This window comes from Balaenoptera ricei, chromosome 15 (assembly GCF_028023285.1).
Source record: "Balaenoptera ricei isolate mBalRic1 chromosome 15, mBalRic1.hap2, whole genome shotgun sequence".
NCBI lineage: Eukaryota > Metazoa > Chordata > Mammalia > Artiodactyla > Balaenopteridae > Balaenoptera > Balaenoptera ricei.
Window position 1 is genome coordinate 82831780 of NC_082653.1, and position 547055 is coordinate 83378834.

General features: G+C 45.0%; 20 protein-coding genes, 1 long non-coding RNA gene, 2 other non-coding genes and 1 pseudogene across 75 annotated transcripts; 10 read left to right on the forward strand and 14 right to left on the reverse strand.

Annotated features, from left to right (window-relative positions):
• Positions 1 to 7554: 7554 nt before the first annotated feature.
• ZSCAN21 (zinc finger and SCAN domain containing 21) lies at positions 7555 to 47162 on the reverse strand. Of its 3 annotated transcripts, XM_059896943.1 has the most exons (7): positions 47044 to 47162; positions 37490 to 38007; positions 37087 to 37240; positions 34978 to 35069; positions 34578 to 34704; positions 31423 to 32263; positions 7555 to 8544 (listed from the first exon to the last, which is right to left on the reverse strand). In XM_059896943.1, exons 2-7 carry the CDS (start codon positions 37913 to 37915, stop codon positions 7947 to 7949), a joined length of 2238 nt encoding a protein of 745 aa, XP_059752926.1. In that variant the 5' UTR covers positions 37916 to 38007; positions 47044 to 47162; the 3' UTR covers positions 7555 to 7946. The 3 variants fall into 3 exon arrangements, with proteins under 3 accessions (XP_059752926.1, XP_059752924.1, XP_059752925.1); XM_059896941.1 differs by lacking the exons at positions 31423 to 32263; positions 34578 to 34704; positions 34978 to 35069; ... (1 more) ...; positions 37490 to 38007; positions 47044 to 47162 and adding exons at positions 10287 to 10479; positions 10785 to 11280; positions 16833 to 16906 and having other exon boundaries at positions 7555 to 8782; XM_059896942.1 differs by lacking the exons at positions 31423 to 32263; positions 34578 to 34704; positions 34978 to 35069; ... (1 more) ...; positions 37490 to 38007; positions 47044 to 47162 and adding exons at positions 10287 to 10479; positions 10785 to 11280; positions 15959 to 16805 and having other exon boundaries at positions 7555 to 8782.
• A 19294-nt stretch (positions 47163 to 66456) lies between these two features.
• LOC132350082 (U6 spliceosomal RNA) lies at positions 66457 to 66563 on the forward strand. The gene has a single exon (XR_009497834.1). It is a non-coding gene; the product is annotated as a U6 spliceosomal RNA (small nuclear RNA).
• Positions 66564 to 94132: 27569 nt separating this feature from the next.
• On the forward strand, positions 94133 to 99600 carry GJC3 (gap junction protein gamma 3). Of its 2 annotated transcripts, XM_059896957.1 has the most exons (3): positions 94133 to 94211; positions 98189 to 98973; positions 99285 to 99600. In XM_059896957.1, exons 2-3 carry the CDS (start codon positions 98190 to 98192, stop codon positions 99290 to 99292), a joined length of 792 nt encoding a protein of 263 aa, XP_059752940.1. In that variant the 5' UTR covers positions 94133 to 94211; position 98189; the 3' UTR covers positions 99293 to 99600. The 2 variants fall into 2 exon arrangements, with proteins under 2 accessions (XP_059752940.1, XP_059752939.1); XM_059896956.1 differs by having other exon boundaries at positions 98189 to 99600.
• A 5703-nt stretch (positions 99601 to 105303) lies between these two features.
• On the forward strand, positions 105304 to 155939 carry TRIM4 (tripartite motif containing 4). Of its 4 annotated transcripts, none has more exons than XM_059896940.1 (6): positions 105304 to 105927; positions 112397 to 112492; positions 113189 to 113419; positions 114447 to 114469; positions 114735 to 114832; positions 155549 to 155939. In XM_059896940.1, the coding sequence occupies exons 1-6, from the start codon at positions 105535 to 105537 to the stop codon at positions 155557 to 155559; spliced, it is 852 nt and encodes a 283-aa protein (XP_059752923.1). In that variant the 5' UTR covers positions 105304 to 105534; the 3' UTR covers positions 155560 to 155939. The 4 variants fall into 4 exon arrangements, with proteins under 4 accessions (XP_059752923.1, XP_059752921.1, XP_059752920.1 ...); XM_059896938.1 differs by lacking the exon at positions 155549 to 155939 and adding an exon at positions 140645 to 140819; XM_059896937.1 differs by lacking the exon at positions 155549 to 155939 and adding an exon at positions 121235 to 125269.
• Positions 155940 to 171139: 15200 nt separating this feature from the next.
• Positions 171140 to 193715, reverse strand: LOC132348942 (cytochrome P450 3A29-like). Its single transcript, XM_059896954.1, has 10 exons — positions 193672 to 193715; positions 189545 to 189658; positions 189210 to 189298; positions 187510 to 187658; positions 184539 to 184666; positions 183378 to 183444; positions 179623 to 179783; positions 176998 to 177224; positions 174357 to 174519; positions 171140 to 171648 (listed from the first exon to the last, which is right to left on the reverse strand). The coding sequence occupies exons 2-10, from the start codon at positions 189635 to 189637 to the stop codon at positions 171553 to 171555; spliced, it is 1173 nt and encodes a 390-aa protein (XP_059752937.1). The 5' UTR covers positions 189638 to 189658; positions 193672 to 193715; the 3' UTR covers positions 171140 to 171552.
• Positions 193313 to 199504, reverse strand: LOC132349909 (cytochrome P450 3A29-like). The gene is made up of 5 exons (XM_059898722.1): positions 199358 to 199504; positions 198740 to 198833; positions 196145 to 196197; positions 193672 to 193771; positions 193313 to 193387 (listed from the first exon to the last, which is right to left on the reverse strand). The coding sequence occupies exons 1-5, from the start codon at positions 199426 to 199428 to the stop codon at positions 193313 to 193315; spliced, it is 393 nt and encodes a 130-aa protein (XP_059754705.1). The 5' UTR covers positions 199429 to 199504.
• A 13189-nt stretch (positions 199505 to 212693) lies between these two features.
• On the reverse strand, positions 212694 to 307951 carry LOC132348939 (cytochrome P450 3A24-like). 4 transcript variants are annotated; one of them, XM_059896946.1, is made up of 12 exons: positions 307883 to 307951; positions 280731 to 280854; positions 255047 to 255099; positions 242301 to 242414; positions 241951 to 242039; positions 240475 to 240623; positions 234700 to 234827; positions 230906 to 230972; positions 227863 to 228023; positions 225192 to 225418; positions 215871 to 216033; positions 212694 to 213198 (listed from the first exon to the last, which is right to left on the reverse strand). In XM_059896946.1, the coding sequence occupies exons 4-12, from the start codon at positions 242391 to 242393 to the stop codon at positions 213103 to 213105; spliced, it is 1173 nt and encodes a 390-aa protein (XP_059752929.1). In that variant the 5' UTR covers positions 242394 to 242414; positions 255047 to 255099; positions 280731 to 280854; positions 307883 to 307951; the 3' UTR covers positions 212694 to 213102. The 4 variants fall into 4 exon arrangements, with proteins under 4 accessions (XP_059752929.1, XP_059752931.1, XP_059752927.1 ...); XM_059896948.1 differs by lacking the exons at positions 280731 to 280854; positions 307883 to 307951 and adding exons at positions 252576 to 252675; positions 256956 to 257045; XM_059896944.1 differs by lacking the exons at positions 280731 to 280854; positions 307883 to 307951 and adding exons at positions 252576 to 252675; positions 256706 to 256726.
• LOC132348947 (N-alpha-acetyltransferase 50) lies at positions 248247 to 249055 on the forward strand. Its single transcript, XM_059896964.1, has one exon. It carries the CDS (start codon positions 248485 to 248487, stop codon positions 248992 to 248994), a length of 510 nt encoding a protein of 169 aa, XP_059752947.1. The 5' UTR covers positions 248247 to 248484; the 3' UTR covers positions 248995 to 249055.
• On the reverse strand, positions 304796 to 322479 carry ZSCAN25 (zinc finger and SCAN domain containing 25). 6 transcript variants are annotated; one of them, XR_009497588.1, is made up of 8 exons: positions 322048 to 322383; positions 321305 to 321429; positions 319772 to 320188; positions 318419 to 318620; positions 317725 to 317816; positions 315875 to 316001; positions 309663 to 311879; positions 304796 to 308202 (listed from the first exon to the last, which is right to left on the reverse strand). XR_009497588.1 is itself a non-coding variant. In XM_059896928.1 (7 exons), exons 3-7 carry the CDS (start codon positions 320156 to 320158, stop codon positions 311047 to 311049), a joined length of 1641 nt encoding a protein of 546 aa, XP_059752911.1. In that variant the 5' UTR covers positions 320159 to 320188; positions 321305 to 321429; positions 322394 to 322479; the 3' UTR covers positions 309207 to 311046. The 6 variants fall into 6 exon arrangements, 4 of the variants coding, with proteins under 4 accessions (XP_059752911.1, XP_059752910.1, XP_059752908.1 ...); XR_009497589.1 differs by lacking the exon at positions 304796 to 308202 and having other exon boundaries at positions 309207 to 309830; positions 309927 to 311879; XM_059896928.1 differs by lacking the exons at positions 304796 to 308202; positions 322048 to 322383 and adding an exon at positions 322394 to 322479 and having other exon boundaries at positions 309207 to 311879.
• Positions 322480 to 328485: 6006 nt separating this feature from the next.
• On the reverse strand, positions 328486 to 357584 carry TMEM225B (transmembrane protein 225B). 5 transcript variants are annotated; one of them, XM_059896960.1, is made up of 7 exons: positions 357497 to 357584; positions 340085 to 340216; positions 338593 to 338673; positions 336099 to 336309; positions 335022 to 335168; positions 334115 to 334252; positions 328486 to 328859 (listed from the first exon to the last, which is right to left on the reverse strand). In XM_059896960.1, the coding sequence occupies exons 3-7, from the start codon at positions 338602 to 338604 to the stop codon at positions 328687 to 328689; spliced, it is 681 nt and encodes a 226-aa protein (XP_059752943.1). In that variant the 5' UTR covers positions 338605 to 338673; positions 340085 to 340216; positions 357497 to 357584; the 3' UTR covers positions 328486 to 328686. The 5 variants fall into 5 exon arrangements, with proteins under 5 accessions (XP_059752943.1, XP_059752945.1, XP_059752942.1 ...); XM_059896962.1 differs by having other exon boundaries at positions 338593 to 338670; positions 339995 to 340216; XM_059896959.1 differs by having other exon boundaries at positions 339995 to 340216.
• LOC132348944 (zinc finger protein 239-like) lies at positions 346013 to 373236 on the reverse strand. Its single transcript, XM_059896955.1, has 4 exons — positions 373162 to 373236; positions 357898 to 358099; positions 357497 to 357658; positions 346013 to 347677 (listed from the first exon to the last, which is right to left on the reverse strand). Exons 3-4 carry the CDS (start codon positions 357570 to 357572, stop codon positions 346734 to 346736), a joined length of 1020 nt encoding a protein of 339 aa, XP_059752938.1. The 5' UTR covers positions 357573 to 357658; positions 357898 to 358099; positions 373162 to 373236; the 3' UTR covers positions 346013 to 346733.
• Positions 360986 to 374388, reverse strand: ZNF655 (zinc finger protein 655). 6 transcript variants are annotated; one of them, XM_059896934.1, is made up of 5 exons: positions 374100 to 374177; positions 373162 to 373324; positions 371859 to 371944; positions 371334 to 371460; positions 369525 to 370335 (listed from the first exon to the last, which is right to left on the reverse strand). In XM_059896934.1, the coding sequence occupies exons 2-5, from the start codon at positions 373295 to 373297 to the stop codon at positions 370139 to 370141; spliced, it is 546 nt and encodes a 181-aa protein (XP_059752917.1). In that variant the 5' UTR covers positions 373298 to 373324; positions 374100 to 374177; the 3' UTR covers positions 369525 to 370138. The 6 variants fall into 6 exon arrangements, with proteins under 6 accessions (XP_059752915.1, XP_059752916.1, XP_059752913.1 ...); XM_059896932.1 differs by lacking the exons at positions 369525 to 370335; positions 371334 to 371460; positions 371859 to 371944; positions 374100 to 374177 and adding exons at positions 360986 to 364755; positions 365261 to 365365; positions 374303 to 374388; XM_059896933.1 differs by lacking the exons at positions 369525 to 370335; positions 371334 to 371460; positions 371859 to 371944; positions 374100 to 374177 and adding exons at positions 360986 to 364755; positions 365261 to 365365; positions 374303 to 374374 and having other exon boundaries at positions 373162 to 373304.
• A 4607-nt stretch (positions 374389 to 378995) lies between these two features.
• FAM200A (family with sequence similarity 200 member A) lies at positions 378996 to 383495 on the forward strand. The gene is made up of 2 exons (XM_059896924.1): positions 378996 to 379104; positions 381574 to 383495. Exon 2 carries the CDS (start codon positions 381674 to 381676, stop codon positions 383402 to 383404), a length of 1731 nt encoding a protein of 576 aa, XP_059752907.1. The 5' UTR covers positions 378996 to 379104; positions 381574 to 381673; the 3' UTR covers positions 383405 to 383495.
• Positions 383496 to 393248: 9753 nt separating this feature from the next.
• ZNF789 (zinc finger protein 789) lies at positions 393249 to 406641 on the forward strand. 2 transcript variants are annotated; one of them, XM_059896953.1, is made up of 5 exons: positions 393249 to 393318; positions 395738 to 395815; positions 399627 to 399753; positions 402235 to 402348; positions 403450 to 406641. In XM_059896953.1, exons 2-5 carry the CDS (start codon positions 395747 to 395749, stop codon positions 404460 to 404462), a joined length of 1323 nt encoding a protein of 440 aa, XP_059752936.1. In that variant the 5' UTR covers positions 393249 to 393318; positions 395738 to 395746; the 3' UTR covers positions 404463 to 406641. The 2 variants fall into 2 exon arrangements, with proteins under 2 accessions (XP_059752936.1, XP_059752935.1); XM_059896952.1 differs by having other exon boundaries at positions 393263 to 393460.
• On the reverse strand, positions 393607 to 411529 carry LOC132348948 (uncharacterized). Of its 4 annotated transcripts, XR_009497593.1 has the most exons (6): positions 410766 to 411529; positions 410360 to 410524; positions 407319 to 407414; positions 406330 to 406402; positions 399414 to 399811; positions 397790 to 398388 (listed from the first exon to the last, which is right to left on the reverse strand). It is a non-coding gene; the product is annotated as an uncharacterized LOC132348948 (long non-coding RNA). The 4 variants fall into 4 exon arrangements; XR_009497590.1 differs by lacking the exon at positions 407319 to 407414; XR_009497591.1 differs by lacking the exons at positions 397790 to 398388; positions 399414 to 399811; positions 407319 to 407414 and adding an exon at positions 393607 to 394021.
• Positions 411530 to 413804: 2275 nt separating this feature from the next.
• On the reverse strand, positions 413805 to 433963 carry ZKSCAN5 (zinc finger with KRAB and SCAN domains 5). 9 transcript variants are annotated; one of them, XM_059896917.1, is made up of 8 exons: positions 433848 to 433963; positions 432191 to 432707; positions 428555 to 428693; positions 424425 to 424507; positions 424016 to 424151; positions 423821 to 423850; positions 419438 to 420046; positions 413805 to 416125 (listed from the first exon to the last, which is right to left on the reverse strand). In XM_059896917.1, the coding sequence occupies exons 2-8, from the start codon at positions 432602 to 432604 to the stop codon at positions 414999 to 415001; spliced, it is 2538 nt and encodes an 845-aa protein (XP_059752900.1). In that variant the 5' UTR covers positions 432605 to 432707; positions 433848 to 433963; the 3' UTR covers positions 413805 to 414998. The 9 variants fall into 9 exon arrangements, with proteins under 9 accessions (XP_059752900.1, XP_059752896.1, XP_059752901.1 ...); XM_059896913.1 differs by having other exon boundaries at positions 432191 to 432710; XM_059896918.1 differs by lacking the exon at positions 433848 to 433963 and adding an exon at positions 433150 to 433387.
• Positions 433964 to 438775: 4812 nt separating this feature from the next.
• Positions 438776 to 446191, forward strand: ZNF394 (zinc finger protein 394). Its single transcript, XM_059896923.1, has 3 exons — positions 438776 to 439298; positions 440077 to 440203; positions 444771 to 446191. Exons 1-3 carry the CDS (start codon positions 438888 to 438890, stop codon positions 446165 to 446167), a joined length of 1935 nt encoding a protein of 644 aa, XP_059752906.1. The 5' UTR covers positions 438776 to 438887; the 3' UTR covers positions 446168 to 446191.
• A 6866-nt stretch (positions 446192 to 453057) lies between these two features.
• LOC132349910 (zinc finger protein 892-like) lies at positions 453058 to 456588 on the reverse strand (annotated as a pseudogene).
• Positions 456589 to 471949: 15361 nt separating this feature from the next.
• Positions 471950 to 472021, reverse strand: TRNAW-CCA (transfer RNA tryptophan (anticodon CCA)). Its single transcript has one exon. It is a non-coding gene; the product is annotated as a tRNA-Trp (tRNA).
• A 17373-nt stretch (positions 472022 to 489394) lies between these two features.
• Positions 489395 to 496914, forward strand: ATP5MF (ATP synthase membrane subunit f). The gene is made up of 4 exons (XM_059898109.1): positions 489395 to 489468; positions 495266 to 495373; positions 495997 to 496113; positions 496785 to 496914. Exons 1-4 carry the CDS (start codon positions 489456 to 489458, stop codon positions 496811 to 496813), a joined length of 267 nt encoding a protein of 88 aa, XP_059754092.1. The 5' UTR covers positions 489395 to 489455; the 3' UTR covers positions 496814 to 496914.
• A 1620-nt stretch (positions 496915 to 498534) lies between these two features.
• On the reverse strand, positions 498535 to 512421 carry CPSF4 (cleavage and polyadenylation specific factor 4). 7 transcript variants are annotated; one of them, XM_059898102.1, is made up of 8 exons: positions 512208 to 512421; positions 509404 to 509454; positions 507110 to 507262; positions 504803 to 504898; positions 504317 to 504410; positions 503126 to 503198; positions 501542 to 501634; positions 498535 to 498700 (listed from the first exon to the last, which is right to left on the reverse strand). In XM_059898102.1, the coding sequence occupies exons 1-8, from the start codon at positions 512308 to 512310 to the stop codon at positions 498632 to 498634; spliced, it is 732 nt and encodes a 243-aa protein (XP_059754085.1). In that variant the 5' UTR covers positions 512311 to 512421; the 3' UTR covers positions 498535 to 498631. The 7 variants fall into 7 exon arrangements, with proteins under 7 accessions (XP_059754085.1, XP_059754084.1, XP_059754081.1 ...); XM_059898101.1 differs by having other exon boundaries at positions 501542 to 501637; XM_059898098.1 differs by having other exon boundaries at positions 501542 to 501712.
• Positions 512422 to 512599: 178 nt separating this feature from the next.
• Positions 512600 to 530412, forward strand: PTCD1 (pentatricopeptide repeat domain 1). 9 transcript variants are annotated; one of them, XM_059898085.1, is made up of 11 exons: positions 512600 to 512673; positions 512829 to 512926; positions 514926 to 515427; positions 516869 to 517009; positions 518535 to 518753; positions 519531 to 519632; positions 521419 to 522126; positions 523145 to 523261; positions 523967 to 524149; positions 525845 to 526019; positions 527280 to 530412. In XM_059898085.1, exons 3-11 carry the CDS (start codon positions 514948 to 514950, stop codon positions 527567 to 527569), a joined length of 2415 nt encoding a protein of 804 aa, XP_059754068.1. In that variant the 5' UTR covers positions 512600 to 512673; positions 512829 to 512926; positions 514926 to 514947; the 3' UTR covers positions 527570 to 530412. The 9 variants fall into 9 exon arrangements, 7 of the variants coding, with proteins under 7 accessions (XP_059754068.1, XP_059754069.1, XP_059754066.1 ...); XM_059898086.1 differs by having other exon boundaries at positions 512626 to 512703; XM_059898083.1 differs by having other exon boundaries at positions 512631 to 512713.
• On the reverse strand, positions 526457 to 535956 carry BUD31 (BUD31 homolog). Of its 3 annotated transcripts, none has more exons than XM_059898108.1 (5): positions 535847 to 535956; positions 534142 to 534264; positions 528967 to 529089; positions 528246 to 528412; positions 526457 to 526698 (listed from the first exon to the last, which is right to left on the reverse strand). In XM_059898108.1, the coding sequence occupies exons 2-5, from the start codon at positions 534233 to 534235 to the stop codon at positions 526648 to 526650; spliced, it is 435 nt and encodes a 144-aa protein (XP_059754091.1). In that variant the 5' UTR covers positions 534236 to 534264; positions 535847 to 535956; the 3' UTR covers positions 526457 to 526647. The 3 variants fall into 3 exon arrangements, with proteins under 3 accessions (XP_059754091.1, XP_059754090.1, XP_059754089.1); XM_059898107.1 differs by lacking the exon at positions 526457 to 526698 and adding an exon at positions 534681 to 534810 and having other exon boundaries at positions 528168 to 528412; XM_059898106.1 differs by lacking the exon at positions 526457 to 526698 and having other exon boundaries at positions 528168 to 528412.
• Positions 535957 to 536218: 262 nt separating this feature from the next.
• Positions 536219 to 546434, forward strand: PDAP1 (PDGFA associated protein 1). 2 transcript variants are annotated; one of them, XM_059898103.1, is made up of 6 exons: positions 536219 to 536326; positions 539839 to 539930; positions 541327 to 541437; positions 543358 to 543479; positions 544417 to 544568; positions 544755 to 545695. In XM_059898103.1, the coding sequence occupies exons 1-6, from the start codon at positions 536314 to 536316 to the stop codon at positions 544862 to 544864; spliced, it is 600 nt and encodes a 199-aa protein (XP_059754086.1). In that variant the 5' UTR covers positions 536219 to 536313; the 3' UTR covers positions 544865 to 545695. The 2 variants fall into 2 exon arrangements, with proteins under 2 accessions (XP_059754086.1, XP_059754087.1); XM_059898104.1 differs by lacking the exon at positions 544755 to 545695 and adding an exon at positions 545706 to 546434 and having other exon boundaries at positions 536220 to 536326.
• The last annotated feature ends 621 nt before the right edge of the window (positions 546435 to 547055 follow it).

The window sequence follows — 547055 nt, forward strand, 5'->3', positions numbered from 1 at the left end:
CAGGTGATTCCACTGTTGAGCTTTCTGACTGCTGGAAATTAAGTTGCGCTGCATGCCGCCTCCTTGTAAGCTTCTGCCTTCCACGGTTAGCTTTGCCTTCTCACCTGTGGAGTGATTCCGAAGGATATTATCAGTCCTAGCAAAAGCAATTTCCTTCCTGATGCCCCCGCCCACCCCAAGTCACGCCTGTCCGAGCTCCAACTGAAATAATTCTGAGAGAGGATGTTAAGTTTCCAAGCAGAGGAAAAGCCTGGTTTTACCTGAACACTGCAGCTGACAGGAATGTGAGCCACGGGGTGGTGGTGGAGAAGAACATCTTAACAAACTGTTCCTTTTCAATGAAAAGATTGTTTTTAAAAGCTCCCCAAAGACATTTCCTTTTTTTTCATTTTCATAAATTGTTTATAGAGCTTAAGGTTTCTTTCCACTTCAAAAAATAAAAAGAAAGCCCAGTCAGGTACATTATTTTTTTTTTTTTAATTTTTATTTATTTTTTTACAACCTTGTCTTTATTTATTTGTTTATTTATTTTTTAACATCTTTATTGGAGTGTAATTGCTTTACAATGGTGTGCTAATTTCTGCCTTACAACAAAGTGAATCAGCTACACATACACACACATCCCCAGGTACATTATTTAAAATATATCAACAATGAAGAACTGAAGATTTTTTAAATGAGTCCAAATTCCCATGGACCATTTTCTGCATACACAGATAAACATGGTCGCCAGAGTGGTTTCTCGGGAATGACAGAGGACTCAGTACCTTCCTCCACAGCACAGTTTCCCTCGTGTATCCCCTCCTCTGGTTGCTGAGAGCATCAACTTCCCAGTCAGCCAAGCCCCAAACCCGGGTCTCGTCTGGCTGCGCTGCTGCCCTCCATCTCCTCACCCTTCACGTCTCTCCCTGTCCTGCCTGGCCCATTCCTGGGACTTCTGCATTGGCCTAGGCCGTCTCTGACTTGTTCCCAGACTTTGGCACCAGCCTTACAGTAGGTCTCTTCGCTCCCAAAGTCCCCTCCAACCATTTGTCCTGCTATGAGTGAGTCATCGCTCCTAAATGCTAACTGGCTGACAGCACGTCCAAGCCTTCCAGGGGCCCCTTCTCAGCCCCCAGGTTGAAGTCCAAATTCTTCATCACAACACAGGGCTTTTCACTTCCTGGCCCTGCCTACTTCCCCGTCCCCCCTCCTAGCACCCCTCTCACCCCAGCACCCACCCTCCTGCCCTCCCGTACACACTATACCGGAGCGATGCACAACTACAGTGACAGCGGCGCAGATGCTATTTAATGCCCCAGTGCCTTTGCACATGCTAGGTAATGCCCTTCCCTGCCTCGTCCACCTAACAAACTCCTATTCATCTTTGAAAACCTCCTCGTATGTAAGCTTCACCTTGTCCGTGGGGTCTTTCCAGGGTGTGGGGGACGGCACCTTCCACCCCCACCGAGTACATCATTTCCTTGAGCTGCCTCTGCATCTTGTATACATGTTCATTATTGTGTTCATCTCCCCGCTCCTCCATCTTTTACTTGTTTGCTCATACCTCTGACTCCCTCACTATGGTGGGGGGTTTTCCTACGTTTTCACACTTTTCTACCATAAATAAGTATGGCGTTCATAATCAGAAAAAAATATACCAAGAAAAAGAGAAAAGTAGTAAGAAGGAACAGCCATGGAGCACTTCTAATGTGTCAGGCATTGTTCTAAGCATTTTATCTGGTAACTCATTTAATCCTTGTAGCCATCCTGCGAGGTAGGTACTATTTTTGCCCCCATTTTTATTCCCTTTTCTTCAGGAAAGAAGAAAGGAAGGAGAGGAGGGAGAGGAGTTCTCCAGGCACAATAAATGGTGCAGTGAGACTCAGAGGCTTTGGAGCCCAAAGCCCGGGCTTGCCCTCCCTCATCACAGTCTCCCCAGACCTCCTGTCACTGATCCTTGAAGCCCTTCGCCAGCAGCTCAGCGAGTGCCATGGGGGGCACAGAGGCGAACCACCCATTGTTCTGCACTAAGGAGGCACCAGCCTAATGGGAGCCAGAGCAAGACCCCAGCAGAGGCTGGTAACCATCATGACAGCTGCCCTTTACTGACCACTCACCTACACGCCAGCATGGACCGTCTTCAGTACAGTATTATCGTCACACAGTCATACGTGCTGTTAGTCCTATTAACATCCCCCTTTTTACAGATGAGAAAACCAAGACACACAGTGCAGTGGAGCAGGGGTTCGAACCCAGGCAGTCTGGCTCCAGAGCTTGGGCTCTTAATTACACCACGGTACTCTCTCTTTACAAATGAAACGGGGGAATCAAAAGAAGCTAGCTTGTGTTCCCCATGGGGAGGGGTGAGGCACATGGTGGTCACCAAAGGCTTCATTGAGGAAATGGCATTAAAGCTGAGTTGAGAACGTGGGTTGGTAAATACAGACAACCATTCCTCTTTTAGTCACCAGGGTGTGACCTCTCTTTCCCTCAAGACTCCAGCATATTCCCCTGGATACCGCCCCAGATTATCTCGACATTACAGTCACCGCCACCTTCATGCCCACGTATAGAAATTGCTGTGCTGCGTGTTGTTCTGTGCGGTACGATACTTAAGGCCGGGGGCAGGCAGGCATCATCTAGACAAAACTGTCCAGAACCATGAAATACCACTGCCACCTGCCCCCACCCGCCCCCGTCTGCCTCGTCACAGTGTGGACACCAGGTGAAAAGAAAGTTTATGTCGTCTCTTCTGCAGGAAGAAGCTGATGCACCATCAGAATCACAAAGAGTAGCAAGTGACAAAAAAGTTGCTTTTAAAGCTACTTACATTACCTGTCATGTACCCCAAATTAAACACAGAATTTCTTAGTAATACTTATCTGCTCTAATTACGCCATGGAAACACCGAACCCCAGCAGCTGCACGATTCCCTGGGGTAGCCCCGCCCCATTTTCTTCATGTCTCACACCTGTTCGAGAACTGTCACGCTGCCCCGTCACTGACTCCACGATCTGCCATTAAGGCTTCTCTGCACACCAGCCTCCCCAGGACCCACCAGCACCTTCTCTCAAGAGTGTGCCACATACTCTCACCACCCTGCCTTTGCTGGTACTGTTCCCTGTTTGCAGTGTCCTTCCCTCCTTTCCCTGGTTGCTAAAATCCTAGTATGTTCATATCAGGGGAAAAGCATTCCAAGCAGAAGGAACAGCAGCTGCAAAGGGCTCTTGAAGAGGACCGTGTTTGCCACGTTCCAGGAACAGCGAGGGGCACTGAGATCTAGAAAGGGTTGCATTCTGAAAGTCAGATCATCAGATGGGAGGGGGTTTTCTCACACACAATTCTTGATCCTCAATCCAGTTGAAACTGATGGAAAACTTCCCTACGGTTATTACATGCAAGGGTAACTGCTGGCATGAATCTTTTCATGTCTTTTCACATCTGACTCCCCAGTGCATCTTCTACTAAGCAGCAGCCTGTGTGGGCATCCATGGGTCTCCTCAGCATGAACCCTCCACTGCTCCACCAAGGCTGGCCCCTCGGCAAAGGCTCTGTATTTGTTTGCTTGAGTTTGTGTGTGTTTTTTAAAAATAACTTTATTGAGAAATAATCCATACACCATATCGAGCAGTTTTTAGTATCCAGAGTTGTGTAACCAACTGTCACAATTTGAGAACATTTCATCACCCTAAAAAGAAACCCCATACCCTTTAGCAGTCACTCTCTACTTCCCTCCAGCTGCCCCAGCCCTAGACAACTGCCAGTCTACTTTCTGTCTCCATGGATTTGCCTATTGCGGACATTTCACATAACTGGACTCATAATCATATATGTGGCCTTTCGTGTTTAGCTTCTTTTGCTTAATACGATGACGTCAAGTTTCATCTGTGTATGCTGTAATGTGAATCTGCACTTCATCCTTTTTATGGCTAAATAATATTCCATTGTATGCATACACCACATTTTGTTTATTCTTTCGTCCATTGATGGAAACATTTGGATTTGGGTTTTTTCTTCTTTTTGGCTATTATGAATAATGTTGCTTTGAACATTTGTATACAAGTTTTTGTGTAAATATGTTTTCATTTTTCTTGGGTATATATCTAGGGTAGCAATTTCTCAAACGCTCTATTTAAACTTTTGAGGAAATGCCAGGCTGCCTTCCAAAGTGGTTGTCCCATTTTACATTCTCACCAGCAGCATATAAGCTTCTGATTTCTCTGCATCCTCAGGACTTGGTAGTATCTTTTTTATCACAGCCATCCTAGTGGGTGTGGCGTGGTCTCACTGTGGTTCTGATCTGCATTTCCCTCAGAGCTATTTTGAGCACCTTTCCATGTACTTGTTGTCTGTTTTTGTGTCTTTTGTGGAGAAATGTCTATTTAGATCCTTTGCCTATCTTTTAATTGGTTGTCTTTTTTATTACTCAGTTGTAAAATATATTCAACATAGAAGTGCCTTATCATATATACATGATTTGCAAAAATGTTCTACCATTCTGTGGGTTGTCCTTTCACTTTCTTGACGGTGTCCTTTGAAGTACTTTGATGATGTCCAGTTTCTCTTATTTTTCCTTTGGTTCCTTATGCTTTTGTTATCTGTATTAGGTTAGACAGAGAGGTGGAAGCATCGCTGTTCACATATACTGGGGGTAGGATTGCTGGATAAGATGCCCAGTTACATCTGAATTTCAGGTAAACATTGAATAATTTTTTTAGCATAAGAAGTATGTCCCAAACATACTGTTTACCTGCAATCTAAATGTGCTTTTATTTGCTAAATCTGGCAGCCCTAGCCAGGGGTCCAATGTACATGTGTATCTGTGTGTCTAAATGTGTGTCCGTGTGTGACATATGGGGCAACACTCACAAACATCTTCAGACCAAGCCAGCCTCGCAGCCCCCCGGGACAGTGTCCTTCCCAGCCCACCAGGGGTCCTCAACCACTCTCTAGGAGCCAAGCAGGAACTGGCCTCCTAACTGTGGGAGGGGCGCACTGGGATTGAGCAGAGGTCAGGCATACCAGCTTCCCCCATTTGTGACCTGATGTCTCTGAAGGTCCCCAGCAGACCTGAGCACTGGCTGCCTACAGAAGAACCAGCTCAATAATGCGTCTCTTACTGGCTTTTCCTCCTCTCTCTCTCCTTGCTTCCTCTAGTCACCTTCTCCTGCTTCTCACTTCTGCTTCCTCTGGTCACCTCCCTTAGTAAACTATCTGCCCCCATGCCCTGGTCCTGGGCTCTGTTTTAGAGGAAATCCAAACTATGACAGTTGGTACTGGAAGTGCCCGAGAAGTGGAGCCCTCAGGATGGGATTCTGGAGCAGGTCATTTGCTGGTCAGATAGTAAAAAAAGGAGCCTGGTGATAAATGTAATGGTGGTAACCCCTGGCCTTCTACCCCAGGGCAGTTACTACTGTTCCTACTAGTTCCGGCAAGAGATGAGGTACAGGTACCAGGGAAAGCATCAGCTTATGCAACAGTTCTATAACCCAAGCATTACTGGGATAGTGGCAGTTATAAGGGCTGCAGAGTTTCTCTCTCTCAAGCTTTGAAGAAAGAAAATGATAGACTTGGGTCAGCCAACTATCACTTCAGGGCCTGTTGTGACTGCCGGAAGTCCTCCATGGCGGCGTTTGAGGAGAACCGCACCTTCTGTACTGAGAGCAGACTGGCCTGAAAATCAGGCGCAGGATTTAACTGTCAGGGTGGCAGAACTGCAAAGGTGGCTAAATGAAAAGCCCCACCAAGTCACTGATGCCAAAATTCCAGGCCCTGATCGGGAAAGACTGGGATCCTGATGTATGTGACACTTGGGTAGGTGTGCCTGAGCACCTGGAACCCTAAATTCCCAAGCCCTCTGGCCTAACAAAAGCACCTCCCTTCCCCCTTGATACAGGAAAGGAGCCTCTTTTTGCCTGGAGACCATGCAAAGATCTCACCTGAGGCAGATGCCTCTCAAGACAATGCTCATTCTCCTCAAAATCTCTCCCCACCTTCCCCAATACACACCGACTGCGATACTGTGATTTATAACAATAGGAATTTAGTCATTCACATGACCTGAGCAGGTCCAGAAGCCACAAGGCGTGTAAGCAGGGGGCTCAGACCCCGTTTCCTACCTTTGTTGAACTGATGCCTCTCCCCCTGCTCACACCTGTGGATTCAGTCCCCGTTGACTTGGTGGAAGAAACAAGTAGGGTTTGTGTTTCAGAGGGATCAGCTCAATATTTTGGTGTGTGAACCAAAAATGTGCTGATTCACACGGCCTTGCTCAGGAGTGGCCCTAAAGGCCAGAGTGAGGGGAATCTGGTGGGCAGAGCTGTGAGCAGTCTATCTGGCACCAACTTTTCATGGAGGGAGAAGTGGCCTGCTGGGCTGTGACTTGTCTAGACAAGGGGTCTGCAAAGAATAAGGCTGAAAGTCTGGAGACAAGTAGATCAGAGGAAGACTTCAGCTCGCAGATGGACCGATGGGAGCTGAAACGAAGTGTGTGGACCTTTGCCTCACGTCAACGCCCATCAGAAACTACCACTGCACAGAGTCAGGAAGGTAAGGGGCAGGACAGATGGGGGGCCCAGTCCCCTCTCACCAGAGGAGGATGAGGGCTCAGCAGGCTCCTCACAGCCTTCATCTGGAGCAGTTTCAGCGGGGGCCCTACAGATAGCCAGCTGCCACCTAATCACTAAATTCTGTGGGCCTCCGGGAGGGTTAATATACAAACAGGATGGCTCACACGAAATGTCGAGTCTAAGGAGCTGGCAGGGATGTCCAGATCGTCAGCAGGCCACCAGAACAGTAAGAACCCTTCAGATTTCAAGCACTATTGATTCTTTTTCAGTAATGACCCCCCTCCCCCACCCTAATATATTTGGCTGCTGCATAGACTCATTACCTGTAGTTTAATCTGATCCCAGGATGGCATACGAGGCAGTTTCCAGCGATCAGAACTGGTACTAGACATGACACTTTCTTGCTGTCCCCAATCCTGGCATGTCAGGTTTGCGTGACCACTAGGGCTGCAGCAGCAGACAAAGAGATATTTCAGTGACTACTAATAGGAGGTGGAAGAAACTCACAATATGAAAATAAGCAAATGATAGGAGCAAAGAGTGAAGTTGTTGGGTTTCCAGGTAACAGGAGGACCAACTGGCCAAAAGCCATACCTTAAATCAAAGAGTTTGCAGTCAGAGGGAAAAGACAGGATGGATTTAAGGTAATCATACTGTGTATTACTGGCTTCTGGAATTTAGAAGGAAGCTTCTCAGGGAGTCAGATTTTCACAGACTTCGGCAGAGACACGAGTATACACGGCCAAAAAGCATGAGGCTGACAAAATGTTCCCAAATGCTGGAAAAACGTGTTCTGTACGCAGGAAACGCACAATGAAGACTAAGCTGCAGCTACCCTGCACACCGTGCCGCAATTTCCTCACGCACACACTCACAAGCACTGAAAGTTCTATTTACCCCAAATCCAAATTTTCCAAAAGCAAAACCAGTAGGAAGTTTCCTCTCTAGAATAGTGTTGAATAACTAACATACAATTTTTTAATAAAATAGTCCTGAGGCATCACAAGATGTTGTAAGTTTATTCTGAATCGGATTAAACTGTGTTCAACATGGCTCATTTCTTTACAAATCATAATTCTTGAATATACGTTAAAACAGTTAAACAGTTTTAATGTTTCCTCCTTAATTATACCGGATACACAGCAATTTAACTATACAGAAGGCAATGTCCACATGGTTTATGGGACTCGAAGTGCGGTGAGGGGACCCTGCTGCAGCCAGCGGGCAGGTGAGGAACCCGCCGTGTCCCCCCACCTGCGCTCTCAATCTGTCCCCTCGACGTCGAGTGAAACGAAATCTACCCCAGAGTTCACATTGCAACTACTGGGCTTTCTCCCTAGCATTCACGTTCTAAAGTTAAAAAAACAAAAACCATCAAGAGAGCATACCTGACAGTTAAGGCCCTTCTCCCTCTGCAGTGTGGACTCTCTGATGTTTGGAAAGATTGGACTTACTACAGAAGGTTTTCCCACAATTATTACACCAATAGGGCTTTTCCCCAGTATGGATTCTATGGTGTTTATTAAAATTGGAGCTGTGGTTGAAGGCTTTCCCACACTCCTTACATTTATACGGCTTCTCTCCAGTGTGGAGTCTCTGGTGAGAACTAAGACCTGCGTGCTGACTAAAGCTCTTCCCACACTCGTTACACTGATACGGCTTCTCCCCGGTGTGTATTCGATAGTGTCGAATGAGGCTGCCTTTCCCGCTGAAGGCTTTGCCGCAATCTTTACACTGGTAAGGAGCCTCTTCAGTGTGCATTCGCTGATGTTTAAGGAGGTCCGAGCTCTGACCGAAGGCTTTTCCACACTTACAGTCATAGGGCCGGTCCACCAAGTGTGTTCTGTAGTGAAGGGTCAGGTTGGAGCTGTGGCTGAAAGCTTTCCCACATTTGGTGCACACATACGGTTTCTCCCCAGTGTGTGTTCTCCGGTGTTTAGTGAGATTTGAGCTATTACTAAAGGCTTTCCCACACTCAGCGCATATGTAACGTCTCTCTGCTGGGGCAGGTTTAGTCATTACTTCTCTACCTTTTGAGGAACCTTTGTCTTGGAGAGGAATTTTTGTTCCTCTTCCCTTTTCCAGGTTAACCCACTGCCTTTCTAACCTGGCCTCACATTTGTTGGCAATAATCATGGGAATAGAATCCCTTCTGAATCCTTCTGCGTGAAATTCTTCAGAACTTTCCTGCTTATCTGTTGATTCCTCATTCTGGGTGTTCGACTTACGATCTGAAACAGTAAGTAGAATAAGGACATGTCAGTTGTTTCCTGTCCTGAGAAGAAACTGTTAAATGAGAAATAGAATCACCAGGTGACACTGATGGATTCTAAGGGGTAACCAAATATTGCTCTATGAAGTTACAGTACCACACTGATACAAATAAGTCATTATCAGATCTAGTTTACGATGCCAGACTTTTCACGCAAGCCCCCTACCAGAAGCTATCATGGTATTAAAAAGTACATGGTGTTCTCTGCCAGGAGAACTTCGGGTACAGAGGGCAATTAGGCAAAACCAAGCATACTGAGACAGCAGCAAAGGAGCTGGGTGATGCTCAGGTAGAAAGAAACAAGAAAGAAAGATTGTGGAAGGGTCAAAGTTGATAAAGGAAAATAAAAAGGATAATTAAGGGAGAAGAAGCTAGTGGCAAACTCACAAAATCCTTATTCTCACAGAAGCTGAATATAAAAGCAATAAAAGAGAATGTTTGGTCCACTTATAATCATTCTAGTCCCAGATCCTTACTAATTTGAATGACAGTACTTAACTCCCATGAGGGTTTAACTCTCATCATTTCACCTACATTGGCTATGTCTTATCATTCTCTTAGTTATAAAGTAACTGTCAAAATCAGACTGAAGCAGTTTAGCTTTTTTAAAGCACTTCACCAGGCAGTCACACATCTTAAAAGTCCACCTAACCATCCACATACACAGAAAAGGGGAGTAAGAGAAATTCACACCGAAAAATGGGCTCCCTTTGAGAAGTGTCATCCCTCGGCAAGTCCAGAAGCCTCAGTCAACAAGGTACTTTCCTCTAAGCCGCCTTCTCCTCGTCCCTCTGTCCCTCTCTCCACCCACCATCTCCTTCCCTCCTCTGCTACCAGCTGCTTCTAGGCTCACCCCCTCCTCGTCCCTCTGTCCCTCTCTCCACCCACCATCTCCTTCCCTCCTCTGCTACCAGCTGCTTCTAGGCTCACCCCCTCCTCACTGTCCACTGCTGACTGAAGCAGCAGCTAAAATCCCTCTCAGTCCCCATGATGAGCAGTCACTTGGCTACACGTACACACTTCCCTTCAAGTTGCCATGAACTATGTGTGGGAAGTAAATAACTTAAGAAAAGTTAAACATTTTAAATAGCTTAATGAGGCATAAGTTGAAAAAGAAATTACCGGGACCATTTCTGCGTAATCCCAAACTGATCACAGCAGGTCCACTAAGTCATTAACAAATGAACCAGCACCACCTCTTATTGGTTCATTCAAGCTGTCCTCGCTTCCATGAACAGTCCCCTTACTAAACTCACTTCAACTCTCCCTTTACGAGCGTGTCATCTGTTCCCACGCCAGGACTGACTGAGACACACCTGAGGGAGGAAAGGAACACATTCTGCCTCATCAGCCAGACCAGTTGAGTCAGCCTAGGGGACCACCTCACAACCAGGAATTAGGATGATTGTTTCTTCAACCACAAAGGCCTGGGCACCGAGTGGGGGCCTGACAGATGGTCCTACCTTGAATCTTTCTCAGCTCTGGAGTGAAGTCCTCCTCTTCACCAGTCTCTTGGATGTAGAGGGGCCCCCAAGACTCGTATTTGTAACTGGTCTCCAAAGACCGTGGCTGCGGGCTGCTCAGGGATTCCTCCACTGTTCCTGAGGATGCCATCTTCTCCCACCACTGTTTCTGTTCACTGGGAGGCGGTGAGGCCTAGAGACAATTAGGAACGGCTGGGTCTGTGCACAGCTCACTTTAAGAACCAGAACAAAAGAAAATCTCAGGACAGCTATGTAGAACCTCTAGGAAAGAGGAAAGAGAAAAGAAAAGCATCCATCCCATTCAACTCCCAAGGGTAACTCCCTAATTCCATATAGGATAGCAGAAGAAAAACAGGAGGAAACATGGTCTAACTCAGCGGAAGGTCCATTCAGTTATCCTCAGTGTGTGAACAAACCCGCTCCTGCCTGGATTGCTACGTTTGCAATCTCACAGAGTAAAAGGTCTCCCCAGCCTACCTGCTGTGCTGGCTCATCCAGCTCTCGCTCCAGATCTTCCAGGAGAGTGACGGCCTCTTCAGCGCTCTCCGGGCAGTGCTCCTGCACCCAGGCCTGGAGCTCCTGGGGCAGGATGGTCAGGAACTGCTCCAGCACCAGCAGCTCCAGGATCTGCTCCTTGGTGTGAATCTCAGGCCTCAGCCACTCACAGCAGAGCACCCGGAGCTGGCTGAGGGCCTCCCGAGGGCCAGGGGTGTCATGGTACCCAAACTGCCTGAAGCGCTGGCGGAACATCTCCAGGCTGGGAAGGCGCTTCCCTTTCTCCTCCTCCTCCTCCTCGACCTTCACAATCACAGGCCCCTGCTCTTGTGGAGTTCTAGGGCCCAGAACTGTGGTCATGCCCAGTACCTTGGTCATCATATAGGTACTGCAGAAACAGTGTCACTAAAATGGGGCTCTGTGTAGCAGGAGTACTGGTTCCTTTGGGTTTCTGGTTCTTTAGGGCTACACGTTAAACCTATGAAAATATTGTTACCATAAAATTACCAAAACAAAAAGTATGTATGCTTTTTGGTCTTTATAGCCACACCTTTAGCACAGGAAATGGTGGAAATTATGGCCATCGTAAAACTACCATATAACAATGACTGTCAAATATCTTCCTGGAGTCAGCTCAGGATATCCTATTTTGATTTGACTTTGCCTCCACTCTCTGAAAAAGTGCACTGTGGCTCAACCCCACTCCTGCATATATGTCTGAAAAAAATGAAAACGCTAATTCAAAAATATACATGCACCCCAATGTTCATAGCAGCATTATTTACAATTACCAAGATACAGAAGCAATCTAAGTGTCCATCAACAGATAAACATATAAAGATGATGTGGGGTGTGTACGTGTATACACACACACACACAAAATGGTATACTAGTCAGCCATAAGAAAAAGTGAAATTTTGCCATCTGCAACAACATGTATGGACTTGGAGGATATTGTTTAGTGAAAAGTCAGACAGAGAAAGACAAATACTGTATATTATCACTTATATGCAAAATCTAAAAAATAAAAAAAACTAGTGAATATAATAAAAAAGAAACAGACTCACAGCCACAGAGAACAAACCAGTGGTTACCAGTAGGGTGAGAGAAGGGGGGAGGGGTGATATAGGGCTGGAAATTAAGAGGTACAACCCACTATGTATAAAAGAAATAAGCTACAAGGATATACTGTACAGCAGAGAGAATATAGCCAATATTTTATAATAACTATAAATGGAGTATAATCTTTAAAAATTGTGTATCACTATGTTGTACACTTGTAACTTATATAATATTGTACATCAAATATACCTCGATTTGGGAAAAAAAAAAAAAAGAAAAGCACTGTGGCGTAAGCTTAAAACTAAATTTAAATTAACTTTGCTCCAAAAACTGTTTCAGAATCTTACAACTCCTGAGATCTCAACAGGCCATCTACTGGCCAAATGAAGTCTGTCTAAACCTACAACTTTTAGCTTCAGCATTAAAAATTTACTAGTTGAATGACAGGGCTAGTTAAGCAATACCAGGAATCATGTTAGAAGCCTGGAATTAACTAGCATATTTTTAAATGATTAAGCATAGTTAGTGATGTAATTTGAGCTTCACTTGACCCATTTTAAGCAGGGCGTACTCTTGTTTTAAAATGCCATTTAGGGGCTTCCCTGGTGGCGCAGTGGTTGAGAGTCTGCCTGCCAATGCAGGGGACACGGGTTTGAGCCCTGGTCCGGGAGGATCCCACATGCCGCGGAGCAACTGGGCCCGTGAGCCACAACTACTGAGCCTGCGCGTCTGGAGCCTGTGCTCCGCAACAAGAGAGGCCGCGACAGTGAGAGGCCCGCGCACCGCGATGAAGAGTGGCCCCCGCTCGCTGCAACTAGAGAAAGCCCTCGCACAGAAGCGAAGACCCAACACAGCCAAAAATAAAAAAATAAATTTAAAAAAGATCATCATGTCCAATATAGTAGTAAAAGCACAGGTTTTAAAAATAAAATAAAATAAAATGCCATTTATGTTTAGCTTTCACAGAAAGACAAGTGGAATGACAAGAGATTAGACTAAAAGCAACCTATATTCTTTCAGAGGTATTTCTTTTGATGAGACACATACTGCTGAGAGGAAACGGAGGGGAGAAATTAAACCACAATAGACAGCACAAACAAAAGATGTTTAAGAGTATTTTTTCTTTTAAATTTTAAATATTCTATATATTTGTCAGTTGATACATTAGAATACTGAAAACATCTATAGTAAATATAATTACTTCCATTTTCTTCATATGCCAAAAAAGTGAAATCCATTCACTCAACATTTGCTGAATACCTGCCATGGGCTCGACGCTAGGACTGCAGGGATGCCTAAGACAGATACACGCCTATCCTGACACAGCTTTCAAGTCGTGGGGGAGATGGAAAAGAAGTGAGTAAACAGACAACAGAATCAGTCTATCATTACTGGCATTCATTAAATATAGTACTCTGAAAGAAAACTACGTAAGTTAACTAATTTTACACACGTGTGACTGGCCTTCCTGATGAGCATATTTTCAAACTCTAAGCAGCACCTTTCCTGTCACACAAGGGTTCCCGTACTGGATTCGAATAATCTAGACCAGGAAAACGCCAGCGGTCTCAAGAAAGAGCCAAACACGTAAAAAGTCTATGTGGGTGTTCATTACATGAAATTATATTGACAACAATGGTAGAGACCATAAAAAGGATGTATAAATGGCTTATAAAAGCTGAAGACGAGGGAACAGGAGTTGCAGATGATCTAAAGCTAAGGCATTTAAAAAGTTGAGTATGCTAATTTCTAACATGCGTGTCAATCTCCGTGGATCTGGCTTGACAGCACTTGAAATACCATCTCGCACACACACTCATAATATACACACAATCACAATGAAGGGAAAAGATAAAAACACGAACAGTGATATTTCTGGGTTACAGAATTATGAATGATTTCAATTTTTTAAAGCCTTTTTTTTATTTCCTAAATTTTCTATAATGGGTATTATTACTTTTGTAGCCAGAAAAATCATAAAATCTCCAAACGGATCATAAGGAGTTTTTAACAATTAAAACAGATTTTACTTCTAATGCCCAAATTCCATGCCCTTCAAAAAAAGAAACCCAGGAAAACAAAAAAGCAGCAATTCCAGCCCATGCAGAACCTTCCAAAAAAGGTACATTTATGTTACAGCTTTTATATCAGACATTTAGTTTCACACATTTAGTAAATATGTATTAAAAACATGTATTTTATATGACTCTTCCCCTTTATTTTTGTAATCAATTTTGGTAATTAAAAAAATATAGGAAGTGGGGTTCTAGGAATAAAACCTCAATATGTGACCTTGCCTTTAGGAGAAAGTCAATAATTACCAGCTGCTAATTAGTTCAGAACTCTCGGGACGCTAGCTGGGACTCCCCTCTACTGTACCCAAATTCTGAAGCATCCTATGAGGCGCCAACAGCTATTCCCACACAGTGGACCAGCATCAGCACTGAACACCCGTTTATGCTATCCTCTGCACCCAGTACACTACTGAAGCTCCCAAGTTCAGGATTACTTGAAAACTGAGTGGGGGTTGGGGGGGGTGGTGGGAAGCACTGCCATCTAGTCTCTTAAAATAAAGGCATTAGCACCAAAGGCTAAAATAACCTAAATATAGATGTAGCAGCGCAGGGAGCATTCCTTAGAAATCCTTTCAAGTGGACCTCCTAAGTGTTGGAATAACTTTGTAACATAACTGGTTACAAAATTTCCCACTCTCTTCAGAGGAGGGCACCCCAAGAACAGAAAGACTGCTCAGCTTCTGGGATCCAGCCTGGGAAACTCTGCAAGACACTAGGAGTTATAACCCAGCACAGGAGGCATTAAATAGGGAGTGTCCAATATCACGTTCACATGGGATCTGTTCCCAGAAGTTGGCGAGTTCAAACTCACAGATGCCACTATATCACACAATCGCCTTTGCAAAACACATACATAGTAATAATTAAAGAAGAAAGTTTCCCTAGATGTTGCTGCTGGGCAACTGGCTGGGCTGGCTCAATAGCTCAGTGGTTTATTCTAGCACACCAGTTTTGCAGTGCCCACAATTCAAATTCATGCCTCAGCAAGGCCACAAACAAGTGGAGGGCTGGGTGCTTGGAGCCTTCTTCCTAACTGTACTCACTCTTTGGAGAGTTCATCCAGTTGCGTGGCTTTAAGTACGATCTATATACTCAACAGCCGCCAATTTATCTGCAGCCTGGACCTCTCTTCTGAACTCCAGACTCACACAACAAACTACCCACTTGACGTTGCCACCAGCATGTCCAGTGGCACCTCAAGCTTAACACGCCCGAAACTGTACTTCCCATCTTTCCCCCAAAGCTGCTCATCTTAGTTAATGGCAACTCCACCGTTTTTTCCGGACCAAAAAAACCTGGGCAACTCCATTGTTCTGTTTTTCAGACCAAAAAAACCTGGTCACCCAACTCCTCCTTCACATTCTGCACACAATTCATGAGCAAATCTCTACATCTAAGAGATTCAGAGTTCGCTACCTCCAACACTGCTGTCCCACCAGCCCATCATCTGTTGCCTGTTAAATACAAGTCAGATCACATCATTCCTCTGCTCACACCTTTCAAGGCTTTGTGTGTCATACAGAGTAAAAGCCAAAATCATCACAAGGCCAACAAGGTCTCAAAGATTTCAGCCCCTGTTGCCTCTCAGATCTCCTTGTCTCTTGTCTGCCTCTAGCAAAGCCAGTATTGGTCATGACCACATTGGTCATGTTTAGTTTGTCTAAAGGTTCATTAGGGATGCCCTCAAGGTCTTAGCTTTCGAATTTTTCTTAATAAGGTGTTTATAAAATAAAAAAGCATGTGAACAGAAAACAGAGGCTTCATTACTCACACTGTCTTCAACCACAGTGAACTATTTTAAGCTCGCTAGAATGTTTAGCACAAGAGGTCCATCAAGGAAAAGTTCATGGTCTACTACAAGCAGAGGCCTCTGTTCTGTTCCGAGGTTTTTCCCCCCCTCTTTTATGCCGATTTCCCAAAGCTTATATGCCCTTATCAAAGTGCCCCAAATCCATTCTAGAACAAGATGAGGCATAAATAAACCAAATTATTACAGTCTAACAATTTAACACGACTTACCAATTAATGCTAGAATGCTTTTGACATACTCATTCTGTACCTGAAAACTCCTACGCAGGCAAACTTGATAATTCATGAGGCACAGATTTCTACTGCTGGACAGTTCTAATTGTTACAGGTTTTCTTTAAACTGCACCAAATTCTGCATCACTTTTTATCTTCTTTCTTCACTGATCCTAGTTTGGTCCTAGACCAAAACTTACTTTCTCCGTTGTAGGCTTCCAATACCTGAAAACAGTTGTCTTTTCTTCACAGTTCTTTCAACTGCTCCTTATATAAGAGGTTTCCAAGTACCTCACTCACCAGACCACCCTTCTCTTGACAAACTATTTATAAATAAATGGCCCTCTAAAAATGTGTTTCCAGACTGGAGCAGATCCCTGTTACGTGCTTTCTAACCTGAACAAAGCCCTCCCTATTCCCTCCCTTGGAACAGACACTACCCAGGACTTCTGAGGCCCAGTTTCTCACACGAGGTCCCCAACCCCCTCGGGCGAATTCTTATCAATTAGCCTTGAATTCGGACCGCCTACTGAGAGCCAGGGAAAAAGAGAAAGCAGCCCCACTCAGACTGACGGGCCGTTCGGCTCAGGGAGTGCAGAGAAAAACTGCTCTGGAACACGAAAGAGACCAACTTTCCCTTTTTAAACCCCTGGCGGGGTGCGTGGGAGACGGGGGGAATGCTTTCAAGGGAGCAAATGCCTCTGCCGTCTGGGGCTGGGCAGGGACTGGGGGCTCCTCCCACCACCCTCCCAGGACCGGTCTGGGGAGTCCCCACAGGCCACAGCTGCCTAACCCACTCGTCCCTCCCCGCACCCTTCGGCGGACACTCCCGCTTCCGCCCGCCACGCGAACCGGAGACCGGGAGGCTCACCGTGAGTCAAAGCCGCTCGGGCCGCTGAACACCTCGACGCTCACCGCCGCCGACGCAGCCGGAAGTGCGTCATAGCCCCGCCCGCGGAGAGCTGTGCGGGGCCGCAGAGTCCCCTCTAGGAAGTTGGGAGGTCTTTTTGGCATCTCGTTGTCTCGGGTACTCGGGAGGTCGAGGAGCGAAAACGACTAGTGGAGGCGCCCTCGCAATGTGAACAGGCGGGGACCTCTTTCCCATTCCTTTTTTTTTTTTCTAACCAAGGAGGGACCAACCAGATGAAGTCTTGGCGGTTTTCGCACCCCGCCCCCGACGCCCCGGGCCAAGGACAGGCGTGGGCTCGGCGCGGCGGCCTCGGTCCTCCTCGTGGACTTCAGAGGCCGGTTCCCCTGTGGCCCTCAGGCCGGTCACCGCGTGAGAACTCGGCCCCCGTTTATGGACACGGAGCCCCACGCTTAGCCCACGAAGCCCGAGATTCAGTTATCACACTCAGATGCCCGGCGGCATCCACCTGAAGTAGCTGTGCCCTTGGGGCTTTGCGGGTTCGAAACTTCCTGGGCAGAAATCTCTGATGCCGCCTTCCAGAGGCTCCTGATGCTGCAGGACTTGGTACAGAGGTCCTTGCCTACATTCTCCCCCGCCGCTGTTGCTCAACTGCAGGTTACGGGACTGTAGATTCTCAATGTTTTCGATCTCAGCCCCACCCCGTCCGGCCCTCACTGAGTTTGCTTTCGCCTGGTCCCTCAAAAGGCACACATGTTGAGGGACAGCAACGTGCCTGCGCAGGGAATACCGTGTCTGAATGCACCATAAATTTGTAGAGATGAGACGTTTTTCCCTGATGTTTTCTATGATCATTTAAATTAAAAAAAAAAAATTCAAAGACATACAAAAGATCAACAGTGAGTCCCCTATGTACCAACTGACCAGTTTCAACAGTTATCACACAGTCAGTCTTGTTTCATTCATTCCCCCACACACTGGTCAGACGTCTAAGATGGGCCCCTTCTGGGTGGCACACGTTAAGAGGAGTGTTCAAAACCCAGTGATCATCCAGAAATGACGAAATCATCGGGAGGTGTGAGCTCTGAACACCATGCCGTTCCACCTAGGAGAATCTGGAGAATTTTTCTTGCCTTAGGTAGGAGAGGACAAGGGGAGAATGAGAGACAAAGCAGTCTTAGTTTTCAAATTTGTGAAGTGTCATCACTTGAAAATGAAGTTTGTCTTCTGGGGCCCAGAGGACAGAACTACGAGCAATGAATGGAAATGATAGCAAAGTTCAATACAAGGAAGGACTTTCTAAGAGAGTTGCTCAAAAACGGCCACTTCCTGCATCATCTTGTGCTGCTTTGAAGTGGGAGAGCCCTGGGAATGGGGAGGACAGGAGTTTTGCAGAGTGAATTTTGGGGCTGGATGACCTACAGCTTGCCCCAGACTCCTGTTAGTTTTTCCCTTCACCTCCAGCCCCAATGGCATTCATTCACCATTACCACTCCCTCCACACACTTCCTCTGAGTACTTACTGTGGGCCGGTACTGTGTTAAACACTTGGTTTCAATTCTTTATTGCCGCATAAAAAACTACCCCAAAACTTAGTGCCTTAAACACAACAATTATCCTGACTTCTTCTAACTTAGAGGCAGTAAGGGGCTTAAACTCTGAAGAAAGAGCCAAGTTTGAATCTTGACTTTCCCACATCTCACTTGTATGACACTGGAGAAGTTACTTTCTTTCCTGAGCCCACGTTTCCTGATCTACAAAACAGAGATTTTAATATTTCACAGGGGTAAGTATTCTCAGGATTATAATGTTTCAAAGGATTGATAAATTGAAGATAAATGTGTGTAGCAGATTTTTTCTAAAAATAGTCACAACATTATCTCCCATCCCACATGCTCTTTTGCAATGTGGCCAAGAGCTAGATATAACAGAATCACTCGGTCTGAGGGGGAAACCAGAAACCTCAGAAACCTGCATAGTTCCATGAGCCACACGTGTTTCGTTGTTGTTGTTGTTGTTGTTGTTGTTTGGTTTTTTGGCCGCACTGTGAGGCTTGCAGGATTGAACCCGTGCCCTCTGCAATGAAAACTCAGAGTCCTAACCACTGGACCGCCAGGGAATTCCTGAGCCACACATGTATTGATGCCTTGGCAGTGCTCTGTCCAACCTCTTAGACAAAAGGATCTTTGCCGAGTCATGCAACCAGTAAGTTGTGATGTTGAGGCTTAAAGGAAATCCTTCCCGTTCCAAGCCCATCGTTCTTTCTACAGCAAAGGGCCTAGAGTTGCAAAATACTGATGGCAAAAGAGACCTTAGGGAAAAGCTGGTTAAACTCTTGTTTTCAGATGAAGAAACCCACCTGTGGCTGAAGAGGTCAGCTCGGAGGCACACTAGTGAGCTAATTAGCAGCAGAGCTGAGAGTAGAATCCAGATGCTCTAATTCAATCCTGTGTCCTTACTATATCTCAGCAGATTAAAAAGATCAATATGCTCCCATCCAAATCAGACTGTGGTAAAATAAGTTAACTTACGTGATCCATTATCATCTATTGATATAACCACGGCCATATGACAAAACCACAAGAAAGCAGACGAAGGAAAAGTTAGCCATTGCGGCTGGTGGCTTTGCATTTCTTCTTCAGAACAGTTTTGACTTCCAAGAGCCTCATACTCTTCCAATGAACTCATTCCGCAAACACTTACCAAGAACCTACAGTGTGTCAGCCATTGGCTTCAGGCACAAGGAGAAAATGAAAAATGAAAAATACACGTAGTTCTTGGCAGATACGTAAACAAATAACTATGGACATGGTCCATAATAATACGTGGTCCATGATAATACAGACGAGAGCACTAAATGGTGACTAAGTGACGTGTCATCTTGGGGATGCACAGTGTGATGTCTCCTAACATGCAAAGCTCTGTGGCAGGGAGTTTACTAGAGGACAGTTCCCGCCTTTTGGAGAATTCTACTTGCTAAAAGTTCTTTCAATTAAAGCAAACATCTAGGGGACTTCCCTGGTGGCGCAGTGGTTAAGAATCCGCCTGCCAATGCAGGGGACACGGGTTCGAGCCCTGGTTTGGGGGGAATCCCACATGCCGCGAAGCAACTAAGCCTGTGCACCACAACTACTGAGCCTGCGAGCCACAACTACTGAAGCCCGTGCACCTAGAGCCTGTGCTCCGCAACAAGAGAAGCCACCGCAATGAGAAGCCCGTGCACCGCAACAAAGGGTAGCCCCCGCTCGCTGCGACTAGAGAAAGCCCGCGCGCAGCAACGAAGATCCAACACAGCCAAAAATAAATAAAATAAATAAATTAAAACAAACAAACAAAAAGCAAACATCTGCTTTCTTGTAATTTCAACTCATTGATCCTAGTCTTTTTTTTCTGGCTGCACCACAAGGCTTGTGGAATCTTAGGTCCCCGACCAGGGATTGAGCCCAGGCACTCGGCAGTGAAAGCGCGGACTCTTAACCACTGGACCGCCAAGGAAGTCCCACATTGATCCTAGTCTTGATTGATCTTTTTCTCTCACAAAATGCATGTAGTTGTTCTTGTCAGCCCTTCAAAATATTTGGAAACTACCATGTGTGACTGTCCCAAAGACCACCTACAACAGTTCTATGATCTTGTCTGAAAGTTGCTTCTGAATCTTGGAATGTGAAGTGTATAATGACCCTCTGAGGGTCCATGGTTCCTCATTTAAATGACCTCCATACTCTCCCACTTAACTTTCTCTGCATTACTCGGTTTTCTTTTGTCTTTTTTTTTTTAATTGGAGTATAATTGCTTTACAATGTTGTGTTAGTTTCTGCAGTACAACGAAGTCTTTTGTCTTGAAAGATTATTTGGTTTGAAAAAGAAAAAGACCCCGCTTTGTAGCAGAGGTCTGGAAGGGGAAAAGCTACGCTGGTTACTGCAGGTCTGGGGTCCCTCCCTCCTCTTCCAGCAGGGAGGTCGTCGTTCTCTCTAAAAAGGTTGCTTTCTGGATCTTCCTCGCTCAGTCTCGCCATCACTTACTTTTGCTGCCATCACTATGCTTGGCCAGCAGAGGGTGATCAAACCTTGGTTTCTTTTAGAACAAGGCAAGCTCCTCACCCATCACAGCTCTGAAAACGTCTTTTTTCTTCCCAGAGGGAGTCCACCTGTACAGCCTGTTCTGTTGGGAAGCTGCAAAGACATTCATTCAGCTAAAGAAAATGAAAAGAGAATAAAGGTGATGTAGTTGCACAACCCCATAGCTTAGAGCTGGAGTGCTGTTGCTAATGAGCCTTAGAGGACTTGAAGATGCAGCTTAATTATCTGGAAAATGGGCATAATAATAACCTGCTCTGACAACTTCAAAGCGTTTGGATCACATGAGAGTGAACTAGCTTTGTAATTACCTGTACCAATAGTAAGGACATTTTCATCTTCAAAACTCTTGGCTACCATTTTATTTCTGATCTCTGTTTTAATGTCAGCGCACTGCCCTCCCCCCCGCCCTGCCCTAGGATGTGGCTCTGCCCATCACAGATCCTTTTTTGCTGTTGTTGTCCTACCCCCTCTGGAGAGGGCCACTTGCCTTCTTAACAAGAGACGGTAAAGTTTCCCGCCAAGGCTTTTACAAGAGCAGGTTGCCGGCTTGTTCCCCGTTGTTGGTGGAAGATCCCAGAAAAAAATTGCATAATCTCTGAGTAGGAGATCACCAAGGGCATCCAGCCCAGCCCTCCCCCCTTGCAAAATCCCTTCCTGCCCAGGACCCCTGGGTGTCATACCTGACCTGATTCGAGGCAGGCACCTGCTCTGGCTGGCTCTGCAATGAGGTTCCTTCTCCCAGCGTCTTCCACTAGGGCCATTCCTTCTGGGTGTGCACCTTGCGTCCTGCAGAACCCTGGGGCCACCAGTCATCTTCTTATCAGGAGTTGTACGGTTATCACAACTCGCTAGCACAAGGCAGGCAAGTGTCTTGAGGAAGGGGTGCCTTTTTCTAATTTGCCCAAAGTCCTGGTAGCAGCTGGGAAGAGCTGGCTTTACTTATCTGCCTTACTCACTGCAGGACCTCTTTCTTTTTTATTATTCCTGACACCCAGCACATGGCCTGACAATAATGCTTGTTGAAAGGGATTTAGATTGATTTCTTGGAGGCATGCAGAACAAACTGAATGCCTCTTCTACATGACAGGCCTTTAGATACTTGAGGGCAGAGACCAAGTTCTCATGTGTTTTCTCCTCACCAAGCAAAACCCTTTATTGCACACCTGAGGTGGTTTTGGTTTTACCATCCTGCGGTTGGTCTGCCTCTCTTTTAAAATGTGCAGTCCAGAACCAAATGCAGGGCACACGATGACAGAAAATCCAGGCAGAGGGGAGTCGTGCTAGCACGTGTGTGTTCAAGCATCTGGAGTGGAGGCCGTGCCAAAGACACCTGAGATTTGGAGGCAGTGGTGGTGACTACTGGTGAAGGGACGTGCATAGTTTGGGACAAGAAAGGCCTCTTAAACCTGTGCAGTAATGCCCATGACTCCAGAGGAAATACCATTCCCTGGAGGTTTTGGAATTGCAAGAGCTGAAGAAGGATTGGGGTATGGGAAAGAATTGAGTAGGGATTGGTGCAGTTTGAGAGACTCAGAGGCCATGTGAAGTTCTGTCCATAACATAGGGGACTGTCACGGGTCCCAAATTTTCACAAAGACCTGATTTCAAGGTAACGTCTTTTAGGGACTCATGGGATGGAGGACACTGCCAGCATGTTTCACTTAAAGAAGGGAGACTTTTGTGAGGGGTAAATTAATATTCAGGAAAGAGTGAGAGGACCATGGAGGAAATAATAGCTAGTATTTCTGGAACACGTAGGTCAGGCACTGCTGTAGCTGCCTTACATGTAACGGCTCATTTAATGCTTATAACGCTATGTCCATTTTGCAGATGAGGAAACTAAGACACAGCACGTAAGTGGTAGATGAAGGATTTGATCCTGGGCACACTGGCTCCAGTGCCTACGTGTGTAACCACTATGCTAGGCTGCTCCATAAACGTAGTTGTGGGATCACAGAGGTGGCGTATGTAGGTGGGAGAATAACTGAGCTCAGAAAGGACATGAAGCAGTGGATAGAACCTGATTGCTGGAGTCAGACACACCTCGCTTTAAATCCAGCTCTGCCACTCATGGGGTCAGCTGCTTCACGTTACGGGCCTCAGTGTCCACATCTGTATAATGGGGCAACTGTCTCTGCAAAGTTGATGTATGGATTAGAGAAACCTCATGGTTGTTATTATTCAGGAGTGAAGGAGGAAGAGAGAGAGGAGTTGATGGGCAGTGCAATGCAAACAACTGACAAGGTTTCAAGAAAATGTCAAATGCTCTAGAAAAGTAAGGGAGAATGAAGACGAGAGAAAGGGCTCTGTCAAGAACACTGGTGACCTCTAATGGTGCCATCTAAGTGGCTGGGATGAGAGCTGAGTTACAAGGGAATTCCCTGGCTGTGCAGTGGTTAGGACTCTGTGCTTCCACTGCAGGGGGCAGATCCCTGGGGAACTAAGATCCTGCATGCCGTGCAACGTGGCCAAAAAATTAAAAAACACACAAAAAAAGAATGTTAAAAAAAAAAAGAGCTGAGTTACAGGGGCTTTAAGAGGGAGGAGATCAGCGGTGAAGAGATGAAAACAGCAGTTCTGGTCCACGTGGCAGAGGAATTTGGTAGCTAAAAGGAAGGGTCAAAGTCAAACCAAAGATTTTTAAAATTTGCTTTTGCTCCTTAAAGCTACAAGTTTGTGCTTATTTAAATGGAGAACAGGTACTGAGGGGTGAGGAGGAGGCTGGAGGCACTCGAGAGCAAGGCCACATCCCTCGGCAGGCAGCAAGGGAGGGGCTCCAGGGAGCAGGGAGGACCAGACAGCGAGGCATCGGGATGGCCTGAGGCCCCTGGGAGAGCACATCAAGGGGGGTCTGCTGAGAAAGGGTGAGGTAAGGCCATGGTGGGCCTGGGAGCTTGGGGAGCAGGGGACACCAGGACAGCGGCCCCAAGATTACGGCAGAGAGGAGGGTAGGCTAGCAGGGGCGAGGGTCGTGGAGGGGCCACATCTGCGGATTTTCCCCGGGCAGCTTTCTGTAACTAAGGCACAGGAATGGAGGGAGAAGGAAGCTACCAGGGTTTGAACTGGACACAGTGAAAGGCTGAGATGCTCTTGGAAGGTAACCTTGACCCTTACAACTCCTGGGGCTCTTGTCTACACTGGGGACGCTGGAGTCTCTGGTCCTCTCCACACCCGCCGTTAATGAACTCAGGACCAGAATCTCTCACAGGGCCCGTTGTCCACAGCAGTGACCAAGTTCAATAATGCACTGGATTTCTTCCAGCTTCTGTCTACCCTGCTGTTCTCTGGAATCATCTCCTAAAATAAATCATCTGCACACGAGCCCTGACCTCAGGTTCTGCTCTCAGGGAACCTAGGCTAAGACAGTTGGACAGGATAGGGTTTAGTACCCCGGAATTAAGATTTGGTTGTGATACCTAAGTAAAAATACATTGCTTTTTCACATGTGCCACCTTTTACTTTTTAAAAAATTTGTTTATCTCACCATAGCCCTGAAAAGCAAGTGAGGCAGGGGTTAGTATTCCTTTAGGATAAGGAAACTAAGAGCAGAGGAAAACAGAACACTCTGCACTTCTCTCTGGTTTCTAAATAGGGTGAAAAAAAATCAATTATTTAAATGAGACAAAGTGAAAAAAATCACATTGAGTTTGTTTCAGTAAGCTATGCAAAAACAAGGTTATTAGGTTAGAGTTCATAGTTTGAAGGTCTAAAATATCAACTTCACATGTTGCTCCTACTATTAGGATGTTCAATTTTTTAAGTCTCATAAAGTGGTCAAAGGTTTTGTTTTTGTTATTGGAGTAGAGTTGATTTACAATGTTGTGTTAGTTTCTGCTGTACAGCAAAGTGAATCAGTTATACATATATCAACTCTTTTTTTAGCTTCCTTCCCCCTATAGGCCATTGAGTTCCTTGTGCTATACGGTAGGTACTTATCAGTTACCTGTTTTATATATAGAAGTGTGTATATGTCAATCCCAGTCTCCAAAGGTTATTTTAATGGTTCCATCCTATGAAAAAATTATGTTTTGGGGGATCGTTAAAAAGCAACTTTATTCCATGGTTTTTCATTCTGTTGCCAAGAAGCTACCTAAGCGCTTGTGAACTTACCTAGAACATGTCATTTGGGTGAGGATTGTTTGTGTCACAGTTCCAGTTTTTGACTTTGAAATTATACTTTTTTCTTTACCCAAAACATGCATTTTATGCAACCAAGGACAACAAAAAACAAACATCACAACTATTGCCACCTAGAGATGATAATTTATTGTTTTACCATGATCCTGAAGAGAAACAACATAAAGAGAATATTTATTACAAATCCCCACAATTTCCTTCCCCCACCTCACTACTCTAAAATTTGCCAGACACCATCGGCCTCCTAAAATGGACCACTGACTATAAATGCGTTACCAATTGATTTTGCTGCCATTTCTCACGACTGAAACTTTAGTGCTCAATCAAATGACTATTTTCAGTGGAGGAATTTCCTAGCTTTAAAAAAAAAACCCTTTTCCTCTAAAATTCCATTATTTACTGAAAGAAGCAGTTCTAGAAATGTTAATGAGGATTTTAAATGAACAAATTCAATCAAAAAATCATTCACTGAACATCTACCAAACATCTGGATGCTTCAAAGATCAGGGAAATGAAAAGGCCAGGTTTTAACAGCAATAACTTAATTCTGCGGATATACAAAGACAAGTCAGTTTCTTTTCGTCTAATTTATTCTAAGAAACTAGGAACTGACAAAACAGGAAAGGTTTGTTTTATCCAGTCTACAGATAAGACAATGCCTGAGTTAGCTCTCTATATAGATTTAGGCTTATCGTGTTGACCTGGGTGTAATAACCTCTATTTAACTAAAAGTTAATAAAAATACTTATGTTCATGTTAAAATAATCGCTGATTTTGCTTACATATCCCGCCCCTTGCCCCTAAACTCATAGATTTTTAGAACAAGATTTTCCTGTGTCGTCACAACCTGCTTCCCCCTGCCCAGCCCTCTCACGTAAGAACCCCTGCAACCAGCAGAAGCACGTCTAAATCTAATATGCTTTGTCCTCGCTCGGCGGAATAAAACCTTACTCTGTCAAGTGGCTGAAGTGGAGGTAGGGGGTGGGGAAGGCAGGCGAGCACTGGCCCCCAGCACACGCCCAGCAGTCTCTCTTCTCTCCCTCCGCAGGGCTCCCTCACCACTCTTCCACAGCTGGGAGTCTGGCCCCTACAACCCTCCCCCCACACTCTCCTTCCTAGCAAACCTGACCTTGTCGGGAGATTAAACAATAGCGACTCAGGCGGCTGCCCCGACCCTTCCCTGGACCAAAGGAACTTGAAACCCGCATCTGAAACTGGAATGAAATCCCAGTTTCAGCATCACCTTTCAATCCCTCACAGAACTTACTCTTTGTATCTTAACGCACTCAGCCTGACTGCTTAATGAGTGCTTGCTGAAGGGAGAAAATTTAATTTTAAGACCAATTAACTTTGCTGATTACTGTGTAATTTGAAGTGAGCCATGATTCTTTAGTGAATGGAGGTGAGAATCTCAACGATTAAAAGAAAAACAAAACAAACCTGTTAAAATAACAGCAGACCATTGTTCAGAAGTCAACCTAATGCCCACTCTTTACCTTCTTCCACTGTTTTAGGATAAGAGAAAAACATGAGGTTTGTGGTATCCACTGTTAAACAGAACCAGACAATATGAAACTAAGTTCTCATGTTAAGACATTCTGTATTATGAGATGTCCAAAATAGTTCCCAAACTTTCGTTTGACCTGCAGAATTGGAGATGGCTTACCTCCCTATAACTTCAAGTTTGTTTTACAAAGCTCTGAAAAGTAAAACAGATAATTTCATTTTTAGATATAATAAAAAATTAATTTGAATAGCAAAATAAGTAACTACTTTTCAATGTACAGTAGTGTGTCCATTCTAAAAACGAAACCTAAATGTTAGGGAAACTTTTCAAATAATGCTTTTTATTATATTCTCCAGTAGTAGCTGAAATAAAAATCTACTCTAACTTCTATGAAAAGATCTATTTATACCACTTAATTTCTTCTCTGATTCGACGTTTCACTTTGCAATCTGCAGACCTTCACGTGGTTTCCCAGCTGGGGAACCATAGCCCCCTCATCAGCATTTCTGAGAAGTTGCACAGAGTGGGACCCACAAACACATGGCTCCGCTGGTAAGTACTGCTGTCACTGTGTGACTACGTTTTAATACTGTTACTCCAATTCACACGATGACTCTTCCATGAGGATGGTAGGGTGAACCTGGTTAGCTAGCTTTAGATGAGGACGTCAGGACGACGAGACCCTGCAATAAAAGGTGATCAACTCTAGGATAAAAATTAGAAAAAAGTTCTTTCCCAGCTATGAATCTTCTCAAGCCCTCTCTAATCACAGGCCAGGGGAAGTGAGTGGAGCAAAGAGGGTACACAGGAGACAGCTGAGACAGGAATATTGCAAAATGCTTCTCAAGCCTTCCTGCAATCCCAGGACTGGATCCCTGTGTGTCTGTTTTCCAGGGAAGAGCCCATCCTGGTGTTTTCCTATCCCAAGTTTTCTAAGCACAGAAATTTAAGAGTTAGTGGAGGAAGCAGGACTATGCTTCACACCATTGGGTCAAGGTAAGTGGTCCCACTGGCCCTCCCAGGACATGCCCTCTTCTTGACTGATGGGGGCAGACCTTCTTCCTCCCCCGACAAGCTCAGAGAACCCATTCTCCTTGCTTGAAATGGTGATCTGGCAGCTAAGCGGTCAACTTCCTGGCTTTGAAGAGAACACTCTCAGGAAGCTGCAGATGTTTCTAGAACTGTTCCATTTTAGTGCCCTAGTCACCTGTCTCTCCTAGCGATTCCACTCATCTCCTAAGCTCTTGGCTTGATAAGCACCAAACTATGAAGGTTTTTTTCTCGTTTTCCCCTTTCTCAGTTCTGTGAACTGACTTGTTTATGACCACATCAACTTCTTCACTACTCCAAAACTTTGCTCTTTTGGAGTGATGTGTTCTGTCAAATAGATTAAAATAAAAATACATTATCTGTTTACAGGGAATATACAGAATAAAACAGGGGCTGGAGGTACAAAACACAGACACTGACATTATGGTCATACAAAATATATAGAAGTACCCAACATTAACAATTTTTGTCAGAAGTTGTACATTTTGCTATTTCTTTAGCATTTTCCCACATTTTTTTTTTTTTCCTTCTGTGGATCCTCTGGAGTTAAGATCGAGCTTCCTCTGCAGTGTTTCTGAAATTCAATACATGATTGGGACATATTGACGGAATTCATTTTCTGTCCAAAGCAATGAGTGCTACACATTAAAGTTTTCCTCACATATAATATTAATAATGTTTATTTACAGTGTGAGTTTTCTGATGCTAAGGGCTGAGATGTGATTAAAGGCTTTGCCATATTTATCACATTCAAGAGGTTCCTTCCTGGGATGACTTCTCTGATGCCAGGTAAGATGTGAATTGTCTTAGGTATCAAACGTGTCAACCTCTCTGTACATATTTAGCACAGTTTCACTTTTATGCCTTTAATAAAATACTAAGTGCCTTCCATATCAAGATGCCTCATACATCTGTAGTCTTAGGCTTTAGCCTTGCCTGCCAGTATGAAGTAGAAACAAATGCCCCAGGACTTGAAGACTTATACTTCTCTTCCTGGCAAGGTTAAGGTATATTTTAAAAAACCCCTCAAAAACTTCCACTGGGTCAACTAGCATGCTAACAGTGAACAAGAGTACTGAACCTGTTAACATACTTCAGCCAGTCGAGAACTTTCAGATGACTATCCTGAGCACTAATTTAGATGTCGTAAGCCTTTTGGGCCATGACTCTATTACACTTTGCGCTGAAGAGCTGATAAATGAATGCAACGCAGATGGTTTTATAAACAGTGGTAGCCTGTCTTCTTCAGAAAACTTGTCTTCAAATAGTTGCTTCAAGGAGTCCATCTGCTGAAGATCTGGAACAACGCCCGTGGCCATCCCACACAGTCAGTACGATGTCCCAGGAAATGGGAATTAAATGTGGGGCACAGGCTATAGTTAACTTCCATTAAAAAGAAATGATGGCTGAATCATGTCCGCATAAAAAAGCCAATGTGTGTGGACCTGACCAGTGTTCTTTCCCTCTTCACAACAGTCGGTGCTTCGATCGGTGTCTGGAGTTAAGCACCTCACTGCTTTCAGTTGCTTCCTGGCAGCAAAAGTCTTTGCTCAAAAGCATCAGCAGTTTTCTATGTGACCACCACTATGTCTCACTCTTTGAAGAAAATTCCTAAAAGCATTTCTTCTACCTTCCCTTACTATAAAAAGTTACTTAGGTGTACTCTTCTGGAGTATCTTTCCTGTTTTTCTTAAATTGGATGGATAGAATACTCTGGTCACCAGCTGACTTCCTTAAAGTTCCCCCAGGCAACACAGATGCAACTGCTTAGGAGCTACCGGGAAGCTGGAGTTGGCCCAAGTTATAGAGAGAGGCCAGAGAAAAAGTGCTGTTTGGCCCGGAGCTGAGGCCACAGCTGCCCCCACCTCCATGGTTCCCCGTGAAGTGGCACTGTCTCATAGGCTTGGGTTGTTGGCTAGCAAACCAGTGACGAGTGACAGTTTTAGTTCTTGACGGAAAATCTCAAACTCTATGTGAGGGGTCTCCCATTATGGGGCTAGTCTTCAGGTGTGTTCTTAGTCTGTTTCTAAGTCCCTGCAGGGCTGTCCACAGTCATTCACGTGCTCTCACGAGCAGTTACCTCTACCCAAGGCCCTGATGACTTCCTATGTGACCCACGCTGCTTGGGTCTCTTGTGTGTGCATCTGAAAATGGTCTGTCGCTGGCTTCTACTCAGAAGCTAATGCATCCTCCTGCACAGATGATGGGAAAGATCAAAGTTTCATAACCTCACCTCAGTCTCTAGTGATGAGAAACAGAAAAGACATTGTGCGGTATGACTACAATACGACCAACCACATCTTAGCACGTTGGTGAGCTTCTCAGAGCAACAGACACGTTTAGTAATTGCCAGCTAACGATCTCAAATGTCTTTTCAAAGTTTCTGGAAGGTGTGGGGAAAAAAAATGCTCCCTCCAATGTTCCTTTTTCTGAAAAGCAACAGAAATCACATCTTTTGAACTTTAAAGTTACAAATGATTCACAAAGTGCCCAAATCATCACGTTGTTCAGGAGCTGACTGAAGAAATTCTGGTTAAGATCTTTGCCATCTTTGCCTTAGTAAGTGATCACATTGTTCTTTAAGATGATGGATGACAACAAAGTCGTTTCTGACATTTCATGGTATTTACTCTCTGATCCGTGTCTAGATAGTCTATGCTGGTGGCTGACCAGCACCCATCGTTTATATTTAGGACAAAAATAGCATGCGACCCTAGAGCTTTAGCCACGCCTCGGGCTCACAAGCTGGGCCAGGCTACCGTATTTCAGGTACTCGTGACTCACAGGCCTTGTCGTGAATGTACAAATCCTGCTAGAAGTCAGGTCTAATGAGCACTTCTCATGTGGTCAGCACTGTGTCCAGGGCTGTCGGGGATATAAATATATCCCCCGATGAGAGAAGCATCTCTTTTGGGGAGTGATGAAAACTTTCCCACACGGAACAACGAAAGATTCAAAGACAGTATGCAATCAAGTGCTAACCTGTGGAGAAACGCAGTTAGGAGTGCGATAGTGCTTCAGGGAATTTGGGGATTTTGCGAAGGGAGAGAAGTGTTTTGAATCACGGTTGCCATTTCAGTAGGATTTATCTCAGTCATGAGGAGGGAACCATCTACATCTGCGGCCGTCCTTTGGAACTGTAGACTGGTGCACATGCCCTCTCTTTCAGGAAGAGATAGAAATCTTTGGTTTGATACTGACAGCGCAGTCCTAGATTTCTATAGCTTTGGTAGGCTACCAGTGACTGTACAGAACTTACCGTATATATATAACTAGTTTGAGCAGCATGTGCCGATGTAGTTTTTGTTCAAACTGTCCCTCTTTTTTGAGAAATAAGGTTCAGCAAGACGTTGGCCCAGTAGGGCGTTTGCGGCAAGCAGGTTTTGAACCTCAGTGTCATTTTCACAGAGCCGATCTTAGTCTTTCAATTATGTACTGTGGTTGCGAAGAGTTCAAGAGCGCCTTAAAGGTCTCCTCATTACTGAAAGCTTGACATTTTCCTGTGTGTGTGCTTCTATCCTGTGTGGAAACAGCATGTGGATTATCCATCCCTATGACTAGCATTTCCCTGCAGGGGCTGTGGAAGAATTATACGCCCACAGACTAGGCAAAGGCAGAACACTGCTGATGTAACTGTAAGGATCCATAAGTGTGATTTTTTTTTTTAACCTGTTGAGGCTGTTTTTTTTCCCCTCCATGGGCACACATCTCTGAAATAATTTTAGAAACGAAAAGGGGAAATGGCTTGTTGACAAATTCTCGCTTTACACACAGCTTTTCAGGAATGCTCCGAAAGCATCGAGGGAGGCGGGGCTATACTCGGAGGCTCGCTCTCTGGTGTGGATTCTGTGATGCAGAGTGAGGGTCGAGCTCCGGGTGAAGGCCTTGCCGCACTTCGTGCACTTATAGGGCTTTTCTCGGGTGTGAATTCTCCGATGCAAAATAAGGTATGAGTTTCGGTTGAAAGCCTTTCCACATTCACTACATTCATAGGGCTTTTCCCCCGTGTGGATTCTCTGATGCTTAGTGAGGTCTGAGCTCTGGCTGAAGGCCTTCCCACACTCGTTACATTCGTAGGGTTTCTCCCCAGAGTGGATCCGCTGATGCAGAATGAGATTTGAACTGTGACTGAAGGCTTTGCCACACTCATTACATTCATGAGGCTTCTCTCCTGTGTGGATTCGCTGATGCAGGACAAGGTTTGAGTTAAGACTGAAGGCTTTCCCACACTCACTACATTCATAGGGCTTTTCTCCGGTGTGGATTATCTTATGGCGAATAAGGCTTGAACTCCTTGTGAAGCATTTACCACATTCATCACATCTGTGGGACTTCGCTCCTGTTGGAACTTCTTCAGGGGTGTTGAAGTTTGAGCTCAGACTGAAGCTTCTCCCCAGTCCTTTACCCTTTTCCCTTGGACCTCGCTCTCCTGTGCTGGGGTTTTTTTTTTCCTTGACTGTAGCTGGCCCCGGATCTCTCTTTTCTTTTCCAGTTTTCTCCTCAGGGTTTCTCTGCTGCCTTTCTACTACTCTGCCCTGCTGTTCACGTTTTTCTCCAAAATCTTTCTGGAATTTTCCTGTGGTCTCCCCATGTGATGCTGAGTCTTCTGCAATTTCAGCCTTTGAGGTGGACTCCTCATTCTCATTCCTGTTTTCACAACCTGACACGATAAATAAAAAATACAAATAGCATCTTTTTCTGTTGAATATGTGGGTTACTCAAGTGACACTGTTTTCCAGGAAGCTTCTACCTGCCTGCAAAATGACCTCACAATATTAACTGGAGATAAAATAGTAGAAAAACAAGGGGAAAAACATAGGGACAACAGGGAGTAGAATTGGGAAATGAGAGGGCAGGCAAAGCGTGGAAAGGACAACGGAGGGAGCGTGCAGAGAGGCCAGGAGCGAGCAGAGGGAACAGAACCAGGCAAGGAAGGACGGAAGGCATGAGGAATTAAGGAACATAAGAGGTCACAACTCATGGTTCTATAATTTGGTCACCCGGTAATTAATTTGAAAGAATAAATACACATTAAAAAAATCATGGTCCAGGGACTTCCCTGGCGGTCCAGTGGTTAAGACCCCGTGCTTCCAATGCAGGGGCTGTGGCTTCAGTCCCTGGTTGGGGAACTAAGAGCCCACATGCTGCGAGGCTAAAAAAAAAATTAAAAAAAAAAAAAAATCATGTTCCAGTTCTAATTAAGAATTTATGAGTTAAAAAAAAGAGAGAACGGACAGGTCTTTCCTAGAAAATGATAAGTGGTATTACCAGAAAGAAAGGAATGCAATTAATAAAAGAAAAGCAAATACTCCGCCAATTCTGTGAGATTTTTATTGACAAGGTGATAGTTAACAGGCAAAGCAAAGAGCGCTGAACCTGGCAGGTTACGCAGACCTTCAGACACAGAAACTAGTTTCTCTCCACTAGGGAGAGCAGCACAGAGCTGACAGTGCTCAAGCAACAGGGATGAGGGTGAAGAAGCTGGTTGGGGCATTAGTACATGTAACTGAAACCTGCACTGACAAACGACTGAGAACTACTGAGAACAAAGAGACTGAAAACAATTCCAGAGACAGCCCAAAAAGGACGTAATATAAGATAAGATCTTACAAATGCAGAGCTGATCTTCTGATTTTAGCAATCTGCCTGTTAAAACACCGGAATATATTCTTATTGTGGACTGCTATATTCTGTGTGTCACTCTGTTTTTTAAGTATAGACTAAAAATTGTTCAGTACAAAAACACTATTTTATATATGTTTACATTTGTCTAGAAAAAACCCAAACTATCCCAAATCTATTCTTTATTTACTTGGCCTTAAGAAACCTTTCCAAGTGAGTGTGCACTATCTCAACGCAATCACTGAAGGAGTTGAGTATCTAACTCCTGACTTGAGTGATGAAATCACCATAAATACTGACCTGATCATAAGGAAGAGGAAACTGGTCTACTTCTTTTGAATTCCAAGCCTAGGTCCTTGATGATCTGGATAGTTCCCCGGCTGTTCCCAATGTTTTGTTTTGTTTTGTTTTAAGTTAGCAAGGGGTGGGTACTACCCGGCTCACAAACAGAGATCAGTTTTTTGGCTTAATTTTCACCTCATCCAAAGAGCAAGTACTAAGAAACAACAAACCCCAGTTATCCCTATGGTTCAAAACAAAACTTGAGGTTTCTGTAGTAACATCCTTTCTTCATAACTTCCCTTCATTCACCCTACCACTGCCCTCCCCAGGCAGAAGTCTTAGGAAGTGGCCTTCCCTATGACAGGACTGATCTGAGAGCTTCCTGCAATACTGTCTCCCAGGGGTTAAGACCTAATAGAGACAAATGGGACTGTTTGTCAACTGTGTCACCTTGTCTTATCTGGTTGATGCCTCTTAGAACTTCTTTGTTCTTACTACACACTCAGGAGCCAGAGCTCTTCACAGAAGATCACCATTAGGTTTGAAATCTGGGAATCCTGACCATAAGGGAGGTACAGGTGCAAGTTCATGGAATTATACAGAGCTGTCGTGGAGCAGCGCTCACAGGATGCAAGACTGAAAGCCCATGGAAGGATGCAGTGTAGGTTCAGGAACACGGTCCCAGGTTAGGATTAGATTGATGATCAATTCTCACCTGGCCCTCTATACGAGGAAATACAGACACTTCCCCTGACAAAAGCACTTAATTGTATCCACAAGGAATGAAGCAGAATCCTCAATGGTGACAGAGTAGTTGAAGAGGTGGGGATTCAGAACATAAAAGTATTTCTGCTTTCAAACAGCAAAAACTACCTAGAGGTAAAAAAATCCACCTGGAATCAGGAAGTCCCAGTACCAGGCTTTTGGGATTAAAGAAACTCAAATTGTTCTCCTTCTCTATCTGGTCTGAAGAAAGGGGCTCAGTAGTCTCTAACACATCAGAGGTCCCAGAACTAACAGAAAAAGAGGCAATACAATCTTATCAGACAATAATCCTGCGGCCATCTTACCCTGGGAAATCACGTTCCCATAATTCTCCTGCCTGGTGTCCCTATTCAGATTCCTCCGAGCCAGGTTCTGACATCCCCATTCCTCCAGGATGAGGGACACGGCCATGTCCTCGATCTTCACCATTGCCTGAAATAACATGAGATCCCCACACTCAGTTCCCCCAAAGTCCAGGGACAGTCCCACTGCCCAAACCTGGAGCCAGGGACGGAGGTGACTGCAAACCTACAGGATGCTGGGAAAGAAAAGGTGACCATGCCAGGCTCTAGTGGACAGGTGGGGAGTGGGGCTACTCTGTGGGCAGGGACATCAAGAGCCAGTGTCCTGGTGAAGACCGCTGAAAGAGCCCCAGGAAGAGGCAGATGCGAGGGACTCAGGAGGGCAGAGGGGCCCACAGCTCACCTGGGAATCTGCCGAGAACAGTGCAGATGCCATCGCCTGGTCTCTGGGACCCCCCTCGTGATGAGGGGCAGGAACGTGGGTGGCAGGGAGAGCTGAGGGAGGAGAAAGGAGCTGTGAGTGAAGCCAGCTCTGCTCTGGGCCTCCCCTCAAAGGGCCCACGGGCACCCTCTTTCCTGTACCAGCATGCCCAGTGTTCAGTGTTTAACTACAGAACTGAGAACTACGGAGAATATAAGAAAGAAAAGGCATGATGTGTGTCTTCCCAAGACCTCTGTTCTTAAGCAGAAGTAACAAGGAGTCATAAAAGGGTCCTTAAAATCACCTGGTCCAACTCCTTCATTTTAAAGAAGGGGAAACCGAGGCCCGAAGAGGGTAAACAACTTGCCTAACATCATCCTGTTAAGAGGGCAGAGCCAGAACTAGAACCCGGGTTCCTACTCTCAGCCACAGAAGTAGGTAACACTCAGCCCACATTCAAGTCTGGCTCACAATTTAATTTTCTCCAGTCCAACGAACAGTGTACCAGGACTTCAGAATCCCGTTCAGTTGTGGAAAATGGAACAGTTTTAAAAATCTTTAGTAGTAATATCTTGAAACACAGAGAAGGAAGGGGCTCTTCTTACTTCTGGGTAAGTTTCTGCCATTTTTTGTCCCTCTACTTTTCTCCCTCACTTAGCCACAGTTTTTGGATAAAATGCACACATGGTTCGAATGTCGATGAGACATTTACAAATGTATAAAGGTCTGGGTTGACACTCATCTAATAAAAGACATCGACAACATAGGATCACACTAACTGCGATGTGCAAGAAAAACTGGAAAAATTTTAAACGGCAAAATCAAAATCCTCCCTTGCCAAGTAATGTTAGATTTGGAAATGTTACTGGTGAACAGATGATGTTACTGCGCTGCAAAGATACTAAAAAACTAATATGAAACGGAATTAGTAAATCTTGTAACTATTTCAGAATATACGGCAATAATATAAGCTAAAGCAAAATGTAGACAAAGATCAACTACCTAGCACTTTAACCCTCTGAGAGTTAGGAACACTCTGGAAGATGAGCAGCACAAAGAGAAACTGAGAATAAGTGCATACGCCTCAATTCCTTCAAGAACTATTTACGACATAACAACTGTATGTTCCAGGGTCTGGAAAGCTGTTACTCTGGTAACCTGAAGCCCTAACCTGGCACTTAAAACCACGAAGATCCTCCTCTGTTTCCTGACTTCACCTGGTGGAGTGTGAAGAGAGCTCACAAACCCTACGAGGACCTAACGGGACTGGGTAGACAGCGGTGGATAAACATCACAGCGCACTGCTTGGCTCACAAGGCTTGCTCCAGCTTACGAGCGCTGGCCGTCCTGCAGAACGCACGGAACACAATACTTCCTTAAGCTCTAATGTTCCTATCCTGAATGTCATCATAAATACACACACTGGTTAAGTGTGCCTTTGTCAACTCTTGCTGAACAACCATACTTTTAGCATGTTATTTTTTTCTCTTTCACTGATATTCTAGGTATCAACTTTGATTTTAAAATTGGATAAAAATATTGTTACTATTTGCCTCAAGGAAAAAAAATTCAACTGATTTTTATTTATATGACCCTGAAGTGATTTTTTTTGCCTCATGTTCCTCAACCAAAAACAAAATATTTTTTCCATCCTTTTCCCATTCTTTGGAATTTTTGAAAGTAACCTAGAAATAGTGATGTTATACAGTATTTTATACATTTTAAATAAAATGAATTGATAAATGATCCTTTTAAAGATAATTTACGACATACTAGAGTGTTGGCTATATTTCATCTGTTCCTAGGACTTTCCTGTAAAAAAAAAAAAAACCTGCTAGACATCCAGAATACTAACAATTCAACAAATAATATAATGTCCACCCAAGTTCATCATGCACATTTCACTTACCTCCTTGGTAACATTATTTAACTCCTGAAATTGATCTGTAAGTTATATTTCCTCTGATATTTAGTAATAACGACAATAGAAACAAATATACTTCTCTATTACAGGCATTTAGCAACACAGAGAGGGCACTCCCATCCTGAATAGTTTGCTTCTTTCCCCCCATGTGAAACCTTGCTTCTTACCCCGTGGTTGTAAGAGGCGGGGTTTCCGAGATGAATGCTTGAAATGGGACTGGGTGGCCTCATGAGGAAGGTCAAAGCTCGAGGACTCCTGTACTGGATCCAGAGGCACCATCCCCCTTGCGAGCATCTCAGGTCCATGAACTTGACCTGGGACCTGAGGACAAACAGGTTGGGCTTGTGGGTAAATCACTTTTTAAACAGGAATTTAAACAAACGAAAAAAGACAGTAAATATACCAGTGGCTGCAGGAAGGACAGGGCTAGAATACTTTTTAATATCCAAGCAAACAGGATCAAAGCACCACAAGGACTATTAATACGAACTTTAAGTCAGTAACTTTCTCTCTGCTCCAGCCTCAAAGTCCACGTGCTGCTCACACATGACAGGTTTCCCCTCTTCTTACCTGCTGTCCTGATAAATCCAGCTCCAGATCTTCCAGAAGGGTCACAGCCTCCTCCCCACTATCGGGACGGTATTCCTGCAGCCAGACCTGGAGCTCCTTGGGCAGAATGGAAAGGAACTGCTCCAGCACCAGCAGCTCCACGATCTGCTCCTTGGTGTTTATCTCTGGTCGCAGCCACTGGTGACAAAGTTCCTTCAGTCGACTCAGGGCCTCTCGAGGCCCAAAAGTGTTCTGGTAACAGAAGTGCCTGAACCGCTGGCGGAAGATCTCTGGGTCGGGAGGAGGAGACTCCTGCAGACTGGCGTCCTGCCCCCACATGTGCTCTTCCTCATCTTCCTCTTCGACCTTCACTATCACGATGCCGTCCTTCTCCTGGGCAGCGTGGGGGGACAGACCGGTGGCTTCCCTTGACTCAGCAGTCATCATTCAGGCTCAGGGACCTGACTTGATCCAAACAGGGTCTGTGCTCTCCTTTCTGTCCTGGGAGATGTTTTCTGATATCTGTTTCTGTACTATTCCTGAAGGAGTAAAAAAAAAAAGTTATTGGTACCTTTATGAAAAGTGACCTGTGCTGTTAATACTTCATACAAGGCTACACATCAAGGCATTAAAAATGCCTCTGGGGGCTTCCCTGATGGCACAGTGGTTAAGGATCCGCCTGCCAAAGCAGGGGACATGGGTTCGAGCCCTGGTCTGGGAAGATCCCACGTGCCGCGGAGCAAATAGGCCCGTGCGCCACAACTACTGAGCCCGCGAGCTACAACTACTGAGCCCGCGTGCAACAACTATTGAAGCCTGCGCGCCTAGAGCCCGTGATCCAGAACAAGAGAAGCCACCGTGATGAGAAGCCCGCGCACCGCAACAAAGAGTAGCTCCCGCTCACCGCAACTAGAGAAAGCCCGCGTGCAGCAACGAAGACCAGCCAAAAAATAAATAAATAAATAAATAAATTAATTAATTAAAAAAAAATGTCTCTGAATAGCAAAGGGGGAAAAAAAGCCTCCAGAGCCACACTGTTTTTCCCTGCCACTTTAGATATTAAGGTTTGCAAACAAACCTCCAACTGGCAAATTCCCCCCTCAGGGTGTTTGCCTGAGCCTGAGCACCGTCCCTCCAGGAGGAGGGCAGGCTATGACATCATGTGTTTACACGCTAAGCCCAGTGAGAGCTGAACTTAGTTAGTGGGGTGCCAGGCACCCGCTCCAGCAGCACACTAGCCATCTTAGCCCCTCCCACGACACCCTTGGAGCACCATCTCACAGATGACACGACTGCGGCTCGGATGACTCAAGTGATTTGCTCAGGAGCAGGAGGCTACCTACCTAGTAGTGTCAACACTCAAGCCAAATTTGAAGGCCAGGACTTGCTAACCCACCGTTTAGCTACTTCTATTATTTTTATGGGTGCCTTGGTCAGTACGAGATGAGCCACTTTGGACAGAGAAAGAAAATATCAGAATGTCTATTTATATTTTAAAAGTGAGAGAAAATAAACCATATTTAATGTACAAATGGACACTACCAAGCTCACTTGGTCTAAATACTGAACTGTCACATGTCACACAAGAGACAAGCGTGGGGGGGGGTGAGCAAAATGGGTCAAATGATACAAACTTACAGTTATAAAATAAGTAAGTCCTGGGGATGTAATGTACAGCATGGTGACTACAGTTAATAATAATACTGTACTGCATATTTGAAAGTTGCTGAGAGTAGTTCTTAAAAATTCTCATCAAAAGAAAATAAAATGTAGGGGACTTCCCTGGCGGCAAAGTGGTTAAGAATCCGCCTGCCAATGCAGGGGACACGGGTTCAAGCCCTGGTCCGGGAAGATCCCACATGCCTCGGAGCAACTAAGCCCGTGTGCCCCAACTACTGAGCCCACGAGCCACAACTACTGAGCCCATGTGCCACAACTACCGCAGCCTGTGCACCTAGAGCCCCTGCTCCGCAACAATAGAAGCCACCGCAATGACAAGTCCGTGCACCGCACCGAAGAGTAGCCCCCGCTCGCCACAACTAGAGAAAGCCTGCGTGCAGCAATGAAGACCCAACGCAGCCAAAAATAAATAATAAAAGAAAAGAAAAGACAAAAAGAAAATGTAACTATGGTGACAGATGTTAACCAGACTTATTGTGGTGATCCCTTTGGAATATACACAAATACTCAATCGTTATGTTGTACACCTGAAACCAATATAATGTTATATATCAATTACATCTCAAAAAAAAGAGAGACAAGCAGCTTTAAAGATTTCAGAGAAACTACAATTAGGGAAATACTAACGATGCAAACACACACAAACAAGAAAACTGCACAGCAATTTTTAACTCAGCGAGGTTAGAAGGTAAAAACAAATGTGGAACTAAATGAAACTTAAGAAGTCAACTGATAAGTGAGAAAGTAGCTGCTTAGAAAAAAGTGTGAGGAAAGAACTATTATGAGAACAGATGTGTGTTGTTACATAATTTTAACTGCCAAAAATGATACTCAGTTTCCTGGAAAATATTATCTACACATTTTAAAAACTTGGAAATATTTCCTAATTTGTTTAAAAATCTTCCAAATGAGGATTTTTAGTGGGTCTTAAACCTGTTTGTTAAAATTATAAAACACCTTTTTTTTTTGGCTAAACACCTTTTTATTTTTTTTATTGGAGTATAACTGCTTTACAATGTTGTGTTAGTTTCTGCTGTACAAGGAAGTGAATCAGCTATATGTATACATATATCCCCTCCCTCTTGGACCCCCCATCCTCCACCATCCCACCCCTCTAGGTCATCACAGAGCACCCAGCTGAACTCCCTGTGCTATACCGCAGGTTCCCACTAGCTATCTATTTTACACATGGTAATGTATTTATGTCAAACCTAATCTCCCAATTCGTCCCACCCTTTATAAAACACCTTCTGATTAGTTTGTAAGAACAGGTGATTTAAGGGCATGGAAAATGGAAACGTACTAGCTGAACTTCAAGAACAAAAATTTAACATGGTTGGTGGATAGGATCAATCCTGAGTTACTAAGCAGAGGCAACAATGTGTCGCTTCCATCTGAACTGACAAACCTTTGTGAAGCATCTTTTTTTTTCCACCTCTACAGCCATCAAAATTAAGCATCAAATTCAACTTTTAGAGACAAGAGCATCCAACTGTTCTATCACAATAAGATAAGCCAAGAGTTTCAAACTAGCAAAGTATTTTTAATTACACGGCTCTCACTGAAAAATTATTTTGATGGAAAAAGGATCACATACATTGAAAGCACAAAAATTTTTCTAGAATAGCACAACTTAATGTATTTTTTTAATTATACAAAACACTGGTACATGTATGTAATTTTTCTAAATAGTTTTTACTGACAGGAACGTGTGACCAGAAAAGTTTGGAGATGACTCTTCTCATCGCAAAGAATATGATTTTAATCTGGATTTATCACAGGATTAGTTTTTTTCTCTTTCTTTGGTCCTTAATGAAAACCAGAAATCCTTATTAAAATAGCAGTCTATAATAACAATAAAGAATATTACATTCAAAAAGGCTTTCTACATAAATGTAAAAACAATGTGGGAATTAAATCATTTCTCCAATGATTTTAATAAACTGGTAAAAGTCCTGTTGCAAACCATCTTCTAGCCCTTCCCATCCACTCCTTCAGACCTGTTTTGCACTCCACCCACCTTGCTGCAGGAAATGTATTTTGTTTTTCAACTTCGGAGCAGCTTTACCTGGAAAGTCCTTACAGTTACGAGTATTCAGTTTCCTAACCATTTCTGCAGATCTACAGCGTGCAAAGTGTCCTGCTAGACTGAGCGGAATAAAAAAATGAGAAGCACCATTCCTATTTTTACACAAATAATTACAGTACAAAGCAGATGTGCCAACAGTTCTAAGGAGGTTACAACCTGAGTGCTGGAGAAGCCCTGAGGAGTGACTGACAGCTACAAGGCAGCTTCCAGGAAACAGCCCCCCTGGAGCTGGGGCATCGGAAGAGCCAGGACCCAGACAGGAAGAGGCAGCGAGTAGGGAGTCCAAGGGATCACTCCTTTGGCTAGCTTTCTCCCAGCTGGAGGCTAAATAATTCCTGTAAGGCTGAGTCTCTTTATTTCATTCTGAAAAGTGAAAAGAAAGACTATCTTTTTCAGCTACGCCTCCCAGAATTGTCTTCCGCCACCCTAATCCAGGCTCCACATCTCCTGCCGAGACTAGGGCCTTAGCTCCATACGGTTTCTCTAGCCTCCATTTCTCCCCTTTCCAATACGAACAACATACCAAGGTCAACTTAGTATTGCCAAAGTATGCTTCTGGTCATTCCCTCCTTCCCCTCACTTACTGTCAATGAATCCTTGACATCTACCAATCTAGTGTTCAAACAACACACCCCACTCGACTTTTCCACTCCCATTACTTTCCTTAGTAGTGATCCCCTGTATTTCAGCCTATTGGGCCCATTAATAGGGTTCCCCAAGCGTAGGGTGTGACTTTGCATCTTTACCCCTTTGCCGGGACCAATGACTTTGCATCTTCACCCCTTTGCTGGGACCAATCTCCCACCTTTATGGCCAAATTTTCACTCACCCTTCAAGATGTACACTGTCTCCTGACATTCTGAATTAAGTAAGATATCTTCCTCCTTTGAACACCCTTGGTACTTTCTCTGTTCCTACCTTAGGCACGTCTACTCTCCTTGTATTACCATTACTTGAGTTGCAGTTCCTATCTCCACCTCCCAACTAAGCCCCTCAAGGACAAGGACTTTTGTTTACTTATCTTCTAGGGAACTGGGGAGACTGTTAAACGGCACAAAAGAAGTAAGAGCAACTCAGGGACTTCCCTGGTGGTCCAGTGGTTAAGACTCCGCGCTCCCAATGCAGGGGGCCCGGGTTCAATCCCTGGTCAGGGAACTAGATCCCACATGCCGCAACTAAGACCCAGCACAGCCAAATAAATAAATAAATATTTAAGAAAAAAAGAAAAGGAAAAGAAAAAAGAACAACTCCAACTATTACAGCTCCCCCTGCCATCTTATTGCCTTTAGTGGCAATTAGTGACCAGACAGCCCACAAATATCTCATCACTCAGGCGCAGAATCTCACCTTCCTTGACTCCTCTCTCCTTGCGTGCATTCAGTCTCCAAGCACCAGGGAGAAGTAATTCTTTGTTCATACTTATTTTTCTATCTAGCTCTGTGGAGGCCAGCTTCCTCTCTTTGGTGCCCTGCCTTCATCCCCCTCTCCAGTTCACCTCCCACCTTGCTCTCAGATCTTCTTCCTAAAACTCTAGAGCCTTGCAGTCAACACTCCCCAGCACCTGGTCCCAGTTTCCCCATCACCTGGTCCCAGTTTCCCCATCAAGCTTCATTTCCCATGAATTTCTCTCCCTCCCCTGCACGAACCTTTTCCATCCAGCAAAATGAGTCTACTCAGTACTTCCTAAATATGTCTTGTATTTTGAACACCATCCTTTTCTCCCATGATAATGCCTGGCATTTCCCTCCCAGTCTTCTCTGCCTTTTCAAATCCTACTTATCCTTCAGAGCTAAGCTAAAATGCAACTTGCCCCTCATCTGTTCAAGAAGCCTCCAGTAGGCATTACAGGAAGAACCAATGTTAACTGAGTGCTTTCTATGTACCAGGCATTTCACACAACACCCTCAGGAGATAGGTACCATTGTTGTCTACTGTATAATGACAAAACTAAGGTTTACAGATGTTAAATAACATACCCAAGGTCACAGGGCAATTGAATGGTAGAGCGAGGATTTGAAATTAGGTCTGTGGGACCCCTCAGTTCAAGCTCCAACCATCACACCAAACTCATTCTGTCCCAACGTGTGGGGTAAAGAACGGCTTCTGTGGACACATGGATTCTTTCGAAGAGGAAGGCCTATGAAGGATGACCACTCAGGAATGGCCCTCACCTGCCATCCACTGTTTTCACTGGAGAGCTGCGTGACTAAGAAGACACGGCAGGAGATTCAAGTGGGAATCATCTAAACTCTAACCAGGTGGGACCTTCAAAAGAGACAACTGAGGGGCTTCCCTGGTGGCGCAGTGGTTGAGAGTCTGCCTGCTAATGCAGGGGACACGGGTTCGAGCCCTGGTCTGGGAAGATCTAGCATGCCGCGGAGCAACTGAGCCCGTGAGCCACAATTGCTGAGCCTGCGCGTCTGGAGCGTGTGCCCCGCAGCGGGAGGGGCCGTGATGGTGAGAGGCCCGCGCACCGCGATGAAGAGTGGCCCCCGCTTGCCGCAACTAGAGAAGGCCCTCGCATGAAACGAAGACCCAACACAGCTAAAACAAACAAACAAAATAAATAAATAAATAGAGTAGCTATTAATTAAAAAAAAAAAAAACGCAAATGTCTGTCTGCCTTAAAAAAAAAAAAAAAAAAAAGAGACAACTGAGCAGAGCTAGTGTGGCATCTAGCCTGGTGTCAGAAATCTCATTTATTGGACTCCCCTTCTGCCGCAGTGGTTAAGAATCCACCTGCCAATGCAGGGGACATGGGTTTGAACCCTGGTCTCGGAAGATCCCACGTGCCGTGGAGCAACTAAGCCCGTGCACCACAACTACTGAGCCTGCACTCTAAAGCCCTCAAGCCACAACTACTGAGCCCACGTGCCACAACTACTGAGCCCGTGTGCCACAACTACTGAAGCCCACGCACCCAGAGCCCATGCTCTGCAACGAGAAGCCACCACAATGAGAAGCCCGTACACGCAACAAAGAGCAGCCCCCGCTCGCCGCAACTGGAGAAAGCCCGCGCGTAGCAATGAAAACCCAATGCAGCCAAAAATAAATAGTAAATAAATAAAATTAAAAAAAAAAAAGAAATCTCATTTATGAAAATTCTGTTCCATCTTAGGCATTTAAGGAGACTAAAGGAAAGGAATCTTGATTTGTGCCCACACCTTCACCAGTTTTGAAGAGGAGGCTGCTCCTTGGGTCAGTGGGACTCAACAGGAAGGGATTCTGAGGAGGAAGTGAGACCTAAAGGGACAGAGATGAGGGCACGGTCAGTCCCTCTTCCCCCAATTTCGACAGGTACCCTCCCCCCCCAACATTTCTCTGCTCCTACTCTGGGCAGGAGAAAAGTCACAACAGCGGCGGAAGGGCTGGGTTTTATTTTAGGTTTCAGAGGATCTGCGCACACAATCTTTTCTCCTCTCTCTAAACTCTAAGCCCTAATGGTCTCCACCAAGCACTTGCTATTCAAGTTCTTTCTTGGTAATTTAATTTTTCATGCCGTCTTCTTCGACTGGACTATTGTTAAGAGTATGTGTCTTTGTACCTCTTAGACTACTTAGTATGACCTCTTTGCAAGCACCAGTTTTTAAAAAATACTTGACTGAATGTTACTCTTTTTGGCCCATTCATACAGCGTTCAAAGTTGCCCTCAAATTACAGGCGTGGAAGAGTTTCACTAAGCTGCATCACCACTTACCAGCTGATTTTAGGTTAGTTACTCTAAGTACAGATGTTTCTTTTCTGGGTTAAAAAACAGTATTTGTCTCACAGAGTTGCTGTGAGGATTATAGGAGTTAACATATATGAAGCACTTAAAACAGTCTCTGGCATTTAGTAGGCACTAGAGAAGTGTTTTAAATTTTTTCAATAAACTTAAGAGATGTAACTATACTTTCCAATTTTCAGCCTGCTTAAAAGATTAAGCAACAGGAGAAATCCTGTAATAGTGAAAGCAGCACAGGGCGGAACACCTGAATCCTAGTCTCCCATGAATAAGAGTGAGTCCCTCCCTGGGTGAGTTATTTAACCTCTCTGACATCCAGTATCCTTATCTGTCAAATTGGGGCGGGGTGGGGGAGGGAAGAGAGGAGCAGAAAACTACCTCTGGGGTCCCTTTGAGCTGAAAACCATTCTGACACACTATCCGATTTAGATAAGATTACCCCCAGTACCTGGTTCTCCCCGAAGGTAAATACGAAAGATTTTCTTACAAAAAAGGCTTGGAGTTACAAGCTCAGTTTATTCCAAAGGCTATTTTCTAAACAGGCCAGTATCTTTTCCAGGACATAGTCTTCAAAGTTTAAACTGCCTCTCACCCATTTCTGAACAGAGCTCTAAGATGTTTTAAAACATGAAAAAGCTACCTTTAAAAGACAACTAGCTACCCAAACAATACTGATACTCAGAATGAAAAGGTAACATTTAACATAACACTCATCTGTATTTAGATACAATATAAAGTTAGAAAAAATTTAAATGCTTAGATCAAGTAGGGAATCAGCAAAAGACTATGATATTAAGTAGCTAGCTTCCTTGTTTGTATTTTAAGATTGGTGAAAACTGCATGAAATAATGAACAAGCATCTTGCATAGTAATTCAGAGACATACAAACTTGGGAAAAACATTCTGGGGCAAATGATCATTATGGTTCCCTAAGTAATAAAGCTATTTCTCCACACGTGGCTGGCAATATAGTAACAGGGCTTTGTTGACTGGTTACAATGAATCCTCCACAATTCAATTCGACAACTATTTACTGACCACCTCCAATCCGCCTAGCAATGGTCTGTACAATAAATGCTTTCTTTGGTCCCAGGCCATGTAACAGCTGCTCTCTATAATGAAAGTATCTTATTGAGTACTGGAGGCACCGCAGGAAACGGAGGGCAGGGGGTCAGTGTCAGGCTGAACTATAGCTGAATTTTTCAATTACATTGACCAAATCAAATTATCTCAAAGTTGGAAGGGCCTTTGGAGAAAACCTAGTTAATCTGATTGATGACAAAACTGAGAGTTGGCGGAAGTGTCTTATCTCATCCAAGGTCACTCAGTTAATCAGTCTCCTAAAGGCCCCGCGCAATCTCCACAAATTCCTTTCACTCTTCACCCCTTCCAAGTCAGGCAGAATAACTACTACCCAGAAATGGAAAATCCACCTCATCTACTGGACAGCTCGTTTTCAAAAGCCTTCGAAATAGTCCATAAAGCTGAAAGAGAGTGGGATGTACATATAATCTCTACTAGATCCGAATCATTTCTTTACCCACTCTGAGTAGGTTTCAAAAGCCCTTTAATCACCGCTCGGGGGTGGGGGTGGGGGTGGGGTGCGGAGAAGCAGGTGATGTGGAAACACGTATGCGGCACCTTGAAACGTGTCCATTTCTCAGCCTTCCGCATTTTTCACCTCGAGGTCCTGCAAGGACCCCGAAAAATAAAAATCTCTCACTGGAATCAAAGCAAATGGCGACGAAAGCAGAGCAGAACATTCAGACAGGGGTCGGTTCGCTCGCGACCCGGTTCTCAGAAACGTCAAGCGACGATGACGACACTGCAGGAGAGGGGGCCGGAAGAGGCCCGCAGACGGCCTCCCAGGACCCCCGGCCAAGGACCGTCGCCCCCTCCCCGCCTGGGCCCGCGGTGGGGAGGGGACGGCCGGGCCTGGCGCGGGGACGCGGGCACGGACTCGCTTCACGCTGCGCCCCGGCCGCCCGCAGGGGACCCCGGGGCCGCAGCTGCAGAGCCCACCCCCACGCACACACCCCTGCGGCCCCGCCCGCCCCCCCAGAGGCTGGCCCCAAGTCTCACCGTGAGCCCCGGGAACGGCCTGGGGGCGCTGGGCGAGCAAGGGGAGCTGACTCTGGGGCTCAGGCCGGCCGAAGGGCGCCGCGCACGGACCTAGGCCCTCCCGACGCCTCGACACAGACACAATGAGTCACAAAGGCCGGAAGTGTGTCAGCACCTCGTCTTCCGGGACTGCGCCGCGCTTCCGGGTCCTCTCTAGGAGCGCGGGAGGTTTTGGCATCTCGGTTCCCGAACGCTGGACCCGTCCCCAGCCCTGCAGTGGTCCCAGTCTCCCGCTTTGGGGTCTCCGCCCTCAGCCTGTGCGCCCCGTGTTAAGGCTGGGGACGAAGGAGAAGGGATTCAGGCCTTTCGAGATACAAACAGACTGTCCAGTTCTGACACCACTCCATCTGATAATTCGATTTCTCCTTTTTCATCTCGGGCAGTCCTTGTAGCAATTATAGTTATTGCCAAGCAATAATAATACTTAGTAATTGTATGTCTGTGGCAGAGGAGCTGAAAGAAGGGTGTACACAGAGGAAGATCAAAGTGAAGCCAGCGGCGGCTGGTTTCACAAAACTGCCGTGGTAGTTTCTCTCAGGCCCTGAAGATGTCTGACAATTGAGTGGGTGGTATTTTTAAATACTTGGCCTGTGGCTGAAGGACGTCTTTCTACAACCAAGCTAGTTATAGGTTCTATGTTCTGCTCATGTGACATATGCTATTATAGCAATTTGAAAGAAGTTTTCAGAATAATAACAGACACTTTTGCTTTCAAGGTGCTTTCACAACCTACAATTATGGCCTTCACCTGGCAAGATAAACCAGAAATAATACTCCGCCTGCTGAGCAAGGGTGACCACAGGCTTTAATGATTGTGACTTTGCTGTATATTCCAAGGGGTGTTTGGGGGAGAGACTGAACTTAATAGCTTGGTTGCATGACTCCTATTGCTTGGAGGAGCTTACTTTTTAAAAAATATTTGAAAACTAAAAGGCAATTACAGTATCATTAAATGAAAATTGCAAAATGGAGAAAAATAATCAGCTGTAATCCCTCCATCGTAACCCAACTACGATGGCTTTAATGTATCCCTTTCCTATCTGTTTTCATATGTATATGTTTTTATTATTTTAAACATGGTTCAAAACTATGATTGTATTGGATATGTGGCTGGTGTACTTGAAGCACCTGCCACATTCATATTGTGTGGCCACTTTTTGGACCAGAGCTGATGGGAACAGTTTTGGGCACTTGATGGAAGCACAGCTTATATGCTGAGGTGGTCTGGTCTGGGAGCTCTGATGAATGGGATAGTAGGGAACTAAAGCAACTAGATCTCCTTTCTTGGGGAGTTCAAATGTGAGACACACAGAAAACTGGGGCCAAGCAGAAATCAGTCAGCAGAAGGCATTAGGTGACAGAAGCCACAAAGCCGTGGGTGTCATGGGTAAGCAGTGGTTTCAGTAGAGAAAAACCAACTGAGCTATAGAAACAAAGACCAAGAGGGGCTGATGCACCACATGGCAGAGCTTACAGAAGGGAGCCCAGCCACCTAGGGCTGAGAACCCACAGCATAAGGAGGTGACAGCCTGAATAACCCTCAGGTCCCAAAGTTTTATTCTCTGCACCGCTTGACTTTGCTGCAGATGCTCTTGTATCCTGTCTCCCTACTTCCCCGTGTGTTCGTGTGTCCTTAGAATAAATCCCTTGCCAACAAAAGAGTCTCCCTTTGTTCCTTGCCACAAAGAAAAGCCCGATGTGGTTGATGTGAAATAATGCATGCTACTTGAAAAAGCTTAATATCATATCATTAACATTTAAAATTTTGCTACACAGAATGGATAATTATCATTTTAATAGCTGTATAGTATTCCATCAAGCAGCTGTACCATTAATTATTTAATAATTCCTGTATTTCTAGACATGCTGAATACTTCAAAAGTTTCGCTAGGTTAAGAAATATTTAAATGAAGATCTCTGTGCAGATGTCTTTTGGATTATCTAAATAGGACAGATTCTGACAAGCAAGTTTACTGAGTTAAAAAAATATATATATATATACATATATATGTATATATATATTAACATTATTTACACTTGCCAAGATATGGCAGCAACCTAAGAGTCCATCAACAGATGAATGGATTATGAAGATGTGGTGTGTGTATACAATGGAATATTACTCAGCCATAAAAAAGAATGAAATTTTTCCATTTGCAACAATGTGGATGGACTTGGAGGGTATTATGCTAAGTGAAATAGGTCAGACAGAGGAAGACAAATACCGTATGATAGCACTTATATATGGACTCTAAAAAATACAACAAACTAGTGAATATAACAAAAAGGAAACAGATTCACAGATACAGAAAACAAACTAGTGGATATCAGTGGGAGAGGGAAGGGGGAAGGGGGAATATAGGTGTGGGAAGTAAGAGGTACAAACTATTACGTATAAAATAAGCTACAAGGATATATTGTACAACACAGGGAATATAGCCAATATTTTATAATAACTATAAATGGAGTATAACCTTTAAAAATTGTGAATCTGGGGCTTCCCTGGTGGCGCAGTGGTTGAGAATCTGCCTGCCAATGCAGGGGACATGGGTTCGAGCCCTGGTCCGGGAGGATCCCACATGCCGTGGAGCAACTAAGCCCGTGTGCCACAGCTGCTGAGGCCCACGTGCCTAGAGCCCGTGCTCCACTACGGGAGGGGCCACCGCAGTGGGAAGCCTGAGCACCACAACGAAGACAACAGCAACTGGAGAAAAGTCCACGCGCAGCGACGGAGGCCCAATGCAGCCAAAAATAAATAAAATTTAAAAAAAAAAGCATACATAAAAAAAAAAAATTGTGAATCACAGTTCCCCTGTAACTTATATAATATTGTATATCAACTATACACTTCCATAAAAAATATGCATACAACCATATTTCTTCCCCAAAGAGGTTTAATTCTTATCTTTGTCCTGCAGCAAATCTACTTACACCAGAAGGGCGGCAAATGTCCTTCCATTGACCTTGCTTAATTTATTGGGTCACATCAGAGTTATGGCAAAACTTATTTATTCATAACCATTGATCATATAATATGTATCAGGGATTATGCTTGACTTTGGAGGATACAAAAGTGACATAGCACTGGTCTTCGAGAAGTGTAAAGTCTGGTGGGGATATTAGATCAATGCATGGGTCACCAAAATACAAAGTGAAATGATGCATATATCCACAGCCATATAAATACACTTCTCTGTCCTGACTGCAGGTTTCCCAGGGCAGAATTAAGGGATCTGTGGGGCCCCTCTTCCAAAGGTTACTCTCTGGTCGTAGAAAAAGGGGTTGCCTCTTGCATAGCACAGGGAACTCTACTCTGTACTCTGTAATGACCTATATGGGAATAGAATCTAAAAAAGAGTGGATATATGTATACGTATAACTGATTCACTTTGCTGTACACCTGAAACTAACACAACATTGTAAATCAACTATACTCCAATAAAAATTAATTTAAAATAAAAGAAAAAGGGGTTGTCTCAAGCCTGCTCCAAGGTCAGCTGTGACAAGGTCAGCTGTGACAAGGTCAGCTTCTCCTCCTGCTGCCCCTAAGTGCCACTGCCCGCTGTTGTCTACTCTGAGTCCCCTGGCTTGGAATAGCCTCTTCTTCAGTTCCTGGACTTATGAAAGGTCCATAACACAAGATTGTTGTGCACCTGTGCCAGCGAGGCTGTGGGCAGGGCAGGGCAGGGTGGAAGGGGCCGGGCCAGGGAAGGAGCAGTCCCCACGTGAGGACCTTTCTTAGGTCGGCCACCTCTGTGCTGACTGAGGGCCTGGCCCTCACGCCTCCCCCCTCTCCCTGCCCCTGCATGGCACATCCTCTGTGACCCCAGCTGTCCCACTGTGTGTGGCCTCTGGCCTTCCCACCTCTCCCCTCTTGCTTCCTGTGGCTCCACAGAGAGACCACCACCGGCAGCCAGCCTGCTATCTGGCCCTCGTCAGCGTGTCTGGGTGCAGTGGCTCTGTCCCTGGGCTTTCCTCCAGCATGGTCGCCCCCCTCACCTGCTCCGTTACCTCTGATATGCTGTGCAAACATATTTCTGGATAAAATGCTGGGAAGAAAAAAGATTGTTGTGCACAATAGGTTTAATCCTCAGTTTCTGAATCAATGAGGAAGATGATAACATGCAGATTGGAATCAAACTCAAGGTGAATATTCAACATTTGCAACCACTGCAGCCATCAGGAATTTATACCCGCCCAGCTCGCTAATGCTTAGCCCTCCCCGCACCGCCCCCCCCCACCAAGCTCTCTGCTTTGCTCATATGCTCCCTCTCATCTTCTTCTTTCTAGGATTTTAACAATCTCTTGGAGCTTTTATTATATTGAACATCGATGTCTCTTTATGTAGGTCCATCTGCCCCACCCCCAAGTGCCCCCAGGGGCCAGGCAGCCAGTGGCTGGGATAAATTTAATTGTTACCTGAGCTTGAAGTGGGACTGTGGGTGGCTGTTGGTCTGTTGAGCACAGGCCCTGGCCGAGGGAGGCACTCACCCTTCGGGCTATTGCCGCCGAGCCAGGTGTGGACTCAGAATTTCCAGAAAGGCTAATTCTTCCAAGGAGAAAAGAGAAATGGGATTTTTAGATGAAGTTTCTCAATTTTTACTTGGTACTCAGCAAACAAACGAGGGGCACACTGGCACTGGGCATGCACACAATACACCCCCTCTGAGCTGGGTGCAGAGAGATTTGCAGGTGGCCGTGTGTGCTACCTCTTGTCTAAAGAGCCCCAGGGCCGAGGGGCCTTCCCTTCCTTACACAAGTCCCCTCCAGGGGTGTTCCTAAGCAAAGAGCCATCCGCACGTGAAGTGAATGATCCCCCACCAACAATATGGAAGCACTACTGCAATTCCTTCCCTTTCAAAAAATAGTCTTTTTCTTTGCACTGCATGAGGAAATTGTACATCCTGGAGGTGGGCCCTCTGGGAGAAGGATATTGAGGGATGTAGCTGGTTGTTTTGTGTTTTTTTTTTAACATCTTTATTGGAGTGTAATTGCTTTACAATGGTGTGTTAGTTCCTGCTGTATAACAAAGTGAATCAGCTATCCTATACATATATCCCCATGTCCCTTCCTTTTGCATCTCCCTCCCACCGTCCCTATCCCATCCCTCTAGGTGGTCACAAAGCAGCGGCTGATCTCCCTGTGCTATTTGGCTGCACTGGGTCTTTGTTGCTGCGTGCGGGCTTTCTCTAGTTGCGGAGAGCTGGGGCTACTCTTCATTGTGGTGCGCGGGCTTCTCATTGTGGTGGCTTCTCTTGTTGCAGGCTCTAGGCGCACGGGCTTCAGTAGTTGTGGCATGTGGGCTCAGTAGTTGTGGCTCACGGGCTCTAGAGCTCAGGCTCAGTGGTTGTGGTGCATGGGCTTTGTTGCTTCACGAAGCAACGGAATCTTGCTTGTGGGATCTTCCCGGACAAGGGCTCGAACCCATGTCCCCTGCATTGGCAGGCAGATTCTTAACCACTGCACCACCAGGGAAGTCCTGCAAAGTCCTTTTTACCATGAAAGACAACATATTCACAGGTTTCGCGATTAGGTCATAGATACTTTTTGGGGGGATCGTTCTGCCTACCACAATTTCCTGGGGGAAGAATTCTTCAAACCCTCCCTGCAGGCTGTCTGTCCAGCTCCCAAGTCCTGGGCACGTATGGACCCGCATCCCCAGGCCATTGCTTCACCATCAGCTGTCAGCTTGCCATCACCATCATCAAAGATGTTGCTGCTGCCACTACCCCCAAAAGAAATGACACCAGAATCACCTGCTGGCAAAGGAGCCTGGAAAGTGTAATTTGCACGGTCCTAGCTTCTTCCATACAGAGTGGGAGCCAGAAGGGAGAGAATCAAGCTGGGAGCTGAGAGCAGACAGGAAGAGTCCACTGCACTCATTCTCACTGTTCATCAAGATTTAACTTCCATGTGGCAGCAGCAATAACAAAACACATTATACTTTCACTTAAGTTGTTGCAATGATCCTTCATACACATGAAATGCTTTTGCGCCTTTCCACAAAGCCCCATCAGTCACTTATTCACCATTGGGTGTTAATACCTGGTTCAGTTCCAATCTCACCTGTATAGTCTGTAACCTAAAATCTAAATTGTAAGTTAACCATTTCTGATGTAAAATTAGTAACACTCTTTATTTAAAATAATAGGAGAAACAGAAGAAAAAGGACAGATTAGTGAATACATAGAAATATATAAATACATATATAACTATATACTACAAATAAGGAAGAAAATATGCATAGTTGCTACAGGTCTTACTTCCGTAACTCACTGCACGGTTGTGTTTGGGGGCTTTTTAATAACCTCTCTAAGCCTTCAGTTCCTTCATGTGTAAAATAATGATAATTAATAACTGATCATTATTGATAATCATTGACAATGGTGATAATGATACTAACCTCATAAAGTCTTTGTGAGCATTAAATGACATGATGTATAAATAATGTATTAAATGCATAGCAAAATGCTTGGTACACAGTTAATACTCAAGGCCTGTTACCTATCATTATCATTATTATTGTTATTCTTATCATAATCTGAATCAGAAGAGGAAACAATGGAGCTTACATCCACCTGGGGGAAAAGACGCAAGTAAATAATCAAGATAGTTTCATAGCGGTGCTGTGAGAAAAGCAAAACAATTTTGTGCATACTCATTAAAGGCATCTCTGATGATTTCTTAAGGACAGATTCTAAGAAATGAGATTGCTGGTCCCCCAAATAGTCAGAGGGTCTATATGAAATAGTGCTGGTAGCTCCAAGGTTCTAGACCTGTTGGCAAACACACTCAGCTAATGAGATCAGGTGGCATCACTCTGAAAGAACTCAAAGGTAAGAGTTGAGAGTACCACTCAGTGTAATGATTTACCATTACAAAGAGATGCTGTGCTTATGGACTGACAGGCCGCCCTGAACGAATAAAAGTTTCTGTAGGGCACTCTGGAAACTGAAGGCTCCCAAGTTTGACTTCCGGGCTGTGAAAGCTGGTGGAGTTGATACTGAAGGGGTGCCTCCCTGAAGGTGTTGGTGACACCAGGCACTAGGGACCCTGGGGGTATTTCATTGTGAGTTCCTCAGCGTTCTCTCTGCAGGGGTCTGTTGAGCCCTGGGTTTATAGTGAGAATCTGTGTTTGATTCAGTCTTGTACCAGGAACATTAATAAGTTAGAGTCACTATAAACCCAATTTAGCTAGAAATCTTTGGGGTCACTGAGCTAGTGTGATTTCAGACCACAAACTTTGGAGAGGGTGGTCTTGTGGTTGGGAAATTTCCAAGGCCCAAATAGCCACATCCCCATCATCCTCTTCCCTGGTGTGGATTTTATTCTTACCCCTCAGAGTGTTGTCCTTTAAGGTTCCTAGCTTTAGGCAGAGGTCTCAGGCCCCCAGCTTTGTCTTCCATCGCGTCATGTGTGGCCTGTTAAAACCCAGGCTCTGGACACCAGAGATGAGAAGACACTTCAGGGAAAAGTCTCTCACGGGTGTGCTTATCCCTCTGGATTGTCCTTTCTGGCCTCCAGGGAATTCCCTTACTTTCCAACCAGCTCTTTCACATACGGTATTAATAAAAGATGCCTTTATCATGGAACCCATCGTTTTTCGGTATGCTCTATGGGGAGAGTTTCTCTAATCATCTTACCTGCTATATGGCCAGAAGTAGAAGTCCAGGAGGATATTATATGTAAGACTTGTAAGTCTGAAAAATTATAGGTGGCATGGCTGGAGTAAAACAGGCTTAATCATTAAATCTTGGAACACTAGAATGAAGATGCTCGTGCAGAGTACAAAGGACAAATACCTGGAGATATTGCTTCGTAGAGAAGACAGTGATTTTATGGATCTTATTCCTGGGGGACAGGCTGGAAAAATGTGGCCCTCAATGACTGTTTGCTATATAAATGGAAGGCAGGTAAGGGCAGAGTTGGATGGAATTTTTAGTTGGTTGAATTACCAGACCCAAGTTCTATTAACAAATTCATATCAACTTTGGAGTCTCCAGAGACTGCTACCGCTGGGCTCCGTACTGCTATTCCCATTCAGGATCCTCTTATATGTGCTTTATATGACCTGTTTCCTCTTTTATCAGTGTCATACTCAAGAATGTTGGTGTCATAAAGTTGGATTAGCGCATGATCCTAAGCTAACGGTGTTAACTAATGTGTTGAAGGTAGAAAAGCAATTTCTGTCCCTCCTCCCCCGACCCCAATCCACAGACAGGGAATGGATGAGTTAAAATATAACAGGGCCAAGTGTTCTGCTTGTAGGGGGAAAAGTCTACAAAACATCCCTGTGGCTACCATCCAAGATGGAACATCAGTCTGGAAAAAATAAGTATAGAAGGCCCGGAAGTGGAAGATGTGGCCTTTTGACAGTAATGTTAGTGAACAAGGCCTGGGGTTCTTTACGGACTGTAAGCTCAAAGTGAGCCAAGGGTGAGTCAATCAAAGTTAAATAAATCTTAGGCTCCGTGAGCAGCGGCACAGAGTCCAGTGAAGTGAGAGGCATGTCTTCCTCCGCAAATGGTCAGGGCAACTGGTTGCAGGGCTTCGCCTCTGGGCACTGGAACTAACCAGAGTGCAGGGAGGGGAGAGGTAGCCACGTGGGGAAGGAGCAAGGGAAGATCCCTGCTCAGTAAGAAGAGCAGGGTCTGCTTAGGCTGAAGAGGGGGCTCAGCTGGGAGCCTGTATTAGTCTGCAGTGGCCGCCATAACAATATATTGTCTTCACGTCTGCAGGCTTGGTTCCTTCTGAGGCCTCCCTCCTTGGTTTGCAGATGGCCTTCTTCTCCCTGTGTCCTCACTGGTCTTCCCTCTGTGTGTTTGTGTCCTAATCTCCTCTTCTTTTAAGGACACCAGTCCTACTGGATTAGGGCCCAACCCAGGGACCTCATTTAAATTTTTTTTTTTAAAGTTACCATCTTAACCATTATTTTTTAATTAATTAATTAATTAATTAATTAATTTTTGGCTGCATTGGGTCTTCGTTGTGGTGCGCGGGCTTCTCATTGCAGTGGCTTCTCTTGTTGAGGAGCATGGGTCTCTAGGTGCATAGGCTTCAGTAGTTGTGGCGCACAGGCTTAGTTGCTCCGCGGCATGTGGGATCTTCCCGGACCAGGGCTCGAACCCGTGTCCCCTGCATTGGCAGGCGGATTCTTTTTTTCTTTTTTTTAACTTTTGGGTTTATTTATTTAATTAATTTATTTATTTTTATGGCTGTGTTGGGTCTTCGTCTCTGTGCGAGGGCTTTCTCCAGTCGCGGCAAGTGGGGGCCACTCTTCATCGCGGTGCGCAGGCCTCTCATTATCGCGGCCTCTCTTGTTGCGGAGCACAGGCTCCAGACGCGCAGACTCAGTAACTGTGGCTCACGGGCCCAGCCGCTCCGCAGCACGTGGGATCCTCCCAGACCAGGGCTCGAACCCGTGTCCCCTGCATTGGCAGGCAGACTCTCAACCACTGCACCACCAGGGAAGTCCACCTCATTTAAATTTAATTACCTCTTCAAAGACCCTGTCTCCAAATCCAGTCACCTTCTGAGGTACTGTGGGTTAGGACTTCAACACATGCACTTTTGGTGTGGGGACGATGACACATAATTCAGCCCATAACAATGACTGACTCTTGTTTCCACATGCAGAAAAGGAAGTAGGTTTCTCTTTTGCGATTCCAGCAGACAAAGCAAAGACCACTGTGTAGGAATTATTAGGAAGGCCAATTCTGGCTCAATAGGAAAATCTTTGTAAGAAAGAAGAAAGAGCTTTGCCTTAGGAAGGGATGGTTTCAAAGACGGCCAAAAAGAGGGTGGATAGTCTCTTGTTGGGAATGTTGTATCTGAGAAAAGGCAGACTGGATGAATCCTCAAGATGCATCTATCAGCCTGAGGTTCTTTGATGCTGAGGGTACACAATTGCAAAAATATCTCTTGTGTTTCCCCTTAATGACAAAATACCAGACCTGGAGAGTCATGGTTTTGGATTGGGGTACCATTTCTTCTGTACTTAATTTTTTTAAATTGAGGTATAATTGACGTATAACCTTATATTAGTTCCAGGTATACAACATAATGATTCAATGTTTGTATATATTGCAAAACAATCGCCACAATGTCAGGTTAACATCCGTCACCACACATATTTACAAAATTGTTTTATCTTGTGATGAGAACTTTCCAGACCTACTCTCTTAGAAACTTTCAAATATGCAATATGGTATTATTAAATATAGTTGCCATGCTGTACGTTGCATCCCCAGGACTTACTTATTTTGTAACTGCAAGTTTGTACCTTTTGACTCTTTTCACCACTAACCCTGACCCTCCAGCCTCTGGCAGCCACCAATCTGTTCTCTGTATCTACGAGCTTGGCTTTTTTTTTTTTAGATTCCGCATATAATTGAGATTGTATGGTATTTGTCTTTCTCTGTCTGACTTATTTCACTTAGCATGATGCCCTCCAGGTCCACCCATGTTATTGCAAATGGCAAGATTTCATTCTTTTTTATGGTTGAATAATATTCAAGTACACACACACACACACACACACACTTTCTTTTTTTAATAAATTTATTTATTATTTTTGTATTATTATTTTTTAAATCAACAAGTATTTATAGCCTCTTACAATTTCTTTTTTTTTAAAATCATCATCTTTTTTGACCAGGATTCTTTCTTTCTTAATTTATTTATTTATGGCTGTGTTGGGTCTTCGTTTCTGTGCAAGGGCTTTCTCTAGTTGTGGCAAGTGGGGGCCACTCTTCATCGCGGTGCACGGGCCTCTCATTATCGCGGCCTCTCTTGTTGCGGAGCACAGGCTCCAGACGCGCAGGCTCAGTAATTGTGGCTCACGGGCCTAGCTGCTCCGCGGCATGTGGGATCTTCCCAGACCAGGGCTCGAACCCGTGTCCCCTGCATTGGCAGGCAGACTCTCAACCACTGTGCCACCAGGGAAGCCCAAGCCTCTTACAATTTCTATGTGGGTTAACTGGACCCAACAGTGCAATTCTATACCATGTGGCAGGGCTGCAGTCTTCTGAAGGCTCAACCCGGCTGGAATATCCACGATGGCTCGCTCCTGGGGCAGGCAGTTGGAGCTGCTTGTCGGCTGGGAACTCAGCTGGGGCTGTTGATTGAAGGCCTTGATTGTTCTCCACACAGCTTCTCCATGTGGCTTGGGTTCCAAGAAGGAATACTGTAAGCGTGCTTCTACATGATAGAAGTCACCTTTCTTCTCTCGCAGTACTAGCAAGCAATTCAAAGTTCAAACCTCAGAGGATAAGGGCTGGAAAAAGTAATTTCCTCTCCTGTCTGCTTGAAGTCGATCTCCTGGTGGTCTCATTTCCTATATGAACCACCACTTGTAATCTTGGTGACTGAAATGGTAACCTACCACTTTCAGGGGACACACTGGCCTCTCAGAGACCTCACCTAGGCAAGCAATTCAGAGTTGAGCTGACAATGCCAATAGTCATTCTAGGGATACACACTTATATAGATTGCAAAGGGGTGGGGTGGGGTGGTGGTACATTTCATTGCAGCCTCATGACAATCACTATCTTACTATTGTAAGAGAACTCTGCAAATGGGCTACATATTTACACACTACTTAAGAATGAAATAGACATGGGAAAACAAAAAAACACAAATCAACCAATCTAGTATATGTCCATGTCAACTACGTTAAATACTTCATTAATATTTTATGTCTTTTTTAAAATTTTATTTTATTTTTTATACAGCAGGTTCTTATTAGTCATCAATTTTATAACATCAGTGTATACATGTCAATCCCAATCTCCCAATTCATCACACCACCACCACCACCCCCTGCCACTTTCCCCCCTTGGTGTCCATACATTTGTTCTCTACATCTGTGTCTCTATTTCTGCCCTGCAAACTGGTTCATCTGTACCATTCTTCTATTTATTTATTTATTTATTTAGGCCACGTTGGGTCTTCGTTGCTGCATGCAGGCTTTCTCTGGTTGCGGCGAGCAGGGGCTACTCTTGGTTGCGGTGCGCGGGCTTCTCATTGCGGTGGCTTCTCTTGTTGCAGAGCATGGGCTCTATGCGTGTGGGCTTCAGTAGTTGTGGCTCACGGGCTTAGTTGCTCCGCGGCATGGGGGATCTTCCTGGACCAGGGCTCGATCCCGTGTCCCCTGCATTGGCAGGCGGATTCCTAACCACTGTGCCACCAGGGAAGTCTGATACCACATTTTCTTTATCCACTTATCCATTGATGGACACTTAGGTTGTTTCTATATCTTGGCTATTGTAAATAATGCTGCAATAGACATGGGGTGCATATATTTTTGAGTTAGTCTTCAGTTTTAAGTGCAGAAATGAGAAGGAACAGTGGCTGGACTGCAGTGAGGTGACCCAGAAGGAGGAGGAAGTCAAGTCCTGCTTGGTTCTGCCCAGCTGGGGCCACTGGTGGTCCTTTCACAGGTGAGCTGCCCCCTTGTGTGCAGGCCCGTTCATATCAGGGAAAGATGTGAGGGGACCCAGCTGACCCTTAGGTCTCAGCAGAAGGTCACTCTGGTTGCTCTTGGGCACCAGTTCTATGACCTGATTTTCTGTTTAGTTCCAAAGACCAGGTCTCCTTAGATCTGAGTTCCCGTGTCTGGAATCCTGACTTGTCCCTGTGCCTGAAGTCCTGGTTTAGGATTTATCTAGAACTCTGGTCCATTTAGGGCTGGCACAGGGCTTTGCATGCCCCTCTATGAAATTCTAGGACTCAACTTTAGGACATGTTACTAGGACTTCTCTGATCGTCAGAGTTTCGATCACGGGCAAGCTGGGAGTCACCTCTCACAATGCCTCCCCTAAACTGCCTTCGGTATAATGCCAAACCTATAGGTAATAGAACACGGGACGTGTCTGAGTTGGGATAGAACCCAGAGAGCAGCTGAACTAACCCAGAGCTTCCTCTAAACATCTGTGTAGTTTATAAAGGAAAAGGACTTTCACGGCTGCAAGGAACTGGCAGGGTAGAAGCAACGTGCGGATGTGCAAACACACCAAGGCAGCACGGGGTGGCTGGCCGTGCGGTGAACTGTCATTCATGGCCACCTGATCCTTAAAGCTGCCGGCTCCAGGAGTCACATTTGAACAATCGATGACAGGCTCTGAATGTTGAGAGAGAAGTAAGAGACAGGAGAGGGCTATTTAGAATTTTTGGAGGAAAGGAAGTGCGACCTTCACATTAGGAAGAATGCTTGAAAGTGTATAAGGAGCAATTTATCAGGAAGGTAGTGAAGATCTTAACGTAGGTCGATTAAAAGAATAATGGCAGGCAGAGCTCAGGTGCATTGAAGGCAAAGACAAAGAAAAACAACAACTCACAAACAACCAGTGTTAGAGGGACTTCCCTGGTGGTCCAGTGGTTAAGACTGCACACTCCCGATGCAGGGGGCCGGGGTTCGATCCCTGGTCAGGGAACTACATCCCACATGCCGTAACTAAGACCTGGCACAGACAAATAAATAAACAAGTAAATACACAAATAAATAAATATTTAAAAGAACAACAACCCAGTATTGGTAGTTTAGGCAGGGGATGAATAGAGATCCAGCAGGGAGGAGAAGCTAACTCCTAAATGTGAGTCGGTATGAATGTTTATCTATATGCACTTAGGCAAATGGACTTTGCAAGCTGTAAAACATGGTAGCACATTAGTTGTCACAGGAAAGTGGTCCCTGAAGGATGGATTGGTGAGAAAAGAGGGGAGATAGGATTTGACAGCGACGGGAAAGACCAGTAAGTGAGGCCGGCCAGGTGCTGAGTCAGGTGCTGGAGCTGGGCTAAGTGTGGGTGGGAGCAGAGCTGAGAAGTTCCAGCTGACCTCACAGGTCAAAGCAATTTGGATGGAGCAGGGCAGCTGGACTTAAGGGACAGAGCTGGAACTCAGGTAACGGCTTCAGGTAGACACGCACAGGTTTGAAGGCAGGGGTACAAGACCAAGAGGAGGCAGGGAGAAATGAACCTGGAGGAAAGCTTCAGTGGTCCTATAGCACGTTCCCCTGCCGCCATGATTCCGCTGGTGGTAGAAGAGTGTGTACGTTCCGTGTCGTTTCACCCGGCTGGTCCACATAAGGCTCTGTCTGGTGCCCGGGGAACGCCCCATTGGCGGTACCCATGGACAGACCCCGTGGTCCGGGCACAGTGCCCTGCAGCTCACACCGCCTTTGCTTTCCGCTAGGTCCCTGAGATGCAAGGCTCTCTCCCAGGAGCCACTGGAAGGACGTAACATATTGGAACAAGGTCTCCGCATACCTTGCTTTACAGCCAAGTGGGAGGCAGGGGACGGGGTAGAAAAAGCTCATAACCTGCAGTCACTGGGCCTCTGCCTCTTGTTGGGTGTGTGGTTTCGTGCCAGTGACTTGACTCTCTAAGTGTCAGTTCCTCATTGGTAAAACAGGGATGATTTTGGCCGCAGCTACCCACCTCCTCGCTGTCTTGAGGGTCACGTGAAACGGTGGAAATGTCAATGCTTTGTCAACTGTACCTCGTGTGTGAAACATCACCATTCCTTGAGTGCTGAAAATGGCATTTCTCCCCACTTTGAAAGGTCCTAGATGATTTATTTGGCGTGGGTATGAATTAAAGGGGAAAATAATTAGCACTGTTTTGAGAATTTTTCCCAAATCCGCCAGATTCACTCTCAAAGAAGAGACAAGAGCGTCTCCAAAAGACTTTGGTCAGGGGCCTGCCTTCCCCGAGGCCCTGGAACACAGACGGGGTCTGACCTGTGAAGGTCCCCCGCCCGCTTCCCCGCTCAGCCAGAGAACGGCCAGATGGCACTGCCACCTCCCTCCCTGTGCAAACATCTCTCACCCAGCCGAGTAAACAGGCCTCCTGGGTAGCGGCGCCTCCGTGCTGCTTCTGAGTGATGTACCCCAGGAAACGAGGAGCCTTGGCTCTGGACTTGGGTTCTGTTTTCAATCCGGGCCCCCGGGCAACGGGGTCATCTGTCTTGGCTCCTTCTCTCTTTATGTAAACAGGGCTGGGGCCCCTGTGGCTTGAGTACAGCCAGGCCCCTGCTCTCACTCCTCCCCGTGTAAACACATTACAAAGAATCTTTGTAACTGTCCAGAGGAAGGGAGCTTGAATCAGGAAGCGGGTGGTGGTGGAGATGGGGGTGGCTGCAGGGCGGGGGGAGAGGGGAGGTGGCGAAGAGGTGATGCCCATCAATACTCCCTGTGCTGTGTGATGCAGAGAGGTCTGCTTTGCCCAGTGTCTGGCCATGGGAGGAGTGGGTCTGTCCCCTGCAGCAGAAACCAAGCGGGCTGTGAGAAAAGGAGGGGAACAGACCTGATATCCTTCAGCCCTGACACCTTCCCTACTGTAGAATTTCAGGTGTGGTAAGAAAAAGAAGTAAGACCTCCTCTTCCAGCAGTGCAGGGTAGAAGAAAAAATATCAGCTGGAGAGTCGAGAAAACAAACTCTATTCCTGCTTCCACCCTTAATGAGCTGTGTGCCTTTTGGATGGTGCCTTAACCTCTCTGAGTTTCCTTGTCCAGATAAATTAGAACTATACTCTCTGCCATTTGTTGAGCCCCTTTGATGTGATGGGGACTTTAGGGGGTATGTTATTTTATTAATCCACACAACTACCCAATGAGGTAGGGAATGATTATCCCCATTTTAGAGATAAAGAAATTGAGGCTTAGCAGGTAGACCTGACTTGCCCCCAGAATGCACATTAAGAATTGGAAGATTGGGATTGACATAAACACACTGCTATATATAAAATAGATAACTAATAAGGACCTACTGTAGAGCACAGGGAACCCTACTCAATACTCTGTAATGACCTACATGGGAAAAAGAATCTAAAAGAGAGTGGATATACGTGTATGTATAACTGATGCACTTTGCTGCACACCTGAAACTAACACAGCCTTGTAAATCAACCAGACTCCAATAAAAATTAACTAAAAAATAAAAAGAAGTGGCAGAAGCAGCTCTTCTCTCTGCCAAACCCCCATTTTGCCCCCGCAACTGAGGATTTCTTTCCTTGACAACTTGGAAGCTGAGCTAAGAAGGTCCTGGCCTACGGAAAGCAATCTTTCTTGCCGGAGACAGAGGTTCTGACTCATAAGCTCCAGGCCTGGGAGTCAGGGCTCTGTCTCAGGGGCCCCACCCTCCCCAGACATCTCCTCTCCCTGCACTCCTGTATCACCTTGGGTAAAATCCAGGGAAAGAGAACAGTCAGCGACTTGTTCCACCCGGGGTAGAACTTGGCAGGAACTCTCGGAATCGCTGTCACCACCTTTTCCACTCCAAGGCAGTTCATAAATGTCTACGTTTCCATGGCACGTCTTGGAGGCTGCACGAGGGAGAGAGAACCGGTAACCCTTATACCTACAGATAAAAATCAGCGCTGGGATTATTGCTAAGGGGAGGAGTAAGAGAGCTTCGGAGGCCTTTGACAATAAACCCTCGACCATGATGTTGTAGGACTGGGATGGGCAAACTTCCACCACTGGGCCAACTGCAGCTTGCTACATGTTTTGTAGAGCTAGCGACCTAAGAATTTTATGTTTTTATTTTTATTTTTTTTAATTTTATTGGAGCATAGTTGATTTGCAATGTTGTATTAGTTTCAGGTGTACAGCAAAGTGATTCAGTTATACATATACATATATTCATTTTTTTTCAGATTCTTTTCCTATATACGTCATTACAGAATATTGAGTAGGGTTCCCTGTGCTGTACAGTAGGTCCTTGTTGGTTATCTATTTTATATATAGAATTTTATGTTTTTAAATGCTTGGGAAAAAAATCAAAAGAATCATTGTTCATGACATGTGAAAATTATATTAAATTCAAATTTCAGCCCATAAATAAAGCGACTTTGGAAGGTAGCCATGCTTCTTCGTTTACACAGTTGCCTTTGCGCTAGGATGGCAGAGTTGAAGAGTTGTAACATCGACCACGTGGCCTGCAAAGCCTGAAATATTTGCTGTCTGGCCCTTCACAGAAGAAGTTTGCCATCTCCTGTCCTAGGAAAAACTATGTGCCTGGGACAGGGGCTTGGGGGGAGGGTCTCGCCATTCAGGAGGTAGATATTTATTTCACCCCTTGTTTTTGGTACAGCACCCACACCTCAGCTGCGCCTGGTGGCCTCGATCCAGCTGGGTCTAGTTGGTAGCCTGAGGGGTGCAGGCTCCCAGACCCACAGTGGATGAGTGGCCTTGTCCTTCACCCCCTACCCTTCAAGGGTCAGGTCCTTTCCTCCCCGGGCATCCGGAGTACTGGCAGCCAGGCTTGGACTCCTCAGGAGGGAGACTGGAGGGTTTTCCCCTGGAGAAACTGACCAAGAGACGAGATCTAGATGCTGACAGTTGGGAGTTGAGGGAAGCTCGTGGTGGACAAGGGCTGCCCACACCCAGGGCCTTCCAGAGCCCCACGATGACATGTGAGTGGACGGCCGAGACATGTGAGCAAAGCCCCCACCTTTAGGTCTGGTGAGGTGGAGAATTTCAGGGCTGACCAAGGAAGAGACAGGACCACGACGTGTCAGGATCACAGAACAGGCCTACTGGGTCGGGACTGCGTGAAAAGGACCTTACAGACAGCTGCAGGAGACCTTACAGGGGCAGCTGCGGCACCCAGAGGGGGAACAGGGCAAGGGAACTCCCAGGAGAGAGTGGAATTGCACAAGGGACTTTTGTGTCTCCGTGGCATCACTCAGCAGTGCGGTGGAGAGTTTCCAGGTCAGAGAACCCTGAAGGGTAAGAGCGGATTTGGGGTCTTTAATGGCCCTAGGGCTTGTCTTATCTAAGGTAAGCTGATGCTGAGTGCAGTTTTGCGAAGCGGGCAGGCTCAGGTGGCTAAAAATACCCTTCTTCGGGCTATTTTTAAAGCAATCGGATGTGTGAGGATTTGAATTTAGCACTGGTGGGCTTGGAGCCTGCTGTGAAGAAGTAAAAAACACCGACGTCATCTCTAGCCCATGAAATAACAGCAGCCACAACAAGAGAAAGACCAGGAAGCCATGACAATGGAGGGAGCAGGAGAAAGTCGTGAACAAGAACCTCTGCTGTTAACGTCCTGAGATATGAGAAGAAATTGCAGGGTGCTCTATAAAAGGAACACTCAGAAAACAAAAGGAGTATCTCTGAAATGGAAATTAGTGGAGCAAAAATGGAAAATTCAACAGAAGGTGAAGGAAATAGGACAGCAAATAGAACAAAGAAGACAAAGAAATTTTAAAAAATGAGTGGAAAATGAAAATGAGAGAAGCAACCCAGGAGGTCCCACATCTGAATTTTAGGAATTTTGGAAGGAGAGAACGAGAAAATGAAGTGGGGGAAATTATAAGTAAAAGAATTTAAGATAATTTCTCAGAAATAGAGAACATGCACAGCCCACTGAATACTCAGCAAAATGAATGGGAAAGAAACAAACCATAGATGTGAAATTTTTGAGCCTAAAAATTTCCAGAAATCAAAAAGAGTTCTCATATAAAGGACGAAGAATCAGAATGTTCCTGGGTGGCTTAATCTCAATGTTAGAAGTTAGGAGACAAAATTCCATGGGAAAATAATTTCTAAACTAGAATTTTATGCCCAAACTAAAAAAAAGAGTTTTTTTAAAGGAGAGCAAAAAGACATTTTCAGATATGCAAGGTCTCAAAATACGAACTCCAACAGGCACTCTATCTCAGGATGCTTACAGAAGAGTATGCTTCACCAAAAGGAGGAATAATCAGGAGAGAAAGGGGATCCAGAAGCAGGAAATCCAACATATGGGGGGTGGGGATGGTCCCAAGGTGACACCAGCGCGGGACTGAGAAGCAGCCAGGCATTTCTGGGGCAGGAAGCGAGAGCTCCAGAATTTTTCTAAAGAGTAAAATACATGCCTGTATTCAGGTGATAAATTGAACTGTTCTCAAAACCGAAAGAAAACATTTTAGCCACAGTGGAAAAGGACTCCTTTGCATTTCTTAAAAAAAGGAAAAACTTTTTTTTGCTGTTGTTGTTTAGCAGTTTTCAAAAAAACCAATCAAGTCCTTCTGTTTTTCCATGTCGTTTGTCATTTGTGCATCTATATGATAATATGAAGAAGACAAAATTTGGGGTAAAGAATATTCCAGCATCTCTGGCTATCTCTGGAACGCAAGATCATACTGCCCTCTTGTCTTAAACACTTCAATTTTCCTCTTGAATATTGTGCAGCAAAACTCGCCCTAATGCATAGAGCCCATGGGTTTTCCAGATGGCTTGGGGCCTGTTCTAAAATGTGAGCACAGTAAGAGCCTATATCTGGAGGATTTTAGTGAAAAGAGCCTGAGCTTTGAACCTGAACAGACTAGCCTCTGCCACTCTGCAGCTGATGCATTTTGGCAACTGTTCTGACTTTTAAAAATGATCCTGTGCTCACTTCGGCAGCACATATACTAAAATTGGAACGATACACAGAAGATTAGCATGGCCCCTAAGCAAGCATGACACGCAAATTTGTGAAGCATTCCATATTTTTTGTGTATCATGGGATAAAGTAAATGAATGAGTATATTGATTTCTTTGAGAACTGAGATTTTCAGCATGAGCCAAAGAAGACATATATGTAAGATCGATGCAGTTAAATAAAAACTCTACAGTCTTCAAAAAAAAAAAGATCCTATCGTGGCTGCAAAGCATCTAGTACCATGGGTGGTTCCTAGAGATGTTTAATGCCTTGTGGCTGTGACATGTGTTAATGTTCTGTAGTTTCCACAGTGCTTTCATCTGTCCTTTCTCATCGACTCTTCATTGAGGTGGGAGGGTGAGTTTGATGTCTCCACTTAAAAACAGACAAAACCAAGGCTCAGCACAGTCTAGTCCTCTGGGTTGGACCCTTTGGTGGCGTAGCATTTCTCGTCACTGGGCAACGCTCTACCACAGATAGAGCCATTGAGAAAGGAACTTCCTTGAAAGAGCATTCATCCCTGCTGTGGTTTTACTTCCCGTCCTACCATCCCAGCAGCAGGACCATGTGGTTGAGAACAGACTGTGATTACAGACCTGCTCCCAGAAAGAGGGTGTTTTGACGTTCCAAGTGGGACCAGGAGGGATAAGTGATGACAGGACAGAGTGGATCCAAGAAATAATGTTTTCCTATCCATTGCCCAAAGGAAATTGGAAAACAAGTGTGTATGAATCACTTCACTCCTGTAAATACGTTTACTACATAGATGGGATAAGAAATATCAGGGCAGTCTGCAGAAATAATAAGGACAAAGCCCCAAGCAAAGGATAGAGCTTTTATTCTTAAGCAGGCTTAGAGTTCCTCTTTGAACATAGCTAAGTAAACATTTGTGTTAAACCATGTCTTTAAAATGGTGAATGGGAAGGATTGTGCCAAGAATGCCATTTTAAACAAATTCAGACTTCTCGAGTCATTTAGAAATAACTTTAAAAGCTTCAGAGACTGTTATAATAACTGCCATGAGAGCAGGATTCATATTTAATTGTCTGAGCAAATTATCTGTGTATATGAGACTTCTGTTTACTTTTTCTTTTAAAAGAAACGTACAGGACTTCCCGGGTGGTGCAGTGGTTAAGAATCCGCCTGCCAAAGCAGGGGACACGGGTTTGAGCCCTGGTCCAGGAAGATCCCACATACCGCGGAGCAACTAAGCCTGTGCACCACAACTACTGAGCCTGCGCTCTAGAGCCCGTGAGCCACAACTACTGAGGCCGTGCGCCACAACTACTGAAGCCCGCATGCCTAGAGCCCGTGCTCCGCAACAAGAGAAGCCACTGCAATGAGAAGCCCGCGCACTGCAACAAAGAGGAGCCCCCGCTCACCGCAACTAGAGAAAGCCCGCGCCCAGCAAAGAAGACCCAATGCAGCCATAACTAACTAACTAAATAAATAAGCAAATAAATAAATAAAAGAAAAAGAAATGTACAGTGGAGCTAAGAAAGTTACGTTAGACCGTTTTGTGTAGGGCCAAGAACCCTGAGGGCGTCATTGTGTAAAGGATATTCATAGTGTTGACCAAGTCAGAGAAAAATGAGTTAAATCGTACACACACAGGCAGGTGTCATAAATTTTAGAAAGATTTCCATGCAGAATGATTAAAAGTGTTATTTCTGAAAATATTAGCAAAAGGTCAATAAATGTGGATTGAATGCAGAAAAATTATTTACAACAATAAATAAATATCCTAAGACTAAAACACTAACATGCAAATGGTTATCTCTAACATATAACAATATATTCCAATAGTCCCGTTATAGACTGGCTTTTGGGAATTTGGAGCTTATTTTCCCAAATAAGCAGTGCTGTAGACATCAGTTATGCTCTCACAAAAGTTTAGGTAAAACATCATGTAGATAAGACCCTGTGTACCTGCAGTGAAAATCAGTAGAAATTCTAGCATAGAAGTACAAAAGGAAAACAATAAAATTGGGTTAGAAATGCTAGATTAGTTTGCATGCTAGTGTTCGAGGATTAGAGAACTACTGAAAAAAAGAGATTACTTCTGGGGGGATTCTGAGTGAGGTATCTCAGCTTTCAAATAACTGAAGTGCTGGTGGCACCCATGTGATTTCACTTTAATATTTATGGCCTTCTCTTTTCTTGATACACTTATGTCTCTGGATTATTGTGAGTCAAATCAGCAGTGATTATTGTCATTTTTAAGTTCACAAATGGTATGAAGAGGGTGAGAGGATAAAGGACAGTGTTGCTTTTTTTTTTTTTTTTTTTTAACTGAGGTATAATTGATTTACAATGTTGTGTTAAGGACAGTGTGTCTTTTAAGGTAAAAGGCAAATGATGAAAGATAGGGGCCTGTTGCAGGGACGTAAAGAGGGAGCTTGTGCACCCTTGTGAAAAGGTGTGAGACGGCATAACTTAATGGTAAGCAGTGAGGGGCAGGAAAAGGCAGTGAGTCATGGTTGCCCTGAGATGAGTCATGGTTGCCCTGAGATGCCTCATCACACGTGTCCTTCCGCCTTAACGCCCGGGTTCTGGTCAGCGTCTTCAGGGGTGGTGGATTCTAGGGGTGGGGTGGCGTGGGGGAGGGTGGAGCAAGAAGGAGGCAGGGTGCATCCGGCCAGTGTACATACAGAACATCTGTAAACTGAACCCTAGTGACTTGAGGACTACCTGTATCGTGTATATTTCAATCTCATCCACACCACCCCATTTTTTCCCCCACACGCTTTCCCAATTTCTGATAATTGTCTCTGCAATAGAACCATGATTATTATCCATCACATCCTCTCCTGAGAAATTAAGAAAAATGTAGCTTGAGGCGTTACAAAAGGACCAGAAGAAAACAGTGACCAGATAGTCTGTTTACCTAGACTGTGTGTTTCTGGAATGTGAATAAGCTCATGCACACTTGGTAAACAGGGGAACCATATTAGTATAGAGTGAAGCCCTATTGTTTCATATACAAGTTTTCTCAGTTTACTGTTTTGAGCTGCTTGCAAGCAAAGCACACCAATGAAGCTGAACTCAGCAAAGTGTGGGGCAATCCAAACAGTACTAGCCCCTTCTTTCCTCCTGTTAGCTCCGGCGGCCGCATGCTCTATTTTGGAAAGGTTTATGCACACTTGTCCCTAATCATTGTGTATTAGCCCATGTCTCCCTAACTCTATAGCCTCAAGCTTTCCTCACAGCCCTTCCATCAAGCTACCTTCCCCTTTTATTTAAAACAATTTCCCCGGTTTTACTGAGATATAATTGACATATAGTATTGTACTAGTTTCAGGTGTACAACATGATTGATAATATGTATATATTGTGAAATAACCACCACAATTACTTAACACCATCACCTCACATAGTTAACAATTTTTTTTTTCTTGTGACGCAGACTTTTAAGATCCACTCTCTTAGCAACTTTCAAATATATAACGCAGTATTAACTATAGTCATCATGCTGTACGTTACATTCCCAGAATGTCTTGTAACTGAAAGTTTGTACCTTTGGACCACTTTCACTATTTTTAGCAGAAATCTCTAGAGCAGGGATTTGTGGCCACACATTTTTTAATCTCCACTACCCAGTGCAGAATAAACATTTACCAGAATGGTACTGAAATATTTACCGCTCTCTCTGCAGTTCTCCCCACCCTTTCACCTTTAGGCTTTTGCACCAGCTCTATACGGAATATCGTTGGCTGGTAGGGCATTGCCACAGATCCAATTCTTACTCTCCTTTGAATACCACCCCCACCCCAACCCCCCTTTGCAAAATCTTCAGGATTTGATCTCAGCCGCCGCAGCTCTTTATCGGTATCTCTCCATCTCTCGGTGGTATCTCACATTATATCGACAACACACGTCAGTTCCCTTGCTAGAGCGCCCAGCTCGGGAAATGCAAAAATCTAGCCTGATGTTTATTCCCCCTACACCCAGGCCAGTGCTCGGCCGATTAAGTGCATGTGGAAGAATAAAGAACATGCAAAGCCAAGGGATCCAGCGTGTGTTCTGCGGTTCAACAACCTGGACTTCCCACAGGGTCGTTTCAAGAGGAGTTTCTGTGGACTTGGGAGGGGGCGGGGGCGGCCTGAACTCCGCTGCCAGGCTGCCTCCAAGGAGGCCAGAACGAGGGGTCAAACCTCGGACCCACCCCCGCTCCCGCCCCAAGTCTCCGTAAGTCCCCCCGGGCTGGCTGCGAGCACAAAAGGCGGGCAACACCGAAAATGTGAGGGTAGGAACGGAGACGTGGTGCCTGAAACCGGCCGCCGGGCCTTCTTGAGCCCCACAGACCGAGACCGGCACCACGTAACCCGGTAACCCACGCCTTCATCCTGGGGGCCTCAGAGCCACGCCTCACCGCGCACCCCCGCAGACGCGAGCGCGGAGAACTGACCCCCGGGCCGCCGTCGACTGCGGCACACAAAGGCCGGAAGTAAGTCGGCGTCAGCCTGGCGAGGCGTCCTCTCTAGGACCCAGGAGGCCCCACACCTCAGTGGTTCGCCAGACTCGCAGGTGGCGGGAGAGGACCAAGACCAGACCCGGCAAGACCTCGTCTCCCAGGGCGTGTGCCCCACTCCAGGGGCAGCAAAGTGAATCGAAAGAAACAACTTGGAAATCAAATCCAGAACTTTTATGTGCAAGAGAAACTCCCCTTAAATGTATTCAGGCCTGTTTCAGCTAAGGGTTTGGAGCACAGTGGGTTATCCTAGCTCCCCGCAGAGGAGGAGGAAACAACCTGGAGAAAGTTCTCTGTGGCTCAGGGCCTCTCACTGACAGAGTGGGTCAGAACCCGGACCTGTGCCACCACAGTCAGTGCACTTTCTGCTGCCCAGGGCTGCCTCTCATCAGAAAGACGCAGTAGGCACAGGAGAGTGTCTTCAGTAAATGGTGCTGGGAAACTGGATTACCACCTGCAGAAGAATGAAACTGGACCCCTATCTTTTACCACTCACAAAAACTAACTTGAAATGGATTAAAGACTTAAATATAAGACCTGAAACCATAAAACTAATGAAGAAAACACAAAGAAAAAGCTCCTTGACATTGGTCTTGGCAACAATTTTTTTGAAGATGACAACAAAAGCACAAGCAACAGAAGCGAATATAAATAAGTAGGATTGCATTAAAATAAAGAACTGCTCAGGGTAAAAAAATCCGCAAAATGAAAAGGCAACCTATGGAATGGGAGAAAATATTTGCAAACCATCTATCTGATAAAGAGTTAGTATCCAAAATGTATAAGAAACTTCTACAACTTAACAGCAAAAACCTAATAATCTGTTTATTGTATAATGGACAGAGGACCTGAATAGACGTTTTTCCAAGGAAGACATACCAATTGCCAACAGGTACTTGAAGAGATGCTCAGTATCACCAATCATCCAGAAAGTGCAAATCAAAACGACAGTGAGGAGCTTCCCTGGTGGCACAGTGGTTAAGAATCCGCCTGCCAATGCAGGGGACATGGGTTCAAGCCCTGGTCCGGGAAGATCCCACATGCTACAGAGCAACTAAGCCCGTGTGCCACAACTACTGAGCCTGTGCCCTAGAGCCCGCGAGCCACAACTACTGAGCCTGCGTGCCACAGCTACTGAAGCCTGTGCGCCTAGAGCCCGTGCTCCGCAACAAGAGAAGCCACTGCAATGAGAAGCCCGCACACCACAACGAAGAGCAGCCCCTACTCGCCGCAATTAGAGAAAGCCCACGTGCAGCAATGGAGACCCAATGCAGCCAAAAAAAAAAAAAAAAAGACAATGAGATATCACCTCACATTTGTTATAATGGCTGTTATCAAAAAGACAAGAGGGGGCTTTCCTGGTGGCACAGTCGTTGAGAATCTGCCTGCCAATGCAGGGGACACGGGTTCGAGCCCTGGTCTGGGAAGATCCCACATGTCGCGGGGCAACTGGGCCCGTGAGCCACAACTACTGAGCCTGCACGTCTGGAGCCTGTGCTCCGCAACAAGAGAGGCCGTGATAGTGAGAGGCCCGCACACCGCGATGAAGAGTGGCCCCCGCTCGCCGCAACTAGAGAAAGCGCTCGCACAGAAACAAAGACCCAACACAGCCAGAAATAATAAAATAAATAAATAAATAAATTTAAATGACAGTAACATTAGGATCATTCATGATAAAAAAAAAACAAAACAAGAGATAACAAAAGCTGGTGAGAATGTAGAGAAAAGGGAACCTGGTGCATTATTGGTGGGAATATAAATTGGTACAACGACTATGGAGAACAGTATGGAGGTTTTTCAAAAAATTAAAAATAGAACTACCATATGACCCAGCAATCCCACTTCTGGGTAGATATCTAGAGGAAATGAAATCAGGATCTTAAAGAGATATCTGCATTCCTGTTCATTGCAGCATTATTTGCCATAGTAAAAACACTGAAACAACCTAAGTGTCCATCTAGGGATAAATGGATAAAGACGATGCGATATCTATCTTCTTCTGGTATAGGGGATTATTCAGCCATGAGAAAGAAGGACATCCTGCCATTTTTGACAACATAGAGGGATCTTGAGGGCATTATGTTAAGTGAAGTAAGTCAGACAAGAAGTCTCTGGGTCCAACAGCCAGTTCTGGATTAAGCCAAGCTCTTCTGTTCCTTAGTAGAATGTCCTCAGGTTCATCCATGTTGCAGCATGAGTAAGGATTTCCTTCCTTTCTAAAGCTGAATAATGTTCCATTGTTTGGATAGATCACATTTTGTTTATCTGTTCACCCTTTGATGGACACTTGGGTTGTTTCCACCTCATCTTGACATTTAAGAGAGAAATGACGTGATCTTACCTGTGTTGTCAGAGCATCGAGCATGTTAGGAAAGGAGACAGACTCGTGAGGACTGAATAATTGACGGAGGTGCAGCAAGACAGGCGCAGTCTGTGGGAGAAAAGGGCCCGAGTCAGAGCATAATTCGGTGACATCTAGGCTGCCGGGAATGAAAGGGAGGGGACAGGAACCTTAGCTTGGGAGGTTGGGAGGAGAAACCCAGAGGAGAAGGAGCATGAGGCGGAAGAAGAGAAGGATGGTGAAGGGGGAAAGTAGTTTTGGTTTTCTTTGGGGGTGGGGTGGAGTGGGGAAGATCATGCTGGAATTGGGACTCGTGATTCTGAGACGTCTTCAGGACACCCAGGTGGCAATGCTGGGGAATAGGTGTGAAAACAGAGTGAGATGATCCCATAATTATAAAAGGGATCAACAAATACAGTGGAAGAGAGATGCCCTCCTCTCTCCTCTCACCCAGGGCTCCCGGCCAAGTCCTGCAGGTTCTTAGAGCTGCTGGGTGAACCTCTCCGAGCCCGTTAGCTGGACACATAGTGCCCTCTCCTGGCGATAACTTGCAGCTGCAACTGTGCCCGCACCCTAGGGCGGGAATGCCTTTCCCGCTGATCATCCTGAAAGCCGCAGCTGCGGCCCATTAGCCTAAGAAAGAACTGTGACTGACCCGCACGATGGGTTTTAAGATCCTGCACGTGAGGATTGCGTGCTCGAGGGTCCAGAGAAGCTAACCGCCCCCTCAGCAGGTGCCGTGAGCCTCGGAGGCCCCTGTGGGACAGCAAAGTGGAAATGGGGACCAATACGGAAGGTTCACGCCTAACTTAAAGGAGTCCGATGCTTTTGCTGTAAACCCCGTTGTTTATTTGAAAGCATTCACACACCGGGAACCTCACAAACAGAAGAAAGACCCAGGGCTGTGAGAGCTCCTTCATCCCTGTGGTCCCTTGAGGGCGGCAAGGGCAATGTTGTAATTCCATCATTTTTCTCTGCCCGGCCCCTGCCGCAGCCCCGGCTCTTTCTGAGAAGTAGACCCCGTCTCCTAATCCCAGCTTCTTCCGAGGCCTGGGACTTCACACAGAGGGGCCTGGCCTCTTCTGTGTGTCGGGAATCTGAGCAGCTCCCAGGAGCTCCAAATCCCATCCTCTCCCCCATCAGGAAAAGTGCTGCGTCCACCCAGCCCCGGCCAAATCCCTGGCATCTGAGTTTTGAGGTGCCCAGAGCTGGCTTCATGCCTTGGGGGTTTGGAGGAGAGGAAGGAAGGGGGAGAAGGCAGCACAACAGAACCCAGGAAACAGTCTAGACTGAGCTTTTCTCGTCAATTCTGAGAACTCTCCCCTGTCCCATTATCCACAACATACCACGATTTTTTCCTGATTGGAAGGCCTGCCGTGGCTTAGACTATACACTCCCCTGGTTCTCAGAGCTCCGGGTCTCCCAGTGAATTCTCTGCACAGGTGCAGCCCAAGCATTCGTCCCTCCTTCCCCTCTTCCCGGGAGAGCATCCTGCCCCGGTGCTCCCGGCCTCGAGGGCACGCACCCACACTGTGAACCCAGCCTCCTCCCTCCCGGCCACGAGGGCACGCACCCACACTGTGAACCCAGCCTCCTCCCTCCCGGCCACGAGGGCACGCACCCACACTGTGAACCCAGCCTCCTCCCTCCCAGCCACGGACCCAGGGCTCTCCGTCACGTGTGAGCCTGAGACCACATAATCCACGGCCCACTGGGGACACGGAGTGTGCACAGGCAGGAAGGGTGACATCTTGCCAAGGAGCTGGACTTGTTGATAAAGCAAGATTTAGAGGCTCTGGCTCTGTTTACAGAGCAGAGAGAGGGACCCCCCCACCCAGGGTGGGAAAAGGCAAAATCAAGGTCAGCGATGGGGTGGCGTTGGGGGTACTCACAGTGGTGGCTCTGGGGACAGATTTTTAAAATATGTAAATGTTGAAAAACTGTCACATGGCTTCACTAAGGGCCTTTCACAAGCCTGGTGACCATGGGGAGAGAGGGTGAGAGATGTGAGAAAGAATGCCAGTGAGGGACGGCTATGTGGTGAACTGCCCCGTCCTGGGCATCCTCCCCTGGTTGCTCTCTGCCCGTGTCACTCACCTGGAGGCCCGAGCAAGGGCTTGTCCACAGGCAGAAGCGCACAGAGAAAAGAGCCTTCTGGCCGGAGCCCACCTGAACCCCAGCTCTCCCCCAGGCCCTGCTTCCAGCCACAGCTGTGTCTGCCTCTTCGCTTTCCATTCCCCCTCGGAGGAAAGAAGACCAGCAGCTGGAGGCAGTCCTCCTCCTGCCTGCGTTTGAGAAGCAGCAGATACATGGTTTCCTGAGCAAGGGGTGGGGCTGGAGAATCACTCCGAAGCCAGTGTGGAGGCAAGGAGGTAATGCCTGGGAGGAGTGCCCTGGGAGAGGCTCTGATCATGGCAATGGCAGGTCTTAGAGCCCAGGGCATGGAGGGGCCCTGGGCGGCAGGAAGGAATGCAGCCCCCGGTTACCTTCCTAACTTTCCTCTGTGTCACCTCTTTGTCCCTGCTGTCTACCACTGTTCAATTCTTAGACCTTCCAGAAAAAAGCCCTGTGAGCACTGACTGTCTCCAGTTCTTGCCCCACCATCACTGCTCAAGCCACTGCAACCTGGCAGCGTTTGGTTCTCTTAACCAGCGGGGTGGAGAGGAAGATGGGAGATGCCTGACAGCTGGAATCAGGAGAGCTGGGAGAGCCCTGACCCTGGGTCCTAAAGAGAAGTGGCGCCGAAGAATGTTCCTGAATACAGCTCTGCAAGATTGCAGGTGCTGCAAAGGCAGGGGCTGTGCCTGTCACGCTGACCATCGTGTCCTAAGCTGGGTGTCTCACACGCGGTACATTTGAAGTAACAAGAAAACACAGTAACTAGGAAACAGAAGATGAGATGAAAGCAATCAATTTAACTGTGTCAGAAATCACAACTTATTTAAATAGGTTAATTTCCTATATTAAAATGCAGATGTTTAGGACTTAATTCTCCATTTCTTGGAGTCCTTAAGAAGACATACTGTTACCCAAAAGGCCTTTATAGTTTTGCAGTGTGTAAAATAAGCATCAGCCCAGAGCAGAGAAGCAGGAGTTTGCAATCCAAGGGCAATATGATGAGCTGAATTGTGTTCCCCCAAATTCATGTGCTGAAGCCCTAACTCCCAGGACCTCAGAATATGACTGTATTTAGAGATAGGGCCTTTAAAGAGATAATTGAGTTAAAATGAGGCCATTAGGGTGGGCTCTAATCCAATTTGTCTGGTGCCCTTATAAGAAGAGGAAAGTTGGACACACAGGAGACACCAGGGTGTGCGTGCACAGGGGGACAACCGCGTGACAACACAGGGAGAAGGTGGCCATCTGCAAGCCAAGGAGAGAGGCCTCAGGAGAAACCAACCCTGCCAACACCTGATCTCAGCTTTCTCACCTCCAGAACTGGGAGAAATAAATTTCTGTTTTTCAAGCCACCCATTGTGTGGTGTTCTGTTACGGCGGCCCTAGGAAACTAATACAGTCATGTACAAGAACATCGGGTGCTGACAGGTTATGGGCAAGTTACCAAAGGCATCTGCTACAGGGGCCTACTCATTTCATCAGATTCTCAAGGGGGCGATGATCTCCCAAAGTTAGAGTCACAGCGTAGAGATTTCATAATTCAGGGTGAAGATAGAGAAAGGTAGAAAGTGCCCCTCACCCCAGCTTCTGAGGCTGCTCACCCTGACTCATTTGCCCGGCAGGAAGAGAACCCACTAGAAGGTGGTGTGTGGGGCAGAGGTTCATCTCCTATAAACAGCCAAGGGGCTGCAATGTGAGGATGTGAGAAAATTTGGGAAGTAACTGCATACAGGAAAACCCTAGAGGCCTTGAGTCATCGGGCTGATCCTGTGCTGCGTATTTCAGAGTTATGATGAACTTTAACCTCCATACAGGGAAGAGGAAAATAAAATAAAATGAGGCTACCTGGGAGGTGGGGGTTGTCTTCTCTCCTTCTGCCCCTTCTGGGGCAGCCAGGGGCATGAGGAGACATCTGCCAAGGGGGCTTCAGGGAAAAGTTCAGTTGGGTCTCTTCAGTTTGGGCCACTTTGTTTAAGAATGATCGATAGCAGTTATTAACCTCCCCGGTAGAAAGTATTTCCACTTCCTGGAGCTCTCCTGCTGTCGGGGATATTAATCCAGCCACCTAGGCTGAAGATACAAATTTGAGAGCTTTCAGCAGATTGATGGCTTCAAATCCATGGAAATGGAGTGACAATCCTAGGAGAGGGTGGGCACAGAAAATAGAGGAAGGTCCATGCATTAATCGTGAAAGGCAAACCGAGTTATCCAAAAAAAACCCTTCTGCATCTCAAAGGCTTAAAATAAAGGTGTGTTTCTCACTTACTTCACAGTTAGTGACCGAGACTTATGGCCCCGCCTAGATGTCAGGGGCCTGGGGACTGAGGCCATCCTGTGTATCCAGGAGGACGATGGATTGGCTTAGTGGACACACAGCATCGTCTCTGCCACAGTCCAGGCCTGGGCTTCCATCAAAGGAAGCTGACGCAGGAAGCTCGTGTGCAACGTGACAGCCTGCAGAGGTGGGGCTGCAGGAAGTGGCTCAGAGCAAAAACCTGGGATGCAGACTTGAGTGGTGGTCCCTTCCCCCCAGCAGCTCATATCCAGCCCATCAGCAAACCCAGCGTTCGCAGATCCATCAGCAAGTCCTGTAGGTTTGATCTCCAGGATATATCCTAATCTGGCTGCTTACTACCTTCTCCACTGCTGCCACTCTGGTCCAAGCCCTTCACTGGGGCCTGGATCTGGTTTCCTGATCTCCCTCCTTGCATCACTGTGGTCAGTTCACACAGCAGCCGAAGGGATGTTTTAAAAACTTAAATCAAATCATATTGCCACCTTGGCTAAAACCCACCAGGAGTTCCATTTGCAATAGAAACTCCTTTCCAAGGCCTGCAAAGCCCTGCATGATCTGGTTTCAACATCTTCTCTTGGGGCTTTCCTCTTGTTCACAATGCTCCAGCCCCACTGGTCTTTATGCTGTCTTTCAAACACCTAGATGGTTCCTTCCCCAGGACTTGGCATTTGCTGTGCCCTCTGCCCCAAACGCTCTTCCCTCAGATAGTCCCAGCTTTGATTTCTTCACTTTTCTTTCTCTTTCTTTTCACTTGGGAAGGAAAAAAAAAGAGACTCGGTGATGGGTGGTCTGGGATCTCTTGTGACATCCTCAGATGGTGTAGAGATTGGCTTCACTCAAACTTCTTCTTGAAATGTCCCCTGATATTTCTATCTGAAAGAAATCTCAGCATGAAAAGAGTGCATGTTGGAATTGGTAATTGTGGAAGCGGTCGTGGGAGGAGGTGAGATTGGAGCTGGACCTTAACAGTGAGGGTTGTTTCAATAAGCAGAATTGGGGTAACCTCCATGCAGGAAGGGGATGTACCTACCTTGTTCTACTGGGTCTCCAGTGCTTATTAGAGTACCAAGCAGAAAATAGATACTCAATATAGAATTCTTGAATGAATTCACCACTAAATGAACAAAGGGAAGAGAGTGAAAACACTAAATATGTGTGATGACGACGAACAATAAGGTCTATTTGGCTGGAACGGCCAGTTCTAGCGAGAAACGAGGTTGAAAAAGCAGCATTCAGCTGAATTGAAGAGAGCATTAGCAGAGAATGTATTTAAGTCCTATACCCACTTGGTGTCTCCTGCCTAATTCGGAGCATGCCATCCCTCCAATCCAGCTGGTGAACTATCCCCAGAGGAATCCTCCATAGAGAGCCGAGGTAGTACTTAGGGACTGAGGAACTGTTGAGAAGGAGATAATTTGTGGCAACGAGCCTTTCCTGGGGTGGGACATCCTCAGATTGCACCGGAAGTTGGACCTGCCCGCAGGGAATCTGTTGGTGGGTCTTTGCTGGGTGGGCAGGAGGTGACCACGGCAGGACCCACATTTGGCTCTCTGGACCCCTTCTTCCTCCCTGCTGTGCCCAGTCGATGCCCATGGCCCCACCCCGCCCTCGGGTTGCTTCCCTTGTCAGGACCTTGCCACCTTCACATCTCAGCTGTCTCACGCCCGACTGGTCAGGAACAATCTTTTTAACCTCTTCTTGGCAAGCTGTCTTAGGCTTCCCCTGAAATCTGAACCCCTCCAGGAAGTTTCTCTGGGTGTCCGAGTGGCTCTGTGCCCTCTCTTTGTCCCCACACCTGGCCAGGACTCAGGTCTTCTGAGGTTTTCTCCCCCTTGCCCATCTCTCCTGTTGTAAGTGGGGCAGATCTCACATTGCCTCAGCCCTGGCCTGTTCACGTGGACTCTGCGCCTCCTCGTTGATCTGAAACTTTTCTCCGGTCACGTGTTATTCTTTATTTGTTCAAAGGTCAGAAGTTGCTTTGCAATATCACTGGCTGTGTTACTTCCTTCTGAGTTATTTGGTTCTTCTTCCATGACTAATTATTAAAGACAGCATTTCCGCATATTGTCCACCAAATACAGGGTAAGAAAAAAATACTACTATGAGTGAGAATTATAGAACCATGGGGCTTATCCAGGCCAGTGTCTCCCTGGGGAGCTCAGGACAAGGACAGAATCCAGACTTAGGCCCTTTTCTTGAGTCTCAGGAGTGGGCTGACAATGTCCTTCCCTGTCCGCAACCTTGTCCTGAACCTACAGCTTTTGAGAGTACTTTTAGTGGGTTAAGCAGGATTCTGAGGAACACTGTTCCACACCTCTAAGCCTTCCTCTTTCTCTTCCACTGAGTCGTGCACCCTCTTATGTCCGCTTTCCTCAAGGTTTCTTGGCCCTTCTTTTGCTCAATGCTGATGAGTAGAACATAAGAAGAAGTGAACACTTAGTCCAGGTAGTAGGTGATCCCTCTGAGCATCTCAGGGCACTCCTCCTCCAGGCAGCCCTCAGCCACTTCACTGAGCTGCTCTCCGATTCCCACTTCTGATGGGTGTCTGGGGCTGCAGGGTCCAAAGGGACTCAGGCTGGGATTTCTTTGTTAAACGTGATGAATCTGTCCATTGTAGGCATACCTCCAGAGTGCTACCCTGCTTTGTTTTTTTATTTGTGTTTTTACTCCAGAGCTTTCAACCCAACATTCCCTGGAAGGTGTGAGACCCTGAACGTATGGCCTCCTGGACCCCGTACACAGTCAGGTGGTCTGGCTTCATTTCCTGCTTCGTTCACAACATCACTTCCATCTCTGTTTTTAAAAAAATTTAATGTTTCATTTTTATTATTTTATCCTATAAAGCTATAAAAGCAGTTGAGGCTTGAGCCACATTTTTTTAAAATTAATTTTTATTGGAGTATTGTTGTTTTACAATGTTCTGTTAGTTTCTGCTGTACAGCAAAGTGTGAGCCACATTTTTTGTTTTAAATAAATTTCCACACAGTTACTTCCAATTACATGATCTTTTCGCAATTCTTTCCTTTTTCTGTTAATTATGTTCCAGTAAAAATTCTTTGCTTAAGACCATAAGTATTTTTTTACAATGCTTGGTTTATGCAAAGAGTAATATGGTTTCCAAAATATTTTTTCTTTATATTTCACGCGATGATTTTTCATATCTTTTAGCTGGTTATTTTGTAGATACTTACCTCCATGTCTCTAAATAAAATGCTTTCTTGATTTTTCATTATAAAGTCAATATCCTGGAAGATGATGATTTACCTTCATCCTTTCTCAGCCTCCACCACACACGTCCATTTCCCGTCATCCATCCTCCCAACATAAATACCTTATATGAGAATTTAGGTTAGATCGTCATTATTTTCATTATTATGACTCTGTAATATATTCACAGCTCTGCTGTGTAGTAAACTATAATCATTTTACTTTCCCACACAACTTTTTATTTCCAATGGAGCTAATAGTTATTACTTTTCGATGTTCTATTCAACTGCAAGCTTCTCACCAGTCATATTAATCTCATCACAAGACATTCAGAAATCTCGGGTTTAGACAGGTTGCTCTCCACACTTGGGATCTCCCTTCATCATCCTCATCTTGGGAATTCCATCTCTTACCTGTGTGGCACCTTCTATATCCTCTATACCATATATATATTCTTCTCTTAGTTTACTTTTTCATTTCGATGGAGCACATTATCCAGAAGCTTCTGGAGGTAAATTTTTAGAGTGCTTGTACATCTGAAAATGTCTGTATTATACCCTCACACTTGAGTGACAGTTTAGCTAGGTATAGAAGTTTAGGTTAGAAATTATTTTCTTCAGAAGTTGAGGCATCTCTCTGTTATCTTCTGGCTTTCATTGGTACACTTGAAATGTCTGGAGACATTCTGATTTCTGATTCTTTAGTATGTGACCTGGGTTTTTTTTGTGCCCTCTGGAAGCTTGTAAAAAAATTAATTTTTTTCTCTAGCATTTTGGAATGCTAGATATGAGTCTATTCCTCCTCAATTCTTTCTTTAGGGAACTCCTATTGTGTAGCTGTTGAACGTGCCAGCCAGGTTAATTTTTAAAATCTCTTTTCTCCTACTTTCTATTTCTTTTTCTTTTTACTATAGTTTCTGGGAAATTTCTTCAACCCCCCACCCCCATGAGGGGCTACAGAAACAGAATGACCCATTGCTCTGTTCCTGTGCCTTATGGACCACCCGGAGCTTTCCAGGGCCAGTGAGAGGGGCTGGAGGGGGATGTCCAATGACGGGAGGACCCTCCCTCCCGTTGGTGGAGGGGGATCCCCAAGAGACAGGGGACCCTGAGCCACACTTCACCAACCATATGGCTGAGGAGGAGGAGGGGGAGGGCCAAGGGGGCAGCAAGAAGAGCAGTCAATCCTCATGGCTATGCCTGGCCAGGAGAGCACTGAGTCACCACACTGATCACCGCAAGTGAGGATGTTCCTCTGCCTAATTCATCTGGAAATCCCAGCTACAAAGATAGGTGCTCTCCCCACTTCCCAGCCTGATCTGAGAAACAAAGGGGGGCGTCCAGGTTGCTGGACACCAGCTGCCACCCTCACTGCCCTGGGGTGCTGCGGATTGGAGGGGGCACCTCACAGGTTCTCCCCGCGACCTCCAAACTCACACAGAAGGGTAGGGCTGTGGGCTGCTATAGCCCAGAATCCTGAACCCATCCTGCGTCCCATGCCCATGAGAGCAACCAAAGATCAGTGTGTTAGCATCATTCTGATGCAGTCCTGCCTCACCAGCAGGAGCAATCAGCTCGTGTGGACAGTGGGCCAATCTGGTGTAGGGGTGGGGGTTGGGGGCAAGGAGCTGGGGAGGGTGCTGTTGGGAGGGGCAATCTGCCATGGGTTTTGAATTCCCTGCATGTTCTGGGCGTCTCAACAATGAAAGTCCTGTGTCACCTTTACCCAGGCTGTTTCTCAGGGTACTGCGTGGAGCCATCTCCAGGGATGAGGTATTGATCCCCTCTGGAAAAAGATCAGGCTTGTGCCAGCTCGCTGTCATTCCCCAAGTTCCGTGTTCCCTCCAAGCCTACCACCTGGGTCCTGTGGAGTCACTGTCTGGGATTTAGGGGCCATGCTGCTTGCTGTGCCATAATCATCAGTTCTTTGTCTCTGTTCCAGAGCTGTCCTGTCTCTGTCACATCCATGAAACATAACAGGCTAATTTACTGGCTCGCAAGTAGGGTTCAATTCCAGAGTCTGACAAGCACCTGCCCCAGGGGATGGTCTCACGCCCCTCCCCTGCCTGCATCTGATTCTCTGCCGGCAGTGTGTGTTGGGGGTACTTTGTGTGCTAAACTGATCAACCCACCTGTGTGCACCCCAGCCATGGATATGTCAGTGCACTTTTAGGAAACCAGGTCCACCGCTGCAGGGAAAACAGTCAGGATGATCCAGCCCTCGCTGCCGGCCTCCTGGAACTCTTGTGGGGGACACCACACACCTTCACTTTAGAAAGGTCCGAACCCGACATTGACACTTGGGTTGGTGTTTCTTAGACTCTTAGAGGTAATGTCCCATTTAGCCACAAGAGGAGCCTGTCAGTGGGCTGGGAGAGGAAAATCAGCTCGGTGGGCACTCCTGAGTTGGCTGAATAGAATCTCTTTCTTTCTTTCTTTTTTCATTGAAACATAGTTAATGTACAATATTATGTTAGTTTCAGCTGTACTATATCATGATTGTACATTTGCATACATTGTGCAGTGATCAGCATAAGGCTAGTAACCTTCAGTCCCCAAACAAAGTTACTACTATATTACCGTATTATTCTTTATGCTGTGCATTATTATACATCCCTGTGACTTATTTATTATGTAACTGGAGGTTTGTACCTCTTAATCCCCTGCACCTATTTTGCCTACACTTACTCACTCCCTTCTGCAACATTCGTTTATTCTCTGTATCTGTGAGTCTGTTTTTGTTTCGACTGTTTGTTTTTTTAGATTCTACATATAAATGAGATCGTGTGCTATTTGTCCTTCTCTGACTTATGTCACTTGGCATAATGCCTTCTAGGTCATCCATGTTGTCGCAAATGGCAAGATTTCTTTCTTTGTAAATAGTTGAGGAATATTCCATTGTGTGTGTGTGTGTATATATATATATATATATATATATATATATATATATATATGCTGTACATACTGTATATATATATATCACATTTTCTTTTCTTTCTTTCTTTTCTTTTTTTTTGGCTGACCAGGGATTGAACCCGGGCCCTCGGCAGGGAAAGCGTGGAGTCCTAACCACTGGACCGCCAGGAAATTCCCTATACCACACCGTCTTTATCCATTCATCTATCGACGGACACTTAGTTTGCTTCCATATCTTGGCTATTGCAAATAAAGCTGCAATGCACATTGGAGTGCAAATATATTTTCGAATTAGATTTTATTTTCTTCAGGTAAATGCCCAGAAGTGAAAACTCTTCAGGTAAATACCCAGAAGTCATATGGTAGTTCTATTTTTAAATTTTTGAGGAAACTCCATACTGTTTTCCACAGCGGCGGCACCGATTTACATTCCCACCAACACGGCACGAACATTCCCTTCTCTCCACATCCTCATCAACGCTTGTTATTTGTTGTCTTTTTGATGACAGCCATTCTGACATGTGTGAGGTGGTATCACACTGTGGGTTTTTTTTTTTTTAATTTTTAAAATTTATTTTTATTGGAGTAAAATTGCTTTACAAGATTGTGTTAGTTTCTGCTGTACAATGAAGTGAATCAGCTGTATGTATACCTATGTCCCCTCCCTCTTGGCCCTCCCTCCCTCCCTTTCTCCCCCCCATCTAGGTCATCACAGAGCACCGAGCTGAGCTCCCTGTGCTATACAGCAGGTTCCCACTAGCCATCTATCTTACACATGGTTAATCTGCATCGCCCTCATGATTAGCACATGTGTGTGAGGGTGGGGAAAGGCAGAAATGTCTGGTATCTCTTCCTCTCCCTGAACACCTGGGATCAGTATAATCCTACCCAGGGCTTCCTCCTCCTTCCTCCTTCTGTCTACTCAGAACAGTAATTCTAACTAGGATTTAACCCAATATGAGTGTTTTGGTTAACTATCCAGGTTTTACAGACAGCATGTCCAGTTGAATGTTGAATCCCAGTTCCATCACCACTGGCTAAATTTGTGACCTTGAGCAAATTACTTAATTCCTCTGTGCTTCAACTTCTTCCTCAATAAAATGGATATTTTGATAATAGTTTTATCATAGAGTTTCTTGGGGTGAGAATTAAGTGAGATAATATGTACCTGGCACAAAGTACTTGCTCAATAAATGCTATAAATAAATGCAATAAATACTATAATTACCTAGTGTCCTGTTCTTTCTATCTGTCACCCCTGCTACTCATGACTCTGACCACAATCCTTCTGTTCCAGCCCACGTCTCTCCCAGTCCTCTGTGCCTTAATTACTCCTACTTAGGAGACACGATCCAGGCTGTTCTCCTGATCTCTCCTCCTGGAGATTCCAGATCTCTGCAGCTTTCTGGGCATTCTTTTCTCTAACGCCGCTCTTTACCTCTTATTCCGTGTCTTGTAGCAGCGGATCTGAGGAACTGGTTCTTGCCCTGGTCTGGATCTTGGAGTCTGTATCACCCATAGAAATTATTTATTCTGAGTCTGTTTCTTCATGCATAAAATGGCCTGGAGGATTCGTGGGATTCCATGTAGCTATGACCGTCTATGGAAAGGAAAACATTTAGTGAGCACCTGCCATGAACCGTGAACTATGCACCGTAGGTACTGAGCAAGTTCTAAACGCCGAGCAATGCCCTTGGCAATGAGGGTCAGGGCAGATCAAGAGACACACCCTCCCTGTCCTCATGATGCTGACACAGGCTAGTTTTTAAAAATTGAATTCTCATAACAACCATGAGGGGACTCATGGGGGCAATGCTATCCAGATGATTAAGTTACTTGATTAAGTCACCAAGAAACAGCCAGTGACCGGTGGAGCCATCATGTGAACCCAGGTCCGACTGACCCCAAGACTGGCTCACTTTCCACCCAATAGCCCTGGACAGGGGTGAGTCTGACACCTTCTGAAGTGGGAACAGCCTCAGGCAGATGCAGGGTGTGGAGCTGAGAGGTCAGATGTGCCTGGATCAGAGCTGACTCTGACATCACTTCCTGTGTGAGCTGAGGCCTGGGAGTGGGGATGGGGGAGAGGTGGGGGAAGGAGGAAAGCAGAAGAGTGTGGGGTTGGGGAAAGGCAGAAATGTCTGTGTATCTTTGGGGGCTCTGATATTTCCTTCCTGCTATCTCCCCTTCTCATGTCTACCTGGGACTGGCCCTTGAACTTGTGAAAATGGCCTAGCCCTACCTCCCATCCACAGCCCTCACTCCACCAGCCTTCTGCCCTTGGAATGGTCCATGATGTCTTTCAAGGTCGCCATGAAGACGTCCTCTCTGGTCTTCTGAACTTGGCTCTCCTCCTGTCCTCCATCTGTACCACCTGGCTCTAGGGGCCCAGGGGCTTACTGCCTTCACAGTCGTAGAGAAAGAAGGCCTGAACATTGGGGTGAGCAGTGGCCTAAAACATGGGGAACACTTCATGGGGCCTGGAAAATCTACTGTAAAGAAAGTCACAGAGTAAGGACCTACAAAATTGGAGAGGTCTTTGAGGTGTGGGTCTACTGTGAGTCCCACTGAGGGGCAGCAGAGGGCCAAGAAGGTCATTCTTGGTCGCTGGGATCAACAGTTGTCCACAGCCTCTGGTCTCTAGCCTTTTCTTCCTGTCAGCCTCTCAGCAATGCATGCTCACAGGGGCAACGACTTGCCTTCATGTGGTAGAAAGTGCAGGATGGAGAAATTTCTAGAAATCCAGGTAATAAACCAGATGGGACAAAACCAGGATGCTGCTCCCATTAAACTTCACCAGTCCTTTGAGTTAAACTCATTGCTAAGTCGAATCCTTGCCATACTGGTGGGAAATGCACTTGCTGACTCTTTGTAAATGTTACAGGTTTTAAACCTGCATAATATTAAAAAATTACTAGCTTATATTTTTGTGACCTTCAGATTGTCACGCAATGATGGGCCCAGGACTAGCTTATCTCCCTTCTCTCCAGGTCACGTAGTATCCCGGCCCAGTGCTGTCGAATCCGATTCTCTGGGGAGATGTTTTTCTTTCTGTTCTGACACTTTCCTTCTACTGACTGTAACTGAGCAGGGCCCTATCAGGCCTTTCCAAAATAACCACCCCCCCTCCATGTCCTCCGCCTGCCTTTTGTCTGTAGAAAAACTTTAGTCAATGAATAAATTTAATCAGAGAAGTGAGAAAACGCAGAAAGAAAGGAAAACAGTCAAGCAAGACAAACTAATAACACTTTAGCCATTAAACAAAGTCAAGGACCTTCAGTTCTTCCTCAAGGGCTATAGATAATATTCTGAGCCATGTCCTTTGAGCTGTTTTGCAGATACTGAAACCCCCTCCAGGTGGAAGAAGTTAACCGTGAGCTGACCACACAGGTAGACGCTAGACCAGTTGGAACCAGAAGGTTGATGATGCTGACTCCCCATGACCTCACCACCGACCAATCAGAAGAATGTCCACGAGTTGACCACGCCCTGCTCCTAGAACACTGTGAGACTCCTCACCACCCCCTCCGGGGAGGGACACACAGTTTTGAGGGCATTAGCCAGCTCTGGCCCCCTTTGCCTGGCAAAGCAATAAAGCTATTCTTTCTACTTCACCCAAAACTCTGTCTCTGAGATTTAACCCGGCACTGGTGTACAGATGCCCAATTTCGGCAACACGACTCCTCCTCAATCCTCGTTCCTGGTGGTCTCTCACTCTCCCCCAAAGCAGATAGACATATCCAGCTGTGGAAAGAGGCAGGGAGGGAAGAAAGATTTCTCCCCCCATCACCGTGAGGGTACAGAGATGCTCCCCAGCCTTGGGTGACCCCTGCACCCCGGGCACCCTGCTGCTCCAGGTCCTGGCACGTTTCGTCGACATATGGCTGTGGGAGGAGTCTGGTCTCATCTGCTGGGAGGAGGGGAGACAAAGAGGGCCTTGTTTGGTGGAATAAAGAAGTGGGAGGTGAGTTCTCTTGACCCTTGGGGGCTTCTATCCTGGCACCAATCCTCAGAAACTTACTGTGAAAGAGAAGTTTGTCTTGGTGCTTTAGGGTCCTGTCAGAAGCTTAGAAATAATTAGGCAGAAGCCCCCTCCCCCAGCCTCCAGCACCAACCTTAACCTCCTGCCCTGATACCCACACTGACCCAGGCACTGGGGACATTTATAAATGGAGCCATTGAGGAATCAGGAGAAATCCAGGCAACTGTGAAAAATGTGCCTATTCCCTGAGTCCTGTGTATCTTCCCACTTCCCACCCCCATTACAGACAGTTAGTCAAGGACTTTGGCCACTGTGGCTGGACCGTCTGCATAGCCCCGAATGGCGGGCTCACAGTTCTCTGTTTCCAAGGAGGTGATCACATGCCGTCAGCAAAGAGGTGCTGTAGGCACCTGAGTCAGTGGCTCCTCCTTGAGAGGGGGAAAGAGTTGGACCCTAGATTCATCCTTGGTTCCCATCCTGCCTCTTCTACTTACTGCCTGAATGGCCTTCACAAGTGATTCAACCTTTCTGAAACTTTGTTTCGTTGCTAGTCACCTAACTCTGTTATTAGGTGTATAAATGCTTAGGATTTGATGAATTGACCCCTTTATAATACTGGAATGACCTCTTTATCCCTGGTAATAATTTTGCTATGAAACCTAATTTGATATTAATATAGTCCCTCAAGCTTTCTTTTTTTTAAAATTTATTTTACTTTGTTTATTTTTGGCTGTGTTGGGTCTTTGTTGCTGCGCGCGGGCTTTCTCTAGTTGTGGCGAGTGGGGACTACTCTTCGTTGCGGTGCACGGGCTTCTCATTGTGGTGGCTTCTCTTGTTGTGGAGCACGGGCTCTAGGTGCGTGGGCTTCAGTAGTTGTGGCACATGGTCTCAGTAGTTGTGGCTCGCGGGCTCTAGAGCGCAGGATCAGTAGTTGTGGCACACGGGTTTAGTTGCTCCATGGCACGTGGGATCTTCCTGGACCAGGGCTCAAACCTGTGTTCCCTGCATTGGCAGGCAGACTCTCAACCACTGTGCCACCAGGGAAGCCCTCAAGCTGTCTTTTGATTAGTGTTAGCAAAGTATATTTTCCCATCCTTTTACTTTTAAACTATGTGTGAATTTATATTTAAAGTGAGTTATTGGCGGGACTTCCCTGGTGGCGCAGTGGTTAAGAATCCGCCTGCCAATGCAGGGGACACGGGTTCGAGCCCTGGTCCAGGAAGATCCCACATGCCATGGAGCAACAAAACCCATGCGCCACAACTACTGATCCTGCGCTCTAGAGCCTGCGAGCCACAACTACTGAGACCATGTGCCACAACTACTGAAGCCCACGCACCTAGAGCCCATGCTCCACAAGAGAAGCCACCACAATGAGAAGCCCGTGCACTGCAACAAAGAGTAGCCCCTGCTCGCCGCAACTAGAGAAATCCTGCGTGCAGCAATGAAGACCCAACACAACCAAAAAATAAATAAATAAATAAATTTATTTATTTAAAAAAAATAAAAATTAAAAAATAAAAAATAAAAAATAAAGTGAGTTATTGGGACTTCCCTGGTGGCACAGTGGATAAGACTCTGCACTCCCAATTCAGGGGGCCCGGGTTTGATCCCTGGTCAGGGAACTAGATCTCACACGTATGCCACAACTAAGAGTTTGCATGCCACAACTAAGGAGCCTGAGTGCCGCAACTAAGGAGCTGGTGAGCCGCAACTAAAGAGCCCTTGAGCTGCAACTAAGGAGCCCACATGCCACAACTAAGACCCAGTACAACCAAATAAACAAATAAATATTAAAAAAAAATAAAGTGAGTTATTTGTATGTAGCATATAGTTAGGTTTTGCTTTTCTACTCAGTCTGTCTCTCTGCCTATAAATTGGAGTGGGTTGACCATTTACACTTAGTGTGGTTATTTATATGGTTAGATTTAAACCTCCCATTTTGCTATTTGTTTGCTATTTGTCTCATCTGCTTTATTCCCTTTTCCTCCTTTTCTGCCTTGTTTTGGATGAATTGATCATATGTTTATATTTCTATTTTGTCTCCTTTGTTGCCTATTAGCTACAATCCTTTTTTGACTCTTTTATACTGTACATCTTCATCTTATCACGGCTTACCTTCAAGTGATATCAGACCATTTCACAACACAGTATAAGAATCTTGTAAAATGTGCCCCTCTTTCTCTCCTCCTGGCCTGTATGTAATATGGGGTCACAGCACACTCCACCATGCTCTCACCGCAGGTGCAGGTCTTATCTTACTGAAGTCAGTCTATAAAGTCTGGAAAAGTAGAGGACACGTCCCCATTGTATTCCTTGCCTCATGGCCCCTTCCACACATCACTCCAGACTCCTGCCTCTGACATCACATCTCCCACTGTACTCTCTGACCTCCCGCCACCTTCTTATAAAGAACCCTGTGATCTCATTGGGCACACCCAGACAATCCATGGAAATGTCCGCATCTCGAGATCCTTAACTTTTTACTTTTTAACTTTTTACTTTTTATATATGTGGTGGAATTATACAGTTCTGTGACATTACAGTTCCGTGATTTCCTTTTTGCCTCTGTATTATATATTTTTATACTCATACATGTTAATATGAGTATGAATATAAGTAATGCTCATACATGCAGTTGAAGTCCATTAATTTTCACTGCTGTGTAGTTCTTCATTGTTTAAATAAACCACAAGGATTTATATGTTCTAATATTGATGATATTTGGGTTGTTTCTCGGTTTTGCTATTTCATCAATATTGTTATGCACATTTCTCATACATTTCTATATCTGCACCCATGCAAGATTTTCTTTAGAGTTTTCATCTTTGAGGAATTACCAGAATGTAGGCTAACGTTAGATAGAATATACCCAATCCTATAAGGCAATGCCTAACAGTTTTCTGTGATCATGCCCTTTTGATTATAAGTTGCATTTTTCTGAATATTAGTGATGTTGATCTGCTTTTCATATGTTTGGGGGCCATTTGTGCCTCCTTTTCTTGCCTAGAGTAGACTGGGTAATGCCCCCCAAGATATGCACATCCCAATCCCCAGAACCTGTGAATGTTGCCTTATATGAAAAAGGGACTTTGCAAATGTGGTTAAGGATATCGTGGGACTTCCCTGGCCATCCAGTGGTTAGGACTGCTTATATGGAAGCAACCTAAGTGTCCATTAACAGATGAATGGACAAAGAAAATGTGACACACACACACACACACACACACACACACATATACACATTATGGAATACTACTCAGCCATAAAAAAGAATAAGATTTTGCCATCTGTAACAACATGGATGGACCTGGAGGGTATTATTCTAAGTGAACTAAGTCAGACAGAGAAAGACAAATACGGTATGATATCACTTACATGTGGAATCTAAAAAATACAACAAACTAGTGAATCTAACAAAAAAGAAACAGATTCACAGATATAGAGAAAAAACTAGTGGTTACCAGTGGGGAGAGGGAAGGGGCGGAGGGGCAAGAGAGGGGTAGGGGATTGAGAGGCAAAAACTACTACATATAAAATAAATAATCTACAAGAATATATCTTACAACACAGGGAATATAGTCAATATTTTATAGTAACTATAAATGGAATATAACCTTTAAAAATTGTGAATCACTATGTTGTATAATATTGTACATCAACTATACCTCAATTAAAAAAAAAGAAAGAAAAAAAGAGAGTTTACCCCTAGACAGTTCCCTAGTAGAAGAAATATTAAAGGTTGTGCCTCAAGAAGAAAATTTAGTGCACCTATGTTCATAGCCCATTATTCACAATAGCCAAGAGGTGGAAACACCCCAACTGTCCATCAATGGATGAATGGATAAACAAAATGTGGCACATACATACACACAATGGAATATCATCCAACCTTAAAAAGGAATGAAGTTCTGATAGATGTTACAACATGAATGAACCTTGAAGAGATCACGCTAAGTAAAATAAGCCAGTCACAAATGTTCTATGATTCCACTGATATGAGGGGTTTAAAGTAGTCAAATTCATAGAAACAGAAAATAGAATGATGGTTGCCAGGGGCTGAGGGCAGGTAGAAATGGGTACAAAGTTTCAGTTTTGCAAGATGAAAGAGTTCTGGAAATCCACTGAACAACAACAATGTGAATATATTTAACACTACTAAAATGAACACAAAAATGGTTAAGACCACGGTCACCAAGGGAAAAAAAAAAGAGAGAGAGAGAAGGAGAAAAAGATTTAATCCGGAGGAAGGCAGAAAATTGAAGAAGCAACACTGAGCAAAGAAACTGGTAAACATGTTGGTAAATCTAAATAAGAATTGAATTAAATATTGTCTGCAATGCAAGGAATGCATTAGAGGTGGACAAGTCTAGAAACAGCGACACTAGGGTGACATTTCGGTAATTCAGTCTTTTTTTTTTTTTTTTTTGGTAAATTTCTTTCTTTCTTTCTTTTTGGCTGCATTGAGTCCTCATTGCTGCGAGCAGGGGCTACTCTTCATTGCAGTGTGGGGGCTTCTTATTGCGGTGGCTTCTCCTGTTGTGGAGCACGGGCTCTAGAGCGCAGGCTCAGTTGTTGTGGCACACGGGCTTAGTTGCTCCTCGGCATGTGGGATCTTCCCAGACCAGGGCTCGAACCCATGTCCCCTGCATTGGCAGGCGGATTCTTAACCACTGCGCCACCAGGGAAGTCCCGGTAACTCAGTCTTAAACTAAGGCACCTTCTTAATTCATGGGACAGAAATCTGTACAACTAGTAGAATGATAAGATGTGCTCAATGAAGGAGAAGTTGTCAGTGATGACACCTAAGTTTTTGCTTGGAATCCAGAGTTGGTGGCATAGCTAGTCATTAAGATGGAGAAAATGCCAGCAGAGGATTTTTATTTTCTTGAGGGTATGAAATTATAGTGGATTTACCATCAAAAGGTGTTTAAAGGCTGGTAATTTGAAATATGGTGAGGCTAGAAGTATAGTAGCGTTTAGGGGTTTGCTATCTGCAGCCAGATTGCTTTTTCAGATCCCATCTCCTCTACTCACTAGCTGGTCAACCTTTTACAAGTTACTTAACTTCTCTATTCTTCATTTCTCTCCTCTGTAAGAGGGCAGTAACAGTATTTACTTCATAAAGTTGTTATGAAGTGTGAATTAATAACCATTTAGCACTTAGAATATCCATCATTTATTAAGCAACTAAATAAATGTTGGTGTAACAAGATATTGGAAATTTGGACTGGGATTTCAAGATGCAATATTTTAGAAAATACAACACATATGACATTCTAAAGTGATTTGTTAGTCTAAAATGCAATATTTCAAAGGAAAACCAAATACATAAGTTATGTCACTCGAACTCTACACCCACGTCTAAGTTGTATAAAATGGCAGAGTTGTTGGAAATTAGAGGGAGAGAGGATTAACTCTGGAGAGAAGCTGCCTTGGAAAGAGATGTGTTGTTAGTTCTCCCCAAGGGAAAGGCGTGAGGGTGCTGCCTCCTGTATCTCATGCCTGGTGAGAGGGGCTCCAGTGTGTTGACTCCCGACTGCTAAATCAAAAAGGCAGGAGATAGGATATCCAGCAGATGAACGGAAGGAGATGTGGCTGCGTTGGAAATGGCCTGTATTCCCAGAGTTTCTTGGCCCTAAGGATGCATCCATATTTCCTGTGTACCAGATGTGAACAGGAAAGAGCCAGTGAGAGGTTTCTATGTCTAGCTGAATAGTATCCCCTGGAGGAGTGAACAGGCTTCAAAGGTAAAAAATCATCCATTTGGCAAACTGTCAAAAAGATCAAATCACTTAAAAGATGAAGACTATTGAGCTGGACTTGAACTTCTCTATAACAATGTTACATGCTAGAAAATAGTGGAATGATGTTTCAGATCTCCACAGGGGCAGTATCTGGGACTCAGGTGTTGCAATTCTCCCTGGGTCTGGTGGAGAGGGGCTGGGCTCCCCGAGTTGCAGAGAGCCCGTTTCTCCCAGCCAAGAAGAGAGGATGTCCAGGGATAAATGTATGGAATTCTATCTGTTGACTGCAAGGCGCTATATTGAAAACATGCCGAAGCCTTTGCCCCCCTTTCAGATGATCTGAAAATCCCCACTTCAGTTCACTTAGAAGACAGAGCCCTCACGCTCGACAACAGAGGGTTATTCTCCAGAGCCCATTCTTTAGCAGCTGGGCTGCCTGCCCCTCTGGCTGCGATTCTTTGACCCTGCGCTAAGGCTGCCAGGGAAGACGGGGGGGGGGGGGGGGGGGGGGGGGGGGGGAAGGAGTGGGTGGAGGCGTGGAGGCAGGGCCTGGGGGAGAGCTGGGACCCTGCGGGCTCCAGCCTGAGGGCTCTTACCTCTGCCTCTTTCCCCGGCTGTTGGTGTTTCTGCTCGAAGCTACCAGGTGAGTGCCAGGGCAGAGCAAAGCTGGGCTGGCACGGGGCCTGGGGTAGTGGTGGTGGGGACCGCCTGGGGCTCTGGGCTGTGCATCTGCAACTCTAATGCAAACGCCCACGGCCTGGGGATTATTATTAAAATTCAGACTTGACTTGCTAAGCCTGGGATGTGGCCTGAGGTTCTGCACCCCTGGTGATGACAGGGCTGCTGCACCGTGGACCGCACTTTTAGTAAAAGATCTAGAATGTTTTCTAGGCCAGGTGGGGTGAGCTGGAAGCAGGGAGCTGCTCTAGTGCTGGCCTCAGCGGACATCCTTCCTTCATGCCTTAACTCTCTGAGGTGGATTCTGCCGCCCATAGTATCCTGAAATTTTTCTCCCAAAGAACAAGAGATGCTTAGAAAAATTCTTAACAAAATTGCTATGGAATTTTTAAAAATCTGTTTACGTATTTGAAAATCCCCTCAAACTCTGGGTTTTCCTCCTTCTCCCAACTCTTGAGCTCATAGGAACTGCTTCTAAAATCTTGACAGCGCTCAGATCCTGCCAGCCCCCTCCCGAATACATTGATTTGCAAACTATTTCTCCCCTCGGAGAAACAGAGTGGTCCCTTGAGCTTTCTCAACAATGCCGAGCCCTCAGCTCCCTAGGTTTCGAAGTTTGGCCTGGGGTCTCTGGCCCGCTGTGGGCAAAGCTGCAGACGTGTTTGTGGGAGGAGGATGCGGGTCTCAGAGAACGAGAGGGGTGGGCTGGGGACGGCTGGAACAGATGGGGAGACCACAGGGTCCCAGGAAAGCAGGGGAGGAGGGAGGACGGACGGCTGTGCTTGAGCTTCGGTTTATAGGAAACTCCCTTTGGTCTGCAGACTCGGGGAGATGGAGGAGGATATTTATTGTCTGCACCCTCCAGGAGGCCCTGGAATGTGTGTGGAATAAGCATTGTTTTGGTTATAACAGCCGCGGGGCAAAGGGCAGGAAGGGTGCTCCAAACCGAGGGATCTCAAGCAAGCCCTCTTGTCCTGCTTTTTCTGTTCTCTCCCTTCCAAACCCCCGAAGCTCTGTGGTGAGCCCTGGAGACCTCAGCTCGGTTCTGAGAGCCTCTCAGAGGACATCTGGGTGTCTGGCTACAGGTCTGGGGTGGGCACGGGAAAGAAGAACCAGAGAGAGGGCTTCAAGAAGCTACTCAAACTCCCGACACTTGGAATATGCCAGGGCTGCTCTGTGTTAAATTCCAGGTCTGCTGGGGGTGTGCTGGCAACATGTGTAGACAGTGCTGGGCCTGCACTTGGAAATGAGACGAGGCGGAGAGCTTGACTTGAGAATTTACCAAGTTAGCATTTAGTCTGGTGACTCGCCAGGAGGGCCAGGGCAGAAACCCCCAGAGCCCAGGGCTCTCCCCCAACCCCAAGTGCTGGGACCCCTTGAACTTATGAGGTGCGAGAGGCTGCAGGCATCCTCACAGAATGACGTACAACCAGCCTGGAAATGGGCTGATTATCATGCCCTACAAAAGCCCTCCGAGATGGTCTGGTGCAGACAGCTTGCTTTACAGAGCTGGCAACTGAAGCCAAGAGTGGAGAGGTGATGGACCAGTGCTACCCTAAAGCAGTGGTTCTCAACCAGGGGTGATTTTGACCCCAGGGGACACTTAGCAATATCTGGAGACAGTTGTGGGTGGGAGGGGAGAAGTGTGCTACTGGCATCTAGTGGATAGAGGCCAGGAATGCTGCTAAACATCTTACAAAGCATGGGACAGCACCCCTTCTACCCCTAAACAAAAATTATCAGGCCCCAAGCATCAACAGTGCCAAGGTTGAGAAACCCAGGACCAGTCTTGAAACTTGCTGTGGAGCTCAGTTTTCACCAAACAAAACTGAAACATTTATGGAGAAACCACTTCTTTCCTAGACACTTCACTAAGTGCTTTCCCACCAATACATAAGCTAGTGACTTTTACTGCTGTCTTGATTTCCAAATTAGAAACAGATTTTGTTCCTTATCTATTTACCTTTTATTATTTTCAATTATTCATCTTCTTCCTTTGAATTCTGGAAGAATTATCCAATGTGCTTTCTAGCACCCTGATCTAATTTCCCCCAGAATCTGTCTTATTGCCTTCAAAGATCAAGCTGGTGATCTTTCTCCTACTCTATTTATAGTGGGTGTACACATGTAAAGATCCATTTACTCTCATTTTTGAGGAGTCTTAGGGATGAGAAGGGATAAATCTTTATCTTCAATATGCCATCTTTAATCATGGGACCAATTTTGCATCTTTCTAGATACTGGAAATAAATTTCTTCTAAAAATTTTAACCCAATTTTATAGAAAAGAATTTTCAGCAGCCTGATATACTTCTAAGTTTTCACAGTCTATGAAGGAAGAAGAAAGACAGGGACTGAGGGGCAGGCAGAGGTTCAGACTCTGATTCTTAGCGGCTCAAATATGGTTTCTCACAGTTGGTGGATGGTGACATAATTCTCTGGTCAACTGAGGCCCTTAGAACTGTCCCTTGGAAGCATCTCAATCCGTCTCTTTTGATTGCACAAAAGTGACCGTTCTGCCTAAGTTTTGGCATGTGGTCCATTCTTATCTATAGTTTATAACACTAATACTCATTTAAGATTGTTTTGTGCATCTCTCTGGGTATTATAATTGGGAAGCCGACGTGAGATAAATTAGGCATGTCTCACTTGCTGCCATGTTAATGTAGAAATTCAGGTTATTATTATTAGACTTAACAGGAAGAAACCTAAGCAAGTTCAAGGTCAGAGCAGAAACAAGGATGGTCTGAATTACAGGAAAGATAATTAGGGGGTCAAATTCTTGAAGAAGCTGGAAGGAGTGACCCAGGGACACAGACTTGAAAGGGAGGGCAGCCTTGGACAAGTGGAAAGACACTTCTTTGTCTAAGATGCTACAGCAGGACGTGACTGTGAAGGTACGAGAAGAAGGAGCTTCAGGGTTTCACACTAATGAGTCTATTTTCTCTGGAATCAGAGTTTGCATGGTCTTCTGAAAGTGAGGGGAACCAGGTAAGTAAGAGTTTGGGCTGAAGGGGGAGGGTTAGGAAGAGCTGCTTGGCGTTGAGGAGGACAGAGAAGAAGACGGCAAACTGGGCTTGTAGCATGACGGCATTTTGTCCAGAGAACAGAAGAATTTCTGAAGCCTGTCCTCGACCATGGTCACCTCTCACCACGAGGGAGATATAAACCCAAGGAGCAATGACAAAGCAGAGTTGAATTTTGAATTTTTATCCCGTCACCTCTGGCCCAAACACCATTATGTTTAATCAGTAGATTCTGCTGGGTTTTCTTCAAAGTATTCTCCTTTCCTAAGCTGGTTAGGTCTAAAGAACATCAGACTAGAGCAAGCCTTGACATTCACTCTGTTCACTGGATCCCCATCGAGCCCCTTAACCTAACCTCACCTCAGTCTCACCACTGTGATGGGGGCCAGACTGACACACCTGTGAGCACCTGGGGGCCTGAAGCCAGAGAAAAGCAGACGGGCAAGGCAATGCCCACCCCTCCCAGGGGCAGCACTGATTTCATTCAGGTGACACTGACAGTAGCACCAGACCTAGCAGCCATCACCTAGGGAAGCAATGGTTTTCAGAGGACTCGGGTCTCTGATTATTTAGCCTTTGGGAAGCAGGAGCGGGAGGGAGGGACAGAGAGAGACAAAGACAGACCCTGGTCTCCCCGCAGGCCGAGAGTTCCTCTCCCCTCCAGCAGTACAGGAGGGGGGACAGAAGAGAAAGCCACAACCACACTCACTCACTATTAATATTTTACATAGATGAGTCCGTTAACTATACAGAGGTGCCCTCGGGTCACGGTATTTGATCAGCCAGGCCCTAGGAGAGGAGCAAGGAAGCCTGCCTTAGTCATCGTCGGACTGGGAGTGAAGAGCTGGCCTGGCACTTCTCCCACAGGGCAGTGGGCAGCACATCCACACTCACCACTGTCCTCTGCTCCCTAACAGGATGTGCGGCCGGTTCCTGAGGCGGCTGGCGGTGGAGGAGAGCCGGCACTCCACCCCCGTGGGGCGCCTCCTGCTCCCCGTGCTCCTGGGGTTCCGCCTTGTGCTGCTGGCCGCCAGCGGGACGGGGGTCTACGGCGACGAGCAGAGCGAGTTCGTGTGTCACACGCAGCAGCTGGGCTGCAAGGTTGCCTGCTACGATGCCTTCCACCCTCTCTCCCCGCTGCGCTTCTGGGCCTTCCAGGTCGCCCTGGTGGCTGTACCCAGTGCCCTCTACATGGGTTTCACTCTGTATCATGTGATCTGGCACTGGGAGGAATCTGAAAAGGTGAAGAAGGAAGAGGAGACCCTGATCCGCCAAGGGGAGAAAAGCAGAGATGCCTTGGGGGCTGGAAGCCCCAGGGTGCTCTGGGCCTATGTGGCACAGCTGGGGGTACGACTGGCCCTTGAAGGGGCAGCCTTGGGGGGGCAGTACCATCTGTACGGGTTCAAGATGCCCAGCTCCTTTGCATGTCGTCGAGAGCCTTGCCTTGGTAGTATAAGCTGTAATCTGTCTCGCCCCTCTGAGAAGACCATCTTCCTGAAGACCATGTTTGGGGTCACCGGGCTCTGTCTCTTGTTCACGCTTTTGGAGCTTGTGCTCCTGGGCCTGGGGAGATGGTGGAAGATCTGGAAGCACAATTCTCCCTCTTCTAACTACTTCCCAACTTCAGAGAGCGCCCAAAGACACAAGGAACCGACTGATAACTTCCCAGTGGTGGAAACAAGAGAACGGTTTGGAGAAGCAGGTGAGAGGGGCACTGATGTTCCTCTTTCTACCTGTCCCTGATGTATGGGTCCTGAGGATCCCCCACGGCAGGTCCCTCACCCTCTGGGAAGCACAACTCCCACACGTTACGAAGCAGAAAACCAGGTTCTACGCAGATGTGTCCGAACCACTCATCCCACCCCATCGCCCAACTGCATCCCCATCAACTGGATGGTTCCTTCCAATGAACCAGGACCCAAGTGCTCAGTTGATTGCACCTCCTGCCCTTCCATTTAGGTCTCTTCCCACTTAGGAAAAGTCTAAGCTTCTGCTTGATCCTCTACTTTGCAGAGTTATGAAGACACCTGGCTCACCTCTGAAGGAAACCCTATGACTGGATCTTCGTCGGAACATCCAGTGAGTGGGGTGTTTATCTCCATGGCAAATTAAAGGCTGTTGGAGCATATCCAAGAGCCTTGGGGGGCCACGGTGTCTGAAGTTTTTCCTTGGAGATCTCCTGCTTGTGCCTTCTCACCAGAATTCCCTGGTGTCAGGATCACAATTTTCATGGGCTTGGTTCCAGAGTCAGCCAGCAGAAACCTCCATAAAACCGTGCCTCTCTGTCCTGCGCAATAAATATTGACCACTGTTGCTGAGGACAATCCTCTTTCCTGTCTCGATGAGTCTCCTCTTTCCTGCTGTCCACATTCTCTGCTCCCCCCACCTTTAAAATCTTGTAACCTATAAAGGCACCCAGCCCTGCAACATATGTCATATTCAGAAACTCTGGCTTGCCAAGCATATGGAACCCAGCGTCCTTTAATATATAGATTCAATGTATTCAAACACTCAGCCAGGGGCTTCCCTGGTGGCGCAGTGGTTAAGAATCCGCCTGCCAATGCAGGGGACACGGGTTCGAGCCCTGGTCTGGGAAGATCCCACATGCCGCGGAGCAGCTGGGCCCGTGAGCCACAATTACTGAGCCTGCGCGTCTGGAGCCTGTGCTCCACAACAAGAGAGGCCGCGATAGTGAGAGGCCCGCGCACTGCGATGAAGAGTGGCCCCCGCTTGCCACAACTGGAGAAAGCCCTCGCACGGGAACTAAGACCCAACACAGCCATAAATAAAAATAAATAAATAAATAAATAAAAATTAAAAAAAAATTATAAAAAAAACAAAAAACACTCAGCCACACTCTTCTGGAAGATTCCTGTGAATTCAGAGGCTTATAACCCTGGACCACTGACAGCTCTGATTTCTGCTCAGTCCTCATTCTCTGCTTTGTACTTTGCAGCTGCTCCATTGTTGCATGGGGGGGGAGGGGCCAAGTCGCTACTTTTTAAACTCATACTCCTCAATATCACACAGAAAAGACAGCAGAGTTTTATTGCTGATTCAGGGCTAACAGTAAGGGACATTTATATCACAGTGTGATTCAGCAGATGATCTAATGCTGAATAGCAGGCTTCTCTTTTCTTGAGTCTCTCAGGCATTTCTGTCCAAAAGCATCTCAGCCTCCCACCTTTTTTGCAGAAACACTTCCCTTCTCAGTTCTTCCTTGCCCTCAAATTCTCAACAAAGAGCAGTTTCCAGGTTTGGTTGTCTCCTCTGAATCTCAAATGATCCCCAAGTAAGTTAGGAAATGTGGTGGCCCCCAAGCTGTAAGCTTATTCAGCTTTCTGCTTTCCGGAGAACTGCTTGTCTCTTTCTTGGTATGCACCCCTGACGCTGCGGTATTGAGCGTAAAAAAGGAAAATGGCTTGCGGCCAGTTTCGTTCCAGGTGCCTGCTCTGGATCTAAGAGCCCCTGGTTGTACCCCAGAAGAAGGACGTGCTGCCCTAAGGGGGAAGTCTGTATCTCCAGAGAATGGCCCATAAAGCATGCTGACGCATAGATAGTGGCGACAGAATTATGTGGAAAACAAGGTTTACTGATTTATTGTCTGCTATTCGTTCCTTACTAAACCTATATATACATTCATGCTCTTTGAATAAACTTGCCTTGCAACCATCAGTTGTCTTGGCCCTTCTGACCCCATACTGGTGCTTTTCAGTTCCTTACCCCTCACCGCCAGGAACTTCTAGCTTTCTGCAGCCGGTCTGCGGCAAGGAAGGCTCATTCCTAAGGAAAGATACTTGATTCCCCAAAGACACTTTGGCAACAACTAGCAAAGTAACAGTTTTCTTTCTGCTACACAGTGTTTCATAAAGAATCCTGTATCTAGCATAGCCAGAGCCCAGACAAGTGACCAAGGACAGAAAAAAAGCAAATGTCATCATTCTGAATTCCTCCTTGATGGTGTCCCTTTTAAAATAGCTTTATTTTTTAATTAATTGATTTATTTTAAATAAATTTATTTATTTATAGCTGCGTTGGGTCTTCGTTGCTGTGCGCGGGCTTTCTTTAGTTGCGGCGAGCGGGGTCTACTCTTTGCTGTGGTGCGCGGGCTTCTCATTGCGGTGGCTTCTCTTGTTGCGGAGCACGGGCTCTAGGCACGCGGGCTTCAGTAGTTGTGGCGCACAGGCTCTAGAGCACAGGCTCAGTAGTTGTGGCGCACGGGCTTAGTTGCTCCGTGGCATGTGAGACCTTCCCGGACCAGGGCTCGAACCCGTGTCCCCTGCATTGGCAGGCGGATTCTTAACCTCTGCACCACCAGGGAAGTCCCTAAAATAGCTTTATTGACATATGGTTCACACACCCTATAATTCACCCAGTAAAAGTATATAATTCAATGGCTTTTAATAAATTTATTTATTTATGGCTGCGCTGGGTCTTTGTTGCTGCGCGCAGACTTTCTCTAGTTGTGGCGAGCAGGGGGTACTCTTCGTTGTGTGCGGACTTCTCATTGCAGTGTCTCTTGTTGCGGAGCACAGGCTCTAGGCGCGCGGGCTTCAGTAGTTGTGGCACGCGGGCTTAGTTGCTCCATGGCATGTGGGATCTTCCCGGGCCAGGGCTCGAACTCGTGTCCCCTGCACTGGCAGGCAGATTCTTAACCACTGCGCCACCAGGGAAGCCCTCAATGGCTTTTAGTATAGTCAGAGTTGTGTATCCATTAACACAATTTTAGAAAATTTTCAGCAATTCAAAAAGAAACCCTATAGTACTTAGCTGTTATTCGCAAATCCCCATGCCCCCAAACATAAGCAACCACTAATCTACCTTCTGTCTCTACAGATTTTCCTAGGCTGGGCTTTTCATACAAATGGAGTCATACAGTATGTGGTCTTTTGTGACGGGCTTCTTTCACTTAGCATCCTGTTATCAAGGTTCATCCATGTTGTAGCATGTATCAGTACCTCATTCCTTTTATGATTATTATTTCATTGTATGGCTATACCACATTTTATTTACTCATTTTTCAGCTGGACATTTGGATTGTTTCCACTTTGGGGCTATTATGAATCATGGTGCTACAAACATTCATGTATTAGTTTTTATGTTTTCAGTTCTCTTGGGTAAATACCTAGGAGTGAAATTGCTGGGGCATATGGTAACACTTCGTTTAAATTTTCGAGGAACTGCCAAACTTTTTCCCACAGCAGCTGTACTATTTACTATTTCACATTCCCAGCAGCAATGTACAAATGGATTCCAATTTAATCTGCATCCTTGCCAACACTTGGTATTTTGTTTTTATTTTTCTCTGTTTGAGTTTTAAATTCTAGCCATCCTAGTGGGTGAAGTGATATTTCACTGTGGTTTTGATTTGCATTTCCCTAATGACTGATGATGTTGAGCATCTTTTCATGTGCTTATTGGCCATTTGTATAGCTTCTTTGGGGAAATGTCTACTCAAATCTTTGTCCATTTTAAAATTGGGTTGTTTGTATTTTTATTGTTGAGTTCTTCATATATTCTGGATACTAGATCCTTATCAGATTTAAGGATCTGATATTCCAAATATTTTCTCCCATTCAGTGGGTGGTCTTTCACTTTATTGAGTGTCCTTTGATGCACAAAAGGTTTTAATTTTGATGAAATCCAGTTTATCAATTTTTTCTTTTGTTGCTTATGATTTTGGTGTTACAGTTAAGAAACCATTGCCTAATCCATGACTGTGAAGATTAGACCTATGTTTCCTTCTAAAAATTTTATAGTTTTAGCTTTACATTTAGGTCTTTGGTTTTGAATTAATTTTTGTATATGGTATGAGATAAGGGTCCAACTTCATTCTTTTGCATGGAGATATCCAGTTGTCCCAGCACCATTTGTTGAAAAGCCTATTTTCCCTGCATATAATGGTTTTGGCACCATTGTTGAAAATCAATTGCTTGTAGATGTATGGCATTCTTTTTGTACTCTCAATTCGATTCCATTGATCTACATGTCTGTCCTTATAGCAGTACCATGTTTTGATTACTGCAGCTTTGTAATAACGTTTGAAATTAGGAAGTGTGAGTACTCCTAGTTTGTTCTTCTTTTTCAAGATTGTTTGGCCAATTGAGATCCCCTGAAATTCCATATGAATAAAACTGTAAATTAGGGAGCCTCAATATTTTCAGTAAAGACGGATGTTCATTTCAGGAGTATGGCAGGATTGAAGACACAAAGACATTAAGGAGATATAGTTCAATACAAAGGCAGACATACAGATACATAGACACTCACACCACCGATACTCATGGCAAACATCAGTAACTGATAAGAGCACCTCATTCTGCTTGGTCCATATTTAAGACTCAGATTCCTTCTCTCTCTCTTTTTTTTTTCTCTTTTGGCCGTGCCGTGTGGCTTGCAGGACGTGGGATCTTAGTTCCCCCAACCAGGGACCAGGGATCGAACCCGGGTCCGCTGCAGTGGTAGCATGGAGTCTTAACCACTGGACTGCCAGGGAATGCCCTCAGATTCCTTCTCAAGATAATATTTCAACTTGTAAGGAAAATGCAGCTATCTGTTGTAAACATTTAAAGACATTCTGTGGAATTTTCACCAAAACCCCAAAATAGTGATCTCAGGAACCCCCTTTCCAAATCGTTTAATCATACATTCAGTGACCACTTACGGAGCATATTACAGGAAAGGTGGTATCTGATTTTGGGACACAGGAAGAATTAAAAATTTCTTTCATGAGAAAAGGAATAGAGGGAAGAATAAAAAAGCCAAGCACCTCAGAAACACAAGATCAAAAATCCATTGAAGAGAAACAGATAATTCCCTGAAACAGGCAAGCACACTGCTTGTTGAAAACCTCAATGGATGTGCCTTGGGTTAGCAAAACGGTTGCCGTCTTCAAGCTGGGTACCAAAAGGCAATGCATCTGTGCTTCTGAATCTTAACTTAAAAAACCTGATTTCCTTCCCACCGCTCTCCCGGTCCTATCAGGTTTTTCACAATGTCCTCAGAACAGCTACAGCTTCAGCTCCACTCTCCAGGTACTGCTCTCACACCCTGGTGTTGACCTTCTCAGGTAGGATGGTCAGGAACTGCTCCAGCACCAGCAGCTACAGGATCTGCTCCTTCCCAGCATATAGGATGACAGCCGCTCATAGCAGACCACCCAGAGCTGGCTTAGAGCATCCTTTAGCCCACAGACCTCCTCCGCATTGAACCACCTAAAATACTGGTGGGAAATCTCAAACCAGGGGAAGACCATCTAACCCTAGATTCTTTCTCCTAACTTAATTATTAGACCCTCTATCTGCACTGGGTGAGGGAGGCCCCTGCCCTAAGAATGGGCTTCCTCTACCTGGTGTGTCTCTTGTGCTGGGGAAGAAAGAGAGTGAAATCAGTGCAGAGTGATCAGACAGCTCCCCACTAGGTCGTGGGGCTAAACACTCCCTTCCCTACTCGCCTCTTAGAGAACTGGCTCTCCAGTTCGCCTGAATCCTCGAACTCCAGGAGAGTTTGTGGGCTTCGAGTTGATGGGCTTCGTGTGGGGAGCCGGAAATCCTCCCTTTCTAGAAACTCAACTAGACCTTGGGGTTGGAGGACAAGAACGGCTTCCTCTCCTAGAGAATGAGGCTGAAAGAAAAAGGAGAGACTTCAAGAAGAGCTGGCCTACGGGGCACGGCGCCTCCTTAACCCCACTCCAGGCCCGGCTGCACAGATGCCCCTCGTCCTTCTGGCCCTTCTGCCGCTAGGCTGCTGCCCGCCTGGAACGCCCTTCTGGGCAGCAGCTCGCCTAGGACTCCAGACCCTAAATCCTCCGGAGCGGACGGCGAACATTGACCTCACCCCACAAACCTGAAGGCCAGGCCAAGTTAATTAGCGCCTCCCCGTTTTGCTCCACCAGCGGCTGCTGCAGCTGCGCGGTCGTCACACTCCGCCGCGTCCCCGAAACTACGGGCTCCTCGAGGCCTCTCTAGGCTTCTCGGGGAACTTCCGCATCTCTACTGTTCGTACAGTTGCAGCTCGCAGTCCCGTCACGCCTAGCGCGCCGTCCTCGCGAGGAAACCCGGAGGTTCGCACGGTCGGCGCCCTCAGCACGCGTGGGAAAGGGCCGCCGCCCGGCTGTCGCGCGGCCCCGCTGGGTGGCGAACCCCGGAAGAGGCTGCACTTTTCCCTCCCTCCGGAGGCGGCGGCCGCGGGTCCGAAGGCCACCTCCCGCAGCCTGCAGACCTCTCATCCAGCCACGACTCCGGCTCTGGGGCCGAGGAGCAGCATGGAGGCCGAGGACTTCCAGGAGGAGCTGACCTGCTCCATCTGCCTGGACTATTTCGAGGACCCGGTGTCCATCGAGTGCGGCCACAACTTCTGCCGCGGCTGCCTGCGCCGCAGCTGGGCGCCGAGCGGCAGCCCGGTCCCCTGCCCCGAGTGCCGGCAGCCGTCGGCGCCCGCTGCGATGCGGCCCAACTGGGCCCTGGCCCGGCTGACGGAGAGGATGCGGCGCCGCCGCCTGGGCCCCGCGCCCCACGGCCTGTGCGGCCGCCATTGGGAGCCGCTGCGGCTCTTCTGCGAGGACGATCAGCGGCTCGTGTGCTTGGTGTGCAGGGAGTCCCAGGAGCACCAGGCCCACACCATGGCCCCCGTCGACGAGGCCTTCGCGAGCTACCGGGTGAGCCGGCCCTTACGGGGCTGCCGCTATTGCCTGGGAACGTTTACTGTTCACGTTGGAAGCATGAACCCCCATCCTACCCCTACCAGGCTCAGAAAAGTTAAGCGACTCACGGATCTCAGAGCTGGAGTTAAAACTGGGATTGGGAGGGCCGGTGCAAGGCTCAGTCATCACTGCAGAATTTTAAAGGGACTGGCCTCCGGGAGCTCCTAGTTTAAGATGGTTATCCTGAGAGGTTATACACCAGTGCTGTCCAATGGAAACAAAAATACGAGCCACATATGTTATTAAAATTTTTTCTAGTGGTAAAAAGAAACAGGTGATGTTAATTTTAATAATTTATTTAACCCAATTATCAAAAATATCATTCAACATAGATTTTTTTTTCTTAAAGCTCATTCTGTTTCCTCTTTATTGTGAAAATGAAACAAAATATAATCAGGAAATGGAGAACTCAAGTTCTTCTTACAGCTGTTCTCTGACTTGGATGGGCACAGATAGCGTGATTTCACATATATATACATTTTGGAGTATAGTTGCTTTACAATGTTGTGTTAAGTTCTGCTGTACAGCAAAGTGAATCAGCTATACGGATACATCTGTCCCCTCTTTTTTGGATTTCTTTCCCATTTAGGTCACCACAGAGCACCGAGTAGAGTCCCCTGTGCTATGCAGTAGGTTCTCATTAGTTATCTATTTTATACATAGTAGTGTATATATGTCAGTTCCAATCTCCCAGTTCATCCCACCCCCCCTTCCCACCTTGGTATCCATACGTTTGTTCTCTACGTTTGTGCCTCTATTTCTGCTTTGAAAATAAGCTCATCTATACTATTTTTCTAGATTCCACATATATGCAATAATATACGATATTTATTTTTTTCTTTCTGACTTACTTCACTCTGTATGTCAGTCTCTAGGTCCATCCATGCCTCTGCAAATGGCACAATTTCGTTCCTTTTTATGGCTGAGTAATAGTCCATTGTACATATGTACCACATCTTCTTTATCCATTCCTCTGTTGATGGACATTTAGGTTGCTTCCATTCTCTGGCTGTTGTAAATAGTGCTGCAATGAACATTCATTCAACATTGATTGATATAAAAAATTATCAATGAGACATTTTACCTTTTTTTTCATGATAGGTCTTTGAAATCTGTGTACTTTACATTTACACACATCAGTTCAGACTATCCACATTTCAGGAGCTCACATGGCTAATGGGTGTTGTATTGGACAGTACGGGTTTATACCTACAGATGTCGTAGACAACGAATGATTTGGGAAAAACCTGGCTTGTAGGGATGAGTCTGGATTTTACTAGCTTCCTTCATCAATTGGGAAAATCACTTAATGTTTGAATTTGGAGATTATCTGTTCTGCCTTATCTTATGGGTTAAGAAGCTTCAGTCAAATAAATCGGTTTATCATACTCTGGTCCAGCCACACTGGCCTTCTTGCTTTTGTTTCAAGCCTGTTCACTCTCTCTCTACTCATACCTTCCATCCTTTAGATCCTTTTAGACTTTAGCTTGAAGACCTTCCTTGATCATCCTTTCCAGAGTAGCCCCACCCCCTTCCAATTACTGACGGTGTCACTCCGGTGGTCTCCATCTGAATTGGTATCTAGTAAGTACTTGTTGAAAACACGAATTTAATGATACAAGTTAAAGTGTATTGTAAACTGTGAAATGCTGTACAGTTTTATCAGCTGACTACAAACAGGAAACAGATGAAAAGTTAGACTAGAAAGTGTACATTCATGTTTTTATTCAGTAACCTTTATTGGCACTTCCTGTATGCTAGTCATTGTTCTAGAATCTGGACGTAAATGGATGAGAAAGACATGGGCCTTGTCTTGTATGGGGCATAAGCATGTAGTCCTGTAATTTCAGTGTGTGTGAGAGTTATTGACGTTTGTACCAACACACAGAAGGTCTGAGGTTAGAGTGATCAGACAGGAGTGAGGACCGCCTTCACAGAGGAGTGGAACACGAGTCCACTCTTGACGGATGAGTACAGCAAGGTAGGGGAGAAGATATTCAGGCCAAGGGAACAGCATATTCAGTAGTGTGGCAACGTGGAATAGCATGTGATAAATAAGAAGACCAGAGGTCGCTCTGTGCTTCGGGAGGGTAGCGCATGGGAGGAAGGATGGTGGGAGTTGAGGCTGAAGACAGAGGCAGGGTCCATGGTGTGGAGGATCTTGTTGACCATACTGAGAAGACCGAGCTTTCTCTTCCAGGGAATGGGGATCATTGAAGGATTTTAAGGCAGGAGATGACACGATCAGTTCTTTTGTTTTAGAGAGTCCATTGTGGCATCCACGGGGATGAATGGAGAAGACCAATTGGGCTGCTGTTGCACTACTTCAAGCAGGAGGTAGTAAGGGCCTGAATTAGTGCAGGGCAGGGGTGATGGAGAAGGGGAAGGCATGGTGTTATGATGAGCTGGAGCTGAATGACATTGTGACTAATTGGAACTGATGGGTCGGGGAGAGAGAGGAGTCTAGGATGGCAGTGTGGATATCTGGTGCTCATTTGGGACATGTTGAGAGTAAAGTAACTGTGACAGGAAGTCCAAGGAAGAGGGACAGGAGGCAGGGGGCATAGGAAGCTAGAAACACAGTATTTTAGATTAGAATCATCAGCCTACCCTTGAAGTCATGGAAGAGGTAAGCTGATTAGATTTTCCTGGAGGGACCACATTAAGGGTAAAAAAAAAGAGGGGCATGAAGAGAAGCTTGGGAAACACCAATGCTTAGTAGCCAGCAAAAGAGATTGAAAGGACCCATCAGAGAAATGGAAGAGAAGATACATGGGACTTCCCTGGCGGTCCAGTGGTTAAGACTCCGCGCTTCCACTGAAGGGGGTGCGGGTTCGATCTCTGATCTGGGAACTACGATCCCTCATGCTACACTGCACGGCCGAAAAAAACCCAAACCACCCCCCCCCACAAAAAATTTATGGGGGAGGGCTGAGGCAAGTGTAAGTGGTTAGGTATGAAAGGAGAAAATAACCCTTAAAGCTTCAACCTTTGGCAATAATTATAATATTAATGATAGCTGTCAGGTGTTGATTACTTAGGCATCACTGACAGTTCTAAGCATTTTTCGTATAGTAATTTTTAAATTTCCATAGCAGCCCTGTTGGATGGATTCTGTTATCCCCATTTTGTAGATGAGGCAGCTGAGGCCCAGAGATGTGAGACCACTTGCCCAAGGTCACCGAAGCTAGGAAGCGGCTAAGCTTGGACTGAGGTCCTCTAATTCCTAGTCCATATCACTTTGCACTCTGCTACAGCTAATCTAGCTGAGAAGACTAATCGGAAGAGGTGGGATTTCAGGATTAAACAAAAACGGGCCAACAGGTAGGGAGTGGGTGAGGGTAACGCTGGGGAGGGTTGAATGTCATGAGGTTGACTGGCCAGGTGTTCCGGAGTCAGGTCATTAGGCACAATTGCCCATTGTCTGTCCTTTTCTGCACGCTCCTCTGCTTCGTCGCTGCTCAGTTTATCCATCTCCACCCCACCCCAAGTTAGCTAGGAAAACATTAAGTTGCTCTTGGGTGGAGCAATTCTGTTTCCACCATCCCATTCCAAGCACATACTCAGGTGGGTACACTGTGACTTAAAAGTTTGGAGTTCCCTAAATCCATGGAAAATATCCCCCATCCTGTGCCCACACCTGAGCCCTGCAGACAGTGCTCGATGCTTTCTCTGAGGACCTGAGCCCCTGAGCACTGCATCCAGGAAACCTGCTTTGATGAATTCCTAGCCCGCTCTGCTCACCCTCTTGGGCCACACCAGTGGCTCAGGATACACCTGGAAGCAATTTTAAGCAATACTACCCCCCAACCCCCGCGAGTGTTTGGTTCAGTTGGTGGGGCCCTTGGCATCAGCATTGTTTAACAATTCACTAGGTGATTCTAGTGTACAGATAGGATAGAGGACCATGGACCTACATCTTAGTATCTTCACAGAGGGAAATCTCAAAACCATCTTTCAGAGCAGAAGTTGTCTTTAATGGAATCATTGGTGGCTGGGGAGAAAAAGAGAACAGAGAAAGAGAATAGCGTCCTAAGCTTCAGGGAGCAAACTGTTTGCCTGGAAAAGGCTTCCAGGCACAGCTCTTCTTTCCCTCAAGCCAATATTTAGTCTGTGGCTCTGGGAGCTAATCCCTTCATTGCTATTAACTCATTTAACAGATATTCAGTATTTCTTGAACCACCCATTTTGTGTCACTTGCTGTACTATAGTACCAGACTCAGCACTGGGCAAACAGTGGTGAAAAGACCATGGGGCTTACAGTCTGGCTGGGGTGGGGGTGAGAGGCACACCATGGACAAGTAAATGACCACAGATGGTGATATGTGCTGTGAAAGAAAGATAGTGCCGTGCCAGAGAAGTGACAACGGGCTTTAATAAGGGAACACGGTAGCCTTCTCTGAGGAGATGACATTTCAGTTGAGACTTGATGGATGAGGAATCAGCCATCTGAGGAACTGTGGGAAGAACATCCCAGGCAGCGGATAGCAAATTCAAAGACCCTGAGGCTGGGAAGAGCAGAACATATCTATGGAACCGAAAGATCTATGCACCTGGAGCATCACGAGCAAGGGGGAAAGCAGCACGAGATGAGTTGGGAGATGCAGACAAGAGTGGGGTTATGTCGGACCGCAAGGTGTTTGAATTTTCTTAGTGACGCGGGAAGCCAATGGAGAATCTTAAGCAGGGGACTGACATGATCTGACTGGTCTTTAGAAGATTATGCTGGCTTCTCTGTGGACATTGGATAAGAGAAGGACAAGATTGGAAGTAGGGAGCCCAGACATGAGGTTATTGTAGTTGTCCAGACAAGAGGTGGCTTGAACTAGGGGGTGGCTGGGGACGGCAGATGGGCAGATTTGATATGTATTTTAGAGGTAGACCTCCCTGCTTGGATTGGATACAGAGGTTACAGTGACTGAAATTCACAGAACCTAAGTGCTGGGATGGTGTTTAAGAAAAGACCATCTAGTCTAGTTGTCTTCACGTTCTAGGTAAGGGAGCTGTGGCCCGGGAAATGTGTGAGGCTGACTTGACCACAGATCCATAGCTAGTTTGTGAAAGTCTAGACTGAAACTCAGACCTGATTTGAAGTTTCATGTCGTTTGAACTACATGATCACAAGTCAGCAAATGTCTTCATTCTATAAATGTCTGCTCTTTTATTATAGTTTTATATACACACAATTGTCTGATGTTAAATGAAGAGAGTGATTTTTAAACTTTGGTACGTCTACCCAGCTTTGAAATGCTTGTGTTGCCGTCCTGCCACCTCGTGGCAGTTTCTGTTATTGCAGGGAAGAAGTTTTCTAATCCCAGAACGTTACCAAGTTTACTCAGGGGACCACTTTAAGAGCCCAACTGTGGCAGGATACAAAAAAGCTTAGGTAATGAAAACAGGAAAATTCATACATACTGAAAATTGTTAAGGGCTTCTAAAAACTGAAAAGTTCTATTTCAAATATATTTATGTTTATTAGCAAACAAAAGTGAAAGCTTAAAAAAAAATCTTGGTCACATTCAAAGGAGCTATTTATCTCATGACAGCCTTCACACGTACATCAGATTTGACAGGGATTTGTGCGTGTCTCTAACCTGTCTGCCTCTGTCTCTGAGGTCATCCCTGAGATTCTGCTGTTAGGTGCTTCCCCTCTTCAGTCTACTTTGTTCCTTCTGATAGACTCAATTTTTTTAATAGCTTATTTGTTTTTTTCTAATTATAAAAAGAATATGTGCCTCTTGTAGAAATTCAAACAAAACAGAGATTTATAAAATTTCTAGTCCTCCCCCTCCAACTTTCAAGCCATTCCTATTCCCCAGAGATAAGCAGTGTTAATAATACTTAGGTATATACCCTTCCAGATTTTCCCTCTGTTCAGATACAAACGCACACACTTGCACAGACACATGTATATTTGTTCTTTTCAAAACAGAATTATATAGAGAGCTACCTGAAATTGATGTAGAGTATCAATATACCATAATTTAATGATTCCACATTGATAGGTAGTGAATAATGCTGCAGTTAACATTCCTATACATATTGATTATTTTTGCTAATGTTTTGTTGGATATTATTAGAAATAGGATTATGCATATTTTAAATTTTGTTAAATCCTGCCAATTGCTCTTCAAAAAGAAGGGACCTTTACTCTCCTACTATTATGGTGCCAGAGGCCTTTTCCCTTGCCAGGACTAGGCATTTATTAATTTTCTAACAATTTAAAATTTTTGTCTATTTAGTAGTCATACTCTATATTGTGTTATGATGATTTTAGACCAGAATAATTCTTATGCATTAGCCTGTAGTCATCTTCAGCATTTTCTCAATCTCATCCCCTGTTTGAATTAGGTGACTTTTAGCTCTTGAACAAGGAAGATGCTGGGAGAGATGATTTGTTACTTATGCGTGTTTCTGCTGACAGGAAAAATTTCTGAAGACTCAACGTAGTCTGACAGCCAAGATGAAGAAAGCCATGCATTTACAGGACATGGAAGTGAAGAATGCTGCAGAGTGGAAGGTAAGAGCAGAAGTTGGTTGGGTATTTCTTGCCCTTGAGTCCTTTCAGTCTGAGGCCGCTCAAGGGCTTTCACTGGGAAGAGCTTGTGGATCTCATCAGTTGTTAGGCCCCTTTCAGATAAGGTGATAGAACAGGAAGAATCTATCTCTACTGACCTGTGTCTTTGGGCAACATGAGTTCCACACACTTCATCCTCATATCTCAAGGGTAGTGTCCCTTTCCTTTCTGCTTTCTCCCTAGGTTGGCTTCCTACATTGGAGTTGATTTGGGTCTGTGGCACTGTGGAAAGCAAATGGACTTTGCTTCCAGAGATGCTAGTCTAGATGGGAGGCATGATGTGGGCGCACATATGCACGTCTAAGATTTAACATAACTAAACGGTAGGTGATCTGAGGGCTAAATTAAATAATAGATGTGCAAGTGCATTTTAGTTTAAAAAGTATACAAACAAGGCATTGCTATCATAGCAGAGACTCAGATGTTACAAAGAATGAATTAATACTATATAGATTAGTACAAAGATATCAAGTAGGTGTAAAGAAAGGAGTAGGGGATATTTGTAGGCGCTGGGCAGGAACTTTTCTGGAGGAGGTGATTTGGATGGAAGGATCATGGATTGTTAGGGAGTCGTGTGCAAGGAATTTAGGAGAAAGGACCAGGCAAAACAAGGACTGAGCCAGTCTCCTGTGGCTATAGGAGAAGATGAAGAATCAGCGAACGAGAGTCAGTGCGGAGTTTGCAAAGCTGCACGTCTTCCTGGCTGAAGAAGAGCAATTGTTTCTTAAGAGACTGAGCCAAGAAGAAGAAGAGACAAAGAAGAAACAGAATGAGAACACATTAAGGCTCAATCAAATGATCACTTCCATGAAGAAGCTCATCTTCGAGGTGGGGGAGAAGAGCCAGAGCTCCACCCTGGAGCTGCTCCAGGTGAGACCGGCAGGGAAGGGCATAGTCTCTGTCTTTACAGAGTTGTTAGTTAACATCCCTAACTGAACGCCCTCTTGCCTTTAGAACTGAATGTCCTTCCTGGTGAGTGGGTTTAGTAGAAGACATGTTTTCTCTGTGTTGCTATTGTGTTGTTATTTTTATTATACAATTAAAGAGTCAAAGATTCACCTTTCAAAGGAAATTAATGTGAAATTTAGGTCTGATGAGCTCAGGTAATATGAGATACTTAGATTCCAAGAACTGTCTAGAACTTTTACAACTTGCCTGAGCAGTGAAGTTCCAGTTACATATCCAAACATATACTATAGCAGAATCTTTGAAATAACACATTTCTTTTGTATATGGATTCTTTCATTTAGTGTAATGTTTTTGAGGTTCATTCATGTTGTAGCATATATTAGTATTGTATTTGCATCCCTTTTTTTAATTCCAGAATAGTATTCCATTGTAGAATATACCACATTTTGTGTATCTGTTCACCAGTTGATGGACATTTGGGTTGTTTCCACCTTTTGGTTATTAGGAAGGATGCTGCTTTGACATTTGTCTGTCACTCTTTGTGTGGACATATGTTTTCATTTCTCTTGGGTAAGTAGTAGGCACAGAATTGCTAGGCTGTATTCTGTATTTATATTTAACTTTTAAAGAAACTGCCTTTTTCCAAACTACCTTTTTCCATTTTATATTGCCACCACATCCTCACTAACATTTGTCTGTGATTGAAAGAGTGTAGACGGAGAAGTAGGCAAAAAGCCAGGAGAGAGCTAATGTCATAGTGCCAAAGGAGAAAGAGGAGGGCTTCAAGGAAAGGATTGGTCAACATTGTTAAATAGTTCAGAGGGGTCACATGAAACAAAGACTACGTTGTGTTAATGCATTGGGTTTGGCAGCATGAGAGCATATGTGACGTTAATAAAAGCACCTGACAGAAAAATACCTGCTCACAAAGTTGAGTAACAGATCTCTAGGGGAAGGTACATAACTTGTTTCTTTCTTCTCTTCACAGAATCCAAAAGATGTGTTGACCAGGTACAAACTCTTGCTTTCCTATGGGGACTTGAGTAGAATGGTAAAGATACAGGCCAAGCAGAGGGGAAACGAGGCCTGGGCACCATAGGTCAGTGTGGACATTGACGTGAGGGGCTGTCGGGGAGGAGTCCCACTGTTCACTTTTGCCAGGAGGAATGGGAGAGAAGTAGTCTGAGCTCTGGGATTTGAACCTTCAGTTGGGAGTTGGGGGTCTTGGGTGTCCTAGTTGTCTCCTAAGCAGAGCAGCCCTCTGCACTTCTCGTAGGTGTGAGAACCAGGATGTGAACTACTCCTTTGAAGTTCTAAAGGTGAAGACTGTGTGCCGGCTCCCAATGATGAAGGAAATGCTGAAGCGATTCCAAGGTGAGCAGAATTTCTGGGAGTTGGAGCTCAGAGAATGAACGAGAGAAGTCTGGAAAGGAAAGAGAAAACAGAGCATGCAGCTGACAGGAGGGTCAGGAAAATGGTAATAACTACTTAGGAATAAATGGATATATGCTTCATTCAAGAAACATCCATTTAACACATACTGTGTGTTATAAGGTACTAGTGATACAAAAAGAAAAATACCTATTTGCTTACAAATTGGAGAGACAGACACATATCACTTTACTGTAATACAGTGGGATCCAGTGTTGATCAGTGGTATGAATAAAATACTGCAAAACTACAGAGGAAGACCTCTGTTGGGGGTGAAGTGGGAAAGTTTTCACAGCAGAGGTATGACAGTTGTTTGGGAATTTGAAGGATGAGTAGCAGTTTGCCAGGTGGAAAATGAGGGAATCCTCTTCCAGGCAGAGGCGGCAGCATGAGCTAAGGTGCGGAGAAAATGGAGGAGAGGGTATCTGATGTGACTCAACCATAAGGTGCATATGGGGAAAGGCAGGAACTGAGTTTGAGAAGATGAGTGTAGGGAAGACTGAAGATAAACTTATTAGATCTCCAGGGAAGTACCAAGGCATGTACGTGATGTAAAGCTATGCACTCAATTCTCATGTGCATGTACCTGATTAAGAATCATGTTGTGGATGTCTACTTCCAGCTAAAATGCAGTAACAGGGACTGGATTTACTCCTGAAACTTACTTAGTTGACCAAAAAAAAAAACCCAAAACAGACAATACATAAAACAACAGTTTTTAAAACACTGGACCTCAGGCAGTGAAGGACAGCGATCCATGGGAAATGTGAAGCCAATGAGGTGCGTCTATGATGGCGCCAGCCTACAGCCTTGAGAGAGTTTCCAGGCCACCTCAGGGAGGGTAACAGAGGTGGAGCCAGGTGGACTCCCTGAGTTGAGGAGTGGAGCTGAGAGTCCAGGGAGAACAAAGCTGTGAGAGTTTACAGAGCACTGGACAGAGTACTGGAGAGGAGAGAGCTGGTCAGAGAGAGAACCCACGTGATCTACAGAGACACGCTGTGAACATTCAGCAGAATGCTGATCAGTACCTGCTCGTGAAGAACTAACCGAGTTTGAGGAAGGAAATTTCCAAAATGAGTAGAAGGAATAGTTCCTGGTTCTCACACAGGGCCAGGAACAATGCCTGTTCCTACCAGCCTCTGGAAAACTCTTAATTCGTGGGGCACTGGGTAGAGTACTCAGGAAAATCTTGCCTCATTAGTGGGGAATAATTAACCCTACACTGAGCGCTGCTTTGGACCCACTTTACAAATCATGAAATAAGACCCAAAAGGATGAAATTATTTCCAAGTAACTGCATCCCAGGACAAAGCTCAACAAGATGGATAGGAATTTAAAAAAATGAGTACCCAACAATGTAAAACCACAATGCCTGGCACCCAATCAAAGATTACTAGGCAGGCAAAAAGATAGGAAAACATGACCCATGATGAAGAGAATAATCAATTGAAACTGATCCAGGATTTACCTGGATGCTAGAATAAGCATAGAAGAACATTAATACAATTACTGTAACTATTTTGTAAAGAGGCATATGGGGACATGGAAGATATAAAAAAATCCCAGGCAGACTTCTCGAGATGAAAACTGCAATAACTGAGATGAAGAACAAGCTGGTTGTGGTTAATGGGTCATTGCAGAAGAAAACCTTAGTGAGCTTGAAAAGATAGAGCAGTGGAAACTATGCAAACGGAAACACACAGAGAAAAAAACTTAAAAAATGAAAATAGCATCAGTGAGCTGTGGGTCATTTTCATGCAGCCTTATGTCTGGTCATTGGTACCCCTCAGGGAGAGGAGTGGGATGGGGATGAGACAGAAAAAACATTTGAAGAAATAATGACCGACAACTTTCCAAAGTTGATGAAAACTGTAAGTACACAGATCCAAGAAACTCAGCAAATCCTAAGCATGATGAAAAGTACACCAAAACCAGTGATAAAGAAAAAATTTTAAATGCAACAAGTTAAAAAGGACATGTTACAGTGGAACAAAGATAAAGATGACATCACATTATTCATTGAAAACAATGCAAGTGAACAAAATCTTTAAAGGACTGAAAGAAAATAACTGTTAACCCAGACTTTCATTCCTGGCAAAAATACCCTTCAAAAACAAGGTGAAACAAAGATGTTTGCTGATATCCAAAAACAGAAAGAGTTTATCAGACCAACACTGCAAGAAATGTTAGAGGAAGTCCTTCAAGCAGAAGGAAAATGATACCAGATGGAATTCAGATCTACACAAAGGAGTAAAACATCTTCTGAAATGGTAATGACATAAAGAAATATATACTTCTGTCATTACTTAAATCTCATTAAAAGGTAATAGGGATGGTTAATTTATGTGTTAATTTGACTGGGGCACAAGGTGCCCAGATACTTGGTCAAACATTATTTCGGGTGTTGCTGTGACAGAGTGTTTTGGGATGAGATTAATATTTAAATCCGGAAACTTGAGTAAAGCGGATTGCTCTCCATAATGTTGGTGGGCCTAATCTAATCAGTTGCAGGCCTGAATAGAACAAAAGGCTGACTTTTCACCCTGAACAAGAGGGAATTCTACAGCAGACTGCCTTAGGACTCCATCTGCGGCTTTGGTTCTTCCTGCCTTGTGGCCTTTGAACTGGAACATCAGTTTTCCCTGGGTCGTAAGCCTTCTGTCACACACAGTGGATTTGGACTTGCCAGTTACCATAATCACATGAAACAATTCCTTATAATCTCTTTCTCTATACACGTACATCTTATTGGTTCTATTTCTCTGGAGAACCCTGACAAATACAGTAATTGACTGTGTAAACAGACAGAAAATAACATATTGTGGAGTTTATAACATATTTACAAGTAAAATGCACAACAACAATAGCATGAATGTTAGGAGGGGGGAAATAGAAGTATACCATTATACAGTTCTTTTTTTTTTTTAAGTATTTATTTATTTGGCTGTGTCGGGTCTTAGTTGCAGCACACGGGATCTTCATTGCGGCATGCAGGATCTTTCATTGCGGCGTGCAGGCTCTTCATTGAGGCAAGTGGGCTTCTCTCTAGAGCGTGGGCTCTAGAGCATGTGGGCTCAGTAGTTGCGGCGTGCAGGCTTAGTTGCCCTGCGGCATGTGGGATCTTAGTTCCCCGACCAGGGATCAAACCTACGTTCCCTGCATTGGAAGGTGGATTCTTAACCACTGAACCACCAGGGAAGTCCCTATTATACAATTCTTATATGTGAAGTGGTATAATATCTCTTGAAGGTAGGCTGTTAAGTTAAAGGTGTATATTATAAACCTTACGGCAATCACTAAAATAAAAGAGTTGTAACTAATAAGTCAACAAAGGAGATGAAGTGGAATCATAAGAATACTTGGTTAATCAGAAAGAAGGCAAAAAAGAGGAAAAAAGAATAGGACAAATAGAAACATAACGTAATAGACACAAACCTAATCATATTAATAATCATATTAAGTATAAATGGTCCTAATCAAAAGGGAGAGACTGGTTGGATTGGCTAAAAAAAGCAAGACCCAACTATATGCTGCAAGAAACGCACATTAAATATAAAGACCCATATATGTTAAAAGTAAAACAATTGGAAAAGCTATACCATGCTAACATCAGCCAAAAGAAATCTGGAATGGTTATATTAATATCAAGAAGATTTCAGAGCAAGGAGTATTACCAGAGATAAAGTCAAGTCCTAATGATTAAGGAGTCAGTTTATCAGGAGGACATAACAGTTCTAAACATTTATACACCTAATAACAGAGCTTCAAAATATATTAAGTAAGAATTAATAGAGCTGCAAGGAGAAACAGACAAATCCACAATTATAGCTGGAATTTTCAGTACCTTTTAAAAATAATTTTTAGAACAAGTAGGCAGAAAATCAGTAAGGATATAGTAGACTGAATAACACTATCAATTTGAATAGCAGTGTCAACCAACTTGACCACCCTGTTATTTATAGAATACTGCCCCAAACAAAAACAGAATACATACTCTTTTTGAATGTACATACATGGAACATTTTCTAAGGTAGAACAAGTTGGGCCGTAAGACATATCTCAGTATTCAAAAGGATTCAAGCCATACAAAGTGTGTTCTCTGACCCCAATGCATTTGAGTTAGCAATCAGTTTAAAAAAAATCCTTGGAAGTTCCCCAAATGTTAGGAAACTAAATGACACACTTCTCAATAACCCATGAATTAAAGGTGAAATCAAAAGGGAAGTAGAAAGTGTTGATACTTTGAACTGAATGAAAAGGAAAACACAACATTTCAGAATTTGTGGGATACAGCTAAAGCGACACAGGGAAATGTATAGCACTAATCACCTATATTATAAAAGAAGAAAGTTCTTAAATCAGTGACATCAGTATCTACCTTAAGACACTACAAAAAGAAGAGCAAATAAAGCCCCCCAAAACAGAAGAATGGAAATAATAAAAATCAGAGCATAAATCATTGCAATAGAATACAGAAAACAAAAGAAATATTAGTGGAACCAAAAGCTCTTTCTTTGAGAATATCAATTTTATTGATATACTCTTAGCAGAATGACCAGATACATCACTAGTATTAAGAATGAGAGAGAGGCATCATCACTACAAATCTATAGATATTAAAAGGATAATAAGGGAATATTACAAACAACTTTATGCTGATATATCAGACAACATAGGTGAAATGGACAAAGTCCTTAAAAGACTCAAATGACCAAAGCTGACTCAAGAGAAAATAGATAACTGGAATAACCTTATTTCTATTAAAGAAATTTGTGTTAGAAACCTTTCCAAATGGCTTCACCGGTGATTTCACCAAACATTTAAAATATATTTATTCTACATAAACTCTTAACAAAAAGTTGAAGAGACTATTCCCAATTTGTTCTATGAGGCCTGCATTACCATGATACTAAAATCAGACAAAGACATTACAAGAGAAGAGAACTATAGATCAGTGTCCCTCATGAACATAGAAAAATTCTAAAGAAAATTTTAGCAAATTGAATTCAACAATGTATAATACATCACAACCAAATGGGGTTTATTGTAGAAAAGCAGGTTTGGTTTAACATTTGAAAGTCAATATAATTCACGACGTTAGCAAATTAAAAAAAGGAAAACTATTTGATCACCTAGTAGATGCAGAAAAAGCCCTTGTCAAAATCTAACATTCAGGACTTGAGGACACAGGGAGGGGGAAGGGTAAGCTGGGACAAAGTGAGGGAGTGGCATTGACACATATACTCTACCAAACGTAAAATATATAGCTAGTGGGAAGCAGCTGCATAGCACAGGGAGATCAGCTCAGTGATTTGTGACCACCTAGAGGGGTGGGAGGGAGACGCAAGAGGGAGGGGATATGGGGATATATGTATACGTATAGCTGATTCACTTTGTTATACAGCAGCAACTAACACAACATTGTAAAGCAATTATACTCCAATGATGATGCTAAATAAAAAAAATCTTAACATTCATTTCTGATTAAAAAAACAAAACAAAACAAAACAAAACTTTTCAGCAAACTAAAGAGACATGGAGAGTCTGGGAGGGAAGAGAAGTTGGAGGCAGGCCAGGGAGGAAGTTATAGACACAGTTACAGTGAAAGATGCTGAAGGTCCGAGTGAAGACAATGGCGATGGGAAAGGAGAGGAAGAAAAGAACCTGAGTGATATTTCAGAGGTAGAATTGATAGGACTTGGTGATTAATTAGCCACCGAGGGTCAGAGGGAAAGAAGAATCAAATAACCTTAAGATTTCCAAGTGTGAGTGTTTGGGTGGAGCTAATATTCTTAGACCTTAGAGAGCATAGAAAACAAGAAGTCTGCATGTGAGGGAGGATTAGTCTCGAGAGTGGAAGGGGACTTGGGATGCTCTGAATTCGGTTTTGACTTACCTGCTGGGGGCTTGCGGAGATGCCCAGTGAACAGCTGGAATCAGTAAAGAGATACCTTGTTAATGATGACATCTGTGTGTTCCTGTACAAAGAACCAGCCAGTCGACAGCTTTGGTTCTGGTCCTGATTCAACAAGTCAGTATTTGTTACTGTTTCTCCAAATTCTATGCTGATGGTGAAGACTTGGGGCCATGAAATAATGGGCTCCCCATTTTCTAGATCATAGTCTTTTAAAGCAGAAGGGGAATGAAGATTTCAGGTTACTAGCACATACTATGGCCTGTTAGGCCCAGCTGAGGATCTGTTGAAGGACGGTGAGGAGTCTTATCCCTAACAGTAAGTGATGGGAGAAGAAGGACGGCACTGAAGCTGGAACAGACGGGCATTTCTGGAGGAGGGTTGGTGGTAAGCTCTTGCATTATTGATCTCAGCTCTCATTTTCTCTGCAGTGGCTGTAAATCTAGCTGAGGACACTGCTTATCCCAAACTTGTCTTCTCCCAGGAAGGGAGATACGTGAAAAATGGAGCATCAGCCAGTTCTTGGCCACTATTTTCTACAGCGTGGAGCTACTTTACTGGATGGAGGAATCCTCAGAGGACCACAGACTTTGTGGAGAGATTTCAGCACTTACCCTGCGTTTTGGGAAAAAATGTTTTCACTTCAGGGAAGCATTACTGGGAAGTTGAGCACCAAGGTAGCCTGGAGGTTGCTGTGGGGTTGTGTCGGGAGGACATCATGGGGATTACTGGTGGTTCAACAATGTCCCCCCGCATGGGAATCTGGGCTCTTTGTTGGAGTTCTGCTGGCTATTGGCCCCTGACAGGCATCTCTGTGAGGCCTACCAAGCTAGAGCCAGCTCTTCACCGGGTGGGAGTTTTCCTAGATCACAGGGCTGGGGAAATCTCATTCTACAGTGCTGTGGATGGAGAGCACCTCTACACTTTTTCCTGTCCTTCCATCTCACGTCTCCGGCCATTTTTTTGGTTGAGTCCATTAGCATCTTTAGTCATCCCACCAGCGACTGGTGGGAAATGAGCCTGTTCTTCTCCTGCCCAAGAATCTTTGCCTTGTACCCCAGCCCAGGGACATACATCCCTTGGCCCTCATCTTTGACTTCATATATAAATCCATCCTGGGTGGTCCCTCAATTCTGTCCATTCAGATTCCAACTTCACATTTTGTTCAGCCCCCCTGGACATCATGTGCGTAGACAGATGTGGAAGACCCTGCTGGGTATCTTTCCAGTAGCCACTTGGCCCACTTTTTCTCCTTCTCTTCTGGTTCTTCCTAATTGAACTGTTCAGGATGTGCCCTCCACATGCTTCAGGGAGAGACAGGCCCATAGGAGGGAATTCTGGCCAGTGAGGTGGGGTGAGAAATTCTCCAAGGTGCCTCCGAGGAAGGTTTTTTAGCTTTTAGAAAGAGATGTCTGGGAAGACACAGCCCCTCTTCTGATGTTAGTAGGTATACCGGAACTGAGAGGAGCGCAGTAACCGTGGAAAAAGGAGGAGAAATGTGGTCTTTGTTGGCATCATGAAATGGTTGGAATTTCCCTAATCCCGAATTTCTTGTTATATGAGATTATTGCTTCTTTATTGTATAAGGCAGTTCTAGTTGCCTTCTGGTCACTTGCAGGCTGAAGCATCCTGACCGGTGCTATAGGCACGTAGCTTGGACATCTCACGGTATAGACCTATCTCACTTTTTTCCTGAAATTTGACAGCTTTATAGAATCCCTTTCTGTTTAGTCATGTAATTCCTCTTCTTTCCAGTAAGTACTGATATTCCTCACTTTCTTGGATTGGAAGATTGAGGCAGTCTTCCCCTACTCTGTCCGTGTTGTTACTCTTCACCTGACCGTGTCTCTGCCCTCAAGGGTTCATTATGCTCTCCACTCGTCAGATTTGTATACTGTGCGCACAAGGTTGTTAACGTCATCCTGAAGATGTTGGGAAACCCTTGTTAAGTATTTACACTGTGCTAGCCTCTTCACATAATGCTCCCACGTGACTCTTGCAACAGAGATGGAAATGAGATGGAAATTAAAATCCTGTCTTTACAAAAGAAAAAACAAACCTTGAGATTAACTCGTTCAGTCCTGCCCAGCTGTCAAATGGGCATGTTGGGATTGAATCTAGATCTGAGAGGAAGGTCCTGATCTTTTCTAGTCTACGGTCACCTGTGAGCACATATTGAATGCTGATTGTGATCTCCAACACCTTTGTTTCAGGTTTTTATTTTGTTACATGTTTTTACCCTGTATGAGTGTTCTCCTCTCTTTACCTTCCTGCTCTAGACTGTATGTACTCAGAGGATTGTGACTATTACTGGATAGTTATTTGAAAAATAATGAATGTTTCTCTCTGGTTATAAAATCATGTACTTATTATAGAAACTTTGGAACATATAGAAAGTGTGAAGAAAATTAAAGTTATTGATAATTCCACCACTACCAACATTTTAATGTGTCTCCTCCCAGACGTTCAGTAGGCTTTCTGGCAGCTTCTTAGAAAATTTCCAGCACCCTCCCTAATCCCTCCTCCCCTTCCTGTGCCCCAGCCCATCCTGGCTTGTCTTCCTTTGCAGCTGGAGCAATCCCCCTCATTCAGTGATTTCTGCTGAGTTCTCCTTAACTCTCCAAGATACTTGCCGTTATGAGTTGAATTCTGTCCTCTAGAGAAAAAGATATGTTGAAGTCCTAGCTGTGAATGTGACCTTATCTGGAAATTAAGATGAGGCCATTAGGGTGGGCCCTAATCCAATATCACTAGTATCCTTAGAGGAAATTTTGTACACACACACATACACTTGCGCACGGAAATGCCATGTGAGGACACAGAGGGAAGATGGCTATGGGAGAGGCTGGAGTTATGCTGTCACAAACCAATGAATGCCTGGGGCTGCTAGATGCTGGAAAAGGCAAAGAAGAATCCTCCCCTAGAAGCTTCTGAGGGAGCATGGCCCTGCAAACACCCTGATTTCAGACTTCTAGCCTCCAGAACTGTGAGACAGTAAATTTCTGTTGTTTTAAGCCAGCCAGTTTGTGGAACTTAGGAATTTAACACTTGCCCATCAGGACTTCCTTCAGTACTGTGAAATAATATTCATATTTTATGGCATGACAAGAAAAATTTAAACATAAAAAATTTTCTCTGCCCATTGGTCTCTGTGCCTGCACTGTGCATTGTGTGTCTGCATTATGCCTCGACCACACCTCCCCCATCAGCAGAAATACCTGCTCAGCCATAACGAGCAACATTCTCCCAGCATCAACAAGACGACTCCTTAAAAGCTAACATTCCTTCTTGATAAGGGGTCACATGGTGCTTAGATCCGATGTAAACTGTCATCAATATGCCATTTAATGTACAGCTCCCGTCTCAAAAAACTGGTATAACTGTGCCTTGACTTCTAACGGATGGAACGGTTCTCAGAGCTTTCTCAGATGCTCTTCCTGGGTTATAATCCTCAAATTTGGCTCGAATAAAATTTCCAGTTTCTTTCTTAGATCGACTAGTTAGTTTTTTGTCGACAATACCTACATTGTTAATTTCCAGTCCTTGGGAAACTCATTAGTACCTTTCCTCCACTCTTCTATCTGGGCTGTTGAACCAGGTTGGTTGGTTCTGCCACAAAGACTTGTTCTCTGACTTCAAGTAGGCTCTTTGGGCTGCTTGGTAGACAAGCTTGATCTTAAATTCCTTTTTACATCTTCTGACGGCAGTGATTCCAAACCTTTTCCTCTTTTCTCAAAGAAAAGGCCTTTATAAGCCTCCCTTTCTACTACTATAACGGAGGTAAAACTTTACCTCTACTTATCTGAGGTTTTCAGCTGGGACTCTTAACGAAAAGAAAGATTAACAAGAAAAAGTTTAACACATGCAACACATCATGCAGGAGAAACATAAAATGAATACTAACTCAAAGCCGTGGCTTAGAATTCTGGCTTTCATAGTATCTTCGACAAAGAACAGTAAAATTGTGGAGAGATGATAGGACAAAGGAAAGCAGTTTTAGTCTTCCAAGGGTGGCAGACTGTGTGAAGGCAAATATATGTGTGGAAACAAATGGGTCAATGTGTGTTTGCAGACTCTTCTGGCACTGCCTCTGGGCTGAGTCTGTCTCCGGTAAAAGAAGAATTTATATCCTGCCTTTAGGGTTTCTGGGTTTGCTGCCTCTTAATTGCCTTCAGCTCAAAATAATTTTTATGTCAAAGAGGCATATTTTGGGGTGACACGTTCTGGTTTCCATCACTACTTATTATTGCAAAGAACTTGCATCTTTTACTGAGAAAAAAATTCTTCTACCCATCTGATTAACAATTTTTTGCCTCTTTTTTGGGTCTTGATATTGGACCATCTCTCATCTCTTCAGATATGGAATGGGACCCAGTTGTTGTATTGGTTGAAAATAAACTCTTCTGATGCTTCTGATGTACAAACAGGATTGAGAATAAATGTGTCCCAGTCAGTTTCCTATTTTACTTAGTTTCTCTGAGTCTTTATTAGTGTGTTATATGACTCTTTAGGAGGGGTATTTATTCACCATTTCTTAAGTTTATTTCACCACAGAAACTTTATTTTTGATTGAAGTATAGTTGATTTACAATGTGTTAATTACTGCTGTATAGCAAGGTGATTCATGTATATATGTATACATATATACACATATGTGTGTGTGTGTATATATATATGTATATATATATACATTCTCTCTTTTTTTAAAATATTCTTTTCCATTATGGTTTATCATAGGCTACTGAACACAGTTCTCTACCACAGAAACTTTAGCTCTGGGAGCAGCATTGAAGACTCCCCAGAAGATAGTTTGGCAACCACTGTTTAGCCTGCACTTTCTTGAGGTGATCTTGGCCATCTCAGATTTCAGTCTAGCTTGTCCCTTCTAGCCCCCAGAGTTGGTGGGTACATGCATTGGTGCTATAAGCCACCCACACTCTGTGGCCCTGGATAAGGTTCTGCTAAAGTCTTTTCCCCTGGATAGGGACTTCCCTGGTGGTCCAGTGACTAAGACTCTGTGCTCCCAATGCAGGGGGCCTGGGTTTGATCCCTGGTCAAGGAACTAGATCCCACATGCTGCAACTGAAACAGGAGGGAAGGGGGCAGGGCATAACCTTTAAAAGAATGACATAGCCTGATGACATGACATAAACTGATTAAACCAAATAGGTCCAAGATGGCAGATGAGTCAACTTCCACTAGACTTTGAGCCTCATGGTAGCACATCAGCATGCTAAATGACATGCCCACAGGTGCCATGACAGTTCCAAGGCCGACCATAAGGAATTGGGTGCTGGCCCAATTTCTGGAAATCCCCACCCCTTCCCCAAAATAGCTGGAATGCTCCTCCCACTCATTAGCCTATGAAATTACCCACCCCTATAAAAACTGACAACCCCATACCCTGGTGCTGCTCTTGACTTCTGAGTGGCCCACACTCTGTCTGTGGAGTGTGTTTCTCTCTAAATAAATCCACTTCTTACCCATCACTTTGTCTCTCACTGAATTCTTTCTGCGATGAGACATCAAGAAACTGAGCTTCATTAAGTCCTGAGACCAGGTGTGTGATCTCAGTTAAAAGACTGTGGGTTCAATTCCCAATCTGGGTTTTGGCTGGGTTCGAGTCCTGGCCTGTGGGTTCAAGTCCCAGTCTGACTTACACAGTTCACAACTAAAAGATCCTGCATGCCACAACTAAAGATCCTGCATACTGCAATGAAGATCCCACATGCGGCAATGAAGGCGCCACGTGCTGCAACTAAGACCCGGGGCAGGCAAGTAAATAAATAAATAAATGTTTTTTACAAAAGAAGTCTTTTCCCCTGGAGACCAGGCTTTTGCTATGGAAAACACTGGCCACATTTTTCCAATGATTTCTAGTCCTCCTCCCCCTGCCAGAGCCATGAGGCGATCTTTCTCAACTTTTCACTCAGCTCATACGCAGCTCACCCATACTGCAGCTCCCCAAAGCTTCTTACTTTTAAGCTAGCCCACGCTCAACCTCCAGCAATTCGTCAAAACTACCATTTAAGTATTCCTACTAGTTTATGGCTCCAGTGGATTTTGCTTCCACTGTTAAGCAGATCTCAGCTTCAACTCTGTGGATTTGTCTGTCTATCCAGATTTTGGGGTGGCAATTTGCCGTGCAACCTCAGTTCTCTGATGGGCCCAAGAAAAGCCAATAATTTTCAGTTTTCTCATCTTTTTCTTGTAAGGATGTGAGTTATGATTTCCAAATTCTTTACATGTTGGAGCTGAAACTGGAAGTATTCTTTTATAATATTAAAATAGGTTGCTCATAGAGCTCTGTAATGGTTAATTTTATGTGTCAGCTTGACTGGGTTAAGGGGTGCCCAGAGAGCTGGTAAAACATCTCTGGGGTGTCTGTGAGGGTGTTTCCAGAAGAGATTAACATTTGAATCCATAGACTGAGTGAAGAAGATTTTTCTCACCATTGTAGGTAGGCATCATCCAATCAGTTGAGAGCCTGAATAGAACAAAAAGGCAGAAGGGCAAATTTATTCTCTGAGCTGGGATATCCATCTTCTTTTCTGCCCTTGGACATCGGCGCTCCTGGTTCTTGGACCTTCAGACTTGGACTTTCAGACTTGGACTTCAGCTCCTGGTTCTTGGACCTTCAAATCGGAGGGACTTACACAATTGGCCCTCTGATCCTTGGGCCTTTGGACCTCAGTTGGAACTTACACCATCAGCTCCCCTGGTTCTCAGGCCTTTGGACTTGGACTGAACTAAACCACCAGCTTTCCTGGTTCTTCAGCTCTCAGCAGATTGTGGAACTTCTTGGCTTCCACAATCACGTGAGCCAATGGCCAGTGATCTATTTGTTCTGTTTCACTGAAGAACCATGACTAATATAACCTCATATAGTTGGTTCTTGCTGTTTTTCTAAACAGTTCTTAACAGTTATTCTTAATCCACTCACCTTTAAAGTTACTGTGTATAGTTGGATTAAAATACACCATCTTGCTAGCTGTTTTCTATTAGTTTCATTTCCTCTGTTTCTTTTTTCTGCCTTCTCTAGTTTTATTATTTAAAAAACGAAATTAATTTTATCTTATATACTTATTATTCGTACTTCTTTTAAAAACTTTTGAGTCATTGCCATAGAGTTTACAATGTACATTTTGAAAAATCTGAATCTACCTTCAAATAGTATGTTATTTCATGTGTGGTGAAAGACTTGATAACAGTGCGATCTTGATTCCCAGTCCTTGTTCCATTTTTATCATACATTTCACTTTTAGGTATGCAATAAACACCCAATACATTGTTACTATCAATGCTTTAAACACTTATTTGCTTTAAATGTCTTCTTCTGGTATGTTGAAAAGTGTTAAGGTGGTATGAAATGACCAAAAAAAAAAAAAAAAAAAAAAAAGTGGGGCTTCCCTGGTGGCACGGTAGTTAAGAATCCGCCTGCCAACGCAGGGGACATGGGTTCAAGCCCTGGTCCAGGAAGATCCCACATGCTGTGGAGCAACTAAGTCCGTGCGCCACAACTACTGAGCCTGCGCTCTAGAGCTGGCGAGCCACAGCTACCGAAGCCCGCGTGCCTAGAGCCCGTGCTCCACAACAAGCGAAGCCACTGCAATGAGAAGCCCGTGCACTGCAACGAAGAGTAGCCCTCACTCACCACAACTAGAGAAAGCCCACGTGCAGCAATGAAGACCCAACGCAGCCAAAAATAAATAAATAAAATAAATAAATTTATTTAAAAAAAAAAGTGGAAAGGAGATACGATGAAGAAATCCAGGTAACTGAAGAATCATAAGAAATTTTGGAAAGCTGTTTGTCATAGAATATCCATGCTGATGACTTAGAAGATAGACTACATTCAGGCAGCCAACAGAGACTCTCAGGAAAGAGAGAAAATCAGAGCTGCTCTGGAGTCTGGATGCTGAGAGTCCAGCCTTTAATTCTTGGTAACCTGGGCTCATTTCAAGTCTAAGAGAAAGAATGCAGGAGACAGGTGATTCTGAAGTGGGAAAGATTTCCAGAGTCGAAGGGATCATGGTCCTCTGAATAAACTTGAAAGTATATCTTATCTGTTCTTCCTCACAGTTTTGCCATTATTGGTGTCATGGTGTAGACCTACAGAATGCTTGCTGACAGATGATCTCATTTTTGGTTTCTCATTTAGCATGATGCACACCCTTTCAGGTCTTGCTTCTTTATCCACTGTAAAAATCTCTGGCTTTTGATCTGAATCTACCTTCAAACAATATGTCACTTCATGTGTAGTGAAAGACTTTAGTCCATTTATACTTAATGAAAATTGATATCTTTGAGTTTAAATCTATCAACTTGCTTTTAAAAAATTTGCCCTTTCTGTTTTTTCTCTATTACTCTTTTCTTGCCCTCTTTTGGTTTAATAGAATATATTAAAAGTTTATTTTATTTCAGCTATTGGATCTTTAAAGAGCTACACCTCCTTTAAAAATAATTTTAAATTTGACATTTTGGTTAACTATTCTTCAACACAATGGGGAAATTAAAAGGCTTTTCAATAAGTGGTTTTTGGAAAACTGGATATCCACATACAAAAGAATGAAGTCGAATCCTTATCACACACCATACACAAAAATCAACTCAAAATGGTTTAAGTATTTAAATGTAAGACCCAAAAGTATAAAACCCCTAAGAAGAAAACACAGAGAAAAAACTTGAAATTGGCCTTGGCAATGATTTCTTGAATATGACACCAGAAGCACAGGCAACAAGAGCAAAAATAAACAAGCGGGATTACATCAAACTAAAAAGCTTCTGCACAGCAAAGGAAATAATCAACAAAATGAAAAGGCAACCTACAGAATGGGAGAAAATATTTGCAAAGCATAATCTGATAAAGGGGTAATAACCAAAATACATAAGGAATTCCTACAATTCAATACCAAATATTAAATGACCCTATTAAGGATGGGCAAAGGATCTGAATAGACATTTTTCCAACGAAGACATACAAATGGCCAATGGTTAAAATATGCTCAACATGACTAATCATGAGGGAAATGCAAATCAAAACCATAAAACTCACACTTGTTTGGATGGCTATCATCAAGAGAACAAAAGATTATGACAAACAGTATGGAGGTTCCTCAAAAAATTAAAAATAAAACTACCATATGATCTAGCAAACCCACTTCTGACTACATATCCAAAGGACTTGAAATCAGTACCTCAAAGATATACCTGCACTCACATGTTCATTGCAGCATTATTCACAATAGCTAAGACATGGGAGCAACCATTATCCATTATCCATTATCAGGTGAATGGATAAAGAAAATGTGGCATGTACATACAATGAAATATTATTCAGCCTTACAAAAAAAGGAAATCCTGCCATTTGTGACAATATGGATGCACCTGGAGGACATCAGCTAAGTGAAATAAGCCGGACACAGAAGGACAAATACTACGCTATATCGCTTACGTAACAAATCTTAAATAGTCTACCTCATAGAAGTAGAGATTAGAATGGTGGTTGCAAGGGGCTGAGGGAAGGAGAAATGGGGAGGATTAGTCAAAATGTACAGTGTCAGTTATACAAGATGAGTAAGTCCTAGAGATCTGTACAGCACAGATCCTGTAATTAACAATACTGTATTGTGTATAAATTTGCTAAGAGGGAGATATTACGTTAAGTGTTCTTATCACACAAAAAAATAATAAGGCAGGAGGAAATTTTGTAGGTGATGGGTATGTTTATGGCATAGATTATGGTGATGGTTTCATGAATGTGCACTTATCTGCAAACTTATCAAGTTTTACTTCTTAAATGTGTACAGCTTTTTGTATGTCAATCATACCTCAAAGTGTTTTAAACAAAATACCCCCTTATTTCTCTTTTGACTTATCCTTTGATATGAGTTATTTAGAAGTATGCTATTTAGTTCCCAAATATTTGGGATTTTTCTGGAGATCTTTCTCTTATGATTTCGAATTCTGTTGTGTTCTGAGAAAATACTTTGCATGACTTAAATTCTAAATTTATTTATACTCTTATTATGGCCCAGAATATGGTCTATCTTGATAAATGTTTCATATGCACTTGAAGGATGTGTATTATTCTTTTGTTGAGTGGAGTGTTCTCAATTAGGTCATTAGTTAATAGTGTTCTATTATTTCTTCAAATATTTTCTCTGTCCTTTCTGTCTCCTCTCTTTCAGTAATCCAATTATACGTATATATTGGGCCATTTGAGGTTTTTCTAAAGCTCAGATACTCTGTTCATTAATTTTTTAGATTTTTTTCCTATTTTGTTTTATTTTTGATAGTTTCTATTGCTGTGTCTTCATGAATCAATATTTTCTTTTGCAATGTCCAATCTGCTGCTAATTCCTCTGTGTGTTTTTCATTTCAGACACTAGTTTTCAACTCTAGAAACTCGTGTGTGTTTGTTTTATCTTCTTTGTCTTTATTAACATGTTTAATCTTTCCTCTAGAATTTTGAACATATGGAATATGTTGTAATAAATGTTTTAATGTCTTGTCTTTTTTTTTTTTTTTTTGTCTGTGCCTCATGGCTCATGGGATCTCAGTTCCTCAACCAGGGATTGAGCCCGGGGCTACGGCAGTGAAAGCCTGGAATCCTAACCACTAGGCCACCAGGGAACTCCCTTTGTCTTCTAATTCTGTCTGATCTAACCAACATAATCAATAAAATACCTCAAATTGTCTATTGAGTATCAGTTCTGAGTAGACTTCAAGTCACTGATTTTTCTATTCATTATATTTAGTTGCATGCCTAGTTATTTTTTATTGAATGCCAGACATTGTAAATTTGATCTAGTGTGCTGGATATTTTTGTATTCCTATAAATATTCTTGAGCTTTGTTTTGGAATGCAGTCATTGGAAATCTGATCCTTTTGGATTTTGCTTTTAGGATTTGTTAGGCAGAACTATAGCAGGGTTTAGTCTAGGTCCAATTACTCCTCACTACTGAGGCAAGACCCTTCTGAGTATTACACCCAGTACTCCAGACTGGTTTTCCAGTTTGGCTGGTGGGAACGGGCACTGTTCCTGGCCTGGCTCAGGTCCAGGTCAAGGTAGTTCTTTTCCCTAGCCTTGAGTGGTTTCATGAAGCACATGTGCTGAATAATACTCTGCTAAATACCCAAGGGAGAGCTCTTGCACATCTCTGGGTTTGTCTCTCTGTGCAACTTTTTTCTCTCCATTACTCTGCCCTGCAAATTCCTGTAAGCTTGATCTCCCCTAGACTCTCAACTTTATCTTCTCAACTTTATCTCCTCAACTTAGGGAGGTGGTTTGGCTTTATCTGGTTTCTTCCTCCCGACACTGCAGCCTGAAAACTCTCAAGACAATAATATGAGACAACTGTAGGGCTCATCTCATTTTCCCCCAGCTCTCAAGGATCACTGTCCTATTTTGTCTGACGTCCAGTGTCTTAAACTGTTGTTTCATACATTCTGTGTAGTTTTTTTAGTTGTTTCAGGCAGAAGGGAAAAATCCCCTCTCCACCACCATGTTACTCCATCTTGGTCAGAAGTCCTTACACGTATGTTTTAAGCAATTTGAAAAGGATTCTTTTCTCACACTCAAACCATCTCTTTCCCTCTTGTTCTGATTCTATTTTCACTACACAACATGTTTTATTTAATTGAAATTCTTGACTACACTAATGCTTGTCATATTCTAATTAAATTACATAACTTTAATGTGTAATATACACCATTATAAAGTGAATTCTAATGTGGCTGTATGATCAGAGAAATTCAAACAAATGTGTTAAACTTCTGGTTTGTTTTCTAACCAATCCTTGTAATATGGTTATATAAAATTGCTTGTGGTTAGAAAATTCAAATTTCGTTTTAGATACTGGGAATGCATCAATGAAGAAAACAGACCCCGCCCCCCAAAGAAAAAAGAAAAAGAAAAAGCAAAAGAAAAGAAAACATAACTTACTGGTCTCATGGAGTCTACATTCCAGTGGATAATAATAGCTTACTCTTACGTAGCACTCACATAGGCATCGTGACATTATCTTGTGTGTTTTAAACATATTGACTGACTGAATTCTCACAAACCCTATGAAGTATATATTATTTTTGTCATCATTTTTCAAAAGAGGACATAAGCACAGATTATTGAGGTAACTTGCCTGAGATCATATAGCCAATAAGTAGTAGAATTGGCATTTGAACTCAGTGTCTCTGGCCCTGTCATCCTGTGCTTGCTTAACTATTACAACACCCAGGTTCTCTCAGTAGACCAGTGAGAGCTATCTTATTGATTACGTTGGTTAGGTATCTCTCTCGCTCTCTCTTTTCAATCTTTACTTATATTTTTGTTCACTTAAATCTTTCTTACACTGAGAGAGGTAAAGTTTTCTTCTTCCAGTGAACTTCTGTTTCTCCTTATAGTTCCTGTAATTTGCTTTATTAAATATTGCTGCTCTGTCAGTGCTTACATTTTCATAACTAGTGTATCTTTATTATAGATTGCACCCATTTATACAGTCTTTTACAGATTTTAGTTTCACTGTTATATACACTTCAGAAAATGCCCTTTTAAAATTACAAAATTTTCTTTGTCTTTCATGTCTTTGGAATTGAATTCCAGTTTTTTAGATGATAAGATTAAAATCCTTTATTTTTTAAAATTTTAATTTATCTCTGCCCATTCTTTTATTTTTAGCTTTATGAACTACTTTTTAAGAGATACATTCTTTTATACTGTATAGAGTTCGATGTTGCTTTGTGACCTAATTTGAAAAGCCTTTTCTGTGAATAACTGGGTTAAATTCATTTATATTTATTAATAGTCCAGGTATCTTTGTCCTGAATTCTGTCACATTGTATTCATATGCTTTCTGCTCTTATTTAAAAAATATTTCTACATATAACTATTTTTTTTTCTTTTTTTAAAGGAACTCCTTTATTTATTTATTTATTTTTGGCTGTGTTGGGTCTTCGTTTCTGTGCGAGGGCTTTCTCTAGTTGCGGCAAGCGGGGGCCACTCTTCATCGCGGTGCGCGGGCCTCTCACTATCGCGGCCTCTCTTGTTGCGGAGCACAGGCTCCAGACGTGCAGGCTCAGTAATTGTGGCTCACGGGCCCAGTTGCTCCGCGGCATGTGGGATCCTCCCAGACCAGGGCTCGAACCCGTGTCCCCTGCATTGGCAGGCAGATTCTCAACCACTGTGCCACCAGGGAAGCCCTGTCTTTTTTTTTTAATTATTAGCACCTTTAATTATTATTTATTTATTTATTTATTTATTTGGCTGTGTTGGGTCTTCGTTTCTGTGCGAGGGCCTTCTCTAGCTGCGGCAAGCGGGGGCCACTCTTCATCGCGGTGCGCGGGCCTCTCACTATCGTGGCCTCTCTTGTTGCGGAGCACAGGCTCCAGACGCGCAGGCTCAGCAGTTGTGGCTCACGGGCCCAGTTGCTCCGCGGCATGTGGGATCTTCCCAGACCAGGGCTCGAACCCGTGTCCCCTGCATTAGCAGGCAGACTCTCAACCACCGCGCCACCAGGGAAGCCCCCTGTCTTTTTAATAGTTCTGAAATTTAAGAAAGCTGTATATTTTGTCCTAGTTTCCTTCATAATTAATTTTACATGATACTCTTAATCCTCTGTTTTTATTAAAGCAGTTTTATTAGTTTCCTATCATGAGATTCCATTATGTTCAACTCTCCATATTAAATCAATCGTTATACTAGGCTAATGACACTCTCCTAAAATATCTGGAAATTATTCACTGCTACGATCAGTCCAAAACACTATCCTCTTTTCTTTGGATGTAGCAGTAGCCTCATAATTGGCTACACTGCCTCCAGCCTTACCCAGTAATATATATCCACTATCATACATCATCTAGTGTGAGCTTTAAAACATGTAAGTTTTATCTTGATGCTTCCTTACTTTAAAACTTTCTAAGAACTCACATTCTACTTTGAATAAAATTTACTAGACCTTGCTTTCCTCCTTTCCCTTTCTTTCCTAACCCTAACCTTCCCTTCCCTTCCCTCCCTCCCTTCTTTCCCTTTCTCCTTCTTCTCTTCCTTCCTCCTCCATCCCCCTCCTTTCTTTCTTTATTCCATCTTCCTTCCTCCTTCCCTTCCTTTCTCCCTCTCTCTCTCTCTCTCCCTCGCCTCATCCTCATGCTTATATCCATCATGGCTTCTCCTACTTTGCTCCTCATTGTACCTACTGTCATACTGGCTTCCTTTCAGCTCCTTAATTACATCAAGAGTTTTCTCAGCTTAAGGATTTTGCACGTCTTTGACTTTATCTAGACCTCTTTTCATTTTCAATTTCCTGGATAACCCTTACCTCAATTTAGAGATCTTAGCTTAGTTGCCGTTTTTAAAAGAGGCTTTCCCTTATGACCCAGTTTACTGCAGTGACCTCCCTGTTTTACTCTAGCATAGTAAATTCTTTTTCATCATAGTTTAGCAGTGGACATGCATTGTTTTGTCTGTCACGCACTCCTTCCCTACTTCTGCTAAAGTCACCCCTGCACAACCACACTTTCTTTGTAATATTACGCCATTCCAAATCCATTCCAAATCCATGTTTTTCCTTTTTCTTTTTTTAAAAGTATTTATTTATTTATTTTGGCTGCACCGGGTCTTAGTTGTGGCATGTGGACTTAGTTACAGCACGCATGTGGGATCTAGTTCCCCGACCAGGGATCGAACCCGGGCCCCCTGCATTGGGAGCGTGGAGTCCTATCCACTGGACCACCAGGGAAGTTCCCCCAAATCCATGTTTTTCTTATTCTATCACCACCCTACCTCTCCAACCCCTGCAAGAGATGGGCACCTGTCCCAGGGAAGTCTATCCTTTCACTGCAGGCTTTGGCACACAGTGATTGCTCCATGGTGTGGCCACCGGGCTAAACTGTTGAACAGATTTCTTCCCTGGAGTTTTCTCAACTGGAGGTGGAGGAGTATTAGATTTCAAGCCAAAAGTATGGCATCAGAGCTTCCAGCTGTATGGGTACCCTGCATCTAAAAATGCCTGAGAGAATGAGATCAAAACAGAGACCCAAGCCAAGATGAAAGATGGAAAAAGAAGGCATTGACATGATTCAAGTAACTGGCTCTAGCTGATTCTGAGATTACTTCTACCCTAGTCATTGCTGTGATTCCACACCCTTCCCTTAAGACAGTATAAGTTTTGTTTTAATGTCGTTGGCATTTGAAGAGTATTGATCAATACAAATTATTAACCCAATATAATATAGTATATTTGTTTATTTATTTGTTCTATCTCTAGGTCCCCCTGGGGGAGGGGACCATGCTTGCTTGTTTGTCACTGTACACAATACAGTGCTTGGAACTTAGCAGATGATCATCAAATATTGGTCAAATAAATTAATGCATTATATAAATGCCATAACTGCTTTAACTAGAGGGATATTATCTTCTGGCAAGAATGAGAGCACCAAGTAAATCATTAGACAGAAGTTTTGAAGAAAGTGATGATACACTGAATCTACTCAAAGAATAAACAGCAAGATAAACTCAGTGAAATAAGACATTTTAGTATCTGAGTTGAGATAGAGAGCAAAGAATAGCTCAATAGATCCTTTAATGGAGAGGAAGAGCAGGTCATAAGACTGAGATGGGAGTAAATAAGGAGGAGATGTATAGATACGCTACTTTCTTTTCTTACTTCTGTATCTGAAGTCTTTGGCCATGTTCTATGAACGTAGTCTATAAAATTGGAGTATGACCAACAGAGAGGGTGGGAAGTACTAGTGGTAATCGCCTGCCTCCATTCTTTGACTTTTTTCCTATGATATGGCACAGGGGGAAACCTCCACAGGCCCCCGTGGGCAATAGAGACTATATCTTTCTCAGATTGTCTTCTCCAAAGGGTTGGATGGAAAGGGGCAAGAGTGATCTGGGTTCCAGGATGAAAAACAAGCCAGGGACTCTAGGAATTGCTTCTCTCCACGGCTAATTGGCCCTTGGAGAAGGTATTCCCATGTTATTTTCAGAGCCACAGTCCTCAAAATATCTCAGTCCCCTGACCCCTACAAACAAACTTCAAGCAAAGCCCTTTGGGAATGCTTATCTCATGCACAATGCAAGTCTAATTGGCATCTTGAGTAATGGTTTCCAGAAGAGATTCAGGATGTGTCCTTTGGGTGGGAATCCCTGATGCCATATGTTTAGTGTCCCCAGTTTGCCTCAGCTGACATAGGTCCTCTGGGTTGAGGGGTGTTTCATTTCTCACAGATGATGCTACTCTTCCTTCATGATTGACTCCTGTCAGGCCAAGTCTTTCCTCATTCTAGCCCCTATGATTCCTGCTGAGGAAACATTCATGCAGTCAGGAAGGGGCTTATTCTAAAAACACCAGTGCTAGAGCCAAATTCTTACTTTATTAAAATGGGAAAGGAGGTGTAAAGCTAAGAAGAGAGTGCCTTGAGTGATCCAATAGAGAATGAAATCCAAAACAGATTTTCTTTTGACTCTGGACTCATTGATGATTAAGCTGGTATTAAATGTAGCTTCTTAACCAGGTAACATTAATGCAAATTGTTATGACCCAGGCTCTCATTGCTATTTTTGGATGGAGAGGTGGCTCAGATATATTTTTGGAGGCAGAGAAATCGTATGCATGATTCAAAGGCTCAACTAATAGAGATTAAACAAGTTTACTTAATTTGTCCTAATGCATGCTGATGGAGTTCAAAATCTGAACACATTTTGCAAGAGTATTTCAGAATTACACCTTCTATTGCTCCTGGTGATGCTCTGTCATGAAGAGAATTAGTGTAAACAATAAAGACTGTGTAGGACAATATCCTCTATGCTATTCCTCAGTCAAAGGAGATTTTCAGGGTTATGAAGGGAGTCTGATGAGCATCTCATAAAAGACTTGTTTGGATGTTCAGTAGCTAATCTGTGAGTCAGTGTGGATCTATTCTGCCCTATTCCACTTCTGTACTTGTTTTTCCCACAAGTCTCTGCAGAGGAAACTCCAGGCAAGGTAATGCTGGGGCTTGAAGTATTCAAGAAACCTTTATTTGAAACTAGGGCATCCTCTGGCATTGTCAGGGTCTTATTACTGGACCCCTCAAGTCAGAGGGTGATAATTGGTGATTCCATGAGAAAAGCAGCCTGAGAAGGCAGAGGAAAAGTCACTTGAGAGTCACAGATCAGAATGGGAAACTATTAGGAAAGTTGCCTGTGGGAGGAAGAGAGGCATGAATCAGACGATGGGAAAATGTATTATGCTATGGAGATTTCCAGAGAAAGATGGAAACTAATGAGGAAAGAGAGGGGGAAGTATATAGATACCTAAGTAAAGGGAAATCTGTGGATGTGTTGACGGGGCTGGAGTGAGTAGAGGAAGCGTGGGGGAATGCTGGGTTCTTAGTCCACAGGAAGCTGAGTTTGAAATAACACTGTGAGGTGACAGCCCCAAAGATGCTCCTACGCTGCATAAAATGGAGAGTGATTACTGGTCAAACTATACTCGGAAGAATACATTCAGTTCTGAGTTCTTCACTCTAAAAAGTAAGTAATCTGGAATGCATGAAGATCCAGGGAGATGCTTAGAAGGAAAAACACAGAGAGGAATAGAGTGGATATTTGGGGATCAATTTAGAGTATTTTTTAAAGTTCCTTCTGATCAGTGTTCATATGAGAATTAGGTAAAGGACCGATTGGGAAATTTGGCTGATTAAATGTTATCATCCTAGTCTTATCAGCCTGATTTGTAATTTTCAGGCTCTCAGGTCTTCCCAGTCAAACACATAGTTTTGGTGGGTTTGTAATGTGTCAGCTTGGCACCCATGCACATTTCTTTAAACTAAATCTCCAAATAAAGACAGTATCACTTTATCCTTCCACCTAACTGGATACAACTACCCCATGTACAACCAAAAACATGTAACCCTCTCCCAAGAAGAACATATAAAACACACCAACGCTTTTCCCATAAAAAAGGTGAAATTAATTTTACTCCTATCTGATTCATACTTCCCCTTTTATATTCTGTGACTTGAATACTGAGATATGAAGTTAACTATATTAATATATCTTATGTTAGACAAGGGGATGACTGAGTGGGAAAAAACAGAAATATTTGGTAAATATATCTACATACAAAATATTCATATATAAATAAGAAATGCCTATAACTATTTCAAGTTTTGATTCTCCAGCTGCTCACATGGTCATGGCTGGAGCTCCTAACTACGTTCCTTCGCTACCCATTCCATATTCCCTTTGTCCGCAGTTGGTCATGGTTACTTGTTGGGTTGGGGAGTGACGCTAACCTTCATTCCTGAAGGATCTGGGCCATTAGTAGTCCTGTTTGAATTGGGTTGTTGTAATTTTCCACTGACTTTCTTTTTCTTTTTGGCTGCGTTGGGTCTTTTTTTTTTTGGCTGCGTTGGTTGCTTCACGCTGGCTTTCTCTAGTTGCTGTGAGCGGGACTCCTCTTTGGTGGGGTGTGCAGGCTTCTCACTGTGGTGACCTCTCCTGCTGTGGAGCATGGGCTCCAGCCACACGGGTCTCAGCAGTTGTGACACGCGGGCTCTAGAGCACAGGCTCAGTAGTTGCGGCGCACAGGCTTAGTTGCTCTGTGGCATGTGGGATCTTCCCGGACCAGGGCTGGAACCCACGTCCCCTGCATTGGCAGGCGGATTCTTAACCACCGTGCCACCAGGGAAGCCCTCCACTGACTTTCATCACAGGACATTTGAGTACAAGATGCACCCTAGAAAATCTCCTGAATTCCAGACATGTTCCCCCTCATTCCCATGGAGTAGTAGCAACTCAATTTCCCCTTGCTAGTCAGGATCAAACACAGCAATTAGTGTAGTAACTTCCTTTGCTTGTTGCTTCAGTGATATGAGGAGTCCAAAGTGGCAAGGTGGCAGTCTCAACTCTCAGTAAATGAAATCGTGTTGCCTGATGAAGGAATTCCTTTCTTTGTAATGAAGACCTCTAAACTAGCAGAGTCTAAATGTGTGAGAGCAAAACTTTGGTTTATAACGTCTGGTTATAAACGTTATAGTGGGAGGCTCACTCCCATTTCCACTTCTTGATTCCTGATCCCATGAACTGTTACGATAGGAGAAACAACACCATAAATTGATATAGAAATTTAGAGCATATAACACTTCCTGGAGGACATTGTCCCAGCAATGTGAGGTGTTGCCAACTAGCTGTTGCTGTAACTGAGTCTTCAGAAGTCTGTTCCACTGTTCTGTCAAGACAGTTGTTTCAGGATGCTGGATAATACGGTAAGACCAGTGGATTCCTTCAGCATGGGCCCACCCCTGCACTTTATTTGCCATGAAATGAGCTCCTTAGTCAGAAGTAATGCTTCATGGAGTACCATTATGGTGCATAGAGCATTGTGTGTGTCCATAGGTGGTAGTTTTGGCAGCAGCTCTGTGGGGAAGGGAGGCAAACCCTTACCCAGAGTGTCAACTCCAGTAAGAACAAAGTAATGTCCCTTCAATAATGGAAGTTATCCAGTATGATCAGTCTACCACCAAGTGTCTGTCCGATATCCCTATGGGATGATGTCATATCAGGGACTCAATGTTGGTCTCTGTTTTGGGCAGATTGGGCACTCAGTGGTGGCTGTACCTAGATTGGCCGTGGTGAGTACAAGTCCATGTTGTCGAGCCCATGTAGAGCCCACCATATACACAACATCACCTTCTTTAGATGAAGACCGGCCTTTGGTGTGGTTGGTGGTGGTTCATTTCGCTTGCCCCACGATCTCTTCTGTTCCACACTGTTGTACAGTGTTGTACAGTATCCACTTTTCATCACCTCTCACAATTTGTTTTAAAGACGGAACGTTTTCATTACGTTTCAGTAGAGAATCACATGCAGAAATATGGTCAAGAAGGTTTTTTTCGCCTAACTTATGTGGAACCCGAACATCAAAGCGATTAACATAACCAAGCTGGTGCAAATGATTTTCAGCGCTTGATTTGGACATTTTGAGCTTCGATTTGATTGCTACCATCTTCAACTGGTCTACCCAACCGTGGACCATCGTCCAGCGAGAAATCTCCAGCACAAAACTTTGCGAACCACTTTTGACATGTTCGATCAGTCACAGCACCTTCTCCATACACTGCACAAATCTTTTTTGTGTGTGTGTTTCAGTTGCGTTTTTTAACCTTTCTTGAAATAATAAAGCATAATATGCTGAAAATGTTGCTTTTTTTCTTCCATCTTCAATATTAAAATGGCCACACCAAAATTCACCAATTTTGATAAGTCTTTTTTTAAATGTACACTGATATGACAGCTGTCACATACAATCTAACAAAATTGTTTTGAATGAAGTTAAAGACAACTAAGTGCTACTAGAGCCATCTTACAGAAAAACCAAATGAACCTTTTGGCCCACCCAATAATAGCCAAGATATGGAAACAACCTAAGTATCTATCTATGGATGAATAGATAAAGAAAATGTGGTATATATATACAATGGAATATTATCAGCCATAAAAAATAAGGAATTCTTGTCATTTGTGACAACGTGGATGGACAACGAGGGCATTATGCTAAGTGAAATTAGTCAGACAGAGAAAGACAAATATTCTACGCTATCACTTGTGTGTAGGACCAAAAAAACCCCTCAACTTTTAGGTACAGAGAACAGATTAGTGATTGCCGGAGTTGGGGCTGAGGGTGGGGGGAATGGGTGAAGGTGTTCAAAAGGTAAAAGCATCCAGTTGCAAGATAAATTAGTTTGAAGGATATAATGTACAGCATGGTGACTACAGTTAACAGTACTGAATTGTATATTTGAAAGTTGCCAAGGGAGTAGATCTTAAAAGTTTTTATAACAAGAAAAAAATTGTAACTATTTGAGGTGAATTGACTAAACTCATTTTGGTAATCATTTTGGAATACATACATCTTTCAAATCAGTGTGTTGTACACCTTGGACTAATACAATGTTATACATCATTTACATCTTAATAGTGAGGCAGGAGACAGATGGGCTCCAGGCTAGGCATTTACAACTGGCCTCTTGTTTACATTTCTTGGGGTGAGAAAAAGATGGGCTTCAGGCTGGACACTTAGAACTAGCCTCCTGTTTGCATTTCCTGAGACACGAGATAGGTAGGCTCCAGGTTAGATATTTACAAGCAGCCTCCTGTTTGCACTTCGACATAGAAATAACAACGGAAACAGGGTAAATAGCCAGACTTTGTCTCCTGAGGGCACTTTAATATAACAGTCATGGCAGGAACATAGAGGGGCTAAACCCTTTTGAGTAAAAGATCAAGACGTCATATATTTCCCTTCCTTGGGGCAAGGGAGACATTGCACAAGTGCAGAAAGGCTCCTTGGAGGTCAAAAAGGAGGGGGTACCACCCCATAATAGGTGATGTCAAGGCCCCCCCAGAGGGTGGGCTGTAATCCATCTTGGAAAAAAGTCGTGCACGCATGTTGGGGTGGATCCTAGGGTAGGGCAGGTGTGGAAAAAGAAACCAGATAATTGGCCAAAGGTAAACAAAGGCCCGGAAGAACTGCCCTATATAAATGAGTTAACTGCCTTTTTACTGGGCTTCTCCTCATTAGGGAGGACGCCCACACCCTTTCTCTCTGGGTGTGTATCTCTGCCTTGCGTTGGTCTTAACTAAACAAACTCTTTCTCTGTGTGCTCTCCGACTTGTGCTGTCTCTAATAATAGACTTTGTACCTGTTTTTATAGTTTTTGCCTCCTTGAGAAATGCATTTTTCAGTGGGGGGGCAAGGGCCAGGGAAAATTTGCTTCAGCCTCTAGCCCTTGCTAGTCTAGTGGCTAGGATTCCTGGTTTTCATCCAGGCTACCCAGGTTCAATTCCTGGGCGGAGAACTAAGATCTCCCTTCAAGCCAGCGCTCACTGCTGTCTCTCTGAGATCAATAGCAGTAGGAAAAATGAATCTCACCCTTTAATAAAAACAAACAAACAAAAACCACGATGAGATACCACCTCATGCTATTGAGATTGCTATTATTAAACAGCAGAGAAGGGCAAGTGTTGGTAAGGATGTGGAGAAATTGAAACGTGTGTGCACTCTTGATGGGAACGTAAAATGCTGCAGCCACTCTAGCAAACAGTTTGGTGGTTCCTCAAAAAAAAAAAAAAAAAAAGGAATTACAGCAATTCCATTTCTGGGTATATGCCCAAAAGAACTGAAAGCAGGATCTCAAAGAGGTATTTGTATGCCCTTGTTCATAGCAGCATAATTCACAAGAGCCCAAAAGTGGAAGCAACTCAAGTGCCCATTGATGAAGGAATGGATTAACAAAATGTGGTAAATACACATACAATGGAATATTATTCATCCTTGAAAAGGAAGGAAATTTTGACACATGCTACAACATGGATGAACCTTGAGGACATTATTCTAAGTGAAATAAGCCAGTCATGAAAACACACATACTGTATGACTCTACTTCTCTGAGGTACCTAGAGCAGTCAAATTCATAGAGAAAGAACCTAGAATGATGAATGCCAGGGGGTGGGGAATTGTTTCATGGGTGTAGAGGTTTAGTTTGAGAAGACCAAAAGTGTTCTGGAGATTTGTTGCACACAACGCCAAGGTACTTAAACACTACTGAAACTATACACTTAAAAATGGTTAAGATGGTAAATTTTATGTTATGGGTATTTTATCACAATTTTAAAAATTTATGTAAAAAACTTAGGTTGGGTTGAATACAGGGCACTCTCATCATTAACGAGATATTCATTTGGATTAACAAAAAGGTATGATCCAAAGACCTACCACAAACATAGATTTTAATGGAATAAAAAAACATTAGAAGTTTTCCCACTAAAGCCAAGACACAAAACTACAATTACTGCTACGATTAAGCATTATATTAAAGAATCTTGCCTATACACTAGGAAAGAAATGTTATCCTGAGCAGAAAGAAACCTTACAGTATTTTTCATACTTTAGAAGACCAAAAGAATCAATTTACAGTTAACAGGAGCAAACAAGTAAGCTCAAGAAATGTACAAGAAACAATACATTACTTAACAACCCAAATAACCAGTCAGAAACTATAATAAAACGTTAATAAATAAACTGAAAATGCTAAGATAAATAGAGATAACGCACATTCCCCTGAGTGGGAAACTTTTAATTGCAAAGAGGTCAGTCCTTCTTCAAATTAATCTTTGAATTCAAAATGATTCCAATCCAAATCTCTTACTGTGTATTATGGAATTTGCCAAGACCATTCAAAAAGTCAAAGAGAAAACTGTAAGAATAAACAGAAAATAACAGAAAAACAGCAATAACGAAGAACAGGTATTATCAACTGTCAGAACATACCATGAAATCCAGAAAGTTAAAACAGCATGGTATTAATTCAGAGAAAGAATCAATGAAAGAATAGTGAGTGCAGAACACAGATTTATATCTAGGAATTTAGTTTATAATAACCAGGGCATTGCAAATCAAGGAGGAAATGATGTTAGAACATTTAGGTACTCATGGCAGGGTGTGAGGCGTGAACTCTTCAAAGTATTGCTTAATTTAAAGCTTTCTAAATGTTTTATGAAATCCATGAAGTAAAGCCTTAAATATTTATTTTTACCCAGAGTTTGTTTTACCCCTTAATCTTGGCAGGGTATTCCTATCTTGCTTAAGGAGAATATTATAGCACTTGGAGGCAAAGATGCATCCTAGTAACCCAGCACTGGAAGCCAAGAAGGAAAAGATCTCCACAGCCACCATGACCTTCCCCTTGGTGCTATTATACACAAGGAGGAAGGTGATCCAGACACCGCAGAACACCAACACGCTGAATGTCAGGAACTTGGCTTCACTGAAAGTGGCAGGCAGGCTTCTGGCCAGGAAGGCCAAGGTGAAGCTCGAGAGGGCCAAGGAGCCCAAGTATCCTAAGGAAAGTTAGAACATGACAACGGAGCCCTTACTGCACACAATGATTAGGAGGGTAGGCTCTGAATGTGTATCCATGTCAACGGAAGGGGGAGAGGTTCCCAACCAGACAGCACAGAGGGTCACTTGAATCAATGAGCAGATGGGAATGATCAAATTGGGTGCCCCTGAAAGCAACCACTGCCTCATCTTTCTCCCTGGGGTTGTGACCTTGAAAGCCAGGACTACAGTGATGGTTTTAGCCAAAATGGTGGAAATAGCCATAGTGAACACGACTCCAAATGTCATCTGTTGGAGGATGCAGGTGGCAGTGTTGGGATGGCCAATGAAGAGGAAAGAGCAGGGGAAGCACAGGATGAGGGAGATGAGCAGGGTGCAGCTGAGAGCCCGGTTATTAGCTTTGACTATGGAGGTGTCCCTATACTTCACAGAGACGCCAAGAACTACAGCTGTGAGGACAGACAGACAAAGGGCAGTGCAGGCAAGGACCATCCCCAGAGGATCTTCATAGGACAAGAAGGTCACAGCCTTTGAGAGGCAATGATCTCGATCACTATTTGGGTACTGATGGTCTGGACACTTCATACACTGCTTTGCATCCAGCAAGAAAAGCAAGGTGCCATTACCTTGGGTTCAGTGATTCTCTTGAGCTCCCCAAATATTTACATGTGGTCAAATTTCTATAATTCGACACCAAATAAAGGAACATTACAGAGTGAAGAATTCTGAGTTAATGCTGTCTAGTGTTTCTTAGTATATCAAGGACCAAGGAACCTAACATCACCTCTTTTTTTTATCTTACATATGCAAAGGAACATGTTCTTTCATATAAACAAAAATTACACCCAACTATTTGACTTAGATATGGGCAGAGTAGGACATATCCTGGATTCATTCACTCAAAAACAAACGTTTATTGATAACCTGCAGTGACCTAGAGAATATCCCAACTGTTGCACATATAGAGAGGACCAAGGCATAAACACTCACTTAAGAAGCTACAAATTTACATTATTTCTGTTATCCACATCATTGCAAGCCTATGTCCTGTTCATTATCACTTTCACTCTGTTGTTCCAATTTGAATAACTTGTATTTTAACAGAATAATGAGTCTCCCTGTCTTCTGTCTTGAATCCCTCTCATCTCTCATCCATTCAGTCACAGGTATTATTGTTTCTATTATTTAAATCCTTTCATACTACTTCTTGATTCAAATGCCACAATTATTCTCATGTTCTTCTAGATCAGTGATTCTCAGACATTAGCATGCATTAGAATCATATGGGGAGCTTGTTAAAGCAGTTTGCTGGTCCCTCACCAGAGTTTCTGATTGGGAAACTCAGAATTTACATTTCTAACACGTTCTCCAGCGATGCTGATGCCGTTGGTGTATGTACTACACTTTGAGAATCACTGTTCTAGATTGAGTCCAAACTCCCAACCACGCAAAAAGCTCTGTTATTATCTACATTCTACCTACTTCTCCTGCAACACCTTTTTTTTTTTTTGAGACTGTGGAGTAGGGAGGCTAAAGAAACCAATTCTAATGTGTACCTGTGACACTCCAGGCAATTTGTTTCATATAATATCTCCCCTTCAATTTTCACAGAATCTCGGGAGGTAGGTAGATAGAAGCAACCACTTTGCAGAAGAAAACTGTTGAGGCTTAAAGAGCTGAAGTAACTACCTGAGATCTTGGAGATAGGTAGAGCAGGGCTAGATGTAGACTCGTGACCAGGGGGCTGAATTAGGGTGAGCCAAATAGGACACCCACCGGGGCAAAATTCAAGCAGGACTCTGTTTCAGGTGCGAACCCTGCCCCTGCAAGACCCCGAGTGCCTCATTAATGTTTGTACCTCCTGCACCTCACTTACCTTACCGTAGTCTGGGCCCTAATCACGTTTGTCTGATTCCAAAGCCTGTGATCTTTCCCTTATACACCTTTTGCTAGTTTTCATGTTCATTACAACAGTTTCTCTTAAAAAGCTGTCATTCTCTTAGAATTACAGGGTTTAGAGAAATTTCTGTATTTTGATATTTATCTCAATATGAATTTCTCAAGATTTAATTTCATAAATTTATCATCGAAAAGAAAACCATAGGCCAATCTCATTTATAAAATGCTAATAAATTTTAAATAAAGCCTTAGAAAAGATTAATCAAGTACATTAATTAAATAGCACACCACAGCCAACCGGGGCTAAAATTTTTAAATGTTTTCTAACAAAAGAACTTGAAAGAACATTAGAGTCAGGCAGACCTGAGTTCACAATAGTCCAAATATTGGCAAGAATTTTTTACTGAATTATAATAAACAAAAGCAAACCATAAAATTTATGAAGCTTTCCTCTTTAAAAAAATTATGGTACCATTAAATTGAGTGAAAATTACCTGTTTCCTGAAGGTTTAGTGGAATCTTCAGCTCAACTGATCAGAACCTGGTGCCCTGTTGGGTGAGCAGCCCTTTGAGATCCTTCATTACTATCAAAACCTTGAAAGAAATCTACCTTCAGTTCTCAGAATGCTCCTTTGTCCTCATACCCGTGTGTCTCACACTTGCGTTCTCTTCTTCCTGGGGCATCATTTCCTCCCTTCTCCACGTAACTAACTATAAACACCTGTCTCTAGATTGCACTTGAATCATCTCACCTGAGTAGCATCCCTTGCCTGTGTCAGGATTATCGACTCCATATTTCCCCAACAAATAATTTTAGAATACTTTTGTATCAGACTTGTGCACTTGCAGTTCATTACTACATATTTTAAATGCGTACCTACATTTTGGAATATTTTTCTGCCATAGAGTTAATACGGTTATTATTTGTCCATAGGAAAGCTACTGCACTTTTGTGTACTTATTTAGAGACTGGACTTACCCAATTGTGGCAAAATGATCATTTTTGTCTTGTTTTTAAACAAGAGTGCTTTAACGACGGTGAAGAAAGAGTAGTTTTAAATAACCTTCAATATCTTAAATGGGGTTTTCACCCTAATCACTCTCTTATATAATTATTTTCTTGGAATTGGTTTTTCTTACAAATGAAATTTGGAATGATTTTTGCCTGATTTCAAAATGAGGGTTCTGGCATTGTTATTTAAAATTTCTTTAAGCCTACTAATTATTTCTGAGTAGATTAGGATGTTTCCAAATTCCAAATTTGTATTCTGTAAAATAAAGAGATGTTATATAGACAGGAGGGGGGATCTATTACACAGGAAAGAGGAAGGTCATTGAGTAAAGCAGATAGAAATAAGAGGAGTTAATTAGTGAATTCAGGAGAAATTATACTTTACAGCCTGATTTGTGGATACAGGGAGAGAAAACTGGCAGAACTTTGCAGTGTTCGGTGTACTTTTGATTCCAAATGTGTGCGAAGCCCAGAACATAGTAAAAATCGGATCAAGCAAAGCAAAGGGCTCTTTTTCAGGGCACAGGATCCACTGCAAGCTGCTCTGGCAATGACCCCCCAACTGATGACAATGAGCTTCTAATGAAAAAAACGTGCAAATAAAGCCAACACTAATTCGAAGGGAGCTAGTCAGCAGCCAAGTTTGCAAAGGGTTCATGCTGAAGAAGAGGTTGAGTTTCCCTAAAAGGATTCATTTGAGCTTGTGTGCTCCTGAGAGCTCCTGGGTACACACCTGACCTAACAGTCAATTACCCGAGAAGTAAGTCATATCCATGGCATTTTCTATTTTACACTGTCATCACTGCTTGTAAGCAAACTTCAAGAGGCATGGAGTAGGGGCATGAGGAATTCTGCTCTTGAGGTATTCTACATCAATTTGCCAGAACTGAGCAAGCTAGACCACCTACTGCTTTTATAACTTTCCATGCTTTCACCATTGGCCTGAGGGTGAGCCCAGTCAGGGGGTGTAAAGAAGTCAAGGTTGGTTCTTTCATTTAATCAAGATATATACCTCTCCAAAAGTTTGCATTTCGATGATATAATTACCATGCAGTTCTTCTTAAGGTTATCCCGAGATATATTGTACATTGCTACTATCCGAACAGAATACTTTATCATTTCATCTACTTGATTATTTTTATAAAAAAGAAAAATCATGTATTTTTATATATGTATCTTGAATCAGGAGATTTTACATGAAAGTTTTAGCAATTACACTGTTTCAGTTGATTCTTTGGAGTAGTTTTGGTACAAAAGGATGTACTTTAATCTCTTGTATTTTCCTTTTCTATAAATATGACCCCTTTTGTTCCATGCATTGTTGTGCTGCTCAGAACTTCAATGCTAAATAACAGGAAGGAAAGTGACCAATTTATGTTGTCCACAAATTTAATTGGTGGGGGGTGTTTTCCCTCTCTCATCATTTAATTAGCTTGTCTGTTGGCAAATCCAAAATACTAACTATGGTGTGAAAAGTCTCCAGTACAAGACTGTTGTCACTTCCCATCATGGGGTCCCACCATCCCACCCTATACTTGCTGTTTTTCAGCCACATTAGACTTTTTTTTTTCAGGTCCCTGAAGAGTGGGAAAAATGTGCCACTTATTTCTGACAAGGAATTCTTCCTCCCTTTATGTAGTTGATACAATCCTTTTCAACTTTCAGAAGTCAGTAATAAAATCTGCACGCTTTGTGGAAAATTCTCTGACCTCCCAAAGTAATGTTAGATCCTCCCCCACATCTTTGTATAGTGGCCATGGTCCATGTGGTCAGCTCTCATGTTCATCTCCTCTCCTTGCCTCTGAACTAGCAGAGCACAGGCATGATTGAACAAAGAGGGGTACCGGAATTTATCCTCAGCACAATATACAATACAGGCTCACAGCAGCAATACAGGATGTTTTTTCATTTGTGAAATCACACAAATTATTTCTGAACACTTATTTGTGTTATGAATGGTGCTAGGCACGTGAGAAAGGAAGCGGAATAAGATACAACCTTCAGTGTGATCAGGGTTTGGTTGAGAGTAACATATACAATAAAACCAAGATACTCATAATACTGTGTATTAAGTTTCCTGGTAGAAACAAACATAGGTCCTTCTGGGATGGTCCTTAAAAATATTTTCTTGAGAAGATAATGCTAAGGGTCAAAAAGATGAGTAGGGGGCTTCCCTGGTGGCACAGTGGTTGAGAATCTTCCTGCCAATGCAGGGGACACGGGTTCGAGCCCTGGTCCGGGAAGATCCCACATGCCGTGGAGCAACTGGGCCCGTGAGCCGCAGCTACTGAGCCTGCGCGTCTGGAGCCTGTGCTCCGCAACAAGAGAGGCCGCGATAATGAGAGGCCCGCGCACCGCGATGAAGAGTGGCCCCCGCTTGCCGCAACTGGAGAAAGCCCTCGCACAGAAACGAAGACCCAACACAGCCATAAATAATAAATAAATAAATAAATAAATAAATAAATAATAAAAAGAAACGTCAATCTTTAAAAAAAAAAAAAATGAGTAGGAATAAACCAAAGAGAAGAGTATCCTTTCATAGGGATATTAATTCATATCCCTTTCATAGGGATTGTTAACTTTAATAGTTAAATTGCTGAGTAAATGAGGGAACTAGAAGATTTCAGTTGTATTCTAGATCCTTTGCTTTGGGGGGACAAATAAGAATGTAAATGAAAGGGTGGGAAGGAAATTCTTCCTGATCGGTGCCTGTGTGATTGGAAATCTCCTTGTCTGGGCAGTGCATGCAGTCAAAGCAGCAGGCAGCCTGTCCCCACTGGGGAGCTTTCCTCCATCCAGGGCCACCGCTTTTGCTGCACACAGAGCGAGGAGTCTCGAGAAATCAGAGGAAAGACTTGTTGAAACCTGCACATGTGATCTAGTCCTGTGTAACCAGAGTGTTTCAGGGACAACCAACAAGTTTTATTTTGAAAAAGGAACCCATTCACTGACTGGATTGGATGCTCTTCTCTACTGCATGACACTAACTCTACCAAACGTTAGGAGCATATACTTGATTAGATGTATTTTTCCCAAATCCGTTAGGCACTAGGAAGGGAAAATTGCTCAAATTTGAAGGAAACTTAGAAAATTACTCAAGCTAGAAGGGGGGCGCTCGGTTTCTCATGTTGACCTGGAGGAGGTCACCAAAGTGCTCATGACCCAGCTCTGTTCTAAATACCTAAGTGTCATAAATATCCAGCAACCAACCTCTTTAAATCTGATGGCCCAATCGATCAACTCTTCATAGATGGAAAAATCTTGTCCAGGTGGAGCCTGTGGGACAAACTGTCCTACTTTCACCTGAAGCCCAAGTCCATCAGGAAAGTTCCACAAGTTGAGAATATCATACTGTTTCTCAGACATTCTTTGCTGATCCAAATATACCTGGTCCCTAGCACTGTTGTTAAAGTGAATGCTCTTCAGAAAGGAGTGGAGCTGGAAGAGATGTGGTTGGGTGGTAGAAAGAATTCTGATGAGGACACACAACATCTGTCAGCTGTATGACTTTGGAAAGACTCTTATCCCTTTTAAACTTCAAATTTAAAAAATTACACAATTTTTTGATTAAAAAATTGAAAAAATAAAAAAATTTTATTATAAAAATCAAATGAGGTAATTCCTATGAAAGCAACTTCATAAACTATAATGACAATATATATATCTATGTAAATGCATATATTCAATATTATATGATATGTATATTAATTGCATGTGATATGATATATATAGTACTATATATAGTATATACTATCAATAATATATATGTACTTAGATAAATTTTGTAAATTAACAACTGTAGTGTCAAACCCAACATAGGTATTTTTTGTCAGTTACTTCCTTGATGAAGTACTTGAGAACATGAGAACTGAAAAATATCTATTCAGACAATTCAGAAAATATTGACCAGAGAGTCAAATTCAGCCTCATTTAGCTGTCATTATTAGTGTCTTATAACTTCACTTTACTCATCGGCAAAATGGGGGTAAGATACTGTCTAAAGTAATTATACAAGAAATCATATACATATATATGAATTACATAACACATACACACACACACACACATATATATGCATAAGATAAAATTTTTAAATTTGCCAATATAGTGCCAGACCTGACACAGGCATGTCAAGAACTCTTGTTTTAAAAATTTCACAATTTGTATGGAAACACAAAAGACCCTGAATAGCCAAAGCAATCTTGAGAAAGAAAAACAGAGCTGGAGGAATCAGGCTCTCTGACTTCAGACTATACTACAAAGCTGTAGTAATCAAGGCAGTATGGTACTGGCACAAAAACAGAAATATAGCTCAATGGAACAGGATAGAAAGCCCAGAGATAAACCCACGCACATATGGTCACCTTATCTTTGATAAAGGAGGCAAGAATATACAATGGAGAAAAGACAGCCTCTTCAATAAGTGGTGCTGGGAAAACTGGACAGCTACATGTAAAAGAACAAAATTAGAACACTGCCTAACACCATACACAAAAATAAACTCAAAATGGATTAAAGACCTAAATGTAAGGCCAGACACTATGAAACTCTTAGAGGAAAACGTAGGCAGAACACTATATGACATCAATCACAGCAAGATCCTTTTTGACCCACCTCCTAGAGAAAGGGAAATAAAAACAAAAATAACAAATGGGACCTAATGAAACTTCAAAGCTTTTGCACAGCAAAGGAAACCATAAACAAGACAAAAAGACAACTCTCAGAATGGGAGAAAATATTTGCAAATGAAGCAACTGACAAAGGATTAATCTCCAAAATTTATAAGCAGCTCATGCAGCTCAATCTCAGAAAAACAAACAACCCAATTCAAAAAATGGGCAGAAGACCTAAATAGACATTTCTCCAAAGAAGATATACAGATTGCCAACAAACACATGAAAGGATGCTCAACATCACTAATCATTAGAGAAATGCAAATCAAAACTACAATGAGGTATCACCTCACACCAGTCAGAATGGCCATCATCAAAAAATCTACAAACAATAAATGCTGGAGAGGGTGTGGAGAAAAGGGAACCCTCTTGCACCGTTGGTGGGAATGTAAATTGATACAGCCACTATGGAGAACAGTATGGAGGTTCCTTAAAATCTAAAAATAGAACTCCCATACGACCCAGCAATCCCACTACTGGGCATATACCCTGAGGAAACCATAATTCAGAAAGAGTCATGTACCACAATGTTCATTGCAGCTCTATGTACAATAGCCAGGACATGGAATCAACCTAAGTGTCCATTGACAGATGAATGGATAAAGAAGATGTGGCACATATATACAATGGAATATTACTCAACCATAAAAAGAAACGAAACTGAGTTATTTGAAGTGAGGTGGATGGACCTAGAGTCCGTCATATAGAGTGAAGTAAGTCAGAAAGAGAAAAACAAATACCATATGCTAACACATATATATGGAATCTTAAAAAAAAAAATGGTTCTGAAGAACCTAGGGGCAGGACAGGAATAAAGACACAGATGTAGAGAATGGACTTGAGGACACGGGGAGGGGGAAGGGTAAGCTGGGACGAAGTGAGGGCGTGGCATGGACAAATATACACTACCAAATGTAAAATGGATAGCTAGTGGGAAGCAGCCGCATAGCACAGGGAGATCAGCTCAGTGCTTTGTGTCTACCTAGAGGGGTGGGATAGGGAGGGTGGGAGGGAGACGCAAGAGGGAGAAGATATGGGGATATATGTATATGTATAGCTGATTCACTTTGTTATAAAGCAGAAACTAACACACCATTGTAAAGCAATTATACTCCAATAAAAATGTTTTTAAAAAATGGATGAGAACCAGTGCATTATTTCAAAAAAAAATTTTAAAACTGAGAGGGTTTAAGTGAGTGTCATGTGCATTTAGTGTTGAAGCAGTGACAGAAGGGATTGAGGAGGCATTTAATCTGCTTTTTCATCTGATTGACCATATTTCTCAGATGATTTCCCTTCTTCCCATCATGTTTTTTCAATAACACCTGGGTGGAGAAGGGATAGTGGTTTGGGGTAACTCTTTATATTCATGATATCACTCCAGCCTTAGTATTTCTTACATTTCCAGTTAAAATTCAGATTCTTGGGCCCCATCCCAGATCCTCTAGGTTCAGTGTGTTGGTGGGTGGAGTCAAAGACTGTATTTTTTTTTTGGCTGCCCCACGTGGCTTGTGGGGTCTTAGTTCCCCAAGCAGGGATTGAACCTGGGCCCATGGTAGTGAAAGTGCTGTGTCCTAACCACTGGACTGCCAGGGAACTCCCACAAAGTCTGTGGTGTTAGTTAACAAGCCCTCCCAGGTGGTTCGTATTTATACCCAAGCGTGAGAACCATTTTCTAGAGAGAGAACTGGGATCCACGATGAAAAAGTGACTCCATCCAGAGCTGCAAAGTACTAAATGTTGGAGTGGCAGTTGGAGCTGGGCCAGTGGTAATGCAAGGGCGATGTGTTCTGTCCACTTGATCATGTTGCCTTTTGGGGCTGTGCCAACTCAGCAGGGCCTGATGGTTTGTGAGGACTTGTTGGGAGAAGATGAAGAGGTACGGAGACGTAGAGCCTTCTCCCACTTGCTTCTGGCAAACAAGCACTACATGACCGCTCTCCTGCTGCTCTCACCAAACCTCCAACAGCTCTGAAAGGGAACTCCTGCTGCAATCAATCCTGGCCACTCTACAAGATCATCAAGTCAATTAGCCCACCTGGAAAAAATGTGCGCTAGAAATATCCAACAATTCTTCAAAATCAGAGGAATAGAATAATGAAGTAATTATACACAGTTCTACTGAAATTCTTGGCTTAAAAAAAACCCCAAACTCCATACTTGTAGACAGTGAAAAAAAAAAAAGAACATAAATTGTTTCCCATTCTATTTATCTGTGCCCCCAACCCTGTTTCCATAAAAACATATTAAATCCAAAACTTACCAAAAAAATTTCTGGCTTATAATTAAAAGTGAATCAATGAGAAAGGTATAATGACATAAATTTATGAGCACATATTAGAAGGGTCTGGAATTATGCATTTTATGCAATTAAAGGTGCCCTAAGGAAGAAAAAAGGAGAAAAGGGGGAGAGGGAGTCACTGGACAGAAAGTGATGCTAGGAGTCCCTGGGCCTCAAAGCCTGGAGCAAAGTGATGACCTGTGACTCTCCAGGCCTGATTCAGACTGTGGACCCGGATACCTGGCGACATCTGGGATCCCTGGAGGAATAAGCCTCCAAAGCTTTACAATAGATGACTTCATCCTAAGAAGCTCTGGACTGAGATTGTCTTCCACACCACAGGGGGCACCTCATCATAACAAGTCTATCCAATGGAAGCTTCCAGAATACTCACCCACGCATTTTTCCATACTTTAAAAAAATTTTCTTGTCAAAATCCCAAACACCCTGTAAGAGAAACAGAATTAGATTATTAGTCTAAATGTATTGAGCCCTACCTTTAACTGGGATAAAAATGATGTGAATGCCATGAAATCAGTCTTACTATTTTTCATTGGAAGTTGTAAGGAAGCTCTCATTCAGAGATATCTTAGGGGAAAGGAGGGTAAATGGAGGACGTATTTGAAATGGAGAATTTAGTCACTCTTACCCTTGTCTGTAAATACTAATTACTCCTTGTCTTTCTGAAGTGTTTTTGCTTGTGCATGTGTGTCTCCAAGATCTTATAACCCTCTGAGATAATCCTCCAGGGAAGCATGAGAAAACTGAAGCTGAGAAAAAGTAAGAGTTTCCTACGCACACTTTGATCTCCTAGTTAAACATCCTTTTCATTCATCTCTTGAGCCCTTTCTCGAATTCTTAAGAATCAGGAAGTTAAAGCACCAGTGACCTCTAGTGTCTAGCAGATTTAAATAAGTCTAAGTCTTGTGTGTTGACTGAGAAAGTGAGTGAATGAATGAATGACAAAGTGGACTCACTTTCCTGTTTTCCAGCTCAACACTGAAAAGAAGGGGAGATGCCACAACTACACAAAGGACAGTGCAATGAAAACACTTGCCCTGAGTTTTCACCTCAGCGAATAAAAAATCTTGTTGTAGGGCTTCCCTGGTGGCGCAGTGGTTGGGAGTCCGCCTGCCAATGCAGGGGACACGGGTTCGAGCCCTGGTCCGGGAAGATCCCATATGCTGCGGAGCAAATAAGCCCGGACACCACAACTACTGAGCCTGCGCTCTAGAGCCCACGTGCCACAACTACTGAGCCTGCGTTTCACAACTACTGAGCCCACATGCCTAGAGCCTGTGCTCCGCAACGAGAAGCCACCGCCCTGCAACGAAGAGTAGCCCCTGCTCGCCGCAACTAGAGAAAAACCACATGCAGCAACGAAGACCCAACACAGCCAAAAATAAAAATAAATAAATTAAAAAAAAAAATCTTGTTGTAAAGTTGAAGTTGTGCTATTTTAACAAAAAGAAAGTCTAAGGAATGTGAATCTTGGTGTCCTTCAACTAAGGGGTTGACCTGAGAAAGCTGGAAATTTGCTTTTTCAGAGGGAAATAAAATTCAGGAAGTTTTTAGGCAATAATGAGACAATTTAGGCCTCTGTTGGGAGAATTAGAATCTGAGGAACAAGCCCAGGGCTGCGGGGAAGGAAATTTGAGGCAGAGAGCAGCTGGCACGGAAGTCTCTGCCTGATTTCTGTCTGGATGTGAACTTGAAACCTTCCATCCAGGGGTCAGGCCATGGGCAAAGCATTAGAACTGAATTAACCACAGAGGCTCCACTAAAATTCACAGTCTATGCCTCACCTAGCACATTCTGTTCCCTGATTTAAATTTCTAATAATATCATCAAATCACCTCATTTTTAGTGATTTTGTATAGGTGATTCTGCCTTTGTTTTAAAAAACCCCACACAATTCATTTAGTGGTTAAATAGCTGAAGTTGACACAGCATCTTATCTCAGTTATACTCACTTTCTGCTCTGACTCACCCATGAGGTGCCCCTTTGAAGGCCGAGAATCAAAGCAGAAAGCTCTTGTTCCATCTCTCAAACCCCAAAAGATGTCCTGAGTAGCAATAGAGCAGAGTCACAGAAACAACTGCAGGACTTAGCAGTTCTTGAGAGAATTTGAGTATGTGCAAACTACCTGATGATGAATACTCAGACTGCCTTAGACAATGAAGTTTCCAGTCAATCCAGAACGAAGAATAAAAGAGTACCCAGAGCTTATCCTACCAACAGGAAAGTCTGACTCTCGTTTACACAGCTAATGAGCCATAGTTACACAGCTAACCCCTCCATGCTTTTCTCCTAATGCTAAATAGGACTGATCCTTCCTGGGAATCTGAATCTGGCAGAAAGAAAATCCTCTTCACAATACTCACACGTTGGAACATCAAATCCCGTGCTGAATCAGCTAGAGAGCTGGGCTGTCTGACTGAGGAAAAAGTGAGGCTCCTAACAGCTGACAATAGATAAAACTGGCCATGTGCTGGGTGGGGCCTATGATGCTATTTCTGAAAAGTGTGAAACCTCAGAACTTTCTCCTGAGAAGGTACATTTTTGGGATGGAACTCAGCTGGGATTTGCAACCATAAGAATCAAAAGAGGGAGTTCAAACAGCACATACCTTAAGGTAGGATGGAATATTTCCAAAATAAGGCAGAGGTGTTGGCCCAGGAATCCCCAGCTTCTTAAAAAGTCCATGTGAATAAGTCCCATATCTATAAAGAAAGAGAAAAACCAGGTCACAGGAATTGTGGAATAAGTGCTGGAGCTGGCCAGTCACTGACTCAGAACTGGAACAGTCAACCTTGGGAGGTAACATGTGGGCAATAAATAATATCAGCAACTCCAAAAGCATATTATCTTCACTCATCATTTCCTTCCCCACCTCCACTGTGAGACCCACGGAATGATTGTGGGTGATTTTAGCTAATGATGATTAGCTAAAAGCAGCTGAAGTCTCCATGATCTCAATCTGAGATTGAATACTTGATAAATGTTCCCAAATTTGAGTGTTCCTGAGAAGCTGAGGCTGGAATTCTTCCAGAAAATTCATTCATCCTTATTTAGATTCTCATTCTAGGTTGAAAGGGGAATTTTTTTTTTTTCAGTTCTGATAATGATATCTTGCTTAACTTCATCCACTCGATAACAGACAGTTACTGAGAGCCTAATGTGACATTGTTCTTACAGATTGCTTGGAGACTTGCTTTTCCTTACCTCTATGCCCTGACCCCATTTTGGGATCTGATTCTTCTGAAATCTATTTACAGAAATAGGCCTTGGAGCAACCAGTGTTTTTATTTCTATAGAATGTAAACTGCATTCAAGGCTTCCATTGCCATCGTAGAAATATGAGCCCCTTTCGGCTACACCCAAGTCTCTGTTGTCAGGCAATGTGGTCGACTTGGGCTACAGAGAAGGGTGATTAACCATATGTCCCATGAATGAAACTGTACAAAGGAATCAAGGACTAAGGGATCCATTTCCAGATCATTCCCCCATCATGGTACCTGGGCTTCCAACCAGTGACACTTGCCTGCTAAGTGCCCCAGGCACACTCATCTTTTGGAAGATACTCAGTAACAAAGCAGTTACTTTACTGACTCTCTGTGTTAACTGTCTCCACAACCCAGTAGGTTCTGGCACTCCCTGTGACAGACCTGCTGGCAACGCATCTTTACGTTTCCTGTGTGGAATCCCACAGCTGGGGGTTTTGAAATCTTGCAACCATTCTCATTCCTGTGTTTCTGAGAGATAACAGAGTGGAGGAGAAGAGAAGCTGAGCAAAGAGATTGCCAGCAAAGGTTTTAAACATGAACTTGCTAGGCCTCCAAGACTAACACCGTAGAGGCAAATTAAGAAGGTATGCTATGTATAATTGGTTCAACATGCTCTACAAGCGATTTTCCCTAAAAGATAAGGGGTCCTTCCAAACTTCAGGTACCTTCCTGTGGATAGCAAAAGACGTATCATGCAAGATAGAATGAATAAGCATAAAATATTCCAGAATGGTTGATTAAGACTTTGTCTCTTCCTCTTTGGAGTTTAGACTTTACGGTAGTACAAGACTCAAATATTCTCTACAAATCCAGCAAACCTTATAATACGTGATAAAATAAACCCCCAAATTGCATGAAAGGACGTGCCTGTGGGACAGGCCCAATAGGTACTTTGGCCAAGCCCCACTGGGTGTTTCGATCCTTCCTCCAGAGCAGTTGGTGGAGGTGTGAGCACCAACTGCCAAAAAAGGGGGTGGCCTGGGCTATTCCGCCCAGGTCCTTCCTTTGCCATCACAACCAGGGCAGATCAAATTCTGCTTCTGAACTTTCAGTGGGTTACATGAATTCAAAAGTGATACCAAGGGCTTCCCTGGTGGCGCAGTGGTTAAGAATCTGCCTGCCAATGCAGGGGAGACAGGTTCGAGCCCTGGTCTGGGAAGATCCCACATGCCGCGGAGCAACTAAGCCCGTGTGCCACAACTACTGAAGCCTGCGCTCCTTGAGCCCATGCTCTGCAAGAGAAGCCACCGCAATGAGAAGCCCACGCACCGCAACAAAGAGTAGCCCCCGCTTGCCGCAACTAGAGAAAGCCCGTGCGTAGCAACGAAGACCCAGTGCAGCCAAAAATAAAGAAATAAAAGAAATAAATAAGAGAAAAAAGTCTCCAAGTATTAATAAAAAGAAAAAATGATGCCAAGCAATTGAGCGACCGTGTCAGAACACTGATCGCAAGGAAAGATCTCGTCTAGTGTCTCAACTCACAAGGCTCTACATCAAGGCAGAGGGTGGGCTCGGTGAATTCTTTGCTTTCTTTCCAGCTTCCCTCTTTTTGGTAGAGTAATGCTGCTTCGGGTAAAAAGGAAGGGGCTAACAGTAAAGCCAATCATTTTTATAGTCTTTACATTGTGTTGGCATTAAGGAGAGCTTTGCCTGCAGCTACTGACTCTTGGCTGCACCACTGTCTTCTAAGGCTGCAGGGATGTTTGCCTCATGGTGACACTGTCTAGTGCTGGACCCGCTGCCAGATGGACCACATACAGTGTGACTTAGATGGTGTCCCTTCTCCCAGGCCTCAAGCAGATGAAGTGCTAAACCTGCTGACCTCCTGTGGAACCAAGGGAGGTCTGCTCTGAGGAATATTCTCCTTCTTCATCCTGACCCCACCTGGATGCCTCTCACATCATCACTGCCTCCCAGGCACAATTACTCACCTGCCCTGAGAGATTAAAATAACCTGTTGTCAGGTATATTTAAAACAATCTGTATCATAGATGTACATATGTATTTTACACTAGATTCATTTTCCTCACTTTGTTCTAGAAGTGTGAGTTTATATACCTACTTTATGGTAAAAAATACTGAACAGCAGCCCTCTTTTATCCCCCAGAAAGAATATGCTGGAAATAGTTTTACATCAATAAAAAAACTGGTATTAAATAGAATGAAATTAAACCATATCAATTAATTTTATAATGTTATCAGAAGGAAAATTTGTCACCACAATGCCTTGAATTCTAACCCATCTTTCAAAGAAGCGAAATGACGTATATATTATCTATGTTCATGTCATCATGATTTCCTACACTCAACGAAATTGAAGTGGAGAAAGAGGTCAAATGTGACATGGAGGAGGCTTTCCCTACCCACTCGGCTCTCCTACCCTGCTCCATGATGCCAGGAAAGGAATTCCTCTGCTAGATGGTTTGGATTCGTCCTCCTGTACTGTATTAAAGGGAAATAAATACTTTAAATACAAACTGGCTTTTAGGTCTCATGCCTTTGCAGGCTGTTAGCAGATTTCAGATCAAGGTGAAAATAAATGTATATACTAATGCTAACCCTCCCAGAGACTGGAAGAAAAGGTGAAGGAAATGACTAAAATTTCCAGATTTCTGCCGTGACTCCTCTGATCTAAAGACGTCTCATTTGGGGGTAGATAGTTCTGCATAGTACAGGGTGGGGGACTTAAATCCTAGGAAGGGAGTGCAGGTGGGCGCAGAGAAGGGGAAGGGCTGAGTCTGAAGAGAAAGGTGATCAGTGTCCAGCCTCACCCCCAACAAAGTCAGGGTGCACCAGGTGCCTTGTGTAAACGATACCTGTGATGGGAAGGAAGGAAGCAGGAACCCCCGAGTGGCACAGGGGCCAATCCTTCTAGAGGTCTTCTGCAGCAGACACAGAACCCAGAAGGTGAAAGTAATGAGACAAAAACCCAAGTTCCTTCTTCCTGCCTCCAGGATCCCGAAGCTTGGAAAGGCGTGAGGACTCCACTGCACATGGGCCAGTTGTTTCAAATCTGCCTTTGCTGGATTCTGGTTGGTTAGTCTAGGTCTATGCAAACTGGCAGTCAATCAGCAAATCATCCACAGGAGTAAATAATTGTCATTAAACCCTCTTAACTACAATAATAGGAACTTGGGGGTCTGGGTGGGCGTCAACTCCTTCAACAGATCTGGGTAAGGTCAATAGTAACCTTTTTGGCTTGTAGCACACAATTATTAAGCAACTTCCCTTCCATTAACATTGATCTTCAAACAGTAAAGGGAAAGGGGGACAAGATTAGCACACCAAGTCCAAGGTTACAGAGGACATGAGCCTGGACAGTTACCCACAAATTGAGGAGCATCAGGCTGGTTGCCAGGAGAACCCAGGTTTCCATGGAAAAGCTTGGGATCAGGTCCATGGCCACTTTCCTCCGTGCTTCCCTCCTCCGAGTTTCCCTTCAGCTGCACGTGCTGCTCTTTGCCTGCCTCTGAGTGTGGAGCTTCGGTCATGTCAGGTGGAGATTCAGTGAGGCTGGAAAGTTTGTGCTGAGAAGGGAGTGGAGCTGGAGCTGCAGCCAACAGAAGGGCCACCTGTGCTCCATCTGCAGAGCTCTGTGTGCCTTGATAGTTGGCAAACCATCATGGACACTCCAGTTTGACCTCTCTTGAGTTCTTACTCTGTGGAAAATCAATAAACAACTCAATCAGTGTCATCAATAAGCCCAAAGGTCACAGAAAGTCAGCTAAACCCACTGGCCTTGAATCACTACTAATCTGCCTTTGTCTCCATGGCTGCCCACACTACAGAATACTTGAAATCCTTCAAACAAGAGAAGTCTACAGATTGTTACCCACGCAGCTGTTTTCTTCCTAGAAATGCCCCTGTGTCCCTTGTAGGCTCCTAATTATCCTCCAAAATGGAGCTCAGATGGAACTTTCTGTGTTAGGGTCATTGCTAACCAACCTCCTTGAGCAGATATAACCATTTCCTCCTCTTGGGACTCCTGTCCCCTGCACACAATCCTATTATCTCCAGCACCATTGTGGGTTTCCGCACGTAGTTCCCTCACCGGACTGAGAGCTTGGCCACAGTCTGGGTATTAGCCACAGTCATGTTCCTGGTACCTAGTAGAGTGCTTTCTGCAGAATTGGCATCCAGAAAGGTTGATGGAATTGAGTTGGTGGAGGTAAGACCACTGGACGCCTGCGTGTCCTTTCCCTGTGACTCTTTGGTGACCATGACATCTTCCTGGACTATTAATACAACAAGAGAGTCTGGCTGTACCTCGGCCACCATCCCTGCACATTCAGGGTGATCCATCAAGGTTCTGTCTACAAGAGGGCCCCTGAATAAGAGACAGGACATGGATGGGATGGTGATGGTTACACCAAGGAGTATAGATTTAGGCTGATTCACGTCCCCCTGAGAGGGTCCCGCAATAGACAGTAAGTTAGACAGATTCTAGACCAAAATATGTCTCCCTGCACTCGCTGGGAAGACCGCCAGTTCGCGAACAGTGGGTGTGAATGGAGAAAAGTGGAGAAAGCAGCCTGATGGCCAAGTGGACCCCAACCTCCTTATCCGCCAGTGATGTGGCACACACAGTACACAGGACTCCAAAAAGATCACATGAGGGCACGTTATCTCTGGGGCAAAGAGCTTCAAGAGCAAAGAAAGGCTTCTTGCTTTTAGATGAGTGGGGAATTTAAAAAATGGAACTGATAGGAGGAGGCCTATAGGAGAAGTCAGTGTCACCTGTGAGCACCTGCCACATACCTGATGGGAGAGACCCAAGGATTGAGGGACTGAAGATTACACTGAGCCAGGTTCTCTGTCTGCTTGGCAGAGAAACTGTGGATTATGTAAAAAACAAAACCTCTGAAGTTCTTAAAACTCAACAGAAATGGAAGACATTTCAGCTGTGTTTGTGCACTTCCTTCTCCCTTTATCCTTTCTCACCTTCAGTTCTTCTGAAGGTCCCCAGGGCTGCCCAACACTGGCCTGAGTGGATGGATCTCACTGGTAAAATGCAGTAAGTCCCAACTGTCTCTCCTGCCCTCGTTTATTTCCTTGGGAGCTTGTCATGCAGCATGAAATTTCTACCGTTATAATTTGTCATCTTTGGGTTCAGGCTTTCTTGAGAAGGCAGCTGTTAAAATCCATAGCTGCCACTGGAAATCGTAATGCATGAAAATATCTATTCTTCCTTCCACTGATTCAAGTCCAAGTGGGCATATGCCTTGTGCAGGCATTTTGCTGGTCTAGAAGCCATCCATGCAGGTCGTTTCTTGGAAGCAGTCTCTCAGTGGAGGGAATGAGATAGTCAACCGAGCTCAGTATGGAGCATACCTCTGGAGTCTCTGGGATAATGGAGCCCTACAGAGAGGTGACAAAGGAGAGAAGTGGCTGTAAGCTTCCATACCAACAAAGGACAGACCTGGGAAGCTGGAAGATGATTCCCAGGAAAAGTAGGATGGAAAGTCCTAGGAATTTTGATTTGTTTCTGGCCCCTCATGGTGCCTTGTCTGGACACGTTTAAGTGGGGTCATGCTACAACCCCCAGTTTACAGATGTAGAAACTGAGGCTCAGGGACTGCAAGTGGCTTCCCAACAGCTTTGATCACAACCTGTCATATGTAAGCTAACATGAAGATAGATTGGCAAGTCTGCTGCTCTGAAATGTCAGTATTCAATGTTTGCTGTTTTGTGATAAGGGTCACTATGGGAAACAGTGAGACCCAAGGCTGCAGCAGCAACTTGGTTACAATTCTGGCTCCTACCTCCATGGCTACCCCTGCCCAGGAGCTCCCCCACGGGTCTCCAGAACCAAGGACTCTGCCTCACCTCAGCAGGAACAGAGACAGGTGCAGGTCATGAGGACACTAGGGTCTTGTGTGCAGGATCCACCTCTGTATGTTCCCAACTGAGAGGAACACAAAATACATCCCGCATGGGATGACTGGGGTGTCGTCTGATAACTACTGACAACTTAATTCACTCAACTAAACCCACAGCCTTTCTTAGTCTTCTTAAAAACAAAACCCTTGTGGAAAGTACAAGCTTTCATCTTCCTCCAAAATATGTACTCGGCTACAATAATTTTCTCACTAAGCCTTATATGACCATCACCTGCCCTATTCACCTCAGGACCTGGTCCAGCTGGTTGGAATCTATCCCAATGGCGATAAGCTAGTCATTTCCTGGGAATAAAATGTAACCAGTGCCACGTCCTAACCAATACAAATGGCCTTGCTCTGCAAAGGGGAAAACTAGAAGGCATGATCTTTGTGTCCCTTCATTCCACAGCAGGGAACACCTAACGTGAAAAGTCTTACCTACTAAGATTGTGAAGGAAGACATGTGTGCCTGAAGATCACCCCACACCCCACGTCTCTCATCTATTCACCTGTGTACTAATGGGCTGGGCATGTACTTTCAAAGCTCTGTTCTCATGCTTAGCATGCAGATATGACTAAGACCCAGATAGTATTCAGTTGAAGAGAGAAACAAACAGGTAGTTATAGTACAGCCAGGGTAAACTAATTATACAGGTAAGAGAACATGGTTCCCTCATCAGGTGTAAATGGCTTCTCAGTCCTTAGCACTCAAAGTTGAACCTTAAATAGCATTCTGGGCAGCATTAGGCTCAGATATCAGTATAGATGAAGCATCATGGTCTTATATTCCTGTCCTTTTATATTGTTAGCCCAAGTAACTCCTCTTCTGGGAAGCCTATCTAGACTTTCACGGCCGAGAGAATTGCTCACGGTATGAAGAGGCAGTGTTACTCTGGAAGGATTTGTGCATTACATTCAAATTTCACAATCTGGAGTGTGCAAACAATGAAAGCAAGATTATGTGTTTGTAACTCTGCTCCTAAGCCCTCATGCTTCTCAGTAGGGAAAAACTTGATCCTGCCATTTGGGGGTAACCAGGTGGTATTTAAGTTTTGGCAGCTGGGAGAAGGGAATAGCCAACTTTTCTTGGTCTCCTGGTTTGCAGGTGGTGCTGAGTGACAGGACATTCTCTCTTGGCCTTAGAGGAGGTGGGCTGTGCAGTCACTGTGGAAAACAATATGGATGTTTCTCAAAAAACTAAAAATAAAACTCCAATATGACCACGAAATTCCACTCCTGGGTATATATCAAAAAAAGCAAAACAAAAATAGTAATTCAAAAAGATAAATGCAGACTAACATTTTTTTAAAAAATAAATTTATTTATTTATTTATTTTTGGCTGTGTTGGGTCTTCGTTGCTACTTGTGGGCTTTCTCTAGTTGCGGCAAGCGGGGTTTACTCTTCATTGTGGTGTGTGGGCTTCTCATTGTAGTGGCTTCTCTTGTTGAGCACAGGCTCTAGGTGCATGGGCTTCAGTAGTTGTGGCACATGGGCTCAGCAGTTGTGGCTCGTGGGCTCTAGAGTGCAGGTTCAGTAGTTCTGGCGCATGGGCTTAGTTGCTCCACGGCATGTGGGATCTTCCCAGACCAGGGCTCAAACCCATGTCCCCTGCATTGGCAGGTGGATTCTCAACCACTGTGCCACCAGGGAAGCCCTGGCCTAATATTACTAGCAGCACTGTTTACAATTGCCAAGATATGTAAGCAACCTAAGTGTCCATCAATAGATGAATGGATAAAGAAGATGTGGTATATATAGACAACAGAATATTACTCAGCCATAAAAAAGAACAAAAATTTGCCATCTGCAGCAACTTGGATGGACTTGGAGGGCATTATTCTAAGTGAAATAAGTAAGACAGAAAAAGACAAATACTGTATGATACCACTTATATGTGGAATCGAAAAAAAAAAAACATACCAGTGATATAACAAAAAAGAAGCAGATTCACAGATATAAAGAACAAACTAGAGGTTACCAGTGAGGAGGGGGATGGGGCAAAATAGGCCTAGGGGATTGGAAGGCACAAACTATTGGGTATCAAAAAGTCTCAAGGATGTATTGTACAACATGGAGAATATAGCCAATATTTTGTAGTAACTGTAAATGGAAAGTAACCTTTAAAAATTGTATAAAAATAAATTTAAAAAAATAAGATGAGAATTAACTAAGAAAAAAAATGGTGGAACCAAGACTAGAAACAGCCAAATCTGTAATAAAGGCCTAATTCTGTGTAGGTAATGAGTTTTTATTACTATGTAATAATAACTGTGTAACAACTAAAAACAAAAAATCTGCTAAGAGACTGAAAAAATAAAAAATATTACCTTCCTGAAATTTGCTTTTTAAAACCATGGCCTAGATAAGAGTTCCTGGAGAAGACCAGGTAGAACATTTACACCTCAAAGGCATAGGAAGAGAAATGCAAATTCCTCCTAGGAGGAGTTTTGTTCCCTTAAGGGCTGATTTTTTTTTTTTTTTTTTTTTTTTTAACTTATAAGCCTCTTAAGATAAATAGGGGAGGTTTGGGAGTGGTAAATAAAGATTGGTGGGCTTTGACTTGTTTCTGGAGCCACCCCTCTGGTCCTGTTAAGATTTATAAAACAATGTTGGTCAGCTGTTTTTAATTCCTCCGAGAATTGGGTTGCCCCCTAATGATATCAAAGGTCTGATATACCCATCCACCTATGTTTGAATGTTTTCTTTCCCTCTGGGTACATTTAGCTTAATGGAGAAGGCCAAAATTTTTATCCATTCATCCATGGATTTTCCTTGTTTCCACCCTTCTGCCTTTGTGAATAGTGCTGCTACGAACATGCAGGTATAGGTATTTGTTTGAGAAACTGTGGCAATTCTCTTAGGTATCTACCCAGGAGTGCAATTGCTGGGTCATATTCTATGTTTACCTTTCTGAGGAGTTGCTAAACTGTTCTCCACACTGGCTGCACCATTACATCCCTGCCAGCAAAGAATCAGTGTTTCAATTTCTACCCATTCTCACCAACATTTGCTTTTTTTTTTTTTTTTGAACAACAGCTCCTGTTTATTTTTTTATTTTTATTTATTTATTTTATTTATGGCTGTGTTGGGTCTTCATTTCTGTGCGAGGGTTTTCTCTAGCTGCGGCAAGTGGGGGCCACTCTTCATCGCGGTGCGCGGGCCTCTCACTATCGCGGCCTCTCTTGTTGCGGAGCACAGGCTCCAGACGCGCAGGCTCAGCAATTGTGGCTCATGGGCCCAGTTGTTCCGCGGCATGTGGGATCCTCCCAGACCAGGGCTCGAACCCGTGTCCCCTGCATTGGCAGGCAGATTCTCAACCACTGCGCCACCAGGGAAGCCCCCAACATTTGCTTTTTATCTTTTCTTTTTTGATAGCCACCTAGTGGTTGTGAAGTAGTAAAATTTCTGGAATTCTGACATTTGCAACTGCAGAGTCAAAATGGTTAAGAATCTGTGAGAATTTGCCAGAGATAGAGGAAGACAAGCAAACGTCGTGGTTGCAAACGTGCCCCACAGTGGCTCTTGAGCTTTCTATGGACTCCAGGGATATCTATGCTCCTATTGTGTAGACAGCTGGCTAGTAGGGATCCACTGAATGTGACTGATATGCAGGCCCTGGGTGAGTTATTTAAACTGTCTCAGCCTCAGTTGCCTAATCTATAGAATGAGTGTTAATTATGTCTTTCCCGGGACTTCCCTGGTGGTCCAGTGGTTAAGACTCCACGCTTCCAATGCAGGGAGCAGGAGTTCGATCCCTGGTTGGGGAACTAAGATCCCACATGCCGCGGGGCATGGCCAAAAAAGAAAAAAAAAAAGTTATGTTTTTCCCTCCTAAAAGGGCCCAGACCACACCAGTCCCCGATTCCATGACCCGAGGGGCTTGGGGCCTGGATCTGCAAGTCGGCCTCCTAGTGGCTTTGAGTGAAGAGAACATGTGACCTTGCCCATCAGATACCTGACCCTTACCAGACCCTCTAGAAATGTTCACTCAATACGAGGTCAAAGAGTTCAACTAGTGGCTAATACACAAGCGTTATAGTGTAGTCCAAGTTATGAAATGCGTCTTTTGTTAGCAAGAGGAGGAGACATGAGTTCAAATCGGAGTTGAAAAATAATTAAAAGGTTGGGAGTTTGCTGACTCTAAACTCCTTATTTTTTTCCTTCTTATTGATTGTGTTTAAATGACTCTTTTGCCACCTGCTGTGTGTGGAGCCACTGAGTCATAAATGTTCAGGACATTATTTCCTGGATTCTAATTAGGGCTGGGGGTGTCTGTCCAGCTGTGTGAGCTCAGGGCCCTAAGCAGGACCTCCAGCCCCACCTCGCCGCACCTCTGTAGGACCTCAAAGCCCCCTGGGGTGATGTTCCTCCCACTCTCCTCCTCCTACCCCGGGGCAGAAATTGTTTCTAAAAAGTTCCCAAAGTTGAGTCCATTGTTGGCAGAGAAAAGATAAATCCCAAAGGAACAGCAAAGAGCTCATTCCCTCCTTACAGACAAGGTGTGTTCATGAAATTCAGCCAGGACTTCCAGGCAATTACCAGATCCCTTACCCCGAGCTGCACGTTCCTCCCCCAGTTACTGCGTGTATTGGCTGCTACTGATTAAAGGCTGCCCTGCTCACTAGAGAATCTCCCGGGGCCAAATTGAAGCCACTTCACCTGGGAGTTTGTTCATCCTGGGGGATGGGAGGACCAATCAATGACTCACTGATGGGGTGCAGAAGGCTGGCCCCTGCCTCCAGTTTGGACCCACTCTGGATTACAAAACTGTCTCCAAGCTCTCTGTGGGATTGGGCTCCAGAGTCCACATCTTCACTCAGCTTTTCCTCTTCCTGCACCCAGCTCCCTTCATCCAATTATCCTGAGAGCACTTTCTCAGTAAAGTATTTGTGCTAGAACCCCCGCCTCAGGCTCTGCTTTTGGGGAACCCGACCTAAGACAGTGGCTGAGCCTGAGCTAATGTGTGCACAGTGGCATTCAGCTGAGGGTCACAGAAGCACTGAAATTCAGCCAAATTCTGTGGTCCAAGCTATGCAAGGGATGGGGGGCTTGTCTCATTTGCCCAAAGCCACTGATTAGTCTAGACTCAGCTATGGAAGGTGCTAGGATTTGAAACCCAGGAGCTCCAGCTTCAGATCCCCCCATCTCTCAGTCACAGTGTGGTGCTGCCTCCTTAGAATAAAATAAGACAAAGAAAACTAAGGTAAGAGAGTGGGGAGAGCTGTATAAGCCCAAAGAAAGCTGCCTTTGTGACCCTCCCCCCACAATCACAAACTTACTGAAGAAGCTGTTGAAAGAACCATTTTCCTGACCCATCTCAGAGTAAGTCGCCAACCTGATATTTCACACCCTCTGAATGACCCACAGACGACAACATCTCTACATGACCACAATATGACCTCCAAGTCAGGAAGTTAATACTGACACATCACTGCCGTCTAACCTCAGAGCCCCCAGTTCCCCACCTGTCCCAACAAGGTCCTTGTAGCAGAAGGACCCAGTCCTCGAGTTGTGTTTAGATGTCGCCTCTCTGTAGTCTCCTTCGTCTGGAACATTTTCAGTCTATCTTTGGTTTTCATGACATTGACTCTTTCGAAGATTCCAAACCAGTTACAGACGAGGAGGAGAATCTTCCTCCGTTTGGGTTTGTCTGACTCTTTTCAGGATTTCCTTCAGGTTTGCCTCCTTGGCAGGAATATCACACAGGTGAGGTGAGTTCTTCTCACTGCGTCCCATCAGGTGACGCACGATCAAGTCACCGCATCCCTGACGCTGCTCTCTGATGAGGAAAGGGCTGTCTGCCAGGTTCCTCCACTCTGAAGTTACCCCTTCTGCTCTATAATTAATGCGTATTTTGAGCAGCACTACTTTGAAGCTATGTAAGTTTCCTCGTCAAATTGCAATTCATCCATTAACTTATTTACATATATTTGTATGTACTCATGTTTTCCTATTTTCTTGAATGGCTTAACAGCTCTTACTATCCTTATTTATTATGATGCTCAAATGGTCCCTGATTTGGTCAGTGGAAGCCCCTCAGGCTGGCTTCTGTGTCCTTTTGTCATGTCAGTGTTTAACATTTCCTTGCCTTCTAGCCCAAGATGTTCCATGGGCACCATGTACTTTCCCAGCCCTGGAATCAGCCATTTCTCTAAGGAGCCCAATTCCTTTCAGTGGGAAATGATATTTATAAGCCAAGATCTGGGCACGAGGTGTGCTTATTGCTATTTTGGTATTCTGTTTCTAAACCATATCAGTAGAGAAAAGTAGGGAATATGCATTTTTGTACACACACACATACATACATTTCTATCATCTCTCTCTCTCTATCTATCTTTCTATCATCTGTCTATATCATCTAGCTAGCTCTCTTCTATATATGTAGAAAAGCATGGATTTACAGTACACATTCAGTCTCAATTGCTGACTCCACGGGATTTATTCTGGTTTCTCCCTCTCTGAATCAGTGACTCTCTTCTCCAACAGTGAGAACTCTGGCTTCCATCATCCTTTATGTACTTACTTACTTGATCACTGCCCCTTTGTGTAGCCAGTCCTCACTTCATTCCTTTCCACTCATGGATGACCTCCTCAACCTACTTGCATTCTCCACACCCTATTTAGCCTCTGGCTGCCCTTGCCAGGCCACGCATCTGAGTGGGCAACATTCTCACCTTGCTTGGGTTCCCACACTCATGCCAGGCTGCTGTTCCTGTGGACACTTTCCCCTCCCTACTCAGTCTCTGACTTGGAGCCACTGTGCCTCCCTTCTCTGCCCCCACCCTTCATTGTGTGCCTGCCCACCTTCTGTCACCCCACCCCCCAATGGCTTTAGGACTGGATTATCCAGGAAGGGAAGGCAAGGCGGGAGAGGAAAAATGGAGGGAGGGGGCAGAAAAGGGAAAGGAAGAACCCTGGGCAGCTTCTGATACCAACTGAAACTGATCAGTGCTTGTAGCCTTTCTGCCTGAACAACTGACCAATTAACCGTCTGTTATTCCACATTCATTGTGTTAAGACAGTTGGGAGTTGAGGATGGAATGCAAAGAGGTGTGAAAAACATCTTTCCTGCCTTCCAGAAACATCAGGGGAGATGAGATGAAAACATTAAATCAAAACAAATAAGTTTCTCAGTTGAGTGTTACAAACAATATGTGCTCCAAAAAAGGTAGGTATAAACTACGAATATACTTTCTAAGCAATAGGCAAAGTCGCAGTGGATTGGCTCTTACCTATTTAGTAGGAGTCAAATTGGAGTTTTGATAAAGGCCCCAACCAAGCAGTGATTTTGATGGTCAAAAGCAAGTAGTCACTGAATCTCCCTGATTCAGTTGTGTACATTCCCCCCTAATGTGCACAAAGGCATCAGATTATACTTTTGTAAAGAGATGTTTATTGACTTGCTCAATACAATATTTAATTTAGAATATTCAAAATAAAATCTGTGATATAAATGTCACTACTTTAGTCATCACAATCATTCTTATTTTCATTAGAGTTTGTGAGAAATTTTCATTCTGATCAGTGCTCAGGAGGAGTAGATGGTACTAAGTGGGGTGTGGTGGGGTAGAGATAGTTCTGTGAGAACCAGATAAGCTGAGTTTGCATATCTGGCACTTATTAATCACCTCTTTTATATGACGCAATATGTAACACTCTACGTAGACAGTGAGAAAGCTAAATGAATGTGCAGAATCTCTAGTCATCCATCAAGTGCAGTAGGTGAATCCCATCTTCATTTCTGTGTTTTATCACAAAGTAAATCAAAGTCTCTGTTGTCCTGGGACAAAGCTTCCTTGAAGAACAAAGCGCAAGTCCTTAGGGAAAGTCAGGCTCCAGTTAAGGTCTCATCTCTGGGCTCAACCATTAGAACAATGGGTTTTTCTAGTTGAATAAGTACCTGAGGGCTTAATGTCAGGGGGATCTGCAACAGTTAAACAAACACGTGAGAATCGAATAATGAAGCACCGCCAGCAAGAGAAACAAAGTATTGATATATAAGATACATTATAGACAACAATACTTTACAAACATATAACAGCTAGTTTTAGCATCATATACCTTTGATTCTTTTTTAAAAACTACAAATTCCATGTATTTAATAGATACAGGGATGGTCAGCTTATCTGTTTTTTGTAGGGTGAACTTTAATAGTTGTGTCTTTCAAGGAACTGGCCACATTTATGTATAAAATATATGGAGTAAAGTTGTTTGCCACATTCCCTTATTATCTTTTTTATTAAATTAAAATTTCCACCTATTGAGACATAGCTGTCTTACAGGAGTGCATAAGTTTAAGGTGCACAGCATAATGATTTGACGTACATATATCGTGAAATTATCACCACAGTAAGTTTCATTAACATCCATCAGCTCATAGATACAAAGAAAAAATATTGTTTCCTTCAGGTGATAGCTCTCAGGATCTACTCTCTTAACAACTTTCCTATACACCAGACAGAAAGGTTAACTACAGCCATCATGTCGTACGTGGCATCTCTAGTACTTATATATCTTATAACTGGAAGTTGGTAGCTTCATCCAATCTTCCCTCCTTATCTTTGATTGTTTATACTTATTCTTTAAGTTATGTCAAGACGAGATAGTGAAAGCATTCATCCTTCATTCTTTCCACAAAATATCTATTGAGCGCTTATTTCATACCAGGCTAGAGACAAAAATCTGGTTGGCTTGTGTTCTTTTTTTGATTTAAATTTTAGGTACAAAGGATGAAGTTTTAAAATTTACCAGATTCTTAGGCATTATGGCCAACTGTCTTGAGCCATGTAAAGATAATTTTGTGTCCATTGAAACTTGCAAGGTAATCCTAGTAGGAATCACACATGTTAATTACATGGGCTTTCCTCAACTTCTGCAGAGTCCAGTCACCTCTCCCAGTAGAACTCATCCAGTTTCATGATCGGAAGAGGTCGTTGTGAAGCATTATGCCTGTTTTTTTAACATTGCCTGTCTCCCAAATGTAGTGCAAATGGTGAACTTCTGACGACCTACAGTGTTTGGTCCAGTACTTTTAGCCCTTTTCTCACCCAGTCACTTCTTCAGTGTTGGGGGAACCAACAGAGTGACCTTCTAATCTCAGTTGACTGAAGGGCAAGCAAATTGTCGTGGAGGGAGAAGCCCCAGCCTGTGGATGCCTGGGTGGAGCTTCAGGGAGCATCTGCCCTTCCCAGGTGTGCCAGAGGCCCCCTTTCTCTCAGGGCTGAGTCCCCTGTCTGTACACACCTACAGGACGGCCACACAGATGCCCACAAGTAAAATGGAAACCGTCTCTATCCTCCTCTTCCCTGAGAAAGCCTACCCAAGGGGAGGAGCTGCTTATTAAATGTGTGACTCCTAGAAATAAGCCTTCTTATAGGGCCGTGTTTGAGATGAAAAAATGGTAACTGTTCTTTGTGTTCTTCAGAGGAGAGATTCCAGATCTTTCTATAAATGTAACACCTTGTTATTTTAAAATTTCAAATGACACTCATATATGTCCCCTGCAGATAGACATACACACGTACAACAGGCATGTACACAAATGTCATTTGTTAAATTTCAAAAGTTCAAATTATTCAAAATTTGTATCCAAGAACTCTAATCAACTGCACATCTAACTCCTTAAACATTTGCTGGGTGACTGGGAGGCATTGTTCAGAGTTTACAAAAGGAATAAAATGAGAGGCTACAGTTAAAGACGTTCATAGGTGTAAAGAAAACATAGGAACCAAACTGGATGGTTCCATGACAAAGTGTTAAGTTAGGTGGTAGGATCCATGATGCCAGACTGTGGGAACTGATAACAGAGCAGAGGGGAGAGTGGGCTCTGGACTGGGTGGGGAAGGCTCCAGGGAGGGGCTCGGGATTGAACTAGAACTTGAAGGGGGAAGAATAGAATGGGGGCGGGGAAGGGCACACAGAGAGTTATTATTAGAATGTAAAGGGAGCCCATCTTGATGGCAGCAGGACCCCTGGAAAGTGAGGGGGCTGTGGGAGTCCTTCACATCTGGCAGAAATGCTTTCCATCAGGGGTTCTCACCGTGACTGCACAGGAGAATCTGCGGGGGTGTTTTGAATGCCACACTCTGCGCGAATTATTTTAGAATGAATGAGATGACCTAGGCATCAGGATTTTTTAAAGCACCACAATAATTTCATTATACAACCAGTGGCTGAGGACCACTGTCAGGAGAGATTCTGTAAGTTCTGATGGAGAAGAGCATCCCTGAAAAGTCATGATGTGGTCATCACTAATCACATGACCGCACACACTTCCCCTTCCTTCCGGTGGACTTGAAATGAAATTTAAAGCATTGCTGAGGTTCAAAAGACTGCAAATAATCATGTCATGCTAACTGCATTGACTCTAGATGACCTTTAGAGTTGGGTCATTACAAAGCCACAGGCTTAGCCATCAGAGCTGAAGGACCCTTAAAGGTCACAGATGGCTCCAAATACATTCATGTCCAACATGACAAATTATTCCTTGAATAGAACACATTCATATATATGTGTGTGTGTGTGTATATATAGATATTTGATATCTATCTATCTATCTATCTATCTATCTATCTATATCAGTTTTAAAAACGCACAATAAACACAATTAATGCAGCTAGGTAACTGTCTGACCTGTGTTTCTTTGCAAGGTTTGAAGGAGAACTTCTGCAGGACTTTGACAACAGCAAGTTTCACGTTCATGATACCAAGTCTCATACCAATGCAGTTTCGGGGTCCAGTTCCAAAAGGCATGTGTGTGTAAGGATTTATGCTCTCCTTGTTCTTCTTACTGAACCTGGTTCCACAACAGTAGATGAAACAAATTAATGAAATGGAAAAACCACAAGAGCTCAAAGTCTGAGGCTTAACACTCAACTAGTAGCATTAGGGATGCCTGTGTGAGCTAGTCATTGAATCCTGCTGTGGTGATTTTGCTATGAGAAAGGTAAGCTCCAGATCCTTCCCATTCCCCGGACCCTATAGGAGCTTTCAGTCCTGTTGAGGAGATGAGATGAATGCTGTTTAAAAAAAAATTTATCTCTAAACACTAAAATTACATTCAGGCAGTAAGATGTTCATGCTCTGAACGGCAGCGAGGAAATGAGACTGATTGAAGGAAACGTGGGTTCCTGCCTCCACGCACACTTATGTCAGTCATGTGCTCATGGGGGAAGGAAGCAGGAGAATCATCTCCCAGGATTTAAATTGTCATTTCCCCCTTGTATTCCCTTCCTTCCCATCCCCTTGTGTCTGTCTGTCTGTCTGTCTCTCTCCCCCACAGCACAGAATGCTTAGGTCACATTTACATAACTATATGACGCTACTGTAGAATAACCACTGATTTCCTTGTCTATCTGTTCCACTAGCCTATAAATTCCCTGATGGTTAGACCTCTGTTTTATTCAAATTTGACTCCTCAGTATTTGAATATATTAAGGAAAAATATGGAATTGTGGAAAGTGATAATAACATTGTGATTATGTATATTTTAAAGATCCCTACTTTGCACAACATTTTGGAATATTTACAGACACTGTGACTTCAAATAATATGGGAAGATGGAGGAGGGTAGCAGTAGCATGTGGCTGGAGCAGAGACATGGGATGGTTGTTGGTCAGGGAATGGGCACATATAGATACATTAAAAGTCTTCCACAGACTAGTGCCTATAGAATATACTTGTGTATATGTCAAAAATTCTCCATGATAGGCTTTTTTGTAAACATTTGGATTTCTCACTGCCTGGCCAAATCCCTGACACACAGGTGAGCACTAACTCTCTGCTTGACGACTGAATGAATCAAAAACGAATTGGGAGATTAGGATTGACATAAATACACTACCATGTGTGAAATAGATAGCTAGTGGCAACCTGCGGTATAGCACAGGGAGCTCAGCTCTGTGCTCTGTGATGACCTAGATGGGCAGGATGGGGGAAGATGCGGGGGAGGTCCAAGAGGGAGGGGATATAAGTATACATACAGCTGATTCACTGTGTTGTACAGCAGAAGCTAACACAACATTGTAAAGTAACTATACTCCAATAAAAAATAAATAAATAAATGAAGTGAACCAAAATGAACAACAGCAACAGCAAAAAAGAAATAACAGTGAGTGGTCTCTGGTTTTAGGTTCGTGAAGCTGCAGGAGAGGGAGCTACTGAGCTTCAGGGAAACACAGAGGTTCCCTGGGCCAGAAAACAGAGGATTTGGTCCACTCTGACTTCCTGTTTCAAGAAGTGCTATGTGTAGAGGCTATGCTAGCACTCAGGACACTAGGGCGAACAAGACAAAGTCCTTGCCATCAGGGAGCTTATAGTCAGGGGCTCATAAAAGTCTAGATCCCAGCTAGTGCCCTAAAATATTCATCCCAAATTTTGCTCACTGTACAATAAGTGGGAAAGCATCAACTCTTTCCAGAGTCCAATCTGTACCGAAACCAGACCTTGACTTTGAATTCCCAAAAGAAGATGCTCAACCCCTCCAAGGAGGAAGTCTCAGACATCTAGACAGCAGAGGACTTCTCTTTGGAAGGTCACCAAGTACTGAGGTAGAAGGGAGCTGGCCCAGGTCTGCAGCCACAGACAGAACCAGGGCACCTGAGTGCACCTCCATCCTCAGTGAGGCTGCCTGAACCACCAGGGACGAGAGACCTCTAGGTCCCCAGCCTGCACTCTCACAGTAATTCTAGAGGAAATGTAGCCAGTGTTTAAAGAAATGGAAATGTGGGAACATTAGCGATGAATTCAAAGAGGTAAGGAGAACAGACAGAAAAACTTAAAGGAAATAAAAAACCTATACACCTAAAATAAGATAGTGGTTAGGTAAATTATGGCATATGCATACAATCACTCATATACATTATATATATAGATATATAGATAGATACACACACAAATTCACATAGAATGTTGTTTATAGTTTACTGTTAAATCAAGTAAGCAGTTCAAAACCAAATTAAATATACTACCATTCTAGTTTAAAAAATCTATATATGCATAGACAAATGTCCATGCGGACATACATCACATTATCAATGAGGCTTATCTTAAGGTATTAGGAATGTGGACAGCTATAATTCTTTTTTCTAATCCACAGTTTGTAAAATTTGATTCAAACAATGATCACTCTTATAATAAGAAAGAACGTCAAACAATAAAAAGATGCACAAATAAATGATTGTACAATCACTCATTTGTCTCCTACAGTAAGAGGCGTCTAATATGCTGGAACCACTCTGGATCAGAGAGGGTTCTCTTCCCTGGGTTCTCCTACCTTTCAGGATGGAACTCCTCAGGCTCTGGCCAGTGTTCCGGATCTCTGTGAATAGTGAAGAGTGGCACCATCACCACTGTCCCTTTGGGAATCAACACCCCATGGATTTCCACATCTTTCTTACAGACTCTCTCAAGTCTAGCAGTAAGTGGGAATAATCTGAGAGATTCATTCAGCACCATGTCAAGATATTCCATCTGTTCCAGGGACTCATAGGTGGGAGGCGCCTGGAAGAAAGAAATAGATTTTGATAAACTGAGATTGGGGATCAAACTTCAACTCAGTCTACATAGTCCTATGGAAATGGTAGGAGCTCCAGAGAATAATTTCAACTGGTAAAGGACCTTAACATTTATAGATGTTTTAATATCTATCATGTCCTTTGACCTGCTCAGTGGCCCACTGAGATGTGTGGAGTGGTTATGACTACACAAGAACATTGGGACAATCCCCTAAACAGGGCCTGAAATCCCGCACATTATTATGCAGTGTATTTTCTTTCTCACGAGAACAAACATGACTAATAGACTATGACCCTTAGTCTTAAGTGAAATGTGCCAAAGTCACTGTTTTCTTTCAAATGCGAGGCCACACATCTGTACCAAGGGAAGAAATGTATAAGTGCAAATCCTCTATTCAACATAAATTTTTTACTTGAGAAATCTCATTTACTAATTCTTTTGACTATACCTATAAAATCTGAAAATACTTTATGATATTAAAACTCTATAAATAATTTAGGGAGAAACAAGTTGCTTTTTAAACCAAATATGCAAAAGAAGGGTAAAATGGGTGCTACAAGGAACACAATTTCAGATCCAGGGAAAGTTACAAGAGGATGAGACCCCTACCCTCAGCCACAGCCTCTGTTGCTGGAACAGTCTCCTATTGTCCCTGCAGGGGTGACTGTAAGGTCTGAAGGTCTAAACAAGCCACTCCAGCCCCAGAGGCCAGCTCTCCTCACACCACAAAGAATTCCACTTTTGGCAGAGATCTGAGACCAGTGGGGGTGACACGTGGCTGTCACGTGGGGTTATATTTAAGGGGCAACATTGTAGAGGGTAAGAGTTGGCTCAGGAGACAGACACCCTGGCACATAGGTTGGCGTTTTCACCACTAGGTACACGACTAGTATGTGAAAGTATTTCATCTCTCTGTTGCTCAGGTTTCTGAAATGTTACATGGAGATAATTAGAGTTGACACTTCGTAGGCTTGTGTGGCAGAGACACTCACTGCTCACCCAGTATCCATGTAGTCCCTGTATTTCCCAGCCCACTTGAAGTTACAGGAAACCAGCTTTGCCAATGGGCTGTGAACTGAGGCGATTATGTCAGTTCGGGGACAAATCATTTGAAAAGCCAGTGAGCAGCGCTCGAGTCCCTTATTCCCCGGACAACAGGAAGTCCTCATGTTCCAGATAAGGCAGCTACAGGAAGGTGGAGACTCTTAGCCTGTATCCCTGAGTAACGTTGTGGAGCAGAGCTGCCCGCTCCCATCCTCCGCTAACAAGCCATGCTGGTCATGTAGACGTGGGTTAGAAGGAAACCTTTGCTATGAAAGCTCTGAGATTTGAGGGCTCATCTGCTACTGAGGCATAACTTAGCCTCTCCTGACTTATACAGAATTTTATGAAGATTAAATTCGTTTATAAATAGCATCTAGAACAGACATATAGAGTAAAAAAAGCAGATGTTGGCCAATAGTGTTCTAGTCATTGTATTATTATAAAAGAGGAAGAAGACAATGCTTTAGCAATTCTCTCTTGCCTGGTGACCATCTTATTACAATGAAAAGAATTGCAATATGTGGTTTATCAGAGAAGACAGATCATCTCTAATTTAGTTAGGCACTACGATCTATCCTTACCTTGTATTTGAAGGACCCAGGACTCTGAAAGGTCATAAAATTTGTCCAAAACCACAGCCAGGACTCAAACTCATGTCCTCTGTTTCCTACTTTAAGCCCTTTGTTGTTTAAAGGCTCCTCCTAGTCTGCAGTTTACCCAGGGCAGTAGACTGAATTAATGGTCCCAATTTTCCACCCTTTCCTGTGTCCATGCCCTTTGCCATCTACCTTTGTGTTTCCCTCCCATTCTGACTCTGGGGTTGGCCAGGTGGTTTGCTTTACACCAGTGGAAATTTGGCTAAGTGTGATGCTAGGAGAGTTTTGAAAATCACCCATATGAAGTAGACATGTGGAGATTGAGAGGCAGGAGAAGCAAGTGTGGAGTTGAGTCAGCCTAACCAGCTTAGCCAAGGCCAGCCTAGATCAGCCAACAGCCAGAACCAAGCAAGTCCAGCCAATATCAGCAGATAACTATGCAGACACTAGAGCAATAGATGCTTACTGTTAGATGTCACTGAGGTTTTGTGATTTTTATGTGGCATTATTGTGATAACTGATATGCCAGGACCAGCACTTGTTTCAAACTACTTATATTTCTGTGAGTAGTACGCATTACCTATGTTTTCCCCCTTTGTGTTTGACTCTTGAGATCCTTCCTAAATAGCGCAAGTGAAAATTTTGATACTTATGCTTTTTGCAAAAATCTCCTGAGAAGTGGCAAGGAGACATTCGTGCTAAGGCTTCACTTTCCCCCTCCCTCTCCAGGTATCATCACTCACCTTACTGGGGAGAGTTGCATCAATCTCCTCCTGCAGCTTCTGCTGGATGTCAGGGTGAGTGGCCAGTTTATAGAAAAGGAAGGAAAGAGCCTCAGTAGTGGGCTCATAGCCACCAAAAATAAAGATAATACCTTGGGCCACCATTTCTGGGTCAGACAGAGCTAAAAGGGGAGGAGAGACATTGTAGGTAAAGCATGTCAATATAAAACATCACAGGTTAGAGGATGAGACATCCAAATGAGACTCCCAAATCCCTAGGGAAAAAAATGTAAAAGCAATTCAGAGCAAAACTGGGAGTGGTTTGCACTCTCATGTCTGTTTTACAGAGCCAGAAACAGGCAAAACGTGTCTTAATCCAGTTTTTCCTCAAGGTCTGTACTATACTTGGCCCTCTGGCTCCTGGTTATGCCACACTTTCCACAAATACAGCTGAGTAATTTCAAGAGAAGCATTTCTGTCTAACACACACAGCATTATCAGTATGTCCCTTGGAGAATCCTAAATGTACTTTAGCTAGAAACAGTATGGGGTAGCCATGTTTTTCCTTTAAAAAATTATATTATTCTAGCTAAAGTATAACATGAATTTTTTTGAGAAAGTTTGCAATACTAAGGCTATACTGTAGGGAAAATTAATAGAAGACTTGGGGCACAAGTCTTCAAATGGATGATCACAGATATACAGAAACTACAGAAAGAAAAACAAAAAGCTAGAAGAGTGCTGATTGATCCTAGTCTAATCAATGGCATTAAAATAGCAGAAGAAAGAATGTGTCCTTAGAAGGGCATTGGCCAGCACACAATATAGAAAAATAAGATCCAGGGAGTGGAATTAGCAATGCTTATTCAGTCATGACCTGAATGTCACCTTCCTCAGTACAAGCCCCCTCTCTTTGCTCTCCTTTGTGCTCAGCAAACAGCCCTTGTGATTATAAATTGGTCTCCATTTTTATTTTCTCCTGAGAAAATCCAAGCATGGTCAGGCTCCAATCTATTTGATGGGACTAGACTAGATACTTAGAGCACTCAGATCAACATGGTACCTGCCCAATCATGTAATTCACAACTAAAACAATACAAAATGAGTGGAAGAAAGATCTACAGAGTTCTGATTTCCCCATGATGATTTCTGTGAAGCTGTTGTGGGTAAATTCAACTATCAAATTCTTTCCCCCAGTTAGCATAAACCCTAGGATACTAAAAGTTTAGAGCTGTACTGTCTAATATGTGGCTATTTAATTTAAATTTTAATTGATTAAAATTAAGTACAATTTAACATTTAGTTCTTCAGTGGCATTACCCATATGTTCAATAGCCATATGTCTAGTGATTACTGTATTGAACAGTGCAGATATAGAATATTTCCTACGGAAATTTGTATTGGACCACATAGTTAGATAGATGTTAGATAGATAGATGATAGATAGATAGATGATAGACAGACAGATAGATAGGGACATAGTTGTGGATATATTTATAGTGGTGTGCTAGAGTCATCTCATCCCTCTCTCAAGAACCAATCTGTAAAAATCCAAGAATATTGTGAGGTGGTTGTCAAACCATTGGTACCTTGAAATTAACCAAGTGGGAGTATTCATCTCATGGAAATAAACTAAAAACCAGGGCATTCTTGTTTTAAAGAGACGCTCTGTTTACATCACTGGTTATGAGTAGATATAGAAATACTTGGGGCTTCCCTGGTGGCACAGTGGTTAAGAGTCCACCTGCCAATGCAGGGGACACGGGTTCGAGCCCTGGTCCGGGAAGATCTCACATGCCGCAGAGCAACTAAGTCCATGCGCCACAACTACTGACCCTGCTCCCTAGAGCCCACGTGCCACATCTACTGAGCCCACGTGCCGCAACTACTGAGCCCGTGCGCCACAACTACTGAAGCCTGTGCACCTAGACCCCGTGTTCCGCAACAAGAGAAGCCACCGCAATGAGAAGCCCGTGCACCGCAATGAAGAGTAGCCCCCGCTCGCTACAACTAGAGAAAGCCCGGGCGCAGCAACAAAGACCCAGAGCAGCCAAAAATATATAAATAAAATAAATAAATTTTAAAAACCAAACAAACAAAAAAAAGAAATACTTATGTTCATCAGTCTTGTGTAAATATATTTGACGATATGTTTGATGGTCTTATCTTTGTCCACCAAAAGGATGTAGAAGCAAAGAAACCATAGTAGAAATGACCATTCTTAGATCCCAGGTTTTGATTTCTAAATACCATTTCTCACTAAAGGAAACCAGAACTCCTTTCAGGGCTAGTCAAGGGAAACAGAATAGATACCTGGAATGTCTTGCATCAGAATAGAGACACAGATGTAGAGAACGGACATGTGGACACAGAGGGAAAGGGGAGGGTGGGACAAATTGGAAGATTAGGTTTGACATAAATACACTACCATATGTAAAATAGATAGATAGTGGGACCCTGCGGTATAGCACAGGGAGCTCAGCTCGGTGCTCTGTGATGACCTAGTTGGATGGGATGGTGGGGGATGGGAGGGACGTCCAAGAGGGAGGGGATATATGTATACATATAGCTGATTCACTTCATTGTACAGCAGAAACTAACACAATATTGGGCAACTATTCTCCAATAAAAAAAAAGAAAGCGAGGAAGTTCTCAGAAAATGATACTCTATATACTATAATGGTGGATACACGTCATTGTACATTTGTCAAAACCCATAGAAAGGACAACACCAAGAATGAACCCTAATGTAAACTATGGACTTTTGGTGGTAATAATATGTCAATGTAGGTTCATTGACTGTAACAATTGTACTTTGATGTGATCTTTTGATAGTGGAAGAGGCTGTGTGTAGGTGTGGGGAGGATGTATGTTTGAAATCTCTGTACTTTCCCCTCAATTTTGCTGTGAACCAAACTGCTTTAAAAATAGTCTATTGGAAAAAAAAAACATTTAAGAATAAAAAAAGACATAAAAAAGGATACAGGAGCCTACTTAAAAGGGATCCAGTGGACAAACCTGAGAGAATTTTAGAATCAAAGTTAAAAATGATAAGAGAGTAAATTACACATGAGAATGTATTGATATAGATAAATAAATAAATGATGGGGGAGAATGGAAAGCTCTCCCTTAAAATAGAACATCAACTGATAAATACAGAAGAATGATGAAATTACAAATTCATTTTGCAAACATCACAGTAATGAAGTTTTCAGTCAAAAACCATCCATGGATGATAAAACTAGTAGGTGACAATTTGAAGAGGGACACTATATTTCCAGTCTCAAAGGTTTCTCCCACCAGCTGCTTGTTAATGACAAAGGAAAAAATTGAACTTTACAGTAGACTAAGCTAGTGAACACAACTTTAACCAAGTGTTCCAAGTTAAGGTCATCAACACTGGGGCAATGTGCCTCCTGATGGGATGAAGCCTTGATGCAAATTTCCAGGCAGAGGTTCTGACTCATTGGGTCTGGAGGAGCCTGAGAATTGACATTGGAAACAAGCTCCCCGGAGGTTCGGCTGTAGGTGATCCACAGACCATGACTGACTTCTGGGCAAGACATCTTTGTTATACTTGCCCTTCGAGCTCTGAACAAGGTTGTGCCTGTGTACTTCTAGAAAGTACCTCTGGCTACCATTTCTGTCTGACCATGCGTCTTCCTTCAATTTGGCAGAAATCCCCAGCTGCCTGGAAAACATCCTGCACATTTTCAGAACCAACCCCTAGCTCTGCGCCTCCCCACAGCGGCCCCTCGTAAGCTCTCCCTGGTTACCTTTACGGGTGTCCACATCTTTGGAATTCTGAGAGTTAATCATCAGCTGAAGAAGATCCACTCGGTTCTAGAAGCAGAAAGAAATTTCAATGACTGAAAGTCATCTGTGAAGTCAGAAATAAATCAGGAGTGTATATTTCACCTCTTTCCTGAGAATACGGCCCCTTAAAGAGCTGAAGGCTGACGAGTACTGACTGAGGCCTCAGTGAGCAAAACATCCACCTACAAATCTTGGAGAGCATGATGTTTCCTTGAGAGAAACCCAGCCATCACGCCCAACTGCTTTTTGGTCCTCACTCCCTAATCTTTGTCTTCTCTGGCTTTTGAAACAGCTTCTTAACCAAAGAGTTACCTGCTCTCTCTCCTGTCATACCTGTTTGCTCAGGAGAGCAAGAAGAAAAAACCTCAATCTTTTTTTCCCTCCAGCTTTAATTCTTAAGGAATGGCCACATAAATTAATACCCAGACATTTGCAGAGTTCACTGGCAGCTTTTGTAGAAGCAGCTTCAAGAGCCCCATCCTTCCAGAATGCTACACAACTTTCACTGCTTTCCTGGGATACCCAGCCCTGTCCCCCTGACCTGCAGACATCCTTGTGCTGGCCTCCAGGCCTCATGAGGCAAGGCTGGCTTAACCAGCTTGCAGTCTCATTGCCAACAGAAGACCCCTGCCCACTCTAGCCTATGAGAGGGCTCAAATTTAACACAGACTACACTCCACCAGGTGCCTGATGGGGCATTCCATTGGAAAACCTGTAAAATAGGAGGCTTGGATTTGAAGTGATTCTTTGCCAATCTAATATTTGGTGAAATATGAGTAAAATCATTTATAAACAGTAATTTTTATCCTTTGACAATTTATTGAAGGGAAATGGTAAAGTCTTAACTCAACAATATTTATGCAGTGATATACTAATTGGCACACCCATTTTAAACTTAAACATTTCTCTCTGACTCATTTTCTTATCTTCTTCCCCAAAGAACTTACCCCCAAAGGTAAATTATATATTTATTTACCCCCAAAGTTTAGAACTCTTCTGCTCTAAAATCTATAGTTCTCTACCTACCTTAAAAAATGCTGAGGTGTGCATAAGTCATGTGTATACAGCTCAATAAATTACCAAAAGGTGAACACCCTCATGTCACCACCACCAGATTTTACCGTTTCTTTATCTTTGAGGCGACTTTCCTTGATCCTTTTTATAGATTTTGTGATAAAATTCACAGCATTTTTTGGAAACACAGAGAGATTTAATATTTCAAAGACTGGACGAAGGAACGGAAAAAGTGCTGTAAGGGAAAAGATAAAAGGAAAGCAGAGTAAAAATGCAAAATTTACCTGGAGCAATTATAATTTGCACTACCAATCAGAGAGTAAGAGACACCAGGGTTCTCAACCAGGATCAGTCCCTCTATGACCTTTGCTCAGACTTCCAAGCCAAGGCCTGAGCAAGGGCAAGTCCACATATAGGGGTCATCACTATAGTCATGAGATCAGTGGTCCTCCCTCTATCTTTTGCGTGACCAGAGGAACAGGATTACATTTTGGACTTCACTGACTTTTATCTACTGAACTACAGTTTCTTTGGATAAAACAGACCATAGTCTGCTACTTCAGTTAATCATGGTGTTCAAAAAAATAATGGGATAGATTTAATACAGTGTATGTCTTTCAACCATAATGGAATGTAATTTGAAATCAATAATAGAAAGAAAATTGGGAAACTCACAAATGTGTGGAAATTAAACAATACACTCCTAAATAACCAATGGGTTGTAGAAGAAATCAAAAGGGCAATCAGTAATTACTTTGAAGTGAGTAAAAATGAAGTCATGACATACCAAAACTGATGGAATGTTGCAAAAGGAGTGCTCAGAGAGAAATTTATGGCTTTATTTATCTACATTTTAAAAGAACAAAAATTTCCTATCAATAACCTAATAATTTTCCACCTTAACATTCTGAAAAAAGAGGAGCAAACAAAAACTAAAGCAAACAGAAGGAAGAAAATAATAAAGATGAGAGCAGAAACTAATGAACTAGAGAATAAAAAAACAATAGAGGAAAATCAATGAAACAAAAAGTCGATTCTTTTAAAAGACCTTTTTCGCTAGATTGACCAAGAGAAAAAGACAAAAGACAAATTGCCAGTGTCAAAACTAAAGAAGGGAGACTACCACTCACATTAAACAAATGAGAAGGACTATAAAGGACACCAGAAACAACTCTATGCCATTAAATAAGATAACTTAGATAAAATGGACACAAAATACAGAAACAGATGCAAAAAAAAATAGACAATCTGAATAGACCTGTAAGAAGTACAAAGTTTGAGTTAGTAATCAAGAAAAAAACCAACAATTTGACAAAGAAAAGCTCAGGTCCACATGGTTTCAATGGGGAATACTACCAAATATTTAAAGAAGGATTACAACAATTTTTCACAAATTCTTCTAAAAAATAGAAGAGGATGAAACACTTTCAAACTCATTCTATATGGCCAGTATTAATCTGATACAAAAACCAGGCAAAGATAGCATAGGAAAAGGAAACTACAGACCAACATATCTTATGAACATGGATGCACAAATCCTCAACAAATGAATCCAGCAAAATATAAAAAGAGGTATACACCACAACAAAGGGGGGTTTAATTCAAGGAATGCAAGGTTGTGTAATACACAGTTTCAATAGCATAAAGAACAAAACCATCTGACCATCTAAATATACAGTAAAAGCAACTGACAAAATCCAACACCCTCTTGTGATAATAACACTCAGCAAAAAGGAACAGAAGGGAATTTCCTCAACCTGATGAAGGCCATCTACGAAAAACCCACATATAACACCATACTTAATCGTCAAAGACTGGATGATTTCCTCTAAGTTTAAGAGCAAGACAAGGAAGCTTCTCTCACCACTTCTTGACTTTGTACTAGAGGTCCTAGTCAGGAGAATTAGGGAAGAAAAAGAAATAAAACGTATCCATATAGGAAATGAAGATGTAAACAATCTCTATCATAAGATAACGTAATCTTGTATATAGAAAATTATAAAGATTCCACTAAAAACTTATTAGAACTAACTAACAAGTTCAGCAGGGTTTCAGGATACAAGACCAATATACAAAAATCAATTGTATTTCTATACCTTGCAATAAGTAATCCAAAAGTGAAATTAAGAAAATAACTCCATTTATAATAATGTAAAAAATAGAATACTTAGAAATAAGTCAACAAAAAAGTGCAAAATTTCTACTCTGAAAACTGCAACGTTGTTGGAATAAAGATCTAAGTAAATGAAAAACATCCCTTGTTCATGTATCAGGATACTTAACATTGTCAAGATAGCAAATCTACAGATTTAACACATTCCCTATCAGAATCCTAGCTGGCTTCCTTGTAGAAATTTACAAGCTGAATTTAAAATTCATATGGAATTTCAAGGGGCCCAGAAGAGCCAAACCAATATTGGGGGAAAAAAAAAAGGAAATAAGTTGCAGGATTCATACTTCCTGATTTCAAAACTTATACCACAAAGGTGCAATAAGCAAAGTTCTATGTCCTAGCAACATCCAAATATATCATACAGCAGTTTTAACTGTAGTCACCTTGCACATTATACCACCAGTATTTATTTATGTTATAACTCAAAGTCTGTAGCTTTTGACCACCTTCATTCAATTCCCCCACCACCCAACCCCACTTCTGGTAATCAAAAATATGAAATAGTTCTTCTATGAGTTTGATTTTCTTCTTTTTGATTCAGCATTTAAGTATTTGTCTTTCTCTGTCTGACTTATTTCACTTATCATAATACCTTCAAGGTATATCCACATTACGCAAATGGCAGGATTTCCTTCCTTTTGATGGCTTAATAGAACTCCACTGCACGCACACACGCACACACACACACACACACACACACACGCACATACATATACATACCACATTTTCTTCATCCATATGTCAACAGACACTTAGGTTCTAAATATTATTGAATTGTACATTTTAAATGGGTGAATTACATGGTATATAAATTATATCTCAATATAGATATCTATAAAAGGAAGAAAGAGATGGAAGGAAGGAAGGAAGGAAATAAAGAAAAAGAAATATAGTAGTCCACGTACCTGAAAAGATAAGGAGTGGATCAAGGAAATCAAATCTTAAGAGCTTCTTAGTATGTTCCACAAAGGGATCGTGTGGGTTGCTGAGGGAATCAATCTTCACTCCAAATGCTGTGCTAGTAATCACATCCATGCTGTAGGCCCCAAAGAAGCTGAGTAGAGAGAGAAAGACATGGACAGTTCAGATCAGCACCTCTTCACCATCCTTGCCCAACACATGCAACAAGAAGTCCACGTAAAATCAGATGCCCAGACAAGACAGGTAAAGAGCCACACTCTTTCAGAACCACCTGTTGGACCATGGAAGAGTCTATGCTACTATCACTCACTCCTGAGGTGTGTCTGAGGTGCCAGTGATGCAGCTGGCCCTGTGCCAGGAGGGATGGGGACACTAAGGCAAGTTAGACATCCCCCCATAAACTCAAGGAGCTCAGTCATAGAGGGATAGACACCCATAATCAGACAAAGTACAGTAGCATGTTTTGACTACAGGCCATAATAGGTGTATAAGGACTGTGTCTGAGCAGAACCAAGGGTGTAAAATTAACTCATCCTGGGGGAGTCCAGAAAGGGGACGTTGATCTGGATCTTGCCTCAACACAGAACCTGTGCTCAGAGCTGATTCCTCTTCAGTGAATTACAGAAGAGCAGCACCCTGTTCTGAGTTGCCAGGAACATCATCCCTCACTGTCTTACACCTCTGCTAAGGATCCTGAAAGACCCACACTTCCTCAACTCCAGTGGTCTGTGGTTGCCCTGAGGGCAGACTCATTTCTGTAAAAGGTAAAGAGTAAAAATGTTTCTCGTTAAAAATAAATCACTCTAGGGCTTCCCTGGTGGTGCAGTGGTTCAGAGTCTGCCTGCCAATGCAGGGGACACGGGTTCGAGCCCTGGTCTGGGAAGATCCCACATGCCGCGGAGCAGCTGGGCCCGTGAGCCACAACTGCTGAGCCTGCATGTCTGGAGCCTGTGCTCCACAACAAGAGAGGCCGCGATAGTGAGAGCCCCGCGCACCGCAATGAAGAGTGGCCCCCGCTCGCCTCAACTGGAGAACGCCCTCGCACAGAAACGAAGACCCAACACAGCCAAAAATAAATAAATAATTATTTTAAATAAATAAATAAATAAATAAATCACTCTAAAATTGACTTAGGGGATTGAACAGCTAAGTGATCCTATGTCCCCAGGTTTTCCAGGGCAGTCCCAGTTTACTTGTTGTTCCTGCATAGTGAAAAAAATCCCAGTTTAGACAATCAATTCTATGGTCATCCTACCCATAGCCTGTACAAGGTCTTCTGTCTTTTTGGACTGACGGAAAGGGGAGTGGTGGCAAGATTTAACATTCAGTATTTGCAGGTGTCCTCAGCCAGATTGTGAAGAGATCTAAGTTGTTCCGAGTTCCATATTGTGATGATTGTATGTCACCCACCGCCTACCAGTATGCACCAAGTCCCTTCCCTGCCACCATTCCATGCCATCCACACTCAAAATTGGTGCAGTCACGTTTCTTCCTTCTCTCCTGGCTGTCCTGCTTTATTTGGCGAGCCACCTCTCTTTCTGGGATGGGCCTTTGGGAGTTGTACCCCCACATACCTACTTCTGTCTGGTCACTACAGTAACTCAGCAGTGGGAATCTGGCTCGCTGGCAGGCAGCTGGAGGGTCTCAGTGGAGCTCATGTACCAGCAGCTTCACCCCTACTTACTCTTTCACGGTGATGGGCTTGCCTTTCTCTGCTTCCTTCTTCAGGTTCCTCACCAACACGTCTCCATACGTGCTAACGATGGGGAACATCTAGACACAAAATAAACACCACTCGAAGTTAAATGTGGAGACTCAAGTCCTAGAAGGACCTGGCTTTCCCATGAATGGAGCAGTGACATTTGATAAGGAATCTCATAATGTCTCTTCTAGGAGGTGAAGATAAAAGGCTATTTTAGGAAGCTTGAATTTCGTAGCCTCCTCCCTGGAAAAGGACTGTGATTTTATTTTCTACCTTATTCTTTAAGTTTCTAATTGAAAGTCCTCTTCTTTTCTTACCTCCTTGAGCTTTCCACTGGTGAAGGTTGGACACAGCAATGTTCGTATTTTCTTCCATTGTTGATCCTCAGCCAGCGAGATGGCATTTTTCATAACTCCCACTGGACCAAACGTCTAGAGTTGAAAAAAACACATTTTACCCTACATAAGTTTTGAAAGTCTCGACATTTTTGGAAATTGTGTTAAATGTGCACCAATTATTCAACAAATATTTAGTGACTGTCTACTTGGAAGCAGGCCCTATGCTAGATGCTCAATAAATATTTTTCCCAAATTCATAGCTTCCTGTGAGGGTCAAGGAGACATGCAGCCACCTGACATCATTTCCAGACTTTATATGCCAATCTCCTTTTAAATGAAATGACCCACATAATAGGAAAACTGTTCTTCCAGAGGAATAGACAGGCATAAGACCTAGTTCATCCTCCTGGGCTGTGCAAAGTACAAGGGTATTGGTGATAGCCAGATAACCTTGGCAAAGTGTATGTTGACTCAGACAAGTTCTGTCTTTACATATATCTAAAGCCTGAGCAAGTGGAAAAAGGGATGTCTTGATATGGTGATTGTTTCTAAAAACAGTGCTTAGCACTTGAAAGATTAGGAATCTATTTACTAGTCTGAAGAAATAATGCAATTACACAAAAATATTTTCCCCTACATTTTTTGCCCAGGATAAGAAGGAAAAAAGGTAATTCTATTTCTCAACTTGGGACTGGCCTATCAAACCAACCTGCTTGGAAATTTCCATATTCTTCCAAAATAAAATTTTGTTTTAAAATGGATATTTCCAACACCCATTCATGATGAAAACTCATAAACTAGGAGGAGAGGGAAACTCCCTCTACTTGATAAAGGGCATATGCCAAAAACAAAACAAAACAAAACAAAACAGAAAAACTATAGCAAAAAAAAAAAAAAAAGTCAGTACTTTGCAAAGATCAAGTAAATAAATTGAATTACTAACTTAAAATCTCTCCATAAAATATCCCAGGCCCAAATGAGTTCATTGCTAAAATATATAAAACATTTAATGAAAAAATAACCAACCAAGGATACTTTTCCCAAAAAAGGGATCCTTCAGAAATGAAGGAGAAATAAGGACATTTTTAGACAAACAAAAGCAGAAAGAATTTGTCACTACTAGAACAGCCTTACAAGGAAGGTCTTCAAGCTGAAAAGACAGAACACTAACTAGTAACATGAAATCATATGAAATAATAAAACTCATTAGTAAATGTAAATATACAGTCAAATTCAGAATAGAGTAATATTGTAATGGTGGTGTGCAAATCACTTATGACTCTAGGGTAAATGTTAAAAGACAAAAGAGTTTTTAAAAAGTATAGCTAAAATAATTTGTTAATAGATACACAATATAAAAAGATGTACAGAAACGAAGACCCAACACAGCCAAAAATAAATATAAATAAATAAATAAATTTATAAAAAAAAAAGGATGTACAATTCACCCTTAATCAATTCAGGCTTGAACTATGCAGGTCCACTTACAGGTGCATTTTTTTCAATAGTAAATACTACAGTACTACATGATCCATGATTGGTTGAATCTGTGGATATGAAACCAGGGACTGAGGAACCTCAAATACAAAGGAACCACATAACAGAGGACGGACTATAAGTTATATGCAAATTGACTACAGGGAAGGTTAGCGCCCCTAACCCCAACACTGTTGAAGGATCAACTGTAAACTATGACATCAAAAACATAAAATAAGTAGGGGAAGGAGAGTAAAAACATTCAGCTTTTGAATGAGAATAAATAGGCTGTTATATGTATATATAAGATGTTTTCTGTAAGCTTCACTAACCACTAAGTAAAACCTATAGTTGATAAAGAGATAAAGAAGAAGGAATCAAAGATACCACTATAAAAAATATCATGAAATAACAAAGGAGACAAGAAGAGAAAAAGAAGAAACAAAGAATCTATGAAACACCTGGATTAAGAAAATGGCAACAGTAAGTCCGACCTACAATCACTTTAAATGTAGATGAACAGATGAATGGATAAAGAAATGTGTGTGTGTGCGTGAATAATTATATATATAATAGAATGTCATTCAGCTTTAAAAAAGAAAATCCTGCCATTTGCTACAACATGGATGAACCTTGAGGACAACACGCTAAGTGAATTAAGCCAGACACAGAAGGATAAATATCACATGGTCTCACTTATATATGGAATCTAAAAAAACCAAAAACATTCAAACTGAGAGTAACATAGAGAAGAATGGTGCTTATCAGAGGCTAGTGGGAGATGGGGCAGGGGGAGGGGGAGAAGATATTGATCAAAGGGTACAAATTTTCAGTTATCAGGTGAATAAATGAAGACCTAATTTACAGTATGGTGACTCTAGTTAATAATACTGTAATGCACACTTGAAATTTACTGAAAGAGTAGATCTCAAACGTTCATACGACTCACACACAAAAGGTAACCATGAGGGGGGATGTATGTGTTAATTAGTTTGTGGTAATCATTTCACAACATATACATATATCAAAGTATCATGTTGAGTACACCTTGAGTATATACAATTCTTTTGTCCAAAATAAATAAATAATTTTAGGAGGTGAAAGACTGTATGCTTCCCCTTAAGATCAGGAACAATGCACCATTCTTTTCCTACATTATAAGAAGTTTGAACTAGTGCAGTAAGTTCTAGCTAGTGCAGCAAGACAAGAAAAATAAATGAAAGGCATACCGATTGGAAAAGAAAAATGTGTTCCTATTTTCAGCTGACATAATTGTCAATTTAGAAATTCTCCAGGAAATAATAAGGAAACCTCTAGAACTAATAAATGACCTGAGCGAGTTTGTAGCATATAAGATCAACACACAAAACTCAACCCCATTTCTATATAATAACAATGAATATGTGACAACACATTAAAAACACAGTACCATTTACAATCACTCTAAAGAAAATGAAATAATTTATGTGTAAATAGAACAAAACATGTATGAAATCTCTATGCTGAATACTACAAACTGCTGTGAAAGGATCAAAGAAAGCCTAAATAAATTGAGAAACAATACTATGTTCATAGATTCAAAGATGTGACCTAGTAAAAATATAGATTTTCCCCAAGTTGATGTAAGGGTTAATTCAATTCTTATCAAAATCTCAGCAAGTATTTTGCAAACATAGATTAGCTTATCCTAAATTTGTAGGGAAAGGCAAAGGACCTAAAATAGCTAAAACAATTCTGAAAAAAATTAAGTGGGAGGAATATTCTACTTGCTAAGACTTACTGTGCAACTACAGTCATCAAGATTGTGTGGTACTGGGGGAGGGATAGATACATAGATCAATGAACTGAACAGAGAGTAAGAAATAGACCCACAGAAATAGGCCCTAATGATTTTTGACAATGGTGCAAAAGCTATTTAATGAAGGAAGGAGTCTTTCCACAAATGGTGTAGGAAAAACGCAGACATTTACAGGCAAAAAAACCCCAAAAAAACAAAAACCAAAAGAACTGTGACCTAAGCGTCACATGTTATACAAAAATCAACACAAAATGGATCATAGACTTAAATGTAAAACATAATACTATATACTATTTAGAGGAATAAGGGAGAAAAACTTTGGAACCTAGGACTAGGTAGAGGTTTCAGACTTGACATCAAAGGTACAACCCATAAAAGAAAAAATTGACAAAATTGGCCTCATCAAAATTAAAAAAAAAAGTTTGCTCTGCTAAAGACCCTGATAAGAGGAAAAGACAAGCTACTCACCATGACTATAAAAGAATAGTAGGAGGGAGCCTTATGGTGATGGAACAGTTCTGTATATTGATGGAGGTAGTTACACAAACCTAAATACATGATAAATTTTCATACAGCAACACACACACAAAAATGAGTGCACAAAAAACTGATTAAAACTGAATAAGCTCTGTGGATAGAATCAATGTCAATTTCCTGCTTTGATACTGTACTATAATTTTTCAAGATATTATCATTGGGAGAAACATGACGAGGGTACATAACATGGGATCTCCCTGTATTTTTTTCTTTTGAGAACATGCTGTGAATTTATAATTATTTCAAAATGAAAATTTAATAATTAATTAATTAAAAATTTAAAATGCATGCCTACCCGCCGGTTTGTGAAGACAGAATAACATTCTTTCACTAGCACTGTTTTGATCATGTCTGGATCTGTGATAGCCAACACAGGCTGTTGACCATCAAAAAACCTGTGTAGGGAAAACAGAGCTGATTAAACTTAATGAGCCAGTGTCTGCAGCTGGAGCCACAACTAGAAGTCCAGATTCTCAACTAGATGTTACATAATCCCTACTCCTAGAGATCATGGTTAGAAATAACATTAAAACATGGGTTAGGTCTAAGTGGTGTGTGTATGGGTATTTCCTATACCAACTTCATAATTCTTAGGGCTTTAAAATATTTCATATCAAAACATAAGTTCGCTTAGTAAATAATCGAAGGCAAGTTAATTAACTGGAAACAAAAAAATAATTAATTACGGCGAGTCCACCCACTCTGTCATTTTTGAAGATATATCAAAAGCATGAAAAATGCAATGATGTAATAGCTGAAACTTGTAGACACACTGATCATAAATATGTACAATGTGTCTGCAAATGGAAGAAGATTAAGAATGCTCAACAAGTGAAAGTAGGATTATGAAAGGTTTCTTTGCTCTATTTTTAAAAATATGCTTACTTTATACTTCTTTAAAGGAAATCATATTTCAAATAACAAGGAGATATCCTTGGTAGCATCAAGGATTTGAAACAAAAGGACTGAGAGAATAAAGTAATTCAGAGGAACATGTATAAATTCATTTTTAAAATATTTTCTTTTCACTATTTATATTTATTCTTCGACATGGGTCCCAAGTGGGCATAGGGCTCCATGTAGGTGACATCCATCAGCAGCTAGGCAGGCCCACTTTTGACACATGTACCACACAAAGCTGACTACTCAGATGCGATACATCCCAATTTGTCCTGATCTCCTGACCGTCAGGATGCCCGTTCATGGGAATGGGCCGCTGGCATGAGGCTGACTCTAAGTTAATCACACTGTCTTCTGGCATTTTGTTTCCTCTGTCAATCATTTGCAGTGGCTAGAACACAATGGAAGGTTTTCTACATGTTACCTATTATTCCTCTGACTTCACACAGGAATTTCAAATGGTTTTGTGATCACATATAAAAATGGATGAGAACTAAAACTGAGGGGGTTTAAGTGAGTGTCAAGTGCATTTAGTGTTGAAGCAGTGACGGAAGGGATTGAGGAGGCACTTAATCTGCTTTTTCATCTGATTGACTATATTTCTTGGATGATGTCCCTTCTTCCCATCATGTTTTTTCAAAAACACCTGGGTGGAGAAGGGATAGCGGTTTGGGGTAAACCTTTATACTCACGATGTCACTCCAGCCTTAGTATTTCTTATACTCTGAGTTAAAATTCAGATTCTTGGGCCCCATCCCAGATCATCCAGGTTCAGTGTTGCTGGTGGGTGGGGCCCAAGGCTTCATTTTTAACAAGCCCTCCCAGGTGGTTCTTATTTACACCTAGCATGAGAAACATTTTCTAAAAAGAGAACTGGGATCTACTATGAAAGAGTGACTCCATCCAGAGCTCAAAAGTACTAAATGTTGGAGGGGCATTTGGAGCTGGTCCAGTGGCAATCCAGTGCTATGTGTTTTTCCACGCAGTCACGTTGCCTTTTGGGGCCATGGCAACTCAGCAGAGCCCTATGGTTTCTGAGAACTTGATGAGAGAAGATGAAGAGGTATGGAGAGGAAGAACTTTCTCCCACTTGCTTTTGGCAAATAGTCACCACATTATACCTCTCCTGCTGCTCTCACCAAACCTCCAGCAGCTGCAAAAGGGACCAGCCACTGCAATCAGCTGGGGCCACTCTACAAAATCATCAAGTCCTTCAGCCCAACGGAAACACTCTGGGTTAGAAATATCCCACATCTCTTCAAAGTCAGAGGAATAGAGTAGTTAAAGCAATACCACTATACACTTCTACTGAAAAATCTTGACTTAAAAAAAAAAACTAAACTACGTAAGTGCAGAGAAATTTTTTAAAAGTTGAGCAGAAATGGTTTCCTTTTCTTGTTACCTATACCCCTGAGTCCTTCTTTGAAAAGGACATATTAAATCCAAAATTTAGGTAAAGGAATTTTGGTTTTTAATTAAAAGTGAATCATGTGGGAGATGATAAAAACATACTTTTGTGAGCAGATATTAGAATGTTCTGGAATGATGCATTTTATGCAATTAAAGGTGCCCCAAGGAAGGAAAAAATGGCGAAGGGGGGAAGAGCAAGATACTGGGCATAAAATGATGCTAGGAGTCCCTGGGCCTCAAAGTCTGGAGCAAAGTGATGACCTGTGACTCTCCAGGCCTGACTCAGACTGTGGACCTGGATACCTGGTGACATCTGGGATCCCTGGTAGAACAAGCCTCCAAAGCTTTACGATACATGGCTTCATCTCAAGAAGCTCCCGACTGAGATTGTCCTCCACACCACAGGGGGGCGCCACATCATAACAAGTCTATCCAATGGAAGTTTCCAGAATACTCACCCCCACATTTTCCCATACTTTTTAAAACATTTATTGTCAAAATCCCAAATACCCTGCAAGAGAAAAAAATTTGGATTATTAGTTTAAATGTATTGAACTTTACCTCTAATTGGGACAAAAATGACTTGAATCGCATGATATCAGGCTTACTATTTCCCACTGGCAAATGCAAGGAAACTCTTATTCAGAGACATCTTAGGGGAAAGAAGACAAAATAGAGGAGATATTTGAAATGGAGAATTTAAAATCACTCGAGGGCTTCCTTGGTGGCGCAGTGGTTGAGAGTCTGCCTGCCAATGCAGGGGACACGAGTTCGATCCCTGGTCTGGGAGGATCCCACATGCCGCGGAGCAGCTAGGCCCGTGAGCCACAACTACTGAGCCTCCGCGTCTGGAGCCTGTGCTCCGCAACAAGAGAGGCCGTGATAGTGAGAGGCCCGCGCACCGCGATGAAGAGTGGCCCCCGCTTGCCGCAACTACAGAAAGCCCTCGCACAGAAACGAAGACCCAACACAGCCAAAAATTAATTAATTAATTAATTAATTTAAAAAAAATCACTCAAATTTTCTTTGAGTATTGTAGTTACTAAACACTTACCCTTGTCAATGAATACTAATTACTCCTTGTCTTTCTGAGGGGTTTTGCTTGAGCACGTGTTGTCTCTAAAATCTCATAACCCTCTGAGTTAATCCTCCAGGAACAAGTGAGAAAACTGAAGCTGAGGGTAAGAGTTTCCTACACACACTTTCATCTCCTAGTTAAGCAGCCTTTTCATTTATCTCATGACCCCCCCTAGAATTCTAGCAGAATAAGGAAGTTAAGGCACCAGTAACCTCTTTGGGTCTAGCAGGTTTAAAAACATCTAGGGCGTGTGGTGAGTGAGAAAGTGAGTGAGTGAATGAATGAATGACAAAGTAGATCGCCTTCTAGTTTTCCAGCTCAGCATGGAAAGATGGGGAGATGCCACAACTACACAGAGGACAAAGGACAGTGCAATTAAAACACTTGCCCTGAGTTTTCACTTCTGTAACTTAAAAACAAACAAACAACAACAACAAACACCTTCCTGTAGCTAAGTTTCTGCTGTGATATTTGATGGTTTAACTATGAAAAAGAAAGTCCCAGAAATGTGGGTCTTGGAGTGCATGTACTAAGGAGTTCATCTGGGCAAGATGGAAAATAAATTATTGCTTTTTCAGAGAGAAAAAAGTTCAGGAAGTTCATAGGCAGTAATGAGACAATGAAGACCTCAGGTGGGAGAATCAGGATCTGAGAAACAAGCCTTATGTCTGCAGGAAAGGAAATCTGAGCCAGAGAGCAGCCTGCACACAAGGCTCTGCCCCCTGGACACATGGACATAGCTCACGACCTTCAGTTCAGGGGCCAGGCCCTGGGCAAGGCATCAGAGCTGGATTAATATCAAGGCTCGGCCAGAATTCACGGTCCACCTGTCACCTAGTACATTCTGTTTGGTTAAATTAAAAAAAATTTTTTTTTAATTTTTATTTATTTATGGCTGTGTTGGGTCTTCGTTTCTGTGTGAGGGCTTTCTCTAGTTGTGGCAAACGGGGGCCACTCTTCATCGCGGTGCGCGGGCCTCTCACTATCGCGGCCTCTCTTGTTGCGGAGCACAGGCTCCAGACGCGCAGGCTCAGTAATTGTGGCTCACGGGCCCAGCTGCTCCGCGGCATGTGGGATCTTCCCAGACCAGGGCTTGAACCCTTGTCCCCTGCATTGGCAGGCAGATTCTCAACCACTGTGCCACCAGGGAAGCCCTAAATTAAAATTTTAATAATTTTGCCAAATCATGTCCTTTCTAGTGATTTTGCATAAGTAATTCTGCCTTGCTTTTTTGTTTTTTAACCCACAGTTCATTTAGTAGTTAAATATCTGAAGTCGAAGACAACCACTATCTAGTCTCCATTATACTCTCTCTCTGCTCAAACTCATCCATGAGGTGCCTCCTTTGAAGACACAGAAGTAAAACAGAAAGTTCTTGTTCCATCTCTCAAATCTCCAAAATAGTCACTGGTACAAGAGGTGGATTAGAGCAGGGAAATAACTGCTGGGGTTAGCAGTTCTTGAGGGAATTCAAGTATGTGCAAATTACTCAATGGTGAATACCAGGGTTGCCTCAGAAAGTGAAGTTTCCAATCAATCCAGGAGGAATTTTTTTTAAAAGGGTACCCGCAGCACATGCTAGCAAAAGGAAATTCTGATTGTAGTGTACACAGCTTAATGAGTCATGACTGGGCACCCCCTTCATGCTTTTCTCCTAAGGGGGATTGTACCTTCCTGGGAATCTGCATCTGGCAGAAAGAAAATCCTTTTCACAACACTCACAAGATGGAACATCAAGTCCTGTGCTGAATAAGCTAGAGAGCTGGGCTGTCTGAGGCGGCAAAACCTGAGGCTCCTAACAGCTGACAATGGAGCCATGGGGTAAACTTGGCCATGTGCTGAGTGGAGCCTATGGTGTTGTTTCTGGAAAGCGTGAAACTTCAGACCTTCCTCTTGAGAAGGGGAATTTTTATTATGGAACTCAGCTGAGATTTGCAACCATAAGAAGCAAAGCTGGAGCTCAAACATCACGCACCTTTCGGTAGGACAGAATATTTCCAAAATAAGGCAGAGGTGTTGGCCCAGGAATCCCCAGCTTCTTAAAAAATCCATGTGAATAAGTCCCATATCTATAAAGTGAAAAAGAAAACTAGGTCACAGGGATTGTGTAGTAAGTGCTGGAGCTGGCCAGTCACTGACTCAGAATTGGACAGTCAACCTAGGGAGGTAACATGTAGGCGATAAATAATAACAGCGATTCCAAAAGTGATATTACACTCACTCATCACCTCCTTTCCCAACTGCACTGTGAGACTCACAAAAAGTAATGATGATTAGATAAAAGCAGCTGAAGTCTTCACGGTCCCAATCCTAGAATGAATACTTGATAAATGTTTCCAATTTGAGTGTTCCTGAGAAGTTGAGGCAGGAATCTTCCAGGAAATTAATCATGTTTATTAGTTACTTGACTCTTCCATGATTTGGAGATTCTCATTCTAGGTAGAAAGGGGAAAAGTTTTTTTTTGGTAGTACCCAAAACTTTAGCAACTTCCGTTCCATTAACTTGGATCTTCAAAACAGACAAGGAAAGGGAGACCTGATTAGCACCCCAAGTCCAAGATTACAGAGGAGACAAGCCTGGACAGTTACTCACATATAGAGAAGCACCAGGATGGTAGCCAGGAGAACCCAGGTTTCCGTGGAAAAGCTTGGGATTAGGTCCATGGCCACTTTCCTCTGAGTTTCCCTCCTCTGAGTTTCCTTTCAGCTGTGTGTGCTATTCTTTGCAGGCCTTTGAGTGTGGAGTTTCCCTTCCTGGCCAGTGGAGATTCAGTGAGGCTGGAAGGTTTATGTTCTGGGAAGGGGGTGGAGCTGGAGATGCAGCCAATAGAAGGGCCCCCTGTGCTCCACCTGCATGAGCCCTCTCTGCCTTGATGGTTGGCAAAGCATCAGGGACACTCCAGTTTGACCTCCCTTGAGTTTATATCTGTGACAATTCAATAACAACTCAGTGTTATCAGTAAGCCCAACCATTACAGAAACTCACATAAAGCCACTGACCATATCTCCTCTAAACTACCCCTGTCTCCATAACTGCCCACACTTTAAAATACCTGAAATTCTTCCAACAAGCTAGGTCTACAGATCTTTACCCATGCAGTTTCCTCTGCCTAGAAATGTCCTTGTTTCCTCCATAAGTCTCCTGTTCATCCTTCAAATCCCAGCTCAGACAGAACCCACTGTTTTAGAGACTTTCCTAACCAACTTCCTTGAACAGATATAACCTCTTCTTCAACTGGCAAACTTCTGTCCTCTGCACACAATTCTAATATGTCCATCACCATTGTTGGATTCCTTGCCTAGTTCCCCCACCAGATTGAAAGCTTGCACACAGTCTGGGTATTCGTCACCATCATGTCCCTGGAACCAAGAGAGTGCTCTCTGCCAAGTGGGAATGAGAAAGTTTGTTGGACTTGAGCTGGTGGAGGTAAGATCACTGGGCCACTCTATGTCCTTTTCAAGTGGCTCTTTGGTGACCACACCATCCTCCTGGATTATTAATACAACAAGAGAACCTGGCTGTGCCTCGGCCACCATCCCTGCACGTTCAGGATGATCCACCAGCATTCTGTTGACAAGAGGGCTCCTGAGGGAGAGACAGGACATGGAGGGGATGATGATGGCACACTAAGGAGTATTGATTCAGGCTGATTCCTGCCCTGCCCTCAGAGGGTCCTGCAGTAGACAGCAAGTTAGACAGATTCTAGACCAAAGAATGGCCCCCTGTCTCTGGAGAGGCTGCAAGTCCAAGATCAATGGGTGTAAAGAGGAGAAAGCAGCCTGATAGCCAAGTGGGCCCCACCTCTTTATCCACCAGTGATGTGGCACACACAGTACATTAGACTCCAAAAAGATGGTGTGAGGTTTTTCTATGGGGCAAAGTGGGCTCAGAACAAATGGCTTCCTGCTTTTTGACAAGTAGGGAATTTATAATAGGTATGCGGACCTGGCAAGGAGGAGGCTTATATTAGAGGTCAGTGTCATCTGTGAGCCCGCACCCCATTCCTTATGAGAGAAACCTGAGGATTGAGGGTCTGGAAATTACATGGCCTCGCTGCCATTACTCTGACCCAGGTCCTGGGATTGCTTGGCCTAGGAAACCATGAATTATGTAAAAAACAAAATCTCAAAGATTCTTAAACTCAACAGAAACACAAGACATTGAAGCTGTGCTTGTGCACTTCCTTCTCTCTTTATCCTTTCTCACTTCAAGTCCTTCTGCAGAAAGCGATACCCACCTTTCACCAACTCTTTCCCTCCCTCTGACTTGAAAGTCCCCAGGGCTCCTGGACAACAACCTGAGAGGGTGGAGGTCTCATTGGTCAAATGCAGTAAGTCCCAACTATGTCACCTGCCCTCTTTTGTTTCCTTGGGAACATGTCATACAACATGAAATTTCTACCATCATAGCTTGTCAAGTTTGGGTTCAGACTTTCTCCAGGAGACACTTGTTAAAATTCATAGCTGCCACTGGTAAGTAAAATGCATGAATACATCTATTCATTCGTGCATTGATTCAAGGTCAAGTGGGTGAATGTCAGGTGCAGGTATTGTGCTGGGCTGGGGGCTAGAAGCCATACAGTCTCCTTCCTTGAGAGCAGCTTCCAAGTGGAGGGAGTGAGACACACAACCATGCTTAGTATGTGACATACCTCTGGAATCTCTGAAAAAAAACATGGAACGCTACAGAGAGGTAGTGAAGGAGGGAAGTGGCTGCAAGCTTGAATACTGACAAAGGACATACCTGGGAAACTGGAAGATGATCCCCAGGAAAAGTAGGATAGAAAGTCCCAGAAATTCTGATACATTTCTGCCCTCTTTCAGTACCTTCTCTGGGCGCTGTTAAGTAGGGTCGTGATACAACCCCCAGTTTACAGATGTAGAAACTGAGGCTCAGGGACTGCAAGTGGCTTCCCAACAGCTTTGATCGCAACATGTCATATGTAAGCTAACATGAAGATAGATTGGCAAGTCTTCTGCACTGAAATGCCAGTATTCAATGTTTGCTGTTTCGTGATAAGGGTCACTATGGGAAATAGTGAGACCCGAGGCTGCAGCAGCAACTTGGTTACAATTCTGGCTCCTATCTCCATGGCTACCCCTGCCCAGGAGCTCCCCCACGGGTCTCCAGAACCAAGGACTCTATCTCACCTCAGCAGGAACAGAAACAGGTGCAGGCCATGAGGACACTAGGGTCTTGTGTGTAGGATCAACCTCTCTATGTTCCCAAATGAGAGGAACATAAAATACATCCCACATGGGATGATTGGGGTGTCATCTGATAACTACTGACAACTTAATTCACTCAATTAAACTCACAGCCTTTCTTATTCTTCTTGGGAACAAAACCTTTTATAGAAACTATATGATTTCATCTTCCTCCAAAACACATAGTTGGCTATGATGATTTTCTCACTAAGCCTTATATGACCGTCACCTGCCCTATTCACCTCAGGGCCAGTCCAACTGGTTGGAATCTATCCCAATGGCGATAGGCTAGTCATTTCCTGGGAATAAAACGTAGCCTGTACCACGTCCTAACCAATGCAAATGGCCTTGCTCTGCAAGGGGAAATAATAGAAGCCATGATCTTTGTACCCCTTCATTCACAGCCAGGAAGACCTAACGGGAAGCGATGTATATACTAAGATTGTGAAGGAAGACATGTGTGCCTGAAGATCACCCCACACCCCATGTCTCTCATCTAGTCGTTTGTGTACTAATGGGCTCGTCATGTACTTTCAAATCTCTTTTGTCAATGCCTAGGGCACAAATATGACTAAAATCCAGACAGTATTCAGGTTGAAGACAGAGACAAATAGGTAGTTATAGTACAGCCAGGGTAAACTAATTATACAAGTTTTAGAAACACAGTGTCTTCATCAACTCTAAATGGCTTATCTTCTCAGTCCTTAGCAATGAGTCAGAGTTGAAAATCAAATAACACTCAGGGAGGCGTTAGGCTCACTTATAGGTGAACAGGGTGTCAGGGACTCAGTGATGCAAGAGGCACGGTCAGTCTGCTATTCCTGTCCTTTTATATTGTTTGCCCAGGTGGCTCCTCTTCTGGGAAGCCTGTCCTGATATCCACTGGCTGAAAGAATTGCCCACCGTATGGGGAGGCAGTGTTGCTCTGGAGTGATTTGTGCGTTAGACTCAAATTTCACAGGTCACAATCTGGAGTGTACAAACAATGAAAGCAAGATTATGTGTTTGTATTATATCTCTGCTCTCCCACGCCCTCATTCTTCTCAGTAGGGCAAAACTTGAGCATGCCATTTCAGGGTAACAGGTGATAGCTAAGTTTTGGTGGCTTGGGGAGGTGAGTAGACAACTTTTCAGGGTCTCCTAGTATCAAGGGTGGGGAGATAGTGACAGGACATTCTGTCCTGGCCTTAGAGGAGGTGGGCACCTCACCCCAGTGTCACTGTATGTTGGTTGGGATCCATGCCTGCTGTGTTCAGGCCACATGCCAAGCCCTGATTATAAAAAAGTCAAAATCTTTGCTCTCGTGAAGCCTACACTTAAAGGGGAGAGAGACATAAACAAATAACTTCTCAAATAAATATTGAGTTACATATGAGGACATGTATTATGAAGTAGAAGAACCCCTTACTTAAGCTCCCTTACCATTGATATAGTTTTTTCTTTCTTTCCTTAAACTCTGTTCTCCTTGAAAGATATGAAGGCAACAGAATAAGCAGGACTTGATGCATTGGGAGTGTGTGACCTTGGGCATCCCTGGGTCTGTTTCCTCATCTGTCCGTGATGGAAATTGACCAGAATTCATCTAAAAGGACCTTATTTCAACCACGTGGTCCCTTCACTGCCTGCCTCTCTCAGCCTCTGTGACTGTGGAGGATTTTCTAAACATTCCCTCCATTATTCTTCTTCCCTTATATGTCACTGAGGGTCCCCAAGTCCCCCAGCCCAGGCAGGAACCAAGGGTTCTTGAGAGCAAGATGGAGAGCCAAGACGGAATAGGATGGACCTGGGAGAATACAACCAACCATTTAGGTCTTGAGCTCTAAATTCTAGAGTGGTTTCTCAACTGGGGCTGCAGAGAGGGGCACACACCACACACACAAACACACACACACACACACACACACACACACCACACCACACGCACGCATAGAGCAAGACCTAACCTCAGGCAAGGAAAGCTAACAATTCTTGTTATAAGTACTCAGCCTTCATTAAGTGATTCAATTCCCCCGACAAGCCCATGAGGTAGGTGTTGTTATGATCTCTCTTTTACAAATGAGCAAGCTGGGACACAGAAAGGTGAAGTGACCACTCAAGGATGCATCACTAATTACTCACAGAGTTGGGATTCAAATTTATCTAGCTTTAGAGCCCAAGGTCTTAAATTAAACCAGGCTCAGCCTTGCCCAAGAATTTAATGGGAGGCTATCACTAAAACCCGGATCTTCCAAGAGGTTGGTGACCAGTGCTCTGCCCCAAACCAGAGACAAGGTGACGTCCCCTTGCAAGCCCATCGATGAGAGCTGGGGCGAGGTAGGAGAATATTTTTTCAGACCCACACACATTGCACCATAGAGAAAGCCCCTCCCCCATGCCCCGAAGCAGAAGCGCTTCCATAGACTTCACAGCAAAGGGAAGAGGAGGAGGAGGACTTCCTCTGGCTGTTCACTTTCTACTCCATCCTGGAGGGTTTCTTTCCTGATAAACTAGCCACTAACATCTCTACCACCCTGTATACCGTATAAAGTTCTTTCATGTCTCTCTTAATTGATCGTCATGAAAACTCTGTGAGATAAGTAGTATTGGGATTATTTAATTCCCACTTGACAGATGTGAAAATAGAAGCTCAGGGTTCAGAAAAGTCCTGCCCAAGCAATTGAACCATGAATACAGATCACAGAGCCAGATCTTGCGATTCAAAATTGTGCCTATGGCTTGTTTGCTTAGATTCAAGGGGCCTCCTGAAATAACTTTGCAAGTTATGTCATCTTCCCATGGGATAAATATTTCCTTCCACACATCCCATCATGCTTCCACTCTTGTTCCAAATGCTGCACAGCTGGTTGTGACTACAAAAACGATATGCACATCTTTCTACCCATTACTAAGTTGGGTATTCACTGCACTTTTGGTGTCAGCAGTTAGAGGATGTAGCAAATGGTTCAGACATGTCACAATCAGAATCATTTGGGTTTCCAGGAGAGCAGAAAGTAAAAAGTGATGAAAAGGAGTAAAAGAGGAATCAGAGAATAGAGGCAAATATCGTACAACCATATGGAAGGGAATGAATGAAACAGGAAGTGTAAGATGAAGGAAAAAAACGAGGGTCTTGGGGTATGTTGGAAAAGAAAGGAAAAGCATTGGTCTCGCCTCATTGCTGCAGTAACTTCCTAACAAGTTTTGCTTGACTGTGTGCTGGCCTCATCCAGGGAATTCCCTTCTTAAGCCACCTGACAGAGCCTGGTAAAACACAGAGCTTGCAACTTTCCTCTGTGGTTCAAATCCCTACAACCACTCCCATCATCCCCAAGATAAAATCTAAGTGCCTCAGGGTAGTATCTGAAGACTCTTCTTCATCTGGCCAAGAGTGGCTTCTTCAGACTTGTCTTGATCCCATCTCCTCATGCATTTGGCCAGAAGGAGAGAAGGGGAGAGGGCATTTCAGGATGTGAGAGTGGCCCATCTTACCATCATTATCATTGTTGAGTATGCTTCTCATTTCTTGATTGAAAAAGACAGGGTCTAAATCAAGCCAACTCTCTTACTGCTAATAAAGGAGTGATCAGATCCCAGGCCAAGATAGGGATCCTCTGCTTCTAGGGTCGATGTCCCACCCTGGTCTGGTCAACAGGGGGCTGGAGAGCATGCAAGGCCTCTGGAAAGAGCTACTGGGCTTTGCAGGCACCATAGTGACCTGTCTTGTACTTGTTAGGGTACATTCCTGGGATTTGAACATTTTAACTGAGGTAAAACTCATATGGCACAAAATTAACCATTTTAAAGTGAACAATTTAGTATCCTTTAGCACATTCACCATGTTGTGCTACGACACCGCTATCTAGTTCCAAAATATTTCCATTACACCAAAATAAAATTTGTGCCCATTAAGCACATACTCTCCACTCTCCTCTTCCCAGGCCCTGATAACCACCAATGTACATTCTCTCTTTATGGATTTGTTTATTCTAGATGTTTCATATAAATGGATTCATGTAATATGTGGCCTTTTGTGTCTGGATTCTTTCATTCACGTTTTCAAGGTTCACCCCTCTTGCACCATGCATCAGTACTTCACTCCTTTGATGGCTGAATACTATTCTATTTGTTTATGAAAAAATTGATTAATAGTCAATCTAGGGCTTCCCTGGTGGCGCAGTGGTTAAGAATCCGCCTGCCAATGTAGGGGACACGGGTTCGAGCCCTGGTCCGGAAGATCCCACATGCCGCGGAGCAACTAAGCCCATGTGCCACAACTACTGAGCCTGCGCTGTAGAGCCCGCGAGCCACAACTACTGAAGCCTGCGCGCCTAGAGCCCATGCTCCGCAACAAGAGAAGCCACCGCAATGAGAAGCCTGCACACTGCAAGGAAGAGTAGCCCCCGCTCGCCCCAACTAAAGAACACCAGTGCAGCAAGGAAGACCCAATGCAGCCAAAAATAAACAAATAAATAAATAAATAAAAATTAAAAGTGCCCTTAAAAAAAAACAGTCAATCTAAGAAAGAAATAGAAAATTTTATTCGCACCAATCTGAGGATTATAACCTGGGAGACAATCTTTCAGAAAGCTTTGAGGACCATTCCAACCATTAGAGGTCAAAGCACATTTATGTAAGTTTTTGAGTCAAAGGGTTATACATCAAATGACATACTGACAGTTTACACAAGCCAGATCTGCACATTGCAACCCCTCACAAGATTAAAAGGATTGTTATCTCTAAGGAGTTATCTTGCTGGCACCAGAGAAAATTGCTCTTGACTATGAAGCAGGCATTCCTGTGTCTTCTAAGGAGGTCTGGTTAATGCACATGCACAATGCACTCTAAAGGGGGAGCGTGGCCCAAATGGCAGAGAGGGAATTTTTTTTTTTTAAGATTTTTTTTTTCTTTTGATGTGGACCATTTTTAAAGTTTTTATTGAATTTGTAACAATATTGCTTCTGTTTTCTGTTTTGGTTTTTTAGCCACGAGGCATGTGGGATCTTAGCTCCCCAGCAGGGATCCAACCCACACCCACTGCATTGGAAGGCAAAGTCTTAATTACTGGACCACCAGGGAAGTCCCAGCAGAGAGGGAATTTAATGTATGAAAAATTTTTTCTTGTCTTGCCTTAAAAATAAGTTTGTTTCATCATATTGTATACAACATATACAACCATTTGTTTATCCATTCATCCATGGATTTTCCTTGTTTCCAACCTTTTGCTTTTGTGGATACTGCTGCAATGAACATGAAGATACAGGTACTGGTTTTGAGAAACTGTTTCCAATTCTCTGTTATCTCCCCAGGAGTGCAGTTGCTGGGTGATATGGTAATTCTATGCTTACCTTGCTGAGGAGTGGCCAAACATTTTCCATGATTGTTGCACCACTTTACAACCCCACCAGCAATGAATGAGCCGTCCAATTTCTACACATTCTCACCAACACTTGCTTTTTACCTTATTTTTTATAGCGTCCTAGTGGCTGTGATGCAGTAACATTTCTGAAATTTTGACTTTTTGTAACCACAAAATCAAAACGTCCAAATGGTTAAGAATCTGTAAGAATTTGCCAGGGATAGAGGGGGAAAACGGGGAGGAAAGGGTATGGATGGGAACCTGCCCCAGGAGGTCCCTTAGCTTTCTATGGACTCCAGGGACACCTATGCTCTCTGTTGTGTAGACGGCTGGCTAGTAGGGATCCACAAAATGTGACTGACATGCAGGGGCTGGGTGAGTTATTTAAACCCTCTCAGCCTCAGTTGCCTAATCTATAAAATGAGCATTAATAATTATGTCTTTCCCTCCTAAAGGAGCCCAGATCAGACCAGACCCTGGTCTGTGACCTGAAGGGCTTGGGTCCTGGATCTGCAAGTTGGCCTCCTGGTGGCTTTGAGTGAAGAGAACATGTGACCTTGTCCATCAGATACCTGACCCTCAGCAGACCCTCTAGAGATGTTCACTCTTATGAGTTCATAAACTGTTCAACTAGTGGCTAAAAAGGACAAGAATTATAGCGTAATCACAAATTATGGAATGTATCTTCTGTCAGCAAGAGGAGGAGACCTGAGCTCAAGTTGTAGTGAAAAATCATTAAAATGTTGGGAGTTTGCTGAACGTGAACTCTTCATTTATTTCCTCCATATTGTGTATAAATGGCTCTTTTTACCACCTGGTATGTGTGGAGCCACTGAGTCATAAATGTTCAGGACATTATTTCCTGGATTCTAACTGGGGCTGGAGGTGTCTGTCCAGCTGTGTGAGCTCAGGGCCCTAAGCAGGACCTCCAGTCCCACCTCGGCCCACCTCTGTAGGACCTCAAAGCCCCCTGGGGTGATGTCCCTCCCACTCTCCTCCTCCTACCCTGGGGCAAAAATTGTTTCTGAAAAGTTTCCAAACTTGAGTCCATTGTTGGCTGAGAAAAGACAGATCCCAAGGGAAAAAAACAACAACAACAAGAATCAAGAGAGCTCATTCCCTCCTTACAGACACGGTGTATTTATGAGATTCAGCCAGGACCTCCAGGCAGTTACCAGATCCCTTACCCTGAGCTGCACGTTCCTCCCCCAGTTACTGCGAGTATTGGCTGCTACTGATTAAAGGCTGCCCTGCTCTCTAGAGAATCTCCCGGGGCCAAATTGAAGCCACTTCACCTGGGAGCTTGTGCCTCCTGGGGGATAAGAAGACCAGTCTATGATGGGGTACAAAAGGCTGGCCTGTGCCTCCAAGTGGGATCTACTCTGTATTACAAATCTCTTTCAGGCTTCCTGTGGAATCAGTCTCCACAGAGACCACATCTTCACCCAGCTTTTCCCCTTGCCAACCCAGCTCCCCTCATTCCCTTCCCCTGAGATCACTCTCTCAGTAAACTATTTGTGCCAGAGCCCTCAGGCCCTGCTTTTAGGGAACCAGACCTAAGACAGCGGCTGAGCCTGAGCTAATGTGTGCACAGTGGCATTCAGCTGAGGGGCACAGAAGCACTGAAATTCAGCCCAAACTTTGTGGACCAAGCAATGCAAGGAATGGAGGGGCCTGTCTGATTTGCCCAAAGCCACTGATTAGTCTACACTCAGTCCTGGACGGACGGTCCTGGGATTTTAAGCTCAGGAGCTCCAGCTTCAGAGCCACTCATCGGGCACGGTGTAGTGCTATCTCCTTAGAAAAAAACAAGACAAAGAAAACTAAGGTGAGAGAGGGGGAGAGCCGTATAAGCCAAAAGGTACCCTTGTGACCCCCACCCTAAACAAACAATCACAAACTTACCGAAGTGTCTGTTGAAAGACCATTTTCCTGACCCATCTCAAAGTTGTCAACCTGATATTTCACACCCCCTGAGTCTCCCACAGACGACGACATCTCTACATGACCACAATATGACCTCCAAGTCAGGAAGTTAATGCTGACACATCACTGCCGTCTAATCTCAGAGCCCCCAGTTCCCCACCTGTCCCAACAAGGTCCTTGTAGCAGAAGGACCCGGCCCTCGAGTTGTGTTTAGATGTTACCTCTTTGTAGTCTCCTTCATCTGGAACATTTTCAGTCTATCTTTGGTTTTCATGACGTTGACTCTTTCGAAGATTCCAAACCAGTTACAGATGAGGAGGAGAATCTTCCTCCGTTTGGGTTTGTCTGACTCTTTTCAGGATTTCTTTCAGGTTTGCCTCCTTGGCAGGAATATCACACAGGTGAGGTGAGTTCTTCTCACTGTGTCCCATCAGGTGACGCACGATCAAGTCACCCCATCCCTGACGCTGCTCTCTGATGAGGAAAGGGCTGTCTGCCAGGTTCCTCCACTCTGAAGTTACCCCTTCTGCTCTATAATTAATGTGTATTTTGAGCAGCACTACTTTGAAGCTATGTAAGTTTCCTCGTCAAATTGCAATTCATCCGTTAATTTATTTACATATATCTGTATGTACTCATGTTTTCCTATTTTCTTGAATGGCTTAACAGCTCTTACTATCCTTATTTATTATGATGCTCAAATGGTCTCTGATTTGGGCAGTGGAAGCCCCTCAGGCTGGCTTCTGGGTCCTTTGGACACATCCCCCTCAATGTTTACATTTCCTTGCTTTCTAGCCCAAGACGGTCCATCGTCATCATGTACTTTCCCAGCCCTGGAATCAGCCATTTCTCTAAGGAGCCCAATTCCTTTCAGTGGAAAATGATATTTATAATCCAAGATCTGGGCACAAGGTATGCTTATTGCTATTAGGGTGTTACTGTTTCTACACTATATCAGTGGAAAGCAATAGGTGTTGTGTGTTTTTGTAGCTACACAAACACACACACATACCTATCTATCTATATCTGTATCTCTCTCTCTGTCATCTGTCTATCTATCATCTATCTATCTATCTATCATCTGTCTGTATCATCCAGCCTGCTATCATCTCTCTACATAGAAAAGCATGGATTTAATATGACCCTGCAATCCCACTTCTAGGCATATATCTGGAGAAAAACATGGCCCAAAAGGATACATACACCCCAGTGCTCATTGCAGAACTATTTACAATAGCCAGGACATGGAAGCAACCTATGTCCATCGACAGAGGAATGGATAAAAAAGATGTGGTACATATATACAATGGAATATTACTCAGTCATTAAAAAGAATGAAATAATGCCATTTGCAGCAACATGGATGGGCCTAGAGATTGTCATACTGAGTGAAGTAAGTCAGACAGAGAAAGAGAAATATCGTATGATAACCCTTATATGCAGACTCTAAAAAGAAATGATACAAATGAACCTATTTACAAAACAGAAACAGACTCACAGACTTAGAGAACAAGCTTATCATTACAGAGCGGGGGGGATAGTCAGGGAGTTTGGGATTGACATGTACACACTGCTATGTTTAAAATGGATAACAAACAAGGACCTACTGTATAGCACAGGGAACTCTGCTCAATGTTATGTGGCAGCCTGGATGGGAGGGGAGTTTGGGGGAGAATGGATACTTTATATATATGGCTGAGTCCCTTTGCTGTGCACCTGAAACTATCACAACATTGTTTTGTTTTGTTTTTATAAATTGATTTACTTAATTATTATTATTTTTAATTTTTGGCTGCCTTGGGTCTTCGTTGCTGTGTGGGCTTTCTATAGTTGCGGTGAGCGGGGGCTACTCTTCATTGACGTGTGTGGGCTTCTCATTGTGGTGGCTTCTCTTGTTGCAGAGCCCGGGGTCTAGGTGTGCGGGCTTCAGTAGTTGTGGCTTGCGGGCGCTAGAGTTCAGGCTCAGTAGTTGTGGCGCACAGGCTTAGTTGCCCCGCGGCATGTGGGATCTTCCCGGACCAGGGCTCGAACCCATTCCCCTTGCATTAGCAGATGGATTCTTAACCACTGCATCACCAGGGAAGCCCTCACAACATTGTTGATCAGCTATACTCCAATATAAAATAAAAAGTTAAAAAAAAAGAAAAGAAAAGCATGGATTTACACTGATACATTCAGTTTCAATCACTGACTCCATGGGGTTTATTCTGGTTTTATCCCTCTCTGAATCAGTGACTCTCTTCTCCAACAGTGAGAATTCTGCCTTCCACCATCCTTTATATATTTACTTACTTGATCACCTCTCCTTTATGTACCCAATCCATGATCCATCCCTTTCCACTCATGATGCCCCCTCCCCTTACCCTACTTGGGTTCTCCACACCCTAGTTAGGCTCTGGCTGCTGTTACAGGCCACCCCTACGAGTGGGTTATTTTGGGTTCCCACACCCATGCCGGGCTGCCATCCCTGTGGACACCCTCTATTCCCTACTTTGTCTCTGACTTGGAGTCACTGTGCCCCCTTCTCTGCTCCCGCCCTGCAGTGTGAGCTGCCCACCTCTGTGTCCCACTTACTGGTTTAGGGCTGGATTATCCAGGAGGGCAAGGCAGGGGAAGGAAAAGGGAGGGAAGGGGCAGAAAAGGGAAAGGAAGAGCCTTGTGCCGCTTCTGATACCAAATGAAACTGACCAGTGCTTGTAGCCTTTCTGCCCAATGAACTGACCAATCAGCCACCTTTATTCCAAGTTCATTGCATTAAGACAGTTGGGAGTCGAGGATGGAATACAAAGAGGTATGAAAACATACGTGCTCCAGGACTTCCCTGGTGGCGCAGTGGTTAAGAACCCGCCTGCCAATGCAGGGGACATGGGTTTGAGCCCTGGGTCCGGGAAGATCCCACATGCCACGGAGCAACTAAGCCCGTGCTCCACAACTACTGAGCCTGTGCTCTAGAGCCCATGAGCCACAACTACTGAGCCTGCGTTCTGCAACTACTGAAGCCCGTACACCTAGAGCCCGTGCTCTGCAACAAGAGACGCCAAGGCAATGAGAAGCCTGCACACTGCAATGAAGAGTAGCCCCCACTCGCCGCTACTAGAGAAAGCCCGCGCGCAGCAAAGAAGACTGAACGCAACCAAAAATAAATAAATAAATAAATTAATTAATTAATTTTAAAAAAAGAAAGAAAGAAAACATATGTGCTCCAAAAAAGGTAGATTTAAACTATAAAGGTAGATTTAAAAGGCAGATTTCTAAGCACTGGGCAAAGTCACAGTCAATGAACTCTTACCTATTTAATATGTCAACCTGGAGTTTTTAAAAGGCCCCACCCACCAGGGATTGTGATGGTCAAAAGCATTTAGTCCCTGAATCTCTCTGATTCTGCTGTATACATTCCCCCTAATGTGCACAAAGGCATCAGATAATACTTTTGTAAAGAGGTATTTATTGACTTGCTCAATATAATATTTAATTTAGAATATTCAAAATAAAATCTGTGAGATAAATGTCACTACTTCAGTCACCACAATCGTTCTTATTTTCATTAGAGTTTGTTGAGAAATTTTCGTTCTGATCAGTGCTCAGGAGGAGTAGATGGTACTAACTGGAGGTGGATGGAGATGGTCCTAGGAGAACCCATGAAGTTGAGTATCCGGCACTTACTTGTCACCTCCTTTATATGACGCAATATATAACACTCCACATAGACAATGAGAAAGCTAAATGATTGGGCAGAATACCTAGTCATCCATCAAGGGCAGTAGGTGAAGCCCATCTTCATTTAATGGTTTTATCACAAAGTAAGTAAAGTCTCAGGTGTTCTCAGATACAGCTTCCTTGAAGATCAAAGCCCACGTCCTTCGAGAAAGTCAGGCTCCACTTATGGTCGCATCTCTTGACACAACCTTTAGGACAACAGGTTTTTCCACTTGCGTAAGTCCTTGAGTGAGCAATTTCAGGGGGATCTGCAACATTTAAACAAACACATGAGAACCGATTAATGGAGCCCCACCAACAAAAAAAAGCAAAGTAGACGAGATACATTATGGACAATAATGCTTTACAAACATGTAAAAGCTACTTTTAGCATCATGTATATTTGATTTTTTTAAACTACTGATTCAATATGTTTGATAGATAGAGGGACAGATATAGGGACAGCCAGGATATCTATATTTTCTTGATTGAATGTTAATAGTTTGTGTCTTTCAGAGAATTGGTCTATTTAACGTGTATTATAAAACATATGGGAATACAGTTGTTCACGGTATTCCCTTATCATGTCCTATCAGAATTTAACTTCCATTTTTATTGCAATATAGTTGACTTACAGCAGTGCATAAATTTAAGGTGTACAGCATAATGATTTGACTTACATATATCATAAAATTATTACCACAGTTTTGTTAACATTCATCATCCCATATAGATAGGAAAGGAAAAGAGAAAGAAATAAATATTATTCTCCCTTTGTGAGAACTCTTAGGACCTACTCTCTTATACCATACAGAAATATTAACAATAGTCATCATGTTTTGCATTATAGCCCTAGTACTTATTTATAACTGGAAGTTTGTACCTTTTGCACACCTTCATTCAATTCTCCCTACCTATCATTGATTCTTTATATTTATTCTATAAGCTGTGTCAAGAGGGATAGTGAAAGAATTCATCCATCATTCATTCTGCAAAATATCTATTGAGCACCTATTCTGTACCAGGCTTGATACAAAATCAGGTTGGCCTGTGTTCTTTATTGATTTAAATTTTAAGCAAAAATACTGAGTTTTAAAAACATATCAGATTATTAGGCATTATGGCAAAATTTCTCGAAAAGCATATAGAGGTAATTTTGTGTATGTTGGAACTTACAAGGTAATCCTGAGTAGGTATTACAATTTTAATTGTAAGTACATTCCTCAACTTCTAAAGCGTCCAATCACCTCTCCCAGTAGAATCCACCCAATTTCATGATGGGAAGAGGTCGTTGTGAAGCATTATGTCTGTTTCTTAACACCTCCTGGCTCCAAGTGTAGTGCAAATGGTGAACTTCTGATGACCACAGTGTTTGGTCTGAGACTTTTAGCCCCTTTCTCACCCAGTCACTCCTTCAGAGTTGGGGGAACCAACAGCGACCTTCTCATCTCAGTTGACTGAAGGGCAAGCAAATTGTCGTGGAGGGAGAAGCCCCAGCCTGTGGATGCCTGGGTGGAGCTTCAGGGAGCATCTGCCCTTCCCAGGTGTGCCAGAGGCCTCCTTTCTCTCAGGGCTGAGTCCCCTGTCTGTACACACCTACAGTACGGACACACAGATGCCCACAAGTAAAACGGAAACCGTCTCTTTCCTCCCCTTCCCTGAGAAAGCCTACTCAAGTGGGGCAGCTGCTTACTAAATGTGTGACTCCTAGAAATAAGCCTTAGTACAGGGCCGTGCTTGATATGAATGAACAATGGCAACTGTTCTTTGTGCTCCTCAGAGGAGAGATTCCAGATCTTTCTATATATGTAACACCTTGTATTTTAAAATTTCATATGACATACATATATTTCCCCTGCAGACAAATAGACACACACACACTAAGCATGCACTTACATGTCATTTTTTTATATTTTAAAAGTTCAAACTGTACATAATTTGTGTCCCAGAACTCTAAATCAACTGCAAGTCACTCTTCAAGCATTTACTGGATGACAGCAAGGCAGCATTGGGAGTTTATTAAAGGAATAAAATGAGGAGCTAGAGTTAAGGGCATTCTTAGGGGCAAAGAAAACATAAGAACCAAACTGGATGGTTCCATGACAAAGTGTTAAGTTAGGTGGTAGGAACCATGATGCCAGCCTGTGGGAACTGATAACAGAGCAGAGGGGAGAGTGGGCTCTGGACTGGGTGGAGAAGGCTCCAGGGAGGGGCTCGGGATTGAACTAGAACTTGAAGGGGGAAGAATAGAATGGGGGCGGGGAAGAGCACACAGAGTTATTATTAGAATGTAAAGGGAGCCCATCTTGATGGCAGCAGGACCCCTGGAAGGTGAGGGGGCTGTGGGAGTCCTTCACATCTGGCAGAAATGCTTTCCATCAGGGGTTCTCACTGTGGCTGCACAGGAGAATCAGTGGGGCCGCTTTGAATGCCACACTCCGGGTGAATTATTTTAGAAAGTCTGAGATGACTTAGGCATCAAGGCTTTTTTAAAGCTCCCCATCAATTTCATTATACAAGCAGAGGCTGAGAACCGCTGTCAGGAGAGCTTCTGTAAGTTCTGGCGGGGAAGAGCATCACTGAAAAGCCATGACTGTTCAGTGTGTGCTCTCATGACTGTGCACACACTTCCCTGCATTCCAGTGGACTTGAAACCAAATTTAAGATGTTTCTGAAGTTCAATGCACTGTGTATAATCATCTCATGCTAACTGCATTGACTCTAGATGACCTTTATAGTTGGGACTTTATAAAGTCACAGACTTAGCCCTCCATGGATGATTGACAATTAAAGATTTCAGATGGCTCCAAACAGATTCTCTGGCTAATAGAAAAAATTATTCTTTGAATTGATAACATGCTTAGATATATAGAGACCCATCAGCTAAAAAAAAAAAAAACTCCCAATAAAATGTTATTCATGCAGAAAATTAACTACTGACCTGTGTTTCTTTACAAGGTTTGAAGGAGAAGTTCTGCAGGATTCTGACGAGAGCAAGTTTCATGTTCATGATAACAAATCTCATGCCAATGCAGTTTCGGGGTCCAGTTCCAAAAGGCAGGTATGTGTAAGGATTTATGCTGTCCTTGTTCTTCTTACTGAACCTGTAATCATAAAAGTAGACGAAACAAGTTAATGAAACAGAAAAACCACAAGAGCTCCAGATCTGAGGTTTTAACTTAACTCTTGGACCAGTAGCATAAGAGATATCTGTGTGGTCTAGTCATTGAATCCTGCTGTGGTTATTATGTGTGAGAATGGAAAGTTCCAGGTCCTTCCCATTCCCCTGACTCTATAGGCGCTTTCAGTCCTGTTGAGGAGATGAGATAAATGCTGTTTAAAGAAAATTTATCTTTAAACACTAAAATTACATTCAGGGTGGTGAGATGTTCACACTCTGAATGGCAGTTAGGAAATGAGACTGACTGAAGGAAACATGGGTTCCCATCTCCACACACACTTATGTTGGTCACGTGCTCATGGGGGAAGGAAGCTGGAGAAACGTTTCTGAGTATTTAAATTGTTATTTTTCAATTGTTTTCCTCTCCTTTCCCTTCCAATTCCCTTGTGTCATTCTCTGTCTGTCTCTCTGTCTTTCTCTCCCACACACAGGGGATGCTTAGGTCAGAATATGTACCTGGGCATATGACTCTACTCCAGAATAATCACTGATTTCCTTGTCTATCTGTTCCACTAGCCTATAAATTCCTTGATGGTTAGACATCTGTTCTATTCAAATTTGACTCCTCGATATTTGAATATGTCAAGGAAAAAATGTATATTTGGGGAAAGTGATAATGGCGTTGCAGTTATGTATATTTTAAAGAGGCCCTATTTTGCAAAACATTTTGTAATATTTACAGACAATGTGACTTAAAATAACATGGAGAAGGGCAGCAGTGGCATGTGGATGGGACAGAGACATGGGCTGATGGTTGTTAAGCAGGGAATGTGCACATACAGGTACATTGAAAGTATTTCAGGTGGCTCCGCTCCCGTTTCTCGCACTTCAGCTGGGCCCGCGCTTTTTGCGTGTCACCTCAGGGAGTGCTCGCCTAGTGAAGAAGCTCAGGGTAAAGGCACAGCCGCCAAAGCAGGAGTGAGAGCCAGTTGACGCCGGGAGGGAGACCCCTAAGAGGCCACAGCTGCAGGAGGCCAGAGGCTGGGCCGCCGTTGGCCTTCCCCGAGGGCTTCGACCGGCCCCCTCAGGCCGCGCACCAGCTGAGCGCCGCCCGCCTCACGGACCCCACCCTGCCTCGCTGACCCAGTCGCCCTCTTGCCAGAATGAGCTGAAGTCTGAAAATTGCTCAGCAGGACCAGGCATAGCACGGGCCTCTTCTCTTGTGGTTTCACTTGCCAGTGACCACTATCTTGATAATTCCGTGTGGCTGACAGGGTCTTGGTGCTCCGGCCAGGTGTCAGGCCTGTGCCTCTGAGGTGGGAGGGCCGAGTTCAGGACACTGGTCCACCAGAGACCTCCCGGCTCCACGTAATATCAAACGGCGAAAGCTCTCCCAGAGATCGCCATCTCAACGCTAAGACCCAGCTCCACTCAATGACCAGCAAGCTCCAGTGCTGGACACCCTATGCCAAACAACTAGCAACACAGGAACACAACCCCATCCGTTAGCAGAGAGGCTGCCTAAAATCATAATAAGGTCACAGACACCCCAAAACACACCATCAGATGCAGTCCTGCCCACCAGAAAGACAAGATCCAGCCTCATCCAGCAGAACACAGGCACTAGTCCCCTCCACCAGGAAGCCTACACAACCCACTGAACCAACCATAGCCACTGGGGGCAGACACCAAAAACAGCGGGAACTATGAACCTGCAGCCTGCAAAAAGGAGACCCCAAACAAAGTAAGTTAAGCAAAATGAGAAGACAGAGAAACACACAGCAGATGAAGGAGCAAGGTAAAAACCCACCAGACCAAACAAATGAAGAGGAAATAGGCAGTCTACCTGAAAAATAATTCAAGTAATGACAGTAAAGATGATCCAAAATCTTGGAAATAGAATGGAGAAAATACAAGAAACGTTTAACAAGGACCTAGAAGACCTAAAGAGCAAACAAACAATGACGAACAACAAAATAAATGAAATTAAAAATTCTCTAGAAGGAATCTACGGCAGAATAACTGAGGCAGAAGAACGGATAAGTGACCTGGAAGATAAAATAGTGGAAATAACTACTGCAGAGCAGAATAAAGAAAAAAGAATGAAAATAATTGAGAACAGTCTCAGAGACCTCTGGGACAACATTAAACACACCAACATTCGAATTATAGGGGTCCCAGAAGAAGAAGAGAAAAAGAAAGAGACTGAGAAAATATTTGAAGAGATTATAGTCAAAAACTTCCCTAATATGGGAAAAGAAATAGTTAATCAAGTCCAGGAAGCACAGAGAGTCCCATATAGGATAAATCCAAGGAGGAACACGCCAAGACATATATTAATCAAACTATCAAAAATTAAATACAAAGAAAAAATATTAAAAGCAGCAAGGGAAACACAACACATAACATACAAGGGAATCCCCATAAGGTTAACAGTTGATCTTTCAGCAGAAACTCTGCAAACCAGAAGGGAGTGGCAGGACATATTTAAAGTGATGAAAGGGAAAAACCTACAGCCAAGATTACTCTACCCAGCAAGTATCTCATTCAGATTCGATGGAGAAATGAAAACCTTTACAGACAAGCAAAAGCTAAGAGAATTCAGCACCACAAAACCAGCTTTACAACAAATGCTAAAGGAACTTCTCCAGGCAGGAAACACAAGAGAAGGAAAAGACCTACAATAACAAACTGAAAACAATTAAGAAAATGGTAATAGGAACATACATATTGATAATTACCTTAAATGTAAATGGATTAAATGCTCCAACCAAAAGACGTAGACTGGCTGAATGGATACAAAAACAAGAACCATATATATGCTGTCTGCAAGAGACCCATTTCAGACCTAGGGACACATACAGACTGAAAGTCAGGGGATGGAAAAAGATATTCCATGCAAGTGGAAATCAAAAGAAAGCTGGAGTAGCAATTCTCATATTAGACAAAATAGACTTTAAAATAAAGACTATAATAAGAGACAAAGAAGGACCCTACATAATGATCAAGGGATCAATCCAAGAAGAAGATATAACAATTGTAACTATTTATGCAGCCAACATAGGAGCACCTCAATACATAAGGCAAATGCTAACAGCCATAAAAGGGGAAATCAACAATAACACAGTCAGAGTAGGGGACTTTAACACCCCACTTTCACCAATGGACAGATCACCCAAAATGAAAATAAATAAGGAAACACAAGCTTTAAATGATACATTAAACAAGATGGACTTAATTGATATTTATAGGACATTCCATCCAAAAACAACAGAATACACTTTCTTCTCAAGTGCTCATGGAACATTCTCCAGGATAGATCATATCTTGGGTCACAAATCAAGCCTTGGTAAATTTAAGAAAATTGAAATTGTATCAAGTATCTTTTCTGACCACAACACTATAAGACTAGATATCAATTACAGGAAAACATCTGTAAAAAATACAAACACATGGAGGCTAAATAATACACTACTTAATAACCAAGAGATCACAGAAGAAATCAAAGAGGGAATCAAAAAATACCTAGAAATAAATGACAATGAAAACATGACGACCCAAAACCTATGGGATGCAGCAAAAGCAGTTTTAAGAGGGAAGTTTATAGCTATACAAGCCTACCTCAAGAAACAAGAAACATCTCAAATTAACAACCTAACCTTACACCTAAAGCAATTAGAGAAAGAAGAACACAAAAACCCCAAAGTTAGCAGAAGGAAAGAAATCATAAAGATCAGATCAGAAATAAATGAAAAAGAGATGAAGGATACAATAGCAAAGACCAATAAAACTAAAAGCTGGTTCTTTGAGAAGATAAACAAATTTGATAAACCATTAGGCAGACTCATCAAGAAAAAAAGAGAGAAGACTCAAATCAATAGAATTAGAAATGAAAAAGGAGAAGTAACAACTGACACTGCAGAAATACAAAGGATCATGAGAGATTACTACAAGCAACTATATGCCAATAAAATGGACAACCTGGAAGAAATGGACAAATTCTTAGAAAAGCACAACTTTCCAAGACTGAACCAGGAAGAAATAGAAAATATAAACATACCAATCACAAGCACTGAAATTGAGACTGTGATTAAAAATCTTCCAACAGGGCTTCCCTGGTGGCGCAGTGGTTGAGAATCTGCCTACCAATGCAGGGGACATGGGTTCGAGCCCTGGTCTGGGAAGATCCCACATGCCGTGGAGCGACTAGGCCCATGAGCCACAATTGCTGAGCCTGCGTGTCTGGAGCCTGTGCTCTGCAACAAGAGAGGCCGCGATAGTAAGAGGCCCGCACACCGCGATGAAGAGTGGCTCCCGCTTGCCGCAACTAGAGAAAGCCCTCGCACAGAAACGAAGACCCAACACAGCCATAAAAAAAAAAAAAAAAAAAAAAAATCTTCCAACAAACAAAAGCCCAGGACCAGATGGCTTCACAGGTGAATTCTATCAAACATTTAGAGAAGAGCTAACACCTATCCTTCTCAAACTCTTCCAAAATATAGCTGAGGGAGGATCACTCCCAAACTCATTCTACAAGGCCACCATCACCCTGATACCAAAACCAGACAAAGATGTCACAAAGAAAGAAAACTATAGGCCAATATCACTGATGAACATAGATGCAAAAATGCTCAACAAAATACTAGCAAACAGAATCCAACAGCACATTAAAAGGATCATACACCATGATCAAGTGGGTTTATCTCAGGAATGCAAGGATTCTTCAATATACGCAAATCAATCACTGTGATATACCATATTAACAAATTGAAGGATAAAAACCATATGATCATCTCAATAGATGCAGAAAAAGCTTTTGACAAAATTCAACACCTGTTTATGATAAAAATCCTCCAGAAGGTAGGCAGAGAGGGAACTTACCTCAACATAATAAAGGCCATATATGACAAACCCACAGCCAACATCATTCTCAATGGTGAAAAACTGAAACCATTTCCACTAAGATCAGGAACAAGACAAGGTTGCCCACTCTCACCACTATTATTCAACATGGTTTTGGAAGTTTTAGCCACAGCAATCAGAGAAGAAAAAGAAATAAAAGGAGTCCAAATCGGAAAAGAAGAAGTAAAGCTGTCACTGTCTGCAGATGACATGATACTATACATAGACAATCCTAAAGACTTTACCAGAAAACTACTAGAGCTAATCAATGAATTTGGTAAAGTAGCAGGATACAAAATTAATGCACAGAAATCTCTTGCATTCCTGTACACTAATGATGAAAAATCTGAAAGAGAAATTAAGGAAACACTCCCATTTACCAGTGCAACAAAAAGAATAAAATACCTAGGAATAAACCTACCTAAGGAGACAAAAGACCTGTATGCAGAAAACTATAAGACATGGATGAAAGAAATTAAAGATGATACAAACAGATGGAGAGATATACCATGTTCTTGGATTAGTAGAATCAACACTGTGAAAATGACTATACTACCCAAAGCAATCTACAGATTCAGTGCAATCCCTATCAAACTACCAATGGCATTGTTCACAGAACTAGAATAAAAATTTTCACAATTTGTATGGAAATACAAAAGACCCCAAATAGCCAAAGCAATCTTGAGAAAGAAAAACGGAGCTGGAGGAATCAGGCTCCCTGACTTCAGAGTATACTACAAAGCTACAGTAATCAAGACAATATGGTACTGGCACAAAAACAGAAATATAGATCAATGGAACAAGATAGAAAGCCCAGAGATAAACCCACACACCTATGGTCAACTAATCTATGACAAAGGAGGCAAGGATATACAATGGAGAAAAGACAGCCTCTTCAATAAGTGGTGCTGGGAAAACTGGACAGCTACATGTAAAAGAATGAGATTAGAACACTCCCTAACACCATACACAAAAATAAACTCAAAATGGATTAAAGACCTAAATGTAAGGCCAGACACTATCAAACTCTTAGAGGAAAACATAGGCAGAACACTCTATGACATCAATCACAGCAAGATCCTTTTTGATCCACCTCCTAGAGAAATGGAAATAAAACCAAAAATAAACAAATGGGACCTAATGAAACTTCAAAGCTTTTGCACAGCAAAGGAAACCATAAACAAGACAAAAAGACAACCCTCAGAATAGGAAAAAATATTTGCAAATGAAGCAACTGACAAAGGATTAATCTCCAAAATTTACAAGCAGCTCATGTAGCTCAATAGCAAAAAACCAAAAAACCCAATCCAAAAATGGGCAGAAGACCTAAATAGACATTTCTCCAAAGAAGATATACAGATTACCAACAAACACATGAAAGAATGCTCAACATCACTAACCATTAGAGAAATGCAAATCAAAACTACAATGAGGGGCTTCCCTGGTGGCGCAGTGGTTGAGAATCTGCCTGCCAATGCAGGGGACACGGGTTCGAGCCCTGGTCTGGGAAGATCCCACATGCCGCGGAGCAACAAGGCCCGTGAGCCACAACTACTGAGCCTGCGCGTCTGGAGCCTGTGCTCCGCAACTAGAGAGGCCGCGATAGTGAGAGGCCTGCGCACCGCGATGAAGAGTGGCCCCCACTTGCCGTACCTGGAGAAAGCCCTCGCACAGAAATGAAGACCCAACACAGCCAAAAATAAATAAAATAAAATAAATTAATTAAAAAAAAAAAAAAAAAAACTACAATGAGATATCACCTCACACCAGTGAGAATGGCCATCATCAAAAAATCTACAAACAATAAATGCTGGAGAAAAGGGAACCCTCTTGTGCTGCTGGTGGGAATGTAAATTGATACAGCCACTATGGAGAACAGTATGGAGGTTCCTCAAAAAACTAAAAATAGAACTCCCATACGACCCAGCAATCCCACTACTGGGCATATACCCTGAGAAAACCATAATTCAAAAAGAGTCATGTACCACAATGTTCATTGCAGCTCTATTTACAATAGCCAGGACATGGAAGCAACCTAAGCGTCCATCAATAGATGAATGGATAAAGAAGATGTGGCACATATATACAATGGAATACTACTCAGTCATAAAAAGAAACGAAATTGAGTTATTTGTAGTGAGGGGGATGGACCTAGAGTCTGTCATACAGAGTGAAGTAAGTCAGAAAGAGAAAAACAAATACCGTATGCTAACACATATATATGGAATCTAAAAAAAAAAAAAAAGGTTATGAAGAACCTAGGGGCAGGACAGGAATAAAGACGCAGATGTAGAGAATGGACCTGAGGACACGGGGAGGGGGGAGGGTAAGCTGGGACGAAGTGAGAGAGTGGCATGGACTTATACACACTACCAAATGTAAAATAGATAGCTAGTGGGAAGCAGCCGCATAGCACAGGGAGATCAGCTCGGTGCTTTGTGACCACCTAGAGGGGTGGGATAGGGAGGATGGGAGGGAGACGCAAGAGGGAGGAGGTATGGGGATATGTGTATACGTAGAGCTGATTCACTTTGTTATAAAACAGAAACTAACATACCATTGTAAAGCAATTATACTCCAATAAAGATGTTTATAAAATTTTTTTAATGAAGTATTTCATAGGCTTGTGCCTATAGAATATTCCTGTGTACGTGTCAAATCACACATACTTGTGAATATTTTAAAAATTCTCCATAATGGGCTTTTTTCCTAACCTTTGGATTTCTCACTGCCTGGTCCAGTCCCTGACCCACTGGTGAGCATTTATTCTCTGCTTGATGACTGAATGAATCAAAGGGAAGTACAGTGAGTGGTCTCTGGTTCCAGGTTCGTGAAGCTGCAGGACAGGGAGCTACTGAGCTTGGAGGAACTGCAGAGGTTCCCTGGCCCAGAAAACAGAGGACTTGGTCCACTCTGACTCTTCTGTCAATAAGTGCTATGTGTCACCACTGTGCTAGCACTCGGGACACCATGGCAAACAAAACAACTCTTGGCCATCAAGGAGCTGATAGGGTGTAATAAAGGTCTAGATCTCAGGTACTGGCCTAAAAAGTTCATTCCAAATTTTGCTTACCATACAGTAAATGGGAGAGCATTACCTCTTTCCAGGGTCCAATCTGTACCCATACCAGATCTTGGCTCTGAATTCCCAGAAGAGGATGCTCAAGACCCGTCCAAGGAGGAAATCTCAGACATCTAGAGAGCAGATGACTTCACTTTGGAAAGTCACCAAATACTGAGGTAGAAGGGACCTGACCCAGGTGTGCAGCCACAGACAGAACCAGGGCACCTGTGTGCACCTCCGTCCTCAGTGAGGCTGCTTGAACCGTCAGGGATGAGACCTCTAGGTCCCCAGCCTGCACTCTCACAGTAATGCTAGAGGAAATGTAGCCAATGTTTAAAAATATGGAATGTGGGAACATGGGGTGAATTCAGAGAGCTAAGAGAGAACAGAGAGAAAGGCTTAAAGGAAATAAAAAGACAGTGGTTAGGTAAATTATGGCATATGCATACAAACATATACACATAGAATGTTGTTTATACTTTACTGTTAAATAAAGTAAGAAGTTCAAAACCAAATAAAGTATAATACCATCCTGTTTTTAAAATCTGTATATGCATAGAAAAATGTCCATAAGGACATATATCACATTATTAATGAGGCCTATCTTAAGGTATTAGGAATGTAGACAGCTATAATTTTCTTTTTCTTGTCTATAGTTTGTATAATTTTGACTCACATAATGAACACCCTTAAAGAGAAAAATCTTCCAACAATAAAAAGATATACAGGGCTTCCCTGGTGGCGCAGTGGTTAAGAATCTGCCTGCCAATGCAGGGGACACGGGTTCGAACCCTGGTCTGGGAAGATCCCACATGCCACGGAGCAACTAAGCCCGTGAGCCACAACTACTGAGCCTGCGCGTCTGGAGCTTGTGCTCCACAATGGGAGAGGCCGTGACAGTAAGAGGCCCGCGCACCGCGATGAAGAGTGGCCCCCGCTCGCCGCAACTGGAGAAAGCCCTCGCACAGAAACGAAGACCCAACACAGCCAAAAATAAATAAATTAATAAATTAATTTTTTTTAAAAAAAGAGAATACTATGAACAATTATAAAAAAAAAAGATATACAAATAAATTATTGCATGATCACCCATTTGTCAACTATAATAAGAGTTGTCAAAATATGCAAGCACCAAAAAGGATCAGGGTGGTTGTCCTTTCCTCAGGGTCTTGTACCTTTCAGGACGGAACTCCTCAGGCTCTGGCCAGAGCTCTGGGTCGTTGTGAAGAACGAAGAGTGGCACCACCACTGTCGTCCCTTTGGGAATGAACACCCCATTGACTTCCACATCCTTCTTACAGACCCTCTCAAGTCTACCAGCAATTGGGAATATTCTGAGAGTTTCATTCAACACCATGTCAAGATACTCCATCTGTACCAGAGCCTCGTAGGTGGGAGGTGCCTGGGAAGAGAAGAAGAGATTTCGATAAATTAAGATTTCGGATCAACCTTCAACTCCATCTGTGTAGTCCTATTGAAATGTTAGGAGCTCCAGGGAATAATTTAAATTGGTAGAGGACCTTAGCATTTATAGACATTTTAATATCTATCATGTGCTTTGACCTGCTCAATGGCCCACAGAGGTGTGTAGAGTAGTTATGACTATGGGAGATGTTAGGACAATGCCCTAAACAGGGCCTGAAATCCCGCACGTTATCATCTAGTGTATTTTCTTTCTCATGAGAACAAACGTGACCAATAGACTATGACCTTTAGTCTTAAGTGAAATAGGCCAAAGTCACTGTTTCCTTTTGAAAGTGAGGCCACACATCTGTACCAAGGAAAGAAATGTATAAAAGAGCAAATCCCCTGTTCAACATAAAGGTTTTTAGTTGAAAACTCCTGACTGCTAATTCTTTTCATTATACATATAAAGTTTGGAAGCACTATATTATATGAAAACTCTATAAATAATTTGGGGAGAAACGAGTTCCTTTTTAAACCAAATACGAAAACAAAGAGCAAGATTGGGTGCTACAAGGAACACAATTTCAGATCCAGGGAAAGTTACAAGAGGATGAGACCCCTACCCTCAGCCACAGCCTCTGTTGCTGGAACAGTCTCCTATTGTCCCTGCAGGGGTGACTGTAAGGTCTGAAGGTCTAAACAAGCCACTCCAGCCCCAGAGGCCAGCTCTCCTCACACCACAAAGAATTCCACTTTTGGCAGAGATCTGAGACCAGTGGGGGTGACACGTGGCTGTCATGTGGGGTTATATTTAAGGGGCAACATTGTAGAGGGTAAGAGTTGGCTCAGGAGACAGACACCCTGGCACATAGGTTGGCGTTTTCACCGCTAGGTACACAACTAGTATGTGAAAGTATTTCATCTCTCTGTCGCTCAGGTTTCTGAAATGTTACATGGAGATAATTACAGTTGACACTTCATAGGCTTGTGTGGCAGAGACACTCACTGCTCACCCAGTATCCATGTAGTCCCTGTATTTCCCAGACCACTTGAAGTTACAGGAAACCAGCTTTGCCAATGGGCTGTGAACTGAGGCGATTATGTCAGTTCGGGGACAAATCATTTGAAAAGCCAGTGAGCAGCGCTCGAGTCCCTTATTCCCCGGACAACAGGAAGTCCTCATGTTCCAGATAAGGCAGCTACAGGAAGGTGGAGACTCTTAGCCTGTATCCCTGAGTAACGCTGTGGAGCAGAGCTGCCCGCTCCCATCCTCCGCTAACAAGCCATGCTGGTCATGTAGACGTGGGTTAGAAGGAAACCTCTGCTCTGTAAAGCCACTGAGATTTGAGGGCTAACCTGTTACTGAGGCATAACCTAGCTTCTCCTGACTTATACAGAATTTTATGAAGGTTAGATTCATTTATAACTAGAAAGTACTTAGATAGACATATATCGTAAGAAGCAAATGTTAGCCAATAGTGTTGTTATTATAAGTATTATTATAAAAAGGGGAGAACACAATGCTTTAGCTAGCCTGTCTCTTAGTGACCTTTTCACCTTATTGCATCAAAAGAATCCCAATATGAGATTTACCAGAGAAGACAGATCATCTCTAACTTAGGTAGGCACTGCAATCTATCCTTATCTTGTATTTGAAGGACTCAGGATTCTGAAAGGCTATAAAACTTGTCTAAAACCACAGCCAGGACTCAAACTCACATCCTCTGTTTCCTACTTTAAGCCCTTTGTTGCTACAAGGCTCCTCCTAGTCAGCAGTTTACCCAGGGCGGTAGACTGAATTCATGGTCCCAGTTCTCCAGCCCTTCCTGGGTCCATGCCCTTTGTCATCTAACCCAGTGGTGCCTCCCATTCTGACTCGCGTTGGCCAGGTGACTCACTTTGAACCAGTGGAAAGTTGGCTAAGTGTGGTGCTTGCAGAAATCTGAAAGTCACCCACATGATTGGGCTTCCTGCTCGTGCCATCTGCCATTGCCCTGAGAAGCAGACATGTAGAGTATGAGACACATGTGGAGCACGTGTGGAGCTGAGTCACCCCGACTGCGTAGCCAAGGCCAGCCTACATCAGCCAACACCTAGAACCAAGGAAGTCCAGCCATATCAACAGATAACTAACTATGCAGACACTGGAGTAATAAATGCTTACTGTTAGATGCCACTGAGGTATTATGATTTTTACATGGCATACTGTAATATATGATATGCCAGTACCAGCACTTTTTCCACAGTACTTATATTCCTGTGTGTACCACACACAACCTATGTTTTCCCCTTTGTTTTGTATGCTTTAGATCCTTCCTAAATAGCACAGGTTAAAGATTTGAGGTTCATGCTTTCTGCAAATATATTCTAAGAAGTGATGAGGAGGCATTCTTGCTAAGGCTTCACCTTCCCCCTCTCTCTCCAGGTATCATCACTCACCTTATTGGGGAAAGTTGCATCAATCTCCTCCTGCAGCTTTTGCTGGACATCAGGGTGAGTGGCCAATTCATATATAATGAAGGAAAGAGAATTGCTAGTGGTCTCGTAGCCAGCAAAAATAAAGATAATACTTTGGGCCATGAGTTCTGTGTCAGACAGAACTAAAAGGAGAGAAGAGACATTTTAGATAAACCACATCAGTATAAAACATCACAGTTTAGATGATGAGAAATCCAAATGAAACTGCCAAATCCCTAGCGGGAAAATGTAAAAGCAGTTGAAAATTAAACTAGTAGTGCTTTGCATTCTCATGTCTTCCTTAAAGAGCCAGAAAAAAGCAAGAATTGTCTGAATCCAGTTTTCCCCAGTGTCTATACTCTCCTCGGCCCCTGCTCCTGACTACGCCACCTCCCTCACGGCACAGCTGGGTAATTTCAAGAGACAGCATTTTTGTTTAACTTACACAGTACTATTAGTATGTCCCCTGGAGAATCCTAAAAGTGCTTTAGCTGTAATTAATATGGGGTAACATTCTCTTCCAGAATAATTTAAATTATTCTAGCTAAAGTAAAACTTGATTCTTTGGCAGATTTTACAAGACTAAGGCTATATTATAGGGAAAATGAAGTTATCTTTTATCTAAACATGTTTGTGGGAACTTAAGAGAACAACATAAGGCTGTTTCTACTCAAAGTCTGTTGACGGACCATGAGCATCACCAACATCCGGGAACTTATGAGAAATTCAGAGTCTTCAATCCTAAACTAGAACTACAGAATCAGAGTCTGAACTTCCATATATATATATATATATATATATATATATATATATATATATATATATATATATATATATATATATGATGATTTGCGAGCAAAACCTGGCCTGAGAAGCATGGATTATACATTTGACAGGCATCAGGCAATGGAAGACCTGGGGCATAAGTCTTCTCTGGGGGATCTCAGATATGTACGGAAACTACAGAGATTGACTAAAAGCTAAAAGAGTTGTGATTGACCCTAGTCTAATCAATGGCATTAAAGTAGCAGAAGGAAGAATGTGTCCCTAGAAGGGTATTAGTCAGCACGCAATATAGAAAAATAGGGTCCAGGGAGTGGAATTAGCAACGCTTATTCAATCATGGCCTGAATGTCATCTTCTCAGCACACGCCCCCTCTCTTTGCTCTCCTTTAGCCTCACTAAACAGCCCATGTAATTATAAATAGATCTCTCTTTTTATTTTCTCCCAAGAGACCAAGCGTGATCAGGCTCTTATCTATATGATGGGACTGAAGTAGGACCTTTAGTTACTTAGAGCACTCAGATCAACGTGGTATCTGCCCCAACCAAGCAATTCACACACACACACACACACACACACACAAACAATACAAAATGAGTGTGAAAAAGATCTACACATAGTTTTAGATATATTTATAGTGGTGTGCTGGCGTCAGCTCGTCCCTGCTCAAGAACAATTTTTTAAAATTCAAGAATTTTGTGAGATGGTTGTCAAACCATTCATAGCTTGAAATTAACCACATGGGAGTATTCATGTCATGGAATAAACTAAAGATCAGGGCCCTCTTGTTTGAAAGAGCAAGGCTGTTTATATCACTGGTTATGGGTGATATAGAAATCCTTATGTTCATCAGTCTTGTATAAATATATTTGATGTTCTTAACTTTGTCCATTGAGAGGATCCAGAAGCAAAGAAACCCTAGTAGCAATGAGCATTCCTAAGATCCCAGATTTTGATTTCTAAATACCATTTCTCACTAAAGGGAACCAGAGTTCCTTGGGAAAAAATGGCTGATTCCAGGGCTACTCAGGGGAAATAAAAGAGAAACCTGAACTGTCTTACATCAGAAAGTGAGGAAGTTCCCAGAAAATGATAGATTAAAGAATACTGGATACTCTGTGTGCTGTAATGGTGGATATAGCTCATTATACATTTTTCAAAAACCCATGGAATGTACAACACCAAGAATGAACCCTAAGGTCAACTATAGACATTGGGTGATAATAATGTATTAATGTACGTTCATTGATTGTAACAAGTGCACAACTCTGGTATCATCTTTTGATAGTGGGGAAGCTGTGTGTAGTTGGGGTAGGATGTATATACTGGAAATCTCTATACTTTCCACTCAATTTCGCTGTGAACCTAGCTGCTCTAAAAAATAGTCCGTTAAAAAAAAAAAAAGATTTAAAAAGAAGAAAGAAGAAAAAAGAATACAAGATCGCACTTGAAAAAGCTCCAGTGGACAAAACTGAAAGAACCTGAAAATCAAAATGAAGAATGATGTAAGAGAGTAAGTTAGTTATACATGAGATCATGCTGATATAAATAAACAAATAAATGACTGGGGGAGAATGGAGAGCTCTCCCTACAAAAGAACATCAATTCATAAATACAGAAGAATGATGGAATTAGAAAGTCATCATATTGCAACCACCATAGTAACAATGGTTTCAGTCAAAAACCATCCATGGATGGTAAAACTAGTGGGTGACAATTTGAAGAGAAACAGTATATTTCCAGTCTCAAAGGCTTCTCCCATAAGGTACTTGTTGATGACAAAGGAAAAAATTGAACTTTACAGTAGATTAAGCTAGTGAACACAACTTTAACCAAGTGTTCCAAGTTAAGGGGCAACCAACACTGGGGCAATGTGCCTCCTGATGGGATAAAGTCTTGATGCAAATTTCCAGGCAGAGGTTCTGACTCATTGGGTCTGGAGGAGCCTGAGAATTGGCATTGGAAACAAGCTCCCCGGAGGTTCGGCGGTAGGTGATCCACAGACCATGACTCACTGATGGGCATGACATCCTTGTTATACTTGCCCTTCAAGCTCTGAACAAAGTTGTGCCTGCATACACCTATGAAGTATCTTTGGCTACCATTTTTATCTGACCATGTGTCTTCCTTCAACTTGGCAGAAATCCCCAGCTGCCTGGAAAACTTCCTGCACATTTTCACAACCACCCCCTAGCTCTGCGCCCCACCGACAGTGGCCCCTCTGAAGATCTCCTTGGTTACCTTTATGGGTGTCAGTTTCTTTGGAATTCTGGGAGTTAATCATCAGCTGAAGAAAATCCACTCGATGCTGGAAACAGAAAGAGAAATGTCAATGGCAGAAAGTTACTTGTGAAGACAGAAATAAATCAGGAATGCATATTTCACACCTCTTTCCTGAGAATATGGCCCCTTAAAGAGCTGAAGGCTGACGAGTACTGACTAAGTCCTCAGTGAACAAAACATCCACCTACAAATCTTGGAGAGCATGATGTTTCCCTGAGAGAAACCCAGCCATCATGGCCAACTGCTTTTTGGTCCTCTCTCTCTCTGATCTTTGGTTTCTCTGGCTTTTGAAACAGCTTCTTAACTAAAGAGTTATGTGCTTTCTCTCCTGTCATACCTGTTTGCTTAGGAAAAGATCCATGACTTCAGTCCTTGTTTTCCCTCCAACTTTAATTCTTTTATTTATTTATTTATTTATACAGCAGGTTCTTATTAGTTATCCATTTTATACATATTAGTGTATATATGTCAATCCCAATCTCCCAATTCATCACACCACACCTGTGAAGCCATCTGGTCCTGGGTTTTTGTTTGTTGGAAGATTTTTAATCACAATCTCAATTTCAGTGTTTGTGATTGGTATGTTTATATTTTCTATTTCTTCCTGGTTCAGTCTTGGAAAGTTGTGTTTTTCTAAGAATTTGTCCATTTCTTCCAGGTTCTCCATTTTATTGGCATAGAGTTGCTTGTAGTAATCTCTCATGATCCTTTGAATTTCTGCAGTGTCAGTTGTTACTTCTCCTTTTTCATTTCTAATTCTATTGATTTGAGTCCTCTCCCTCTTTTTCTTGATGAGTCTGGCTAATGGTTTATCAATTTTGTTTATCTTCTCAAAGAACCAGCTTTTAGTTTTATTGGTCTTTCCTATTGTGTCCTTCATCTCTTTTTCATTTATTTCTGATCTGATCTTTATGATTTCTTTCCTTCTGCTAACTTTGGGGTTTTTGTGTTCTTCTTTCTCTAATTGCTTTAGGTGTAAGGTTAGGTTGTTTATTTGAGATGTTTCTTGTTTCTTGAGGTAGGCTTGTATAGCTGTAAACTCCCCTCTTAGAACTGCTTTTGTTGCAACCCATAGGTTTTGGATCATCGTGTTTTCGTAGTCATTTGTCTCTAGGTATTTTTTGATTTCCTCTTTGATTTCTTCTGTGATCTCTTGGTTATTAAGTAGTGTATTGTTTAGCCTCCATGTGTTTGTGTTTTTTACGTTTTTTTCCCTATAATTGATTTCTAATCTCATAGCGTTGTAGTCAGAAAAGGTGCTTGATACGACTTCAATTTTCTTAAATTTACTGAGGCTTGATTTCTGACCCAAGATGTAATCTATCCTGGAGAATGTTCCATGCACACTTGAGAAGAAAGTGTAATCTTCTGTTTTTGGATGGAATGTCCTACAAATATCAATTAAATCTATCTGGTCTATTGTGTCATTTAAAGCTCATGTTTCCTTATTAATTTTCTGTCTGGATGATCTGTCCATTGGTGTAAGTGAGGTGTTAAAGTCCCCCACTATTATTGTGTTACTGTTGATTTCCTCTTTTATAACTGTTAGCAGTTGCCTTATGTACTGAGGTGCTCCTATGTTGTGTGCATATATATTTATAATTGTTATATCTTCTACTTGGATTGATCCCTTAATCATTATGTAGTGTCCTTCCTTGTCTCTTGTAACATTCTTTATTTTAAAGTCTATTTTATCTGATATGAGTATTGCTACTCCAGCTTTCTTTTGATTTCCACTTGCATGGAATATCTTTTTCCATCCCCTCACTTTCAGTTTGTATGTGTCCCTAGGTCTGAAGTGGGTTTCTTGTAGACAGCATGTATATGGGTCTTGTTTTTGTATCCATTCACTGAACCTGTGTCTTTTGGTTGGAGCATTTAATCCATTCACGTTTAAGGTAAATTATTGATATGTATGTTCCTATTACCATTTTCTTAATTGTTATGGGTTTGTTTTTGTAGGTCCTTTTCTTCTCTTGTGTTTCCCACTTAGAGAAGTTCCTGTAGCATTTGTTGTAGAGCTGGTTTGGTGGTGCTGAATTTTCTTAGCTTTTGCTTGTCTGTAAAACTTTTGATTTCTCCGTTGAATCTGAATGAGATCTTTGCTGGGTAGAGTAATCTTGGTTGTAGGTTCTTCCCTTTCATCACTTTAAATATATCATGCCACTCCCTTCTGGCTTGTAGAGTTTTTGCTGAGAAATCAGCTGTTAACCTTATGGGAGTTCCCTTGTATGTTATTTGTCATTTTTCCCTGGCTGCTTTCAATAATTTTTCTTTGTCTTTAATTTTTGCCAATTTGATTACTATGTGTCTCAGCGTGTTTCTCCTTGGGTTTATCCTGTATGGGACTCTCTGCGCTTCCTGGACTTGGGTGGCTAATTCCTTTCCCATGTTAGGGAAGTTTTCAACTTATAATCTCTTCAAATACTTTCTCAGGTCCTTTCTCTCTCTCTTCTCCTTCTGGGACCCCTATAATGCGAATGTTGTTGTGTTTAATGTTGTCCCAGAGGTCTCTTAGGCTGTCTTCATTTCTTTTCATTCTGTTTTCTTTATTCTGTTCCGCGACAGTGAATTCCACCATTTTGTCTTCCAGACCACTTATCCGTTCTTCTGCCTCAGTTATTCTGCTATTGATTCCTTCTAGTGTAGTTTTCATTTCAGTTATTGTATTGTTCCTCTCTGTTTGTTTGTTCTTTAGTTCTTCTAGGTCTTTGTTCTTTAATTCTTCTAGGTCTTTGTTAAACATTTCTTGCATCTTCTCGATCTTTGCCTCCATTCTTTTTCCGAGGTCCTGGATCATCTTCACTATCATTATTCTGAATTCTTTTTCTGGAAGGTTGCCTATCTCCAGTTCTTTTAGTTGTTTTTCTGGGGTTTTATCTTGTTCCTTCATCTGGTACACAGCCCTCTGCCTTTCATCTTGTCTATCTTTCTGTGAATGTAGTTTTTGTTCCACAGGCTGCAGGATTGTAGTTCTTCTTGCTTCTGCTGTCTGCCCTCTGGTGGATGAGGCTGTCTAAGAGGCTTGTCTCCAACTTTAATTCTTAATGAATGACCACATAAATTAATCCCCTGATATTTGCAGAGTTCATCAGCAGATTTTGTAGAAGCATCTTCAAGCCCTTCACCCTTCCAGAATGCTACACATTCTTCAGTGACATCCTGAGTACCCAGCCCTGTCCCCTAACCTGCAGACATCCTTGTGCTGGCCTCCAGCCCTCATGAAGGCAAAGCTGGGTTAACCCACTTGTGGCTTCATTGGCCAGAGAAGACTCCTGCCCACTCCAGCTATGAGTGGGCTCAACTTTTAAAATGACTACACTGCATCAGGTGCCTGACAGGGCCTTCCACTGGACAACCTGTGAAATAGGAAGCTTGGAACTGAAGTGATTCTTTGCCAAGCTAATATTTGGTGAAATACCAGTGAAATCATTTTTAATCAGCAACTTTTATCCCTTAACCATTTATTGAAAAAAAGTGGTAAACTCCTTATCTCAATAATATTTATGCAGTGACATACTAATTGGCATGCCTATTATTATATTTAAATATTGCTCTCTGGCTCATACTCTTATTTCCTCCCCCAACTTCCTCCTTATTCATTCCCCCCAAATTTTAGAGCTCTCCTATTCTAAACTCTATAGTTTTCTATCTACCTTTAAAAAATGTAGAGATATGCATAAGAAATATGTGTACAGCTCAATAAATTATCAAAAAGTGAACCCCCTCATGTAACCACCACCAGACTTTACCGTTTGTTTATCTTTGAGGCGACTCTCTTTTATCCTTTTTACAGACTTTGTTAAAAAATTCAAAGAACTTTTTGGAAACAGAGTAATATTTAATGCTTCCAAGACTGGGGTGAGGAATGGAAAGAATACTGTAGGGAAAAAGATAAAAGGAAGCACAGTGAAAATGCAAAGTTTACTTGGAGCAATCGTAATTTGCTCTACCAATCAAGAAAGTAAAACCACCATGATACCCAATCATGACCCATGGCCTCTATGACCTTTGCTCAGACTTCCAAGCCAATGACTGAGCAAGGCCAAGTCCACATATAGGGGCCATCACTACAGCAGTGAGATCAGTGGCCCCTTCTGCATCTTTGGATTGACCAAAGGAACTGGATTACATTCTGGGACCTCATGGCCTTTAATTCTTGGACTAGCATCTCTTTGGATAAACCAGACTGTAATCTGTTACTTCAATTAATTGTGCAGTTTAAAAAATAAAAGTCATGATATAAATAATATGGTGAGTGTCTTTCCACCACAATGGAATGTAATTAGAAATCAGTAACAGAAAAAAAATTGGGAAACACACAATATGTGGAAATTAAATAACACACACTTAAATACCCAATACGTTGTAGAAGATATCAAAAGGCAATCATAAATTACTTTTAGATGAATAAAAATGAAGACACAATATACCAAAACTGATGGGATGGAGCAAAAGTGGTGTTCAGAGAGATATTTATGGCTATATGTTTAGATATTAAAAGAACAGAGATCTCAAATCAAGAAGCTAAATTTCCACCTTAGTACACTGAAAAGAGAAGAGCAAACAAAACATAAAGTAAGCAGAAGGTAGAAAATAGTAAAGATAAGTGAAGAAACTATAATGAACAGGAGAATAAAAAACAATGGAGGAAATCAGTGAAAACAAAAGCTGATGTTTTGAAAAGGTTTTTTAGATAGATTGGCCAAGAAAATAAGAGAAAACACTCAAATTGTTAGCATCAGAAATCGCTACTGACATTTTAAAAATGAAAAGGACTATAAAGAAATCTACATATACTCAATAACTTGTAATAACCTATAGGAAAAGAATCTGGAAAAGAATACATATACAGGGACTTCCCTAGTGGCGCAGTGGTTAAGAATCTGCCTGCCAATGCAGGGGACACGGGTTTGATCCCTGGTCTGGGAAGATCCCACATGCCACAGAGCAACTAAGCCCCTGCGCCACAACTACTGAGCCTGTGCTCTAGAGCCCGCAAGCCACAACTACTGAAGCCCATGCACCTAGAGCCCATGCTCCATAACAAGAGAAGCCACCACAGTGAGAAGCCCACGCACCACAGTGAAGAGTAGCCCCACTCACCGCAGCTAGAGAAAGCCCGCGCGCGGCAACGAAGACCCATCGCAGTCAAAAATTAATTAATTAATTAATTGCTTTTAAAAAAAGAATACATATACGTGTGTGTGTCTGCATAGCTGAATCACTTTGCTGTACACTTGAAACTAACACAACATTGTAAATTAACTTAACTTCAATACAAAAAAGTAATCTATGAACAACAGTATGGTAATAAATTAGACAATTTAGATAAAATGGATGGATTCTTAGAAAGATACAAACTATAGAAACTGACTTAAAAAGAAATAGACAATCTGATATACCTATAAGAAGTTCAAAGTTTTAGTCAGTAATCAAGAAACCACCCACAGTTTGGCAAAGAAAAGCTTATGTCTAGATGGTTTCAATGGTGAATACTACCAAATATTTAAAGAATTAACACCATTTTTTTTAACAAACTCTTCCAAAAAGTGGAAGATGTTGGAACACTTCCAAATTGTATGAATCTGTACTAAAACCAGGCAAATTGGATAAGATGGTTCTTTGGGACACTAGTCCACCATCTTCCTGGTCTATTGGCTTTCCAAATAAAGTCACTATACCTTGCTTCAATCAGTCAATCAATCAATCAATTAATCAATCAATCAAACCAGCACAAGTAAAGAAAGCTACAGACCAACATACTTTATACCATGGGTGCACAAATCCTCAACAGAATACTAGCAAACTGAATCTAATAATATTTAAAAAGTGATACACACCATAACCAAGTGGGGTTTATCCCAGGAATACAAAGTGTTATAATAAACCATGTCAAAGGAATAAAAAACAATGACCACATGATTATCTAATAGATGCATAAAAAGCATGTGACAAAACCCAACACTCTCTTGTGATAAAAATACTCAACAAACAGGAACAGAAGGGAATTTCCTCAATTTGAGAAAAGACATCTACGAAAAACTAAGCTAACACTATACTTAATAATGAAAGACTGCATGCTTCCCCTAAGCTTAAACTTTCCCTAAGTTTAAGAACAAGACTAGGAAAATCATAAAGACAGAAAGTAGACTGGTGGTTACCAGGGGCTGGGGGCAAGGAATAACAGGGAGTTATTGTTTAATGCATATAGAGCTTCAGCTTCACAAGATGGAAACAGTTATGGGGATGGACAGAGGTGATTTTTACTCAGCGATGTGAACGTATTTGATACCGCTGAACTGCACACTTAAAAAATGGTTAAGATGGAAAAAAAATGTTTATCATGAAATATATCAAATACAAAGTGTAAATAAAATACATATGTATAATTTAAAGAAGAAAAAAAAAAACAAGACTAGGAAGCCTCTCTCATCGCTTCCACTCCACATTGTACTAGAGGTTCTAGCCAGGGTAATTAGGCAACAAAAGGAAATAAAATGCATCCGTATAGAAAATGAAGTAAAACTCCTCTACCATCAGATAACATGATCGTGTATATAAAAAATCCTAAATAATCCACTAACATCCTATTAGAACTAATACACAATTTCAACAGGGTTTCGGGAAACAAGGTCAATATACAAAATCAATTCTATTTCTACACACTGTAATAAATAACCCAAAAGTGAAATTAAGAAAATAACTCTATTTATAATAACATAAAAAAAGAATATTTAGGAATAAGTTAACAAAAGAAGTGTAAAACATCTACCCTGAAAACTGCAATATTGTTGAAATAAAGAAAAAATCTAAGTAAATGAAAAACATCCCATGTACATGTATAAGAATACTAAACATTGTCAAGACAGCAACTCTACAGATTTAATGCATTCCCTATCAGAATTCTGGCTGGCTTCTTTGTAGAAACTGAAAAGCTGAATTTAAAATTCATATGCAATTGCCAGGGGCACAGAAGAGCCAAAACAATCTTGAAAAAAAAAAAAAAGAATGAAGTTGTAGGACTCGTACTGCTGATTTCAAAACTTTTCATAAACCTATAATAATCAAGGCAATGTCATACTGGCATAAGAATGGACATATAGATAAATAGAATAAAATTTAGACTCTGGAAATAAATCCACTTGTTTATGGTAAACTGAATGTTGAGAAGGGTTACAAGACCATTCAATGGAGACAAAATTGTCTTTAATAAAAGGTTCTGGGATAACTGGATAGCTACATGCAAAAGAATGAAATAGACCCTTACCTTACACCATATACAAAAATAAACTCAAAATAAATCAAAGACCTAAACATATGAGCTAAAACTATACAAATCTTAGAAGAAAACCAATGGGTAGATCTTCATGACCTCAGATTTGGCAATGGATTCTTAGATATGACACCAAAAGCACAGGGAAAAAAAGGAAAATAAAGAATTCGTGCATGATGAAAATAAAAAATTTTGCACTTTAAAACAAACTATCAAGAAAGTGAAGAGACACCTACAGAAAGGAAAAAAAAAAAACAACAACTTTCCAAATCATGTCTGATAAGGGACTCTTACCTAGAATATAAAAAGAACACTTACAACTCAACAACAGAAGTACTGAATATAATCCAACTATAAATGGGCAAAATATTTGAATAGACATTTACCTAAAAAAGACTGTGGGGAAACAGTTTGGCAGTTACTTATAAGTTAAACACAGAGTTACTATATAACTCAGCAATTTCACCTCTGACTACATACCCAAAGAATTGAAAACAGGTATTTAAACGAAAACTTGTACATGAATGGACATAGCAGCACTGTTCATAATAGCCGAAAGCTGGAAATGACCCAAGTGTCTGTCAACTGATGAATGGATAAACAAAATGCAGAATGTCCATATAATGGGATATTATTTGGCCATACAAAGAAATGAAGTACTGATATATGCTACAATTTAGATTACCCTTGAAAACATCATGATAAATGAAAGAAGCCAGCCACAAAAGCCCACATATATGATTCCATCTATACGAAGTGTCCAGAATAAGAAAATCTAAAGAGGTAGGAAGTAGATTAGTGGTTGCTTAGGGCTAAGAGGAGTGAGAGGTGACAGTTATCAGGAACAGGGCCTGTGAGTTGACAAAAATGTGCAACAATTGACTGTAGTGATGGTTGCACGTATCTTTGAATGTACTAAAACCCTTTTTTTTTCAACTTTGCTGAGTTATAGTTGAGATACAGTACTGTATTAGTTTGGGTACAGCATAATGACTTAACATACGTATATTGTGAAATTAACCCCATAAGTTTAGTTAACATTCCTCACCTCATATAGTTACAAGAAAAATCTTCCCTTGTGATGAGAACTTTTACGATTTACTTTCTTAGTAATGTACAAATATATCATACAGCAGTGTTAACTATACTCACAGTGTACATTACACTTTCAGTACTTTTTATGTTACAACTGAATATTTATACCTTTTGACCACTTTTATCCAATTCTCCCACCACTCAACCCACACCTCTGGTGACCAAAAATCTGATCTTGTCTTTCTATGAGTTTGGTTTTCTTCCTCTTCTTTCTTTTTTTTTTTTAGTTTAGTTTTTTTTTATTCTACATATAAGTATTTGCCTTTCTCTGTTTGACTTATTTCACTTAACGTAATACCCTCTAGGTCCTTCCACTTTGTGGCAAATGGCAGGATTTTCTTCCTCTTCTGGGTGAATAATATTCAATTGTGTGTGTGTGTGTATATATATGTATATGTATATGTATATGTATATATATATATATAGAGAGAGAGAGAGAGAGAGAGAGACTCAAGTCCTAGAAGAACCTGGCTCTCTCATATATATATATGTATATATACATATATATACACACATATATATGTGTGTGTATATGTACACATACACAAATACAATATCCAGTTGTGTATATTGAATGTTGTATATATTTTGCCTGTCCATTTCATCTGTTGATGGGTAGGTAGGATGTAAAAACCAATGAATTATACATTTTACAGTGGTGCATTATATGGCATGTGAATTGTATCTCAATAAAGCTATTATTTAAAAAAGAAAGATAGGGCTTCCCTGGTGGCACAGTGGTTAAGAGTCCGCCTGCCAATGCAGGGGACATTGGTTCGAGCCCTGGTCCAGGAAGATCCCACATGCTGAGGAGCAACTAAGCCCATGCGCCACAACTACTGAGCCCGTGAGCTACAACTACTGAGCCCGTGTGCTACAACTACTGAAGCCCACACGCCTAGAGCCCGTGCTCCACAACAAGAGAAGGCACCACAATGAGAAGCCAGTGCACCGCAACAAAGAGTAGCCCCCGCTTGCCACAACTAGAGAAAGCCTGCGTGCAGCAATGAAGACCCAGTGCAGCCAAAAATAAATAAATAAAAACAAAAATAGTTTAAAAAAAAAAAGAAAGATAAAGGAAGAAAGGTGGAGAAGGAGGAAATGAGGGAGGGATGGAAGAAGGAATAAAGAAAAAGGAATAAAGTAGTCCACATACCTATTGAGAGAAGTAATGGAGAGAGGAGATTAAATTTTAAGATCTTCTTGCTATATTCCACAAAGGGATCTTGTGGGTTGTTGAGGGAATCAATGTTCACTCCAAATGCTATGCCAGTAATCACATCCATGCTGTAGGCCCCAAAGAAGCTGAGTAGAGAAAGATATGAACAACTAAAATCAACACCTCTTTACTCTCCTTACCCAACACATATAACAAGAAGTGCATGTAAAATCAGATGCCCAGACAAGGCAGGTAAAGAGCCACACTCTTTCAGAACCATGCTGGACCATGGAAGAGTCTATGCTACTATCACTCACTCCTGAGGTGTGTCTGAGGTGCCAGTGATGCAGCTGGCCCTGTGCCAGGAGGGATGGGGACACTAAGGCAAGTTAGACATCCCCCCACAAACTCAAGGAGCTCAGTCATAGAGGGATAGACACCCATAATCAGACAAAGTACAGTAGTGTGTTTTGACTACAGGCAATAATAAGTGTATAAGGACTGTGTCTGAGTATAACCAAGGGTGTAAATTTAACACATCCTGGGGGAGTCAAGAAAGGCGACGTTGATCTGGGTCTTGCCTCACCACAGAACGTGCACTCTGAGCTGATTCCTCTTCAGTGAATTACAGAACAGCAGCACCTTGTTCTGAGTTGCCAGGAACATCATCCCTCACTGTCTTACACCTCTCCTAAGGATCCTGAAAGACCCACACTTCCTCAACTCCAGTGGTCTGTGATTGCCCTGAGGGCAGACTCATTTCTGTGAAATGTAAGAACTAAAAATATTTCTAGTTAAAAAAAATAATAAATTACTCCAAATTTGACTTAGGGAATCCCATAGCTAAGTGATCTTATGTCCTCAGTTTTCCTGTGACATTCTCAGTTTATACCTGTTGTTACAGCAGAATTAAAAAAAAAAATCTCAGTTTAGACAACAAATGCTATGATCACTCTGCCCATAGCCTGTACAGGGCCTTCTCTCTTTTGAGGCTGAAGGAAGAACAAATGGTGGTTAAGAATTAATATTTAGCATTTTCCTCAGGAAAACTGTGAAGAGATTTAAGTTGTTTCAAGTTCCATACTGTAACATTCCTGCCCAGTGCACTGCCTGCCAATATGTACAAAGAGCCTTCCCCACCTCCGCTCCACACCCCCTACACTCAGTACTGTGCACAACAATGTTTCTCCTTTCTAAACTATGTGTTTTTGTCTTCCAGAATATCCAAAGTGACAGTTAAGCAGATAAGTTCATCCTGGCTCATGTACACAGGAGAAGACCCTTTCTCTCCCAGCTGCCCTGCTTTCTTTGGTGAGCCACCACTCATTCTGGGGTGGCCCATTGGAGTGGTACCACCACATACCTACTTCTGTCTGGTCACTACAGTAACTCAGCAGTGGGAATCTGGCTCCATGGCAGGCAGCTGGAGGGTCTCAATGGAGCTCATGTACCAGCAGCTTCACCCCTACTTACTCTTTCATGCTGATGGGCTTGCCTTTCTCTGCTTCCTTCTTCAGGTTCCTCACCAACATGTCTCCAATCTGGCTAATGATGGGGAACATCTAGATACAAAGTACAACATCACCTGAAGTTAAAGGCAGACTCAAGTCCTAGAAGGACCTGGCTTTCCCAAGCATGGAGCAGTAAGTGGCATTTTATAAGGAATCTTAAAATGTCTCTTCTAGGATGTAAAGATAAAAGACCATCATTAGAAAACTCAAATTCAGCAGACTCCTCTTTGGAAAGGGACTATCATCTTATTTTCTACGTGTCCCTAGAGTCATTCCTTAAGTTTCTAATTGAAAGTCCTCTTCTTTTCTTACCTCCTTGAGCTTTCCGCTGGTGAAGGCTGGAGACAGCAACGTTCGTATTCTCTTCCATTGTTCATCCTCAGACAGAGAGACGGCATTTTTCATAATTCCCACTGGACCAAAAGCCTAGAGTCAAAAGCAAAACACAGAGTCTTATTGGCACTGTCCCAAGGTGACTGACCAGATCTGGGAGCCTATTCCTGAAGCTCCAAAGAAATAGCTATCTGGAGAGGGCAGACAGCAGAAGCAAGAGGAACTACAATCCTGCAGCCTGTGGAACAAAAACTACATTCACAGAAAGATAGACAAGACGAAAAGGCAGAGGGCTGTGTACCAGATGAAGGAAAAAGATAAAACCCCAGAAAAACAACTAAAAGAAGTGGAGATAGGCAACCTTCCAGAAAAAGAATTCAGAATAATGATAGTGAAGATGATCCAGGACCTCGGGAAAAAATGGAGGTAAAGATCGAGAAGATGCAAGAAACGTTTAACAAAGACCTAGAAGAGTTAAAGAACAAACAAACAGAGATGAACAATAAAATAACTGAAATGAAAACTACACTAGAAGGAATCAATAGCAGAATAACTGAGGCAGAAGAACGGATAAGTGGTCTGGAAGACAGAATGGTGGAATTCACTGCCGTGGAACAGAATAAAGAAAACAGAATGAAAAGAAATGAAGACAGCCTAAGAGACCTCTGGGACAACATTAAACACAACAACATTCGCATTATAGGGGTCCCAGAAGGAGAAGAGAGAAAGAAAGGACTCGAGAAAATATTTGAAGAGATTATAAGTCAAAAACTTCCCTAATATGGGAAAGGAAACAGCCCCCCAAGTCCAGGAAGCGCAGAGAGTCCCATACAGGATAAACCCAAGGAGAAACATGCTGAGACACATAGTAATCAAATTGGCAAAAATTAAAGCCAAAGAAAAATTATTGAAAGCAGCAAGGGAAAAATGACAAATAACATACAAGGGAACTCCCATAAGGTTAACAGCTGATTTCTCAGCAGAAACTCTACAAGCCAGAAGGGAGTGGCATGATATACTTAAAGTGATGAAAGGGAAGAACCTACAACCAAGATTACTCTACCCAGCAAAGATCTCATTCAGATTCAACGGAGAAATCAAAAGCTTTACAGACAAGCAAAAGCTAAGAAAATTCAGCACCACCAAACCAGCTCTACAACAAATGCTACAGGAACTTCTCTAAGTGGGAAACACAAGAGAAGAAAAGGACCTACAAAAACAAACCCATAACAATTAAGAAAATGGTAATAGGAACATACATATCAATAATTTACCTTAACCGTGAATGGATTAAATGCTCCAACCAAAAGACACAGGCTCAGTGAATGGATACAAAAACAAGACCCATATACATGCTGTCTACAAGAAACCCACTTCAGACCTAGGGACACATACAAACTGAAAGTGAGGGGATGGAAAAAGATATTCCATGCAAGTGGAAATCAAAAGAAAGCTGGAGTAGCAATACTCATATCAGATAAAATAGACTTTAAAATAAAGAATGTTACAAGAGACAAGGAAGGACACTACATAATGATTAAGGGATCAATCCAAGTAGAAGATATAACAATTATAAATATATATGCACACAACATAGGAGCACCTCAGTACATAAGGCAACTGCTAACAGTTATAAAAGAGGAAATCAACAGTAACACAATAATAGTGGGGGACTTTAACACCTCACTTACACCAATGGACAGATCATCCAGACAGAAAATTAATAAGGAAACACGAGCTTTAAATGACACAATAGACCAGATAGATTTAATTGATATTTGTAGGACATTCCATCCAAAAACAGAAGATTACACTTTCTTCTCAAGTGTGCATGGAACATTCTCCAGGATAGATTACATCTTGGGTCAGAAATCAAGCCTCAGTAAATTTAAGAAAATTGAAGTCATATCAAGCACCTTTTCTGACCACAACGCTATGAGATTAGAAATGAATTACAGGGAAAAAAACGTAAAAAACACAAACACATGGAGGCTAAACAATACACTACTTAATAACCAAGAGATCACAGAAGAAATCAAAGAGGAAATCAAAAAATACCTAGAGACAAATGACTATGAAAACACGATGATCCAAAACCTATGGGTTGCAACAAAAGCAGTTCTAAGAGGGGAGTTTACAGCTATACAAGCCTACCTCAAGAAACAAGAAACATCTCAAATAAACAACCTAACCTTACACCTAAAGCAATTAGAGAAAGAAGAACACAAAAACCCCAAAGTTAGCAGAAGGAAAGAAATCATAAAGATCAGATCAGAAATAAATGAAAAAGAGATGAAGGACACAATAGGAAAGACCAATAAAACTAAAAGCTGGTTCTTTGAGAAGATAAACAAAATTGATAAACCATTAGCCAGACTCATCAAGAAAAAGAGGGAGAGGACTCAAATCAATAAAATTAGAAATGAAAAAGGAGAAGTTACAACAGACACCGCAGATATACAAAGCATCCTAAGAGACTACTACAAGCAACTCTATGCCAATAAAATGGACAACCTGGAAGAAATGGACAAATTCTTAGAAAGGTATAACCTTTCAAGACTCACCAGGAAGAAATAGAAAATATGAACAGACTAATCACAAGTAATGAAATTGAAACTGTGATTAAAAATCTTCCAACAGGGGCTTCCCTGGTGGCGCAGTGGTTGGGAGTCTGCCTGCCAATGCAGGGGACACGGGTTCGAGCCCTGGTCTGGGAAGACCCCACATGCCGCGGAGCGACTAGGCCCGTGAGCCACAATTACTGAGCCTGCGCGTCTGGAGCCTGTGCTCCGCAGCAAGAGAGGCCGCGATAGTGAGAGGTCCGCGCTCCGCGATGAAGAGTGGCCCCCACTTGCCGCAACTAGAGAAAGCCCTCGAACAGAAACGAAGACCCAGCACAGCCATGAATAAATAAATAGATAAAATTTTTTAAAAAATTAGAGAAATCTTTTCCACTGACAGCTAAACTTTGAAGCAACCTCTAGGTAAAAAGAAAGCATGAAAAATTCAGATTGTTTCAAATCTAAAAAAAAACAAAAAAACAAAAAACAAATCTTCCAACAAACAAAAGTCCAGGACCAGATGGCTTCACAGGTGAGTTCTATCAAACATTTAGAGAAGAGCTAACACCCATCCTTCTCAAACTCTTCCAAAAAATTGCAGAGGAAGGAACGCTCCCAAACTCATTCTATGAGGCCACCATCACCCTCATACCAAAACCAGACAAAGATACTACAAAAAAAGAAAATTACAGACCAATATCACTGATGAATATAGATGCAAAAATCCTCCACAAAATACTAGCAAACAGAATCCAACAACACATTAAAAGGATCATACACCATGATCAAGTGGGATTTATCCCAGGGATGCAAGGATTCTTCAATATATGCAAATCAATCAGTGTGATACACCATATTAACAAATTGAAGGATAAAAACCATATGATCATCTCAATAAATGCAGAAAAAGCTTTTGACAAAATTCAACACCGATTTATGATAAAAACTCTCCAGAAAGTGGACATAGAGGGAACCTACCTCAACATAACAAAGGCCGTATATGACAAACCCACAGCAAACATCATTCTCAATGGTGAAAAACTGAAAGCATTTCCTCTAAGATCAGGAACAAGACAAGGATGTCCACTCTCGCCACTATTATTCAACATCGTTTTGGAAGTCCTAGCCACGGCAATCAGAGAAGAAAAAGATATAAAAGGAATACACATCGGAAAAGAAGAAGTAAAACTGTCACTGTTTGCAGATGACATGATACTATACATAGACAATCCTAAAGATGCCACCAGAAAACTACTAGAGCTGATCAATGAATCTGGTAAAGTCGCAGGATACAAAATTAATGCACAGAAATCTCTTGCATTCCTATACACTAATGATGAAAAATCTGAAAGAGATATTAAGGAAACACTCCCATTTACCATTGCAAGAAAAAGAATAAAATACCTAGGAATAAACCTACCTAGAGAGACAAAAGACCTGTATGCAGAAAACTATAAGACACTGATGAAAGAAATTAAAGATGATACCAACAGATGGAGAGATATACAATGTTCTTGGATTGGAAGAATCAATATTGTGAAAATGACTATACTACCCAAAGCAATCTACAGATTCAATGCAATCCCTATCAAATTACCAATGGCATTTTTTACGGAACTAGAACAAAAAAATCTTAAAATTTGTATGGAGACACAAAAGACCCCGAATAGCCACAACAGTCTTGAGGGAATCAAAGCGGAGCTGGAGGAATCAGACTCCCTGACTTCAGAGTATACTACAAAGCTACAGTAATGAAGACAATATGGTACTGGCACAAAAACAGAAACATAGATCAATGGAACAAGATAGAAAGCCCAGAGATAAACCCACGCACCTATGGTCAACTATGACAAAGGAGGCAAGGATATACAATGGAGAAAAGACAGTCTCTTCAATAAGTGGTGCTGGGAAAACTGGACAGCTACATGTAAAAGAATGAGATTAGAACACTCCCTAACACCATACACAAAAATAAACTCAAAATGGATTAAAGACCTAAATGTAAGGCCTGACACCATCAAACTCTTAGAGGAAAACATAGGCAGAACACTCTATGACATCAATCACAGCAAGATCCTTTTTGACCCACCTCCTAGAGAAATGGAAATAAAAACACAAATAAACAAATGGGACCTAATGAAACTTCAAAGCTTTTGCACAGCAAAGGAAACCATAAACAAGACAAAAAGACAACCCTCAGAATGGGAGAAAATATTTGCAAATGAAGCAAATGACAAAGAATTAATCTCCAAAATTTACAAGCAGCTCATGCAGCTCAACATTAAAAAAACAAACAACCCAATCCAAAAATGGGCAGAAGACCTAAACAGACATTTCTCCAAAGAAGATATACAGATTGCCAACAGAGACATGAAAGAATGCTCAACATCATTAATCATTAGAGAAATGTAAATCAAAACTACAATGAGATATCATCTCACACCAGTCAGAATGGCCATCATCAAAAAATCTACAAACAGTAAATGCTGGAGAGGGTGTGGAGAAAAGGGAACCCTCTTGCACTGTTGGTGGGAATGTAAATTGATACAGCCACTATGGAGAACAGTATGGACGTTCCTTAAAAAACTAAAAATAGAACTCCCATATGACCCAGCAATCCCACTACTGGGCATATACCCTGAGAAAACCATAATTCAAAAAGAGTCATGTACCACAATGTTCATTGCAGCTCTATTTACAATAGCCAGGACATGGAAGCAACTGAAGTGTCCATTAACAGATGAATGGATAAAGATGTGGCACATATATACAATGGAATATTACTCAGCCATATAAAGGAATGAAACTGAGTTATTTGTAGTGAGGTGGATGGACCTAGAGACTGTCATACAGAGTGAAGTCAGAAAGAGAAAAACAAATACCATATGCCAACACATATATATGGAATCTTTAAAAAAAAAAAATGGTCATGAAGAACCTAGGGGCAAGATGGGAATAAAGATGCAGACTTACTACAGAATGGACTTGAGGATACAGGGAGGGGGAAGGGTAAGCTGGGACAAAGTGAGAGAGTGGCATGGACATATATACACTACCAAACGTAAAATAGATAGCTAGTGGGAAGCAGCTGCATAGCACAGGGAGATCAGTTCGGTGCTTTGTGACCACTTAGAGCGGTGGGATAGGGAGGGTGGGAGGGAGGGAGATGCAAGAGGGAAGAGATATGGGGACATATGTATATGTATAACTGATTCACTTTGTTATAAAGCAGAAACTAACACACCATTGTAAAGCAATTATACTCCAATAAAGATGTTAAAAAGAAAAAAGTAAGTGATTTCATGAAGTGTTTTCGTATTGATAAAATAATAAACTATAAAAATACAAAAAGGGGCTTCCCGGTGTGCACGTGTGGAGAAGCGGCGGCACCAGCGCGGCGGCGGGAGGCACCCCCGCCCCCTCTGGAGACGCAGGGCCGTGCTCGACTCTCGCGGCCTCCGTCACCCGCTCAGCTCCCTGCCCTAAGCGAGGAGGCCGGCTTGCGGGGTGGAGTGGCCCGAGCTGAGGGCGCGGAGAGCTCAGGGCGGCGACGACAACGGCGTTGATATCTGTGGTAACAACGGCCTCAGCAGGCGGGGAAGATGAAAGGTAGCCGGATCGAGCTGGGAGATGTGACACCACACAATATTAAGCAGTTGAAGAGATTAAACCAGGTGATCTTCCCAGTCAGCTACAATGACAAGTTCTATAAGGATGTGCTGGAGGTTGGCGAGCTAGCAAAACTTGCCTATTTCAATGATATTGCAGTAGGTGCAGTATGCTGTAGGGTGGATCATTCACAGAATCAGAAGAGACTTTACATCATGACACTAGGATGTCTGGCACCATACCGAAGGCTAGGAATAGGAACTAAAATGTTAAATCATGTCTTAAACATCTGTGAAAAAGATGGCACTTTTGACAACATCTATCTGCATGTCCAGATCAGCAATGAGTCTGCAATTGACTTCTACAGAAAGTTTGGCTTTGAGATTATTGAGACAAAGAAGAACTACTATAAGAGAATAGAGCCCGCTGATGCTCATGTGCTGCAGAAAAACCTCAAAGTCCCTTCTGGCCAGAATGCAGATGTGCAAAAGACAGACAACTGAACAAATTACAGATGAACTTTCTTGCACTTGCTTGTCGCCAAATAAAAGAGAGGCCCATTGATTCCCCCCCCCCTTTCTTTTAAACCTTTCCCCCTTCCTTGTTCTTGTGTTTCCTCCTTTCAAAACTTCCTTCCCTTTCCTCTAAAAGTTTTAAACTTTTAAGGACTTATTAATCATGTTTGGATTGTTTTAGTTTTCTTATTTTTGTGAGGTGGTTTGATTGTAGGAAGGAGAAGGTATAGATCTGTTTAGTTTCACAGTTAAGATATATGGTCCCAAAAACTTGAGTGTCAATTTCATTTTTTTTTAATGTCCTGCTTTCACATTGAAGGGCAGAGCCTACAAAATATTGTATATTTCAGAGGACGAGAAGCAGCAGCAGCAATATCTTGTTCTCTCACTCATAGACAAGTTTAGTGTGTTCGTGGTACTTTGGGGTTTTCAAGATTCTGTGGGATACTAATCCCTGTACATTGCCTTCACTCCACCTTTTGTCCTTCTGAGTATTATCTCAGGAGTTGGACCATTGTTATCCTTGTAAGAAATACTAAGCTTATTTTGTTCTGTTAAGCAGTTATTTCTTCCTTCCTCGCTGGTGGCTGACGGTGGGTGGGACAGTCTGAGTAGGTAGTATTATACTTTGGTCTCAGCATTTGAGTTAAACTGCTTTTTGCTAATGAATGGGCTGGTTGTTAGCAGGTTTATTTTTCCTGCTGTTGATTGTTAGAAGTGGCATTAACTTTTGGAGTGTGGGCTGGTGAGATTAATTTTTTTTAATATCCCAGCTAGAGATAATGGCCTTTAACTGACCTAAAGAGGTTTGTTGTGATTTGCTTTTTTTTCTCCTGTCCTTTTTCTTTAGTAAATCCACAATAGTTAGTCAAACCTTAAAAATGGAGTTGATGTCCTTATAGGTCAATGCCCCTAAATAAACCTGAAGCAGGTGTTGTCTCTTGGACATATTAAAAAATACCTAAAAGGAAGCTTAGATGGACTTGTGGCACAACAAATGCATTTAATGTCAGCTAATGCAGACTGTTAGAAGTGTGGCCACTGAGCATTTGATTTTAGAGGAAGGAATATCTAGACAGTATTTTTGAGAATAACATAGCTGTGCTAATTGCTTATCTGCTGGAGAACATCCCAGATTTGCTTACATTCTGTGCCTGTGATATTGAGTTTAAGGATTTGGGGGTGGGAGAATTATTAAACATATTGCTTCTATTCTTGGAAAAAGTAGAAGTCTAGAAGTGTTAATAACGCAAATGTCACTGTGACCTCCTCTACTGACAGGACTGGTTTATGCCAGATCGTTTCCTGGCACATAGGGAGTGGCTTTGACGGGTCGATAACTTTTTGTAAGATAGAAGACATCTGAAATTTTCATGTTTTCCTCCATAATCCCATCTCCAATATTTAAAATTTTCTACATTGCCAATACTGGTGGCCCAAGAAATGTTTTCATTAGACTTTAAAATAATGCACAGAGCTTGAATTTTCTGTTATTCGACTTTAAAAGGAAGATTGATTCATAATATTTATCCTCTTATGTAAATTCTGGCATAAAAGTTTCATCTCTTCAAATATGTTGAATGACAAAATTATTTTACACAATGTTTATGCACATTTTATAATCTTAAGTTCTTACTTGAGAATGTAAAAATACAAGGTACAATAAACTTCAGCAGTCTTAGTTGAGTGCCAAGAATAATATAGAAAAGGAAGATAGTTGATAAATGAGTTTATAGGGTTATAATCTTAAGATAGTAAAAATGTAGAAAGACCATGCTGGTTTCTTGGGTATCAGTTTCTTAAGCAGTCCAAATCTAAGCTTAGAAGAAAAGTTTAGCATTAAGCACCTTTACCTTCATGGATAAGCTTCAGCTTGCTCTTGCCAAGAGAAGAGTGCTTGAGTTACAGAAGGCATAATTAGTTTGAAGATTCAGCCTTTTTGTAAACTTCGCATATCAAAATAGATTTTGATATATAAATGAGTTTTGTGAGATGACACTGCCTCTATTTCTATAACCATTTCACCTGGACTATCTAATCAGTCCTATGAATGTATCCCTGAATGTGGTTAATGAAAACCGAATAGCTGCCTCATGACAATTAAGTACATATTATTTATGGAGGAAAAAATATTAAATTTTGAATTGAGTGTGTAGGCTCCCTATCATTTTAGTGTTTCTTTTTCCACACTAGTCACTGACTTTAACCTAAATTCTAAGTGTTTGTAAAGGGTGAATTGTCCTACATCAAACTTACATGAAATAATTCCATCCACTTATGGAGGAGGAGGATGTAGAAGAGGTAGAAGCTGGGCACTAGTTCATGTGCCTATGAGTCAGTAAAGACTGAAATAATGTCCCATGTTCAGTTGGTTATTTTGATAAAAATTATCATTGAGGTAAAACAATTCTGTTAACTGGAAGATCACAGGATATATCCATCATATTTTTCAGGGCAGATAGTTTTTTTCTGTAGGACAAATAGATAAACATTATATTGTATGGTAATTGCATTAGGTTCTAAAGAAAAGAATCTGCAGAGAAATCTATTGTCCAGATTAGTTTTCATTTGGGGAAAGAAGTTCTGAAATATCCCCAAAGCGGCTTACTCATCAATTGAAAGTCCTCCAAAAATAGAACTATTGGGAAACCATGACATATGGGGTGGAAAAGAAAAGCTCCCTCAGTTTTTTGGAGGGAATAACTTTAAAAATACTTAAATAGCTGAGTTTACTTGGTGCAGTTAAGATTTAAACTTGTTGATTTTAACATTGCTGTTACATCTGAAATAAACTTACGTGATGTTCTGGTAAAAAAAAAAAAAGGGGGCTTCCCTGGTGGCGCAGTGGTTGAGAATCCGCCTGCCAATGCAGGGGACACGAGTTCGAGCCCTGGTCTGGGAAGATCCCATATGCCGTGGAGCAACTAGGCCCGTGAGCCACAACTACTGAGCCTGCGCGTCTGGAGCCTGTGCTCCGCAACAAGAGAGGCCGTGATAGTGAGAGGCCCGCACACCGTGATGAAGAGTGGCCCCCGCTCGCCACAACTAGAGAAGGCCCTCGCACAGAAACGAAGACCCAACACAGCCAAAAATAAATAAATATATAAATAAAGTGTAAAATTAAAAAAAAAAAATACAGAAAAAAAATTGATTTACTAAGACCCTGATAAGAGGAAAAGACAAGCTACTCACTGTGACTATAAAAGAATGGTTAGAGGGAGATTGATGGGGAAGTAACATTTCTATACATTGATTGTGGTGGTAGTTACACAAATCTACATCTATGATAAATTTTCATAGAGTAACACACACACTCACACCAAATGAATGCACATAAAACTGATGAAATCTGAATAAGCTATGTGGATAGTATCAATGTCAATTTCCTACTTTGATATTGTACTATAATTATGCAAGATATTAACCTTTGGGGGAAACAGGATGAAGGGTTTCCTTCAGAGCACCTTCCTGTATTTTTCTCTTTTGACAATATCCTGTGATTTTATAATTATTACAGAATAAATATTTAATAAATAAATAAAATGTAAACTTAAAAAATGGATGTTTACCCGCCGGTTTGTGAAGACAGAATAACATTCTTTCACTAGCACTGTTTTGATTATGTCTGGATCTGTGATAACTAACAGAGGCTGTTGACCTTCATAACACCTGTGTAGGGAAAAGAGATGTGATTAAATTTAATGATCCGGTTTCTGCAGCTGGAGTCACAACTTAAGTCCAGACTCTCATCCTGACATTACATAAACCTTACTCCTAGAGATCATGGTTAGAAATAACATTAGAACATTTGTTAAGTCTAGGTGTTGTTTACATGGGTATTTCCTATGCCATTCTCCATAACTTCTATAGGTTTAAAATATTTCATTATCAAAAAGGAAGTTAGCTTAGTAAATAATTGAAGGCAAGTAAATCGTCTAAGAATGAAAAAAATAATTAATTAAGGAGAGTCCACCCACTCATTTTTGAAGATATATCAAAAGCATGAAAAAGGCCTATGAAACTTATAGACACACTGATCATAAATAGGTGAAATGTGTCTGCAAATGGAAGAAGATTTGGAATACTCCACAAGTGAGAGTGGGATTATGAAAGATTTTCTCTGTTCTATTTTCTAAAATTTGCTTTCTAGTTCATAATTTTTAAAAGGAAATATTATATTAATAAGGAGATATCCTTGGTAGCGTCAAGGTTATAAAAATTTGAAACAAAAGGACAAAGAGAATAAAGAAATTCAGAGGAACACGTATAATTCATTTTAAAAATATTTTCTTTTCATTACTTATATTTATTCTTTGACATGGGTCCCAAGTGGGCCTCAGGCTCCGTGTAGGTAACAGCCATTAGCAGCAGGGCAGGCCTACGTTTGACCCACCTAACCACAAAAAGCCAACTCCTCAGATGCGATACATCCCAATTTGTCCTGATCTCCTGACTGTCAGGACGCCCGTTCATGGGAATGGGCCGCTGGCATGAGGCTGACTCTAAGTTAATCACACTGTCTTCTGGCATTTTGTTTCCTCTATCAATCATTTGCAGTGGCTAGAACACAATGGAAGGTTTTCTACATGTTACCTATTATTCCTCTGACTTCACACAGGAATTTCAAATGGTTTTGTGATTACATATAAAAATGGATGAGAACCAGTGCATTATTTCCCCCCCCCCCAAAATTCTAAAACTCAGAGGGTTTAAGCGGGTGTCATGTGCATTTAGTGTTGAAGCAGTGACGGAAGGGATTGAAGAGGCACTTAATCTGCTCTTCCATCTGATTGACCATATTACTTGGATGATACCCTTTTTCCCATCATGTTTTTTCAAAAACACCTGGGTGGAGAAGGGATAGTGGTTTGGGGTGACGCTTTATATTCAGATGTCACTCCAGCCTTAGTATTTCTTATACTACCAGTTAAAATTCAGATTCTTGGGCCCCACCCCAGATCATATTGATTTGGTATGCTGATGGGTGGGGTCAAAGTTCTGTATTTATGACAAGTTCTCCCAGGTGGTTCTCATTTACACCCAAGCATGAGAACCATTTTCTAATGAGAGAACTGGGATCCACCAAGAAAAAGTGACTCTATCCAGACCTCACAAGTATTAAATGTTGGAGGGGCAGTTGGAGCTGGTCCAGTCGTGATCCAGGGCTATGTGTTCTGTCCACTCAATCACATTGATGTTTGGGGCCATGGCAACTCAGCAGGGCCCTATGGTTCTTGAGGACTTGATCAGAGAAGATGAAGAGGTACAGAGAGGCAGAACCTTCTCCCACTTCCTTTTGGCAAATAATCACTACATTACACCTCTCCTGCTGCTCTCATCAAACCTACAAAACTCCTAAAATCTCTGAGCCCACATGATACACTCTGGGTTAGATATATCCCACATCTCTTCAAAGTCAGAGAAAAATAGTAGATAAAACAATAATTGAATACAATTACATTGGAAAGTCTTGGCTGAAAATTAAAAACAAAAACAAAACAATAACCAAAAAACCTCCATACTTGTAGAGAAAGTAAACAGCTGAGCAGAAATTGTTTCCTATTTTCTTTACCTATAACCCCCAGCTCTTTTTCCAAAAGGACATATTAAATGCAAAACTTAAATAAAGGATTCTTGGCTTTTAATTAAAAGTGAATCATGTGGGAAAGGGTCAAAAAATGCATTTATGGGTGCATATTAGAATGTTCTGGAATAATGCATTTTATGCAATTAAATGCAACCTAAGGAAAGAAAAATGGAGAAGGGGGGAAGCATGACACTGGACAGAAAGCGATGTTAGGAGTCCCTGGGCCTCAAAGTCTGGAGAAAAGTGATGACCTGCAAATCTCCAGGCCTAATTCAGACTGTAGACCTGGACACCTGGCTGACACCTTGGATCCCTGGTAGATAGAACAAGCCTCCAAAGCTTTACAGTAGATGACCTCATCCCAAGAAGCTCTGGACTGAGATTGTCTTCCATACCACAGGGGGGCGCCACGTCATAACAAGTCTATCCAATGGAACTTCCCAGAATACTCACCCCCACATTTTTCCATACTTTTTAAAACATCTGTTGTCAAACTCCCAAAGACCCTGCAAGGAGAAACAAAATTAGATTATTAAACTAAATGTATTGAACCCTACCTCTTTTGGGGACAAAAATATCTTGAAACCCATGAAATCAGGTTTACTATTTTCCACTGGCAGTTGGAAGGAAGTTCTTATTCAGAGACGTCTTAGGGGAAATGAAGGAAAATAGAGGAGATATTGGAAACAGAGAATTTTAAATCACTCTTGCATTTCCTCTAACTGTTACAGATACTAAATGCTTACCTTTGCCTGTGAATACTAAGTACCTCCTTGTCTTTCGTGAGAAAACTGAAGCGAAGGGTAAGTTAGATCGGCCTGTACACACTTTCATCTCCTTGTTAAGCAGCCTTTTCGTTTATCTCATGAGCCCTCTCTAGATTTCTAGCAGAATTAGGAAGTTAAAGACACCAGCGACCTTTTTAGTCCAGCAGATTTAAATAAGTCTAAGGGGTGTGTGTTGAGTGAGAAAATAAACGAGTGAATGAATGAATGACAAAGTAGATCACCTTCTAGTTTTCCAGCTCAACACAGAAAAGATGGGGAGTTGACACAACTACAAACAACAACGCCAATTAAAACACTTGCCCTGAATTTTCCCTCTGTTGCTTAAAGGAAAAAGAAACTTCCTGTTACTAAGTTTCTGCTGTGATATTTGATGGTTTACCAATGAAAATGAAGGTCTCAGAAACATGGGTCTTGGAGTGCATCTACTAAGGAGTTCATCCGGGAAAGGTGGAAAATAAATTATTGCTTTTTCAGAGAGAAAAAAGTTCATGAAGTTCATAGGCAGTAATGAGACAATGAAGACCTCAATTGGGAGAATCAGGATCTGAGAAACAAGCCTTATGTCTGCAGGAAAGGAAATCTGAGCCAGAGAGCAGCCTGCACACGAGGCTCTGCCCCCTGGACACATGGACATAGCTCATGACCTTCATTTCAGGGGCCAGGCCCTGGGCAAGGCATTAGAGCTGGATTAATATCAAGGCTTGGCCAGAATTCATAGCCCATATGCCACCTAGTACATTCTATTGAGTTCAGTTCAATTTTTAATAATTTTGTCAAATCATATCCTTTCTAGTGATTTTGTATATGTGATTCTGCCTTACTTTTTTTTTTTTTTTTAAACCCCACAACTTATTTAGTGGTTAAATACCTGAAGTAACTAGACAACCACCATCTTGTCTCCGATACACCTACTCACTGCTCAGATGCAACCATAAGGTGCTTTCTTTGGAGGCACAGAAGTAAAGCAAAAAGCTCTTGTTCCACCTCTCGAAACGCAAAAGATGTCAGGGTTAGCAAAAATGGAGTAGAGCCACAGAAATAACCGCAGGCATTAGTAGTTCTTGAGATAATTCAAGTATGTGCAAATTACCCGACATTGAATACTCAGGCTGCGTTAGAAACTGAAGTTACCAAGCGATCCAGGAGGAAGAAAAAAATGCTACCCAGAGCTTATGCTACCAACAGGAAAGCCCGACTGTAGTGTACGCAGCTTAATAAGCCACGACCAGGCACCCTCTTCATGCTTTTCTCCTAATACTAAAGGGATGGTGCCTTCCTGGCAATCTGCACCTGGCAGAAAGAAAATCCTCTTCACAATACTCACCAGATGGAACATCAAGTCCTGTGTTGAATCAGCTAGAGAGCTGGGCTGTCTGAGGCGGCAAAACCTGAGGCTCCTAACAGCTAAAAATAGAGGCGTGTTGTAAAATTGGCCACGTGCTGGGTGGGGCCCATGATATTTCTGGAAAGTGTGAAACCTCAGAACTTCCTCCTGAAGAGGGGCAGTTTTACTATATTATTCAGCTGAGATTTGCCACCATAAGAAGCAAAGCTGGAGCTCAAATAACACACACCTTTCGGTAGGACAGAATATTTCCAAAATAAGGCAGAGGTCTCGGCCCAGGAATCCCCAGCTTCTTAAAAAGTCCATGTGAATAAGTCCCATATCTATAAAGTGAAAAAGGAAACCAGGTCACAGGAATTGTGGAATATTGGTGCTGGAGCTGGCCAGTCACTGACTCAGAACTGGAACAGTCAACCTAGGGAGATAACATGTAGGCAATAAATAATAACAGCAGCTCCAAAAGCAATCATTACATTCACTCATCATCTCCTTGCCCACCACCAATATGAGACCCATAAAAGGTAATGATGAATAGCTAAAGGCAGCTGAAGTCTTCATAGTTCCAATCTTAGAGTGAATACTTTATAAATGTTTCTAATTTGAGTGGTCCTGAGAGGTTCAGGCTGGAATTCTTCCAGGGAATTCACTCATATTTATTTAGTAACTTGACTCTTACATGATTTGGAGATTCTCATTCTAGGTAGAAAGGGAAAATTTCTTTTTCTGTTCCAATAATGAGATTTTGCTTAACTTCGTCTGCAAAATAACAGTTATTGAGAGTCTACTGTGACATTGTTCTTACAATTTGCATGGAGATTTTTATGTTTTTCTTTCCCTCTATGTCCTGACCCCATTTTAGGATTTAATTCTTCTTAAATCCAACGTCATAGTCAAGCCTTAGAGAATAACAGTGTCCTTATTTCTATAAAATACAAACTGCGTTCAAGGCTTCCATTGGCATCATAGAAATGTGAGCACCTTTCAGCTACACTCAAGTCTCTGTTGTCAGGCAATTTGCTTGACTTGCCCTACAGAGAAGGGTGACTGAACATATGTTCCCTGAATATAACTGTATAAGTGAACCAATGACGAGAGGATCCATTTCCAGACCATTCTTTCTCAAATGGTATCTGGTCCTCCAACCTGTGATACTCACCTGCTAAACACAGTACCAGGCACACTCATTTTTTTCAAGATCCTTGATCACAGATTAGTTTGTTTACTGCCTCTGTGCACCAACTACCTCAAAAAGCCATTAAGGCTGGTGCTTCCTACAGCTGGTGTACATGAAACTCATCTACATGTGTTCTGTGTGGAATCCCACAGCGGGGGGGTTTGAAATCTTGCAGGTCTTCTCAGTCTGGTGTTTCTGAGAATTGACAGAGTGGAGGAAAAGAGAGGTTGAGGGGAAGAGGTTGCTGGCAATGGTTTTAGTGATGAAGTTGCGAGGCCACCAAAACTAACTCTGTAGGGGCAAATTAGAAAGGTATGGCTGAAGAGTATGTTATGTATAAATGCTTCAATATGCTCTGCAAGCACTTTTAGCTAAAAGTGGGCCTTGCAGACTTCAGATACCTCCCTGAAGATAGCAAAAGAGGCATCGTGCAACACAGAATGAATAAGCATAAAATGTTCCAGAATGTTTAAGACTTTTTTCTTCTTTGAAGCTTAGTTTTTAAGGTCTCACAGGTTCCAAATATTCTGTACAAATCCATCAAATCTTATAATGTGTGATAAAATAAACCCAAAAATTGCCTGAAAGAAACTGTGCTTGAAGATGCAGCAGAGGCACTTTGGCCAAGCCCAGCTGGGTGTTTAGATCCTTCCTCCAGAAAAGTTGGTGGAGGTGTGAGTACCAGCTTCCAAAATGAGAGTGACTTGGGCTATTCCCACCCCAGTTCCTTCCTTCGCCTTCACAACCAGGGCAAATCAGTTTCTCTTTCTGAACTTTCAATGTGTTCTATGAACTCTCACATTTCTATGCTGATGCTAAAGCTCTCAGAGACGAGAGGAAAAGCTGAAAGAAATGAATATAATTTCAAGATTTCTGCCAAGTGTCCTCTCCTCTAAAGATTTCTCATTTGGGGGTAGATAGTTCTGCATAGTACAGGGTGGGGGAATTGAGTCTTGGAAGAGGGTGCAATAGGAGGGACACAGGAAAGGGGGAAGAGCTGATCTGAAGTGAAGGGTGATCAATTTCCAGCCCCTGGGTGACAAGGTGCCTTGTGTAAATGACATCTGGGGAGGGAGGGAAGGAAGCAGGAACCCCCTGAGTGACACAGGAGCCAATCCTTCTACACAACTCTTGCAGCAGATACTGAAACCAGAAGGTGAAGATCATGAGACAAATCCCAAGTTATTTCATGTCTCCAGGATCCCCAGAGCTTGGGAAGGGGACAGCACCCCCACTGCACAGGGACCAGTTGTTTTAAATCTTCCCCTGCTGGATTCTGGTTGATTAGTCTGGGTCCATGGAAACGGGTAGTCAATCATCCCCAGGAGCAAATAACGTCACTAAACCCTCCTAGCTACAGAAGATAAAAACTTGCGGGGTGGTGGTAGGGGGGGTTGTTGGTTGGTTACTCGTTCAACAGAACTGGGTTAAGATCGATAATAACCCCTTTGGTGTTTGTAGCACCCACAGCTTAAGCAACTTTCCCTCCACTAACTGATCCTCAAAACAGTAAAGGGAAAGTGGGACCTGATGAGCACCTCAAGTCCAAGGTTACAGGGGAGATCAGACTCACAGATACTCACAGATAGAGGAGTACCAGGCTGGTAGCCAGAAGAACCCAGGTTTCCACAGAAAAGCTTGGAATCAGGTCCATGGCTACTTTCCTCGGTGATTCTCTCCTCTGAGTTTCTTTTCAGCTGTGTGTGTTACTCTTTGCCTGCCTGCTTCCTTTCACATCCAGTGATGATTCATTGAGGCTGAAATGTTTATGTCCTGGGAAGGGGGTGGAGCTGGAGTTGCAGCCAATAGAAGGGCTACCTGTGCTCCACCTGCATGAGCCCTCTCTGCCTTGATAGTTGGCAAAGCATCACAGACAGTTCAGTTTGACCTCCCTTGCCTTCATATTCTGTGGCCATTCAATAACAACTCAATCAGTGTTATCAGTAATTTCAAAGGTTACAGAAACTCAAATAAAACCACTAGCCATAAATATCCTCTAAACTGCCCTTTTCTCTGTAACCGCCTGAACTCCAAAACTTGAAATCCTTCAGACACGCTAGGTCTACTAATCTTTACCATGCAGTTTCCTCTGCCTAGATATCCTTGTTTCCCCATGAGGCACCTACTCATCCTTCAAATCCCAGCTCAGAAAGAACATTGTTTTAGAGACTTCCCTAACCAACAGGAATAACCACTTCCTCTTCTGGATGACTTCTATCATGCCCCCTACCCCCACCCCAACACACACACACACACACACACACACACACACACACACACACACAATTCTATTACTGTCCTTCTATCCTCCAGAATCATTGTTGGTTTCCACACCTATTTTCCTTAACAGATTGAGAGTTTGGGTTACAGTCCGAGTATTAGTCACCCTTATGCCCCTGGTACCTTGCAGAGTGCTTTCTGCAGCATGGAAATCAGAAAGGTTGGTGGACTTGAGTTGGTGGTAGTGAGAACTCTGGGCCCCTGTGTGTCTGTTTCCTGTGGCTATTTGGTGACCGCATCATCTTCCTGTATTGTTAATACAAGAGGGCCTGGCTGTGCCTTGGCCGCCATCCCTGCACGTTCAGGATGATCCACCAGGATTCTGTTGACAAGAGGGCCCCCGAGGGAGAGACAGGACGTGGACCCTGTGGTGATGGCTGCACCAAGGGGTATCCATTCAGTCGTCCTGTCCCGCCCCTCAGAGGGTCCTTCAGTGGGCAGCAGTTACACAGATTCTTAACCAAAGAATGACCCCCTCTCTCTGGAAAGGCCACAAATCCAAAATCAATGAGAGTGAAGGGAGTGAAGCGGAGAAAGCAGCCCAGTGACCAAGTGGACCCCAACCTCCTTATTCACCAGTGATGTGGCATACACAGCAAACAAGACTCCTTAAAGAGGACATGAGGTTTTTCTATGGGGCAAAGGGGGGGGCGGTCAGAGCAGATGCTTCCTTATCATTGACTAGATGGAAAATATTTAAGGGGTAGCAAGGTGTTACTAAGGAGGAGGTCTGTAGTAGAAGTCAGTGGCATCTGTGAGCCCCCACCCCATTCCTCATGGGAGAAATTAGAGGACTGAGGGTCTGAAATTTACACTGGTTCATTGTCTTCCCTCTGACCAAAATCCTGTATCTCCTTGGCCTGAGAAACTGTGCATTATACGAAAAACAAAACCTCAAAAGTTCTTAAAACTCAATAGAAACACAGGACATTTAAGCTGTGTTTGTGCACTTCCTTCTCCCTTTATCCTTTCTCATTTTCAGTCCTTCTGGAGCAAGCGATACTCACCTCTTGCCAATACATTCCATCCCTCTGGCCTGAAAGTCCCCAGGGTTGCCCAACACTGGCCTGAGTGGGTGGAGGTCTCATTGGTAAATTATAGTAAGTCCCAACTATGTCACCTGCCTTTTTTATTTCCTTGGGACCTTGCCATGCAACATGAAATTTCTACCATCATAGCTTGTCAAGTTTGGGTTCAGACTTTCTCCAGGAGGCACCTGTTAAAATCCATAGCTGCCACTGGAAATACAATGCCTGAATATATCTGTTCATCCACGCATTGATTCAAGGCCAAGTGGGTGAATGTCAGGTGCAGGTATTGTGCTGGGCTGGGGGCTAGAAGCCCATACAGTCCCCTACCTTGAGAGCAGCTTCCCAGAGGAGGGAGTGAGACACACAACCAAGGTTAGTATGTAGCATACCTCTGGAACCTCTAGGATAATGGAGCCCTACAGAGAGGTGATGAAGGAGAGAAGTGGATACAAGCTTGAGTACCAACAAAGGACAGACCTGGGAAGCTGGAAGATGATCCTGAGGAAAAGTAGCTTAGAAAGTCCCACAAATTCTGATACATTTCTGCCCTCTTTCGGTACCTTCTCTGGGCACTGTTAAGTAGGGTCATGATACAATCCCCAGTTTATAGATACAGAAAATGAGGCTCAGGGACTGCAGGTGGCTTCTCAACAGCTATTGATCACAACATGTCATATGTAAGCTAACATGAGATAGATTGGCAAGTCTTCTGCACTGAAATGTCAGTATTCAACGTTTGCTGTTTCATGATGAGGGTCACTATGTGAAATAGTGAGACCCAAGACTACAACAGCAACTTGGTTACAATTCTGGCTCCTACCTCCATGGCTACCCCTGCCCAGGAGCTCCCCCATGGGACTCCAGAACCAAGGACTCTGCCTCACCTCAGCAGGAACAGAGACAGGTGCAGGTCATGAGGACACTAGGGTCTTGTGTGCAGGATCCACCTCTGTATGTTCCCAACTGAGAGGAACACAAAATACATCCCACATGGGAAGACTGGGGTGTCATCTGATAACTTCTGACAACTTAGTTCACTCAACTAAACCCACAGCCTTTCTTATTCTTCTTGGAAACAAAACCATTGTGGAAACTATATGCCTTCATCTTCCTCCAAAACACATACTAGGCTACAATGATTTTTCTCACTAAACCCACAGGACCATCTGCTGCCCTATTCGCCTCAGGGCCTGGTCCAGCTGGTTGGAATCTATCCCAAAGGCGACAGGCTACTCATTGTTTAGGACTGAAATTTTGCAAGTACCCTGTTCTAATCAATGCAAATGGCCTTGCTCTGCAAGGGGAAATAATAGAAGGCATGATCTTTGTGCCCCTTCATTCCACAGCAGGGAACACCTAACTTAAAAGTCTGACAGGCTAAGATTGTGAAGGAAGACGTGTGCCTGAAGATCACCCCACACCCCACATCTCTCATCTACTCATTTGTGCACTAAAGGGCACGGCATGTACATTCAAAGCTCTGTTCTCAGCGCTTAGGGTACAGATATGACTAAGACCCAGACAATAATCAGGTTGAAGATAGAGACAAATAAACAGGTAATTATAGTACAATACAACCAAGTTAAAGTAATTATATAGATATAAGAAACACAGTGTCCTCATCAACTGTAATTGGCTTATCTGCTTTTTCAGTCCTGAGTAATCCAGGTGGAGTTAACAATTTTGTATTATAGTCTTGAAGGTTACTGAGAGAGCAGATCTTAAAGGTCCTCACCACACACACACAAACTGTAATTATGTGAGGTGATGAATACGTTAACTAACCTTATTTTGGTAATCACTTTGCAATATATACATGTATCAAATCAGCATGTTGTACACCTTAAACTTCCAAAATATGTGTCCCTTTTTCACAAATAAGCAAACTGGGGCGCAGAAAGGGTAAGTGACCAGACAAGGACGCATAACTAACTCCTAGCAGAGCTGGGATTCAAACCTAGATCTTCTAGTTTTATAACCCAAGGTCTTAACTTTACCAGGCCCATCCTTGCCCAAGAATTAGTGGAACGACTGGGTCTAGAGCCCAGGTCCTCTGAGAGGGTAGTGACCCAGGGCTCTGCCCCAACATAGAGACGAGGCAAGGCCCCCTAGGGCTAAGGCAGGGCTATGCTCTTTCTGACCCACACATACCTCACCATGCAGAAAGCCCCGCTACACACCCCCTCCCCTAGGCCCAGAAGCAGAAGCACTTTCATAGACTTTACAGCAAAGGGAAGAAGAGGAGGAGGAGGACTTCCTCTGGCTGCTCACTTTCTCCACAATCTCAGAATTTTTATCATTATAAACTAACCACTAACATCTCTACTGCAAAGTACAGTTTATAAAGTTCTTTCATGTCTCTCTTAATTGATCCTCATGAAATCTCTGTGAGATAAGCAGTGCTGGGATTATTTAGTTCCCGCTTTACAGATGTGGAAACAGAAGCTCAGGGTGGGGAAGGGTCTTGCCCAAGCAATTAAACCATGAATCCAGGAAACAGAGCCACATCTTGTGATTCAAAATTGTGCCAGTGGCATATATGGTTGGGCTCCAAAGGGCCTCCTGAAATAACTTGGCAGGTTATAACTTATCACATGGGATAAATATTTCCTTCCACTCCTCCCACCATGCTTCCACTGTTGTGCAAATGCTACAGAGGTGATTTTGGCCACAAAAATGACAGCACACCCTTCTGCCTACTAAATGTTATGTATTCACTGAACTCATGGTGTCAGCAGATAGGGGATGCTGCAAACAGTTCTGACATGTAGCAATCAGAATCATTTGGGTTTCCAAGAAGCAGGAAGTAAAAAATGATGAAATGAATAAGTGGGGCTTCCCTGGTGGCGCAGTGGTTAAGAATCCGCCTGCCAATGCAGGGGATATGGGTTCGAGCCCTGGTCCGGGAAGATCCCACATGCCACGGAGCAGCTAAGCCCGTGTGCCACAACTACTGAGCCTGCCCTCTAGAGCCTGCAAGCCACAACTACTGAGCCTGAGTGCCACAACTACTGAAGCCCGCACGCCTAGAGCCCCTGCTCTACAACAAGAGAAACCACCGCAATGAGAAGCCCGTGCACCACAACGAAGAGTAGCCCCTGCTGGACACAACTAGAGAAAGCCCGTGTGCAACAATGAAGACCCAATGCAGCCAAAAATAAAATAAATAAAATAAATAAATTTATTAAAAAAAAAAAAAAAGAAATCAATGAGTGAAAGGGGAATCACAGGCCGGGAGGCAAATTTCAGAAGACCATGAGGAAGGTAATTAATGAAACAGCAAGTGTCAGATGAAGGGAAAGATGAACATCACAGGTTATTTTGCAAAAGAGGGGGTGAAGGGTTGGCGGTCTCTCCTAATTTTTGCAGTAACCACCTAATGAGTTTTGCTTGACCCTACACTGGCCTCATCCTGAGAACCCCCTACTCTGCCACCAGATGGAACCTGTTAAAACACATTAAAATGTTACACTTATAACATTCTTCTGTTGTTCAAATCTCTCCAACCACTCCCATCATCCACAGGATAAAATCCAAATGCCTTGTGGTGGCAACTCAAGAACCTTGTTGGACACTTAGGTTGCTTCCATAGCTTGGCTACCGTAAATAGTGCTGCAGTGTGCAAATTTATGTTTTCATATTCTTGGGATAAATGTCCAGAAGTGGAATTGCTGGGTCATATGGTAGTGCTACTCTTAGTTTATTGAGGAACCTCCATCCTAGTTTGCATAGTGGCTGGACCAACTTGTATTCCCACCAACTATGCAGGAGAGTCCCCTTTCTCCATTTCACTGCCAACACTTGTTGTTTCTTGTCTTTTTGATGATAGCTATTCTGAGGGGTGTGAAGTGGTATCTCATTGTGGGTTTGATTTGCATTTCCTGATGATTGGTGATGTTGAGCACATTTGCATGTGCCTGTTGCCATCTGTATTTCTTCATTTGGAAAATTAAAATGTCTGTTCAGGTCTTCTGCCCATTTTTTAATCAGGTTGTTCTTTATATATATTGGGTTGGTCCAAAAGTTCGTTTGGGTTTTCCATAAGAGGTTATAGAAACACCCGATTGAACTTTTTGGCCAATCCACTGTATTGACCTAGAGGTCAATAAGACAGAGAAAACCAAGTATTTTATGATTTCACTTATACGTTGAATCTAAAAAACAAAACAAACAGCACAGAAACAGACTCATAGACAGAGAACAAATTGGTGGTTGCCAGAGGGGAGGGAGATGGGGGACAGACATAATAGGCCAAGGGGATTAAGAGCTACAAGCTTCCAAATATATAATAAATAAGTCAGAGGGATACAATGAACACATAGGGAATATAGTCAATAATATTGTACCAATTTTGTTTGATGACAGATGGTTCCTGGTATTAATGAGGTGATCAAATCATAATGTATTAGAATATGGAATCATTATGTCATACACCTTAAACTGTGTAACACTGTATGTTAAGTATAACTCAGTTTTCAAAAATGATAAAAAATAAACAATAAAATAAAATAAAGGGTGAAAAACAAAGCCCCATGTGGCTCTGGGCTCAGCCGGCTTCCTCAGTCTTGTCTCAGTACACTTCCAGTATGCACATGATGTTCTGAACAAGGTATGATCTGCCAGTTCCCAAGCCCCCCAAAATGAGACATAACTGTTTCCCCTAGGGTCCGAAAAAAGACTGTTCTTCCACCTGGAATGGGCCCAACCCATTTTCCATCTGGTGAATGCCTTGCTCTGGGAGTCAGTCAGGGTATCATCTTCCCCAGTTACCCTCGCCCACTGCCTCAGCATGTAGGTGGCGGGGAGAGTCCCGCTTCTGCATGATCACGGTTCTTACATAGAAACACATAGTGACTCTCAGACCATGATGCTCATTATAATCCACGTGCAGCAGGAACTTTTAAAAATACACATGCCTGGGTGCACCTGAAATCTGAAACTGATGGGATGAAGTCAAACTCAAGAAAATCATACCTATTAATTTATTTGTTGCTAAGAATTGCGAAAAACATTAGTTGAAATATTAGAAGCCATAGGCTAGTTCCTAGGAAAACATAATTGACCAAAACCAACCCAAGAAGAATAGAAAGATAAACAGTCAAAAAAGTTGTAAAATAAAATTAAGTGGAAGTCAAAATCTTCCCACGAGGAAAACATCATGTCCAGGGAGTTTTATGTTACCCTTCAAAGAACACATATGACTTAGCTTGATTTCCCAAGAAAGGAGAGCCCGAGACACGGGCTTTTGTGCTACTATCTTATGGGAATTTGCACCCAGGGAAGCAAGAGTGAAGGAAAACAGGAACAAAGCATGGAAGGAAGGAGAATCTATACCAGGTTCCTTAACCAACCTGGCCAACACTTGGTATTGAAAGCAACCAAATCTTTGATCAACAGAGACCATCTTCTGAGAGGCCATGTGACCACTACATCCAGAACAGCCCATCCAAGGGAAGGAAGGGGGAAGGGGGTATCCACTGATTTCCTTCTCCCTTTGGGAAAATGTTCCTCCCGTGGGGAAGTAACTCTCTAAAACTTTGTATTACACATGATTTGCTAGGTTGGGAGGCACAGCCAGGCTTCACCTACACAAGTTAAATTGGAATCCATGCAAAGATGGTCCCTGCAGCTGTGGCTGGAACAGAGACCAGGATAGGTACACTAGTTCTCAACGCTGTCCAACAGATTATCCCCAAATGTAACTGCTTGAAACAACAAGGATTTATGATGTCACAGTCCGTTGGGGTAGGAGACCAGGTGTGGCTTAGCTGGGCACCTCTGGCTCAAGCTCTCTCATGAGGTTACCGTCCTGATGTCAGGCTGCGCTGCATCTCATCCAAAGTCTCAACTCGGGGAGGATCCACTTTCAGGTCCTCTAGGTGGTTTGGCAGGATTCAGACCCTCACAAGCTCAAGGACTCAGTTCCTTGCTGGCTGTGGCCCAGAAGCCCTCCTCAGATCTCTGCCACCTGGTTCTCTCCACGTGGCAGCCGCTTCCCTCAGAGTGAGGGGGTGAGAGGGGGAGCCCAAGGTGGAAGCCACAGGCTTTTCATAACCTAATCTCAGAAGTGGCATCCCATATCTGTGGCCATATGCTATTTATTAGAAGCAAGTCACCTGTCCCAGCCACACCAGTGAGAGGGGCTAAATAGGGCATAACTACAAGGAGGCAGCACTATTGGCGGCCACCTTAGAGGATGCGACCACAGAGGTGAAGCCAAGGGCTTCTGAGTCGTCACATAAAAACAATCCAGTCATGCCCAGCTCATCCTAGGAAGATAGTATCAACTTGATCTAAATCAGACAAAAAACAGGACAAGAAAGACAGACTGCATGCCAGTCTCACTCATGGGCATCAATGCAAAACTCCCCTCCCCCCCAAAAAAATAGTAGGAAACCAAATCTAGCAGTGATGATAATCATGACTAAGCGGGATTTGACCCTGGAACTCAAGGATACTTACCAGAGAATAAATATAAATAATAGTTATCATATTAACCAATTTAAAAAGTCATATCATCCCGATAGTTTCAGAAAAAGCATTTGATAATATTCAAATCACATGATATAAGATGATCTTAAACTACTGACAGCAGGGAATTTCCTTAATCTAATGAAAGTATCTACCAGAAAACCTAAGAAAACATCATTCTTCATAGTATAAAAGCATTGCCTGCTTATATCATTTTAATGTTTTACCACATGCACATATAGCCTTTTCAAAATTTGAAACTTTTTTTTTAAAGCAACATTTTTTTAAAACTTTATTTTATTTATTTTTGGCTGTGTTGGGTGTTCACTGCTGCACGCGGGCTTTCTCTAGTTGCAGCGAACGGGGGCTACTCTTCGTTGCAGTGCGCAGGCTTCTCATTGCAGTGGCTTCTCATTGTGGAGCACGGGCTCTAGGCACGCAGGCTTCAGTAGTTGTGGCGTGCGGGCTCAGTAGTTGTGGCTCACAGGCTCTAGAGCACAGGCTCAGTAGTTGTGGCGCACGGGCTTAGTTGCTCCACGGCATGTGGGATCTTCCCGGACCAGGGATCAAACCCATGTCCCCTGCATTGGCAGGCGGATTCTCAATCACTGCACCACCAGGGAAGCCCCTGAAACTTTTTTTTAAGTAAAGAAAATTCCCTGGTGGCACAGTGGTTGAGAACCCGCCTGCCAATGCAGGGGACACGGGTTCGAGCCCGGGGAAGATCCCACATGCCGCAGAGCAACTAAGCCTGTGTGCCACAACTACTGAGCCTGCACTCTAGAGCCCACGAGCCACAACTACTGAGCCCGCAAGCCACAACTACTGAATCCTGCGAGCCTAGAGCCCGTGCTCCACAATGAGAAGCCACCGCAATGAGAAGCCGGCGCACCGCAATGAAAAGTAGCCCCCGCTCGCCACAACTAGAGAAAGCCCGCACACGGCAATGATAGACCCAACACAGCCAAAAATGAAATAAATAAAAATAAATTAATTTTTTTAAAAGGAAAAAAAAATAAAATTCCATCAATTTAACTTTTTGCTGTAAATGAAAAGAATGTCATTGCTTGTTTTTGTCAGAAATCCAGCTTGTGGATCCCAGGGTGAACAATTGCAAAATCACTGAATAAATTATATATATTCTACCTTGTGAGGCTGTTTGAACTGACCAAACAAGGGTTCATTCAGCAGGTTCACTCAGCAGAGATCACATAGGTTCACAAGCTGAGTTCTTTATCTTTAGTTAGAACACAGGCTCCTGTGATAATCAGATGGGAAAAATAAACCACATCCCCAGAAAATAAATGAACACCGTTCATTTGTGCGTGCAATTCCAAGAGGTTCCTAAGTACACGTCACCATGGTGCCTGCCAAGTCCAGTGACATTTTCCAGGGACCCCGCCCAGCCAAGTTCAGCCCACACCTGGACTCCAATACAAGATGCCCTATCCCATTGGTGACACAGTTATCCCCAGGGTCATAGGGCCCTCTCTATCAGTCTTCACTGGTCTTCACTGTGCCCGGTGCGTCATAGCGCCGTCATGGGGACAAAGTGTGAACAGGACTGTCAAGAAGGCACTTACCTAGGTGGGATGCTCCATGCAAGCAGACACCTCCAAAGGCATCAGGAGTTTGGGGAAGGCAGAGATAATGGGATCTGGAGCCACCGTGGCGATGGATGGGCTTCCCAGAGGAGGCGATGTTGCTCGCACTGCCATGGACACAGCGATGTTGGCCAGAAGGAGAGAAGGACACAGCACTGTGGGCTGTGAGAATGGCCCATCTTACCATCATTATCACTGTTGAGTATGTTTGTCATTTCTTGGTTGCAAAGCACAGGGTCTAAATCAACCCAATTTTTACTGCTGCTAATAAGGAAGTGATCAGATCACAGGCCAAGCTGGGGATCCTATCATTCTAGGACCAAGGTTCCATCCTGGACAGCTCAGCAGGGGGCTGAAAGTTGCTCAGGGCCTCTGGAAAAAGCCACTGGGCTTCGCAGGCACCATAATGACCCGTCTTGTACTTGTTGGGGTACGTTCCTGGGATTTACATTTTTTTTTTTACTGTGATAAAATTCACATGACATAAAGCTAACCGTTTTAAAGTGAACAATTCGTTGTCATTTAGCACATTCACAATGTTGTGCCACCACCTCCTCTAGTTCCAAAACACTCCCATTACACCAGAGTAAACTCCTGCGCTCAATAAGCAGTTTCTCCCCACCCTCTCCTCTCCCCAGCCCTCACAACCACCAAAGTACATTCTGTCTTCATGGATTTGCCTTTTCTAGATGTTTCATATAAATGGAATCATGTACTGTGTGGCCTCTTATGTCTGGATTCTTTTATTTACATGTTTTTGAGGTTCATCTCTCTTGTACAGTGTATCAGTACTTCACTCCTTTGATGGCTGAATAATACTCTATTGTATGGATACACTGCAATTTGTTTATCCATTCATCCACTGATTTGCCTTGTTTCTACCCTTCAGCTACTGTAAATAGTGCAGCTATGAACATGCAGGTACACGTATTTGTTTGAGAAACTGTGTTCAGTTCTCCTAGGTATCTCCCCAGGGGTGTAATTGCTGGGTCGTATGGTTATTCTATGCCTAAGTACCTGAGAGGCTGCCAAACTCTTCTCCACACCGGCTGCACCATTTTACATCGCCACCAGCAAACGATGAGGGTCCAATTTCTCTACATCTTCACCGACACTTGTTCTTTTCCTTTTTTTTTTTTTTTTTTAATAGCCATCCTAGTGGTTGTGAAATAGCAAAATTTCAGGGATTTTGACTTTGTGCAACCACATTAGTTAAGAATCTGTGAGAATTTGCCAGAGGTAGAGGGGGACAAGCAAAGGGTGTGGTTGGGAACCCGCCGCAGGAGGTCCTTGAGCTTTCTACGGACTCCAGGGACACCTATGCTCTCTGTTGTGTAGACAGCTGGCTAGTAGGGATCCACAAAATGTGACTGATATGCGGGCCCGGGGTGAGTCATTTAAACCCTCTCAACCTCAGTTGCCTAATCTATAAAAATGAGTGTTAATAGTTATGTCTTTTCCTCCTAAAGGAGCCCAGATCAGACCAGACCCTGGTCTGTGACCTGAAGGGCTTGCGTCCTGGATCTGCAAGTTGACCTCCTGGTGGCTTTGAGTGAAGAGAACGTGTGACCTTGCCCATCAGATACCTGACCCTCAGCAGACGCTCTAGAAATGTTCACTCATATGAGCTCATAAACTGTTCAACTAGTGGCTAAAAAGGACAAGAATTATAGAGTAATCACAGATTACGGAATGTACTTTTTGTTAGCAAGAGGAGGAGACATGAGTTCAAGTTGTAGTTGAAAACTAATTAAAAGGTTGGGAGCTTGCTGACCCTGAACTCTTTACCTTTTTCCTTCTTATTGATCGTGTTTAAATGGCTCCTCTTACCACCTGCTGTGTGTGGAGACACTGAGTCATAAATGTTCAGGACTTAATTTCCTAGTTTCTAATTGGGGCTGGGGGTGTCTGTCCAGCTGTGTGAGCTCAGGGCCCTGAGCATGACCTCCAGCCCCAGGTTTCCCCATCCCTGTAGGATGTCAAAGACCCTGGGTTGAAATCCCTCCCACTCTCCTCCTCCTACCCTGAGGCAGAAATTATTTCTAAAAATTCCCAAAGTGAGTGCATTGTTGACAGAGAAAAGACAATTCCCAAAGGAACCAAAAACAGGAGTAAGGAGAGCTCATTCCCTCCTTACAGACACAGTGTATTTATAAAATTCAGTCAGGACTTCCAGGCAGGGCAGGAAATAAGGCGAGGAAAGTAAGACATTCCACTTGAGCAGAAAATTGCCAAAAATCTGTGATCAAGACAAATTATATTCTAACCTACTATTTAAAAAAATCAATATTAATGCAAAAAAATCTAGGAAGAACAAAATATCATAATTTTAAAGGAAGATAGTATCAGTAGATCAGTTTTATTTACTCATCATGGTTCATCTAGTTAATGACACTCATGCTGCAGTGTTCAGGGGTAAAGTATTCTCATTCTGCACGTACATTGAATTGAGTCAAAAAGTGAAATGGGTTGATGGATGGATAGAGGGATGGGAAGATGGGTGATGAAACAGAGAAAGCAAAATGCTAATTATTCAGTCCAGAAGGTGGTAGATAGTTGTTTACTATAAGATTTTTTCCATCTTTCGGTTCAAATTTTCTGTATTTGAATTTTTTTTAAATAAAATTTTAGGAAGGAATAACTAACAATATTTTTAAGAGTTTCAATATCTTTTAAAAATTTCCTCTCTTCTCACTCCCCTCCCCCATGCAGACCCTCACCATTTCTGACCTAGACAATGACCACAGCCTCCTGTCTGATCACCTATCACAGGGCAGTCTTTGCACATCTAATCAGGGCGTCCCCGATTGACCCCTCCCACAGTCCCACACGGCCTGTGCCTCATCCAGGTGACAGGTGACACCCCAGCTGTGTCCCAGACCCCCCTCCTCAGACGTTATGCTGCATGAGACTGGAGTCTTTGCAGGTCCCTGCACAGCCCATGCTACCTCACACCTCCCCACCTTTGCTCAGGCTGGTCCACCTGCTTATTCCCTCCTGAATGCCTGTTCATCTTTAAGATTCCTCTCAGAAGCTTAAACACGGTGGGTTTAACACAAGCATTTACTTCTGAAGCTGCCTGAAGCCCCCGTAAAATGCACTAAAGAGCTTTCTTTTTTTTAAATAATTTTTTAAAATATTTATTTATTCTTATTTGGTTGTACCAGGTCTTAGTTGCAGCTCGCAGGCTCCTTAGTTGTGGTTCGCTGGCTCCTTAGTTGTGGCACACGAACTCTTAGTTGCAGCATGCATGTGGGATCTAGTTCCCTGACCAGTGATCGAACCCTGGCCCCCTGCATTGGGAGCGCAGAGTCTTAACCACTGGGCCACCAGGGAAGTCCCTAAAGAGCTTTCTTAAAAGGCATAAATCCACAGGGACAAAGACAACCAGACAGGAGACCGCAGCCACCAACTGTTTGAACCTACAAGTAGATGTAGCCAAGAGTCATCAAGAGCTCTTTGTGCAAGACACCTTCCTAAGTTCTCTCCTTAGTCCTCAGAATAACAGTACATAGAAGGTTCTCTCATTATCACCCCCTTTATACAGGCACAGGGGAGTTAGGTCACTTGGACAAGGTCACACAGCCACACAGCCAAGCTTTAAACCCAGGTGGTCTGGCCCCAGAGTCTATGCCCATGACCACTGTGTATCTGCCATGAAAGCACTCACTTGGCAGAGCAGAGAAAACTGAAGCTGAGCCCACAGCACTCGGGAGACCAGAAGTAAACAGAACCACGCCACTGGAGGCCAGAAAGAATCAGGAACTGCATGCACCAGGTACCTCTGTAATTGGAAGTGTTAAGTGAGGGTGAAAACAGAGGACTGTTTAAAGTCTATGTAATAAAGTATTAGACTTCCCTCTTGTACTTGGTTGAATAATGTTCCCCCAAAATTCATGTCAACCAGCAATTTCAGAATATGACCCTATTTGGAAATAGGACTTTCAGATGTAATTAGGTAATTAAGATGAGGTTATACTGGAGTACAGTGGGCCCTAATTCAATGATTGAAGAGACACACAGACACACACAGAGAGAAGGAAGCAATACGAAGATGGAGGCAGAGACAGAAGTGATGCTGCCACGAGCCAAGGACACCAAGGATTTCCAGCAATCACCACAAGCTAGGAAGAAGCATGGAGCAGATTCTCCCTCAGAGCCTCCAGGAAGAACCAACCCTGCTGACACCTTGACCCTGAGCTTCTGGCCTCCAGAACTGTGAGACAATAAATTTCTATTGTTTTAAGCCACCCAGGTTGTGGTACTTTATTATGGCCACCTCCCCTAGCCTGTAGAAGACTGGGGGATATTCTCTGCACATGTTGAACTGGACGTACTCTGGACTTGGAGACGCCTGGCAGAGAGGAGGTCAGGATGCATTACTGAAAGCAGAAGGAATCATGAGATTTCCACCACCCTCCGTCTCCTGGGCAGAAGACTAGGGAATTCCTTCTTGGGAAGCTGAACAGCCCAAAGGATCTACAGATCCTGATATTCAGGGATCCTCCAGCCAGATAGCTCTACACTGAAGCCCACCATTGACAACTCCCACACATCCTCAGAATCAAGCAGACAGGCAAGGACTAGCCAGCATTCAAGGGAAAGATCCAAATAAACAGAAAAAGGAGCTCAAAGGAACAGAAGCAATGTGGGAGGAGGAAGGGAGCTTTGGAAAACAGTCACAGTGGCCTGAGTGCTGTGCTGACGTGAAATCAGAACGGAGAGCAAAAAGGCACTCATAGAAATAAAAAGAACACAAGATGTAGCATCCCATTGAAAGGTATGAAAGTGAAGTTAAATGATTCACTCCAAAAGAAAAATAGAGACAAAGATGGAAAATGGGAGAGAAAAAATAAGAAAAATAAAGAATCGTTGCAGGAGTTTCATCATCTGACCAATAGGGGTTTCAGAACAGAGAATTTTTAAAACTTAAAGAAATAATTCAAGAAAACTTCCCAGAACCAAAGGGCAAGAGTCTCCATAGTGAAAGGTCATTGAAGTGCACTATCCAATATGGTAGCCCCTGGTCACATATGGCTAATTAAATTTAAATATAAATTACTTAAAATTAGATAAAACCAGACAAGCAGTTCCTTGGTCACATCAGCCAGATTTCAAGTGCTCAGCAGCCTCAAGCAGCTGGAGGCCACAGTATTGAACAACACAGGTAGAGAGCATTTTTATCAGCGCAGAAAGGTGGATTGGACAGCTCTGGCCTAGAACAATGGATGAAAGCAGATCCACCAGGACACATAGTCATGACATTTCAGAAGACCAGGGACAAAAAGAAAATCCCAAAAGCTTCCAAAAGGGAGTGGGGACAAGAAACAGGTCACACACAAAGGAACAGAAATCAGAAGGGCATTAAACTTCTCAACAGCAATACCAGAAGCAAGACTCTGTGTCTTCAAATTCAGACAGAAAATTCTGCCCCACCTAGAATTCTACACCGAAACAAGCATGAATGCAAAACAGAACATTATTCAGACATGCAAGTTCTTTAAAAAAAATTTACTCCTATGTATCATTCCTCAGAAAGTGACAAGATGATGCCCTCTACCAAAACAAGGGACAAAACCAAGAAAGAGACAGATCCAGGTAATTCAGTGCAGCAGAGAGGCAAGGGGAATGCCCAGGATGACGGCCATGTAGAAGCAGGAACAAGCAGCCTAGGCCTAAGCAAGGAGAGAGCCTGGGGAGGGCTTGAACGTCCTGAGAGGGGAGTACACTTCTGGTGGAAAACAGGTGATAGATTGGGACACAGAAAACTCATCATTACTAGAGGAATTATTGATTCCAAGGAAAATGAAGATGTCAAGAACAGAAACAGAAGCATAGACGTGTGCATGGCTTCAGTGTGAATGAGAACTTAGGTCATAATAAGGCAAACAGCAAATAAGAATTCCATTCCTATCCCTGTTTTGGGAAAGCAGGAAGTGGGTGTGAGGCAAGAAGGATACCAGAAACCTGAACTCTCATCTCCCAGAGTAATCAAGAAACAGTAGGATAAGCATGTCATTTAATGACATGGCAACAAACACCAGAGGAAACTTCTAAGTGGGGTGAAAATGGACACTGGCAGGAAAAACCAGAGCGGGGAACAGGTAGAGCAAGGCAGCACTAATTTTGCTGTAAACTGGGTAGGACTGTTCCACTTTTTAAAGCGTGTATGTCTATGAATTTGGTTTTTAACAATAAATTTAAAAAGCGCCAGCTCAGCGGTCACTTCCTCCCAAACCCCTTTGGGACGAAGTGCTCCGTCTCTTGCTCTCAAAGCCCCAGGGCCAACCTCTCACCATACTGAATTGGTCTGTTCATGGGTCTGACATTTCCCCACCAAACTGGAAGCATTTCATGCCTGACCCAGAGAGGTACCCAGGAAATCTCTGTAAATCCAAACAGAAGCCCGGATAAGAACCCCCCTGCTGACCTCCCAGGCATGTTTGAGGTTCAGATGAACCTCCTGATAGTGGGTGCTGGGAAATCCCCAAATGGCATAAGGATGAGCGGTGCCCCTGGGCGTCCACAGGGTGTTTCACAAACAACCAGGAGATGTTTCTGCAGAGGGTCTGCAATGTGCTTAGCAGCGGGCTGGGCCCTAAAAGGACACCCATGGGGCCAACATTAGCCTCAAAGCCCCCCTGCTCTTTGGGTGGTTCATCCCAGCAGGGGGACTAATGAGATCGTTTGGAATGAGCACAGCTTAATGACTAAGGTCACAGATCTGGTTGTATCTGGTCTGAGAGTCACCCCTGCTGACCTGGGCCCTTCTCGCTGGCGCGGGTCCCGGCCCCCCCACCCCCCAGCCTTGATGACAGTGCACATTCACTGCTGCAGGTCTCCTTCGCCCTCCTGTGACAGCTATGTGCAGGCCCACAGGCTCTCTCCTGAGATCCTGTTCTGGGCTGAATTGGGTCCCCTCCAAAATCATAGGTTGAGGTCCTAACCCCCAGTACCTCAGAATGTGACCGTGGTTGGAGATGGGGCCTTTAAAAAGGCAATTAAGGCTTAAACAGGTCATATGGGTGAGTACTACCCAATACGACGAGTGTCTTTTTTTTTTTAATTAATTTTTATTGGAGTATAGTTGCTTTTACAATGTTGTGTTAGTTTCCACTGTAAAGTGAATCCGCTATACGTATAGATATATCCCCTCTTTTTTTGACTTCCTTTCCATTTAGGGCACCGCAGAGCACTAATCAGAGTTCCCTGTGCTCTACAGTAGGCTCTCACCAGTTATCTATTTTATACACAGTTTCAAGAGTGTATATATGTCAATTCCCATCTCACAATTGACTGGTATCTTTATAAGATAAGGAAATTAGGACAGACAAGCACAAAGGGGAGACCATGTGAAGACACAGGGAGAAGACTGAAGGAACCAACCCTGCTGACACCTTGATCTTGGACTTCCAGCCTCCAGAACTGTGAAAGAATACATCTCAGTTCTTTAAGCTGCCCAGTCTGTCGTACACTGTTATGGCAGCCCTGCGAAACTAATACAGTCCCTTCTCCTTCCCTCGGGGGGCACTTCTGGGCCCCTGTCACCACCCTTGGAGCAGAGGTTCCTGGGGGCACGCAGGGGAGGGAGCGCCCTGGGCTTTCTGCAGACTAGGCTCTGCGAGCAGGGCCGCGCTCCAGACGCCTCGGTGCAGCCGGGGCTCACGTTGCCCAGCAGCGCCTCCCCCACCGAGACATCTAGGTGAGGAGCCTCAGCGTCCCACCTCCCCTTCAGCCTGGAGGCCCCTCCCTCCAGGCTGGGAGCCCCAGGGCGGAGCTCGAGTGAAGCCCACCCCTGACCATGGAGGCCTGCGAGGCCCACTTTCGTATTCCCGAAAGTCCTAACCCCTCCCTACACACCAGACATCATCTTGTAGGATTTGGGAAACGATGAGCCAATTGCCAAGACTGAACTCGAGGAGCTCAGATTACCCAACCGAGGCTGAGAAGCCGCTGACTAAGCACTTTAAGGCATGAAGTGGGCGATCCAGTTCCCCTGCCTGGCCTCTTGTTCCACTTTTCTGGGCTTTAACCTCTCATAATGGAGCCCCAAAGAGTCAGACCTGAGTCCCCAAAGCACAGCAGGTATGTATGGCACAGGCCGGAAGGGAAGCCACTGTGAGTGACGACAGGCTGCTCAGGCCAGGACCCTGGGCCCCTCTCTCTCACCCCCACCTCCAGTCCATCCTCAAGGCCTGTCTATTCCTCCCACAGGACGCATTTCTGCCGTGTCTGCTCTGAACCACCTCCACTTCCTGAATCTTTCACCTGAGTACCTGGGCAGCTCCCAGCCAGCCCCCCACTTCCACTCTGCCCCCTCCCGGCCAGTCTCTCCACTGCCCCTGCAGGGGAAGCACCCTGTGTTGCTCTCCTGCTAAAGACCTACCGGTGGGTGCCAGATGCACTTATTAAAAATCAGCCTCCTGCCACTGGCCCCTGAGGTCCCTGCCCACCCCTCCAGCCTCATCTCCTTTTACTACCTGCCTCACTCGTGGCCCTCCAGACACATGGTCTTCTATTATTGTCAGACAAAGCCAAGACCTTTCCTGCCTCAGGGCCTTTGCACTTGCTGTTTCCTCCACCTGGAATGCTCCTCCCCTAATTCTTCATGTCTCAGCTTAAAATACTGCCTCCTCAGAGAGTCCTCCCCTGACCCTCCGGACTAATTGGATCCCCCATTACTTGCCATCTCAGCACCATGTTCATTTCCGTCTTGGTGCTTAAGTGATATGTAATTGCTGTATTTGTCTCCTCGTTGTCTGTCTCTCTCCCCACTGGGATGTGAGCCCCTCGAGGGCAGAGACCCCGTCTGTCCAGTTGGCCCTCATATCTTCAACACTGAAAAAGTACCTGGCACACAATAAGAGTTCAACAGGGGCTTCCCTGGTGGCGCAGTTGTTGAGAATCTGCCTGCCAATGCAGGGGACGCAGGTTCGAGCCCTGGTCTGGGAAGATCCTACATGCCGCGGAGCAACTGGGCCCGTGAGCCACAACTACTGAGCCTGCGCGTCTGGAGCCTGTGCTCCGCAACAAGAGAGGCCGCGATAGTGAGAGGCCCGCGCACAGCGATGAAGAGTGGCCCCCGCTCGCCACAACTAGAGAAAGCCCTCGCACAGAAACGAAGACCCAACACAGCCAAAATTAAATTAAAAATAATAATAATAATAATAATGACTGAAGTAGCTAGTGGATTAAAATTTAAAAAAAAAAAAAGAGTTCAACAAAGATTGATTGAAGAAACTAAAACTCTGGAATGCTATAGAACATATGCAAGATATGTCCACATGGCTCCAGTCTCCTTTGACAGAACCGACTGCCTAATAGCCTTCAGAACTTTCAGGTAAAAAAATCATGGGAAAAAGTCTTTCTTTACAAGAACTCAAAATCTAGTTTAAAAAATATGAATACTTTAACTTGATTAATGGTCGCTTAAAGTTAGAAAAGATATTAGAAATCAGCCTATGGTGGTCCAGATTCCTTCATTGAGCAAAAAGTGTTTATTATTCATGACTATTCTTTGCCATCCTCTGTTCTTGGCATTTGAGATACAACATGATCAACAAAATCTCCACCCGCAAAGAATCTGTATTCTAGAGGAGAAGGTAGATGATACACAAACAAGAAAACAGATGGCAAAGAGCAATGATGACACAAAGCAAGGCAAAACGGTAAGAAGTGATGAGGGGAGTTCAGGATGGTTGGTTGGCAAAAGCCTCTAAGGAAGTCGTGTTTGTGCTGGGTCTTGAATGACAAGAAAGAGCTATGAAAGTGTGCAGTAAAGGATTAACTCAGCAGACCTGAGTTGTCCAAACCCTGCACATTCCAAAGAAAGGTCTGATCCTGCCCAGCTCCAGGGAGATAACCTTTAAATATGTAAATGAGATTTAGGCCAAGAACAACCAAGGGGTCTGCCCAAGGTCACACATTGATGTGGAGGAAGAACTGAACCCAGAGCTTAGGTCTGCTGACCCTGACGCAGGGGGTTTTCCCTGAAAGAGCAGAAATGGTAGAAATGGGACAGGCTTAGGAGTCACACATAGTTTCCAACACTGGTTCTACCCTCATTAGCTATGTGACCCTGGGGAATATTTTAACCTCTCTGAACCTCAGCATCCTCATCTCTAAGAAGGATTCGATGCGTATTCCACGGCTTGTGTGAAAAGTATATAAGAAAATGGATGTAAGACCCCAGGTACATAATAGGGCTCTTAGTTTTAATTTCCCCCAAACAGACCCGGAGATAAATACTTGGATATAAATAGTTAATTTAGAGGGTGATCCCAAGAAGCATTTTGAGAGGATAAAGAAGTGACTCAAGGAAGGTAGGAATGCAAATACAGTGTAGTCATACCTTGGAGATATTGCAGGTTCGGTGCCTGACCACTGCCATAAAGTGAATATCGCAGTAAAGCAAGTCACACAAATTTTTTGTTTTCCCAGTGCATATAAGTTATGTTTACAATCTGTTGTAGTCTACTAAGTGTGCAATAGCATTATGTCTTTAAAAAAAAAAACAATGTACATACCTTACTTTCAAAATACTTTATTGCTGAAAATTGCTAAACACCATCTAAGCCTTCTGCAGGTCATAATCTTTTGCTGGTGGAAGGTTTGAAATATCGTGAGAATTACCAAAACGTGACAGAGACACGAAGTTGAGCACATGCTGTTGGAAAAAAATGGTGCTCATAGACTTGCTCCACGCAGGGAAGTAAGTTTGCTTTTATTTCTCCACCATCAAGCACCATGCCTGGCAAGACAGCTTAGGAAGACATGCTTATCCAACTGAATGACAGTGAGGGCCTTTTGATGCCCAGCCTTTCCCTCCTGCCCTGCCAACTGCTGACGCTGGCCTTACCTCCTGTTCCAGAGCCTTCTACAAGCCACTCTCGAGTGCCTACAGCTCTCCCCATGGAGCCCGGCACAGCCCTGGAAGGCAAAGTCTCTGCAGGGAGACAACACACAGAATTGCTGGGTTGGAACAAAGGACATGTCTAAGAGATGAAAGATGGAGCAGAAAGGAACAGGGCAGCAGCTTGAGTGAGCACTGCAAGATCAGCCAAAGGGTCAAGTCTGACCCTCTGGATCAGATCTTTTCAAGCGAGGACCACCCCTAAAGGTGGGAAACAGACGTCAGAAGATGATGATGCCAAGTGGACAAGGCCCAGGCCTCCCTTCGGCTTCACCCAGAACAGCTTTGTAAACTGAGGCTAAGCATTCCTTCTAAGAATGTAGTCAAGGGCCACAGAGGGTCTCTGAGGCACAGAGTGACCTATGGAAGGGAGCATTGGAGAAGGCAGGGAGTGGAAAGCAGGAATCAGCTGTATCTGACCAGACGTGAGATTATAGAAGAAATGAAGGAATAACTGCAACAGTGTTGCTGGGAGGAAGTCATCGTGAGAGTCCAGACCCCAAGGTCCCACTCCAATCTGTCGCTCACTCACCTGATGGACAAGACCCTTGCACTCTCAGCTCCCTATCTGTCACATATGGAGGTTGTACAACATGTTCTCAGTGCCAGGTACTAGGATTCCATGAGCTAAGTTCAAAACTTCCAAGGTTACAGACCTAGAAGACAGAGATACAAGGCAAGGGTGGTGACTGAGATCATTAACCAGGTGGAATATGTTGCAACACAAATCAAGTGACACCAGTGACAACACTTAACTCATGTTTTCCTGCAGCACTACTTTGCTGGCATAATCCTTGTTGAATATTAAACAACGACCTCAATGTGGCACATGAACCTTATGAAGTTCAGATTATAATCAGACTAGTTCAGGAAAGTTGAGAATACGCATTCAGCTCACCCCAGGAACACACTATTATGGGACAACTCCGGTGCCAGCCACTAAAAGTCAAGATTTCTTTGACAGTTCCAATTCTCTAAGAATATGTACATTGAAAGACAACCTAAAAGTTTGTTACCTGCATGCCCAGAAATTATATTCACCCAAAAAAAGGCCTTATGTATATTGCCTGAAATATTATAGGCTCATACCCATTAAATTATTAATTAAATTATTAACTTATTTAATTAATAAGTCAATGCTTATGAAGTTACTTTAGCAGTAACAGAAGCCAGAAATTTTCAAATACCTCTCAAGAAGGAGGCCTTTACTCTCTGATAGGCTGGTAGAAATGGAGTCACCTTTTTTTTTCTACACAGTAACTCAAAACCATACAAAAATATATAGATCTACAGTAAAGGTAAATATATGGACAAATATAAATACCTGTGTTATTGTAACTTTGATTTCTAACTCCACTTTTTATTCTATTATAGGATTTAAAAGACAAATGCATAAAAAATAACTATACCTCTATATTAATGGGTACACAACATATAAAGATATAATTTATGACATCAATAACATAAAGTGGGAAGGTGCAGAACTGTAAAGAGGTAGAGTTTTATGTAAGTGAGGTTGAAAATAGGTTGTTACGGGACTTCCCTGGTGGCACAGTGGTTAAGAATCCACCTGCCCTCAATATCAAAAAAACAAACAACCCAATCCAAAAATGGGCAGAAGACCTAAATAGACATTTCTCCAAAGAAGATATACAGATTGCCAACAAACACCTGAAAGGATGTTCAACATCACTAATCATTAGAGAAATGCAAATCAGAACTACAATGAGGTATCACCTCACACCAGTCAGAATGGCCATCATCAAAAAATCTACAAAAATAAATGCTGGAGAGGGTGTGGAGAAAAGGGAACCCTCTTGCACTGTTGGTGGGAATGTAAATTGATACAGCCACTATGGAGAACAGTATGGAGGTTCCTTAAAAAACTAAAAATAGAACTACCATATGACCCAGTAATCCCACTACTGGGCATATACACTGAGAAAACCATAATTCAAAAAGAGTCATGTACCACAGTGTTCACTGCAGCACTATTTACAATAACCAGGACATGGAATCAACCTAAGTGTCCATCGACAGATGAATGGATAAAGAAGATGTGGCACATATATACAATGGAATATTACTCAGCCATAAAAAGAAATGAAACTGAGTTATTTGTAGTAAGGTGGATGGACCTAGAGTCTGTCATACAGAGTGAAGTAAATCAGAAGCAGAAAAACAAATACCATATGCTAACACATATATATGGAATCTAAAAAAAAAAAATGGTTCTGAAGAACCTATGGGCAGGACAGGAATAAAGACGCATATGTAGAGAATGGACTTGAGGACATGGGGAGGGGGAAGGGTAAGCTGGGATGAAGTGAGAGAGTGGCATGGACATATATACACTACCAAATGTAAAATAGATAGCTAGTGGGAAGCAGCCGCATAGCACAGGGAGATCAGCTCCATGCTTTGTGACCACCTAAAGGGGTGGGATAGGGAGGGTGGGAGGGAGACGCAAGAGGGAGGGGATATGGGGATATATGTATACATATAGCTGATTCATTTTGTGATACAGCAAAAACTAACACAACATTGTAAAGCAATTATACTCCAATAAAGATGTTAAAAAAAAAAAAGAATCCACCTGCAAATGCAGGGGACATGGGTTCAAGCCCTGGTACAGGAAGATCCCACATGCCATGGAGCAACTAAGCCCATGCGCCACAACTACTGAGCCTGCACTCTACAGCCTGCGAGCCACAACTACTAAGCCCACATACCGCAACTACCGAAGCCCACGCGCCTAGGGCCTTTGCTCTGCAACAGGAGAAGCCACCACAATGAGAAGCCCACGCACTGTAACAAAGACTAGCCCCCGCTCGCCACAACTAGAGAAAGCACGCGCGCAGCAACGAAGACCCAACAAAGCCAAAAATAAAATAAATATTTAAAAAATAGGTTGTTATAATTTTAGGATGTTTTATCTAACCCCCATGGTAACCACAAAGAAAATATCTATAGAATACACACAATAGGAATGAGAAGGAAATCAAAACATGTCACTACAAAAAAAATCAACCAAACACAAAGGAAGGCAGTAAGGGAGGAAATGAGGGTCCAAAAAAGCTAGAAGACATACAGAAGACAAATATCAGAATGGTAATAGCAAGTCCTTCTCTATTAGTAATTACTTTAAATATAAATATAAATGGATTAAACTACCCAATCAAAAGACAGAGATTGTCAGAATGGGTAAAACAAATAGAATCCAATGATACTGTGTCTATAAGAGATTTGTTTTAGATCTAATGACATACATGGGTTGAAAGTGAAAGGTTGGAAAAAGATATTCAGTGTAAATTATAACCAAAAGAAAGTAGGGATGGCTATTCTAATATCAGACAAAATAGACTGTAAATCAAAAACTGCAGGCTCCCGCAGATATCTCAGTGGAGGGTCACATAGTGTTCATCAGCATGGATCCCAATGACCTGCTTTGCAGAGGACACAGGTAGCCTTTGAGACTACAGACTACTTGAAGAGGGAGACACCACTCCACACCCCTCCCAAGAAGGAGTTGTTGTTGCACCACTTCAGGATGAGGGCTGTCAGCCCTCCTTAATCTTGTGAATGTCCCAGGCCCCAGAGCCATGGTTGCTCTGCCTGCACCCACGCTTCAGACCCTGACTCCATGACCACTCTGCATGCACAGAGTAGCTGAATGGATTAAAAAATAAGACCCAATTCTATGCTGCTGATATGAGACTCACTTTAGCTTTAAGGACACCCATAGGCTGAAAGTAAAGGAATAGAAAAAAATATATTCCATGCAAATGGAAACCAAAAAAGAGCAAAGGAGTTATACTTGCATCAGACAAAATAGACTTTAAGTCAAAAACTGTAATAAGAGACAAAAAAGGTCATTATATAATGATAAAGGGGTCATTTAATCAAGAAGATCTAACAAGTGTAAATATACATGCACCCAACCTTGGATTACCTATATATATTAAACAAATATTAACATATCTGAAAACATATAGTGATATACCCCACTTTCAACAATGGGTAGGTCATCCAAACAGAAAATCAATATGGAAGTATTGGACTTGAATTACATTTTAGACTAAATAGACCTAGCAGACATATACAGAACATTCCATCCAACAGCAGTAGAATAGACATTCTTCTCAAGTGCACACAAAACGTTCTCCAGAATAGATCATATGTTAGGCCACAAAAAAAAGTATTAACCAACATAAGAAGACTGAAGTTATATCAAGCATCTTTTGTGACCACAATGGCATGTAACTAGAAATCAATAACAGGAGGAAACCTGGAAAATTCACTAATATGTGGAAATTAAATGACACATTCCTGAGAGTAGCATTGACATATATACACCACCAAATGTAAAATAGTTGGCTGGTGGGAAGCAGCAGCACAGGGAGATCAGCTTGGTGCTTTGCAATGACCTAGAGGGGTGGGATAGGGAGGATGGGAGGGAGGCTCCAGAGGGAGGGGATATGGGGACATGTGTATGCATATGGCTGATTCGCTTTGTTGTGCAACAGAAACTAACACAGTATTGTGAAGCAATTATACTCCAATAAAGATCTATTTTAAAAAGTTGAAAGAAGTCAATGACACATTCCTGAACAATCAATGTGTCAAAGAAGAAGTCATAGGGAAATCAAAAAATATCTTGAGACCAACGTAAATGGAAACACAACATACCAAAACTTAGGGGATGCAGCAAAAGCAATTCTAAGAGAGAAGTTTATAGCAGTAAATGCCTACATTAAAAAGAAAAAAGAACAATCTCAAATAAACAACCTAACTTTACACCTCAAGGAACTAGAAAAATAACAAGCTAAGCCCAAAGTTAGGAGAAGGAAGGAAAGAACAAAGACCGTAGCAGAAATAAATTAAATAGGGACTAAGAGGACAATAGAGAAAAATCAATAAAACTGGTTTTTTGAAAAAATAAAATTGACAAATCTTTAGCAAGACTAAGAAAAAGAAAGAAAAGAAATAAATTAAATAAAATCAGAAATGAAAGAGGAGACATCACAACTGACACTGCAGAAATGCACAGGTTCATAAGAGACTACTATGAACAGCTGTACATCAAAAACTTGGCTAACCTAGAAGAAATGGATAAACTCCTGGAAACATACAACCTACCAAGACTGAATCATGAAGAAACTGAAAGTCTGAACAGACCTATAACTAGTAAAGAGATTGAATCGGTAATCAAAAATATCTCAGAAAAGAAAACTCCAGAACCAGATGGCTTCACGGTGAACTCCACCAAACATTTTTAAAAATTAATGCCAATCTTTCTCAAACTCTTCCAAAAAATCAAAGAGGAAGGAAGACCTCCAAACTCACTTTTATGATACCAGCATTACCTTGATACCAAAGCCATGCAAAGACACGACAAGAAAGAAAACTATAGACCAATACACCTAGTGAATATTGATGCAAAAATTCTCAACAAAATACTAGCAAACAGAATTCAAAAGAACATTATAAGGCTCATACACCATGACCAAGTAGGATTTATTCCTGGAATGTAAGGATGGTTCAACACACAAAAGTCAATCAGTGTAATAGAACATATTAACAGAATGAAGGGGGAAAGAAATCACTTAATCATCTCAATTGATACAGAAGAATTATTTTACAAAATTTAATATCCTTTCACGATAAAAACACTTAACAAATTAGAAATAGAAGGAAATTACCTCAATGTAATAAAGGCCATATATGAAAAGCCCACAGCTAACATCATACTTAATGGTCAAGAGTTAAATGCTTTACCTCTAAGATCAGAAACAAGACAAGGGCCTTCACCACTTCTGTTCAACATAATACTAGAAATCCAAGCCAGAACAATTAGTCAAGAAAAAGAAATAAAAGGCATCCAAATTGGAAAGAAAGAAGTAAAATTATCTCTGTTCACAGATGACAGGATCTTATATGTTGTAAACCCTAAAGATTCCACACACACAAAATGTTAAAACTAATAAACAAATTTGGCAAAGTTGCAGGATATAAAAATCAACATACAGGGACTCCCCTGGTGGCACGGTGGTTAAGAAACCTCCTGCCAATGCAGGGGACACAGGTCCGAGCCCTGGTCCGGGAAGATCCCACATGTCGCAAAGCAACTAAGCCCATGTGCCACAACTACTGAGCCTGCGCTCTAGAGCCTGTGAGCCACGACTACTGAGCCCGCATGCCACAACTACTGAAGACCTCACACCTAGAGCCCATGCTCCACAACAAGAGAAGACACTGCAATGAGAAGCCCGCACACCACAACGAAGAGTAGCCCCTGCTCGCTGCAACTAGAAAAAGCCCATGTGCAGCAACAAAGACCCAATGCAGCCATAAATAAATAAATTTTTTAAAATTACAAAATACAAAAATCAGTTGTGTTTCTATACATTAACAATGAAGAGTATGAAAAGGAAATCTTAAAAACAATTCCATTTACAATAGCAGCCAAAAGAATAAAATACTTAGAATTAAATTTAACCAAGGAGGCAAAAGACCTGTACCCTGAAAGCTATAAAAATTTGCTGAAAGAAATTAAAGACACCAATAAATGGAAAGACACCCCATGGTCATGACTGGAAGAATTAATGTTGTTAAGATGTCAATACTACCCAAAGCAATCTACAGGTTTAATTCAATTTCTATCAAATCCCAAACAGCATGTTTTTTTCCCCTAGAAATAGAAAAACCCATCCTTAAATTCATATGGAATCTCAAGGGACCCTGAGGAGACAAAACAATCTTGAAGAACAAAGTTGGAGGTCTCACACTTCCAGATTTTGAAACTTACTACAAAGCTACAGTAATCAAAACAGTGTGGTACTGGTATAAACGCAGACATATAGACTAATGGAACAGAAAAGAGAGCCCAGAGGCAAACCCTCATAAAAATGGCTAGGTGATTTTTGACAAGAGTGCCAAGACCATTCAGTGGGGAAATAACAGTCTTTTCAACAAATGGTGCTGGGAAATGTGAATATCCACATGCAAAAGAAAGAAGTGGGACCCTTAACTTATACCACATACAAAAATGAACTAAAAATGGATAAAAGCCCTAAATTTAATATCTAAAACTACAAAACACTTAGAAGAAAACATAGGGGTAAAACTTCATAACATTGGATTTGGGAATAATTTCTTGGATATGACACCAAAAGCACAGAAAACAAAAGAAAAAATAGATAATCTTGATCATCAAAATTAAAAATGTCTCTGCATCAAAGGACACAATTAACAGAGTGAAAAAGCAACCTATGAAATGGGAGAAAATATTTACTTATATCTTATAAGGGGTTAATATCCAGAATACATGAAGAATTCCTACAACTTAACAATAAAAAAAAATTTGATTTAAAAATTGGAAAAGGATTTGAATAGACATTTCTCCCAATATATACAAATGACTAAGCCATTTGTTTATTCAAACATGAAAAAAATGTTCAACAGCACTAATCATTAAGGAAGTACAAATCAAAACCACAATAAGGTACCACCTCGCACTCATTAGGATGGCTACTATTATATATATATCTATTTTATATATATATATATATGTACACACACACACAAGCATACCTCAGCAATATTACACTGCATGTTTGGTATCAGAGCACCAAAAATAAAGCAAGTCGCACAAATTTTTTTGGTTTCCCAGTGTATATAAGAGTTATTTTATACTATACTGTAGTCTATTAAGTATGCAATAGCATTGTTTATTCATATATATATATATATATATCACTTTGCTGTACACCTGAAACTAACACAACATTGTAAATCAACTATACTTCAATTTAAAAAATCACAATTTTAAAAAACGACCATCAACATGAACATTGGAGTTCTGATCTGATTGAATAAACAAGATGAGTTCCCTGGACTGAAGATTAAAAGAAACTATTGATATCCCCTGTAGACAAAAGTTACAAATTAAACCATTAAAGCAATAACTTTCCAGTAGAAAAACCCTAAGGAGATGAAGTGGAGCCCAGGAGAACTGTGCCCAGCCACACCCAAGGTAATCACTGCACATTTATTTTGAACAATGCCCATTGGGTACTGCTCCCTAGAGGCCACGAGTAGCTCTGCAAATAATCCAAGTGTGAGGCCCACATACCTCTCTGAGGCCCAAGAATCAGGGACTAGAGCCTCCTTGCTCACCCTGCTTTCCAGGCACAGATGCACTCCTCGCCCTGCTTTCCATGGGGCCAGAGGTTGTGTCTCTGGCTGTAGGCTGCTTCTGAGCTGTCTGCCCCTCCTTAGGAAGAGGAGCAAGTCAGGAGGAGGCCGATTCCTTGGGTGGGGTTGGCAGAAATCAGAACAACTGGACAGGACAGTGCCAGTGTAGGGGCGAGAGGAGACACTCCTCTCCCAATGCCCCAAAACATATAAGCCCAAAGGCATCTCCTCCACTTCTCAAAGATAGGCAGGACCAGAGACCAGCAGGGGACCTTGGAAACCAGCTAGGGTTCCAACCCCATCACTTTATAGAGAAGAAATCAGAGCACAAACTTCCTAAAATCACACAGGATTCAATTCCTGGACAACCTCACTCAGCCCCTGCCCTCATTCCTGACTATGGAGGCCTATCCAGTAATTCCACCCACTGCTAATGCTTATCCCTGGCAGATACAATTGATAATGTTTGCTGACATTAAGACCAGCTCAGAAGCAGAGCAGGTACTGCCCACCATGGCCTATTTCACATCACGTTGAATGTAAGCAACTTAGCAAGGAAAGAACCAGTGGAAATTAAACCTCAAACTGTTCCTATTACCCTCCAAATTAACATCTTATTTTTGTTGGCAGATGTACATTCTGAAATAGATGTCATCTGTATGTACCTGCTATCTTATGTTCTGCTTTCAAAGTCTGTATCATAGACAAATAGTCACATATTGACACATTCTTTCATTTTTAGTATCTGTATAGTATTCCACTGCATCGATACATCATAGCTGCAAAGCTATTCTCTTATTATTTTGAGCATTTGGTTGTTCCAATTTTTTTTGAATTTAGGAAGGAATAATGTTTCAACAAATATCTGAATTACCTTATTTTTCCATAGGATTTGTTTCCTGCTGTACAGTCCCTAATGTAAAATTCCTACATTTATTACACTTACTTAACTTGTAAACCTCTGTAAGTTAGATAATAGTACCTATCTGTTGAGTCTGGGGTAGAATTTAAAAGCTAATATTTAAGTACTTAGTACAGTGCCTCCTGTAGAGTATATATTTATTATTAATTTATTACTACTAATAAAATATCTATATACTTACTTGGAAAGCATGATCACGTAAATATACCTAAACCTTTCAATTAAAATCTATTTATATCATATATATACCTTTATCCATTGCAACTTTCTTTGAACAAATATTTCATTTTCAAGTTGAATTAAAATCCAAATAATCTATTTTATCATTAGTGGGAATGAAATCATCTTTTTCAGTGCTTTTTTTGTGGTTTTATTACTGATATATCAGTAACCAATTTACTGATTTTTGTGTGATATTATAGCCTACAACTTTACTCAACTAACTTTATTTTTAGCAATGACTTCATTTCTATTAAGACTTTAGTTATAAGAGATATTGTGTAAAAAAGTTATGTTTTTATCTCTTTCTTTTAAGATAACCATCACCAGCATTTCTAGTGAAATATTATATAAGGAATAATAACAGAGACCATCCATTTCTTGTTCTTTTGAGGGAAAAGGTTTAAGTCTTCAGTAAACAGATGTTGAATCTTGTTTTTAAATACACAGCTTACTACATTAAGAAAAAACTCTCCTAATGTTTTCAGAGTTTTAATCTATAAGGCAATGATACATTTATCTGGATGCTTTATCCAGGTCTAATTACACTATTTTTACATTTTGTTCATGGTGAACTAGGTTATTGGATTTCCTTGAGTTTAACAGTTAATTCTTTTAATGAGCTATTTTCTTTGCAGATATTTTACTTGGGGCATTTGTATCTATATCTATGAACAAAATTGGTCTAAAATATTCCTTTCATTGTCTTTGTTTAGCTTGAGTTTAAAATATTTGCCTCTAAAAGCGGGGCTTCCCTGGTGGCACAGTGGTTGAGAGTCTGCCTGCCAAAGCAGGGGACACGGGTTTGAGCCCTGGTCTGGGAAGATCCCACATGCCGCGGAGCAACTAGGCCCGTGAGCCACAACTACTGAGCCTGCGCGTCTGGAGCCTGTGCTCCGCAACAAGGGAGGCCGCGATAGTGAGAGGCCCGCGCACCGCGATGAAGAGCGGCCCCCGCTTGCCGCAACTAGAGGAAGCCCTCGCACAGAAACGAAGACCCAACACAGCCAAAATAAATAAATAAATAAATAAATAATTAAAGGTGCTAATAATTTAAAAAAAAAAAAGACTTTAGCCCATATCAATTTCATTCAAAAATCTCCCACTAAATTTTTTTTTAAAAATACATAAATAAATAAATAAATAAATAAATAAATAAAACTGAATTGAATAATAATAGTAATAGTAATAGCCTGGTTAACTGCTTACTATGTGCAATGCACTGTCCTATACAAGTTATGGGTATTTTCTCATTTAATCCTCACAACAGCCCCTTTAAGCAAATATTATCACTCTATCCATTTTACAGATTATTAATATGCTATAATTTTCTATATTTTAAAAATTTTTATTACTGAATGAATTATTGGTTCTTAGAAGATTTTGAAGACATTGGAATCAGATGCCCCTTTAGAAACTATTTAATAACTTTATGTTTCTTTCTCTATTATCATTATATTCATGTTCTCTAATTCATTTTTGCATCTTTGGGGATATTTCATACATTTGTAAGTAGCCATCTATTTTTCATTTGATAAGATGTATTAGCCCACAATTGAAAAGAATATTCAACTTAAATATAAATCTTTTGTATTAAGTATGTTTTCCAAATCCTGACTTCATTTTAATTTTCATTATCATTATCAAAATTGATATTGTTTATCAATTGTTTTTCAAATAATCAATTATCAGATTTCTACTTTAATTATTTTTCTTCTTCTATGTGGTTTGTTTCCATTTTTAGTTTTATTATCTATATTTTGCTAGCACTTTTAATTTGTTGTTTCCCCCTCTAAATTATTTAAACAGAGTTAATTATGGCTCAATGATTGGAGAAAATTAAACATGAGAACCTCGAAGTCAAAGACAAGCATTTTTCTCCACCCCTTGGGCTTTCATAAAATAGGTCCAGTGTTCAGGCTGACACAAACCCCAGAGCTGCGGTGGTCACCAGAGAGAGACGCAGAGCTGCTGATGATGCAAGAAAACAAAGTCAACCCATGTGCTGGCTGCCCAAGGATCAGGAACAGAAATGAGACCTGAACAAACAGGTGCCCAAGTCCAGGCATGTATGGGTTAGTGCAATGTTGCCCACAGTGTAGAGCCCGTACCTACAGGGGTCTGAAAGTTGGCATTAGGTGGTTTACAAAGATGGAGACAAATGGCACCAAATAGCCTGGTGAGAAAGTGATTCCCTTTTGAGTTCTTTCTACTTCTCCCCCAACCCTTCTGACTACCTCTCAGAAAAACACTCAGGTTGGTGCTATTTCTCTAACTCCTCTCTACAACTTTACATTCTCCTTTTTTAACCAAGAAAACGTGGGTTTCATGCTCAGAACCCTCTGCAGGTAATGGTACTGGCTAAAATTCAATAAGCGATACCGCTTTCTTATGCTATAATGGTGTACAAACTTTCTTTTCTAATAAAAGAATTACAATTAACAAAATTAGTGAATTAAATAACTATTAAGGAAACAAAAGTACAGGTGATAAGTAAATATGATTGACATTTGGAAGACACTAGGTTGATATCAGGTGAAGGAGGACTATCTTTAAGGTCTCACCCAATCTCAAAGGCATGAGGTCACAAAGGGGGAACGTTAAGAACAGCTACCCATTTGTTCAACAACGTTGAATGTCTCCTATAGTCCAGACACGGTTCTAGAAACTGGGAATATGGTAATACATAAAAATAAAGTTCCTGCTCTCATTCTCATGAGCTTACATTCTAGAGAAACACAGTGATGATAGATAGACAGATAATAGATGCTTAGATAGATAGATAAAACAGATGATAAGAGAGAAATGGTGCTGAGAATAAAAACAAAGCAAAAATCAGAAAGAAGACAGATTCAGGGGTACTATTTTAGATAGGTGAGGGGGGGAACCCTGAACAGAGGTGACATTTTAGCAGAAATCAAACTGAAGTAAATCATAATGGAACAGAATTCTCGGCAGTGGGATAACAAGTACAAAGACCCTAATGTAGGAACGTGCTTGGTGTGTCCAGGTACAGTGAGGAAGCCATCGTGGCTGGCCTGCCAAAAGTGAGGGGCAATAAAGGAGGTGAGATCAGGGAGAGGGCAGAGGCCCGGGTCATGCGTAGCCCTGTGGAATTTGGCGAGAACTCTAGGTTTCGTTCTGAGTGAGATGGGAAGCCACTGGAGGATTCTGAGCAAGGAAGTAACATGATCTGACTTACATTTCTTAACATTCACCCTGGATGCTGTGTAGAAACAGACTGCTGAGGCTTTAGGGAGCCCAGTTAAGAGACTATTGTAGGGCTTCCCTGGTGGCGCAGTGGTTAAGAACCCGCCTGCCAATATAGGGGACACGGGTTCGAGCCCTGGTCAGGGAAGATCCCACATGCCGCGGAGCAACTAAGCCCGTGCGCCACAACTACTGAGCCTGCGCTCTAGAGCCCACAAGCCACAACTACTGAGCCCATGTGCCACAACTACTGAAGCCGGTGCACCTAGAGCCCGTGCTCCACAACAAGAGAAGCCACCACAATGAGAAGCCCGCGCACCACAACGAAGAGTAGTCCCCACTCGCCGCAACTAGAGAAAGCCCGCGCGCAGCAACGAAGACCCAATGCAGCCAAAAATAAAAATAAATAAAATATAAATTTTTTAAAAATAAAGAAATAAGTAATGAAATCACTTTACATATTAAAAGAAAAAAAGAAGAAAAGAAGGGGGAAGTGACCAGCAGCGCTGGCTCCAGCTTGTTGGGTTTCTGCTGGGTTTCGGGAATGGAGCCTGAGCAGACGAGCAATGGGGGCCTTAAGGAGGGAAGTTCCAGGACTTGGTGGGGAGGCCTGAAAAGGGGGCTACGTGAGAGAACAGGAAGGCGGAACTGGAGAATGAGTACTGACCACATTTTGAGGACTTTTGCGGAAAAGGGGAGTAGACAAATGAGCTGATGGCCAGAGGGGAATGTGAGGTCAAGGGTGGATTTTTCAAACTGGGGGAGGTCTGCATGCTGACAGGAACGGTCCAGAAGCTATGCGGGTGGCAATCCTTTCTGTTTGAAGTTAGACGTTTTGAGCTTTGGTGTTCTTAAAATAGGAGTTCTAGGAAAGACTATCTTCCCAACCAGTGGGACATAGTAACAAGGAAATTTTCTTCTCCCATATCTCTGGGGAAATGGGAGGATGGGAAGGAAAAGAGAGGATGGAGACACCCTGGTTCAAAAGGAACATTAGTCAAGAAAGGGACAGAGCTTTTGTCACTGCACCACGGCTCCCATTCACACGTGTGTCAGTCTCCGCATCTATGCTGCAGCCATACGAACAAGCCCTCTCTCCCTAGTACAGGCGACCCTCTTCCACCAAGTCCCTGCCCGATGCAACCTGCTCCACACTCCCCTCCTCCTGCCCCTGTGCTGGTCACTGCAGGATTCCCTGATCCATTTACACTGATGCCCCAAGTTTAAGTTTACCCAGTAGCACTTCCTTGGTCTTTTTGAGAAAATCAAAGTACTGCTTTGAAATCAGACTGACCTGGAATCAAATCCTGATGTCTTTCGGGGAAATTATTCAAACCCTCTAGGTGTCAGTTTACTCATCTGTACAATCAGAATAATAACACCTACCTTATATATGTTGTGAGGATTAAATACATGCACATACATGCACACGCCTAGTCCTGTATATGACACGCAGTAGGTGCTCAATTAATGTCAGCTCCCTAGGCTAAGGACTGTTACCTTTCCATTCAACTAGAAGCTTCTTGGGAACAAGAACAATTTCCTTCATTGTTTTCTCATCTCTCACATCACCCAGTTTTAGAGCTGTTTTAATCAGTACTGATCAAATGAGGATTTAACCCATATTAAATACATGTTTCCCTTCACTCTTACTTTTCACCAAACAGATTTCTCTTAGCCTCCTGCATTTATATCTTATGGTTGCCCTTTACCAAAGATTCTTGCCTTTGGGTCGCCAAATACTCAGATCCTTTAAAAATAAAATCACATCAGTAAAACATTAATTCAAAATGAGCCATTTATTTTCCATACTAAGGCACAGCTCAACAGAGGCCAAGAGCTCAGCTGGGTCCTGCTGCAGAGCTGAAATCTCCACCCCTGCTGTATGCTGCCCAATTGAGCTGGTAAGCTCCTTTGCTCCAAGCAAAATGGCGGCACAGACAAAGCCTCCCAAGACCGTTTACCCCTTTCACTGCCTGCCCAGTTCCCAGGTGGGCCATACCGATTCCCATAGCTTTTCCAGACTGATTTCCCCCGTCAGCTGTTCCCCATCCCCCAGCAGCACAGTAACTCCAGTTGCTTCTTTCTCCCCCTCCCTCTTGATGATTTACATTCCATAGGACCCAAATCCCAACTAACTATGTCTTGTGAAGCACTGAAAAATCATTTCTATCTAATGAAACTTCAGCTGAGCTCACACTGAACTGTTACGAACTCCAACTTTGAGGGGTCCCTATGCTGCCCTGCTGCCCACTCTGTCACTCTGGGCAACGTTACACCTTTAGTTTCTCTTTGTTATCTGCAGGGGCAACTCTTTCCCTCCAGCGGTGAGGCGCTTCCTGGGTCAGTCCCAACAGAAGGGCTGGCTGAGCCGTCCCAGTCGGCAGGCTCTTGTGTCCAGGTTTCCTCTGGCCAACTCCATCCCTCAGCATCATCACCAGGACCAAGGTGGCCCAGAGTCGGTGACGAGTGGCAGCCGGAGCATCTTGATCCCTGGGCTCCATGTGGGTGGAAGAACAGGGGAGATAAAATGCTGGTGGGGAAGGAGGTTTGTGCGGAAGGAGGATGTTTACGAGTATTACCCTCAGGTTCCACGTATGTGCCATTGTGGTTCCAGAATTCTGTATAGCAAGGGCCTTCGGGTGGCAATCCTATTGGGAGTGGGAGGAAATTACATTCCTATAGCTCTTTACTTAATACTGAGACAACATCACAACAAAGTATGAGAGTACGACAGAATTTTGGGGGGCTAAGACACCCTAAGTACCCCCCTTGTTGCCACCACTGAGTACCGGGCCGTATGTCACAAGGATACTCCTTGGAGAGATGGCACATGGGGCTTTGTGGGGCTCAGGATCAGTAGTATTTTGGTGGCAAAATCATTAAAATCCTGACTTTGGGATCTGTTGAGGCCACAGGACTCCCTGGTTGATAGGTAGAGAGACTTCTTTTGGGTTTCTACCAAATGAACACAGAGATGTGAGCTGAGGGATTATATGGGGGAAGGAGGGAGGCATGGGCGCCTCCATCTTCTCTAAAGTCTGCTCCTGGTCTGGATCTCCTAGCAGGACCAGCCAACCATGGAGAGGGGAAACCGCACACAAGCGCCTCTGAGCTCATCCTCCTAGGGCTCTCCAGCCAGCCCGAGAGGCAGGAGCTGACCTTCGGGCTCTTCCTTGTCACGTACCTGGTCGGGGCAGCGGGGCACCTGCTCATCATCCTGGCCATTGGCTCAGACACCCACCTCCACACGCGCAAGGACTTCTTCCTCAGCAACCTCTCCCTGGTAGACTTCTGCTTCATCTCTGCCACAGTCCCCAAGATGCTGGTGAACATCCAGACACAGACTCAGTCCATTTCCTATGGCTGCTGCCTAGCCCAGATCTGCTTCTGCATTTTGCTTGCCAACATGGACAACTTCCTCCTGACGGCCATGGCTTATGACCTCTACACAGCGACCTGCCAGCCCCTGCACGACTCCACGATGATGAGTCTGCCAGCCTGTGCCCTGATGCGGGGGAGCTCCCGGCGCCTCGCCAACTTCCACTCCCTGCTACACACCCTCCTCATGGCCCGGCTGGAGTCCTGTGCCAGCAACGTCATCCCTTACTCCTCCTGTGACCTTGCTCCCCTGCTCCAACACCCAACTCAACCAACTCATGATTCTGCCGGAGGGGGACCTGAGGGTCCTCATCCCCTTCCTTGGCGTTCTCGTCTCCTACATCCACATTGCGTCTGCTGTGATCCAGGTCCCATCTGCCCGGGGTAAACCAAAGGCCTCTTCCACCTGCGGCTCCCACCTTGCTGTGGTCATTCTCTTCTATGGGACCATCACAGGGGTCTACCTGAGTCCCTCATCCTCCCAGGCAGCTGACAAGGATTCTCTGGCTTCATTAATGTAGATGGTGGTCACCCCCATGCTGAATCCCTTTATCTACTGCCTGAGGAACAAGGACATGAAGGGAGCTCTAAGGAAACTGGTCAACCTGAAGGCTTTATCCCGTGGGCTGTGACAGCAGAGCCCTCCTTCAGGGCCTCTGTGCTAGGAAGAGGGTGCACCCCAGGGACAGGCTCCACACAGAGAGGGTGGGAGGAGCACAGCCCTCATCGTCCTGGGTTGTCACCACGGCCAGGGAAGCCTCTCGTTGCTCCATAAGTAATCTGCACGTCCAAAACTTCCTGGCCCCTGCACTGACTGCCCAGACTACCAAAGGGGAAAAAACTCTCCCGTAAAGACAGGACCACATAAACAGGTATAAACTAGCTCTATCTGCGGACCTTCTGGAGAGGGTTCATGTGAAGGGTGAGCTCATAGGAATCTGTGACCTATGCTGACAGCCTGTGCCAAAGAGATGCCCTCTGAGTGCCCCCACGCACCCCACAGAGCCTCAGACCCTTAACCCTCAAGCATACCAGTTTCCAAACTCCTCCAGTTCCTCCACCACCACCCCACACTCTGGGTTGAGCCTAGCTTTGGAGACAGGCTTCACGGTCCTCCTCAAAGCTGTCCCACTCTCAGCCTTGGGTCCTGCCGGGTGGAGCTCCACAGCTCTACCTACTTGTATCAGGAATGCCTATAATGACTGTCTCAGCTGAACACCTACGCAGGCCCCATACTGTCCCACTTATGTGCTTTTCTTAGGAAAGAGAGGTCTGCTGGCCACACGGTAAAGAGAGAAGAGAGGCTAGACTTAGAGCTGGTTCTCTGGGTGTGAAGCGCATAAAAGGCATGAGCCACAATAATCCTTATGAAGGTGCTTCTCTACGAGTTGACCTGGAGAAGGAGACAAAGTGGAAAGGCCTCATGTAACGAGTTTACGGCTGAAGAAGTTGTATGTGGCCTCCTGAGCAACAGGATGATATCCTAGGCTGCAAGGGGTATGGCGGAGCTGGGAGAGCATTACCCAGAAAGTCAGCGCAACCGGCACCCAGGCCTGGCCCGTCCGATTACCAGCCATTTGACTCAGTCCCTCTGAAACTGACCGTTCCACACCGTGCATTTTTGTCCCTCTCATGCTATTCCAGCCATCCCATTTTGCTCATTTCTATCAAAACTCTAGCTGTCCTTCAAGGCTCGCATAAAATACCACGCCCTTCGTGAAGCCACCTCAAGTCTCCCCAGTCAAAAGGAAGCATTTTTTTCTCCTCTGGAACTCCATATAATTTGAATTCTATTATAGCCCCTTTCGTGCTCTGCTTTGCGTTCTTCCACTTTGCAGAGTTCACCTCAACTCTACCCCAAACAGGATTGTTGGAGTTTAAAACTTTTTTAAATTTTAATGTTTTGATTTAAATTGACAGCAGACATGGAAAAAGAACACTTATGGCCTTTCCCCCCATGATTTTGCCTTAACCAACACTTTTATATTTCCCCAACACCAGACAAGGAAAAAGAGTTACCAAGCTGGTTGATCACAGCCCAAGGAGTTCACTGGTCCATATTTTATGAAGGGCAGTGTGCCCTAAAGGGTCATCATCCAGGCATGAAGCTCCCTTCCCTCCAGCCTGGCCCCGACTGCTCATCTTCTATCCGTATGTCTGGTTGGAGTCTCCACTTAGGTCCAGTCACTTCTCTCGCTCTCTGTCTCTCTCTCTCTCCCCACCATGCCTGAGCACACAGGTCCTCAATTCAGATCTGGGGCTGAGAGTGGGAAGCAAGGGAGGCCAAAGCTACTTTTCAGCCCACCTTTTACCAGTGAGCCCATGATGGAGGTTACTGGGTGTAACTCAGATACTGACAGAGTTGTACTTTGGCTCAAAGTTTGGTATTGTTCCTTGAACATATTGTTTCCTTGGGATCCCTCACAAGTTGGGATTATTGGATTTCAGCTTTCCTGGGTCTCTAATCATAAAACTACAATAATAGCAATAAAATCTCACCTCAAGGGGGCTTCCCTGGTGGCGCAGTGGTTGAGAATCCGCCTGCCAATGCAGGGGACACGGGTTCGAACCCTGGTCTGGGAAGATCCCACATACCGTGGAGCAACTAAGCCCGTGAGCCACAACTACTGAGCCTGCGTGTCTGGAGCCTGTGCTCCACTACAAGAGAGGACGCGATAGTGAGAGGCCTGCGCACCACGATGAAGAGTGGCCCCCGCTTGCCGCAACTGGAGAAAGCCCTCGCACAGAAACGAAGACCCAACACAGCCAAAAATAATTAATTAATTAATTAATTTTAAAAAAAAATCTCACCTCAAACCCATGAAAATGATGTGAAGAAAAGCTGACGTCAGCATGGAGAAGAGGTCTTCTTATGCATTTACTATAATGGTGAATAATACAATGGTTTGGTCTCAAGGTAAAAAAAAAAAAAAAGAACAAGAAAAAGATTTAAAAAAAAAGTTGGGGGGGAGGCAGCAACGAATAAATTTGAAAGACCTTCAACTGACCTTGCTCATCGGTGGGTTGTGCGGACACTTCCTGCTCTGAGGCCTACGCTTCCAAGGAAGGGCGTAGGATAAGATAACCCTTCTCTTACAGCAAACACCTTTTCAGCCTGGCTCTAGTCCTGGCCTGGAGGCTGCTTGCTGCAGGGTAGATAAGAAGGAATGACCTGCACACAGGTCAATTACAAAAAGTTCAGAAGCTCAGCCACTCTTATAGACTTGGTAGCATAAACCCAATCCTGTGAAGATACCAACATGTTAATTTCTATTTAAAAATAAAATGTTCAAGAAGAAAGGGGAGGGGACTTCCCTAGTGGTCCAGCGGTTAAGGCTCCAGCTCCCAATGCAGGGAGCCCGGGTACGACCCCTGGTAGGGGAACTGAGATCCCACATACCACAACTAAGCCCGCGTGCCGCAATGAAGAGCCCACGCACCGCAATGAAGAGCCCACGCGCCACAAAGAAGACCCGGTGCAGCCAAAATAAATAAATAAATAATAAATTAAAATAAATTTTAAAAAAAAAGGGGAAAAAATAGTTCCATTATCTACATTTTTAAAATAGTATTATTAAGGACCACTAGTAGGAAAGTGGAAGTATCTTCGAGAATAATTAGAATAATAAATATCTCCTACATCACATTTTCCAAGTCACATAACACTTCCTCTGCTCACGGCGGGTGCCGTCTCCACACCAGGGGCCACAGGTACTGCATCCATTTAACAAATGTAATTTGAGCTCAAGGGACAATTACGTCCCAGGTACCTTATAAGCACTGGGGATATATCAGCAAAAAAAACAAAGCTTCTACTTTCATGCAGCAGCTGATGTGCCAGGGACTAGGGAAGGAGAACAGAAAAAAAAAAAAGAACAAATAAACATACAGTATGTCAGAGAGTTCTAAGTGCTATAAAGAAAAATAAATCCAGATCAGGGACCAGAGGCTGACACGAAGCGTGGTAGGGCTGTGCTTCAGTTATCTACTGCTTCATAACCAACCACCCAAACTCAGTGACTTAAAATAATAGCAATCATTTATTTGCTGTCTCGTATTTCTGGCGGTAACTGGGCCCTCAGAATAACTTACAGATGTGGTTCTGTGAGAGTTCCTGGTGAATCCTCCCCAGCACTCAACTCTAACCCCATCATACTGGCTTTGCTGTGCTCTCCATACCCAACCCAGCACCTGGTCATGGATAAGCACAACCTCCTCTATAAAAGAATTCAAGTGTTTACTGTAGAGCTGCATTCCTGGGATGCCCAAAGAAAAGTGCTTCATTTGCCTCCCTCATCATGGGTCGTAAAGTGGGGTGGAGCGATGGCAACCGAGAAAATTAGGGAAGGGGCACCAGGTGGAGGAGATACTAGGTAGCTACTGAACAAATGGATTCATTGAAGAAACCTTTATTAAGCACTTTTATTAAGCTCAGCATTGTGCTGAGTGCTAAGACATAGCAGTAAATGAACTTCGGATCCCCCCACAAAAAAAAAATCAAAGTCTTTTTCTAGTGCGAAATCACGATGTGACTACCCTGTGTTGTTAAAGAGATTCCTGCGTTATGGCTACCAGCTGAAAGTATTAACAGCACTTTGCCATGAAGATCATGCCTTGTCGTTCGTTTGTAGGACCATCTCATATCTGCTTTGGGCTGGTGGGGGGGAAATTCCTGGATTTGTTCAAATGTTTCCATGAGTGCTCTGGTGAAGCCACAGTGTTCCACGCGATTATACAGCAGTCTTTCTCAAAATTTACATGCATATTATCACCTGAGAAGTTGGGTAAAATGAAGACTCCTAGGTCCCAACGGAAAACTGCTCCATCCCCAGTTACATTTTAAACAAGTTCCCCAGGTGATTTTGATGTAAGTGGTCTTCAGATGACACTTTGAGAATCTCTGTTGAAAAGCATTGTTAAAAGATAAACTGAGGCACAGGAAAAATTTTAAGAGTTTATCCAAGCAAAAATCATTCCAGCCACAGGAGGTAGGGGCAAGGCATTCACAGAGAAGACAAGAAGGCAAAGGGAGGAAATTATTTGAGTGGCTATAGCTTAGGCTGCCTTATACAGGAAAGTCAAGTTGGCTGTTTGTGACTGGTTGTCCTTAGGTTTCGATTTTTTTTAACCTTGAGGCATTTACAGGCTGAGGTTTTGGTTTGCTCATATTAAGCTGCCAAGGCTTTAGAATCATCTCTAATGGTCTCCTTGTTTAATTAATTTAACAGCATGAACCCTAACCTTCCCCTCAATCCGGAATATCCTAAGGACAGTTTTCCTCTTGAGCAGTGAGCATGACAGGGACTGGCCAACCCCTCCATTAGCAACGCTGTAAATCACACATCAGCAAGCTGACAGAGCTGATTTTATTGAGTGTTGAGTACCACCCAGAGGCAGCAATATCCCCTGCGGTAACGTGGAAAGCAAGGGAATGTTCCAAGACAATGGATCTGGTCATCTCTAGATCCCCTACATTGACTTTTTTGAATCAGATGCCATTATTCCATGAGAAAATGATCTTCTAGAGTTAAACCCCACTAGTTACCTGCCCCACTGCTCCCCAGAGTTTCCTGAAATATAAAGTACTTCCATGTAGAGATGTGATCAGTGCCAGGTGGGATTTACCAGGGAGGTGTGTGGGGCACATTTGGGGTGGGGAAGGGCAGAGAAGCTAGGGAACGGTGTGAACCCTGCAATGTTGCAGGCCTCTAGGTGTGGCAGCTCCTGCTGACCTGACAGCACGAGAGGGTACTGGATGTGGGCTGGGGCTGAGCTCCTCGAGGTTTCTTAGGGCCTGGTGTTGGGGAAGCTTCCAGATGTACCCTCACAGTCACTGGGTGGTACATAATCTCTGTCACACACTGGAAGTGTGGAGCCAATGCTTTCTGGATGCTGAATTCCCAGCCTAACAGCTGAATTTAAGACAACAAAAAACTGGACCTTCAATCCTGACCTGCCTGCTGGTCTGGTCCCCAACATCTAACCACCTTTCCGTTATTTCAGACTCAACAATCCTAAAATTAGACTAACTTTTCCCTTTTAACTCATTGCTGCTCAAACCAGTTACCCTTCCAGATTTCATTTATTTGACCATCAGTTTTGCCCTGTTGTAAAGGTCTGTCATGAGCACCAAGTAAGTCATAAATTGTGAAATAATTCCCAAACACTGTGAGATTGAATGTCCACAGGGACATCTGCACATATGCATTAACCAGAACACACATTAATTACAAAAGATGCTCACTGAAGCAATGTCTTAAAACCAGCAGTTTTTGGAAAGATAGTCTCTAATTTGGGGCAGGAGGTGTAACATGGGTGAGAGCACCTACAGAGACCATGAAGCCTTAAGCAAATGATCAGTCTAAGGGCTGGTGAGTTGACAGTATTTTGTGAGGACACCAACACAAAACCAAGACCAAGGATGAATAAAGACACTGAAAATGGGACTATCTATGAAGAAAGAAAGCTGCCAGCACCAGAGGTCCTCCTGCAGTCACCATGTGAACGAGCCCCGGCCAACCAGGCACACAGTGAAAACAGGATGGGCGTGAATATGCGGCCCCGGTGCAAGACCAGGTGTAATTAAATCAGCACATCTCATGCACATCTCATTAGTTATAGTCCCTCCCGCTCCCACCTGGCGCAAGTATCATCTGACAAGGGCCTGGAACTCTTTTCCTCCCACAGTAACTGGTAAATCCTGTTCTTTTTTTTTTTTTACGTTTAAAATTTTTATATGAAAATAATTTCAAGCTTACAGAAAAGTTGCAATAAGAATAGTGCAAAATATCCATATATCCTTTACCCAGATTTACTTATCATTAACTTTTTTACCCCATTTCCTGTCTTCTTTCTTCCTTTCTCTTTCTCCTCTCCCTTCCCATCTCCCTCTCCCCCTCCTTCTCCCTCTCTCCCCACCCCCACCTCTCTACCTCAACACACACACAAACACACACACACAAAACCCACACAAATGGTCCTTTATCCCTAAATACTTCTGTATTTCCTTATAGGGATATTCGCTTGCGTAACCACAGCACGGTTATTAACGTTAGTGCCCTTACCCTTAATACAATAATTTAATCTAGATCCATATTTCAATTTTCTCAAATGACCCAATAATGTTGTTTTTATAAGCTGCCTAATACTCCATCGTGTAGACATGCCATAGTTTTTCCAACCACCTGTCTTGCACCTTTAGGCAGTTTCTGGTATTTTTGCAGTTACAAAGAATGCTGCAATGAATAATCTTGTGCAGATGTATTTTCATATTGTTATAGGTGTGCCGTCAGGGGAAATTCACACAGAACTTACAGGTGTGTCACAGAGTAAATTCTGTCAGATATTGCTAAATTCCCCTCCACATGAGGTTGTACCATTTTGCATTCCATCAGCACTTAAGAATTCCAGTTTCCCCACAAACTCATCAAGAGCATGTATTGTCAGGCTTCTGACTTTTGACCAACCTGATGGGATAAAAAATAATATCTCAGGGTAGTTTTTTTTTAATGATGGAATTTGCCTTTTTTTTTTAAAATTTTATTTAATTACTTATTTATTTTTGGCTGTGTTGGGTCTTCGTTTCTGTGCGAGGGCTTCCTCTAGTTGCGGCGAGTGGGAGCCACTCTTCATCGCGGTGCGCAAGCTTCTCACTATCGCGGCCTCTCTTGTTGCGGAGCACAGGCTCCAGACGCGCAGGCTCAGTAATTGTGGCTCACGGGCCCAGCTGCTCTGCGGCATGTGGGATCTTCCCAGACCAGGGCTCGAACCCATGTCCCCTGCATTAGCAGGCAGATTCTCAACCCCTGCACCGCCAGGGAAGCCCTCAGGGTAGTTTTAATTGGTGTTTATTTCATTATGAGTGATGGTGAACAACTCTTCATATGTTTGAGAGCCATTTTTATCTTTTTTGTAAATTCAAGTTTGTCAATTTTTCCATAGGATTTTAGGTCTTTTTTTTCCCCCTTGGTATATGAGGAATATTAGACTTCTGCATTATGTTGCAATTATTTCTCCCAATGTGTCATTTGTCTCTGCTTTTTGTTTTTGCCATTTTTAAAATTTTTTACATAGGCATTCATCAATCTTTTCTTTTATTACATCTGAATTTTGAATCATACTTTAAAAGCCTTTTCCTGAACCTATGTTTTAGGGGAATTCATTCACACTGTCTTCTAATACTTGTATAGTTTCATTTTTTTCACATTTAGATTCCTGATTCATTTGAAGTTTATTCTTGAATATGGTGTGAGAAATGGATCTATTTTTATCTTTTTCCAAATGGCTATGTGGGTATCACAGTACCATTATTTTATTTTATTTTATTTTATTTTTATTTTATTTTTTTAAATTTATTTATTTATTTATTTATGGCTGTGTTGGGTCTTCGTTTCTGTGCGAGGGCTTTCTCTAGTTGTGGCAAGTGGGGACCACTCTTCATCGCGGTGCGCGGGCCTCTCACTATCGCGGCCTCTCTTGTTGCGGAGCACAGGCTCCAGATGCGCAGGCTCAGTAATTGTGGCTCACGGGCCTAGTTGCTCCGCGGCATGTGGGATCTTCCCAGACCAGGGCTCGAACCCGTGTCCCCTGCATTGGCAGGCAGACTCCCAACCACTGCGCCACCAGGGAAGCCCACAGTACCATTATTTTAAAAATCAGTCTCTGACCAGTGATTTGAGATACCATCTTTATTATATGCTAAATTTCCATATAGAACTGGGTCTATTTCTGAACTCTGTATTCCACTCCATCCCTCCATCTGTGCTACCACCACACTGTTTAAACTCTTGGTTTTTCCACCTCTTATTTTCCATTCTTTCCATTAGCACCTTAGAACGCTTAGAACCGCAGACTGGGAAAACCTAGTGGGAACACTGGTTCTCAACGATAAACTGCTTATCGTTCACTCTGCTCTTCTGGTTCACAGCACTTGCTGAGTCCTTCCACAGGAGTCAGCGAAATGTCTAGATGATAGAGACCAGATTTTCTCAAATTCTTCACAGACCTGGAGATGGTGTAAGACTCAAACAGCTTCTACAGGTGGGACTCAAGAAAGCAAATACAGACTTCTACCACCACTTTTTCCCAGTCTCTCTAAAAGCTAATACACCACCTTCTCAATAAAACACATTTTTTAACTAGGAAGGGAAAACATGAAGCAAGCTCTTACGTCTGCCCTATTTCCTGGTCTCTGGCCACTTAGACGATGGTGCACGTGGCAGCGATTGCAGCCCTTCTCCTGGAACCTCTCTGCTCTTCCAAACTGCTGCTCCTAAGTCCCTCTGCTTCTCAGGGCCCAACACCTGCATCACCCACCCCTCCCATCCTCACTCTCCCAGCAGTTTAAATTCCCAGCGACAAACACAAGGAACACAATTGCCTACCCTCCCCACTTTATAACAAACGTTTCCTGAAATATTTTATTGAAACAGGTCAGTCCTGGGAATGGGCTGGACAAGACCAATCTCTAGAAATATGCCCTTCACTGAAGATAATAAAGGAAAATAAGGCAAGATAGGAATATGAAATTGTAAGAAGCCCAAGTGAATTTCTTTGACTTGTAGAATTTCTAAGTGAATTCAACATAACTGCAATTGGCAGGACAGCAGCTACAGATGACTGCCCGATCGGGGGCCGCTGGGGGGCAACTTGCTGCACGGTTCTTCCCTCCTAAGGCACCCTCAAGAGAGCCTTCTAGCTACGAAAAAGGTAGAAATCCAAGTCTTTCATCCATTCAAGTATTTATGACTACTGTGGGCCTTCGGAGACCTTATCATAGAGGCAAAAAAGTTGGAACTGGCTGCACCGTGCTTAACTGGCTCTCACTGCGCACATGCGTTCACTGAGGACGGTGAACCTAGCCCCAGGCAAAAGCTCACGGCTGTGTGGAGGAGTGCAGCAGGTGCTTGCCTGAAAGGAACCCAAAGCAACCACGCAGGCTGCCTGTGATAGACCCCAGCATCCCATCCTGAGATTCCACTTCAAAAGCTCTTGGGCTCTGCTTGGCAACACTACATTTAACCCACATGATCTCTAGTAACTCCTTTGTTTTCTAGAAATTAGGCCAGGGCTCTTTAAGGTTAGCAGGAAATAGCTCCAGGCCTTGGAAGCCCAGTCCTTTCAATAGCTAAACCATCTAATTCGTTTCAGCTCCTACCCTGAACCCTAAGGGCAAGGGTTCTCAGCCAGAGTCAGTTTTGCCCCCAGGAGACATTTAGCTAGGCCTGGAAACATCTAGTAGATTTAGGCCAAGGATCCTGCTAAACAGCATACCACGCATAAAAAAGCCAGGGCAGCCTCCAAGACAAAGAATTTCCTGACACAAAGCGAGAATAGTGCGGAGGTTGAGAAACTTGGGCAGACTTTAAAAGAACAAGTAGACTCTAGAGAAACGTGTTCTGCCAGTTCCTTTCCCTGTCTCAGAAGTAGACTTGAAACCAGCTTATTTTTTAAGAAACAAAGGTTCTCCTACTTTTCCCTAGGCCGGGATAAAACAGGTACGGAAAGTATTTTTAGCACACTTAATGAGCCTGCAGACAACATTCACCCTGGCATACATTTTGAGAAGCAATTTTTTAATGCGTTAGCTCCCCAGGACACACCTTGGGCAGAAAGTTACCTGGTTCTGTTAACACCCAGGGGATAAAAAGGGGTTTCTCTTACAAAGGTCACACCCCTTGGGAGCGGCAACTTTCCTGTCACAGCAGCATGGCCCACGATGCGCAGCCAGGCCCTGAAGTGCACGACATTAGCCCTGCGTGAGGGAACTGCAGACACCCAATCATACACAGTGAAGGCTAAATATAAAGTGACCAAATATCCCTGTTTGTCCTGGAGTCCCATTTACACCACTGTCCTGACATAATTAACAGCACTTTCCTTCACTCTCAAAAGGGGCAGGAAATGTACAAGATGATCTTGTAACACCCTGTCACACCAGAGAGCAAAGAAGCTATCAAAGATGATTAGGGTTATGTTGATTTAGGAGCCAATGTGAAGAGGCTCCCACTGGCCAAAAGCGAAATGATTTGAGCATCAATAAGAATAACAACTGTGGTGGATTGGTTTAAATTCATTAATGCATTTTGATTAAAAAATAATAATAATTGATCACTTTTATAAGAAGCAAAGCCACCAGATCATTATTATTGTGAAGACAGGTAAATAAAGGGAAGAATCAAGCATTTCCTTTCCTCTATGAACTGTATCTAATAGTGAGGGGAAATTTCTTACAGAAGCTTTCCAGCTAATAAACAAAGAATCTTTTATAGAATTAATGAAATAAATGCATTTAGGCTCCCAACATCATATAATGAGAAACAACCAGACATGCCACCATCTGCAATGTGTTCTTGCCAAAGTGTGAAATACAAATCTGGCTATATACCGCTACACCTATAAGTTTTTAGTTAATCAGACGGCAGAGAACTATATTAAATTATGCCATGAGTATGCAAACAATAAAATTCAGAGTGTGAGAAACTCCACAGGATAAATAATCCAGTTGTTTCAATAAATGAATTTCAAGGGGAGGGGAATTTCCCTGGCAGTTCATTGGTTAGGGCTCCGCACGTCTATTGCAGGGGGCGTGGGTTCGATCCCTGGTCGGGGAACTAAGATTCCACAAGCCATACAGCACGGCCAAATAAAAAACTAAAATTAAAAAAAAAATTTTTTTTCAAGGGGAAAAAGGGATAGGAACTATAGATTATTAGACTTACAAGACAAAGCAACAAATTAAAATTTACAGATCTTACTTTTTTTTTTGGCTGCATTGGGTCTTCGTTGCTGCGCACAGGTTTTCTCTGGTTGTGGCGAGTGGGAGCTACTCTGTTGCAGTGTGCGGGCTTCTCATTGCAGTGGCTTCTCTTGTTGTGGAGCACGGCCTCTAGGTGCGTGGGCTTCAGTAGTTGTGGCTCGCGGGCTCTAGAGCGCAGGCTCAGTAGTTGTGGTGCACGGACTTAGTTACTCCGTGGCACGTGGGATCTTCCCAGACCAGGGCTCGAACCCGTGTCCCCTGCATTGGCAGGCGGATTCTTAAACTACTGCGCCACCAGGGAAGTCCTCTTACTTTGACCTTAAAGAAGATTTTTTAAAATTACGTGTTTTTTTTTAAAAAACATTAATTTGGAATTAAGGAACTGCTCAGTTTTTTAGGTATGATAATAGTATTGTGGGTTTGTTTTTTTTTTTTAAGAATCCTTACCATTTAGAGGTATACACTGAAATATCTATAAACAACATTTGGGATTTGCTTTAAAATACTTCAGCTGGGGAGGAAGATGAGGAGCAGGATGGGGTAGAGATAAAACAAGATTGGTTATGAGTATATAATAGTTAAAGTTGAATGATGAATACATGAGGATTCATTTATATATGTTTGAAATTTTCTATTATGAAAAATTCCTAAATAGAAAAATACAGAAAACAATATTTGACATTTGAATAGATACCAAAAACAAGGCTACTACAACTCCATGGGGAAAGTTTTCTTCTGAGACTCTTTTGAGGAACTGTCCATGAGCTTTGGTCTAAAGCGGACAGGGAAGCCCAGGTGGGAAAGACAGCAAGGCCTGACTCTTACAGAAGCTCCCTCAAGAGATCTCAACTGACTGGAAACCCAGTGTATGATCAGAGAATCTACCACTTAATTCAGGTAAACAGAAGCCCATTGATGAGCAACTCGGAGGCCATGCTGGCCCCAAACTGCCCGCCTAGCTTTGGAATACAGACCTTCCAGAAAAGGCCAAACTCAGGTCAGGTCAGCCCCCACATCACACAGACTACAGGCCAGAGGCGTAGGAAAAGCCTCTCATTGGGTTTGGCCTCCAGGTGGCTGTAAGCCTTGCCTGGCTTGCCTGGGGCGTGGGGAAGAAAAGAGCTGACTCTGCATCTGGACCTCGACGTTGCTGAGAAGTAGCAGCCCAGCATCTCAGAGCTAACACCTCACAGCGCCCTGGTCAGCCCAGCCTCGTGGGGACAACTGAAGGGCCAGGAGGTCATTCGCTAAATCAAGAGTAAACACCACGGTTATCTGCCAAGAAATGAGTGATAAAATAATGTTTTTCAAGGGGGACTGAGTAATGCAACTCTCTGTATTAAAGTCATTACCATTTACCTTATTTACAATGGAAAATGGGGGGAAAAAAATCCCAGTGAAAGAATATCAAGAGGCACCATGAGACAAATCACATCTTGCAATTACAGGACACAGTCCAAAGACAGACTAACTTACAGTCCCGTCAGAAAACTAATCACTCAGCAGCCGGCGTCCAAAGGCACAGCATTACGACACTGCAGCGTGGTCCAGGCTAGTTAGGCAGTTTCCAGAATGTCCAAGAGAAAGGAAAACCTTTAACGACGGCAAAATAATATAAGAAAGCTTAAACACGTTTACAAACGCTGCATCTTCTCATTTTTTAAAAAATGTGTTTTTTTGATGCCTACAAACATCTTTGTTTTTCCTAAATTGGCACTCATGCAAAACAGACTGCTACCGTCTCATCATCTCCAGGTGGCCCTGAGGACCCCAAGTACCTCTCAGATGACAAGGACCGAGATGCACTGAGGATGGAGATGATTCAGGAACAAGAGGTAGGTGGTGGCGAATGCATTTCAGGGCCAGCTGACAGGACCGAGGCACAGGCTCAGATGCCAGGTCCAGAGGGTCCCGGGGAGCAGCCACGGGTTCCACTTTGGGTGGTTCTGAAGATCAAATACATTGACCAACACGTAAGCTCCACGAGGACAGGGATTTCCCACCCCACCTCCACACCCCGCCTATTTTATTCACTGACGTACCTCAAGCACCTAGAAGAGTTCCTGGCACACTGTCGGGCCTCAATAAATATTTGTGGAACGAGTCAAGTGAGAAAACAGGGAAGCAGCGCATTTTATATATTGTAAAGTGCCATCAAATATAGGGTATTAATACTAGTTCATCTTTTGGCCTCATTTAATTAGAATTTTATACAGACCTGGATGTTTTTTAAAATACTCTGTTTATACAGTGATCAACAGCAAAATATTAATTTCCTAACAGATGTGTGGACAGTTGTTATTGTTCAAGGAGTAATGGAATGGGGAAACTACCAACGAGAGTAGACTGTCACAGAGACAAAGGGGGCCGCAAATAAAGTAAAATAAAGGAGGCTGCCTGAGCGACCCCAGCTGGGAGGAGAAGATCGGGCACCTGGAAGGGCAGGGCAGAAGGAGCGCAGAATGAGCGCAGAATGAGCCTGAGAGGACTTCCTCTCGCTCGGCGCTCGCTGTGAAGGGAACTGAGGGCGCTCTGCGTTACTAACGAGTCTGCTTCCAGGGCCCAATCACAAGCTCCAGGGGAATGAGGTCTCATCTGTCTCGTTCACTGCACTCCCAGGACCAGGCGCACAGTAGGTGTTATTTACTTAACAAATAAATATCTGTTAAATGGAAAAGAGAATTGGGGGAAGGAAGGGAGACAGAGCTAATGTTCTTGCAGGGACACAGCCCTCAGAAAAACGAGGTTCAAGCTGCCGACACGGGACAAGATGTCACCTTGACAACCAGACTCGCTCAGGAGGTGGACGTGAACATCCACTGAAGGAGAAAAACCGGGACCTGAACTGAAACTCGGGATACCGCTCCCTCAAAAAGGGTAAGAGAAAGTACGAGCACCACTTGGGTAGGAGACGTGAGATGCTGTGCCCTCTGGCCTCTCAAATAAACCAGGCCTCTCCCTTCCCCCATGTTTGAAACGAGTGGAAAGAAAATGGGTGAAAGTGCCTCACTGCCCTCAACGTCCCTCAACGCCCCCAACCCTTCAGTGAGTAAAGGGGGGCGCATCCTCCAACGAGGTCTCCCTCCGCCTGGTGGTTCCAGGAGGCCCCGCCTTCTCCGGCACCTTCTGTGAGCAAAAGAGGGGCATTTCGGCCGGGCGCCCTCACTGCCCTGGGGTCTCCTGGCGATGCTGCGTTTTCTGGTGCCGATTGAGGATGGACCGCTGGTTGAAGCTCCGGCCGCAGGCGGCGCAGCAATAGGGCTTCTCCCCCGTGTGGATCCTCTGGTGCCTGACCAGCCGCTCCCCCTTGCTGAACCGCTTCCCGCACACCTGGCAGCCGTAGGGCTTCTCCCCGGTGTGGGCGCGCCGGTGCACGGCCAGGTTGGCGTTCCTGCTGAAGCGCTTGCCGCACTCACAGGTGTAGGGCTTCTCCCCGGTGTGCGTCCGCCGGTGCACCTGCAGGTGCTGCCGGCGGCTGAAGCTCTTCCAGCAGTCCCCGCACTGGAAGGGCTTCTCGCCCGTGTGGCTCCTCTGGTGGACCTCCAGGTGGTGCCGCTGGCTGAAGGTCTTCCAGCACTCGCCGCACGCATACGGCCGCCTGCCCAGGTGGGTCCGCTGGTGCTTCAGGAGGTACTCACGCAGCGCGAAGCCTTTCCCGCACTCCCCGCAGCCGTAGGACTTGTCTTCTTCGTGGGTCCGCTGGTGTCTGACCAGATTTGAGCTCCGACTGAAGCCTTTTCCGCACTCGGGGCACTGGAAAGGCTTCCAGAAGGAGCTGTGGGTCTTGAGGTCATCAGGCAGGGGGGCAATGCTGCGCTGGGGAGGGGGCGGCCCGGGAGCGTTTCCCACCGAGCTCCCGGCCTCCTGCTCACAGGTTCTTCCGAGCTCCGGGACCTGGAGAGAGGCTTCCCCAAACCTCTCTGCCGGCCCCCGAGCAGGCGGCGCCTTGGGGTCTGCCAGCTGGGTCTTCGCCTCCTTCTCCTTGCTCCCCAGGCCTACAGGACAAAGGAGATACAGACCGATACTGAAACAGATCTGAAGGTAAACTTCCATATTAGAACCTGGCTTCTAAGGGTGTCCCACTAACAATTCCTTCTTTTTTCCTTTAACCCACAACCTCAGTACATTTGACTTTCTCTGACTCTAAAACCAGACATTCCTTTACTTCTTTCCTTCTGTTACGGACTGTTTGTGTTCCCTCCCAAATTCACAGGTTGAAGCTCTAAGCCCCCAGGTGCTGCTATTAGGAGGTGAGGCCTTTGGGCACTAATTAGGTGAGGGCATGAGGGTGGAGCCCCCAGGATGGGATTATGTCCTCTAAGAAGAGAAGCCAGAGCTGGCTCTCCGCACACACAGAGGTCATGTGAGCATGAACCCTCATGATGGGATTAAGGTCCTTACAAAAAAAGGAAGAGACACAAGATGTCTCTCTCCCTCCTCCACGTGATGACACGGCAAGAAGGTGGCCACCCATGAACCAGGAAGAGAGGCCCTCACCAGACAACAAATATGCCAGCAACTGGATCCTGGACTTCCCAGCTTCCAGAACTGTGAGATGTAAATGTCTGTTGTCTAAGCTGCCCGTTCTCTGGTATTTTGTTACAGCAGCCCAAGCTCAGACAATCTCCATGCCCTTTTGCAGAATAGTCTGCTAAATTTTAATGCCCTCCTTCTTAACTTCCTACTAAGTCAGACTTTGCTTTCCTTCAAAATCTAACTCAATGTTTTCCTCTAAGGAACTTGCCCCGATTACTGCCCCATCCTGGGTCTCGTCAGCACATATACTCAATTAGCACCGTTTATCCCACACTTACTAACGAGTGACCTTGTTGCACGTGCTATTCTACAGTCATCTGAGATGTTCAGCTTCCCCAGGATCACAGGCCTGTTCCAGCAACGGGGAGCTCCCGGCACTTCACGTCCTCCCTCAGCTCAGTGTCCCTGCTCGCGCTGTGCCCTCCACCTCACCCTGTTTTATTAACCTGGGTCTCTGGGAGCCTGGCACAGGGACTGACTCAGGGGAGACGCTTCATGACTGCCGGATGAGTGAATGAACCCAGTCTGTAGCAGACCACCTCTACAGCGGTGTATTTATTAGGATGGAAATGCCCTTCTACAAGTCCTTCCTCTGATCCCTCTTATGCTCTCTCTAAATTAACAGTTGTTTACAGAAGATCAAGAGGAAGGGAAGGAGAAGAGAGGAAAGAGGGACTAGGGAGCAAGAAGCCAAAAAGAAAAGAAGAGGGAAACGACAGGTGATGCTTAAACGGGAAAGAGTCCTTTCAGGCAAGCCCATTAAAAGATAAAGGGAGGGACTTCCCTGGTGGCACAGTGGTTAAGAATCGTCCTGCCAGGGGACTTCCCTGGTGGTGCAGTGGTTAAGAATCCACCTGCCAATTCAGGGGACATGGGTTCAACCCCTGGTCCAGGAAGATCCCACATGCCGCAGAGCAACTAAGCCCATGCGCCACAACTGCTGAGCCTGCGCTCTGGAGCCCGCGAGCCACAACTACTGAGCCCATGTGCCACAACTACTGAGCCTGCGCTCTAGGGCCCGCGAGCCACAACTACTGAAGCCCATGCACCTAGAGCCCATGCTCCGCAACGAGAAGCCACCGCAATGAGAAGCCCGCGCACCGCAACGAAGAGTAGCCCCCGCTCACCGCAACTAGAGAAAGCCCGCGCCCAGCAATGAAGACCCAACGCGGCCAAAAATAAATAAATAAATAAATAAATTTTTTAAAAATAAAAGATAAAGGGAAAAAGGACATTTCATGCCTCGTGATGTGATAAAATATGAAGGACACAGCTCTCACTTCTGATGCATTCTTTTATTTTGCACCTTTCACAAAAGTAAGTGTGCAAAACATAAAGAGCTGAAAGAATTTTCATAATGAAGATGACCATTAAATAGTAGCCACTTCAAGAAATAACATCACTAGCACCCAGAAGCCCCTCCCGTGCCCTCCGGTGACTGGTGACACCATCCTGCCCCCAGGGTAAGGTGTTATCCAGGCTTTTATCACCATAAAGTATTTTCGCCTGTTCCCAAACTTTACATATTCAATTCACACATTGTGTCGGCTTCTTCTGCTCAATATTACGCCTGTGTGATTCACCTATATCGTGGTGTAGCTGTAGTTGCACTACATTCTTTCTCATCGGTGTATGATGTTATACTGTAAGAGTATATTACACTCTACTTATTAATCTGGCTGATATTCATCTGGGTAGTTTCCAGGTTTGAGGTGTTATGAACAGCAAATTAAAATTAAATGCAATGCATGAACCTAACTGGACGTGGGGAAATGTGAGTACGAGCTAGATATCATGTATCATGGAATTTATGTTTATTTTCTCAAGCCCAATCCTAGACAGTTGTCAATGCAAGAGCTGCAATCACATGGGAAGAACTCTCAGGAAGACTCAAGGCTGAGGCGGCTAGAGGATGCTATGCTTGGGAAGCGGACCTCCGGCTCACTCAGTCTCAGCGTAAACGTTAGGGAAGTACGTGGGTTGTTTTGAAACAGCGAGCGGATAAGAGGACAAGCATAAAGCCAGAGTCTCTAGAACAGTCAGAATGGCCAGGAGGGTGTAAAAACTTGCTGGGAACACAGTGGCGTCCTTGGCAGAGGCCCGTCCCCAGAGCCAGGATGAAGGCGCTAGGATGCTGGCACCTCCATGGGTGCCCCACGCACGGCTCCTGCGCTCTGCATTTACCTCGGAGGGGTTCCACGTCCTTTGCCATCACAGAAATCGCACATCTCTTCATCATGGGTGACAGCCTTGTACTGGACCCAGGCCTCCCGAGCCCCACCCACCCCCAGTATACTGCCACTGACACTACTCTGTGATGACCGCTAGTCAAAAATCCACATTTAACTTTACAGTCGGCCCTCCGTATCCAAGCTTCCTCATCCGCAGATTCAACCAACAGCAGATCATGCGGGACTGTAGTACGTTTTCATTGAAAAAAATCCACATGTAAGTGGACCCACACAGATCAAACCTCTGTTGTTAATGGGTCGACTGTACGATACTTTTGCATGTTTTAAGATGAAACATGTTTTAACATGTTTTAAGATGAAAAAGGACCAGGAGACGTCAGTGCAGGTGAGTGGTCAGCACATGACTTACAAAGAAGTGATGAGAGGAGGAAGGAGAGAATCAGAGGGAACAAAGGAGGGGGCCCTTCGCAGCCACGGTTCCCCTCTTCCCACCGCCCACCCCATCCAAGCCGCGGGGCTGTCACCCCTCGTCCCTAGCCCCCCCCCACAGTGTTCACCGGCTGTCCCCAGGGGGCCCTCAGTGCGCACTTCCCAGGCTCACCCTTCCCTCCTACCTTCTCCTGCTGCTCCTCCCCCACAAGCACCTTTCCTCCCAGCTCTGACCCCAGGTAAAACCCGGCTGCCACCTGAGACGCCCGGCCGGGGCCCTGCTTGCTCTGCAACACCAGCCCACACCAGCCCCTCCCACTGCTGAGATCCTACTGCAGCCCCGTGCCCTCCTGCACCCACACACTGTGGGCTCCGAGGTTTATGAACATCAGTCCTGCCCCAACACAGAACTGCTAACGTGGGGCCTGCACACAAGGGAGCGCTCCACAAACACAGGCTGGAGAAAGAGATCAGAGGATCCCTCTTTTGCTGCTTTCCTCTCGCTCTCAAGCCCTCAGTCCCCTTCGACCACAGACACAGTAGGAGCTCGTTCAGGGCATCCTAACGACCGACCTGTCTCATTTCAGCCAGAATAACTACCTCGCGTTTTCTTGTTCCTTGTCTGCTCCTCTCCTGACCCAGGAAAGCACCTCGCCCGCTCCTTATGTGCCTTGGTTCACGCGCTTTCCGCAGGCCCATTTACTCATCTGCCATGATACTCCCTTCCTTTATCGGTAGCATCAGGTTCTGAAATCTGGGGCAAGGACAAGAACCCTGACCTACAGCTTTCAAAGCTCCTCAGTTTCTTACCTCCGGGATGGAAACAGTCTTACCTGGAGGTGAGACCCCGCAGTCCTGGGGTTCCACGTACTCCCCAAGGCAGTCTATCTGGGCTGGGGTCACGTGCCTCCACTCCTCCTCGGGGAAAGCCAGGGCCATGTCTTTAAATGGGCCCAACCCCTGAAACAGCACAGGAGATGGCTATGATCCCAAGGTAGGAGCAGTGGAAAAGCAGAGAGACACAGGGGACAACACTCCAGGGGAGAACAGAGCAGGAAGACAGAAGGAACGCGGGTCCCTAGATGGTTCCAAGTGGGACCAGAAGTGCCTCCCTCTCGACAGTTTAATGGCAGAGAACGATGGACTTGTCTGAGCCACTGTACTTTTGAGCCTCTGCTGCAGCCACTTGGCTGGTACCCAACAACTGCGGCCTCTAACTTCCACTGTTCAATCACCTCCACTCGATCCTCATGTTTGATGGAGACCGGGGGCTGCTGTTTAGCCCCTCAACCAGAACTGACTTTCCCTCAGAGATAAGTAAAAACTCGGGCTGGCCCTGCCTTAAGAACAACGCTGTGTTGAAATCAGTGTGTCGTCGTCATGACACCGTGAAGAAGAACTACTATGGTAGAAGGAGAGGGTCTGACCAAATTCAAAAACTTTGATGTCCTTTCTTCATCTCCTCTAAACAATATGCTTAGGAAACAGAAACAGTAAACAGCACAGGCATCAACCCTTGCCCAAATACTGCTTTAGTGAGCTCAAACTTGAGTCACTTCTGGGAATTCCCTGGTGGTCCAGTGGTTAGGACTGTGCTTTCACTGCTGAGGGCCCAGGTTCAGTCCCTGGTCAGGGAACTAAGATCCCAGAAGCCACGTGGCGCGGCCAAAAAAAAAAACCAAAAAACTGGAATCACTTCTTTTTTCCCGCCAAATGACATCTTTTCTTCTATAAGGAGCTCTTCACTTTAAGACTTAATGTGCCCTTCAGGAAAGTGCCACAGTGGAAATCCCCCACCTCCCGGGGAACACTGGGCATCCCATGGGAGAGATTTTCACCATGGCGGGAGTGCCCCACCTGCGCTCCGGTGACCCCCATCTGTGGCAGGCCAAGAAGTGCTAACAAGGCCAAAACTCCTGCAGCGGCCACAGGAGGGGCCAGAGAGACCACTCGGCTCGGGGCTCCTGGGAGCGCCCACGCGAGTCGCTTCCCTCCTGCTGACACGGGGGGAGGATGGGGTCCAGAGGAAGAGCAGCCGCAGAAGTATCCGTAAAGCGTGTCCACAACGGGCTACTGGTCTCCCGGCCATCCACCACACCCTCCATCACACCTCTGGCACTTCCACCACTAACGTCTTCCTCCTCACAATTACCAGAGTAATACTGAGTCGATGGAGGAAAAAAAAGAAAAAAAAACAAAGAGTAATCCAAATGAGTGAACTGAGCCTCATGCCTAGACCCTAAGGCAGGGGTCCCCAACCCCCAGACCGGTACCGGACAGCGGCCTGTTAGGAACCGGGCCACGCAGCAGGAGGTGAGCAGCGAGCGAGTGAAGCTTCATCTGCCGCTCCCCATCACTCCCTGTCGCGCCCCAACGCGCCCCATCGCGCCCCATCGCTCGAATTACCGCCTGAACCATCCCCCCACAGCCATCCATGGAAAACTTGTCCTCCACGAAACCGGTCCCTGGTGCCAAAAAGGTTGGGGACCGCTGGCATAAGGCTCAGTTCAAATTAATAACTGAGGATGTAAAGTGGAGAGAATGAAGCTGTCACATCCATCAGAACAAGAAAGGTAGAATAATCCAGCTCTGCGGATGGTGCTCTGCTGCAAGGAGAAACCACGGGGAAGGTGAGCCTCATTCGAAGCGACACCACCATCCCTGAAGAGCAGTCGCAGCTCACCTGGGATCCAGCCGGAAGGAACCCCACTGCCATCTCCTGGTCTCTGGTGCTCACTGCAGGGAGGCCAGGACCAGCCTGAAGAACCGGCAGAGCTGAGCAGGGAAATAAACCAGGAGCAGGATTAGCGCCGCCCTGCAGTAGCTCGTTCACAGGCGTCTAGTGCCTGACACGAAGAACCCCAGGAACCATAAGGAGACTCCAGACAGGTAGGTGTGGGTGGACCCTGCCCTTTTCTCAGCTGGGAAGAAGGGCCCAACCCAATATGCGCTGCCCTTCAGGGCTGTTCACGCTCCCAAGTCACACTACGGCAATAACCCCCCTTGAGATTCAGCAACCCAGTAAGTCACATGTTACTTTCAGGGATTCAGTTTATCTGCCCACTTAAAAAAAATATCCCTACATGTCAGCTACATATTTCCTGGCGGTTTCTAGAAGGGATGTGAAGGAAAGGAGAAGAAATGATAAGAGAGCATGATACCAGATATCCCCCGCAGAAATCAGGAGATCGAGCTATAGAAAACAATTTCACTTCATCTGTTCCCTACTGAAGTCCAGGAAGTAGCCAGGAAAACTCAGAACTGCACGCTACAGGTAACTTAGTTTATCAACCGCAGGGTTTGTAAAGGAAAGGGGAGGGGGCCGGGCACGAAGCACCCCTTTCTGTGCCCTTTCTTCCTTGCTGCTTGCATCTTACCCTGCTCCTGGAAGGCCTGCGTCCCCTCTCCAGGGTCCTGGGCGAGATGCTCCTCAGTGCCTTGGTCGAGGCCTTGAATTCCTTCCCCTTGGGGCAGCCCCCACTCGGGCTTGACCTCCACTGGCTCCAGGTGGACACTTGGTTCCCAAGGACCTCTGCAAAGTGCTGTCTCCTCCTGCTCTCCTTGCACATGGCACGGAACCTAAGAACAGGCCCCAACACCTATTAGAATGAGGCCTGCATAAGGCTGTTATGAAAGGAGTTGAAATAAAACCTAAAAAAGAGACCCACTGCAGCTGCAGGGGGGAGAAAAGACAAGCCGGCTCAGCTCTCCCCCAGGACGTGAGTGAGAAGGTGAAAAGGAGGCTAATCTGTCTTCATCAGGCGCTGAGCAACTTCTACGCATCCATATGCCATTTTACAAGGGTCCCTTCTGCCCACCTCAGTACTGATCAAATTCCACCATGAACAGTATCACAGAGAGATGTTATTGTTCTTCCAATGAGAACTTTAGCCCAAAACACTCACTATTAGAAAAAAAGATTCCCCAGTTACAGATGCTGAAAGTAAAAAATACAAAGCCTAGACTGTGCAGTGAATCAGTGAGAAAAAAACTGCTCTAGAAATAGCAAGGAAAACCAGAACTCACAAGAACAGGCCTTTCCTGGTCCACTTTTAAGCTCCTTGATAGGGAGTAAAAAAACAAAACAACTCTCTTAGGACTATACAGGAAGTCAGGGGTGACTGCGGTGGGAAAAGGGAGAACAAAATGAAGACAGACTGTTACCTGCAAGCAAAACAGTAACGTTCAGTCCTGCCCTCTCTTTCCCAGACGGCAATCGGGAAACTGTACCAGAGAGGGACGGGCACATGGCCAGAGTCCCAAGGGAGCATCTGAGATGCAAAGTCACTCACTACGTGAGCCGTCTGAGCCAACGTCCCAGACGTGGAAACGGCACTGTTCCAGACAACGCTTCTCGGGAAGAATACTCACCAAGTGGAATTCCGGAATTCCCTGCATCCCCACGTGCATCTCTGCCCAAAGAGGAATGAGTCTACCAGGGCCCTTGAAATAGATCACCGCTGCCTTCTTTGGACCCGAGGCTCACAAGGGAAATATGGCCAGGTCTCTGCCCTGATGACCAAAAAAGGAGCTGACAGCCCTTCGACCGGCCCTGCGTCTTCCCTGGGAATGGCTTTCCTTGCTGAAAACTCCTCTGCCCTCCACAAAGTACCCCAGATGGTCTGGGAGCAGAGGAGGGAGATTCTGCACCTCATCCACTCCCACTGCTTCCTCAAACCTCTCGCTTCCCGCACCAACAGAACGAGACCCAGATCCCCCTTCTCACCCACCGCCTTGGCCTCCAGGGCTCCCTCCGTGAAGCCCTCCACCACGGCCACAAGGGCCTTGCCGCTCTCCGGGCTGTGCTCCCGAATCCAGGCGTAGAACTCCCGGGGCAGGATGGTCAGGAACTGCTCCAGCACCAGCAGCTCCAGGATCTGCTCCTTGGTGTGCAGCTCGGGCCGCAGCCACTGGCGACAGAGCTCCTGGAGCTCCCTGAGGGCCTCCTGGGGACCAGCCGCCTCCTGGTAGCGGAACTGCCGAAACCTCAGGCGAAAAGTCTCCGGGCTGGGGCCTTCCCTTGCCCTGCCCCATGGCAACTCTTTCTCCAGTTTTACCACAGGGACACCCATTTGCTGCTGACGACCTTCTGCCATCCCTGGACACTCTTTAAGCATCTTCACATCCCCTCCCAGAAGACTGAGGGTCTGTTGGGAAGACCAGACAGACAATGAGAACAGCATAAATAAGACACAGGGAAGGTCAGGTCATCCCAGTTCTGTCTCTACATCAGTGAAATTAGGACTTAGCTTCTACCCACAAATAGCTTAAAATCTCAAGAGAGAGACAACACTACAATCATAGAAAAATATAAGACAGGTTATAACTAGGTTAGTCACCAGGGCCCACTCTTCCAACACTAAGTATACATTTGACATGTATCTATGCCTGACCCACAGAAACTAGAAATACAACAGAGAACAAGATAGACAAGCTGCTTGCCCTTTGAAACTCACATACTGGTACAGCAGACAGGAAAAAAAAAAAAAAAATTAGGGAATTCCCTGGTGGTCCAGTGGTTAGGATTCCGCACTTTCACTGCCGAGGGAACAAGTTCAGTACCTAGTGGGGGAAACTAAGATCCCCGCAAGCCCCGTGCGCTCGGCCAAAAAAAATTAAACAAATAAATTTAAATTATAAATGGGGATAAGTTCTAAAAAGGAAGTAAGGAGGGTGTTAATGGGGACAATCAACTTGGAGACTTGGGGACTTCCCTGGTGGTCCAGTGGCCGAGGCTCCTCGCTCCCAGTGCAGGGGGCCTGGGTTCGATTCCTGGTCGGGGAACTAGATCCCACGTGCCACGACTAAAGATCCCCCACGTGGCAACGAAGATCCCGCGTGCTGCAGCTAAGACCCTGCGCAGCCAAATAAATAAATATTTAAAAAAACAAAAAACAAAAGAAAACTTGGAGACTTGGAGAAAGCTTTTCTGAATAAATAGTGCTTAGGCTAAGACCCAACGAATGAATGAGATGAGCCAATCATTGAAAGAGCATTCCAGGCAAAAGCCTTGGGGCTAGAAATTACTCTGCAGTCTGAGAACAAGCCCCAGTGCAGTGTGGCTTCAGCAGGGTGAGGGAGGGAAAGAGCTCAGAGGCAGGCGGAAACCACATTATCGAGGGCCTGGGCACACACTAAGAATTATGGGCTTTACTCTTATTCCTTATTTTAGTGGGGAGATACATGTTCTTCAAAGGTCACTCTGCCTGGGAAGTGTCAATAGAGAATAGATAAGAAAGGTCAAGAAGGGAAACTGCACTTACCGTGGTCCAAGCAGGAGATAAGAGACTTAGATCAGTGTGGTGACAAAGAAGCAGACAAAGTCAAGACATCTGGGAGGTAAAACCAATAGACTTGCTGGTGGCTAAGATGTGACGGTGTACTCAGCCTAAAGAAAACAACAGAACAATATATATGTATCATTACTATAATTGATCAAAAGATTTCTAACTTGTGTAGGCTTTACCATTCAGAAAACATGTGAGCACATACTCTCATTTAATACTTACAACCATCCTATCGGGTGAATACTACTTCCCCTGCTTTTCAGAAACTGAAGACGTTAAGAGGTTAGATTGCAGGCCAACGTCAGCCTCCCAAAACATACGGTATAGATGAGAAACATGGGAGGCCAAAAAGACAGAAAGGTTTACGCAGGTTCAAGTACTCATGAGAAAGAAGAGGCTTGTAGTAGACTTGGGGCGGGGGATGGGGATCACTCTAAAGGAAGCAGAGAATAAGCAATTGGCAGTTATGTACGTCCCAAGTGTCTGCTTAATATTCTATTGGAAGTTTCTGTATCTACCTATCTTTCTTAAATCTATTTACATTTTCAGTCTATTCATTTTCTCTGCTGCATCAATTGAGATTTCTCTTTCCTGGCTTTCTAGCTATTGCGTTTGTTCATGGTTGCATTTGTCGCATTATAGTACGAATGTTTACTCCTGTGTCTCCCTCCGTCTGCCAGATTCCCTTTAGTCAGGAAAGGTCCTCACTCATCTTTTACCTCTAGCACTTGACAAACAGGCGTCCTCCCATGGTTTCTTTAAATGAGCGTCTGGTTCTAAAACGACCACTTTCACTCTTCACAGTGTTCCGCTTTGGTTCAAGAGATCAGGGTCGTGGACACCCCTCCGTTAAGGCAACCCTGGCCGGGCGGGATCAGCCTGGCTCCTACCTGAGCCCAGCGCGGTGCGGCCCCCCGGGTCCCGACCCGCAAAGCCTCGGTGCCGCGGGAGTCAGCTCCGGGGAGACGCGCCGCCCGCAGCGACAGCCTCGCAGCCGCCGAGGCCCGCAGCAGGCCCACAGCCCGGCCCCAGCTCCCCGGCCACTGCCGCCCCGCAGCCCCGCACCTGTGCCGGGCTCGCCCGGGCCCGCAGCGGACCGGAAGTGGGCGACGGACGCTGTCAGACAGGTGCGTCAAGGAAAGGCCCCTTCCGTTTCCCCTCTAGGACTCTCGGAGGCCGGTGCGTCTCGATGGTCGCTCGTCCCCGGGGACCGTTCGGGAGCCCGCGGTGGACCACCAGGGGCTCCTGCCCCGCCTACCTACTCCCCTCGAGGCTCGCGGTCACCAAGCCCCTTTGCGCCTCCGTGCCTTTGCACCTGCGTTCCCCCGGTGGGAAGGACCCTCCGGACGCACCGCCGGGTACCGCGCCTCCCTCAAAGACTTTAGAGCCCTGTCGGTCGACACGTGTTTATTGCAGCCTCCGGTGCTTTGTGCGAGGGTTAGGGGCGGAGGGTGATGGAGGGTAGCACCGAGTATTGTGGGTTCACATAAGGGGTCTCCACCCTGGGTAGTGTGTGGGGACGTAGGCGTAGGCGCTAGTCAGGGGAGCCTTCCTGGAGGAGCCGGCACCTGAGCTCAGATTTGATGGATGGACCCAAGGGTGAGGTCAGGTGCCCCCAGCGGAGGGAGCACGACGAGCCCAGCAAATGGTGGGGACTGGTGGCTTTCCCGCACCCTCAGAGTCGCTAGAGCAGGCGGCTGAACTAGGTAACCTGGAGGCAATGGGAAGCCGCGGAAAGATTTAAAGGCGGGAAGGGACCGATTTTAGAAAGATACTACAGAGAAACCTGCAAGAGAGACTGAGCAAGAGGCGAGGGAGGTGGGGAGATGAGAAGACTGACTGTGGGTTAAACGAAGCTAAATAATGCAGTCCCCGAGAGAAAGGATGAGAGACAGGACTGGGGCAGTCGTGAGACTAGAGATCGCAAGGAGAGTTTGGATATCAAACATATTGGGAAAGTAGAATTGGCAAAGTTTAGGGATTGATTGGATCTGGAGGATGAGAGAGAAGGTGGAATCATTTGGTAAATGACAAAGGCCACATCTCATATCAGTAAGAATGGACTTTTAGAAAGCAGACAACTGGTTGGTCATCTGGAAGAAGGTAACATTGGGTCCATTCCTTATACCACATGCCAGGGCAAAGTCCAGCCCTACTCACAGGGTCTCCCATCCCTTTATATTACAAATTTCGTTATCAGTCCATCTTGGAAATATTGTTGGCTAGCCTCCTCATTCACTAACATGCCCTCACATCCAAGAGGGACAAGGCTGAACCTTGTCATCCAGGACCAAGAGAAACAGCCTGATGGACTTAGTCTGTCTTGGAAAACTGAACTATACCTAGCGATATCAAAAACCATCGTTCAGCTTGCCATGGAGAAGACACAGGGAAGAAGGCATTCTGGAAGAGGCAAAGAGAGATTGGATCAGATCACAGGTTTCCAGGTCAGCCTTGGAGAAGAGAAAGGGGCTCCTCTGAACGGGGAAGAAAAGAATCAAAGATGGGTTATGGTCTAGGTTAGGGCTCAGCAAACTTTTTCTATGAAGGGCCAGATGGTAACTATCCTAGACAGAACACATAGTCTGTCGCCTGTTCTTCATTTTTACAATCCTTTAAAACTGTAAAAAACATCCTTAGCTCACAGCCAGGGCTGGATTTGACACAAGGGCTGTAGTTTGCTTACCCCTGAAATAGATTATTTTAAAATTATTCTAGAGAAGTGTTTAAGGAGCTCATTCTTAACCTCTTTTCTCAGTGATGTTACCTGCTGAGGGTGCAGGGGACAATGAGAGGTTGGAGCCTAAACAATGGAGTGAAGATTAGAATATCTGTTGTGAGGAATGATGTAGGAAAAAAATCATAGAATGAATGAAAAGATTGTCAAGCAACACTGAATGACTGATATTGAAAACAAAACAAAATAAGTGACAGAATCAATCCACACAATTGTCTATGCAGTCTGGGGGCTAAGAAAACAGCTGGATTAATCCAATATTAGGATTGGTCATAAGGATAATTATGAAAGAATGCCAAGGGGGAGGGAATGAGGGCTCTAGTGGGAGAAGGTTGTATTGAGTGACCATGGAGTCCAAGCTGAGTGGGGGAGGGACCGAAACTAACAAGAAAAACATGGAGACCTGAGGAATCAGAGGTTAGGATGAGGCCATGAAGCAGGTTTCAGGAACTTTTTCGGAAATGTTATAGGCAAACTAAGCATAAAACGCATTATCCTGTTTGTTTTCCATAAACAGAATCATACTATGTTCTGCTCTTTGCTTTTATTCAATAAACAACATATCTTTCCACATCTACACATACTGATCTACCCCACTCTTTACCAGCTGTACAGTATTCCACTGTATGTTCTGTGTTCCCCATGATTTATAAAGCTTATCAGTGGACATTTAGGTGGTTTCCAGCATTCGGATTTACCAGAAACCTGGATGAACATTGTCATACAGAATTCCTTGTGCACGTTTTGGCAAATAAATCTAAAGGATGAGTTCCCGTACATGGAATTACGGGAACTAAAAGTCACATGCATTTGAAATTTTGTCAGCTATTGCCAAATTATCCTGCAAAGAGTCTGCACCAATTTCCACTCTCACAAACAGTGGGGGTTAGCGTTCATTTTCGCACAGTCTCATGAACGCTGGATGTCATCAAACTTTTTCTCATCTTTGCCAATCTGATAAGTGAAATCAGTGATGCCCACGTTTTTGTTTGGACTTTTTAATTATAAGTGAAGTTGTTTTTCCTATCTTCATTAGCTACTTGTATTTCCTTTTCTGCAAACTGGCTATTTTTACCCTTTCCTCTGTTTCTGTTGGGTTGTTTATCTCTTTCTTACTGATATATGAGTTTTTTGAACATTAAGGAAAATAGCCCTTTTTCAAATGTTTTGCAATTATTTTCCTATTTGCCTTTTGTCTTTCTTAATGGAACTTTGTGCACTGCAAAATATTATATGTTTTACGTATTCAAATTAATCCTTCCTTTTTCTTTAAATCTTCTCTTTTTTGTGCCTTCCATCCTCCAAGATGATTTTTTAAATCCCCTTTATGCACTTCCAATACATTTATTGTTAGGTTAAATCTGAGATCTGTCTGAAATGCATTCTGATCAAAGGGAAAAAAAAAAAAGGAAATCCAGCCAATCTTTTTTTTTTTCCAAATGGCTAGCAAGTTTTCCTCAATCATTTACTGAAGGATCAATAATCCTTCCTGATTTAAATGGTTAATTTTATCAAATATTATATTCCTCCATGAAGTAGGCTTTATATTAGGACTCTTATTCTGTTCTGTAATCTATCTGTATCCTGCGTCAGGACCTGCCAAACTGTTTTAATTACTGCAGTTTTATGTTGTGCTTTTGCATCTGGAAGAGATTTTCTATATCACTGACCCTACTTTCCCATGGTTTAAAGAAGAGATTGTTGGAGAAAAATTAAGAATGGTACCCTGAAAACTGCAAAAGAAACCAGATAAATTCTGACCTCATGCTCCTGGCCCTGAGAGACCAGACTAGAACTAAGGATTGCTAGGGAAATGGCATTGTCAGAAAGAAGGCAGATTTCAGGAAGATGAGCAAATGGAGGCTTTTTTTTTTTGGCAAAGAACATGGTACTGAATGAATTGAGAGCATGGGGGCGGGGCAAGAAGGAAGAAGGGAAAAAGGGAAGAAGGGAAGGAGAAAGGGACAGATGCAGAGGGAGAGAGGAAGAAAATTATCTGACAAGAGACAGAAGAGATGAGGTTACTAGGTGAAATACAGAAAGCCGGGAGAAGTTGTCATGACCATAAAGAGGAAACAGGTTAAGAGGCAGCAGAGTTTACTTTAAAATTTTGAAAACCTGTACTGAACATCAGAGAGCTTCACCTCTCTGGTTCTTTAATAAGAAAATGGGTAGAATTATAGCTGGCCTGTCTTTAGCAGGACAGAGTGAAATGGCAGATGTGAACGTTTTAGCACTAACTATAGAAATGAAGGTTATAGGAGTTCAGAGTGCTGGTATGGACAGTGCTGGATATTTGACTTATATTACCCAACTTAACCCTTTAAGATTTAATATGAATTTTTGAATAGGTAATACATGTACATGATTCAAGAGCCCAACTCATATAAGAAGTTACACACAGAACTATTACTCCTCCCTCTGCCCACTCCACCCATCCCATTTCTTTTTTTTTTTTTATAAATTTATTTATTTATTTTTGGCTGTGTTGGGTTTTCATTGCTGCACACGGGCTTTCTCTAATTGCGGCGAGCGGGGGCTACTCTTTGTTGCGGTGCGCAGGCTTCTCATTGCAGTGGCTTCTCTTGTTGTGGAGCACGGGCTCTAGGCGCACGGGCTTCAGTAGTTGCAGCACGTGGGCTCAGTAGTTGTGGTTCGCAGGCCCTAGAGCGCAGGCTCAGTAGTTGTGGCACACGGGCTTAGTTGCTCTGCGGCATGTGGATCTTCCTGGACCAGGGCTGGAACCCGTGTCCCCTGCATTGGCAGGCGGATTCTCAACCACTGCACCACCAGGGAAGCCCCCACCCCATTTCTTAATCTACCCCCATCTCTAAAGATTCATTCATTTATTATACGGTCTTCAAGTGTTTGTTTATTTGCAAATACTAATATTCACATATTTCCCTACCTTCTCCCCTTTTCTTACACGAAAGGAAATATACTAGATACCTTGCTTTTTATCATGTAATATGCCCTAGAAAATATTCCATATCAGTACTTAGAGAACTTTCTCATTCTTTTTTTTTTTTTAAGCTGGTGTGGATGTAACATAATTTATTTAAAGTGTCCCCTGCTGATGAGCATTTGAGTTGCTCCTAATCATTTGTTACTGCAAAAGCTGCAGCAATTAATCACCCTGCACCTATGTCATTTTTAAAGATGTGTGCAGGTATATCTGTTGGATAAATCCTTAAATTGAGACTTTGGGTTGGGTTAAAGCATTACTGCTTCTGCAGTTTTGTAGGTATTGCCAGATTCCCCTCAGGAGGGCTGTATCATTTTGCACTTCCATCTGCCATGTATGATGGTGCCTCTTTCCCCACAGGTTAGCTAACACAACATGTTGCATCAAACTTTTGATTCTTGCAAATCTCACGGGGAGAAATGGCATTTCAGTAGAGTTTTCTCCAGTTTTTGAAAATTTTGCACTTCTTCTAATTTCTTTAACACATTAATAATAGTTTAATAATAGTTATTTTAAAGTTTGTGTCTGCTAAATCCAATATTTGGATCATTCTGTCATCTGCTTCTATTGGTTGTTTATTCTCTTGTTGGTCACATTTCTGCATGTCTAGTAATTTTGCATTGTATGCCAGTATTTGTGCATAAAGAAAGAGGCTCTAGGCCTTCCACGATGGGGCCATGCTTTGTTCCAGAGTGTCTATTCCAGTAAATAATAATAATAATAATAAAGCATTGCCCCATCATGGAAGAGGTTGATCATCTCATATCAGTTTTCCTAAGCAGATGTTACTCCTTCCAATAGACTCCTTTTCAATAGAAAGGAACTTTATTTCAGTAAAGTTTTCTTGAATTTTAGTTTTAAATACTTGTTCTGTTCCTTTATTTCCATTTTCTTCCTCAGGGACTCCGATCCGATTTTACCTATGTTGGACATACACACCTGAGAAACAGGCACTAGGTGTTTTAGTTAGATTGTTTTTAGTTTTTTATTACATTTCTCTCCAAAAGGTATCTTGGGAGTTTCTTTCTTATAGGGAGATGATGACAGCCTAGTTCCAGTCTTTTCACTTTTCCACCTCACAAAACCCTGTAGGAACAATATAGAACTAGGCATAGAGAAAATCTACAAACTCTAAAATATGTAACGGTGGGCCAGACCACCCTAAACCAGCAGAATGAGTATGGAAAGCCACAACTGGGAAATCAGCATGGCTGGAACAGTGGGGTGGTTATAGTCTGTTCAGTTTTTATTTTACAAAACTCACGACACTTGATCATTTCCTAATATTCCTCCCTCCCTTGCTGCCCCCTAGGCTGCAGGCTGGTGTTCTGTTTGTTCATTTGTTTGCTTTTTGGCCATGCTGTGTGGCACGTGGGATCTTAGTTCCCCAACCAGGGATCAAACGTAGTCATCGTTTTATTGAAAACACTTGTCCAAAAAAATCACTCAGAAAGCTCAGAAGAATTCAGAAAACTTTTAACAAATTTCAAACACACGCAAGATAGAATCACTCTGAGTAGGGGAAGTGGAGGGTTGATTTGACACTCAAGAGCCTCATCAAAAGTAGCAGAGACTGGTGGAGGTGGGGGAGCCACATACACCGACACGTGTGCACTCACACAGCTTGATGAAGGGCAGGGCACAGACTATCTTGGTCTAGATAACTGTTTCTTCCTTCAGCAGTGTCTCCCTCTGTATGGAGCTCAGTTCTCCTCCCAAACTCTCCACGTTTTCCAGGTGCGAGATCTCTTGGGTCTCCTCAGTACTCTGGGAAATGGGCAACAAATGACAGCTAAGGCAGGCTGTTTCTTGAACGAGGCAGATGGCACCTGGGTGACAGCAAAAGTTTGGGTCAGGTGAGAGAGAGTGTCAAGCTCATAGTGGGGAAATCTAACAAGAGTCGGCCACATGAAACTGGAACTGCAAAGTTACCTGCATTGACTGAGATTTCACAAACACAGGCTAGCTGTTATGTGGGTCTGCAGCTAAACTAACAATACCTAAGTATTTTGGTTGTGATCCTAGGGTAGTTCTGCACCCAAGCACCGGGCAGAAGCAAATGCAAATCCTTTTTTGAGGAAACACTTTAAATACAGGCCTCAAATAATTTCCAACAACGACAACAAAAAAATATTCCAAGGAAAATGAGTTCACAGTCAAAATCCACAGACCATACCAAGAAACAAGGTACCACAGCAAGAGCCTATAGAAACAGCTGTAGAAACAGCAGCAAATAATTCAGTTGTTAAACTTATAAGACACAGAATATAAAATAAGTATGTTTAACATGTATAGTAAAAATATATTCAGAGAACAGATTTTAAATATGAGGGAAAAAAGCATAAAAATAACAAGATTTACAGGAAAATACAACTTCTAGTTATAAAATAGATTAACTGAAATAAAAATTTAATGGCTAGGTTAAATAGATCAGACACAGCTAAAAAGTGAATGGGTAGGGACTTCCCTGGTGGTCCAGTGGTAAAGAACCCACCTTGCAATGCAGGGGACGCGGGTTTGATCCCCGCTCAGGGAACTAAGATCCCACATGCGGTGGGGCAAGCAAGCCCGCGTGCCACAACTACTGAGCTCGCGTGCCTCAACTACAGCCTGCGTGCCGCAAACCACAGAGACCACGGCACTACAACTATAGAGCCCACACGCCCTGGAGCCTGTGCGCCACAACTAGAGAAAAGAAAACCCACATGCCACAACTAGAGAGAAGCCCACGTGCCACAACTAAGACCCAATGCAGCCAAAAATACATTTTAAAAAATAATGATAATAATAAATAAATCTTTTTTAAAAAAGCGAATGGGTAAAATTGAAGATACATCTATATAAGTTATTCAGAATGCAGCCCAGAAAGACAAAGACAGAAAATATGAAAGAGAAATTAAGACACACAGGATAGAGTAACAAAGTCTAACAGAAATCTTCCTAGAGTTCCACAAAGGACAAAGAGAAAGGGAAAGAAAATGGGGAGGAGATAAAAATGTTTTAGAAATGCTGAAAGATATCACTCCTCAGCTTCAGTTCACACATCAAATCATAACACAAACATCCATACCCTGCAAAATACCAAAAAAATTCTCAGAGAAAAAAAAGTTGCCTCAAAAAGAATGATATGTTTAAAGAGAGCCAACTTCTCAACAATAAGAACAGAAGTGGGAAAGTAATAGAATAATGTCTTGAATGCTGAGAGAATAACTGTTAACTTCAAAATGTATATTCAGGGCTTCCCTGGTGGTGCAGTGGTTGAGAATCTGCCTGCCAATGCAGGGGACACGGGTTCAAGCCCTGGTCTGGGAAGATCCCACATGCTGCGGAGCAACTAGGCCCATGAGCCACAACTACTGAGCCTGCGCGACTGGAGCCTGTGCTCTGCAACAAGAGAGGCTGCGATAGTGAGAGGTCCGCGCACCGCGATGAAGAGTGGCCCCCACTTGCCACAACTAGAGAAAGCCCTCGTACAGAAATGAAGACCCAACACAGCCAAAAATAAATAAATAAATAAATAAAAATTTTTTTAAAAATGTATATTCAGCAAAACTTTAATAAACAAAAATGAAAGATAATTTCATACAAACAAAATATGAGATAGTGTATCTCTAACTGACCCTCATTAAAAAAGCTAAAAGAAAAAAAATGATATAAATGAACTTATTTACAAAACAGTAACAGACTCACAGACATAGAAAACAAACTTATGGTTACCAGGAGGGAAGGGTTGAGGGAGGGATAGTTAGGGAGTTTGGGACTGACAGGTACACACTGCTATATCTGAAATGGATAACCAACAAGGACCTACTGTATAGCACAGGGAACTCTGCTCAGTATTATGTAACAACCTAAATGGGAAAAGAATTTGAAAAAGAATAGATACATGTATAAATGAATCACTTTGCTGTACACCTGAAACACAACATTGTTAATCAACTATACTCCAATATAAAATAAAAAGTTAAAAAAAAAATCATTATAAAGGATGTACTTCAGGATAATGATCTTAGATAGAAGGTCTGAGGTTTGATGAGCAGCTAAATGGGTAAATATGTGGGTAAATTTAAAGAAGTATTAAATGCATAAAATAATAATAATAATAATGTATAGAATTTTTAAAAAAACAGAAGAAACCAAAACACTGGACAAAATAGCATATAAGTTGGGGAGGAGGGTCCTTGAACTATTTATGAAGAGAATAAATATGCTGATTAACTAAGCATGTTAAAATGTCAAGAGTAACTATGACACAAATGAAAACAGACCATATAATTTCCAAACTAATGAGGGAGGAAATGTAATGAGAATTATATACATAAAATTCAATCAACCCAAAGCAAGGCAAGTGAGGTAATGGGTGGGGAGCAGAAAAAACTGAAAGCACAAACTAAGGTGGTAGAAAAGATACAAATACATCAGTAGTCACAATAAATGTAAATCAACTAAATGCTCCAGATAAAAGACAAAGGTTATAATAAGACTAGATGAAAAAATCCAATCATAAGCTATCTATAAGAGACATCCAAAACGTGAAGACAGAGACAGGTTTAAAGTAAAAGACATAACAGGCAAATAATAACCTAAAGAATGTAGAGGTAGTTATAGTAATATCAGATAAAACAGAAAGCATTATAAGAAATAAAAAGTATCACAGCATGATGATAAAAAGTTCAATCCACTAGTAAAATATAGCAATTCTAAATCAAGGTTTAAACAAGATAATAAAAAAGCTTGATATAAAGTTTATAGATAAAAGGTTGCATTCAACATGAGACATGAAAATGGACCTCAGACTAGGCTATAAAGCAAGTCAATAAATCTGAAAATATTAGGACTATATAAACCATGATCTCTCATCAAATTGAAACTAAGTTAAAATCATTATCACCAAGATACAATAAAAATTCTATGCTTAGAAATTTAAAAGTATACTTTTAAATAATTCATGAATCAAAGAAAAAATCATAAGGGGAACAAGAAAATATCTGAAATCGAACAACAACAAAAGATATTACACATCAAAATGAGAGCCGCAAATAAAGATGCAATTCTTAGAGGGCAATTGAAGCTTTAAATGCCTACTTAGAAAAGAAGAAATAATCAATGAGCTTAGATCCTGATTTAGGAAGCTGAAAAAGGAACAGCAGAATAAACACAAAAAAAAGTAGTAGGGAGGGAAGTTCAAAATAAGAAGCAAAAAGTAATTAAATAGAAAACAAACAAGGTTTGTTTTCAAGAAAGCTAAAAAGCTGGTTCTTTGAAAACACTAAAAAAAACTGATAAACCTCTGACAAACATAGCAATGAAAAAAGAGAAAATTAGGTATGAAAAAAGTACATAACTACAGGGACTTCCCTGGTGGCGCAGTGGTTAAGAATCCACCTGCCAATGCAGGGGACACGCTTCAATCCCTGGTCCGGGAGGATCCCACATGACACGGAGCAACTAAGCCCACGCGCCACAACTACTGAGCCTGCGCACTACAGCCCGCGAGCCACAACTACTGAAGCCCGCGTGCTGCAACTACTGAAGCTCACGCACCTAGACCCCGTGCTCCACAACAAGAGAAGCCACCACAATGAGAAGCCCGCGCACCACAACGAAGAGTAGCCCCCTCTCACCGCAACTAGAGAAAGCCCGCACGCAGCAACGAAGACCCAACGCAGCCAAAAAAAAAAAAAAAATTAAAAAAAAAGTATATAACTACAGATGCAGCACAAATTAAAAGTTAAAACAGAAAACATTTTGAGTAATTTTATGTCAATAAAATTTAAAACTTAGATAAAATGTAAAAATTTAGAGAAATATATAAATTACCAAAACTGACTCAAGAAGAAATAAAATATCTGAATAGTCCTATAATCATGAAAGAAACTCAGTCATAAACTTAAAATTCTCCCATAGAGAAATGCCATGCTTCTATAGGAAAGCTTAGTTATACAATTAAATACTCAAGGTGGTAAAAATGAATGAAGCTTAGTTCCTCATATTAACATGGAGGAATCTCAAGATTATGCTGATCAAACATAGCAAACTCCAGAAGAAAAAATACAGTTTGATTATATTCATATGAAGTTTTAAAGCATGCAAAACTAAATAATACATTGTTTCAGGATATATATATGTAGTAAACATGATTGGCATAAATTTCTGAAGAATTGAATCCAGAGGGGAGAGAAGAGGAAGAGACCAGGAACAGCCACATGGTAGAGGGGGGAAGACTTCAAAGATATTGAATACTTAATGTTCTAACATGTTTCATTAATTTTCGCAAACCCATTTTTTTCACATTTTAAAATCTCTGAAATGAGGATGTACCTTACAAGCTCTAGCACCTTAGAATTATACTTGGTATCAATTTTTCTTTCTCAGTGGTACATAAAATAAGGATGTAACTTATAAACGATGGATTTGACAAAACGTGGCTAGTTCTTAAACTATACGGTGGAAATATGGATGTATAGTTTATTTATAATTACTTGTATCTTACAGATATATTATAAACATTCTTTGTTATATATTCAATGTATAATAAAATCAAGTTAAAATAGGCTCTGATCATGGGTCAGGTTAAAATAGTGGGAAGAGGATTAGGAGTAGGGACAAAATTAGATGGGATTAAGAATTTCGATGATGATGGTTGGTAAAGAAAAAGCGATTGAGTGAGGAATAAGATCACAGATTTCAAGATAAAGAGACAGGAATAGAAAGCCTTAGGAACAGGGATGGTGGTAAGGGAGAGTGTGAAAGTGTGCAAGTTTGGTTCTGAAGTCAAGGAGCATAAGAATGGGCAGGACGAGGGTGGGGGACAGGGCTGAGGCCCTAGAGCAGTCCTGTCAGTAGAACCTTCTGCATCCGCACCATCCAGTGTGGAAGCCACTAGGCACATAATAACGTGGTTTTTGACCATGTGAAGTGTGGCTGGCGTGACTGAGGAACTCAATTTCTAACTTGATTTCATTTTAATGAAAGTTAAATAGCCACAAGTGACTACGGTTTTGAACAGCACAGCTCTGGAGCGTCCACAGCTCCTGAATCCAGACAGAGGGCAGGGAGAGGGCACCAGCCCTGGGACACTCACCCGCCACTAGGAATAGAAGGATGCTAAAGCCCAGGACGTAGTAAGGCCACTGCACGAAGGACTGCGGGGGGCTGGGCTTCGTCCGCAGGCTCCGGATCTCCAGGGCGTGCAGCGACAAGGCCAGGAAGGCACAGGCCCCTGTGGGTCACAGGGCGGCAACCTTGCTCTCCTCCCGTGGCTCCCACCTCCACTCCAGCCTCCCTGCACCTGTGTGGCTCCTGCCCGCACCCCTTGCCCCTTCAGAGCCAATAACCTCCACCCCACATGCCTGTCTCGCCCTCCTTCCCAACTCATCTCAAAGCCCGTGTGCCTCACCTCCCAGGGGCCCCATGATCAGAAATCCCTTTCCCGGGTACCCTCTGTGCCTGTGCTCTTGGCTGACTCCAGATGGGGCCCCCTGGGTGTGACGCTTTGGACGAAACTCAACCTGATTTTCCCACTGTGAGCGTTCCACCTCCTCCATCTGATGGGAGCCTCCCAGGGTAGGGCCTTGGTCAGCCTTTTAAAGTCAAAAGGTTCCAGAGGGCAGAGATGATCTCTTCCATTCGTTCATCCAAGAAACATTTGTATTTCATTTATATTCTATATTTCAATTATATTATAACCCTGTACCAGATTCCATGACAGTTGCTGGGATAGAGATTATGGGAAAAAGACCCCCAGACAGATGACACCAAGGCAAGGCTGTGAGGACTGTGCCCGCTGGGAGTGCAGAGCTAGGATGAGCCCCAAAGCGGGGGGGTCACAAACCCTGAGGGGGCGGGCTGGGGTGGGCTACTTCACTGAGAGGGCAGCGGAGGAGAGGGGCCCTAAAAATCCCCTCTCCAGAGACCACCCCCCCCTCCGTCTCCGGCTGTCTCCCCAGATCCCCCACCCACACGGCTGGGGCCCGCCTTTTGCTCCCCACCTGTGAGGAAGCTGATGAAGCCTGACACAAGATTGTGCTTCCGGGTCCTCGGAAAGAGCCGAGATGCAAAGGACACCATGACAACGGTGGTGAGGAAAGACAAGATGACGGCGGACAGCAGGAAAACACGGCCAATGATGATGTAAACTGCAGGGGAGGGAGGGAGGGTGGGCTGGCGCCGGGCACCCTGGCCCAGAGGGCAGAGCCCTGCAGAGCCTGGGCAGGGGTGGCCCCGGAGCCTGGTCGCCATCAGGTCCCAAAGCGTGGCCTGGGACCAAGGCTCCGACCCGGCAGCTTTGCCCCCAAGCATGCCCTGGGCCCACCATCTTGTTCCCCATGACATGAAAAAAAAATTAGATGGGCAATTTCAGACACTGAAATTATTAACCAATTCTTAACAAATACTGTTATGTGAATCTGGTTGTATCAAAGCATATGGGAAAACCATGTATTGTTTGGGAAAAAATGGTGGCTTTAATAAACAACATAAAATGAAACTGTCGTGATAAAATTTGTTGCATGTGGAAATGTGAAGAATTGCATCTGCATCGGTCACACTGAAATAAGTCACTGGTGGAAAGTCAGAACTTTGTGAGGTCAGGATATTCTGAACTCTGCAAGGGAGTCCCTCACACCCCTATTTAATTATCCACGTTACTAGGAGTAGTGAAACAGACCGAGGATCGAGGGGAATTCATTCTCCTGCTGTTGGCATGATTCAGACCTTGTTAAGGTGAGTCTGCATGACCTCCTGAGTGTGCAGAGGTGAGCGGCTGGGGGAGGGACAAAGGTGTTGAAGACCCAGATACTCTAGAACCTACCCTGGGGTTAAACCAGAGGTTCTCTAGTAAGGGCAGTACTGCCCCCACAGGGGATGTCCGGCAATCCCAGGAGGTAACGGTGGGCGTCACAACTAAGGGGGGGGCGCTAATGGACTCTAGTGGGGAGAAGAAGGCAGGGGCGAATTCGGTTCTGTCCTAGCTGCCCCCACAGTCCTCTGTCACCCCCCAACGCCCATGCTGGCCCCGTCTCCCTCGCCCCCATCCCCGCCCCCATCCCCGCCTCCATCCCCCCTACCCGGTAAGGGTCGAGGCTTCCAGCACTTGATATGGAAGCAGTTCTCAAACAGGCCACTGAAAAACACTTCCTGGGACTCCTCGTTCACCAGACGAACCCAGAAGGGGAAGATGGAGACCAGCAGTATAAGCAGGTAGCCCAGGGAGGTCAAGGCAGGGGCTATGGCCCAGGTGAACCCCTTCATGTCTTTGTCCTCTAATGTCAGCATCACCTGGGGAGGGAAACAATGAGGGGGGGGGGGTCTCACGCGGCACGGGGTGAAGGAGATGATGCCCATGGACATGTTAGCACACGTGAGGCTCGAGAAATGTTGATTTCTGTGCCTTGATTAACCTTACAGCCTTACAGACCTCTTCAGTAGGCCTAAACAATGCATAAAACATTTTCTGCCACTAATTCACTGGGCAATCTTGAGCGTGTGAGGTCCCTTCCTTGAGCCTCAGTTTCCACCTCTGTAAAATTTCCACCTCTCCCAGCTCTAAAGTTCTAACCTCTCAGTTCTGTGGACACCCACCCACTGGCCACAGAAGAACCTCTCCAGTCAGCTGTCAGCTACTATGTGCCTTTTGAGATTTCAGAATGAGGACCAGGGCAGAGATTAAAACCAGGGCCTGAAGTGCCTTTACTCAGTGACTGGCCTTCTTGCCTCCGGACCTGGGGTGTAGACAGACAGGGGTCCACCTGGCCTGGAGGAACCCTCTGCTGAAAAATGAGCAGAAAATATGCACACAGAAAGTTTTAAAAATAGTTTTAGAGTTTCACAGACCCTCCTGAAGCCCTAGGTACCCTCTAGGCCTGGAGGTCAAGACCCTCAGTTAAGGATCCCTCATAACTCCTCCATCACCACCAGCTGTCATTAAGGATGTCTTCTTGGAAGGAGCACCTGCAATGCGGAAGCAAAGTGCCGACAGCTGGATTTGGTTCTGGAAGCCCGTGACCATGTCCCAGCTTTATCACTTGCTGGCTGGGTAACCTCGGGGAACTGGCTAAAACTCTCAGGACCTTGGGTCCCCATTTGGAAAAAAGAGGAAATAACACCTGCCTAGTAAGGTCCTTGCGAGGGCCAAGTGAAGTGGTGCCAGCGAAGTGTCAAGCACAGTGCTTAGGGCCCAGCGTTGGGTTAAAGTTGGAGGGTGAGGGGCCGCCCACTTCTCCTAACATGCAAACATTCCTGAGGGAAATTCACATTCACAACCTAAGGGCAAATGTATTCAACCAGTCTGCTTTCCTCTCCAGGCTAGCAGGGGAAGGAGAGGGGCGGTTGGAAGCCTGGGTGCGGCAGGCAGGGCGGGCCCTGTCCCGGTGGCCCCCAATGACCCTGGCCACACGGCGGTGCAGAATGGCGACATCAGGGGGTGAGAGAGAGACAGGACATGGGAGGTGGAGGACACCCCAAGACAACAGCCCTTCTTTCCAAGTCGTGCCCAGAGCCAGGCCTGGAGGCTCCTGCCTAAGCAGACTGCTTGGCGGCACCAAGCTGCAGCTGCGCGCTGCTGTGGGCAAGACGAGGCCCTCGGAGTGAGGGGTTTCCCCCTCCTCTCTGCCCCTGTGTGTGCCCACGCGCCGGGGCCCCTCCACGCTCCCCATGCAGACGCCCCTCTCACTGCAGCCGGGGGCAAGGAGTGTCTCTGAGGCTTTGAGATCTGCTGATCACCACAGCAGAACAAGCCTGGTGGTACAGGGCAGAGGAAATCTGCTGTCTATAAGAGGGTTAACAACTGTTAACCTTCGACTGCTGTCAGAGTGCTTGGAAACTCTCTAAGGCACTCTCTCCTCTTTCTGTTGTTCATTACTTTCTTTTTTTCAGGGCTTCCCACCTGAAAAATTTATCCTGCCGTCTCTGCAAAGCTTCCCTTTCGATCTTTCCTCCACCCTCTGGGCAGTACTGATGAGTCACCTGAACTTCAGGGCCTCAGTGTCCTTTACTCTAAGAGGATGAAGACCAGAGAGCCTTGAGTCCTGGCTCTAAAGCTCTCCAGGTAGGAGTCATGGCGGCATCTTGACCCCCATCCTCTGGATGGAATGGAGAACCCTGGACATTTTCCGTTGATGGTCTGAGCCTCTTCCTGCCCCCCCCCCCGCCCCCCACTGAACCTCAACGTGTCTAAAGCTGACCTCGGTGTCTTCCCTGTTTTAGTCACCCTCTCCACCCCCACGCTCTAGCCTGGAGCTCATGCTGGCTTCTCTGTTCCTCCCACACTTCCACCTCGTCAGCATTCCTCACCTTCTCAGTTTTTCTTTCATAAAGTTTCCCACACACCCAGCCTCCTGCCTCCACACCCGCCATGTCTCCCTCCGTTCCCGGAACACCACAGTCACCCCAAGAACCTCCAGCCTTTCCCGGGGGAAGGGGGGTGCTGTGCCCTCACTTCACCTCTAGACCTTTTAAATCCCACATCTTCTGCAAAGCTCAGCTTGGTCCTGTCCACTCCACGGACGCTCCCAGCCACCAGCCATTAACGATTCATTCCACAAAAGTGAACTGTGTACTTACCGGGCGCCCCATGCCCAGCTTAGGCCAATGGGGAGAATCAGGGATGAAAAAAGACAGGAACTCGCAGGCTCTTGGTAACTACTGGGGAGAAGAGACACAGAAACTTGTCACGAGGTACAGCGCTTTCCCTCCCACCCCCCGGGGTGACTGAGAGGCCAGGCGCCACCTCCTAGCTGTCTGTCCCCTTGCCCACCCCAGGCTGCTCTCCCGTGAGCGGGACCTTGTGGGCCTTTCTCCGGGGATAGGCCAGCGTCCTGCATGGAGCAGCCCTCAGTGCTGGTTCTGGACGGCTGTGCGCCAGGGATATACAACTGGGGGACACACTGATATAAGCCAGACTCAAAGGACCATAGACATGTTCATATAAAGGGGGATTTGCAGAGCCCTTTGTACTGATGGGGAAACAGCTGGAAAGAAGAACGGACTGGTCCAGGATCCCAGGCTCGGTCAGAGTGGAGGCAGGGACCACAGTCTTGCACAGCTGCCCCTCCCTCCTCACCTCCTCACCAGTCGCCACTGGCCAGCGGTTCAGTTCGGGATTCCCAAAAGCGGGGGTCAGGGAGAGAGAATGGGGGGAACAGAAAACTGCCAACTTTTTACTTTGCCAAGGGCATTCAAAACAAAGCAAAACTACTGCCATCTACTATCACCAATTGTTTTCATTATTATTTTGAAAAGGACCTATGGCACTGGAAAGTAGAAGAGCTGCATGCTCCGTGGGGCCTGGGTTCCCGCCGGCAGAGTCTCCCTGAGCCATCGCGCCGCAGCCCGAGGGCAGCCCTGTCACCGGCCCAGGCCCTGCGCATGCCAGGGACAGCTGAGAACTACACAGGGCGAAGACCGCGAGGAGCAGCATAAAGTGCATCTCAGGCTGGACCGGGAAGAGACCAGGAGGGAACCGTCTGGGCCGCGAGGAGCCTCACTCCCCACTTTTCCCGCCAGTAATTTGCGGCTACTTGGGCTGCAGACTGGCTTAGGTTCCGTCAGAGGTTCCTTCCTCCTGACCACCCTCCACCCTTCCGTGGCCCCAAAGCCCCAGTGACATTTTCCAGACCCAAAGATGGGTCCTGACCTGGCCATCAGCCCCCAGATCCAGCCCCGCAGGTCCCAACAGCCGGCCGGTAATGTTTGGGGTTTGGGGGGCCTCTTCCTCTTCCTCGCCCTCCCCCTCCCAACCCGTGGCTCCACCTCCGCTCGCCACCGCCCCCCCACTGTTTCCCGTCCCTCTGCCGAGGCACCGTTGGGGTCTCCCGGTCTCCCGCTCTCCCGGGCGGGGCTTCCCTCCAGGCGGCCCGCGGTCCGGCCCTTCCGTTGGCCCCCGAGGCCCGGCGAGGGTCTGCTCCGTCTCCCGGCAGAGCCCACCGAGCCCTCGGGGCCATGCAGGGGAGGGCGGGGGTCTCACCTCTCGGCCCGGCCGCCGCCCGCCGCTGACCTGGCCCTCGGCTGGGGGAACCTGGCCTCCGGGGTGGTTCGCGGTCCCGGCCTCGCTCACCGGTGTGCGGAACAGAGTGGGGGCTGGAGCAACCTGAAGTCCGCGGATCTGAATTCGGATTCCAGCTCTGCCATCACCAGCAGGATGACCTTGGGTGAGTTACTTCTCCTTCCTGGGTGTCAGTTTTCTCATCTGTGAAACGGGAATGATAATAGTAACTCCTCCCGTGGGATGGCTGGAAGTGCCTGGAAGACACGTCGCTGTGGACTCCGCAGAGAGGCAGCGCTACACAAACAGCAGCCTGGACCGCGAGCCTGGAAGAAGCCCGAGTTTCCTGACTACCCAAGGCCCTGCCAGTTCGCTCCCCTTCCCCAGGACCCTCGCTCACCCCCCTCCCCCACTCCCAGGCCCTCCCTCGCCCTTGCCCTGCGCATGCGTTCTGATCGCCTTCAGGCCCCCGCCCCCGGCCCTCACATTCCTCCGCTCTTCTCTGCCCTCGCGTCTTAAGGCTGACTGCACCTCTCACCACGTGGGCTGGTTTTAAACTTTTAAACTTAGGCTCTTCCAAGAGAGGCACTCTGGCTCCTGGCCCAGGGGGTGGGGTGGGGGGCTGGTTCGAGTGGCAAGAGCGGCCACACTTGGAGCCGGATAAGTCACCAGCCCCCCTTGCTTTGAGTCTACGCCCACCAAGGAAACGCATTTGTTAACTCCTAAGATTTTTAAAAGCCAGGACCATGTCTGCCACCTCCTCACACCTCTCCACTAGGGCCAGCACATATTCAAAGACAACAGGAAGGGATGAGAGCTGATGAACCACTAATCTATTGAATCACCTATCATGTGAGAGGCATAGGAAAGGCCCTTTTACTAGTCAGGATTCTATCTGTCCTAAGGTTCAGACCCCGATTTGTAAGCGCTCAGGCAAGACAGGGGTCTTTATTGGCTTAGCTGGGGCAGGGCAGAGTACAGCTGGGGAGGCCTGGAGCCAGGCCAGGGAGACCCCCTCTGCCCTGATCTCAGAGAGATGGCTTTGATCCCCTCCACCCCATAGGCTATCATCCTCCAGGCGGCAGGGGATACAGTCAACTTCCAGACTCACATCCCCACATTTAGCCACCTGAGGGAAAAAGAATATTTTCTTCACCCTATTCCCACCCCTACTTGGTTGGAAATTTCCCAGGGAAGCATTCTGATTGGCTCAGCTCTGGTCAAAAGCTCATTCCACTCTGGCCAAAGAAGATGACTCAGCTGTGCCCCACAGAGGCCGGGCAGGTTGAATCATCTAAGAAGCCGGCGATTTGGACCACTTATCTGGAGCAGCGTAGAAACTTTCTAAAAGGAAGTGAACACCTTTGTAAATGGTGTTCTCAGAAGAAGGGAGAAGTTATGGCAGACCGTGACATCATCATCATATGCACTCTATGTCATACTTTTTTACACAGCAAATCCAAATCATGGGCATTATTATGCCCAGGCTGCAGATGAAAAAACTGAGTCTCAGGTTAAGAACATGCCCAAACTATCACGTGGATGGTTGCTAAAGGGTCATGGATGACTACGAAAACCATCAGGCTGTAGAGGAACAGATTCTTCACATGGTGCTGGAGTTTATCATCCTCACAAATTACTAATTGCAAAAGGAAAACATATCTTTACATAGGAGAAATCTAGCAGTCACTACCTTAAACAAGTGAACAGACAGCGCTACTTGGGGTGGAATAATCTGACATCATGTGCCTCTTGAGGTGATAACAGTATGAAGGAGACATCACCTGTGAGGTATTCTTGCCAAAAATGTGTCATCAGGCCTCTAAAACTCTTTTCAGTTAAGAGAAAATACAGCGGGGCGAGAAGGAAGCTAACTACCACCGGAGGAAAACAAGGAAATCAATTTTGTAGAAAATTATAAAGGATAACTCTTCTTGACTCCTCCAAAAGTCACTGTCATTTAAAAAAAAAAAAAAAGTGGAACTATTCTAGATTAAAAGAAACTAAAGAGATATAAAGCCAAATGTAATGTGACCCTTGATTTTTTTTTCTGATTTGAAATAATCTAACTATAAAACACATTCTTGGGGCAACTAGGGAAAATCTAAATAGAGAGTCCATTTTAGATGGTATTATGGAATTAAATTCTTTTTCTTAGGTATGTTAATAGTGTTGCGATTATGTAGGAGAATGACCTTACTCTTAGGAGACACATGCCATAGTATTTAGGGTGAAGGTTATATCTGAGCTTACTTTCAAATGATTCAGAAAAAAAGCATATAGATAGAAAGCAAATATGGAAAAATGTTAATACTGTCCATCTAAGTGGAGGATATATAGGGTGTTCATTATTCTATTCTTTCAAGTTTCCTGTATATAAATCAGACCAAAAAGTCAGAAAAAATAAAAAGAGACCTTGTCTAAGAACACAAATAGCTGGAAGCTGAACCCGGGTTTATCACTCAGCCACTCAAACACAAGTGCTTTCTCTAATGACAGAGGCCAGGATAGGTGAATATGGTCCCTGCCCTCATCGAGCTTGCAGCAAGCGCAGAAGACAGGCAACTGAATAAATCATTTTTTTAAAGTGTGCTTGGTGCGCAAAAAGCATAGCATGCTACGGCAATTGCAGAGGGCAAACAATTCAGTCCAAAGGAAGACCTGCCAAGAAAGCCCTTCTAGACAGAATCTTACTCCCAAAAAAGGATTGCAATGTGCGAAGACTTTTACCTGCTCTACAGCAAGAAATACTGTACATTATACTCTGCACACATGCTCCCTTGTGCACAAACAGAAGTCTGACTTACCTTTGTGATGGATGTTTTCTACTCCATTCTAGTTCTGCCTACTTTTTCCTTTTACCCTTTGCTGCTCTTAACTCATTACAATAAATTAATTTTAAGACCCCCTAGTGGCTCTTGACCTACATTTGAAAAATACTATGTTCAAGGACCCAGTGAATTTCAGAATGACTGGGAGAAGGGGAGGCCACAGAGGGCTGGAGAAGTCAGCGGGCAGAGCTGGGATTTGAAGGGTCTTGATTTCATCCTGAGGTCCATGACGGGCCTCTGGTGGGATTAAAGCAGTCCCATGTGGGTGCCACTGCCAAAATTCATCTTCCTCCTCCTCCTATCTCCCTGAGAAATGGACTATTTCCTGCCAGATCAATAAACAAAGGATGTCACAGTCGTCAACGATTGCAGCCCTCCAACGTGAGCTGAGGAAACTCAGGGCTGAAAAGAACACCTGCCATCTAGCAGCCATCAGACTGCAGCCTCTCCCTGTGATGAACCCTGAGGAAACTCAGGATGTCAGACTACTGGCCCCAGATAACTGAGGTGCACAGCAAATGAATGATTTCAGTGAGCCAAGACTCTTGCATCCTCCCATACATAGAAAAGCTAAATTCCTTGAGATATCTGGTTTTCTTTAACAATAATCTTTTGATGTACCAACAACCGGTCCTTTGTTGCCAAACTCCTATATATCCTGGCTCCCCCTCACCTCCTCGGAGCAGTTTCTCAGAGTTATCTGAAACGCTGTTCCCCCGGGGCTGCAGTCCTTATTTTGCCCCAAATAAAACTTAACTCGCAGCTCTCACGTTGTGCTTTTTTTTTTTTTAAGTCAAGATCCTTATTGCCCAAAGACTCCTACCCCTTCAACCAGAGCATAGGAAATGCCTCTCACCCCGGGGGCCCAAGGCTGTGTTCAACGTATGGCTTGGGACTGCCAGGCCAGCCCCTCCCAGGACTGAACGATTTAGAAAGTGTGTATAAGTTTAGGTTATAGTCTCCTCTGGAAGCATTTTCATGTTTTCCCGGGTCTAGGGTAGGGGAAGAGGCAAGGGAACAGGGAACTGTCTGCTGGAAAAGTAGGTAGAGAGCCCATGAGCTGGGGCTGGAGTCTTTAGAGTTCTGACTCCCCCAGGCTCTGTGCTTCCTTGGTCCCGAGCTCCAAAGGGAAAACCCAAAGTTACCCAAACCATAGCTTTACTGCACAGGACAGAACCAGAACCCGGCAATGAGCAGGCCCTGAGGGCGCCCACCCAATAGCTGGCTCCACCCCCAGCACAACAGTCCCTCCCATCGCTCCTTCCACCTGGCCTGGGACACCCTGTCTGTCTCCTCTCACACAGGCCCCGGAGTCTCTCCGTACTCCCAGCCCAGCCCTCTTGCCAGCCCCTCAGTGACTAAGCCACCAGATCCTGTGTGGTCTCTTTGTGTCCTCTTAGCACCTGTGAAGCATTGGTAACCTCTACTGTATAGATTCTCAACCTTGGTTGCACATTAGAATTACTTGGGAGCTTACAAAACCCCAAAGTCCAGGCCATACCCCATACCAAATGTACACAACCTCAGAGACTGAGGCTCCAGTGCTTTGAAAGCTCCCCAGGTGATTCCAGTAGGCAACCCAAGCTGAGAATCTCTGCTCTACTGGGTCCTGCTGCAGCTAGGAGCCATGAGGGGCGGGGGAATGAGGTCACGATAGGTTCGGGTGATCCACCCTCCTGGTTTGCGGAGGACTGAGCGTTTTACTGGATGTGGGACGTTCGATGTTACGGCTGGGAAAGTCCTGGCAAACTGGGATGAGCTGGTCACCCTCGTGTTCACCTGAGCTCTAACGGCTTGATGAACTACTCTGTCCACTAGTAATATTTGTGCCTAAAGAACCAGAGCCCCGCTTGAGTGCTTTTGATACTGCTAGGCAAACTCTTTTCTCCCCTCTCCTGGCCTCCAGGGACACCTCCGCTCTTGAGGCCTGGCACGTGACCCCACACACTTACCTTGTCCTGGGGTGCCCTTCTCTGCCAGTCAGAATCCGACCTGGCCTTCAGACCCCACTCATCAAGCCCTGCCTTATTCCAGAAGCTTCTCAGACCCCACAGAAGGAAAGGGCCCTTTCTGTGGTATAAGGGGGTGGGAGGGACTCAAAGAGGGTCACATGCCAGATGGAGTAAGTGGGCCCACTGACTGAGGGCTCAGACCTGGCCTCACAGAGTCTACTCGGTGTCCAGATGTCAAGGTGACCCTTGTGTAGTGTGATAATCACCTACAGGAACAGGGGAGGAAGGTGGGGGAGTGCAGAGAAGCGTGGAGACAAACAGGAAGACTTTGGCTTCCAGTAAACAGATTCACTCCACAGCCACTGAACACCTGTGTGCATAGCACCAGACCAGGCAGGGAAAGGTATACAAGACAGAGGCAACATTCAATTTCAAGAGTCTACAACATTAAGTATAGTTTTCACCGATATTTTAGATAATCACTCATCCAGACTAACAGGAGGAAAAATAATCTGATTTTTTATAATCAAAACATAAGCGTTTAGAACAAAGTAGATATTTCTCTCAGATGCCTAGAATAAATCTAAAATATACTGCCTACTAGAGGTACTTTGGGAATCTCCTTTAATGATTAAAATATTCATGATAAATTTGTGCTCAAATTTTTGATTTTTTAAAATTTTACCAATCATGTATCACACTATTCAGCTACTTTGCAAACTTTTCCCTCGATAATTACACGGTAGTGAAGCTCTGCCTCAGGTTATGATGGAAGTTTTGTTATAAAGGAGTCTGAACAGTAGCTTTCCTGATAGGAAATCTTGAAGCTTATTATTGAGGTTCTTTTTTAAAAACAGCCAGAAGCTAACCATTTCTCTCTACCTAAACTTGAGATAAATGTGTACTTCTCATAGGATAGTAAGCATGTGTATGACTAGATTCAATCAGAGAAGGAAAACCACGGCCCAGTAAAGGCAAAAAAGAATCCTGGGGAAGGTAGACTAGTTTCATGTCCAGCTCCAGTGAGGTGAGTCAGCAGATCAGTGACATGTGTGAGCTACAAAATTACTGCTGCTTCTGTTCTGCCCTCCAACTCTCCCAAGAATCTCCCTTGTAGACCACACAAACCGAAAAATACAAGAAAGGGAAGTCTGACAAATGCAGTTCAGCCTACCAGAGTTGACACACAACAAAGCCCATGACATGTTATACTGAGAAATTATTGGGCTTAGAAAATTTGCCCATTTATTAAAAAGCATCTATGAAATATAAAACAAAAAGAGATTCAGTAGTCTGCAGGACACTGAGGAGCAAAAATGCTGGTCCAAGAAGACCCAAGATCCACTTCCATGTATAGTTACACCCAACAGGACAGATGAGATACAAGGAAAGCTATTGAATTCAAAGGTCACATTGCAGCTTTCCTGATCTATGAGTCTGAATCCAGAATGCCCTGATTCTTTCTTCCCTGGAATGGACCTAACTCATTCCATTTTTGGCAGAAGATTATGGAGATGTGAAAAAAAAACATAGAATCTCCCTCTGATGTAGATCCTCAAAATCAAATAAAAAGTAGTGCTGACTTAAGCTTCCACTTTAGTCATTCCTTCTGTAGTGTCACATGACGCCCCTTTCATGCCCCTCTCCGACTCATAGCAAGGCTCTCCCCATACCCATCATTCCCCCAAAGGAAACTGGCTAATGCTGAGTAAGACGGGAACTCTGTCTAAAGGTATTCATGCACTGAACACATCCATGAGATCTGTCCACATCCACGAGATCTGTCCACTATGTGGATTTTCAGGCCTTAGTAAGAGTTGAGCTAGGACTGAAGGCCGTCTGCACTCACTACAGCCAAAGGTTTTCTCCCCAGCGTGAGTTCTCTGATGTTCGCTAAGAGCTGAACTCCAACCAAAGGCTTTACCACCTTCACTTCATTCACAGTTTCTCTCGTGAATGGATTCCCAGGTGATCAATAAGGTACGAACTGTACTTGAAGGTTTTCCCACATTCTTTACATTCAGAAGGTTTTACCCCACTGTGAGTCTTCTGGTGCTGAATAAGGTGGGAGTTCCGACTAAAGGCCTTCCCACATTCACTACACTCATAGGGTCTTTCTCCAGTGTGAATTCTATGATGTTTGATAAGCAGTGAACTCCTACTGAAAGATTTCCCACACTCATTACAGTCATAAGGAGTCTCCCCTGTATGGACTCTCTGATGTTCGATGAGGTGTGAGTTACGACTGTAAGCTTTCCCACAGTCGCTGCATTCATATGGTCTCTCTCTGGTGTGAACTCGCTGATGTTCTGTTAGATTTGAGCTCTGACTGAAAGCCTTCCCACATTCGGTACATTCATAGGGCTTCTCCCTAGTGTGGATTCTCTGATGTCGAAGGAGACTTGAGCTCTGACCGAAAGCTTTTCCGCACTCATTACACATGTAAGGCATCTCCCCCGTGTGGATGATCTGATGCTGGATGAGGCGTGAGCTGCGCCGGAAGGCCTTCCCACACTCACCGCATTCATAGGGTTTCTCCTCGGTGTGAATTCTTTGATGCTGAATGAGATTTGAACTATGGCCAAAGGCTTTTCCACATTCATGACACTCATAAGGCTTCTCTTGCGTGTGGATTTTTTCATGCTGAATACGGTATGTATTCCGTCTGAATAGCTTGCCACAAACGTTGCACATTTGAGATTTCTCTTCCATAAGAATGTGTGTCTGTCGGATAAAGTCTGAGATATGACCAAAGTTCTGTCCATACCCATAGGGTCCTGCATGTTTGTTTCGTTCACATTCATCTCCTTCGTGTGGCTGTGTCCCTATTTCAAGAGATTTCTGCTTTATAATTAATTGATCCTCAGTCCAGGTCTCACCATCTGACGGAAAATACAAAAAAAGTATATGTAACAATAAAAACTCCCTGTGGGAAACAGGACGATCAAAGTATTCCAGGGTATCTGGTTCAAAAAAGTACGAAACATGGCCTCACAATAGGAGGAAAAGATGGATAAAAGCTGAGCAGATTTGGAGAAAGTGGTGGGGAAACTAAAGTGAGGATTTATATGTGAAGTCCCTGACCAGAGAGATACACTGGAATTAGCAGAATAGGAAAGCAGAGTTTGAGGGAAGTGGGATTATCTCAGAACACAGGAACGGTGATGCTGGGGGCTCTGTGTGGGGAGGGGCAGGGACTGAGCGGATAAATAAAAGAACCTCAGCAGAGGTTCTGTCCACATGGTACCCTGGTCACATGGGTTGTCACTGTGGTAACAGGAAAGGCTCCCTTCCTGTAATCACACACCAGCACCTTCCTCACTCCTGTTGAGAGCCTCTCTCTACAAACAGATGCTCACATGCTCATTCATGAACATGACATACTCGGACCTTAGATGCACCTTTTAGAAATTGTACAAACTGGGAGGATTTGCGAGAGGAAGGGAGGGGAGAATAGGAGGAAAAGTTGTTTAAAATATGAAGCACGGGGTAGTGAGAAATACTTCCAAATCTTTCTCAACTCTAAGAGAACATACAAAAACCAATTCTGGGGACTTCCCCGACAGTCCAGTGGTTAAGAGTCTAACTTCCAATGCAGGGGGCGCAGGTTCAATCCCTGGTCAGAGAACTAAGACCCAAGATCCCACATGCCACGCGGTGCGGCCAAAAATTAAAAAACAAACAAAAAAATTCTGCACCCTAGCTGTATCTAAGGGAGACCTTAGAAAAACATCTCCTGTTTACTATAATACATTTCTCCTCTTAAGTTTTACTTTTTAAATATGGCTTACCGGAGTGCAGTGATATTACAGAAAGAAGGCCCTCTGCTTAGGGGGATCTTTCTGGAAGAAGGGGGTGCTGAGGAATATACAATGTAGTTATCATTTCCATCAGCAGTGAAAGTCTAAAACATATGCAACCCTGATTTTAGTAGGGAATGGTCATTGTTTTTAAAGAATTTAATAAGTATCTGGTCTCACAGAACCATATTTACATGTGTTCTCCACCTCCAGATATGCCCTCATCTTCCGTACATTCAATTTGGATACTGGATTTCTTACAAATTTTTTTGTGATGAGAACTTTTAAGATCTACTCTCTAAGCAACTTTCAAATATACTACACGGTGTTACTAACTATAGCTGTACCTTACATCCCTGGGACTTATTCACCTTACAACTGTAAGTTTTGTACTTTTGGACCCCCTTCATCCAGTTCTCCCACTCCCCACCCCCCGCCTCTGGCAACCACCAGTCTGTTCTCTGTATCTATGAGTTTGGATTTTTCAGATTTCACATACAAGTCAGGTCATACAGTGTTTGTCCTTCTCTGACTTATTTCACTTAGCATAATGTCCTCAAAGTCCATCCGTGCTGTTGCGATGGCAGGAATTCCGTGTTTTTTATGGCTGGATAACATTCCACTGTGTGTACAGATAGCACATGTTCATCCATTCATCCGTCGATGGACATTTAGGTTGTTTCCATGTCTTGACTATTGTAAGTAATGCTGCAGTGAACCTGGGGGTGCAGATATCTTTTCGAGAGAATGATTTCTTTTCCTTTGAATAAATACCCAGAAGTGCTGGATCACATGGTAGTTCCATTTTTAATTTTTTAAGGAACCTCCATACCATTTTCCATAATGGCTGCACCAATTTACATTCCCACCAACAGTGCACGAGGGTTCCCTTTTCTCCTCATCCTCATCAACACTTTTTATTTCTTATCTTTTCGATGTTAGTTATTCTACCAGGTGTGAATGGATTGCTGGTTTAATGTTTTTACGTCCCCTTGCACGTGTGTTTACCTTACTTGTCAGACAGTTTGCAAGCTCCTGAGGAGCAGGGACTAGGGTTTCTTCTCTACCTCCCTGACCTGGCCCCCATCTGTCTTTCCAGCCTCATTCTGATCTTCTCCCTACACAAAGCCTCTTTACTATCTGTTGAACCACTCTAGTCATAATATGTGAAGGCTGAGATGTTGTAGAGGATGTGCCTTTTATTTGGCCCACTGCCCGAGATTTGACAGCTTGCCCAACGTAGTCGAGAATGTCAATCTCACTGCTCTCAGGCCCTGTTCAATATCACCTTCTCCATGAAGCTGAAGGTGATTCTTTTCCTACAGCTCTTGAAATACTCATCTTTAAGTCATGTAACAGTCAGTACGTTTTTTTGTTTTTTTTGTTTTTTGTTTTTGTTTTTTTTTTTTTTTTGGTTGCTATATAACTTTTATTTCTGGAAGGTAAAGTAGATACAACAATATACAAAAAAAAAAAAAGAGAGAAGAAAAAACCCACAATAATATAAATTTTTACACTATTAAGTAAGTATACATTGGAATTTGAATGCAGTGCTCAGGACAGCATCTCACAAACCACCGTGTGGGTAGCTTAGGCATCCATGGGAATCCCTCGGCTGGGCAGGGGTCAGGCAGGCAGGCCCTGGAGGACTGGGTTTTTTAAGGGAGGGGCCAAAACAAGTCTCAGCTCCTCTCAAGGCTTTTGCTATAATCAGGGTTAAAACCAGAAACACATGCGACCTAAAAGCCACGGGGTTTTAGTTTCTGCTCCAGCGAAGCCGGGATCCTCACCCGAGGTCCCTCGAGTTAAGCTAATTATGATCTAGAGAGTGTTGCTAAAGGGAGATTGCTCCATACTACCTATCAACCCCTGTTTGTCTTGAAGAGACGGTCTCGTCCCCTTCCTTCAAAAACTGGCGAATTTGGGTGTAACGCATAGCATTCCCTAGAAACTCTGGTCGACTGAGACAAGGTGGTTATGGACCACCCAATCTGGCCGTGCCTCTGGGTCTGAGGAGGCCCCATATCAGAGACCACCTCTCATGCTACTAAGTGTTCTGAGATGCACAGAAAATGCGAGTTGTTCTGCCTCACCGCGGGGGCCCCCATGTGGAGGAGACGGTCACCAGCGCTGGGGGAAGGCTGGGGTGTACACTCCCTCACGTGAGGGACAGACCTCGAGCTTATCACTAAGCCTCCGCCCCTGGCTTAACCAAGTGAAGAAGTGATTACAGGTGCCGCAGGAAATCACCAAGAAGCTGGGATAAGAACCATATTCCCTGAGCTCAACTAGACCCTTGACTGGGGCCCCACAGTCTGACTCATGTTCGACCTGTAACTCTCTCCCTCTTATTCCAGGAGGTCCTGAGACCAGGATGCCTAAAGCGAACAGGACAAGGGACCTTTAGACATAGGAAGGAGCCACGCCACAAGAGGGGCTCAGGTAAACTGGGGGAGAGGAAGAATCATCCCATCCCTTAGAAGGCACCCACAGAAACCACGCAGGCTCGGAAACAGGGGCAAAGTCTGGGGAGGAAAGGCGAGCAGGTTGAAAGTGCCCCTCTGCCCAGCCTCACCTACTAATAGGCCAATAGGTGAAAGGGGAAAATAAAAACTTTGTTTAGCAGAAAAAGTCTAAAATGTTTAGGGTCTCTTTCAACCTTCCTATATGAAAACCAAAGGCCAAGCCACATCTTCAGATGTCTGTTAAGGGCTGGATCTGAAGCTCATGTCAAGGTTTATATAAATTATCAGCCTGAAGAAAGCTGAATGCCTAAAGCACCAAGGAGGAAATTAACTGAGTTTTCTTAAATACAGAAAAGGCTATGCCGATACGGTGCTTTATGCCCTTTAAAAAACATGAAGAACCTAGTGGCAGGACGGGAACAGAGACACAGACCTACCAGTCAGTACGTTTTATTGATCACTAACAACATGCCAGGTATAGTTCCAGACTCTGAGATACATCAGTAAGCAAAACACAAAAATCCTCAAAGACCTTTCATTTTACTAAGGGAGATGGATAGTAAACTATGTCAATTACATACTGTTAAAAGGTCATAAAAGTGTTACAGAGGAAAAAAGCAAGGAACAAGGATTAGAGTGCCAGGGGGCAGTGGGCAAAAGGGTTGCAATTTTAAATATCACAGTTAAAGGAGGACATTTAAAAATGACATTTAAGCCAAGACTTGAAGGAGATAAGGATTATGCGGGGAAGAGCATTACACATAGAAGAAACAGCAAGTGCGAGACCTTGGGTGCTCAAAGAGGCAAGTGTGACTGGAGCAGAATGAGCAGGGGGAGAGGAGAAGGGCTGAGGTCAGAGACACAGAAGGGGGATCAGAGAACACACGACCCTGTGGGCTACAGGTTTGTACGAGGTTTATTTCAGAGTGAGATGGGAAGCCACTGGAGGGTTCTGACCAGAGGAAGACAAGAGCTGACACTTTACCAGGATCACACTGGCTGCCATGTTGGGTAGAGGCTGGAGGGAGGCAACTGCAGAGGCAGGACAACCAACCAGGCTGCTGCGATAATCCAGGGGAGAAATGATGGCGACCTGAACCAAGACGGTGGCAGAGGAGGTAGTAAGAAGCACTTGGGTTCTGGAAAGAAACGTTGACGGTCGCATGGACAGGATTACTGGCTGACGGATATGGATATGAGAGAAACAAAAGTTTCTCTCTGGGTTGTGCAGCTGGAGGGATGGTGTTCCCATCTACTGGGATGGGGGATATTCGTAGACCAGCTACAGCATCTCCAGTAATCGAAAAAGACATTTCCACACGACGGCTCTCATACCAGTTTCTTGAGATCAACCTATCCCAAACCTGCACATACACTTCCGGTGTGTGAGTACTTGGTACGATAGCCTTGCAACTCTCCTGTAGCTTTAACATTTTTCAAAATAAAGGGGGGGGGGCGGTAAATAATGACCAGTGACTCTCTTCTCTGTCGCCACATCCACTCAGTAAACAAAAGTACTATTGCTTCTACCTACAACGTAGCAATACTTCTTTTTTTCCCCTGCCTTCCTGTTATCACTGCTAATATCCTAAAGTCAGATCCTAATCACCTCTCACACTAAACAAACTAGAATCTCTTCCTTGATTTGCAATGCTCATCTGCTAGCCTCCTATTAAGCAAAGCTCACATACTTCAATTTCTGCCAAGCAAATCTAAACTCTTTGGCGTGGCATTCATTTTCCACACTTGTGCTCCGCTCTGCCTTTAGTCTCATCCTCTGTCAATCTACTCTATGCTCCGGTTACTCTGAAATGTTTCCTGAACATTTAGCTCCCCACGCGATTCCTTCTCCGCTCGACCTTCTTCCTCCACCTGGATCAGCCTCCCTTCCAACTTCACTGATCAAAATCCTATCCACCCTGCAAGACCCAGATCAAAGGCAGCCTCCTTCCCCATACTTAACCCTGCTCCAGCCCCCGGCTGGAATTGATCGTTCCTTTGAATCTCTAAAGCATACAGTTCCTACCCCCTCCTCGTGGCATTTAACCACATTGACTTTGGGCCTCTCCTTAGAAATATGTTTAGTTTTTTGTATGTGTGTATTCCCTTCAATTTATTTTGAAAGTACCTCTAGAATAAGAGGTGTCTTCCATTTCTTTTCCTCCAACCCCAGTACTATGTAAAGAACTCTGCCCACATTAGGGGCTTTAAAATGCTCCTGATTATTTCCTAGCAATCCATTATAAGGAAGTTCTACTCCATCAAAAGAAGAATCTATAAATCACGGAGGGCCCCACGTTGACCATTTATAAAGTCTTCAGGACTGAAACTCAAATAGAATTCAGAGAGGTATATCTCCTCATGGGTTTGAGCCACTTATACAAGAAACATCAAAAACTTGGATCCAAACTCTGATGGACGCAGGACCCTCTGGAATACCTCTGCGGACAGTGGCCAGCCTGAGACAGAGCCAGAGAAGCCCGAGAAGAGAGCAGCCGCCCTCTGGGATATCTCTGCGGACAGTGGCCAGCCTGAGACAGAGCCAGAGAAGCCCGAGAAGAGAGCAGCCGTCCTCTGGGATGACAGGCTCATCAAATGTGTCCCTGCGGACGAAGGTTTAAAAACACATTTCTAGACTGATTTGCTTCTAATTTAAAGGGAGGGGGAAATCTACACAGTTCTTCAAGCAGCTTAACTACAAAGCTGTGTGATCCCAAGTACATTTACTTCTAACAGCAGAAGAAATGAGCAATGCTTCCTGTACTAGGTCAAATAGAGCCCTCACCCCCAAATTTATGTATACCTCAGAATGTGACCTTATTTGGAAATAGGATCCTTGCAGAGGTAATTAGTTAAGATGAGGTCATAATGGATTAGGGTGCACCCTAAATCCAATGACTGGTATCTTTATAAGAGAAAGGAGAGGAAGATTCAGACACAGAAACACATGGGAAAGAAGGCCATGTTGCAATGGAGGCAAGATTGCAGTGATACAGCTACAAGCCAAGGAATGCCGAGGATGGCTGGAAGCCACCAGAAGCTACGAGCAGTCAAAGAAGGATTCTTCCCTAGAGCCTTCAGAGCAAGCCTGGCCCTCTTGGATTTCTAGCTTCCAGACCTATGAGAAAATACAGTTGTTTTAAGCCATGCAGTTGCAGTAATTTGTCATAGCAGTCGTAGGAAACTAATATACTTCCTGTTTGATTTAATCACTCAACAAACATATGTACCGCTGACTATGCACAAGATTCTGGTAAAGAGATTATAATGCTGTTTCAAAGCACAATTAGGAATGACAACCCCTCCCTAGGTGAACTGGGGACGGCATCCTCAAAGAATGACGTTGCGCTGCATCTTGAACTATGATCAGGACCAACAAGGTAAAGAGAATTGCAGGCAAAAGCAACAGCATATGTTAAGGCTCAGAAACATAAAAGGGAATACTAAGTTTAAGGAGTAGTGATAAAAAATTCAATGAGATGTATGCTCCGTGTGGGCAGGCAGTAGGACATAGAGCAGAAAAAATAGAGTAGAGCCAGATAATGAAAAGACAAGAAAACAATAATAAAGTCACTCTGAACAATTTTTTTTGAAAAACATAATGAAGAGACATATATGCCACACTCAGGATTTTAGACTTTATTCTACAGGCAGAGAATAATATGGGCAGCCGAGAGTGGGGGAAATTACCAACAGCACAGGGATGTGTCAATACTCCAAGGAAATACAATGGGCCTAAAATGAGGAGGTGGTGGTGACAGGCAACAGAGTCAGGCCTTTCTGAAGAAAAACTGACAGGATTTGGTGGCCAAATGAATACAGAGGGAAGGAGAATGTAGAGGATGATCCAAGTTTTCTGGCTTGGGAAAAGCACCTACTAAAATTAGCCAAGGGAGTCACTGGAAGGTAGGGAGGTGGGGGATGGCAGAAAAGAATGAGTCCAGAAGTACACTTACAGATGTCTGGTTCAGCACAGAGTGCAACCTGAAGTCTCAGAAGGGGACAGGATCACCCACGAGGGTGAAAGAGAAGAGGGTTGAGAACTGCTTTGGGGACAATCAATGTTTAAGAAACGGGTGGAGGGACGTCCCTGGCGGTTCAGTGGTTAGGACTCTGTGCTCTCACTGCAGTGGCCCGGGTTCAATCCCTGGTCGGGGAACTGAGATCCCACAAAGCACATGGTGCAGCGAAGAAAGAAGGGAAGGAGGGAGGGAGGGAGGGAGGAAGGAAGGAAGGAAGGAAGGAAGGAAGGAGGGAAGGAAGGAAGGAAGGAAGGGAGTAGAGAAACAGGAATGGGAAAGACCCTGAGAAGGCAAGTGGCAGGACCAGGAGAAAATAGTGCTTCCAAAACCAAAGAACAAGAGTTTCAAGGAACAGTGATCACATCAACAGAAATACTAAAGGGTCAAAAAAAATTAGGGATGGGACTTCCTTGGTGCCGCAGTGGTTAAGAATCCGCCTGCCAATGCAGGGGACACGGGTTCGAACCCTGGTCCAGGAAGATCCCACATGCCACGGAGCAACTAAGCCCGCACGCCACAACTACTGAGCCCATGCACCGCAACTACTGAAGGCCGCGCGCTCTGAGGCCCATGTGCCGCAACTACTGAGCCCGTGCTCCACAACAAGAGAAGCCACCACAATGAGAAGCCCGCACACTGCAGCAAAGAGTAGCCTCCGGTCTCCGCAACTAGAGAGAAAAGCTCACACGCAGCAATGAAGACCCAACGCAGACCAAAAAAAAAAAATTAAAAAAGAAAATTTTTTAATTAAAAAAATATATTAAAAAAAAAATTAGGGATGAAAAAAAAATATGTCCAGTGGATTCATTAGTTAAGCCCTGGCAACCTGGATATAATCAGTGTCGATGGAGCAGAAGCAGTGCCCTGCGCCCAGTGAATGGCAGTTACAAAATTAACAGCAACTGGTGAGGATTTTTAAGAGGTGTGACAGCAAAGGGAACAAAGGTGATTACACCCAACTTCCCTCCATTACTTAGTCAACCACCAAGTCCTGCAGGTTTCCGTACCAACGTCTCTAGCATGTGTTTGTTTCCTTCCTGGCAGCCTCCAGACTGTTTCAGAAACCTGATGGAGGCTGCCCTGCACTGAGGTTTCAAGCATGGGACACTGGGATGTGTGGGGTCTGGGTAGGCAGAGAATGTAGGGGACAGCGACGCAAAAAAAGACACAAAGGCACAATGGTGGATAGTGCAAAGTGTTTTCGGCATTACCTCGTGCAGACACACCAGTCTTGCGGGGTCTGTCTGGGGGAACACTGAGATAAAGACTTTAAAGTTGGGTTGAGACCCCACTGCAGAGGACCCTGAATGCCAGGTTACAGAGAATGAACTGAATGCAGTGGGCACTGTGCACGAACCCAGGTAAATATTTCAGGATGGCAACTAAGGCACTTGGCCTTAGAAACACTAGCAGCAAGGAGCCTGTGATAAGGGCCTATCCCCTCTTACCTAAACTCTGATTCTTTTCTTATTCTAAATTCTTTCAAGGCCAAATATATGACTTTCTAAGGCCCCCTGGGCCAATACCCAGTTGATAGGTGAACGTCCACATTGTTTATTGTCCTGTAGTCTCTCACAGATAACTATTCCAACTCAACTCTAAGCTGGTGTGTGGTGGGGGGGCGGGGGGGGGCGATGGGGTAAGCTTTCTTTCAACTTAGTCTCAGCACCTTATAATAACAACTCAATAGAATATTTGAGTTAAAAATCAGCCTAAAACAGAATTAGAAAGCTAAATATGTGAAAGAAAAATCCTCCAAACGTTAGCCATCGCAAAATCCATGATGTGGATTATCTAAGCCTTTGTCCCTCAATTAAATAATCCAAATCCACCTTTTTTTAAAAGCCAAGCATATACGAGATAATGGTGGGATGGTAGATTGAAATTTAAATGTTGATGTTTACAGTTTAACCTCATTTTCCATCAGCAGGTGGCTGGCCTGTCTACTGTACTCCACAGGCAAGGTACCCTCTCGAAGTTTACACCCTGGGTGGAAAATGTATCTACCCTAATGATGAAAGACAGGTTCAGGGGAGAAGCCCACTCTTTTCCTGGTACTTGGGGTATAGGACACACTTGGCTGGGTTCATTCATTCTTTTATTCACACAACGTTTACTGAGCCTCTCAAAGGACAAGCAAGTTAACACGTGCTGGAATGACAGATCCCCAAGACTTAGTGCTATGGACAGTGCTGCTGCAGGTCTGCAGATCTGTCTGCTCCACACATGAAGAGAAGAAACATTAGTGATAGGCTTTATTTACATGTAATAACGTTTTAGGTTAAAAAAAAAAAAATCAGTGTCTTGCACCAGGGTAATTCTAAGCGCACGGTTAATCGTGTCCATCTGATCTGAGGCCGCGGTGGGAAGAACAAAGTTTAGACAAAGAAAGCAGCTAGGTCAGCTCTCCTCACCCTTGCTCTTTCGAGGCTCCTGCTCGAGGGACGGACACGGGGACTCCGGGGACGTCTGTTCAGGCAGCTTCTCCATGGGCCGGGTCCAGTCCCCGGTGCCGCACCAAGGCCAGGATCTTCTCTAAAAGGTCTTCAGAACCCGACCCAAGGGACGGGCAGTCACTTCAGGACAGAGAGCGAGAAGAGGACAGATGTAGGGAAAGCTGCAGGTGCCGTAGGTGCCGCTTCCTGAGCGGTTCCCGGCCTGGGGGCTGTCGGGGGAGCCTCGTCTTCCCTGCAGCCGGACTGGGCCCCGCCGCGGGGAGCGCCCGTCCGTCCGGCAGCGCGCCCCACCCCGACCCCACGGGATCCCCCCCGCCCGACCTTCTCCCGCCGCCCCGGCGCCGAACCGCGACACTCACTCGCTCACCCGGCCGCGCGTTCCGGCGGCGTCGGCGACCTCGGCCTCCAGGGGGACTAGAATCGCCTGCTCCTCGGCGCGCACTTCCGGGGCCCGTCTAGGCAGCTCGGAGGTCTAATCTCGATCGCGGGTTCCCTAGGGGCCGCTGGGGAGCTGGGTCCAGAGCGGAGTCGGGTGGGGGGCCTCCTTGGGCGTTTGTCCTCCTTCCCAAGGAGGGATTGAAGGAGGACGGAAAAGATTCTCTATTTGCCCTTCATCGCCCAAGTGGACTTACGATCTAAATTGGTTGTCTCCTCTTTCTCATCCCCAGTGTCCCGTGTTCACCCCATTTGCCTCCTCCGCTCTGCTCCACCCATCTCCACATTCCTTCTTCAAGATCACAGGCCACGCTGACCCTGCTGGGCCAAAACCTGTTATCTATGCCCTCTGTCCAGCCTGTCCTCCTCTCCCTTTGTCGCTTCAACTCAGCTTCCCAGTTATGCCTGGAGCATATAAACAAAGAGGAGGAACGTACTGGTACCAAAGGGCTGAAAGGGGAAGAAAAGCCGTAGAGATAGGATCAAGATCCAAACACCTACTGCACCTGGAGTACAGGTTTGCAGAGGCGTATCTGATATGCTGAAGCAGGAAAAAAGGATAAGGATAAAGAGGATTTTCCTGCTAAACTCAAACATAACAGCCACCAGTTATGGGGCACTGAAACCGAACATTATCTCATTAACCCTCACAACAATCCCACAAAGTTGATACTTTTTTACTATCGTACATGCCAGAAGCTGCACAGCTAGCGAGCAAACTAGAGGCAGGATTTCAACCCTGGCGCGTTCAAACCAGAGCCTCGCGGCTAACCACACTCGGGAGAGACAGTGGAGGAAGACGGGGAAATGCTGTCTGCGGGACGTAAGCAACTGCGGGAAAGACGCTCGTAATTACGTCCAAGTTGTAAATTTATTAACATGGATGAAATACAAATATAAAAGGGTAACCATTTTCTTAAAGAGAGTGGGATGAGGCAGCAAAATAATTCCAAAATCAATATTTTCTTGTTGATTTGTACAGAGCACCATCTATTTGAAACCATTCTTAAGTCTTGGATTTAACATTGGTTCCTTCATGCACTCGTATTTTGAAGGGAGTGTTAAGACTTGATGCCGCATGATAACGAATGTTAGAGGCGTGTCAGTTTGCAGGAAGTGCCCGTCAGGAGGCAGTTCCTACCACACAGACCACAAATGCCTAGTGATTTCTCTAGTCGTATTTTAAGTTCTCCAAGCTCAGTGTGTCCCTCCCTGGACAATGCTAGTCCTGCACTGGTTAACGCTTGCTCGTTGATTTCCTCTTTTTTAGATTTTATGCTAAGTATCTCTCCTCTATTGTAGCGTTTTTTATATTAGTATTTACATTAAAAACTTCTGGGCATTTAGTATATGACCAGTAGCTTTTACATTATCTCATTTAATTTTCATGCTATTAACAACCATACTGTACACACAAGAAAACTAGAAAGGCTAAGTAAAATGTCCAAAGTCATATAGCTAGTAAAGTTCAAACGTTATGTCTCATTCCAAAGTCATTGCTTTGACTCATCTGTCTTCTTTACTCAGTGGATTGTTTAATGCATCTGATTAGGTTAACTGTATCCACCGGCTACCACTAAATATCATATTGCCTGCCAACTGTATTACTGAATGAATGAAAGGACATACGAGGTTACCTATTTGGACGTGAGAAATTCCATTGCTTCTGAGATAACACCCTACGGGCTTCCTTTGAACTTCGTTCTCAAATCCTCAGTTACCCATGTACTATTTCCTAAGGTGAGGCATTCTCCAAAGAGCTCATTTATTACTGCCTTGAAAATGCCATACTCTTTCCTCTGCAGGCCTTCTGACATGCTCTTTTGCCCGAAATACTCTCCCTGCTCCACTCTCAGCACTCTCCATCTCTAGTCTACCTCTACCCACTCTTGCTCAAGCCAAAAACCTAGGAATCAAACTTGATTTTCCCATTACCCCCTGTGCTCCACCACTATAATATAAACAGAGGTGACAGTAAACCTTGGTAAGGATATGTATCCATTAGTAAGTCCTAGTTGTCAGAAAAATTAAGAATGCATTTGGGTCACTGAGAAATGGAAATATAAATCTAGTGATGGCAGTGGGGGTGTCTTGGCAGAAGATGGGAATTCGGGAGATTTGACCTGTAGCCTGTCGTTGTCAAAATTGTCAAGCCTGTTTCAAAGGGTGCGGCGGGGGGTTCTAACTAGCTCCCAAAAGACACTGGGATATTTTCTCCCAGCTTCCCAGAGAGCTCTGGGAGCATTTAGGATCAGCTGCAAACTAATGGTGAATCACTGGGTATGTAACAGGGAACAAAAACTATCATAGAAAACGTCTCTTCTCTAGGTTCTGGGATGTGTCCGATACCAACATCATGATGATGGAAAGCTTTGGAGTGAAACAGCCCTGACTTTGAGCTTACTGTGTGACCCTACAGGTTTTTCAACCTCTCTACACCTCAGTTCCTCTATAAAACGGAGCTGGTTCCCTTGCAGAGTTGTTGTGAGGACTGTTTGAGTATGTGCATATATACATACATGTGTACGTAGGTAGGTGGACAGATAGATAAAATTAGGTGTCCCAACTATTAGATTTCTTCTCTTCCCTCCCCCATCTTCAAGGCTAAAAAGACTAAGAACACAAACTATACTGGACCAATTAAGTATTAGCAAGCTTAAAGAGACAAGTTACTTGCCCTCAAGGATTATTTTGGTTTCTCATTTTTTAAAATGTTTTTATTTATTTAAAAAATACATTCTGCCTAGCTCTACTGAAACCTCAAACTATTTACCCTTACTTTATGTGCCAAGAGCATCCCAACCGAATAACCCTTTAAACTGTAAACATTCAGACTTTATTCCAGAGGTCTGTGGAAGAGCAAGCTTTGCACCTGTACGAAGGAGAGTGATTTATCCCTGCTGTGAAGCAGGTTTCTAGAAGGAACTGAGTTGCAGCCAGGAAGGTGATTCTAAGATTCCCAAATGCTTCTGGCTGAGGACTTCAGATTTTATTTAAAACAGATTCTCAGAGTACCAAACACACCTTTATTCAAGTGGAAGTACAAAAGCACATTCCTAAACCAAATGCATACATGTGATTTTTACATTTTCTGCTATTTAGAGATTACTTAATCTTCTGTTTCATAATCACCGGAGGTGACTACCCGTGGTCTCTATCCATAGGGTATACATGTTCATAGACAGGAAAATGAAAACATGCATTTTTCATATGCTTTGCATTTAGATCAATTCATTTAGGTCCCTACCGTGCCCTGATGAGATCCTATGCTTGCTGATGGCTAAGAGGTAAAATACTGTGGTAGAACTACCCTAGAGGTTATTAGCCATAAGAGGCTTACAGAGTAAGCAATGAATTTTTATATATTTGTTGAGGATCCCTAGTGAATATTTTAACATATGAATTATGAAAGCCTCAATCGCTGGAACAACTAGAATTTTAAATAACACTTGTCTTATTCACAAAATATTTTGATGCTTAAGATGGAAAAATACAATAAAATGCTTTGATATCATCTAAAGAATCATGAACTCTTGCTAGGTGTTATGACAGTGACCCTGAACTCTGGAGCCAACGTCTGTGCTCAGTTTCATCAATCAAAAAAAAAAAAAAAAAATGTTATTTTATATGGCCTGTAGACTCTAGTAAAATACAAAAAATATGATGTGTAAACAATTCCAAACAGGTAATGAAAAACTGTAATGGTTCAATTTTACAGGCATATCTGCCATTCTTGAAATACTCTCTCTAAAGGTATTACACAAGAACAACAATACCTTTGATGGAAGGCAGCATTCCCTTACGAAGATCTCTGATTTCTTAGTATATGTGCTTTACGTTTTGCCCTATCAAAAGCAGACTTGAGCATTCTGCTGGCCTTCAATGGACATATATAAAATAATTCTGAACTTAGACATGCAGAATAGGTGCTGAATATAGCTAGGCTACCACCAGTCTTGTTGGCTTCCTAAGGTCTTTTTCATCTCTTTTAGAAGGCTGTGAATGCTAACACAGCTAAGAACCTGGGTGTCACTTGAAAATGCTGCCTGCCACAAACTCAGGGGAAACAGAATCCTTCATACTCATGGATGGACAGGGTGTGTAAATCCATTTCTTTTAAAGAAAGATACTTTGCATTAGGACAGAAAACACCAAAAAAGCAAGTAGGGGTGGCATACCTGCTGGTGTAAAGCTTAAAACTAGGAAACCATCATTGAAGGTGCTTAAGAGAATGGAGAAATCAATAGGAATCCAAATGTTACGGCTGGAAAGAAATAGGGTCCTCAGAAAACAGCAGGCCTGAGTCTGTTTTGGAGAGAACTTCAGCTGAGAACAGCAGAAAAAGCTAAATGAGAAACTTTCCAGAAGTTGACATGTTTTAACATTGGTGTATCAATGTATCTTAGGGAAGCTGTGAACAATAAGAACGAATTTCAGGAAAAATAAAAATGTTTATAGGCCACATTAAAATAAAAATAGCTTAAATGAGTTCCATAAATAAAGCATACATACCTACTTATAACACCCATTAAATAAAAGAATGCCACGAGAAAACAGAACTGCATTCATCAAGTCACCCCTCTGACTAGATTCTCCTGCAATGAAAAAGACTGGGACTATATATTAACGATTTCATATGCAAATAATAATTCTCCCTTCAATATTTTGATGTTGAATAAAGCCTGAAATATGGTGCTAAATGCTTCCACTTGCATTATATCAAATTCTGGTCTGGTGTGGATATTCTGATGATGAAAAAAGACTTGAACTCCTAGACTTGTCATTTACTATATACCCAAATGACTTCTCTTGGGTATGGATTCTTTGCTGAATGAGGGTTGGAATATGGCTGAACCCTCCACACATACACATTTATTACATTCATAGGTATTCAGCATGAAATGAATTTGATGCTCACAAAGTAGTTTCTTTGACTGAAGGCTTTTTCACGTTTATAGGGTTTCTCTCTAGTGTGTATTCTTTTATGTCGACTAAGACTTGAACTCTGATTTTTCACATTCTTTATATCTGTAGAGTTTCTCTCTAGTATGAATTCTCTGATGTCTAGAAAGGGCTGAGCTCTGATGGAAGATATTCTCACATGCATCACATTTATAGAATTTTATTCCAGTATGAATTCTCCAATGGTGACTAAGGTATGAAAATAGCATGAAGCATCTACCACCTTCAATGTATTTGTAGGTTTTCTCATTGGTATGGGTTTGCAGGTGTCAAAAGAGTTTAACACGGACTAATAGCTTTCCAATGTTCGTCACATTCAGAAGGTTTCTCTCTGGTGTGAATTCCCCAATGATGAATAAAGGTTGAGCTGGGACCGAATCCTTTACCACATTCAGGACACACACGATTTCTCCCTGGTGTGAACTCTCAGATGCTGAATGAGGCCTGAACTTGACTAAATGTCTCCCCACGTTCATCACATTCGTAAGGTTTCTCTTTGGTATGAATTCCTTGATGGTGGACAAGGTGTGCTCTCTGACTGAGGTTCTTTTCCCATGCATCACAATCAAAGCCTTTTTCTCTGGTGAGGACTTCCTGTTGCAGGACAAGATCTGAGCTATGGTTGAAATTATCCTGATAATCATTACACTCATAGGATTTCTCTTTCCTATGAATTTTGTGATGCTGAATAAGGCATGAGGTTTGACTGAAAGCTTTTCCACATTCATTACATTCATGTGGTTTCTCTCCTGTGTGAATTCTTTGATGCTGAATAAGATGGGAATTCAATCTGAAGTCTTTTCCACATTCATTACATGTATAGGGCTTTTCTCTGAGACGAATTCCTTGATGCTTAATAAAGGTCAACCCACATTCGTTGTATTCATAGGACTTCTCTTCACAATGGACCTTCTGATGTTCAGCTAAGTGTGAGGTATGACAGAAGTCACTGCCACACACAGTACACTTACAAGGCATCTCTCTGTGAACTCTCTGATGTTGAGTGAGGTGTACACTACGACTGAAGACTCTTTCACAAGTGCTACATTTATAAGATTTTGCTCTGGTGTGAATCTTCTTATGCTGAATTACGTCTGAGCTCTGACTACAGGATTTGTCAGACGCCTCACAGGATTTATCAGATGCTTCACATTTATAGGGTTTCTCTCTAGTGTGTATTCTTTTATGTCGACTAAGACTTGAACTCTGACTGAAAGATTTTTCACATTCTTTACATTTGTAGGGTTTCTCTCTAGTATGAATTCTCTGATGTCTAGAAAGGGCTGAGCTCTGATGGAAGATTTTCTCACATGCATCACATTTATAGGATTTCTCAGTGGCAGGAATGCTCTCACATTTATTAAGGTGGGAGAGTTCCATTAAACTTTCCTTATATTCATTACTCTGAAAATCCTGTGTTAGATTTATTTGTTCATGTTTACCAGCTGAATTCTGGTTGAGGCTCATGTCATACTTATCAATGTCATCAACATTCTGTATTCTAAGAACTCTCTGATCTGCATCAAGAGTTGAGTCCAGACTGAAGCTTTTTTCAGGTTCATTACATTCACTGTTCTTCTCACTGGTGAAGGTTTTCTTACTGATTGTTATTTGCCTGAACTCTCTCTCCAGGAAGAGAAATTTCCTTAAGATTTCCTGAAGCCTTTCTAATCTGTCCTCAGTCTTATACACTTCTCTAGTCTCAGGAACTTGGGCAATATCCTTTTTGAGTCTTCCTACTCTCACTTTGTATGAATGTACTTCTTCTGGAATTTTCTGCTTAGGAATCAACAGCTTGTTTTCTTCTCTGGTCTCTCCATCTGATTCAATATATAAATAGAAAATGCAAATGTAATCTGTACCCTGTGCTTAGAAAAACAAAACTTAGAGAGGAGAAAACTAAATAATCTACAATCTACCAGGGTAAGAGAAGTTTATTTACTCTGAAACACAGGAACAAAATCTCAACAGCAGATGGAAGGGCATGAATAGGAGCAGTGAGATAGGATCCAAGTGGTCCAAGGTGTGGTAGAAATAGAGGGCAGGTTCAGCAGAGTAAGAAGATAACCAATTAAGGTGTTTCAATGGAGGTAACAGGGAACTAGTTCAACAGAATTATAGATAAGCAACTTGAATAGGGACCTAGTACAACTTACGGATAAGGGACGAAATAAGAGTTCATCAAAACTGAAGGGAGAAGGAAAGAGCTCTCCATTCTGGGATACAGACAGAGCTCTTCATTGACTGCCAAAGCAGCTACAGCTTGGCTCAACAACTAGACTTTATTTCCCTACTAATTCATCTGATTGATTCTGCCTTACTCACCTGAGCAGTCATCTCTTAAGACTTCTCTATTCTTAGTTTCCAGATCAAAGACCTGTAGATCTTGTTCCAGCTGGGAGATCCCATCAGGCTTGGAAATTGGAAATCCTGCTCACAGAGAAGGAAATGGGATGTGGCAATTTATCCCCACATACTACACCAGCCACTTTTTCTCTTAATTAATGGCTAATGGAGAGAGAAAGTAAATTCTTAGAAGACATTAGGAAGGCCTGGAGAGTGAGAAGGCCAAAGACCTTCTACAGGGAGTTCATATTTGTGCTCTAGAAAGAGGTGTGCTAAGGGGCAAGTTGATGACTTTTGGGAGCATAAGTATTCACTTAGACATACTCAGGGAATTTGGCATGAGTGTGTACCTGTCTTCACAGAAATTATCATTATCACTCCTCATCTGTTGCCTACAGATGCCTACAGATTACTCTTTGTATTAGACCTGGCCTACAAGTATTAGACCTGGTCAAAATGGAGGTCATCAAAATATAACTCTGCTGGACTGGAGAAAGGTGAATTCTCAAGCACCTGTTGTGTGGTGAGCTAAACTGTAGCAACAGAATCAGTGAAGGCTGAAAAAATATTCCAAGGACCAATCTCAAGAAACAATTCATTTCAGGGCACATGAGGAAACAAATAATAATATGACACATCCTTACCCCTTAGGAGCTTATACTCTTGTTTATTCAACAAACATTTATGGGGTGCCTCCTATATGCAAAGTATGTAGGAGATAAAGAGCCCAAGCAGATAAGGTCCATCCCCTCAAGGACCTTACACTCTAACTGCAGAGACAGATATAAACAACTTACTGTAATATGATACAGTGAGGAAGATGCAATAAAAGTGCATTTTCACACAAAATGGTCTTTCTCTGGCTTGCATAATGGACTGCTAGGATCTCATCTCTTTTAAAGCAAAAGCAAGAGGCAGTCTGCTTCTGAGGCGGGGCAGAACTATTACAGTATCAAAGGGGCAGTTTTTACACATATTCAGCCCATAAAGCTTCTAGTAGCACACATACAAGGTCTAGCTCAAGGCCCTCATCTCCAAAAGCCTTTCTCTCCACTTACTGAATGTCTACAAAATGTATTATGTGTTCCTCTTATCCTGCCATGTCTCTATATAATGAAGTTTACAGATTTTTTAAAACTGTTTTCAGGTATTATCACCCCTACCTGATTTATAAACTCTTTGATAGCAGGGACCATGTACCTTGTATCTTGCACTTCTTTTCATTCATTTATTTAAGAGCTACTCATTGAGTGCCAATTTTTTGCCCAAGTGTCAACAGATAATCAATGTTTTAAAAAGGGCTCTGGGCCTGAAAAGTATGATAAACCAATAGTTGTCCTATGGGATTCCACGTGACAGCTTAAGAGCAGGGAGATCAGAACAGATATAAAAAAGGCATTTACTGTGTTTCTGAATTCCTGTTGGGCATAAATAGAGCCAATTCTCTTTTTGGACACATTTTAGTTAAGGTCCTCCATGTCAAATGAAATAGTTTTGCAAGTTTAAAAAAAGTTAGTATGGCATGACACAGCAACTACTCTGCTCAGAATTCTGATAACATAATTTGCAACTTTTGACAGATATTTATTAAGGTGTTTCTAAGTATTTGATAGTTGAATTTTGGTTATTTACTCTATATCTACACTTAAATCACTTACACACAACAAAAAAGATCATCTTCTTGTTGGATTAGGGGTTTGATTTTAGACACATGTTTAAGGTAACATAGGAAGGTATAGAGAGAATGTCTAGCAGGCAGTTAAGAGATACAAGACTGCAGTTTAGAAGAGAGAACGGGATTTAAGATACAGACTTAAAGTCACTTGTATTATCAAAACATTAAGCTAAGATTCACTAAGCATTTGGTAGGTGCAAAGTACCACACCGAGAGCTTTATAAGCTTTCACTCACTTAATACTCACCATACCTTCAGGAGATAGGAATTATTACTGTACCAATTTTACAAATGGGAAAACTAAGATTCAGAGAGGTTAAGAACATTGCCCAAGGTCATGATAACTGGTGAAGCTGGGGCTCAAACAGACAGTCTTATTTCAGAAACCGGCTTTTAAATAATCTACTAGTAAAAAATAATGACTGTGAATGAAATCCATCCCTTCCTCTAAATATGTACAGAAAGAGAACAGAAGACCAACATAGTGACAATGGAGCAAAAGGTGAAAATAATAAAAAGAACAGAGAAACAGTAATTAGAACAATACACGGAGAGCCAGGATCCAACAGATTTAGAATCATGACGTTTAATTAAAAGGGACCTGAGAGAACATTTAGTGTCAAAGGAATGAAAATCTCTTCGTAATAGGCACAGCCTGAGCAACATTCAATCTGAGAAAACTCCATTATAAACAAACAATTTGAACACTCTCCTGAAATCTTTGTCTGTATTAAGAAATCTGGTCCATAGCTCCCACCACTTGCTGCCCCTTCAGAAAGAACATGTAAGTAACCAGCACAAGCCAGGTGCTTACGCACATAACCTGATTTAAGCCTTGACACAACCCAGGAAGCAGACATTATATTTTGTTTTATAGATGAAAACGTCATTATAATCGGTTTAAATAATCTGCTCAGTCACAGATGGTAAATGGAACCCACAGTTAATATTCTTTCCAATCTATACTAAGGGTCACAGAAAGCATTAAAGCAGGTTTTCTCACCACTGGCCTGAATGCCTTTTTCCTAGATTTAAGTCAAAAATCTATGCTTTCAAAATATGCATTTTTCCTATCGAAATTTGAAATTTTTCCTATCTAAAATTAATTTTTTATTAAAACATTTTGATTTTTAAAATTGAAACCTTGACAGTTTTCTAATTAGATTTATTTTTAACTTAATCTGATCTTTAAAAATAACATTTAAAATTCACCTCATTGTTTGTTGCCTATACCAGTGCTGTGCTAAGATTTTAGCCATCTGAAAGCTTCATGCTTTTTTTCCTGGTCCTTAATAAACACACAAATAAAATCTCTCCTTAGCAATATTGTTCCTGTGTAGATACCTATTATAATGGAATGTATCCTTTAACAATTTTACTTTTTCTTGAATGTATGCCCTTTCTGCTCCCAAACTGTACAACCTCCTGCCTGTCTGTCCAACTTATTGTGGCCATTTTAAATTACCATCATAGTACAGAGCCATAAAAATATAAAAAAACACTATACGTGGCTGGACTAACTGTCCTAAGGCACAAAACAGTGAAAAAGCATGGGCTTCAGAGTCAGATCTGAGTCCACAGCCTAGCTTTGACCCTGGATGGATCACTTAACTCCTCTTAGCCTCGGGTATAAAACAGAATAATACCTGCTCACAGGGTTATGGTAAGGATTAAATGAGATATATGTTAAGTACTTAGTAACATACTGGTTGCTCAGTAGTGAACTGTGGTAGTGAAAGACATTCTATACAAAATCATTTTTGCCCTCACGACATCAACTTCAAAAAGCAAGGGGTATGTGCCAAACATTCCTGATTTATCAGCTCACTCACCATCCAGTAGAGTTCTGGGAAGCGGCTTTCTAATGCTGTCACCTAACAGGGCACCTGCCACACTGCCCCATGTGAAGTGTAATCCAAGCTTTTTTCCCATTCTTATTATTCTCCAGCACTAAGTCACAGATAACTTCCCTTTGGGTATGACCCCCAAGCCAGTAATTCACTCACTGGCAATAGTATATGCTTCTTTTTAGATTTGGTAATGAAAATTTTTACCTACTTTTTAATTCTTTTACTCTGTTCATACTCTGTATATTTATTACTGTGTAGTGGAAGCACTTAACCAAAAGACCAAAGTTCTGATATCTGTGACAAATACAACTCAGAGCTACTATCATGGGAAAAAGATATGAACTGGAAAACAGGGCTGCTAAATGAGAGACTGAATTATAAAGTCCTTATTTTACAACACCAAACATTAAGCTAAGTTAACTAAGTATATAAACTTAAATTTCAGGTGGAGTTTGCTGAACCCCCAAATATGAAAATTACTTCCTAAAGATTGTAAAAAATAATTACTGAGGAGAGGCTGCTGATTTGGTCACAAAAACAAGTTGAGTAGGAGGGCTTCTTTTACATAATTGTGCCCAGCATGTGTGAGTGTGCATATGTGTCCTGTGTATGTGCAGAGATGACAGAGGAAATGGGATAAAATTCAGTCTAATAGTATGCTGTGCTGTTAGGCTGATTGAACTACTAAGAAGTTTCTTTACTCCAAAAAGTAGACAGGTTAACTGTTGGAAAGTATGTAATTATTAGATATTAACAGTAGTTTACAATTACATATCACTTTACAATTTACAAGTTGTTGAATATACATTCAATTTGACAGCCTGAAGGAAAGACAGCCTTTCCGCTCCATCGAGGAAAAGCTAAGGAACACTTGATCAGGAAAGGTCATATAAACGCATCAATCTGTACAGCCCCACAAAGAATAAACGGGACGAAGGCAGGACCCTGGAGGGGGCCACAGGGATTTAAAGGAAGCAAAAGACTAGAACATTAGAAAGGCCCAGGGGTCTCAGGAGATTTAGGCAACAGAAGGGGCAGGTCATGTTCACTACAGAAAAGGAGGGGCACACAGTGTATGTTCCACAGTCTAAAATAACATGAAAAGATCATAACCGAAGAGCTGGAGTCGAACTTTGTGGTTTCTGAGAACACAAGTCGATGACCACCAACCATGGCTTCTGATTGAACTCAGAATTCAGGGTTCAAAATTCTGGTTGCAACGGAGGGCTTCCTTGGCCCTTTGAAATTTATCAAAGGTCATCTGAGGAGCTGCAATTTTACATGGTGGTGGCATCCTGAGAAGCATCTACTCCATCAATCAAGTGCAATATCTCATAATCGTGGAAAAGGAGTTTCCGAGCGGGGGCGAGCACTATCGATGGGAAGCCGATACCTGGGCCACCTCTTGGAGATTCCTGCTGAAAGGACTGCAAGAGTTTCTCCAGAGAAAGCACTTGCCTGGGTATGACTCAGGGCCGGGCAGGAATTCACACTATGAATCCGGGTGGTGGGAAGGCGGAGAAGTATGCCTACGAAGATCAAAGAGCCAGGAATGGAAAACACACTACAAACCTTCCCAGTGGGCAGGCTGCCTCCCCACAGATAAGAAGACCTCTTTAATCCTGAGTGTAATCAAGGAGACAAGACCACACCCTGGGTGCCACCAGCACAGGCAAAGCAGAAAAGAGTTAGAGAAAAAAAAAAAGAGAGAGAGAGAAAGAGAAAAGAAAAAGCGTGATTAAGTACACACATACATAACAAATAAAAGAGCAGCAGAGACAGGCAAAAAAAGAAAGAGGAGCAATGCTCACACCGAGGGGGAGGCCGACAACTCCCGCCGCTCCTTCCCTACAGCGCCACAGGTCGCCTAATCTCAGCTGCCAACTGCACCATCCAGACGGCAAAGGAGAGACTCGGTCTAAGTCTGAGACTTCTGCGGCTCGGGCGAGGTTACGCAGGATTACCTTCTGGGTGACTCACTGAAATGTACTCGCAGTGAGTCATGCCTTGAAATCAAGTCTCTCAAATTCTGCCTACTTGCAGATGAATTTAGGGATCTTAAGAGGTGAGGGATTATTCAACAAAGACTTTAGCCTATCTTAAAAAAAAAAAAAAAAAGGCATTTCTTCTTCTGAGAAAAATGGGAAACTCTCAGATACAGGGGCACTGAATTACCAGGAAGGAAAGTGTCTGGCTGTGGGTTGGGAGGCCCTAGAGTCTCTCTCATAAAAAAGGAAAAGACAGGGAAAGTGAGAACTTGCAAAGCACCAGCAAGTTTCCCTTTTCTAACAGGGAACAGATGCCCCACAAAAGCAAGAAACATTAACTGAGGTTAAGGAGTAGAATGTCTCCTCTTGAAACCCCCAAAGGAAACCCACTCCCAGAGGAGACGACCTGAAAGGAGGAGGAATCGGAGGTTCTACGACCGGGGATTTGAGCCACGCTCAGAGACCTCACGCCTACTCAAAAACAAGGAAGTAAAGAAATCCTAAGCAGTAAACTGAATAATAAGAAAGGCAATCCTTACCCAGTGAGACCAGGTTCCCATAATTCTCTAACATCACTTCTCTGTAGAGAGCCCTCTGAACAGGGTCCAGGCATCCCCATTCCTCTCGAGTAAGGTGCACAGCCACATCCTCGAATGTCACAAACTCCTGAAATAACACAGCCTGGCTGCTCTGGGGAAGGAGGCCACCACAGCATCATGGCCAGAGAACGAAGGAGATGACACAGAGGGTCTGCAGGGTGCATTTATGTTGGAAAGGAGGGAGAACAGAGCAGAATCTAGGGAATAGGTTCCACAACCCTTTAACATCTAATAAGCGCCCATGACAGCACCAAGGATAAAGGAAGTGTTTGCTGGTGGTATTGGGGAGATGGAAAGGTGGTTTCTGTGAAGTCCAGGTCTCTGAAGATGATCAGCACCCAACCTGGGGTCTGCTATTAAAAAAAAAAAAAAATTCAGGCAAGGTGTATGGATGGGATGAGGAAAGGACCGCACTCAATCAGCAGCAATAGTCCCTGAGGAAAAGCAGAGGGTTCCTCAGCTCACCTGGTACCTGGCTGTCAGGAGCGCAGCTGCCTGGTCTCCTGGGCTTCCCTCGTGGGGAAGAGCAGGCACCTGGGGGACAGGTGGAGCTGAGGGACGAGAAAGGAGCCAAGAGTGAGAGCAGCCCTTCCCCAGGGCTCCCTTACGAAAGAGAGAGTCAGTGGGACCCTTCCTCACATCAACATTACGGCAAAACCAACGAACGTTTATCGGGCATTGACCATGTTCTGCACCTTCTCAGCACCTGCATGCCCTCCTTACACATGCTTGGACCCGTGATACAGGATTTTATTATGAAATCTCCTATTGTACATTATCCCCACGACATGACATACCTCTAACAGAAGGGTAAGCACTGTTACCCGTTTTGCAAACGGGCAAAGCAAAGCATAAAGATTTGCAGTGACTCATCCAGAGCCATAGTTATTTAGTAGACTTCTGACGCTCTCCCAGACACTGTTCTGCACACTTCATTAAGCCTTTCTTTTGAGACCGGGCACTGTCTCTGCAACCAGTGTGTAAGGCCCTCGAGGATAAGGAATGGTCATCTGTTTCCTCATAATCCTTTCCACACTCTCACAACGCTCCACAGCACTCTACGCACCGTGGCACTCGGCTGGTGTTCCTGACACACAAGTTACTTCAGGCACTGCAGGCGGCCACCAGTAATCTCATACAAACTTCATACACGACAAAGGCCGTACAAGACAGATCAACCTCTCTATATAATACATACAAATGTTATTCTGTGGTCAACATGTGATATGTATACATTGTTATTGTATGGTCAATGTGTGATATGTATACATGGGGCTCAACCAAGGAATTAGATGGTTGTTTTCTTGATCAAAATTAGATTAGTCACGAACGCTGCAGTTGCAACAGAATGGCAGCTGGCAAAGCATAAAAGATCAAGGAGGGAAGAAACTAAGTTAAGGGAACAGGGGGGAGGGACAGGCCCTAAATCTAAGAGGAAGTGAAAGCAAGGCAAAAGCGGTGAGGTGCAGCAAAAGCAGCATTTCTTAGAAATTATTCTGAATGTGGTAACTGGGACGAAGTGAAAGTTGCACGAAGGGAAAACAGCCAGGGCAGAGGGAGCGAAGACCACTCGGCCTATTAAAGAAGGACAGACTGACCTCAACAGAGGGACCCAGACCAGGACCTAACCGAGTCACGTCTGTGCCGCCCTTCAAGACCTCCCTCTAGGGACCACTCTCTCACTGAAATCCCTGGCCTCTCTCACGCCAGGCCCAGGAGCCCCTCTGCACGCCCATCCTCCTGGATGGAAGTGCTGTCTCCGCCTTACCCCCAGTGAGTCCCTGTTCCATGTCGGTGTCCTGCACGAACTGAGGCTCTGGGGACAGACCCTCAGAGTGAGTCTCCAAAGGCTGAAACTGGACCCTTGGAGATCCTGCTGCTTCCTGGGCCGATATTTCCTCCATCCCTGTTCTGGAGAACAATGACCATCACTGTGGGGGTGAGATTAGGAGAAATTATTGTAACAAGTTAAAAAACAGCCCGTCCTCTTACATCCTCAGGACTTAGCAAAGTATCTTGCACGCTGTAGACACAATGAAACTAGTTAATGATGATTAGCCACCTAAAATAAACAGCAGGAAGAAGAATGGACATTATTCACTTTCAGATATTTAAGAACCAAGTCAAATGGTCCAAGTATGCTGGTTTATTTGAACTCCACTAATCAGGAATTTGTGGAATTTTTTTTAATCAAGGAAACACAATTTAATAGCCTAAAATTTTCTGTGTAAATTGAAAATACTTGACATTTACAAACTTCTTTCAAGGCTCAGGTACGCACCCAGAGAAATATACTAGCTCCGATTACTCGTTATTTTTTTAAAGCAGGCCCCGAAGAATTTTTTGGTAAACACTCTGTCAGCCCACTCTGAATTACTGAATGGCCTTGACCGATAACCAAATTCCACTCTGAGGGGGGGACAGACCCTTCGATAACTCAGACCAGGTGGGCAGGCCTTTCCCACAGTCCTGACAGTAAGCCAGGGAAGGGCTGCGACTGGAACACGTCTGACTGGTTGTCCTTCACACCCAAGGACGCGGCAGCGCTCCGTCCCCTTTCCACACCCTCAGAAAGGGCCCTCGCGCCCGGCCCTCAGAAGGCCTCGCCCGGCGCTGCCCTCCTCCCACTTCCCTGCTAGGTCAAGACACTGTCCCAAAAGGGCGAAGCGGGCCCCAGAAACCCAGCTCACAGCAGGGCACGGTCACCGGGTCCTGACGGCGGGGCCCTCCGTCCGCGGGGTGTCGGGGCGAACCCTGACTGAAGAGAAACGGGCCCTCGCACCCCGGCCCCGCGCGCTCCTGGGGACGAGAACCGCAGTCAGCCGGGGACAGGAGACTCCTCCTCCTCCCCGGGAGGCTAAACAAGAGGCCGACCCAACGCGACCCCAGAACGCCTTCCGGAGACTCACCAAGCGGAGGGGCGGGCCAGGCAGCCGTCCGGTCGCGGACACCCTGGCTCGCGGGGCCACCACAGCCTTTCGGGGATCGCTCTAGGCCGCTCGGAGGCCGGCGCTTCTCTGTGGTACTTCCGGAGGCGGAGTCCGATGGCTGGGGGCAGGGCGGGCCCCGGATGAGGGCCCCGGGTGAGCGAGTGGCAGTCGCTAAGGCTCGTTTGCGAGGCTTTTGCATCCACGTCCTTCTGCCGGTCTAACCCTCTCTGCTGACCCCCGCTGGCCGTTCTGTAGCCAGTACATCGGTAGTGACCGCAACAGCCCCGGACTTGGGAAGGCGGCCCCGCTCTCCCTTCCCCGGCTCCAGCCAACCTTCGAGACTCCCCGCGGGGTGGTGGCTCTTGCGCGGGGCTGCGTGTCGGGGAGGAGGACGAAATGTCCAACCTAGTGGTCCGACCTCCGTGAGTCAGCCATTCGGGAACTAGCACAGGGGTACAAAATACGCTGATTACAGCCAGGGTTGAAGGCGCTTCGGTTATATGAGAACCTCAGAAAATCATAGGATCGAAACATAATACGGTTCTTGGGGGAAGGTGGGGGCATTGAGCAAGTTGGAGTGGAAGAGAGACTGGAAAAGAGCTGTGTTCCTGGTGGAAAGACGGGACTCTGCAGAAGGAGGGATGGGTAAAGCACGGTGCACGTGGACAGGCAGGCCCAGGGCTAGCACAGAAGCCCCTAGGGCATTAGGACCTCCTGCATCCTTAGAGAATGTGATGTCCTGTGGTGGGACTAAGTCCGCCAGGGACTGGCAACTCGACTAAAGAATCAAAACAGTGATTTGGAAGGGACTTTAGCTACTACTCCTTTGTTTAAGCTCACAAATCAGATATTACCGTTTAATGATATTTGACGTTTACAGTTAAATATAAGAAAAATCAAGTGTGACATGCTCCATGCTTTTTCAAACTACATGAGCCTCTGGGAGATTGTGATATGCCTTCCCTTTCTCTCCTTGAGTATCTCATGGATCTACAGCAACTTCCTACTAAGACACAATCTCTCTAGGCTATAGTATCTCTGTCCCAAGGGAGTCAGCATCACGGATAGGAAATGCACTGCTTAAAAAAAAAAAAAAAGCACTGCTTGGTCAATTGCTTGTTGGACAGCTCCAGTTAGAAAGTTTTTTGTGTGTTGAACAGAACTATACCTCCTGGTGATGTGCATTGTTCCTGTTGCAATCCCTGGGACAACAGATGACACATTACTTCCTGCTTGTCATTAACAACTTATTATGAACCAGGTTCGTTTGCCCAATGGGCAGCAAGCCAAACACTGAGAGACTGAGGTTTGCAGCAGAGAGTTTATTAACACGGAAGCCAAGTGAGGAGATAGGAGAACAAATCTCAGATCCACCTCCCTGAAGGTGAGGGGCTTGAGATTTTTATTGGATAAAGAAGCACGTTGGTCTTAGGTGTGGGGTAAGGTGATAGGAGGTCGGGGAAAGGTGAGGTAATCAGTGTTCTGCAAAGGCATATCTGAGTTACAGCCTTCTTAATGGAATGCATGTTCAAAAATGCAGGCACTTAGCATGATCTGAGCTTCGAGTTTTTGGCCCTCTGATGTCAAAAGTTCATTCGTCAGACACCTGCACAGGCCGAGTTTTAGGATCAGTGGTCCCAACCAGTCTTAGCCAGCTTGAACTGGAAAAAGAGCTGACTCCAAGTTTCTGAAAAACAGCTTTAGTCCCTGTCACTATAGCCACTCATATGTCAGAGGTGTTATCTATAGGGGTAGTTGAGGAATCTCCTGGTATATTATCTAGGCTACATGAAGCTTGGAGGGTATGTAACTTGAAAAAAATAATTTAAGCGAGCTTGTTCAGTGAAGGCAGAGGGTTTTTTAAACAAGTTGTTCCTTTAGCTGCTGTTCTGTAAAACAAGCTCAAGAATTGGGCACCATTTCAAGCTCTTCTAATATTCTAGGATAGCTATAAGTTTGAGGTTCTTTCCTGAGTTGCCATTTCCCCAAAGGTTGTACCTCTCAGCAGAGTGTTGCATTTCTACAGCAGAGGTGAACAAACTATGACAGTGGTGCATTTGTGTCTAAGTTTTGCCTGACTCGGGCAGTTTTCTCCAGCGAGAGGTCCTCAGGAGGCACTCATTTAAGAGTCCATGTCCCACCAATAGGCACCAATCCCTAACAAAGGATGGTAAGAAACAGTAGCTACTGTTTTGCTCTTGAGCACAATTTTCTTTCAACCGTTATTCAGATGATGCAGGTGGAAACAACGAACTCACAAAATTTATGATTTTTAACTTAAACTATATTGCTTTAAAGAAAATGTAGGAGCCACTATTCCCAAGGGATTGAACACTTCCCTACTCTTTCCCACATGCCCACCATTGCACTAGGCATGGATAGATACAAAAGAAGGGAACTATCACACCAGAATCGATACATGCTCTGAATATGGGTTTGTCTTCCCTGAGTGCTTTGCCTCCATCCACACCATCATCTGAGGGCTTATAGGATGCCTTATCCACTGGATATACCTTAAACCAAGGAACCCATTTCATAGTCAAGGAGGTGTGACAATGAGCTTGTAACCACAGAATTCACAGTGTTTACTCATCAGCCAGAAACAACTAGCACGATGGAACTGTGGAATGCCACGTTGAAGACTCAGCTAAATTGCTGATACAAGATACAGCACCTTGTGAAGCTGGGCAGCTGTCCTCAATGATACAGTATATGCATTGAACCAATAACATATATATGGTATTGTGTCTCCAATAGAAAGACTACATGGATACAGGAACCAAGGGGTCAAAACAGGAGTGGCCCCTATTACCATCATAACCAGCAACCTATGTGTGGAATTTGTGCTTCCTGTCTCCCCAGTCTAGAGTCTGTTGGGTATGATCCTGATTCTCAGGAAGAGCATTTCTCCTAGGAGATACCTTGAGTGTTCCACCAAACTGGAAACTGAAAATGCCACCAGGCCACATCAGTTCCTTGTGCCATTATATCAGCAGGCAAAGAATGGAGTTATTACAAAGGCTTCCTACAGTCCCTTCGACACACAATACATAAATACAAAAACATACCCAGCTGGCTGCACTCAACAACCTACCTTCCTGGATCCTTTAGGGGCTTTAAAGTACGAACAGGGGTGGGAGCATAGGGGAGAAGGCAGATTTAGACAAAGAAGAAAAATACAACATACAACAATGTAATGGCTCTTAGAGATGACTTGCAACACTGGAAGGAAATAGGAGGAAGAATCTGGAGGCAGAAGTTCTGGGAATATGTCTTCAAGGAGGACCATAGGTCAGGGAGCCAGCCAGTGATAGAGGAGCGAAAACCTACTCAAGTGGATTACTGAAGAGTCACAGGGAAGTAGAAGGAGAAAACAATGGCAACCACAGCAAGGTCAAACCTCGCTGGGAATGGAACATTACTCAGGGCTTGGAACATCATTCAGAACATCACCTAGTCATTGGTAGCCTCTGTAGTAGGTGGCTGTTCCTTTTGGGCTTTCCATTGTTGCCCTCAACTTCATCTTGGAACTTAAGAGCCATGTCACGATCATTCAAGGTCTCTGTTACTGTTTTATAAAAAGTGAAGTTATAGCAAATGCTGTAATTACTGTGATAACATTTTGATAGCAAAAATGCCTCAAATTCGAATTACTATAGTAATTCCATTATTATCACACTCAAAACTCCCTGGAAACATTAGCCAAGCTCAGAATCTTGTAACTATCTAGTATTGGAAAGAATATCTGTTGCCTATCGAACAAATATTTGAAAATACTGTCGACTGAAGAAAAAAAAAAAAAGCACAACCTAAAAGTTGAGAATTATGTTTTATTTGGCAGACAAAATTGAGGACTTAAGCCGGGAAGACAGCCTCTCAGCTCTAAGGGGCTGCTCCAAAGAGGTAAGGGAGAAGCCAGGATATGTAGGAGTTTTGCAGCAAAAACCTCGTAGCCAGAACATCAAAAGATTACTCTTAATTGAAGAAAACCAGAAATTTCAAGTTAATGATTTTAGAGCTTTTCTATATATGGGAAGATGCAAGAGTCTGGGCTCACTGAAATCATTCCTTTGACATGCACCTCAGCTGTCTGGGGCCAGTACCCTGCTCTTCTCCATCCTGAATCCCGTCAGGGTACACAGTTGGGGGCGGCTGCAGTGATTGCTGGCTTGAAGGCCGCGGTTTACTGCTATGGCAGGCAACATTATTCCTCCCCAGGTCCGTTCAAGTGGCAATACGCAATCAGGGTCCCCGGAGAAGCAACCACTTTGGTTTTTGAAACCATCCATCCTTGACTTCACTTTGCTCTACTGTCTACATTTTTGTTTCAGTTCCTCTGCCACAGACACACAATCACCTTATTGTTTGATAATAACTAGAATTATTACGATTACTGCCATCAATAAGAAAAAGTAGGAGAATTGTATAAGTATCTGAGCAGGAGGGTACCGAGGGAAACTTAACCCCCGTTTTCCCGGATGGGAAAAGCGGAGCTAAGACATCCCCAAAGCCCGACCCACGAATTGGGGAACAAGAACCAAAGACCTCCCGCTTTCCTAGAGAGGACCAACCCCACCCCCACCCCCCCACAGACACCCCCACCCCCGACACACACCACCAGCGCAGCGCAGGCTCGGAAGGCGGATGTTGACGCACTTCCGGCTTTTGTGACACTCTGGGGTCTGGCGAGCGGAGGGCCTGGCTCCAAGTCCACTGCCCTTTGGTCCCCAGAGTCACCTCCCTTTTCTATCTCAGCACCCCAGGCTTCTCCGGGGTTCACGGTGAGACGGGGCTCCAGCCGGGGAGGACGGGCGGGGACGCAGGTGGATGTGTACGGCCGTGTTCCGCGATCCCCCTCGCCACGACCGTCCCCAGACGGGGTGGAGGGTCCGTGTCCCTGTCCTTCGTCCCAGCCTCGGCCGTAGGAAGCGCCGTCTCCCTGCAGATACAGCCTTGGATCCCTGGTTTCTGGACTGGGATGAGATACCTCTGGGACCGGGAGGAGGCAGCCTGCGTGCCCCACCTACGCCGCCTCGTCCTCGGTTTTCACCCCCAAATGACCCTAGTCTAATTTCTGTGCTCCCCGATCGTCCCCCTTTGCTTTCCTTCTGGTGAAAGCTTGTCTCCTGGGTTCCTAGGGACCTCGCGGTGTAAAATGAGAAAGACCCTAGAGGCTACCAAGCTCCACGGTTTTGTTTTTGATTTTTTTAGTGGAGAAGTTTAAGACTCATAAGTGTTTGCAGATCATCTGCTCACCCCCAAATCCACCACCATTAATGGCAGTGATTAAAGAATGTTTGAAGCTTAGTGAATAAAGTGAGTTGAACGCAGTAGGAAAAGGTGACATGCACTTCACCCTCTTCCTTGCAGTTTCCGAGCTTCCTGAAAGCTTTTTTACAGGAGTAATTTGAGACACCAGGTGAATTTTTCAGTTGTGGGAGCCAACTGTGCTTGACTCAGGGCTGAGTAGTGAGGGGCGTCTGCCGTGGTGCGGCGGCAAGAGCAGAGCGCTGGGCCATTTGCCCACTGGGCACTGGCACCCTCTCTGCCACTGGTTAGCGGGATGCTCTTAGACAAAACACCAAGTCTCAAATTTATCCTAAGTAAAGTAAACTAGACTGCATATCTCAGAGGGCCCTTCCAACTTGGACATTCATCGATAGAGGGAAAGTAACTGAAAAATGCAGCTAGGCCAAACTTAATGCCCCATCTCCATTTTCTGAAGTGCCACCAGTATACACAAAGACACTGTCATTATTGAGAGAGGCTGTTAAGTAGCAGAGGACCAAAGAAAACACTTATACAGGCCTGTGCTACACAGATCATTTGCAATCAATAAATAAGTTGCGGAGAATATCTTGTAAGCAGATCAATGAAACCTTACTATTTGCTGGAGAAATAGGTTGGTTACATACTGTAATGGGAGACATAGGTAACTTACCCATGGACACATTATTTACTCATGTATTTTAAACCTGTGCTGCTATAGTATTCCTCCCATTCTTACTCAGATGTTTCATAAGTAACCTGACAGTTGCAATAGAGTAGCATCTCTTAATTTCTAAATGACATGCCCTTCCAAGTATTGCAATACCAGGCCTATAATGAATTTGTTGAACTTTCTCCAAATGGGCAAAAAATGTTGACATTGCATTCATTCAAACAAATGTTTTTTAAAATATCTCCTGGTTGCAAGGAACTATGTCATGTGACTTAAGGGCCACAATGAAAGTAAAAGACAGTCTTTATTCTTGAGGAGTAGTCTAGTTGAAATAAGGCATGAAAGCATTAAAAATTAAATTTCAGGGTAAAAACTATCAAAATATTGCATACCAAACTGGAGACAGCTAGTGAGCTTAAAGTCAAGAGGTGATTGAGTGCTGGAATCATTCAAGAAATGCAAAATAAAACCCAGTCTTTCTACTGCTACTTGCCTAGAACATGAGCAGGAAAACACTCCAGAAGGGCCTGTCCATGTCCTGACCTCAGCCCTGTATCTTTGAGTTTCACTCCCTTGGAGTCACTTCATTTTGATTCATACTGCCAGTGGGAGGGAAGGCCTCTAGGAATGCGTTATTCCCCATACCCCACCTTTAAATCTTTGATGAGATGTCAAAAACCAAGATTCCTTTTCCTTGATCTTAAAATACCTGAGAAAGAATGAGATTTTCGACAACATATCACTAAAAATGAAGGGAAATGAGCAAAGAAAATAAAATAGTTGGAAGGTGAAAATAAGAACGGCAACACAAATGATGACAGAATATAAATGCTATAAGATGGCTATCAGGAAAGCTTAAGTGGGTTTCAGTGTTTTTAAAAAATAAATACAAGTTTCAATTGTTTTCCCCTGTGCCCCAATGGATGGTCTTGTACACCGTACTTTGGTGATCACTTTCTAAGAGTATCTAGATGGCAGTGTAGCAGCATAGTTAGGACTCTGGACTTCAGACTTGGGTTTGAGTACTGGATCCACTACATTATGTTGTTAGACACATTTTAAAATCTTTCTCAGCTTTTAAAATAGGAATAATAATTGTGTACTTCATTAGGTTTCCATGAGACTTAAATGAGCTGTGTATGTAATGTACCGAATCTGCCTGGTACACAGCTAACATGAATGGCAGTTACTCAGCATTTACTATGTCACATCATTGGATCTAGTGACTTGTCTTCATGGATGAGGTGTAAGCAGCATAGCAACACCGGGTTACCTTTTAATACTGCTATTAAATTTTTCTACCCTGCAGGACAGCAAAAACTGATCTCATAAAACATCTAGGACAAAAAGGGAAGTCCTGCAGACAGACCCTGTTTGGATCAAGTGAGCCAGTTCTTTGAACCTGAACAATGACTGCTGAATCAAGGAATGCTACAGATTTGTCTCCCCGGGCTACCCAGGAGATGGAAGGCACAGTGATAGTGAAAGCGGAGGAGGAAGAGGAAGAAGATGAGGAAGACCATTTTCAAACAGAAATAAATAGCCTAGAGTCATCACCCCGATTTCTTAGTCGTTCCACAACTATGAACGAGAGAGCCTTATTATCATCGTATTTAGTGGCGTATCGAGTGGCAAAAGAGAAAATGGCTCACACAGCTGCTGAAAAAATTATTCTCCCAGCATGTATGGATATGGTACGTACCATCTTTGATGATAAATCAGCTGATAAGTTAAGAACTATACCTCTTAGTGATAATACAATATCTCGTCGAATCTGTACTATTGCAAAACATTTAGAAGCAATGCTTATGACACGGCTACAGTCTGGTATAGATTTTGCAATCCAACTTGATGAGAGCACTGATATTGTAAGTTGTCCCACACTCTTGGTATATGTCAGGTATGTATGGCAAGATGATTTTATAGAAGATCTGTTGTGTTGTTTAAATTTAAATTCACATGTAACCGGAGTAGATTTATTCACTGAATTAGAAAAGTGCATTGTTGGTCAATATAAATTAAACTGGAAAAATTGTAAAGGAATTTCAAGTGATGGAGCAGCAAATATGACTGGGAAACATAGCAGAGTTATTGAAAAATTGTTAGAAGCCACCCATAACAACTCTCTTTGGAATCATTGTTTTATTCACCGAGAAGCTTTGGTATCCAAAGAAATTCCGCCGAGCCTAATGGATGTATTGAAACATGCAGTGAAAATTGTTAATTTTATTAAAGGAAGCTCATCGAATAGCCGACTTCTTGAAATATTGTGTTCAGAGATTGGAGTGAACCATACCCACTTATTGTTTCATACAGAAGTTCGTTGGTTGTCTCAAGGAAAAGTATTGAGCAGAGTATACGAACTCAGGAATGAGATTTACATTTTTCTCATTGAAAAGCAATCGCATTTGGCAAATATTTTTGAAGATGACATTTGGGTAACAAAATTGGCGTATTTAAGTGACATTTTTGGCATTTTAAATGAATTAAATTCGAAGCTACAAGGGAAAAACAATGATATATTTCAATATCTTGAACACGTTCGAGGATTCCAAAAGGCATTATTGTTGTGGCAGGTAAGACTTAAAAGTAATCACCCCAGCTACTACATGTTCCCAACGCTGTTGCAACACATTGAAGAGAACGTTATTCATGAAGACTGCTTAAGAGAAATAAAATTAGAGATATTAGTACATCTCACTTCTTTGTCTCAAACCTTCAATCATTACTTTCCAGAAGAGAAATTTGCATTGTTAAAGGAAGCTATTTGGATGAAAGATCCATTTGCTTATCAAACTCCAGAATCAATAATTGAGTTACACTTGGTGCCTGAAGAAGAGAATGAATTACTGCAGCTCAGTTCGTCATTCACACTGAGGAATTATTATAGGACATTAAGTTTATCAGCATTTTGGATTAAGATTAAAGATGAATTTCCACTGCTAAGTAGAAAGAGTATATTGCTATTATTACCATTCACATCTACCTATTTGTGTGAACTAGGATTTTCGATCTTGACACGATTAAAAACAAAGAAAAGAAATCGGCTCAACAGCGCACCTGACATGCGTGTTGCCTTGTCTTCATGTGTGCCTGACTGGAACGAACTCATGAACAGGCAAGCACACCCATCACATTAAGTACAATCTTTATGAAATTTTGTTTTTGTACGTTCTTAGGCACTTTTTGTATATTGTATTTAAATATTAATAAAATTATGGTTGGGATTTACTAGGTTTCATTTTCTTATATAGTAAGTATTGTTTCGTGAAACTTGTTTGTTACATGAATATGTGTGTATGTGTATGCAGAGTAATGATGTAAAATACATTTCTATGAATTGCTGTCAATTTGGAAAAATAGTGCTCTTAACACTCTTAGTTTTATACTCCAATCTGTCGCCTTGTCCACTGCTGCTGCCTTGCTTCTTTCAGGCAGAGCCCCATTCAGGTTCAGTTTCTCACCATTTATGTGCCTATGTGCTCTTCCTTGTCGGTTTTGTTTTGTTTTGTTTGTTTGTTTTTTGCCACACCACGCGGCTTGGGGGATCTTAGTTCCCCGACCAGGGATCAAACCCAGGCCCCCTGCAGTGGAAGCACAGAGTCCTAACCATGGGACCACCAGGGAATTTCTGTCTGTTCTAATTCCAGGAAGTGAATCTTGATGCTGATCATGGTCTAACACCATCCTCGTCGCTGGGTTTATTTATGCATGTGCAAGTGTTATAATTCTAGCTAAGGATATATGTAGGGCAGTCTATCAGGATATCTTTGTGAAGGTTTCCCTTGCTCTCAAGAAAGGACACAAGAGAAGATAATGATGATAGTGCCGTAGTTTTTGTATCTCCCCAAATCCCTCCTAAAAAACACACAGAGCACCATATGCTCCTGCAATCCCACTCCTGGGCATATATCTGGAGAAAACTCTAATTCAAAAATATACGTGTACCCCAATGTTCAAAGCAGCACTATTTACAATAGCCAAGACATGGAAGCAACCCAAGTGTCCATCGACAGATGAATGGATAAAGAAGGTGTGGTAGTTACATTCAATGGAATGATTACCCATAAAAAGAATGAAATTATGCCACTTGCAGCAACATGGATGGACCTAGAGATTATCGTATTAAGTGGAATAAACCAAAGACAAGTATCATATGATACCACCTATATGTAGAATCTTAAAAAATGATATAAATGAACTTATTTACAAAACAGAAATATACTCACAGACACAAAAAACAAACTTACCAAAGGGGATGGTGGTGGGGGCAGGGGAGAGATAAATCAAAAGTTTCAAATTAACAGATACACACTACTATGTATAAAATAGGTAAACAACAAGGACCTACTGTATCGCACAGGCAACTATACTCAATATCTTGTAATATCCTACAATAATGGAAAAGAATCTGAAAAAGAATATGTGTCAATAGATAGATGTATGTATAACTGAAAAAAAAAAAAAACAAAGAGCAACTAGGATTGCAAAGCTGAAACCCATGGACATCTACAACAAAACCAGGTGGTGGAACCAGCAACAGTTACAAAACTAGCACGGTCTCAAGCAATTCTGTAAAAGGAAACAGAAGCAACAAGCATCTGACAGATTAAAGAACTGCAAATAGTCAACAGGTATTCCTGCAATATTTCAGTGAGCTATACTGAGAACAGCAGCTGAAACCAGGATGAGTTTGTCCATTTCTTTTTTTTCTTTTTTTTTTTTAAATTAATTTATTTTTGGCTGTGTTGGGTCTTCGTTTCTGTGCGAGGGCTTTCTCTAGTTGCGGCGAGCGGGGGCCACTCTTCATCGCGGTGCGCGGGCCTCTCACTATCGCGGCCTCTCCCGTTGTGGAGCACAGGCTCCAGACGCGCAGGCTCAGTAGTTGTGGCTCACGGGCCTAGCTGCTCTGCGGCATGTGGGATCATCCCAGACCAGGGCTCGAACCCGTGTCCCCTGCCTTGGCAGGCAGATTCTCAACCACTGCGCCACCAGGGAAGCCCTGTCCATTTCAATAGAGAGGAAGTGTTGGGAATTGGTGGTAAAGTCTGGGAGCAGTGTAGACTCTGTGAAATAGAATCCAAATTGACCAAGATGGGGACAAGAGAGATCAAGACTTATCTCTGTGTCCTTGAGGCTTGCTTTGCCCAGAATCAAGACCTGTTTGGCTCCTGTTTAGTGAAAATTGGCCTTTGGCCAAGTTCCAGGTTTGTACAAGCACCATCCTGTGGACCATGGCAGTTTTTGTGGGGTCTTTTCTATCTAAAATCTTGCTTCTTCTTAGTCAAATACCTGCTTTCTTCATGTTTTCTCACTGTAAATTAAGAAGTATGTATAGCTCACCAGCACAGTTTTTCACCAGGGACGATTTGGAATCACAATGGCCACTTTCAGGGAACTTGACGTGAACAAGGTTGTTCATTTGAGAAGTGCCTTAAACGAAAAGGGAAGAAACTCTCACGAGAGTTCTGGACTCGCGCAAAAGTGGTGGTGAAGCAGCTGGCCCTGGCCTCGCGGTGCTGAAATTGAGGATTTTTAACACGAGAGATGGAATTGGAGTTAGAAGGTGAGTGATGGCAGAAGGTCCCACAGATGAGAGTCAGGAGACCGAGTCCAGTCGTGGGCCTGTCACTCCCTAACTGAACTGACCCAGGTTTGCTGTGAGGCTATCCTTTTTATCTAAGGATGCTTTGCAAATGGTCTCTATACATTATATGGTGTAATGATTATTGTTATCATCACCAGACACTGACACTGTGTCTTGGGTGGGGGTGGGGGATGAGTCTACCACGTGCGCAAACCCTTCTTACATTCTTACAGTTTCAGGTAATGACCAGGTCTGGAGTGTGACTATGGGAGCATGTATTGTAGGATGGAGGACAAGATACTGCAGGAGAAAATTCAGAGGACTGACAGATCAGGATGTTAGAGAACCATTCATGTCTATATAGAAATTACCAAGAATGCAGACAGAACTAGTTTTAAAGAGTGATGGGGATCCAGGAGCTAAAATCAAGGAGAAATAAAAGAAAATGATACCCGGGCCAGTAGACCATAACAATGGGGGAGAGGAAGTAAGAGTGTTAAAATCTGATGACAGTGCAGACATCCTTCCCCCTGTACCACACTGGCTCCCAGTTCCTGTTAGGTTTCTTGTTACTTTTTGGGAAAATAGATTCTTGTAATTCCAAAGGCCATCTGCCATGTAATGTCTCCAGTTTTTCTAGGTTTTGAAGTCAGGAGCTTTGGCTTTCTCCCTCACAAGGACTTTATCAGGTTCACCGTGCAGGATCAGCACCCCAAAAATTGTTCTCACTAGGTAAGGTTTTTGGCTTGTCTAGACCATAGCCTGGGGGTTTCTGTCCTCCCTGGTTTGTCATGACCCTCTGGGTTTGAGAAGGTAAGCAGGGTTACCATTGTGGATTGAGGAAAGAATCAACTATAGCACATTTCTCTAACGTATTTCCCTCTGGGACACATGAGATCTCCTCCCAAACTAACAATCTCAGTACTGATGCCCCACTGCTCAAGATTCACTCCCTAATCAACTGAGGGTGATGGCAGATACAAGGCAGCAACCAGTGCCCCTCTGTTTCAATATGGAAACAAAACCGGAAGCTGAAGGGGGACAAGCATGGGAGAGAGGTAGGAGGGAAGGAAGAAAACTCACATTTTTCAAGTGCCTACTATGTGTCTCACACTACATTAGATGCTTTCATTTTTTTGTTTTCACAGCAACACAGTAGGAAGCTATTATTTTTGTATTTTTACAGGTGAGGAAAATGCTCAGAAACTAAGTAACTGGCCCACTGTCACATTTACCAAATGGCAGAGATAGGATTCAGACCAAGGTCTAACTGATGCAAAAGGCTACGCTGTATGGCGAGAAAGCACCTGGAAATTACGGTATAACAAGGACCAGGGAATACATAGTGATACAAGTCAAAAATCACATTACAACAATCTTCTAGACCATCGATTACCTCCATTTTTCTCGTATACCATAGTTTAATTGATTAGTATATAACTTGTATGGCTTAGTGTATAACTGAAAAATCAATTGGGCTTATTACTGCTTTTAGTTTTATCATTAAAATAAAAAGAAATAGCTGAAGATCTGACATATGCAACTATATTTATTCATAAGCCCAGTCATTTCCTAGCCACTCATCTCTGCATGGAAGAAAAATAATGCCTCTTGATAAATAAATAAATACAGTTACAGTCACATTTTATGTCTGTGCCCCCTCCGCCCCAAGGTATGTATCTCCCAGAGATGTACATTATGAGGATGTACAGAGAAATTGGCATAAATAAGTAAACACACACAAAAATTAGTAGGAAGATAAGAGGAAAGATATGGGTCTTTGAGGAAAGGGAAAAAAGGGTAGAAAAGTAGGTCGAGAGCAGTTAGAAAAGTGAGACTTTGGAGACCTCAGGTTGGTAGCAGAACAAAGAACACTGCGACCAGTTCACAATGCCAGATCTTCAAATAGATCTTTAACTTTATGATGATTCCCAATAGATTTAAGAGAGGGCCCATGAGTCTCTCTCTCGTGAGGGAAAAAAGGTAATCAGGAGTCCCAGGCTGGGTTACCAGAGCCTGATTTGTTCCATTGCTTCTGAGTATTCAATTTCAGCCAACAGGAGAACATCTCATCTTCAACCAATTTGAAGGATTCTGCACCCTTCCTGTTAAGCACGTAATATACCTTTTCCCCTAGGGTTTCTGCAGATATATATTTAGACTCTATGAAGCACTCAAAAAAATCAGAGGCATGATACTTGGTGTTCAAAACTTGCTTTCTAAGCTTGAGAGATCAAAACCACCCAAACAGGAAGGAAGGTTGAAGAGTACAGATTCTGAAGCCATTCTGCTTGGGATAGAATCCTGGCTCTAACACATGTTAGCCTGTACTTGAGCAAGATACTCAACCATGTGTGTGCCTCAGTTTTCTCCTCCATAAAATGGGAACAATAATAGGCCCTACCTAATAAGGTTGCCATAAGAATGAACTGAATTTATACATATATGTGTGTATATATATATATATGTATGTGTGTGTGTGTGTGTGTATATATATATATGGCACCTAGGAGAGTGCCTGACATATAGTAAGTGCTACACACATGTCTGAGAGAGAGGAAAGAAAGAAAGAAAGAAGGAAAGAAAGAAAATAAAGAAGGGAGGGAGGGAGGGAGAAGGGAGGGAAGGAGGGAGGAAAGAAAGAAAAAGAAAGAGAAGAAGAAAGGATTACAAATGAGTAATTTCAATTAAATGAGACACTGTAGAGCAAAGTGAGGTGGAACTAACCAAATAAGGCTTCATAGAAGAGGTGAACACAAAACAGACTATAAAATGAACATTCAGAACCATCCATATGAACACAGCCTATGAAAAGACCTTACTCAGGGGTTGTTTGGACAGAGTCACCCAAGCATCCCTTCTGCTATCTTTGCCTTTGAACTCTGTAAATTCCTGTATTCAGAGGAACTTGTACTTTAACTTAGTCTAATGTAATTGCTCCAACCATCCTTTCCCTCCAGTTCCAAATCTTATTTCAAGACTAACACCTTTACTTCTTATGTTTTCCTTTAGATTCCAAAATGACAAAAAGAAAGAAAGAAAGGAATGAAAAGGCTTCAAGGCAGAAAATGGTGGGAAAAAAGTGAAACTTCCAGGACATGATTAGGAGAAATCAAACAATATGCCAATGATGATGGGCAAGGCTGTGAAAGTTTTGGCAATGTGCAGATGCTTACAGAGACACCTGGGAAAATAACCCAGAAACAAGATGTTTGTTGTTTTCATAAACCACACAGGGGAGAATGGGAAGACCTTTGGCAGAGTTCTGGTGCCATCAGAAGACACATGCCTGAGAGAAGCCCTACCCGTGTAAGGAATGTGGGGAAAGCTCCAGCCAGAGCAGAGCTGGGAGTCCACGCCCAGGAAAGGCTCTGAGTGTGTGGTGAGCGCAGGAATAGTTTTAGTTCTGGCTCATGCCTCACCATGCCCCACACGAGGGAGAGGCCACATCATTGCCTTGACAGTGAGAAAACCTTACATGCACCACCCAGAAGGTGCATCAGAGAATCCACACTAAACCACAAAAGGTTGTGAGAGTGGCAAAAGCTTCATGCAGAGCTCAGCACCCTCATCACCACCAGGTGGCCACGCTGAGGCGAAATCCCGTCCTTGTGGGGAGTGTGGGAAAAGCTTCAGGTAAAGCTCATGCCTCACCATGCACCAGCGAAACCAATTGTAGGAGAGACCCTACAGTGCAGTGGGTGTGAGAAGGCTTCCAACCTCAGCATAACTTTGTGATGCACAGGAGAGAAACCCTGCAAATCATGGATGTATGGCACCAGCTTGATTTTACATTACAGAATCTACCTGGGAGAGGAAACTTACCAGTGTCGTGCATAGGAGAAGAGGTTTGATGGCAGCTCTTATCGTTTACGTGAGATACCAGAAAACTCACAGCTCAGGAATGGTTTGACAAGGAAAAGTTCGATAAGATTAGATTTCCTTGGTCATAAGCAACTACACTGGGCAAAGGAAAGAATCCATGACCCAAAGGTGACCTGTGAATAAAATACCACAGGAGCAAAGCTATCTATTGTTTCCCTTTACCCCAGGATCAAGGGCATGGTGTTGGATAGACAGGCCAGGAACCCTCACGTACAAGTGTGTCTTCTCACTTCCCATTCCCTACCTTTACATTTCAGTCAGTGGGTTGGGGAGGGGGGCGAAATACTGAGCAAGCATCAGAGGTGTTGAGACCAAAATCCATAACCTGATACCCCAAGAGAAAAACATCCAAATACAATTTTAGAGAGTTCACTAAAAAATGCAAATGGAATTTAATCATATAAAAACTTCGAGTGCACTCACATTAAAAGAAACACACATTAAAACTATACTGAGTTTCTTCTTCTGGCCGTGATGCAGTTTCTAGGACTGGACTGACTTATTGGACTCACTGTAAAAACTATCAAACTAGACAGAATATATGAAAAAATGTTCTCAGACCTTGGACAACAGGCAGGGCAGACCCGTGATCCCTGGGAAAAAGGAAACACATCAGGTGAGGCCTATATGGCCCTGACTTTCTAACTGGAGGCACTTTCCAGGCCCCAGTGCAGGGGAGGAGGAACCCAAACAGACCACAGCAGGCTCTCAGATGAGGAGACAGAGATTTGAGTTCAAGGAGGCAGAGGGAGCTGGGATTTGGGTAGCAGAAGCCTAGAAAGCCAGAAGCTGCACAGAGAAAAAGCTCTAGAAATCTCCATAACGGGTCCTCCTGAGTTTGTTCCTGGCAGAATCAAGCCAGGCAAAGAACAAGCAGGAAGCTGTAAGCTGAGTAATTCCCAGAGCTCACACAGAGCTGGGAGATGTTCATGTCCTGGCCAGCTATAATGGAGTCCTCACTGAACACCTGAGGCAGCCAGTAGAGATCCTACAAGGATAATGCCTTAATAAAAGGACTGAACCAGGCCTGGAGTACTTCAAGATTAGTTCAAGCTTTCAAGCCAAGATCACACTCTTCCAGGTGGTGATACACCCATACAAAGCTTCAAAATAAGCCTTGAAAGAATCCAGGTGATATAAAAGTACTTTGAACTGTTGGCCAGGGGGAAATTTTTTATTATGGTAAAATACATGTAAAATGAAATTTACCTTTTTAATAATTTTTAAGTGTACAGTTCAGTGCCATTAAGAGCGTTCACATTGTTGTGCAACCACCAACACAGTCCATCTCCAGAACTTTCTTCATCTTCACAAACTGAATCTCTGTACCCATTAAACACCACCTCTCCATTTCCCCCTCCACTCAGTCCCTGGCAACCACCTTTCCACTTTCTGTCTCTATGAATTTTACTATTCTAGGTACCTCATATAAGTGGAATCATACAATATTTGTCCTTTTATGTCTGGCCTATTTCACTTAGCATAACATCCTCAAGGTTCATCATGTTATAGCATTTGTCAGAATGTCCTTCCTATTTAGTGCTGAACAATATTCCATTGTATGTAGACTACCATTTGTTTATCTATTCATCTGTCCAGGTCACTTGTTTTCACCTTTTGGTTATTGTGAATAATGAACATGGGTGTACAAATATCTGTTTGAGTTGCTGCTTTCAATTCTTTGTGGAACTTACCCAGAAGTGGAATTTCTGGACTGTATGGTTCTAATGATTTTTAAAGGAAGACAACAAACTCTAACATGCAATGTAAACTTCATAATTTCTAGCGTCCAATCAAAAATTAATAGATATGTAAAGAAGCAGGAAAATGTAATCCAAAACCAGGAAAATAATCAGTCAATAGAAACAGATTCAGAAAGAACAGAAATTATGGGGTTTGGAGACAAGGACTTTAAAATAATTATTATGGATATGCTGCTCAAGGATTTAAAAGAAAGCATAAACATAATGAACAGAAAAATACAACATAATAAAAAGAAATAAATGTAACTTGTAGAGATTTTAAAAAGCACCAATATCTGAAAGGATCAGCAAGCTTAAACAGTAGCAATAGGAACTATTGCTTATAAGACTTACAATTATTGATCTCCTCTCCATAGTGGTCTTTATCTCATAAACACTGGGAGACTGGAAAATTCCTCTCTTCCTTGTCCAATGTTCTAGTATAGCTCTTTAGCCTTCTGTTGCATGTAGCTTCAGATATCAGTAAATATTTTGATAGGGAAACTATCCCTGAGTTTGAGGCCCCCAGGTCTCCAGTGTCGTCACTTTAGCACAGCATGATTGTCAAAAGCTCAACTGTGTGAGCATTTTTCTGTCTGAGTTCAGCAGCTTTCTGCCTGGACCAAGCCCTAAGTGCTTTGAGTAACATTTAAATGTGTACTATTTAAAATCTAACAGTGCCTGGCACATTCTAGGCACTCAATAAACATTAATCGAATTAATGAATGTCATTGTATTTCCTGATTTTTTAAATTCTCCTATGGAAGTTCAAACTGCTACAACACTGAGTCAATGAATGTCTGTATTCATCTAAAGATGTTTGGAAAACTGAAGGTTTTCACTCTAATACTTGAGGAACATTTACTATGTGCCAGGCATTGTTTTAAGCACTTCACACATATTAACTCATTTAATACTCATAACTCTATGAAATTCATAATACTGGTATCCTCATTTTACATCTCTGGAAAATAAGGTACAGAGGAGCTAAGTAATTTGTCCTAGGTCAAACAACTAGTATGATACCAGGGATATATATATGTATATCCTGTGGAAATCAGGACTTAAACGGAGATTTCACACAATACCTCAAAAGGCTTTTTTTTTTTTTAATCTGTAGTCTCTCTTGCTTCTTTACTAAACATATGGAATCATATAAAAGATTAATTAGTCCTACTATCAATTACAATTAATTGCCACTAAGTCCTCTGTTGCTTTAAATAACAGCATTCATGTCACAGAAAAGTAAACAATTCTGAATAACACAGTTTCAGATAAGTATCTATTTTTATGTTTTTATCTTAATAACATATATGTGTATTATAATTCATTATATTAACATATTTTTTTTGCCTGGTAGGGCTGTGTCCAGGGTCGGCTCTCTAAAAAGTTGGTCACTCTACTTTAGACTACCAGGAGGAGCTTTTAAAAATACCCAACTGCACGAGGGCTCACTCCTAGAGATTTTGCTACAATCGGTGCGAAGGGGAAGGACTTGGTATTAGCCTTTTTAAAGCCCCTAGCCTATTCTTACGAGAGATTCCAGACCTCCAGGGTAGGCTGGAACGGGTCGGGGCGGGGCCTGGAAGTCACGTGGCCTAGTCAACGCCCTCTGCGGCAGTTGATTGGCTCCGGCCAGGAGCGGGGATTACGAGAGACATGAGCGCCCCGCCCCCTTACTCGCACACTCCCCCCCCACCCCCGCCCCACCCCTTACCCCCTATCAGAGAGTTGCGAAGCCTCCGCCGTTCCTAGAAGGTACTCGGGTGGGGACGCTCTGCTCGGTGTGCGCCAGTGATACGGCCGACGGGCACAGGGACCTTCTGCGTCGCGCCTTCAGGTGCGGGTTAGCTGAGAGGCTCGGACCTGATTCCGGGTCCGGCCCAGCACCTCGAGAGGGGAGCCCAGCCCCCATGGCAGCCGCAGGTGTATCCTGAGGACTTCCTGGAGGAGGCGACGCGGCTGGAGTCGGAGGCAGCGAGGTTTGGGGAGAAAGGAGCTAGTGTGATGGGAGGATTGGGTGCCGCGGGGGAGCCTCGGTGGCCCCGCCATAGAAGATGTGAGGGCTGGAGAGACACCCCCCTCCCCCCGTGCCCTCCCCCCGATTCCCACCCCGATCTTCAGGGCACTTACTGAGCGTCTTCCTGAAGACGCCAATCTCTGAGTATTGAGTATGTTAGGTCTTCATTAGGGAAGAGAGAGTCCGACGAATGAATGGCTGGTTAATACTATTGTTTGCTTTGGTATTGTTAAAGATTAACAAATTGGATTATGGGTTCTGACTTCCAAATGCACAATGCTCACAGAAGATAATATAGTTTAGATAATTAAAGGGTCGAGGTCCCTTCCCCTGATCAGGACCGTCTGGGGAGCGCCTCCTTGCTCAAGAGGCAGGAGCGCTTAGGAACAGTGTTTTTAGGGAACGTGAACGGTGTGTGAGGGACTTTCTTAAAGATGTACTTACATAAAGCAAGGTTCGCCGGTAGCCAGAGAAGCACCATTAAAAAATGAAGATCCTCCGTATCCCATCATTTGTGTACTCCCTGAGAGAAACAACACCGAATTTACTGTATTAAAAAAGAAGCAAAGTGGAGGCCACAGTTTGGGTATGTCCCCTGGCCAACCACCCATAGCTGCGGAACCAAAACTTAAAAACTGTCCTAGTTTCCCCAAAATGCTGGCTCTGTCCTTAAAGGAAACAAGCTTTCTTCATGTCAGGGTGACCTTGCAGCTTCCTAGCCAATCAGCTACAAACAAGTAAACTTGTCCGGTGCTACTCTTCTAAAAGGGATGTCAGTTTCTAGTAACCAGTCCCAATAGAAAACAATGTACTTCCTCATTCATGTGCATGGGAGGAAAATAATTTTCTCTCTACCCTTCTGAGTACTTAGTTGAGATCCCCGCAATAAAAGATGAAAACAAACAAGTTTCTTAACATGTATACCTCATGTAAACATGGGAGATACCCAAGGAAAAATGACTAACCCCTGAGATGGCTTAGAATTCAGGCCTAAATACTATCTTCATAGGGAAAGCGGAGGGAGGTTCCATACCTGGAAGAGGCTGAAACGGCAGTTAGGTTAAGTATTAAGTGTTGGTTTGCTGACATGGGGCTTACCATGAGTGAATCCACATAGCTTTCAGGATCTTAGTTCCCCGACCAGGGACGGAACCCGGGCCCCGGCAGTGAAAGCCCCGAGTCCTAACCACTGGACTGCCAGGAAGTTCCCCTGTTGCTTCTTTTTTAAACAGCCGTTTTTTAAGTCCCACAGCTCAGTATTCTAAAGTGGTATATTTTGGGGTGGCTTATTCTGCCACCCCTTCACAGGCTTTATAAACTGAGCGGTAACTGCTGAGAGCCCAAGACTTTCAATTTTGAAGTCTCCTTGTTCACAGTTTGGGTTTTGCTCCATAAAATGTTCGTATCAAGTAAAGTCTTCTGAATTTTCTTTTGACCACAATTAGCTCTTTGTATATCATATGTAGCCTAAAATCTCTAACTGCCCTAAAATCATTTTTACACTATCTGAGCTGATTCTGTGTGATGTAGAAATACATGAAGACCACCCAAAAGAGAACAAGCAAAGGCTCTTCATTCCCTTCATGGCCAAGGGAGTTGGCCACCATCACGTGTGTCTGGCAGAGACTCAAAGGCAAGCAGGGGAAGTTTTATAGTGGAAAAGAGGGAAGACTCAAATATGCTGAGTTTGGAGGTGATTGGCTTGGAAAAGCTGGAGGCAGGTTAAATAAAAGAAGCGGAACATCCTATGTGATTGGGTGCGGGAGCATATTTGGCTTTTCCTGTCGGCCCTAGATGGAGGATGGGGATACATGTTAGAGAAAAGCTGGCACTTGTAGACCAAGTCCTGATGTAGGGCCTATTGCTGCATTGCTTGTGGTTTGGGTTCCAGGCGGGTTGCTGCAGGTTGCAGGTCAGAGTTCTGTTTTTTCCTATAGTCTGGTCCCTTGGTGTATTGAGTCTCTCAACGAGGTGCTGCAAAATATACTCTAGGGAGGAGGTGAGGGCAGAGCCACAGGTTTCCTTGGATAAAGATTGGAAATTGATTTAGGTTCAGAAATTCCTAACAAGAGTATTCTAGCAGTTGCTTTCATTTTATCACATATTCCAACACCAAACACAGTGACTTTGTGCTAACTGAGGTTTGTTGGCCCCATTGGAATTCCCTGTCCCAGGGCTGCCTGGTGAGAGAGCTTCAAATCGGGGCTGGCCTTACGTGTTCTCTTGTCCTCTCCTTCAGCTTAGCCTGATGGCCGGGATCCTGCACCACCTCAGAGACCAGGCCATGGAAGCCGTGTTCCTGCCAGTCCTGTGGAAGGTGAGCAGGTCTCCTCCTCCCCTTCCTTGGTGTAGTCTCAGCGCCAGGCGATGGCTTTCACATGGTTTTAACTCCTCTGTTCAGGTCGAGGCATCTTTATCAGCTGGGGGTTTTTCCTTCTTGGAAGGTAGGATGTGAAGAGCTTAAACTTTGGGGCCAGACGGGTTCAAATCCAGACTCTGTTTTAGATGTGTTACCTGATCTCTCACGGTTTCCTTTTCTGGAAAATGGGCTAATGATAGTAGCTGTCGCAGAGTTGTGAGGAGTCAGTGAAATGGGGCACGTGGAGTATCGGCAGGGTATCTAGTGACATGTGGAGCGCTCTGTAAGTTTTAGCTGTTGTCACCACAGTTGCTCCTTGTTTCTGTCAGTGAGCATTATTGTGTACCTACTGTATACCAGATAGTACTGCCTTTGTGCTGGGAGAGAAGCTCTCACCTAAGGCACTTACAGGCCATTTGGAGAGGGAGCTATGGAAACAAACTCCTGCAACATAGGATAAATTCTGATCTGTTGGCATCAAAGGGTACACTGGAAGCTTAGTTACTGAACTCATAACATGATGGAGGGTGATTGTGAGAAGCTGAGTGGAAAAGTGAGGAGACGCGTGAGGAACCATCGCGACCATTTGGAAAGAACAGTCTTGGACGGGAGGGCGGCGAGAGGGAGTTCGAGGGGCAGTGGTTTGACCCGTTGGCCCAGTGTGTCCGCGTTTGCTGAGGGGTCGCAGAGCTCTGTCTGCCTTTCTGGTGGCATCTCCCGCCTTCCCTGACGGCCAGAGGACCTGCCCGCAGGGGTGTGGACTCCCTTCTGTCCCCGGCCTGTGTGCGTCCTGGTCTCCCTGTCCACAGGCAGACCCACCTCTGCATCTGCTGAGACTCAGCTCAAAAATCCCCTCTGTGAAATCTGAGGTCCCGCATTAACCCCATTACTCTCCCTTGTGTCCCCACGTGGGCGGAGGGCTGGGCTGGGCTCAGGAGGACAAGCTGCAGAAGAGCCAGAGAGGGTGGGTGTGGGGTGACTGGAGGTGACTGTGTAGGGTTTTCTTTACAGAAAAGGCCCAGTAAGGGAAGGAGAGGGCGGAAGCGAGAGGGAGCAAAGCACCCGGAGCATCTTTGTGAAGGCAGGAGAGGCGGCAACATCCTTGCGGGCTACGGGCAGGAGGGATAGTCTGGGAAGGAACGCGGCTGTGTTGCTCTGCTTCATGACGCCTCACTTCTGACCGTTCTGACGCCAGCTGGGTGCCCGCAATTTAACTCATTCTGACACTGTCCCCCTGGGGTTAGCATCGGACCCACAGGGTAAGGGCTCAGTCCCCGCAGGACCGCCCCCGCCCCGACCTCAGACGCCAATCACAAGTGCGGGCTGTCACCCGTGCTTCTGACCCACCGGCTCTAAATTGGGGTTCCCACGACCCACTCCGCGGGTGCCATTGATCTGGTAGAGTGGCTCCCGGAACTCTGAAAACGGTTTACTTAGCAGATCCCTGGTTCATGTAAAAGGCGACAACTCAGGATCAGCCCGATGGAAGAGAGGCACAGGGCAGGGGGAGTGGGGGAGGGGTGCAGGGCTTTCCTCTCCAGGCAGACACCCCCCAGCACCTCCGTTTCTGCGTTTTTATGGGGGTTCATTACGTAGGCGTGCTGGGTCGAGTCACTGACCTTGGGTGACTGGCTGAACCCCAGCCTCCCCCCGCCCCTCAGGTGCTGGGGGTGAAGGTTCTCACCCTCTCGTCACATGCTTTGTTCCCCTGACATCCAGCCCCATCCTTAGGAGTTTTCCGCATTAACATGAACTCAGGTGTGGTTGAGGGATTTGTTATGAGTAGCGAGACCTTCCTCTCACCTGTATGGCCCTGGAGCTATTTCAGAAACCGAGGACAAAAGCCCAAATATTAAAAGATGCTCCTCTGTTCCTATCCCTTAGGAAAATCCAAGGGTTTTTAGGAACTCTGTGCCAGAAGTAGGGAGGAAGACCAAATATATATTTCTTATTTAAATCAGAGTATCACAAGGGGGGAAAGGGCAAAGACAGAAGAGTCGTGGTCATTGGATTAAGACCCTGGAGGAGACAGGAGAGAATGGAATCGGCCCGAGGAGGAGGGGTCACCAGGAGGGAGAGGAGAGGAGGGGTGAGGCCCGATGCAGGGAGTGTCTGGGAGCCGGTGGGGAGGCGGGAGGAGGTGAGGGCCATGTGCCCCGGGGGCTGTTTTCTGGGATGTGACTGGCAGTGCCTCCTGAGAGGAGGGGGTGGGGTGAGCCCCTGTCCTCACAGCCCCCGTCGCCCCCCGTGGACCCCCAGATCGTCACCGTGTTGACTTCTCCCGCTTCCCCACTGGACCCTTCACTCCCTGAAGCGGGGCTGGGGCTCCGTGGGTCGCACAGGCTGTGCCCTTAGCAGCTCTGGGGGCCCCGTTGTCACAGCTGCCATGTGAAGTGTCCCCTAGAGTCGAGCAGTGCGCAGCCCGAGGAGCTGGTCCTGTGGGCCCAGCAGGAGCTGTCACCTCTGTGCGTTCACTGTCACTGGCGTGTGGCCCGGAGGCCGGCGACTTCTTGGTGCTCAGTAAATGTTTCCTGAAGGAACGGGGGTGATAAAGGGGGAGAAGACCACTGGTGAGGACCATGAGGGCGAGAACTGTGGGGCCACACAAAGGGCCCAGCTAGAAAGCCCCACGCGCAGAGAGAACTCTGCGGGTTTGAACCGTTGTATCCCAGCACCTGGGAGCCTCCACGCAGGTGCAGAGAAGGCAGCGGGCGGGTGGGGCAGGTGAGGGCGCCTGCAGGCAGCTCTGGGGACGGAGGATGTTGGGGATCGGGGGAGGGGGCGTGAGACCCTAACCCTGGAGCCAGGTGTGGGCAGGAGGGAAGAAAGGCCTGTCATTTGGGAGACTCAGGGTCTGTCTGAAGAGGGGCGCGGCGTGAAGCATCTTGGGTGGGGCTGGTATTCCTATTGCTGAAGCCCTTCCGCACGAACACCCTGAACCACAGCGAGTGTGGGGGGGGCAGACGCCAGGCCTCTCGGCCCCCGGGAGCTGGATACACAGTTGCAGATGGAAACTTCTGCCGTGGGCACGGTGCTCAGCGGTCTGCCTTTGGCCCCGTGGAGACGCTCTCCACCGTTCCCCACTGTGTCTGCGCCCTGGGAGGCTGGCCTTTATCGTCTCCATCCACGGGCTCCCTTGCTCTTGCTTCGGGTTGGCTTCTGGCAGGGGGATGGGGTGGGGCCCGGAGGCCTGGAGGGGATCGCTGCTGGGGGTTTATCCCTCAGTCCCTCCCCGCTGGGCTGCCCCCCCGCTGCGGTCTCGCTTCTCCAGCAACTTTCTGGATCCCAGTGTCCCCTCCCGTCCTCCCCCTTCACACCTAGTGGGTAGCGGTGCCCACGACAGCCAGCCCGCGAGCTCCAGCCCGCCTGGTTGGTTCCCGTTAGCCTGTCCATCCCTGTGTCCCGTTAGCCTGTCCATCCCTGTGCGAATGGCCCGCACGCTGCCCCGTCCTCAGTGACCTCATGGGAGTGAGCCATCTCTTTCCTGAGAGATCCGGGCAGAAGAAATACAGGATGTGGAAGGTAGGGTTGTGCAGAGCAGGGTGGGCCAACTCACCTGGAGCCGGGAGTAGTTTTATTGGGTCACAGCCACACCCGTTTGCTCTCCTGTTGTCTGTGCTGCGTCTGTGCTACCAGAGCAGAGCTGAGTGACTGCGGCAGAGACCCAACGGCCAGAGAAGCCTCCAGTGTTGACCATCTGTAATAGTAATACTGTAGCTCACGAAGTTATTGTAAGAATCGCAGCTGCAGTTAGTCGCTGTGTTTCCAGGGGTTGCTGGCCTTTGAGGACGTGGCTGTGTACTTCACCAGGGAAGAGTGGGACGCACTGCACTGGCCTCAGAAGGCCCTCTACAGAGACGTGATGCTGGACAACTACAGAAACGTGCTCTCCTTGGGTAACGAGTCAGCTTAACATTTCACTTTGAGTGTCTGCACATCTCCTCAGTCTCTTTTCTGCAATTCCAGAAGCAGAAAAAGCTCTGAAAACCAGTCGTTTTTTCATAACTCATTTGGCTGTAAGACCCAACCTGAAGTCATCAGGTGGTTCAATCTGATTTTTATCGTACAGGAAGCTATTTATCATCTGCTATTTGTCATCCTTTTTCTCATTTGGTCTTTATATATATATATATATATGGCATCAGAAATATCAGTGTGTTGATTAAGGTTTCAGCTCCAACCCCTGTTGGGGGTGGTGCATAAGAGAAAATATACCCACCAAGGCACCTTCCTGAAATCTGGAAAAATTCTGAGTCATGAAACACATCTGGCCTCAAAGTTTTCAAATGAGGGATTGTGGACAATGAATAGTTTCCTTTTGTTTTAGAGTTCAGAGACGATTAGCCCATTCCCCGCCCCGACCCGAATCCTCCACACCTGTTAAGACCCCTAGGAGCTGAAAAGACTGTGGCCGCTGCAGATTCCAAGTCTAGCATCTTGCTCCCTTGAAGAGTCTTTTTCTTCCTTCTGTCTGAAAATGGTTTCCCTCCTTGTTTACAACATCACTGGGTGCCCAGGAAATTATTCTTCACTGACTTCACTTCTGAACCTTCACAGCTTCCATCTTCCCAGGAGCCTGCCTTTGTCTTACTCCGATGCAGAGTCTCCCTAGGGTGGGAGGTTCCTGGATGAATTTTTCTTTCTGGGGAGTGTTGGCTCCCATGCTGACACTCGTGGCACAGGGTCTTGACCACTCTTGTGAGACTGTCCACCCACCACTGGATGTTTTACTGTTTATTTTTGTTTTAAAAGCATTACAAGAGCATACTTGAATATATGGAAGATAGAGGAAAGCATAAAGGGAAGGGGAAAACATTCAGGGCTAACACTGTTAATATTTTGGAATATTTCCTTCCTGTTTTTTTTTTCCTGTGAAAAAGCTAGCTGAGCATACTCTATGTATAATTCTGTAATCCCTTTGAAACTTAACATTATAGTACCAGCATTTTCCCTGTTATTAAAAACCCTCATAAAGCAGAAAATTAAAATCATCTGCATGCCCACTGCCCAGCATTAACCCTGTTAACATTTTGGTTACTTTTATGGATGTATACACACAGTCCTATTTATGACGGTTCAGCTTAAGATTTTTTCAGCTTTACAATGGTGTGAAAGCAATACGCATTCAGTGGCAAGTGCACTTTGAATTTTTATCTTTTCCTCAGGTAGCGATATGCAGGACCGTTCTCTCTGGTGATGCTGGGCTCAGAGCCGCAGCTCCCAGACAGCTATGTGATCATGTCATCACGAGGGCAGCCAACCAGTACACTTAAAACCATTGTTTCTCACTTTCAGTACAGTATTCATCAAGTTACAACAGATTTTCACCACTTTATTATAAAGTAGGTTTTGTGTTAGATGATCTTGCCCAACTGTGGCGTAATGTAAGTGTTCTTTGCGTGTTTAAGGTCGGTGAGGCTAAGCTATGATGTTCGGGAGGTTAGGTGTAATAAATGCATTTCTGACTTAGGATATTTTCAGTTTAGATTGGGTTTATCAGGAAGTTACCCTTTTGTAAGTAGAGGAAGATCTGTACACACACACACACGCACGCACAGACACACACGTAGTTTTTAAAAACAAAATTTGGATCATAATTTACATGAGTTTTGTATTCTGCTTTAAAATATCTAGGGAGCATTTTCCTATTTTAAGAAACATTCTTTGAAAAATGTATCAGATGCACTGGGGGGGAAAAGAAATATTCTTTTTTTTTTTTAATATGAAACTTCAGGGTTTTTTTTTAATGTATTTTCTTTCTTTCTTTATCTTGGCTGTATTGGGTCTTCGTTGCTGCACGCGGGCTTTCTTTAGTTGTGGCTCGCGGGCTCTAGAGCACAGGCTCAGTAGTTGTGGCGCACGGGCTTAGTTGCTCCGCGGCATGTGGGACCTTCCTGGACCAGGGCTCGAACCTGTGTCCCCTGCATTGGCAGGCGGATTCTCAACCACTGCGCCACCAGGGAAGCCCAAAAGAAATATTCTTTGAACACATGGATTTTCAGTATCTGCCTAATACTTCTGCCTTCCTCGTATTCATGTGCTACACTTTAACCATTCACCTACTGACATTTAGTTTATTTCCAGTTTGCACTGTTTGTTAGAACTCTGCTGAACATCGCTGGTACATTAACCTTTGTCCTAATTTTCCTTAGGCTATATTTCTGAGAGTGAAATTACCACGTCCCAGAGTGTGAATATTGATCAGGCTTTCAGTAAAGATTGTGCCAGGTCTCCTCCGCACCAGCCCTCTCCATTACTGTCCTGATCTCTGCCTGTCACCGTCCCCCCACCACGCAGACCCCACGGGGTAAAATGAGCTCTGAGGCACCTCCTGCTGCTCACTAACCAGCACATCCCATTTACTTCCCCACGAGTAGGATTTCAGTTTCCCAAACCTGAGGTGATCTGTCAGCTGGAGCAGTGGGAAGAGCCGTGGATCCTGGATCTACCGCAAGCTGGGACTAGGAAGGCTTCCGGTAGTGCTTGCCCAGGTGGGTGAGGAGAAGACCCGGCCCTGTGGGGGTCTCGCAGAGGGAGGGACCCCCATTCACCAGGCCCCTCCTGCGCCAATACCGAGCCGGGTGTCTGGCGTCTCTCCTGCTCATTATCCCTTCTGCCGCCTGCAGGTGTGGGTATGATCGTCAGCCCCATTCCCAGGTGAAGAAACTAAGGGACTGCGGTGTCTGTCACACGGCTAGTAGGTTGAGAGTTGGGATTTGACATCAAGTCTGCAAAGCTCACCCTCTTTCTACTGCAGTTAAAGTGCTTCTCTGAGGCAGCCGGCCTGGTGTTTTCTGACAGCTCTTGTGCCATCCTAGATACTCCTTTTTTCTACCCTCATCACTTACCCTTCCTCTATACTTGCTCTTGTTCCCTTGCTCTCATTTTGTTTTCCAGATTCTCTCGGTGTTTACTGATGTTCTTTTTCCTACATACTGATTGCTGCTTCTACCTGTTTTCACATCCCTCCCTCCATGGTTTCACAGCCTCAGCACCGCTGACGTTTTAGGCTGTTTAACTCTTTGCGGTGAGGGCCGTCCTGGGCCCCGTGGGATGTTTGGCAGCATCCTTGGCCTCCGCCCACTAGGTTCCAGCAACACCATCCCTGGTTGAAAAACCACTGCTCTAGTCCATTGGTTTTGTACTTATTTCTCTCTGGTTCCTTTTCTATTCTATCTTACACACTTTCTCCATTTTTAAGAAGTTGTTTCTCCCAGAATTATTAAAAACATGCTTATCTAGAAAGTACAAGATGCTACCTCTCTCCTAGTTATGTGACATTGCTGGGTACTGAGAGTAAGTTGTTATCCCACTAATGATGATGGATTTATTCAATTCTCACATTCTCTGACATACACTCTTGTGCACATTTTAGCTGGTTAGCTGATGTCAAGAGCTCTTTCTGATATGAAAGCTGTGGGTCCTATGGAAGGAAATCAGAATACTGGCCTCTGTAGTATGATGATGTAACTAGGTGAGCACTTCTTGGCCTCGTTTGAGCCTCTCGTATCACAGACTTCCTGGCTTCTTTCCTTTTTTTTTCCTTCTATGGTGGTCAGGTCATTTATATACTTTCTTTTTTTTTTGGCTAGGTCCTGAAGCCAGATTCAAGATGAAAGAGCTAACTCCAAAGCAGAACATTTCTGAAGATTTAGAGTCATGTAAGATGTCACTGGTAAAACAGAAAATGGCCAGGAAACCCTTAGAAAAGTTACTTGAATGTAACGAATTTGTGGACATTTACCGACTTTCACTCCCTACTATTGGTGATGAATGCTGTAAGGACTTCCTTCAAAACCTTAACCTTATTCAAGATCGGAAAGCTCAGGCAAGGACGAAGCAGGGCAAATATGATGAGTATGGAAAACCCTTCCATCAGAGATCACTGCTTTTGAGGCATAAGCGAATTCTTACAAATGCAAAATCTTATGAATGCAGCGAATGTGGAAGAGCCTTCCAGCGTCAGGCAAATTTTGTTCGACATCAAAGAATTCACAGTTCAGAGGATCCCTTTGAGTGCGACATATGTGGGCAGGCCTTCAAACAGAAGTCTGCTCTGATTGTCCACAAACAGTGTCACTCACAAAAAAAGCCATATAAATGTCATGACTGTGGAAAGTGTTTCCGTCAGATGGCGTATCTTGTTGAACATAGGAGGATCCATACCAAAGAAAAACCCTATAAATGTAGCGAATGTGAAAGAACATTTAGTCAGAATTCAACCCTTATTCGACATCAGTTAATCCACAGTGGAGAGAAACCCCATAAATGCATTGAATGTGGAAAAGCCTTTGGCCGGCATTCAACCCTTATGAGCCATCGACAAATTCACAATAAACAGAACACTCATAAATGCAGTGAATGTGGTGAATCCTTTGGTCGGAATGTAGATCTCATTCAGCATCAAAGAATCCATACCAAGGAGGAATTCTTTGAATGTAGAGAATGTGGGAAAACTTTTAGTTTTAAGGCAAATCTTCATCGACATGAGGTCATTCATACTGGAGAGAGACCCTACAGATGTGACAAATGTGGAAAATCTTTCAGCTGGCGCACAAGCTTTATTAAGCATCAGGGTACTCACAGACAGCAGATACCTATGTGATAGTAACCAGAAAAGCTACCATTTAAAGACCAGAACTTAACCACTCTTGCAAGTATGTGTAACTCAATTGTTTTATGAAAATTAATAAACAGGAACTGAAATGGTTTTTCTGTGGGGACCCTCTCTTCGTAGCTAACCTTCTTGCTACAGTCAAGAATTACTTAATAGGGCTTCCCTGGTGGCGCAGTGGTTGAGAATCTGCCTGCCAATGCAGGGGACACGGGTTCGAGCCCTGGTCTGGGAAGATCCCACATGCCGTGGAGCAACTGGGCCCATGAGCCACAACTGCTGAGCCTGCGCGTCTGGAGCCTGTGCTTCGCAACAAGAGAGGCCGCGATAGTGAGAGGCCCGCGCACCGCGATGAAGAGTGGCCCCCGCTTGCCACAACTAGAGAAAGCCCTCACACATAAACGAAGACCCAACACAGCCATAGAAAATAAATAAATAAAATAAAATAAAATAATTAAAAAAAAAAAAAAAAAAAAAGAATTACTTAATAGAGGACTTCCCTGGCTGTCCAGTGGTTAGGACTCTGCACTTCCAACACAGGGGGCATGGGTTCGGTCCCTGGTCAGGGAACTAAGATCCCACATGCCGTGCAGCACAGCGAAAAAACAAAACAATAAAACTGGATTTAAATCAAAAAAAAAAAAAAAAGAATTACTTAATAGAAATGTCATAGGCTGTCGTGTCCAGTTTCCCTGGGTCCCCTTTACCTTCATTTCCCTGAGTTAAGTCAAGGCAGATGGAAGGCTTAGAAGTTTTACTCTGTGGTCCCCCAGGCTGGAGACCATTTTCTGGATCGTGAACGATCTAAGAATGCCTTTCTTGGTTTCATACTGAAAAATCACCTGAGATTGTATAGACGTTTTAAAAATAAAGTAAGGGCTACCCACTAGTACTACTGAGATATTAAGAATTACCGAAATTTACCCAGAAACTAAAATCAGTGTGCTACTGGGTTCTACTGAGAGTTCGAAGTCAGTGTTCAGAGCAGATGCTTGTTAGTGCCCCGCCCCACCCCCACCCCCCCCACGGCACCGGCCTTGCCCCTGCCGTGTGCTCATCCCACTTGCACTATCTGTGTCTCTTGGGCTGCGGGCTTTTTCGAAAACCACGAAAGACCACTGCTCTGGGGGCAGCCCTCAACCACGCTTGATGGGATTCTGACGAATACCAGATCTCCCTCTCCCCTAGGGTGGAACATCTGTGAAGCATGTGTTTCACACTGTTTTCAGAGTCTTTCCATGGGATGACGCACATTCCCTCTCCGTGGTAGCTGCTTTATTAGCTGTCTGCCCTTCTCTGTGTCCCTTCTAACTCCCCTACCGGTATTTCAACACCTCTTCTCCCCACGAGTAAATTGCTGCTGTTAGACCCTCTCATGTTAATCAAATCCCTTGATTTTATTATTTTCTGGTCCTTACCAAGTTCCATGATTTCTTACCCAGCACATAAAAACAAAGTTCTATTGGGAATGAGAAGAAAGTAAGTGGCACCCCATAAAATGAAGGAACCTTCAACTTTGCAGGAGGAAAATAATAAGTGTTAGATTATATACTGGGTTCAGTATCAGTACTTTTGTACCAAGCGGCAGGAATTGGCTGGAAGGAAAGGCTGCCAAACTGTATTTCCCCGAACAAAATTAAGAAGTCAAGGCCTGACAAGAGGAAGTAAGCCAATGAGAGAGAATTCTTGCTCACAACCACCTTTGGAGTTGGGGACCTGTGAAAGCAGATCCAGGCTTGAGTACACAGTCTGGCTCAGGCTACTGAATCTATTTTGTGTAGATGATGTACATGCTTCTAGCTTTTCAGAAAGAGAGAGGGTACAGCTAAGGATCCAGGGGTAACATGGAAATGCCTACCTTCAGCCACATCTGTCCCAAGGAGGAGAAAAGAGCTGCACTCTTCAATATGGCGGCCACTAGCCATATGAGCCTATTTAAATTAAAATTTTAAAAAGTTAAAAACCGTCCTCAAATCAAAAGCCACATTTCAAGATCAGCACAATGACAACATTCCCGTCATCCCAGGCTTATTGGACAGCCCTGCTGGAGACACCCTAAGGACTTCTTATGGAGGCACAAGGGAGCTTGTATTTGGTGCCACTTCTTTCTCTACAACTAAATTAAATGGCCTTCCTTTCCCTTTATAAATGGCCCCTATAAAATGTTTTATTTGCTGAAAATATTTTTTTCAGTAGAATTCCTGGGACACAAAGGAGGGGACGGGTGGGGCTGGTCTGGAAGCCTTGCTGAACTAACTTGCCGTGGGAGAAAGGGGTCCCCAGCTCAAGAGTGCCGGCGTGCAGGCCAGGCTTCCTGCCTTCCGCAGAGGCTGGACGGTCACCAGGCCGGGAGCACAGATCAGCGATGTCATCGTCAGTGTATGGTCATGTCTGTCAATATTTAGCAGTAGGGCAGGAGCTCCGAACTAGCCCTCCAGGGAAGGTAATGGAGAAGAAACGCTCAAGTTTTGGCTTTTCTATTTAGCTAATGGGCTGGACCCACTGTCCATGCCTGGCCACACAGGGCAACCATTAGCTCATACTGCAAAGGGCAGAAGAGTCTAGAATACTCCACTGGACTAGAAAAGGTGCACCTTTTTTTGACAAGACCAGTGAAGCTTTTTACACCTTATTTAAATCAAGATGAAAAATAAATAATACAAATGTTATTTCCTTCTTTAGCTAATAATGCTAAACTATAAAAAACAGACTGTTAAAACTCAAATGACTAAAAATAAGATGTAAAAATTGTTCAGTTCTTTCATTTTCTCCTCTTTTTACACATTTGGATTACAGTTCATTAAAATGTCACGTAACATGGTCAGATGACTAGTATGCAGCTCACACCTTTGACAACACCTGTGTGGGTCCAGATCTTGTGCAAGTTCACACTCAACTGTAGCTTTTATCAAGGTGGCTTCTCTTTCTGCCAACATTTCTTAGCTGGTAGAAATGAGGAGGGGAAGCATAAAGGAAAATACTACATGAAATTCTACATTTTAGAATAAAACAGTAATAGATGACTTCCTGTCAAAATATACATTTTCAGGTAAGTTCTTAGATTTTTTCCAAGTAAATTTATGGTTAGTTATTTCTGTCATTATCATAAATGGATATTTCCCCCACTTCCATTTCCAAGTGCATACTGCCAATATAAATGACTCAGTAGTGATACTGTTATTCTGAAATAATTTCCAAATTGCAAAAATAATACAGAGAATCCTTTACACCATCTACCCAGATTTACCAAATTTAACATTTTTCCAAGTCTCTCTATGGAACTAATTTACAGCAGTTTGAATAAACTGGATCTATTTATATACAGAAACATAAATCAATCTTAAAATGGCAAATCAAGTTCCAACATGACAGAATACAATATGTCTGCATAAAATTTTAAATCCTGCAACACTACATATATTGTTTATGGATACAAGATCTTGTGGTATAAAATGGGGAAAAGAAGGACACAATTTCAGTATAGTTATTCCTTCTGATGAGGGAAAGGAATGGGAGTCTTTACAGTACATATTATTTTATTTCTTAAAATGATATGAGGGATTTCCCTGGTGGTGCAGTGGATAAGACTCCGCACTCCCAATGCAGGGGGTACGGGTTCGATACCTGGTCAGGGAACTAGATCCCACATGCATGCCGCAACTAAGAGTTCACATGCCACAACTAAGGACTCCGTGTGCTGCAACTAAGGAGCTGGCAAGCCGCAACTAAGAAGCCCGTGAGCCACAACTAAGGAGCCCACCTGCCACAACTAAGACCCGGTGCAACCAAATAAATAAATAAATAAATATATTTTTTAAAAAGATATGAAGCAATTATGTTAAGAATTGATTAATCTGGTGCATATGTGAATGTTCTTTAAAATCAATCTCTATTGTCTATACTTGTCTGTATGTTAGCAATATTTTACAGTAAACTTGTTCATGTTTATTGTGAAATAATACCATAATTCAAAAGTATCTGAGGATATATGACAGTAAATGATAATAAAAAGAACACCCATGCATCCTCATACTAGGTAAGAAATAGATCCTTTTCAGAATCACAAAAGCCTCTTATATTCTGTCCAATCTTCTCTCCCTCCCTCTTCACCAAAGGTTAACAAATACTCTGAGTTTATGTTAATCATTCCCTTGTATTATGTAGACGTACCACCTATCTATTTATGTCTGGATGATGTATTACTTAGTTCTGCTTTTTCAGAACTTTACATACATGGAGTCATACTCTTATTCTTTCACTGCACATGTGTTTCAAGAATCATGCATCTTTCTGTGTAGCTGTGGTTCAACCACATTCACTGACAATAAGTATCCCACTGCAGGAATACAGCACAATTTATGAATCTATTCTTTTGTTGATGGGTTTTCAGGATGTTTCCAGTTTGGGGCTTTTATAAAACAGCATGTCAACATGCCTCTTGGTTCCCTGTGAAAAGACCTAGAAATAAGATATATACATGTTCAACTTTAAGAAGTATGGCCAGGGACTTCCCTGGCGTTCCAGTGGTTAAGACTCCACGCTTCCAATGCAGGGGGCACAGGTTCGATCCCTGGTTGGGGAACTAAGATCCCACATGCCATGTGGCATGGCCAAAAAAAAAAAAAAGAAGTATGGCCAAACTGTTTTCCCTAATAAATGTAACAACTTACACACTCAACAGCAGATGAGAGTTTCCACTATTCTGTATCTTTATCAGTACTTGGTACTGACAGATTTTGAAAGATTTGATAATCTTTTGTGAAATCGTATCCAATTGTGGTTTAATTTGCATTTCTCTTATTACTAATGTAGTTGAGCATCTTTTCATCTTCCTGGGCTGTGCTTCCCATTTTGTTTGTCTTTTCCTAATATAGTGTAGTTGTAGTTGAATTTATCAATCTTCTACAGTTAGTAATTTTTGAGTCTTGTTGCAGATTGCTACCAGTTTATCAAAAATTTGTTTTTCTCCTTCCTGGACACACAGTTAGACTACACTTTGCAGCTTGTATTGTTAAATGCAGCTAGGTGACCGAGTTCTAACCAATGGACTATAGTGAAGATGATGTGTGCCACTTCTTGGTTTGGCCCATAAAGCCCTCTCACACGTCCGTGTTCTCTTCTCCCAGTTGACTAGGTTAGAAAATCCCCAAGGAGGTCTCAGAAGCCACGTCTGAAGATGCCAGGGCTGCCATCAGATTGACTGCTCAGAGGACAGCCTTCCTGTCAGTCATGTATATCTGCCTTACACTGTTACAGGAGTAAAAAGTAAACTTCTAGGGGCTTCCCTGGTGGTCCAGCAGTAAAGAATCCGCCTTCCAACGCAGGGGACGCCAGGTTCGAGCCCTGGTTGGGGAACTAAGATCCCACATGCCACGGGGCAACTAAGCCCACGCCACAGCAAAAGAGCCTGATTGCCGCAAACTACAGAGCCCATGAGCCCTGGAGACCTTGCGCCACAGCTAGAGAGAAGCCCGCACTACAACGAAAGATCCCACACGCCTCAACAAAGACCCCCACATGCCACAACTAAGACCCGATGCAGCCCCCAAAATAAAATAGACAAATAAAATAAATAAATATTTTAAAAATTCATTAAAAAAAGAAAAACTGCTATTGTGTTTGAGCAGCTAGACCTCTGTAGGTCTACTTGTTAGAGCTGTTATCGTTAAACTGACTTAATACATGTTTAAGATATTCTTCATTAAATCTGAGATTAGAACAATACCTCCTGCATTTTCTTTTTCAAAAGAACTGAAGAATTTCAACAAAGAACTGGATGGATTATTGGGCTGTAACCAAAAGCTAAGCGATATAGTCTGGCAAGTGGGGCTCGGACAATTAAACATCATTAAAATGGGGGGCCCAATTATGATAAGCCCTTTGCTCACCAAAAAGAATCCAGCGTGGGTTCTGAAGGGGACAGGATGCCAAGACAGATGTTCTAGTCCAATCGTTCAAAGTGGCAACGCAACCTCTGCTCACCAAGATGAATGGCCACGGAGGCCCCCAAGCCATGCTGTGATCATCCAATGATCCCACATCCACTGTGACACCTGCTGGGGCAATACCGGTTACCGCAGACTGTTCAGAATCCCGCCAGAAGGTAAGCTTGTGAGAAGCAAGGGCTCACCCGCTCCACCTCGGCTGACTCCACCGCACCTGCCTGGTAGACAGCCCCACCCCGAACCCTCGCTAGGAACCACAGATGCTTGTTACACTGCTGGGGTTACTGCGAGGACACAGACCCTGCCCCTGCAGCTCCCACCCCAGAGGCCCCAGGAGCTTCCCTTTTACCTCTGTGCCATTGTCCTGGAGACTTTGAAGTTCCAAGCAGGAACTAGGACCTTCCAGAATAGAGCTCAGAAATTTTATAAACAAAGATGAGCTAAGACAATAGATTTAAATGACGTCATAACTCCTCTCCCAGTTCCCATCAGGTCTTCTATCACTTTGTTAACAAAAATCTAGATTTACCATTTTGCAAGGCGCTGTGCTAGGTGCTATGGGAAAATACAGAGAGTGACAAGATAGTTCCCAACTGTTCTGGACTGAATTGTGTGCCCCTCGCAAAATCCATGCACTGGAAGCCCTAACCCCCAGTGTGACTGTATTTGGAGACAGAGCACTTAAGGAGGTGACTAAGGTTAAATAAGGTCATAAGGGTGGGGTCCTCAAGGATAGGACTGGTGTCCTTATAAGAAGAGGAAAGAGACACCAGGAGTGCACAGGCCACAGTGAGAAGTCAGCCGTAGGCAAGCCCAGGAGAGGGCTCAGAGAAACCGACCCTGTGGACACCTTAGAAAACGCTAGTGTCTTGTTTTGTCTCCAATTCCTTTCCTAATCGATCTCATCATTTAGGTTAAGTCAAAGCACAAAGCTGGGCTGGGAGTGGGTGAGGGAAACGTGGGAGAGAGGCATCTCCCCACATCCTGCCGGGGGTAGTAACTACGCATCTCTTGTCCCCTACGCTACCCGCGGCCGGCAACTCCGAGTCCCGGGGACGGTGCGGGAACCAAGAACCTGCAGACGATACAACAACCTGTAGAACAAATAGAACGCGTTCCGGAAAGCTTACCGGAAGCCCGTCACGCTTCCGCCCCCCCGGAACTCCACCCCTATTGGTGTTCTCTAGGAATCTAGGAGGTCTCGCTGTCTCGGTGGTTCCTCTATAAATCTAGGGAATTTAACCCCCTCCTCAGTTGAGGAAAAAGACCGAGATTTAGCGGCACGTCCTCACTAATGGGAAAGAAGTAAGGAATTGATGGGGAATCTAGCCTCCTGGGTGGAAGGTGCAGGTCACAAGTTTTGAGAACTAGCACATGGGTGTCTCTTTCTAGTTGTTCCTTCTGCAGGGAAAGGACTCCAAGCTGATGACATTGACCTGGTTGCACTCAGATGGCTCTGATACTTTTGTGAAAACAACAACAAAAAATTCATAGAATCAATCACAGGCTTCCTCCCAGCCCCAATACCGTAGCAAAAATTTCTGTAGAATTCAACCAACGTGCTCCGGGCACGCATTTACTGATGTGATTGGAATGCAGATTCTACTGTCCTGTTCCTTTTCTGCCTTTAGTCCTTTACAACATTTTAATGTTAAAAAACGATAACAAAACAGCGTCTTGAGCAAACAGATTTTGCTCTAACTTGCTGCAAAATTGAGGAAACAAAATACATGACCCTAACGTTTTGTTTCCCTTTTCTTTCAGAGGTTTAGAAGGTAAGGTGATGATGGATGTGATGAGTGAAAGGCAGAAAAGAACCTGACAGTCGAATGTTCAAATCATAAAACTCTTCTAACTTTTTTCTGCAACCAGGAGATGTAAGACCCCAGATCACCATAGTTTTCAGCTCACTAAGAAGTTTCTGGCAATCAGAGCTGTTTTTAAATGGAAGAGGCTGCTCTGGGAAGCAACGAGCTCCCCATCAGTGGAAGGATTTCATGCAGAAACTGGATAATCAGATGCCAGGAAATGTTTTCTCCAGCTCAACAAAGTAATTATGCACTTGGTGCCTGCACATACCTACAATTGAATGGCGATTCCTCCATTGGGTGGGAGGAATGATCGAACCCTTTACAATTCTAAGATTCTATTACTGTATGATTTTATCATATCTTGGATCAAAACTGTCTTTCACACAAACTGACAAGAACAGCGTTTCATCACTTAGTAATGTTTGATGTTTAATCATCTAAGACATAGTAGAGTTTGGTGCTTAAGAGCTTAGCTTTTGGAGACAAAGTGATCTTGGTTCAAATGCTCGTTCTGCCACTTATTGGCTGTGTGACCTTGGGCAAGTGAATTAACTATTCTGAACCTCAAGTTTTTCCCAACTGTAAAATGAGGGCGCTAAAAAGTGAAACCACCTCATAATGTGAGGATTAAGTGAGGTGATCCACATAAAGCACTAAGCATGATGTTTAGAACACAGTAAATGCTCAACAGACACTAACACCAGGCTTTACTGAAGTTGTCATTCTCATTCAAGTCCTATAACACCTTTAAGTCTTAATCACCTTTAACTCTGTAATTGTTTGCAGGCAACAAGAGTCTCCTTAAATGCTACCAACGAGGCCCTCTGACACTCACAGGTTGCATTAAGTTGGTGGGTATTTGTGCTGTGTCATTTTCTCTCTTCAAGCAATCAGTGGCTTTCAGCAAGAGCCACTCTATTCCATAATCCTTACATTATTTTCATTTTGTTCCCCAAACCTTACCCAAGTCAGTGCATCCACTTCTACCTGAATTCCATCCCAGTTCACCAAAGTGAATGTCTCCCAATTGAATGGCTGCCACATGCCAGAAACTACCAGTGCCCTGCCCACCATCAGTGATGTGGTCCTCGTTGCCTCATGGTGAGTGGCCAGCTCCACAGTCCATTCTTACAGGACCACTCATGGTGCCACACATCAGATCAGGTTCCCTAAAGCAGAGCCTGAGACAAGGATTCAGAGTCATGTGATTTGTTCAGGGCATGGAGGGGATGAAGGGACGGTACATGAGCATGGATGTAGTCTAATAAAGTCTAGCCTCAGCCTGATCCACAGTGGGTGGGTCTGAAGCATAAACTGCACCAGTTTCCCACCTTGAGGCATGTGAATCAGCCCTTTGTACCCCCATATCAATCCGTCATTGGCTGGGGGGTGGGGAGGACAGCGCCTGGATGGGGCAGCTCTGACCACCTGAGGGCAATTCCCTCAGAGTCTCCGGAGAACAGGGTGAGCTGTGAGCACTTGGCAGACAAAACTCAGAGCAGTTGGGGGATGGATATGGCAGCCTGGTAAAGGGGATCTGGACCAGGTACCAGTGTACAGCACACACAATCAACAAGTATTTATTGGGTGTTTATTGTAAGCCAGGCAGTCAGCAGAAGCAGGACTTCAGTGGTGCCCAGAAGTGCCTCTCCCTCTCTCTAGCAAACAGGCTCAAGTTAACCATCTTTTCCATGTCATCATCCTTCCCCCACAACCCCTACCCAGACCTTCCCACAGGCAGGGCTCACCAGACCAGGACCTCCCTGCATCTACTAATGTTTACTTTCAAATCCAGCTGCAACTCCTTCTCTATGCCATTATCCTATGGGGGAGATCTATCTCCCGGGCAACTGGCAGTTGGTACATCTACTGCTTGGACAATTCTTGATTCAACCTGGTCCAATTCCTTCTATGGATATAGCTGCCCTCATCCTTGTGGGTAATAGAATAACCAGTCCACAGTCTGGCCCGTCTTCTCTTCTCTATTCCCCTAAGGTCCCGCTCCCCTCTCCCCACGCTGTGACTGACCAACACAGTTTCTCCTGAATTTACAGACTTAACTTCTCTTTCTACTAGCCAACCATGATGCCAGGAGAATCAAGGCAAAACAAAAAGGTAGAGTGTGTTTCGTGGAGAAGTTGTAGGTTGAATAAGGCAGCGAGAACACATACCATCCAGCCTCTGAACCTCAATTTTGCCAAAACAGAAATACCTTAAGTCAATTTCTTTTCAAAGGGTTTAATACTCAAGATGAGAACATCGCCTGGAGCATTCCAGTGTCTGGCATCACCACGTCTAGAAAAGGTTCATTGCTGAGGTACCAAAACCAAGATCATGCTGAAGGGTTCTTTCTTTCACTGTGCTCTTCCCTGAATAGATAAGCTGTCAAACAAGGCAGAAACTACAAATGAAGCTTATTCCTACTGCATTTGTGAGGCTTTTCCCACTGTCAATGTTCTGAGAGTCGCATGAAGAATGAGTGCCATCTGAAGGTTTCCCTTCGTCCCCTGTATCCTTAGGTTCTCTCCTGTCTAGACTCTCAAGCTTGAAGATGCAAACTAACGCATTTCTCAAGGGAAAAGCAGCTATCTATCTGCTGTGGACGCTCCAGTGTCCTAAGTTCTAACTGAAGGATCTCAACAGATCCGTAGGTTTGATGGTTAAGTTGGAGGAGATGCTTGAAGTTGTTATTACATTCGTTATAGGAGTAGGGTTTGTCTTCAGCAAGGCGTCTCTAAAATCGTGTAAGAGCTGTTCTACAATAGAAACCTCTAGACACTTAAGGTATTTATGGGATCTGTCCTCTCGTGACTTCTCAGATGTTTAAAGAGGCTACAACTCCAACTGAAACTCATTCCGCATTCTTTACATTGAAAGGGTTTCTCACCAGTATGGATCCTCTGATGTTGATTAAGATGTGCCTTCAGAGCAAAGCCTCTGCCACATTCGTTACATTGATGGGCTTTCAGGTTGGAATAGCTTTTTGGATGTTGTTTTGTGTGGGAACACTGGCCAACGCTTTCTCTACACATATCCCATTTATAGGTTTTCTCTGCGGTATGAGTTCTGTAATGCTGAATGAGCTCTGAACTGTAATGAAAGGCTTTGCCACACACATCACACTTATAAGGCTGCTCTTGCAACTCAACCTTCTTATCCTCAATCACCGTTAAGTTCCAGCTGTATGCTTCCCCGCGGATGTTATTTTGTTCATTTTTCTGGCCCATGTGGAGGACCTGGTGTTCAATGAGGCTAACGTACTGAAAAAAGATTTCTCCACATTCATGACACTGATGGGATTTCTCTCTCGAGTGGAGCCTCAGATGCCCAGCAAGGTGTGAACGTCTCCCAAAGCCTTTCCCGCACTCATTACACTTAAAGGGCCTCTCCCCACTGTGCACACTCTGGTGCTGAACAAGGTGGGACCTCACTCTAAATGCTTTCCCACACAAGGGACAGGTGTAGGGCTTCTCCCCAGTGTGGACCCGCTGATGCTGAGTTAGGTGCACACGCTGATTGTAGCTTTTCCCACACTCGTCACACCTAAATGGTTTCTCCCCGGTGTGTATTCGCTGATGCTGGATAAGATGTGCACTCTGAATAAAGCTTTTCCCACATTCGTTACATTTATGCGGTCTCTCTCCGGTGGAGGACTTTTTGTGGACATACGTGACTTCGCTGAAATTCATCCTCTTTGAAGAGGGTTGTCCTAGTATCTCTTTCATGGGAATTCCCTGCTTTCTATCCAATTTGCCCTGGTGTTCATGGCCTTCTCCAAAATCTTGAACCTGAGAAACATTTCTTGGGATTATTCCTGTTGGTTCCATGTCTGCTTCTGAAAATTCTGAAATTTTCTTCTTAACATTCAATTTTGTATTCTTACTTCTTTTATCATTGCCTGAAAAGATAAAGAGGAAACACAAATGTTATCCGTTCTTTTGTAGAAGAAAAATAAACTATCAGGCAAAAGAGGACAATCAAATGAAACTACGATGTAATAGGAGTAACAAAGGCAGGGTGATGGGTGCATGGACGTGCTTGATGCCAACAGAAATGAAAAGAACCTTTCGGTGTCTGTCCAGTGAAAAGAACAAAATGAAGAGAAAGCTTACTTGGGATGGTGGTGAGAACGACTGAGGTTAGGCAATCATAGGGGAAAGCCAGACACTTTTATTACACAGGAAAGAGAGAAGGGAATTCTGAAATGGGAGAGGAGGTAGGAAATGTGGAAGGGATCATTACCCCAACATGAGTCAGGGAGACAGAATGAGACAGAATAAAGATACACAAGTGGGGAGTTCCCTGGCAGTCCAGTGCTTAGGACTCTGTGCCTTCATTGCCATGGGCCCAGGTTCAATCCCCTGTTCGGGGAACTAAGATCCTGCAAGCTGCGTGGCAGCAGCCAAAAAACAATTTTTTTTTTTTTTTTTTGTCTCTCAACAACAAAGGAAAGCCACCATACTGAGGTCATTCTAATTACTCATCTGTACTCGAGAAACAGTCTTCTAAAGGAACCCATTCCACCCCTCTTTTAATTATGATTTGTTCTCTAACACTTAAGAGATTAAATTGAAGGTGTCAAATCAAGGTAGAGAAATGACAGCCCTTAAAGTGCATTGAGACAGTGCTTAAGCAAAATATGATGATAGCTTTTTAAAAAAATCTTTAACCATGACTTAAAATGAGCTAAGAATTTACAGAGATATTGTTACCACTTTTTAAAAGATTGGTTTAAAATCGTTGTTTTTTTCTTATGCCACCAAGTATACCAAAGAGTGAGAAAACAGACTTGTTTCATGAATTATGGAAGGCAACTTAAGCTACAGAGAAAAAACAATTTTTTAATAAAAAATAAATTTAAAAAATGAAGATATACAAGTGGCCAGTGAGAATTGATGAGAACTAGAATAAAGGAGTATGAAGAGGATACGGACTTGGAAGAATACCCGGAATACCTAGTCTTGGAAGACTAGGAGCCAGGAAAAAAGAGAAATGAGCCAGTAGAACATATTGTCAATACGATGGGTGACATGTCAACCTCTGCTCTATGCCCTTAGCCAACACCCCAGCTTCCTTTTCCCTCCCAGGGCACCCAACACTTCTTTGGGAATGCTCATCACCTTGAATGCTCCTCCCATCAGACCTTCAGCTCCACGAGGGCACAAACAGTGTCTGTTCTGCTTACTGCTGAATCCCAAGCACCTAGCACTGGAGGCGCTCAATAAATACAGCTGCATGAGCACACAAAGTATCTCTTTCGATCAAAAAAGTGGGGGAAGTATTAACTAGGAAACTAGGCCGAAGAACAATTACAGGGAAGATATAAAAGATACTATTTTAAAGCAGTTGCTTCCCAGGTTCGGAGTGCTATTGGATGGATTTCCCCCAAGAGGCAGTCGCCAAGGAGAATGGGATCGAACTGGCTGAGGAGACGGCTCAGCTCAACCCAGACCATAAAGACACCATGAGCTTCGTAAGCTTCTATTCCATGTTGGAAGAGGTGACAGCAGCTGTTAATGTGAATGACAAGTAGCTGGGCTTGGGTACACCAAAGGCATAATTTAAAAACAAACACTTTGGCCAGTCTTCGAGTTTTCTGAAGAATATTAATAAACGCCTTTAAGTTCACAGCACAGTTTACAGTGATCTCATCCTTACAGAAGTCATGTGAGCCGATAAAAAAATAAGTACAAGCAGCCTGATTCATAACTAAATTACTGAAAATGAATACAGCAAAGAATTCTCTTCTGCTTACACAATTTGCTAAAAAAAAAAAAGTCTGATAGCCCTGGAAGAAATTTAGTACAACTGATACTCTCATATGCGATATAATTGTTTTAAAAAGCAATTTGGCCATACGTATCAAGAACCATAAAAATGTCCTTGGCCTTTCATCCACTAGTCCCACTTCTGGGCATCTATTATAAGGAAATATTCCCAAGTATAGAACAAGGCATAAGCACAGTTATCAGGACAAAAGAGAAAAAAAATGAGAACTTCAGCTGGGGAACAGTTGAGTAGACCATGATGTTTCTACACAATGCCAGGTTGTCAAAAACAACAAACAGGAGGGCCAAGCCGTGCTGGAAAATGTGTGTGTCTAATATTTGATTGTACCCTATGAGTAGCCCTATATAAAAAAGGCTTATAAAAAAAAATGGAAGCACACTAAGTAATAACAGTTCTACTAGTTAGGATGGTGGAATTATGGGTGATTTTTTCCCCTCCCACTTTCTTTCCCCCAAACTTCCTGTACAGTTGACCCTTGACCAACACGGGTTTGAACTGCAGAGGTCCGCTCATATGCAGATATTTTTCAATAAATATGTACTACAGTCCTACACAATCCACAGTTGGTTGAATCCGAGGATGTGGAACAGCAATACGGAAGGCTGACTGTAAAGTTACATGTGGATTTTGGACTGCGAGGGGGTCAACACCCCTAACCCCTCTGCTCTTCAAGGGTCAACCATACTATTATTACTTTATCATTTTAAAGTAAGTGAAATAACTAAATTGGGAAAAGGGGGAAGAGGGAAGAAGCATGTAAGAGAGCCAAAGTCCTCACTTACGAAATAGAAAGTCAACAGATAATGTCTAAAATTGATGGGTCAAGCAACAGCTGTATTACTTTAAAATGTGGAATTAGCAGAAGAAACAGGTAAGATTGCTGAGAGCAGCACCTCTGGGGAAAGAGAAGTTGTGGGGACGGCAGGGAGGGCACAGAGTTTTGCCAACTAATCTGGCAATCAATTAAAGTACAAGTGATACAGACACAGAGAACAGGCTGGTGGTTGCCAAGGTGGAGGGGGTGGGGGAGGGACGGACCGGAGGTTGGGATCGGCAGATGCAAACTATTATGTAGAGAACGGATAAACAACAAGGGCCTACTGTAGAGCACAAAGAATTATATTCAGTATCTTATGATAAACCATAATGGAAAAGAGTATCAAAAAGAGAAGTATATATATGCGTAACTGAATCTCCGCTGTACAGCAGTAATTAACACAACACTATAAATCTACTATACTTCAGTAAAAAAATAAAAATTTAAAAAACCCCATAAAGTACGTGATAATAAAATAGACGGTAACTCTTTGTCCCTTCCTGCTACTGCTGCCAGGATCACCACCCATCTGTCCGATAGTTCTAAGCTGATAAGGCAATTTCTGCCTCGTTTATGCTCCGAAGACAAACTGCTCACACCTACATCTTTGGGATTTCTCTCTGAAGTGGCGCTTGAGGTGCTCGATCAGGTGGGAGTGGCGCCCGAAGCTCTTCCCGCACTCGGGGCAGCCGTAGGGCCTCTCCCCGCTGTGCACGCTGTGATGCTGGACCAGGTGTGAGCTGACACGGAAGGCCTTCCCGCACACCTGGCACTTGTAAGGCTTCTCGCCGGTGTGCACGCGCTGGTGCTGGGTGAGGTGCACGCGCTGGTTATAGCTTTTCCCGCACTCCCCGCACTTAAAAGGTTTCTCTCCCGTGTGGATTCGCCGGTGCTGGATGAAGTTGGAGGCCTGAAGGAAAAATTTCCCGCAGTCGTTACATCGGTGCCCTCTCTCGCCGTTGGTGTTTGGCTTCCGGTTCACGTCTGTGATGGCGCCGAGATCTCTTTTCTGGGAGGAGGTCTGCCTTGACTTCCCCACGGGGGGGTTGACCTGCCACCTTTCTACCACGCTGTGAGGGTCGCTAACTCCTCCAAACTCTTGACTCGGGGGGACATTTCTTTCAGGGCTTCCTGAGGTCATCCAGGGCGATTCGGCTTCATCAGAAATCTGCTTTACTATGAGTTCCACATTGTCGTTCCTGGACTCGTAATCTGAGATAATAGAGGGAAAATGGAAACATTAGCTTATTCCCCGCATTCAGAAATAGCGGATAATTACATGAAACCAACACGTGCAAGCAAGGCGTGACTTTGTAAAGCCATCTGCAAAATGACTTCACAATACAGGGATGGGATGAAGAACACTGAAGCAGGAAACTGAGGCAGGTTAGGGAAGACAGAGCCGGCAAGAATGGTTCAAGGGGATGAGACTGGGAGAGCAGTCATTCCGTTTAATGACGATCACATCCTCTGGGTACAGTACGTCCGTACAGTACCTGTTTGGGAACACCTGTGCCATGTCAACTGTTCTCAGTAAAATCTGATACTGGGTGATGCAGCTAACCCAGTCCTCACCTTCCTCTTCTTGTTTATTCATAGCCTGGAGAAGAAAGAGGATCTTTCTAGCTTTTTCAATCCCCAAAGAATCTCAGTTTGGCGTGAACTGGTCTAAAGGGGAAAAGGCGTTCCTTCTGTACCCAGAGAAGCCCGACAACTGTCGAGAGCTAGCTCGCCGCTCAGTGGTCACTGCTGAACAGAGACATTGAAGAGGCTGCAATCGGTTCCCTGCGTCACTGGATCAGCGGCATGTATTTCACTCAGAACGCTGACATTTAATACAGTTTGCAAGGACAAACCTTCAGCAGTTAACAAAAAACAGGGAATGCTTTTTAAAGGATAGAGAGATAGATCATGGCCTACTGAGAACTTTCCAGTAAGGCTGTTTTGTAGAAAGAAAAGTAGTTTTCAAACATTACATAAAAATGGTATTAAGCACTAACGCTTGCAGAGCGTGTACTATGGACCAGGCACTATGCCTCCAAGTGCTTTTCAGTTTTACGGCATTTAACCCTTACAATGACCCTTTGAGGGAGATACTATTTCTATCCTTTTTTTGATATAGCGAGAAGTTGTAATTCTTGTACCATGAAGGCAACTTTAAATTTATTTTCTAACTATATTTACTTAAGTCTCTTCCTAAAAAGGCATTTTAAGAGTGGAAACAAACATATAAACAAAAGAACTCTATCACAAAACCAAACTTTTTGATGTTTTTTTCCTCCTGCATTTAACAAAGCAAGTAATCTCAGCTATCACAATGTTTCTTTTTCTTTTATTCTCATTTACTTATGTCCACACATTTTATTCTTATTAGAGCGCTCTCCCATTCAGCAAGGCAAATAAGCTCACGGCTTTCTTTTTCCAGGGGCGAATTTGAAAAAAATCAGATGAGCTCCGTGTATCGCTTTGGGACTATTCACAATCACCCTTTTCAGAGAAGGTGATTACACAGGTTGATATACCAGCTGGCTTACAGATTTGTTTTTTTCCTCTTTCCCCTCCCCTTCTCTGAGTACATGAGGAGCTTTCTGTTGATTCTCCTGATTTATTTGCATGTTTGACAGAGAGCTGTGTTCCTTGTTCAACACTATGCCCGGCTGCTTAGTAATGCAATGGGGGCGGGGGGTGGGGAGGGAGTTGGTTCCAAAACACCCAATCAGCAGATTTGGTGCTTTACAAATTCACGCTTTTCAACCTCACTGGTACCCCACACTGGCATCCCACATTTCTAAGGTTGGCCAGTTTCCCACTCATTCTTCTCAGCAGCTACATCAAAACGTCTTCATCGTGATCTCCAAGATAGATCACTGTATTTAAAAATAGAAGAGTGTTTGTTTTGGCACAAACTTGTCTACACACAGACTGTGTCTAGAGATGCAATCAGGAAGCGTAACAGTCACTGCCTCTGTGCGGGAAACTGAGGGACTGAGGGTCGGGAGACTCACTTCTCACTTTAAACCCACTTAAACTATTCGGATAATTTTTACCACGTGCGTGCGAACCAAAGTCCTCTCTGCACTCAAACCTCTGCTCCACCACCCACCCCATCACCGGCTCACTCGCAACAGGTGACTCTGTCTCCTATTTCAGGGAGAGTCTAAACTATCCAGTCAAGACCTCCTTGGACATCCTACAACCACAAGTGTCAGGGTGCTGGCAACCTGATTCTCCCGTCCTCCCCTTGCCTCACAGCGGAAGAGCTGACCCTCCCCCTCACCAAGGTCAATCTTTCCTCCCGACCGGGGCCTCACCAGGCCATTCTGTCTTCCAGGGATCTCCCTGCACCAATTATCTGCTCTTCCTCGCTCTAGCATTTCATACTCACTCCCCACCAGCTCTCGCCCAGTGACATTTCAGTGTGCTTAAAACTTCTCCCGTTAACAAAGACAACATACAAAAACCACCCAGCCATCTACACCAGGTATGCTGTCGGTGACCAGCCCTCTTTTGCTTCGCCTTCACAGACAATGTTCTTGAAAGTTTATCTACAATAGCTTTCTCAAATTCTCTCCTGTGCAATCTTCCAAGAAACTGTCTCTTGTTCCCCAACATCCCAGCCACTCCCCTGAAACGGCTGTCTCCACGATTCATTCACTAATTTTTAAAAATCTCTCTTCTAAATTTGATGGATACTTTAAAAATCGTGACCATCTCTGATGCTGTTAGGAACCCACAGGATGAAAATTCTCTAATGTCGTTTCCCAGAGAAGCTGAAGAGGCAGAAACCACTGAACATGTTCTTAGTGTAGAAGAGTTTACTCAAGTTGTAAAGATATTGTAAGAAAAAGATGAATAATGAGAAAAAAAAAATCAGGACTTCCCTGGCGGTCCAGTGGTTAAGACTCCGCGCTTCCACCACAGCGGGCGCGGGTTTGATCCCTGGGCTGGGAAGTTCCACATGCCGCGCGGTGCAGCCAAAAGGAGAAAAAATCAGAAAGTAACAATTCAAAACCCCTTGGAGAATGGTACAGAAAAACTGCGCCAAGTTCTGCAACTCTGAAACCCATTAAATACCTATAAAGTAATTGAAAAAGATAAAACAATACTAATCAACTCAAATCAGACAAGAAAGGTATTTGAAATTAATTTTAAAAGAGAATGAAAAAAATTTGCATTAAATATGATAATATTTATACTACATAAATAATTCCTTGAGACCACCACTAAGATCCCGATAAATAAGCAGAGGGCATATGCAAATAAATCAAAGAAAACACAAATATATATCAATAGTAATAAAGGAAATGGAAAATTTAAGAGAGAAGTCAATTTTACTTTTTAAATAAAAGCCTGTGAGTGAACTAAACCCTTAACGATACAAACTGGGATAATGCTTTTCAAAAGAAATTTAGCATCATAGTATATGTATTCCATCTAAAGTCTACCAGCATGCTTGATAGTGATTCTTCCAAAAGAATTCACTCAAAAGAAGATAAAATTCATAAGCTTCAAAACGTCTGCCACAGTGCTGAGATTTTTTACAATTGCTCCAGGCAGCACAATCAAATATTAGTTTCCAAGATCATAACTTAGAAATAGGTTCAAAATCTTATCTGGGGTGCAAAATTCAAGAAGGGATAAGACATGTAAAATGCAGATGCCAAGGCAAACATCATAAAACAAGTACCAGTGATGTGAGAATGGTAATAGCGTGAACAAGTTGCCACCCATGCGTGAGAGGAAAGGAAAAGAATGAATGCTATTGAGACACTGTAATAACTACTTCAATAAACGGTTATTCAGCAAAGTCTGAGATGCTTTCACAAATGAGAATTATTCAGTTAACAATGATTCAGTTTGTCAAGGAACAGAGTACAATCACTACTACAACTCTGTTAAGATCCAATCCTGTTAGTTTTAAGCTAAATATAACATTTGCTGGATTGCAAATACTATCCCCAAAGCATGATCAGTCCTCAATCTTACTCTTATTATGATGAAGATAATCAGAATAAGCTGAATAAGAAAAAAAAAGAGAAGGGTGATTTACTCTTTCACAGACAAAAAAAAATATGCAAAGTCACAGCGATTAAAACATACATGCTTTTACAGGATGTGCTATAAATATTCTTAATAACAAAATGAAGATGTCCTAATCCATGCAGACGAAATCATTCTTACCCATGGAAGTAATACTCCCATAATTCTCCTTCCTGTCATCCCTACAGAGGGACTTCTGGGACTGGTCCAAGTGTCCCCATTCCTCCAGGATGAAGGATACAGCCACGTCAGCCACATCTTCAATTTTCACCAACTTCTGAAACACGAGATCTCCACTAAATTCCCATTCCCTAGGTTCAAATTTGGAGCGAGGGGAGGAACTGGGAGCCTTAGGGAAAGAAAAAGGGAAGGGACCGTGCTTCACAGAGGATGGGGGAGCAGAACAGAAAAAGACAGAAAAGCACAAACCCAAGATGGGCCCGGTCTCTGGTTAAAGAGACACAACTCTGATAAGGACTCAGGCTTAAGGCAGCTACTTGTCCAAAAACAGACGTGGGTCCTCAATGTGGGCACACGGACACCGGCTCACCTGGGACCCAGCTGAGAGAAGTGAGGCTGTCAGCTCCTGGCTGTCCTTCAGGGGAAGGGAGGGAACTTGGAGAGCAGGAAGGGCTGAGGGGGGGAGAAAAAGAGGCGTCAGTGAGAATCTCTCTACCCGGTTCCAATTACCATCATGTTCTGCTTTTGCTCAAGAATCCACAATGGCGCCCTGTGGCATCAAGACCAAATTCTTCTGCTCAGCCGTCAAGACCCTCTACATTCTGGGCCCCCCACACCTACCCTATACTCACCCTTCCCCTGAAAAAGCTAGACTCCCTGTGTTGGTCAGGCTAATCCTGCTGCTGACGGGGGATGGTACCATTCCCCTATAAAGGATGCTCTCTGCTCTGCCCAGGTCAAACCTAGTCACCTCAAAGAACCTCCAAACGCCCACTCTTCCGTGAAGCTGAAGCGCTGCCTAGAGCCCAGGGCTTCCCAAGCTCTAATGTGCAAACCAATCCCCTGGGGGTCTTGGTACAGGGCAGACTCTGCCTCAGTGGTTCCAGGGTGGCCCCCATACTCTGCATTTCTAACAAGCTTGAAGGTGATGCTGGTGCTGCAGCTCTTTGGACCACACTTTGATCAGCAAGGCCTTAGTCCACGTTCTCTCCCTTCAAAAAATGACTGCGGTTGGTTTATAGTCAGCCAACTAGCTTGTATTAAGTCTACTCTGTGTGTTCTAAGAATTGGCAGATAAAACAATTCTTGCCTTCCAAAACCTCACCATCTGATGGGGAGGGCAGACATGGAAGCTCTACTCCCAGCCCAGGGTAAAGAGTATTATCCTCAAAGTTCACCCAAGTTCCTGCAGGGACACAGAGGCAGGGCCATCTACAGAGTGGAGAGCAGGAGGTGGGAGCACCCGGAAAGCCCTTCCACAGGAAGTGACTCTGGAAGCAGGGGTGGGGTGGGGTGAGGCGGGATGAGGTGCTTTCTGGGTAGAGTGAATCGCATGTGCAAGGCCTGGAGAGTCTGGTCTCTAGATGCTAGTGAACATTTGACCCTCTGCTGTCACCTCTGCTCTCCTTTGTCCAAGATTCATGGTGTATCTGGATCTGTCTACATGCACCCTGACTTGGAGATCCACCTGGTATCAACCTTTAACACAACGATTTAGACCTTTCTATGGTGTCCCCGGTCCCAGAGATGTATGTGCATATGTAGCTTGCTTGTGTCCAAGGACTAGGAAGTAAGGAGCAAAGACCCAAAATAGAGGAGATCGTGGTTAGAAATGAAAGCCGAAAACAGACACGGGATCTGAACCCAGGAGTGTGGTTACAGTCGAAGTAAGACGTGAAAGAGAGGGATGAACATAGTCTATACACAAACAGTAATTATGTTCCAGTCATAATTGGAATAATGAGAATAATGACATTCTAAATAATCCCACTTATTTTTTTTGAAGTTCCTGTGAAACCTGTTGTTTCTAACTTTTAAGTAAACAACTTTGGCCCTCTCAAGCTCAAATGAGTCCCAGAGACGGAAAGCCAGCTCTCGGTGCCATCAAAGGCATGAAGGATGCAGCACCTTCCAGGGTGTAAAACCAACCAACCAACCCAGTATTTTTTTTTGTTGGAATAAGGAAACTGGCCAGGGCCGGGCTAACAGGGCAGAGAAGAGAAGCAGCACTGAGGGAGCAAAGACGTGCAACGTGCAGCCTGATGTGACGAGACTCCGCGTGTGAAGGGAAGATGACAGTGCAGAGGGGGACGCGGTTCTGTGCACGGAGAGCCTGGAGGTGAAGTAGGCAGCACAGCTCAGTACGCGCTAAACGTGCAGAGTTACAGCCAGACTGCTTGGGGTAACATCCCAGCTCTGTCGTGTAACAGCTTTGGGACTTTGAACAAATTATTTAACCTCTGAGGGCCTCAGCTTCTTAACTTCTAATATGAGAATAACAATAATACCTAGTCCATGGGGTTAGTGTGGGCATTAACCCTTGGAATGCCAGCTAGGTCTACTAGATACAATTTTGGGTTTGGGGGTTCTCTTTTTTTGGACAGTTTCAACTATTTTTAAAGACTGGAATGACATGACTTTTATTCTTTTAGAGGTCTTCTGAAGAACAAAAAGAAAATGTTAGATTATTAAAAAATAAAAGAAAACTCTATCTTGTAATTTCCATATGGATTCATTGGACCTTTTTACAAATCTAGGATACATTTTGGGATCTGAATGATCTTCTATCTCCTGTACCATGAAGCACTCTTCTAGTTCATCATCCTAGGAATTATTTCATTTTTACTAATTATTCATTAATGAGTCTTAATGTTAGCACGAAAAGACTAAAATTATAAGAAAATGGGAGAATAAAAGAAATATTCAGGATCAGGCAATAATGAAATAAACCATTGTTCTCAAAGTATTAAATACATTCCCCAGAGTTTTGCATCATCTTCAAGAAGGTTTAAGGCTGTTGACACCTGTTTTTAGCTTTCATTGACCATAGTCGAGAATTCAGAATTTCTCACTTTCCACCCACCCATATCGACAAAGACAAGAAAATGTGCCGTGGAAGACGTTTCACTACTAGTAGGTGAATGAGAAGATGACACAGAGAGCAGTGTGCTAAAGACAGTATGAAACTGAAGGCATAGGAGAAAGCTGACAGAGTCTGCCAATGACAATATCCTAGATGAATCTTCTCACACTCAAGAATCAAGGATAAACACTACATTTCTAATTCCAAAAAGGAGCTATGACACCTTATCCTATCATTCAACAGGAAGGACTTCATCACGCAATATTTTGCAACAAGATTCTGGACCATCCCATCCTGCTAAAAGGACATATTCATTTTGCAAAAGGGGTGGTATTGAGTGACAGTATTCTTTCATTTTTTTATGATTTTTATATTAACAAAACATACTTGATACAAAGAGGTTTAATTTTTACTAAAGTTCCTTTAAGATTTATTTTTCATTATCTTTTGATTCTTCTGTAGGTATTCATAAAATGACTTAAAAATATTAAAAAATATATATATAAAGGACCCATTGGCCCCAGATGTTAAATGGTGAAGACTGTTTTTCCCGATACTACACTGAGGGTTAAATGAGTTCATACAGGTAAAGCAGCTTAGAACAGCTCCTGACACATAGTAAACACCACATAAGTAATAGTTGCTGTTACCACAGTGAAAGGAAAGCTGGAAAAGCTTAGAGCAGTGGGACTTCAAGGCCGACCACTAAGAGGAGCCTGGAAGAAAGGCTGGGGCCAAACAGGAAATTCGAGTTCACAATTCCTTCTCCATATTCCGAAATCCCAAATCTTTAAATACCAAAAGTTTTGTTTTTTTTTTCATTAAGTTGGCCATTGAACTAATTTGACAGCAAAACCTGACCAGAACTGATATGAAGCTATTTGAAGTTTTTATTTAATCCACTTACTGTAACCAGGCATACATTTCACTGCCGAAATATTAAATTAATGTGTGATTATGGGGTCACACTTCAAATCCTGATGGTAGTGCACTGTATGTAAATCAGATCATCTTACTAAATCTGAAAAATTCTAAATTCTAAAATATATCTGATAGCAAGAGTTTCCGATTAGGGATATTAGACTTGTGGACCTATATCATCATAAATGAGATACTCAGCTGCGCACTTTTCTTCCTTGATGTATCTTATACAGGTTAATAGCAGTGAGGGCAAGAAGGAGGGAAGGAGAGAGAGAGAGAACAGACGCTCTAAAGGTCCTCGTGAAGCATGGCTTAAAATTAGATTTCGCATGAATGGCTGAACAGCCGGAAGTGCAGTGAGGAACTGGAGAGCTTTGTCTACCTGAGCCTTAGGACAACAAAATGAATGAGGTAGAGCTGAAAACTGTTGCAAAACCATGATAATACTCTCGTAAAAGACTTCTGTGCATCTTTTAACAGTACCTGTACTTAGAGTTGTCGTCATCTGCGGCATAGCTCTCGAAGGACACTGGTTATTGGCACGACTCCTAGCCAGCCTTCGAGCTGACCAGGGACCCGATGCCAGGCCCCCACCCCTTCCCAACCTCCAGATCCGCTGACTGCGGAGAGGCTGCCCAGCCCCAGGTCTCTACAGATACCGCTTACCCACAGGGCCAGGGAGCCCACATCCGTTCCACTGAAGCCCAGATCCTCACCGTTTTCCTCCAGAAGATGAGGCCTCTGCGGCCCGTGTTCAGGCTGCGGGTCCACGGGCAGGAGCTGGTGACTGAAGGACTCGGGCCCGGCTCCAGGCGGCACGACCTTCGGAGGAAGCACTTCGGCACACGCCACGATCTGACAACCACAATCACACCAATCAGCACGTTACAGGAAAGGCTATGAAGGAACCCAGCAAGGTCACGTTACTCTTTCATTCACTCCTTGGCCAAGTATCCCACGTGCATCTACAACGAGCCAGGACTAATTACCCAGTTGCTGCATAAACACGTTGTAGTTGAAGACGACTTCTATTAGACATATCGACACAGCAATAAATACAGTTACAAACGGTGTTATATGTGAAAAAGGAGAAGAAAGTGGTGCCATGAGGCAGAACAGATGAGACCTACTTTAGACTGGGTGGCCAAGGAAGGCTCTTCTGAGGAAGTGTCACTGAAGTCAACACGTAGAAGAGGAAAGAAGCCAGCCAGGGGGAAAGTCAGGAGTGTCCCAGGCAGACAGAATGACATAAGCAAAGACCCTCAGGCAGAAAGGTGGTGTGGGCCAAGTTTAGTGAAGGGGGGAGAGAGTGAGAAACGAGCTTGGAAAGGTCAACACAGGACACAGGAAGTCACCCTCGAAGCCCCAGACGACCAGGTTCAAGTAGGACAGACCAACCACAAGAGCGGTGTGTCTCCGTCTTTCTGCTCTTTGTTCTTGCACAACCCTAGGGTACACAACCAGTCTCTAAACTCTGCCTCTTCTGGAAGGTACTAGCTCAGTGCCATCCTAGCAGGTAATAAGATCCGGCTTTGAGATAGAATTGCCCTCCCCCCCCCAACCCCGCCGCTGTCCCTTATGTTTCAAAGCATTTTCCGTTTTAACTCTCCCAGTACTGGCAAAACGTGGCACAGGAGTGTTACATTAAGAGGCAGCGGCAACACAGTTGTGGCAAATATGACTCTGCACGGAAGTGTGTGTGTCCTTGTGGACCTGCTCAGGACAAGAGTTAAGATGATGCCAAGTAGGTCAAAGGGCCCCTGGGCAACGAAGAAGCAAAGCAGCCCTTGAGGACCCCTGAGAGTAGGACAGAGAAACCAAGGAGGAGGGGCAGAGGATAAAGCCTGGGAAAAGGCTTGCTAGAGACAAGAACTACCTGGAGATAAAGGTGAGAAACAATGCCAGGGATACAGAGGGCAGGCAGAGAGAAAGGCAAACACAGTGAGCTGTGCAGGCCCTCAGGAAAACCCCCCTCTCTGGGCCTCAGATCCCTGACCTACCATCAAGAAATGATCTCCGTGCTCCTTCCACAGATGGGGTGCATATCCCAATGACAGGGGTCAATGCGTAATATCTGCTGTAAGTCATCCATTTAAAAATGCTTTCTGTTTTAAACTATGATTTTGAATATTTATTACCATAAAAAAGTAGGGAAAGGTTTGTCCGCTAATGTCCCAAAAAGGTTTAAAAAAGGAATAACCAGATGGCACCAGGCACCTTTACTTCCTGTCCTGACGGAAGCAATAGAAAGGTTCAAACACTGCGGTCTGCAAGACAATCATTCAGCTCAGCTGCAGGGTCTGGCGGCGGGTCCCCAGCGACTCCCTCTGCGGTCCCCTTGCCTCATGGAGTGAGCTAGCCCAGCTGCAGAGCCTGAGGGTGTTCTGGAGTATTGAAGTACCCCTGACCCAGAGGGGAAGAATAACGAGACTGGTACCTTACACTGAAGGGCAATGGCTCTGAAGAATGAGGGAAATTCTCTAACTAGCTTCAAAGTCTTGTACACCTAGGATCCCATGATTTTTGTTTCTTTGCTATAAAAAAAAAAAAAAAATTAAAGTTTCAGAAATGTGAGCCTAGCAACAAGAGGGAGGTAGACAGAGTCACGTGATAAATGAGTAAGAACGGACAAGAAGACGTAACAGTGTAAAGATGCGGAACCTCCCTAAATTAACATCCCATTTCATGCAATCCCAGCAAAAACTACCGACAGGATTTTTGGGGTGGTAGAAGCTAAATAATTCTAAAGTTCATATGGAAAAAAGAAAATATTGAAAAAAAATTTGGAAGGGGGAGGGCAGACCTATTGACCAAAACACTTTACATAACTCAGATAATTGAAATACTGATATGTAAACAGACAGTAAGATCAATAAAATAGAATAAAAAGACCAGAAATGGACCCAAATACATGTAAAAATCTGGTATGTAATAAAGATGGCATTTTAATCAGAGAAGGAAAAAAAGGGATTGCTGTATAAGTTGCTGGGGCAACTGGATAGACATCTGGAAAAAAAATTAAGCTATAACCACACCAAACACCCTACACCAAAATGAATTCCAGATGGATCTATCATTTCAAAGGGTAAAACAAAAACAACAACAACCATAACAAAAACGTGGAGAAGAAACGATAAGTTTCTTATAATACTGTAGTGGAGAGGGCCTTTCTAATTATGGCACAATTCCCAGAAACCATAAATTAAAAGATTCAAACTGACTGCATAAAAATAAAAAAACACGGCAAAGCAAAAATCTCCATAAGCAAAGACAAACAACAAAGCGGGAAAATAATTCTTGCAACTCAGATGGCAGACACAGTGCTTACTTTTTCTAACAGGTTAATATAAACAGATAGGTCCCAGAAAAGGGTATATGCACAGCCTTTTAAAATATGTACAGTGATCAAACTCACTCATAATAAGAAAAATGCATATTAAAATTGCACAGAAATATTGCATCTTTCAGATTGACAGTAATCAAAAAGTTGGATAACATCATGTTATCAGGCTGCAAGCAAAAAATTTCTCTCATACATGGCTGTTGGGAATATAAGCTGGTATAACCTCTGCAGAGAGCAATCTGTCAACAGCTGTCCAAACTACAAATGCAAGGCGTACGGGCTCTGAGCCAACAATTTGACTTCTAAGCTTTGATTCTACAACTAATGATGTATACAAAGGATATTCATTGCGGCAAAGTCTGTTGCAGTAAAGATTCAGAAACAATCTAAAGGAACAACGTAAATGGCCTTCAACAGGAGTTAAATTATGGTACATCCATACAATGGAACACAATGCAGTTTCAAAGAGTGAGGCAGCTCTCTTTGCACGAACATAGAACAAGCCAGGATATACTATAAGAAAAAAAGCAAGAGGCAGAAGTGCACAGTGATGTAAAAACATCTGTGTTTTTTTAAAACAAGTCATACACATATATTCTAATATACACAGAATACAGCGTATCTCTGTAAGGATAGACAAGTATCATGGGACAATGGTTGCCTCTGGTGAGGAGAACTCAGGCGGCTGGGGAATTAGGGGTGGGAAGGACACTTACTTTTCATTACAACCTTATGTACCTTTTGAATTTTGTACTATGTCACCACTCAAAAAATAAATACAGTAATTTAAAATAGAAATAAAATCGCAGACTGTCTTCTCCAGATTAACAAACTGCATACTGCTTCTCTTTGCTGGAGTGGCAGGAAATCTCCACAGTGCACCTAATCCCAGGAGAACAAAAGAATATGAATGAACCACCAGGGCGCTCAGGATCTCACCCCTGCTCAGCAGCTCCTCAACTCTCTTCCTCTCCTTCCTCATTGCCCGAAGGTCTCCTCTTTCACTCACCTGTTGTCTGCGTTCCTCTAGTTCTCTTTGTATATTTTCTACCACGGCCACAGCCTCTTCTCCGTTTTCCGGGTGATGTTCTCTCACCCAGGTCTGGAACTCTTCAGGCAGGATGGTCAGGAACTGCTCCAGCACCAGCAGCTCCAGGATCTGCTCCTTGGTGTGCAGCTCGGGCCGCAGCCACTCACAGCAGAGCACCCGGAGCTGGCTGAGGGCCTCCCGGGGGCCTGACGCTTCATGGTACTGGAAGTGCTTGAAGCGCTGGTAGAAAGTCTCAAACACGGGCGGATTGTACTCCCGCATCCAGGTGCAATCTTCTTCTTCCACCTTCACTATCAGAAGGTCTTCTTGCTCTGGTGAAGTCTCCGCGGGAGGGTCTAAGTCTATAACTTCCCCAGATCCTGTCATTATCATTCCAACTCAGAGGGATCTCTCTCCAGGTAAGCTGGGTTACACCGACCAAACTTGTTTTCTGCTCTTTGAGATCTTCTGAAGGACGCTTTCCTTAGCGTGCAACCTACTGATATATTGGAAATCGTTATTAGCAAAGAGATGACAAAGAGGTCATCTATCCTAAAGATGATCACTCAACAGAGTAATTTCCTTAAGAATTACAAGACAGCCATCACTCCACCCACAAAATAATGACCAACGGAGAATATTTCCAACATTTAAAAAGTGTAAAGGAGAGCAATAAAACTCTGACGTACGGCCTCATGAAATACAATTTTTGTGGTGAAGAACATTAAATTTCATGTAAATAGGATGAGACTTACTAACTAGTCCAGACGCAGCCGCTCCTTCTCTCTACCACAAGCCAAACTTAAGTCTGAACAGAGGTCAAAAACATTACAATGGTCAAAATTGGTCCTCTCCCTCAAGCCCTAAGAGCTTGACAGACCAACAGGAGACTTCATGGGTCCCGAAGAGAACCAAGGTTTTAAGTACAGATTTTGCACCTGGATTGCCCACAATCGCTCCTGACCCCGATCCACGGAAACCGGCCCGGTCGAGGTTAGGGACAGGACCCTCGTCTGTATACAAAGGCCATTCCCTTTCCTCAAGGCCACAGTCCCGGGGAGCTCCCCTGGAAGACCAAGCTCCAGCAGCCAAGGCTGGGAAGACGGGTTTCTTCTTTCAAACAGAGAGAAAGCCGAAGCCGACACTTCACAACATTTCTTCGCCGGAAGTAAGCAAGTCCAAGCTTTCCCTGACCGGCGGGTAGAGCCATAAATCCCACCCCCGAGAGCACTTCCGAGTCCTCTCTAGGAATCCCGGAGGTCCTCGCCTCGCCGCGGGAGGAAAGTGCCCGCCCCAGGCCCCGCCCCAGAGGGGCTGTGGGCCAACCGGCGGGGAGATGAGGCGCCGGCCCGGGATCCCAGTCCAACCTCCAGTAACGCGGCCATTCCCCGCCCACCGAGCCGCAAGTACAACAACGCTAGAGCCGGGGAGAAAACCCAGCCACCCTCTTCCCCACCTAACCCCACAGCCACTTAAACAGCCCGAGCCCGTCCCTTTTCTTAGAGTGGGGGCAGGGGGCGGGGTCTTAGGTGTCCGGAGCGCTTGATAAGACAACAGTTGCTAGTGTCTGTTTGCCGTGGAACTTGCGCTCCCTCACCCCCAACGCTCTGCGCCCCAGTTAGAAGTACGTCCGTACCTTTCTGCGAGCCCGCAACCCTCACTTCTCTTTAATGGACTCTCTGGTTTCTTCACCTGAATCCTCGCCACTCCCCTCACCACCTCTCCAGACACACCCACCGCTTTACCACCGCCGTCAGCTCAGGCGGCCGAAACCTCTGATGTCAGACCCTAGAGTCCCCAACGGCTCCGGGGACTACATCTCCCAGGAAGCCCCGCGCGGGCCGCGCCCTCCAGCCAATAGGGCCGTGACTCTTTTCGCAGCCTCAGTCTTGCGGGCCTATCAGAATGCGGGAGAGCAGGGAGGCGTTTCCTCGGCGCCTCCAGTGGAAGGCTGAGCTTGTCGGGAGAGAGTCCCCCCTCCGGGCTGGGGAGAGTGGGGGCTGAAGCTCTGCATCCTTGCAAAGTGATAGGAGCCGTCTATTCAGGGCCTCTCTAGCCAAGTGGATCCCATCCTTTTTTTTTTTTAACGGCGACGTCTGCATTTATTGGATAGGAGGGCCGGGTGCTGGGATTTGAGGTTCATAGTAACTCCGAAGCCAACAGGTTGCAGCAAGAGGAGCCGCGAAGCACAGATTTTCACTAGAGATAAGCAACTTACCCTCTCGGGATCCCATCTTTAATAGTCTCATTTTTGTATCCGTTTGCAAAGCTCTTCGACAGGCACAAGAGTCACTGTCTTACAAGTGACGAAGATGAATGAGGCTCACCGACTCCACTCTGAGTGGCATATATCCTTGGATACTCCAGGCGTTATTTTTTTAGCGTATGTTGTGAATTTTCACTCAAGTCAGGGATGGAGTTTTGAGAATGCCTTGCTCGCGCCGTGGTCTACCTTATGGGAATGAAGAAATGCAGAAAATCCCCTACTATCTCCAGAGAGACCTGGAGACGCTTAAATTGACACTGCGGTATGTTTGGTGCAATGAAGTATCTGTATTTCCCTTTTTACATTTAGAATCGTCAAAAGTGCAGACAAAAAAAAAAAGTAAAACCAATGAATCGCTGAAGTGGTAATTAGTAAATATTGTGCACACACCAAAAAGACAGTGGGCTCCCCTGGTGGCTCAGTGTTTGAGAATCTGCCTGCTAATGCAGGGGACATGAGTTCGAGCCCTGGTCTGGGAAGATCCCACATGCCGCGGAGCAGCTAGGCCCGTGAGCCACAACTACTGAGCCTGCGTGTCTGGAGCCTGTGCTCCGCAACAAGAGAGGCCGCGATAGTGAGAGGCCCGCGCACCGCGATGAAGAGTGGCCCCCGCTTGCCACAACTAGAGAAAGCCCTCGCACAGAAACGAAGACCCAACACAGCCAAAAATAAATAAATAAAAAAAAAAAAAAAAAAAAAAAAAGACAGCAAACTGGGAGCACTCAAACCAAAACAAAGCATGAGGCTCAGAAGTATATTGTTTCAAAGTATCTTATGTAGTGTGGAGGCAGTGACTGTTTATTCTTCACAGCGATTGGTTACAATATTAGAATTTTCTTAAATGAAAGGGAATTGGTTAGCGGTTACTTCATATCAATTTGGGGAAACAATTGAAGTTTTGCTTATGATTTTCAGAGGCATAAGCAAGAAATACCCAGGTCACTGTAACCTGGCTTGTCTTGCAAATTAAGTAAGCTAAGTTAAGCTTTGCCCTTATTTTTTTTAACTTATTTATTTTAGTTATTTATTATTTTTGGCTGCGTTGGGTCTTCGTTGCTGCGTGCGCGCTTTCTCTAGTTGCGGCGAGTGGGGGCTGCTCTTTGTTGCGGTGCGCGGGCTTCTCATTGTGGTGGCTTCTCTTGTTGTGGAGCAAGGGCTCTAGGCGTGCTGGCTTCAGTAGTTGTGGCGCACAGGCTTAGCTGCTCCGCGGCATGTGGGATCTTCTGGGACCAGGGCTCAAACCTGTGTCCCCTGCATTGGCAGGCGGATTCTTAACCACTTTGCCACCAGGGAAGCCCAAGCTTTGCTCTTATGAGTATAAATTTCTCTTTCCTCTTGGTACCAAGAATAGCTGGATTTCTCCTAAGCCACTATAGTAGTTTGCTTTTACCCGAGATGCACTGCACATCACGTAACTGATCTTGTTTTCTTCTTGCTTTGGCTGCTGAGGTTTCTCAAAGCCAAACTGGGGGTTACCTTTTGCCAGTATACAGCAGTTTACAGTGGGTAATTTCTAATCCCATCTTATCCCTGGCTCCATCTTATTTATTCCTGCCCTGTTTTCCTTTTCTCACTTTCTCTCCTCAATTATTTTTAAAAGATGAGGCAGCTAGCATTCTTCAATTAACTTTTTGAACAAAGCATCAGAAAAGGCATTGGGAACAGAGAAATATGTCATTCAATGATATCAGTGAGAGCAGATGAAAGCATTTGATATTCTGCAGATGAAGGCAAAAGTTACAGGAGAAAGGGAGATAAGAGCTAAGCAAATCACTATATCATGATCAGAGTTCAGAGTCACACAACCCAGAAGCAGGAACTAGTGGAGCCCGGACTGGTAATCAGCTAGTAAGGAGACCTACATCTCCTCTCACTGGGAGGAGATGAAAAATGCTTGTACTGCCTTCATAGAACGTGATATTCTCTTCTGTATTCCATTACTAGTTATATAGGTGGATATTGTCTGGAGCTAGATTTGCCTATACTATAAAGGGTTCTCTTATTTGTGGATTTGCATTCTGTCCAATTCCCTTGCCATCCTTAGCCACCCAATCCTACTCAAAGCCTTGTCCTGGAATACTGGGAAAAGAGCTTTTGACTTCCTGCCAGACTGTGATAGCATTCCCACACAGATGAAAAAGTAGACTTGTGCAAAGTTTCTGCCCTCCAGGGACTTTCAGACCACCTGGAGAGATCAGATGCAAACATGTGACAAGTTATGTCATTAAATTATTACATGTTGGGACTTCCCTGGTGGTCCAGTGGTTAAGACTCTGCGCTCCCAATGCAGGGGGCCTGGGTTTGATCCCTGATCAGGGAACTAGATCCTGCATGCATGCTGCAACTAAGAGCCCACATGCCACAACTAAAAGATCCTGCAGGTCGCAGCTAAAGATCCCGCAGGCCAGAAGGAAGATCCCGCACGTGGCAAAGAAGACCCAGCGCAGCCAAATAAATAAATATTTTAAAAATTATTACATGTTGCTCTAAATTTGTAAAATGATGAATATGAGCCTTGTGAGTAGTGAGATTTTTCTGTGTAAGTGGATTTGACATAAAAATTAATCCCGAAAAATCTGCCTTTTCCTGTTTTTTTGTCCTGTTAATGTCCAGTCAAAACAGATCACAACAGACTAATACAGCCACTTACCTGCTAGAGCCTAAAGTAGGGGTTGACTGCCTGTGCTTTTGCACAAACTATGGATAAATCATTAGTTCATAATTTAAACTTTAGTCCACAGATATGTCATATGGAATCCTGACCCTGCCTGGGACTTTGCATTCATAAATCAGGACATTAATTGTACAATACTTATTGAAATAAATGGTATTTTAAATGAATTTATCCATAACATAACTTAGATAATTCTTCATTTGTTAAATAATGCAGATGATTTAATGTAAATATTAAACTAATGTATAGTATCCTTCATTTCAGTTGCATGGTTTATTTTTCTGAACGCTGGCACAGAAAAGAAGAGGTGGGGTGGCAGTGTCCATGTAGATACTTAAAATGAAGTGAGGAAGAGGGAGGAAATGATAGAACAGGGGAGTAGGGCTTGGAATAGGACAAAATCCTTGGCAACTTGGATACCAACTGTGAAGCACTGCAAGGAAGCTGGGCACAGGAAATCTAAAGTTGGAGGGGATGATACAACCTACTATGGATTTATTGCCTATAAATTTAACCCATTTGAAAATTAAAGGGACTTGCCTGGTGGCACGGTGGTTAAGAATCCGCTTGCCAATACAGGGGACACGGGTTCGAGCCCAGGCCCGGAAAGATCCCACATGCCGCGGAGCAACTAAACCCATGTGCCACAACTACTGAGCCTGTGCTCTAGAGCCTGCAAGCCACAACTACTGAGCCCGTGTGCTGCAACTACCCCGTGCAACTAGAGCCCGTGTTCCGCAATAAGAGAAGCCGCCGCAACGAGAAGCCCGCGCACCACAACAAACAGCAGCCCCCGTGCAGCAACAAAGACCCAACGCAGCCAAAAATTATTAAATAAATTTATTTTAAAATAATAATAATTTTTTAAATTAAATTAAATTATGTCCTCAGTCCACATGGACTCTTTAAGCTTTATCTCTTCTGTGAAGCTTAATCTCTTCTGTGAAGTCTTTCACTGTACCCTCTCCATTAGGCATGGTTGATTATTTCCACCTCTGGTTATACAAATAGACACTGCATACACCTCAAAGTATTGCATTTACCACACTGTCCTGCAAGGATTTGTTTAAGTGTCTTTCTCCCTTAGGAGACAGAACAACGGAGGACGGGGACTATGTCTTCCCAGTTTTGTGTCTGTAGTGTCAAGCACGATGCCTGGCATGTAAAACATACTCAACAAACCTTTCTTGCATTAAATGAATATCCAGTGGATGAATGACCACTTATTGTACAGTTGCAACTTTTAACTTTCCCTAAAACAAAATTTACAAAACTTTATTCACAGATAATGTGTTAAAGAATGACATTCATTTTTAAAGGAAGACTATCCTTTAGTTCGGTAACCTTAAGGACTATAAGCGCCACACTGCAAGGTACTCATGCAGAGTACCTCTAAGGGGTGAGGACAGCGAACCACCGAGATGCACCTCACTCCTCCGGGGAGCCTAGAGAGGCCCCGGAAATGCCCGGGATTGGGCACCGCAGTGAGTCGGGGACGCACTTCCTGCTGGGGCTATTAGTGGTTTTTGTCACGGGACTTGGCAGCTTCTGGGAGGGGTAGCTGCGGGTAGGAGGGGGCTGGCAGGGGGCTGGGCAAGGTGGGGGCTTGTTAGGGACGGGACGGTGGGCAGCCGCTGCTTTGGGGAGATCCGATGAGCTCCGTGGCTTTTTGCTGGGTTTGCTGTCATTTCATCTGAAGGCAGAACTCCGGGAAAGTGCGCACTTGCAGGAGAAGGATGAGTTGGATCTGGACCGCAAGTCAAGGCAGGGTCGCTGCTCTGCCCCTGAGTGACGGACCTTGGATAGTGAAAGTGGAGGGAGATTTACCTGGAGGTGGGGAGTCCGACCCACCAGGGAACTGTCCGGATCCCGAAACTTCCCGACGGCATTTTAGGCGGTTCCGTTATCAGGAGGTGGCCGGACCCGAAGAGGCGCTGAGCCGACTCAGAGAACTTTGTCGTCGGTGGCTGAGGCCCGAGGTGCACTCGAAAGAGCAGATCCTGGAGCTGCTGGTGCTGGAGCAGTTCCTGACCATCCTGCCCCAGGAGCTTCAGGCCTGGGTGCGCAAGCACTGCCCGGAGAGCGGGGAGGAGGCTGCCGCCTTGGTTTGGGCTCTACAGAGAGAGCTTGATGGGACCTCACGCCAGGTGAGGAGTGAACGTGTTCTGGTGGTGGGAATGGAGGTGTGAGGGATGCTGTGGGCTTCATAAGTTCTTTCCTTATTACATTTTGCGTGAACTTTAGGATGTGTATGAAACATGAGCCCTTTAACCTAATGGGATGTCATACCATCTCCAGGTAGGTAGGGTCAGGGTTGTTAAACTGTAGGACACCCAGCTGGTGCCGCAGAATTGCTTGACCTGTGGAAATGCACACATCTGGTGTCAGAAGTGAAGGAGTGTTGTAGTGAATATTCAGAGTACTGAGAGCAGAGGAGACACACAGGAGTGTGGTTTTCCTTTACAAGGAAAGGAGAGGCTCAGGGGAAAACACATTACTGCTGTTGGTGAGGTACCTTCCTCTGAAGATAGAACTTTGTATCCATTTCACAGGTGAGGAAACAGCGTCTGAGAGCCAGCACTGCAACTCGGGACTCTGGTTAACCTGTATATTTTCAATCCATATCAGGTTTCTGCTTTGATAAATCACAGCAATATAACCCAAATGAATATTTTGCTCTTCTGCCAAGTTAGTGTAGACAGTTCATAGAAAGGCTTTTCAGGATTGCAGGAGAATGCCAGCTTCTGTTTTTGGTCACTTTGCAACTCCCGCATCAGTACAAGGCTCACTGATAAAGACTCCGTTGGTCGTGACTCGGTTTCTCAGCGCTCGCAGACTTCTCTCTGGAGTCCGGCTTCATCCTGGCACTGTTGGTGACGCCATCCTGGGACGGCAGGTGCTGAGGGAGGTCTTGTGTTGTTTCAGGGGTTGGTGACAGTCCCGGATGTGGCGGTGTCTCTAACCTGGGAGGAATGGGAGCGTCTGGACCCAGCACAGAGGGACCTCTACAGGGAGAGTGCGCCGAAGGATTATGGGAACGCAGTCTCGCCAAGTAAGTGCCCTGCCTTTGCTTGTTTCCAGCTGTGTGTGATTTGTGGCGGGCTTGCTTCAGTAAATCCCCCAGCCAGCCTGCCATTCAGACAAAGGTTGAGAGCCTTCGAGTCCCTTTTGTGACCCAAGCAAGACCTCTCTGTTCTGTATTGTTAGGTGATAGAGTCAGCTTTTTATTTTGGTTCATTTTTTAAGAAAAATACATAAGAAAGTATAAAAACGTATAATGAGCACCTGAGGATTCACCACCCAGGTTTATTGAATTTTAATATTGGCTGTGGCTTCATTTTTTTTTCTGAAGAGATAATATATTACAGCCATAGCTATAGGTGAAGCTCTGTGTACCCTCCCTGAAAGCTCTTCCCTTGATCCTCCTGCAGAGGTAACCAATATCCTGACTTATCATTTCCATGCTTGTTTTATATTCTTTCTACATATACATGTAGCCACATATACACATTGTCTCTATATAAATGTATGTAAACACGTAAATATGTAAACGTATATAGCATTTTTACATGCTTTTATGGTATATAAATTATATTACTGTATGGTTCTTTTGCACCTTGGCTTTTTTCTCAGCATTACATTTTTGGGATTTATCCATGTTGATACGTGTAGCTCTAGTTTATTCATTTTAACATCTATATATTTCATTGTATGACTATTCCAATATTTACTTATCCATCCTCCTGTCAATGGACGTTAAGGCTTCTAGTTTTTCACCATTACACACAGTATTATACCAAACGTTCCTGTCTCTTTCTCCCTGTGTTCATATGTAGGAGTCTCTGAAGAGAATATACTTAGGGATGTTTGCCCATCTGGCTGTCCAAAATGATGGGAGCCAATTTGTACTCCTACCAGCCGTATATGAGAATTCTTCTTTCTCCACACCCTTGGCAACATTTGGTGTTCAGCTGACAGCATGATGTCTTAACCCAGTAGCCCAAGTGTTCCTTTTAGAATGTTGGGTTGCATCATACCTCTGCTCAGAACCTGAATACTCCTCATTTCACGCAGAGTAAAAGCCTGTGGTGCCTGATGGGACTTGGCCCTGTTCCCTCCTGCTCTCCCCTCACTTACGCCCCCAGCCCCCAGCCTCACTGACCTTGCTGCTCCTTGAGCGTGGTGGGCATCCTGCCTCACGGTCTTTGCTCTGATTGCTCCCTCTGCCTGGAATATTATTCCTCCGGATCTCCACCAAACGGACTCCCTGACTTGTTTCAAGCCTGTGCTCACATCTCGCTTTTCGGCGAGGCCTGACCTGACCGTCATGTTAATACATGATTCCTGCCATCAGCCGCCTCACAGATCCCTCGCCTTGCCTGACCTGGTCCATAGCATTTATTACCCTCTGACATCCTATATATTTGACTTTATGTTCATCTATTGTCTGACCATCCCTTCTGGAATGTCAGCTCCACAGGGGGAAGGATTTTTGTCTTTTGTTCATTTATATCCCAAGTGCCAAGAATAGTGCCTGGCATAGAGTGGGTGCTCAATAAGTAATACTGTTAGGATTAATGAATGGTGTATCCTTATCTCCTCTCCTTTCCTCCACTGTCTTTTAAATTGTTTTGTGGCTGTTCTTTATGTTTTTGATACTAATCCTTTGTTATTTTATTGGTTATAGAGGTGGCTTGTCTTTCTAACCATGGTGTTTTTGTTATATAAAATTTTGAAATTTTAATATAGTCAAATTTTTCAATCTTTTACTTTATGGTTTGTGTTTTTCGAATCTTCTTAGGAAAATGGGCCCTTCTCAATCCTGATTCCAACTTTGCAGAGACAACAACTTTAAAATCTTTTCACCCCTTCCAGTGGTATTTATTTTCATATTTCTCAATAAGATGCTTATTCTGCTGGGGGTTTTTTTTCTCAGTTTCAGTTATTATCTCTTGACTGCCTGCTAAGGAACACAGGGTCGTATCTCCCCAGCATGCTCACATTTAGCAGTCCGTAATTCTCTCAGCATAGTTCAATCAGTCTGTTTTTGTTAAGGGAATGTTTCAGTATTATGCCCATATAAATATTATCTATATTCACTCACCTAATATATATGACTGTAAGTCTTTTCCTTTACAGCTTTTGGTTTTTCCCAGAATTAATAATGCCTCATTCTGCACGTGCCTCCTTTTCTAACTCCTGAGCACTAGTTCACCCACAGACTCTCTGTTAGAAACGTAAACCCCTCTCAGTGAGTTCAGATCCATCAGACGGGCCATCGGCTTCATTCTTCCCTTGGAGAGTCCCTCCTGAAGCCTCCTCTGCTCCAGGGTGGATGGGCTTCTCCAGGTCAGTTACACAGCTGTTGTCCTAGAACGTTCCTTCACTCTCACCTTTTTCTCTTTCCCGGATCCCATACGATTTTCTTCCTTGCTTTACCCCCTCCATGTGATACAGAACGACCTCCAGTATATTACAGAGAACATATACTTGGGAACTCGATGCATGTCTAAACGCCTTTATTCCTCTCTCACATCCAGATCATGGTGTGGCTGGATGCAGCATTCTACTTTAGAAATGACTCTACCTTTGAATTTTGAAGACGGTGGATTTTGTAACTAGCTTGCCATGTTGCAATTGAGAAATCTGACGCCACTGTGATATTTTATCCTTGGTGTGTGATCTGTTCTGTGCAGAAGCCTTTAGGAGCTTTTCTTTATTCCTGCTGGTATGAAATTTCACAATGGGTGTGGCTGGGTGTGAGGTTTCTTTTTTCATTCATTGTTCTGAGTAGTTGGCGGGTCCTGACAATATAGACGCCCGCGTCTTTGAGTTGTGAGAAATTTTTTGTAGTATTCTTTTATTTTATCTATTTATTTTTATCTCATTTTTTCCTGTTTTCTTTCTGGGATTTCTTCCAGTTGGATGTTGGAACTCATGGGCTGATCCTGTAGGGTTCCCTACCTCCTTCCCATTTCCTTATCTTTTCTTCCCCTTTCTGGGAAATCTCCTTAGCTTTATTTTCCAACTCTTAGGTTGAAATATTTCTGCTCTCATTAATATTTTGAAGAGCTTTTTCTTATTCTTTAAACATCCCTTTTCTTTTCTTTCTTTTTCTTTTTTAAGATTTTTTTGATGTGGACCCCTTTTTTTAAAGTCTTTATTGAAATTGCCACAAGACTGTCCCTGTTCTATGTCTTGGCCCTTTGGCCGCGAGGCATGCGGGATCCCAGCTCCCTGACAAGAGATCGAACCTGCATACCCCGCATTGGAAGGCGAAGTCCCAACCACTGGACCACCAGGGAAGTCCCGAAATATCCCTTTTCTTATTTTTTTAAATAGATTTATTTATTTATTTATTTATGGCTGCGTTGGGTCTTCGTTGCTGCATGCAGGCTTTCTCTAGTTGCGGCGAGCAGGGGCTACTCTTCATTGTGGTGCATGGGCTTCTCATTGCAGTCGCTTCTCTTGTTGCAGAGCACGGGCTCCAGGCCTGCGGGCTTCAGTAGTTGTGGCACTCAGGCTCAGTAGTTGTGGCTCGGGGGCTCTAGAGTGCAGGCTCAGTAGTTGTGGCACATGGGCTTAGCTGCTCCGCGGCATGTGGGATCTTCCCGGACCAGGGCTCGAACCGTGTCCCCTGCATTGGCAGGCGGATTCTTAACCACTGCACCACCAGGGAAGTCCCAAACCCAAGCATTCTGACTGGAAACTCTATTGGGAAGGACTTGTGAACTGTGATCTTCAGGACCGGGTCAGGCATCAGGCGCTGTTTCACCTGGGAATTCCCACATGTCAGTATCTCAGGGTCTTTGGCCCAGGCTGCCAAGTTTTCCCATAGAGAGATTCAGTCAACAGATATTTCACTGTGTGTCTGCAGATAAGCCAGGCGCAGTTCTAGGTGGGAATCCAGTAGGGACTAAAGCCTATGAAATCCCTGCCCTTTCTGCCGGGAGGATGTCAGGCTCGGGGCTGACAGTTTGAGCCTGAACAGAGGACAGTGCATGGAGGTTCCACCAGTCAGTGTGTCCATTTTCACTTGACTCTCCTCATGGGAAGGTGGTACCTGTCCCCTGTTCTCAGCTGTGCCTCATGTCCCCAGTCCCGAATTTACCTGGTTCAGCCTTCCTGGAGAGTAAACTGCAAGAATTCTGGACTGGTGGATGGAATCCTTCACAGACTTTCCATCAGTCCTAGATTTACTGCCTACCCAGAGCCTGCCTTCAGACTGGCGGCACCTGGTGTGTCTGTTACTGTAACTCACCCACGAATCGCTCTCAGTAAAGCATCCTGCATGCACGGGATAAAGGTTGTACCATCTGTGTCGACACCTTCTCCAGTAATGCCTCGTGTAATACAGTGATTCACACAACAGTGCAGTGGGGCTGGGGCAGGAGAGACAGGTTGGCCAGCAGAGGCACAAGTATAAAAGGAAAGAAACGGGGTTTGTACAGGTAAATGTGAGCACATCTGACAGGTTAGTTAAAATAATTTAACTTCAGGAGTGGTTTCATGGAGGACGTTAAAAGGGCTTTGGTGGGGGGGTTGTTTTTCTGCTAGCACTTTCTTATTCACTCTTGCGCAAGGATGAAATGTCAGCAATTTGTATTTTCATGTTTCAGGTTTGGAAACCAGAATTGAGAACAAAGAGTTGATTCTAAAGCAAGAAATTCTAGAAGAAGTGGAGCCACAAGGGCAGCTACAAGGGTCCCAGGAGAAGGGGCCCCTGTCTTCCGAGTGTGGGGATGCCCATGAGGACAGGATAGAAAAGCCCTCAGGTGACCCCTCAATGCTGAAACTTGAAAAGTCTCCTGAAGATCAGGGAGTCACCAGCATCTCAGATCTCAAGAGTGCTCCCAGAGAAGAGGGAGACTCCAAAAACAATGAATTTGGGCCTAGTGCCAAAAGTTCAAACTTTGTTCCTGCTCAGCACATCCAGACAGCAGAGAGACCCATTACCGGTGATGAACGTGGGAACAATTGCAAACACAGGTTAGATACCGTGAAACCTCATGAATCTCTTGACAGTGGGGAAAACTGCCATCATTCAAGCCTACTTGAGGCCCAGAGGCGGTTCCATGAAGAAAGACCTTATATGTGTGACACCTGTGAGAAGAGTTTCAAACAGCGTTCCGACCTCTTTAAACACCAGAGAACCCACACCGGGGAGAAGCCCTACGGGTGTTCTGTCTGTGGGAAAAGCTTCAGTCAGAGCGCTACCCTCGTTAAACACCAGAGGACTCACACCGGAGAGAAGCCTTACACCTGCCCCAAGTGTGGGGACAGCTTCAGACAGAGCTCAAATCTCAGTCGGCATCAGAGAGTCCACATGGGGGAGAAGCACTACACGTGTCGTGAGTGCGGGGAAATCTGCCGTATCTCCAACCATTTTAGACATCAGAGGACACACCAGGGGGAGAGACCCTACACGTGTGAAGAGTGTGCGAAGAGCTTTAAACGGTGTTCTGACCTCTCCAAACACCAGAGAATCCACACCGGGGAGAAGCCCTACGAATGCCAAGAATGTGGGAAAAGCTTCAGTCAGAGCGCAACCCTCGTTAAACACCAGAGGACACACACAGGTGAGAAGCCGTACATGTGCCCCAAATGTGGGGACAGCTTCAGACAGAGCTCACACCTCAACCGGCATCAGAGAGTCCACATGGGGGAGAAGCACTACACGTGTCATGAGTGCGGGGAAATCTGCCGTATCTCCAACCATTTTAGACATCAGAGGACACACCAGGGGGAGAGACCCTACACGTGTGAAGAGTGTGCGAAGAGCTTTAAACGGTGTTCCGACCTCTCCAAACACCAGAGAATCCACACCGGGGAGAAGCCCTACGAATGCCAAGAATGTGGGAAAAGCTTCAGTCAGAGTGCAACCCTCGTTAAACACCAGAGAACTCACACTGGAGAGAAGCCTTACAGATGTCTTGAATGTGGGGACAGCTTTAGACAGAGTTCACACCTCATCCGACACCAAAGAATCCATAGAAATAAAGCCCCATCATTTTGACATGCTTCTGCATGAGCTGTTTTGTTTCTCTCTCTCTCTTTCTTTCTTTCCAGAAACTGCATTCTTTGGCTTTTGGAGTATTTCAGTAATCGTGGGTCATACTGCCCTGGGCATCACACCCAAGAAAGATTGAGTCCAGCTAGAGTCTAGGGACGCCCTTTGGTAGCGTATTGCCTTGAAGCAGGACTGCGTGAGTCAGGAGCCCCACCGGAACACACTTTCCAGCAGAGCGAGGGCAGAACCGTGAGAGTTCTGTCCTTGTCACTCTTCTGGAACCTCTGCTTTTGGACCAAATCTTGTCCCTCCTGTTACTTCCCTGAGAATGTATTGCAGTCACTTAGAATTGTCTTTCTACTTAGATGGTAGATATTTTATACTCCAGAACACCTTGTACAGTTCAGTGCCTACAAGAGGCACTCTATATATTTGACTTTTTTAAAAATTAATTTTGCAGAGTCCCTCTTTCTTTCCCAGTCTTTCCTTGTTGGGTTAAACACAGCTAAGAACTTGGATTAGAGCCTAAATCTATCTGATTATCTTTCTAGTGCTACCCACTGATAATATGCATTGCATCCAAATTTTTTGAACTTTTTTTTTTTTAATTAAGGGAATACAAGTACATTATTGGATATCTGAGAAAACAGTAGGGGAAAAATTACCCAAAATCCCAACACCACAATCCATTTGATACCGGTATTTTGGTGTATTTCCTTCTGATTCTTTTTCTATGCATATTTCTCTATATAACAAAAATCATAGTGTTTACATTTTATATCTTCTTTAGTATTATGTCTTGAGGATTTTACTTGGTTTTCCTAAACTTTATGCTTAATAGCTGGTCATTTTCCATCAAGTGGATGTAACAATTACTTTTGTTGTAAATTTCAGGTCTGTCTCATTTTTCATTGTTGCAAAAAAATGCTGTAGTGAATGTCAGTGTAATTTTAGGATTTGGATTGTTCTTTAGAATCTAACGCTATGTTCAGAGAAGTAGAATTCCTTGTTCAGTGTTTTAGTTATTTTATGGCTTTCAATACACCTTCCCAATTTCTTTCCCCCAAAGCAAGTGCCAAATTACATTCTATTATGAGTGTACACAGGAAGAAAAAAAACAAATTTTTGATAAACTTGTAGCAATCTTCAGCGAGACTCAAAAAGCACTAACTATAAAAGATTGATAAATTTAACTACACTGTATTAGGAAAAAACAAAATAGGAATTACAGCCCATGAAGATGAAAACATACTCAGTAATAAGAAAAATGCAAATTAAGCCACAATTAGATACTATTTCACACCTTACAGATTATTAAACCTTTCAAAATCTGTCAGTACCAAGTACTAACAAAGATGTAGAGTGGTGGGATCTCTCCTCAGCTGTTGGTGTGTAAGTTGTTACATTTATTAGGGAAAACAATTTGGTGCTACTTCTTAAAGTTGAACATGTATATAACTTATTTCTAGGTCTTTTCACAGGAAACCAAGAGGCATTTGACATGCTGTTTTGTAAAAGCCCCAAATTGCAAACATCCTGAAAACTGATCAGCCAAAGAAAAGTTTCATAAATTGTGCTATATTCCTGCAGGGGGATACTCAGTGTCAGTGAATATGACTGAACCACAGCTATACAGAGATGCATGATTCTCAACACACATGTAGTGAAAGAACAAGAGTATGATTCCATGTACATAAAGTTCCAGAGAAAGCAAAACTAGGTAATATATTGTCCAGACAGAGATAAGTGGTATATCTACATAATGCAAGAGAATGATTAACCTTTGTTGAAGAGGAAGGGAGATGAAACTGGAGAGAATATAAGGGACTTTTGTGATTCTGAAGGTGATTTATTCCTTCACTAGGATGAGGAGGCGTGGGTGTTATTATTTCTGTCATATATATTCATATACTTTTCAACTGTGATATCTCACAAAAAACATGGAAAGTTTATTGTGAAATACCGTTAACATACACACAAGTGTAGACTAGAGAGAACGATTTTAAAGAACGTTCACATATGCACCACACCGATTAATCAATTCTTAATATGTCATATTTGTTTCATATCTTTTTTTTTTTTTTTTGGCTGTACCGCATGGCTTGTGGGATCTTAGTTCCCTGACCAGGGATCAAACCTGGGCCCCCTGTAATGAAAGCGCGGAGTCCTAACCGCTGGACCACCAGAGAATTCCCTTCATATCATTTTTAAGGAAATAAAACAATATAGGACTTCCCTGGTGGCGCAATGGTTAAGAATCCACCTGCCAATGCAGGGGACATGGGTTCGAGTCCTGGTCTGGGAAGCTCCCACGTGCCACGGAGCAACTAAGCCCGTGTGACACAGCTACTCAGCCTGTGCTCTAGAGCCCGCGAGCCACAACTACTGAGCCCACACACCACAACTACTGAAGCCTCCGCGCTTAGAGCCTGTGCTCCGCAACAAGAGAAGCCACCGCAATGAGAAGCCCGTGCAGCGCAATGAAGAGTGGCCCCCGCTCACCGCAACTAAAGAAAGCCCACGCCCAGCAATGAAGACCCAACGCAGCCAAAAATAAAATATGAATACATAAATTAAAAAAAAACAACAATGTATACTGTAAGGCAGTGGTCCCCAACCTTTCCAGCACCAGGGACCATTTTCGTGGAAGACAATTTTTCCAAGGATGGGGGTTGTGGGGGGGGTGATGGTTCAGGCAGTAACGCACGCGATGGGGAGCGGCATATGAACCTTCACTCACTCGCCTGCCACTCACCTCCTGCTGTGTGGCCCGGACCGGTACCGGTCCTCAGCCTCAGGGTTGGGGACCCCTACTGTAAGGGACACTCATGTGCCCTCCCTAATCCCATTCCCCTCACCTTCAAGCCAACTCGTTACCCAAGGAGAGCACGTTTCTGTAGTTGTCCAGCATCACGTCTCTGTAGAGGGCCTTCTGAGCCCAGTGCAGTGCGTCCCACTCTTCCCTGGTGAAGTACACAGCCACGTCCTCAAAGGCCAGCAACCCCTGGAAACACAGCGACTAACTGCAGCTGCGATTCTTACAATAACTTCGTGAGCTACAGTATTATTATTACAGATGGTCAACACTGGAGGCTTCTCTGGCCGTTGGGTCTCTGCCGCAGTCACTCAGCTCTGCTCTGGTAGCACAGATGCAGCACAGACAACAGGAGAGCAAACGGGTGTGGCTGTGACCCAATAAAACTACTCCCGGCTCCAGGTGAGTTGGCCCACCCTGCTCTGCACAACCCTACCTTCCACATCCTGTATTTCTTCTGCCCGGATCTCTCAGGAAAGAGATGGCTCACTCCCATGAGGTCACTGAGGACGGGGCAGCGTGCGGGCCATTCGCACAGGGATGGACAGGCTAACGGGACACAGGGATGGACAGGCTAACGGGAACCAACCAGGCGGGCTGGAGCTCGCGGGCTGGCTGTCGTGGGCACCGCTACCCACTAGGTGTGAAGGGGGAGGACGGGAGGGGACACTGGGATCCAGAAAGTTGCTGGAGAAGCGAGACCGCAGCGGGGGGGCAGCCCAGCGGGGAGGGACTGAGGGATAAACCCCCAGCAGCGATCCCCTCCAGGCCTCCGGGCCCCACCCCATCCCCCTGCCAGAAGCCAACCCGAAGCAAGAGCAAGGGAGCCCGTGGATGGAGACGATAAAGGCCAGCCTCCCAGGGCGCAGACAAAGTGGGGAACGGTGGAGAGCGTCTCCACGGGGCCAAAGGCAGATCGCTGAGCACCGTGCCCACGGCAGAAGTTTCCATCTGCAACTGTGTACCCAGCTCCCGGGGGCCGAGAGGCCTGGCGTCTGCCCCCCACACTCGCTGTGGTTCAGGGGGTGTTCGTGCGGAAGGGCTTCAGCAATAGGAATACCAGCCCCACCCGAGATGCTTCACGCCGCTCCCCTCTGCAGACAGACCCTGAGTCTCCCAAATGACAGGCCTTTCTTCCCTCCTGCCCACACCTGGCTCCAGGGTTAGGGTCTCAAGCCCCCTCCCCCGATCCCCAACATCCTCCGTCCCCAGAGCTGCCTGCAGGCGCCCTCACCTGCCCCACCCGCCCGCTGCCTTCTCTGCACCTGCGTGGAGGCTCCCAGGTGCTGGGATACAACGGTTCAAACCCCCAGAGTTCTCTCTGTGTGTGGGGCTTTCTAGCTGGGCCCTTCGTGTGGCCCCACAGTTCTCGCCCTCATGGTCCTCACCAGTGGTCTTCTCCCCCTTTATCACTCCCGTTCCTTCAGGAAACATTTACTGAGCACCAAGAAGTCACCGGCCTCCGGGCCACACGCCAGTGACAGTAATCGCACAGAGGTGACAGCTCCTGCTGGGCCCACAGGACCAGCTCCTCGGGCTGCGCACTGCTCGACTCTAGGGGACACTTCACATGGCAGCTGTGACAACGGGGCCCCCAGAGCTGCTAAGGGCACAGCCTGTGCGACCCACGGAGCCCCAGCCCCGCTTCAGGGAGTGAAGGGTCCAGCGGGGAAACGGGAGAAGTCAACACGGTGACGAACCAGGGATCCACGGGGGGCGACGGGGGCTGTGAGGACAGGGGCTCACCCCACCCCCTCCTCTCAGGAGGCACTGCCAGTCACATCCCAGAAAACAGCCCCCGGGGCACATGGCCCTCACCTCCTCCCGCCTCCCCACCGGCTCCCAGACACTCCCTGCATCGGGCCTCACCCCTCCTCTCCTCTCCCTCCTGGTGACCCCTCCTCCTCGGGCCGATTCCATTCTCTCCTGTCTCCTCCAGGGTCTTAATCCAATGACCACGACTCTTCTGTCTTTGCCCTTCCCCCCCTTGTGATACTCTGATTTAAATAAGAAATATATATTTGGTCTTCCTCCCTACTTCTGGCACAGAGTTCCTAAAAACCCTTGGATTTTCCTAAGGGATAGGAACAGAGGAGCATCTTTTAATATTTGGGCTTTTGTCCTCGGTTTCTGAAATAGCTCCAGGGCCATACAGGTGAGAGGAACGTCTTGTTACTCGTAACAAATCCCTCAACCACACCTGAGTTCATGTTAATGCGGAAAACTCCTAAGGATGGGGCTGGATGTCAGGGGAACAAGCATGTGACGAGAGGGTGAGAACCTTCACCCCCAGCACCTGAGGGGCGGGGGGAGGCTGGGGTTCAGCCAGTCACCCAAGGTCAGTGACTCGACCTAGCACACCTACGTAATGAACCCCCATAAAAACGCAGAAACGGAGGTGCTGGGGGGTGTCTGCCTGGAGAGGAAAGCCCTGCACCCCTCCCCCACTCCCCTGCCCTGTGCCTCTCTTCCATCGGGCTGGTCCTGAGTTGTAGCCTTTTACATGAACCAGGGATCTGCTAAGTAAACCGTTTTCAGAGTTCCGGGAGCCACTCTACCAGATCAATGGCACCCGCGGAGTGGGTCGTGGGAACCCCAATTTAGAGCCGGTGGGACAGAAGCACGGGTGACAACCCGCACTTGTGATTGGCATCTGAGGTCGGGGCGGGGGGCGGTCCTGCGGGGACTGAGCCCTTACCCTGTGAGTCCGATGTTAACTCCAGGGGGACAGTGTCAGAATGAGTTAAATTGCGGGCACCCAGCTGGTGTCAGAACGGTCAGAAGTGAGGCGTCATGAAGCAGAGCAACACAGCCGCATTCCTTCCCAGACTATCCCTCCTGCCCGTAGCCCGCAAGGATGTTGCCGCCTCTCCTGCCTTCACAAAGATGCTCCGGGTGCCTTGCTCCCTCTCGCTTCCGCCCTCTCTCCTTCCCTTACTGGGCCTTTTCTGTAAAGAAAACCCTACACACTCACCTCCAGTCACCCCACACCCACCCTCTGGCTCTTCTGCAGCTTGTCCTCCTGAGCCCAGCCCAGCCCTCCGCCCACGTGGGGACACAAGGGAGAGTAATGGGGTTAATGCGGGACCTCAGAGAGATTTCACAGGGGATTTTTGAGCTGAGTCTCAGCAGATGCAGAGGTGGGTCTGCCTGCGGACAGGGAGAACAGGACGCACACAGGCCGGGGGACAGAAGGGAGTCCACACCCCTGCGGGCGGGTCCTCTGGCCGTCAGGGAAGGCGGGAGATGCCACCAGAAAGGCAGACAGAGCTCTGCGACCCCTCAGCAAACGCGGACACGCTGGGCCAACGGGTCAAACCGCTGCCCCTCGAACTCCCTCTTGCCTCCCTCTCGTCCAAGACTGTTCTTTCCAAATGGTCGCGATGGTTCCTCACGTGTCTCCTCACTTTTCTACTCAGCTTCTCACAATCACCCTCCATCATGTTATGAGTTCAGTAATTAAGCTTCCCGTGGACCCTTTGATGCCAACAGATCAGAATTTATCCTGTGTTGCAGGAGTTTGTTTCCATAGCTCCCTCTCCAAATGGCTTGTAAGCACCTTAGGTGAGAGCTTCTCTCCCAGCACAAAGGCAGTACTATCTGGTATACAGTAGGTACACAATAATGTTCACTGACAGAAACAAGGAGCAACTGTGGTGACAACAGCTAAAACTTACAGAGCGCTCCACATGTCACTAGATACCCTGCCGATACTCCACATGCCCCGTTTCACTGAATCCTCACAACTCTGCGACAGCTACTATCATTAGCCCATTTTCCAGATAAGGAAACCGTGGCCCAGAGAGATCAGGTAACACATCTAAAACAGAGTCTGGATTTGAACCTGTCTGACCCCACAGTTCAAGCTCTTTACATCATACCTTCTAAGAAGGAAAAAACCCCAGCTGATAAAGATGGCTCGATCTGAACAGAGGAGTTAAAGCCATGTGAAAGCAATCGCCCGGTGCTGAGACTACACCAAGGAAGGGGAGGAGGAACCCTGCTCACCTTCCACAGGACTGGCAGGAACACGGCTTCCATGGCCTGGTCTCTGAGGTGGTGCAGGATCCCGGCCATCAGGCTAAGCTGAAGGAGAGGGAAAGAGAACACGTAAGGCCAGCCCCGATTTGAAGCTCTCTCACCAGGCAGCCCTGGGATAGGGAATTCCAACAGGGCCAATGAACCTCATCTAAACACCCCAATCACTGAAAGCAGCAACTCAAACAGACATTTGTACCCCCATGTTCCTCACAGCATTAATCACAAGAGCCAAATAATGGAGGCAACCCAAGCATCCCGGACAGATGAATGAATAAACAAGTGGTGGTCTACAGACAACAGAATATTATTCAGTGTTAAATAGGAAGGAAATTCTGAAACCTGCTACAACATGGATGCACCTTGAGGACGTTATGCTAAATGAAATAGGCCAGACATAAAAGGACAAATATTGTATGATTCCACTTATATGAGGTACCTGGAGTAGTCAAATTCATAGAGACAGAAAGTGGAAGGGGCTTCCCTGGTGGCGCAGTGGTTAAGAATCTGCCTGCCAATGCAGGGGACACGGGTTTGAGCCCTGGTCTGGGAAGATCCCACATGCCGCGGAGCGAATAAGCCCGTGAGCCAGAACTACTGAGCCTGCGCGTCTGGAGCCTGTGCTCCGCAACGGGAGAGGCCGCGACAGTGAGAGGCCCTCCGCTCGCCGCAACTGGAGAAAGCCCTCGCACAGAAACGAAGACCCAACACAACCAAAAATAAATATAAATAAATAAATAAATTTATTAAAAAAAAAGAAAGTGGAAGGGTGCTTTCCAGGGGCTGAGTAGAGGGGAAAATGGAGAGTTGGTGTTTAGTGGGTGCAGAGATTCAGTTTGAAGATGAAAAAAGTTCTGGAGATGGACCATGGTGGTGGCTGCACAACAATGTGAATGGGGGCTTCCCTGGTGGTGCAGTGGTTAAGAACCCGCCTGCCAATGCAGGAGACACGGGTTCCAGCCCTGGTCAGGGAAGATTCCACACACTGCGGAGCAACTAAGCCCATGCGCCACAACTACTGAGCCTGCGCTCTAGAGCCCGCGAGCCACAACTACTGAGCCCACATGCCACAACTACTGAAGCCCGTGCGCCTAGAGCCCATGCTCAGCAACAAGAGGAGCCACCACAATGAGAAGCCCCGCACACCGCAACGAAGAGTAGCCTGTGCTCGCCACAACTAGAGAAAGCCCGTGTGCAGCACTGAAGACCCAATGCAGCCAAAAATAAATAAAATTTAAAAAGAAAAAAAAAAAATTCCTAATTTATCCCTCCCCACCCCGACCTTTCCTCTTTAGTAACCAAAAGTTTGTTTTCTGTGTCTGTGAGTCTGTTTCTGTTTTGTAAATAATATTATTTGTATCATTTTTTTTTAGATTCCACATATAAATGATATCATATGATATTTGTCTTTCTCTGACTTACTTCACTTAGTATGATCATCTCTAGGTCCATCCTACCCAAGAAGTTTTTTTTTTTTAAGATTTATTTATTATTTATTTGTTGATTTTACTTATTTTTGGCTGCATCAGGTCTTAGTTGCAGCACGCAGGATCTTCGTTGTGGCGCGCGAAGATCCGCATGCCATTGTTGTGGCACACAGGTTTTCTCTCTCTACTTGTGGCTCACAGGGTCCCGGGCACGTGGGCTCTGTAGTTTGTGGCATGTGGGCTCTCTCGTTGAGGCGTGCAAGATCAGTAGTTGTGGTGCGTGGGCCCAGTTGCCCCACGGCATGTGGGATCTTAGTTCCCCAACCAGGGACCAAACCCACATCCCCTGCATTGGAAGGCAGATTCTTTACCACTGGACCACCAGTGAAGTCCCCCAAGAAGTTTTAAAATTCCTAATGCTCAGGCTACACCCCAGTCCAATTTAATCAGAAACTCTGGTGCTGGGACCCAGTATATATATATATATATTTTTGGCCACACCGCGTGGCTTGCAGGATCGTAGTTCCCTGACTAGGGATTGAACCTGGGCCCATGGCAGTGAAAGTGCTGAGTCCTAACCACTGGACTGCCAGGGAATTCCCTGGGACCCAGTATTGTTTTTAAAGCTTCTTGGGTGATTTCAATGTGCATCCAAGGTAAATAAATATTGGTTTCAGTGTTTGCAAATGTGCAAATGAACAGATAGACTGTTGGGACACAGAAAAGGAGGATTTTCTGGGCTTAGATTTCTTTCCTCTCTTTTTATTTCCTCTTTATTCCCCTCTTCTTTTATTTCTTTTTATTTCTCTTTTTATTTCCTCTCTTATTTATTTCCTGGTAATTTTCCTCTTTGGGATCCTAATCCTCCCCACTTTGGCTTCAGGCTGAAACTACTATTTATACAGCCATCAGCCTCAAACAATGTTCAGTCTGCTCCTCTCATTACTTTTTCTACTGATATTAGATGCTCAGTTCCTTACTGTTTCCCTTACCAAACTAGAGTTTCTCCTTCTGTGCTCCCCTAGAAATTCTCTTCACTGCTTCAGCCATTTGGTTTTGTAACTGAGATATTTACATGTATCTCTTGTCCTCCTCCATACCTAATAACATTTCAAGGAAGATGGCCAATTTTTGTGTGACATAGCCTCATATGTTTTTGTAATATGCCCTGTAATATTTAGAGCAGTTCTATAGCAATCAGGAGAGAATACATAATTATTTCACGAATTTGCTGCATTCTATTCATCATGAATTTATGTTGATGAAAGGCTGAATGCACCCTGAAGGTTTTCTCACATCTCTTACATTTGTAGGGTTTTTCTCCTGCATGAATTGTCTGGTATTGAACAAGAGGAGAACTCTGGCTGAAGGCTTTGTCACAATCATCACATTTACATGGTTTCTCTCCAGTATGAGTTCTCTGATGTCCTACACGAGCTGAGCGGTCACGAAAGGCTTTCCCACATTCATTACATTTGTAAGGTTTCTCCCCAGTGTGGGTTCCTTGATGTTGAATAAGAGATGAACAGTAACTGAAGGCCTTCCCACATTCGCTACATTCATACAGCTTTTCCCGTGTGAGTTCTCTGATGTTGAGTAAGGCCTGACCTGTCACTAAAGGCTTTCCCAACACTCTTTACATCCGTAGGGTTTTTCTCCAGTATGAACCCTTTGATGTTGAATAAGGGATGAGGTGTCATTGAAAGCTTTCCCACACTCCTTGCATTTATAGGGTTTCTCTCCGGTATGTATTCTGTGATGTTGGATAAGGTACGTGCTTTGGTTGAACGCCTTCCCACATTCGTTGCACTCACAGGGCTTTTCTCTGGTATGAATGATATGATGTTGAATAAGGGCTGAACGATGACTGAAAGCTTTTCCACATTCATGACACTCGTAGGCTTTCTCTCCAGTGTGGATTCTCTGATGCTGGATAAGTGACGAGCTCCAGCTGAAGGCCTTTCCACATTCAGAACATACATAGAGCTTCTCTCCTGTATGAATCCTCTGGTGTAGGATAAATCCTCTGGTGAGTAGTTACTGAAGGACTTGCCACACTCACTGCACTTCCAAGGCTTTTTCACTGAGCAAACTTTCTGATGTTTAATTGTGTTTGAACCTTCCCTGATTTCATTACGATCCTCCATAGTGTTTCTCTTGAGTTTAGTTATGACTTGCCAATTTCCCTGCTGCCTTTGTAATGTGCCTGCACATTCCCAGGCTTTTATCGATCTGAAGTTCCAGGAATCATCCTTTGTAAGTTTTCCTATTATCAGCTCCCTTTCAGATGATACTTCTTCACAAACTTCCTGCTTTGAAAGGGACACTTTCATTTCAGGGATAGATTCAGAATCTGAAATAAATAAAAAGTACAAATGTTTGTGTCCTCCATGCCGAGAGAAAGAAAACTGCTGAGGTGGCAAGAAGTTAAAGAAAATTAAAATGATGCCTATTAAAAATTTTTATTTGAATGTTCTCAGAAAAAGCCTCATGGCAATGGCAGGTGACAAAGTTTCAGTGAATAATAGAGATGGGAGAATGATGAATATGAGGCACAATAAAAGGTCAGACATGAGGCTGCTCCACCTGAGAAAATGGACAACTGAACAGACTAACCAGGGAAGAGGATAAGCAGACAGGATGAGAATAAATGTTAACATTAAAATAACTGAGGAAGTGGAAGGAGGGATGAAAACCCAGGTGGAGATTGGGCAGCTTTGAAAAAGTATTCGACAGAAAAATCACTTATAATAATATTATATGGAGACAACTACTTTTGATTTTTTTAAATCATCATCTCTAGTCCTTTTTTTTAAGATTTTTTTTTGACCTGGACCATTTTCATTTATTTATTTGTTTATTTTTATAAATTTATTTTATTTATTTATTTTTGGCTGCATTGGGTTTTGTTGCCGCGCATGGGCTTTCTCTAGTTGCAGCAAGCGGGGGCTACTCTTCGTTGTGGTGCACAGGCTTCTCATCGCGGTGGCTTCTCTTGTTGCAGAGCATGGGCTCTGCTCTAGGCGCATGGGCTTCAGTAGCTGTGGCACGCGGGCTCAGTAGTTGTGGCTCACGGGCTTAGTTGCTCCAAGGCATGTGGCATCTTCCCAGACCAGGGATTGAACCCATGTCCCCTGCATTGGCAGGTGGATTCTTAACCACTGCGTTGATGTGGACCATTTTTATAGTCTTTATTGAATTTGTTACAATATTGCTTCTGTTTTATGTTTTGGTTTTCTGGCCATGAGGCATGTGGGATCTTAGCTCCCCGATCAGGGATCAAACCCGTACCCCACTGAATTGGAAGGCAAAGTCTCGACCACTGGACCACCAGGGAAGCCCCAACATTTTATAAATTTAAAGTATACAACATGGTGATTTGACACATGTATTTATTGTAATGTGATTGCCATTGTAGCAATAGCACTTCCATCATTGTCGTACAATTATTTCTTTTTTGTGTTAAAGAGAGTTCTTCAAGCAGAAAATACCTGATACCAGTCAAAAATTTGGACATAAACTAGAGGTCAGTAAATTATGGCCCACAGGCCAAATCTGCCCACTTCCATTTATTTACATATTGTTTATGGCTGCCTTCATGCTACAGTGGCAGAGTTGAGTAGTTGCAACAGAAACTATATGGCCCACAAAGCAGAAAACATTTACTATCTGGTCCTTCACAGAAAAAGTCTGCCAACTCTTGATCTATATTTTAAAAAATGAGGGGTGCTGGGAATGGCATAAATGAAAATAAATATAAAAGTTATTTTTTCTTTTTTTTGTTGATAGCTGTGAGTTTTTAAATTTTTATTGGAATATAGTTGATTTACAATGCTGTGTTAGTTTCTACTGTATAGCAAAGTGAATCAGTTATACATTTTTTCTTATTTTTAATTGCTGTAAGAGACAATTGACTGTCTTAAACAAAAACAGTAGAAATGTATTGTGGTTTTACAGCATCTGCAAAGGTAAAATGCATGACAACAACACAAAAGATGGGAGGGAGGAATTAGAAGTTTACCAGAGTAAGGTTCCTCATACTATACATGAAGTGGTATAATATTCTTTAAAGGTATACTGTTATTAAATAAAGAAGGATATTGGCAACTGCTGTATAACCGTTTAAAATTTTTTTAAATATTTAATGGTAAGTTAACAGTGGAGATAAAATGGAATAATAAAAAATAATAAAAAACAGGCCGAGGGCTTCCCTGGTGGCACAGTGGTTAAGAATCCGCCTGCCAATGCAGGGAACACGGGTTCGAGCCCTGGTCCGGGAGGATCCCACATGCCACGGAGCAACTAAGCCCGTGCGCCACAACTACTGAGCCTGTACTCTAGAGCCTGTGTGCCACAACTACTGAAGCCTGTGTGCCTAGAGCCTGTGCTCCACAAAAAGAGAAGCCACCGCAATGAGGAGCCCGCACACCGCAACAAAGACCCAACGCAGCCGAAAATAAATAAATAAATAAATAAAATAAATTATAAAAACAAAAAAACATTGTTTTAAAAAAAAAAGAGAGCTTCTTCTAGGGACTTCCCAGGCAGTCCAGCGGTTAAGACTTCGCCTTCCAACGCAGGGGGTGTGGGTTCGATCCCTGGTAGGAGAGCTAAGATCCCATGTGCCTCGGGGCCAAAAAACCAAAACATAAAACAGAAGCAATATTGTAACAAATTCAATAATAATAATAATAAAACAGGCAGAAACAGATAAAAATGAACAAGGAAAAGATGAAGGGACTTCCCTGGTGGCTCAGTGGTTAAGAATCCACCTGCCAGATGTTGGACAGTCTTCAGCCACTAGTCTGTCTCCATTCAGCACCAGGAAGCTCACACTGGAGAAAGACGCTACATGTGCAGCCACTGTGCTCTTGGCTTTTTAACATAATAACTGATGAAAGCTCTGGAGATTAGCCGCTGTGAGGGAGATATCCCCCAGAAACTGTATCTCGTACATCCAGACATGCTCACTAGGGAGATTCACTAGGGAGATTCGCAGTAAGGGCCAGGTTCGTGGGAAACTTTGGTGAACTCAGTTGCACTTTCAGACCTGCCTGGGGCTGTGACTGGAGTTCTGTCACTGACCGTGTATATTACAGTAGCCACCCCCTTGCTATTAGCTGGCAGGGAGTATGGTCACTGTAGTTAATACTACTGTATTGCATGTTTGAAACTTGCTAAGAGAGTAAATCATAAAAAGTTCTCAACACAAAAACTTTTGTAACTATGAGGACAATGTGAAGTAGACCTATTGTGGTGATCATTTTTCAATATAAACAAATACCGAATCATTATGTTGTACATCTGAAACTAATAAATATTATATTTTATAAATTAAAAAAAAAAGGAATCTGCCTGCCAATGCAGGGGACACAGGTTTGATCCCTGGTGCAGGAAGATCCCACATGCCTTGGAGCAACTAAGCCCGTGCGCCGCAGCTACTGAGCCTGCACTCTAGAGCCTGCGAGCCACAACTACTGAGCCCGCATGCCACTACTACTGAAGCCTGCGCACTCTAGGGCCCGCATGCCACAACTACTGAGGCTGCGTGCTGCAACTACTGAAGCCCGCGTGCCTAGAGCCCATGCTCCACAACAAGAGAAGCCACCGCAATGAGAAGCCCACGCACTGCAAGCAAGAGTAGCCCCAGCTCGCCTCAACTAGAGAAAGCCCGCGCGCAGCAATGAACACCCAACGCACCAAAAAAAAAGGAAAAAAAAAAAAAGATGGAGCAAAAACAAAACAGCTAGCTGTATGGGGAATTTAAATACGACCATAACAGTAATTACTTTACATGTAAATGGTCTATACATACCAATTGAAAATCACAGAGACTGTCAGAATGGATTTAAAAACCAGACCCAATTATATGCTGCCCAAAAGAAACTCACTCTAAACAGTTAAACAAAAAGAACAGGAAAATATAGTATGTGAACACTAATTGAAAGGAAACTAGAGTGGCCATATTCATATAGGACAAAGTAAACTTCCAAAACAAGGAATATTACCAAGGTCAAAAAGGGACATTTTATAATGATAAAGGGTCAATTCACCAAGAAGACATAACAATTCTTTTTTTTTAACATATACATGTGTATATTCTTTTTCAAATTCTTTTCCCATTTAGGTTGTTACATAATATTGAGCAGAGTTCCCTGTGCTATACAGTAGGTCATTGTTGGTTATCCATTTTAAAAGTAGCAGTGTGTACAAGGACTTAACAATTCTTAATGAGTATGTACCTGACAAGAGTTTCAGAATACATCAAGAAAAACTGATAGAACTGAAAGGATAAATAGATAACCCACAACTATAGTTAGAAAATGCACACTCCTGTCAGTAACCAATAGAAGCCAATAGACAGGAAATCAGTAAAGATACAGAAGACCTGAATAATACTGTCAACCAACCTGACTTAATTAACATTTATTTTCAAGTGCATATGGAACACTCATCAAGACTACATTATGGATAATACCACAAAACTCAAAAATTTAAAAGAATTGTAATAATACATAGTATCTCTGACCACAACAGATCATTACAAAATTGAAAACAGAAATTTATTGAAAAGTACCTAGAATTTGGGAAATCTGTAAGTGATCCATGAGTCAAAGAGGAAATCACAAGTGGAAACAGAAATTATTTTGAATTGAATGGAAATGAAAACACCACATATCAAAATTGTGGAATGCAGCTAAATTCAAAGGAAATTTATAGCATTACATGTTCATATTAGAAGAGAAGAAAGATCTTATGCAAATGATCACTTTGAGAAACTAAAAAAGGAGAGCAAATTAGAGGAGAAAAATAATAAAGATAAGTGCTTAGTGAATAAAATTGAAAACAGAAAACAATAGAATCAATGAAATCAAAATCTGGTTCTTGGAAAAGAACAACAAAATTGTTAAACTCCTAGGAAGACCAACAAAATTAAAACAGAGAAGATAGAGATTACCAATATCAGGAATGAAAGATGGGAAATCATTACCAGAGCTAGTTCAAGAACAGATAATTTGAATGATCCTATAAGTAGCAAGGGACCTGGATTCAAGGTTAAAAACTTTCCAATAAAGCAAATTCAAGACCCGGATGGCTTCACTTGATTGAGCTTTTGGTGTCATATCTAATAAAATTTTGCCTCATAAAAAGTCATAAAGGGGACTTCCCTGGTGGCACAGTGGTTAAGAATCCACCTGCCAATGCAGGGGACACGGGTTCGAGCCCTGGTCCAGGAAGATCCCACATGCCGCAGAGCAACTAAGCCCATGCCCCACAGCTACTGAGCCTGCACTCTAGAGCCTGTGAGCCACAACTACTGAGCCCACGTGACACAACTACTGAAAGCCCACGTGCCTAGAGCCCGAGCTCCGCAACAAGAGAAGCCACCGCAATGAGATGCCCGCACACTGCAACGAAGAGTAGCCCCTGCTCGCTGCAACTAGAGAAAGCCCACGCACAGCAACGAAGACCCAATGCAGCCAAAAATAAATAAATAAAATAAATAAATGTATTTAAAAAAAAGGTCATAAAGACTGTCACTAATGTTTTTTCTAGAAGTTTTATAGTTTTAGCTTTTTATACTTAGGTCTGTGATCCATTTGATTACTTACTATGTATGGTGGGAGATATGGATTGAAGTTCTTTTTTTTTTTTTTTTTGCATGTTGATGCACAATTGTTCCAGCACCATTTATTGAAAAGATTCTCCTTTTAACATTGAATTGTTTTTGCATCTTTGTCAGAAATTAACTGAACATATATATGTGGGTCTATTTCTGGACTATCTGTTCTGTTCCAATGATTTACCTCTATCCTTTCACCAATACCACATCGTTTTAATTACTACAGCTTTATAAGTCTTAAAATCAATATATAATGAAGCTGTCCTTTTTTAGTTCCACACATGGTGAACTTTTACTTGCCAAAAGAGAAAACAAACCTAATTACGAGCTCAAAGTGACCAGGGATTCCCTAGGGGCTCAGGGCTCGCTGGATCTTAAGCAAAACTATGGCACTTAGATGTCATTAGTTATAGAAGAAGCTTATGTCCCAGTAAGCAGTATGCATGAGATAACTTCCTTAGCCCAAAATACTAGGCTCCCACAATTCTCCACTTTCATATCCATGCCCATGTGTACCTTTGGGCAGAATTCAGCTGGGCAGAATTCAGTTGTTCCTCCTCCACATGGGTGAAGTTCATTTCCTCATCCTTGACTGTTGTCAATTCCTGGAAGAATAAGCACATTCTTGTAGGACTTGGTAATCCTTGAGGTAAGAGAACAATCTAGAACACGAAGTGTATTTTAATCTGAAGGTTAAAGCTTATTTTAACCATTTTAATGGAATATTCTAAATTTTCTAAGTACTAGTCTGTGATAGGGAAAATAATAATAACTAACATCTATAATTTATTTTCCACGTACTAAGTCCTTTGAACTACCTCTTGTAATAACTATATTAGGTAAGCACTATCGTTAACATTATTTACAGATGTAAGGATCAGATCTGAGATTTGGACCCAGGCATTCTGACTCCAAAGCTATACTTTTTTTTTAACTTATTTTTTATACAATTTTTAGAGGTCACTTTCCATTTACAGTTATTACAAAATATTGGCTATACTCCCTATGTTGTACAACACATTCTTGAGCCTATTTTACACCCAACAGTTTGTACCTCCCACTCCCCCACGGGTATATTGCCCCTCCCCTGCCACTGGTAACCACTAGTTCATTCTCTACATCTGTGTGTCTGCAAAGCTATACCCCTTTTTTTTTCTTTTTGGCCTAGACGCACATTTTGTGGGATCTTAGGGCCTGGGATTGAACCCAGCCCTAGCAGTGAAAGCACCGAGTCCTAACCACTGGACCTCCAGGGAATTCCCCTGCAAAGCTATACTCTTAATTATGCTCTTCTGTCTCTTACATATATTACTAAATAAATTGAATATATAGTAACCATTGAATGACAACCAAATGTTAGCTACTAATAATGTTATAGATGGGATAAGTCTCAGAAATGTAATTTATACTGATTCCTGGAATGTTCTGAGATTTTATAGAAATTCAGCTTGATATACTGAATAGATAGTCATGCTACTCTAATAGACGATTCTTCTTTCTCTGTACTTAGGGTCATGACTTCTAGTTCTCCTTTAGTAATTAAAGTTGCTCTGAATGAGTGGGTTTATTGACTTGAAATTGAAAATGATCAACTGTTCTAAGATTCATACTCTTATGTTATATTGACAGTGACACGACTGTACTTTGTTGACCAAAATTAATTGGAGAATGCTTTCTGGGAAAGTCAGTCAATAGAATAGATTATCACCTGTAACTCACATGATTATTAATTTAAAATCAATGAAGTAATGTTTGAAAAGTGGCTCTAAATATTGGAGTTCCCCAGAGCCAGCCCTTAGGCATCTACTCTTTCATCTGCTCTTACATTCCTATAAACAATCTGCTAATTCTCCCATCTTTAAAAAAAACCAACCTACTGGTCTTACTATTCCCTCCAGCTATCACCGTACTTCTCTCCTTTAGAGTAAAACTCTCCAAAATAGCTGTCTGTAGTCCCTGGCTCCAATTTCTCTCTTCCTATTTTCTTCTGAAACCATTCCAATCAGGCTTTCACTCCTACCACTCCCTGAAATTGTTCTTGGCAGTCACCAATGAACTTCCTATTTTTAAATCCAATTGTCAATTCTCAGGCTTCATCTTACTTGACTTAGCAGCAGCATTTAACACAGCTGACTACCCCCTGCTCCTTGAAACCCTTTCTTCAACTGGTTACCAGGATGCCACACTTTTGGCTTCCCCTTGCCTCACTGGCCACATCATCTCAGTCTCCTTTGCTGGCTCCACTTCCCCTGAGCTGGAAGTGTTGGAAGCTATAGGCCTCAGTAATAAGATCTCACCTCTTTTCCATCTATACTTATTCCCTTAGTGATCACAGTTTCATAGTTTAAAGTACCATTCACACAGATTACTCCCAAATTTAAAGTTCTGCCTGGAGTTCTCCCCAGAGCTTTGAGTTTCCAAGGAGAATTCACTTTCATTCAGTCCTCCAGATGGGATTTCCATGAACCTCTGAAGCAAGATGAAAGAAAGAAATGAGGACACACTATGAACACCAAGCTGAGATTTCACGGGAGGGAGATTAAACTCAAACTTGCCTGGAACTCAACAGGAAGGGGCTCTACGGTAGGCTCCACTTCTTCTGTGCTCTGTTTTTGGGGCAGAGAAGCATCCTCAGTAGTCACAGCTGGAAGGAGTAGGAAAAAAGCCATGAAGGAGATAAACTATATCTTCCCACTTCCAAATTCACTAGGACAAAAGCTATCACAAGACAGATGAATTATATATATAAGGCCTACTCTACTTAACTCAAAAAGCTCAGAGTAAGACAATAACATGAAAGTGCTTTGACCAGAAAGTTAAACTCATGGACCCATAATATCTCAACCTTTTGGAACAATCTAATGGGTGTGGAAGAGTATGACCTGTTCTTTATCACAAAAGCAAGCACTATGGAATAGTCTCCCTTCCACGGATTCAGAGGCTAGGGAATGTGGATGAGAACAGAAATGCGGAAAGAGGAAGATGAGACAGGGAGATGTTATACAAGGAGCCTACTTATGGATTTCCAAACATGGTACCTTACTGAGTTTCTCTACTTTGGGGCCTTCTCCTGACATGTGTCTGCTTCCCTTTTCTTTCATGCGGAGGCAACTAACCTTTTCATTCTCATCAAGGGTATTTCCTCCACTTGTCCCCACCTTCAACTCCATGTTTATTTCTGTAATTCTTACCTTTTCCTTCAACTTCAATAGTCAGATAATCCATGATCAGTTTCTCTTTGTTGTCCTGTTATTGCTATGACTTCCTCCTTATTCACTGGTTTAGATGAGATAAACATGGACTTTTCAGCAATATATAGTCTGCTTCTTTGTATATCATTCAGCTCTACCCGGAAGCTCTGGAGAGAGATTTTGGGGTAGGCCTGCCCCCCTCTGGAATTGATTCCTACTCCCTGGGGCATCTCCCTCTACCTGTACTCCTAGGAGGCTTATTATTTTGCTTAGAACCCTTATAATTTAGCCTAAATCAACCTTCACAGCTGGAAGACCCTCCTCTGGAGTACTAAGGTCAGTCACTGGATTCCACACCGAGGCAAAAACAGGAGAGCACCGGGGCAGTGAGCTGTGAGCTTCAGTCACACACCTGGTTCCAGACGGTGCACAAACTCTCATGAGACCCTCAAGCACAGAAGTGGCCATTAGCTGGCCTGTGAATAATGTAGCAGTAACTGCAAGCAGGGCTCCCACAGTTGCCTTATCTTTTCCTATTCATAAACACCAGGCAATTGATAGATGGGGCCCTTCCTTACGCATTAAGACCCTGAAAATATACAGGCCGGGATTCCCTTCCACGTTGAGTCGAACCCCAAATACAGGCAGGCCCAAAAACTCTGATAGAGCAAAGCACAGAAGGGGAATGAGTAAGACACGGACCCCATTCTTTTCTTTCTGTCCCCAAAGTTCAGAACCTTAAGACTCTAGGTGGAGTGACAAGATCTAAAGCTAACACCAACGAGAGGCACTCGCGCTCTCCACACCTCGGAATACGAGCCCTCGGGCCTCCGAACTCCCCTTCCTAGAATCCCTCGGTGTGCCACGCCCCCTTCAGGCTCCCGGACTCCATTTCCCAGAGCGCTTAGCGGCAACCTGGCTTCCGGGACTCCCCTTCGCTCAGAGCAAGGCTCCCGAAGCCGGCTAGCTACCCAGCCGGAAATACCCCAAAGGAGCGCGCGGAGCTCCCGCGGTTGGGACCGGGACGCAGGCAGGGCCCAGCCCTGACCCTGCCGAGGCCGGAACCTGAGAGCCCGGCCCGGGCTGCGGCGGGAGGTATTAGAGCCGCGCGCCCGACGGGCGGGTCGTGGAGATTTGCGCCTCTAACCTGGTTGTCTCTTACCCCTGGACGTGCTGCGGACCCGGCTCCGGCCCCAGGGCTAGACTCCCGCCGGGCTGCGCTCTGGGAGGGGCGGGAGGGGCGGACACAGTCGCCTTCCGGACCCACGGAGCTGCGGGGAGACAGAAGGCTCGAGCCCGAGGCTCCGTCTGGAGTCGCATCTGCGCACTTGGAGGCGACCGCGCCGGGTCGGGGGTCCCGGCGGAAGGACTCCACTTACCAGAGGACTCGGGGACACCGGTGCCTGTCCTGGGAGCGCCTGCAGAGCGAGGGGAGAGAACTGCGGGCCTTTCCTGTCGGCCTCGAAAGGGAGATCATTCCCCACCTGATAGGTCTCTTTTCTGAATAAACTGAGAAGCTGTTGTTTAAAAGCTCAGAGTGATTTGAGTGTCTGATTATTCGTTGGGAGTGGGCGATGGGGACCTGTGACACATAGTCTTTTTCCTAGTATTTCTCATTCTTTCTTATAATAAAGCCTCAAATCTGGACACCGAGCGCTAGTGCTGATTTTGTTGAAAGCATTTTGGCTGATTTAAAAAGCATCGTCACGGGTGAGCAGCCGTTGTCCTGATAGGAGAGATATAAAAAAAGAAGCATGGTTAGGAATGAGTTCACAAGGAAAGTTAGATGTGAGAAAGAAGCAAGTAGGGAGGTTGGCTCTGAAGTGGAGGATTGTGCGGACCTAGGAACGTTAGTACTATACTGGGAGGGCCACTCCCTGGAGCCAAAGATCAACCAAGATAAAAGATACTTCTTCCCACAGTGTCAGAAACACTAGGGGCTTTAGCTTCTAGTTCCTCACAGAAATCCAGGGAAACCCGTCGCATTTCTTTCTTTTTTTAAAAAATAAATTTATTTATTTTTATTTTTGGCTGCGTTGGGTCTTTGTTGCTGCGCGCGGGCTAAGCAGCGAGCGGGGGCTACTCTTCGTTGTGGTGCCCGGGCTTCTCATTGGGTGGCTTCTCGTTGCAGAGCACGGGCTCTAGGCGCGGGCTTCAGTAGTTGTGGCACTCAGGCTCAGTAGTTGGGGCGCACGAGCCTAGTTGTTTTGCGGCATGTGGGATCTTCCCGGACCAGGGCTGGAACCCGTGTCCCCTACATTGGCAGGCGGATTCTTAACCATTGCGCCACCAGGGAAGTCTAAACCCATTGTATTTCAATTGCCTTTCTAGTCCAAATTACCATAGTCACCTGAACAGTCTCCACATCTAATCTTGCCTTTCTTCAATCCGTGCTATTCAAAGCAGCCTAGATGAAGATTTAAAAATTAAATCTGTTTATGTCACTCTTCCCAGAACGCTTCAGTGGCTCCCTCTGCCCTGGAGTAAGGTGTAAACTTCTTAACACAGTTTATAAAACCCTGCATAATCTGGCTCTGCCAATCCTGAATTATCTGTGGCTACCTTCCTACCTTTCTCTATACTCAGGTCACATGGGCTTTTTAGTATCCCACATCCCAAACTTTTGCTCTCCCTTAGTCTGCACATTCTGTTTAGAATATCTCCCTCTAGTCACCCTTCAGATTTCAGTTCAAATGTCACTTCTTCAGAGAAGCCTTCCCTTCCCCTTCCTTCCCTTTAATTCAAATTAATTCTCTTGCAGAACCCTGTTCTTTCTCTCCATAGAATTGCCACAATTTATAATCATACTTTTTTTTCTGTTATTTAATGTACACAGACACACCAGAATGGGTGTCAACAGCTTGGAAGAAAATCCCAGAGACGATAGTGGAACATACTTAAGAATTGCTTTATTACAATATTCTTGGTGACAAGGAAAATGATACTGGGTGAAAAACACATGGGCACAGACAACACTGAGTGGAAAAATGATTCAGAATAAGATTCAGAGTGTGAAGAGTTTAACAATGCCTTAACCATTTTATTTTCCTCTTTATGTGAGTACAAGAGTCATATCATTTTAAATGTTTGATTAAAATTATGTCTAAGTAAGTCTAAAAGGGATCTATTAATAACATGAAATAAAAGGTCAAAGTGATAATAAAATATTATGTCATAATTTAGTTGACAGTGTTTTTTCTTTATTGGTGGCACAAAAAATAATGGTGCATCTTATAATTCCATGGTGTCTTAGAATCCATGGAATACTCCAGGTTGTTTACTACTGACTTTGTGAACTGTAAAATGAAAAATTCTGAAATAAATCATCTCTAGTACCTCTTCTTGTTCTGTTGTTTGGTGCTTCTCTGTGTTAAGGCCTGGATCTCAATGCTGATGGTGGGCAAAGTCAGGGGACTTGGCTCTGCTTGTTAAATGCCATTATTCCTTTTTTTTTAAAATTGTGATCTTTTTAAAATTGAAGTATAGTTGATTTACAATGTTGTGTTAGTTTCAGGTGTACAGCAAACTGATTCAGTTATATATATATCTTTAACACTTAAGTAAATTTTAATGGTGTGGTAAATTGGCAAAGAAAATTTTTATACCAGTTGGATGAAATACAGTGTAACCATTAATAATATGCAGTATCCACTCCTAGGTATATATCCCAGAGAAATAAAAAATATGCCCACATAACATCTTATAGTATGTGAATGTCCATAGCAGCATTATTCACAGTAGCCAAAAACTGGAAACAACCCAAATGTCCATCAACTGATGAATATATATATAAAATGAGGTCCATCCATACAATGGAATATTATTAAGCAATGAGAAGGAATGAAGTAGTGACACAGGCTACAACATGGGTGAACCTTGAAAACATTAAGTGAAAACATCTAAGTAAGAGAAACCAGACCCAGAAGGTCACATATTGTGTAACTTCATTTATAAGAAACATCCAGAATAGGCATATCTATGGAGACAGAAAGTAGACAGATTAATGATTGCATAGGGCTGGACAGGACAGTGGGTGTGAGGAAATGGGGAGTGACTGCTAATGGGTAAAGGGTTGCTCTTGGTGGTTATAAAAATGTTCTAAAATCTATTGTGGTGATGACCGTACAAGTCCGTGAATATACCCAAAGCTGTTAATTGTACACTTTAAAAAGGTGAATTATATCTCAATAGAGATGTTTTAAAAGACACTTTAAATTTATAGGTAATATCTGTTAGTGTAGTATCACAGGGGAAATTGTTTTACATGAAGATTTTTACAAGAGAATGATGTGTAAAGATGTATAGACAGAAAAATCCCAGTGAAGTTACACATCATGGCAAGAACCTTGGTTTTCTCTGAGATGTTTGAATTTGGGTCATTTTAAGTTTTCTCATCACCATGTCTTGTATCGACAAATTTTCTATTAAAGAGCATATTTTACTGTTTAAAAGAAAAAAATAGTAATTGCCTTCTTTTCAAAATAGGGCAAAATAAAACACTCTTCCTCACAGGTGTGACTCAAGTACATTCTTGTGTGAAGGTCTGGAGGAAGAGGGTCCCCACATCGTCTCTTCAGTCTCTGCTTTGTGTTTTGCTGGTCACGTGTCAAAATCTCTTCAGATAAATTATGAGACTGGGGCCTCCCAGAGAGCCTGATCTGTTTTATCCTCTGACCCATCCCCAGCTCCTAGAAGGGTGCTTGGACATCCTAGAGCATCATGTGTGTGTTATCCTGTCATGATTATGCAAATGTTTGGGAAATAAATTATGATGACCGCTCTTAGAGTCGCTCTAAAGAGGAGAAAACCTTCAGAGGCGAAGCATCCCGCACAGACAGCGGATTCCCCGAGCAGCGCCCCTGTTTCTCTTTACAGAAGACCCGGCACGGCCATTGCGGCAGGTCAGTAAGTTTCAGACATTTGGACGTACGGAAGGGAGGGAGGGAGGGTCAAGCACGACCGTCCCAAGGCAGGTGACATGGGGAGTCAGTCCTGCAGGTCACATCCAGGAATGTGAAGGAGGGGAGAGCACAGGTCTGGTCCCCAGGCCACTTTTGTGTCCTCGCAGTAGGACCGGCTCCAGCTGTGGATCCAGGAAGCTCCCAAAGGCGCGCTCATCCCAAGTGAAGACGATTGACCTCAGCGTTGCCTTCCATGCGCTGCCCTCCCGCTTTCCCTGGGTAGGTAGAACTTCCCTCTGACGCCTACTGATCCTTAGGGAGCTCCTGTGACAAAGGGAACTCTCGCCGTCCCACCTCACGTTCCTCTGGCTTAGCGGCTGCAGGAACCTCGGTCTCGGAGAAGGGGCTAGACCACCAGCGCAGTTCGGAGGATGGCCAGAGCCTTAAAAGCCCCAGGGACCGCGAGCTGCTTCCGGAGGCAAAGGCAAGTGTTCTCCGAGCCCTTTCCCCTAACCCTGTCTACCTTTACTTTTTCCACCTTTCCACCTTGCTTTCTACACGCCCATGATGTAAAGACAAGAAGTGCAGAGAGAACCCCAAACCCCCTGGACGCATGGAGAGCAAACACTGAATTCTGCAAGGGAGAAGTGAGGAAGTTAGCATGTGATAAATATCCAAAACGGACCAGCATTTGTGGCTTCGTGGCACAAAGGTAGCGCATGTGTCTCTAGATCAGAAGGTTGAGGGTTCAAATCACTTTCGTATCCAAGTAGATATTACCCCTCAATTCTGAGATTTCACCAATCATCGACCTTTTAAAAAGGAGGCTTTTTTTTTTTTTGCCTCGCGGCTTGAGGGAGTTTAGTTCCCCATCATGGATTGAACCCGGGCCCTCCGCAGTGAGAGCGCGGAGTTCTCACCACTGGACCGCCAGGGAACTCCCTAAAAGAGAATTATTTACCTATCTATTTATTTATTAAACTCAGCGAAGGACAGACTTTTAAATGGAAGGGGGTTGAGGCTGGCTTAATTAATTAAGTGAAAGCTTAATCCCGGTAAGTCTGCAACCGTCCCCATTTCTGCCAGCCTGGGTTTTTCCTTGCTGAGGTCGTGACCACTGGTTTGTATCTGGAACTTGATTGTTTCATATCCCTCTAGGAGAGATGCATTTAAATGAATCCTAAGTGACAACGTGGTAAATGCCAGGGTAGCTTTCCACTCCCATAGAATTCAGGAACTCGGTCATCAACATAATAAACTTTGAATCAACTTCACAGGATTTTCTCTTTAACCACAATGCTCAGGGGCTTTTAACAGAGGAAGCTCAAACCATGAAGTCTGTTTGGTGGTGGCAGTTGAGGTGGGGATGGTGGGGGACAGGGAAACTGACTTCATCAAGATGACTCAAATATCAACCCAGAGAGACTGTGCCATACCCGTCTGGGGACCCAATAAAACGACGTCCACATCAGAGTGAATTCGTTAACAAAGTCTCCTCATGCCGTTTTAATGTCCTATCTGAAGTCGTCTGATGTCCTACCTGAAGCTTAGTCCTGATAAGGAAAAGGACGGAACGACCTAAATTTTGGCTCACCTGGATTTTTCTTCCCTTTCAGATCATCCTTACCTTTCAGTTAAGTGCCTGTCCGTTGCTGAGTTGTTCACAAGAAGTTTCTCTGGACTAAAGAAAAGGTAAGAGAAAATCCACGGCTGGGAGCCCGCAGACAGACGCTTCTTTACTTTTGTTCACTACTGAATTTATCGCTAGGGGCAAGAGAAAAAGACACAACCTTGACCCCGACGTGATTTGAACACGCAACCTTCTGATCTGGAGTCAGACGCGCTACCGTTGCGCCACGAGGTCTTGGGAATGGCCCTATTTTTTATGCCTTAGAGGGACAATTTCAGCGGTTGTCAGGTGCAGCGTCCAGTATTTTTTTCTTTTACTGCTCTCACTACGGCTCGGGATTAACTGTGAGTTCTTTGTCCCTTTTATAACGAGGCTATTCAGAGCGAGATGTAAATGTAAATGATGCAGGTGGGAAGCTGAGGGCTCAGGGAATACTCGCCCTGGTAATTCGGGAACCCCACTTCCCCTACGGAGGCTTTAAAGGAACGATGTATGGGAACAGACTGGAAAATGAGAAGCTCAGCTCACAGGGAAGGCAGGGTGGGGTGATCAGCTCTCCGGGTTCTCTTGTCCCAGTGCTTCTGGACGCGGAGCGCGGGGAGGATTTGCACGTGGGTCACACCTACGGAGGAACACTATTTCCCTTTACCAAAAGGGTGCTTAGAAGGTTTTTTTTTTTCATTTTTCTTTAAAAAATAACATATTCAGGGGAGAGGGATAAATTAGGAGTTTGGGATTAACATATACACACTACTATACATAAAATAAACAAGCACCTACTGTATAGCACAGGAAACTATACTCAATATCTTGTAATAACCTATAATGGAAAAGAATCTAAAAAAGAATATATATATTTATATATTTGTGTGTGTATATATATATAATATATAACTGAATCACTTTGCTGTACACCTGAAACTAACACATTGTAAAACAACTGTATTTCAATAAAAATTTTAAAAAAAAAATTTAAAATAACATATTCATTGTAGAATCTCATCAGACACAAAACAAAACAAAAAGCACTACAATAAGGAGTGCTGAGCGCCTGCAGGCACCCTGCTCTGTGCATCTTGCCGCCCCACGTGATCTTTCAGGTTAAAGAACAGAGGGGTGGGGGAGGGGAGATCAATGCTTTGTGGTTGGGCTGTTGATGTTGCCCAGGGATAACAGATTTCGCGCTTTGTTCGCTAGGCAGAGTAGAGTGGGGAGGAGCCGGCATCCGGGAGGCTCTGGACACAGGGAGTCGTGTGACAGCCAGAGTCCCCGACTTGGGCATCACAAAGGCCTCCTGGATGACGTAGAAGGCTGATCTCTCCATTTCCTTGCTGGCGTAACCCGGGACCTTCCATTTCTGAGTTTTCAGAACAGAATGATGACTTTGAGTTGGGAACAAAGAATAGTTTAGATATTCCCTCATTTGTGTGTCACATCCTTAGGCAGTCAGACTAGCCTGGTTGAGGACGCTTTAGACTGAAGACTCGAGGGCCTCTGGTTCTATACTGGGTTCCAGAAGGGCATCACTCCTCCTCCCCCATATCCAGGCCTCCTGGAAGACGTTTAGAAGAGCCCATGTCATTTATAAAAGAACACCCATGGCAAGGCTTCCACTGTATGTCCTGCAGTGAATTTGCTGCAGCAGTTGAAGAACAGGCCTTCAGACTCCTCGGTATTTCTCAGAGGTTGGACGGACGCAGTTAAAGTTGCAACACGAAGAAAAATACTTGTTGTTTCAAGAACGTATTTTATTTTCAAATTATAGCAAGTGGTACTAGTGTCCCTTTATATTAGAGATATAGAGTTACTGGTTGTAAAGGATCTCTAGATACATCTCCTACTAAGATATATAGAGAGGTAATGTATATTATACATGTATGTATTTTTTCTTTTTAATGAGGGTCGATTTAAAGATAACAGAACAGGGAATTCCCTGGTGGTTCAGTGGTTGAGACTCCGCGCTTCTACTGCAGGGGGCCCGGGTTCAATCCCTGGTTGGGGAACTAAGATCCCGTAAAGCCTCGCGGCGCGGCCAGAAATAAAAATAAAATAAAACGTCCACCCTGCCCGCAAATTTCGCTGAAGCCAAAACCTCCAGATACATAGCCTAATCCTTGCCCACCCCAACTGGTTATTGGGATAGTCCAGGGAAGAAAGAAGGTTAACACTACTAGGGTAGTAGTAAAAATTAAAGAGATGCACTGTTTGGAGTTTTATTTTGGAGGAACAATGCACAAGACTTATATTGGATTGTTCATGATGCAAGGAGATAAATGGTGAGGAAATGCCTCTGGAGTTTGGAATAGAGTAACTAGGTGAACAGCGGTACAATTTATTTAAAATGGTGGGAGATCTTAGAATAAAGATAGAATGAGGGGAAAGAACAAGATTTTAATGTTGGAGTTTTTTTTTTAATTTATTTATTTATTTATTTTTGGCGGTGTTGGGTCTTCGTTTCTGTGCGAGGGCTTTCTCTAGTTGTGGCAAGTGGGGGCCACTCTTCATCGCGGTGCGCCGGCCTCTCACTATCGCGGCCTCTCTTGTTGCGGAGCACAGGCTCCAGAGGCGCAGGCTCAGTAGTTGTGGCTCATGGGCCTAGTTGCTCCGTGGCATGTGGGATCTTCCCAGACCAGGGCTCGAACCCGTGTCCCCTGCATTGGCAGGCAGATTCTCAACCACTGCGCCACCAGGGAAGCCCTGGATTATTTTTTAATATGCAATGTCTAGGAGGCATCCAAGTCAGAAAATCAACCAGGCAGTTGTATACCTAATTCTGGCAGGAGGTAGAAATTTGAGGCTTATTACCAGAGTCGAAATGTAAAGCCTTAGAAAAAAATGAGGTGACTCAATGTAAAAAAAAAAAAGAAGAAAAGAAAGAAATGTGTAGAGAAGAAAAGAAAGGACCCAGGATTGAACTACGACACATTTCAAAATTTAAAATTCAGGTAGGGGAATATTTGCTGGTGAAAATTTCTGTGAAGGAACATTAAGAGAGAGAGGAGGGACTTCCCCGGTGGCGCAGTGGTTAAGAACCTGCCTGCCAATGCAGGGGATATGGGCTCAAGCCCTGGTCCACGATGATCCCATATACCGTGGAGCAACTAAGCCCGTGAACCATAACTACTGAGCCTGTGCTCTAGAGCCCATGAGCCACAACTACTGAGCCTGCACTCTAGAGCCCATGAGCCACAACTACTGAAGCCTGCGCGCCTAGAGCCCATGCTGCGCAACAAGAGAAGCCACCGTAATAAGCCCGCGCACCGCAACGAAGAGTAGGCCCTGCCCACTGCAACTAAAGAAAGCCAGCACGGAGCAACAAAGACCCGAGGCAGCCAAAATAAATAAATAAATAAATATATTTTAAAAATAAAATTACTTTAAAAAAAAAGAGAGAAGTAGGAATAAAAGGAGCTCAGCCAGGCATGTTCTAAGGAGCCAAGAGGAGCATTTACTTGGACAGCTGCTAGAACGTCCAGTAAGGTGGTAACTAGACTGCCCAGTGGATTTTCACTCTGGACGTCAGTGGTGACCACGGCAAGACCAATGTTTTGGAGTGATCTCGTGGGAGAAGTAAAAGTGTAGTGGAATAAAAAGTGACTGTTAGGTGAGAACTCTGAGTGTGTGTTGACTAGCACTTTTTGAAATTTAACTCCATTTGGAGTTTGGGACTAACAGATACAGACTACTGTACATAAAACAGATAAACAACAAGGGCCTGCTGTACAGCACAGGGAACCATGTTCAATATCTTGTAATACCCTATAACGGAAAAGAGTCTGAAAAAGAATAGATGTATGTTTGTATAACTGAATCACTTTGCTGCACACCTGAAACATTGTAAACCAACTACACTTCGATTAAAAAAATTAAAAATTAGAAGTTTAACTCCAAAGTAACCCAGAGAAATAGGAGTCTTGAAGAGGGCAATGTGGCAAAATAGAATGTTTAAGGTGATAGAAAAGCCTATGTTAACATGCTGAAGAGAGGCTTAATTGAAAAGGTAGAATTTGAAGAGGCCGGAAAGAAAGATGTAACTAATAGAGCAAATCCCTTTCACAGTGAGACTGGATGCAATCTAAATCTTTTATTTTGGGTTTGGCTTCTCTAGCGAGAGAGGGGGACAGATGTCCTCCTATAATGCAGCAAAGAAGGATATAATGCAGCAAAGAAGGAAACCTGCGCATATTATTTTATCGGGTGACGGGAGGACGATTCCTTTCTCGCCTAATGAGATTTATTTCTCAATGAATTATTAGGCAAGAGTATCAGGTGAAAGGAGGAATAGAAGTTAGAAGAACATAGAGGAGGTTGATTATAGATGTCGGGGTTTTAGGGAAAATAATTTTATTAGAGAAACATTCATTTATGGATTTTCAGTACCCAAGTATCCACTCCGGCTCTCATCCCAGCCACCGGTGCCGGAAGTCTGGCGGGGGGGGGGGGTTCCCTCCCGCTGCCCTCTTTCCTACCCCCATCCCGGGGCGCCTGGCGGGGCGGGGAGGAGACTGTCACCTGTGGGCCCGAGTGGCCGGTGTTGAGAGTAGGGAGTAGGTTTGGTGGCGATGTGTCCTCCGCACCTGGCTGGTCTTGAAACGTTGACAGGTGCACAAAAGCCGCGGAGGGGCCGCCAAGGTGAAGGGCAGCGCGCTGGCGGGCGGAGGTGGGATCCCGGCCTCCCCGCCCCAATCCGGGCGGTCCAGGGCGCGCCGCTGCAGCATCGCTCACCACGCCCGGGAGGTGAAGCAGGAGCGCCGGGTGTTAGGACTAGAAAGGTGGTCAGTCAACTCCGTGGAGGTCACGAGCGCCCCTGAAGTGCAAATCGGCGGTCATGCCTTGATGCGGGGCCTAGGGAGTGATAGAACCGTCTGGCAGCTGTCTCTCTAGCAGGAAATAGGCGGGTGACTCCGACAAAGCGAATGATTAGAGGTCTCGGGGCCCCAAGGATCTCAACTAAGTCTCAGACTTCAAATGGGTAAAAAGCCCGGAGGATGAGAGTGAGGAGGGGGCCACTTTGACCAAGCCAGAACCGTGCTGGGGAGCGAACCCCAGGCAGGGTGAAGGCGCGAGATGCCGACGACTTCAGTCTCCAGAAACCGTGTTTGTTTACACCCATCACAGTGACCCTAGAAGTCAAATCGCTAAGGGGGTGGGTGAGTAAGGAGTGCTGCAAATGGATGGTGCGAGACCCTCGGTGTAATATGCTGCCTGTGGTTGCCCGAGAGAGACCGGAGTGGGCAGGGGAGTCACCGGGCGGGGCTTCTAGACACCAGCGCCGCCCAGGTGGCTTCCCAGCTGCAGCGCCGGGGAAACCACGGTGTGCGGCCAAACCACAGCCAATGCATAGGGCAGAATCAGCGAGAAAGACGACCGAATTGAGCTTGACCCTGGTCTGGCCAGGTGAAGAGACCTGAGGTGTCCCCTATCGCTGTCCTTTGTTTACTGACTCGGTTAAGGGCAGGTGAGGCTGGAGGGACTTTCCCTTCTTGCCCATCATCCTGGCTGCGGTGGTCCGACCCCACCCGCTGGGGACAGAGTGCCAGGTGCGGAGTTCGGATGTGGAGGGACGCCTGTCAAGGGGCACCGCAGGTTCCCAAGACCTCTCAGGGAGGATGGAAACTTCCCCTGAAGCAGAAAGGGACCAGTCTGCTTGACCTTGATTTTCAGCCTGAATAACGATGGTGAACTCCCAGCCTCATGATCCTTCTGACTTTAGGGTTTTAAGCAGGGCTCGGAAGTTACCAGGGGGATGACTGGCTGGTCACCACTTTTGTGATCCTGGACCATAACTCTCCCTGTCATCATGAGGCACAATTCACCAACCCTTGCATCGTTCACCCAGTAGGAATAGAAAACTTCAATCCGGAGACGTAAAGTCCAAGTTCATGGGTGATGGCAGAATGGACAACTGGAGTCCAGGTCTCCTGGCCCACAGTATAGCCCCATCTATCAATAATCCCAAGACAGCATTCCCAGTTTTTCAAAATGAAGTGAACTTTGCAGTCAGCAAACAACTGTGGAATCAAAGGCTCCGCCTGGTGTTAGCAACTTGGAAAATTTAGGACTGTGGTGATCAGCTTCCAGTGAATCCTTGAACTTTCCTCAGAGACAATCAGCTCAAGTGCAAAGACCTATTAGTAGCGGTGGATGGGAAGGCATAAATCTCATCCCCCAATAACAACTATGACCAATGTGCCTGAAATGCCAACTGAATTTCAGTCCAGAAAAGTTTTCAGCTTTTGACAGGTCTTTTTTAAAAATGATTTTTAATGGGTCTTTATAAGCACATTCAGGGTGGAGGCCCCTGTGCTTTACCACTTAGTAGGAGTGAATGAACCCCTCTCATCCCCCTCCCAGCGATGAGATGGAGCTGGAGGCTGGTGTCCACATCTACCCACGCCCACCCAGTAAAAGGAACCCACATGTGGAGGTAGGTGCAGCTGTAGCCCTTCAATGGATGTCGCGGGATTATCAAGTTGTATGTGATATTCTGTAGGAAGCTTTGAGCCAGGATGGAAGGTTGTCAAGGCAGTTTAGTGTGGGTTCCTAGAATATTCCTGTTCTGATAGTTTTCTGTGGATGTTTTACCGTGGCCTAGGGGCTGTCTCTGGCTTAGTGTCACTTGACCTCATTTAGCATGTGTTCCCAAATCCACTAGTTGACTTTAATCACTTAATTCAAATGCAGAAATTCTGAAAGCTGGAAGCTCTGATATAACCTCAGGCTTCTCTCCATCAAAGGACTTTCTGCAACTACCCCATCCCTCAGCTGTAGGTTTAACACTGCAGAGTTTCTGAGAAAAAGTCTGCCAGTCTGGGGCCAATCCAGTCCCTGACTTTTCCTAACACAGAAAACATTTCTAAGTGGAAACAATTTGGGAATCATTGATGTGGAGGCAGGCATTTTACTTGGGGGGGCGGGGTGTGCTAAACAGATTATTCTGGTATCTTAGAGTTCATAGTTCAAACACTGGGGTGGAAAGGTAAGGACCAAGACATAGTAGGGAATGGTCTTGACCACATCAAATTCTGAATTAAGGGCCCTGAAGACCACTAGTACACTGCTCTACCATACATGCAGATTTTTATAATAAGTCTTCATGTTAAATGAGGCACTCACTCTCCCAGCTGTTTCCCGTTGGGATGGTCAACATAATATCACACACCTTATGACATCTTATGATCAAATGATTTCATTTGCCTCATCACCACTAAGAAGGGGACAAACATGAAGGAATACTGCAAGTGGCACCTCTGAATTAAGAAATGTGGCACTGCCTTTACATCTGGGAGGGGAAGAAGCTGGGTGTGTCTTAGACGGATTGGTTTTGAGGAGGGGCTTGCAGAAATAAAAAGGTAAACATTTTTTTTTTTAAAGATTTATTTATTTAATTGATTGATTGGTTGCTATGTTGGGTCTTCGTTTCTGTGCTAGGGCTTTCTCCAGTTGCGGCAAGCGGGGGCTACTCCTCATCGCGGTGCGCGGGCCTCTCAGTATCGCGGCCTCTCTTGTTGCGGAGCGCAGGCTCCAGACGCGCAGGCTCAGCAGTTGTGGCTCACGGGCCCAGTCACTCCGCGGCATGTGGGATCTTCCCAGACCAGGGCTCGAACCCGTGTCCCCTGCATTGGCAGGCAGATTCCCAACCACTGCGCCACCAGGGAAGCCCAACATTTTTGTTAATACTTTTAAATTGACTCGACCTCTTGCCTACCCACGCAGATTTCTTGATGGAGAGCCCTTTGGGAACGAAGAGAGGGTTCAGAGGTCCAGGGTAAAACCTGGCTTTCAATTCTCATGAATTTATTAATTATTCACTCCACGGGGGCTGTATGATTGCAGTAGTCGCTAACGTTAGTAATTTTCAAGAGCAAACCCCACAACATTCCGTACTATCTCAGGGAGTAAGAGTCAATCCCTGAGTTTTCATGCTTCATTTCCTGCTGTCTTAGATTTCCTTCTTAGCAGTTATTCCTAAATCAGATCATCCCCAACATCATGGGCAATAAACATTAAAGGGCATTTTTCAAGGAAATGTTCTCCCCATCAGTCTTTATTCTTGACACAGCACACCCAACTGAAACTTCTGTCGCCTTCTATTTTTCGTTACCAAACACCACTCCAAGCTTAACTAAATAACTGTATTGCCTGTTGCCAAAATAGAAGTCAAATACAAAGTGCAGAAACACCAACAAACCAGAAAAAAGAAAAAAGTTGTGTGATGAAGGCCGACGAATGACAAACGGGGAGAAATATACACTTATGAAAACAAAGCCTTAATGAACAAATTAAGAAACTAAGAAGGGGCTTGTTGAGGCTTGTTTACCGTCACCAGAGATACCATGCGCGCAGGGCGGGGCTTTTCGGGGGCGGGGCGTCCGGGGGTCCCGCCCAACGACTACCAGAACTTAAGAGCCTTCCTCCTGGGTTTGTACGACCCCTGCTGCCGCCTGCCCCCTGCTGCTGGGGGATCCTGGGTTCGATGCGCTGTCAGCTTCCAGCTGGGGGTGTGATCCTGGAACAAGCCACCGTTTCTGAGCTCCAATAAATTCACCAATAAACTCTGGGATGTATCCTGACTCTCCTGGGCAGAGAATAGGGGTAGGATGAAGGAGGGTAAGGACCCTCCGCCGCAGGGGTCCCGGAGGCACTGCTCCGGGATGACTTCCCCGAGGGAGTCAGGTGGGGGTGGGGACAGGCACCACGCCCCATTGCGACGCGCCCCGAGCTTCAGTGGGGATTGGCGGGGCGGACGTGGGGTGGGCATAAAAGCCTGGTTGCCAGGGCCACAGACAGAGTCTTGGAGCCCAGAGGAGGCTCCCTCGCTCCCGCCCCTTCCTTCCAGCAGCGCTTTAAAGATAACTCTACCGAGGTGACCGCTCAGACCCGCAGCTCTTCTTCTGAGTCTCAGGCATAGACTCTGGTCTCCCATTTCTCACCCATGGCTACCTTCTCTCCCCTTGAGGAAGCTGAAGAAAAAAGCAGAGAAACACGGAGCTGAGCCCCGTTGGGTTCGGAAGGAAATACCCATACTACGGTGCTGGGGGAGTTGTGGCAACAGTAAGCCACCACCAGAGTGAACACCGCGAGTTCAGTGATTCTCGCGTGATGGGAAATCTCCGAAAGCTTCAACAACTCAGGCTGACAAGAGAAAGAGAAATGAGTGTGGGAAGGTGCCGTGGGCAGTAAAATCTGTTTACAGAACACCAGAGTGCCAAAGAGAACCTCAGAAGGGAAGGATGCCAGGTATTTCTCACAGCAGGTAGTTTACAGTGTTGAAAAAGCTGCAGACCTCTTTCCAACCCAGAGGAGATGGGAGAGGTCAGGTGGGCAGGCGCTGGATGAACCTGGAGGAGGCTGAATCACGACAGGTGCTTACTGAATGGGGCACCAGCCAGAGAGGAAGATGTAGGTAGAACCTTGCAACAAATCAGAGCCCGAGCGAGCACTGTCATCGGGTTCTGGGTCTGCAGGAGGAGAAAAAGAACAGCGTGCTGAGCAGTTAGCCTTGTTTGGTGCTGTTTTCTTCTCCATCAGAGCAGACAAACGAACACGCGAGTCCCCTCCAATGACTTCTCCACGGGGGAGTTGCCAGCACAAAGCTTGTCCCACCTGTGACAGTAACACGTACCCCAACCAGACACTCAGGGAGCAGTGTGTGTCTTCCGTGGGGTGAGATCCACCCTCCTTGTGCTCCGTGGCTCCCCTCTGAGCTGTGGGAGGCATCCTTCCACCTGTCCAGGTACTGAGGGTGAGAGGTTTCTGGCAGTCCCTCAAGGAAGCTGGGTGATGGTTCATTACAGTCTTCTTGCTTTGAAGGCTCCTCCCCCCATTGTCGTGGCATCCCACCAGATCCAGCTACCCTGAAACTTCACATCTCTTTGCATGGGGACCTCCACAAAACATGAAAGGAGGAAGGACCTCATAAAGTTTCCCCCAGTGTTTATTTATTTATTTTTTAAAATAAATTTATTTATTTTATTTATTTTTGGCTGAGTGGGGTCTTCATCGCTGCGCGCGGGCTTTCTCTAGTTGCAGTGAGAGGGGGCTACTCTTCGTTGCGGCAGGCAGGCTTTTCATTGCGGTGGCTTCTCTTGTTGCACAGCACGGGCTCTAGGAGCGCGGGCTTCAGTAGTGGTGGCACGTGGGCTCAGTAGTTGTGGCTCGCGGGCTCTAGAGCGTAGGCTCCGTAGTTGTGGTGCACGGGCTTAGTTGCTCCGCGGCATGTGGGATCTTCCCGGACCAGGGCTCGAACCCGTGTCCCCTGGATTGGCAGGCGGATTCTTAGCCACTGCGCCACCAGGGAAGTCCCTCAATAATAATGAAGATTTTGAAATCTAATGGACGGCTGAAAGAATTTTACAGTTGATACCTGTATCCCCCAAACATTCTATCATTAATATTTTAAGGTACTTACTTTATCACATATCCATCTATCCATCCCCCATCCATCAACCCATCTTATTTTTATCCACTTCAAAGAAAATTGCAGACATCAGTTAACTGGTACATCAGTATGCCGGTACCTGTGTCTGCTTAGACCCAGGGAGCCCCTTCCGTCCTGGCTGCCTCCACCCTGTTCCTGACCTGCGTGGAGAAGCTGCAGGAAGCTCCCAGGTGAGGGAGACCCAGAGCAGCCAACGGCAGGCAGGTCGTGTTGCTGGACAGCAAGAAAAAAATTCTTTTAATTTTTTCCCACAGGAATGGGATCAGAGAGCTGGGGACAGATTGAGCTAACCAATTAGCCACTTGGTGGGGCTTGCTTTAGACCCTCATCTCTCCTATCCCTTCCCAGGACTTCACTTCTAATTACAAGACCCAATGAGTTTTTTCCCCCAATTTTTAAAATTGAAGTATAGTTGATTTCCAATATTGTGTTAGTTTCAGGTGTACTATATATATATTCTTTTTCAGATTCTTTTCCATTATTGGTTATTACAACTATTGAATATAGTTCCCTGTGCTATACAGTAGGTCACTGTTGTTGATTTCATATATAGAAGTGTGTATCTGTTAATCCCAAACTCCTAATTTGTCCCTCTTCCCTGCTTTCTCCTTTGGTAACCATAAGATGGTTTTCTATGTCTGTACAAAACTCAGTGGTTTTGAGAGAGGATCTGCAGAGACCAGTGTGAACTGTTTGCAACTTTCTAGTAATCAGTCACTTGATGAGACTGCTTTGGGGGGCGGGGGTGGGGGTTAGAGTGGCTTGAGAACACGAGACACGACGATGACGTTTCTGCCCAGAGCCATTTCTCAGCGTCTCAGTTCTTAAAAACAAAAGCTGCCCTCCTGAGTGGATTAGTCTCTGAACTGCTCCTCTAAGGCTGAGATGCTTCGGCTGTGAATGATGCCCCTGGCACCTTCCTCAACTCTGCCATATGGGGCCACAGGTACGTCTAGGCTCTGTCTGCACTTCTCCTTGGACACTGATTCCTGTTTCTCCCAGGAGCTGCTGCCCATTCCTGGTGTCTGCAGTCTCTCCCAGCAGAGCCTCAGGTCTCTGTGCCCACAACCCCAGACCACCCATCCAAGGGCCTCGCCCCCACGTGGGCTTCCTTTCTCGAGGCTCTAGTTCCTCTGTCCATTAGAGCATCTACATTGTCATTCTGGGTCACCTCATTTGCGCAGGTGAAGGTAGGGGGACAGGGCTGCGCTGAGGCTTGTTTACTGTCACCATGGAAACTGCCTGTGGAGTTGGGAAGGGGTGGGGTCAGGGTCCTGGGAAGAGGAAGTCTCCCAGACCCGAAGGGCAATGCCAGGTAGAGCTTCTGCTGGCTTCCCTACTCAGGCTCGACCATGCGCCCTGGCCTCTCTGGAAATCTTCCAGCCCCAGGAGGAAGCGTGGCCCTGGGGAGCACCGGATCTTCTCTCTTCCTCCGGACATCGTGATCACCGCTAGTCGCTGTCTCTGAGCCGCTGCGATTTCTCTGGGAAATGTGGGACATCTCCCAGTTCTGCACAGGGGAGAGAGCAGGCAGGACCAGGAGACTGAGGCAGAAGCTGCAAGGGGCAGGATGTGGCGGGATAGGGCGCTGAGGGGCAGGGACAAGGACGGGGCAGTTCTAGAGGGCTTTCAACCGATGGAGTCAAGATGGGAGACGGGGAACAGAGGGTCCCATGGTGATATGGCGGAAGCCTTGACCTCCGACTGGTCAGGTTTGGGGAGGGCAACGGTAAAATCACAGGTGCAGGCCAGATACTGGACAGAGAGGGTCTGGGCGCAGAGAGACTGGTCTCTGGCTCTGGGCCTTCTGCTGATCCCTTCCTTCCAGAAGCTCTGTAAAGCTGACCCTGCTAAGGAATCTGTTCTTACCTCAATGCCGTATCCCGTTTTACAGGCACAGACTCACGTCTTGGCTTTCCTGCGCCCACTGTCCCCTCCTTCGCCTTGTCCCCCATCTCTGTCCAGGGCTGGGGCTGCTGCATCCCGCACTCGCATCTCCGGGGTCCAGCCTGACTCAGTAACAGGCTTTCTGTCGGGGTAACACCTGCAGCTCCCGGCCTCCTGTGCATATCCGTCTGGGGCCACCAGGGGGAGCTGCTGCGTCCTGGAAACCGGGCTGGGAATGGGGCGTTCAGGGAGATAATCCGTTGTAGGGTTGAGACACTAGGTGTGTCGGTGCCTTGATGTGAAGCCCCGCAAGTAAGGGACAGTCCCCTTTTCAGGAGAGGAAGGTGTCCCAATGGTGACTTCTGAGCCGCTGGAGAATACTTAATGTTTGAGATTAAATGAACAAAAAACAGCTCAAAAGTCATCCAGTCTGTGACAGTCATTCTCTTTGCTTGTATAGACTTTGCAAATGTGTATTGTTTCATGCAATCATTTTATATTAAGTGATATTGTGCCACGTTAAAAAAAAATCCAGTGTTGTAGATAATTGTGAGTGAAGGAAATGAGGGTCACAGAGAGAGAGTAGAATAGAGAATGAGAAACTAGGTCTTAGAATAGTTTTGACAGGTGCAGAGAGGAAGCCTCTTGGATCCAGTGTTGGCTAAGAATCATCAGAGCGTCAGGGCATGGCTTAGAAGAGAGTCCCAGGCATCAGAGGTGTGGAAAGTGCAGATTTTTCTGTTAAGGAAACCTGGTAAGATGGACTCAAGCTAATGGCTATGCTAGGGTGAGGGATGACTCGATCGTGTGCCAGAATTTCTTCAAGTTTTCCAGGAGTCTATTTTATTCTTAGGGACTTTCCTCTCCTTAAAAAGAAGATATCAACTGGCTGAACGTTGGAACCACAGTTTGTTCAAAATACCTCCATAAAGAGGCAAGAAGTTTTTACAACATTGTCAGAATATTAATGGAAGTCAAAGAAGAAAAAATCTTTTGGGGAAAAAAACACGCAAAAGGCTCTCCAAAGGAAGCCATTCCATATAATGAAGAATGGGACGAAAATGAGTAAAGACAAGGAGGTGAAGTTATATAAAGAAATAATTCAAGAACCAGAAAGAAAAAATACAGAGAACAGAGCCTTCCTACAAAACCCAGGCAGGTAACTCAGTAAGAAAACCATGGCTTCTGTGTTGCAGCTCAACTTGTTTCTAGAGAGATGGTATCAGCTACAGCCTGTGGCTGGTACTTGATGCATCTTTTTAAAGCCATTTTTAGAGCAGTTTTAGGTTTACAACAAAGTTGAGAGGGAAGTACAGAGATTTGCAGTATACCTCCTCCCCCCACATGCATAGCCTCCCCCGTTATCAACATCACTCACCAGAATGGTACAGTTTTTACGAAGAATGAACCTACACTGACACATCATAAGCACCTAAAGTACGTAGTTTATCTTCGAGTTCACTCGGTGTATATTCTATGGGTTGGGACAAATGTATAATGACATATATCCATCATTATAATATCATACAGAGTACTTTCACTGCCCTTAAAATCCTCTGTGCTGCCTATTCATCTCTCCCCTCTCCCACCCGTGGCAACCACTGATCTTTTTGTCTCCATAGTTTTGCCTTTTCCAGAATGCCATATGGTTGGAGTTACAGTATGTAGCCTTTTCAGATTGGCTTCTTTCCAATCTGCAAGAATATGCATTTAAGTTTCTGCCACGCATTTAAGTGTCTGCCATGTCTTTTCATAAGTCATATACATTTAATATGCATTTAAATTTCCTCCGTGTCTCTTTTTTTAAAATAATTTTTTTAACACCTTTATTAGAGTATAAGTCCTCCATGTCTCTTCATAGCTTGATAGGTCATTTCTTCTTCTTTTTTAAAAGTATAGTTGATTTACAATGTTGTGTTAGTTTCTGGTATACAGCAAAATGATTCAGTTATACCTATATACACATATTCTTTTTCACATTCTTTTCCATTATGGTTAATTACAGGATATTGAATATAGTTCCCTGTGCTATACAGTAGGACCTTGTTGTTTATCTATTTTATATATAGTCGTTTGTATCTACTAATCCCAAACTCCTAATTTATCCCGCCCCTACCCCTTTTGCCCTTTGGTAACCATAAATTTATTTTCTATGTCTGTGTGTCTGTTTCTGTTTTGTAAATAAGTTCATTTATGGGAATTCCGTGGTGGTCCAGTGGTTAGGACTCTGCGCTTTCACTGCCGAGGGCCTGGGTTCCATCCCTGGTCAGGGAACCAAGATTCCAGAAGCCCCTTGGCATGGCCAAAAAAAAAAAGTTCATTTGTGTCATATTTTAGATTCCACATATAAGTGATATCATATGGTATTCGTCTTTCTCTTTCTGACTTACTTCACTTAGTATGATAATCTCTAGGTCCATCCATGTTGCTGCAAAAGGCATTTCATTCTTTTTTATGCTTGAGTAGTATTGCATTGTGTATACATATACCACATCTTCTTTATCCATTCACCTGTCAGTGGACATTTACATTGCTTCCATGTCTTGGATATTGTAAATTGTGTTGCGGTGAACATTGGGGTGCATGTATCTTTTTCTTTTTTTAAAAATATTTATTTATTTGGCTTTGTTGGGTCTTAGCTGCGGCACACGGTATCCTCCTTGCGGCACGCAGGCTTAGTTGCCCCGTTGCATGTGGGACCTTAGCTCCCCAACCAGGGATGGAACCTGCGTCCCCCACACTGGAAGGCAGATTCTCAACCACTGAACCACCAGGGAAGTCCCTGCATGTATCTTTTTCATGAGCTGTCTTTTCAATGGCAATCATCTCCTGATCTGTTGACCTCACCATACCTGAATAATAATAAAACCTACATTTAAAAACTTGGTCTAGCTTAATAGGTAGTCACTGGCCACATTAATAATTGAAATTAAATAACTTGGACTCAAAAGCCAGATGTTGCTGGTGGCTATTGAATTGTACAGTGCAGACATAGACCATTTCCACCACCACAGAATGCTGTATGGACAACGCTGGTCTAGTTGCTCCCATCTCAGAGATGGTCCTACCCTACCCACCCATCTTCTCCCAGGCCAGAAAACTGAGTGTCCTTGACCCCTTCCCACGACCACCTATCAAAACCAGTCCGTGCCCAAGCCCCAAGGATCTGCCTCCTGAATGTGTCTGTCCACTGCTCTCCACCGCTTCCCTTCTGTAAACAAGGCTACCTGCTCTCTCTGCCTGCCACCTCACCCACACCCACGTGGCTCACTCCACACCCCCACCAGCCTTTGCCACCCTATTTAAAACCACTGCCTTTCTTCCTCTGGCTCTCCCTATCCTTCCCAGCTTTCTTTTTCTCCACTCATCACCATCAGACCTAACGGAGAGGTCACGGCCATTTCCCAAATAGCTCTCACTGTCTCTTCTTTGGAGCCCTAGGTGGATTTTTACTTCCGGGCTGCTTGGGCGGGTGAAGCCACGTGACAATTCCGGCCTATGAGTGTGCGCGGAAGTACCGGTGAGCCCCCAGGCCTGGGTGTTGACAGGTCGGCTGAGTCTCTACCCTGAGCCAGGGGATTGAGATGGGGGCTGCTCGCCAGCCTGAATCCCTGAGTGAGTACAACGAGTAGAGTCCCTTGACTACCTGTGATGGGCAGTTAGGGTCAGTTCATAAAAAATAACCTGCAAAAAAATTTTTTTAAAGTCCCTGGGATTTGGAGGGACTATTCTAAACCTGGCAGCCTGGTTATCATTCTAGTAAATGTAAATGTAAATCTGATCATGCCACTGTCTTTTGTAAACCCTCACTGCCTCCCTATTTCCCTCAGTAGAAACTCCACTCTTCACGTAGCACGCACAGCATTTTGTGTTCTGACCCTTGCTTGCCTCTCCATCATTTCTCATCTCAACCATCACTTTGTATTATTTTTATTTATTTTATTGTGATACAATATACCTACCCCTCATTAAGGAGTCCATGGCCCCCTGCTGTGTATACATGGATCTACTGCTGTGCTCTCACCTGTCTATACACCTGTCTCCTGCACAATACCACGGATCCTAGAATGCAGAGACCATGTCTGGTTGATTTCTGTGTCTCTAGTGCCCAGTACACAGCAATGTGTATTTGGTGAATAAGTAAGTGACTGATAAAAAGTGAGTTTGATAATTCCCCACCAAGTCACTTTCCTGAGGAAGCCATCAGTTCACTGGTCCAATTCCTACTATGCACTCAGTTCTTTTTCTTTTTTTAATTAATTAATTAATTAAATTATGGCTACGTTGGGTCTTCGTTGCTGTGCGGGGGCTTTCTCTAGTTGCAGAGATCGGGGGCTACTCTTCGTTGTGGTGCCTGGGCTTCTCATCACGGTGGGTCGGAGCATGGGCTCTAGGCACACGGGTTTCATTAGTTGTGGGACACAGGCTCAGTAGTTGTGGCTCGCAGGCTTAGTTGCTCCACGGCATGTGGGATCTTCCCGAACCAGGGATTGAACCCGTGTTCCCTGCATGGGCAGGCGGATTCTTAACCACTGTGCCACCAGGGAAGTCCCTCCACTCAGTTCTTATTCCTTTATTTTGACATACATTGTTTCATTTAACTCCTACAACAAGGTAAGCATTACATCCCTATTTTACAGAGGAGAAAACTGAGATTCAGGGTATCAAAGCATCTTGCCCAACTCAGAATTGCTTAACCAAGAATGTTTATTGTGGCCTTTCCAGCAAAACCCCAAAATGGTGGTGAGGCATCATTGTGCCCGGAAAAGAAGTGGCAGAAAGAAGAGCTGGAGCTGTGTACCCTAGGGTCTTGCTTATTTCTGTCCTTAGAGTGTAGCGCCAGAGCCTGGACACATTAGATCCTCCTGAATCAAACCTATTTGGAGCCTAAGCCTGGACACCGGCTTTTCCTGGTGATTGGGGATTCCTTGAATCTCCCATCAAGCACAGTTGGGAGGAAGGGTCTTAAGATGCTCCTGTCATCTTTCACAACAAATTTAACACGACAGAATAAGAAAGCTAGGATGCTCTTTCCTCACCTCCCTTTTTTTTGGTGTGGGGGGGTGTCCCAGTCTCTTTCCTCCCCATAACTGGGAGCCCAGGTTGAGCCCTACCACTCCCACTCCCACCCCTTCACCACCCGCCGGGTTCCCAACTGCGGGGTCGCGGTACTTTGCCCTCCAGTTTCTTCGCCCTTCACCGCACGGCGCACCTGAGGTCCCAGCCTCGTACCAGTCGCGACCTGCTTCCCGTGAGCCTCTGCTCCCGGCCCCCAGGGCGCATGCTCCCTACCCAGCAGTCCTCGCGCGGCCCGGTCGAGCGGACAGCCAGGACTTCAAGATGGCGTCAATCGGTGAGTTTCTGGACTGGTTTAGGGCTACCAGGTTAAAGGCAGGAGTCGGGGTTCGGGGTCCGGTGCTCAGAGCCGCACTTGGAGGGGAGGGACCGAGTGCCGGAGCCGCCTGTCCTTCCCTCAGGACCTTCGCCGCGCCGGGCCCTTTGCCCAGGGTCCCACGCAGTCCAACCCTTCTTAGCTCGCCCCGCCGCGCCTCCCGCCTGCCCAGGGTCCGCGCCACTCGGCTGTGGCGGGGAGGGCGACGGCAGCTCGGCGACGCGCCTCGGGGCTTGAAAATGCGCTGTCTCGGGCCACCCTCCCTCTCCCCGCTGAGGAATAGCTGCTCTCAGCCCTGCCGCAACCCAGGCGCTTGTTTTGCACCTGAGCCGTCCGCGCACATTCGAAACTCAAATTAAGTTCCAAGAGGAGCTAATGCCTAGGACAGTGCCTGACACCACGTCGGGTTTGACGCATGTATATATATGTTGAATAGCGTTAGAGAGGTGAAGTGACCTATTCAAGGTCACTACTAGTGAGTGGACTGAGCTGGGATTCAAACCTAGGTTTCTGGGGCCTCGTGGTAAACTGAGCTTTAATCACAAGAGTGACCTTATGACCAGCAGGCTTTACGATGACATGCATGTATAGATCGGACCGTCCACACTGATTTTTTTTTTTTTTTTTTTTTTTATACGGAAGCCATCATGTTTTAGCCCTGCATCCTCACCGTAGCCTTGTCAGGATCAGTGCCGGGAACGTTGATCCCATTTTAAAGATGAGGAAAATAACGGTCAGAGATGTGGTGTGGCTTGCCTGCTGTCACACAGCATGATAGTGGCAGAATTTTGACTAATCTATGTGTGTCTTACCCCAGTTTCTATATTCTTATTTTCAGCCCGGAGCAATGAAAAGGGGATCCAAAAATATGAGAGTGATGCTTTTTTCCCCATCTGTAAAAACGGGCATGAGAATATTTATCCAGGGTGGTTATGTTGTTTATACAGACAACATGTGAAAAGGAAGCATTGAGACTTGGTATCTTATTTAAGCAGAGGGTTTTAGCGGAGAGTGCTATGAACTAAGGGTTAAACAACTTAGTATACGTAAGGTGCTTGGAACACTGCCTGACCCACAGTTGAATGCTAGTCATCCAGCTTTCCCTGCGTGACCTTTGGGTAAGGTCATGTCACACCTGGCCCATTAAGCATCACCCAGGTGAAGGAACTGGAGTCCGAGTACTGATGATCTTTTAGATGGTGTCTGTTGCCAGAGCATAACGCCACTAGTCCATTAGCAAATAAAGTGATGGAAATACCAATTAACAGTGATAGATGAGATCAGGGTTGACAGAGTATGGCCAATGGGCTGGATTTCCTGTGGCCTGTTTTTATATGCTGTGAGCTAAGAATAGTTTTTGTTTTTTTAAAAATTTGTTAAGGGACTTCCTTGGCGGTCCAGTGGTTAAGACTCCACTGCAGGGGGCACGGGTTCGATCCCTGGCTGGGGAACTAAGATCCTGTACGCTGCACGGCACAGCCCCCCAAAAATAAAAATAAATAAATAAAAATTTGTTAAAACAAGAAAAAAAGACTATGTTACAGAGACCTTGTGTGGCCTACAAAACCTAAAACTCTTCGCTCTGGCCAACCCCAGAGTTGGATTTAGCACCCAGAAGACACTTGGCATTTCCATGTCTCTCCATATAGGTGGACAGTATGCTTCCTGAAGTCATAAAATCAAGCCAAGTAGTCACCTGCCCTCCCGAGAACCTGTGGTCCTTTCTCAGCCTTCACTGAAAATCTGTCATAAACAGGAACTGTGTGTGGGGAACTCCCTCCCACCTTTAGATAGCTCATAGGCAGAAAGACAGATAATAATAATTCCTATTTACATAGTACCTAGAGCTAAGTACTAAGGTGGGTACTATTCTTACCCTTATTTTACAAAGGAGGAGACAGAGAGAGCAGTATCTTGCCCAAGGGCACACAGCTTCAGAGTGGCAGTAAATCCAGAATACTCAATGGTAGAGTCTGTTCTGTTCATCAGCACGCTCTACTGGTGTGAACCAGCCGCTGCAGAGGAGTGTTGGGGGAGGGTTTCAGTGTGGCTGCCAAGGACTAAGGCCTTTGCCTTCCACTAAAAGAGAAACTTCGGGATAAATGTAGATGCATCTCTGATGAATCTGATGGTCTCTTGGAACTTTGTGATGGTGCTGTACTTGGCTCTCCTTAAGGCTAATGTGATTTTTTTTCTGTGCTTATAAATTTCTTAGTTTTGGTTATGGAAATGCTCTTTTCTTCATAGTACAGAGATATAAATATGAAGAAAAATAAATTGTTGGCTTTTTTCTCCTGTGATGTGCCAAGGCACTGTGTCAGCCTCTGAATGTGAGAATGAGAATATGTTTTCATAGTTTGTGTGAATGTGAAAAAATAGCTTCACTGGGCCTAGCAGTGACCTAAATACTTTTTTTTTTTGAGTCACCAGCCTTATACTGGTTGAAAATATTTTTAACATTCTGTGTTTCTTTTGCACATTTCCCCAACATAGTTCTATTTTTTAAATATTTTATTTATTTACTTATTTATTTTTGGCTGCATTGGGTCTTCGTTGCTGCGTGCGGGCTTTCTCTAGTTGTGGCGAGTGGGGGCTACTCTTTGTTGTGGTGTGCGGGCTTCTCATTACGGTGGCCTCTCCCATTGCGGAGCACGGGCTCTAGGCACGCGGGCTTCAGCGGTTGTGGCGCATGGGCTTCAGCGGTTGTGGCGCGTGGGCTTCAGCAGTTGTGGCTCGCGGGCTCCAGCAGTTGTGGCACGCAGGCTCAGTAGTTGTGGCTCACGGGCTCTAGAGCGCAGGCTCAGTAGTTGTGGCACATGGGCTTTGTTGCTCCACGGCATGTGGGATCTTCCCTGACCAGGGCTTGAACCCGTGTCCCCTGCATTGGCAGGCGGATTCTCAACCACTGGGCCACCAGGGAAGTCCCAACATAGTTCTATTTTTAAAAGCATTTTCAACCTTTTTATTATGGAAGACTTCAAATACAAAGAAAACAGAATAATGTAATGAATGCTTTGTATTCCTTACAGAGCATCAACAGTTAGCAGCATTCTGCCATTCTAGATCCATCTGTCCCTTCATCGTCCCCTCCCTACCACGTTGCCATATTTAAAGCCAGTTGGTATTAGAATGACATGTTTGTACTCCTCCCTGCATGCAAGAAGACTTTGAGAGTGTAGCAAAGGTAGCCACTATGTTCTTACTCAAGAAGAAACATGGTATAGTAATTCTTGGACTAAAAGCCTATTAATTCAAGTGACGACAAAACTGGGATGTAAGATGTGTACTTGTTAAACTTTTCTTGAAATACCACAGGCAAGGTGACAGAGTAGGGTATAGGTCATTCTCAGATGACATTATCGTTTGGTGTTGAGCTCAGTATCATTGACACTTAACATTCCTGATGTGGAACATTCCTGAAATTCATTTGAGACTATCTCACATTTCAAAAGTATTACCAAACTAATCACATTTTTCTGTTCATAAAAGAACTAAAGGGTGCAGTTAATCCCTGAAGCCCTATAAATGTCCTAAAGTTCGGTTATATGCTATTTCTTTCTCTGCCACCTCCTTTTTTTTTCTTGGATGTTTCACATGGACCTTAAAGAGATTTCAACAGTAATAATAACAGTTTACAGTTCTGAGCATGTTCCAAATGCTTTTACATAGATTCTCCTTCAATCCTTGGAATAAGCCATTTCACAGAGGAGGAAACTGGAGCTCAGAGGTTATATAGGAAGGAAGTGCTGGTGCTTGAGATAAGGTGGGCAGGGCAGGAGGCCTTCTAGGAGATGACCGTTAAGTTGAGATAGCCCTGTGATGATCCAGGGGCACTGCAGATACAAAGGCCCTCAGGTGAAAATAATCCTGTTGCATCTGAGAAACAGAAAAGGGTTTGGCTGCAGTGTGGTGAGCCCAGGAGAATGAGTGGATTGAGATGGCTGTCTTCCTCGGTGGAATGCTGGCTTCCGAGCACAGGGCTGTCCTCTGCAGTCGGTGCTGTACCCACAGTGCTCAGCAGGCTGCCTGGCACACAGTAGGCGCTCCATGTGTTTGGATGAGTCTAGATGGAAGGTTGGGGCCAGTTTGTTGGGGACAGGCCCCCTCAACCATGACCCTAAAACCATGTGTGCCTCCACCTGTCACTTGTGACCTCTTGACAAGCAGTCATTCTGGTCCATCAAGGCCAAATGTCTCATTCTCCAGACAACCTGTAGCAGATTAGAAACTGCCATTAAGCCTGAAGGCCCTTGTCCTTGATAAGGGTTGGGAGACGTCAAGAGACCTGTGAGATTGCCCTCAGTGGACTCTTGAGGCTGGTCCTTACGGAGCCTGAGTCCTTCCTTAGGTCCCGAAAATGGAGAAGAAACCTTGGAGTGATTTAGTCTGGCTCCTCCTGTGGTTGGTCATCTTTAAGAAGAGGCAGTAGCCCTTGACTCCTTGCTCTGAAGAGGACACCTGCCAAACAGCCTTTTTTTTTTTTTTTTTTTTTTTTAATGTATTTATTTATTTATTTTTGGCTGTGTTAGGTCTTCGTTGCTGCACACAGGCTTTCTCTAGTTGAAGCGAGTGGGGGCTACTCTTCGTTGCGGCGCGCAGGCTTCTCATTGCAGTGGCTTCTCTTGTTGCGGAGCATGGGCTCTAGGCGCACGAGCTTCAGTAGTTGTGGCTCACGGGCTCAGTAGTTGTGGCTTGCGGGTTCTAGAGCACAGGTTAGTTGTGGCACACGGGCTTAGTTGCTCCGCGGCATGTGAGATCTTCCCGGACCAGGGCTCGAACCCATGTCCCCTGCATTGGCAGGCGGATTCTTAACTACTGCGCCACCAGGGAAGTCCCCAGTTTGTTTTTGTTTTTTTTTTTAATATTTATTTATTTATTTGGCTGCACCAGGTCTTAGTTGCGGCACGTGGGTTCTTTAGTTGCAGCACGCGGGATCTTTAGTTGCTGCATGCGGGATCTTAGTTGCAGCATACAGGATCTAGTTGCTTGACCAGGGATTGAACCTGGGCCCCCTGCATTTGGAGCACAGAGTCTTAGCCACTGGACCACCAGGGAAGTCCCCAAACAGCTTTTTAAAGTTGATCTTTTGGAAGAGGACAGGGGAAGAGAGATTCTCTCCTTAAGAGCATCTGGATATTCACAGGGCCAACCCCTCCCTGGCCCCCTTCCTATGTTACTCTTAAGCCCAGAGATGAATAGAATATGGCCTTAACCAGGAGCCGTTCCTGTCCCCAGATTCTCATTGGAAAATGATCTGTGGCCTGTTGGGTCTTTAGAGTGGCTTTTACTAAGTCATTTGACATCTGTGGTCTGAGGTAGGATGCTTGAGGTAGAAATCAGATTGGCTTCAGGAGCATGAGAGCCAGACCTGAGGTGGAACCCTGCCTCCACGGCCTGCATGCTGTGTGCCTTTGGCCAAGATGTACCCAACTTCTCCGAGTCTGTCTCCCCCACTCCTACTTATAAAGGCATCTGTCCTCCGCTTTACCTCTTCCTCATGGCCCTTAGTTCTCTTTTTACATAGTTATTCCCAGCAAGCTTTTATTCAAAATCCTGTTCTGCCATTATATAGACTCTGGCTTAAAATAGTATATCTGGTGTGACATGTTTATTTATAATATTACTTATATGCAGCCTCTATTTAGTAATGTTACTGAATGCACCTTTATTGAATGGTTGAAATAAGTGACACAGAAGGTTGCTGTTTGTGTTATTGGGAGACCTTCCAGTGTGTGTTTTTTTTGCACTTCCTTTTCAGTACCACTGAAGGAGAAGAAGCTCCTGGAAGTCAAACTAGGGGAGCTGCCGAGCTGGATACTGATGCGGGATTTCACCCCTAAAGGCATTGCTGGAGCATTTCAAAGAGGTCAGAGCCTTATGGGCATGTGTAAATAAAAGCACATCTCTGGGTCTTGAGGACAAACAGGTCTTTCTTTGCCCTGAATTAATTTGGCCAGTACAAGCCTTGTCTCAGACGAGTAAGTTATGTAGAGAAGGACAGAGCGAGATTGTTAGCCCTCGAATTTCCATGTTTGATCGGTCCTATCAAAGGCTGGCTCTGACATACTTCAGACAAGGAAGTGTTTTCTATTGCTTGGAATCGGTACCAGTACCTCTGTCTTAAAGAAATGTCATAAGACTTAAGAGGAAAATGAGTTGGAAGCACAGGGGACATGAGTCTATGATGCTCATCTCCCTGCCAGGCAGAACTTTCAAGATGAGTATTTGGAATGGTCTGTCCTTCAGGTCTGTGCATTTTAAAGTGCAGGCAGTCCTGTGTCATCGTGTCGTCATCCTTTGGGAGCCTGCGTGGTTGCCAGCCTCCTCAGGGGCCCCCGTCTCTGTTTTTCTCTGTATAATTCTGGCTACCCTGTGGCTGTCTTTTGTGTACTGTTTCTTCCTGCCCCAGGCCTCTCCTCAGCTTTGCCCTCTCCTATTAGAACGTGTAGAATGTGCCCTCAGAGGAGTGGCCTCCTCTCCGCTTTGCAGGTTACTACCGGTATTACAACAAGTACGTCAACGTGAAGAAAGGGAGCATCGCTGGGCTTTCTATGGTGCTTGCAGTTTACGTGCTTTTCAACTACTGCCGTTCTTACAAGGAACTCAGTGAGTCTCTTCTGGGTTGGTTTGCCTTCAGTGGGGTTTCCCATGACAGGGTGGTATTGGTTCACTTTCAACCTTAGAAGTCCATCACCCTGCAGACAAGCTGAAGACTTGGAGGGACTTATCAGAATATAGCGTATTTTAAGTGCGAAAATTGTGGCAAAGAGAAAGACAGGAAAAATAAGATGAAGCTGGGGTAAAGGTAATACTTAGGCAGCATTCTATCAGCCACTGCAGGCTCTGCCAAAGGTTGGTGGAAAACTTGGCTTTATCTTCCTAGCAGCCAGTGTGAAGAGGGAAATAGGTTGAGTGCTACAGTCCAGTGTCGGTGTGGTGCTCTGGAAAAGCATGGCTGTTCCTGGTGCTGAGACACGAGAGGAGTTGGTCTGGTGGGAGATGTCTGGTGGCCGCTGAGTGGGCTTCATGGGCTGTTTCTGCCAGTGTCGAGCCACCTGCCGGTCTGTGGCATCCAGAGCAGTGCTGGCCCTGAAGGGTGGGCGCTTGGGTGCTATTTTTCTGAGTGGATGTTCCCTCAGGGAAGGAAGAGGCTGGCCAGGTGGCAGATTAGCTCTGAATTCCACAAGTAGGTTCTGGGTCATCTCCTGAAAGGAATTCTCAGGATGGCTTCACCCCCACCTGTGAAGAAACTTACCATTTTGCCTTTCTAACTTCAGAACACCAGCGGCTACGCAAGTACCACTGAAGAGGGCGCACTCTGCATTCCTGACCATGACCTTTGCCTGGCACCCCTGAATCCTTTTATATCCTAGTGGAGAATTAACACCCAATAAAAGATGACTGGTATGCGGACTGCCTCACTGGTTCAGCCATTTCCCTGCCCTATAGGAGCTGCTGTTGCACAAGGTGGGGCGGGGTCATTTTGCAGCTCCCAGACAGCCCAGGGCTTTGAACCGTGCAGCTTCAAGATCTCGTCCCAGGGCGCTGGTGGGGGTCGCCTAGAGCCTCCGCCAACAGTGCCGAGGTGTTTTCCTGCTCTGTGCCTCATTTTTAGCCTTTTGTCAGCGACACTTTCACAATATAAAGCAGAAACCCTCGTTCCTAAGAATGCCCTCCCCTTCCCCATCTTTCTGCACCATCCGGGGGTATTGGGGTATCAGGGAACTGGGAAGTGTGGGACCCCCTGGTCCTTGTAAGTAAGCTTCACTTGCAGGAAGCTCAGTGGGATGATGGAGGCGGGAAGGGAAAGCACAGGCCCTGATAGGAGCTCTCAGCTGCTCTGTACCCAGCACCCTCTTCCTTATCCTTCACCAAGGCCTTCAGTAAAGTGATAATTAAGGTCAGAATCAGTTTCTTATTAGGGGGTGTGTGATAAGCATATATACTGCATGGAGTATAGGGTGAGATGCTGTGGCTAATTATCTCCTGCAAGATCTGAATTTGAAGGAACAAGTATTCAACATCAGAAATAAAGGACACCTGCCAGGTGGCTGGTCCAAAGGCCAGGCTTCCAGACTGTACAGGCTGCCAGTACAAAGGCCTTTTCTTCCCCTGGCAGTATCACTTCCGGTCGTGAGACTCACATTCACCAAAAGCGGAAAAGCGAGTACCAATGTCAAAGCTTCGTGCCAGGCAGCTAATGCAGCCAGTAGCAAGAATCCTCTCGGCATGGAGTCCCCGAAGTAATGAGACACAGCTTAAAAAACAAGGTTTAATCATGTTCATAAAAATTGTTCTTGTAATTGAACTTGAATAGGCCCACTTGCCCAGCAGGCTGCAGGTGCCAGTTTCATATTTCCAGGCTCAGAGGCAGGGGCCTCTCCTCTAGGCCAAAGGTGTCTGACGGTACAGATGCTTGATGGGGCAGGAGGTAGGTGCACAGATGGACTGCATCGTCTATTTCAAGGGTGTCTGCAGCCCCAGCTTAAGGTATACCTTAAACACTGTTGAGCAGGTGCCTCAAGAAAATAAACCCAGAGGAAAAAGACCATCACACTCAAGAGCCCTACATGGTCCTCTCAGCTGCTGCCACCCTGGAGCAGGACCGGCAGAGGCAACTCCGCACTTGAGTTTGCTCTGAAGGGCTGTCTCGCTCAAATCACGTGGATAGGCACGGCCTCTGATTCAGCAGGACAGGGAGGAAGCAGGCATGAGTTGGCCACAGCTTTAAATGATCCAGCAGCCCCTGGTGCTTAAGGAGGCCCTGAGGGGAAGGGCCACCTTCCTCACAGAACTGCTGCACACAAGCCCTTCCCCACGACTTCCTCCCCTCGCAGAGGGTGGTGTGCAGAGTCACAGATGGGAGGCCTTGATGCCTAGACAAACATGATCCCAACTTGAGGGACCGAACTGGAGCACATGTCCCCCTTAAAAAAAAGATTACAGCAAAACGATAGGGAAACTGACAGACGTAGCCCCTCAGAATAAAGCCCAATATGCCTGCCTGCCAGCTCCAGCCAGAGTTCTACCAGCATCGAGCAGGTAAATGCACACTCCCCAGGATGGCCCAGCGGGTCCCCAGTAACGGGGCGCCTCGGGCTGCTCTGAGCTGCTGCGGCTGCTGTCACTGTCCACTGAGAAAGGCCAGGTGCCCTTTGGTGCATCTGTTGGCGTAGTGTCCTTTCTCGCCACACTGGGGACAGCAGGAAGGGAAGGAGGAAACAAACGAAACACATTGTTTCAAATGCAATTTTCAACTAAGGCAGCACCCGCTAAATTCCAGGTTGGGAGCAGGGACTCTGAAATTCTCAGCGGCACTGATTTTCATTCAAACACGAGGGAAAGGGAGCTCCAGATGGTAGAGTGGCACAGAAACCGCAGCCAGCAGCCCGGCCGGTGGAAGGGAGCGCGCGGGCCACGGCGGACTCTCGTGGTGGCGCGCGGGGTGAAGAGAAGCCGGTGGCACCACAGCGCTCCCGCCTCTCCAGGGACCAAGCCCCTCTGCACGGCTGGCCAGTCACTTACCTCTAAGGCACAGTTCTGGGACTCCCCTGAGACAGGGGAGGCGGCCACGCAACAGAAGCCGCCGGGCTCCTCCCCCAACTCAGGGACTCACTGCGAGGACAGAGGGTGGGCTGCACCCAAAGATCTTTCCCTCCTGGCTCGTGCGCACTTGCCTAAGCTAGCCCTGGGCCAGGTCTGGGCCACAGGATCAGAGAGACGGGATAATGATTAGACTTGGGGGAAGAGACCCGGGAGAATCACTTCAGAAACTCCAGCACGGACCCTGACTTGTCCCGGCTGATTCTCCAGACCCTTCCTTAGCTTCTCCTCATTCGTTCTCGTTACTCCTCAGAAAGCAGAAGGGAATTATAAGGAAGGAAATGGCAGCCTCGAGCACTGAACAAGGGGTCGGGAGACAGGTCGGGGCACCCACCCCGCACTAACCCACCCAGAGCCCTCCCAGTCCTTGCTTCCTTGGTCTGGAACTCGGGGCTTTGGCCTGCTCTATTCCCCCGACTGCACAGTCCCCATGTTTTCAAGTCTTTCTGATCTGTAGGTGTAACTCGTGTGGTCGAGTGGCCTGTGTAGCTGCCAGCTGGACCTCTGGCAGATGTGATAACCAGAGGGAGGGACTCCGTGGCCCCGCTTGCTGCCCTCGGCCTGTCCACTGGCCTCCGCAGCTGATCCTGGGGAATCAGGATTCCCCCGAGATGGCTTTAATATCAACTGTGCCCGTGGTAGGAAGAGGTTGTTAGGTTCGTCCCCTACCCCCAGCCCCATCTTTCTAAGGTTCCCGGACTCAGGAGAGCTTGCTTCAGAGGCCCTGCCGACAAGTCCTGGAGGAGGCAGCACAGCTCCGCTGACTCAGGACACCCGAGTCTCCTCACTGTACTTGAGAACTGCCTGGTCTCCCCTCACCTTCCTCCACAGCCCCCCTTCCATACTCTCCTCCCGTCAGGGCTCAGGCTCAGAAATTTCTGTGAGGCCTTCCCTGCACGCGTGGGCACTTTTAACTTCGGTGTCTGGGCACCTGCCTTCCCCTCCCTCGGAACACAGACCCCTCCCGGGGAGGAGTGACAGCGGTGGGTTTCTCCGCAGAGCCCACAGAGCAGGTGCTCAGTGAGTGTCTGACGGCTGTGGGAAGTGACCAGTGGCTCAGCCCTTCCCGAAGGCAAGTTGTAGGAACAATATAGGCATATGCTTTTTGACTTGGCCCTTCTACTTGTAGGCCTGGATGTTCCAGACACCAGACAAGAGCTCACAAATGTCTGTCAGATTCAGCACTATTTTTAGCAGCAAAAACTATAAATTAATAGTTTACCGACGGAGAACTGTTTACCAACAGAGAACTGGTAAAATTATGTAGCCACTGAAATACATTAGAGTTACTTATGCCAACACAGATCAGAATATGTTATAAGGAAAAAGGGATTATAGAACACTGTACATACTAGGGCCCTACTTGTATTAAAATATATATTGTGCTTGTGCTTGTGTGAATAAAAGTTTAGCAGAGCACTTCTCTGAGTGGAGCCCCCTGTAGGAGTTGTGGAGTGTAAAGGAGTATTGAAAACAAAACGTGAGAACACAACAGCTGGGTAAAGTGGCTCTTTTAGGAAAATGGTGGGAATAAAGGGCAACACTCTGTACGCTGAACACTTCTGTATCATCTAAAAGTTTTTACAGAAAGCATGTACTAATTCTGTATTTCATCTAATAATCTCCACGTCGGAAATCTTTGTGAATCTAGTTCTGTTGGTGGTTTCTGCTGACAGTGGTGCTTGTTTCCTCCTACGATTTTTATTATGAGCTCATTCTGGGGAACCTTAGTTGTGGGAATTCTGTGTGGCCTGGGTTGAGAATAAATTTCTCAAAGTCGGGTGCCAGGGGCTCACCCATCCAGGGCTGTTTTAGATTAGAAAACTCAGTCTGTGGCTTTTTGGCCCACACCAAGGCTGTGAACACAGGCCCAGACTCAAGGAAGGGCCTGCCAGTGACGACAAACTCAGAAGGGCTTTTCTCCCCACCTTTCCATCCTGAGCAGAGAGTGAGATGGACAAGTTTTCCAGTAAGTTTTTAAAAAGTTTACCCTTTCCCTGAACGTCCTGTTTTGCGAGTGGGTGGGGGTGAAGGTTCTACTCCATTTCCTCCCCACGCGGGCCTAAAGCTTCTGCCCCTTTCCTTTGGGTGTGCCCACCTGGGATATGAGGACACCCAGAGGCTTCAGGGCTCACTCTGTTCCTTGGATTCGTGCTCCCACTTCGTTCCTGGCCTCTGGAAGGTTCCCATCCCTTTCTTGAAAGCACAATCCTTTCATTTAACAGCGTGTGTTTAATTGTTCACCTGGCCTTAGTGTGTCATGGACAGAAGTAGCATAGTCTCTAGCTCACCGGAGTGGCCCAGTTTTACTCTTCCAATCAGCAAAAACAAAGATGTCTTCATTCTTCAAAATCAGCTAACTCTCTGGGGAATGAGGGAATGGCCACTGACTGTGAAGACCCCCTGCCACCCCCCTGGCCCCGGGACTCACCTTGTAACAGGTGACCTGCTCCAGCGGCCGGGGTCCCCGGTTGCCTGCGCTGCTGTTTTGACTCTGCATGACCCCGATGACCTGCGGGGCTCTCTGCTGGTTGGGAGAAGAGTTCTGACTCGTTAACTGGATCAAGGAGGACGACCTTTGTAATGGCGGATTGTTACTTTGCTGGAAAGAGTTATACAACACGGTTTTACTGCGGAAAACACGTGCACGCAGACTACCAATGGGGACAGGAAAAAAGAGGGCGGGACTTCTCCCGCATGACCGTGACCGGCAGGAAGAAGGGCTTCCGTGGTGGCCCGGCTCGGGAGAGTAGGTGGAAAAGAAACGTCTGGTGACGGTGGCAGGAGCCGCTGCCCGAAAAACACCATGCAGACACACAAAAACGAAAAATAAAAGAAAACAAAACACCAAAGAGACGAGGCGGTCTCTGGGGCGGCAGGGCGAGGGCATGAGCAGGCCTTACTTTTGTTTGTGAGGTTCTAGCTTCAGGTCAGGATGAACGCTTGGTTCAGCCAGGTGTTTAGAGCCTACACGGCGGGCAACAGTCACAGAAAACAGTCGGAGGCTGACACGCTGACCTGCGGTCTAGGGGCTGAGAGGGCCCTCCGCTAGGGAGCCGCGTGAGCAAGGCGGACGGGGGCGCCTGGGGTGGGGCCTGGACAGCAAGGCCACCGCCGACTGACTGAGTGGGTCCCTGGCTGTGGCCCCGTCATTGCAGGAGCCCTGAGCTGGGAAGCCCAGGTTGTCATGGCCGCACCCACATGCGGGAATGCCTGGCTCTGACAGGAGTTCTCTTTGGTTCATCCCACACCCTCCTGAAGGTGGCGGGCAGTGCAGCGAGGGTGGCCACGTCCCCTCCTGGCTGCTCGGCCTCTGTCCTGGAGGAGGGCCAGGCGGGCTCCGGCAAAGGGCTCAGAGACCAGCCAGGTAACAGGTGAGGCTTCACGACGGGTGGGCAGTTTGCTCAGCCTGCTGAGACCCTGCCTAGGACACCTGGCCAGCCTTCCTCTGGGCCCCCGCCCGCATCTTGTAACCAAACCCAAGGCGCCTTTGGCTGGGGGTCACTGCTGCAGATTCCCATTCGTTTATGGCATTTCCCTCTCCTCATGCTGGAGGGGTGTGGGATCCCCTCGCTTAGGAGACCGGAGCCAGCCGATGCCTCGACCCTCTGTTCCCAGCATCCCCCCTGCAGTCGGGCACCAGCCAGAGAACCAGTCAGCCACACTTCCACTCCCGCCCCGCTGGGAGTCCCGTTTGTAGAGGGAAGGGTCTGAACCGCAAGCAAGAACGGCAGATGTGTGGCGCCCACGCTGCCCTGCGCTCGCCAGGCAAGAAGGAAAGAGAAGCCCGGTGGGCGTCTGGCTCCAGCAGACAGCCCTCCAGCCCAGAGAAGGTGCACACTGCTCCGCTCCCTGGAGTTTCAGCAGGAACCAGGGTGACTCCCCTCCTCTCCCGCCTCCTCCCACGATCTCCAGCCGGGTCTCCGGCAGGCCCCGCGCTGAGGCGGGGGCACTGAGCGTTCTGCGGCCAGGGCGCGGCCAGGCCCGGCAGCAGCGCGGGCCCGGGGCACGGTACCTTTGTGGGAGGCTGCGTCTGCTGCGGCAGTGGGGGCTGCTCGGTGGTTCCCATCGGCAGTTCAAATCTAGGGCTGGTCACCCAGCGGCAGAAGGGGACAGGAAAAAGAGGAGAAGAGGAGGTGAGACAGGAGCTAGGCTGGCGGGGTTCTCGAGTTCTGGCCCCGGGAGAATCACAAGCAGCCTCCAGCCAAGCACAGAGCCACACGAGCCACCTGGACGTAGGGCGGGTGCTGGTGCTCAGGATGGGGGGGAAGACAGCTCTGACGTGCCCGGACTCAGACCCAGCTTTGCCTACACCTAGCTGTGAGCCTGGGCAAGTGCTGCTCAGAGAAAGGAGGGAAACACAGCTGGTACTGTCAGAGCCTCTCCAGAGGCGCTCTGTACACAGAAGGCCTTCCCAACAAACACCCTTCCCTGCAGGGGCACCTCAAGTGTTAGACCTCTGACAGCAGAGGTCTGGGGGACACGCCCTCCACCGCCGCCCCACACACAGGAATCCTGGGCCACCTGTAGGCTCCTAGGCTCTCATCTAGGGAGTGGGACCAAGTCAGGAGCACCAGCCACCTGCCCACCACGTGGCAGCGACCAGGACACTCTGCTTCCGTGCAGGTGTCAGCAGCATGGATGGAGGCAGCACAGGGGGTCGGGGGGACACTACTCTACGGTCCCAGTGCCACCCCACAACCACCCAAAGTGACAGAGGTGCACTGAGACCCAGGAGAGGAGCGCTGAGCCCTCCCGCACAAGGACTGGGCCCCAGAGGTCACAGATCTGCCTTTGACCCGGAGCTACCACCTGCCCCCGGCCAGCGGCTGAGCTCCGAGCCCCAGTGTCCCCATGTGTGAAATGGGGACATCCTTTCACATGTGAGGGTTCTATGAGCCTCCATATAGGAGGTCCCGAAACTGAAGCTCCCTTCCTTCAGGGCACAGGTTCTTAAGCTGAGGTCACATGTGCGTGAGTTTTTCTGGAGCACAGGGCCCATAGCTTTCATCTTAGTCCTAGATGGTCTGGGACACCGTAAAGGTTACCCTGCTTTAGGCAGAGCCACCTCCGCTCAGGAAGCAGTGGTGGTCCCTCCCCATCTCCCACCCCTGCCCCAAACCCTGTGCTGACACTACCCAGTGACCAAAGCCCCGATGGAGAGATACAGGGGGCAGCAGGGCCTGGGCAGGGGCTGGCTACTCACTGCATGAATTTACACGAGGGCCCCTCCGGGCAGAATCCCACGAGGTAATTCACACAGATGACTCTCCGCGTGTGCCGGTGCCTGCACAGGGGACCTGTGGAGCCAAGCGCCAGGGTCACTCAGATTGCCCCCTCTTTAGGGGATGCCCTCATGCCCTTCTGCCAGTCAGAGCCCTGCCCACACTGCTGCCTGGGGGCAGAAAGCCAGAACAGGGCTTCAAATGCTGGCTCTGCCTCTTACTCAGCAGGCCAGTGGGCAGGGTACACACCCTCTCAAACACTAGTTTCCTCATCAGAAATACGGGTGAGAATGCAGTCCAGTGGGAACCTGGGGAGGCTCAAGTGACTTGGTGTGAAAAAGACTCACTAGCCCCCCAGTGCCTAACACCACGTTTTGCAGGAAAAGGCAGGCCAGGCAGAGGGTCATGTGGGCAGAGGGAGGGAGGACTGGCTTCTGGCCAGGCAGCCCAGCCACCCGGACACCTACCATGCTTGCAGAAGCCACGGTCGTACCAAGGACAGTCCTTGATCTTGGACTCGGGGTCGATGTGCAGGAAGGGGCACTCCTTGTTGCTGCACTCCCCTGCAGGGAAGCCCAGACATGCGTCCACCTGGGAGAGCTGGACCCAGACCCACCTGTGCTTCTCCTGCCGCCGGGGCCGCGGTACAGCGAAGAGGGCCAGGTGGGGCTGGTGTCCAGTCCCAGCCCGGCGAGCCCTGAGACCCAGGGCAGGGTGTCTCAGAGCCTCAGTACCCTGGCTCGTACGTGGGCTGTGACGGTCCTTCCCTCACAGATGTCCGTGCTGCCTTGAGGGTCAATGACACTGACAGAGGCGGGCACAGGGTACACACTCATCAAACAACTCACGGCTCTACCCCTCGCCCAAAGGAGGTGTTGGCAATGTGGGGGGCCCAGATGTGCAAACGCATCAGTTGAGACCAGTAGCAAATTACCGTTCCACTCTGATGAGCTCTGATGGGATGGGGAAAGGCCTGAGGACTCGACCTCTTACGACAAAAGTAGGGAAGATTTGGGAACTCACAGCTGGGTCCCTACGGTGGAATGTGATAAAGCCTTTAGGAGAGCTCCTCTCGGGGGCAGCGGGCCCAGCTGGCCACCAGCATCTTCCGGCCAAGCACAGGCACTGCCGACCCGGGCAGCTGCACCACCTCCGGCCCATTCACACACGAAAGGCCAGTCTGGTCACTGCTGCTCAGAGCGCACTCCTTCCCAGACCCACACGTCCCTGTGGGGTCTAGACCAGTCCCTTCCCAGCCACACTGGCCTCCCAGGGGTTCTTCTTAGCCTTTGGCCCCCAGCCCAGGTCTCCCCTCCTCAGAGAGGCTGTCCCTGACCACGCTGCCTCAAGATCTCCTCAGGTGACCCCATTGCTGTTTGTCTCTTTCAGAGCCCTTATGGTGAATTTTCTTCTTTGTCTTACTGGTGAATCAGCTGCTTCTTCGCCTGGGCCACTGGAGTAAAAGCACCACGGGGCAAGGACGGTGCCTGTCCTCTTTACCACTGTCCCTCCGGTGCCTAGAAGGGGGACCCTCGCCTGTGGAGTAGTGTCAGGAGCTGCAGACGGTGCGTCTGCACCAGGACAGGCTCTGCAGGGGAAGTGCAGGCAGCCGATCGTCACAGAGGCCTGGAGGGCAGCGGGGCCCAGGGCCATCAGCAGGGAAGGTGGGAACCCAAGCCAGCTTGCAGAGGCGCCCCCGGGAGTCCACCCAGGAGGGCTGGCTCCTGCCTTTGGGGCCAGATGGGAGACGGCTCCCATGGAGAAGCTGCTGCCCCTTCCCCTAGTGGTTCCCACGCTGCTGTGGGCAGGACGGAGAGGGTGGGCAGCTGGGAAGCTGAGTCCTGTTTCCTATCTGTCTGTGCTTTGACTTCTCAGCTTATGTTGCCGCTACAAAAAAAGCCACAGCTATCATTAATAAGCCAGCAGGCCAAGCCTATTGGGCTGCTGAAATAATTAACATCTCCTCTGACAACAGTGCTCTGAAAGCGTGCCGCACGCCCAGCGTTCCTCGGCCCATCACAAAGCGTGCAGCAGGCTTCCAGCCTCCTGCCGGCTCCTGCCCGGGGCCTGAGGCCGGCAGTCCCGGGCCCAGCGCCCACCCTCATCCTGACCACCAGGGCTTCTTCCTGGGCAGCCTCGCCCAGGGCACAGGCTGGGGAGTCTAGTTCCATCACGGAGCGCATCAGCCCCACCGCGCCCTGTGCCAGCCCCACTGCCCTGGCTTCTCCACACAGTTCACTCGGGTCAGCTGAGGCCACGTGTCCTCTGAGCAGAAACAAAGGCAATTTCACTTTCAACGTTAAGAGGACGGTTCTTTGCCACCAGAAGACAGCCCCGGAGCAGCTATTTTTAAGGGGTATTTAGGACAGACAAGCTACTACCCAGGATCACACTTCCAGAGAGAAGGAACCGACTCAAGCCTGAGGGGCAACCAGCTGCCACTCTGGAAGAAGCAGCTGATTTAAGGGAGAAGGTCCACTGGAGCAGAAACAAGGCCTCCAGCCAGCTGCCCTGCTCCCACACCCACCGTGAGACCTGGGTTAGCCTCGACTTCCCAAAGTACCTGCCAGCGCTCAAAACACAGAAGCACTACGAAGACACAGGGGTTACGAGAGAATAACCCTAACTGCCCATAACTGAAGGGCCAGCTGAGGTCGGCAGGCATCGCAGGCGCCTGAGCAGCTGCTTAACCCCCAGGTCTCGGTGCTCGGTGGAGCCTCCCGGGGCTCCCTACCCAGGGGGTCTGGGTGCCGGGAGCCTGCCACACGCCTCACCGAACTTCGAGTAGAAGTAGCACTCGGGCATCTTGGTCATGTCGTACTCGTGCAGGAACTCGCACTGGTCCCCCTTCTTGCACAGCCCCCGCAGCCAGTGTTTGCACACGACCGTCTTCTCGCCGCTGATGTGGCGGAACGGGCACATGCCCCCTGCCAAGGAAGACGGGTCGGGGGGTGGGTGTGGTGTGAGGAGCCAGGCGGCCCCTGAAAGCAGCGTGTCCTGGAAAGCAGCCACTGCCCTGGCAGAAGGCAGTGTGATTTTCAGCAGCATGTGAGCACACATTTTAAGTTTCAATAGTTATGGATTTATTTTAATGTGTCTTGGGAAAATCTAAAACATCAAATCATGATCCCACAGATATTCTATAAGATGGAAACTTAAGAAGCCTAAAGGAGATGGGTAGGAAGAGGGGAGTGTTTCTCTTAATTTAGTTAAAGAAGAGTTCCGGTGATACACAGACGTGGCAAAATTTGTAGGGGTCATAAAAGACTGGGGTTTGAGAAACACAGCCCTAAAAGATAGAAGCCAGCAGAAGCCTGGATTCCGGGTGGGCTCTATCTCTAGTTCAAAGTGCCCACTTACTCAGCCCTAAAAAGGACCAAAATTGGGTCATTTGTAGAGACATGGATGGACCTAGAGACTGTCATACAGAGTGAAGCAAGTCAGAAAGAGAAAAACAAATACCGTATGTTAACGCATATATGTGGAATTTAGAAAAATGGTACCGATGGACCTGTTTGCAAGGCAGAAATGGAGACACAGACATAGAGAATAAACGTACGGTCACCAAGGGGGGAAAGGGGATGTGGGATGAATTGGGAGATTGGGATTGACATATATATACTACTATGTATCAGACAGATAACTAATGAGAACCTACTGTATAGGACAGGGAACTCTACTCAGTGCTCTGTGGTGACCTAAGTGGGAAGGAAATCCAAAAAAGAGGGGATAGATGTATACGTATAGCTGATTCACTTCGCCATACAGCAGAAACTAACACAGCATTGTAAAGCAACTATACCCCCCCAAAAAACCCCAAAACCCCAAAAAGTACCCACTTAGCCTCCAACAAGTAAGAAAGAAATCAACTTCAGAACTGAAGAAATGCATTGTATACAAACTGGGGGAGGTCTGCCTTCTGTAGAACCTGAGCAATCAATCACCCAAATAGGACAGAGCCATACCCTGGGAAAGTCACATTTCTAACTGGTGACCTGGAGGGACTACTGGGAAGGCCTGACCAGAATGAGGTTGTGTCTGGAAAAGATCCAGACCAGCCCCACTGAACAGAACCTTCTGCAATGATAGGAATATTCTATATCTATGCCGTCCAACACGGCGGCCACCAGCCACACATGGCTACTAAGTAATTGAAATACGACTAGTGTGACTGAGGAACTGCATTTTTTATTTAATTAAATTTGAACAGCCACACGGAGCCAGTGGCTACTGTATTAGTTAACACAGAAACAGTCGTAGTGCCCTGTGTTAAGGATGGCTGTGCTAACAGAATGTGGTGGGTCAGAAAGGCAGAAGACAAGGGGATGAGACCAGGAGCCCAGCAGAGGAATGATGTTCCGACCAGAGAGCCTGAGGTCAACCTGGCTGATCTGCCTGGCAGGGTAAATGACTTGAGTTATAGAACCACAACTTGCCCAAATCATCCATTAAAACCATCCCCTTGCTGTAATTCTGTGTGCCTTATTCAAGCTTCTAATTAAAATTTAGTTTCCAAATAAATTTGGCTACAGGAAGAAAAATGCCCAGACCTATACATGGCATGCAGGGTCCCACCCAGCGGTACGTCTTATGAATCAGCAGAGTTTGGCTCATGCTGCCTGTGTTGGGACCTGGTTAGTATGAACAAGAACCCCACGAGACACACTATCGCGGAGTTTTTTGATGAGAGTACACAGAGGACATGAGCTTGTGCAGACTGTAGAATCAGAAAAGGCCTGGGCTCAGCCACTCACTGACTCTACGACCTTGAGAAAGTTCCTGAACACCTCAGGGCTAGGGGCCTCTGTCCATGTCACAGGTCAGCTCGTGGCTGCAGAGAAAGTGAGGTGAGAAGGCAGACTCAGAGCCAGATTCAGGCCTGTGTTCCAGGTTTCAGGCAGAACACCCCACCACGTTCCTAGCTTATCTGGACCAGAGTTTCATCTAGGGACACCGTGAGTCTGCAGAAAGCAGGGTGAGCCAGGGACCTGAGAGCCTGCAAGTCTGCTGGGGACAGGGCAGTGGAGGGCACCTCAGGGGGAATGTCGGGAGCCAGGGGGTCTCTTACCTTTGCCACAGGCAGCTTTCAAAAAGAATTCGCAGACAGCAGCCCCCGACTCTGCAGAGAGGAGAAGAGGTGTCAAACAAAGCGATGTGTAACTGCTACTGGTGACATCTGAAGATGGAGAGGGAACCCTTCTGGCCTTTAACCCACGGTGGGGTCAAGGCACAGGAAACAGAGTGGCAAAAAAATGCTAAGCCTGACCAAGCAAGGAAAAAGCTCCTTAGTTCAGTCATTCCCTGCAAAATGAGACATCCACGCTGAGACCAGTCATTATTCAGGGCTTTCTGAGAATCTCCTGTAAGCAAGATGCTTTCAAGGAGTTCGGAGTGGATGGGGGAAGGAAGGATGGAACGCAAGATCACAGAAATTAGTTACTCCCCGCTCAGACGTTCCAGAGGGCTAATTCAGGGGTGCTTTAACCTGAGGCAGAGGGAGGGAACGATCTCACAGGAAGCACAAACAAGCGAATGGGGACTCTGAGGAGGAACCGGCTCCAGAGGAGAGGCAGGCGCCTCGGAGAAGCTATTCCGGAGGGAAGAGCATAACTGAAGACACAGGCGCAGGACTGCTCTTAATGTGCAATACCAACACACAGTAATTAAAGGAGCACAGTCTCCTGCTTCCACAGATGGAGCTGGTCCTGGTGAGGGGAGCAGGAGAATAAAAGCTGAGTGCAGCGGAAGTCAGTGGGGTCCAGGGCTGTCCCAAGGAGCCCAGGGACTCACCTGCCATGGCCACCAGAATCAACAGCCCGTGCCTTCCCACACAGTTTTCTCTATCAACAGGCATTTTAGCATCATGGGAAACCCACCGACACCATCTCTGAAGCCCACTTACGTGCCTCTCCTTGCTAACTTGCAAGAGATTCGTTGGCTTCTTGGAAGCAGGCAGCTTTTGCTAGGACAGATTTAAGGTTCCAGTGGTGGGAGTCACAGGGGTGTCACTCGTTTGCATTTCAAAAAGTCCGAGAAGTCTTACATTAAAAAAACGTAACATTTAAGAGTATTTCTGGGCCTTCATTCTTTTCAGAGGTTAAGGTCGTTTCATTCCCTAAAGCCAGAAGAAGTCCAGAGTCCTGGAGATCGGGTTTTAGGCAGACAGGATAAAGGAGTATGCCTTCAGGGCAGAACTGATACTTCCCCATATTAAGATGGGACTGAAGTGCAGGGAAGGCGGAAGAAGAGCTGTGGCCTCCCTGGCCTCCCTGGCCTCGAACACACTGACCGTGATCTCAGGCAGGCAGTGAATGTTGACGGCACGTACCAAGTCTGAGGCAGTACCTGTGGCCAGGTATGTCCTGGACCCTCCCTAAGCACAGGTTTGTGGGCTCCCCACCTCTGCGCCTGCCCTCACAGGCTCAAGTATCTGTGCTTCCAGGCTGGAGCGGGGAGGGAGAGAAAGAGCCGCCCTGCGTGGAGGGTTCCATGGCATCAGGCTAGTGCCATCAACACAGGAAAAGCCCACGCGTGAGTGGACATACACGTAAAAGCACAAAGTGATCACGCGTATCAACGAGTAGGTTTAAGAGTGCGTATCTGAATGTGAGCAGCGGCTTATGAGCCGTGTACAGTGGAGACAGTGCTGAGTGTGTATAAAGTAAGGCTGTTAGAATTATGTCTCTTGGGCATGAGCATTGTCTCACATAGAAGTGTCAGCGTGAGAGGGACACCTCAGAGGTCACGTGTGCATCAGAAGTGTGGCCACTTGAGGGGAATGAGGCTGCAGGGAGACCTGACCAGCCCTGGGACACGTGGGAGAACGTGGGGCTGTGGCCCATGTCCTCTGGCAGTTACAGGAGATGGCATGGGGAACTGCAGATGGAAGGGTCAAGAACCCTGGCGAGCTCATCTGGCTCCACTAGGCGCTGAGCCATCTTTGGCAAGTCCCCTCCCCCACCCAGGCCTGAGCTACCCCACCTGTGGCTTGAACCCAATGACCTCTAAGAGCCCTCTGAGATTTAATGTTATAGCGTTAGATTTCAAGTATGTCTGGAAAAGAGAGAAATTAAGGAAACTGTTGGTTTCTTTTAAAGTGCTAGACGTTCCAGGTAATTCCCTGGCGGTCCAGTGATTAGGACTCGGCGCTTTCACTGCCGTAGCCCGGGTTCAATCCCTGGTCGCGGTCAAGAGAAATAAAAATAAATAAAGTGTTACCCGTCCCACCTGAGTTGGCGGGGTGGGGGAAGCCAGGAGCCACCACGCGAAGCGGGACAGTGAAGGGAACTCAGGCAGCTGCCTGGGTGTGATGAATGACCCAGAGGTGGGGTCCAGAGAAACAGTGAGGGATGGGCTCCCAGGAGAGCGAGTCCTAGGAAAAAAATGGAGCTTGAGAGTCTCACTGGGGTCTCCTACAGAGAGGGGTAGGTGGGTCCTTTCCTCAGCAAGGCTCCTCCAACGGCCCAGTTTTGATGAAAGCAAGAAGAGGGCGCTCAAAGTGGGGGGCCTGGAGGTAGGGAAAGGGGATATCTTAGTACTTTCCTGTAGTTGGGGAGTGTGTGCGAGTGAGGGCAGGATTTCCAACCCAGGACACCTGCCTTCATTCAAGAGTTATTTGAACTGCCGGACGTGGTCCTGCCCTTCTGAAGACTGCCATAAAATAGCCCCGGGGATCGAAGATCGGGGCAGGGGGGCGCTCCCTAGTCCAAATGAGGGGAAAAGGGGGGTTCCCAGGATTGGGGGAAAGGAGTCCGGGGACCGAGAGGGAGGAGTTCCCGAACTGAGGGGGAGGGCGTCCCGGAACCAGAGAATGGGGGTCCCGGGGCCGAGTCGGTCGCGCCCCTCGCCCGCCTGCCCCGACCCCGCGCTCACTGTCCATGCCGGGGAAGGGCAGCGGCTGCGCCCCAAGCTGCTGCTCCACCGCGATCTCCAAGTCGAACTTGATGTGGTCCACGCTGGCGATGATTTCCTGCATGGTGGCGGTGGCGGTGGCGGCGGCGGCCACACCGGCCCGGCTCCCGCTCAGGTCCCCTGCCGCCCTCACACCTCTACCCGCTGTCGGCCCCGCCGCACACAGTCCTCCACCGCCCCGCCTCGCCGCCGCCGCCGCCGCCGCCGCCCGAGGGATGCTGGGAGCGCCCGGAGCCCGCGCCGGCCCTTTCGCCTGCCCAGACTCGGCCAATCAAGCGCAGAGTACGGGCCGCTCCGCTAGGCCCGGCTAGCAGCTCGCCGAACGCCCACCTGAAACCGTGCGCGCCGGGAGTTGGCGACGCGGACTGCGCCTGCGCAAGGTCGGCCTAGGCACACTTGGGATAGGTCGTCCGGGACGCGGAGACGGGTGCGCGGCGCGGCGGCGACGGGACCGGGGGTGACGCGGGGTCAGGACTGCGGGTGACGCGAGGCGGGGCGGGGGTGCCGTGGGCTCGGTGGCCGAGGTGGAGCCGCGTTCACTGGGTCGGACCCTTGGCGTGAGTTCCTCTTTGACCCTCACAGGAGCCCGGCCTCCGGACGAAGACTGGCCAGAGGGGCAGCGAGGGTCGCAGCCAGAGTCGGAGCCGGCGGCGTCCGCTGAGGAGACCGAGGCTCTAAAGGCCGGTGTGGAGAGGGGCCGGGTCGGCCTGAGGGTCCCGGGGAGCGTCCGGGGAGGGGCTGGTTCCCCAAGGGAGGACGGCGGCCCCGTGTCTCTAATTCAGGGGTTAGTAACCCGGGCGGGTTGACGGACTTGGGGAGGAAGGAATTACACCTTTATTGTCTTAGTGTGAAATTTAGCAAGGTCTTCCGTGACTGACCGAGTGGCGTTCGCTCTGCCCAAAACGAAGTCGCGATTGCAAATGGGGATGAGTGTAAATGATGGTTGGAGACAGAGTATCTGCAACTCCGACAAACTCTTCTCCAGTTGTCGCTGCTTGGACATGACGATAGGACTTGTTATTTAATGCTGGATAAAGAAGCATCTATACTAATAGAGCATACGTTTGTTTTAAAGACATTTTGGTACCTGTATCAATATCAGTAATTAAAATTCTCTGTATTTTGATTAACGTGTGTAAACCGTTTATTTAATGTGGTCACTTGAAAATTTAAAATTACATACAGGCTCGCATTACGTTTCTCTTGGAGCTTCACCAGGTGCAGAATGGTAAAGGCCCTCTGCACTGGTGTCACTAGGGTGCTGGTCAAGAGAAGCTGTTTGATACCATTCATGGACTTGTGTTCAAAGCCAGCCAGTTCCAGAGCTAGTGGATCTCGCCCACCCCACTGCTGCAGGGCCCCCAGCAAGTCAGTCCCCTCCCTGCGCCACAGTTATTAATTTGTCCAACCTGCTGTCCCCTCTGCGGTCTTTCCACCTTCTAATATAACCAGGCCTTAAAATGTGTTCATGCTCGTTATTCTGATTTTTTTTTCTTTTTTTTTTAATTCAGGGAGCTTTCTTCTCTCTTCTTTGAATGAGTTTAAGTATTCATCTGTTTGGGGGAAAAACTTTTTGTCAACTGACAGATTCCTTAAATTGGGCCGAAAGCTCTCAGAGTAGATAAAAACTTCCCCAAATTGTTTCTTAAATAACTAAAACTATTCAGATCCTCCCATCAAAGTGAGTGCATGGCCTTGTTCATAGGGGGTATTCTGATATTTTTTTATTAAAGAGTTTCAAATATGTAGACCAGGATCTCTAGCCTAACTGTTCAATAGAAGTATAACGTGAGCACGTATGTAATTTAAAATTTTTAAGTAGCCGCATTAAAGTTTAAAGATTGTGGAATCAGTCTCAAATTTTCTTTAGCCCAGTATATTGAAAGTATTATCATTTCAACATGTAAAAAAATGTGTAGTTTACCTTCTTTTTTTGTACTATAAGTCTTTGAAATCTGGTGTATAATTTATCTTTAAAGCCCATCTGCATTTAGTCTAGCCACATTTCAAGTGTGAATAGTCACATTGGACAGCACAGCTGAAGCCCATTTGTCCATGAATTTTGCAGAAGAGAAACGTTTAAGTTAACTTCCCTGTGCAGAGGCCCAGAATGCCAGTGTTTTTTCCCTGATAAATGATAATGCTATAATTTTTTGAACACCTAGTAAACCCCAGGCATTATGCTAAAAACATCTCATTTAATCCTTATGGCCTTGTGGTAAGGTGAGTGGGTCTTGCAGCTGAAGGAATTGAGGTCCAAGAAGGTCAAGTAATGGGCCCAGTCACTCAGCTCTGGCCAGGGCTCAGAGTCAGCTCTGACTTGAGTGCCCAGTCACTTAGGTCGTGGCTCAGTGATACAGATCAATAGTTTAGGTCTATCGAGTGCTCACCATGCCGCACCTGAACGCTGAGATCTGAGATTGAATCATTGCTACGGTGCTGTGTGGGCGATGTTATAGTTAACTCCGGTTTATAGCCGAGGACACTGAGGCCAGAACAGTGAGTGCCCAGGGACTCAAGGATGGTTGTTTGGTGGAGCTGAAATCTGAACCTAACCCTAACCCTAGGCCTACTTTCTAACCTCAGGGCTCGTGCTTGTACCCACCTTCTTGGTCTTCTTTCTGCCTTTTGTGACTGTGAACTCGCGTTGACTTTCACTATTTTGCTGACCTCTGCCAGGCCCTGGAGGGGAACGCCAGAGATGGACCTCGTGAGACTCTCGCGGCTCTTCTCCGGCCCCCGCCCCATGGGATTGGCCATCCTGCAGCACCTTGACCCCCTCAGAGCCAGGTGGGCCGGAGGCCAGGAGGGGCCCATGTGGCCGAGGACCGCAGGGCTGATTCGGCTAGTGCCAGCAGCCTTCAACAGCTCCCTCTCTCGGCTGCCCCTCGGCCCGCGGAGACAGAAGAACACAGGCAGCCTGAGCTCTGACCCAGGCCAGCCCAGCCCCACGGCCACCCAGGAGGAAGGGGAGGAGGAGCGCTTTGGGACTCTTTCCGACAAATACTCCTCCCGGAGAATGTTCCACAAATCGACGGCCCAGTTGTATAACCTGCGGCTCAAGGAACAGAGTGTTGAAGAAGATGAGGAAGGGGAGCTGCAGCCAGAAGCATGGCAGGGCCCGAGAAACACCCCTTACTGGTACTTCTTTCAGTGCAAACGCCTGATCAAGGAAGGAAAGGTAGGGAACCTTTGGATTCTGCTGCTCCTGGCTCCTGCTTCCGCCGTGCCGCGACATTTTGTGATGGGCCGCCCAACCTTCCAGTCATCTCTAAAGGGTGGGATGCTGAGGGCTCCTCTCTCCTCTCTGTCTTCACTCCCCCCTCGGTGCTGCACCAGGCGACCCGCCAGCCTCCTGGCTTTCAGTGCCCCCTCCTTCATGCTGGTCCCATCTTCCTCTTGCCAGCTCGACCATCCCGTGGACTCCCCATCTGTGTATTCAGCTGCCTCCTCACCATCTCCCTTATACTTACCCTCGGTGGCCTGCAATTTTTGTTCCCAACTTTGATTTCCCTACGCTTTCTTCATCTCACTCAATGGTAACCCCATTATTCCATCCGCCCAGGCCACATGCCTTCAGGTCATCTCTGAGTCTTCTCTTTCTCTCACCAGCTCTAGCTTTAAAATTTCTCCCGCCCTAACTTCTCACAAGCCTACCCCTGAATGCCCAGGCCTAGCCTTCTCCTCGCCCCCCTCAGCTATCACGACACTTGTCTCTGGGCTCCCCGAGGCTCTCTCCACCTCTTTCCAGGATGTGGGCTCGCAGCATGGAGCCATCCCGTTAAAGCAGAGAGCAGGTGGCCTGACTTCTCTCTCCAGCTCTCCCAGTGTGTTCAGTGACACTGCGGATGTTCATTTCCTTAGGTATTGATAACGACATTCCATTTATATTTAAAAATCTCTTGGAGGTATATGTCGAAGCTTTGGTGAATGAAGTGACAGGATGTCTGAAATTTGCTTTCAAAAATTCAGTTTGCAGGAGGAGTGCAGGTTATAGATGAAACAAGATTGGCCAAATGTTAATAGGCATTGTAGTTACACTATTCTCTTTACTTTTGTGTACATTTGAGATTTCCCATAATGAAAAGTTGAGAAATAAAGAGAAGCCGGAGTCCTCACAATAGCTTATGAAGCCTGCAAGAACTGCCACCCGCCCTCCACTCCCCTTACCTCTCCGCCCGCATCTCCCCTCCTTCACTTACTCTGCTGCAGCCTCCTCTCTGCTCCCACAGCTCCCAAGCACACTCTGGCCTCAGGGCCTTTGCATTGGCTGTTCCCTCAGAGAGCCACGTGGCTCCTTCCTTCACCTCCCTCAGATCGTTGTTCACCTGGGCATCGCCCCTGCCTCTCAGGGAGTTCCCCCATGGCAGTGGGACCAAGAGCTCTCAGGTGGTGGGAGACTGGTGGGCTTCCTTCCTGGCCACCACGAAGGCCCATGGCTGCAGACCACGGGCACCAAGAGGCTGGTGGCAGAGGCCCAGGGTGGGTGTTTGTCTCCTGGGCAGGCCTGAGCTTGGTCTCAGCTAGGGTCCCCCAGCCTCAGTCTCCCTCCCTCTGCTGAGGGTCTCTGAGGCCACCCTGAGTCCCCCCCGTTGTGTCCTCCCCCCACCCCTCTTCCCCAGCTGGCCGAGGCCCTGGACCTGTTTGAGAGACAGATGCTGAAGGAGGAGCGACGCCAGCCCCTTGAGTGCAACTACACCGTGCTGATCGGGGGCTGCGGGCGGGCCGGCTACCTGAGGAAGGCCTTCCAGCTCTACAATGACGTGAGCATGGGCCTGGGGGCAGCAGGGGCCAGGCTCCGTAGAACATGGGCTTTGGGCCCCAAGAGAGCTGGGTGCAGATCCTGCATGTGTCACCTGCTAGTGCATCACCCCCTCCAGCCTCAGCTTCATCGTTCATAAAATGGAGGTGATCTCAGATAACTACGTGATGACGTGGAACGTCCTCCGGTGCCTGTCCGGGCCGTGGCAGGGCCCACCGGTCCCCTTCCTTTTCCACTGCTACTCCCAGTTAGTTTAGTTTGTGTTCCTTCTGTCTCACTCCCATCCTCACGCTACACACAGGTGCACACATGCACCTTTCTTCCAAAGCTGATCCTTTGAAAAAGGGCTTTTATTTCTCTTGGAAGATGGTTTTACTTTACATTCGCCCACCTCTGGGGTGTGTTGTATTTGTCATTCTCAGAGCCAGAAAGCTGCTTCCTTCATGAGTCGGGAAAGAGCTGTGCCTGAGAGGACCATAGACTCTAGCAGAAGTAGTCCCATCTTCTCCTGTAGCCAGGAGCTGGGAACAACCTTTATTCCAGCAAGAATTCCTGGGAGCCCTAGTCTCGTCATTTGGGCCTGGCCCGTAGTAAGTCCTTAGTACACGCTGTGGAATACGTGAACACACACGGAGCATCTGCCCATCCTTGAAGTTGGAATCACCGTCTTCCTTTTTCATATGAGGAAACTGAGGCCTGGAGGGATGAAGTGCCATGTCTAAGGTTACCTCTCTCTCTCTCGAGAGTGCTGGACTTGGGGGTTGAGCCCAAAATGGCCTGAGAACAGGGTTCTGTACACTCTGCAAAAGCTGGTCACCTACCCACCGTTAGGTTGCCCTTCCCTGGGAAATAGCGAGTGCTTGGCTTTACCAGGAGTTTCTCAAACTCCGTCACCTGGAGGGCTTGATAAGCCCAGTGTCAGCCCGGGGTTTGTGACTCTGCGGGCGTGGGGTGGGGTGGGGGACTCCTGAGACGTGCTGCAGGGACGAGCTCCCGGCTGCGGCTGCTCCCGGGGCCTCTCTCCCGTGATGCTCTCCCTGTAACAGCCTTTCCAGGTGACCGTATCACCCCCATTTTTCCAATGACGAGCTAACTTACGACCCCTCGGGTAGTAAACATTGGAGCTGGGGTTTGATTACTGCCCTCGTCCACCCTTTCCCAGACCAGATCCACCCCATGGATCTTAACAGTCAGGGTGGCCTGGTCGGCCACAGAGCGGGAGCGTTGGGGAGACCCTGCTGCAAAAGCACCCCAGGCCCAGGGTGGACTGCCGAGCACCATGGGGAGGACGGTTTCTTGTTTGGAGCATCTGCGGCGCGGGGTCAGTTCCCAGAGCCCCTCGGGCTGAGTCAGGGGTTCAGAGAGCCCAGCTCTGCGTGTCACTCGGCTCTGCGTTGTCACAGGCCCGGCTCCCAGGCCTGTTCAGTGGGGAAGCACAGTCCTCTCTAGCTTCCTCTCAGGGTGGCCGTCGCCTGTGCGTCGGGCTGATCCCAGAGCCACCTCCAAGTTTCTCCCTGTCTCCACAGATGAAGAAGCGAGACCTGGAGCCCTCAGATGCCACCTACACAGCCCTGTTCAACGTCTGCGCTGAGTCCCCCTGGAAGGACTCCGCTCTGCAGAGTGCCCTGAAGTTACGGCAGCAGCTTCAGGCCAGAAACTTCCAGCTCAACTTGAAAACGTACCACTCCCTGCTGAAGATGGCCGCCGTGTGCGCAGACCTCAGGATGTGCCTGGATGTGTTTAAGGTGGGACATCCCTTCCTTCCTGCTCCCCATTCGGGGCCAGTCCCACGTGGCAGGGTGTGGGGCTGTGTTGTCTGTGTTCCTCGTGCAGGAAGGTTCAGGGGCCGATGAGACAAGCCCCGTACTGGGCTCTGGGGTTCACAGGTGAAGCCCGTGAGACCCTGTTGTCAGAGGCCTGGGTCTGGCAGGCAGACAGGCCCCCAGCCCTGTGAAGGCGGTGGGTCGTGTGCAGTCCCGCCGGACGGGACTCCACGGTGCCATACCAGAGGGTGGGCTTTGTGGCGCTGAAGATGAGCCAGTGCTCACTGAGGGGTCGTTCCAAAGGTCCTGTAAGGCAAGTCGTGTGCCCCCACTTCACAGATGAGGAAACTGAGACCAGGGAGCATGATGCCTTGCCCACACTCCCGCAGCGGGCCAGTGGTGAAGCTGGGACTTGAAGCCAGCTCTGTGCAATTCCAAAGCCTCATGTACAGGGGTTAAAAGTGGCTGCTGGGGTGGCCTTTGTGGAGAGGCTGCAGAGGAGTGACCGGAGCAGAGCCAGGAAGAGAGGCCTGGGAAGGAGAGGAGGAGGGGTTGCAGGCAGCAGTTAGCTCTGCTCAGCAGCTGGTACTGAGCTGGCCCGGAGCTGGAGTCAGGCCCCACCTCTTTGAGAGGCGCAGCCCTGAGCCTGACCTGGGGTGTCTGCCCTTAGCCAGCCCCATCGGGCCTGGGCCTGGGCCTGGGCCTGGGCCTTGGCTCTTCTGCAGATTCTCATCCGGCCCTCTTTGTTCCCTCCCCCAGGAAATCATCCAGAAAGGACATGCGGTCACAGAGGAGACCTTCAGTTACCTGCTCATGGGCTGCATCCAGGACAAGAAAACGGGTTTCCGATACGCCCTGCAGGTCTGTCCCGCCTGGCTCTGCGTCCTGTCTCTCCTGTTGCTCTGCTCGCTCCCCCTCCGTGTGCCTGTGTTGGGTGCAAGTGATGATCCTGTGTGCGTTACTTGAGCACTTGCTCCTGCCCTGTGCTGGGTGTTTTTATACTTGTGATCCTTTGGCCTTCCCAGAGCAGATGGCAGGGAGGGCGGGCACGCGGAGGAGGCGCGGCTGCCGCTCCAGTCGGGGCACGGCCAGCCCACGCCCTCCCACTCCGCTCGGTGGCTCTCTGTGCAGCCGGCCCAGACCCGCTGAGCTACGGTCCCTGAAGGATGTCCGACCCATCCCCCACTCAGCGTCTCTGCGTGTGGGACCCAGGAGTCAGCATTCAGTCCTGAGAGAGCCTCACGGACGTTAAAGTTGAGACACGCTGCTCTAATCCCATCTCAGCGCCCCCCTTATCAAGTGCGGAGGCGGGATTAGCGTTGGTACCACAGCTGCCTCCCCAGCTCCTCAGGGGTGGGAAGGACCTGGAGCTCACCAAAAGCTCTAACTTCAGGTGCGGCCCACAGACCAGCAGCCTCAGGCTCACCTGGGGCTTGTCAGAAATGCGGGGTCTCAGCCCCACACCGGCCTCGTGCAGCCAGATCGGCATTTCAGCAAGATCCCCAGGGGGTTGGTCTGCACAGTTTGAGCCCCAGTGATCTGGGACAGCCCTGGACCACGTGCCTCCCCTTGCAGACCCCCTGGAAACAGTGGCTGCCGGCCATCCCCTGGCTGCTTTATAGACAGGATCTGGTTCCTCCCTCTCTTGGGCCTCGATCTGTTCTAGTGAGAAGTAGTCTATCACGCTAGCAGCCAGTTTGTGTCATGCACTTGTTAAGCTGCCCAAGCTGGGCACCGTAGCCCCGTTTTAGAGACGAGGAGGCCGAGGCTCCGGAGGTTGAGTGACTTGCCCAACGAACGTCTCACAGCTGCTAAGAAGCAAAGCTGCGATTTGAACCAAGAATCCCTCCTGCCACGGGATAGCGTCTGTGTCCCTGATAAACCTCAGTTCTGTCAGCGTTCCCCATGGAGGTGGCTTCCCAGACCCTTGCCCTCCTCAGGACCCTGTCTGGTGGGCCGCGGCCCTCTTGCGTGTGGCACCCACCTGGGCCTGGCCGGCCCTGACTCGTAGGCACACTTGATGTGAGCTCCTGGCTGCTGCCCGTGGCCTCCCACTGAGCCTCGTGGGGCATCTCGTGGCATCTTGGTGTCAGAGTGACTGCACGTGGTCAGACTGCCCCCTTGAGAACACACAAGTGTGCTAGACTCCTCACTGAGGGGTGAAAACGACCTCAGCTCGAGGGGAGACGGGCCTGCCCGGGTCCACAGCTTGTGGGGCGCTCTTCCTGGCGGAGGCCCCCCTCCGCCCGCGCCCACTCCATGCTCTCGAGGAAGCTGAGGACGCCGAGTGGGGCAGGGCACACGGCAGGCACTCAGGAAGGGCAGCTGAGTCGAACCCTTAAGTCAGCCTGGACTCCTCCAGCACCTAGCCTCTCTGGCTGTCCCTCCGCAGGGGAGTAGGGAGAAGGGCCTGGGAGAGTCAGAGAGATGGAAGTGCGACACGGTTTGGGGGTGAGCCAGAGGGGGGGAGGAGCGGCGCCCCGTGGAGGCCCCCAGGCTCTGTGGTTCTTAGGGGCCCAGAGCCTGGCGTCTTTCCCGTGTCGCCCCCGCCTCCACGTTTGCCGACTGGTTGCTGCCTCGCGCTGCCCGCTCTGCTGAGGGCTCTTCGGAGCGGGAGCCGGGGGTGAGGCCTGTCTCTCCTCGGCAGGTGTGGAGGCAGATGCTGAGCCTGGGGCTCCGGCCGAGCCGGCACGGCTACAACCTGCTGTTGGGGGCAGCTCGGGACTGCGGCCTGGGGGACCCGGCTGTGGCCTCGGCGGTGCTCCTGAGGCCCAGGGAGGAGATGGTCCTGCTCCAGCCCCCGGCAGGCGGGCGGCAGGCAAGGAGGAGAGATGGGGTCGGGGCGGACGATCGCCTGTCAGCCTGGCTGCACGTGGAGGCCCTGGAGAGGCAGCTGTTTCTAGAACCTTCTCAGGCACTTGAGGGGCCTCTGGAGCCTCAGGAGGCCGGAGCCCCTGGCAAGGCCCAGCCTGGGGTGGAAACCAAGGTGGAGCCTGACCGCGCTGTGGCCCTCTGCTCTGTGGCCCCGGAGTCGCCTCCCTGGGGGCTGGAGGCCAACCTCCTGACCCCGGGGGCGGTCCCCTCGGCTGTGGTCTCCTTTGGGACCGTGACCACTCCAGCCGACAGGCTGGCCTTGATGGGGGGCCTGGAGGGCTTCCTGGGAAAGATGGCGGAGCATGGGCTTCGGCCCGACATCAAAACCCTCACGCTGCTGGCGGAGGTGGTGGAGCCTGGGAGCGCCGCAGAGTCCTCGCTGCTGACCGTCTTGGACGCGCACCAAGTGGAGGCCGACCTGACCTTCTTCAACACGCTGATGAGGAGGAAGAGCAAGCTGGGCGACCTGGAGGGGGCGAAGGTGAGGGGCGCGGGGGGGAGGCACAGGGCTCCCGGCTGGGCCCCTCCTCTCCTTCCCCCTCGGACCCTCCCCTGCCAGGTGTGTCAGCCGTTCCCGCGAGAGGGGCGCAGACTGTTCGGAGCCCCTGGTGAAAACCTGGGAATCAGGTGGTGAACCAGCCATCCTCCCCGCCCTCCCAGGGGGGCCACCCTTCAGCCCCGCCCCCGCCTCGGGGACATCCTCACACACTCTGTGCTGGATTCTGTTCTGAGAGCTTCACATCCACTCGTTTCTTTACTGGCCATAGCAGGAGGCTCCGCTGGCCTGTGGCTTTCCTCGTCTCACAGATGGCGACGTTGGGGCCCTCACGGGATTTTTGTCCATTCGTACAGCGTATTTCTGTGTGATGCCCCTTTTGCCAGAAGCTCTGACCTGGGCTCTCCTGAGAGCTGACAGAGGCAGCCTCTGCCTTCAGGCGCTCAGAGCAGAGCACAGCTTTCTCTAGAGCCCCTCCCTGGGCCCCGCCCTGACCCAGCCAGGTTGAGCAGGCATCCTCTTCCTCACCTCCTGCCCGGGGGCTCCCTCGGCCCGCACTTCCCATGCTGTTGTCGGCTTTGTCTCCTGCCCTGGACCGCAGGACCGCCATCCCCTGAGGCCCCCGGTGCTCGATGGACGTCGAAGGCCCGAGTGCAGGGATGGATGGTGGCCGGGAGAGGAGCAGAGGGGGCAGGAACGTGACGGGCATTCGAAGAAGGGATGGCTTTTTACAGGCGGGCTGGAAGGCAGGGAGAACTCGCAGAGCAGCTGAATCCTGGGGAGCTGGGCCCTGAGGTGCTGACGGGACACCCGGCCCTTGAATGCTGGGCCAAGGCCGGTGCCCGGTGTGGTCGGCAGAGGGAGCCCAGGTTCCCAGGGCCTCGGAGCAGAGCCGGGCCCTGGCGCCTCCAGCATTCAGCCGCGCGCGCGGGCTTCACCAGAGAAGGCTCTTGCCAGGGTTGCTGGGCTATAGCTTACGGTGATGCCACGTCTGTCCCCACAGGCACTGCTGCCAGTCCTGGCAAAGAGGGGAATCGTCCCCAACCTGCAGACATTCTGCAACCTGGCCATCGGGTGCCGCAGGCCAGGGGATGGCCTGCAGCTGCTTGCAGACATGAGGGTGAGCGGGCCCGGGCCCAGGCAGGCCCCGTGGTGCTGAAGAAGAAAGCTGGGGCAGGGGTGTGGGGCGCGAGGGGGCCCTCCCGAACTGCCCAGGCCTCTGCCCTCAGGGTAAGCTGATGGGGGCGGGGCAGGGAGAGTGGGGTCGCTCTAGCTGCGAGTGTGGAATGGTCAGTGGCCCAATTTGGGAGAAAGGAAACCCTGGTGAGGCGCTGCAGGAATGGGCGTTGAGGGCCAGGGGTGTTATGATCGCCAAGGTGGTGGCCGTGGGGTGAGATTGAGGGGTGGGGGCAGGTCTTGGCCCCAACCCTCTAGAGGGATGGAGGCCATGATGGGAGCAGGGAGGGTACCAGAATTCTCGGGGGACGGGGGTGCAGTGAACCCACAGGAGGCGGTCTCCTGCCCTGAGGTGGTTTACCGCCCGAGTCTGCTGCTCTCTGAGAACAACCCTCTACTTGCTGTCCAGGTTCTTCAGGGCTGAGAGGGCGGGGTCCTCAGCCACCTGGGATGGACCCGCCGAGCGGGGGGCGTGGAGGGGGGCGTACGGCCCGTTGTTGCTCCGAGGTCCTGCCCTTCCCGTCCCTGGTGGCTGTCTGCAGAGCAGGCCCGACGGGCAGGCTGGCCCCCCAGCCCGACGTGCCCCCGGTGGCCGCTCTGTCCCAGCCACCGCCATCATCTCGCTGCCGGCGTGTCTGTGATGTTGCAGAGATCCCAGATGACCCCCAACGCCCACATCTACAGCACCCTCATCAACGCGGCCGTCAAGAAGCTGGACTACGCCTATCTCATCGACATCCTGAAGGACATGAGGCGGAACAGGGTCCCGGTGAATGAAGCGGTCATCCGCCAGCTGGAGTTCGCAGCCCAGTACCCACCCACCTTCGACCGGGTAAGCGCGCCAAGCTCTATCGTGCCCGTCGTCTCCCTAACCAGCGCCACCCCCCGCCCCACCCGGTTCTGACCTGCTGGGATTGGCATCCTTTTGCTTTAAACTGTCGGTGGCTTCCCTTGGGGAAAATCCCAAACTCCTCAGACCACGGCCTGCGAGCCCCTGTTCACGTGGCTCATTTCATCTTAGGCCACTCCTCCCTCGGTGCACTGTCAGTCCCACGGCCTCTTCCCTGCCTCGGGGTTTTTGTATTCCCTCCACCTTGAATAGGCTGCCCAGCTTTTCACATGGCTGTGGTTCCTTCTCATCTGGTAGGTGTCGGCTCAGATGGCTCTTTCTCAGAGGTGCCCTGCTGGCGGCCCCCATACAAGCACTATTCCTTTTCACCATGTTTCACAGTCGGTAATTACACGCACACGTGCGTGACTCTTGCCTTGAGGAGATTGTAAAAGCCCCTAGAGGTGGAGACTGTCTGCCTTGCTCACCTGGGTCCCTGGTGCCTGCCTGTCGTCCGGCGCCCAGCATAGATTGTTGTTTATCGAGTGAATGGGGACGGCAGGAGGGCAGCGACAGAATCTGATTTGTAACGGCCACTTCTCTCCTTGCTGTTCTGAGGATATCAGGCTCCGGGGCTTTGGTTTTTAGGTCCGCTGAGTCAGACCCTGTGCTGAGCACCTCCAGAGCAGCTGTGTGGCCTGACCTGGAGGGTGACAAGTCGGCCAGGACACACCAAGCCAGGGGATGTGGGGTCAGGGACGGCTGTGCAGGGGGGATGCTTGAAGGCTTAGTAAGAGCTAGTGAGACAGCGGTGGAGAGTATGCCGGAGGGCATAGCTGGGCACCTTAGAACAGCTGATTGTTAGTCCTATCTTACTGATGCCTCAGAGTTCTTTAAATATTCTGGACACTAGTCTTTTGTTGGTTCCATGTTGCAAGAATCTTCCGGTTGGGGGGTTGTCTCTTCACTGTGCAGGGCCCACTAGGGGTCTTCTCAGGTTCAATCAATAGTCACCAAACTACCAGAAGCCTAAAGCTTATTGTGTTCAGCCATACGTTCATACTCCCTTACGGTGGACTTACTTCTATTTGTGATCATCAGGTTTTTGCTTCACGTACTTTCAGGCTCTGTTAGGTACAAGTTTAGAATTGTTAAACCTTTTGAACCAACCCTTTTATCATCATGTAGTAACGGTCTTTATCTCCTACGTTTTGTCTGTTTTTTCTCTGGTCTTCTCTGTGTTCCTCTATCAGCTTTCTCCTGGTGTCTGCCTGGCACGTCTCGTTTCCTTTCCTTCTTCCCTCCTCTCCTGAGACCTCTGCAGCAGTGCTGAGATGACAGTCAGAGGGAGGCAATGCCTGTGCCTGTGGAGGCACAGCTGGTGGCGCCCAGCGATTCCAGCTGTGCGGGGCTGGGGCGCCACGCCTGGGTATAGGAGCACAGCAGCACAGACTCAGGAAGGGTTGTAGCAGATGAGAGAGAATCTGGGTCTGCCCCATGGTACAGCTTTGTTTCTTACCGTACACTGCTCGGTGTTGAGCAGCTTTTCTGCCCTCTCCCTTTGACCAACTGGAAGCAAGAACAGCTTCCCTGAGCCCTGAGCCAGCTGCCATGGTTTGGGGTCAGCGGTAGGTAGCATGCAGTGAGTCTAATCGTGGCCCCTCTGAGCCTTGGAACCCCACGCTTTTCCAATTACAGTACAAAGGGAGAAACACCTACCTGGAGAAGATTGATGGCTTCCGAGCTTATTATAAGCAGTGGCTGAAAGTGATGCCAGCAGAGGAAACCCCCCACCCGTGGCAGAAGTTCCGGACCAAACCAAAGGGAGACCAGGACACCGTCACTGTGGCCGATGTGGACAGAGGCCCTGGGGGCAGGTGATGGGGAGACCCTGGGGGACCTCCAGCAGAGCTGGAACAAAGTGCATGGCCTTCACATGGCTCTGTGGGAGCCCCAAGAGTCCCTTTCATATTCAAGACACGTGAACGTGCCGGTGTAGCTGCAAGCTTGAGGGAAAGGTCTGGTCCACAGTAAGAGCTGCAGCTTTTTGCAGGCATTGGTCTGAGGTGCCCAACAAGTTCATGGCAAGTCCAAGAGCAGCTTGGGCCACCTTGGTATGTCATCTCAGGCCATCCTCGCCTGAGAGGTTGCCACCCCCATCACTGATGAGGAAAGTAAGTGCTCAAGGTCGCACAGCACCTGTGAGGTGGAGTTAGGATCACGCCTTAAGGGCGACTGGTCTCCAGGGCTTGGCGCTGTCCCACTGGGTTCCACAGACTGCTGGCTCTGAAAGAAGGCAGGCAGGACCCAAAAGGTTTAAGAGTTTTATTTCTACAAATCACAGCTGATGAACACCAAAGCCTTCACACGTAGAGACCATGCTCCTACTTGGGCCTGGGGAGCTGCTCTGAGGAAGAGCTGCTCCCAGGAAAGGGTGGCGTGACAGGCAGAAACCTGCGCAGTCCAGAGTCCAGGGCGGAGAGGGGTCGGGCCCGACGGCCTCAGCCAGAGCAGCCCCGGCAGCCGCAGTGCGTGCACTCGATGATCCGACCCTGCAAACAGAGGACAGCTGAGACCCCGCGCCCCTGCCACAGGCCACGCGCCCACACGCAGGAATCCTGCGGGAAGGGTGGCCACGGGACATCCACTCCCCACAGGACACTCCTCAGAAACCCTCCGCGACAGTGCTGGATGGGGACAATTCGGTTCCCTCGTGAAGATGGAAACAGCTGCTGTTGACACTGCAGTTACCATCTCTATGTGGATTTAATTTATGCAAATTCAGTGTACACACTTGCTCCCAAAAAAGGAGGAAAAAAAAATCTGTGTGAGTGATTCTTGTTATTCTGCAAAGCAAGCAGGGCACACCTACAGTGAGCTGGGGGTGGGTCTGCTACCGCTCAGGGGGCTCAGCGCCAGGGGCCTCAGGGCCTCCTCTGGGCTGGGGAACTTTCCACTGTGGCTCGGGAAGAAGAACAGTGTGTACTTGAATCTGTGTGGCAGCGGAACAGTCTTGTCCCCCAGGCCAGGTGTGGCCTAGTGTCTGGCTGGGGGCAGGGGGGGGGGGGCCCGCCCAGCAGACAAAAGGCCCCAGCGCAATGGTGTTTATTTTCCTTTTTCTTCTTTTTTGGAGGAGCAAGACTCTGGTCTAAGGAAACAAGATCTGATGGTGAAACCCAACTAAATCTGAAGCAGGCTCTGTTCCGGCCACAGGTCTGGGGCAGCAGCCCCAGCGAGACATCACCACGGAACCCCGGGGCTCTCGCAGGAGCAGGGCTCCTGCTGCTCTGCTACCCCTCCTGCCCCCGCCGGAGGCCAGCACCAGAGCCGCCCCTCAGGAGGCAGCCCGTGCTCGCTCTCCACTGCTCCACATGCCCGTCCTTGAGCTTCCAGATGGTTCAGGGGGACAGAGCTGCCTGCTGAGCTAAAGCCCTTGGCCCAGAGCCGAAGCCCTACAAGCTGTAACTAGTGCTGCAGCGTGAAGGGACCTTGTGACGAGGGACTGTGTGAAAGAAGACATCTGGCCTGACCTCCCAGCGGGGCCCACGGCGGTCAGCTGAGGGGCCGCGCTCAAAGGCCGCTAACGGCCAACAGCCCAGCAACCCTTCCCTGCCTCCTGCGGCCCCGCTTCAGAGGCGTCTGTGCGTGGAGCTGAGCTACTGCACCCCCAGCCGTGTTCCCCAGCCGCCCAGGAAGTGCTGGCGGGAGACGCGGTGATGCTAACATTGAAGTGTCACTGGGAGGAAAAGGAGGCCTGGAAAAAAGGGCGGCTGAAGGGCAAGCACTGGAGGGAAAGGGACAAGCTCCTGCCGACTGGCCCACCCTCCCGGCCACCCTGGGGGTGGGTATCATCACCCCCATTTGGTTAAGTGAGGAAAGGAGCCCAATAACTTGCCCAAAGGAGGAGGTGGGACTGGCCCCCAGATGCAAGATCATTACTGCCAAACTCCCTGGCATGGATTCCTGACCAGAGGGTCTCACTCCTGGCGGGATGGCCAACCACAAAACAGAACAACATAAAACCCCTTGTGGTCAACTAGGGCAGAATCCTGACAGTAACATCACACCCAGTCAGACATGACAGGGGTGGAGACATTACCACTTCCAGCTTGCTTTTGGGGACCCGGCAAATGCAGTTTGTCCCAAAATTGGTGTCCCGTGTCTGAATGCACCGCAGGCAGCATAGGTTCTCATATCCCTGCTTTTTCCATTTTGCGATCAGGTTTTTATCTGCATAGCCTTCTTTAATACAGTATTCATACAGTTCTGTCAAAAAGATGGGGAAAGGGCATCAGACCATAGTATCACAAAGCTCCCCCCACCCCTGGCCCATCACTACCCACCCTTAAAAAGAGTATTTAGCCTGGGGCTTCCCTGGTGGCGCAGTGGTTAAGAATCCGCCTGCCAATGCAGGGGACACGGGTTCGAGCCCTGATCTGGGAAGATCCCACATGCCGCGGAGCAACTAAGCCCATGCGCCACAACTACTGAGCCTGTGCTCTAGAGCCCGCGAGTCACAACTACTGAAGGCCACGCACCTAGAGCCCATTCTCTGTAACAAGAGAAGCCACCGCAATGAGAAGCCCGCGCACAGCAACAAAGAGTAGCCCCCACTCGCCACAACTAGAGAAAGCCCGTGCACAGCAACGAACACCCAATGCAGCCAAAAATTAAAAAAAAAAAAAGTAGCCAATGTTGGCCTGGCTCCTTTCCTTTTTTTGGTGGTAAGAAACAGGATGACACTTGCTGAGGTTTCAAGAATTAAATAAATCTGAAAGCTACTCAAGTTGGGAAGGTCAAGAGAGAATTTGGCCAATTACCTCTGCTTATGGCTTTCCGCTTGTAGAAGAGGTCAAAAATATAGCGGGTTTTCTGGTGATGGATCCTAAAGATGGGCCACAGAGATTCCACTTTCCTCTTTCCCTCGTGAGGTTCTGTTTCAGCTGGAGAGAAAACACATGTGTTTGTTTTTTGGGGGATAGGGTAGTCTGCATAGGATATAGTGTTTTTTTTTAATAAGTAGGGATAAAGAGTAAATACTTTGTACCCACTAGGATGGCTATAATCAAAATGACAAGACAGTAATAAATGTTGGCGAGGATGTGGAGAAATCAGAATCCTCATACACTGCTGGTAGGAATGTAACATGATGCAGCTGCTATGGAAAAGTCTGGCAATTCCTCAGGAAGTTAAACAGAGTAACCATATGACCCAGGAGTTCCACTCCTAGGTATATACCCAAGAGAACTGAAAATGCACTTGCACACAAAAACCTGTACATGAATGTTCATGGTAGCCAAAAAGTAGAAATCACCCCAGCATCCATCAACTGATGAATGGTTAAAATGTAATCTATCCACATGATGGAATATTTTTCAGTTATAAAAAGTAATGAAGTACTCACACATGCCACAACATGGATGACTGTTGAACACGTTATGCTCAGTGAAAGAAACCAGTCCTCACAGACCGCCTATTGTATGACTCTGTCTATACAGACAGAAAGTAGATTAGTGGTTGCCTAGATCAGGGAGACCCCTGCTAAAGGGGATGGGGTTTCTCTGCGGGGTGATAAATACTGTAAAACTGACCATGGTGATGGTTGCCTAACTCTGTGAACACACTAAACGGTGCTTAACTGAATACTTTAAAAGGCTGAATTTTACAGCATATGATTTAAGGCTCATTAGGGCTGGTTTTTTTTTTTTAAAGACAAAGCGAAAGGTAAGCCACATGACTTAAACATTAATTGCTTTAAATTAAAAATGCCTTTTAAATTAGATAAATTAGAAAGCAAAGGTTTTAAAAAATCAAAGACAACCTCTGTTAATACCCGGGTCTCTATCCTTCCAGACCTATTTCTCCAGCATAATAATTTCTCAAGATAATTCTGGACCTACAGATGGGCATACTAATAATCTTTTAAGGCACCTCTAATTTCATTTCCCAACCAAAATCGTTTAGGGAAAAAAGAAAGAAAAAAAAAAAAAGACAAGTCTGAAAGTTCTTAGCATGGCGAGCCTGCAGGAAATAATGGCTCTATCAAGACATGTAGGATCAGGTAGCAGCTTGCACCTGCCAAAAGGCAAGTCTTTCTCTTAGCATTACAAGCTGATCTTTGTCACCTCTTCTTGGTTTTTAGGGCAGAGGAGAAAGGTGAGAAGGGTTAAGAAACCTATACCTCCATTTCTCCAACACCGAGGCTGTTCTATTACCTAGAATTTGTAATTCAGCTCAATAAACAGGATTCTGTGATCCAAGTAAAAGGTGTTGAGGACTTAGCAACACTGCGTGTCTGCTATGGGCGAGGCCGTGCTCCAGGTGCCCAAGATACGGCAGTGGGCAAGACACAGAAACCACAGAGCCATGATCTGAGAGGGAAGCAGATCCGCCCCTGGTGGTTAAGTGGTAACGGCCACAGAAAAGAAGGGAACAAGGAAGGGGATGGCGAGCAGGGAAAGAGGGGGACTGCCACTTTATACTAGTCATCAAAGGAGACATCCGCTCAGAGACCTTAAGAAACAAGACGTGCAAGGTGGGCTGGGGGGGTGGGCAAAATGGGTGAAGGTGGTCAAGGGTACAAACTTCCAGTTATAAATAAGACCTGGGGAATCTATAGCATGGTGACTATAAAGTTAATGATACTGTATTGTATATTTGAAAGTTGCTATGAAAGTAGATCTTAAAAGTTCTTATAAGAAAACAACTATGTGAGGTGATGGGTGTTCACGAAACTTGTGGTAATAATTTCACAATATAGTCATATATAAAATCATGTTGTACACCTAAAACAATACATTGTATGTCAATTATATCTCAATTTAAAAGAAAAAGGGAAAAGAGGGGCAAACATGTTTACAAGGCAGAGCCAACAGCAATGAAAGGCCTTGAGGTGGGACTGTAGCTGCGGGTCAAGGGGCAGCAGTGTGGCTGGGGGAGGGGGGAGGGGACGGAGTTCAAGGGGTGCGGGCAGAGTGTGCCTGACCTGGAAGGCCACAGAAGGACTTGGCTTTGCTCTGACCGGGGGATGAACCACCGCAGGGCCCTGAGCAGAGGGTGATGTGATCTGATGTACAACCTCAAGCCCTCACCCTGGCGGCCCCGTGGAGAAGACTGCAGGGCGAGCGGAAGCAGGAGGCTGCTGCAGGCACCCAGGTGACAGGTGAGGGTGGCCTGGACCAGGTGGTGGGGTGGAGGGGCTAAAAGGAGTCGGATTTTAGATGCGTGAATTCTCTAAGGTTTCAATAAGGATAACTTCAAACATACACAAAAGAAAACAGTATATTGAACTCCCAAGTACCTTCCACCCAGCTTCAACAATTAACATTCAGGTACTTGTATTTCATGTGGTTCTCCCTACTTTTAGGAGTTGGGGGAACTGGAGTATTTTAAAATGAAACTTCTAGTGTTGAGTCAAGGCTGGAGAAGACATTTGTTCACCGGAGTCGAGAGTGTTTCAGAAAGCCACGTGACTAGATGGGATGACTGAGGGAAGGGGGGGTGGGGGCCATGGAGCTCCTCAGGCTGCCATCCTGGACCTGGAACCTTCCTGTGCTTCTGAGTCATCTCTCAACATTTTAATCGTAGCATCACCCACATTTTAAAAATTTCTTTTTGGACCCATTTTCACAAGGTCACGTGAACATTCTTGGATATCATTTTGTACAGGTTCGCACACACAGTAGAAGGCAGCTTTCAGTGGGCGATGTGGAGTCCTGCCGCTAGGAGGGTACGAAAAGACGCCAGAGGTAGGGGACACTGTGGCACAGACGAGACTTAGGTTTCTGCCTCTTTGCTAATGCCCCAAACTGCCTATTAACTTCACATTTCAATTAGTTTAAAGTACTTGTAAAAGCAAAGTTATTTACAAGTCCTTGTTACAGCCCACGGAGATAGTGCCGTTATTTCTCTGTCACCCATAAAACCCCTGCCACACATAACTTCCCCCATCTCTGCCCCTTAGTCCCTATAAGCAGGCTCTTTTTGTTCGGGGACTTATAGGGCAACAGTGGCTATACAAAAACTTGAGTAGCAAGCTAAGAGACATACAAAGAGCTGGGCAGTTGTGCTGAGCTAGGAAATAACAGGGACAAACTAGGAGAAAACAGGAATTTTCCTTCCTAAGATAAGAGGACCAACTGCTTCAATAAGTGTGAGTTGTCCTGTAAATGGCCCTCAGATCAGAAGGACAGGCCTGGCAATGCCACTGGCTTTGGGCCTTTGTAGGCCCAAGGCTCCTCCATGGCCTAGGAGTGTGGCCGCAGATCCCACAGGCAAAACTTGCGCGGAAGGCTACAAACTGGAGGCTGGCAGCCTCCACCAGCCTGAAGGCTGGCAGCCTCCACCAGCCTGAAGGCAGGCTTTGTTTGCCTCCTCCCACAGACACTTTTAAGTTTGGATTTTAAATTAGAAGAGTTCACACAGAAAAGCTGAATTTCTGCTTATCTTGGAAAAAGAAAAACACTCAGCAAATCTGGCAAAGCTGAGGCTGCATCCCACATGGTAAATGGCCCTGGGTGAGCAGCAGCTTCTCCCCACCCCCAGAGCTCCCTACTGTTCCCAACACTAAAGCCAGCTCTGGTACCACCTGCCATCCACTCTGTTTTCTTTATAGTGGAAGCGAGAGCAACATGAAACTAGGTCTTAAAACATGTGTATCAAAAATGGGAAAGCAGAGAAGAACTATATGTTTAAATAAAAACAAATAAAAACAAGAGAAAGAATACTTCTTTTGACGGTAAAGAATATCACATCTAAATGCTCTCCCTCCAAAAAGTCACCCCTTAAAAAGAGGAAGTAGGTTTATTTGCAAAGACTCACAAAAATCTCTTCTATTACAGCAATCTCTAAGTTCCTTTATGTTGAATAAAGATCTGTTTGGGGAAGAAATCTCTCAGCCCAAAATGACCTGATTACTGCAAGTTCTGGGTATTTAATAGAAGTTACCTGATACAGTCAGCTTCAAAGGAAGCAAAGTAACTTAACACCCACTTACTACTTATTGCTAGAGGTATGACTTCATAATAACAAAGGTTAGATTAATTACCAAAAACCTTAAAAAAAAAAAAAGATCGCTTTAAAAAGCAATTCAGTAAGTTGTTATACTGTGATAGGGCCGACAGATGCTTGTGGCTTCAGATAAAATTTCCCAAAACTGCACACTACACTGACTCACAAAGTGCAGGATCACACAACATTTAGAGGGAAGTGAAGATGGTGCATTCTGGAAAACTGGTAGATGATGCGAAAACAAAGTGATGATGAAAACAGAGACTCACAAGAAAAATCTGAATAAAAATGTTTCAGGGCTTCCCTGGTGGCGCAGTGGTTGAGAATCTGCCTGCTAATGCAGGGGACACGGGTTCGAGCCCTGGTCTGGGAAGATCCCACATGCCACGGAGCAACTAGGCCCGTGAGCCACAACTACTGAGCCCGCGCGTCTGGAGCTTGTGCTCCGCAACAAGAGAGGCCGCGATAGTGAGAGGCCCGCGCACCGCGATGAAAAGTGGCCCCCGCTCGCCACAACTAGAGAAAGCCCTCGCACACAAACGAAGACCCAACATAGCCAAAAATAAATAAATAAATAAATAAAAATTAAAAAAAAAAAAAATTAAAAAAAAAAAAAAAAAAAATGTTTCAGAAAATTTGGAAGTGAAAAAGAACAGGATTTCCCAAGTAAATATGTTTTGTATGATTTTAAATATACCTCTAACCAACACAGCAAATAATTATAGGTAGACTACTTGATCTATACTCCCTAAAGCTCTTATATTCAAAAACATTTTTGAGGACCTTTTCATTTGTATTATCTTACTTTCTGGCATTTATAGTATTCCTATCAGTTAATAAGCAAACAAAACATGTCAGTGTCAGGAGGCCACAGTGGTACAGCCTGTCTCTTCCCATTTATCCTTGCATTTATGCCTGGCCCCTTGAAGCATGTAAGCCTGTGACCCTTGGACACAGCCCACTCAGACAGGAACTCCCCGACTCACCTTCTCTCATCTTTTGATCTAATTCATCCAATGTTGGCTCGATCAACTCCCAGCCATCTGGGGGAGCTTTCCGGCTTCTTTTGACTTTAGGCATTTTTTCCCCAGAAGATAATCTGCAAGGATCTGTGGGGAAAAAAATTAAACGAATTGGTTTCTGAGCCTCAGATCCCCAAAAGACTTCACAAGCCACAACTCTGGTGCACACTCATGTCCCTAAATCTGTTTCCTCATCTGTAAAGGGGGGATAATAGAATCTACTTATGGGGCCATTGTGAAGATTAATTATATGTAACATGCCTGGCATTTAATGTGTGCTTACTAGATTTTTGCTGTTATCATTAACTGACATCAACTATGAGCCTGTCCCTGTACGAGAACATAGAACAAAGAATAAGACACACACTGTCCCTGAGAAGGTGATATTCTAGCAAGGAAATACAAAGTGAAAAGGGAATTCCAACACAGTGTGAGGAAGACTATGGTTGGGAGAGCGAAGATGAGTGTTTAAAAAGGATAAAGACAGTGTGAAACCAAAGTACCTTAGGGTCTGTTTCCCAAGAGTGTATGTAGCAGAAAGAAAGATCTCTGGTCTCTTCAGTTACAGGCTTAGGTTCTTGGCCAGCTGTGACTTTGGAGAGGTCACCTTCCCTCTCTGGTCCTCAATCTTGTCTATAAGACGAGGACAGTGTATTAGCCGGATGGCCAAAGTCTCTTAAACCCAACAAACACACTACATAAAGGAAAGTCATGTAAAGCCCAACAACAGACCCGTGCAAATCTACATAGCAAGTCATTTTTCAAACCGCATGGCATTTCCTAGGTGGCAAAGAACTCAGGTTAATGATCTCATCTTTAAGCATAGCGGACTCCTCTCTCCCAAGTTCATTGAGTTCCTCCCCCCTGTAGGGTGCCTGACAAGTTTATGAAGCCCCGCCCCTCCCTTTCATGAATTCTCCATAACAACCTTACAGATGAAGATCAAACTACAAGAGGTAAACTCAGGGTCGCACACAGCTGGGAAGTGGAAGAGTCCGACTCTAATCGGGGGCTCCTGACTCCCAAATCAGTGGTCTTTGCACTTGTCTGCCCTGCTATGAAGCTAGAGACGGATGGAATCTGGTCCCTGTCCCAACGCGCAAGGGCTGGGAGGACAAAGACACGGGAATGACCACTCTATTAAGACCCAGGGAGATTCGAGGGCCTGGCCCAGCCGGAGAGTCACAGGAGGCCTCCCAGGGGAGGTAACAGCTAAGAAGTAACCAGATCAAGGAGAAAGAGGTGCGGGGCCGTAAAAGAGAGGTGGTAGCGCTCGGAAGAGGCGGCGAGCGGAAAGGCGTTCGGAGGGAGGGAGGGAAGACGTTACAGCCCGGGCTGTAGGAAAGGCCCAGAGAGACGACTGCATCTGAACCGGGCTTACGAGAACAAGCAATATTTAGACAAAAAAAGTTCCAGGCGGAGAAAAAAAAGCATGGAAAATAAAGGGGGAAAAAAGCCTAGAAGCAAGGGAACCCCCCAAATCTCTCATCCCTTCGGCCGAACGAGCAAAGAGCCGCCTCCTCTCTGGAACTCACTTCGACCTCCCGGTCCAGAGGCCCGAACCCGTCCCAGTTCAGCTGTTCAGATCGCCCTTCTGGGCCAATGCAGACCTCCGATCCCTGGCCCCAGCAGTCACCAAGGTACTCGAGAACAGAGGAGAAACACTCACCACGTCCTCCGTCGCCGTCGGACGCCCCTTCTCTATTGCCTGCCTCCGCTTCCGAAGTTATCCCTTCAGGATGAGGTTCTCGCGGAGCCCCGCCCCACCTAGCGCGGAAATTTCGTTATCTTAGGTGTCCGCAGCTCTGCCTGTACAGAATTCCAGGGCCGCTGTCGCCTTTTGCCCTCACTTCCCGGGCGGTGACTGGCAGGCTTACGCGCTTCTCCCGGAGCGGGGGCTGAGGGTTCTGTTGCCCAGCAGCGCGCGTGCGAGCCTGGGCTCAGGCAGTACGTGGGACAGTCCGGCTTCCCTGAGGTCCCCGGTCCTCGCGGCGGCGGCGCCGGAGGCGGCGGCGTCGGCGGGCTGAGTGGGGACGGGGTTGGCTGGGAACTGGCCGGGCGGAAGAAGTCGAGCTCGAGGCATTTCCGGTTCCGGTGTCAGTTCGAGGCGCCGCCGCCGCAGTCGCCGGAGCCGCGATGCCTAAAGGAGGTGAGGGGCAGGCGCGCGTGGCCCGTGGGCCTCGAGGAGCAGCCCGAGTCCGGCTCCCGTTGTCCACTCAGCCCGCGGGCGCCTCCGAGAGCGGCGCAGAGGGAGGACCTCCGCGCGGGCTGAGGGCCAGGCCTGGGCCTCGAAGCCCAATTGTCCCGCTGGGGAAACTGAAGAGCGTAGTGGCCTCGAGCCACTCCCTCGGGGGTCTGAGGAGACTCGGAGGCTCTGGGTCCTCGGCGACCCGGAAGGCCGATCTAGGGCGCCCTTCTCCCGGCCTGGGGGGTCTGAAGTTCCCTCCCACTTTCAGGCTCGCGGGAGACTGAGTCACCGCATCGCGCGCCAGCGCCGGACCCGCCTGCCTCGCGCGTAAAACTTGGGTCTTCCTGGGTTCTGGGCGAGCCAGGCCTGCCTCTTGCGACCTAACTTGATGCTCTTAAGCCTGGCCGACCTAGCTTTGACTGCCCTATTCGAGCGGCTCGATGTGTGCCTTTGAGCCAGTCGCTTAACCTCCCGTAGTGTTAGTTTTCTCACTTGCAGGTGGGGTTGTGATTGTACCTGCCTCACAATACTGACGCGAGGTTATAACTAGGTAACCCACGTGGAGAGCGCATCGCGGTGCTGGATAGTCGCTAAGTGCCCAGTAATAATTAACTACTGTTAGTTGTTAGACTTTGCCAGTTCCTTGGCCAGGAGCGTAAAGGATCCATGGCTTCCCAGTACGTTGTAGACCATGCTCCATCCGTTTCCCCCTTAAGGTCAATAGTGCTCGACCCGAAGCCCAGCTGTGTCACTGTCTAACCTTATGGCCTTGAACAAGTTCTTTAACTTCTTCCAGCCTGTTTTCCCCATCTGGAAATAACCCTTAGCTTGGAGAGTTGGGTCGGGGTCGTAAAACTAGAGCACTCGCCGTGCCTGGCTGGCTCCTGGCGCAGAACAGACGTTCAGTTGATATTGGTTGCTTGTGTGTCATGTTGGTTAAGATGCGTCAGCCCACAGGAAGATCTGCTTGGAGCTTTTACAAACCTAAATGACTTCCTGACTCTCTACTACCAGAGATATTGGGGTTTACAGAGCTGAATCTCTTTAAACTTAGCTCTCTACTGGTTTATTCTGATAGGAAAAGCCTTGTCTCCTCTGTGTTCCCCAGTCTGCTGTTCTGCAGAAGGAGGGGTACTAAGGGTACCTTCTGGCTCCAGAATTCTGGTTCTAAGAGTCCTACTTAATAGATGCTTTGAGCCAAGGTTGGAGGTTACAATTAGAAAATCCTAAATATGGATTCTTGTTTAAACGACTTGGCTTTTTGGCTTGTGAAAGCTTTATGGGCAGATAAGGTTTACATTTCTTGCTTGTGTTAATTTGCTTGAAAAGTAAAAGAGAACATGAAGGGACTTCCCTGCTGGTCCAGTGGCTGAGACTCTGCGTTCCCAATGCAGGGGGTCCGGTTCGATCCCTGGTCAGGGAACTAGGTCCCACATGCCGAAACTAAAGACCCAGCGCGGCCAAATAAATAAATAAATATTTTTTAAAAAAAAGAGAGAGAACACGAAGATGTAAGTAATAGTATAAAATTCTCCAAGAGCCAAGGACCAACTCTTGTTTCTGTTATGAAACCTGTGAAGCTTTTTTTTTTTTTTTAATTTATTTTTGGTTGCGTTGGGTCTTTGTTGCTGTCCGCAGGCTTTCTCTAGTCGTAGCGAGCGGGGGCTACTCTTCGTTGCGGTGCGCGGGCTTCTCATTGTGGTGGCTCTTCTTGGTGCGGAGCACGGGCTCTAGGCACGCGGGCTTCAGTAGTTGTAGCGCGCAGGCTCAGTAGTTGTGGTGCACGGGCTTAGTTGCTCCACAGAATGTGGGATCTTCCTGGACCAGGGCTCAAACCCGTGTCCCCTGCATTGGCAGGCGGATTCTTAACCACTGCGCCACCAGGGAAACCTCCTGTGAAGCATTTTTAAAGGCATGGAAAGCTTCTGATAAGAGTTACTGTAGACCAAGCTAAGATCATTATCGCATAGCCAAGCGTGGGGGATGAGGACCTATAGTAGTCGATTTTTAGTTGTTTCTGTTACTTAGAGTATTAAGAGGGCAAGAAAAGATGTTGGCTTTTTGGATAGCAAACTTGATCTCTCACAGTAGGACTTTGATGAGCATAGACTGAGACACCCCTGGGAACCCTGGGTAGTCATTAAAAATGGGTGGTGTGGTCTGCAGCAGCCCAATTATGGCTCTGCAGCTGCTGTTTAGGAAATCAGGGGAGGCCAGTATCTCTGCTACTGTCTCTGGAGTCCATAGCAGCTCTGGTTGCCTACTTACAGATTCTCTGCTCTCAGTGAGAGAGTCACGAGAAACCAGGTGGGCTGCAGCTTCCAGGAGAGGTGGAAATGGATCCAGGCCACAGCCACCGCAGCGTCCTCCAGGACCAGCTGAGGGGGTGCCGCCCTTCTGTAAAACTGGCTGATGGCTTCAGCAGGGGTCAGTCTAGTGTCTTGGCTCAAGAGGGTCAGACTGTAAAACTGATTCTCTGTGATGAACTTTAACTGCTAGTCACATTTTTTACTCTTAGAAGGTAGTCAGTTTTATTTTCAACTTTAAATAACTTTGTTTGCCTGTTGTGTTTCTTAGTCCAAGCACAAGAAAGTTTTCCCTTCTAGGTTTTAAGTTTTCTCTTTCTACCATACATACCACTTAGGTGAACGTGAAGTATCTCATTATATTCCCTGACACCTGTAGTAAATCGCTGATGTGACCAGTGGCTTTGTTTCTTTTTCCGCACCAGGTACTATATTAGGAGAGTACGAGTCATAGCAAACATTTTTGTAGCGCTTGTCCAGTGCCGGGCACTGTGCCAACATCTTTACATATGTTAACAAATCCATCTTCACAGCAACCCTATGTGGTAGGGACACAGACGAAGAAGCTGAGACTCTGAGAGGTTAAGTACCTGCCCAAAGTCACAGAGCTATTAAGTGGTAGAGCTGAGATTTGAACTCAAGGATTGGACCCCAACATTTGTGCTCTCCCCCACTCTGCTTTAGTCTCAAGTCTCCTTTGTCTATAAAGTGGGACCAGCCGTGATCGTGTGCCATAGGTTTAATCTGGGGATGAAATGAGCCCATAGCTATGACAGAACATTGCAAGTAAAGAGCACTGTTGTGACAGCAGGGGCGAGAGTTACATGTTCCTCATGACTGCGTCTGAGTCCGCTGTGGTTGGATAAAGGGAGCAGGGCATTTAGCCAGTCGCTCCATGTGGTACAGCCTCCCCCAGATCCTCCCCTCGGGTCTTATCTGGGGGAGCCTGCATCCAGTACACGGTTTGGTACTGCATCAGGTGATTGTGTGTTGCCTTTTTTGTCCCTTTGAACACATGAGGGTACAGGTTTGGGTGGTGCTTGGTGAGGGGTACCTGAGGTCTGCAGCCTCTGCTGAGAGCACCTCAAGCAGGACACAGCCTGGGGCCCAGGGCAGTCGAGGAAGCTGCTTCCCTCCCGCCTTCCTAAACTGCCAATCCTTGTGCAGGGAGAAAGGGAGGCCACAAAGGCCGGGCAAGGCAGTACACGAGCCCCGAGGAGATCGACGCACAGCTCCAGGCTGAAAAGCAGAAGGCCAGGGTGAGTACGTGCCTGTCCGGGCCACTCCAGTAGCCCAGGGCGGCACCCTGCGCTTTTGGCACCCGGAGAGGCCAGGCAAGGACCACCCATTCTCAAGAAGAAGCTAACACCTGAGGTTCGATGGGAGGGGCAGGCAGCAGGGAGCAGATGGGAGTCCCAGAGCAACCGCTGAGAGGCAGGAGGAGAGCCATCCTCTGACTGGATCAGTTAGAACTTTGTCCACTCAGCAGCCGGTGCCTTGGTGGGTCTCTGTTCGTGGTCCTGTGTTCCTGCTCCTGCTCCTCTCTCCCTCGCCCGGCTCTGCCCGTCTGCAGCTCGGGCTCTCAGCACCCCTACTTGTGTGCTCCAGCCGTGCAGGACTGCTGCCAGCCCTGCTGTGACGTGACGCCCTGCCTTCCCACGCCCCCAGCAGGCAGAGTGCCACTCGTTCCTTCGGCCCTTGCTCAGCATCCCCTCCTCCGTGACTCTCACTGATGCTCCCCACGCTTCCCCCTCCCGTCGAAGCCTAGGCGGTCCCTCTCTTCTGTTCCCCCAGTCCGTTTTCCAGCCCACTGTCAGGAAACAGAACGTGTTTCCATCGTTGGTGTCCATGTCCCTACCACACCATTAGATCCTCACCGGGCTAAGGGCCAAAGGGAGCACAGTCAGGCCGGATGAGGGGCACGGCTGTGAAGTGTCGGGGAGAAGGGGAAAGCCACATCAGAGGGGGATGGAGTGGTGTGGGGTGGTGGGGAGGGCCTGGTGGAGGGACCGGAGGCTGACCAGGACCTTGGAGAGCGTGCGGGCAGGTGCTAAGGGGCAAAGGTCGTATGGTTTTTGTAAGGGATGTTTTTGGCGGGGAGGCAAGAAAGGTAGAGGGAAGCGGCCTGCCGGGGTGTCGTCATGGGAAGCCGGCACAGCCGGGCCTCTGTGTGGGCAGGTTGGAGTGGCTGGCCCGCCACTGCCTGAGAGTGGAAAGCAGGGGGGCTTGCCCAGGACAGCGAGGACAGTTTGGCGGCTCCGCGTGGCAGCAGGGAGAGCGGGAGGGAAGCTGAGCAGGACCGTGCTTTCCAGCCCCACAGCCACGTCCTTTGGACCCTAGGAGACGAGCTGCTCACCCTGGTTGTCTGAGGTACCTGGGCTGAGAAGAGGAGCCGGGCCTTTTGTGGCCGTACGAGGTGGTGGTTGGACTGGCACTGGCTTCCAGGCCGTGGAGCCTCGTGGACAGGCTGCCTCTGACGCGGGTCCCCCGCTGGGCGCCGGCATGGCAGAGTAGGACCCGGATCACGCTTGGTGCCAGCCTTCTGGGGGCCTGGTTTCTCAAGGGCCACAGTCGGGGGGTGGTGGCGGCTGGATCACAGTCTTGGGGGTTTGTTTTGGCATTTTCGATACCTCACGTTGTCCATTTCTGAAACAGGAAGAAGAGGAACAAGGAGAAGAAGGTGGAGATGGGGCTGCAGGTGACCCCAAAAAGGAGAAAAAGTCCCTAGACTCAGATGAGAGCGAGGATGAAGAAGATGATTACCAGGTACTGAGTCTGAGGGGGGCCTGGGACCTAGACTCATCCACTCCGCAAACATTACCCGCCCCAGTAGTACGTGCAGAGTCCTTGCTCTTAAGGGTTTACGTTGTAATAGGGAGGTACAGACGATAAGGAATGAATGAACAGTATGATTTCAAGCAGCCAGAAGTATTATGAATAAGACAGACGTGATCGAGGGTACTTGGAGTAGTGTGTGCTGAGGAGGTGACTTTTAAACTGAGATCTGAAAAACAAGGTGGAGCCAGCTGTGTGAAAACTGTTGTGCAGAGTAGTTGAGGCAGCCAGGTTAGCAAGGGCAAAGGCCCTGGGGTGGGAACAACCTGGGCAAGTTCAAGGAACAGAGAGGCTAGTGGGGCTGTGACTTGGTGGGTACGAAGTGGAGTGGTCAGCAATGAAGGAGGAAAGGTTGGCAAGGGCAGCTCCTGTGCGGCTGTTGAAGGGTTTTGGTTTCATTGTGGTAGGTAGTGGGCAGCTGGCAGAGGCCTTGAAGTGGGAGACAGAGATGACCAGATTTGCTTTTTTCTTTTTTTAATTTTATTTATTTATTTATTTATTTATTTATTTATTTTTGGCCGTGTTGGGTCTTCGTTGCTGTGTGCAGGCTTTCTCTAGTTGTGGCGAGCGGGGGCTACTCTTCGTTGTGATGCGCGGGCTTTTCATTGCGGTGGCTTCTCTTGTTGTGGAGCATGGGCTCTAGGTGCACGGGCTCCAGTAGTTGCAGCACGCAGGCTCAGTAGTTGTGGCTCGTGGGCTCTAGAGCACAGGCTCAGTAGTTGTGGCGCACAGGCTTAGTTGCTCTGCGGCATGTGGGATCTTCCTGGACCAGGGCTCGAACCCCTGTCCCCTGCATTGGCAGGCGGTTGCTTAACCACTGCGCTACCAAGGAAGCCCACAGATTTGCTTTTAAAAGATTGTTTTGGCTCCTCTGCCGAGAGTGAGTTGTAGGGTGTTGAGAGTGGAATCCGGGAGACAGCAGCAGGTATCCAGATGAGAAATTGTGGCTGCGTTAGGCTGGTGGCAATGGCAGTGGAGAGGAGTGGGCAGATTCAAGCCATGTCTTAGAGGTAGACTCATCGGGGTTTGCTGAGGGAAGGAGAAACAAGGTTGTGCTTAGGATTGGGAGGAACGGGGCGTGTGAGGGCTGAGTCTCCAGTTCTGTTTCAGACAAGTTAAATTTGTGATGTCAGGTATCCGGGTGGAGGTGTATACGTGTAGCCGATTGGGTAGAGGTGCCTGGAGCTCTGTGCAGTGCTCAGATTAACTGGCATTTGGAAGCTGTCTCCATGGTCTCTTAAAGAGAAAAGCTGTGTTGACAGGGCCTGAAACTTTGATCGAACCTGTTACGTCTAGCACTTGTGCTCTCACTTCTTTCTGAACTTCCCCAGGGCAGGTGGGAGGTGCAAGCTCCAGGTTCTTGTGCCACCTCCCCAAACCTGTAGACTGTGTGACTCGTTCCTAAGTCCCATTTCCCCGCCGTCACCCGGATGGCTAGGGATTGGCCCGCCCTGCTGTGGGGATCCAGCATGCATGGCTTGTTGCAGTCAGACATGGCGTTCCATGGAAAACTGCTTTCAGAGGCTGAGCTCGAAGTGAGGGAGTAACTCTCTGTGCTGAGAGCTTGTGAGTTGGCCTCTGCCACCTGTGAAACTAGGATAACGATCCCTGGTGGCCGGGACTGGGCACAGGATGGACTCTGGTCACCCGCCCTCGCTCTCCCTGCACCTCCCCAGCTGGTGAAGACTCCCCTGCGCACTGTTCCCACCGTGAGGCTGGGCCAGGAGTCACGTGGCCTGGGGGTGGAGCGGGAGTTTGTCCTAGTCCAGGAGGGCTGTGGAGATGGGGAGTGGCCTTCAGGGGCTCTGCAGGCCAAACTTCTCCGACGGCCGGCTTCTTGTCCTATCTTAGCAAAAGCGCAAAGGTGTAGAAGGGCTTATCGACATTGAGAACCCCAACCGGGTGGCACAGACAACCAAAAAGGTCACACAGCTGGACCTGGACGGGCCCAAGGAACTCTCAAGGAGAGAAAGGTAACCTCTGCTTCTGAGCCTTGTGACTTGGGCCAGGGGCTGAGGCCCCCAACTCTGCCCTTGCTTCCTGGGCTCTTGAGGTCCCCAGTGGCTGGGTGGGCGCTCCGGCTCCGGTATTTATTTCTGTGTCATCTCATTCTCCCAAAGGCCCTATATTCCCCCAAAAACAAAGCAAAAAACAGAATTTTTTCCCCCAGTGGAAGCATAGCAGGAAAAACAGAAATTATGCTATAGCCCCTTCCTCCAGGACACCCCACTCCAGGGATACCTCCCTTTTCCAGCCTGATCTGACCCTTCTTGGCCTGCATCCATCCCTGATGTCGTGGCCATAGGGATTGGGAGGGGACTGGGGGCCTGTGCCGTCCAGCGCTGTGCAGGGAGGTCCACCAGCTGCCCCAGTCCTCTCTGAGTCCCAGGTGAAAATGGAGCTGCAGAGAACTCCCTCACAGGCTGCTCAAGGATCACACCGAGTGCTCCAGTGCCCTGCACACAGCTGGTCTTTAACAAGTTGTTGCCTGACTTTTCATGGCCACCAGGTGACATCAGGGGCCTTATAGGAGGTTGAAAGCTGCTAGGAAAAGCCACCCTGATTCCTCTCCTGACTGGGTTGCTCGATTTAAATCCACCTGCTGTGCTGACTCCGTGACAGCTGAGGGGGTCTCTGAAAACCCTGTGGGGAAGGCCCGCAAGCTTGGGGTGTGATTGGAGGCTGCTGAAGAGTCTCCCCCTCCGGCAGCTTCTTTCTCACCAGTGAAACCCCCTCTGAGGTTGCAGAGTGACAGCCACTGCTGGCTTGTTTGCTGAGTGTCCATCAAGGAGGGGGCACACGGAGCTAGGGCCCAGGCCTGAGTGCTTGGGCTTTATCCTGGCTCCCACATCCAGCTCAGCTGATAATGGTGGGGAAGATGGCCCCTGTGACACCATTTTACCCAAACAGAGAAGAAATCGAGAAGCAGAAAGCAAAAGAGCGTTACATGAAAATGCATTTAGCGGGGAAGACGGAGCAAGCCAAGGCCGACCTTGCCCGGCTGGCGATCATCCGGAAACAGCGGGAGGAGGCTGCCAGGAAGAAAGAAGAAGAGAGGAAAGGTAAGTCTTGAGCCACTGGTGTGGCAGCCTGACTGCTTCTGGACAGGCCACCAAGCCCTGCACTTCAGCGTCCTTGTCGTGAAGTGGTATGGGGTCAGACTGTTCGGTAGGGGTCTACCGTGTGGGGGGTGGGGTATGGGTGTATGTGCACGTGCGTGCTTGTCTGCCTGCCTTTCTCACTGTCAGATGGAGGTGGGTGTTCCTGCCCGCCACCTCCCAAGATGCTAGGAGGGTCCAGCAGCAGCGGAGTCAGATGTGAGTTTGAATCTCAGCAGAGCACTGTCCACAGCATCTGAGGGAGGCCTCAGGATGCACCTACCTTAGAGGCTAGAAGGTTCCCCTAAGGTCTCTGGTGTCTTGTGTAACCTGGAGAGCTGCTTGGGGTAGCTCTTCATATTTCAGCATTTCATATTTCAGCTGGATGTCACAGATGAAATCTGGCCCAGGTGTCCCTCTTCCCCCCTGCCTTCCTTCCATTGGGGCCAAAGGTGGTAGGGATTCTTCCAGGCCAGGTTGGCTGTGGGGAATCGGTCTGCTTTAAAGGAGCATTTGACTCATGACCTTCTGGCCTCATGCACTCCTCTCTCCATATGTGGGGGGCCATGAGTGTGTTGGGATCTTGCTGTCCTGCCTTCTAGGCCTAGAGATGGGAAATCAGTTGCCCCAGGGCATTGTCACCACATTGGAGATACCCAGTAATCTCATCTTCCCACTAGTAGCTCGTTTCACAAACCTCAAGCAGGAAAGGACCTCATGTGTAACTATTTGAATGTTGCTGATTGCAGGCTTCAGAACCCACAGGGAGAGGTTGGAGTTACAGGGCTGTGCCTGGGGGGTGGGCTAAGAAGAGTTTCCATTCGCTCAGTAGATTGTGTGTTGGTGGGCTTTTGTGCAGGGGGCAGCCACCCAGACTCCGCGAGAACGTCTGGACACGTGGGTCCGGTGGCTTCCAGGGGAGGGCGTCAGGCCGGGCCCTTCTCCTTGGGTCTCTTCCTCATCTGCCAGCTGAACCAGTTGCACAAAATGTTGTCTTGAGGCCTTTCAGACCTACAGTTGTATTATGATTCGGGGGTGTGCGGGGCTGTGTATATGGAGGGGTGGTTTTGTCTTGTAACTCCTTCCCTTCCTGCTCCTCAGCAAAAGATGATGCAGCTTTGTCAGGAAAACGAATGCAGTCGCTCTCCCTGAATAAGTAGCACGGCCTGTGGGAGGAGATAGCAGGGAACTGGGCCGTGCTGCCAGGACCCCTGCCGTGTCTCACCCACCCTGTGCCCCGGCGCCACTGCAGCAGCCCCTCGCGGCGGGGAGCCCCCCACGGCTCCTCTTCATCTTGGCACAGAAATCGTTTGGGGGGATGGTGGGTGGGGGGAGGGGGCAGCTGCTATCTTTGAGACAGAAAGATGCAGGACAGCATTTCATATGTAACCATTTGAATGTTTTGGCTGTTTTTAGAATTCAGAACCCTTGTTGGGGGGTGCCTGGGAGGTGGGTAAGAAGAGCTTCCATTTGTCTGGTAGATTGCGGGGCAGGGGGCAGTTGAGCCGCAGTAGCTGCTGACAAGTTTGTGATGGACGGCCCCCTGTCTGTGTTGCCCGGGCGCCCGATCAGGGGGCCTGTCACCTGGGAGCCAGGGCCCTGGGTCTCTGAGGGTCATGGCTCATCCCCAGCCAGTCCCCTCTGACTGAGGCTTCCCCCCTGACCTTCCCACCCTACTCCCTACCCCCGACTCTGGCCAGGCCCCGGGCCCATTCTTAACCCTGCCCATGGATCATTTCAAGAAACCTGTTTACTGTGTAGCACCCAGGCAAAACATGCTCCACAAGTCCAACTTGTATATTTGGCAAATTAAACTTGACATTATCTTAATTCTGGTTCTGTGATCTGTCTCTGGGCCCCCATGCCTGGGCTGTTTTCACCCAGCAGGACAAGGTGTCACTCTCAGGCAGGCCCACCCCAGGGTTTGGGCGGCACCAATCTGGGTACGGGGACTGGACCCCGGGCATCCGAGCTGGGAGAGACTTCAGGATACAGGAGCCAGCCCCCTCCCCTCCTTTTACCAAGGAGGGACCTTAGGCCAGAGGGGCCAGGGACCTGTGCACAGCACATAGCGTCCTGTCCTCCTGGTGCCCGCTGGTGGTGACAGCCTCAGGATTTCAGGGCTGGGAGCAAGCGTCCCAACACCCAGCGTGACTGCTAGGCATTACCCCGTTCGTGGTGGGACGGCAGTGGGGAAGCCGAGGCTTAGCACAGTCACGTGGGCGCCTGTTCTGCTTATGCACCCCTCCAGGAGGGGCGCCGCCTCCTAAACAGCAGTGCCCTCCGCGCGGTCCCGAGAGGCGAATGGGCGCCAGGCAGGGGCTCGGTAAAGACTAAGGGGAGCTGTGTAGCCTGAGCTGTCTGTGGGGACTGAGAATTTTTATCTCCTGATTGATTTAAAAAAGAATCAGTGGGTCTCCTCTCACAGAGGAGACTATCCTGAGGGACAGG

Excerpts from the sequence above, each read along its gene's own strand:
- LOC132348944 (XM_059896955.1), bottom strand. The coding sequence starts at position 357,572 with ATGGAGAAGCTGCCTGAACAGACGTCCCCGGAGTCCCCGTGTCCGTCC. Across the intron at positions 347,678-357,496 it reads GGAGCCTCGAAAGAGCAAGG|ATGGTGAGACCTGGACTGAG; the intron begins GTGAGGAGAGCT and ends ATTTTCCGTCAG.
- ATP5MF (XM_059898109.1), top strand. Across the intron at positions 495,374-495,996 it reads TGCTGGAGCATTTCAAAGAG|GTTACTACCGGTATTACAAC; the intron begins GTCAGAGCCTTA and ends TCCGCTTTGCAG. Across the intron at positions 496,114-496,784 it reads CCGTTCTTACAAGGAACTCA|AACACCAGCGGCTACGCAAG; the intron begins GTGAGTCTCTTC and ends TTCTAACTTCAG.
- CPSF4 (XM_059898096.1), bottom strand. The coding sequence starts at position 512,310 with ATGCAGGAAATCATCGCCAGCGTGGACCACATCAAGTTCGACTTGGAG. Across the intron at positions 507,263-509,403 it reads GAAAGCTGCCTGTGGCAAAG|GGGGCATGTGCCCGTTCCGC; the intron begins GTAAGAGACCCC and ends CTTCCTTGGCAG. Across the intron at positions 504,899-507,109 it reads CTACTTCTACTCGAAGTTCG|GGGAGTGCAGCAACAAGGAG; the intron begins GTGAGGCGTGTG and ends GCTTCCCTGCAG.
- ZNF655 (XM_059896932.1), bottom strand. The coding sequence starts at position 373,297 with ATGGAGGAAATATCGGCCCAGGAAGCAGCAGGATCTCCAAGGGTCCAG. Across the intron at positions 365,366-373,161 it reads GGAACAGGGACTCACTGGGG|GATTTCCAATTTCCAAGCCT; the intron begins GTAAGGCGGAGA and ends CTCTGTGAGCAG. Across the intron at positions 364,756-365,260 it reads CTTAAGAGATGACTGCTCAG|ATGGAGAGACCAGAGAAGAA; the intron begins GTGAGTAAGGCA and ends ATATTGAATCAG.
- TRIM4 (XM_059896937.1), top strand. The coding sequence starts at position 105,535 with ATGGAGGCCGAGGACTTCCAGGAGGAGCTGACCTGCTCCATCTGCCTG. Across the intron at positions 105,928-112,396 it reads AGGCCTTCGCGAGCTACCGG|GAAAAATTTCTGAAGACTCA; the intron begins GTGAGCCGGCCC and ends TTCTGCTGACAG. Across the intron at positions 114,470-114,734 it reads CCAAAAGATGTGTTGACCAG|GTGTGAGAACCAGGATGTGA; the intron begins GTACAAACTCTT and ends CACTTCTCGTAG.
- ZSCAN21 (XM_059896943.1), bottom strand. The coding sequence starts at position 37,915 with ATGATGACTGCTGAGTCAAGGGAAGCCACCGGTCTGTCCCCCCACGCT. Across the intron at positions 35,070-37,086 it reads CCGCCTCTTACAACCACGGG|CTCTCCCTGCCACCCACGTT; the intron begins GTAAGAAGCAAG and ends CTCCTCCCTCAG. Across the intron at positions 8,545-31,422 it reads ACCAGAGAGCGAGCCTCCGA|ACGTTACATATGCGCTGAGT; the intron begins GTATAGCCCCGC and ends CCCAGCAGAGAG.
- ZNF394 (XM_059896923.1), top strand. The coding sequence starts at position 438,888 with ATGAGTTGGATCTGGACCGCAAGTCAAGGCAGGGTCGCTGCTCTGCCC. Across the intron at positions 439,299-440,076 it reads TTGATGGGACCTCACGCCAG|GGGTTGGTGACAGTCCCGGA; the intron begins GTGAGGAGTGAA and ends GTGTTGTTTCAG. Across the intron at positions 440,204-444,770 it reads TGGGAACGCAGTCTCGCCAA|GTTTGGAAACCAGAATTGAG; the intron begins GTAAGTGCCCTG and ends TTCATGTTTCAG.
- ZKSCAN5 (XM_059896917.1), bottom strand. The coding sequence starts at position 432,604 with ATGATAATGACAGGATCTGGGGAAGTTATAGACTTAGACCCTCCCGCG. Across the intron at positions 428,694-432,190 it reads TAGAGGAACGCAGACAACAG|ATCGTGGCGTGTGCCGAAGT; the intron begins GTGAGTGAAAGA and ends TGTGGTTGTCAG. Across the intron at positions 416,126-419,437 it reads CAGAGAGAAATCCCAAAGAT|GCAATGATAAAAGAAGTAAG; the intron begins GTAGGTGTGAGC and ends TTATCTTTTCAG.
- LOC132348939 (XM_059896944.1), bottom strand. Across the intron at positions 242,040-242,300 it reads CCAGCGGAAAGCTCAAGGAG|ATGTTCCCCATCATTAGCCA; the intron begins GTAAGAAAAGAA and ends CTTTGTATCTAG. Across the intron at positions 225,419-227,862 it reads ATGCAACTTTCCCCAATAAG|GCACCTCCCACCTACGAGGC; the intron begins GTGAGTGATGAT and ends TTCTCTTCCCAG.
- PTCD1 (XM_059898085.1), top strand. The coding sequence starts at position 514,948 with ATGGACCTCGTGAGACTCTCGCGGCTCTTCTCCGGCCCCCGCCCCATG. Across the intron at positions 515,428-516,868 it reads GCCTGATCAAGGAAGGAAAG|CTGGCCGAGGCCCTGGACCT; the intron begins GTAGGGAACCTT and ends CCTCTTCCCCAG. Across the intron at positions 524,150-525,844 it reads ACCCACCCACCTTCGACCGG|TACAAAGGGAGAAACACCTA; the intron begins GTAAGCGCGCCA and ends TTCCAATTACAG.
- LOC132349909 (XM_059898722.1), bottom strand. The coding sequence starts at position 199,428 with ATGGACCTAATCCCAAGCTTTTCCACGGAAACCTGGGTTCTCCTGGCT. Across the intron at positions 198,834-199,357 it reads ATCCTGGTGCTTCTCTATAT|ATATGGGACTTATTCACATG; the intron begins GTGAGTAACTGT and ends TTCACTTTATAG. Across the intron at positions 193,772-196,144 it reads AAGTATGGGAAAATGTGGGG|GTTTTTTGATGGTCAACAGC; the intron begins GTGAGTATTCTG and ends TTCCCTACACAG.
- TMEM225B (XM_059896960.1), bottom strand. Across the intron at positions 334,253-335,021 it reads CTTCATCAGCTTCCTCACAG|GGGCCTGTGCCTTCCTGGCC; the intron begins GTGGGGAGCAAA and ends TGTGACCCACAG. Across the intron at positions 328,860-334,114 it reads CCTTCTATTCCTAGTGGCGG|GTGCCATCTGCCTCGTTCAA; the intron begins GTGAGTGTCCCA and ends GCTGTCACCCAG.
- GJC3 (XM_059896956.1), top strand. The coding sequence starts at position 98,190 with ATGTGCGGCCGGTTCCTGAGGCGGCTGGCGGTGGAGGAGAGCCGGCAC.
- ZNF789 (XM_059896953.1), top strand. The coding sequence starts at position 395,747 with ATGGCCGGGATCCTGCACCACCTCAGAGACCAGGCCATGGAAGCCGTG. Across the intron at positions 395,816-399,626 it reads TCCTGCCAGTCCTGTGGAAG|GGGTTGCTGGCCTTTGAGGA; the intron begins GTGAGCAGGTCT and ends CTGTGTTTCCAG. Across the intron at positions 402,349-403,449 it reads TTCCGGTAGTGCTTGCCCAG|GTCCTGAAGCCAGATTCAAG; the intron begins GTGGGTGAGGAG and ends TTTTTTGGCTAG.
- LOC132348942 (XM_059896954.1), bottom strand. The coding sequence starts at position 189,637 with ATGAAAAATGCCATCTCGCTGGCTGAGGATCAACAATGGAAGAAAATA. Across the intron at positions 189,299-189,544 it reads CCAGTGGAAAGCTCAAGGAG|ATGTTCCCCATCGTTAGCAC; the intron begins GTAAGAAAAGAA and ends TTTTGTGTCTAG. Across the intron at positions 177,225-179,622 it reads ATGCAACTCTCCCCAGTAAG|GCGCCTCCCACCTATGAGTC; the intron begins GTGAGTGATGAT and ends TCTTTCTTCCAG.
- PDAP1 (XM_059898103.1), top strand. Across the intron at positions 539,931-541,326 it reads CTGAAAAGCAGAAGGCCAGG|GAAGAAGAGGAACAAGGAGA; the intron begins GTGAGTACGTGC and ends TTTCTGAAACAG. Across the intron at positions 543,480-544,416 it reads GAACTCTCAAGGAGAGAAAG|AGAAGAAATCGAGAAGCAGA; the intron begins GTAACCTCTGCT and ends TTACCCAAACAG.
- ZSCAN25 (XM_059896928.1), bottom strand. The coding sequence starts at position 320,158 with ATGCTTAAAGAGTGTCCAGGGATGGCAGAAGGTCGTCAGCAGCAAATG. Across the intron at positions 318,621-319,771 it reads GAGCCCTGGAGGCCAAGGCG|GTTCCGTGCCATGTGCAAGG; the intron begins GTGGGTGAGAAG and ends GCCTGTTCTTAG. Across the intron at positions 311,880-315,874 it reads CTGCGGGGTCTCACCTCCAG|GCCTGGGGAGCAAGGAGAAG; the intron begins GTAAGACTGTTT and ends TTTGTCCTGTAG.
- FAM200A (XM_059896924.1), top strand. The coding sequence starts at position 381,674 with ATGACTGCTGAATCAAGGAATGCTACAGATTTGTCTCCCCGGGCTACC.
- LOC132348947 (XM_059896964.1), top strand. The coding sequence starts at position 248,485 with ATGAAAGGTAGCCGGATCGAGCTGGGAGATGTGACACCACACAATATT.
- BUD31 (XM_059898106.1), bottom strand. The coding sequence starts at position 534,235 with ATGCCTAAAGTCAAAAGAAGCCGGAAAGCTCCCCCAGATGGCTGGGAG. Across the intron at positions 529,090-534,141 it reads AGATCAAAAGATGAGAGAAG|CTGAAACAGAACCTCACGAG; the intron begins GTGAGTCGGGGA and ends TTTTCTCTCCAG. Across the intron at positions 528,413-528,966 it reads GCGGAAAGCCATAAGCAGAG|AACTGTATGAATACTGTATT; the intron begins GTAATTGGCCAA and ends TCTTTTTGACAG.